The sequence below is a fragment of the Polypterus senegalus genome, chromosome 2, assembly GCF_016835505.1.
Source record: "Polypterus senegalus isolate Bchr_013 chromosome 2, ASM1683550v1, whole genome shotgun sequence".
Classification (NCBI taxonomy): domain Eukaryota; kingdom Metazoa; phylum Chordata; class Cladistia; order Polypteriformes; family Polypteridae; genus Polypterus; species Polypterus senegalus.
The window spans coordinates 119,012,716-119,589,431 of NC_053155.1; the positions used below are offsets into that span (position 1 = coordinate 119,012,716).

Here is a 576,716-nt window from a genome sequence, read left to right on the forward strand (position 1 = left end):
TTGTGACTTTTACAACATCTGCACTTTTGCTTGAACCCATTGGACTGGACATGTGGCTCCAGGAGAGTCTCGAAAATCATCCTGACTTGGACAGACTCACTGAATCAGGGAAGGCAAGTGCAGATGATTGCCTCTGTCCCCAACCAAGTGGTATGAGGCAGAGCTGGTATTGTGGATGTGCAGGCATTGGGCAAGGTAGAGAAAAAATCATTGGTGACACATGGAAGAAGCAGTGGAAGATCAGAGCACTGTTGGAAGTGAACCTATTAAAGTAAGTGGTCAAGGGAGAAACAATGCACTTCCCAATGTATTAGACAATCTTCTAAAATTCAGCTGAGTGATGTCATAAAAATCTAGAAGATTTATGAAGCAATTATTTTGCCATAAAACCACCAAAGGACATTATTAAAATATATTTTGTTTTATATATTATTATTATTTATATATCAAATAGTGAAAGCAAAAGCACAAATGAGCATTCTCTAAGTAGATTGTGTGCTGCATAGTTAATATTTAACAGTCAACCCTCAACACATTCACAATTTAAAAACGAGAACAGAATATAATTCTTTAGACCAATGTGATTTGTTCAATGGGTAATGTGCTAAATTATATTTACTTAAACAATCAACAAGATTCATTGAAATGTTGACAACAACTCTTTCAGTGCAGTGAGATACATACTGTACGTTCATGCAGCCTTTAAATTGCATCACGGAACATTCAAACAATGGTCATTCTATCCTTAAACCCCTATGGAGGAATGGAATAGTTCAGGCTTCACAAATGACACGTACAAAGGTATACGGAAACACTTTGGTCATAAGACCTCCTTAAGTAGCCCTGGAAGAGACTAGCAATATCAGGCACAAAGTTAGTTTTTTAAATTTGAAAAATAAATATTTTTCTAGATAAGAAATTGCATTGAGCATATAATGGAAATTTAAAAAATGTATTAAGATAACTAAGATGAATTTGCTATAATATGGCTACCAATATATCAAATGATTAAGACAAGTTAACCACTTGTTTCATTTTTTGCAAAAGAGTGCTATCGGCTCGGAATAGGGGAGCCCATACAGGTAGCAGTTGACTTACGACCTGTGTGTCTTATGACCTTTCGACTTACAACCACTACCGCGTCTCACAGGCAAACAACGGTTTTTACCATGCCAGCTCCTTATGCCTTGACTCATTCATTTCAGTCTCAGTTTATTGCCTACAGCAGTTTTGCCTACATTCAGTTACATTTGTTTTACAATTACAGTTAAAAAGCAATTGATCTCGACATAAAAATTAAAGTGATCAAGCAGTATGAGGGAGGAAAGAAAGCTAATGCGATTGCATGTTACTTTAAATTATCCCATTTTAACTGCTGTGAAACCACACTGACCTCCTTTAGCAGTTAATGTTTATTATTAACGATCTGAAATGTTAAAACAGAAAACATATGAGTGCTCAAGCTCTGCTGGTACAACTCCTCGTCTCACAGTTAACACAATGAACACTGGGAGGATTTCACACTGATGATGTAACGCAACACGGACAAAGAAAGGATTCATGAAGCTGTTAAAGGTTCAACACCCATGCAAGTAATAAAAAACAAAATAATAAATAAATAATTTACAAAAAAAAAATTAGAAAATCTACATGATGTGCTACGAATGATGATAAAAAGTACATAAAACAAGTAATATGACTTAAGGGACTTATTATACAATATTATACATACAGTCAGGTTTAAATATGTATACTGATCCGTCTTATGTCCAGATCTATTTATGACCGAACAGTCAGGAACCGAACACGGTCATAAGTCGATGCTGCCTACCTGTAATTTAGAGACTCCCCTGACGAATGTATAATGTCAAAAATATTGTTTGCATGTGCTGTTTTGTGAGATATTTTGTAAAAATTAGTCTACATTGGCATTATAAAACAAATTATTGGCTGCTTAAATATTATGGAGAAGGAATGTGTGTTAATAATGACTATATTGGATGGGTGGTTGAACTTTTTACGGTATGTTAGAAAATTCACATAATCATGAGGTTATTTAAATATTATGTAGCACCAGTTTAGGGTTGCAGGGCACCACATCCCATTCCAGCAGCAGTAAAAGGCAGGAATCAACCATAGACAGGGTGCCGGTCCATCACTGGGCACAGTCAAATTAAGATTCACCAAATAACTTACCACAGACTTCTTTGGGACATGGGAGGAAACCAGCATACCCTGGGAAAATTTGCATAAACAACAGGAGAATGTACAAAATACCACATTGTCTATGGCCAGATTTTACATTTTAGGAAACTATATGCCACCATTACTCCCTAATATGAATATTAATTAAAATTACAAAATTATGATGACTTAAAAAAAAGGATACAAATATTTTAATATGCAAGAATCACTACAGATGTAAATGCTGTGTTATAATAACATATTTATTTGCCCACACTCAAGGCAACTTTCTAATTTAGTTTACGTTTCATTTTATTATTCTGGGAAAAAAAGTATTTTGAAACCTGTTTGTAGCACATCATTATTGACCAATATTTTGCATTTATAACTGTTATTTCTAATGATCAATAAAAATATTTTTTTTATCATCACAAGGCCATTTTGTAATCAGTTTATCTTATGGACACCATCACTTGGATTGTCAGCTTCATGGCTGTAGCCATATTGTTTAAAATGGTATTCACTGCCAGTAACGTGACGAATATTGGTAGATGACACCATTGTTTCCGTATTTATAATGTTGCCACAGTAATTCAGGCATCTTATTTTTGGGATCAGTGCTTAAAGAGCAGAGCATATGTACTGCATGCACCCAGACCTATAGTTACATTCTTTAACTCTGTTGCTCTTTTTTTCTCCTTTATCTTGCCTTTTTCTTTTCTTCTCTCACAACAGTCCTGAAAAGCTACTATCAAATTAAGGGCCTGGGTGTTTTTCTTTAAAGCAGCAGTCTGATAATTTGTCAGCCTCCTCTATTGCCGGTAACGTTTATAATAAAGTGGGTATAAGACATAATAGATGGCAATGCTATGCAGATCCACATAACAAAGGCAGCCTTTCATTGCAAACTCAGAACTTCAAGCCTACAGCGCTTTGTCATTATGATGAAGTAAAGAGAAAAAAATATTGCCTAGACTAATTGCAACTGTCACACAAGAAAGTACATTCACACACTGTCAGATAATGCATGAAACAGCCCTGTGCTATTTCATAAAGCTACCATATCTACGAAATTCATTCTGCATAAATATAACACAGGGCAGAAGATTATATTTAAAGCACAGTATCCCTGTAACTGTTTCTTGAATTAAAAGAAACCATAATTTTTTCTTTGTAGATGGATACATCATTAAACTTTTACAGATAAAATAGGTTATTCAAAAGGTATGGTCCACAGGATATTATAAGATTAGGAGAAAAAAAAAATTAGAGCTCAGGCAGAGGTGAGTTTAAAAAAGGAGCATTTCTGTTATAAATATCCCGAGTAAACCCTGAGGCATTGGTGATGTAAGTGAAAGGGAATCTCTTACCAAACATATGTTAACAAAGAGTTATTGGACATTCGATGAGCTGTGACAAAGTAGGTTTCTGCATCAAGGCTCCTGCCAGCAAAGGCCTCATTATAATCTTACTTGTGATCAATCTGTTGAAGAGCATTACTTGTAATTCCAAATAATTGCCATGGAAGTGCGATCATCAGTAGAATGAAAGCATATTGACATGCACATTTCATTGGCAATAAGTGTTATTTTCCAGCGGATGGATGAAAAAAGATATATATACAAATGCATTTGGAGGATTAAGTGTAGGTTATTAATTTTGCATGAATGTGGTGCACATAAATGAGAACAGAAAATAAAAAAGAGAAATAAGAGAACCTGAAGGCTTTTTGAGAAGCATATTTTTAGGGTCTAACTAAAAAGAATAATTTTTGTTGTTTTATGTAACAGGTGATAGTAGTGTAACAGATGGTAGTACACTTGTTGCATGTCTCCAGATTAAATATGTTGCCAAAGAGTGTGAAGATATAAAAATGGTGCATTGGTTATATTAGGCAAACAAGTGAGGAACACACAAGGAAAATCTTAAAGGTAAAATAAAATGATAAAGAGAACCTGCCGTACCTCTGAACCTTGAAAAACAAGTTTGTACTCCTGTGTCTCTTGTGACCTTGGCTTCTTACTTCTGGCTTCTAATCATTCACTATAGACTAAGCACATCAATCACATCTTCTAAATTTTTCCTTCCAAACCATAAAATCACTTGTTTTTGCTATGGTAACACCAAAATGGAGCTTCCACTAGTACCCCCTTGTATCCCTTAACACCCCAGGCACTGAATTACCTGTAGAAGGAGCATGCGTGTCAAGAAGTCACTGTGCTACCTCCTCTTCCTCTTCACTGGGGACCCTTTAGTAGCCTAGAGGTTTTCCGACTTCCTACCATATCTCCAGTCTTCCTTTGCAAACACCATTGCTGCCCCCCATTCTTAGCTGGATGAAACACTGTCAAGACTGCTTCAACCCCTCACCTCTGTCAATGTTTTTTGTTTTGTGTTTTTAATTTTCTCTAAGGTCCTTTACCCTCAATTGTGTGTGCCTGGAAAAACTTGTTAGGAAGGCAGGCTCTATTGTAGGAATAAAGCTGGACAGTTTAACATCTGTAGCAGAGCAACGTGCACTAAGCAAACTCCTGTCAATCATGAAGAATCCACAGCATCCACTGAACAGTGTCATCTTCAGGCAGAGGAGTAGCTTCAGTGACAGACTTTTGTCACTGTCTTGCTCCACTGACAGACTGAGGAGATCGTTCCTCCCCCACACTATGCGACTCTTCAATTCCACCCAGGGGAGTAAATGCTACCATTATTCAAAGTTAATGTCTGTTTTTACATGCATTTTTATTACTCTTTAAATTTTTTTTTTGTATAAGTATACTGCTACTGGGTTATGTGAATTTGCCCTTGGAATTAATAAAGTATCTATCTATCTGTCTATCAATCATTAACCATCACTCCGTGGCAGCCAAGGACAGCATCTTAGGCTAGTGTTGACTAGCACCGGTCCATACAATATTTTTGCTGGTCTACCAGAATCAGGAAAGTAATGTCTTAGTCCAGTCATTTACAAATGCCAGTCTAAAAAGTAGGCAAGGCATGTTGCCAATCCTTACCAAACCATCAGTGCTCATCAAACCACCCATCCAACGTCTTTGATCCAGTGTTAATTAATGTAGTTGCTCGAACATGCCACCTCAAAACTCCAAGGAGGAGCCCTCCCCGCTCTTCAATATAATGTTAATAAATTTAGCCTTTCAAATCATTAAGGGGTATGCCCCACCTCCCTTGATCTAATGTTAATAAATCTAGCTGCTCAAATCTGCAAGGGGGATATTCAATCTATCAATCTATAGTTAGTAAATGTAGTGACTCGAAATTCTAGAAAAGGTCCACAAGAAATTACTCAAATAAAAAATGGTCCACAAGTCAAAAAGTTTGAAGACCACTGATCTGGACAATGGACACACAAAATACTAGCACCCATAGCATCATAGAAATGCTTACAAAAATAAAAGTAATACAGTATATTAGAATAATATTTGTACTGCACTTAAAATCAGAAACTAAGAAAAGGTACAACAAACGATAACAATCAATATTTTAACATGAAACCAAACAAAAGATCCAAAGATTTTTAGTAAAATAATTTTATAAAGATGCACTATCATAACAAAATGTATTGTTTAGAATTACTGTTTCAAACTTGATTATGAGTTTTGAACTTCCAGTTTAATGTTTTTGGTTATAATCACTCATTTTGAATGTCTAAAATTCTCATTTAGGATGTTTAAATAAACAGTATTCATGAGTTTACTAGCTTTTTTGCTTTTCACTTATTTCCCATTGCTTTATTTAATTAATACATTTTTTTCTCTGTTTTTTGTAGCTGAAGTACTGTATTATTAAATAAACTATTAAATGTACTGGTTGGTAGTGTTTGGGGAATAAATTATGGTTTTGGTGCTACCTTTGGGAAAAAAAAACAGGGTTAGAAATGTTTGGTAATGCTGGATGCAATGGCGTAATGAGGAGGCAGGCTCTATTATGTAGTGGCCTGGCCTAGTATGGAGATTTCTGCAGGACACTAGAAGGTAGGTGATTCAGTATTTACCTGTGGTGGGTGAAAGAGCTACAGGCAATGGATTTCTGGCGAGGGCTAACAACACCTCCCAACCAACCGGTGGTAGCACAGCATCCCCACTTGGAAATGATAGTAACTGGTTGCTAATTTAAGTAGCTTGAAGAACTCTGGCTAATATTTTTCAGCCCAGTTGTGTGTAGGATCACACCTATCCTTACCTAGAGAAATGGAAATTTATTGCTTCTTTAATAATGTGTGTAGCATATAAGCTGCTAAGATAATTGGGGCTTTAAGGATTATCGAGGTGCTCAGAGGTGCAGGGACAACAGAGGCCATAATATATACAGAGTTAAGCCACCACATACTAGAAGTGTTTTAGAAGAACATATTTGTCAAGAAAGAAAGAGCCATAAATAACAGTGAAATCTGAATCAGTACATCATTAATATTTGTTCTGTCAGAAAAAAAAGTTCTGCTTTGTTGACCTCTAACTTATACTGAGGATGTTGGTTTTAAAGGATTACTAATTCAAAATAATTATACTTTACAAAAGTAAATAAAATGTCACCCTAATTACAGGCAAGACTTCAAAGAGTATTAATGTTTATAACTGACAGAGTGATTAACTTTTAACTCATTTAATTATACTGAATACATGTTTCTTTTTGCCTTTCATTAGTTTCAGGAACTATTCAAGGAAAAATGATTCTGGCCAAACATCTCCAGCTCCTTTAAACGTAATATTTCTCGTTTCTAAATTTCTTTCTTGGTTTTAGATTATGAATATCTGATTTAACTGAACTGATGTTTCACTTCACACAGCTTCATAGATCATAGGGGGTGTGTTAGCATGGACCGGTATAAGGATAATATATCCATCCAATATCCAACCCTCTATATCCTAACTACAGGGTCACGGGGGACTGCTGGAGCCAATCCCAGCCAACACAGGGTGCAAGGCAGGAAACAAACCCCGGGCAGGGCACAAGGATAATATAGGTAATCTATATTTCAATGCTGAAAAATAGAAAAGGAGATTAGAGACACAACCTTATGGTTGTATATCCTTCAGGCTAAACATACAAAATGTGTCTGTAACTTTTTTTTTTGGCATTAAAATAACCTTAAGCAAAAACAACTCTAATTCAAAAAAGATGCACCTTCGTATCAGTTTCAGCTTTTCAACAACAAAAACAAAGATGATGATCAGCTTACTCAAAATTATCTATACAGTGCATGTGGAAAGTATTCACAGCGCATCACTTTTTCCACATTTTGTTATGTTACAGCCTTATTCCAAAATGGATTAAATTCATTTTTTTCTTCAGAATTCTACACACAACACCCCATAATGACAACGTGAAAAATGTTTACTTGAGGTTTTTGCAAACTTATTTGAAATAAAAAAAAACTGAGAAATCACATGTACATAAGTATTCACAGCCTTTGCTCAGTACTTTGTCGATGCACCTTTGGCAGCAATTACAGCCTCAAATCTTTTTGAATATGATGCCACAAGCTTGGCACACCTATCCTTGGCCAGTTTCGCCCATTCCTCTTTGCAGCACCTCTCAAGCTCCATCAGGTTGGATGGGAAGCGTCGGTGCACAGCCATTTTAAAATCTCTCCAGAGATGTTCAATCGGATTCAAGTCTGGGCTCTGGCTGGGCCACTCAAGGACACTCACAGAGTTGTCCTGAAGCCACTCCTTTGATATCTTGGCTGTGTGCTTAGGGTCGTTGTCCTGCTGAAACATGAACTGTCACCACAGTCTGAGGTCAAGAGCACTCTGGAGCAGGTTTTCATCCAGGATGTCTCTGTACATTGCTGCAGTCATCTTTCCCTTTATCCTGACTAGTCTCCCAGTTCCTGCCGCTGAAAAACATCCCCACAGCATGATGCCACCACCACCATGCTTCACTGTAGGGATGGTATTGGCCTGGTGATGAGCAGTGCCTGGTTTCCTCCAAACGTGACGCCTGGCATTCACACCAAACAGTTCAATCTGTGTCTCATCAGAAAAGAGAATTTTGTTTCTCATGGTCTGAGAGTCCTTCAGGTGGGCTGCCATGTGCCTTTTACTAAGGAGTGGCTTCCGTCTGGCCACTCTACCATACAGGCCTGATTGGTGGATTGCTGCAGAGATGGTAGTCCTTCTGGAAGGTTCTTCTCTCTCCACAGAGGACCTCTGGAGCTCTGACAGAACGATCATCGGGTTCTTGGTCACCTCCCTGACTAAGGCCCTTCTCCACTGATCGCTCAGTTTAGGTGGCCGGCCAGCTCTAAGAAGAGTCCTGGTGGTTTTGAACTTCTTCCACTTATGGATGATGGAGGCCACTGTGCTCATTGGGACCTTCAAAGCAGCAGAAATTTTTCTGTAACCTTCCCCAGATTTGTGCCTCGAGACAATCCTGTCTCGGAGGTCTACAGACAATTCCTTTGACTTCATGCTTGGTTTGTGCTCCGACATGAACTGTCAACTGTGGGACCTTATATAGACAGGTGTGTGCCTTTCTAAATCATGTCCAATCAACTGAATTTACCACAGGTGGACTCCAATTAAGCTGCAGAAACATCTCAAGTATGATCAGGGGAAACAGGATGCACTTGAGCTCAATTTTGAGCTTCATGGCAAAGGCTGTGAATACTTATGTACATGTGCTTTCTCAATTTTTTAATTTTTAATAAATTTGCAAAAATCTCAAGTAAACTTTTTTCACGTTGTCATTATGGGGTGTAGTGTGTAGAATTCTGAGGAAAAAAATGAATTTAATCCATTTTGGAATAAGGCTGTAACATAACAAAATGTGGATAAAGTGATGCGCTGTGAATACTGTCCGGATGCACTGTAAATTTACTGTTAGCTAGCCAAGAACAGTGCGAAGTTTACCAACCTTAACTATTTAGAAAAGCATTCTTAATCAATCTACAAAAGTTTTGCTTTACTGACCTATCATCATGTGGATACATGGACAGCCATGAACACCTGCCTAGAATAAACTTAGAGTATCAATTGATTAGAGAGTTGCAACACAAAATAATGGAAGTACTAAAATAGCATAATAAAAGCATATGAAAGGGTGATCAACAGACACAATAAAAAAAAATCAATTACTTAATTTTTATATGCCTGTTGATCTTGATGATGACCTTGTGACACTACAATGGTAGCAGCAAAGCAATAGATCAAGTATAATCTGAAAGAATAGATTTTTTTGGTAGTTCTTTTTTACAAAATACTCAGTCTAGTACAAGTTCCATGTGCTTATGTAAATAATAAAATATGCAATAATCCTGCTTCATTGGCACAGATAGTAAAGCATGGCTAACAGATTGTTTTGGCATCCGATTACCTTGTTAAGCCCAAAGAGGGCGAAATTAAGGTTTGAAAGTTGCTTTACTTTCAAAATGGAGGAAACTTCAATGGAGATTGTTTCAATACACAATATCTTATTTTTTATGAATGTTGCATCCAGCCATCTTCTAAACCCACTATCCAGATCAGTGTTGTAGGGAAGGTGCAGCCAAGCAAGCATCAGGTTCAAGACAGGAACAATCCTTACAGAGGGCACCAGCCCATTACTGGGTGTACACTCCTCCTTACACACACACAGATTCAAATATATCAGAGGCCAATTTAGCATTGCCAGTCCTTGTAACCTGTCTGTCTTAGGACTGTGGGAGAAGCACTCAGAAGCAATCCATGCAGGCAAAGGGAGAATATGCATATTCCTTCTTGTTGACAGGTAGTGGCACTACCATTGCACTATTCATTCTGTAGCTGGCAACATTGGGTGCAAGGCAGGAAACATTCCATGGACTTGATGTCGGAACATTAACGTTAAATCACAAAGCATTGCATAGTAAATAAAACTAATGAAACTGATAACACAATCATATTTCCTTGTCTTTATTTTTAGTTAGTAAAATACTAATACTGTATGGTATATTTGAAGATTTCTTTACATAAATTAAGTACTAGGGGTTACTGTCATCTTTCTGAATTTCAAAAGTGAAAGATGAGAGTTGTATTCTGTACCTGTTTAAAGATGGAAACTACATTAGTGAAGAAACAACCCTGAGGCACCAGCTTTTCATATTTAGGGTAGGGAGGAACAGCAACAACATTGTCGAAAAATAATCATGTAGGAGTTGAATTTTTCACTTCTATTAACAACTATTGTACCAAGCCTGGCGAGCCATAAATATATACTTCAGTAATCAGGAAGCTGTCTAAGATAATACATTTCCTTGCAATGTCACTGGAACACTTGCTGCAAGAGCAAGTTTAATGGAACATTGAAACCTTTCATGTTATATTTAATCATGATACATAATGCCAAAAAACATTTCATCCAAAATCCTGTTTCCATTTTTTTCAACATGTAATTAGTCTTGCTCTGTAAGGGCAATACTCATTAATTTTGACTCGAATGGTATCTGAAGTTACAGTAGCTGCTTGTCACCTAGTGAATTCTTAGAATTATAAAGTCAAATACGCAGAAGTATTAGTTGCAGATGCATTTCTGAAAGCAACCAAATAGAATTTTTTTAACAGTGCAAATCATATGTTGACTTACATGGAACAATACAATTTCCTGACATCATCTATGTTAAAATTAAATAACTGTAAAATAACATCAAGAGCTAAAAAGACAGACATAACTTGACAAATGTGTCTCATTTTAAAAGTTGCTGATTGGAAGGTGTAAAGAAAACAAAAGTTAACATAGCTTTGATCTTATGAAATTAAATCGTTGATAGGCAAACGTTTTGTAAATTTCAGTGGTATTGATACCTCCAATAAACTTAGGTAACATGCAAAAGTGACTATAAACCTATAAACAAGTCAAGATAAAAGCAAATAAATTGAGAGCTGCATCTTGAAATTGATATCTTATTGTTATACATATTCCTGACTGGCCTCTTTACTGAATGGTAAGAAGAAGGCTGTATAAATAACTAGATCAGCCCATCACTGAATTACAGGGTGGTCCAGATCTAATTATGCAGATTCAGATCGTCTGGATTAATTTGATTTATGCAGGGACAATTCCAGTTTGGCGCAAAGATGGTTCTTCATGTCATCAGTTTGCACACTTCTCTATGGTCCGGGATTTTTTGGGTGATTTTCTATGTAATAAACTTAAGTTATAGCGTAATGAAAATTGCATAATTAGATCTGGACCACCCTATACAGTGTCAATAACAAACGAGAAACTATAGTGACACCAAATACAGCTGAATCCAGATTTAATTCAATTAGAAAAAGAGAAATTTCCTTAAAGGGTAGTTTAATGGCATACATTCATCTCCACTGGGAACGTGTTCTCATATGTAAAGCAGTATTTATAAATTAAATAAGTTGCATCTCTCCCAGTGGATTACAATGGCAGTCTATGCGGCCCCTCAGCAAATGCAAAAGCATTAAAACTTACTAATTACATCAACTGTGAAGTGGAAAAGGTTTCAGTTTCAGAAAACATGTCCTCTATGTTTCTAAGGTGTGTTTATGACAACAGAACAAAGTTGGAAGTAATTAATTTTTATTGCAGATTCCCGGCTTCCCAAGGGAGAAAAGACAGAGAGGTGTTCATGTTTGCTTCTTTCTTCACAGCCACTGGCATGGGTGAATGTATGCAAATTGCAATTATAATATATCTGTATCCATTAAGTACAAAGTTATCTTTCATCTCAGTGATTAAAAATGCACTTGCCTAGGATGTGAAAATAAAATGTAAAAATGAAATGTCTATAGTTTCCATTCACCCCTTCACTGTAGTACCTAAGTTTAGTGTGAATGCCACTGGAGAAGACCTATACAACACAGAAACATCCAATTCAAAATTCGGTGTCACTTAGAGTTTTGACATATCAACTTTTGCAGCTAATAAGATTTATAAAAAAAAGTCAACTTTGATCAAAGCTTCCCATTTGGTTCTTCCAGCTGTGATGCTTCATTCAACTTTAATATATATCCATCCATCCCAAACCTACTTCTCAAGAGAAGCGTCTTGGGGAAGCTGCAACTTATTCCAGGAAGCAGTGCATGTTTACAAAGCCTTAAATAATCTCGCCCCGATCTATGTTTTGGAATGTTTGCCCCTTTATACTCCAAATCGTAACCTCAGATCTTCAAATGAAGATCTTCTTATAATTCCAACAGCCAACCTGGAAAGAAGTGGTGAGGTGGCCTTTTGCTGTTATGCACCTAAAATTTGGAATACTGTACTTTACCAATAGAAATTTGACAGGCTAAAACTGTAGTGCAATTTAAACAACTGCTAAAAACCCATTATTTTAAAATGGCTTTTTCATAGCTACATTTTAGTTGGAGCCCTATTAGTCTATATGGGCATTAAATTATCATTTTCCTCTGGGTTCTGCAATTCCGTACCAATCTGTACCATTCTCTTTTGTCTTTTACATTTCTTCTGTTGTGGAGATCTGCGCCACCACTACCTGATCAAAGCACCCTGCTACACCCTGCATTTATGCATTGAATGGCGGGTGTCCCAGATATTCCCATGTTATCATCATCAAATTCTTCCATGTGGAACCTGAAAACCATAAGGACTGATTTAGAACATTGGTTAGGTAGAATGCCCAGTGGGGGCTGGTTGGTCTTTTGGCCTTGGAACTCATACAGATTGTTTTTTTCCTTCAGTCTAACTGGTGTTTTTTTTGTTAGTTTTTTCTGTACTCCTGGCCACCTGACACTACCTTTTTCTTTGTTACATAATGTATAATATTGCCTAATCGTGGTTATGTTTTACATTGACTTCCTTTTTTATTTCACCCTGTACAGCACTTTGCGCTACATTGTTTGTATGAAAATGTGCTATATAAATAAATGTTGTTGTTTCTCCTCCAGTTTAACTTCAGAAAAAAAATGTCTGAATGGTAGCTAGAAATTTGTTCTTAAATGTAACATAAACTGCAGCCTTGCATTGCAACATCTTGCTCCTGATGACATTTATGTTTTCCAGCAGTAGTAAAAGCAAGTTGTGCTCTGTGCAGCAAAAGCAATGGTTCTCAGTGTTATGGCTCAAATGCACTCCAAATTATGAAAGGATGTGAGATCTCAAGAGACATCCATAAACAAGGACCCTAGAACAGGCCTCGCTCCAGGCAGTCTGAATTCCCAATTCCACAAATAGATTTCTACCTTCAAAAGTTTAAAAATATTGCAAATGTTTCAAGGAAATAACAACAAATGTACAAAAATGCTCCATTAAAGAGAGGGACCATGAACATCTCTGGTCTGGAGGCAAGTCCAACACATAATCTTTATAAATGCTGCTATTTGTTACATTAAAAAGAATAATAAACATGGTAAGAATGAACACAAACATAGGCAATAAGGATTTGCCTTAAAGACAATCCAAGGAGAACAAGTCCCAATGTGAAATGCCGTGAAAGCCGAAACCATAAAACATAAGCAAAAAATCTAGAATGAATTATTCAGGGATGTCAATATATATTGATGTTAAAATACAATAAAACAAAGCATTGCTTTCCAGATAGATCGCCAATTACCACAAAAACAAACAGTATATGAACATTTGTTTCACAAGATAAAATAGAAAAGATATGGTATAGTCTGTATCATGTTTCCTTCATGCCCTTTAATTCCTCCTCATGTTATGAATCAATCACATTGTACACGCCAGCACTGCTCTGGAGCTAAAGGTTCTTATTGCTACTTAATTCAGAAGAGCTCATCTCTGCTCCTTAATTAACTCTGTCACAGTCCATTATACTATTGTGTATATTTATATTCTCACCATATACATATTACATAAAGCTCTCCTTATCCACATACTCATGAGCTCACAGTGATGATTCTATATAGCTCATGTCGAAAATAGTAAAACAAAAGATTAAAAAAAAACTTATTATTTTGTGCTATCCACAATAAGAAACATTTCCCCATATTAAGATGGAAAAGAAATTAGTTTTATACTCCCTTTAAAAACATAAGAGCAGAGTTCAGGAGTCTTTAGCACTAATGCAAAAAGCTCAAGACGAAACTCATAAACTATTAGTGTCTTGATAGTCTTGGAATTAAGGAAGCCTTTTGTTTTCTCTTCCTGCCACACTCAATATTACTGTACTGACTGTGTATTATTTTTATTCAGATTTTACTTTTGTGACCAGAATTTAATTGAAACAGTAAGAAAAAAAGTGTGATTTACAGAAATAAATATACAGTAATAAAGCTCAAACTGTCAACAAATGAAATATAAAAAAGGACAATAAAATTTAAAAAATAAGCCTTGGTTTTAATGGTCAATAAATACTGTACATGTTTAATTATTTCATTACTTTCATTTGGCAATTTTGCCTCCATTTCCCTCTCTACAAGAGTATTTCAAAATGTGACCTCATTCACTTCTACCTTTATTAGCATGTTAAAACAAAACAAAGACTTAGTCAAGGGATGAGGCCTCTACGGAGTCTCCAAATTAATTTTGTTTCATCATGATCCATCTATGCCATGAAGCAATCAAGAAGTTTCATCAGAACATTAAAACAACTGTAACAACAACAACAACAACAACAACAACAGGCCATTCAGCGCAACCAGCTTACCAGCCCCATTCATCTGACCTAGTGGTTCCCAAACTCAGTCCTGGGAACCCACTGTAGCTGCAGGTTTTTATTCCAACCAGATTCACAATCGCAGATAATAATCAATAACAAATGATCTCATTTAATTAGCTGGTCTTTTTTACTCTTCTCTTATTCTGCATTCAGAAAAACACAACAGTATGGTTTTTCCATTTATAAGACATTTAGAAATATTTCTGGGTTTTTTTTCTAAAGCTATAAATACTTAACTCTCTTTTGATGTTTTCCGATTATTTTCCCCTTTTCCTGTGTAGTTTGCTCCCTTCACTTAACCCTAATAGTGACAATTAACAACCAGCACAGCAGACACCCGGGATGATGAAAGCAGCAATGACTTCAGTGTCAGACTTGCTAATTAGTAAATAATCAATTAAATAACAAGAACACCTGGAAAAGCAGAATGAAAATTAGATCGAAAATAACGTTAATAACTTAAAAAATATATATTTTTACCATATAACTGCTTATTACATTTTAATAAAAATCTACCAAACTTAGTTTGTAATTTCTACATTGACTCCAAAACACAGAAACTGGAAATAATGATTCACTTAATTAGGCTAGGAGTCCAATGAAAAATGTAAGTTGGTTGGAACAAAAACCTGGAGTTTGGGAACCACTGATCTAGACTGTCCAAAATAACATCACGTCAACGGTAATTTTTTCCATACGTGTTTGATTCTTTGGCTGTTAAAACCCATTCTAACATTTAAACAAAATTTGCCTTTAACAAGTGTCAAAACGTGCCAAAGTGTTTGTGTTGAAAAATGTACTTTAAAGTAACAGCCAGAATCCACTGTACTAATTTGGAACCACTATGTTATAAAATTCTATGCATCAAAATCAGCTGGAAATTAAACATCACCCAATCGCTGTTTTATTGCACCAAAAAGATGGATTTCATTTGAATGACCCATCAGTTCTCATCTAAAATACCACCACAATTCACAGCTGCTGTTTTCTGTGTATGGTTTGGCATCATCACGTAGCAAGATGACTCCGTTTCTATTGAAATGTATGCTTTAACTACTTAATGTGTGACAGCACATCTTCAGCATTTGCTCATGCTTCAAGATGTTCTGCCACCTTTAAAGTGACTAACACAACAATAGATGTTCAATCATCCTCTGATGGCCCACAAATAACTATAAATAATGTGCTATCAACTCTGCTTCTTTGGGCAAGTTGCACAACCTCTGTGTTTAACATGATTGCACGTGTTAAATCCTTGTATTTTCTAAATCTACAGTATTTATTAAAATAGAGCATAATAATGAGTTAAATTTTATCCAGGCAGGAGCTACTGAAAGGCAAAAAACAGCACTGGTCAGGATATAAATTTATCAGTGGGCACACGCCAGCACAGTGCCATACTGGGGGAATATAGAATCATCAATCCACTGCAGATGTATGAGGATATGAAGAAAATATGGAAACTCAATGCAGGCATTATTCCAGTCAGAACTTGAACCCAGGTGCTTTGTGCTATGAGCCACTGTGCCACAATACTTATTTTACAGGTTGAAAATAAAATGTACAGTCATTAATTTTGTATAATAATAAACAGTGTTTTCAGACTTTATTTTAAAGCTTTTTATAACAGTGCTTTGCACTTTTGTTTCATCAAGATTCTAATGCTGCAGCAAGAATAAATTTGCAGCATATATCATGATTTTAAAAAGGGCATTTCTCACACTGTTTGTTGCATCCCTCATTATACTCAAAACGATTTAATACAGAGTATAATTAAAACCTTTCTCAATGTCTTATTGCTAAAGCAGCTACACTATGCAATGAGCCACTGCAGCAATTTTAAGTAGATGCATAACACATTATTAGAGCTCATCAATAAGATTACTAAAGGAGATGGTTCAGTGGCACATAACTAGCATGAGATATATACATGTAACTTGCCTTCCTGTAGAAGGCATCTGTAATTTAAATTGAATTAAGTGACTAGAAATATCTTTGGCAGTTAAATGTTATAAATAGCTAATGCATACATTTTGGGGTGAGGAGAAAGTTTGAGGAGAGAGTTTCTGTCCATCCTGGCTGATTTGGTCAGCAGTCGTACAGCTTTTCTTAAACACAAGCAATATAAGTGATAAAAGAGTATTTGAACTGTCAGTGAGCAAAAACGTGCCTCTACATAGCAATAAAGTGCCCTCTTGTGGCTCAATGAAAAACACAGATGTCTACATAAGATGTAATATTCAGTTTTATTCATGCAATTTATTTAAAGTTCTTGCTTAAATATATTGTGATGTATAAAGATTACAGTGAAATACTTACTTGTATGTCAGACCAACATGCAACATGTTGCCACTCTCTGACACTATAATCAATAAGTATCATAAGTAAAAAGTAGAGTGCACCTTGAAATATCTGGCTTCTAATAAGCACACAAACTTAAGCATCCTTAATATTAAATGTCAATAAGGTAATCAACTCTTGCGATTTTTACATAAATATGTTAGAGTAATTCAGCTCTGAGATGATGTAAGTAGTGAATAGTAGAACTTTGCAGTGCCACACTAAAAACAATGCATTGGCCAGTATAGTCTCCCCATAGATAAGAGTGATACAGTATGTAGTGTACTGAAAACAGCCCTGAAAAATTAAACTAGGAATAATGAAACATGTAGACGCAAAGGATAGATGTTAGCGGGTGTTAGGATACCCTGGAAAATGTAAGAGCTTAAAATGACTGCAGCTACACAGAACCTCTATGATACCAACAGAAAACTTTCTTAATGTGCACAGGCAAATTTAGAAGACTGCAGAATAGCACAGATCTGACAAACAAATTTGATGCTGAACCTGAGTACTTTGTTTTTTTATATTGGTAAAGATGGACAATTCTGCATTAAAGTTTAAAAAATGGTCCATATAAAGGCATGCATGATAACGCTAAATGATCTCTGTATGAGTGAATATGAGCATGGCATGGTGGGGCAGTGGATAGTGCTGCTGCTTTACAGTTCTGTTGTTCTTACCTAATTCCCTGTTACTGTTTGCATAGAGATTGCATGTTCTTTCCATATCTGTCTGAGTTTCCTCCAGGTACTCTGGCTGTCATTTTCATATCCCTACAGATGTCTATATTTGTAAATAGTGTATGTTGTTTATGTGTGTGTGTGTCCCACTCCATTCAAGGCTGATACTCCCCTTGCATCCAGTGTGACTATAGTAGGCCCCTGTGGCCATGAATTAGATTAAGCAAGTTTAATAATGACACAATATGAATGAATAAAGAAAATGTGTCCTGACATGGGCTGGTGTGCTGTACACCGTATCTCATATTGCTTGTATAAGTTTTAAATTCCATAATCTGCATTAGAGGAAGAAAAGGAATACACGAATGAAATATATATATATATATATATATATATATATATATATATATATATATATATATATATATATATATATATATATATATATATATATATATATATATATATATATATATATATATATATTGTGAGACTTGCCCGGACACCACCAGTCGAAAACCATATCTTTATAAAAAGGCACACGCTTATTAATCCTCAATAAACACAGGATACGGTTCCGAACACCACACAATGCACTCAGCAAATAAATCACCACAATAGGGCTCCTCTTTCTCAGTCCTTAGCCGCCTTTCTTCTCCTCCTGGGAGCTTCGTCCTGCTCCCAACTCCTGATTCAAGCTTCCTGACTGTAGGTACGCAGTCCCTTTTATTCCCGCCCGGATGTGCTCCAGGTGGCTAATGGTTTGATGAATATGCTGCCCACACGGGCTCAGGAGTCCCAAACACAGCACCCCCTGGCGGTGCCTGCGGGACCCAACAGGGCTGCACCCAACTCCAATTCCCAGGGAGCCCTGTGGGAAACTGAGGCACTGCTCCACCCCAGGGGGGGCGGCCATCTAGTGTCCAGGGTGAGGTATTGCAGTGTCCAGGGCTGCTCCCCCAAATACAGTAATCCCTCGCTATATCGCGCTTCGACTTTCGCGGCTTCACTCTATCGCGGATTTTAAATGTAAGCACATCTAAATATATATCACGGATTTTTCGCTGGTTCGCCGATTTCTGTGGACAATGGGTCTTTTAATTTAGGTTACATGCTTCCTCAGTTTGATTGCCCAGTTGATTTCATACAAGGGACGCTATTGGCGGATGGCTTAGAAGCTACCCAATCAGAGCATGTATTACATATTAACTAAAACTCCTCAATGCTAAAAGATATGCTTCCCGCGTGGCGCTTGTTTTGTTTGCTTCTCTCTGAATCTCTCACTCTCTCTGCCTGACGGAGGGGGTGTAAGCAGAGGGGGCTGTTTACACAGTGGCTGTTTGCCTAGAAGATAGGACGCTCCTCTACAAAATGCCGCTTTATCGTGGTGCTTCTGTATACTTAAAAGTATGTATTGATTTTTTGTTTGCTTTTCTTAGCGAGTGCTCTCTCTGACATTATCTGCTCTTCACGATGCTCCTTTGAAGATAAGATATGTTTGCATTCTTTTAATTGTGAGAAAGAACTGCCATCTCTGTCTTGTAATGAAGCACAGTTTAAACGTTTGACTAAAGGGTGTTATTTCATGTCTAGAGGGCTCTAATAATGTTAACAGTGTGGGAGAGTTTATAAGGGCTTAAAATATATAAAAATAACCATACAAACATATGGTTTCTACTTCGCGGAAATTCATTTATCGCGGCAGAGTCTGGAACGGATTAACCGCGATAAACTCGGGTTGACTGTATAGTGTGCAGGGGCATCCCGGCTGGGCATGGATGCCAGCCGCCTGCCACAATATATATACATATACACACACACACACACACATATATATATATATATATATATATATATATAATTTTTTTGGGGCACATCCGAATGTCAGTGGAGCAGTGGAATGTGCATTCACTTGCTTCCTTACATATAATGGTGGGACACTGATATCATTTCATCCCTTCTACCAGAAAGAAGAAAAACCCACATAATCCAACCAATGGTGTAATTCGATCAAAGAATGTGGCAAAGAGAAGGCAGAACTCCGGCAGCCCAATTTCTCTTTTGTAACACCAGAGGGTGCCATATCCCATAAAAATAACCTATTTTGTGACATTTCTTGTTAGAGCTCCAACATTTTCATGTCCATTACTCCTTTTTAATATATATAATAAAGATATATACATACACACAAATACTACTTATACAAATAATTATGTAAATATAAGCTGTGTTTCCTGTTATTGCCCCAGTTTTATTTTAAAGCGTTGCTGTTAATGATTCAAAATCATTTGGTTTGACCTTTACTCCATAACAAATGATTAAGCTGAACGGACAAATATGAATTAATGAGAAACAAGCAAAAGAAAGTTAAGAGCTTAAAATTAAGCCAACAATATGAATATTTCTTGTATACATTTCTAACTTTCTTGTGAATTTACATCTCACACTATTATATTTTTCCAAATGTAGAATAAGAGAAGGTCAGTTAGAGGTAAAATCATTGAACGATTGTGAAATTGCTTGGATCAAAAACTTACATCCACAGGGGCTCTGGAATAAAGCAACAAACAAACTAACAGAGATTGTTATTTATAGATATACACATTATATTACCTGTATTCGAAGTGTTTTCTTGTGGAACATTATAGTTGGTAAGCAGCCAGAAGGCTATCAAGGGTTGAGAAACATTTAATCAGGATTTGGCACCCAGGGATACAAGGGTGCCTAAATTCAGTAGTGAGAATTCTTAGTGTATGGCACCAGTAATTTTAGAGGGCGTGACATACTCCAGAAGTATTCTAAGGATTGAACTGGAAGTACTCACAGAGTTATATGTAAATGTTGCTTCCCACCAGTTAGGTGACTTAAGGCAAATGCTCATAAAGAGTGAATTACAGAGAGAAGGAGAGAGATTGGTAAGTGAGTGGGAGAGTACTGTGGTGTTTGCTTTATATTTATTTATCTGATAGATTTTGTTGTTTATTTTGGTGCTTCTTTTAGTTAACTAAGCAACATTTTTTGATAAAGGCATAGAATGTGATACTCATTGTTTAGGGGTTAGTGTGGTAAACAGAGGTGCTCAGCTATCATATTCTGTATTGCGTGTCTGTGTATAAAAAACCCTTTACACATCCTCTATGGTTCATGTTCTTTGTCATGTTTTACCTATGTACTTTTATTTCCTGGGCGGCACAGTGGCGCAGTGGTAGCGCTGCTGCCGCGCAGTTAGGAGACCCGGGTTCACTTCCCAGGTCCTACCTGCGTGGAGTTTGCATGTTCTCCCCGTGTCTGCATGGGTTTCCTCCCACAATCCAAAGACATGCAGGTTAGGTGGATTGGCGATTCTAAATTGGCCCTAGTGTGTGCTTGGTGTGTGGGTGTGTTTGTGTGTGTCCTGCGGTGGGTTGGCACCCTGCCCTGGATTGGTTCCTGCCTTGTGCCATGTGTTGGCTGGGATTGGCTCCAGCAGACCCCCATGACCCTGTGTTCGAATTCAGCAGGTTGGAAAATGGATGGATGGATGATGTAGCTCTAAGTGCTTTACAGGATAAAGAAAGACAAAATATAAAAATAAAATTAGGCAGTACTAATTAACATAGAATAAAAGTAAGGCCCTAGAGGACAGAAAAAAAAAACTCCAGACGGCTGGAGAAAAAAACAAAATCTGCAGGGTTTCCAAGCCACGGGACCACCCAGCCCCCACTAGGCATTCTACCTAACATAAATGATCTCAATTAGTCCTCATGGTTTTCAGGCTTCACGTGGAAGAATTAGACAACGATGGTCATGTGGACCTCTGGCCTTCAATCCATCAATGTAGGGACTGCTCGGTGGTTTGATCAGGTAGTGGTGGATCAGGTCGCCACCACAGAAAACCGGAAAAAGAACAGCAGAGAAAGTAGGGAAGAGTATGGATTTTGGAGCCACCATGAATGATGATAGTTATGTGCCTAAAGAATTACCCATACCCATTGAGTACTGTATTTATATACTACCTTTAAAAATTTTATTAAATATAATTTTCATTTAAAGGTTTAGCATTTTGTATTATGGAGTTCACAAAAACACATCACATATCAATATTTAGCACCAGTGTTCACTGACATACAGTAGGTGCAGGGCAGTGTATTTAACTGACCACTCTGCCATCTAGCTTAGATTCCTGACTGCCCTAATGTAAAGGCAAAATTCTGAGAAATAGAAGTGTGAAGATTATCCCTACCCATGATTCAAGTTTGCAATATCTTTGCTAATCTATGCAAGGAATGCAATATAACCATCCAAGTAATGCACAGTGTCAGTTTTTAAGCAAGATAAAAGCCGCAGAGATCTTTTTTTAGGGTGCCAAGAGCAAATGTGTTGGTAGAGCAGTGTTTTCCAATCGTTTTCCTAAGGTGGTACTCCAAAAAAATTCCAATGCACATCAGAATTCTACTAACCACATAAGCATTAAATCTATAAATGTGCTAAACTGTCCAAAGGGGCGGAACAATTAAATCAGTCTTCAGCAGTGCATTCAAAGTCTATAGTCATTTTGATTGTTTAATTTTTACTTTGACATGTCTTTGTCTATGTTATGCCAATTTGATAATTAATATATTGGCCTCACTTTCTTATTGCCTTCATTTCAATTTGTCTTTTAGGAAGGCTTTCAAATAAAGTGTGAACTTGATCATTTTTAAAGTTATTATTTAAGTTTAAACTATGTCATTAATTGTTTTTTAAATTACTTTGCGTTAATTCTACATTAAATATGATTCAGTGTGTATTTACTTCATGAATTATGTATTAATTTTATAACTACATATTTTAGTGTTATGCAATTAATCGTTATTAATTTCATACATTTATGAGATTAATTAGTTTTTGTTATAGATTCTCAGACCTAGTTCTTACATTATTTCCTTTTCTTAAATTCTTGGTTAAAATTTTTAAGTATTTTTTCATGTTATTTTGTCATCGCCATATAGAACAGTGCTTTTAAAACATTTGAAGCCTGGCCTCATTGCACCTATGCAAGCTTCTCTTCCAGAATAAAATGTCTTATTAAATAAATTGAATTTATTAATCTTTCTCCTACTTTTATAAGTTTCACTTTAATTTCACTAATAAATTAGTATAGCCGTATTAAAATATATTTTACTTTTTCCTTCCTCAAACTAATCAGTATTCTTTGTGAGGATATTTGTCCTTTAGCTTATTCGGTAAGGTATAATTATTCTAGTTTGCTATAAGAAGATGCATAATCCATCCCAGTTTGTGAAGAATATGAAATGAGTGAAAAGCTACAGTTTTATAATTTACTATTATTAACTGCAGCTGCAGAATGGAAAAAATAATTTGTATACAGTTAAACTGTTTTGAGCTATAGTAGCCTAAATTAAATTTACTGCTTAAGGAAATACAGCATTTCAAAAAGGAATAAGATAATTACAACAGTTAATTCAAGCTTAACACAATTTCTACAATTGCATACCCAGAGTTAAGTATAATACTGCAAAGAATGTGGATTCAAGAGGACAATATAACTTTCTCTTATCAAAATATGGAGCCACTGTAAAATTTAGAAATGGAGCAATAGAAAAATAGGGAAAATATAATCAGACCATCTATCTATGAGGCCACAGATAGTACAGAGAAAAGTAACAATCTACGCAGTGATAACAAAAAAAAAATTGTAAACTAAAATGCTGTGCATATGAAACAGAATTCATCATTGTTTGCATTGTATTGTTGAACTGTCTGCTCTGTATGCTACACTCACATTTTCTGTGTATTGTATTGATTTTGCTAGGCAGCATTTAAATAAGATTGGAATCAGGAGATGGATCGTGGCTTTATTAACAGGTAAAGATCAATAGTGGGAAGACAATACTCTAATAAACAAGTCCAGGACATAAAGACAACATTGTAAAGCAAAGAATAGAGTAGAGGAGTCAAACCATAATAATTTCACACAACCACAGCAACAACAAAAGTTGTAAGCAATTAAAAAAGAATTAGTTGCCAAAAATTAAATGGACACACAAATGAGAATGCTAGTCTTTTCTTTGTTGTATCCACAAACTTAGACAAACCCGGAAGTGCATAATACTGAACTTTATACCCATGAACTTGTGATGTCACTTGGCACACACTTATAGTTGACCTTGCCTAGCAACTGTTGGGCAACCAGAACAAACAGAATGCACAAACTAAATGCAGATGCTGCTAAATGTATTAAGAATGTGTCAAAATAAAAATGTACAGTAAATAAATTGTCCTCCCAAAGACCTAAAATGTTGACTTAGTTATTTTAAAAGGTCAAGCAATTACTGAAAAAAATATAAATGCAATTCTGATCATGAAATGTATGGCACATTATGTACACTGTCAAAGCACATAAGCCTGGTGAGTGTATCATGCAGATTGGTTTGAGAGGACACAGAGTGAAGCAGAGGGATACTGCACTGCCATTTACTTACTCTTTATTTTTAACCACAGGATGGAGGAAGCCAAAATGGCATTATATGCAGTTAACCTCAGTTAATTAGGGTTTCCTCTGTAGTGTCCCTAACTCTCTTTATACTTACTTGTTTTCAGTTTACAACATCAATTCCTATCACAAATACTTCAGTCATTTTTACCTTAAGACTGCAAAGTGTAGCATTAACTTTGTTTGATGAAAAGCTGGACTACTTATATAAACCTGGAAATAATTAGCAGTCGTTCATATTTCTATTCTGTCTGAATTTTTGTTTTACAAGGAAACCAGCAGTTCACATTGATTCCACCTATTCTGGGCACCTGTGTTCTTATTTTAGTGAAAAAAAAAATCAACATTATTCTTTCAACACAAAACTAATGAAAATCCATTACTTGAAACTGAATAAGCCAACCTGAAAATTGACAGATGAAACCATCTTCTACACTTTAATACTGAGCTACCCATGGCAATGAATATATTAGCAGTTCATGTCTACTCTTCTTGTAGGCTAAATTACTGTTGGTTATTTAACAGAGTCTAATACTGATTGAAAAAAATGCATACATTTTCTCTGCTAGAATCATGAACTCCTTTCTACACAGCATGGTGGCATATCCACTTGCTTGTTTTAGCACGACCCTCAAACACCCCCTTCCTCAACTCCCATGTGTTACACTGTGCCATTCATCCTCTTCCTTACTATAGTTGAGCCTTTGACGTACACTACTCTCCTTATTTCAGGTTTGTTTTGCCTTCAGCCATGAGATGCCTTTAAACCGTATTCTGGGCTCACAGCTGAACAATACCCAAAATGACTTAAAAAGATCTGGTTAGTCTACTTTTGCACCAGGGGCCACCAGGCTAGAGCTTACTGCCTTGGCCCCTGGAATCTGTTCACATCTGAGCCTTCTGGTACATGTAAGGAACTAATTCTCAACCACTCATTATTTAGAGAGACAATATTCTTCTACTTCCTAGCAGAAGGGTGTTATTATTGGTCTCCTACTAGTCCTCAACAATTCACCCGATAATGGCTAGTATTACCCCACTTTCCCCAGCTATTTGTGATCTACAGCAATTTTATAAGTCAAAAAGTCTTGTGATGTCTTGCTTGTCCCTACTGGCCTCATTGTTAGAAGATCAGGCATTAGTGGCAACATCTTAGTCTAGCACTGTGAGGAACATGGCAATCTTCTGGCCAGGTCGCATCTCTGTCTCAATCATGTTATATCTCTCTCTATCAATTGTGCTGAGGTCCCTGCTTATTGTTTTTTTGAGGTATAAAGGTGAGGCTCCAAGTTTACTGCTCTTTAGCAGTTCCTGTGCTTTCAAAATGGCATATACAGCATTGCTCCAAATATCAGTTTGGCTTATTCACAGCATTGGGGGTCTGCTGCAGAATATTTTTCTGCCCTTTGCTTCCTTGATGGTGCCTCTAACAACCTCTATGTTTATAGAATACTGTTAATATGACAGACAGATGCCCCATCTATGATTCATTATTGCTCTTAATGAGGAGAGGACCAACTGCTTCAGAAGCTTGAATTGGACCCGATATATTCAGGAAACTGATGAATAGATTCTTCAACTACACATCACCATGCACATTTTGAGCTAAAGCAAAACATGGTTGGCACTGCGGTTAACACTGCTGTCTCATAGCTCGAGCTCAGGGTCATGGAGTGCTGACGCCGAGAGGATTTTAAGATGATAACACTTGATAAGATACAAGTCTATTACAATTCACACCTACACTCACTTACACTGGGTCAGTTTAGTGTTGCTAATTAACTTAACACACACACATCTTTGAGATGGGGAAGAAGAATTGGTATACCTGGAGAACTATCCACACATACATAGAACAAATGAGCAAATTCCACACAGTTAGTGGTATATGAAATTCATATATGAAATATGAAATTCAATCCCAGGGCTCTGGGACTGTGAGGGAGTAGTACCAACCACTGCAACACTATGCCACCTAATAAATAAAAAAATATAAATATGTTAACTTCTTATAAATTCAGAGGCAAGGACTGTTTATTTGTGCAAGGTACTTAGCACCTTTGGGTCTATTAGTTTCATGAATATATTTTTGGCTGCCGGATATGTTTTTTTTTAACATAATTTTTTTTAGAATAAGATTTCCATTAATGAAAATGACGGAATATTGTCAATAGTCTACCGGGGCTTTAAAGGCTCCATCTTCTTCTGCTTTGGGCCTTTCACAGTCTTTATTAGCATTCAGTAATTAGTAATTATTTATGGGGTGATGAAGCCAGAGTCTATGGGGAGTAATTAATAATTACAACTCTGTTATCTGAGCAGAGTTGGAGAAAGTAAAATAGAAATAGTGCAGTGATTAGGCAATGCCTTTTGTTTGTTTTTTAATTTAGACCCTACTGTTTTTTATTCTCTTGGTTTCTGAGTTCTGCTTTTGTTTTTTAGGTTAGATAATGTGAGTTAAGATTGCAGGACTAATGCTGGTGTCACAAAAAATATTGTAAAGGAGAGAGTATTGCCATCATAACTAAAAGATCAGTCCATCTGCAGTGTTTATGTTGTGACTGCTTGAATGACTGACGTCGGAAGATCCAACTACAAAACAAGACAAGAAAATTTATTATTTTTGTTAATACAAAATAATTACTTTTTGCTTTACCTTGTAAAAGTTTTGCAAACATAGCTAATTTTGAAGCTTTTTTTTACAACTCTAATTACCTATATGATCTCATTAGTACAACATCCTTGTTAAAGATTAAGTTACAGTAATGTCAAGAATCATGTTATGAACCATGTTAAATTACTATATGATTCACACTCACTTTTAAAACTAAGACCCCCACATCCCTGTCATACTTTCAATAAGAGTGAAATGAAAATGTTAGAATATGAAAAGTCAGACAAATCCTGGTATTTAAATAAATTCAAGACACACCAGAGTACAGAAGGGGAAAATGACACAATTGCAAAAAACATACTTAATCACAGTAGGTAGCTTTGCTAGTATATGTACTGATATACTGAGTTAGAATGCTACAGTACAATATTATTACATGGCTGACCCCATTATCCACAGCAATGTACAACATTTTTTCAGTTGAAAAACAGGCAGGTGAAGAGACTTGCTGATAGTCACACTGGGTTAGTAGCAGGATCTGAACTCACAGCGTCAGAGTCAGAAGTCCAAAGCTTTAACCAACTACTGGTCTTACAGTTAAGTCAAGTCAGTTTTATTGTCATGTGTACCATAGTGCAATGAAATATATCCTCAGAGCACTTGACAAAAATACAATAAATACATTTTTAAAAAGTACTGGGGGCTCCGCTACTTGCTCACTTTGCTTTCCCACCCCCGGGTTTGGTTAACCAGATATACAATTTTCATGGGAATTGTTACATATGTATTAGTTTCAGTTTTACTTTAAAACTTTAGTAAAAACAATATTTGGAATTAACTTTTCTTCAAGATCGCATTGAATTTTGATTCCCTGTTTGGACTTACATCGTGATAATGCAAAGTATAACTGCCTGTGAGTGAATATCGTTTCTTTCTCTGTAATAAATAAATGACTTTTTCAAATGTTTGTCCATGCTCTTTCTTCTTCACTTAGTCGTTGACGTGTCATCTAGAATGTATTAAATTATTGTCCTGATAAAATTAAGAGCTGAGAGCACAGGAAGTGTGTCTGCCAAAAGCATTCACACAACTAAGAGCTGAGAGCACAGGAACTGTGTCTGACAAAAGCATTCACACGACTGAGGTTAGATGACCGTGGTCTTGTTTGAAAATAATTGTAAGCAGGGCGTGATTTGAAAGAATCTCATGTTAAAAGTCTCCGTCTCACGGGACTTCATACTGGGCCAATGTTTTTGGAATCTTTTAATTCTCGCTGGCAACACGAATTAGACGATCTACAAGTCTCTGATTTAAAGTTTAAATCTGAACAATATATTCAATCTCTTTTCGCTTTTCCTTTATTTCGCAGAGTAATAATTTCTGTTTGTTTGCGCTAATGCGATCTTTACTATCCTTTTTTTGAGACTTTCAAATTTTCATACTTCCATTATCTTTAACCTGCTCTCCATATGTACCGCACAAATTCTTTTTGGAATCTTTTAATTGTCGCGGATACACCATTCCATTGGGAAGAAACACTACTTTTTTTTCCCTCATGGCAACCCGAATTAGATGATCTACAAGTCTCTGATTTAAAGTTTAAATCAAAACAATAAATTCAATCTCTTTTCACTGTTCCGTTATTTGATCGAGTAATAATTTCGGTTTGTTTACGCTAATGCGATTTTTCCTATCCTTTTTTTGAGACATTTGAATTTTTGTACTTCAATTATCTCTAACCTGCTCTGCATGTGTACCATGCCAACATTTGTAAATTCTTTATGACGTTCTACTTTGTCATCTACCCTTTTTCCTTTAATTCCAGCCCCGGGCATAGTTAAATCTCTTGGCACAAAGACTTATCTTGCGGGACATATAAGTGTCTCTCTGAGAAAATCATGTCTCGTCTCCTTCCAAGATTTATTTTTATAATAGAGAAATTGTAGCATGGAATACATACTGTACATATACAATCAGATACAATATATAAAATATATGTTGCAATTGAATTCTTATGATCGACTCTTCAGCAAAGTGTATGAAGTGTTTGCCAGAAGAGAGGAATGAGAAAAACAACTGTACAGTATGGCTGAGATTTTTAATGATATTGTTTGCCTTTCCAAGGCAGAAAGTGTTCTATATGTCACGGAGAAGAAGCAGATCATTGTCAGTAATATTCTGTGCTGCCTTCATCATCCACCACTACCAGTAATTGTCTGCTGGAAAGGACTGACAATAGGAGTATTATGTGTTACTACACTACAAACCAATCCATTAATATGGTATATATGTCAGCAAAGATGAGTTTATTAAACCATGCATACATGGAGAAACTAAGAAAAAGACAGAATACAAAATATCAAAGCAACCAAGAAGGCATATATCTTTCACAAAACCCAAAACAAAACAAAAGCCAAGTATCTTCTAGAGGGACCTACATCCTTTGTACCTTGTTGATTGAGTGTGTTGGCACAATAGGCAGCATAGGCCAACCACTCCCAGGCCTATCATTTAAATACCTGAATTGGATTTTACAATGTGGTTTGCTTAAATTAGCATGCCTAATAATAAAATTTGAGGGGATCAAAAAGTATTTAAGCAGAACAGGCCTGAAGTACAAAGCAATTTTCTGTTTAGATCTGTTTTAAAATGGCAGTTCAAGGAATATTTTGACATTTCCCAGATAACATGGTTGTACATCAGAAAAAAACATATATTATGTCAGGCTCCAGATTTGCATATTCACTCCTGAAACATGGTAATATATTTTGATCTCTGTCATTTGTCTTAAAGAGGTTTGAGTTAGTACACTTGAATCATTCCAAAACACCATAATTTAAGTATCCACAATAAAGACACCATTAATTTAACAACGTTCTCTCCTGACTTGGCCGGAAAAAGACAACTACTTTATTTCAGTACTAGCAATATACCTGCGCTTCGCAGCGGAGAAGTAGTGTGTTAAAGAAGTAATGAAAAAGAAAAGGAAACATTTTAAAAATAACGTAACATGATTGTCAATGTAATTATTTTGTCACTGTTATGAGTGTTGCTGTCATATATATATATATATATATAGATATACACACACACACACACGCACACACACACACACATAAACATATACATATATAAATATATACATATACATACATATCTACATCATACATATATATATATACACACACATGCATATATATACATACACACACAGATATATAAACATATATATACATATATCTACATATACACATAAATCCACATATATATACACACATATAAATGTGTGTGTGTGTATATATATATATATATATATATGTATGTGTGTGTATGTGTATATATATATATATATATATATATGAAATAGTTTTACTGTCATGTAAATGTTTGTAATGCAAAGAGTACGCGACACGTGTTTCGCCCTAATTCTGGGCTCATCAGGCGTACACACTCACTGCACCACCTCTCGGGAATTGAACCTCGGACGTCAGCGCTAGAGGCGAAGCCTCTTGTGTTGCGCCATGGTGTGTGGCTCGTTGATTTGACAGTATGTAGATCGGGATATATATATATATATATAAATATCCATCCATCCATTTTTCAACCCGCTGAATCCGAACACAGGGTCACGGGGGTCTGCTGGGGCCAATCCCAGCCAACACAGGGCACAAGGCAGGAACCAATCCTGGGCAGGGTGCCAACCCACCGCAGTATATATATATATATATATATATATATATATATATATATATATATATATATAGCAAAATACCCATGCTTTAGTGTGTTAAAGAAGTTATGAAAAAGAAAAGGGAACATTTTAAAAATAACGTAACATGATTATCAATGTAATTGTTTTGTGACTGTTATGAGAGTTGCTGTCAGAAAGGATTTGATTATCATTATTTCTTTCAATCAGGTTCGTATTTGGAGGATGTGTTGTGTTCAAGTTGCATTGTATGTTTGTCAACTGTTGTAAAGATAACAGGTTTCATTCATTGATTCCTTTCTTACTGCATCAATAAACAGCTCGTCTTCCTCTTTATTTGAGACATCAAACACTGCATGCACAGGTTTTTTTTACACTGTCTTCCTTTAGCTGGACATTGACTTTTTCCACCGTATGCTTTTGTTTCTGCAGTAGCTGCACTTATGAATCTATACTAATAAAAGGCAAAGCCCTCACTCACTCACTCACTCACTCACTCACTCACTCACTCACTCACTCACTCATCACTAATTCTCCAACTTCCCGTGTGGGTGGAAGGCTGAAATTTGGCAGGTTCATTCCTTACAGCTTCCTTACAAAAGTTGGGCAGGTTTTATATCGAAATTCTACGCGTAATGGTCATAACTGGAAGCAGTTTTTCTCCATTTACTGTAATGGAGATGAGCTTCAACGCCGTGGGGGCGGAGTTTCGTGTGACATCATCACGCCTCCCACGTAATCACGCAGTACATAGAAAACCAGGAAGACCTCAAAAAGCGCTGAAGAAAACATGCATTATATAATTGAGAAGGCAGCGAAACAATAAGAAGCGAGCGAGTGACATATACAACCATATTCATGAGTTCTGCTACTTGAAACAAAGCACGATGTAAACCTACACTTTAAATTAAGTTCATAGACAGGCTGCGCTGGCGTTTGTAATTTAGTGCCTGCCCATATAAGGCCGTCCGTCAGCGGCAATCCAATAGCAAACTGCCACGGGTAAATATTCACGGGTGAAGGACTGTGCTTATGGAGAGGAAGATGAGATGGTCAGGGTGGTGTTTGACACAAACTCAGCGAAACTGCGAGAGAAAGTTTTAAGTGCCAGGACTAAGGTAACATTAAATACAGCCATGGACATAGCACAGATGGCACCAGCACAGCTGGGAACCTTCGATGCATGTACACCGAGCGGCTCACGTGAACTGACGCAGTGCACAGATAAAAGGCAACAGTTCCAAAGAGCTGAACAAAACCGAATTACACAATTGAAAAGGCAGCAAAAATATGAAGCGTCTCATACATACAAGCATATTCATAAATCCAACTACTGCGGAAACAAAGCACACGTTGGAAAAAGTCAATGTCCCGCTAAAGGAAGACAGTGTAAAAAAAACCCGTGCATGCAGTGTGTCAGGTCTCAGATAAAGAAGAAGACGAGCTGTTTATTGATGCAGTAAGAAACGAATCGATGAATGAAACCTGTTATCTTTACAACGATTGACAAACACGGAATGTAACTTGAACACAACACATCCTACAAATACGAACCTGATTGAAAGAAATAATGATAATCAAATCCTTGATGACAGCAACACTCAGTAACACTCACAAAACAAATACTGTATATTGACAGTCATGTTACGTTATTTTTAAAATGTTCCCTTTTCTTTTCTAGCTTTTTAACACACTACTTCTCCTCTGTGATACGCGGGTATATATATATGTATATATATATAACCCGATCTACATACTCGAATAATGGATACTTTATTCGCCATCAGTGATTGTTTTGGTAAAGCCATACTCAGTGTATTCATTAGATGAACGGTAAAAAAGTAAGGGCAAGGCGAGGATGACTTATTGAGGCATGCAGGCTGTAGTGCGTCAACTCTATCTGAATTGCGCGATCACATTTGAAAAATATATCTTTTCAAGTTCTATTTAGTCCATATGTGTCAAACTCAAGGGCAGGGCCACATCCGCCCGGCGTAATTATATCCGCCCGAGATCATTTTATATACTGTATTATTGTTATTAAAGCCCGGGTATATGAAGCGCTGGTAACACAATAAACTACAGATCCCATAATGCAGCGCTTCAGCTGCCTTGCCGAACAGTTACCGCGTTAATCAAGTCTACCTTAAGATGCTGCAAGTTATTGCGAAGCTAGCTCACACGATGCTGAAGAGAAAAGTTGATTCTGAAAATAGAGCCTTTAAAAACCGATGGGAGGCTGAGTATATGTTTACTGAACCCGTGTGTCTCATTTGTGGAGCTAATGTGGCTGTAATTACAGAATTTAATCTAAGACGGCACTATAAAACAAAACATCAGGGTAACCTGAAAGACCTGAATGCAATGCAGAAGATACAGAAAGCAGAAGAATTAAATAAGAATCTGACACTTCAGCGGACGTTTTACCCGTGCACAATCACAAAGTGATTTCAATTGAGGCTGCTTTTATGGGAGACACAACCACTTGCCCCACTTTCCCTGTTACCAAGTAATGTTAAACCAAGTCGTCACTACGGTGTTCCCAAATCGCACTTTGCTGATAAACTGAGCGCACTGAGTTTGCACGGCGCTTTGGTGACTTTGAAGAACAAAAAAAGTCCGTCTACATGCGGCTCGAACCTTGTGCATGTTTGGTAGCACATATCTGTGTGAGAAGCTCTTCTCAGTGATAAAGACTAACAAAACAGCACACAGGAGTCGCCTCACTGATGAGCACCTGCAATCCATCCTGAGAATCTCCACAACACAGAACCTCACACCAAACAGAAACGAACTTGTGCCAAAAAAGATGCCAGGCGTCCAGCTCTAAAATGACATATGAGCAAAGACAACTGAATGATTTGATTTGTTATTGCTGAAAGGAACACATTTTATTTATATTTCCAGGTTTTGTTATGCAGCATGTTCATATTTGAATTTGTATAATTTTGACAGGATATATTTTTATGGAGAGCAAAATCTTTTGGGATATTTAAAATCTAAGTTTATTTTTTATAAAATATAAAATTACATAAGAGTAAAGAAATTTGAATGTTTGTTCTTTTAATGTTTACTTTATTTCTAACTTGTATAATTTAGACAGGATATATTTTTATGGAGAGCAAAATATTATAAGTTGTTTAAGGTTTGAGTTGATTTATTCAGGAATAATATTCCTGTCTGTTTTACCATTCCTACCAAAGATATTTCTGTCGACTAAATAAAAATTCCTTCTATTTAAAATTTAAATAGAACTTGAACAAATACGATAGTTCATAATATCCACGCAGACTTGCACGTAAGAGCGGGTGTCATCCGTTTTAACAAACAGCGTATTGCACTGATACGAAATAGCTGTGTGTGTATATATGTAGATATGTATGTATGTATATGTATATGTGTGTGTATGTATGTATGTGTGTATGTATATATATATATGTATTTGTGTGTATATATGTGTGTGTATGTATGTGTGTATGTATATGTATGTGTATATGTATAGATATGTATATATATATGTTTGTGTGTGTAAATATATGTATTTGTATATGTATATATATATATATATATATATATATATATATATATATAAATATATAGGACAACAACACTCATCACTCACAACAGTGACAAAACAATAACATTGACAATCATGTTACGTTATTTTCAAAATGTTTCCTTTTCTTTTTCATTGCTTCTTTAACACACTACTTCTCCGCTGCGAAGCGCGGGTATTTTGCTAGTATGCTTATATGCGTCACTCGCTTCATATTCTTTTGCTGCCTTCTCAATTGTGTAAGGTGTTTTTTGTTCAGCGCTCTTTGGAGCTGTTGCTTTTTGTCTGCGTACTGTGTTCACAGTCAGTTAATGTGAGCCACTCGGAGTACATGCATCGAAGGTTCTCAGTTGTGCTTGTGCTATCTTGTGCGATGTTGCAATGTTAGCTCAGACCCGGCAATGCGTCTTCTCATTAAACTTGTATCTCATGAATATTGTATTCGGCGTAGGCATGACAAACGCCAGTGTGTCTATGAACTTAATTTAAACTTAAGGTTTACACCGTGCTTTGTGTCCGCAGTAGCTGTACTTATGAATATGCTTGTATGCGTCACTCACTTCATATTCTTTTGCTGTCTTCTGTGTTTTTTGTTCAGCGCTCTTTGGAGCTGTTGCTTTTTGTCTACCTACTGCGTTCACAGTCATTTCACGTGAGCTGCTTGAAGTACATGCATCGAAAGGTTCTCAGCTTGATGTTAGCTCAGACCCGGCAATGCGTCTTCTCATTAAATTTAAAGTTAAGCTTTAAACCTTGCTTTCCTATTCGTTTGCGTAAGCACAGTCCTTCACCAGCAAGTTTAACTCCTTACAGCAATTTTAACTCCGTTACAAAGTAATCCAAAGTCTCGTTTATACCCCGTGTCTTCTCATTAAACTTGTATCTCGCGAATATCGTATTCATCATAGGCATGACAAACGGCAGCAGCAGCGTGTCTATAAACTTAATTTAAACTTACGGCTTACACCGTGGTTTGTTTCCGCAGTAGCTGCACTTATGAATATGCTTGTATGCGTCACGCGCTTCATATTCGTTTGCTGCCTTCTCAATTGTGTAATGCGTTTTTTGTTCAGTGCTCTTTGGAGCTCTTCCTTGTTCTCTGCGTACTGCGTTCACAGTCAGTTCACGTGAGCTGCTCGGAGTACATGCATCGAAGGTTCTTAGCTGTGCTTGTGCAATCTTGTGCGATTTCCACGGCTTTATTTAATGTTAGCTAAGACCCGTCACTTAAAAGTTTCTCTCACAGTTTCGCTGAGTTTGTGCCAAACTCCACCCTGACCATCTCATCTTTGTTTGCATAAGCACAGTCCTTCACCCACGAATATTTAGCGGCAGAGTGTTTCTAATGGATTGCCACTGACGGACGGCCTTATGTGGGCAGGCACTCAATTACACCTCACACGGCGACCGAGCTGCAGGCTATGGCTGGTATATATGTACATAATTAGGTTCCAGTTATGACCGTTACGCGTAGAATGCCTAATTTTTGTAAGTAAGCTGTAAGGTAAGAGCTTGCCAATTTTCAGCCTTCTACCTACAAGGGAAGTTGAAGAATTAGTGATGAGTCTGTGAGTGAGTCAGTCAGTCAGTCAGTCAGTGAGGTCTTTGCCTTTTATTAGTATAGATAAACTAGAGATGCATGTAAAAGGAAAGAAAAAGAAAACAATGAGATGTGACCGAAACCCAGACAAGAGGCAAAAAACACAGACAGAATTCAGGCAAAAAGTAAAAAACCAAGAAAGACACAAAATTTAACACAAAGAGAATATTATAAGAGTTTTGAAGGATTTATCCACAAATCAGATAAAGCTTAGTGCAAGCACTGGCCTTTTATTCTGTCCGCTGATGAACTCAAGGTCACAACCCCAGAGACCACTCCCCTAGAAATGTAGGTTGCAACCATAACGATGGTACACAAAATGGCTTCCACTATAGGAAAAGGATAAGACCCCAAAGTTCAGCCCTGATCATGAAACATACATGTTTTAATTTTAAAGGTATCATGAAGTCTATGCACTGAAACCTGTAATCTCACTAATGCTGAAACGAATGAAGGGCCACTGTATTTAAATATTTGCTTCAAGTAAGTAGTGCATCATCCAGAGTTAATTTTACCTTTGCCCACTGTTAACTAATAATTTGATTAATGGAGTTTGAAAAGGTGTGGATGGATAGATGTACTGTATACCAAGAGGTTGTTGAACTCTGGTCCCAATTGGCTACAGTGGCTACGGATCTTCATTTAGCCATTTTATTTATCAGAAATTCATCCTTACTGAATGCTCATGTCATTTGATTAGGTCAGAAATCTTTGCTACCAGTGCCTATTTTTTTTCCTGAGAAAATCAATAAAATAATTCCTTTTGGACCTAAGTAGATTAGCACTGCGCATTGGCCAAGATGTATACTTCTAAATATTTTATTCATACTGCCATTTTATGATGAACACACCCAAATACTAATAGTACTAAAGACAACTGTTCCACAGAAAGCTACAGTATCGTGTTATTTGTACCATATTTTGGCAGCTGATTAAAAAAAAGTACATAAATAAACATATGACAACATTATAATCTTAGCAAACAATTTAATTGAAGTAAAGGGAAGTAAAACTAATCTATGTGCAATTTTTGAGGGTGTCTAGAGACCAGTGGGGCAAACAATTTTTTAAAACAAAAAGTTCAATTAATAGCAAGGACTGGTCTCATAATTAAAACAAAAATAGCTGGAACAAAATTCTTGCAACCAATGCAACTCTGACTCAGTAGGGTTTCCTACCCCTGCTGTATACTTTATGAACAACTCACTTCAAGCTAAGAACTTGTGATCTTACCAGTAATATCAAGCTGTGAAAACTGAGCACAGCATTAGGAAACACTTGTGTGGGACAGAGATGTGCATAGTACTGAAAAAATATTACTTTGATCATTGTTAGTGTTTTGCAATTCATTTAAAAATGCTTGGTAACTGAATTTTTATTGATTTAAATGTATAATATTATGGAAAATTAGTCTACTTGCTCTTCTTAATGTAAATCATTGTTTAACAGCTTTCTGTTGACTTCTGTTTAAACGAAGAATGTTATTTGTTTTGGCTGGCATGGTGGTACAATGTCAAGCTCTGCTCTCAAATCTTCAGTTCATATTTTCTGTGTATTTGCACATTCCCGTGTTGTCATCATGTTTTTCTTTCTTTTGTAGTCTGGTTTTCCATTGACATTTCAAAGAAATGCACATTAGGTTTACTGGTGATTCTAAATTGTGAATGTAGGTGCTAGCTGTGATGAACTGTACTGGTTTTCTTGGCTGTACAATTTATTATACATGTTAACAGTAAATTGCCCATGAAGAAATGACAGGGCAACACAAAATGCAATTAAAGATACATTTGTTGGGTTTTTAATTTGATTTACTATGTCAGTATAAACACAGATAGTTTCATGGTGTCTACCTTTCATCAGAGCCACTTTTACAAACTGTCTAGTTGTGATCTTGCTGCAGCAACTTGTTTGAGTACTATGACTGTTGTTCTGACTGGTAAAGATCCCAATTCTTTGATTATTTTGAAAATGATACTTGTTTGCTTTTTCACTTGCTTATTTTGCTCATCTTAGCTGGTACAATGTTCTCATTATTTGAGCTTTGGTCTTCCAAATTGGTGACTTAAGTTTTTATAAAAGTGTTGCATCCACACATGCGTGTACCTGTGTACAGCAACAAGAAGTCCCAGTTCAAAAGAAAAATAAAATATTCTTAACTGTGAGGAAAACAAAGCCACACACTCCACACACTAATTTAAAATAAGACATGAGGCTAAATTCAAAACCAGTATACAGGTATGAGAGATTCAGCATACAACAAACAAGGCATGGGAGCAAGCTAAAATATAAGAACCAGTGACAACAGAGATATGTGGCGAGGTCTTTAGCATCACCTCTATTCCAGACAAAGTAAATTAATTCAATTCAGTTTATTTTTGCAAAGATAAGAGGCTCAGAGTACTTGACAAAGTTTACAAGTACAATGCAGTTAAAGAAACAGCTAATCCACATATAACTTACATACATCAACATGCATGTACAGTATGTAAACACAGAGTAAAACAAAAATTGCAATATAAGCTAATTAACACTGTAATTGACATATACCCACTTGACAAAGGCAGAAGAAAATGAAAACAAACAAAGAACAAACTCCCAATTAATGGACCTCCTGGAGCCACAGTTCAAGTGACTGAAAAAATGGAGGAAACTGAACAGTTTAATAAGGATTTAACATAATTAAAAACAGAATAACTATCCAAAAGCTAAATAGAAAACAAACTAAAATTAATAATAATTAATAATTAATAAACAGCTGTTAACAGTTCTACTGTAGAAAGCCAGAACTCACCAATCAATAGTCTCAAAATATTGAAGCACTATACTAAATCCATATCCATTGCTCAAGAGGCAATGATTTGGTCTAAAGACCACAAACCCACTAAAGGTTAGCATTAAGGAGAGCCTAAATAAACTCATGTAACAGCAAAAAAATTAATTAGAGGGAGGGCTCATCCTTCTTATTAACTCTTTCTGGGCTGATGTCGACTTTTGTCAAAATTCAGGGGTAGAGGACAATAATCAGCTGTAAACTGCAACAAAACTTGCCCTTACTTTTTAGTTCGACTCTCTTTGCTTGAAGGAAAGTTATGTAGCTTTGTTGATTTGGCCTTGATTCCCTGCGCGTGCGTGAGTAGTGAAGAGTAAACAGTAAACAGCCTCTAAAATGGCATTGAACACTTTTGTGTAGCTGATGGACCTACAGCAGTGTTCACCTGGGAGGACCACCACTTATGATGACAAGAGGTACAAACCATATGGCATCACACTGTGACTGCCACCCACCTACTGTGCAAAGACAGTCAGGCAGCCAGCCCACCATGCATTCCTGCTGACCATCGAGGTGCCCCCATACAGCCACTGCCACCAGAGATGCCAAATATGCGCCAACAGCAACTACTGCACATAACAACAGATGTTTTATGTTGATTTATGTGTGAAATGATTGCTTTATGCGCTTTTTAGAAAACCAAGTTTTTTGGAAAAAATATTCAGTCCTCAAAGAGTTAATTTACTGCACAAAAAGAGCACAACAAAGAGTAAAGGATGGGTTTAAAAAAAAAACAAAATGTAAAGAAAACAAATCCAATTGAGTGGATGACAAGCACAAAAAAAAAGAAAATAGATTTGAAGTAAAGGAAAAATGCTAAAAGTCTAATGATTTCATCCTTGGATTCCAAAGCCCCAAGTATCTCTGGTGTCATATCCTGTTTGCAGGAGTGGCAACTTGGCAATACAGCAGTGGCATTAGGTCAGAATGCTGCAGTTCAGGGGTTTCCTGAAAGCTTCACAGTGTTACGAATGATGTTAACTCATACTAAGTACGTCCATTACGAGAAAGGTAGTTTCCCAAAGCTATAATTAAAGTAGTATACTAAACTGGCTGACATGAGTACTTCCTCATCATCATCAAGCCCTTCCGTGAGAACCCTAAATCCAAAGAGGACTGTTTCATTTATGTTAGGTAGAATGCCCAGAGGGGACTGGGCGGTCTCATGGTCTGGAATCCCTACAGATTTTATTTTTTCTCCAGCCGTCTGGAGTTTTTTTTGTTTTTTCTGTCCCCCCTGGCCATTGAACCTTACTCTTATTCGATGTTAATTAATGTTGATTTATTTTGTTTTATAATTGTGTCTTTCATTTTTCTATTCTTTAATATGTAAAGCACTTTGAGCTACTGTTTGTATGAAAATGTGCTATATAAATAAATGTTGTTGTTGTTGTTGTTGTTCCTGCAGTACCTGAGCAACAGACAGTGGCTGCCAAACAGAGCATCAGAAAAAATGTAATAAATAACTGGAAATACCAAAGATATATCAAATACATATGTTGTTGTGTGTGGCTGGGGCCCTTGCCCACCCGGGACACCTTCACACTGGAAGGACCAGGAGAGCAAGCGTGACCAGAGTGTTACCTCCCCCAGGATGCTAAATGGCAGCCTCCCTGGGTTGCAGCAGTGCTTCATGGAAGTTGGAGTTTAGTGCAGCCCTGTTGGGATCTGCCCAGGGATGCTGCAGCAGGATCTGCTAAGCTCTTTTGGGCAGTTCTTCCACCACACCTGGAAGTGCTGCCGGAAACTAGATCATGAAGCACCTGGAGCTAGCAGCCACTACTCAAGGAGCCAGAGTCAGGAGGAGGAGGACAAAGCTTGACCAGAGGAATGGAGGAGAAAGAAGAGAAAAGAGAGAGAAAGAGAATTGTGTTCTTGCTAGTGCTCGTACTGTGAACTGTGCAATACTTGTGGGAAATGGGGGAAGGCGCTTACCACAAGGTAAAAAAATAAAATAAAATAAAAAACAGGTGTGTGCCTTGAACTTGTGTCCCGTGCTGGTCTGTGTCGGGCTCAGGTGGTGGTGGTAGCCTGGTGGTCCACAATGTACAGGAAGTAATGCAATAATGTACATATGAGGACAAATCATTGGGTTATAGTGGTGCAAAAGACTTCTCTAGCAGGAGTTAATCAATGCTTTCTGACAAACATACAAGAATGAGTGTGTTATAATAACTATGTCATGACTGTTGACAATAATGCATTGAATCACATGTTGTAAATTACTTTGTTACTGTAATTATTTTGACATTGCTCATTAGCCAAGCAGTAGTGCTTGCCAGCTGTCATGTTACAGAAGGCAAGTGAAAAGAAGTCCAGTTTAATCAAGTACTATAAAGAGAAAAATCAGGCTTTATTGCCATTTTGAAAACAATTATATCATGGCAAAGAATCCTTGTTTTGAATCAGAGATCAACAAGGATGCATACCTCAGAAACACAAACCCTTATATGGGGTAATGCAGTGGTATGGGCACAATTAAACCCACTTGATAACTTTAGTAATGGAGCAGTATTGGAGAGATACAGATTGCCAAGTGCTCAAATAATGGCAGTACTCCAGCCGGTGGCGGAAGGCCTGTCTAGAATCATATATTACAACTATGGCCTGACACTTAGTTGCCCAGTTCCTAGCAGTGCTGAGATATTACACCACTGGAGAAATTCCAAAGACTGCCCGATATACACATGGACTAAGCAAGGCAGCGGTGTGTAAATCAATATGGAGAAGCATCAGGCTGTTTCTTCGCAGGCAAACAGCTACATAGTGTTTTCCATCCAATCCTGAAGCACTGTGTGAAAGTCACATTAGGTTCCATGCAATCACCAACATTCCGCGCACTGTTAAAGCAGTGGATGAGACCCTCATCCCACATTCAAATGCCTAGCCTTTTGCAGAGGCCATACATTTTGAGCAGTCACCACAGGCAGTTCACAAGCATTGTCACCTGGTAGTACCCACAAGGCATTTATCAAGGCCAATTTAGCAATCCATCACAAGACAATGATGGTGAATTTGGAAGTGGCTGCCTATAAGGTGGCAGCACCTATCCTCTTTGCCCATATATACTAACACCTGTAAGTACTCGGCAGACCATGGCCAAAGAGCACTATAATGCTGCACATCAACAGACATTCAGAGCGGCTGAATATACAATATGAATGTGAAAAATGGGCTTCTGGTGTCTCCACAAATCTTCGGGTGGCATCAGATACTTACCAGGGCAATGCTGTGCCATCATAGTTGTGTGTGCCACACTACACCAATCAGTACCTACTAATACTAATATGAGTGCGGAAATGAAGACATGACTTAACTATAGCTGAACATCCAGCAAGTCGCAAAACCATGGAGCTACTTAGATGGCCGCCAAAATACCCTTTTTGAGGAAGGATATCACAAGTTACAGTATGTGCAAGCTTGCAAGATTTACAGCAAATATATAGGCTTTATTTGGTAGTCCTATGAATGTTTTTTCATTGTATACCTCCACCTGACAGAACATATAGAGATTGCTCTTTATTTTATTACAGACCTTTCTCCTTCTGGTGGTACTACAATGCTTGTAATCATAGACTTTCCAAAGTGGCTCAATTTATTATACTTAACCTTAGCCTCTACTTAACCTCAGATTTTTTTTTAATCCTTGCTATCAAGATACTTGTCTAATATCCTGAATAAGTGAAAACAAGTTGGGAGAACATCTGTGGACAGTAGGAACCACTGCAAAACCACATGCTGCTTATAGATGCAGAGTTGTTTCAGAATTCAGAGTGGATTAGAAGTTGTGGCTCTCAACATGGAATTTCCACCTGAGGGTGTCATTTTAAAAATGTGCATCTAGGTTTACTGGTCTTTATATCATTAAGGGTTCAGTTACGAATAGGTTGGCACTGACTTGCTAGTTTCATGTTTCTCGTCTGAAATCAACACATAAAAGTACTTTTTCTTTCAAAAAATCTCCTCCAACACATATAGAAATAGAAGAAGAAGTAGTGTTTTTCTCTCGGCCCTGCCATGAATTTGATAGTTGTTGGGTTGGTTGCTGCAATGTGGCCAGATTCGATGTTGTAGAATTCATGTCATCCTGTGACGGCTGGAAAGACTGCAATTTGCAGTGTCTTGTATCCTCACGACTGGATAATAAACAGGTAAAACTTCCGAAATCTTGTTAGGAAGTTTTTGTATACTGTTACCAACCTTATTTTCTTTATCATTTTGACTTTGGATTTGCTCATCTTTTTGATGCTTGATAATTTGTTTTTTCTGAATTTGTGGATGTTGACCAGGAAGGTTTTAGTTCTACACTCCAAAAATGTGGGTCCAAAATCCACTATTTGCTTAATTTGAAGGGTAACATCCTTGAAGACAGATCCTGGGTGGCTCTTCAAACTTTGTGCCAGTACTCATAGATTACATCCACGAAAACCAGAATGCATGTCTGGAGTTTGCTCCTTAGGAGGAGGGTCTGTTTTAATTGTTAATATTTTCTTGCTTTTAATCTTTTTTGGTTTTTGTTTAACATAAAAATGTTATTTTTCTATTATTACTTATTTCTTTTATTACTTACTTATTCTGGCCACCATTTTGTGTCCACTCGTGCATGGACATACAATGTCATAGTCTGGTTGCCTGTCATGTGAATAGGAAGTCTTATTATTTATTATCATTGCCACCATTGTGTTCACCTTATCCATATTGCTATTTGTGATGTAAGCCTGGAGTGGGTATTTAAGACGGCATCGCACTATGCATGGCATTCTAATTTACAAAAATAAATTAAATTTATAGATTATAATTTCTATTCTAGTTAATGAATGTTAAGCATGGTTTTTGATTGTTGATCTTTTTGAGTTTTGTTGATCAGACGTTATGACATCCTCATAGCCTTAACAGTGGTTTTTCTCAGTTCCAACAAATAACTTTTTAATTTCCTGGTCTTTGCATTGCTTGTATTTTTGCCTTTTTTATATTTAACTTAATAAAATCCCTACAAAAATGAATAAGTTAGTCCTCAAGAATTTGACTAGTCACGAGTATGTACTGTTATTTTATAGCCAATAGTTAGGAAATATTCAAATTTAATAGAATGTTTCTTTGAGGAAACCTTAGGGTTTGTAATAGAAATATGTTGCTCTGCAGAATAATCTCTTTTGAAGAAAGGAATGCAGAGCAGCTTGGAGCATTTTAAAGGGGAATACCAAAAGTCTTTACATTTTTGTCCAAAATGGAGGACAGATTTTTATAACACTGTTCATGCAGGGGTTAAGGGTGCTAGTTAGCACTGTGCTTCTCTGGCAAAACACAGTCCATTCATAATCCATTCATAATGATCAGCAGCTTGTCATTATAGCAAGACCCCAATGGCACCAAGGTTCATTTAAAAATGCAATTAAAACATTTCTGTCACTAAGAAAATATATGTTATTGTTTAACTGGGTTTCATGTATGTTAGTTTCATACTAGTTATTTTCTTTACGTTGTAACCAAATCTGTATCCTTATAGCTACTTACTAAGCTTATCATACCTATAAAATATTTACATAGGCAGTCATTAAAGTTATGTGAAGGCAATTATGCTCTTTTTTGTTAAAGGAATATTTTGATGTTTCAAAGGACAGGCAGTTACTGATAAGACAATTAATGATCTATTTAAGCAATAAAGCTGATAAATTTTTGCTGTTCACCAGACATGACCTATCTCTTGTGGGTGTGAACTAAGCAATATAACATTTATGGCAGGAGTGGAGTGGAGGGGATTTTCAAGTTATAAAGACTGCAGGCTGCTTTAACAGGGTATTCAGGACTTTAATGTAAAGTTCTGAATCAGCATTAATGCTATTAAAGACTTCATTTTGTTAAAATATTGTGACATATTTTCTTCAACAGTTTTGGTGTCAAAAATGGGAATAGACTGCTCTGATGATTTTTTTTCCAGCAGCATGGGATCTGGGACTGCATTGTGACAAGGAATAGCCAGCACTCAATAAAGTAGACATGCCTTTTCAAATATGCCTCTTCTCACATGCATGACTCAGGTCTGCTTGTAGGCCATTATCAGAGAGCTCTGAAACCAAACAGGCAGGAAGTCTGGTAGGTTTTCTGTTTTTGCGCATGAATATTTTGTCCAAAGTGGATCCTTGAGGGGGTTAGGACCAGTTCTACTGCACATTACTGGTATTAAATAAATTAAGAAAATCAAGGAGGGGCCTTGATAAATTTAGGAGTGGTTCTTCTAGTTAAACTGGCATTAAATTAGCAGCAATGGACCAAAAGTAAAGTTTAGGTCAAAATGGCTAAGGAAGCATGGGTAAACGTTGTCCTGCTGCACAGATGACTAATAAATATGGGCCAGATGTTAATACATACACTAAGAAATGGCAGAAAAAGATGGCAGGATTATTACAGTGGCCAGTGGAAGGTAGTTTTAAATGGGATAGTTGGACTAATTTACAAAATATATTGTCTAAAGAAAAAGGGATTGGGCTAAAAAGACAGCATATAATGCTTGGAAAAGTGAATTATATGACATAAATGAAAAATCAATTATGGCTAGTAAACTGGAAAATCAAAAGAAAGAAATACAAAAGATGAAAGAAAACATATGGAAACAGCAGCATAAACAGTTGGGGAGGCTCCCCGATACAAATTCCATGGTGGTTCCACAGGCAAAATCCCTTTACCCTCAAATCCCCAATGCTCTTGCAATCCCAACATTAAATTGCAATTCAAAATGTAACTTGGAAGATGGAAAATGGCCACCTTGTCTATTACCTTCTCCTTATAATTAAAATCAGCAGGCATCTGCTGCCATCCCTATCCCAGTGCAATCTTTTATTGTCCAGCAAGCAGTCACAGTCAAGTTATTTCTACTACGGAAGATCAAGATTTAGGACAGGAAGGAGAAACAGCACAGGAACAGAAAGGTTAAATGCACAGGCACTTTCAAAGGAGGCTGGGAATTTCCTACTGGGAGAGTGGATAATGCTGGTGGGGATGTAGTGGTTGAAGTACACAGGCCCTGGAGTCCTTCTGATCTCCGGGAGATAATAAAGGAATTGGGAAATCCAAAGAACAATGTAACTGCAATTTTTAGAGGGTTTGGAAATTGTTATACTGTCATTTAGGCCAACATGGGGAGATCTGGTACAATAAATGATAGCCATGCTAAAACAAGGTGTGTGGAATCAATTAAAAGCTAAATTAATTGAATGGCCAGATGATGATACAGAGTTAAGGGATTTGTTTTCAAATAAAGGGTTCACTGAGCTGTCATACATGTTGAAGGAAGTGTATCTTATTCAGATTGACTGGAGTGAAATAAAAGGTTCCATGCAAAAGTCAGAAGAAGAACCTGATGATCATTGGGAAAAGTTATGGGAGGATTTTGCTAACCAGGTTGTGGGGCCAGATAATATGCCTTTGTTTGTTAATATATTCATTTATGGATTACAAAGTAAGGTGCAAGAAACAACTGAATAACACTGCACTGACTATCATACTTTTAGTGAGGCTCAGGCCAAGGCAGCAGCCATGCATTTTTAACTATATTAAAGAAAAGAAGCAAAAACAACCAGATAAATTACAAATTTCTTAAACTATGTTTGCCAAAGTGACTGTGGCAGTAGATGTCAGCCAAAGTAATAAGGGCAGAGGCTCCTTTTGACATTAAAGCCATAAGCAGAGGTTGGTAATATTTGTATACCAAGGTATGTCTGTTTTATCTGTGGAAAGACTGATCAATGGAGAGGTGAATGTTCTAGAATATACAAAATAATCTCGGTATGAGGGATTCCTTATTTGCTTTTACATATGAGGGAATTCAGTATACCTCATGACTTCCGCAAGGTTTTTGCAAAAGTCCTGCATTGTTTTCACAAAGTCTGAAAAAAGGAGACCTGGATGGAGTGAAATTCACAAATTCAACACTAATTCATTATATTGATGACCTTATGCTTTATTCTCTTACTTTTAAAGTATGCGAGGACAGTTTAAAACTACTTCAAGCACTAGCTGAGTAAGGTCATAAAGCATTGTTATCTAAATTGGAGTTTTACACAGCCAAAGTAAAAATACCTGGGTCATGACCTGTATGGTACTACACAAGCAATATCTCTAGAGCATATAGCTTCTATTCAAAACACACCTTGGCCAAATACTCACAAACAAATGTGCAAATTTTAAGAGATATAAGGTTACTGCAGGTAGTGAATTTTAGAATATGCATTAATACTGCAGCCACTAAATGACATTTCTAAACCTCCTGCTCCTGATCCCATACAGTGGACTAATAAGGCCTAAGAAAATTTTTGTCAAATAAAACTAATTCTGTTTTAAGCTCCATGCCTTAGGTCTTCCTAACTTTAAAAAATAATTCTTATTTGTTCATGATACACAATTCCAGGCACCGTCTGCTTACTTAATATTCTAACACTTTAGATCCAGTGGCTGCAGCTCTTCCAACATGTCTTCGAGCCATAGCTGCAGCACATCCAGCATTACAGACTGCACAGCCTTTACTGCTAGGGCATAATGTTACACTCCTAGTTCCACATGCAATGGGTGCTATTTAGACTAATACAGCTACTCAGTACTTGACAGCTTCTAGATTAATCAAATATAAATTGTCCATTTTAGGTGCTCCTAATGTTAAGGTACAGCATTGTTCTCAGTTAAATCCTGCTACACTTTTCACCATCACTTAATTGAAAGTGAACAAGGATTCTCATGACTGTGAGCAAGTAGTTCTTCACGTTGCTACTCCTCATGCAGATCTCTGAGATACACCTTTTTCAAATGCTGACTTAGAGCATTTAGAGCAATACTCAAACAGGTTATGCAGTATGTTAAGCAATGGAGTGCATAGAAAAGGATAAACTTCCAAGCACTTGTACAACACAGGGGGCAGAAATATTTGCTTTGACTAAAGGTTGTACACTACCTAAAGATCAAACCACTATACTGATTCCCACTATGCTTTTGGCGTAGTCCATGATTTTGGGGCTCTTTGGAAGCATTGCGGATCCTCTGTCGCACCTATTAGACACAGTATGCTAATTTCAAATTTGTTTTATGCTTTGCAGTTGCCGTTAGCACTAGCAGTGAGAAAATGTCAGGCACATACTAAAGGCAAAGACACAGCAAGTAGAGGGAATGCTTTAGCTGTCTTGCACGCCAAACAGGCATCAGTGACAGGGCCTTCTATACTCCAATGTCCTCCCTGAACACGACAATTACTTAACATGCAAATTCAAGCTAGTGACAAAGAAAGGCAGGTCTGGATAGAAGATGAATGTGCACCTGATGCTGAGGGTCTGTGGTGCTCCAAAGATGGCCACCTTGTAGACCCACAGTTTCTTCAGCCCTGGTTGGCCCAAGTTTCTCAAGGTCCACCTCTTATGTCAAAAGGAGGGATGCTTTCCCTTATTAAGCAAACATGGTTTGCTCCTGGTTTTGCTGCACAGGCCAGCCAGACTTGTACTCAGCGTATAATCTGCCAACTTTGGCCTTTGAGCCTTTTGTACATTTGCAAATGGATTTTATGCAATTACCTAAAATACAAGGCTTTGAATATGTATTAGTAATAGTTGATTTTGTTTCTAAAGGGTAGAAGCTTTTCCTTGTATGAAGGCTGATTCAACAGCTGCAGCAATGCATCTGCTAAAAGATTTAATGCTACGCTTTGGAATACCAAACTGGCCAGTGACAGCAGGACTCAGTTTGTAAATAAAGTAATTCAGGACCTTTGTAAAGCATTAAGGATTTCTGCATTGTTCTTTTTATCCTGAAACAGCTGGATTAGCTGAAAGAAGCTAATGGTACTATAAAAAATAAACTTGCTAAAATGTGGGCAGAAACTGGCTTGAAATGGCCTAAATCTTTACCTTTAGAACTACACGAACTACTCAACAACCTGCAGCTGCTCCTTTGACATGCAAACAAATAGATGTCTATTTTCTGAATGAAAGCATTCATGCTTATTGTATTGCCTTAACACATTTTCTCAGTTCTGCTTACTCTCAGGCTGAATATGCATTACCACCTGCCTTTTGACTGAACCTGCTAATCCTTTCATCCAGGAAACATTGTGTTTATTAAAGTGCACCAACAAAAGGAAGCCTTGGCACCATGTTGGAAATGCCCATTTTAAGTACTACTTACTATCTGGACTTCTGTAAAATATGAAGGACAGCCAGCATGGGTTCATGCATTCCATCGTTGGTTCGCACCTGCACAAGATAAGGACTCCTTGTCCCAAGTCTCCTGATCATCTGTAGCTTCCAGGAATTTTGCATGCTCATTTGGACTCAGAAGAAGATGACAGCAGCCCAGATATTGCATGCAAAGAGACCTCTCACATATCCTCACCCCAGATGAGCATGAACACACCCATGGTGTATATGGTATCAATACTTACTTGGCCTTCTCTAGCATTTGGGTCTATTCAAAGCTTAACTATTCATATTGTGTTGGTACTGGCTTTCCACATTCAGTCAGTACAGGTACTCCATTTTTCCCTGCATCCTTCAAATTAAATCGTTACATGAATTATCAGGTGGGTAAATTGTAAGACTCAAACTATAACTGATTCTTGGCTCTCCTTTGCTTGTTGTAACACTTTGTCACCTCAAGAACAATGGAATTTTAACCCATATTCTGACTGTTCTGTCCTGATGCCTTTTCCATACACACCTGAACCTCCTCCATTTGATACAGCTCTACTTAATGCCACAACAAACTTCTCAAGCTTGGGTCATAATGTTGCACAGAACAGCAGAGAAGGCTTTCTGAGGAGTAAAAACTTTATTGCTATACTGGCAGTTACAAACACAAGTCCCTTTCAGAAGCAGTCTGGCCTCACAGGAAACAGCTGTCAAACTTGTTGGCTCGGCCCTCTGATTCCTGGTGAAAAGAACACAAAGTTTCCTCTTCAAGCAGGTACAGCAGCTTGGGAGCAGCGACTGGAGCTGAGGGGGTCTGGGGGAGAGAGTACAGGAGAGTCAGACATTAGGATGGCCGTGGCTCAGTCTTTTAAATGTTTGACGCATGCAGGAAGCCTGCAGCTGATACCACACAGAGGAGGGTGAACAGTGTGTAAGAGTGTGTTTATTTCCCATTAAAACACTGTTTAAGAGGGAGTTTCTGAAGATCGGCCGTGTTCCCAAACGGCAGCAGTCACAATATTTTCTGAACAATATTTTCTTTTTGGAACATCACACCTACTTACTTTTCTCATAAAGGTATATTCAAACTATTAAACCTAATCATAATTGTACTTATCAAAGTCATGTTCCTGCAGATGGAATTCCACATTTCTGTATTGGCTCTAAGCATAAGAAGAAAATTTGTCTTTTTAGAAACTGCTCACTCCTTGTTTGGAGTAAAAATGCCACTAAGTTTATGGGATAGTCACATTGCTATGATTAGGCCCCTTACAGACATGTTACTGAAGAAGACTTTGGTACTTCCTTACCACTCTCAGGCTGAGTTAACCTGACAAATTTTATCATGACTGGGGCATTAATCCTAAACCTGTTTTGTAAATGACTCCTAAATCACTAGTCACCCTCAACGTGACTTATTTTGTGTGTGGTCAAAATTCATATTCCTGGTTGTCAACCGGATGTTATACTGCTCTTGTTGTTCATCATGTGACTGCTCATGAAATATTTCCTGGATAGCCCTTACGAAAGGAGAGACGGTTATTAATTTGTTTTTTTCAGTTTGGTGTTTTAGCCCTCGACACTGCAATCACTAATCTTTTTTATGCACTGAAAGCAGTAGCCAGTTTAACAGCCCATTCACTCCAAGAACTTACTGCTGAACAGGTGACAATGAGAACTGTAGGTCGAACAAAGAAAGACTGCTGTCACTGTCCTGTTCCACTGACAGACTGAGGAGATCATTCCTCCCCTACACTACGTGACTCTTCAATTCCACCCGGTGGTGTAAACATTAACATTTTACCAGATTATAGACTGTTACACCTGCCTCACACTCTCCACCTTGCATTTTTTAACTTGCATTGCGTTTTTATCAATCTTTAATTAATATTGTTTTTATCATTATGCTGCTGCTGGAGTATTTGAATTTCCCCTTGGGGATTAATAAAGTATCTATCTATCTATCTATCTATCTGCTGTTATTAGTTCCCAGTGTAGTACATATATACTGTATTCTAGATGGTTCACATAATATTGCAGACATGACTGTTTATATGGAAAATACAGCACAAGGAGCAGGAGGTTCAAACGATGGTGTGGTTTTCAGAAAAGAATTAGCAGATTGTTTTACATGTACTTTTGGGACATGGGGTTATGCATTCTTAAGGGGAGTTTTATATATATATTAATCATTATTATGTTTACTGGATTGGGTATATGTTACCTTTATATGTTTCTTGAAAAAAGTTTAAATGCTAATGTACAGACATTTGTTCTTCAATCTTCATTAGAAACAAATTTCTGAACTTTTTACGTAGACATTGTTTAATTTAAAAAAAAAGTGTGTGGTGGGCTGTGTGGAACAATATATGTTTTTGTTTAACAATAAGTAATGAACTGGGTTTCAAGTATGTTAAATAGTTTCATAATAGCTATTTTCTTTATGTATTTTGGAGTTTCAAGGGCAGGCATTTATTGATAAGACAATCAATGATCTCTGCAAATGGGGGAGGGGGATTTTCAAGCTATAAAGACTGAAGACTGCTTTAAAGGGGTATTCGGGACTTCTGGATCAGCATTAATGCGATTAAATACTTCCTTAATTAAATTAAAATATTGTGGCTTATTTTCTTCAACACGTCACACTGCCTGCCTACATTCTAACAACAATAATAATAACTTTCTCAACCCCACTTAGTTCAAGTTCACAGGGAGATTACGCCTATCAGGATGAGCACACATGTCTGGTGTCTGGTACACATAGATATACACCCTCACTCATATAGGCTAATTTATTGTTTCTATGAAATGTAATTGAAGGGTGACGATTTGGGGATTAATTTTGAAGTGTGTGAAGAAACTTGGTCTTAAAAGACCAAAATTAATTAAACACATAAAAGTCAAATGAAACAAAGTTTTGGCAGTCATGACATTTCTGGTGGAATTAATTTTTACCCTTATGTATTTTACGTACAGTCGAGACGCTGTTTCCATATGCTGTAACGTTAATATTTATCATTCATAAAATAAGCAACTTCTCACATTATTTTCAAATTAAAATTATTCTGTATTTCTTTATTCCCATTTATATTGAGTGCATTAATTGGTATGTGGTAAAATTATTCATATATTTGTGATGAAAAAATCTAAAAAACAAGCTGAGATGTTTTCAGGTTAAATCGTTTTAAATTAAATGTCTGCTTGTGGATTTGTTTGTAACAGGAGGTCCCATCTGAAGTCAGTCATTTTCTAATCTACTTATTCCTGAATAGGGTTGCCAGACAATCGCAGGGCGATCTTACACATGCACACACCAAACATACATTAGGGCCAACTTAGTATCACCAATGCATGTAACCTGCATATCTTTGGACTGTGGAAAGAAACAAGAGAATCCAGAATCCATACATAGATATGGGGAGAACATGCAGGAAGGACCAGGACACGAACCATGCTACCCTACCAGAAAGATACACTGCAAAAAAAAAAAAATGAAAGCTGCTATATTTGAACAATAAAATGGTTTTCAGTTATCACTGCAGATTTGACTGAAAAAAATAATATTTGAACATGTTATCAGTTTGGATGTTGAAATGTGAACCAAAATTTTGTTTTTAAATTAACTGTGAACTGGTTTGAGAGAGTTAGAAACCTGATTAATAAAGTGCATGAATGTTATAATATAACTTAAGTATTTATTTATGTATTTTATTATTTTTCTTTGCTTTGTTTTTAATAAATTTGATCTTTTTTAATTTGTTCAAACATAGAATTGAATCAGTCATTCATAATATCAAAAATGTAAATGTTATAAATTGAGATATCTGAGAATTCTTTAAAATTCTGATTGATTATTTTCTATTTGTTTATTTAACATTCCAAAGTAAAATCAGAGTTTTTTAGGCAATTATGGGGTTCACAATTTTTGAAAGTGCAATTAGTCTATGAACTCAAGTAGTGAAAAAGAAAAGAAACAGATTTTAAAGTGAATTGTCTAACTGTGTACTTACTTATTACGATCTGTAATTTATAAAAAGTAAGGAGAAGTAAAAAGAGATTCAGGAGAGTATCATAATTTTCATAATTTCAATTGTGTGTGCATCTCCTTAAAAATTCACTTCACTGCTCCTAAATAAATCTTACCATTTTTGCATTTTGCTGGTGATGCTCCATCAGTTGTTTTTACATGCTTTCCTTTTTATATTTACTGCTATCCCTGGAGCATCCTTATTAATAGGAGATAAATACACAACTTGCAGGAATTTTTTTTACATTTTTTTGCCAGTGATGACTCTAGTTCCCCATCTGCTATACAATCTGCAAGACCTTAGGGTTTCTTTCTTTGGTAGCGTTCACAGAACTAATTAAAGGGAAATCTTTACAAACTTTTAAACAACTCCAGAAATACAAGGAGAAAATATGGATTGGTACAAATCACTCAAAAATTCTCAGGCTATATTTTCTAACAATGACATTCATGCATGATCTATGGCACTTTTATTCCTTGCAGTCCTCTTCCTTGAATTCCAATGCACTGGCCATAAATCACTGTGAAGCATACCAACAAAAAGAGGTGATTTAGAATGTAATATTTTTGGCTTTTTAATAGAGGCTACATTTTGTATACTTTGCCTCAGTCAACCAATTGCAGAAGGTAAAAGCAAAAGTGAAAAGAAGAGATTTCAGCAGTGCCCAATATAAACTACCTTCTTGACAGTTTTTATTGACTTGAAATAGTACATCTCTGTACACATGGCCAAAAAAAGGATTATGCTTATATAAAAATCAGAAATTAAGTTTATTTGTTGAGCCATTGCATACAAGTTAGTAGAATATGATTCTACTCCGAAATGAGAGTCTTAATGTACGGAAATAGACGCACTATCTCACTTTGTTTATTGCAACTCAACAGTTACTAAATTTCATTGCACTCATTTATTTTATGAAGGAGGGATAGTAAAGAGACATTAAAACAGTGCACTTTACTTTTAAACACAACCTGTTCTGCTTCTGCTTTTCTGAATTGTTTAATGGCAACTCCTTAATATCATCCAAACATCCCTTATCCAGTATCATCCAGATTAGGGGCCTTGTTAGGCAGAGCTTTCTTGGTAGCACTGAGTGTCATTCATCCATTTATCAATTCCATTCACCCATTAATCAATTTCTTAATTCACTATCTTGTTAGAACTGAGCTCAAGATAGGAACTAGATCTTGACCAAATGACTGCCAGTTTGCTGAGCTCAGTTAACAAAACTCATACCTGATCAATTTACTGTCCTCAATAACCGAACATGCATTTCTCAGGGATATAGGGAATCTGAGGAGAACATCTGCACTAAAGGAGGAAAGAGAAAACCCTACATAGTGACCAGACCAAAGACCCATGAAACAGCAACATCCACATAGATATAATTGTGAACTTAAAATTTTTAACACTGAGAAGATGGAGTTTGAGGCCTTTGTTTTACATGGTTGACTGAATAATTTGACAAGGCAGCATAAAGTTGTATTAAACATCAGTAACAGCAAATATGTTGTAATAAAATGTAACATCATCATCATCAAATAAACTATTCAAAAACAAAGATACTGCAAAATAATTGCAGTAAATGGAATTCAATGTAAAATCACTACACTTTATCATAAAAGGAAAGTATTTTTTGCCAATCCCACTAAAGAAACATGCAGAGAAAATATGATACTTGGTATAGGTATGTAGAAGCAAAAAAAAAAAAACCACAGGGAGAAAATAACAACCAGTAACAGGAGACAAACCAAGACCCTGGATCCAGCACTATACACTGGTGTTCCTAAACATACAATTAATCAGACAGAACAAGTAAATATCAAACAGTGCATGAAGCTATGAATGATCAATAAAACTGAATCAGCAATGTTGATTCCTAGACCAGTGCTTACCTTTGTCACAGATCAAACAGATACAGTGTATGTGGGCTAACAGTTTGAAGGGTATAAACCAGGGTTTAGAAGTTCATATGCAAAAAAATAAATCTTCAAGAGATTTGGCACCAGTCAATGATCAAGCATCATCCCTATGTTCAATAAAAGGAACAAAACACAGATTTCAAGTCAGAGTTTTTGCCAATGATGCTTTCAGTTACCCATCTGTCATACAATCTGCTGAACCTAAAATTAATAAATATAATCCAGATGGGCAACCATGCCCTTTACCAAGAGCAATGTCTCCATTGTAGTGGCAGGTACTAGAGAATGGCTTACTAAGGCTTAAGCCTTAAGTGAAAATCTACTAGCCATACATCACCCACACAATGCAAATGTTAATGAAATAACAACAATATATATTAGAAAAAACGAATAAGTTATAAGTTTTAAAATGAAAGGCTTCATTTGTGAAATATATATATATATTTTTTTTTTTCCAGTCAACACAAGCAATTTACATTTTTTTTAAATAGTTCACTGGGGCAGCATGGTCTTTGTTGTATTCTCTTTCTGGTTATTTTATATGTGTTGTTCACTATTTATTTATTTTTCGTGCCACTGTTCTAGCCAGAGTGAGATATGGTCAGGAAGCATTATTTTTAATTACTTTATATGCAGTTGCCAAAAAAAGAATGTAATCCTTTGGAATTCCCTGAATTTCACCATTAAATAAATGTAGTGTGACCTTCAAATAGATTACAATAAAAGTCAAACACAATCTGCCAAAATTGTAAGTTTGGTATTTTTCAAGTTGAAGTTAATTCTTCACGATCATGGTACATTAATTTGCTATGTACAACTGCATTCTAAATTGATGTGTTTTTTTTACAAATTTTAAAAATACCTTGTTTGTTCATTCTGCTTACAATTGAACTAAAGGTTACATGGGTCCATAGTTTAATGGAAAATTCTTAAAACTCACCATATATGTCCACTTTGAAGAAACAAAAGTTCTGATTTAAGAAAACATGCTTTATGTGTTTATGAGGCATCCTTTACTGCATCAGGGCCTGAACAGCTTGCTATCACAGAGGTAAGAACAAGTTCAAAACTTTCAAGAAATTTCACAGGGGAATATCAGAGCAGAAGTCAGTCATCTTTAGTTTAATAATAGTTGGGCGATGCAACTAGACGATAACCTGAAATACATGAGTAAATCAATAACAGAAATAAAATTTAAAAAAAAGTGTTTTGTAATGGTCAAATCAGATTCCAAACATCAACCCAATTGAGATGCTGTGACATGAGCTGCGAGTTATTCATGCAAGAAATGGCAATGATATCAGTCAGCTGAAACAGATTTGTAAAATGGAGTGCTCTAACACTACTCCTCACAGTGGTGAAAGCACGAGCAGCAGACAAAGAAAACATTTACTGGGAGGTTATTGCTTCTAACGTAGGTTCTATCAGTTACTAAATACAAAGGTTCACAGAACTTTTTTTATTGTTTTCGTAAGCAGCTGGACTCACCACCTACTTCATCCGCAGTTTCTTAGCAGTCCTAAGGTCCTCTGTCCTTTGCCCATGCATATACAATACCAGCCCTGCCTCACTTCGTTTATCCAGAGTCAGGGGCAACCCATCTGCTATGCTTGTGTGACGGAACTTGTGGTTTTCTGCCACCTAGCCTCTTCCCTTCTGAGGACCCAACAATGAAAATACACCTGGGACTAGAAGAATACAGTCAATGTGACTGGATCATTTTAACTGACCTGAACATTTAGAAGACCATTTTTATTTTCACTTTTAGCACCCTTGTGTGCTTGTTTATTTGTTCACTGTTTCCATATCTCACAATTAAACAGGGGTCTGTTGGTTCCCCAAATCTTTGGCTGACTTTTAGAGGTGACCTGAATCACAAAAAAAAAAACAACAATTTGTAAGTTTCATGTGTAACAAAGTAAATCTATAAATTTGGACAGATTAGGTCCAAATCAGTTTTCAAATGTAAAACTGGTAACATTTTAGTTAATGTACTGTGAAAATGCAGCTTAGCATTGGAATGGAGGTAGCTTAAGTGAGTATATGTCTCTTGCTATTCCATAATTCAATATAAGACTTGTGAATCCTTCATATTCATAATTTTGCCAGCATATTAAATACCACCCTGCACACACAGAGATGACTAGCCATTTTACTGATGCAGTACCAAAACTAAAGTGTTACCATAAAATCTTGCTAGGTGTTGTAGAAGATGTTAAGATGGTCTACCAAAACACATAGCTAACTACCTCATTGTAGAAAATCTCAGAGGTGGAGTAATAAAGTATGGAGATGGAGACAGGGCCAGAGCCACCATTAAAGCCAATTAGGCAGGAGAAAGTGTAGAGAATGAGATAAAATCTATTGTCTTTGAGATGTCATCTACTTCATGGTTTCAGTACAACATTCTAGTAATGTATATAATATTTCTTAATGAACTGTTTTATGAAAAATTACTGCCCAGTACATGCAAACTTGTGAATACTTTCACCTTGGGTGCAGATCAGAAGTGGTTAGGGGGAACCCAGCGACAAGGGTTAGCTACCAAACAGTCTGTTGGCACACTAATAAGCTTGGCCTAGAGCACAAAATAACCTAGCACTGGCACTGTTTTGAGGTAGTGGGGTAACAAAATAGTCTACTTTCATTAAAGCCATTACTGCAGAGTATTAAAAGTTGTAATTTGCAAAATTCCAACAAACGTGGTGCTGTTTTTCTTATTCCCCTTTCAGCACTATCAAGCTGCAACATCACCAGAGCTATTCTAAACCCATACTCACCCTGGCAATCTCATATCACAAACAACACAAAATGAATTCAATACGTACAGTATATGTATTATTAAATCTACGCACAAAACGTTTGTTTTACTCACGACTAAACTTACTTTCTGATATCACTTATACAGACTCGAATCCGCTTCAGTGTGGCAAAGGCCACAGTTAAGCCTGGCAGATCTGGGCGAAGGCAAGACCTAACTCTGGACGGGACCAATCCATCGCAAACCGCACTCATCTGCATGTTGTGTCAACTTTGATTCGCGTATTTTCATTAGTTTCACGTGTTGTGGATGTGGGAGCAAAACCGGATTAATCGGAGAAAAACCCACGAACATGGTGAGAGAATGTGATTGAGTGAGATTCGAATCCCATACTCTGCAGGTGTCAGTAACGGTCCGGTGCGAACAATTGCATCGGTCATGTATCCTCCCATCTAAGGAAGGATAGATAGATAGATAGATAGATAGATAGATAGATAGATAGATAGATAGATAGATAGATAGATAGATAGATAGCACTTTATTCATAAGGTACACCAGTTGTTATATATATTCAGAGTCGCTTTTTAAACATAAGATGATTAATCGCCTCTAAACAGAGTTGACTATTTCAAGCATATATGCTTGTGAATTTAAAATCTGAAATTATGAAGCAGGTGTTTTACATAATTAATAGCTCCAGTCTTACTACAACTTTAATAAGCATAATAAATCTATTTTAGTATATTTTTATTTATATTCTCCTTTCCACATTTTCTGCAAAACGTTTTAACTGGGCCCACTACGCTGGGCAAACTGACGACGTCATTCTCCGTACTTCGCCTGTGCGCAGCGTAAGGCGCTGTCAACTGTGGAGAGTACTTGATGGAAGTTTAAACGTCTCAATAAAATAAATATTTCGAAGAAAGGATGAATTACATAATATGAGTGCCATTCGGGGCTCTGAGACAAAGTTACAAGAAACTCTTCGATTAGCAGGTCGCGAAAACATTCGTCGCGAAACGAGTTTAATGCCACTTTTGTTTTCAACCAAAAGTTGTCAAACTCCGACGGCACCTGGCGGAAGGCAGGCGGCAAGTCCCGAGGAGATGCTGTCTGACCAGTTCGGCAAGGAGCGCTGCGCCGCTCTGAACTTTTACCCGTTTCTCTAGAGTGACAATTGAACGGCATGAAGAAAGCCAGCGGCCCGGCAAACTGCCAGCGTCCCGGCGTTTAATGTAAATGGATACAAGGTAAGCTGCCGGCAATATTTCGCCTATTTTAGGGGAACTGTGACGAAAGCGGAGTTGGTGAAACATGAGAAGTTGGAGAGAATGAGATAAAATCTACCCGTCTTCGTCTTCGAGATGGTTTAATCCTCCTTCTACTTAATGTTTTCAGTACAACATTCCAGTGGTGTTATATAATATTTCTTAATAAATTACATACATGAACAATCGTATGAACAATTTCCGCCCAGTACATACAAACTTGTGAATACCTTTTTTTTTGTAACCAAGACAATTAAACGTTAAATCAAGTGAAACTGCGCGAATAAATAAGTAGTATCTGTATTATAGTGTATACCACTCTAGGATCGTAAAGTACAGTACAGATGAATTAAACCTTTGCTTGGAGGGTAAGTGTTGTTCGTTTACGTGGAAGCTTTCGATAAAAATATAATGGATGTCAGAAAAGACTGTAAAGAGATCAGTGGAAGGAAATTGATTAAAACCGATTTCACGATGTTCCTGTTGAACAAAACCTAAATTGAAAATGGTGACTCTTTTGTGACGCTGCATATGGGGGAATGGCTCAAAGTAGTGATGTGTACAGACTTTGGTGGGCAGTGGCTCAAAACATGAGACTGGGCACTTTACAGGACAGGATTTATTTCCTGAACAGAAATTATTTCTGTGTTTTTAATCTCACTGCAAATGTAAGTGTAGATAGATAGATAGATACTTTATTAATCCCAAGGGGAAATTCACATAATCCAGCAGCAGTATACTGATACAAAGAAACAATATTAAATTAAATAGTAATAAAAATGAAAAAAATTATAATTGTAATTTTAAAAAATTGTAATATTAGGTCCATTATAATATTAAGAATCTTGACAAAAAATATAGTTACTTCCATGACTGCTCATTACTGCTTTTCAAGTTAGCAGAAAAACGCATCTTAATAAGATAAAGAAGTATAAAAAATAATTCCCATCTAGTTACATTATAAGGAAGAGTCCACATCATAGTCTTATCATATCAAATATTTTTCATTTTCTCCACACGTTAAGGAAACAACCAGAACAACTTCCTTTCACTCCATACATGTTTATTATTGTTTACTTATTTGGCTACACATTCATTCAAGGCAACTTACAATATCTGAGGTACAATTGTTTACATTTCTTTTGTCTTTACAACTGGAGCATAGACAATCGAAGTGACTTGCTCATGGCCACACATTGTCTTTACACAATATCTTGTCTTGTTTGTGTTTTAATTTTAAATTTAAATTTTAGTTCTATTTTTAATTTATTATTTGCACTTCATGTTGTTACACTGTGGACCCTGAGCTTCGCAATTTCGTCTATCTGTATACTTGTATATGGTTGAGATGACAATAAAGTTCGCTTTGACTTTGACTTTGTAAGTAGCAGAATTTGAAGTCCAAAGTCTTAAGCACACCACACAGGTAGCATAGATTACCATCATTTATTGTGTGTTAAGTCTTTCATTATTAAAGTATGATCCTTAAAGTACAATGCACAATTATTGAATATATGTTGTATGTATTATGATGTTTCAGTAACAAAAACAAACAAAAAAATACATACCTTTTTACATTCTAGATGTCATATTTTGGGTAAAAACTATATTATAGTGCTGACTCATACATACTTGTCCTGGAAGGAATGAGTGAAAGTAAAGAAAATGGAACCAGATATAAAAATTATGACAACATGTTCACTTTTTCAAAGCAGGACCCTTAATATACAAACAAATAAAACGGTCCAGAAATGCATTCCTCAAAAATTGCCCCCTCCCTAATTTTATCATGTAAGTGCCTTGTAAATTTAACTAGAATATAGTATCATTTGGCAGTGTTGTGAACATGGACCCTTATTTGCTCATTATACTGTATGAAATTGATTTATTGTATCTTACTGTTAGTACATTTACTTTTAATCAAATAGAACTTTTACACTTATATTTTTAAGATGTTTCTGTACTTCTTCGTAAGGGTTCTTTAATTACAATTATAAAAAAAATTAAAAATCAGCCTCCCTCCTACTGTATTGTGTCTCTCCACTAGAGACTATGATTGCAAAAACACATGGAAAATACAGTCCTGTTTTAGACTGGATGCCAGTCCATTATGTCCACTATCATGCTCACACATACATACATTTCTATAGTCATTTGAAAGGAACAGTGTACAGTATATGCTTTGGAACTGTAGGAACAAATTAAGAGTCTAAAACTATCAACAACCATCATTTACTGTAAAGAAATATATGAATCATTAGTTATTTCTAAACTTTTGGTTTAATTGTGCAACACAACTATGCTTACATGTTACCTGTTACTTAAAAAACACCTTTCATATTTAACAGTACTGAAGTGTGCAAAACCATTTCAAACTATTTGACTGTAGGGGTGACATTAATCTTTGACATTAAAAGCCCATGTTGTTGCACAGACTAGTTCAGTTTATTATGAAGACTTGATCTCCGCTACCTCACATAGAATACACAACAATCATTACTATCGGTAGCTAGTAAGTGTGCTTATGGTAATTAAGGAACAGTTCTGTCAAAAAAAATTCACCTCAACTCACTGGTGCCATGATCTGGATTCAATAAATTGTTTCTGGCTTGTCACCAGTGAACCATTCACCACAGAGGACAAAGTGCCAATGGCTCAAATACATAAAATGTGTTATGAAACATGCAAAGTCTTGTCATAAATTGGAAGTAAATAGCTCTGCCATTTGCAAATTTGCTTTTAGTTCAATTCAGTGTCAAGACTCAATTTTTATTCAATTGATCTGACGGTATGGGAACTCACATGATCCAAGTCGGTTTCCAGGTGAAATCCCACATGGTCTGCTAAAGGAGATAACCAAATTGTATCACTAACTTATAACATTTCTTGAAGTGTCATGGCAATTGACAGTCCTCAAGACATTTTAGTAACAAAAACTGGGGATGCATTGGTAACAATGAAAAAATGGATACAAAGTATCACCTAAGATACTGCTATGTAATAAGACATTACCAAAATCCTTCTTAGGTGGTAATAAGATTAATGAAGCCCCAGTGATAACATTTTAGAACAGGTTTTCTTAGTTTTTTTTAATCTGAGGACCCGAATAACAAAATCTGCATCATATTGGTACCAAAGAAGCGGATTATTAGTTTATTATAACAGAATGTTTTCTAAAAATTGACATACATATGTGATAATTATATTTTGTACATCTTAATTAAAAATTCAACAGTCTTCATTATAGTGTTTAATGCTACCAACCATCCATCCATTATCCAACCCGCTATATCCTAACACAGGGTCATATCATAATGAATTCTGATAATTCCTCCCTGCAGCCCAATTTAACCTACTTAATAGTCCAAAAAATTTTGAAGCTACAAGAATATTGAAATTAATCAAATGGTGTTCCAAGAGCAACTCATCCTTGCTGAGGCCTGTTAAACATAATACATAATACAAAATCTTCTTTACACCTCTTTTCCAGATTTGGATTCAATGTATGCTACACACAGTGGGGCACCAACCAGTTGTCCATCGTCACTGGAACTGCATTTAGCATACAACACTATATATATAGTATAGTGCCATGGTGCCTTCACCTTACAAGATTCTCTGTGTCATTCTCTCCACTATACCCCTTTCTTATAGATGTCTTTGCTGTCAATAATCTCAGTTTGATTACTTCAATATTTGTGAGGGGGTAGTGGTGTTGTGGGGAATATTTATTATATTTTCATTTCATAAAAAAAAAAGCTTTCTGTAATGCACCAATGCAATTATTTTTAAGTCATGGTTTATATTGCATACTAGTGCAAAAAACATAAACTAAATAGAAGGCAGTGTCTCACTTGCCACAGAATTCTCATTTGGTGGAACTCGGCATCGTGTGATGACCCATTTCAAACTTGTCCACAACCTAGTTTGGGTTGCAACCCATAGTTTTAGAAACAGTGATTCAGAATAGTGTTTAATAACACTATGAGATATATTTTATTTTGAACTATATATTGTGTTTCATTAGTCTGCTTTATTAGACATAGGTCTGTTAAATAACGGAGTAATGCAAGGAAAAAGTACCTTCTTGCACCCTCTGTTGTTTGCCATTTTGTGAATGTGGATGCTGTAATAGTATTTTTAAATGTTATGAACCCCGAGACACAAGTCACAACCTATTATGTATTGGTACCCAAGGGGCAATTTAGGCCTTGCAGAAGCTTTAAGATATTTCAACATCAATTAAACAACAAAATATTAATTATTTGACCTTCAAAGGAATAGTCACAAGCTTACATCGGCATGTGGCATGTACTACTTACAGATAAAACAAGCTAGATATGTTTTATTTAAATGTTAAAGATGCCTTTAGTTCCAATCACAGTTTGATCTGTCTCTCGCCCATTTACAAGCTTGTTATTCAGCCTCATCCTGTTGCTTGTATAAAGTGGACCTGGAGGCCAAATTGGCCCTAAAGGATGTTTTGAAATAACAGGGGAGTGGGAAATGCTGTGCAAGTTATACAATGATGATACTGAGGGACTTTGTCACTGCATTCCAGATTATATTAACTTTTATGTTGACACTTTTGTACCTTCAAAAACAGTGAAAAGCTTCCCAAACAAAATGCCCTGGATTACTAAGGAAAGACATTCTGAGTGGTAGACTATGATACATCTGTATAATAAAAGCCTTTGTTTATGTTAAGTATCAATAAGTGAATGATGCATGCACAACAGCAAGTCTCTTTTCAAAAGGTGGCATTTTTGCATTTTAGAATGGCTAAAGAGGATCTTACAACTTACTATTTTAAAGAAATATAAGAAAGAAATAATGTAAAAGTACAGTACAAACTTAAATGTCAAGACGTAAAAGTGATGGACCATGGTACCGAGAAGTATTTAGACATACTGATTTCTTATAATGTATTGGTCTTCTAACATCCAGAAAGTTGCATCTACCACTTATTGTAAAAATTGATTAGCTCAGAAGTATTTGATACAGTACATTCACTAGTTTGTCTTAGATTAATTAGGTAATGCTAATTTTCTTGTTTAATGTGATTTAAACTGTTGTAAACTGCCTGTAAAGTGTAAAAATGAAATTTTTTGTTTTCTGTTGTACAATGTGTGACTTTCTGATTGTTAGTTTCAGACACTTTCTGTGTGGCTATTATCCTTGATGAGGTACCTTTTATAAAATGAGACATTAACATTTGTGGTTTTAGTGAACTCACCTGTAACATCATTGTGTTACCAGCAAGCTAGTTAAAAGTACGTTTGTTTGGATTTCATCATTTCTGTAAGATTCATGCTGTAACTGCAGATGGCACCTTTTAGCATTAAAATATCTTTCATAATTTCTGTGTGAGGTACCCACATTTGTATAGGTTTCTTTTGTGGAGTTATTTTGTCCCTCACAGGAAAAAACTCATTGTTACATTGGTTATTCTGCTTCAACATTAAGATATAAGTTGTAATTATTTTTAATTAGCGTGTAGCATGCTGGTATTATATAAGCGAGTGCAATTCTATTTACTAACATAAATTTAAATTGAGCTGTATTAATGAATATAACTTGAACAAAAACTGTCAAAATTAATTTTGGATGATTTTGTTCATTTTACGTCAGTTTCCCAAATTGTGCTAATTGATCACAGAAATATAAAATAATTATAGTGAAGTTTATGATACATTCATGTTAACCTAGGCCTGTAAATATTACAAATAAAAAAAAAGTAAATGTATGTTTAAGGTGGCATTTGAAATTTTTGTTCTGCTGTGCAAAAGTATTCATTCTTCCCTTGTAACCAGTTCCACCATGGCTGGTGCTAGGTGATTGTGACCCTGCATTGACGTGAGTTAAGAAAATATATGCATGAATGGGAGGAATTTTTGCTGACATTGTACATTTGTACAAGAGTGATAAAGCATTAAGTATATGAAACATCTTGTGTTTATGATATGCAGGTTGTAACAATAGAAATGCTGATAAGCAATGTTCATCACAATCAAGTTAGATCTAAACATATGTAGACTGAGAACTTTTTTCAGCTACTTTAGAGGCTTCAGCAGTATTTTTTGTTTTGGTCATGCTGTTAGGAATTAAGTTTCACAAATTATTTAATTTGCTCAAATGAGGTTAAAAAATGACACTGTGTAAATTCTAAAAATCCAACATTTCTGAAATAAATTCTTTCACCATGTAGTTCAGAATAGGCAGTATAGCTGAATAAGTAAATACTAAAATGTTTTCTCCAAACTTGTGATCTCACTTTTTCCATTATAGAGTTTGGGAGAGAATGACACACCTACTTCATTCATACTAAACATTTAACAGGTTTGTGTTTGGAATGTGGGAACACAGGCTGGCCAGAGAAAACCTGTCCATATACAGGAAAAACCTATAGAATGTGTTCAACCTGAAAATTACAACAATGCCTGGGCCACTTACTTGTTCACCATGCTTCTACCTTTGGAAAAGTGGTACTATCTACTTTATAGCACCCAGTTTGTATAGCCTTACCTGCTCTTGCACAGCTGCTTCAAGCAAAGAGACTTTCTAATTTAGCTTAGCTTGTCTTCAGGATTAAAGTACACCTATGCCACTCACCAAAGCAGGTGCCCCCTCACCACACTTATTTCTATTGAAAACATCTTCACCTCAGCTGTAACCCCTGTGGGAATGTGGCAATTGCCCACACTAGGTGCTTTTTCCACAGTATACCTTGATCCATTCACATGATACAAAATCATTGTTACTAAAAATCAAAATGAATAAAACACAGTAAAACTGATGGTAGAAAAGGCAAGAAATGTATTTCAAAAGTGACTTAAAAGGTTTATGTATTTGAAAAAGTATTAAAAATACTTATGTAAAAATATAAATTATGGAACATGACTCTTTTCAAGTCTGAGTGCATATCTACTTAAGATTTTCTTCAGTCTGCAGAGGTCTGGGTAGTTTCTTTGGGAATTCAGACGTCATGATTAGGCGATGGTCTTCTCTGTTCTTCTTTATTATTTTGTGTTCCCTTGTCTATATACAGCATCAGTCCTGCTTAAAAATATATTTTTTCATGTAGATTTAACAATAATTATATGTATATTCAATAGTTTTATTGCAGCAATATTTTCTTTCCCAGGGTGATGTCCCTTTTATTCTAATTATCCCAGACTAATAGATAAAGTTAGATTTGCACTTTCCAAAGAAATTAAAACAGAGATACGGTTTCAGATCAATAAAGATTCAAAGTTTAAGTCAAATATCCAGTTGTTTGTACTAATTTTAATTAAAGATGTAAAAAAAATCAAATAAGGGGTTCAACAAATTAAATTATGTCTTATTTTAGCTGTTGGGTATGTTTGGAAAAGTGTAAATTAATGTCTGGCAGTTTTGAGTTTTTGGTTTGTTTCACAATAGTTCCAGTGGGCTTTGTTTAAAAAAAGGTTGAAGTCCAGCTCCTGAGTGCTGGCAGTTTTATGTATATCATTTTTATGTATAATTTATAAATTTGGCTTGTTTGTCAAGTACCATGCTCAACCCATTTCAACCCAGTTCTCTGGAACTGTGAGGCAGCACCACTAAACACTGCACAACTGAGATACCTAATAATAATCATTATTTTGGGGAATATAATAACTCTCTAAATTGCAGTTTGTTTTTTGTGAGACTTACCCATATTAGGCTTAACTGAATTTGGTTTACTTGTCCTGCTGGTACAGTATCCTTTATTTTAAAGGTGGAATGGAATAAAAGCAGAGTATAGCGTATGTTCCTGAATGCTTTTTAATGCAGGATCATTTATAGTTGTGTTATGTCTTTAGAACTGAAGCAATGTTGAGACTTTACATTTTGTAGCAAGGTGAGTTAAAAAACAATAACAAAGTAGGTTCATACAAGCATGGGAATAATGTATGCCCACTGCAGGAACATGGTCTGTATGATCTGGCCTATTAGGAATTCTGCAATATTTAAAAGACCACTGACTGGGTTATGAACATCATAAAGATACAAAGTTAAACAATTTGGCAAAATCAGTGGTATAGTGATACGCATCTAGACAATTATTTAGATCTAAAAATCATCTAAACTGCATTATTTATTCATATTTCTTGTTTTGAAAATATGAATAAAAATAGATATAAGTAGAGATGCTGTAGATATAAAAAACAAAATACTTAAGATCTTTTGCTTTGGTAGGACATTCACTGGTTGTTTACAGCCATCCATCTATTTGCTGAACATGTTTATTTCTTTATAGGAGTTTGGAGAGATGTATATACCCCGACTTACTCATACTAGACAGTAGTGGCTCGGGCAAAAATTAGGATGGGGCAGTTTTTGGGCGACAAACTGAAGCAGCGCTTATCTATTGTATAGTGCTTTTCACATTTGTCTGTCTATTGTACAGGGCATTTCACATCTGTTTTTTATATAGTGCCTTTAATATCTACTGTATCTCTCTGGTCATTCCATATGCTTTTGTTGTCCTCATAGTGTCATAAAACATCTTGGTCTGTCCAGTACCAGACCCATAGGACAAATCCAGGCTGAAATGTATTATACCTTTTCTACCATACTTCCCGGTCTAATGCTAGCTTTCCCATTTCTACTGTGCTCCAAAACCTCAATCCATGATACCCACAGTCCCTTATTCATCCATAACTTGCCCTGTAGATGCAAGTGCACCTGCCACCCAAATTTTATACTACACCTGTCTTTAAATTGCCTTATCCTCTACCAGCTTGCCCAGTTTCCCATTCTGTCAAAAGCCATACCTTAATGTCAACACCCCCAATTCCAGAATCTTTCAATGCGTACTTCTGTCTGTCCTTTACCACATCCATTGCATAAGTCCAATCCAAATCTTATTCTGCCTCTGCTAATAGAGTGCCCATTTCTTGGCTGTTCCCACTGTATTTCACAAATCCACGTCATACAGTCACTAGTCCACTGATTTTCTGAAGCCTTGCATCCAGGTTTATTATTTACCACACCCACAGAGTCATTCCCACCCTAATTTAATTCTACTCTTGCTGCCAGTTTGCCCAGTCCTATGTAAGTTTGCCAGACTTACCTCACTTGGGCACAAATTCACATTGTAAGATCCATAGACCCCCACATCTTAAAACATAACTTGTCCCTCCAATCCATCTTGTAGTACACCCACTGGGCAAGTCCAACCTAAATCTTATTCTGTCTTTATGATCAGGATACCTATATTTCCTTGAACATAAATTTTGCCCTTCTTTCCTTCAGGCTTGAAAATTTCTCAATTACTTTCTGATTAAAGTCTTTTCACAGTCTTTACAGTTTTTGTAACCAAAATCATCCCAAGGCACACCACTATTTTATTAACCACAAACACATATACAGCATATCTCATACACTTGCTCAACTGCCCGAAGGACAGGGACTACTGGAGAACTGATCACTGAAGAGGTTGTAGCAACATCAATCACAGCCCTTTGACGAGACAGCACTCCCATGTGGGGCCCACTTAACTTATGCCAGGTCAATTTAAAGTTAACCATGCATTTGTCTTGCATGTGTTTGAGCTGCTGAAAGAAATTAACATGCATGGAGAACCCTTAAACCTGTAAAACACGTACAGTAGATGGTGACCAGACCAAGATTTCATCTTAAAGTCAATGGGCATGTGGGACATCAGCACCAGCCACTGTGTTGGAATGTCACTCTGGCCATGTTACAGTAATCATTTATTTTAAAAATGTGTTTAGTAAGTCATAAACCAAATTGATGTGGTAAGTTTAAAACAAGTAAGAAAAAGTACAGTACACCTTCAGTAATATTCAATTTTACAAGTCTTTTACCATTTGCTAAGTCACAGGGACTCTGTGCAGACAGCTGCAATATAAGGTACAAGAAAATCATGTATGTATATTTAAGCAAGTCACCTTAGTTAATAACTTAGTAAACAAAGGTGGTAGCACCTTTGAAAATACCAGTGCAGTATTTTACAATCTGTAGCTTAGTGTGATAAAGAAATTCAGTTAGATTTGAAGATGAAGTACCAGGTTTAAGCTCTCAACTTTGATTTATGAATGAAATTAATAATTGTTTGTACATTATGTTCATCTTTTGTTTTACAAGATACTATATCAAGCAGATTTGAAAGTAAAGCTTGGTGATTATAGCACAGCTTCTCTAACCTCTGATGTAAAATTTAGAAAAAAAAATCTAATTCAGAGTTTCTCATGTTATTAATTCACATAATTGCTGTGCTCTACAATCCAACACTGTTACTCGATTTCAAATCCTTTTTCTGTTGTTTTGGTTCAGTAGTCTGTGGATAACCTGTATAATGTATTAAGCATGACGTTGGGAAGAGGAATGGGTCAATTGAGATTAACCAATCAATTAATTAATTATCAACTTTGCTTTTTGCAATTAATTAGATAATTTGTTAAAGCTGCAACTTTATTTTTCCTTACCTTTCTGTGTAAACAGTTTCCAAACTGTTAGGTTTATGTCACTTTAACCTTGCCACAACCATTTTAAAGAAGGACAAGACAATTAAAAAATCACAAAGGAAGCTGTTCTTATTTCATTGAACGAATACATGGAAGAGTGGGTTCCTAAAAAAATCTTTAAAATGGTTTTATTTGTATACATTTATGGGGCCTGTATGAGGGATAGCACACCTGTAGTGAAATCCATTAAGCCTGAATAACTGCATTTATTTGAACTTGGTCAGAGTCTTTTTAAATTCATATGCATGTTCTGCATTCCCTTATTCAGCACTATTCTGCTACTGCAGCAGCATTCCATCAGCTAAGTTACCATTGACACCCAACAGGGGATTTTAACAAAAACAAGTTCAAATATTCCTTCCTCATTTTTTACTTGATCGGGCTCATTGTGTTTATTTAGTTTCAATAGTGTATTATTTATTTCCAATGATTATTTCTTACTCTTTTCGAGTATTGTATGTCTAAGATATTATTCAGTCTTTATGTTTGATGCATACTGCATGTTTAGAAGATTTTAGATTAATTGTTAATTGCGGATAATAAGCTGCAGCTAACCATTTTGCTTTGATTTTTTTAGAGAGAGCATATTTTATTTTATTGGTCAGTGCTGAAAACTCCCATTTAATTTTTTACAGACTTGATAAATGTTTTGTAAAATTTCACGTCTTTAACTCGTAAAGCAAACTTTGGAGATTGTGGTCTCTTCTTCTCTGGGTCCTTTTAAAATGCCAAATACACAGAATTCTGAACAAAAATTTCTTATTTCATTGCCTTGCAATAATTGGGCTTGCCAGGATCTACCATTGTACTCCAGTTTATGTTGTGAACTTAAATAAAACCTCTTAGTTGTTCTGTGTTAGTGCCTGTTACTTGCTTATGATCCTTGTAACGAACAGACATTCCATCTAAGGCAGCATCTTGATTGTGTGGCAAGTTTTATGTTTTGGTGAACCTTAAATATAAATAGAGATCCAATTTTCAAGGGAACCAACAATACAATACTGTCCATATTTGGGTCACAGTGCAATAATACTTCACTTTTTACATTTTAAAACATTAAGCGTGGTTCGGTTCTGCAATATATTGCAATTTATCACTTCTTTTTATTTTATTCTATTGAAATTAAATTGGAAATCCTATCCCTTTTTGCAAAAAATGTGTCAAACCTGTTAAACCTAATATGAAAAATGTTTGACTAAAATCATCCCAAAATATTTTTTTAATTGTGGAAATGAACCCTCCTAAGTCAACAATATTCACAATATTTTGGTACATAAAATGCACACTGGCATGTTATTTTAATTTAGCTGTCAGTGACTCTCTGTGAGATGAGATCTTCTGTCTGCAACAGAATTAAGAACCAATATTTAAGATTAAAATAGTTCATTTTTCAATTTTTATTTGAATTTATACAAATGCACATTTACATTTGTTCAGGCTACATAAATATTTTCTGGCTTTACACACATCAAGACCTTTAAAGTGTTATTTGCTGAATAAGTTATTAAAATTTGGCCAGACTGGATGGGAGAAAACAAAGCAAAAGGAGGAGCTTGTGAACAACAGACAAATTTGATCAGAGATTTCAGCTGAGATTTCTTTGTGAATAGTAAATTTATTATACGTTGATTTTCAAGTGCTTTTTCTCATGTGTATTTGTAGAGTAAGCTCTATTTTGTACATGATTTTACGATAACATTTCTCTGAAATTGTATGATTTGTTCAGTGTTAACAGCGTGAAAACAAAAGTGAATCTAAAGCATTTCTGGAATCTCTGCAGTCAACTGGATTAACTCCATACCCTTATCCCTGTTTCATAAAACAATACAAAAGAGAGAAAAAGTAACATAATGAGATGAGAAAAAAAAAAGTGAATAACAGTTATATCACAAAACAGCATAAAACATGCTACTTATAGTCACACAATTTCATGACAGTAAAAGGAAGAAGTATATAACAAGTTACTATAGAATAGAAATAAATACCATTTAACTTATTGAGGGAATTTGTCTTAAATTGGCTGGTAAGACTTTCCATTCTCAAACATTCTTTCTATTATGCCCACTTGTAGCATTAAAATCATAACTGGTAACTTTATAATAACTTTCATTAATAAAGCAGTAACAAGCATTATGTAATGTTTAATAGATCATGAGTTCATTTTCATTCAAATAGTTATAAATGTCATTAAATGATAATTCATGCATCAGCTGATATACTTTTAAACATTTACAGATTATTTAACAAATGGCTAGTAAGGCATTTTTTACCATTTGATAACACATTACTCGTGTTGAGACTGTATTCACTAATGTCTAGCTGAGTAGTGACAAATATCTTTAATTATTAGTTACATATGTTTTATTTATCATATACAAGTGTGTTGTTCATGAGGTGTACAATCTGTAAAGCTGCCAATTTAATGTTTTGGCCTGCTTGTAACATTGAAAGAACTTGTTTCGGCTTTCACACTTGTTTTTAAATCAATTATTCATTAGTTGTAAATGTTTTTGCAGTACCCAATCTAAAGTCGAAGCTCTTCATGCATTATACAGGTTTGCACATGTTTATAAAATATTTATTCATTAGTTATGGAGGTTTTTGCAGTACTTAATCTAAAGTTGCATCTATTCATGCATTATAAAGGTAAGTAAATGGATAATTAATACATTAATGAGCACCAGGCTTAACATGACCAGGTTTGTGCCCTGGCAGGAACAACTCAGTTTGAATCAAAACATCATGTTTATTGTCTTAATAAAAGTTTTATTATAAAACATTACACTACTGTGGTATCAACAACTAATTATTTTTAGCAATGGTATTTTACAGCTTTTCCTCAATCTTAATTTTTTTTCAGTTTATCAAAATTGAAAGGAACAGCAATTGCAATTGAAAAAAAATCTTTCAATGTTTTATTTTTCCTAAAAATATTTAACATTTATACTGACACACAAACACATGCATACACAAATAGAAAACACACAATTATTATTATTAGTTTAATAATAAGTATTATTTGTCAGCCAATGTTGGATCAAATTTTACTAGTCTATGAAATACTACTACTCTGGTGAAAAGAAGCAAAATAAATTTTTATCAAAAAATGTACAGAATATGTTGGTTTAAGAATGAACAAGCTATTTCCTAGAAAATTAGAACAAAGAAATTGGTGCATTTAATCCTTATATGTATTGGCTTGAAATTTCATGAAATAGTCTGCTCAATGCTCCTTCATATGATACATAATACATTAGCTAATATATGAATTATCATTTAATGACATTTATAACTATTTGAATGAACATGAACTAATGATCTTTTAAACATTAGATAATGCTTGTTAATGCTTCATTAATTAAATTTATTATAAAGTGTTACTGAAATGGTTTACCATTAAAAGGTATTTCTTTAAAAAACCATAAGAGTTGAAATTTATCAAAGCAGTACGACTCACTCAGTCAGCCAACCTTTATTGTCTTGACCTGGTGAGCAAATATATCACCATGTACAAGTTTCCTTATTACAACAGCAGCTGGACAAACAGGGCTCTTGCAAGATGTGTAAGGCTTTTTGCACTTAGCTGTTAAGTACACTATTTGACCTTTATCAGAAATTTTCCTTCTTTTATTTAGGATTTCCGCTGACTGTGTAACTCGTTGTCCATATGACGATTGAATTCAGTTTTTTAGCTTGGATGGAACTAAAAGTTCAAAATGTTTTTATTGGTTCTTTTAAATGAAAATGGTATTTTTTTTAATTTTAGGCACTTGGAAATACATTATAAAACTTAAGAGGTCATGATATACTTTATTATTATTTTTTTTGATTAGGGCTCCATCTAGTGGCAAAGTATTCATGTATCTTTAGCCAAAATGTGTAATGCGCTGTGCAGGTGTGGTCCATGTGTTGCTTGCAGAGATTGCAACTACTGTATTTAGAGGGCAGAAAATGGCATTCTTTCTGAAATCAATCTCCCATCTAAGCATTATCAGGAGAGTGAGGGTCAGGTACTCACCAGTATCAAATAGCACAGCCTAAGCATAATGAAGAATGTTGACTGCCAATTCTTTACCAGCTTTCCTTTGTAATGTAGCTCTCCTTTACTGACACACAGACAAATACATGGAATGGGATATTAGTAATTGTCATTTTCTTCACCTGCATTTCCCCTGTACAAGCCTAACCTTTGTTATTCTGTCACATCTACAAAATTACTTAACATCAATCTTTTTTTCTATCAAATATCATTACTCTTACTGCTTAGTATACTCTGTGCCTTCAAAATATATTTGCTTGCCTCTGCGTTTCTAAACTAATGCAGATTTTTCTTAGCCATTTTAATCAGATTTGATTCATGTCCCTTTAATAATATTTCTGTTATGTTTTAGCCAGGATCTTTCTCTGGCTTAAGTTTATTATTTGTTTTTTTTTTAATCTTTTTTAAAAATAGTTCTACATATTATGTTACGAGTTCTGTTTTTGATTTTGTTTTGTTTTTGTTGTATATACAGTATGTAGTATGATTTTCATTCACCTTTTGATTATTAATTATTTAGAATATTTGTATTATGTTAATCGAATGTAGGTTATTTGGGTATCTGTCCTCTCTCCTTTATCTTGAGACTAAGGACGCAGGGTTATTTAAGGGAAGTTTCAGTTTACTCTGGAGCTTCAGCATTCTGCTTATTTGGATTCCTGGTTTCCAGGTAACAACTCCTGTTTTGTCTATAAGGTACTTTTCCTGCCTTTATGATTTATTTGATTGGTTGCCTTTTGTAAGGTTCTGGGCTCCATTTTATGAACATCAGAGCAATGTTGTATACTGTATTTTGAGGAAGTTTTGGATGATGTCAATTACAGAAGTGATGGCAGAAGAGCAAGATATATAGTTTTCCATATACTGTACTTGCAAAAAATCCAATTTCATCTTTCATAATGTCAGTGTTCAGGACTGCAACCATCTGAAAGATTCTGGGTCAAAATGCACCAAAACGATCTTCAAATGTTCTGAATCAGTGTTCTATAGATGGAGAGTGAGAATTGTTATGCCTGTAGAATAGATAACAATGTATTCTACAGTACAAATTTCATGCTACTGATCAAGAACAGTGGTGTAAGTGTCACAGTTAGGACAGTTGCATTAGAATCTGAATGACTTACGATCATTTAATGAAACATCTGCTCTGTATTTGAAGATTGTTCATGTACATGTCATCTCTTATTTTCCATTAGTGATAGCGAAGCATAGGTTGGGTCAAAAAAGTAAGACAGTAATGAAAAATACACAAGCAAGAAACCTGACTGTTTTGGAATTCCCTGTCATAATCTAGAATTAAATTCTACTGAGGTGTTATGGTTTAAAGCAAGCATTTAATGCTTAAAAACTCATAAATGTCACTACATTAAACCACATAGGGAGTGGGTATATTTTCTTGGTTTAACACCCTCATAAACTACTTGACTAAACAAAAAATGTACAGGTTGTCATTAAAATACTGGGTATCAGTAAAAAGTTTCATGTTTGTTGCAATAGTATTTTAAATCTTGTGAGGAAATGTATCATAAAAGATTTTGCTAAATCATATCACTTTATTTTATGATATAATATGATGTGAGAATTTTCAAATATAGTCAGTAGCGGTGTTTCAGAAATCAGTGTTTATATATACAAGCATCAGTTTGTTGAACTGAATTTTTATGAAAATGTTATAATGTAATAATTTTATTAATATTTAATATCAATGTTTAAAAAACTTAATACTTCACATACTTCACAGAAAACAGTCTTATAGAGCAGTACATTCACATTTAAAGGCTGCCACTGTTTTAAACTTTACACTATACTTTATGCTTCAGTATCAGTATATTTACAAGAAAATTTAAAAAGTAAATAAATGAAAAGAATATTTAAATCAGGATATTAACAATATTGTTAGGCCCTAGAATTATACTGCCAGCTCAAATGCATGTATTTAGACTATAAGAAGAATGATTTCTTATTAGCAAATGTGTGTATGAATAAAATGACCATGTAAAATTTACACAAGAGTGACCCTTTCATGTAGCTAAAGTACCACACATTGTAAGATATCTTGTAAATGCTGCTCATTCTGGCACCCAGCTAGGAATTTCAAATGATTTTATATTTAGATATGAAAATGTTATATTTTTAGAATAGTTCTTAAAATTATAGTTTTTTCCAGTATTTCAGTTCTTTAAATATTTTAGTTGTGAAAGAATGGTCAAGGAGGTGGTGAATTGTTATAGGAATTAGGGTGAAATAACAAAATGTTCTAAATTCCCATTTCTCTGAAGTTTGTACATGAGAAATAGATAACCTCTCAGTAACAGGGAAATCAAGGACATACTCAGTAATTTGGAAGTTTTACGTGTTTTGTATTTCTGCTTGGATTAAAAAGTCTAACATCAAATAAAGTACACAGAACAGATAACATTTATTCTGGAGTAATTAAGTGAGTTAACGAGCATGCATATTAAACTCTTGATACATATTTTTAAAAAAATACTACACATGGGTAAACGTCTTTGATTGAAAAGTTGAAAATGTTGTCCCATTACATAAAAAAGGTGATTGAGACAATCCATCTAAACAATTATTAAGGAAAAGATTGAGCAATACATGTTAAGAACAGCTAGCTGTATTAGTAAACAGTTAACATGGGTCTAGATGGGTATATAGTGTTTCTCTAATATATTGGAATTGTACGAGGAAGGAAAAGAAGCATATGATATTATTTTTCTTATGTTTCTGATGGTTTTGTAAAAAATCCCATCTGAGAGACTAGAATCAATTTAAAAGAAGTGGGAGTTCAAGGAGCATTGTATAAATGGATACAAAATGGTCATGAGAGGAACTTTTTCAGAATTACGCGATGTTAAACGTGGTGCTCCTCAGGGATCAGTGCTTGGGCTGCTGCTGTTTTTAACATTCGTAAATAAGCTTGAAAACAATGAAATCCATAAGATGGGTAATTTTGAAGATGACACCAAATTATGTGGAATGGAAGACAATCTAGAATCAGCCAGATCATTACGGATACACCTAAATTGAATACAGACTTGGGCAAAGTTTTGCCAAAAAATTGGAACAAGTAAATAAGTAAAAATGTTAAAGGAGGTTTGAAGCCTGAAATGGATTAAGACCTAGAAGTCATGATTAACTGTTCACTTTCTACATCCACACAGTGTACAGAAGTGATTAAGAGGACTAATGGGATGTTAGATTATGTACAGAAGCCTAATGAATGGACAACAAGGGAAGAGAAGTTATGTTTAAGCTATGTAACACATTAGTGACATCTCATTTGGGGTTTTGTGTATGGTTTTGGTCTGTTTTTGTAGTGCTTTTTATTATGTATTATAATTACATATGCTATAATTGATTCTCATGACATTGTTTTATTTGTGCATTTGTCATGACTAAAAAAAGAAAAATTTATTTTGTAATGTTCTTGATAACTTTTAGTAGATACAAAGATGTTTTACAATTCAAAATATACATACTCTATACCTAAACAAGTGAGAATAGTCTGATAGTTTAAATTTGTTTATGGTGATCTTTTGGCCAGAACTGCCACTTGTCTTTTCAGGAGCTTAATGAATTTTTGTTGTTTTGTGCTTATATGATATAAAGAATATTATTCACTGGTGTCTCTCTGTTCCAGCAATTTAGTTCAAAACATATAATAAATATTTTTATTATATAAAATGAAACTATCTATGCAGAGGTGAGGTGAGATTAATTGCATACAACAGTTGATTCTTGGAAGAGTAGCAAAAATTGTTTCTTGACTACTATTAGTGATAGTATATGAAAGAAATATATGATTCTAGACATTAAGCCCGTTACAATAACGGGCGCTAGAGCAGTAGTGCATAAACATTAGTAGGAACAGTCTGTATTAAATGGAAAAGGACCTTGACCTTATTCTGTTTCTTGTCTTAATTTATTTTTGCAAGAAGCCTAAAGTAAAATAATAATAAAAATAAAATAGAAAAGTATATGACAAAACAGTAAGTATAATTAATATTGCCTTAGTGTAAACTTTGTAACAATCTGTAAGACACAATATCTGAAGAAGATATTTAGGTAAAATTTTCTATTATTTTACCTCATGAAATTTTTCTATACAATTTCATTATAGACAGCATTTTTTGTAAATATTCTGTCTGAGTTTGGCAATAGTTTGCTTTATTCAGGACCATCTACAACCTTGACAACAACATCTGGAAAACTTCTAACTGTTGATAATGGAACATAGAACTGATCGTGGCTGAATACTGGTTCTGGCAAGTAAATGCCAACTTTTTCTAAGGTTTGCTCTTCTGAGTCTTTCTGTTTTAGCATTTTTCTGACGGTCATTTTCTTTTTCTTCAATCAATCTATTTGCTCGTATTTTTCTTTGTCGTTCAGCCTTTCTTTTGTTGATGTTTACTTGTTGAGCTGACCGTTCTTCCAGGAGATGTTGCTTATATAGGACTTGATTGTCTGTGTCTTTTCTCCTACTTGATGTGTCCTTTTTTCATGGGTGGCATGTTGTTAATAAATACATCCGTAATATTTTCTCTTACAGTAATACTGGCTTGTAATATGCGTCACTGTATTGTGTGTCTTTAATTTTCTCTCACAGTAATACTGGTTTGTATTATGTAAAATGCCTGTAATTTTCTCTGACAGTAATACTGACTTTGATGTCCGTAATATGACTTTAATTTTCTGTCACAACAGTAGGCAATCAGCAGAGTGTCCCCATCAACTGATGTAATGTGTGGCGTGTAGCTGATAATCGTGCCTGTGGCGTCTCCCCAGCAAGTACTGTTTAGTTCCCCAGCAAGTATTTTAATCTGTGCTGGCGTGCAGCTGATTATTGTATGTGTGGCGTCTCCCCAGCAACGGATTTTACGTGCGCGGCCGCAACTACCCAATCAGCACTCTCCCCAGCAATGGTATCCTTTATTTCTTATCATGCGTGGCTGTGGCAAGGCCATTCACTGTGTGCCCAGCTTCGAGTATGTGTGCGTCCATGGTGCCATGCGCATGGGCGGGGCGTGGTGCGATGTGCGGCTGTCTGCTATCCCCTCCCGCCACCGCCGCAGCTCAACTCGGCCAAAAAGTTCTCCCAGCTCATGTCTGTTTATCTGGATGTGAGGTGCCTGGAGTTGTATTGGGTAAATAATATATCGTTATTTGGAACACTTGCATTGTATGTTCCGTGTCTAGGTAAATGTAGGATGACAGGAAATGTTGAATACATACCTAAAACAGAAACTTTTTCATGTTATAGTACTAATGACAAAATTTTGACATGAAGTGTATATATAATGTGTCAAGACTGAAGGCCAAATATCAAATAAACACTTTTACAAAAGGTACACATATAACAAAACAAGTGCGATTTTACTCAAGAATATAACCTAAGAAAAATAAATTGGGTTAGGGTACAACGCTGACAGGACCACTTGGGTAGTGCAGTGGTAAGAACTGCTGACTTGTAATCAAGAGGTCGCCAATTTGATTCCGGGCAATTCCCAGAATTACCGTTTTGAGTAGTGACTATTATAGAATAAAAACATACATTTGATTTGAGTCTGTAACAGCCAGTGTAAGTTTGTAAAAATTAGTATTTTTTTTATTTATTCAGTTTTTTTCTCTCATGCTCTCCCCCGATCTGACACTGCTAGTTTCCAAATAAATATGTACTATAACAGAGGTGAACTCAGATGAGGATGAGGGTTCTACATCGGAGAAAGATAACAGAATCCCTCCCTGCAATAAATGTGCAGTCACACATAAGAACAATGCAGCTGCACCAGGCATAAAGGCGAAAGATGGCACCATTTGAATGCAGCAACAGGTTGTGCGTCATCCTGCCAGTCAACCTGCCACATGCATGTCCTTCAACAAAACAGAACTTGCCAAGGTATGCTGCAAAGTTCCGTTTGAGATTATGTTTTGTGATGGTCTTTAATGAAAAACATTTATATGTTACTTATGTAAAAGCCACTTTGAATGTTGTTTACCTTGTTGTATTTACTTATCTTCGTACAGCATATAGTCAAAGTAGACTGCAGAGCTTCCTGACATGGGCAAGCTGACAAAGTACATGTACAATGCTACTTCAGTACTTGAATAACTTTTATCTGCAGGTGGAACCTCCTGTCACACTTTATGCAACTGTTGTTATGGTTCTGCCTCTGTCCCGAAACGGCTCCATAAGCTTTATGCCCTTAGTCTTGGAAAGTCTTTCTCCTGTGGGACGACTGGTGTCTTTTCCTGAATAAGTAGTGGCATTTCACATGTACTTTGTCAGCATGCCTTTGTCAATCAAACTCTCTGAATTCTGAAGTGAATATTTTTTTTCACCCTGAATATTTGAGCTTATATAGTTGAAAACAAACTCTTGCAAACAAAATATTTTACATTTCTGAAAACCAATGGATGTTGCTTCACACCGGATAATTATTTTCATAAAGTGGGCTGTTGCGGTGGGCTGGTGCCCTGCCCGGGGATTGTTTCCTGCCTTGCACCCTGTGTTGGGTGGGATTGGCTCCAGCAGACACACATGACCCTGTAGTTAGGATATAGCGGGTTGGATAATGGATGGATGGAAGGTGGGCTGTCACACTGTGCCAAGACCATGCCTAGACTATTCCAGGTCTAAACATGCAGTTTTTTGTTTTTGTTGCAGGATATTTGTGGCTGAAAGCCGGGGGTTACTGAGGGTTTTTCTAGTTGGATCAAGTTGTACCAAAGACACAAACATTATCGATTTCATGTTGAAAATTTTTCAAAATGAGAATTCAATTTGCCCTTCTGACTAATCCATTGATTTTTGGATTTTGAGCTTTTTCTCTCATCACAAAATCTATATTTTTGGGGCATTACCAATTGTACAGAGACAGTGGGACTTTTTTGTTGGAATGATTGATAAAGAATGACACAGTGTTGGCTCATTTAAACCATGCTAGCAGCACTCACTATGTTAGCAAAGGCAGTCAGAATGAGTTTACTTAGCTGAAACTGTCCGTTAGACATCTCAATATTACTGTATAATGATGGACTATATGGCAGACTTTTCACATAAAGATCAGTTGTCACTGGTGTTAAGATTTGTGACAACAAATGAAAACGTTGAAGTACATGAGAGCGTCCCCAAATTTGTTAAGCTGGAAGATACAACTGGTGAAGCAATCACTAAATTACTGATGGAATGACTAAGCAAGTATGATGTTAGAATTGAAGACAATGCTATGTCAGTGGGGCCAAGGAGCCAAGAACTTCTTTGGAAAACTAAACTTTGCATTTTTTTTTTTGGTATTTTCCAAAGAAATATGCAATGATTTACTTTCAAATTACTGTCAGAAACAAAGTCATTGCCACAAAAGCAGTGTTTATGCAATTAGCGGAATTTAGGGATGCAATGCTTGAATTTACTGAAGAGCTCACGTGTAATGTTGAAACTCTATCTGGAGTCACAAGTCTTGTTAAAACAATTAAGACATTTGACTTTATAGTGACATTTCTAAAAATTTGTAGCATTGTGTTAAGCACAATTAACCATGCTAGTGTAGCTATGCAATCACCAAAGTTATACTTTGTGATGCAGTTAATGCTGTCTCATCTGTAAATAAAACATCTCTAATTATATCGAGAAGTAAGTTTTCAGGATGCAATTGAGAAAGGAATGCACCTTGCCTGAAAAATGTGCATTTTCCCAACCTTCACAGAGCATCTTACATAATGCAAAAATAGCTTCCGGGCGAGGCAATAGTAGATAAGCCATTAAAAGGAGAGACATTTAAAGTGAATTCTTTTCAGTTGCCCACTGGACTTTTTCATCAAAGAGACAAACAAACATTTTTTCTTTTTTGTGCAAATTGAACCCTCCTTGTGGCATTTAAGTAGACCTAAAATAGGAGATAACACAGTTGAAGCCTGCAATGAGCCTGCCATGTTTTTGAGTGAGGACATTCACCGCAAAGATTTGGCAACTAAATTAAAGTTTCTGTCTCATCTAATTCCCAATGATGTCATCACTCCTTTTGAAATATTACAGTACTTGGACAACAAAAATGTGAGATCCGTATGTCCAAATACAGTGATAGCTTGTCAAATATTTTTCACAGTTCCAACTCATCTTAACAGTGGCAAAAACTAATTTAGAAAACTGCAATTAATACAAACATACCCACAGTCCACCATGTCACAAGAAAGACTGCCAGTTTTGGCTTTGTTGTTGATCAAAAACAGCATTTCAAGTAGATTTTCAGTGACATCATCACTTAGTTTTCTGCGATTAAGTCACAATGAATCAAGCTGTAAGGTAAGCCAAGTGTTTTGTCTCCATAAAAGCACAGTAGTAGCATAATAAGGATAAAGTTTACTATACTATTACATACAAGTTTTCCTGTTACTTAGTGTGTACACTAGCGTGTATGGCTTTGTGGGGATGGTCTAGGGTTTTTTTGTGGTTGCTTTCTCCCAGGCCTATGTATCGGTTTCTCCAGGACTGGGAAATAGCTCAAACCATTGTGGGTAAAGTTTCAGTTCTGATGTAATCCTTATTTTTCACTAGAGACTAGTATTGTTTACAGATAGCAAGTTAAACATGGACTAGCTCAGTAAACCAAGGTGTGCTTTGAAAATTTTTAAATTGTTGATGTTCTGGTTGCTATGTGAGATTGCATAAATTAATGTTGATTTTAGGGAAATGAATAACCGTGTGGTGTATAATTCTGTGTGTGTGTTTATGCCAAGTTTAATAGTGTACATCAGTCATTGTTGAAGAAGTATGTATGAGTATCAAATATTCACTATAAAACTGTTTTCCATAAGAATGTCATTAATTTTCTAAATTTTCTTTATACATTACAGGGTCATAAATACTGATATCTCTTGTGGAAGCATCAGGTGCAAAATGCCAATCCTCTGCAAAGCATACTTATTAAACACCATACTTAATTTAGAATGAACAATCAAATAAAGATGTGAGGGAAATCGATTTAGTCAAAAAAGCCCATATGGTAATACAGAGGGAACATGTAGATTCCATACTAATGCTACCTGGCTCAGTGTTTCAGCACAGGATCCATTATTGAAAAAGGCTGGTTCAGAAAAGTAATGTTTTGTCGGTTGCTCATTATAAGTCCAAAATTGATTACAATTTAAGAGTGAGATAAGAGCACCATTTAGAATAAGGACAAGAACTGGGCTAATCATACCCCTACCATGTGCATTCATGATGCTTAATTTCCTCTCATTTCTTTTGTTGCATGAGGCTTTTACTGGATAAGGATGAGATTACCTGTTTCATGTATTTTTCAAATCCTATTAAACTCGAACTCTGGGTGCATACTAAACACATTACAAAGAGTAAAGGCGCAGGTGTATTTTTTGGAAAGGCCTCTTTTTCCATATGGTTAATGTAGCATTCTTTAAATTCTGTACTTTTTGAATCAAAAAAGCAATATGTATGTGAAGATGATACTGCATGTCCCAATCTTTTCCCAAGGTGATCCTACCTGCAAAATGTCTTGGCAAGTATAAACTTGCCTTGCCATTAGCCTGTATACACTCTGTATTGCAGAGTTAAGATACACTTTTGACTGCGCTTTCTGACAGTGCCATTAGTGAATGGATATACTGTAATTAGATACTTGTCATCAAATCTGGTTACATCCTTTAGTGACAGACAAATAGCAGCACAACATATAAGAATGTGTATTAGTCAAAGAGCTATGTTTGAATTGAGTGCAAGAGTTCAGAGGTGATGAAATAAATGTGGCTAACAAAGACTGTATCAGTCTTTCATTACCTTCTGGAACAGGAAACAACACAGAACAATGGAAGCATTTTATATTTGTTCCACAAACTTCATTAGGCACCTACAGTATGTGAGAGAAATGATTGGATAAACAAGAGGATTATATTATGAATTTTAGTGTCAAATTTAGACATTTTTGTATTAAAAAATTTTTTACTTTTAGTCTGTTATTACATGATCTGTGCACCTTGACATAGAAGGCATCAATATTATTTGCAGTATTTAGACAATGTTTAAATGCATTATTATTTTCTTAGGATAAATGATTATGTGGCTGCATAGGACATGCAACTGAAACACTGGTATGTAATTTAAAATGTCCAGAAAGTACCCAGGTCAGGCTTGTTTACATTGCTTTGACCTAAGTTTAGCATGTGCAAGTTCTGATTCACCTAGAAATTTGAGCACAAATTAAAATCATCCAGAACTAATCTGGATTAGTTCTGTATTTTAGCAATGAAGTTTCAATGTTCGTAGAGATTGAACTATAATGCCTAGTACAATCTGTGGTGTGTGTTCCTGAGAGGCCCAGCCATTTCTCCCAAAGTTTTAAAAGATAACAAGAAGTATTAAAAAGAAGCTTCTGGGACTCTACTGCCAATTAGTAAGTAAAGACTTTTTAAGGGACTACAACATAAAAAGTTTATCTAACTCAAGGTAGACTAAGTCACTTGATGTTCCTACAGCTAACAAAGGTCACTTAGACCCCAGAAGTGATTTTAGGAAGAAACCCAGACATGAACCCTCTCCTAGAGTTAATTGAGCCCAGATTTAGTAGAAAGGGAACTGCAAAATTCTGGCAGAGATGAAAGGTAGTTCTGTACTATAATACGATTGAGAGAAATGAAAAGAAAGTGTGATAAAACAATTTTTGAGGTGAGATCCAGCAAACTGGCTATCCCCTCATTCAGACAAGAATCCCACACCTGCTTAATTAAGCCAATATCAGGTTGATAGATGCTTGTTTGCATTTGGATAATAAATGTCTTTCTGTCTATTGTGTCTGTTTCAAATGTTGGTCCTTGGCAAGCCTGAAGAAGTGAGTAATTGAACAAACAAGTGATGGCAAATTGCATTTTATGCAGAATATTTGACAGCAACCATTAGAAAAAATACTATACAAAGTACCTTGGGTACATAACAATAAATATGAACAGTAAAATCCACAAATCAAATGTATTTGATTATTAGCTCAGTGTTTGCATAGAGTTATCATTCTATTTTCATGTCTTTGTGAGTTTTTGTTCTTCTTAAAAATTGTCATATTATGCTAATTGGAATTTTTAGTTATCCCAGTATGAGGACACATTTTAGGTATGTGTAAATATGTCCAATGGTGCACTGGTGTCTCATCAAGTGTGGGTTCCTGTTTTTCTGTATCAAATAGGCTCTGACTCCTTGTCAGCTTGTATTGGATTAAGAACATTAAGGAAATGGATGGATGACGGAATGCATGTGATAATTTAGTTTTTGGAAGCAGCAGAAGAGAAGTATTTAGTACAGAACTGAATCAGTGTCTCTCACTTTCTTCCAGTCCCCTAATCATTCAAAGTTTACCGATCACAGGAATATGATTCAAATATTTAAATCTCTAGCAATGTTAGTGTTTTTTTCTCTATTGAAATATTTATTATTAGGCCAACTGACTATAAACATTAAGAGAATATTGGGAAATATAGATTAGCAGTCATTTATCCAGACATTCTACATTTGTTTAATAATTGAACACTTTTCAGGGAAGGGATATATATATATATATATATATATATATATATATATATATATATATATATATATATATATATATATATATATGTATTTTTTATTTATGTTGATAGACAGAAAGTATTTCAATAACAAAAGCAATGGTTTAGTTTATGCAGTGAAGGACACTAAAACACACTCAGTTCCAATCCTGTTAACTCAGCCTAAAATAAATGATGGCATGAAATATACTGGTAAACTCAGAAATCATAAACTACACAGGGTGTCAAATGCACTGCCCAGTAAAGACACATGTGCAAGGCAAAAATCTATATGACTTGAATATTTCTTAGGATAGATTTGACCAGGAATGCTGCTAATACTCTGTTTTTTGTCGTCTATCCATTTAGCATACTTTACATTTTATGCTAAACTAGCAAAATACCCGCGCTTCACAGCGGAGTAGTGTGTTAAAGAAGTTATGAAAAAGAAAAGGAAACATTTTAAAAATAGCGTAACATGATTGTCAATGTAATTGTCAGGTTAGTATTTGGAGGATGTGTTGTGTTCAAGTTATATTCCATGTTTGTCAGCCGTTGTAAAGATAACAGGTTTCATTCATTGAAGTGTTCACTAACCAAATCGGTACTAGTGAATCTAAGATGTTTAACAGGCATTCCTGGAATTAAGTTGTGGATTTGCCTGCGAGTATTTAGCAGCAGCGTGTCTATGAACTTAATTTAAACTTAAGCTTTACACCTTGCTTTCCTATTGATATGTCTACACAGGCTTGTTCAGATTCAGTGGGTTGTTCCTTTCTTACTGCATCAATAAACAGCTCGTCTTCCTCTTTATCTGAGACATCACACACTGCATGCACGGGTTTACCTTTCCCAGTCCTGCAAAGTCAGTTCACGTGAGCCGCTCGGAGTACATGCATCGAAGGTTCTCAGCTGTGCTTGTGCTATGTTGTGCGATCTTGCGATGTCCACAGCTTTATTTAATGTTAGCTAAGACCTGACATTTAAAAGTTTCTCTTGCACTTTTGCTGAGTTTGTGCCAAACACTATTCTATTCCTGACCATCTCATCTTCATTTGCATAAGCACAGGCCTTTCACCCGCGAATATTTCGTGGCAGCGTGTCTATTGGATAGCTGCTGATGGACGGCCTTATAATATGGGCAGGCACTCAATTACGTGGGAGGCGTGACAATGAGGGATGCAACTCCGCCTCACATGGCGACCGAGCTGCAGGCTATGGCCGTATATATTTATGTAAGTAGGTTCCAGTTATGACCGTTACGCGTAGAATTTCGAAATGAAACCTGCCTAACTTTTGTAAGTAAGCTGTAAGGAATGAGCCTGCCAAATTTCAGCCTTCTACCTACACGGGAAGTTGGAGAATTAGTGATGAGTCAGTCAGTCAGTGAGGGCTTTGCCTTTTATTAGTATAGATTACTGGTTTGGGAGGACTTTGGCTATGGGAAAGAAACTGTTCAGGTGTCTGTTAGTTTTTGTTTTAATTGACCTGAAATATTTACGAGAGGGGTGTTTTTGGAACAAGTGATGAGCTGGATGAGATGAGTCTATGGTGATCCTTTTGACACGGTTAGTGACACAAGATGTATACAGGTCTGCAATAGATGGAAGAACATGGTCAATTATTTTCTCAGCAGACATAATAACATGCTGTAATTTATTTTTGGAGTGTGCTGTTGCTGAACCAATCCAGACAAAAATGGAGAATGTGATTACACTTTAAATTTTGGCATTGTAAACTTTTACTAGGATTGGCTGGTAATTATTTAATTTCTTTAGTTGGTGTAACAGTTGTAACAAAGGTGCTATATAGGCACCGACATGACACAGAGTAATTTTGTCTGGGAACGCGTGGCAGCCATGATGCGGGCACGTACGCATTCTGAGCGTGAAGTATAAACTGGCTGTTAGTGTTCACTGACCCAGCCTTTAATCGGTCTGCACTTCTTAAACTGTTTTTCTCTTACACCAACAAGAGTGCACAGGCAGTGTTCGCCTAACACCTTATATTCATGATATTACAGCTCTCTGAACATTTTAGAATATTAAGATCCATACTTGATATCATTTTCATGAAGAAATTTATTAAAGTATGTAATAAAGATTTATGGGAACAGTGGTAGTAATGAGCTGGAGCACCGTCCCAGGATTGTTCCTGCTGTGACACGAAGGAACACTGATTGGAAACATTTAAAGCAGCAGTACTGTGTCTGTCAAACGTACCAACCCCCAATTCCTGGCCTTTTGTTTTCTTTCTCCACGTAACCAATCGCCACACAATAAGCATCTGTAATAAATGAATAACCAGCTGCAAGGTTAGAACAATGATTCTTCAGAACTTTTAAGGAACACTGAAAAATCTTTGTTGTATATTTTTAATTATTCCATCTATACATCCAGGCTTGCGCCAGTCCCAGCAAGCTTACAGCACGAGGCAGGAAAATCCTTGGATGGCGCACCAGCTCATCGCTATCACTGCGCCCCTACATTTTTAATTATTAACAGCATGCATTATTTAAATGCAGTTAACAATTTATTTATAAAATGTAATACACGTACTTTTAATGCATTTCATCATAAAAATGATATTAAGTATACATCCTAATATTCTAACAGCACACAACTCTAAGCGGATAGCTGTTGCAAATTAAAATCGACTTAGAAGCCAGTCATAATCATTTGTAAATACGCACATTGAATTGAATTCCTTTATTGCCATTGTATGGTACAATGAGATTTAATTTGCAACTTCTCCATACATTTATTTTACTATAAAAGGATAAAATAATAATAATCATGATGAAAAAAAAATATATACAATATGAAAGCATAAGTACAATATACATGTACATATAGTGCAAATAGTTCTGAAAGTGGCTCAGGTTGTGCAATATTACAGTTGTAGTGCCAGTCTACCGAAAGCACTTGATGGACTGATGAGTGCATTTATAGCTCTTGGAATGAAACTATTTCTGAATCTCGAGGTCCACACAGGAAAGACTCTGTAGCATTTGCCGGATGGGAGATGTTCGTATAGACCGTGGCATGGTGATTGGAATCCATGCAGATGCTAATGGCTTTCCTGAGGCAGTGTAATCTATAAATGTCCTCCGGGACTGGAAGTTGTATCCCAGTAATCCTCTCTACTCTCAGTACAACCTGCTGTACAGCTTTCTGATTAGCTGCCGTGTAGCTGTGATACCAGTACCACACACAGTTAGAATGTGTTTAACTACTTTTAGTGCACGCTAATGCAGCTATGGTATTTGTAATTGATTGGCAATTCTTGCACCATTATATTCTTACATGGTGATTACAATAAAGTGCCTTAAATTTGTAAAGAATGTGCAATTAATGTTGGTGTATTTGATACAGGCTGCGTCATGGATGTGAATCTAAAGAAAGACCACAGAAACAGCGGCACTGCTTTGATGCTGGGTGATGCCAGTTTGTAAAGCCAAGCAGAAAAGTGCATACACGTGGGTGTGAGGCTGTCGGGAAATGTGCATGGCTTTGTGCCAAGTTTAGTTTTCACAAATCTCAAAGTGACCATGGAAACGGACTTATGAAACATTTTTGTGCATACACACTGTTTATACATGAGGTCCCTGCAACCTAGAACTTGGGAGCTATGTGGCAGCAGTGCTAACTACTTTTTCAGCATGTAGCTTTGGACAAAATGTGAAACACTAGTTAGCCTAATTTGCAAATCTAATGATTGTGAAGATAAACATACCTGGTGAAACTCTAATAGATATGTAAAGAAAATTAATTATACGCAGAATGCCTAGGCCAGAACTTGATCTCATGTTTCTAAAGCTGTGTGGCTAAAGCACTAGCCAACTTTGAGGTGATACGTGGGTCAGTAAGAAACTGAAAATCATTTTCAAACAAAGAATGAATAAATCACCACATTGTTTCCTGACCAATCATCTAGACGTTTTGCATGATTTACATTGTATAGTTCAGTGTATTCTCTTCTAGGATATAGTCACTAATGGGGCAATTGCTAAATGCAGGTTTTTTCTGATTGAGTGCCAGAGATAACATAATTACAATGTTCAAAAATGTAAAACTGCCTTCTGACAGCTGTTTTGTCATGTAGTTGCACAGTTATATTAAATATGAAATGAGTTCAATATTGGTTTGCTCATCTGTTGCCTTGTTTATTATGTATGCTCACAGTTCATTTTGATGACTGCTATAACATTAACATAAGAACACAGACCTCTGCCTGGCATGCTTTTTTCAAGGTCACCTGCAGGCATTTGAAGAAATTAATTATTACCTAGTCTGCGATTACGAGTGTAGGACAATTCAGCTGATTGTTGAGTAGATTTCCTGTAACCTTATCCTGGCAGAATGAGTGGCTACTTGATCTGTTTGTTTTTCTGATAACATTTTTGTTGGTGGTGAAAGGCAATCCAACATTTTCTCAGAAAAAGATGAAAAATCTTGGAAAAGATCATAAAAATAGACATTTTATGAGTCAGCTATACAAAAGAATATAAAATAAACAAACATTGACAGCTTCTCACTTTACTGTGGTATTGGTCCATTTTTGTTTGCTTGATTGTTGCAGTTTGAAGTGTTTTTAGATAAGGTAACTTGTTTGCTTTGTATGGTTTTCTGCAGAAGCAGATTTTGATATATTTTGATACATCTACATATCACTGTATTTTTACTACAAAAAAGGTAAATGATAAATTTAGCAAAGAAATTGCAATTTTTTTGCTTATTGTGAGTCCGATATATATTAAGGTTATTATTGAAATTTTAAAGGGAGTTCAATGTATTTCTTATTGTAGCCATAAGCATAAATTTAAATAAAGGGAAACCTGTGTTCTTAATTTCTGCATGATTACATGTCCATTGATCATTTACTGTTCTAAAGTTCAGTATACTCGTAGCATTAATCCGTTACTCTTAATGGACCCGGGAGAGTTAATCACTGAAACTCTTGTCCTCTTTCTTGCTGCCTTCATATATGACAATTCTTTTTTATCATACCTGCCTGGTGAGAGAGCGGTAATAAATTTAAATTGAGAAATGACAGGTGCCTTATTTGGTAATGCTGATGCTTGTTGACTGGAAAAGTAAAAAATAATATTTTTTGTATATTTTGGACACCATACTACATACTTTTTTCCTCACCCTAACCTGCATTTATATCTTACTATTCTTCCTCTTAAATATACCCTTATTTGTACTACTTTTACCTTACTTTGTGTTAAGATTAATAAAATATGATAACACAGTGGATAAATATTGATCCCTTACAGAACTCTGGTTTTGGAGAGCTTGATTTGAACTTTGTGTACAGTATCCTGTTTTCTTGCCAGTTTTTCTTAGTTTTTTTCACTATTCTTGTTTGTGGCACTGTTTAATTCTGTCTTGTGTCCTTGTTACTAATATTGACTTTGACTTCTATCAACATTAAAATAGATTAGTCCACATGAAATGCATGAAATGATATACTTACATATACATATACTGAATGTGTTAGGTTATATCCAATGGCTCTAATGTAATGCTTTGTCTGTATCAATCTACAAAAGAAAAAAAAATAAAGCTTATTTCCACACTGAGAAAAGAAAAAAGGTTGCTGTCACCATGTTTTACCTGTAAGGCATTCATCAGATGAGTGCTATACGTTCTGTTTAATTTACAATTTTATGGTTTACTCATAAATGTTCATTAAAGGATGTTCTGCCAAATATGGATAAACAATTATCAGGAGTGATCAGAGAAAGAACTTCAATAGCTCAACCTCATGACAGTACGCTAATCATAACTTCACTATTTGATGAATATAGAACTCAGTTTTTTATGATTTAGGTTTAATTTTCATTTTGTTCCTTAGAGAAAACATTCAGAGGATGACAAACTAAGTCAATAAACTTGTCATTTTCTCTTCATTCTCTACATCATTGAAAGAAACTTATCTTTTGATTAGGCTGTGTACAGTACCTTTGCCAGAATTGTCCTTTTAACATATATGTTATGCATATAAATATACTGTACATCCTTATAGAATTGTACACAGTATATAATATATATCAATCTATGAGTATTTTTTATTTCTTAATGCCCTCATAATAACAAATGTAATCGACTGTCTGTGTGGAGTTACCACATTCTAGTCATGCCTGGATACTTGTTTTCCTTTCTGCATTCCAAAGACACAGCTGTTAGATTAATTGGTATTTCTAAATTGCGTGTTTTGAAAGTAATTTTACCAATTTGGAATCTCTGTCTAAAAAGAAACCAAGGCAAAAGAAATCAAATTAGTTTATTAATGAATTTATTAAGACATCCAGATTATTCGCCGATTAAGAAATTGAATACAGTTCTGTAGACCAGCAGCAACTACTGCCCATTGTAGACTGTGCTGTTTGGACAAGGTCTATTAAATCCTCCTGTGTTTGTGATTGCATGCCAAAAATGAATGCATATGAAGCACCATTAAAATTTACATGAAGCTGGTATTTTCATTAACACACACAAACGGGATCAGAAAAAAAGATTTTGTTTCTTCTTTGAATCTATCAATTTTCACATTTCACTGTGATTATCATTATTTGATTAGATTAACCCTGACAGGTGCTAAGATTTCTTAATTTTACAAATGTTTCTTTCTCATTTCAGTCCTCTCACTCTCACTCCCAGCAATGCCATTTGCATGGGACAGCCCCTTCTCCCATGACAGTATGTAGTTGTTAATTTCTTCAAAATCAGGTGTAATAGCAGTAATAAAACCACTAAAATCTGCAATTTTTAACTAAAAGTACAGGCACATAAGCCCACCAGTGCATGGCCAGGTCCCAGACATTTTGCTCTAAAACTTCTTGTTGTTATCTTATAAGAAGGAAACCTACAGTGTATGTTTAACAGTTGATATGATCATTGTGCATTCCAGGCCTCAGTATTATCATTTACTGTTCAGCAGCAAAAGTGCAAGCCAAGCTTAGTGATATCCCACTCAAGCCAGATACCAATGACCACACCACCTGGTCTGAGATATGGCACCATACATTTACAGTGCATCCGGAAAGTATTCAGAGCGCATCACTTTTTCCACATTTTGTTATGTTACAGCCTTATTCCAAAATGTATTAATTTCATTTTTTTCCACAGAATTCTACACCCAACACCCCATAATGACAACGTGAAAAAAGTTTACTTGCGGTTTTGCAAATTTATTAAAAATAAAAAAACTGAGAAATCACATGTACATAAGTATTCACAGCCTTTGCTCAATACTTTGTCGATGCATCTTTGGCAGCAATTACAGCCACTCCTTTGATATCTTGGCTGTGTGCTTAGGGTCGTTGTCCTGCTGAAAGATGAACCGTCATCCCAGTCTGAGGTCAAGAGCACACTGGAGCAGGTTTTCATCCAGGATGTCTCTGTACATTGCTGCAGTCATCTTTCCCTTTATCCTGACTAGTCTCCCAGTTCCTGCTGCTGAAAAACATCCCCACAGCATGATGCTGCCACCACCATGCTTCACTGTAGGGATGGTATTGGCCTGGTGATGAGCAGTGCCTGGTTTCCTCCAAACGTGACGCCTGGCATTCACACCAAAGAGTTCAATCTTTGTCTCATCAGATCAGAGAATTGTGTTTCTCATGATCTGAGAGTCCTTCAGGTGCCTTTTGGCAAACTCCAGGTGGGCTGCCATGTGCCTTTTACTAAGGAGTGGCTTCCGTCTGGCCACTCTACCATACAGGCCTGATTGGTGGATTGCTGCAGAGATGGTTTCCTTCTGGAAGGTTCTCCTCTCTCCACAGAGGACCTCTGGAGCTCTGACAGAGTGACCATCGGGTTTTTGGTCACCTCCCTGACTAAGGCCCTTCTCCCCTGATCGCACAGTTTAGGTGGCCGGCCAGCTCTAAGAAGAGTCCTGGTGGTTTTGAACTTCTTCCACTTACGGATGATGGAGACCACTGTGCTCATTGGGACCTTCAAAGCAGCAGAAATTTTTCTGTAACCTTCCCCAGATTTGTGCCTCGAGACAATCCTGTCTCGGAGGTCTGCAGACAATTCCTTTCACTTCATGCTTGGTTTATGCTCTGACATGAACTGTCAACTGTGGGATCTTATATAGACAGGTGTGTGCCTTTCCAAATCATGCCCAATCAACTGAATTTACCACAGCTGGACTCTAATTAAGCTGCAGAAACATCTCAAGGATGATCAGGGGAAACAGTATGCACCTGAGCTCAATTTTGAGCTTCATGACAAAGGCTGTGAATACTTTATGTACATGTGCTTTCTCAGTTTTTTTATTTTTAATAAATTTGCAAAAACCTCAAGTAAACTTTTTTCATGTTGTCATTATGGGGTGTTGTGTGTAGAATTCTGAGGAAAAAAATGAATTTAATCCATTTTGGAATAAGGCTGTAACATAATAAAATGTGGAAAAAGTTATGCGCTGTGAATACTTTCCAGATGTACTGTAAAAATCACTTTTTATATTCCCTGCAGCCTGGATTCAAATTAACAGAAAACTAAAAATTTACACACTTACACTAAAGTGGAATTAAAAGCTCAATATATAAACTGATCATCACAACCACATTGACAATTCGTAGAACAAGATTAACTAGTTAAGCAATGTCCTTGCAGCTTCAAAGAACTAAAGAAAATCTCTGTGGAAAAAATTAAATAAAGCACCTTAATCTAAAAACACTTAAAACTGTAACATTCTTCAAAGGTGAAATGTTTGCAATTGGCTTCATTAATATTAGTGAAATCCTTAAAATAAACAGGTAGTCACAAGCCACAAACATTGTAAATTATAATAGGACATCTTTGTTTATTTTTATGCACATCTGCTTCCTGATGTAAACTGGCAGCTGTACCTCATATTTTATTCTTCTTTATCATCATTCATTTTAACATTTTTTCTCCTGGCCTTTCCACAGATGTGCATATACTAACTAGGTTTCAGTCAAGACCCACCTAAAGGAATCTAGTGTCACCTTCCTATTATAAGAATTTTAATGGCAATGGCTGTGAGCTGAGTGAACACTAACAGCGAGAGAGAGGTGTGATGTATCAAATTCAGATCTGGGGTTTGACTTGGTCATTCCAGAATTCTCCATTTTTTTCCTTTCAGTGTTTCCTTGGTGGATTTACTGATAATTTAAGTTCATTGTCACATTGCAAGCTCCACTTTTGACTGAGCTTCAGTCTTCTGACAGTCTCACAATAACTTCAAGTATTCCCGATGTAATGAAGACTTCATAGTGGATTCTTTAATGGTGAGTTGCCCAAACTGATGCAGCAAAGCAAACATTTCCATCACTATGCTTTTCTGCAGGGTCCCCAACTTGGTGGTGTCACAACCCAGATTATCACAAGGCAGTGTTTTGTGATAGACCTAGGGGGATGATGGTGGGGGTATTTAATGTGACCACATAAGTAAAATGAATGGGGTGGTCTCAAGAATTAAACACGGCCATCAAAGCAGTTCCACCACAATCACCAGAACATCAGAGCATTAGATGAATCAAACACGGTCATGAATGCTTTTTTCTTGGGGAGGCCATCCAGGATCGACCGCAATCCATGCTGCTCTACTGTTTGCATCAGATTCTTCTGGTCAAATAACTATATCTTTGTGTCATCTATCCAGAGCACATTGTTCCAGAAGTCCTTGACTTTACCTATTTGTTCATGAGCAAATTTTAGTCTTGGCATGATGTTCTTTCTGGACAGCAAATGATTCCTCCTTGTACACTTCCCATGTAGATCTAATTTGTGCCACGTGTTTGTAATGGTAGACCTCACTTTGACATCAGCAGTGGCAAAAGCTACCTTTAGATCCTGTAGAGGAAATTCTCAAGTTCTTAGAGACCTCTTTAATCATCTTGTGTTGTGCTCCACCTGGCTTGGAGTAGTTGGCATTTGTTTAAAGTCTTTTTCACTCATAAATGATCTTCTGGATAGTAGAATGTTTGATTTCCAGATCCTTTTATATTAATTCCCAGACTCTCAGGCATCTACAACCTTCTTTCTGAAGTCCTCAGAGAGCTCCAGGCATGATGATAACGCACATTTCAGCAACAAAATGCAAAACAACCTAAATTGTGAATTTTAAATAACTCTAGTTCCTCCAAGGTCCTCTGTAATGATGTGTTAATTATTTGCACCTGATCTGGTACACCTGATTCTAATTTTAGGTATTTGAGGTAGTGATAAATATAGGTGTGTACTTTTTCCACGTGCAAAATTTGCATTTATGTTTATTTAAAATATACAATGGACTACAAAATTTAAAGGTAAGTGTAATGTGGTATGATGTTTGTTATATTGAAGCTTCCTTATCTATAGATACTATTTAAATGAAGATTAAATCTTGATACGTTTTCAATTGTTAAAAAACAAAAAGCACTTCCTTGGGTTTGCTTAGTTTTTCACATTATGTTGCTGTGTAACTGACCTAAGTTAGAAAAAAGGTAATTAACTTTTCATTTCTATTTTTTACACATGATTCTGCATATTTATTAGTACATTTACTCAAATAATACAAAACAAACTTGTGAGTAAACCTAGTGGAAAATGTTTAAAAGTAAATCAACAGGGAATTTTAAACTAAGGGTATTTGTTGAACATAATTTTTATTGCTTTTGCTTCCCAAAATAGGCGCATGTAAGCTACCAGTCAGCTTCTTCTGGTATATTTGCATTTGAAGTGACAGGTAAAACAAAGAGAATAATTGTACTTACAAAGATAATGTCAGGTTTCCCAAGTCTGTCAACAATTATTGTATGCTCTTTTCAACAAATTTTGTGCAGAAGAACATTAAACATGAAGGAGGTTATGGATGTTGCAATACAGTACAGGTTGTATGCTCAATCCATACTAGAAGTCTTTAGAGATTGCTTTTCTGCATTTATCTCAGTAATATGCAGAATTTAAAAGATATTTACTTAGAATTTGTGTATCAGGGTATTACATATAAGCAAAGGAACTGTGTATAGAATACAAAGCAAATAAATACATGTACATTGCAACCAAATTTGATTGGTGTTTCATTGACTTTGCACTGATCGATTATTTTGGCATCTGTGTGTTTCTGATCTGGCACAGAAATAGAAATGGATGAGATTGGCTCAGAAATTGCACCTCCTTTTCTGTTGGAGACAGTAGCATTTGAAAGTGATATTCTGGTCCGGCAGACTGACTTTAAGTCTGAATCAAGAGCTAAGAAGAAATAGGGGAAATTTTTGGAACCTACTTACAGAAGGTATGTACTATTCAGATGACTGCATTCTTTGGGATTAAAGGTCTTTATGAGTTAGCCATCTGTCCAATGCAGGTAACAACATCAGAACTCATACTTATAATAACTTGGAGGCCTTCTTGAGATACATAACCAGCAGATGCAACCCTGCTTATGATAAAACAGTAGGCAGTACTCTTTGTCAATGTACACTTAAATGAGTACTGGTTATTTTACTATTTTCCATTACAAGAAGTTCCATTATAAAAACATAATTGAGTTTTATTTTATTGCATCTTTAGTTAAATGATGCAAAGACTTATAATATCAATTTGATGAGCATTAGAGTTACTTATTAGTGATGTTTGTATCACCGAATAGTAAATCACATTAAGCAGAGCATAGATTAAAGAAAAGTGGAAACTGAAGGTAGTGCCACATCAGGCAGCTTTTGGTTTCTAGCATAGTGGTCATGATGGAGCTAAAGCTTAGCTGGGATATTCCTGACCAGTTGGCCAGTTCCCTCTGGTAATTGTATTTTGATAGAATGACAACTGTTGTTATAACCTGCATATAAAGAGTTGTAGCCTGAATTCTGTGCCCAACTCAGCACATAGTTCCAAGGGAATGGTTCTTGGGAGCCTAAACCTGCTCATAAGCCAGTCATCAGCATGGGCAAAAAAATACCACCAGTCTCTAAAATCATGTTCCCTTTGTATATAACCATTTGCATAGTCTTAAAGCAGCTCCAGACAAGCCTTATTGTGTCAGACGATTAGCTTTTAAATACGTTGTAGGGCATGATATTTATAATTTTCTATAGACAGAGAGTGTATCACACCTGGGTTTTTACCTAATGCAATTTTTGACAATAAGTGATTGCACTGGTTTTGAATGCTGAGAAATGACAACAGGTAGCCTACATAAACTGATGAAAAACCAAAAAGGTATTTGGTGCAAATATGCAGCATTGGCTATTATCAAAGAGAACTAAAACAGAGTTTGTACTACATATTATCACCTTTGAGGTTTAATATATTTGTCACGTCACATACATTATAATAATGGGTCTGTAATATTAATTATTATATTTGTATATCCTCATTTGGCTGCATTTCCCTACTTTATTGGGACTGTCATCATTTCCCACTTTCTCTAAAATATTGCATATGGATATGTCAGAGTTGCCGTAAAGTTCTCCCATCAATTTTTCTTTTATAAAACTTGATTTTGTGTATGTAAATTTTGGGCCATGTTTAGTGTGTATGCAATTTATATACTGTAGATCTGACCTCAGGTCTACAGCATGATGGTACAGTGGTGTTGCCTCATAGTCACAGCCAACTAAACCAGTCTTCATCTATGTGGAGTTTTCACAGTGTCAAATACTTGTATGATAATTTAATTGCAAACTTCATGTTAGCCCATTGTGTGTGAATGTGTCCTGAAATGGACTGACATTTCATTTAGAGTTGGTTCCTGCTTTGCATCCAGTGCCTCTAGGAAGGACTATAGCTTCTATGGAAAAAAATTGAGAAAGTGGTTTAATACAAAGGATGTACATTAGTCTTAATGGAGACTGATACTCTGTAAATACTTGCATATTGTCTGCCATCTGATATTGAAATGCAAGTTAAAAGCTAATCCATCTGGCTCATATTGTCAGGATTTGAGAAGGTGAAGTTCATCTGTTTATTGGAGACACAGTGTCTTCACATATGATGAACCTGTTTTTGGTTGTCTTTCAACCAAATTGATTTGTTGTAATTTCCCATTTCAGAATTTTGCTAACCTAGGACAGTTAGAATTTTGACTTAGAGCCACCCTGTATTCAGGGCTGGTGCCACCATTAAGGTAAATTAGTCATTCGCCTAGGGTGCAGATCATAAGGGAGGAAACCCAGCCGCATAGTTTAGTTAGCGATAAGTCAGTTAGCTTGGTTTTGGGTGCAAAATAAAAAAGCATTGGCATGGCCTGTATTTATAGTATATCTATGTATTTTCTTATCAAGTGTGTTTATAACAATTATTTATGAATGTTTTAAAATCACTTCACTTTTTTTTGCCCAACGCCTCCTGACTCAACAGTATGAGAAAGCCCCCACACCTGATATACCGTTCGAGTCATCTTGATGCCTAATTATGCAAGACATCAAGCTTTTAGGGTTACCCACCTTTTTGCCTTCTAAACTCTAATTTTAGGCTATTTTGGACCAAATTTTGTGCAATAAATTACACCCTTACTATAAAGGGTAAACCAATACTTGTCTTTAGCCAAAATGAGCAGAAAGACTTGACGTTGTGCATGCCATATTAAATGACCCCAGGGGTTCACCCCCTATTGGAATATGAGGAGTCAAAGCTATTCCTTTTCACGAAACCTTTTTAAAAAATTGTTATTTTTTTTAATCCTTTACTAGACATCTAGTTCTCTATGTACCTTTATCAGAGGGTCAAAAAGACAAACTTCTATTACATTTGAGAATTTCTAGACTGTAAACATTTAAGTTGTGACATACATTTTAAAATTTAAAATATCTGAAAGAACTAATCTTGTTTATTATGTACTTTAACCTCATGAGGTAACTCATTACATTTCTCATGAACACCACGAATTAGGGCAGCTTACGCTAATTTAGACTTTAGTTTAATGTTTCTTTATTTCTCCTACTATACAGCCATTGTAATCTTTGTGTAGTGTGTTAGACTCATACTGGGGACTCCATATAAACAGCACATGAAACATATAGCACTATTTAGTCTCTCAGTGTCCTGCATGTGTCCTACCTTGGTTTAATAAAAATGAAATGTCTTTCTGCCAGTAAATAAATAAAAGTCTGTGGCGATTTGCTGTATCCACATGTTATAGGAATTGGTTCACTTACCTCTTGTTTTCTTTTCACATCATTTTCTACACTTAAATGTCTGATTTATAATTCAAGTGAAAAATCGAGAGCATTGTTTATTTGCTGCCCGATGTACACAAAATGCATTTAATAATTATGCCTTTTTTGTGAAAATAAAAAGCAACTAAATGCATTAAGTGAGTACTAACATTATCTAATTGTGACTGGAAAAAAAAAGTTCACAGGCTTCAACCTACAGCTTCAAATGACACAGATTACCCAAAGATGTGCAATGTTGCTTCTGTAATGTACTGTATATTTATCTGATTACCGAACAGCTGTGAAAATCATGAAAACGTTTATCATTTAGAATTTAAACTATGGCAGGACAGTAGTCCGTCCATCACAGAGCAGGCACATACCACCCTTAATTGTGTGTTAGAGGTGGGAGCATTCTGAAGTATTTTTTACATTACAGTATTTTAAAAGGATGACTGTTAATAGAAAAACACACACAAATGACTTGGAAATCTTGGAGTGAAATTCAACCAAACTACTGCTTGTTATATGCAAGAAGAATAGTTCAATAAGCAGTTTATCTGGGTTAGCTAAGTCTGTAGAGCATCTGTGTAAAGCTGCCACATTCTCATAATGAATTTAGTGGTTTTAGGGTTATGCTGTTTATTGTGTCTGTGTTTTACAACAGGTAAAGTAATACAGTAATCCCTCCTCGATCGCAGGGGTTACGTTCCAGACCCGAACCCCGCGAAGTAGAAACCATATGTTTGTATGGTTATTTTTATATATTTTAAGCCCTTATAAACTCTCCCACACTGTTTATAAATATTCCCCGCAGAGTTATACAGCATAATCCCTTTGTATTCTCTTAGATATTAGGTAAGATTCAATAAAATTATGTATATAAACACACTGTTTATATACAGTAAAACCTAAATATTATTTTAAAGATATTGAGTGTCTCCGATATCACATATGTTACAGCCATTACGATAGACAGGCCACCAGCAATAAATACGTACAGCGCAAGAAAAATAGTATACAGTAAATGTGTGTACAGTGACACTAAACGTACGTACATGTACTAGGTACTGTAAGTAGAAAATTAATTATGGGTACTCACCAACAATGACACGATGAATTGTCCGATAACAATGAGTTTAATTTTACTGCACAACAAAGGAGAGCGTTACAGTTCTTCCAAAGTAGCCACTTCAGGCGATTGTGTAGCACTGCCGTTGTTCTTCTTCTGGCAGTCTTCAATGCAAATCCCTAAAGCAGATTCCATCCAGACTACTGTTTTATTACATCCACTTACAACTCGTTTTGCACCCTGGTTAAAAGTACACTGCGGCCGTAGATCTTGTATTCCTTTCCTACTTTTTAAATAAAAAGAATCGTAGCCTTCAACAAATTCAAAACATTTACCTTTTCGGCAATCGTTAACATCTTCTATTTGCGCTTGGGCACGGCCCCTGAAGCAGCAGCAGATCGTTTTGGAGCCATAATGAAGGGCTTGACTATGCACAAAGATAAACACAAAAGAGCACAACTCTTTACACAGAGAAACACGTTGATGCTGAATGAGTGAGACGAGACTTCCTGGTTAACACTGCATTCAGCAGGCAGGAACTTAACTGCATGCTCTGATTGGTTAGCTTCTCAGTCAGGAGAACTTAACTGCGTGCTCTGATTGGTTAGCTTCTCAGTCATCCGCCAATAGCGTCCCTTGTATGAAATCAACTGTACAAACCAACTGAGGAAGCATGTATAGGAAGTAAAAAAGACACATTGTCCGCAGAACCCACGAAGCAGCGAAAAATCCGCATTCTATATTTAGTTATGCTTTCATATAAAATCCGCGATAGAGTGAAGCCGCGAAAGTCGAAGCGCGATATAGTGAGAGATTACTGTAGTTCAAAATCACTGTATGTTCAGTTGAAGGTGCTGAAATTTCCATTCTATGTTTTCCCCTGCAATGGACTTTCATTATGTCCAGTGTTGTTTCCTGCCTTTTACCCAGTGCTGTTGAGATTGACGCCAACACTCCAATAACATGAACTGGATGAAGCAGGTTGGAAAATATTGGCTTTAGTTTGACTGCATTACTTGCTTCAAACTTTCCCAGCATTCCTCACAATCCCCACCATTGATTGATTGATTGATGTGCTGTTTGATACCAGTTTCATAAAATAAAATACTTTCTTCACTCACATTGAATAAAATGTTCATATTTTCTTTTTTTAAAAAGACTCTCATTTTGAATTATATTGTTTCATGTTTAAAAGACATTACAGTATATACAATCATTGCACATGTTTTCTAATATGCTGAAAGTGGAAGGTTGTCCTTTTATACAGAGGCAGTTGCACACAGTTGACACATCCATGATTACTTATTATGGTTATTAATCACAATTTGGATATTGTGTGCTAAAGCAACTATAAATGGCACTCAAACCATATTATAAACTAGCTGGAAGACACATGTTGTGTGAATTTTTTTTGCGCTTTTTCTTGCATTTGCTTGCATTTTACAGAAGGTTGTTTAGATTTTTGTCTGAATCTATCTTACAGTAGATTGCTGTGCAGTCAAGAATTTGTTCTTGCCTCCTGCCCTTTTTCTGCTGGAATAGACTCTATAATGGAGTAAGCTGGTTTGGAGGATAGATGAATGCACAGATGAGTGAAATATTTGCATAGTGTTAATTCTGCTACCTCACTGCTTCATGGGCCTGAGTCACATTGCAGGCCTTGTCACTGTCTATGTGGGTTCCACACATTTCCTGTGTGTCTGCTTGTGTTTTCTATGGGTAACTCCAGTTTTCGTCAACATCCAAATGATGTAAATAGTAGGATTATTGTCTACTATAAATTGCCTCACGAATCACACACTAAAATTCCAACCAGGTTTGATTGCTTCCATGCAGGACAGACCACCTACAGTACACTCCTGTCATGCAAAAAAGAGTCTCCTAAAACTAGACTGATAAAACATATATATTTATTGATAAAATCACTGAAATAATCGAATACCAGTTTTTATTTTAAGCAAACAACATCAGTGCTTTGACCATTTTGACCAGGTGGTGCCATGGCCCACCTGCCAAGTTGTTGTGCCTGCTTATGGTAAAGTCATCTCTGATGGAGGATCACTGGAATCATGGGAAAGAGAGGTCCTTTCATCAGATTGGCTGGCTCAGCACTGTTTCAGCTGTGGAATGGCCAAATGGGGGAGGCAGCTTGATGGATGAGGTCTCCAGGATTATAAACAAATCCAAATCATATTATGTGATGTCATCCATTGTTAAATTCTACGTACTTCTAAAATTTTTGTTTTTATATTGTATTGAGGTTTTGTTCTGTTCTGTGTATTGTATTGTATTAACCCCCTTCTTTTTGACACCCACTGCACGCCCAACCTACCTGGAAAGGGGTCTCTCTTTGAACTACCTTTCCCGAGGTTTCTTCCATTTTTTACCTACAGGGGTTTTTTTTTGGATTTTTTCCTTGTCTTCTTAGAGAGTCAAGACTGGGGGGCTGTCAAGAGACAGGGCCTGTTAAAGCCCATTACGGTACTCCTTGTGTGATTTTGAGCTGTACAAATATAAATTGTATTGTATTGTATTGTATTGTGTATTGTATTTTTCACCCATCTCAATCGGAAATAGGTATTATCCTAGTGTTCTCCAAAAAAAGGCTGCAGTATGGAAAAAATTCTGTTCAATTCTTAAAATATATTAGAGTAGTCTACAAAAAAGGACCTAGCTTGGTATAGTTCTTCCTTTTAAGGACTGATATGGTAATTTTCAAATTCTGTTGTGTATTCTCAAAAGCATTACTTCATTAATTTCCAGATTTACCATATAGAATGAAATGATGGGCTATCACTGCTCTCGAGGTTCAAAATATCTCCTCTCTTCTATTAATATAAACCAGTTAGAGTTCAGCTAAAAGTAATAAGGCCATTTAAAGGGAAACTGTGTGAAAAAAATTAAACCAACTAAAGCCAGATTTTTAATAATTTATTATGTAATTATATGCTAATTCATGTAGATATTGCTTATATAAAATTTAAACTTTTGACTTCTTGACCAGTTGCAATGGTTGAAGTACAAAATTGGTGGTAGCAATTTGTAGATCGGTTCTGTTACATCACCATTCACAATGAATACTGTCTCACATTTCACAAAGCAAAGCATAATATGAGAATCCAAATGGAATTTAAATTGCAGGCTATTAGGACAATGTTTACCTTTGCACTACAATATGTCTAACTCTGCTCGACAAATACTCACAAAGGGCATTTGCAATAAAACATGGGAAATACACAGTCCTGAAACAAAGTGTTAAAGTCAACAGCAATGACTTACTGAGCTAACAAGACAACCTCTGTAGTCACTTAGTTTATTGCTTGGAACTCCAGGTACAGTACTTAATCTCTTGTAAGGAAAGAGTATTGCCTCTTGTGCCCTTGAAAGTAATAAATGAGCCATTTGCAAGCAGAGCACGATGTAGTGTTAAAGTATAACAGTTGAAGCATTCACTTTAAGCTGTTAAAGGTCCACAAAGGTGAATGTTTTTCTTAAGTTAGTTGACAAAGTATTGGTTTACAGTTTCAGTAACTCCTATAGTTAGTAAAATGTTTCCTAGAAAAGCATTAACTTGATTCTTGTCTATTCATCATCTGCTTGCCTTTGTGGTTTATTAGTTGGTGCCCCTAGGTTCTTTGATTTACTTTTTCACAGTCCTTAAAAACTACTCTTGTTCAGTTTGAGGTGGCTTTGTTTGGTGTGGGCTGGCTTCTCTTATCAGGACATTACATTGTGAAAAGGGTAAGAGCCTACTTTTAAGACACTGTTTTATTGTTAAGCTGCAAGGGTTAATTCTTCAGTTTGTTATTTAATAAGTGTGAGAAAATGACTTTTTGTAAGGCCATGGCTTAAGAAGATGACTACCTTGGGCACAAAATAAAGCTTCAAAATACTTTTTTTTGTGACACTACTTAATATATCTGTTTTATTGTTGTGGCTGTTATTGTGGTACAGTATCTTGCATTACAGCCTTCAGACCTTCAGGGACTATGGTTCAACTTCCAGGCTGATCAAAGTGTTCATGGAGTTGGTATGATTCCTATGTATCTAGATGGATACTCTACTTTCATTTTACCTGGATTGCTCTCAAACTCTGTGATTTGCCAGCATGGTTGAGGAAAAGATTGTGTGTGAATGTAGCCTGCAATGGGTTGACCTCCAGTTCAGAGGTACAGTAAATGCCCCCTAACAACAAATACTGTCTGGATATTCTGTAGCTCATTGTATAAAAAGAAGTTTAAAAGATTGGATGGAAAAACTAATTATTGGCATAATTCGCTGCTTCATATTTTTGACATCCAAGTATTGTTTCACAATCTAGATTCTTGTTTTTATTTTATATATTTTTCAATTAAATTATTCCCCATGATATTTTGAGTCTGGGTGTGTACAAAAGTGTGTCCTGCAATGGACAGGTGGTTATTATCTTGAAACGTCTTTTGCTGGAATAGAGTATGGACCAATATAACCATAAATTGGATTAGGTATATCTGAAAATTTTAATATTATTGCCTAATATTACCTTTAATGAATAAACTCATATACATCTATATATATATTTGGCATTTATTTTCTGAAGTTTGTGATGCTTTTCTCTTTAATCATCTTGGACCAGGCTGAACCAAGATAATACGGGCTATAGTTTTATTTCCAGTGCCTTTTTTTAAATGTTGCACTACATCTTCAAATGTGAATGCAGTTTGGAAACATTGTCCCACAAAAGTATACAGATAAATATGGAAAAAGAATAAGAAATTGTTGCCAAACTCCACATTCAATAATGTCTAGAGAAAAAAAATAAAATTAAAACAGTTTAAAAAGCTGGAAAAAGAACAAAAATCAGCACAATTATTGTTTTCATTCCTCTTGTGAGGGTTAAGTATGCAAAAAATCTGTCACTTACTTATTTTACAGATGTTATCAATATACAATTTAAAACTCATGTAGCCTTTTCACCCTTTAAGGGAAAAAAAGTAGAATCGGGTCATCAACCAGGTTTTGGTTTGTGGTGTTGTTTAAAAAAGTATATTAAATGTTTACTGCTGAAAACCATGTAACTGGCATCATTTGGCTTTTTTTATATAGCACATTACACAGAATACTCCATCCAGGAGAGGAAACTTTATAAAGCACATAACAAAAATCACTCAAATAAAGGTTGTTTTTTATCAAAAATTCATCCACTCCTTGAAAAACAATATATACATAGTTACTCGGTTTAAGAATGTGCAATTCAAGAGTCCAGTCCTCAATGTGTTATTAATACTGTAATCTTAATATTTGTAATCATTTGTTACATAAAGCAAGACAGCATCAACAGGCTTGATTTTAATGTGTGCATCCTAGCGAAATCTCCTACATACTGGTTAATACTTTGACTTACTTTGTAATCTACCAGTTCTTTATCTGGTGAAATCCCTATTCATACTGTTCCTTTGTGAAAATCATTGTGACAAGTTGAATCCTTTTCAATGTTTCCTTAATTCCGCTATGAAGGAAAGCTGGTCTTCAAAGACAATTAATCACTGGTTATTTTGTGACTGTCATGAAGTCCTTGTTGAGTTTCGACGTCTTGTTTATTTAAGTATATAAAACCTGAAAGTGAGGGTGTTGCAGTTCTAGGAAACTCAGTTTAATGTTTATATATTTAAAATGTTTTGGAAACACATCTGTGCTGATCCTTATCAGAATGTGAGGCTACTCCCTCACTACATTAATCAAGGCTTTAATAATAATCTGATCTACAATCAACAGGCACGAATGACAGTGGTGCTAAAAGTTTGTGGCTTATACAAAAGCTGTACAGAAAAAAAGTAAACACTTGAATTTAAGCATAGTTAAGAATGAAGAGTCTAATACTGGACAGAGAAAAAATTTATAATGAATTATTTATAGTTGAGGATTCATTTCTTTATTATCTGCAGTATCTTCATGTTTGACTACTTTTTATATGATAGTACTCCAGTTTCCTTCCACATCCCAGAAACAAACATATTTCGTTAATTGGCAACTCTATGTGCATCCATTTTGATTGAGTGTAGATATATGTTTGAGTGTGCACTAAAAGGAGTGTAGAGTTATTTCAAACATGTATTTGATAAAATGGGTAAAGAAGTTGAATATATAGGTTAAAGTACCTTCTTAGAAATATTACAGCACCTTTTGGACCATGGTAGGTACCCTTATTTTAGTGTTTTTACTTCTAAATTATCTAGTCAGTCAGGCAGTCATTATCCAACCCGCTATATCCTAACACAGGGTCACGGGGGTCTGCTGGAGCCAATCCCAGCCAACACAGGGCGCAAGACAGGAACAAATTTCCCGGGCAGGGCACATGCACACACTAGGAACAATTTAGGATCGCCAGTGCACCTAACCTGCATGTCTTGGGACTGTGGGAGGAAACTGGAGCACCCGGAGGAAACCTACGCAGACACGGGGAGAACTTTCAAACTCCACACAGGAAGCGAACCTAGGTCTCCTTACTGCTAGGCAGCAGTGCTACCACTGTGCCACCCTCTAAAGTACCTAGTTAAATTTTATTTATTTTATTTGGTTATAGTAGTAGTAGTAGTGGTACCATTGTCATTGCAGTCTGTTATTTGGTCCAGTCAAGACTACTTCTGTTGATTATTTGAATAGTATTTATTATATTTATAAGTGTGGAATTTGTACATTCTCCCATCATGTAGCATTCATCATTATAGAATGGATAAAAAAAAATATTTATACACATATATAATACAGCATTAGAGGTGTAAAAAAAACCTTGCAACATTTACAGTAATAAGCAAAAACATCTTGTTAAATGAACATGATGATAGAGATTCCTGAGACAAATATTGCATAAATTATGATAACAAAGGACAGTTTGAGTTTAAACTAAATTTTGGGTTTATGGTGGTTCTCATGGTTGTTACAGTTTGTCTGCTGTCTCATAGCTTCAGAACATCACCTTCAAATCCTGACCTGATTAACATCTTCACTTTCTCCCCAGCCCTGCGGTGAGCTGGCATCCTGCCAAGGGTTTTGTTTCCTGCCTTGTGCCCTGTGTTGGCTGGGATTGGCTCCAGCAGACCCCTGTGACCCTGTAGTTGGGATATAGCGGGTTGGATAATGGATGGATGCACTTTCTCCCCATGTATGTAACATGTTTTTAATTTTGGGTTAATTTTCTCTCATATCTCAAAAACTTGCAGGATACTTTAAATGTATTCTCTAAATTGGACCACTGTGGAGTATGTGTACACAAGACCTTTTCTAGTGTTGATTTCAACTTCACTGCTGGAACTTAAGCCCCCCCTGACCCTGAGTCATATTAAGTATGTTTTATAAATAGGATATTTGCCTTAAGATAGATGCAGTCCTGGATCTCCTTTTCAATTGTGTCTTTTTCTTTTTAAATTATTAAAATTAGCAGATTTCAGCAGTTTTATTTTGATACTGGAAATATATAGAGAACACATTTATTAAATTAGTCTTTTAAGAACAAGTACTGGCACAAAGCTTACATTATTTGCTAAAATAAAATCAAGAGATGATAGGTTATAATAGAACAGGGAAAAGATAAAAGTGAATCTTCTGATTTCTTTTGTAATGAGTGTTTGTATTTTGTATTTTGGACAAGTAAATTGAAATAATGTGTACTTTATTGAAAACAAGTAAAAAGATTGGTTAGGCACTTTGGTAATTAAAATGTTTTATTTTCTAGTGTAGTAGAAAACAAATTAAAAAATCCAATTACTAAAGTATATATACATTTAACTTGTGTTGGACCTTACTGACTCAACGGTAGTCACTAAAAGTCACTCATAGAAGTCAACAACTGATATTAATGATTAGTAAAGAAGCATCAATGCTGATGAGAACACAGGAAGATACAGTATGTTTATTGTGGCAGGATTGCCTATTGTTGTTCTGCTTCATATTACTCTTTCTAAATATGTATTATTTAGAGGTCATTCCCATAAGTTGGTTGAGAATCAGTCTTTGGTGCTTTCTTGCTAATGAATCAAATAAAATGTATGTATAATATTATATCTGTCTTGCTTATTCCATCTGGGTATTATTGTGTTGCAAGCAGACAGACAAGGTGAATACAATTATTATTTCAAATGGTAAAATTATAAAATATTTTGTCCTTCACATCCAGTAAGTAAAAATCATCATACTTGTTTACGCAAAAGTTAGTATGAATGACAGAATAACACAATAATGGAAAGACATAGGGGTCATCTCATAGTAAAATAGAGATTACATACATAATTACTGCCTTTGTTAACCTACAGTGCAAAAATGGGACCATGAAGAGATTAAAGATGGAGGGTTGTACATTGATTTGCTTTTGTCACATTTTGTATTCTGTCTGGCCTGTAATTACACACATAATACCATGCTATGTTTTCAGTTTAGAATGGACTAAGGCTATACAAATGAAGTGAACTTAGTGTGATCTTTATGTCACTTAATCTGGGTATCCGGTGGACACTTTGCAGTAAAATGTTCCTCTATCTTTCGTAAATGAATTGGGTTTTATTGTTACTTTGGCAAAAAATTCTTGCTAAACAATGAAACCCGATCTGGTGTTCAACCTGTAAAACACACATTAGTTGTCATAACAAAAGCAGACCTACTAGCCTTGTATTTTCCACATTCCTCCTGTTTCACTTTGTCATTTAGTTTGCCCAGCCCCTCCTTTCACCTTGCTTTTAAGCACCTTCCCTGAATGGTCATGAATATAATGTCAGAAGAAATGATTAAACCATAGATTGAAAGTTCCAATAACTATTTAACATTCCCATCACAAGACAGGACCTTCTGCTGCAAAGCTACATTCTCAACATTTTGGCAGATAGCAAAGAGGAGAAAAGTAAGTTATTTTTAAAGCCAAACATTTTAAGAAAGGCCTGTTTAAAATTACACAGGATCTTCTTAACTGTTCCAATTTAGACTTAATTTGTTAAAATTTGAATGGAAGGTACGGTCTGTTTCTAACAATGTTGGTTTTCTTTTTATTACCTGTTTGATATAAAACTTTATGTCTGACATGTATAGCTATGAATATATAATATAATAACAGCTTTAAATTGGTAAAGAATAAAATAAGATTTCCAGATGTACAGTGTTTCTGTAAGTTCCCTGTCTAAGACTGGTCCCCGCTTTTCATTCAGTACAGGCTTTATGGGTTGTTGCATAGCTGTGTGTTGTAAAGCACCTCAGGAAGGCAATATATAAAATGTGGCCATCTGGCTGTGTCACTTATTAAATTGTTTAACTGAAATTAATTTAAGTAGAAATATTCTTAAATAACACATTATAAAGTATTTTATTATGAATATGCTTTAGGCTTTAATTGTGGTAATGGAATACTAGTAAAATTTTCTACCATTTGGCAATGTTGCTTGCTCTTCATAAACTACAGAAAAATTGATGATCAGCTCTGATGACCTTTTGGTCAGCAGTTTATTTTCATATGAATCAAATGAGATCATTTGTCCCTTTTGAAATGCCTTTCATTTTCCCAAAGTATTTCCACAGATATGAAAAGGATTTAATGTTGTGTTTTATAATGAATGCAACATCTGTTTTTATTATAATCGTGGAATAATTAAAAAAATGTTAACCTTATTATGTAATGCACAGCTGGTTTGATGTAAGTTAATAACTGTCAACGTTTTACTTAAAGCCAGCTTTCATCAGGTAACTAGACTTTATACCTGCATGTGAATTGAAGTATTTCCTATTTTGCACAGCTCATTAAGCTCATTTCAAATAAAAAAAATAAATTATAATTCTTTACTTTTTATTGTTTTAATTCATCCTTCAATTTTATTTGGAACCCTTAAACATCATAAGTCAACATATCAATCATTCAGTTACTTACTGTAAATTTGAAAAGGTTTCTGTGTTGTTGCGTTTGTGGTTGATAATTGAAAGCATATTTTTAAAGGGCATTTCTTCCCGCTTCTTTGTTATCATCTTGATCCATTTGATGGCAAACTTTAAAAGAATGTGCTAATGCAAAACAAATTTGTTCAATGTTAAACTCTTTAAACACACTACATAATTTATACAAGTGTATATATTTTATTTTGCATCATGTATAATTTATCTAGTTTAGACTTCACATTGTCAATAATAAACTGTTAAGAATCCTGAGTAAAGTATTTGTAATGACTAAAATGCTCATATTTGAACTTTCAAAAATCAGTTATTGATTGATTTAATGTACAAGAAAGTCAGGTGGCATGTTATATCCAGAAAACAGGTTTACCAGATCATAACATTGCTGCTTTTTAATGTCATAATTAGAAAATCCTGTCATTTTTATTGTGAAAATGTGATCTAAAAAACACAAACAAAGTAGATTGCACTAATTTAATTACAGCATTTAACACCTTGGGAAATGATGTTCCCCAAAGTGTTGTATTTAGAAAAATCTAAAAATCACAATGTTACAAACCTGAAATATTATTCAAATTGACTTTTATATGAAGTAAGCTCTTTGAAAGCTGCATCTCACAAATTTACAGTAAGGCTTGGTTAATATAACCTATACGAAATATATGTATCTTTTTATTTGGTTGTGTGGTAGATGCATATAGGACAAAGAATGCAGAGAGGCAAAAAATGTATAAAATATCTGATCCCTTCATTTATACAATTTTGAACTTTCTGATTCCAGGTCAGGGTTGTGGGAGATGCATATGCTGTAAATGTGTGTAATAAACATGATATCAACCAAGAGAGCCGTTTCTGTTCTCTGATTATAATAATATAGAATCTACTGTGTTTCTGACTCATACATTTATTTATTTTTATGTATTTGTTTATTTAGAAAACAAACAAACAATACACAATCTAGTCTAAAACAAAACCAGACAAACTGTACTCCAATAAAATTTCTCTTAAGCTGAAAGGAGGCATACAGATCGTCTGTATCTCTACAGGTATTTTATAAACTGAATAGGTTAAAAAGTATAGAATACAGTATACGATTATCATACACGGGGCACCTGGCATGAGAATCCCTTTCTTATAGTGGTGTCATATCTTAAGTGAGCTGTGGACCTTGGGGTTTCTGGTAAACTGAATTTAATTAGCATGGACTGGATTGCAGAGTCAACATACAGAGGATTTTGAGTAAGATCTTCTTTCTGTGGCAAACCACAAAAGTTTTAATTTAGATGCATTTGTTACTGTTTGTTAACTGTTATGGAGTAAAAAGTTATTCCTAAGTTTTTAAACTGTACTAACACAATCAGCAAAAATGTTTCTAGTTTAGTGTTGTGTGCAACAGTTCTTACTTAAATTAATTTCAAACCCAGACGCCTTATGAAATGAGTGCAGCTGATTTAGTATCAATAGACAGTACAGCAACATATCATTAGCATAAAGAGATGCTTCATAATAATTCATTTATGATCCCCCTTTATCTTTGACAAAAATTTGCACCATATAGTCTATGGTCTATAGATAACCACATTATAAGCATTTTTAATGTCGAAAGTTAACAGAACCTCTAGATAATCTGATAAAAATACATTACATTACATTATGTATCAGTTATGAAATATTTTATATTAAATGTTTACCTTAAATAAATTTGGTTCCAGGTGTTATGGAAGGGAACACCTTCTTTATTCCTTCAGCTAAAGGTTTTGGCAGAACCTGTGGATGTAAGCATATTGTTAATTTCTCTAGTTTCCCTAAATATTATTAACATTAATTGTGCTATACTAACCTTTTATAAAATTCCTCTGAGTAGTATTGTAGGTCTTCCTCCTTTGCAGTGAGTTTATAGCATCATGACTATAGCATAGCCTACTGGTTTGTCTGTCTCTACTGTGCAAAGTGTGTTAAAGTATGGTGGTCATGTTTTATTAAAGAATATACTACCTTGAGCCTAACTTCCCTTACACTCTGGTATATGAAGTCTTACAATATTCTTTAAATTAGTTGGGTACTTTTGTGCTCCTGATTTTAGTTCCAACTGCATTATTAATCTCTATAATATAATTAAATTTTTGTATATATGTTATGGTGTAGTCTTAATGGTTTTGTTTCTTTTTTATGTAAAAGTTTAAATTCAACCACAACTACAAAAATACAGGATTTTTTTATGTAACACATGAGATTAATTATTATAAATGCATTGTGTTTAATCAATGTTTTCCCAAGATTAGACTGTGTAGAAATTAATTTTATAAATCTGCTAATATTAATGGAATAAGTCACCCAAGGTGAGCTATATTAGGGCATAATGATTTCTGCTCCATAATAATATTGATATGGTTAGAAATGAAAGAAAGAATATTGTCTCAAATATGAGTAAAACCTTTGATGGGACTGACAAGTTGTGGTCTTCAGTTTTAGATATTGTAGTTAAATTTGGGTGTGACCTATCTAGAGAAGGATATGATACACAGTATGATAAACTCTCCAACCATTAGTAGTAGTCATAGTTGTTTGTATTAGTAGTGGTAGTGGTGGTGTTAGTGTTAGGAATTAATGCAGTTGCCTTTGCCATTAATTCTTTATCATATATTCAATGCATATTGTCATGGTTTTCCTTCAGTCATAATGTATACAGTATATATTTACCAATATTAATATCAAATTTATTTGTAGGGCACATTTAAAAACAACAATAGCTGACCAAAATGGCGTACAACCAAGAATAATAATACAGTGATCCCTCGCTATATTGCGCTTTGACTTTTGCGGCTTCACTCCATCGCGGATTCCATATGTAAGCATATCTAAATATATATCACAGACTTTTTGCTGGTTCGTGGATTTCTGTGGACAGTGGGTCTTTTAATTTATGGTACATGCTTCCTCAGTTGGTTTGCCCAGTTGATTTCATACAAGGGATGCTATTGGCGGATGGCTGAGAAGCTGCCTAATCAGAGCACGTATTACGTATTAAATAAAACTCCTCAATGATATACGATATGCTTCCAGTGCTGTGCTTTGCATACTTAAAAGCCTGAACAGCACGTATTGATTTTTGATTGTTTGCTTTTTCTCTCTCTCCGACATTCTCTGCTCCTGACGAAGGGGGTGTGAGCAGAGGGGCTGTTCATACATTGGCCTAGAGGATACGGACGCTCCTCTAAAAAATGCTGAAAGACTACCTTCACATTGCTCCTTTCCTTGCAGCTGCTTTCTCCGGCGGTGCTTTACATACTTAAAAGCCCGAACAGCCCTATTAATTTTTGATTGTTTGGTTCTCTCTCTCTGTCTCTCTCTCTCTCTGACATTTTCTGCTCCTGACGCGCACTCCTTTGAAGAGGAAGATACATTCTTTTAATTGTGAGATGGAACTGTCATCTCTGTCTTGTCATGGAGCACAGTTTAAACTTTTGAAAAAGAGACAAATGTTTGTTTGCAGTGTTTTAAAGTCACTGTCTCTACAACCTCCTGTGTTTCTGTAAAAATCTGTTACCCAAGTCTGACAATATAAAAATAACAATATAAACGTATGGTTTTTACTTTGCGGATTTTCACCTTTCGCGGGGGAGTTCTGGAACGCAACCCCCGTGATCGAGGAGGGATCACTGTACAGTACAAAAACAATAAGCAATAATACAACAAAACAGACAAACATAGCTCTTATAATTAATTAAAAGCAGAGGAATAGAAATGCGCCTTAAGAAGTGATTTAAAAATTGGAAAAGTAGGGACCAACCTAACATGAAGTGGTAACCCATTCCAGAGTGTGGGGGCTACAACTGCAAAGGCACAATCTATTCTACACTTTAGTTTTGTTTTAGAGACCACCAGAAGGAACTGATCAGTCGATCTGAGAGACCTTGATGGAATATATAATTGTAAAAGCATGGAGAAGTAGGAGGAAGCTAGGCCATTTAATACTTTAAGAGTAAATAGTAAAATCTTAAAATCAATCCTAAAATGAATGGGGAGCCAGTCAAAGGAGGCCAGCAGAGGAAAAATGTGCTCTTGCTTGAGTGTTTCCATTAAAAGATGAGCCGCAGCATTTTGAACCATCTGTAAATGTGAGATAGAAGCCTGGCCGATGCCAACATAAAGTAAAATCAGGACAAAATAAAATCACCACTGATACCACTTGGCCCAAACATCAGGACCTCAGTTTTGTTTTTATTAAAGTTTGAAAAGTTTACCAGTGTGAATATAAATTTATGTAGATCCACCACCACCACCATAATATAGTGTGTCTCATAGTCAAATACTTGTCAGTGGGTACAAATGAACTTACTTTAAAACTAAAAATACCCACTTTTGTTGACATAACTGGACTGAAAAACATGAATAAACCAGTCTCTTTTCCGCTCAGACTTTATCATTCAAGTTATTCTTTTGTATAATTACTATCTCATCTTTTATTAAGAGACTGACTTTTTTCAAAGTATGACTTTTATCACCAAAAACTATTTGGTCCTTCTGGGCCTTGCAACCAGGAAAACAAGTAAAACGAGTAAAGCCAGGAAAATCTCTAAATAACAAAGCTTTGTCCATTCTCCTCCCAATCCCTGCCTAGTTTACCCTTCCCAAATGAGGCTAAGATCAAACAAACGCACACGTACCCCTGGAAGCAGTTATCTTATAGATTGCTGCAATGTAAATAGCTGACACACAAAAAATTTGGGTCAGATCATTTTATATTTCACTGATATTTCTTGCACTACTTCTTTCTTTAATTTCCATCATATTTCTCCAACTTAATTATTACCATATTCAAGATCTTCAGGGTTCAGTGTATTATCTTCTGTGCAGTGATCAGGAACCTCACCAGGATAACAAAAATGCAGAATACCTCCAATAATTAAACAAAAAATAAGAAAGTTTACGGCACAGCTGCCTTTGGAGCACTGTCTCAAATGTCCATCTCTGACAATGGACAAAACTAACTTCTTTAAGCTAAATCTAAAGACACCAAAGAATTCAGAGTTAGCTAGTGAGGGTAGCTCACCTTCTGACTCACTGCAGTGTGGTTAAGGAGCTACCTTATGCTGGCTCATTTTGATATTACCTTATTCATTACTTAAACAGAAAGGAAGATTAGCATGAAGTTGCAGCCACTTCTGGAGGTACAGGCTTTTTATTAAATGAGGAGGTATAGTTGATTAAGTTGCAGATGATTGTGTAGTAAATGGTAGTGTTCAACGACATCAAATTACTCACTTTATTTAACTCAGCATGATGCTGACTAAACAGCAACTATAATCTTAGAAACAGTGGCCCTGAGATTAGCATCACTTTCTTACAAACTTGGTTTGAATTGAGGTGTGGCCTCCTTCTGAATTGGTCAATATTTTCAAAATTGTGAACAAAGTGCATTCAGATTAATGTATTCAGCTATAATGAAACAGTTATAGCTACTTGTAAATGTTTACCAGGTACCCTGCTGTCTATCAGGCATTTCAATGCTTCCTCTCGACATCCTAGACTCTGTATTTATACTCTCTTAGTTTGCTCATATTCATTTTGCATTTCTGCAAAATATTTATGTTTGTATTTATTTATTATCATTTATTATTTATTTATCTATTTAATAATTGTATTATTAGTCCTCTGAATCTGTGTCTTTATTTTCTGTGTTTTACTGCTGTATGTCTCAAAATTTACCCTTGGGATTAATAACATTTATTTAATCTAATCTAATGTAATTGACATGAAGTCCATTTTAGAATTTCCCCATTTTGTCTCATTTTGATCCATATGAAAAGTGCTATAAAATGTTCAGGTATTGTGATTTGCAGTAAATATTCCAAGTAGCATTGTTGTTTTAGTTTTTGTGCAAAATGGTTTACATTTTGTTACATACAGTACCTGTTAAGCTATACAGTATTGTAATTTTGTTTTATATAGTAGTTAATCATAGTTAAACTTTTCATAACTGGAAAAACTCATTAAGAACAGATTAAGAATAAGAGAATGTACTGAATGATATTAAATGCAGTAGGAATATAAAAGGTGTTAGGTGTCTGATTATTCTTTTTCTGTCACTGCTTCAGGTTGTTTGATGGGAGATGGAAGCTAGTCAAGCTATTATGTCTATGGACCCACTTGTTTCAAACTTTTCCACACAGTGCTCTTCAAGGAAACGCCGAGTGGTTTCAAAAGATGGACGCAGCAATGTCAAAATTGATCATGTTGATGGCCTGGCCATGTTATATCTCCATGATCTTTGGACAACAGTCATAGACATGAAATGGCGTTATAAGTTAACCTTGTTCTCAGCAACATTTGTGATGACCTGGTTTTTCTTTGGAGTCGTGTTTTACCTCATTGCACGCTTTCACGGAGATTTGGATGTGCCCAATTCCAACCATACCCCTTGTGTCATGAATGTGGACTCCCTGACAGGGGCTTTCCTTTTTTCTCTTGAATCACAGACTACTATTGGATATGGTTTTCGTTTTATTACAGAAGAATGTTCCTTTGCCATTATTATACTAGTGGCTCAGTTGGTCATCACCACTTTAGCTGAAATTTTTATCACTGGAACATTTCTGGCCAAGCTGGCAAGACCAAAAAAAAGGGCAGAGACCATTAAATTTAGCCATAATGCAATTGTCACAAAACATGATGGCAAGCTTTGCCTCATGATCCGAGTGGCCAACATGAGAAAGAGCCTGTTAATCCAGTGCCAGCTCAGTGGGAAAATGCTCCACACATATGAAACGAAAGAAGGGGAAAAGATCCTTCTCAATCAGACCAATGTACGCTTCCAGGTAGACTCTGCATCAGATAGTCCTTTCCTCATTCTGCCGTTAACTTTCTACCATGTTATTGATGAGTGGAGTCCATTAAAGGACCTCACTGCTGCTAATCTACATGAGAAGGACTTTGAATTGGTTGTGATTTTAAATGCCACTGTAGAATCCACCAGTGCAACATGCCAGAGCCGAACGTCATATATCCCAGAGGAGATACTCTGGGGCTATGAGTTTTTGCCAGTAGTTTATAACTCCCCAAGTGGAAAATATGTTGCTGATTTCAGCTGCTACGATCATGTTCAGCGAAGCAATGATCCTAGTCTTTTTTGTACAGATTTGGAAAAATTACATTTAGAAGAAAAATACAGAAAAGCCAATCAAGAAGAACGTGATGAGCTTCACACAGTATGACAATTAGCCATATTATTAAATAAAGTAAGACTAATGTATTAATTACTTGATTGTCCCTGAGGATAAAATTTATGAATTCATATTGAAGGGTTGATAAATGCACAACATGTCATGAATGTGAAGAATAAATTCTCTGTGTTATTTCAACACATTTTAAATGTTTTTATTAAACGTTTCCAAATGTTTTTTAGGTGTTAGCGTTGGTTTTTCTTCATGGCCTCAAAATATAGGGGATTTTTAAGAGATTTTGTCATATATTTCTTTATATGTGAATCACAAATTATTGTCAAAATGGTTGTTTGAAGATGATGACAGTGGTTACTAACAATAGTTTTAAAATTTTGAATAACAATACAGTTTAAATAACCAGAACTATCTATTTGTGATAAACCATGTTTGCTGTACTGTATGTATTATTTTTTACTTTTACTTCACATGACAGTAATTTTAAAATCCTATGGATTATGAGCATTTTTTCATTTCCTTTGGATCTTTATTAAATGTATATAAATAAAAAACTTTACAATTATTTCCTTTTGTGTGCAATACATTCTAGTATTTGCTGCTAAAGAAATAACCTGTTTTTTCATGTCATGTCACTTTTGGTTTTTTTTTTATGAATGAACCTTTCAAAGTGTCAGCTGAGCAAACAGCCACTACACAGCTACTGCATAATTGGTTACTTTTCATATTTTTAGCATCTGCCAACTTGTCTCACTTTCCTTCATCCTTTACATCCTGATCCTGTTGATTTTCATTTATGTCTTCTTAGAACTTGTAACCGATAAATAAGTGTGAAAGTTTTTTCTTTTGTTCTGTTATCAGTAGTACTAGTGTTGTACCGTGTTAGCCATTATGGATGTAGTGAGAAGTCAAGCAAAATGACACCTTTTATTGGCTAACTAAACAGATTACAATATGCAAGCCTTCGAGGCAACTCAGGCCCCTAATTCAGACAAGATGTAATCATTATCAGTAAAATTCTTTTTTCCTTTCTACAATAAGAAATGTTAAAATCAGCCATGCTAAGCAAAGCATATTTCTTCCCATCCTTTTATGAATACTGTGGTGGGTTGGCACCCTGCCCGGGATGTGTTCCTGCCTTGCACCCTGTGCTGGCTGGGATTGGCTCCAGTAGGTCCCTGTGACCCTGTGTTAGGATATAGCAGGTTGGAGAATGACTGACTGACTTTTATGAGTAGGTTACTCTGTACTTAATCAGAAGCAAAGGCATTCATGTAACTCCAACCCCATGCATAATTTCATAACATAATAGGACATGGGGTGGAGTTGTGCCCCCCCTTTTGTGCTCCACTAAAGGGAGATTATAAGGTTATAAAAATAACTATATGCCTTATCTATCATTCTTCCCAGAATGCTTACAACGTTGACTTGGCAAATATATCATGTAGACTTTTATTTATGCATTTAAATTTTCATTAAGCTAATGTTTTCAAATATTTAACAGATCCAGGAGTTGATACAGTATGCCCAATTTTATTGAATCACAGGAAATCAATAAAAAAATACTTTTAGTAATGATTGTCCTCTAGTTGTTTGGATGCCCTACCATTAAGCATCAATTTTTACAATTATTTTTTTTATTCTCTGTCTCTCTCCAACTTTCCCATCTTGTAATTGAATTTGAAGATGCAAGTAATATCCCGAATTACCCAGTGTGACAAGTTCTAAGGCCTGGATATCTACTGCAAAGAAAAAAGGTTTTAACTGCCTACATTTCATGAAACATTAAGTTAAAAAAAGGAAATGTATAAAAATGATTTTATATAAATTCCTTCAAAAGATAATTTTATGTTAATGTATCTCCTTAGCACACACTGATTAAAATTTACATTTGCCATTGAATAATGGATGTACTTCCAATTATTCATCAACAATTTCTAAAAACGATTCCAATTATGCATTGTGTTAATGTAGAATTTTAATTAATAACACTAGCATTTCATTCTCACTCCTAATGCTGGTATTGAGAAAACTATTTTTCCAAGCAAAGAACTTAAGAAATGTGAATTTTGTTTAAATGATGATTTATTGTATCATTGTGCATTATACATGTAACAATAACCCTACAAATAGTAATGCTTTAATGTAATGTCACTTGTTCATTAATTCTAGACATCCAATTGCTCTAATGCATGTATGAATTTTTAGTGATTGCACACTTCCAGCTAAACTGTAAACAGATGCAAGCCTCATAGATGTAAAGCTAGAAATGACAATCTTCACGCTGTGTATTATGGTGGAATGTTTCTGACAAACTTAAACAAATAAATAGACAAATAAATTAAAGTACTGGGAAATGTAACAATGTGTGTATAAATAATTAAATGTGTCATGACATATTTTTGTTCCTAATTTTTTATATATTTATTTACAACCCCAAATCAGGAAAAGTTGGGACTGTATGGAAAATGCAAATTTAAAAAAAGTAAGTGATTCTTAAATGTATTTTGACTTTTCATGGCAGACAGTATGAACCCAATATATTTCATGTTTTGTCTGATCAAGTTCATTTCATTTGATTCATCCATCCTTGCATTTCAGTCCTTCAATAATTTCCAAAAAAAGTTGGGATAAAGCAAAGCACTCACCACTTTGTAATGTTGCCATTCCTTCCCACAACTCTTAAAAGATAATGTGTTTCATGCTGTATTTTGTTCCATTCTTTCTGCAAACAGATCTTAAAATGTGCAACGGTATGGGGTCGTCTTTGTCACAATTTTTATTTCAAAATTCTCTACACATTCTCTACTGTGGACAAGTCAGGACTGCAGGCAGGCCAGTCTAGTACATGTACCCTCTTTTCCACAGCCATGTGGTTTTGCATTGTCTTGTTGAAAAATGCATGGACATCCTTGGAAAAGATGTCTTGAATGCAGCTTATGTTGCTATAAAATCTCAATGTACTTTTCTGCATTAAATCTGCCATGACAGAAGTATAAATTACCTTTGCCAAGGCAAGTGACACCATCCCATACCATGACAGACCCGTGCTTTTGGACTAGTTGCTGATAACAGTTTGGATGGCCCTTTTTTCTTTGTTCCAGAGCACACAACATCCATTTCTTCCACAAAGATCTGCAATGCTGATTCATCTGATCAAATTCACATTTGCACTGTGTGATGATCCATCCCAGATGCTCCCAAGCCCAGAAAAGTCAACATTGCTTTGCTTCTGGGCAGGATTAACATGTGTCTTCTTTTTTGCACACTAAAGTTTTAAGTAGCATTTGTGAATGTAACTCCATATTGTTGTGCCTGACAAAGGTTTGCCAAAATAATCCCTTGCCCATGTGGTGATACCAGCTATTGATGAGTAATGAGCTCCTGATGCAGTGCTATCTGGGGGATCAGAGATCACAAGTGTTCAGCTTAGGCTTGCGCCCTTGCCCTTTAACACACTGAAATTCTTCCAAATTCCTTGAATTGTTTAATGATATTATGTACTTCAGAGGGAGAAATATGCAAATCCCTTTCAATCTTTCTTTGAGGAACATTGTTTTAAACATTTTCAAAAATATTCTAATGTATTTGTTGACAAACTGGAGATCCTCTGCCCATCGTTGGTCCTCAAAGACTCTGCCTTTAATGGATACTGGTTTTGTACCAAATCATGACTACAATCTCCTGTTGACATCACCTGTTTGAAATCACATCATTATTTATTTTTATTCTCCTTATTTGCCCCCGTCTCAATTTTTTTTAGAATGTGTTGCAGGCCTGAAATGTAGGAATGGATGTATATTAACAAATGAAATGAAGATGACCAGACAAAACATGAAATATCTTGGGTTCATACTGTCTGCAGTGAAAGAATTAGTCAAAGTAAATTTAAAAATCATTGTGTTTTTTTTTTTTAGTTGCATTTTCCATACTGTCCCAACTTATTTCTGTTTTGGGATTGTATATATTGTTAATAGTAATTACAATTATTATTTCTTTATTTCAGTGAAAGCACATGCAGAATGAAATAAGCTCTAAAATGAACAGTGTGATTGTCATTTGTCAACGGTGAGAGGGCGGGTTCAAACAAGTATTGTGTTTTGATTGGTAAATCGTTGCTAGATTGGACGTAATTCTTCGGCCATCGAGTGCCACATTTACTGCAGACACTTCAGAAGCAGACTTCTAATGGTGAATTCAGATTTTGCAGAATTAGCCTCTTGGTACAGTAATTCTGAGAAACATTTTCTTGCACTTGTACCTGATGCCTCAGTCACAACGCAGCAACCACAGGATTCCCAAGTCAAGCACAGCACATCCGTCCACTCTGTGAACAGTTCATTAACCAAAGAGCAGAACTCACAAGAGCCGACTCTCTTAGCTTTGATGAATAAATGTGACTCTTTTCATTTCAAGGTGTTTAGAATTATTATAGAGTACTGAAGATAATTTCCGTGGGATGTAATGATGGTCTGAGTTTGTCTTTTCTAATGCCATTGAATCTCATGTGATGTGGGACCCCAGTCAGTAGCAAGGAGTGAGGATTCACTGTAGAATTAAGAGAACAAAATGTGTAGTTTAGCAACAGACAATTACAACTATTGAAATATGAGCCGCCAAATTCACAACACATGTGTTTCAAGTCAAATATAAATTATATCTAATATCATCACAAAAAGTACCAATAATAAGATTTAGTCATTTTTGAAAATCTCACACTGCAGACAGATAATTAATGCAACCCAATGAAGTTTACATTGTCTACGTCTAACTTACTGCACTTGGCAACTGCCCCCATCTAGAAAAATTTCAATTTCTTTGTTGTTTTTAAATTTTGTTTTAAGCTGGACTGAGTCACTCATGCCAAAGTACTTAAAAATGGGTTTTACTCAATTTATTTAACAGGGCGATGTAGAACATGTCTTCTTGCAAGTACAGAAATGAAACTGTAAACCTGCCAGATCCTGCTGTGGCCTTGAGGCTCTTAGAAGAAATGTAATCCTTTTAAACAACACATATTTAATCCAAGAAAGTTTCTCTTCTTTTTGTTAATGGCAGTAGTACACCTCCAAACTTTTTTTTGGCAGGCACTAGAGCCAGAAGACTCGACATGTTGGTTATTTTCGTGACATTTGTAAAATACACAAATGATACTTCATGAGAAACAAGCATATTTTAACCACTTCATATTTTTGCAAGTTCTTTGCCAGTTGCAAAAACAATTCATCCATTATCCCCTGCCTTCAGATATCCAGTTTCCCTGACATACCTGTTATACCACAATAACCAAGAGATTATACTTATATGGCCAGTTCTAAGAAGTTGATTGTTGTTTTTTAAGTGACTTTGTGTGCTCTAGCAAGTCTCAAAGGGTGAAAGTAGTTTGTTTGAAATATCATTGTGCAATCTTTGAAATCGTACATAACAGAGTAGCTGTCAAAACTAAACAAAAGGACTAGATCTCTGCCAAAGCCTTAAAAACAGACTTTGACCAAAAAAAGTGCACAGTAAATCTTTGAACATCACCCTTTCAGAAGAAAAAAAACTTTCCAAATGTGAGGTTCAGAGTACTCACTTAAAATGTTTAGTGTATTTATAAAGAACCAGAAGATTCAGCTAGTGAAGAGAGTGAAAAAAGACAGGCAAGAAATATAAGGCAATGTCACAGAGTAAGATACAAAATAAATAGGTGCCACCAGTGCATGCTGAATTTGGGAATAAAGTACATTTAGCTTTCTGAATTTACTTAGAGATTTGGTATCTGGAATATCTCAGAAATACAGTTATATCTTACGAGGCTGACTGTAAGATCAGAATATGGACATGCAGATAAGGACATTTAATTGACTATTCCTGTTAATAGTGGGGCTGAAAAGCTTGAATGTTTCTTAAGCCAATCAACCATAAAATTAAAACCACATGCCTAATATAGTGCAGGTCCCTCTTGTGCCACCATAACAGTTCTAAACTACCCAGGCATGGACTCCTCAAGATCTCTGACGTTACCCAGATGTTAACAGCATATCCTTTTAAGTCCTGTAAGCTGTGAGGTGTGGCCTTTGTGGATTGGACTTGTTTTTCCAGTACATCACAAAGATGCTTGATTAGATTGAGATCTCTGGAATTTGAAGTCAAGTCAACACCTCAAATTCTTTGACATGTTCCTCAAACCATTCCTGAATTGTTATTGTTGGATGGCAGGACAAATTATTCTGCTGAAACAGGACACTGTCATCAGGGAATACCATTGCCATGAAGAGATGTATGTGGTCTTGCAGCAATCTTTAGGTAGGTGGTACATGTCACAGTAACATCCACATGAATGCCAGGACTCAAAATTTCCCCAGCAAATAATTGCTCAGAGAATTACACTGCCTCCACAGGTGTGCCTTCTTCCCATAGTGCACCCTGCTACCATCTTTTCCTCAGGTAAATGACACATACAGAACAGGCCATCCACATGATCTAAAAGAAAGCGTGATTCTTCAGTCCTGGCCTCCTTCTCCACGGTCCAGTTCTAACACTCATGATCACGCCCATGCGTGGTGCTTTCGGCAGTGGACAGTTGTCAGCATGGGTACTCTGTCTGGTCTGTGACTACGCAGCCCAAACGCAACACTCTGCGATGCATGGAGTATTCTGACACCTTCTCCTGATGGGCAGTATTATGTTTTTCAGCAATTTGTGCTACAGTAGCTTTTCTGTGGGATTGGACCAGACAGGCAAGCCTTTGCTCCCCACATGCATCAATGAGACTTAGGTGCCCATGACCCTAAAATGAGTTCACCAGTTGTCCTTCCTTGGACCACTTTTGGTAGGTAATAATCACTGTATATCGGGAAAACCCCACAAGCCCTGCAGTTTTGGAGATGCTCTGACTCAGTTGTCTAGCCATCACAATTTGGCTCAGATCCTCACGCTTGCCCATTTTTTCTGCTTCCAACACATCACCTTTAATAACTGACTTGTTTACGTACTGCCTACTATATGCCACCCCCTGATGGGTGCTAATGTGACGAGACAATCAATGTTATTCACTTCACCTTTTAGTGGTTTTAATGATGTGGCTGATCAGTGTATATACTTGTAATAAGTTTTCTTTGGGACAATAGTATGTAGAAAAACACTAGTGCCTTGTTATTTATTTAAAATTAATATTTGTTTTTTTTTATTGTTTGATTGGTGACATCAATGTGATGCCCTTTTAGTTAGTCTGGTGGTTAGTTACAGTGCTTGATGCTGTTGTTTTTGCTTTGAGGAAAGGGAAACTTTCATTAGTGGATGTGAACAAGAGAAGAACTGTCGAAGAAATTAAGCCCAATAATTCAATTGGAGAGGGTCCATCCAATATTTTGTCAACTTTAAATGCTAAACTGAAAATGTAAGTCAAAAGCCAAAAGTGGGGGGGTCTGAATACTAAACAGAATTCCTAAAAACTAACACCAAACATGCAGAGATTTCTTTTGATTTATCTACAAAGCTTGGATGTCAAGGAAATGCATAGTGCCAACATTATTTCGTGTCGCTGTGATAATGTCAGCAGAGCTCACCTCCGAGGAATGCTGTATAGTAACATTGTGGAACCTGCTGACCTAAATGGCAGCATGCAGGAAAAAAATATTAATAACTAAAAAATGGCTTGTAAATTAAAACTATTATCACACATAGATTCAGTGATCTGAAAATTGTTCAAGGATATGCTGTAATTTGTTGAGGTCTGAGGTAGGAACAATGGGGGAAAAAATACAGGCAACAGTTGCTACTAATTAGAACATTAGAACACTCTAGACGAGAACAGGCCATTCAGCCCAACAAAGCTCGCCAGTCCTGTCCACTTATTTCCTCCAAGAAAACATCAAGTCGAGTTTTGAAAGTCCCTAACGTCTTACTGTCTACCACACTACTTGGTAGCTTATTCCAAGTGTCTATCGTTCTTTGAGTAAAGAAAAACTTCCTAATGTTTGTGCGAAATTTACCCTTAACAAGTTTCCAACTGTGTCCCCGTGTTCTTGATGAACTCACTTTAAAAATACAAGTCTCGATCCACTGTACTAATTCCCTTCATAATTTTAAACACTTCAATCATGTCACATTCTGTTAGCCTTCTTAATGGCTTCTGAACACTGTCGGGAAGTTGATAGCTTAGAGTCCACTAAGACTCCTAATTCCTTCTCATAAGGCGTACTCTCGATTTTCCGACCACCCATTGTGTATTCAAACCTAATATTTTTACTTCCTATGTGTAATACTTTACATTTACTGACATTAAATTTCATCTGCCACAAATCTGCCCAAACCTGTATGCTATCCAAGTACTTCTGTAATGATATAACGGATTCCAAATTATCTGCTAATCCACCTATCTTGGTATCATCTGCAAACTTAACCAGCTTGTTACTTATATTCCTATCTAAATCATTTATATATATTAAAAATAGCACTGACCCCTGTGAAACGGCACTCTTAACATCGGCCAGTTCTGATGAGATTCCTCGCACCATCACCCTCTGCTTCCTGTGTCTGAGCCAATTCTGCACCCATCTAAAAACATCACCCTGAACTCCCACTTCTTTTCCAGATATATAATATCATAAACTCCACTTTGATCATATGCTTTTGTTGCCTCCTCATAGAATTCCAGCATGTTAGTAAAACACAACCTCCCTCTTCTAAACCCATGCTGACTGTTCAGAATAACTCCTGTCCTTACCATGTGTTGCTCAATCTTATCCTTAATAATTCCTTCCATTAATTTTCCTGTGATGCATGTTAAGCTTACTGGTCTATAGTAGCTTGGATCTGCCCTGTCAACCTTTTTATGTAATGGGATGATATTTGCCATTTTCCAGTCCTTCGGAATCTCTCCAGTGCGCCGTGACTTCCTAAAAATGTGTCAAGGGTTTATATACTGTATGTACTCACTAGCCTCCTTAAGAACACGAGGATAAATATTATCTGGCCCTGGTGATTTGTTTGATTTCATCTAATCTGAGCAGCACTTCTCCCTCTACAATTTCCAAATCCCTCAGTACCTCCTTAGTAGTTGCGTTTACCTCTGGGTGGTTATCCACTTGCTCACTTGTAAACACCTCAGAAAAATGTAAGTTTAGGGCATCTGCTATCCTTAATGGTTGCCCTCATGTTCTCATACGCTCTACGATTCACTTTGCAGTCATTAGTCTTATATGCCTTATACAGCAGTTTTTTCCTTTGCAACTTCTTTTTTAAATCTTTATTAATCCACCATGGAGTTTTTTTAGTTTCCTATTAATTCCAAATTTAGGTATGTATCTGTCCTGCATTACATGTAAAACATTTTTAAACCTGTTCCACTGCTCCTCGACTGTCTCCACATTTAAAAGCTTATCCCAGTCTATCCTACTTAGACTTTGTCGCATCTGCTCAAAATTAGCCCTACCAAAGTTCAACTTAACAATTTTAGTCTTTGCATCTGTACTCTTACAAAATACTGAGAATTGTATTATATTATGGTCACTTGACCCTAGTGGTTCAATCACCTCTACACCCTCAATTCTATCCTGATTATTACAGAATACTAAATCCAGACAGGCTTCACCCTGTGTTGGTGCTTTAACATGCTGTGTTAAAAACAGTCACTGATTACTTCTAAAAACTCCTGCTCTTGTGCTCCTCCATCTGCAAGGTTATCCCAGTTAATATTTGGATAATTAAAGTCCCCCATGACTATAATATCCCCTGTAAACTTGCCTTTTGATATTACTAAAAGATGTGTGTTGAAATTACTGTCTGAATTGGGTGGTCTATAACACACTCCTAAAATAAGACCTTTTTCCCTAATATTTTCCAGGCGAAGCCACATGTCCTCACTAAGATGGGGCTCATCATCCAACTGAAGATGACTTACATTTAAACCCTGTTTGGCATAAACAGCAACCCCACCTCCTTTTCTGTTCTGTCTATCCTTCCTAAAAAATGTGTATCCCTCTATGTTACACTCATCCCCATCTTTTTTATTTAGCCAGGTTTCCATTATTGCTATAATATCATAATTATGCTCTGCTACATACAACTCCAACTCACTTACCTTATTTTTGATACTTCTAGCATTAAGGCAAGCTATTTTTAATGTGTTAATCCTTCTACTTTACGTGTTTGCTTAAAATTTACATTACTATGCATTTTTATTTCTACACCATTGTTTGTTCTTCCATGTATAGATCTAAATCTGGCCTGTCCTAAACTCCCTGCCCCCCCATTCCTAGTTTAAACAATCCTCGACTATCCTACACATATGCCTCTCCAATACATTGGTGCCCCTCCAGTTCAGATGTAACCCGTCATGGCAGAACAGGTCCCATCTGTTCCAAAAGGAGTCCCAATGCCCCATAAACCTATACCCTTCTACCCTGCACCAAGATTTGAGCCACGTGTTAAGCCTTCTAATCTCCTCAGTCTTACCTGGACTGGCGTGGCACAGGCAGAACTTCGAGAAGACTACCTTGTCAGTTCTGCTCCTCAGCTTGGTACCTAACTCTTTGAATTTGGATCGCAGAACTGACAGACTACCCTTATGTATGTCATTTGTTCCAACATGGACAATGACAACTGGATCCACCCCCGCTCTGGCCAAGAGCCTATCCACCCTTCCAGGGAGGTCTCCCACCTGTGCTCCCGGAAGGCAACACACTGTGCGAGACTCTTTCTCTCTGGAGCACACCTGCGCTTCAATCCCCCTAATGATTGAGTCCCCAACTATCACTACCTCTCTCTTTTGGGAACTGGTTTTGAGGTGGCCCGTTGGGGCTCCTCAACCCTGCCTACCACCTCAGAATTATCAGAGTCACCATTCAGCTCCGCAAGGACATGATAACGGTTAGACACTTCTAACAATGTGCACCCTTTACCTTACGCCTTGTGACCGTGACCCACCTATTCCTAGCTGTCTGGTCTGGAATCTACTTCCGCGCCACCTTGGGGGTGCACACTATCTCTTTAAAGGACACCTGGGCCAAGTCCGCCAATTCTCTACTACAACGCAGGCCAGCCAACTCCTCCCCAAGTTCAGCGACCCTGAGCTCGAGGTGCTGGATCAGCTGGCATCTCTTGCAGATGTAGCCCTCATAGACAACTGGCTCCTCCAAACTAATCTTATTGATCCACCATTGTATACAATGTCAACATTTCAATGGATGTTTAGGATGGCACTGCAGTGATATCACCATCCCAAGTTTTTGAATATTTGAGTAAATGTACAATAAACATCTGTTACTTATGGAAAGTATCTTGAGGTAGTCGGGACTTTAGTTTTTTGACATACCATTCATATTGTTTTTGCTGCCACAGTGTTTCTTTTTTCCTAATTCATACTTTGCCCGCAACAGACCACTCTTTGTGTAGCTTCCTTGTTTGCTTTTTTTTCTGATCATTGATGCAATTTTAGTCCTTCGAGATTCCAACATTTCCATTTGCTCATAATGATACCCATTGCAAATATTTGCGCATGGGGCAAATTTTTAATCAAAAGAATTCATTTTTTTTAATTATGAGTTCAGTCAAGTTAAAGCCATTTTATGTATGTGTATGGCAAGGCAGAATAAGTCTATTGCAATCAATGAGCAGATTACTATCAAGTTTTTGTCTTTCAGGTATGATTTTTTTACTAGACTGAAAAGATTTTCTTTTCTCTTTCTATTTGATAATCTAAAAAAGTAAGGAATACACATTTAATACATCTTTTTAGTTTTGGCCCAATTGTGATTCCTATTTTAATTTATTTATAAAGTTTTTGCCGTGTTTTGGGTTTTCAGCATTTCTGAGTACGTAATGCCTAGAACACGTGCCAATTATTAATCAAGGATGCCAAAAGAAATTAATAAATGCTGGGACTGAAACCAATACAGAACAGCAGAAGAAGAATACAGAACTGATCAAGACAAATCCCAAAAGAATAAATGCAGCTTAATTGCTGTCATCAACACTTGAAGGCACGCCAGTAGAAGTTATGTCAGCACCCTCCAAAATACCAGATGACATAATAGTGTATTTAAAAAAATGGTTTCACAAAGAAGTCCAGCAATGACTCCAAAGTCAAGTCCAAGATGTGTTAAGCCTGTAGCTCAAGAAAGTGAAAGTACAGCAAGGTAAGGTAAAGGAGGAGATAAACGTAGATACAATAAATATAAAAAGTGCTAAATGGTATAAAAATTCAACTGCCAACCAAGTTTAATACTTCAAAGCAAGGAGCCCAACCTCAGCACATTATCAGGTGTTTTTTGACTGCATTACTGATTTGAAGTGCTTTGATTTAACTCTGAACCTTCTCACAGTTTTAGTGATCATATGTTACACTGTATATGCAAAAAATGGGTTTAAAGATGACATGATTTGCTGGTGTAGTGTTGGGAATATTTCTTTGAAAAACAAATAGTTTTCATACATTTTGCCCACATTAGCTTTGTGCAGAAGTCCAGTATTGTGGCAGTGTTATATGCTAAATGCCATTTCAGGATCCATGGAAGAACTGGTGCCTCATCGCATGTACACTTTTACAGCTTGAATCTCTAAAAGAGGTACAAAAAAACTTACGTTGATCCTGCTTCCCTTCCTACTATTTTAAAGTGAATTGACATGTCTCAATTCACTGGTAATGTGAAATACGTATTTGTTGAGCCATAGAGAACTTTAAGAACACCAGAAAATATAGAAAGGTGACCCAGATTGTAGAGCAGAGTCTTCGGCAATTCACAATAATGTCATTTGGAAGGATTAAACATTTCAGACTGGACTGTTCGCCTATTTATTTATAAACACAAATTAGTTCGTCATGGTGGCGCAGTGGGTAGTGCAGCTGCCTTGCAGTTAGGAGACCCGGGTTCGCTTCCCTGCATGAAGTTTGCATGTTCTCCCCATGTCTGCGTGGGTTTCTTGTGTTTGCTCCGGTTTCCTCCCATAGTCCAAAGACATGCAGGTTAGGTGCATTGGTGATCCTAGATTGTCCTTGGTGTGCGTGTGCCCTGTGGTGGGCTGGCACCCTGCCCGGGGTTTGTTTCCTGCCTAGTGCCCTTTGTTGGCTGGGATTGGCTCCAGCAGACCTCCGTGACCCTGTAGTTAAGATATAGCAGGTTGGATAATGGATGGATGGATTTGTTAGCCATAACTTTGCTTGTGTGACTCAGCTTTTCACACATTTTATTGAATTGTTAAATGAAAAGTGGGATGTTTTACTATTTGTGAACTGTTAGAAAAATGTATTGTTAACTGTGGAATTGAATGTTATAAAATGTCGTTATTTAGGAAAAATACTTGAACCAAACATGTAGCAGTGCTACCATTAGTTAGAACTGCATCTCCCAGCAGTCCTTTCAGGGGCTGTTGGGGTCAAAGGTGGCCAGAGGGGTTTAAAAGGAGGGCAGGGGTCGAAGAGAAGAAAAAAAAAATTGTTTTGTTTGTTTGGTGCTTGTATTTAACTGTTGAACTGCCTGCCGTTTTTCTGCTATACATCCTCGTGTCCTGGATTGTATTGTTTGTTGGGGTCTGGAATCATTTGTCTACCTGTCTACTGTTACTGAGGACGGTGTCTGGATTCATTGGCTTTCACGGAAGAAGGAGCGCTCCTGAACCATTCATCTGTCTTCATACTTCAGCAATTACAGGTAGGACTGTGTTTTTCCATTTCCCTCGCTTCATACAAATCGCTGGACATAACTTCACCGCTGATCATTTCATACATGGACTTTACTGCGTGTTTGTCGTGTTTATCTGTTAAATGTAATATCGCCGAAGGGATCAGGGGTGGTATTATTGTTTCCATTTAGTTAATTTAATTTCATTATACTTTTTTATCGTTTAAGTTCCCAACGTGTTTTCTTTGTTGTCTCTGTAGTGTGTGTGTGTCGTGCCAAGGCTGGGGTTGTCCCTGGTAATCCTCGTGTAAAGTAAATAAATCACCGTCACACACGACGGTGTGAATCTTAGCGGCTTCTGACCGCTACAAACATGCTATAAAGAATGAATTTTTCTCAGATTTACTAAATCTTACACTAAACCTGTTGACCCCAACTCTCTTGTTTCACTGACACAATTTCTTACTTGAGTTTCTGAATGGATGAGTACTGATTTTTTTAAACTAAATAAGGAGAAATCGGAAATCTTAGCGATTGGCAAAAATGGATATAATGAGGGTATCTATACTAATAAAAGGCAAAGCCCTCACTGACTCACTCACTGACTGACTGACTCATCACTAATTCTCCAACTTCCCGTGTGGGTGGAAGGCTGATATTTGGCAGGCTCATTCCTTACAGCTTCCTTACAAAAGTTGGGCAGGTTTCATTTCGAAATTCTACGCGTAATGGTCATAACTGGAAGGTATTTTTCTCCATTTACTGTAATGGAGTTCAGCCAGTTCCGTGGGGGGCGGAGTTTCATGTGACATCATCACGCCTCCCACGTAATCACGTGAACTGACTGTCAACGCACTACGTAGAAAACCAGGAAGAGCTCCAAAACGCGCTGAAGAAAACTTGCATTATATAATTGAGAAGGCAGCGAAACAATAAGAAGCGAGCGAGTGACATATACTACCATATTAATGAGTGCTGCTACTTCGGAAAGAAAGGTGTAAACCTAAACTCTAAATTAAGTTAATAGACAGGGTGCCGCTGGTGTTTCTCATGCCCACGGGTAATGCAGGATACAAGTTTAATGAGAGGACGCAGGATATAAACGAGAGTTTTGATCACTTTGTAACTAAGTTAAAATTGCAGGTGAAGGGGTGTGCTTATGCAAATTCCGAGACTGTGTTTGTGGGGGATTGACAGTTAACGCGGTTGGGGGAGTCACGTCATCATATCCCCTCCCATTTACCTCATTTCGCTCTGAGCTGAGCTCCGCGGCTAACGGCGTCTTCCGAAGCAACTTCATCACACTCCCACCAAATACTCACAGAAAAATCCACAAGTTAATACACACGCTGTCTCTAGAGTTTCTCCACACTCAATGTATTCCTCGCGCCCCCTTTATACCCTCTAATCTCCCATTTCAATTCAGATACCTCCAATTTCCAGTAAGGCTCAGCTGCTGATGACAAGTAATAAGTCTCAAGGACAGACCCTACAAAGCGATGCCATTGATTTCAGGCAAGATTGCTTTTCTCCTGGACAACTATACTTGCATTCTCAAAAGTGAGCTCACGCAGCTTCGTCATATTACAACCGGAGTGCAGCCAGAAACTTTTAAGTACCGGGTCTTAGATAACATTAAATTAAGCCGTAGACATCGCAACATCACACAAGATAGCAGCTCACGAGAACTTACTGAACGCAGTACGAGTGATCACTTCCATGCAACAAACCTGTTCAAAAAACGCATTACACAATTTACAAGGTGATGGCTTTCTATGGCTTCGTTTATAAAGCAGCGGAGAGGCTGTGTGAAGGCAGCTACACAGAAAAAGCAGAGCGCCACACTCTGAATGTATTGCTGGCATCACCGTTATACCCTCTGATCTCCCATTTGAATTGAAATGCCTCAAATTTCCAGTAAGGCTCTGCTTCGCAATGACAATTAATAAGTCTCAGGGACACACCCTACAAAAGGTTGCCATTGATTTGAGGCAACATTGCTTTCCTCCTGGACAAAACTATACGTTGCATTCTCAAAAGTTATATATATATATATATGTATACACCCCGATCTACAATACTGTCAAATAAGCGACCCACACACCATAGCGCAACATGAGAGGCTTCACCTTTAGCGCTGACGTCTTAGGTTCGATTCGCGAGAGTGGGTGCAGTGCGTGTGTACTGCCTGATAAGCCCAGAATTAGGGCGAAGCACGTGCCACTTACTGTTTGCATTAATTTGGTAGTAAAACTATTTCAATATATTCAATATATATATATCAGCGCTTAATGATTCATTTTACTCTCAACCCCTGTTTGGGAAGAAGTATGAAAAATATGAGGTTAGCGCAGAAAACCAGATCACCAATTTAAGCTTTAGGAATCATAGATACTTTATTCAACATCAATGATTGTTTTGGTAAAGCCATACTCGGTGTAATCCTCCTTCCATGTTATAATATTTCCGCGACTAGCCAAGATTAAATGAATGGAAAAAGTAAGAGCGAGCGAGGTGACGAGCAGGCAGGCGACAGCTCAATAGCTCGAATTTGGATATACTACAGTAGGTTCTATTTAGTCTCCAGAAATATCTTTGGTAGGAATGGAAGTTGGATTTAGTCTTTAAATTTCTATGGTGAAGAAAAATTTATGCAATGATGATTAAATTTAACTTTCATTCCTACTAAACATATTTCTGTCGACCAAATAAAAATTACTTATATTTAAAATTTAAATAGAACTTGAACAAATACGATAGTTCATAATACCCATGCAGCACTAAGTGCACGTAAGATTACGAGTCATCCGTTTTAACAAGCAGCATATTGCACTGATGCGAAATAGCCTGTCCATTTAATTATTTAGGAATGGATAGATAAATTAAGATTTTGTACAAATAATGTTTTAAATTTTTCTTCCTCAGTGGATTCTGGCACCCCCAGCAACAGCTCCTCGCACCCCAAAGGAGATATGTGTATATATATAGATATATAGATATACATATATAGATAGATAGATAGATATATAGATTATATAGATAGATGGATATATACATGTAGATAGATATATAAGATAGATATAGATATAGATATACATAGATAGATAGATATAGGTGTATGTAAATGTGTGTGTGTATATATATATATATGTGTTTATATATATATATATATATATATATATATATATATATATATATGCCAGCAACACTCATGACAATGACAAAACAATTACATTGTCAATCATGTTACATTATTATTAAAATGTTTCCTTTTCTTTTTCATTACTTGTTTAACACACTACTTCTCTGCTGCAAAGCGCGGGTATTTTGCTATATATGCATATGTATATATGTGTATATGTATATATATATGTATATGTATATATACTGTATATATGTATATGTATATATACTGTATATATGTATGTGTGTGTGTCTGTGTATGTGTGTGTGTCTGTGTCTATATATATGACAGCAACACTCATATCAGTGACAAAACAATTACATTAACAATCATCTTACGTTATTTTTAAAATGTTTCCTTTTCTTTTTCATAACTTCTTTAACACACTACTTCTCTGCTGCGAAGCGCGGGTATTCTGCTAGTTAGAAATAAACTTGATGTATCAGGATTAAAAGTCAAGATGGAGGTAAAGAATTGGGTAATTATTGACTCTGACCTGAATTTTTAATCCCATATTAATCAGATTACTAGGACTTAAGAAATATAGCAAAAGTTGGATCCCTTATAACCTAAGATGCTGAAAAATTAGTTCACGCTTTTGTTTTCAGTTGACTAGACTACTATAACAGACTCCTCTCAGGACCACCCAAAAAAAGACATCAGTCGTTTGTAACTAGTGCAGAATGCAGCTGTCAGAAAAGAAAATCTAAGCACATCTCTCCAGTTTTGATGTCATTACACTGGTTACATGTGCCATTAAGAATTGACTTTAAAATACTGCTTATGGTTTACAAAGCCTTAAATATTCTAGCTCCATCCTATATTTCAGAATGCCTTTCACCTTACACTCCAAATTGTAATTTTAGATCTTCAAATTAGCATCTGCCTAAAATTCCAAAGCTAAACTTAAAAGAAGTGGTGAGGCAGCCGTCTGCTGTTATGCACCTAAAATCTGGAATAGTTTGCCAATAGAAATTCACCAGGCTAATACAGTGCACTTTAAAAAGCTGATAAAAACCCATTATTTTAACACGGCTTTCTCATAGCTTCATTTTAGTGTAACCCTGATATTCTGCATATGCATTTAATTATCATTTTTTGTTATGGCTTGAAATGCATACTAACCCCTACTTTCTCTGCTATTCTTTTTCTGTTTTTCTGTGTTGCTGACCTGCACCACCACCACCTGATCAAAGCACCGAGCTGTCCCTACATTGATGGATTGAAGGCCAGAGGTCCACATTACCATCATCGTCTAAGTCTTCCATGTGAAGCCTGAAATACATGATGACTGATTGAGATCATTTATATTAGGTAAAATGCCTATTGGGGGTACTGTGGTCTCGTGGCCTCAGAACCCCTGCAGATTTTTTTTTTTTTTTGTCCTCCCTGGCCACCGGACCTTACTTTATTCTTTGTTAATTATTATTGCCTAATTTTATTTTTAGATTTTTTCTTTCTTCATCCTGTAAAGCACTTTCAGCTACATCATTTGTATGAAAACATGCTCTATAAATAAACGTTGTTGTTGCTGTAAACATTTAAACTGGCTGTGAATCTGTTCCCTGTTCTGATTGAAAATTGTTTTGTTAACAATGTTTTCTTTCCACTTTTCTCTTTTAGTAATATTCATGTGAGGAATATGCTTAAATCGGGGAAACACATTTACTTTTTTTTAATTTTTTTTTATATGGCAATTGCTATTATGTATAGTTCAGCTGTCATCAAGATAATGCGTCTCTTCTTGGGTCCACGCATGGGACTGACATTCTTATTTGGCTTAAGGTATAAGCCTCCCACCAACACTAATCTGTCACCCCTGTCAGTGATTGCTCAGCTATATACTGTATGTTTCAACTGTACAAGTTATTGTGGAATGTTTTAGGAGGTAGTGTTCCTTTGATACAGCTATCTTTCAACCCATCTATTTAAAATGAGGAAGAACATTGAATTTAAGTGAACTTAATTTTCTTCCTTTCCACTCAACCTATATTTATGAAACTGCATTTTCTGCTCTTAGTGCTATAAAAACAAAATACCAAAACTGTTTGCAAGAAGAACGAGTTTTTAATTTAAACAATTAAGGGTTTAAGGCATTGTGATATCACCAATAAGCTGCTGGTCTGCAATTTATAAGTAGCTGTAAAAGTGGTCTTTATATGTGAAAAGGTTGGGAACCACTGCTTTAAAGGATGCACTGAGGACTTACAAAACTGCTTCAGAAAAGGTTTTTTAGGAATCTGATAAGCAAATAAGACATGCATACAACTATTGTTATGACTCGCTCTCATTATATATATATATATATATATATATATATATATATATATATATATATATATATATATATATATATATATATATATATATATATATATATATATATATATATATATATATATATATATATATATACACACACATGCAGTCCACATTTTGTTATGTTACAGCCTTATTCCAAAATGGATTAAATTCATTTTTTTCCCTCAGAATTCTACATACAACACCCCATAATGACAATGTGAAAAAAGTTTACTTGAGGTTTTTGCAAATTTATTAAAAATAAAAAAACTGAAATCACATGTACATAAGTATTCACAGCCTTTGCTCAATACTTTGTCGATGCACCTTTGGCAGCAATTACAGCCTCAAGTCTTTTTAAATATGATGCCACAAGCTTGGCACACCTATCCTTGGCCAGTTTCGCCCATTCCTCTTTGCAGCACCTCTCAAGTTCCATCAGGTTGGAAGGGAAGCGTCGGTGCACAGCCATTTTAAGATCTATCCAGAGATGTTCAATCAGATTCAAGTCTGGGCTCTGGCTGGGCCACTCAAGGACACTCACAGAGTTGTCCTGAAGCCACTCCTTTGATATCTTGGCTGTGTGCTTAGGGTCGTTGACCTGCTGAAAGATGAACCATCGCCCCAGTCTGAGGTCAAGAGCGCTCTGGAGCAGGTTTGCACCCAGGATGCCTCTGTACATTGCTGCAGTCATCTTTCCCTTCCCCATCATCCCCACAGCATGATGCTGCCACCACCATGCTTCACTGTAGGGATGGTATTGGCCTGGTGATGAGTGGTGCCTGGTTTCCTCTAAACTTGACACCTGGCATTCACACCAAAGAGTTCAATCATTGTCTACAGACAATTCCTTTGACTTCATGCTTGGTTTGTGCTCTGACATGAACTATCAATTGTGGGACCTTACATAGACAGGTGTGTGCCTTTCCAAATCATATTCAATAAACGGAATTTACCACAGGTGGACTCCAATTGAGCTGCAGAAACATATCAAGGAAGATCAGGGGAAACAGGATGCACCTGAGCTCAATTTTGAGCTTCATGGCAAAGGCTGTGAATACTTAGGTACATTTGATTTCTCATTTTTTTATTTTTAATAAATTTGCAAAACTCAAGTCAACTTTTTTCACGCATGAATTTAATCCATTTTGGAATAAGGCTGTAACACAACAAAATGTGGAAAAAGTGATGCGCTGTGAATACTTTCCGGATGCTATGTGTATGTGTGTGTGTGTGTGTGTGTGTGTGTGTATGTATGTGTGTGTGTGTGTATATGTGTATATATATATATATATATATATATTAGTGGTCTTTGACCGGCTTGTCACCACGGCCAATACCCCCAGGCCGCAGGGAATCATGGACCATGGAGTTTTTCCATACAAACCTGCTGGATACCCCAGGGGCCAACAGAGGACACTGCAGGGAGGAATAGAGAGTCATATGTGCCCTATAACCCGGAAGTGCATCATTGGCAGAGCGACAGCAGAAGTGACGTACTTCCAGGATAAAGAAAAGGACTTTTTATCTGACCCGGAAGTGATAAGGATTACATGCACTGGGGATTGGAACACTTCCGGGTCAGGGACTATAAAAAGACTTTGACAGCTCCCAGACAGCAAGCTGAGCTGGGTGGTAGGAGGGCAACGCGTCTGTGAGTGGTGGATTGATTATTGTAGTTACTGTGGTTTATTAATTGAGTATAGTGGTGGAGAGGGTGCTTTGTGCACTGTGGATTATAAATAAAGTCAACTTTTGGACTTTTATCTGGTGTCTGGCGTATTGGATCAGGAGCAATACTGCCCCCTATCTGTCACTATATATATATATATATATATATATATATATATATATATATATATATGCACACACACATACACATTACCTTTCCTAATGGTAAACCATTATCATCCAAAATGGTGGCAACTATCAGAAAAACAAAATGGCTGCATGCCAGCATGTTCAAAAATAATAGTGACGTCAAAACTATACAAAAGTTGACAAACTAATTAAATAATAATAATTAAAGCAAACAGGATACACCTGGCCACAATTTCAAGTGACACAGCAAAGAGTCTGATATGATTGAGAGATTTCTGTCTTTGATTTCTAATAAATTTGCAAACCTTTCTGAAATCATCTTTTCACTTTGGGTTATTTTGTATAGATTAATGGGAAAAAGCTCCATATATTCCTAACCCATTAACTAGCAACAGGAATAGAAAACATATGCAACCCAGACATCTACAAATATCAAAAAGTGTCTGGTGACGTCTATATGTTGTCTTTAACTTGGAAACTAGTTGTGGTAGCTTATGTTCATCAAACCTAATATTATTGATTGGTATTAATTCTACTATTGTATATTTACAACACTTAATGTTGTATAATTATTTAAATAATTTTCTATTATGTCTTATATTTTAAGGGTTATTTGCTTATATATCCAACCATGAGTGTACACCAAAACTAAATACTGGTAAAGGAAGTTATAAGTAGGACTTCATATTGAACCTGGACTCTGCCTTATTTAAACTTTACCTCATCACAACAAGGAATTACAACAAGAACAGTCATTAAAAAAAACATTGTATTAGGGTTCTTAATTTTTTTCATTTTCACTTTAATCTCCAGTTTTTTTTTTTCTTTTTGCAACTCAACCAGTTAGACAGTCTTGTTTATGCACCCTGTTGGAATGAAAGTTACTTCCTCTTTCAATATAAATTACAAAGTAATCCTCCTATATTGTGTATTTTGTATTACCTATTGATGACAATAATTATTTTGTTTACATTTAACTGGATGTATTTGTGACACTAGCTTTTCTTATAAATGGCATACATGAAGAGGCAAAACTCTTTCAAAAAAGCTCTAAGAGCCATACACTCAAAAATACATGAAAAGGTTAGGGAAGCATGAAAAGCCCTGGCCTCAAATTGATATATCATTTTAGGTATTTTACTCATTGAATACAATAAAGAAAAAATTAAAAATGAACTCAAAATAATTCCTTAAAAACAAAATTTAAACTTATGCAAAACTCCAACACAAGAATAGCGTTCATTTAAAGTTTAATTAACTTAAATTTTAAATAAAAAAATCAAATTATCAAAAGAAATGAGAGAAACAAATAAGATAATTCAGAGATCCACACAACCAAGTCCTTAAAACCAAAGATCAAAACCTGTGAATTCTACCACCTCATATACACAGGTGTGTGCTTTTCTAAATGACGTCCAATCAATGCAATTTGCCACAGGTGGTCTCCAGTCAGGTTCTAGACACATCTCAAAGATAATAAAAGTGAAGCGGATGCACCTGACAACAATCTGGAGTAGCACAGCAAAGGGTCTGAGTACTGACATGAATGACAGATTTCTGCTTTTGATTCTTTTAATACAGTTGCAAACCTTTCTGAAAACACGTCTTCACTTTGGGTTTTTGAGTGTACATTGATGGACAAAGGTTACATATATACTTAACCCCACTGACAAGCAAAAGGAATAGATAAGATATGTAACCCAGACACCTACAAATATCAAAAAGTGTCCGGGATGGTGACGTCTTCATGTCATCTTTAACTTGGAAACTAGTTACGGTAGCTCATGTTCACCAAACCTAATATTATTAATGTTTGCATTTCTAACAACTGGTATTAATTCTACTACTGCATCTTTACAGCACTTAATGTTGTATAATTGTATAAATACATTTGCTATTATCTCTTATGTTTTAAGGGATTTAAATGTTATTGTTTATATATAACACCATAAGGGTATTTTTCGTGGATTACTCGTGTAGCCGGATGTAATTGTTGATGATTTGGCCTGATCCTGGATCTGTCGGTTTTTCGAAACTCTTGCTGGATGTTTTGTCATAGCAGCACATCTCAGTCCTCAAACCTGCTCAGAGAAGATTTGTTCTATGTAAACAAGGATTAGCTCACACTTAATCAGTATCTGTGCATGGAATTCATTCAGTCATGGCTTCACTGTTCATGAATGAGCAACCAATTGATATTGGTGCGCAAATTATAAGAAGAGAATTTCATATAGAGAGGGTTTTGCGCGATCGCCAAGATCCTTTATTGCTCCCGGAGGAAATTCTTTTCTAAAGATAGCGCTTTAGCCGGGGAAGAATATTGTACCTCAAAGATTTATTAGCACCTTATATTCAAAGTCAAACTAGGCAAAGTCGGGCTCTCACAACCACACAGACAGTATGCATTGTTTTGAGGTTTTTTGCAAGCGGCACTTTTTTATATACTGTAGGTGATGCGGAAAATCTATCTAAAAGTGCAGTTTGCCAGGCAATTCATAAAGTCTGATTCGCTCTGAAATATTTCCTTCGTGTTTTCATAGTGATTACTGGACACCTGCGTGTGCAGACAATAAAAGAGGCATTTCATGCCATTGCAAGTACACAGGCAAAAAAACCCACATCTCCATAAAGAATCTCACAATCACCTAACATTCTCATTACCCAGGATTTCCAAATGTGATTTGGAATAATCAGACACAGTGTCTTCATCAAATATTTGACCGTCGTCAATATCTCGTTGGTCAGACACAAGTTCTAGAAATATGACATTCCCTGCAACTGACAAAAAAACAACAAAAAAGAGGGCTATATGGAACATACCTATGGCACACATTGTGGACAAATATATGCAATGACCATCCTTTACCTGAAATGAAGTGACCACTGCATCCTGCCACTGGTTCTGAGGAGGAGCTTCCCCCTGGGATGCCCTCAGAAACAGGGTGATGGGCATTTTGCTGGAGAGCCAACTCTTCTGCAGGGGTTAGGTCTGGACCGCGTGGACTTCCACCTGTTTTTTGCTTGTCTGCCTTCTTCTTATTAGCTTTAAAATTATTTTTTTATATTATATATGATTCTTTATGTCAAAAATTCTTTATATAGTTATATACCAGTATTTACCAGTTTTAAGTATATTCCTGTACTTCACTGTAACCTGTTCCCATGTTCTCCTTCTGCTCACGTTTGATCTGGAATTATGACATATTAAATAATAATTAATCTGACACATAGGAAATGAAACGCTGCATTCAGTAAGTACAATGCACACTACTTAGTGTTTAATTTGTCGGCCACTTTTTGCCAGCCGTCTTTTCTGATTTGGACTGTTTTTGCAGTGTTACCCCTTGTGCATATTAAATCTTGAAATTCTTCATATCCTTTGAGTAAAAGGTCCTGCTCCGCTTCTGTGAAAAAATGCGCCCATCCTATCAAAGACTGCTAATTATGTTTTCTAGACTCAGTATATATGGGCTTTTCAATCATCTCGGATGATCAGATCCAGCTAGACTAATCTACTACACGGCTGCGTTTGAAAAACCGACTTATCCCAGATGAGTTTGACCGGCATTAACTCAACCAAGATGAGGCATCTGATCTCGGATGATTTAAGCGACATATGGAAAATACCCCCCATGAGTGTACATCAAAGCTAAGTACTGGTAATGGAAGCTTTAAGTAGGACTTCCTAGAGGACTTGGACTCCACTGTGTTTAAACTTTACCTCTTTTTAGGGTTTGCCACAGCGGATCATCTTCTTCCATATCTTTCTGTCCTCTGCATCTTGTTCTGCTACACCCATCACCTGCATGTCCTCTCTCACCACATCCATAAACCTTTGCTTAGGCCTTCCTCTTTTCCTCTTTCCTGGCAGGTCTATCCTTAACATCCTTCTCCCAATATACCCAGCATCTCTTCTCTGCACATGTCCAAACCAACACAATCTCACCTCTCTGATTTTGTTTCCCAAACGTCCAACTTGAGCTGACCCTCTAACGTACTCATTTCTAATCCTATTCATCCTTGTCACACCAAATGCAAATCTTAGCATCTTTAAAATAAAACATTTTATTAGGGTTCTTAATTATTTCATTTTTTCTTTAATCTCCATCTTATTTTTTTTCTTTTTGCAGCATGAACCAGTTAGATAGATTTGTTTGGGCACCCTGTTGGAATGAAAGTTGCTTCCTCTTTCAATGTGAACTACACAGTAATGCTCCTTTAACACCTGTTACCAATAAAACAAGTGTATAACCTATTGATGGTAATAATTATTTTGTTTACACTTAACTGTAAGTATCTGTGACATTTGTGACATTTAACTGGAATATTAAGGGACATAATTTAAAATGAAATAAAATACTATCTTAGCTTTACTTCTAAATTGCAGACATGAACATGAGATTGGCCAAAAAAAAAACCAAAAAAAAAAAACACTAAGACCCACACACTGCAAAATGGCCTGGAAATTTATTATATTAAAAAAAAGTCATTTTTTAAAATATTGTATTTATTGTATGAAATCAAATAAAGAAAAAATAAAAAATTGACCTCAAAGATGTTTCCTTGAAAACAAAATTTTAAATATAAAACTCTAACCCAAGAATAATGTTCATTAAAGGTTAATTAAAAAAAGATTCATTTAATGAAAAAAAAATCAAATTATCAGAATGAAACAAATAAGCTAATTCAGAGATCCACAAAACTAAGTCCCCAAAATCCAAACCTAGAATCAACCAAAAATGGTTCAAACAGCAGCAGAACTCACAAAACAGGGAGTAGGCAGGAAACTTTAAAAAGCAGTCAAACAATAAAATTGAGGAAAGCTAATGCCTCGGGACTAAACTGAGGTTAACATGGGACTCTGTAGTTCACTCTTGAAGGCCCTATTTGTGTTGTTGTTGAAAGGGCCCGGGTAGAATTCCACATAATAGAAAACATACTACCTGGAAACAAAGTTGGGAGTGAGAGAAAATGATTCAATTTACAAAAAAGCAAAATATGTATCAAAACTAAGGTACAATCTTAACATCATGGAGCAGAAATGTTTACTCTTAATTACAAAAAAAATAATATAAGAAATCTTACTACACAAAGCTAATTTCATTTGTCATGTTAGGTGTCACTCTGTCATCACAGCAGGAAATGTCTAGGTAATGTCAACAGTCCCAACGTAAATGACAACAAATTTAATTTTTTTTTTCTTTTTCCTTCCTAGCATTCACAACCATAAACTTGCACTGGCTGGAGACATTTCTTCTATTTTAAATTCCACTATATACTACTTCTCTTGATCCATTATCTAAATCCACCTTAATAATTCAATATTTCATTAAAATGATAAAATAGAATTCACTTGAGCTCCATATGTGCAAAGCATACAATTTATTCAACTTAAAATTATATGTCGAGCGCATCTGCCTTGTGTAAAATTGTCCAAAATGTTTCCAGGGCAAGATCCAAACCTGCGAAAGTTGCAATTGAGCTAAATCTTCATTAGGCCACATATTTTGGGAGTGTAACAAATTAACATCATTCTGAACTGCCTTTCAGACAGCTTTGGTGTCACAATCCCTCCTAATCCATTAACAGTTGTGTTTGGTGTACTTCCAGATTGGCTTAAAGTGGAGAAGGACAAACCAAGTGTAATTGCCTTTACTTCACTATTGGCATGTAGACTTATCTTGCTTAACTGGAAGAATCCTAACTTAGAGCTTTTAAGTCAGTGGGTAACTGATGTTATATATTATCTAAAATTGGAAAAAAACAAATTCTCACTTAGTGGATCTGTACAAAACTTTTTCAAAACTGGGTAGTATCTGATCAATAACATTTTAGAACAAGCATTTAAATTGAGAAAGTGGATTCTCTTTCTTTTTTTTTTTTGTTCTATTTATTTATTTACTTATATATTTTTACTATTATTAAAGTTTTTCTCTGCTGACCTAGTTCTCTTTCTCATGGGTGGGGGTCAATTTGTTTTTCGAACCTAGTTTTGTTAAACTGATTTTAATAAAATTAATAAAATTTTATATTAAAAAAATGATAAAATAGCTATTCTGCAGCTAGTGCCTTTTCCACCTTCAAGACAGTATGCACTTTCTCTTTACTTGATCATCACAGCCATGAATTACCTACTTCTCTATTAATAATAACTTGTTACCTTTGATTAAAACAGGGCAATTACTGTGTCATTGTAATTTTTAATCCGGCTGTACTTATCATGGGCTTCATAAAAATATATATAATATGTATTAATTTACAAACCTTCTGAACGTATGAAATATGTTTTCACTTTGGGTTACTGGGTGTAGAGTGATGGGCAGAAATGGCATATTTCTCTGTTGATTATTCCCTAACATTGGCCACCAGTGATTCTGACTTGAATAAACTTTTGGAGTTGAACAAAGTGAGCACAGACTGTGTTACTGCTGGCTACAGATGACCAATATGAGGTGGAATCCACGAAAGGCTGGACAGCATTGAAGGGTAGCTGGGGAATGAGACAGTGGTTTTGCCTGGGGAATGATTTATAGGGAGTAATTCTGATTGCTTTCCACCTCAAAAAAAAACTAATTTTAGTGAGTTTTACATTTTGCAATTCTGAAATCACATGTGAAAGAAATTACTAGGGCAATTTCTTTGAACTGCATACGATATGAAACTCGGGTCATTTTGCTCATCACTATTGGTCACAGTTCTAGATTATTAAGTTCATATCCTGGTTGTTGGCAATTGGATACACAAAAGTGGGGTGTGAATAAGGGATTGTTAGGCCTCCAAAAGGCTTCACTGGCCTGGCCTGACTCCTTTGCTAGCTGGAAAAGGTCTCACTCCAACAGGCTTAATCTAACTCAAGCTGGCCTGTCTCAGGCTTCATAGGCCTAAAAGGGATTTAAGTTTTCAAAAGAGATATAGAAGTCCCAAAAATATAAGAATCCCCACAAGTAGGTGGTAGGTGGGTAGCCATAAACCTCAGCTTGTGTACAGCTGAGGCAATGAAGAATCATTATATGTGAGGGATTTATTTATAAAATAGACAAATACAAGAAAAATGCTTTAAAGTGCAAAAATATACTAAGTAACTTGCCGATAAAATTAATCCATAGCAAAGTCTCAATAAACAGTCTTAAATAAAAAATCCTTTAATTCCTTATGTCCTAAGTGTTTTGGGCATTATTGTGTCTAAATTAAATACTTAAAAATAAATGGCTATTGTTCTGCTTATGTAATAAAGGAGCTACACATGCCTGAAGAGTAGTGAGTATAATACTGCAAATTTTTAAAGGAAAGTATGTATATGATTAAAAACCTTGGTTTACACCAGTATCAACTAGCTAAAACAAACACACACAAAAACTGCGCTTTAGGGATTTCTTTCCAAGACAACAGATCTTAAGGTACATAACCAACACATTTTATTATACAAAACCCTGGGAATCAATTTTATTTTGTGCCCCAATCTGTCAGCTTTTATTGCATCGAGTTTAAATTTCATATCCTATAGCATTGCTAAGCTATACTTTGGGCATAATGTGTCTCCATTTTTGGAAACAGTCTCTGGCACCTAAACTATTGTTGTGAACAGCCGGCATTTCATTCCGGTCAGGACATCCCTGCAAGGAAGAAAACAGCTTTTTCAGGGAACTACATCCCCCGGAACGCTAGATGGCAGCTCCCCTGGATGAAAATGGCTCCTCAGATTCCCGCAGGGCAGTATGGGACATGGATGTATCCTCAGCCCTGTTGGGTACCGTTTCCCCGACGGAACCGAGCTCCCTGAAGGGGAAGAGGGAGGCGAGCGAAGCAACGCCAGCCACAAAGAAAGATGGCCAGGATATGACTGAACGGTCCTCCGCTAAATTAGAAAAGGCGGATCACAGTTGGCCGGTGGCGGCAACCCGGACCTCTGTCATGCGGAACTCCAAATCCCAAAAGGCAATGCGAGACCCAACAGCGCAGGCGCAGGAAAAGCCTGTTGGCTCGCAGCTGGAGGGCAGGATTTTTGAAAGCCCAAGCATACCCCCAAGCTGATCGGGAAAAAGACTTTAATGTACGGGACTTCGAAAAATTAATAGAACCTGTCAACAGCTTTTTACAGATTGTCACATCGATTAAAAAGGTAATCGAGGAATTGGGAGTGATGGCCAAGGCACCTCTAAGACGAGTGGAGGAATATTTACGCCGCTGCAGACAGAGGCTCCCACAGAAGTCTGATCTGGCGGTACAGGTGAGCATATCTGGTACCGTACATGAAGTCGGGACGCAGATCACAAGGGCAGCGGGAGTTGCCAGTATCGGTTGCCAAGTTGTCTCGCGTCCCACAGTTGATCAGGAGGAAATGACCAAGTGTTCGATAGATGGGGGGTGGGGCCGTCGGAGCAGCGAGATAGTGCTGCCTTGCGAGTGGACCCGGACCTAAAGACATCGACCTCGGTCACACGTAAATCAAAAGGAATGCAGACAGTAAAGAGTCTCTCTTATCCATAGAGAGACCCAAAATGTGAGCAAGCCCCAAAATGAAAAGGAGAGCCTGCAGGCAAAATCAGGAGGTCCTGACAAAGAGAGAGTGTGGAGGGGACGCTCTCTGCGTAGGCAGGGAGATAGTCCACCCCCAGCTGGGCAAAGGGCCACGCAGGAGTTGCCGGCCTGCTTCCAGTCCTGCAGGACAATTCAATATGGGAGGAGGCTGTGTTTTGAATGCCATCAGCCAGGCCACCTCTGGCAAAACTGTCCTGGGAGAACCTGGGAGGTTATTAAAGTGAAACAGAAGTGCTGTGTCTCCCCGTTGTTCTCCTGCTCTTGTCTTTCAGGAGGAAGCCATGGTCCGGTCAGGGCAGACAGTCCGTTCCGGGGAAGAACTACCCTAGCGGGGCTGGCCGCCTTACATTATAATGTTCAGCTGGGGAGGAGTACTGTGGTGAACGGCCTGCATTTCTGTCCGGTCAGGACGTCCCAACCATGAAAAAAACAGCTTTTTCAGGGTTACTACATCCCCCAGAACGCTAGATGGCAGCGCCCCGGGATGGGAATGGCGCTTTGGATTCCCGCAGGGCAGTATGGGACATGGACTCCGTATCCTCAGCCCTGTTGGGTACCGTGGGTGCCACCAGGGGAAGCTCACCAAGATCCAGGGGGATATTATGAGAACGTCAACCCAGAAGTACTTCGGGGTCACAAGGACGAAAGCCTGCAATACTTCTGGGACGATTGAGGAAAGAAGATGTGATGTTGACCTGGAGAAGAAATACTTCCGGGTCATGAAGTATAAAAGGACTATGGGAAACCCCAGCAGACTGAGCAGACTGGAGTGTGACAGAGTCTGGGTTGGAGTGGAGGAGAGCTGCTGGGTTATTATTGATTATTATTATTGTGTTTATTGAGAATTGTGGAGAGTGTGGTGCTTTGGGCACTTTATTGAAGAAAAATATTGATAAAATCTTCTTGGTGTTTTTACACGTGTGTATGGGACGTCTGTCTGACGGGTTCAACGGGGCAACAGTGACCTCCAGCATCCACACTATATATATTTTTAAGAAAACAAATATTTGCATAAGGACGCACACACACTATACATTACTCAGAAGCAACAAATAAAGATTTTGTAGCTATGTATGTATGACTATGTATGTACCAATCTCAATTTTTACTTTTTGAATATTTTGCATGCAAGTCCTTGAAGCAATTTGTGCTTACCAATTGGCTGAGGTGTGACTGGTTGCAGAGGTTAGGAACAACGTCACATGCCACTCCTTGAAAAGACGCTCTTGTCTCAGTCTGTAACTTTATGCTCTGTTTTTGACTTTGCTGGATTTGTGATTAGAACTCGTTTGCTTTGGATTGTCTTGTCTTTTCTGGTATTCCTTTTCTGAAATTAAATATTTATTCAGATTCCGTGTTCCTTTTTGTGTGACTAGCCGGGTTTTTGATTGTATTTATCCTTCTTGTGGGCATTTTGAGTAGGTTTGGACTCTTGGGCTTTGGATCTCTCTAGGTCAGGGTTTCATAAAATCCCCCTGCCATGGGGTCGTGAGTTATTTAATGGTAATTGCTTACAGACTCTGAAATGGTTTGCAAAGTGGGTCACCACTGGTTGATTAAGCCATGAACATTGCTCTGAAGATATTCCTTAATTCTCCAATGGGGTCCAACACCCTCAGATCTGATCATTGTCTGACCCTTCTGCATTAAAAATGATTGGCCACAATTCTTAAAGGGGGACAACCCCAGAGTACTGACAATTATCCGGGCATTCCAAAAGAAATGGGTCTTGAAGACAGCAAGATTGGGTAGTGACAAATATTTCAGAATCCCTGCTCTGGGTTATTAGAGTAATGGCCTGCATACACCCAATGACATCAACCTCCTCAGAAAATAGAGGCCAATGGGCCTTCTTGTATTTATCTGTGTTGGTACTCTGATCAATCCTGTCATTCAGATGTACCTATGTCTTTACAGATCCCATCCAGGATTAGTTTGAACTTTGTGTCAAATGTTGCTTTGTAGACTCCAGATGTCTGAGCTTCTGCATTGGAATTAGCAGCAAAGAGACCATCTAAAGTAGGTTCCTTATGAGTCCTCCAACTAGGGGGTCCTGAGGGATCTTGGACACCCTTATTGACCTTTTAGGCCACCTGAAAAGTTAATATTGTGCAGAATCCCTAAAATCAAATTCAAAATCAAGGCATTTTAAACCATCCACCCATCCATCCATCCATTTTCCAACCCGCTGAATCCGAATAGGGTCACGGGGGTCTGCCGGAGCCAATCCCAGCCAACACAGGGCACAAGGCAGGAACCAATCCTGGGCAGGGTGCCAACCCACCGCAGCATTTTAAACCACCCAGTTCCCATTACTGTGAGTAGGAGAAGGTCTTGTAGCAGTTCGCAGGCTTGGCAGGAAAGCAGCTGTCTGCAAGTGTTACATGGACTGGGTAGGGCTGGGAAAGGGAAAAGCGTATGTTGGCAAGTGTATTTTGGCAAAGTTCAGAATAAATGTATAATCTGGAGCTCTGTGTAGCCATTAGCGCTTGCATGATTACTTAGTGATGTTGAACAGCGTGACAGTGGACAGCAGAAAATACTGAAGTTTGCTCATACCATGATGCAAACAGTGTTTATATATGAGACTAGCAGCCTCTTGTCCCAGTTCACACTTATTTCTTTGCAGGCCTTTCCCATGGTCCATAAGAAAGGAAAAGGAAGTAATCAGTCTCACAAAGCTATTAAAGTGCAGTGTTGCTGTTTATTATTGCAAAATAAAAAAACTGATAATGTGTTGATCTATTATTCAGTGTGTGCTTCAGTCTTTCCATCATGGAGCTCAATATAATATGAGAAAAAAAGTCATTGTTAGGCTGTTTCCTTTAATTTTAGCCTACTCTATGCTTGAAATGATGCTACACTGCAGTCCTGGTCAGTAACGGGCTGATATAGCTACTTGGTACTTGGCAGCATGTAGTTACCTTAACCAACACAATTAAAAAGCCATTTTAGCTGTACTCACAATCATGTTGTAATGCTTATGTGGATTCTATGTGCTGCTGGTCAGAGGTACAAGGTGGCATGGCTTTTGTTTGCAGATTGCCTATCAATTCATAAGGTATGTATCCATCAACTATACAGATTTAGATATCCTAACTGAAAACATTCACCATAGCTACTTACTTTAACTTAAATTATTTAGTACTGGAGTAAGATTTTCAGTGTTCAGTCAACTTTGGAGCACACTGCCTTCAACGAAACCTTGGCCACATTTGGTATAGGAGGCCTGCAGAATTCTTTATGATACAAAGATAAAACTAATTAGCTTTATCTATTAATCTTTTATAGTGACTAGGATGTTTGAACTATTGTGAGACTCAAAAATAAATTAGGTCAGTCTAACGCATCATGCTGAAGTTGTAGATAATATGTTGATTAGTTTTATGTGTCTTATTTGTTCACATTCTTATATGTCACATTAAACAGACTTCTGATGTTATTTTTGTTAGACAGGCAGACAGACAGACAGACAGACAGACAGATAGATAGATAGATAGATAGATAGATAGATAGATAGATAGATAGATAGATAGATAACTGGTGATACATACCTAGGAACTTAAATCCATTATCCTGTACAGAAATGCAAAAATAAACTGGCAGTGAAGCTGGTCATTGTCTCCATCCTACATTCATATGGAGGGAAAATGGAACACCACTTGATTTCAACATGAAAGCTTTGCATTATTGAAATACTTTAGTATTTTCAAAACCAGTCAGGTTGTTTACAGTATTTTCTGACCAGAAAGACAATTTTTTTTAAATTAGCAGACATTGCTCTAGGCATTTCTTTATCAATGATGGTATGTCAGAGCAGTTACCGCTTAAAAAAACAACATTCTTATCTAAAAAATGTGCTTATGGGCAAATAGTTGCCTTACTTACACATTTTATAACGATTGGTCAAAACAAATCCATGGATTTTTGTTTTGTCGCAAGAATTTATCCTTCTATTCATTTTCTGACTCAAACAAAGCCAGCAGTTCTTTTCTTACCGATGGTATATCCACATTGGAAGCTGTGCATTGTCATTTTACTACTTTATACTTTAAAGAATCCAAATAGAAAATATTCATTTATGACAAAACATATTCTTGCCATGGAACTCTGTGCTAAATATGTCTCTATGGGATGAATTTGAATAGTGAATAACCAACTGAACATAGAAATAGTTTGGGATATTAGCACTGGTCTAAACATCCACTTGCTTCTGGACATGATTATATTGAGTCCACTTTTATTTTTAAATATGAAAAACTTGATGTTACTACTGCTGTTGTGATGCTGTTTTATGTGTTGTGCCTGCAACACAGATTTCTCTCAGTAGCTACACAGAAGAGCACACCAGCAGGCATCCTGTGAGATCATCTTTGTTGGTGTGGCCATTTCTATCTTCGCCTTGCTGAATGGGCACTAAAAGGGTTTTTGGGCATTATTCTGTTTACAGGGAAGGCTCCCAGACAGACAGTAAAACATTATTGTTCCTGTGCTAATTTCTCAAAGATTGCTGATCGTGAAATACCATAGTTTTGTCAATTTTTTTTGAAAGAGAAACTTCCTGCGAGCTCATCACTAGCTATGATGATAATTGTCATTTGCCTCACCCGGTTTTTAGACCTCTGCATGTTGTTGTAGAGCAGACTTCCAACATTTTTATCCCTTGAGTTTTTCTGTTTTTTCCCTGACTCAATTCAAGCTTTCTCTGATTTAAGATTTGATTGTAATAATTAGCAAATATATACTATTTATAGCATTCTGCTACTTATCCAACTTGCTGAATAATGCAGTCTCAATTTTTGCACTACAGTGCTAATAAAGATGAACAAAACAGTTCTTGTGCTTTTAAAATAAATTGCATTTCACATCCTGTAAAATGTGTGCCATTCACACAAGAAGAATGATATTCCTGTCTAGAAGCATTTTCTTCTTTATCTTTTATTTAGTATTTAAATATAAATATAAATCTATGGATGAAAAATCACCTGAAGTGTGCATATCCTCAGCTAGGATAAGGTGGTTACTAGTTAATGTGACAACTTTCCATGTTGTGAGTTTTCCTGTGGAGGAAACATAATATCATCTTTGTGAAAAACATGCAGCATGTCACATTTAAAAAAAAAGTGCTGAACTCCTCCATGGTGAGGTGAATGAGAGGTAAAAATGTAATGTGGTATGCATTACATGCATTATGCAGCCACATAAACACAAGTAAGCATGATAAAGCATTCCTTCTTTACATCCAAAACCCTGTAAAATCAACAATAAATGTTTAATCAATTTCATGTTTCACAATTGTGAATTTGCTTGAGTAACAAATTTAGTTATCAAACTATGCAAATTGAAACCCAGAGTCAGTAGTGTCATCTGGTCAAATGTTATAGCATTTGATATAAACAACTACTGATGATGTTCTACAGTTTTCTCTTGTAATGCTTAGTCACATGATCTATCCGTGCATTCTTCCATTTTATATATGGGTTGCTCTAAACTGGAGTACAGACAGCATTCTTAATAGACTTGGCTAGACTTCTAACTTAAGGATAGCGATGAACAAACTTTACAGTGTTTGCTTCGCCTCATGTTCAGAGAAATCACGGAAGTGTTCGCAAATACCTCTGAACTCAGCAAAAAGCACTGAAGAATATGGGGAAAGACTAACTGAACTAGATTTGACAAGATTATAATGGTACAGTCACCTTTAAACTGTCCCTGATGGCTAGGGAAACATCTGCCAACTATTAAGGACCGAATATTGTGGCCAACAGAGTGACGTGGGCTGTGCAGCAGCAGTGCCAACCACTGCACATATATTTTGTCAAAACAAACCAGAAATGCCAAAACTGTAGTCAAATATGTAGGTCTTTTAAAGACAGAAAATTCAAAGTGGCATGTCATGATTGAAGCCACTGGGTCATTCTATTTTTTGAAGTCATGCTGAAGGCTCTCCAAACTGTCTATGCTGTTGCTGTCACAGACAGCCGGGGTCCTTGTCCGGCCAGGGTGCCTCTTCATGGAGAGGACCAGGGGAGCAAGCGTGGGCAGAACGGTACCTTCATTAGATGGCAGCCCCCATGGGTTGCAATGGAGCCTCAGGTTCCTGCAGGGCTTCATTGGAGTTGGAGTCATCTACAGCCATGTTGGGATCCGGGGGTGCGGTCAGGGGGTGCTGGAACAACTGCTGAGCCGTCTTGGGGGGGTTTTCTGCCGCACTCGGAGGTGATGCCGGAAGTAGGTCAACGAGCACCTGGAGCACTTCTGGGTGTGTTATAAAAGGAGCCAGCAGCCGCCACTCCAGGAGGAGGAAGACAAAGCTTGTGAAGAGGAGTGGAGGAGAAAAAGAAAAAGAAAGTAAAGTATAGTATTGTGTGGATTGTGCTTGTGTTTGGGACTGTGTTGTGTGCCTGTGGGAACGGGGAAGGTGCTGCACACAGACAAAGAAAATGAAATAAAAATGTCTTTGTTTTTATCCTTGTGCCTCTAGAGTCTGTCTGTGTCTGGTTGGGTGGCTGGCACGCTCCCTAGAGTTGTTACAATGCTTTACTCGTCATTTATGCTGCCTATGTTTCATAAAAATAAAATTTTGAGAACCTGCATTATTTACTTATCTGTTCTACCACTAAGTCCTACAGAGTCTATTATGCAACCGATAAGCATTATACAGTAAACCCTTGTTTATCGCGGTTAATCCGTTCCAGACTCTACCACGATAAATGAATTTCCGCGAAGTAGGATTCTTTATTTATAAATCGAATATTTTCGCAGTTAGAGCATAGAAAACCTGTTTTACAACCTTCTAAATACGTTTTTTAACATTATTAGAGCCCTCTAGACATGAGTTAACACCCTTAAGTCAAAAGTTTAAACTGTGCTCCATGACAAGACAGAGATGACAGTTCCGTCCCACAATTAAAAGAATGCAAACATATCTTTCTCTTCAAAGGAGTGCGCGTCAGGAGCAGAGAATGTCAGAGAGAAAGAGAGACAGAGAGAGAGAAGCAAACAATCAAAAATTAATAGGGCTGTTCGGGCTTTTAAGTATGTGAAGCACCGCCGGAGAGAGCAGCTGTAAGGAAGGGAGCAATGTGAAGGTAGTCTTTCAGCATTTTGTAGAGGAGCATCCATATCCTCTAGGCCAGTGTATGAACAGCCCCTCTGCTCACACCCCCTCCATCAGGAGCAGAGAATGTCAGAGAGAGAGAGAGAAAAAGCAAACAATCAAAAATCAATATGTGTTGTTCGAGCTTTCTAATATGCGAAGCACTGTGCGGGAAGCACATCGTATATCATTGAGGAGTTTTATTTAATATGTAATACGTGCTCTGATTGGGTAGCTTCTCAGCCATCCGCCAATAGCTTTCTTTGTATGAAATCAACTGGGCAAACCAACTGAGGAAGCACGTACCATAAATTAAAAGACCCATTGTCAGCAGAAATCTGCGAACCACCGAAAAATCCGTGATATATATTTAGATATGCTTACATTTGAAATCCGCAATGGAGTGAAGCGGCGAAAGTCAATATATATAGCGATATAGCGAGGGATCACTGTATACTGAGAGGATGGTCCCATGCAATGTTGGCTGTTACAGCTCCGGAAGATGTTGTACTGGCCTTGCAAAGCATTCTGGGGTGCAGGGGAAAAAAATTATCCTAAGTAAATAATTTGATGAACAAAGGCGAACATGAACGCAGTAAATTTGCTGCGAATAATGCTTTGGCGGAATTCACTAATCCACACTACTTAAGAATTCTCACGCATTGCTAGGCCAGTTGCAAAATATTAATTGTTTGGGTGTTTATTCATCCTAGCCGAAAGCCACATAACAATGGACCATGCTCAGAATACCTAAATGACCCCAAAAAGATACTAAACCCACCACAAGAGCTCCTAAGATGGTGTGTGACTAGTAACTTGCTCACCCTGCAGTCAGGGGTAAGCCTGGAAACTCTTTTTTCCTTGCCTTTTGTATTCTTTTCTTCTTTACCAACTTTTCAAAATTTCTAATAAATTAGCTAATGGATTCACTGCAAGAGTTGTGCCAATTATTGTCACTATAAAAAGAATATTCAGGAAAGTGGCCTTTATATTGAATCATAGTCTTAATAAATCGGCATGAAGCTTGCATGTGAGTTTGATTTAGGGCCAACCAGTTTAAGATAATATGAAGCACACCCTGATCATTACTCTTTTTGTTAAGTTGACAGATGAATGAAGAAGAGCTCATAGTTGTGAGATTAAGATCTATCTGCATTTCTAAACCAGGAAAATGGAATGCATGACACCTATAGACTAAATGCTGAAGATGTACTTATTTTTCATCCTCTGTCTTGATTCTCTTAATCTTCAGATTACTTGCTGACTTTTTTTATTCTAGACATTCTACAACTGTACCATGCCATCACAGCAGAAGAGTTCAATGAGCAATATAAAAGATATGCATGACAGAGTGTCAGTGAGGCAGTGTATTTAACACTAGAATTACCAAAGCCTACCAAAAAAACTTGTAAATCCAGCGCACCTTAAATCTGTTCGCAACTCTCCGTCCAGCATCTTTTGTCCCGTAAATGTGCCGATAAAGACAAGCAGCAAGCAGCCTGCTATTCGGTCCCCCAACTGCCGCAGAACGTGCACAAACTTCTCCCAGCTCATGCCTTGATTATCTGGGAGTGAAGTGCTGGAGTTTTAGAGTGGAAATAATAGATTGGTATTTGAAACATATGCATTTAATAAATGACAAAATGTAGGCATAAACTATATAATTTGTGAAATCTGAGGTCCAAAGATCAAATGAACACTTTCATAAAAGGTTCAAGGACAATGCATCAGCTTCTGTGGCGTAGCGGTAAGAATTGCTGACTTGTAATCAAGAGTCCCCAGTTCGATCCTGACTGATTCATATATTTACCATTTTCAGTACTGAGCTGCTCTTATTGTTAATATTCTACAGTAAACACATACATTTAGTTTGCATCTGTAACAGCCAGTGTACATTTGTTTGTTTATTTTTTTTTTTTTTTAATTTTATTGAGTTTATTGTAATCATTCCATACAAATAGATCAAGTTTTACAAAAAATGAGATTGAAAACAAATCAACCCCCACCCCTGAGAAAGAGAGCACAGCAAACTGATGAGTTTAATAGGTGGATACAGAAAAAGAAATGGGAGGAGAATCTACTTCCTCAGTGCTTTAAGAGCTTATTCTGAAATATTATTGATTAGATCCTGCCAGGTTTTGAAAAAATTCTACACAGATCCTCTAAGTGAGAATTTGATTTTTTCCAATTTCAAATAATATAAAACATCAGTGACCCACTGACTTAAAAGAGGAGAGTTAGAATTCTTCCAGTTTAGGAGAAAAAGTCTGCATGGCAATAGTTGTAGTGAAGGCAATCACAGTTTGTTTGTCCTTCTCCACTTTAAGCCCATCTGGAAGAACAGCAAACACAACTGTTAGTGGGTTAGGAGGGATTGTGACACCAAAGCTGTCTGAAAGGCACTTAAAATGTTTTGTCCAGAATGACGTTTATTCGGTGCAGGCTCAAAACATGTAATCCAGTGAAGCTGGAGCTTGATTTCAGCGTTTGCAGGTTGGATCTTGCCCTGGAAACATTTTGGACAATTTCAACGAGACAGATGTGCTCGATATATAATTTTGAATTGAATAATTGTATGCTTTGCACATATTGAGCTCGAGTGAATTCTCTGCATTGCTTCTTTCCACTCCTTTTCTGATATGTTGAGTGAGAGATCCTTTTCCCATTGTCCTCTTGGATCTTTGAAAGGGAGGGACTGTAAAATAATTTTATATATTGCAGAAATGTTGTCTGAGTCCTCGAGACTGAGCAATATTTTTTTCAGCATAGAGGAAGGTGGGAGATAAGGGAAATCGGGCAGGTTCTGCTTAACAAAGGTCCTAATTTGAAGATAGTGAAAGAAATGCGTTGCTGGAAAATTAAATTTGGAATGTAATTGTTCATAGGATGCAAATATGTTGTCTATATAAAGATCTCTAAGCAATTTAATCCCAAATGTCTTCCAGATATTAAAAACTGCATATGTTTGCGAGGGTTGAAAAAGGTGGGTCTCATGCAGAGGTGACACAGAAAAAAGATTCTCCATCTTAAAATGGTTTCTACATTGGTTCCATATTCTGAGTGAGTGAAGCACAATTGGGTTATTAGTATATTGGTGATAATTTGCATTTATTACGGCACAAAGCAGGGAATATAAAGAAGTACTGCAGGATTTTATCTCTATTGTGGACCAAGCCTGTGTATGTTCATCTATTTGTGTCCAGGTTTTTATAGCTTGTATGTTTGCTGCCCAGTAATAAAATGGGAAGTTAGGTAGAGCCATGCAACCTTCTGTCTTAGGTCTTTGTAGGGTTGCTCTTTGGATACATGGATGTTTTAAGTTCCAAATAAATTAGGTGATGGTTGAATCTAATTGCTTAAAGAATGATTTATTGATCTATATTGGAATGTTTTGAAATAAAAAAGGAGCTTAGGAAGAATATTCATCTTAACAGTGTTAATTCTTCCAGCTAGTGTGAGATGAAGGGTTGACCATCTATGCAAGTCTTGCTTAATTTTTTCCATACAGACCACGAAATGTTTTTGGTAAAGAGCTTTATGTTTACTTGTGATATTTACCCCTAGGTATTTAAACTGATCTGCAATAGTAAAAGTGAAGGTGTCCAATCTAATATTGTATGCTTGAGAATTCATTGGAAAGAGCACACTTATATACAAATTAATTCTCAGACCAGAGAAATTTCTCTGATATATACAAAACCATATCATCTGCATATAGAGAAATTTTCTGTTCCAGTCCATCTCTGATAATCCCCTTTATCTGATAACCATTTCAACAGTGGACAGCCAGTGGTTCAATGGCGATTGCAAATAGCAGTGGTGACAAGGGGCATTGTCTGGTACCATGTTCTAGTTTAAAGTAGTATGAACAAATATTGTTAATACAAACTGAAGCTTCTGGATTGGTATACAGTAGTTTGATCCATACACAAATATTCGGACAAAACCCAAATTTCTCTAATGTAGTGAAAAGGTAGTTCCATTCAATCAAATCAAATGATTTTTCCTCATCCAACGATAATAATATCTCTGGGGTGTTTGACTTTGCAGGTGAATATATTACATTAAACAGGCATCAGAGATTGGAAGCTAAGTGTCAGCCTTTAATAAATCCAGTTTGATCTTGTGATATAACTAAAGGCAGCACTTTCTTCATCCTTCTAGCTAGGACTTTTGAGAGTATCTTAACATCATTATTTAGAAGTGAAATTGGCATGTATGATGCACATTGTAATAAGTCCTTGTTTTATTTAGGAAAGACGGTGATTAATGCTTGGCGAAAAGTTTGAGGTAGAATTTGATTGTCTCTAGCTTCTGTAAATGTTGCTAATAAGACGGAAGCTATCTGAATGGAGAATTTCTTATAAAATTTGACAGGGTAGCCATCAGGTCCTGCTATTTCCTGCTCTGAAGTGACTTTATAGCATCTAGTAATTCTGATAATGCCAGAGGCTTATCCAGTTCCTCTGCAATAAAAGTATCTATTTGTGGTATCTGTAATTTGCCCAGAAATGCATTAGATTGTGTGTTGTCTCCTTTGAACTCAGTAGAATATAAGGATTTATAGTAGTCTCTAAATGTGTGCATTATATTTTTATGGTCAATGATTTTATCTCCTTTCGTGTTGGTGATTACTGGGATTGTATTGTGAACTTCTTGCTTGTGGATTTGTTGATCTAAGAGCTTATTAACTTTCTCTCCGTGTTCATAGTACTGTAATGATATCTTAATTTAAAAATTAGTTGTTCAGTTTTTTTGGTTGTTAAGAGGTTGAGCTCTGAATGCAGAGCCTGTCTTTTCCTATGAAGAGCCTCACCTGGACTCCTGGGGATGACACAGTGCACGGGCATCTCACATGTGAATGGTTTTAGAATGACCGGCACTTATTTTTAATAAAACTACTACAATATGTTGACACCAGTAAAAGACTAACTTTATCTACAAGCATTTCATGCTGTCATATAAGTACATGTATCTACTTAGTTGCAGTAATAAGAGCACAGAAAGCACAACGTGTCCAGTGTGTAGTCATCCATGTGAGAGCACACCTTCGTGCAGAGTACGCCACCCGCTGAGAAAGCACGCTCTGCCTCCACTGAAGTAGGCGGCACAGTCATCAGATACTGATACACTTGTTCTAAACAATGCCCGCGCTTGCCATTGCTCTGAAGCACCGCCATTTCAGCTTTTACTGATGCATCCAGTTTCTTGTCATCATTCTGTGATGGCAAGTTTCTTGGCACAGATAATGCAGATGCAACAGACTGACACATTGCAATTTCAAGTTGCTGTTCAAAGCCGTTGTCTGACATGTCAATGATGTCTGCCCTGTCCCAGCATTTGTGAGCTGCAGAGTGTTGACTCCTCCCAGTCCACTGTGCTCAGTCTTAGTCGGAACCAGGAGACTGATGACTGCTGCTGGTCTGTTGTTAACTGAATTAATCAGCAACACACTGCACCGTAAGCCAAAAAACTGTGCCACTTAATTATTTTCAACTATAACTCTGTTATTTCTTGATCGATTTTTACACTTTTACATGCTATATATGCGTGTTTGGCTGATCCTGGTTTCCCGGGAATTACAGCAGTTTCATTGGAATCCTTAGATGCAAATACATTTTGCATGAATTCCCTATTATTGACATTGGGTGCATAAACATTTATCAAAATCACTTTACAGTTAAAGAAGTTGACCATGAAAATCACATATGTCCCTTCAGGATCAGATACTACAACTGATGCTACAAATGAGACTGTTATATGTGTAAGAATTCTCACACCTCTAGTTTTCTTTGTAAAGCTGGAATGGAACATTTGGCCAGTCCAGTCTTTTTGCAGCTGGAACTGATCTTTGCTTAATAAGTGGGTCTCCTGTAAAAATACTCTTTTAGCATTTAGACCCGTTAGGTGAGAGAATACTTTCTTTCTCTTTAATTTTTGATTCAGGACTTTAACATTCCAGCTGACAAAGTTAACTGTCCCATCATGGTGACATTGATTCTGAATTTTTGATATCATTTTGTAGTCTTAACTGGAAGTGAGAAAGCTTTAACCTTAATTTCCAATTTTCCCACGAGTTATTGCCATGCAGCCTATTGCTGGAAGTTATAATTATAAGGATTAAAAGGATAGATTAGATATAGCTTTCTCTCTTTCTCTCCCCCCTTATCCCGCTAATCCCCCATTTTGCCTCCCCATTTGAGGCTGAACCCCACTTCACAAAGTCCTAGTCCTCTGACATACCTAGAGACAGAGCATGTCCAAAACAAAACAAGCCCCCCAGCTGTGGCGTTTGAGGATTAAAAAGTAGAGATATCTATTGCCGATAAAGTCTAATATAAGCATAAAAGATGCAAGAGGATCAGAAAGCAGGTAATATCTTCTTGCCATACCATGACAGGATGCTACTCACTATCGTTATTAAAAAAAAGTGTTGGGATCAGCTTTCTTAATTACTTTTCTGCTTCCTCCGTGGAGGAGAGATGTAATATTTGTCTTGAATATGCACAGGATACAAGAGGTTGTATCTGATATCGGCTTTCCGTAACTGCTGTTTAATATTGTAAAAAGCTGCACGTTTAGCAGCTGTTGAGGGTGAGAAATGAGGGAAAATACGAATGTTATTGTTTTCAAATATAATCTCTTGTTTGTGTCTGAGAAGTGCCATTACATTAATCCTAAATTGTAATCTCTCGAAGCGGACAATTAAAGACCTAGGTTCAGAGGTATTTGATCCACATATGCGATAAGCTGCCGCTATCTCTGTATCTGATTTAAAGTCCTCTGCAAGTATTTTTGAGAATAGTTCAGATATGAGTTTTACTGGGTTTGGACTCAGGTAGACCTTCGATTCTAATATTATTCCTTCTGCATCCATCTTCCAGAGCCACAAGTCTGTCTGTCAGCTGAATTTGCAGCTATAGCTTTACCATTGCCATTAGATTCAGATGTTCCACTGTTTCAATTCGAGCCGTGAATGTCTGCTTAACGTCTTCCAGCTGATCGGCAAGTTCTCTCAGTTTAGACTCATTTTCCTGAATATGTTCCTCAATTTTTCTCAGCATATCTTTAAAGGCTGCATCAAAATGATTATATATATGTTTATCCAAGTCTTTATATTCCTGCCGCATCTCTTGCAGCTCCAGCCGCAGCTTCTCATTTGCCTTGAGCAAGCCATTTATTTCTTTTTTCATATTTTTCAGAATGTCTTTCTTAAGCTCATTTATGGCCGTGTGCAATATTGTGATCATTTCCTTCAGTTCGGACAAATCGTTTCGGCTTTCATGCTCCGCGGGTGAAGTGGCAACCCCGGTTACAGCTGATGCTTCTGGCTCGTGAGGAGTAGATGAAAGCGCGGACTGCAAGGCCATTTCTAGTTTCAAGTGATTATCTGGAATCAGCGAGCTATCGTGACCTGCACCTGATCTGATTTCTTCAAAATTTCACATATATTGTCTCTTTCTTTCAGGTGTGTAATAGGAACCAAAGCATAAAGAGAATTGTGTGCATTGCCACACGTACACATGTTGTAAATGTAGGAAGGGCGGTCCTTGCGTGTGTGTGAACTGTTAACATTTGAATCTGATGATTGCATATAGCGCTGAACTGACCTCTGTATTATTCTTTCCTCTGCATGTCCTGGAGTACAAAAGAAACAGCACCATAGAGCAACATGTCGGGACTGGCAAAATCGGGGAAAAAAAAAACATGTGAAACATGCAGTAACTGATTACAACTAGAAGATGTTATGCAAATGAATATGAATAATGTTGCATCCGTGCCACAATGTTTTCTGAAATGTACTATACAGGTCATAAAATGAGTTATTCCAAATATCATATACATCTATGTCTCTGTTTTTTTTTGTCAGTGCGGCTTTGACATCATGGACCATAAGGTGCATACTAATTCAGAGTGAGCTGGAACACTCAATAAAACTGAAAAAAAAAAAATCAAGTGACTGTGAGATACGAAGAAGGCAGATTCAACAGCGTTTGTGTGTCAGCTTTTATCCATCTAGATCAGAGAATGTCCAGTTCCATTGCCTCAAAACACCACTCACATCTACAGTTATTCCCAGTTTCAGATAAAAAGTAACAGCGTCAGATCCCTTGGGTGGTAGTATGTATCGTGATCGTGACTGAGAGAATAAAAGTGAAAAAAAAACAGTAACTTTTACAACTACTATAAATGTACACCGGCTGTTACAAATGCAAACCAAATGTATGTGTTTACTGTATAATATTAACAATAAGAGCAGCTCACTACTGAAAACGGTAAATACAGGCGACAGTCAGGATCTAACAGGGGACTCTTGATTACAAGTCAGCAATTCTTACCGCTACACCACGGAAGCTGCTGTATCGTCCTTGAACCTTTTGTGGAAGTGTTTATTTGATCTTTGGACTTCAGACTTCACATATTATATAGTTTATGCCTACATTTTGTCATTTATTACTAAAATTTGAAAAACGTTTCTGTTTTATCAAATTTGTTTACACAGATTATTGTAGAAGCAGAACACACATGAAATGCATGTGTTCCAAATAACAATCTATTATTTCCACTCTAAAACTCCAGCACTTCACTCCCAGATAATCAAGGCATGAGCTGGGAGAAGTTTGTGCACGTTCTGCGGTGGTGGGGGGATGGAATAGCAGCCTAACAGCTGCTTGTCTTTATCTGCACATTTACAGGACAAAAGACGCTGACGGAGAGGTGCGAACAGATTTAAGGTGGGCCGGATTTACACATTTTTTCGTAGGCTGGAGAAAAGCAGTTTCAGTTTCAATTTCCACTCGATTAGGGCTTAGTAAGTGTCAATTTGCTTTTAAAGTCACACCAGAATAGCTTTTTTTTCCTTCACCTTGTCTTGAATCGTCTCCCAAGTCCTAGATCTCTTACAAGCTAGAATGAGTTTTCCTTTTCATTCACTTTTGTAATGACTCGTCCATCATAGGCCGCATTAATAATGGATCCAAGTCCAAATACAGTAAGTTTGTGGAGGACTTTGTCTTGTGGTGCAGGAACAACAACCTTCAACTCAAAATCAGCAAAACAAAAGAGGATTTTTATGTTGATCAATACAAAAATTGATTTTAAATACTGTATTGCAAGATTTTGACACAGAAAAGCATATATACATGGTGCGCTGTTACGGGATTAATAATGTTGCAGATGGAGTCGGAACAAGAAGAGAGATGAAGTGGAGAGTTCCATAAAGTGAAGTGGTTTCAGGTTGAGGATTTCAGATTCAAAGTTAAGGAATGCTGTGTTTGACCTACGACCGAGTGGTCTTAGTTACTTTACTTAAAGAATAGAATACTATATTATGTGTGGTACGAGCTTGAGATCCGGGTTCATACAAGTTAAGGTTGCCCTTAGTTTATTTCATTCATTGTTGACGATTCAACAATGTTTCAATTCACAGAAGAGGTCAAAAAACTTTAATTAAGCCTTAACACACTCTACTATTACTGATAATCTTATTGTTGGATTATGAGTATACTGTATAAAATTATAGTGTGATTTGAATCATTTCAGGAAACCTGGAAAATGAACAGTCCGTCTAAATTTTAAAAGATGTCTTCAAGGTTGAAGATGTGTGATATGCAGCTATGTAATATCATCACTCACTTTCTCCTCTAAGAGTTATTTAAGCAAAAACAAAAATTTTGAACTGGTCAAAAATTACTTATTGAGTGGATATTGTTCATGTTAATATACCTCGTAACAGTCAATAGCATTAGAAAAATAATGTATAAATTTTGAAAAATGCAACTCTAGCACATATAATGTCACTGCTAGTCTCTCACTGTCATAAAAAAGGTACACTGTAAATCTTTGCATGATTCATAAATTGAATAACTGAATAAAATAAATAGGTGTATTGTCCTACCCTATTCACGCCAGCTTCTTGAGTCAGAGTCGTAGCATGGCAAAATGATGCCTAGTTCAGAAAGGGAAAATAAGTGCCCTTCTCCAATCAAAATGGATAAAACAAATTTATTGTATTCACAAAGAAAACAAAAAAATATTAGTTTTGAATTTTATTTATTTACATACACAAATTACAATACTTTTGATAAAATTAACACAATATATAAAAAAAACAAAGATTCAGGACAGAATAAAATTCGGCCGTGTGTAATGGTCAAACATTTTTGCACCCCATCAAGCTTAATCAAAATCTAATTAGCATCAAAGGACCATATTTGGAACTTAGATGTCAATCTGTCAATAAATACAGATTGTACGCATCAAACCTCCCCACACATAGTTATTTGATGTTGTGGTGGTCTGGGCTCTGGGCGCAAAGCAAAATTGTTTATTAACATAAAAAAATTGCAATATTTTCAAAAAATGGCAGAAAAACGCTGAGAGTGTAGAGAAAGAGGATCACTATGAGAGCATAATGACTGGTTGTGCACCGCGGTTCCGACAATAAAGGTGCGCACCACTCAGTTGTGGATTTACATATTAGTGGTGTGGCGGACCTTCACTTAAATTTTTACTTCCGGTTCAAATCCATTGTTTTAAAGTATTTGAGTACTCATGTTGTGTTTCGGTACGTTTTTTTTTTCTTTCAGATTTTATGCTCCCGACTTCTTTTTAGGAACCATTTTCTGTCGTGACTTGAATAGGAATAAGTATGCCAGTCCCAAATAAAGCATAATATAAAAAATAATTGGATTTTCTACTTTATTAAACATCAGTTCAACTTTCATCACTAGAATAAATAAAAACATTCAGTCATATTTCCATTTTTTTCAATTATTTTAGCCAAATCTATAAAGTGATATCAACAAATATACTACACAAAATTAACTTACCTTAACTAATGGCAGAAACACACTGACAGCACAGAGATATGAGTAGACAGATCACTATGAGAGCATAATAACTGGATGTGCATGGCTGTTCCGACAATAAAGGTGCGCACCGCTCAGTTATGTGTTTACATATTAGTGAAGTGCCGGTTTTGAAGCAGTGCATCATTCTCATTGTTATGTTGCTTAGGACTGCACTTTTATTTCCAGAAATTCGATAGAATTATGATGAGTTTTCAGATGTATACCTGTTAGTGTGCACTAGATCTTAGATCTTCACTTTTTCATTTTAACTATTTTATTGGAACCAAAACTTTATGATGGATACACTCTCAAATGGGAACAAGTTAGGAAGTGAAATGTTAGTGTTCTTTGCATCTCATTATTGAGGGATCTAAATCATAAAAGACAAGTTAATTACAACTAAGGTAAGTCTGTTCAGTTAGCAGCTCTTGTGGAAAAAATTGGCAGGAATGAAACTTTGCAGCCTTCCAGGATCTGATTTTAACTCCCCAGGGTTAGAAGAGTATTTAAATAATTGAACTAACATCATAAACATATTATTCCCAAACTTGCTGAATCCAATTTAGAGCATATTCCATTGGGCAGAAGACAGGACGCAAACCTTGATGAGGCTCCAATGCATGTCACACCAATACCCATGATCACAATGAAATACATTTAAAACTAGCCATTTAATATTTAAGGTGCCATTCATCCTCTTGTAAAATGGTAACCGCCTATGAATGAAATTCAGATCTCATTGTTAAAGAAAGACGGAAGATTCAATTGTGTTAAAAATACTTTATTAGAATTACACAATGGAAAAAATGTACTGCATACTATGGTAGATGTTCTTTCCCTTTTATTTTAGAAGTAAAATCTCTGCCTGACATTACAAGGTCCCTGTACATTACCCATTCAACCTCTCCTTCTTCAGGTAATGTAAAAATAAAGATATGTCTGAAATGCCATGCCAGACCAAGCTTATTATTTTTTCATTGCATACTACTTGCATTTCTAAGTATTTTATAGATTGTAAACATAAAAGCATACAGAGTTAAAATTCAAGGCCACAAATATTTTGTTTTCCTTTTCATCTTGCTATTTCTATATTTTCTATATTTATTGCTTGTTTTTTTTTTTTTTTTTTTTTTTTACTTTGGTCTTCGATTTCAGATGGCCGAGATCAACTCGTAGTGTATAAATGCATAAGTTACATAATTATAATATAAAAAGAGAACAAAATAACACTGAATTGTAAAGTTCATCTAACAAACGCACAGCGTTCGCGACTCAGAAAAAAAAAAAAACAAAGATAAAATTGGCACTTTTGATAAATCATTTTGGCAATAAAGGGGAATGCCTGCACCCTCTAGAGGCAAAAGAGAAGATTCCCTTAAAACATTTGAGGTCTGCAGAAAATTTTAAAAGGCAGCTCATATTCCAGTTTTCAAATTTGATAAAGAGTGAGAGAGAGTGATACATATTTCTAGGTTACACTCCCCCCACCCATTATAAAACCAAGATCACTCAAGTAATCAGTTTAACTTCAATAATGCCATATGCACTACCATAAATAGTAGTTTAATACTGATAACGTTGGCACATTGTGTCCAAAATAAAGAATACTTTATGGTCCAGTTGTTGGTTTTGAGTGCAGTCTCATTCTTCTTCGTGCAGTTCCTGTTTCTTGAAACATTGTTGCTTTTCATGTACATCCAGCTTCAGACAGTATCTTCATTTTATCTTTGTCAAACCACCAAACTTCCTCATTTTGTCATATGGCTCAAAAGTCTTGTGCTCTCCACAAAATAAAACATCCTATAACCATTTCATTTGTTTCACATTTTGATACTGTAAGGCTAAAAAATCCCTCCTCTTATAAAATACACAAAGAAAAGAAGTCTCCATTTGTCGTTTTCATGGCTTTCAGTGGATGTGCCTCTTTTCTACTTTGCCATTCATTCTGATATGTTGGATTTATTAAATAAGGTATTTTCATATATATTTCATAATAAAGTCATGCAGTTATTGTGTAGTTCCTCTAGTAAGCTCATCATAATGGGTTATACATGTCTTACACATCAGATCTCTTCTCCTTCTTCTTCGTTTCTTCCACAGTCCCTTGCTTCTACATGCTCTTTCCTTCAGTCTCTTCATTTATTGCATTTGGTGGTTTTTCATATATCAGTTTTCAAACATCCTGGAATAGCATATATGTCCAAACCTACTAACTATCATTCTCTGTGCCAACAGGCATGTACTGTATGACCTTTTCTATCCCTTTTCATCCTTTTTCTTTTTGCCCTGTATTTACTTAGGTTTGCCTTCAATAAAGGTCCATTATTTATTGCCACAGTTGACAAAACCTGACTTTTAATAGTAAGTGCCAAGATGAGATGGCATATGAGTAGGGGGATGCCGAGTATTAGGATAAATGCTTCCAGGTGGCGAATTCCAGTATGTGTTAGGAGCAGAGAAAAAGCTGGAGGACGTAACAGGAAGGGCTGGTGGATGTGGAGCAACAAAGTTCATCTTTTGTTGGTGAACATGATATGAACTCATATAGGGAAGGTCAGATGGGTACTTGTACATTGACGATTCTGGGGGGTGTGGTTGCAAGGCTTGGGCAATGCCATGGAAATCAAACTTGTAAGCATATCTCTTGCCATGCACTTTGGTCATGATGTTCTTGTCATAGTAGTAGCGCAAAGCACGACTTAGTTTGTCATAGTTCATGTTGGGCTTGCTCTTACGTTCTCCCCAGCGCCGGGCCACTTCATCAGGGTCTGTCATCTTGAACTCACCATTGGTGCCCTCCCATGTGATGCAGTTAGAGTTGGAGCTGTCTGACAGTAACTCCAGTAAGAACTGCCAAAGCTGAATTTGACCACTCCCTGGCAATTGAGAAAAAATGTCAAGAGAAGAAAAACAAAGGTTAATTAGGATCCTGAGTGACATATTTACACAGCAGTCACAGAAAATAAAGATTAATGTTTTAGTCCCATTAGAAAAGTATTTGACTGTAGGATCCAAATAGGTCAGGGTAAGTATTACTGGTTCCCAGACCATACAGAAAATGTTATTTTTTTACTTTTTTGCCTCTACATGTTTATTTAGTGACTGACTAATAGGATCCTATGAACTAGAAATATTACATATTTTGTGAACTATGATACATCATTTAAATTTAAAGAACAAGGGTAATCTTACTAGTCATATAATGCATCAGTAGACACTTTTATTTTTGGACATTGTATAACCAGTTTATGCAGTCCAGGGTTGCATTCCATCAACCAGACACATTTCCCCATATTGTAAGCAATGTGATAACTACAACCAGATCACAGTTGGTGTGGAGTTTTCAGTCTTCTCTTTGGCTCATTTATTTTTTCTTTTTGTTTGTTCTCTTTATCTTCTTTTGAGTTAAATTTTGTAATTCATTTGTTCTTTTTGCTTTATTTATTTAATATTGTTTAATCATGGGAAAGGTGCTATATAAAACATTATTATTATTATTACTGGATTATTGCTCATTTCCATACGATGTTAATAATGCCTTTATTTGTTTCTTATATTCTGCACCCTATTTTTTACACATTGAGCCTAATGGGGGCGGGCCACCTTACATTAAAGTTGTGGGTCCATCCCCAGTGCTATTTAAGACCACAAGACGGTTGGTAGGGCATTAGAATCTGAGTACTGCTCCTTGGCTCTCCTTTGACGTTTGGTTTCTGATTCTTCAATGCTTGTTGTTTTTCATCCTGTGATTTTCTGGTTTTGGACTTCGGCTTTCTTATACTATTAGATATTTGGGATTGTTGACTGTTTTTTTTGCCCAAAGCATACCTTTCAGGCATAATCTCTTTTTGCCTCTTGAATGAAACTTATTCTTGTTAACAAATAAAACATTTGGATATAAAGAATTATTGTTTTTGGGTATGATAACATGCGGATGGTTTCCCTGCTACTCTCCTTTACTTTCTATTCATCCATCCATCCATCCATTGTCTAACCCACTGAATCCAAATAGGGTCACGGGGGTCCGCTGGAGCCAATCCCAGCCAACACAGGGCACGAACCAATCCTGGGCAGGGTGCCAACCCACCACAGGACACACACAAACACACCCACACACCAAGGCCAATTTAGAATCACCAATCCACCTAACCTGCATGTCTTTGGATTGTGGGAGGAAACCGGAGCGCCCGGAGGAAACCCACGCAGACACAGGGAGAACATGCAAACTCCACGCAGGGAGGACCCGGGAAGCGAACCCAGGTCTCCTAACTGCGAGGCAGCAGCGCTACCACTGCGCCACCGTGCCGCCTTACTTTCTATTTGTACTTTTAAATGAATAAGCCTGTCCTTTTTTTGGTATTGGGGCTGTGCAGGCCTGAAGCCTGCTTCTTGAATTTGGGGTAAGGCTCCCCTTGATGGTACACTTCAGTGAAGTCTGGGGCAAAATTTTGGAGTCAAGCCTCATTTTGTGGAGCTCAGTAATTTACAACAGGAGTGTGGAGTTAAAATGCCCTTTGCTTGGGTAAGTTTTCATAAAAATGTGTTATGCATATCACTGACTGTAGCATAAGTAGGTGCGGGTTTGTTCAGGATGGTTTGTTTTTTTGTTGTATTTTTAATATCAAGCTTTTCATAACACTAAACAGCAATAGTATTTTATAATATGGATGGACAAGACTGAATGAACAAAATCAAAATAATGACATAATAATATATTTTTCTGAATTCCAACTCAGGGCATGAATTTAGTGTGCCCTTTCCATAGCATTAGAATAATGTTATGGCATCTCTCCTGATTGGGTATTTTTGAAGATCTAAAGACATGCTGTTTGTAAGTGTTATGTAAGCAAATTCACCCATGAGGAAATTATCTCAAATATTTTATAACCTTACCTTCTGATTAAAAGACGCAAGTTTATAGAGAACTAGAAATGGGTAAATGAAGCCAACAGAAAATAAAAATTGTGTTGACAGTATCTGATATTGGGTGCTGCTAAACACAACAGGCATTGTTCAGTAATGAACTTTAACTTTATTCATAACCTTGCCAAAGGAGAAAGGGTACTGTATTTCAGTCAATAAATAAATGAAAAAAGAAGTTAAATCCCTAACAATCCAGATGTAAGAAATTGTATTCCACTAGAAGATTATAGAATATGTTCACAGAGAGTAGGAACAGATAAATTTCCTCAAAGGGAATTATTAGCTTCAGTATAAATTCTGAAATTTAGTTAATTAAGCAATTCAGAATCATCATCAAATTTCTCAATCTTTTTGAATTACCATGAAATATCATGATTAAGTATAGCATTAACACATTAGATGATGCAGTTCACTCTTTGGGAATATCTGAAGTTTTAGAAATTTAGTATTCCATTAAGTTAATTAAAAGCATTTGATTAGCTAATAACTAATTTGTTCTAAGTCTTATGACCCTTTGTTTAAAGCACTGTTTCCCAGTCACCCTTCTCAGTACTTTTTCAGCCATACCCACAAATATTCAATTCACGATATTTAATAAATTCTGTTGAAATGGGTCTTATTGATGACTAGGAGAACTGAGGTTTAGGTCCCTCAGGTATCCTGGCAGTTATTTAAGCTAAGGCCCATATAATAAAACAAAATGCTTGAAAATACAACATGCCAATAAAAGTCATTTTTAACATCACCATTTTTTTTCAAGGGATCAAATGGAGGATGTGCTAGTTCAGGAGAACGGATGACGATCCCGAAATGTGCTGGCTTGAGACAGCATTGGCAATAGTTTTTACGCAGTTTTTGATTTACACTCTGTTTTAATAAATTATAGAATTCATGATGGTTGGCATGGTGGATGTCTGATGACTGTTAGAGAGCTTTGAACCAAAATATTTAAGAATGGAAGCCAACAGTTGCATTTCTGTATTAATGGCCAGTGGGGCATAGCCCCACCAGATGCTGATCAAAATAAGTAATATACTTCCATCGGTATTTTAACTTATTGTATTACTGAAGTGTTTACAACTCTAAAATTTGTCATCTTATGGATTTTTTCCAATTTTCTATCTTTTATTGAATGTCAATCCATCCATTATCCAACCCGTTTTATCCTAACTACAGGGTCACGAGGGTCTGCTGGAGCCAAACCCAGCCAGCACAGGGCACAAGGCAGGAAACAAACCCCGGGCAGGGTGCCAGCCCACCGCAGGGAGCATACACACATCTAGGGACAATTTGCAATCGCCAATGCCCCTAACCTGCATGTCTTTGGGCTGTGGGAGGAAACCCATGCAGACACGGGGAGAACAAGCAAACTACACACAGGGAGGACCCGAAAAGCAAACCAGGGTCTCCTTACTGCGAGGTAGCAGCGCTACCACTGCGCCACCGCGCCGCCTATATTGAATGTGATTTCTTATTTAGAAAGACATTGTTTTTTTAATGTGAAATTGTCTTTAAATTGGATATTTGCACTTCTAACGTGGGCTTTTCCCAGTTAAGGCTATGCAGTACTTGTCAGCAAAGAGGTATGGAAAGACCAGTACCACCTGCTCCCAAAAGGTATCCATAGTAATGTGAAAAAGAGAAAGCAGATCAATATTAGGAATACTGTATATCAAGCAATATGCATTACACTGATCAGAATGGGGCTGAGTGGCAGCCTGATCTTTACCCACCGCTGAGGAGGACCATCTGAAGGCACTAAACTGGAAAAGCCACAAAGGAAGTCTTACTGTAAGTTCGTTCCTTCCACTTTCTGGAAAAGAAGCGAGCAGTATGATGCTCCTGTTTCAAAGAAGTGCAGAGTCCTGTTGTGGAAATTTCAGGTATGTCAAAAATTGTTTTTCAATTTCTTGTTAGAATTTCACTGATTAGCAAACACCTGGTGCCCCAGAAGGCTGTGCTTGAGTCATGCATTTTGCGTAGTCTGCAAGGTCTTTCTTTGTTATTGTCTAGTTTTCACCTCAAAGCCATTCATTTCTAAACTTGATGTGTTGTTGTTTCACATTAGGCAGTTCATAGACAATATTTTCATGGACAGCAGGTGGTTGCGAGGCTCTCAGTTTAGTTAACGATTAAATCTCAATTGGTGTATTTTTTTTTACAGACCGGAAACCAACATGCCATTGTTTGAATGATGTGATGTAAACAGTGCTTGAACATTAGCAAAAAAAAGACATATCATTAATTGTGTAAGTTGTTGTTAATTTTATAGACATCTGCATGCATACATTAAAATTCTGGTATGCCAAAAGTGCTAATGGAAGCCAGAAAACCTAAATATTATACACTTGTTTACATTTTGCATATTTGAAATAGCATAGTGTAAAAAATGTACAAAAGTGTAAAGTCTTTGACAAGTTACCATGCATAAAAATCAGTTGACAGACATCATAATACAAATTTATATGCCTTAACTATGGGTCTTTCCTAAATATAAATGATAACTTTGAGGTAAAGCTGGTATTTCAGATAAGGAAGACAGAAGGTTCGAAGTAAGGGAATAATACTCACTAATCATGGTGCAAGTAAGAATTTAATAGGATTTTGTAAATGTGACAATATTTGCCCCATAAACATATGAACCTGAATGTATTTGTTATAATGTTACAAAATACGTTATGGCATTTATTCATATGTTAAATTTTAACAGCTGGCAGTTTTACAAGTAGGTTTACAGATATTATGAGCAGTCACACACCATATGCCTTCCTTAATAATGCGTTATTCTCTTATTTATGGGTGCAATTTTATACAACCATTTCAATATAAATGATAATACAGACAAGTTTAAACTGCTTCATGCAGCAAAAACAAATATTATTTATAAATATAAGATAATGACTTATAGGAACCAAATGTTAAAAAGTATTTTAGGGGTTCTGTTAAAACAACATTCATATCACTTAGGTAATGTGGAGGAGGAATTCATAAGACAAATAAAATGTTAGGGTATAACTGTAATAACTGTCAAATATCAACAAGGGATGTCATGCTGACCATATAAGGCACTAATGAGACTGCATCTGGAGTACTGTGTGCAATTCTGGTCACCACACTGCAAAAAAAGACACAGCAGCTCTACAAGCTGTGCAAAAAAGAGCAATCCAAAGGCATCAAAGGACCTAAATGGATGTCTTACTCTGACAGTCTAAAGAAATTATACCTCTCCCAGGCCTTCAGAAGGATCAAAGGCTAAATCTCCACTAAAGCTAAATCTCTCTGCTAAATCTTAAATGTCTGTGTGAATGGTGACAGTTTTACTGTCACATTAAAGATGACAGCTATCCTATGTGGAAGATCAAAGCTAACTCCCCAGATCACCTGAATGTTTGAATGAGAGTATTCATCTCTTCACAGTATTGTTTGTTGTGTATGTTACGTCACCTTGAAACTGCACAGCATGATTAGAGCATTGCACGGCAGTTCATAGCAGTGAATGTAGCCCATGCTGCAGTTAGGGGAAAGCTTTGCACATGAAAAGTCTATCCTGGCATCACTAATACTTGCCCACAGTCATGACCTGAATACAATAAACCATATACAAACCACCAACTTTTTCCTTTTGGAATCAGTAATGAGGCTGTTGTAATAATAGACTACTGTAGATTTTTTCCACCTTCAAGGTACATATAAATAATACAGGCATCAATGTGAGTTAGAACTCCATTTAGATAGTGATCTTGCAAAATAATGAAGAGTGGCTTCATTTAAAAAAAAAAAATTAGCCTCCATGGTTGATTAAGTTAGCCAAGTGTGGATTTGCTTGTAAGTATGTGAGTTTTAGAATGCAAATGCTTAGTGAAGATTCAAGTTAAGCGTCTTTTCTTACACATGAATCTGAAATCCACCCCATGTGAGTAAAACACAATGACTTTTTTCTTTAAAAAATGACTAATTCGCTATAGTGGGCACACTGATACATTATAAAAACATACATTATTACCAAACTCTAGTGCAATCAGCCCCAAAATGAATTATTTTCTTATTAAATGATAGACTAAATATTACATTTAAAATCCAGTATCACTAAACTTCAGTTTTGTGCCAGTAAACGGCTTAAGCCCATTTGATTCTTACCTGGATTTGCAAGGCGGCTGCTTGTTGGTCCAAGAATTTGGTAGGGATCTAAAAATAATAGCACAAACAGTTTTGCTATATTTCATTTCATTCATAATGTTTTCAAAAATGATACATGACTTTGTGAGCAGAAGAATGACAGAAAGAGGAAATGCTACTACTGCATTTAAATTTTCATTTTTATTTTGGACCTTAATGTCATTAAAACAAACCATATATTCTCAGAGCAGCGGCTTGCTTAAAATACCATCAACAGGCAGATACAGCCAGTCAGTCATTATCCAACCCACTATATCCTAACACAGGGTCACGGGGGTCTGCTGGAGCCAATCCCAGCCAGCACAGGGCGCAAGGCAGGAACAAACCTCGTGCAGGGAGCCAACCCATGGCAGCAGGCAGATACAATACAATTTATTTTTGTATAGCCCAAAATCACACAAGAACTGTCACAATGGACTTTAACAGGCCCTGACTCTTGACAGCCCCGTAGCCTTGACTCTCTAAGAAGACAAGGAAAAACTCCCAAAAAAAACCCCTGGAGGCAAATAAAACGGAAGGAACCATGGGAAAGGCAGTTCAAAGAGAAACCCCTTTCCAGGTAGGTTGGACGTGCAGTGGGTGTCAAAAAAAAGGGGGTAAATACAACACAATACACAGAAGAGGACACAAGTAATCCTCAATATAATATAATAGTAAAATAAAAATATTTAAAGTACAGAGCGGAATTTAACAGTAGATGATATCACATAATAGGATTTGAATTTGTTTAGAGTCCTTTAGACCTCAGCCATCATGCTGCCATTACTGGCCATTCCACAGCTGAGTCAGCTCTGGGCCAGCCGATCCGATGAAAGGAGCCCTCTACCCGAGGATCCCTGCGATCCTCCATTGGAGATGACTTTACCTTAGCAAGCAAAACAAATTGGTGGTAGGGCAGTGGCACCAAGTGCCACAGATCTGTGATTGTCTTCATATTGTAGAACTGGCAGTTTTTGCAAAAAGAAGTGCAAAATATGGATTATGGACTATGTTATTGTATACACAGGCAGTGGAGTGCCAACGTGGGTAGCAGTACTACTTCACAGCAACTGGTTCTCAGTTAGATTTATGGAAAGCTTGCTATCCATCTAGGGATCAAATTTTTCACTTACTGAATTTGTGCAGGTTTCTTCTGGTGACTTGGGCTCTTGTAGGAGGGTATGGGTTTGGTCTCCTTGTTGGATATTCTAGTGAATATAGTAAGAATGAAACTGCTGTATTCAACTGATCATTTCTACCCATAGACGTTTACAGGATATGTCTACGATTATCAGACATGCTCAGTTTTTAGAGCTGCTGGCTAGGTGGTTAGCACACCAGCCCCATGGATCCAGTGCCTTCAGTTTGAATCCTGTGCCTATGTATAGATTGCAAGTTTTTTAAGTGTCTTTGTAGATTTTCCTTTCAGTCCGCCAATATTCCAATAACATGGCCAAAGATACACAGTTTAGGTTGTTTGACAACTGTAAATTGGCCCCATTATGTTCTGAGAGGGCACTACAATGGACTAGCACCATGGCCAGGGCTGTTTCCAATCTTGTGCCCAGTGCTGCCAGGATAGGCCCTGTCCTCCTGCAACCCTAAACTATACTAAAAGAGTCTGAAAATGGTATGGTATTGTAATATGAGGGCTTTGTTAAAAATGTACCCAATATGGGGTGGCATAGTAACTCAGCAGTTAGAGCTGTAACCTCATAGAATGTTTGTCCTGGGCTTGGATAGTGGCTTGGCCACTGTCTGTGTGGAGTTCGCATTTTCCCCTCATGTTTACTTGAGATGTTGTCTGGGTAATAAAATTTTCCATTTACATCCCAGAAATGCATGTATTAGGCAATTGATGACTTTAAAATGGCCTTTTTCTTGAATGAGTCCTGTAGCTGACCCACATCCTGTTTGATAATATTGGGATTGGCTCTGATCTTCCTGTGACCCTTAACTGGCAAAGCTGGTACAAAAAAATGGATCAATAGTTTTATTTAATTGTTCACAATCATTTTAATGCAGGATACAAGTTGCACAATACCAGAGTTTTTCAGTTAACAAATGGACTTCAAAGATGGGTTTATGGGATTAACTCAGGCTGCTGATCCAAAACACTTTGTGCTAACAGCAGTGAATAAACAATCTTGCTAAGAGTTTTATTTGGAATACATTTATTAAAAGAAAATCTAAGATATAGTATGTAAGGTGGTATAATGACATAAATGGAGGAAACTTTTGCTCTAGACTTGTGGCAAAAATAACATGTGATTTATGCTGGTGATCTGAATAACAATTCTAGGGGCGCGGGTAGTAAGGCAAACATATAAAGATTAATAATGTGTTAAAAGCCCATTAAGGGGTAAGGTAAACTTAATTTGGTATTAGACACATTTTGTTAATTTGTACAAGCCAGCTGAAATTTGCTATGCAAAGGAACATGTTTAAATGATGCCCACCTAGCTGGGGACGCTGCTCTTCGGTTTTGGTGACAGCTGATGATGGTGCCTGGGTACCTATAAACATAGTATTTAAAAACATTAATATTTGATGAAAATTTTTAATTAATAATAGCATAATGACTAAATAAACCTGACTGCTTGTCTGAAAACATTATCAAATGTAAAATAAACAACAAACAATATAGATTGCATTATGCTAATCATTGCCTTTTAGGGTTACAAAACAGCTGGATTCCTACTGAAAGTAATGAGCTGTGTCCTAAATGCCATGCCACTTCACAGTGAGGCTTCAGGCTTTCCATTTGTTATTTCCAGTGGACATTCTAAAGGGACTAAGTCTGGGGGCTGGGGACACGAGTTTGTCTCACACACACACAAGCACACACTAGCAGTCACTTATCATGTAATGAATTTAAGCTAACATGCATTTCCTTTAAAATTGGAAGAAAATAGAGAGTACAGTAACAGACCCAAAAAAAAAAAAAATGAAGGCTCCACACAGTGACTGGGGAAGAACTGTACTGAGGCTCATAGGTTTGTGAAGCTGTAGCACTAGTCAGAACATCTGTGCCACTCTCTCTCTATATATATATATAAAGCCCAGTCATCCATTTTCTAGCTTGTTTATGCAGTTTTAAGATTAGCAAGATGGTGCCTATCCTACCAAGATAAAAAGCAACCCTGAGGGCATACTCAACATACACGCACACTTAATTAATACTACAAGACTAACTTAGGGCCATCAATGCGCCCGACATGCAAGTCTTTATAATGTGGTAGTGAAACTACATTGCCTTGAGGAAAACTCTTTTAGTAATGGGAGAAAACTTCACACAGGCAGTGTCTGGAAATTTATGCCCAGCACTAACATGAAATTATGAAAACCTGAAATTCAAGCAAAATATTTCTAATTCAGCACCACAAAATAACTCCTCTAAAATCCTTACCAACCTTCAAGAAGTATCAAGGCTTTTTATTATTCACATAATTAAGATCTAAATATTTTTGATTATTTTAAAACTTAAGCATCTGTTCTGAATTGCTAGGTGGGTTTATTCAAAGACATCTGTAAGCTTACCTTTGTTAATGGCTGTTACTTTTAGACCTGACCTGAAGCTTCTGGGTCATGATACATGTTATTATACACTGTACTATAATTTCTGTGCAACTAATAATCTCTGTGCTGCTTTGCATTTAACTATTTCACAAGACTCAAGAGTCAACCACCTCCTGCGATAACTGTCATGTAAAAATAAGCTATATTAAATTAAACAAGGCCTCATCTGAAATATATCCATGCAAACTCAAATGAAAATGAACCCTTGTTTACTCATACCTTTACTAGGTGGCACAGAGTGTGGTGTCCATACTGACCGTCTTGCTGCTTCATAAGACAAATCTGTTAAGATGAAAAATTGAATTAAGGGCCATACGTTTACTAGGTTAAAAGCAATTTCTGTTTCTATCAGAAGTTCAACATATTATACAGCACCTTTCACATCTATCACTGTGATGCTCCCTCTTACATATCTGTTCTATGGTTTCTTTAAAATCTATCTAAGTCCTAAATGCAAAGTATCTGCTTTATGCTTTTAATATATTGTACTTTCTGAACAAATGCTGTAACAATCTTTTACCACTGTGGGGTGCAAAGGTTACCAAATAACACAGTAAAAACCCATCCATACAATACAAGACATTAATTTTTAAAAAGTGCTCAATTTGACTGTAGATTTATAGGGTCATTATTACAACATGTACAGAGAACAGTGAAATAGTTATTTGTATGTGCCAATCAACAAGTAACATGTTGCCAAATCAACAAATGTATGAATTTTCAATCCCACCCAATCCAATCCAAGGCGGCAGGGTGACCAGAGCCTATCCAGGTGGAGTGCAAGACAGGGATCAAGATGACATTGGGCCATCAGCTCACTGCTGGGCACACTGACTTACACAGCCACACTCACCCTCATCAGCAGCCAGTCATCATAAAGTGCACATCATTGGAGAATATTAAAGTAAAATCCATAGAGACACAGAAAGAAAGTGCAAACTCCACACAGACCTGGCATTCAAAGATGAAAATGATCAATTTTATATTGTAACTGTATTTATGCAGAGCAAGGTGCTCATATACAATACAATACAATACAATACAGTTTATTTTTGTATAGCCCAAAATCACACAGGAAGTGCCGCAATGGGCTTTAACAGGCCCTGCCTTTTGACAGCCCCCCAGCCTTGACTCTCTGAGAAGACAAGGAAAAACTCCCAATAAAAACCTTGTAGGGAAAAATGGAAGAAACCTCGGGAAAGGCAGTTCAAAGAGAGACCCCTTTCCAGGTAGGTTGGGCGTGCAGTGGGTGTCAAAAGTAGGGGGTCAATACAATACAATATACACAACAGAACAATATATTTTAATATCTGGCATACTATATAAATTACCCAGTACTGGTCTTTATCAATCCAGACCAAATTTTCTTTTCTGACATAATCAGAGCAATTCAAATAAAAAATTCAATTTTAGTATTAGAACATGAGAACAATGAAAACAAGAACATCCATCCATCCATCCATTTTCCAACCCGTTGAATCTGAACACAGGGTCACGGGGGCTGCTGGAGCCAATCCCAGCCAACACCGGGCACAAGGCAGGAACCAATCCTGGGCAGGGTGCCAACCCACCGCAGAAAACAAGAACATTGTATAGTTTATTTTAAATATTTGCCATTAATAAATAAGATTGCAAAGTTTGAACAGAACATGTGCTGGTGACAAAAAAGAAGAAAAGTAGTGAATGTCGCAACCAAATGTAGAAATAAGTAAAGAGAACCAATTAAGTAGTTTAGCTAGAGGCAGACATTAACCACTGATTGAAAGTTTGCTTGAATTTAAAACCAGCAGATCTAGAATTATAAACCCCTGTGGCACAGCATTATGTAGAAAGAATATTTTGGTTTAAGAAAATGAAAGAAAATCCTTCAATTTTTTATCTTAAAAATCACAAATGCATTTTTTTACGTATGAATGTGCACACTCCTGTTTTAAAAACAAGTAGTTACATAATATGAGAACAGTATCTGCTTCATAAATTACTCCACCTGGTCTAGCTGCCACTCTTGGCGTTGTATCAGGATACACTGAGTTGGGGAAAATAAAAGCTGCTCCCCCTGAAACAAAAGAGAAGTGGACACTTAACATGGCAATTGATAGGATGCTTGAAAGCTGAACAAAGTAAAACCCAAAAGTAAAGGCTTTAAAGTTTTGACTTTCTTCTGCCAAAAAAGAATTAAACATACAGCATGTAATAAAATGTCATATTGTCAGACTACTTTAAACTAGAACGTGGCACAAGACAAGGATGCCCCTTGTCACCGCTACTGTTTGCATTGCCATTGAACCACTGGCAATACATTGTCGAAATACTGATCAGATAAAAGGGATTATCAGAGAAGGACTGGAACAGAAAATCTCATTATATGCAGATGACATGGTACTGTATATATCGAACCCAGAAAATTCTGTGCCTGCAGTCTTAACAGCATTCACAGAATTTCAAAAGATCTCTGGTCTCAGAATTAATCTGAATAAAAGTGTACTCTTTCCAGTGAATTCTCAAGCATATAATATTAGATTAGACACCCTACCTTTTATCATTGCAGAACAGTTTAAATACCTCGGGGTAAACATCACAAGTAAACATACAAAGCTCTTTATCAACAAAATTTTGGCGTCTGCATGGAAAAAATTAAGCAAGACTTGCATAGATGGTCAACCCTTCATCTCACACTAGCTGGAAGAATTAACACTGTTAAGATGAATATTCTTCCTAAGCTCCTTTTTTATTTCAAAACATTCCAATATACATTAATAAATCATTCTTTAAGCAATTAGATTCAACAATAACCTCATTTATATGGGATTCAAAACATCCACGCATCCAAATAGTGACCCTACAAAGACAAAAGGCAGAAGGCGGCATGGCTCTACCTAACTTCCAGTTTTATTACTGGGCAGTAAATATACAGGCGATAAGAACCTGGACACAAATAGAAGAACATACACAGGCTTGGACCGCAATAGAAGTAAAATCCTGCAGTACTTCTTTGTATTCCTGCTCTGCTCCAATAAACACACGTTATTGGCAATACACTAATAACCCAATTGTGCTCCACTCACTTAGAATCTGGAACCAATGTAGAAAGCATTTTAAGACGGAGAAGCTTCTATCTGTGGCACCTCTGCAAGAGAACCACCTCTTTCAACCTTCACAAACATATGCAGTTTTTAATATCTGGAAAAATTTGGAATTAACTTGCTTAGAGATCTTTATATAGACAACGTCTTTGCATCCTATGAACAATTACATTCCAAATTTAACATTCCAGCTACACATTTCTTTCACTATCTTCAAATCAGGAACTTTGTTAAACAGAACCTTCCAGATTTTCCTCATCTTGCACCATCATCCATGCTGGAAAAAATATTGCTCAATCTCAAGGACTCAGACACCATCTCTGCAATATATAAAATCATTTTACAATCCCTTCCCTTCAAAGATCCAAGAGGACACTGGGAAAATGACCTCTCAATTAATATATCAGAAAAGGAGTGGAAAGTAGCAATGCAGAGAATTCACTCGAGCTCCATATGCACAAAGCATACAATTATACAACTCAAAATTATATATCGAGCACATCTGTCTCGACTAAAACTCTCCAAAATGTTTCCAGGGCATGATCCAACCTGCTAACGTTGCAACCAAGTCCCAGCCTCACTGGGTCACATGTTCTGGGCCTGCACCAAATTAACATTATTCTGGACAAAATTTTTAATTACCTTCAGACAGCCTTGGACTCACAATCCCTCCTAACCCATTAACAGCTGTGTTTGGGGTTCTTCCAGATGGGTTTAAAGTGGAGAAGGACAAACAAATTGTGATTGCATTCACTACACTTTTGGCACGCAGACTTATTCTGATAAACTGGAAGAACCCAAACTCTCCTCTTTTAAGTCAGTGGGAAACTGATGTGTTATACTATTTGAAATTGGAAAAAATCAAATACTCAGAGGATCCGTACAGACTTTTTTCAAAACATGGCAGGATTTAATCAGTAATATTTTAAAATAAGCTCATAAAGCACAGATAATTTATTAATTTAGGTATGTTTACAAGCCTTAAATTTCACGCCGTTTGCCTTGCTCTCTCTCTCTCAGGGGTGGGGATCGATTTGTCCCTAACTCAATTTGTGTTTTTGTAAAAACTTGATTGATTTGTATGGATTGTAATAAAATGAATAATAATAAAAAAAAACTCATATAGAATGTATATAAAATTATGAATATTGTGGAGGACTGCCGGCTTCCCATGCCGGTCCGCACCCCCAGGCCGACAGGAGGAGCTCTCCCGACAGCAGGATCGTGCCTCGAGGTCCAGCAGGGCCTTATGGACTTTGTAGTGTTTATACATAGCCCTGCTGGATACCTTGGGGACCACCAGGAGTCGCTGTGGGGGGCTTATAGGCTCTGTGATGCCATATGACCCGGGAGTACGTCATGGTCACGTGACAGGAAGAAATGTCGTGCTCCTTAGTAAAGGACTAATTGCCCTGACCCGGAAGGAATAAGGAACTGTGGACTGTTGGGACAGAAACACCTCCGGGTCAGGGACTATAAAAGGGTGGTGCCTCGCTCCAGACAATGAGCTGTGCTGGGTGGGAGAGGAGCAAAGTGTCTGGGCGAGGAGGAGTGGTTATTGTGTTTATTATAGTTAGGAGCATTGTTTATGAGTAGTGTGGAAGGTGCTTGGTGCACTGTGAACCATAATAAAAAGTCTTGGACTTTTACCTGGTGTTTGGAGTCATACCTGAGGGTTCAAGGGAGCACTAGCGCCCCCTACTGCCACAATATAAAACACCAGTAACGGCGTACTGCACAATAACGTGCAGTGAATAGACTTGACTTGAGCATTCCTAGTTTTCATACTCTTTCTCTGTCTGTGTTTAGCATTCATTTGCTCAGAGGTTGATGCGCTTGCTGCTTCCTGAGCAGCTCTTCTTCTCTCCACCCTAGCGGCCTGCTGCTTTTCTTCTTTCGTCGGCATCTTTTCGCGTTAAAACTGATTAAGTAAGTTTTTGTGTTGCATTTACTTAGTACATTTTCTTTAAATTTTCACTTAAGCTGGCACTTAAGTCTTCAATCTGCCTCAGGAATGATTAGCGAGGGTGGTAGGGAATGGGAATGACGCCTATACGCAGGCACCGCGCGGCCTCCCTACTGCAATCTGCTGAGAGTTGATTCTACAATAAAATAAAATTAAAATAAAAAAAGTAATAATAGTCATCACCCCAAAAGCAGATAGTAGATGTCATGTAGTATAAGTGTGCCAAATTTCAAGTCAATAGGTGAAACCGTTTCTGAGCTACAGGTGATTTAAAATCCTGGACAGACAAACAAACAGCCATGGTAGCGTATTATACAAGAAGATTATAATAAAAATGTGATTCTCCAATATTATATTTTCTTTTTCTCTAAATTTTTATCAATTGATGACAGAAAGGCAATGTAGGAAAAACGTATCCATTACATGCTGATGCTCTAGGCACACAATGTTAAATTTAAGTGTGTGTGTCTAAGGCCGGAGTTATACTTCACACGACGCGACGCATGCTGCAGCGGACGCTCCTGCTACGCAAGCGTTGTAGTGTTCATACTTGCGCGTGCTTTTACGTAAATCTGGAGGAATCCACCAGGTGGCAGTGCGAGATATTATCACGGTGAGAACATGTTCGGCTTCTCTGTGTTGTGAATTGCCTAGGACACCTATTAAATTCTGATGACACCTTACCGCAATATCTCTGAAAAGGATGTTTATTGATTAAATCCATCAATCCAGGGATGTGTCCATTCCAGGAAGCATTGGGCATGAGTGAGAAACAATCCCTTGACGAGGCCTCAGCTCATCGCAAGGTGAATACAAGCACACACATATACTAGCGTCATTTTAGCGGCACCAAATCCCCAAATCTGCATATCTTTGGAAGGAAACCTGAGCACAGTGTGGAATACAAGCAGGAAATATCAGCAACATAACTCTCTGCAAGACAGCAGTGCTATCGCTCAACCACCGTGACACCCCCATGTGTGTAATTAACAGTATTCATTATTTAAACAAAATTATATGTAAAATGTAACATACACACTTTAATGCATTTCATCATGAAAGTGATATCAAATACAAATCTAAAGATTCTAAATGTGCAGAGAGTTGGAATATCACACATTTAATTTGTTCTGTGTGTCGATCTATTGCTGCTTTCCGCTGCTGTCAGGTCCAAGAAGCTCGTAGCGATTAAAAACTGGGATGACGCGTTTACGACGGTCTGCTTTAATGATAAAGTAAACTACAAGATTAATGTGGACATTTCGAGATTAAAGCCGAAATTGAAACTTTAATAACAAATTACACGTTTTCATCCTTTGCCTTTATTTTTTTCTCAGTGGCTCAAATATAACTCTGTTCATTATGTTGCTGCTGTTAAGTTGCAAAAATTAAACAATAAAACAGACGGCACAAAAGATGGTATGTGAGACTTTTAAAATGTATCGTGTCATTACGTTTGGGAACTATCTACATGTGACAGAAAGCCTCTATGCAGATCCTACGGGATGAATGCTTCGATGTGGTGAAGCAAAATGCCGACATACAGATGCATTTGTGGTGCTTTTATATTCAAGCGTCGCATATTCCCGATCATAATGACACGATACTTTTTAAAAGTCTCACATACCATCTTTGCAACTTCACATCGGCAACATAATGTATAGCGCTGTATTTGAGTTACTGAGAAAAAAATAAAAGACACAGTGAAAATGTGTATTTTGTGATTAAAGTGGAAATTTCGGCTTTAATCTCGAAATGTCCACTTTAACCTCGTAGTTTACTTTATTATTAAAGCAGACCATCAGAAACGTCATCCCAGTTTTTAATCGCTATGAGCTTCTTGGACCTGACAGCAGGTAAAGTAAAAAAAAATAAAAAATAGATGGCACAAAAGATGGTATGTGAGACTTTTAAAATGTATCGTGTCATTACGATCAGGAATATGCAATGCTTGAATATAAAAGCACCACGAATGCATCTGTATGTCGGCATTTTGCTTCACCACTTTGAACCATTCATCAAACAGCAAAGCGCGCACATCGATCCCCGAAGGATCTCCATAGAGGCTTGCTGTCACATGTAGATAGTAAACAGAGACTCTGACATCACGTTCCGACTTTTAGCACACTGCGCCCTGACTTTTTGCTGGTACTGCAACTCGCGCACGCGTCGCATTAATTTCTGAAGACCTGCTCAGAGGACGCGTCAAATGAACGCTGGGAACGCGTGGCAGCCATGATGCCGGCGCGTACGTGTTCTGAGCGTGAAGTATAAATCGGCCCTAATGCTGGATGAATGTATAAATGTCATGTTACAGAACTTTCCAACTTTATGTAATCTTCTATTTTTTTCTTGCTGTGGTTTTATAATTAAGCAGGCAATAGATTTTATGATTAATTTAGCATCATGAACCCTAATTTGTAGATGCTGTTTAGCTAAAAGTTCTCTTTAACAGCACCATAATTTGGTAAATCTCATTTTGTCTTTTCACGTTTGATAACTAGTGAAATACTAATAGCAGGGCTGTTCTCTCAATTTGGTTGGAGCAAACTTATTGATCTTTGTTGGTGTTCTGTGATGGCTGCACAACCTCTTCGGCAGGTCTGTATGAGGTGCCTGGCCTTTTTTAGTACAATTAAGTAATTTTATGCATGTATATTTCATTACAGTGAAAAAAAAATTTGGTTTTACAGGAGTATGAACACCTTCATAATAACACAATACTGCAAAAAATCAGAGTATACCCAGAACAGCAAGCTCAGTTACATTTATTTCATTGTGAACCTTGCTTTATGATGTAAGTACAGACATCTTACCTGTGTTACGGGCATGCATTAGCCGAGGAGAGTTTTGTAAGGCTTTGTCAACATCATCTGAAGTCAAGTGAGGGAGTGGAGCTGAGAAACAAAAGATTCTTTTGAAACTGGAAGTTACTGGAAATTATTTCTCTAAATCAAGCAAACCAAAGTTTAGAATTTTAACATAAAATTTTGTGATAGTCTGTTAAAATTAAAATCAGCATTGTTCAATATCTTAAAATAATACGATACAAAAATTAATATTATAAAGCACATATATACATTTACAGATATTTTCATTACATATACTGTACACTATATATGCAGACCTCAAAACCTGTTATATATGGACATGGCTACAATCCATTACCTTTAAGAAAATTATCAGTTTTAATCAATCAATACTAAGCTTCTAAATGTAAAAGGTTTTTAAAAAAAAAGCGCCCAAATTTATTTTCAGTTTTGCTGCGGTACCCACTGCAGTCAGTAGGAGGCGACACCACAGAGAAGTTCTTAGAATTAAGTGCAGCACTGAGCAGATGCCTTCTCCATTATTAGGTAGCCACACCAAACTGGACAAAGGACAAAATATCTACCAAATATTTAAGAACATGAAAGCATGCGCATGAAACGTGTCATTATTTAAAACTATGCTATAAAAAGTGTTAATTTATTATCAGTTCTTGTTTGCTGTCAACAAAAGTATTTGCTTTTTAACTCTGTAATTTTCTATCAATTGTTCCCTTCATGTAAAATTATGAATTAGTATCATTGGCTTCAAAACATACAGAAATATTTTGTTCAGATGTTTTTGTATTATTTAAGTTCCAAAATCAAAAAAACATAATAACTCCATCTTAAGCATAGATAATTTATTATATTTGCATTCAATATTTTATATTGCCTGATGCAAACTTTAGAGATTAGAAGTAGAAATAATGATCATTGTTATTTAAATTACACAGGGTATCTCTGCTCAAGCTGCTGCTCCCGCGACTCAATCTCGGATAAGCGGAAGAGGATGGATGGATGGATTCTAGATTCAAATACTGTATCTTAAATTGGTGCAGACTACAATGCATTTAATGGAGGTTCTATGTTATATTTACCTTCCAATCATGATAATAAAGATATTTTTATTCCATCATTTCTTTGTCTTTCTTTCTTAAATATCATATACGTATATCAGGTAACCAGTTTAGAGTCATATGACAAGCAGGAACATTCTGCTCCTTCTAAAAAACTTTTAAACACTTTGGTTTAAAAACAAGTGTGACTTCATGCTAAATACAAAAGGGAACTACTTATTGAAGTGTGCTTGGTTTTTAAATGTGTAGAACTATAATGTCAGTAATGTTTCTGTCCATACCAATGAGACCCATGGTGGGCTGAATAGGTAAAGGAATTAAATCATTTTGGTCAGGTTTCTAAAATGAGCAAGACTTTATGATTATGTTTTTAATAAAGTTCTTGTTATTATTAAGGAGCAAAAACAAATCTTACTATACCTAAATAGAAATAAAATTGAAATCCATCATATTGAATCTCTAGCTAAACTCTGCCATTCTGCCTCTTATTTAGTTATTTTCTATTATTCACTGCATTGGAATTATGCTTCATAGAACGCTTAGCTTTGAAAATTCGACCAGAATTACAGTCTGGATGACAAATCCACCAACTAAAGAATGTTTGCTAGAGTATGATGCTTCCTATTCTCATCTAAGATAGAAATACTTTGTCACACCTTTAGAATTTCTTGACTGGTTTACTACAAATCTCTTTTCAGTGGTATTTCTACTCAGCTTAGTAATACTACAGTACTGACACAGTCCAAGCATGTCGCAACACACAATTTCTCAAGTGGCATATTATACAATCTCTCCTACTAACAAATCTGTTAATTTCAATACCACAGATTATCTATTATCACTGCTTGCCTCATATTGATCTACCAGACTTCTGGGATTCTCTGATGTCAACCTTCTGCGTTTTCCATGTAAGCAACTCTAAAGTAGTTGCTATGATTCTCTTGAACTGACCCTCATTTTGCTAATGAAGGTCTGTCGGTGCTCATCTCACCAGCTACTCAAAGACTATATCCATCCATCCATTATCCAACTGCTATATCCTAACTACAGGGTCACGGGGGTCTGCTGGAGCTAATCCCAGTTAACACAGGGCACAAGGCAGGAAACAAACCCCGGGCAAGCGCCAGGAATAAGGTACTTACAGTATTACTTAACTGAAAAACAGTAATACATTACTAATTACTTTACTTTTATGTTACTTTCTAAGCGTATGTAAGTTAACATACCAATTCATACATTTTGTAAATCCACTTAATCCTGAGAATGGTGGCGGGCCAATTTAAATATGTATCAGAAAGTACAAAGATGACGCACAGTATTTTAAAATTACCAGAAACAGTGAACTTGAATCAAGCACTTAAACACATAAACTACGGGGCTTACATTAGCACTGTGCCATTTCAAACATATGAATCAGCAAATAGAGGCCTTTACATCACAAAAAGTATTCTTAATAAACATTAAATCTTAAAAAAACTGACTTAACCACTCAAAAACTTGAAAGCATTTCTTAATAAAGATGAAGCCAACCTTAACACAATCCCAAGTAAAAAAAAAATTTACGTGAAGTTATAACACACATCTCCAGTACAGATTTGACAGGACTGTTAAATTCAATGGGCTTCACGTCTGTATGAAAATGGTGCACATGTGCAGCAAAAATCTGTACATCTGAGTGTACAAAATGTGACATGGAATGCCTACCATTCAGTACGGTTTTTGGATATTATTTGTTTAGAATGATGTGTAAAACCTACGTAACAAAATTCTACTCGAGTTGAGAATTAACAAGTTGCACTTATTCATCACGGGGGAAATGTAAGACAGTGAGTTAGTCATTTTCCAACCCGCTATATCCTATACTGGGTCACGGGAGTCTGCTGGAGTCAATCCCAGCCAGCACAGGGTGCAAGGCAGGAACAAACCCCGGGCAGGGCTTCAGCCTACCGCAGGAAATGTAAGTAGATTAAAGTAAAATATTGCTTTGTACTGCATTACCTTTATACCCCACAGTATGGATGTCATATTTAAATTGTTCTGACAAGATGTAAACATACAGGTCAAAGTAATGACAAGAAACTTCAATGACCAGGTTATGAAAAGAAAAGCCAGTCTGAAATGTGCAAGGCTCAAAGCTTTTCTCTTCTTTATTAATTGTACTGATGTGGCCTGTAATTTTTTTTTAATCATGTATATTTTTGAATAATATTGAATTTTATCTTCTTATATAATGCGCTACCATGGTTGTCTGTTTGTCTGTCCTGGATTTTAAATCATTTGTTGCTCACAAACTGTTTGAACTATTGACTTGAAAGTTCGTACACATATACTACCACATATGTCTACTATCCACTTTCGGGGTGATGACTGACCTCCAAGGTTATTCCTCTTATTCTTTTATTTTATTGTAGAATCAACTCTCTGCAGCGGCCAGCAGGGCGGCCGTGCGGTGCACGTGCATGGGCGCCGTTCTCATTCCCTACCACATTCACCATCACTTCCTCTACCTCTTCATATCTTAAATCATTCTTGAGACAGATTGAAGACTTAAGTGCCAGTTTAAGTGAAAGATTAAAGAAAACTTACTAAGTAACTACAACACAAACACTGATTTAATCAGTTTTAACGTGAAAAGATACCAAGGAAAGAAGAGAAGAAGCGGGCTACTAGGATGGAGAAAAGAAGAGCTGCTCAGGAAGCAGCAAGTGCATCAACCTCTGAGCAAACGAATGCTAAACATACAGAGAAAGAGGATGAAAACTATGAATGCTCAAGTCAAGTGTATTCACTGCACGTTATCGCTGTTACTGGTCCCATTATATTTTATTGAGGTGTCACCTGTTGCACAGCTGCACTTGGATCTCAATCCGGGTGGTTTGTCATGTGGTGGGTGCGGCGTGCTCCCCACCTTTCTCTATATTGTATTGTACTGTATTCCTTGTATGGTGCTACATATAGAATAGCTTAAAAAATAAAAAATAGATTTATGATGGACTGTAATAAAACAAGCAAAAAAAATAGCAGAACTGAATGTATGGTTGATAGTCAGCAAAACCCACTAATGAAAAAAATTTTAAACCTGACTTTTTAAGTACTGGGAGTATTCCTTGCCCATGGCCTATCTACAGGCAGTGCAGGTGGGGCAGTTTCACTATAACTTATAGGGTTGGGAGCCCTCTCGGTGACTGCATTAGTTGCCATTTCGCAAGGCTTAAAAAGAGGTTAATAGTGTTAGCACTTTTGCTATTTAGCCTTTTGCACAATCCTGATGAGACAACCTTTGGCCCCCGCCACCCTGAAATGGAACCCACCTACTGAATTCAGTCATTTGTGGTACAGCTCTCAAATGCACGTGAACGTTATGCCATGTGTACATTTTCTAACTTGTTATATCTATCCAGCCAATCCCACACTACCCCAGCTCTTAATCTGGTTTGTCTACAGGTCACTGCTTGCAGTGTGGGTGAACTTAGCCTTTTTGGTCCATTTGATAATAGCTGATATGTGGATCGATTCTGTAGTGAGCTTTCCAGAACAACATTTCAATAAGTAGCCATGCACATTGTTACAATGGGTAGTTCCTTTAGCTTACGGAAGAAGCTGCCCATCTCCATCTGAACCGTGTTTAAGAAACATTTGAAGACTTTCTTGCTATGCATGGTTTTGAAAGATTCTTGTAACTAAAGAACGAATAACTAGTCTCAAATTGCTGTTGGTTTAGAGCTCTTTACTTGTAATGGTCAATTCTGTAAACTTGTCCTATAACACTTGTGTCAAAATAGTCACCAGACAGATGTTTACTCAATTATATTGAACTCTTTGTCACTTTGGATAAATGAGTAAATGTAAATTTGAGCCAAAAATAAATTGTAACGTGGACTGTCAGTATTTGACGGATTTAGAAAAAGTCTTTAAACATTTAAACAAAAGAAAATAATGTTGCAGTAAAAGAAAAAATGTTGCGATAAAATCAAAGCAATGTACATTTGCATCGGAAGAGTGGTAATAAGTGTATGCAGCCTGCAATTACACATCTGTAGTAATTCCACACATCTTGTAATTATTTATCTATGTCTGGACTTCACTACAGGCTGCATGCTTTTTATTTTTTTCAAAGGAGTTAAAGTGTTTTGTGCATTTTTGCAATTCACTTCTACATAATTTAAAAAATTCCACACTCCCTAGGCTCCAACAATTTGAATGCTCCTTTCTCACGTAAGTGCAGTTTTCAATGCCGTTCCTGTCAGACCAGTTTCACTTAGGTTCTGGTTAGGAGCAATTTTTGGTGTCCTTCAGGTTACCTTTTCTGTTGTCACACATTCCAATTTGTTTGGTTGATATACATTTCCAATTAAGTTTTTCTGACAAATGTGAGTGCAAAATTGATTTATTGATTGGTTTGTACAAAGGGTAGAGGTTTTTTTGGTTAAAAATAAAATAAGGGAAACACAAAGTATTGCTTTTCTTCAACTTCAATGTTATCAAAAATGCAGTTACCTGTTGACTTGTTTCATTTTGTATAATAAAATAAGTTGAGAAGGCGGTGAATTTAGTGGAAACAAAGTTCTATTCAAATTCCCCAACAAATTTCCCATTGGGGGCATGATTTTCTCCATATCCTCCATAGCAGGACAAGTCCTTCAGTAAAGGATCATAAAATCAGCAATGATTTTTTCCTCATGCTCTCAGAGTCCATTAACTTAGTGTTACATCTCTTCTCAAAAAAACATGTAAAAAGTGTTACATTTTTTGGCTTGAAAACTTACATATTTATTAAATCTGATCTTTCTACTGTAAAACATGCAAAACACTAAAAGCACAAAGTCAGAAGGGTAGAAAGTATAGTAATGATACAAATAAAAATAATAAATAATAATAAAAGTAATGCTAATACTGTATATACTGTCAAAATGTGTTATTTGTGTGGTATATCTTGAAGCACAGTGAAATACCCAATTCAAAGTCACCGTTGAGATGACAGTAGCATGATTCCTTGAGGATTTTCTTTCCAGACTGATCAGCTTTTGAACAGCACACTGGACAAGCGTGATTGACACGAACATTACTTTTAGATTCATCAGAATCACTTTCGATTTCACTGTCCATTTCAATTTCTGCTTGTATCACTATCAAGAAGCATGCAACAACTAGACGGCTGAAAAACATTTCTTACAAGACACCATTATGAGCAAGGCGAAGATGTGTCTGCACTGTTGCCTGTGCAAGACTCGGCACTAACGCTGTTGGCACTTTACAGCATGAGTAATCCGTGAGTCTAACATTTAAATGAAACACGTCTATACAGTTGCTTTTAGCACAGATTTTGCAGCCCAAGTGATGCTTGGGTCTAATACTAAGGAGGCTACTTGCTGTTTGGCAAATTCCAAATGGGAGTCAGCCACTCTACCATACACACCAGATTGACAGAGTGCTGCTGAGATGATCATCTTCCGACAGGTTCTCTCATCTCAGCGGAGGACTTCTGAAGGTCTGTTAGAGTGGCCATTCATTTTTTGGTCACCTCCCTTACCAAGACCCTTCTTGCCCAGTTACTCAGTTTTAGAGTACTACTAACTCTAGGGTGCTCACAGTCGTTTAATTGCTGTTTAGGAAACTCCAAGTGGAAATTAGCCACTCTATCATAAATGCTTCTGAGAGGGTCATCCTTTCGCTGATCACTGACTTTCACTGTCATTCTTCCTCTAATGAGATCGGTAACCTGTTGAATTTCTGAAGCTTTTAGAGAGTAACCATTGGTTTCTTGGTCAATGGCATGAATAAGGCCCTTATTGTCCTGTTACTCAGGTTGGCTGGACTACAAACCCTAGGAACCGATGGTTCCAAAATTCTCCCATTTCAAAATTATAGAGGCCACTGTTCTCCTTTGACCATTGAAAGCTTTAGAAATGCTTTTACACCCCAGGCCTGATCCATGCTTCACCGCAATTTGATTGCAGCAGTCTAGTGGGAGTTCCTTGGACTTCATAACTTGTTTTTGTCCTGACATGCAGTGTGAATTGTGGAACCTTATATACAGGTGTGTGCCTTTCTAAACAATATCCAATCAATTTAGTTTGCCTCAGGTGGACTCTAATCAAGTTTTAGGTACATCTCAAGGACGATTAAAGCAAACGGGAAGCACCTGACCACAATTTGGAGTCCCACAGCAAACAGTCTAAAACTAAAAACATGCTTTCACGTTCTCATTATAGGTTATTGAGTTTAGATTGATTGGAAAAAAAGTGGTAAATTTATCCATTGAAACTTACATGTTTTGTACCTAGTGTTGCTCATATAGGTTACAGTTCCCTGAGGAAACAAAGTTATCTTCGAGTTCACCCACGAATTTCCCATTGGGAAGCTTGTTTTTCTCATATCTTCCACAGCAGGACAAGTACTTCAATCAAGGATCATAAAATCTGCAATACACTGTTGCTGCTTCTTCACTAGCACAAGAAAATGTACAATTTTTAACCTACTTTTTTTTTCTAGCCATATACCCAATAACTGCCCATTTTGCACTCCATTCACAGATTGCTACCTCCTCTCTTATAATCCCAAATATTATATTATGTGAAGCAAGGAAAATTCATTATAGTAATTGTACTTGAATCTTGCCTTTTCTGGGATCCATTTTAATATACAGATATATTTAAAAAATGTAACCTGAATTCTGTCAACTCATTTCAAACCAGTTTGTTTGCGATGTGCACACTAGTCAGCCCTTGCACAAGTATTACAAAATATTACAAACTACAAATGTGGTTAGTGACTACAACAAGCATAAGCATATCAAAAGTAATTTTATCGTTATGAACACTCAGTGTTAGAAGCTAAATCTTATCATGATATAACAACATATTTATGGCCAGTCCGTTCTATGACACTAGGACATAATAAGTAACCTATTGATTTTTTTTACTTTTAATGATGCATTAACAAAATGTCTAAATGTGGAAACAAGGCCCTGCCCTGTTCATTAGTCTGCTTTTCATGTTCCCTTACTATTTAGACTGCTTCACGGTCCATAACCAGTACAGTATGCCTCTGCACTACAGAGGCCCTCAGAATGTTAGTAATAAGCATACCAAGACAGCAGCACAGAACACTACTGTTTAAAGCTGCTTTTAGCCCACTGAAGCAAAGCACATTTAATTAGGCAAATCTTTCTTGGGGGAAGCTGTTTTTTTTTTACTTTTCTAGCTTTTCTTTACCATCTAACTGCATTTGCATGCCTCACTGGATGAAAAAGTTTTTTTATCACAACAAACTATATTGATGCAATACCATAAAATAATGCAGTGGATTAAGCTAAAAATGACATACCTTAGACATTCAAGTGCTGTTCAAACAAGCAAATAGAGAAATAAATATTTAGCAAAGATTTAAACATTTCTACAATTAGGTGGCACATAAGACTTTAAATTCAACATGGCATTAGAGGTACAATGTAATTAGGACAATTTACAGTCACAGAAACAACAACCTGAGGCGCAGTGCTAGAAGCTGAGGATTGTCCATGAATAATACATACTTTCTCTGAGGTAGTGAAGGTGTGACAAGAGGATGTCTGCATTGTAACCGGGCGTTAGTCTCTGGAAGTCCTCTTTGCTCATTTTGCAGAGTTCTTTCCCATCAATGTTCTGAAACAGGGAGATGTCTACATCCAAGAGGACGTATTCCTTTACTGCCCATTCCAGCCACTGTTGAACATGGTCAGTCGTCCAAAGAGTAGGATCTGTCCAAATCCAAAATAAGCAAATGAGAAAGTCATTTTAGTACTGTGTAATGTCTTCACTATGAAACTAAACTTCTTGTCACAGAAACAATGGATCGTTTTTGAAGGTATTTGAAAAAGTATTGTCTATGAAATGCCTTAGGGCTCTAATGTGACAGACCCTGTACCTGGAACCTTCTTGCACTGTGGAAACATTTAATATCAAGCTGTGGCTGCAATTTACTTTTTGTCCATCCATCCATTTCCAAAACATTTTTAACTACAGTCATAAAGAGCTAGCACCTACGTATATCATTGGGCAAAATGAAGGAAGCAATCTTGGACTTGACAGAATTCTATCTCCTGACATAAAGGTATTTATACACACTTCGTGGTCGTTCACCATGCTAGACCAAGCAAATGTGCACATCCTGTGGCTTTTGTTTTCTGTTTTCACATGATGTACCTGAGGAAATTGGTAGCCTATTTGTAACTTGAAATGCAACATTCAAAATCATTTGCAGCACCATGGTCTAGGCCTGGTTGCACGAAGTGTAATCAGTGAATTCAGGAAGTATTCAGACTCCTTAACTCTGCACACTTCATTGTGTTGTAGATTTAACTTTTAAATGGATAAATTTGCCAGTGTTGCCCATCAATTAACACTCAACAACCCACAGTTAGAAAGGTTTGAAAAATGTATTAAAAATCAATAACTTAAATCTCCCGTTTATATAAGTATTTACACCCTTAATTCAGTACTTTGTAGAAACCCCTTTTTAGAATTACAGATTTGTGTCTTCTTGGCTAAGTGTAAGCTTTGTGCACCTGGATTTGAGCACTTTATCCTATTCTTCCTGGCAGATCCTCTCAAGCTCTGTTGGACTGGATGTAAAGTGTCAATAAACTATCATCTTCAGGTCTCTCCACAGGTATTCTATTTGGGGCTTTGCCTAGGCCACTTAAGACCCAAAGCCACTCCAGCATTGTCTTGGTGTTGTCATACTGAAATGTGAACCATTGTTCCAGTCTGTGTATAGATTCACTCTGGAGCAGGATTCTTTCAAGAACCTCTCTGTATTTGTCTGCAATCATCATTTCCTCAGTTCTGATCAGCTCCTTGTTCCTGCCATGGAGAAGCACCTCCATAGCATGATGATGCCACTACCATGATTCACCATAAGGACTGTAGTAGGTAGGTAAGGGAGTTGCTGAGGCCAGCAGGGAGTGCTTATCCTGTGGTCTGTGTGTGCATCCCAAAGCCCCAGTGCAGAGACTGGGAAACTCTACAGTAAAAATGGTTCTGTCCTTTGGATGAGATATAAAAGTGAGTTCCTGACTCTCTGTGGTCATAAAATATCCCTGAGTATCTTTTGAAAAGAGTAGGATAAATTCCCCACCATGGCCTTGTCCATTCTTGCTGCCTAATCATTCCCATCTCTGTCGGCTATCTCTTGCACCCCTTCACCACCTAATAGTTACTGTGTGGTGAGCATAATGGCATTTCATCCAGCTGCTGCTCATTGGTGATGGCTCACTATTGTCTATGTAAAGCACTGTAAGTGTCCAGAAAAGTTTATATATATCTTGTCACGCTTGGGTCACAAAGTTGCACAGGTTCATTGAGGGTTTTCAAGAGACAGAAGCTTTATTGGAATACAGGGAGAACAAACACAGGTCTCTTCCAGGAGCAAACCGGGCACACTGTCAAACTGGATGCCACAGTTCCGCCTCTTGTTCAAAAGAGCACACAATCCTCCTCCTCAAAGGGGTCGCAGCGGCTCGGGACCAGCAACCAGAGCAGAAACTTTCTGGGGGAAGAGGGACAAGACAATAAGATACTAAGACAGCCGCGGTGCAGTCATTTAAATGTTTGAAGCCCTGCATGAGATGCAGATCATGTGGTGCGGCAACCAGCAGCAGGCTAGCAGCTGATCCCGCAAAGAGGAGACAAAAATCGGTGTTTGTTTTCTATTGTATCATTGTTTGCAAATCTCATAAACCCATATTTTATTCAAAATAGAACATATAAAACATCAAATGTTTAAATTGAAAAACGTACCACTTTAAGAAAAAAATAAGGACATTTTGAATTTGATGGCAGCAACACATCTCAAAAAACTTGGGGCCTCTTAAGGTGCTCTCAAGGTCCTTTAATGGCTGTTTAGCAAACTCCAAGCAGAAGTCACCACTCTATCATAAATGCTGCTGAGATGGTCATCCTTTCACTGATGAGATGAGAGCACCTGATGGATTTCTGAAGATGTTAGAGTGACCATTGGTTTTTGGTCACCTACTAAACCAAGGTCCTTCTTGTTCAGTTAATCAATTTGGCTAGACTACAAACTCTAGGAAGTGACCCGGTGATTCCAAAATTCTAGCAACTTCATAATCATTGACACCACTAGGCTACTGGGATCACTCAAAACTTTAGAAATAGTTTTATACCCTCATCCTGATCTATGCCTCACCACAATTTTATCACACATGTCTAAAGAGAGTTTCTTGGACATCATGACTTGGTGTTAATCCTGACATGCAGTGTGAATTGTGGGACCTTGTATACACAGTTCTAAATGATGCCCAATCAGTTCAATAGGGCACAGGTGGACTCCAGTCAAGTTTTAGACACAGCTTAAGAACAATTAAAGCAAACAGGAAGCACCTGACCACAATCTGGACTGCCACAGCAAAGAATCTGAATATTAATGTGAATGAGAGATTTTAGATATTGATACTTAATAAATTGCAAACCTTTCTGAAGACATGTTTTCCCTTTGTCAATATAGGTTATTAAGTTTAGACTGATGCACAACCTTGGTAAGTTTAAAGTCTATTTAAAATGACAGCACAATAAAGTTTGCAGAAAATGAATGGGTCTGAATACTTTCTGAATCCACTGTAAGTTCTCATATTCACAAGGTTCATCTCACCTTGTAAGATCTCTGCTTTTCTTTCATAGCCCAAAGCTGTTTACAGGCAGCTCTAAACTTGGTTTGTGTATTTTTGTACCCAGTGCTTCTAGGATACATTGTAGTCCCCTATTACCCAGAATTGGAACAAGTAATCAAAATGTAACAGACATTTACGCAACTAAATGAAATAAGTGCAGGAACAACAACTAATGAAAATATACTGTGTTTAGGGATGGGAGTGGGTCATTTGTTAGCTGGGTACCAACATTAGTGGCTATTAGAAGTTTTGGGTGAAGGTTCAATGGGAGAGAATGGATTTCTCATCCTGAGCAAAGCTCTAGTGCACCCATTTCTAGCTTTGGAGTTTTGGAAGTTTATTTATTTATTTACTTATTTATTTTCAGTCAGTGCATGCATGACAAGGTAGTGATTATTATTATTTAGTCCTTTAGCCACTATGCAATAATGGGAATTGTACAGACTCAAGATCAGATTACTGTCTTTGCACTCCTTTGTACTTTTTCTTGACATTTTACAGTATATTAATTTTTTTTCTGATAACAAAACTTATTTATGACTTAAGTTTGTTTCTTCTTGACTTATTTTCTTGCTCGCATTTAACAATGAAGTAAAAGAATGGTTGATAAAATCTGTATTTATGTGTTTTTGAAGCAGACATCTCACTTATTCAATTACTGTTGGCATTAACTTAATCAGTTAGTTGGAAGGGAATATTGTTATATTTATATTTATTAACACTAATCACATAATAGACTCTAACTTAAATGAATGTGTACACAAAGAAGCAAAAAAGAAAATAAAAATATCAGTAGACTATATTTTACAAAGTCTCTATTTGAGAAAGCCTCTATACATTGATTTCAATCTTCTACTGGGATTATTGCTGATAATGTTCTTTATTTTGGAGAAAAGCTTGTCAGCCTTAGGACACATATTTGCTTGTATACTGCACAACTTTCCAAGGAAAGTGTCTGTGTGAGCATTATAAGCATTATAAGTTAAATGCTCTGAGTCTGGAAACAAATTGTTAAGGGTGTTGTTGTAAACTTCGATCATGTTCAGTGATCACATTTTCCATGGCAAACCCATTATGAAGCGTCACTTCAAGTGTATCTAAATATTTAACATTGCTTTTAGCTGTATGTCAGATTGTGTGGATTGGATATTTTCAACATCTTTACTCTTTTATCACTCAAAAAGATTACCCTTGCCAAGAGAAAAAAAGTTTAGAAATTGTTGCTTATATTTATGGAATAATAAGGGACACAATGTAAAATACTGTAAATTACATCATGTGTAAATTCTTTGATTTTAGTTTAAAACAAATCAACAATCTGGGAAATGTATGTCTTGTACAGTTAGTATAATACTGGAGCTTCTTCTCTATTTATGACATAAGTGTAACCATAGGTGATCCTTTTTAACAGGAGCATTAGCAGTTATTTAAGCCAACTAAATCATGAATGAAATGGTTCTACTTTTTAAAAAATTTTACATTTTCTAGATTTAGGAATTGTTAAATAATTACATGATTAATGGGTATAAAAGCTGAACACATGTTGACTATAAGGAAATCTTCAGTATCACAGCTGAAAAGAAACATGATATCCTACTGAAGTCTTGGAAACAAGAAGACTATATACCCTGCATTCCCACCAAGGCCTGAGTGTAATGTCCTTCACAACTAATAATATATGCTTAGAAATATTTTAATACTATCATGATAGTAACAAGTAGAGAAAAAAAAATGTAATACATATTTATTTGCTTCTTGACATTTCCTTATTTTTCCTGTGACTAACACAAAATTAACTTGATCACATGCATATTTTTATATATTTTAATTTGTGATTGCTACAATAAACATTTCACACACACACAGTACACACATATATATATATATATATATAATTAGAGTAATGAGTCTTATATATAAAATATTGCCGTCTTGTCTTTCAGTTTAAAATATAGAACAGACATACAAATATCCATATTCATACTGAAGCAGTAGAGGGCACCCTTGAAGCATTAGGTATGCCACAATGAGGGCTCACAGTGTTTGGTGCTAGAAATTATTTTGCACACTTAAATCTTCTCACTCATCTTATACTTTTCCCTTATGTTTTTATAAAGTATATAGCCAGTGTATACACTTTTGCTCACTGGCCGTGTTTAATAACAATTGTTTTTCCTATTAGACTTGGAATTGTAAAGTGTAGATGGCATCATTGTTGTTGGACTAATAATGTGGATAAAGCCCAAGTTGGATGGGAGAAAGACACATGCTAGATATGATGCTAGTATTGGAGAAATGTTGCACAAGTTGTCAAGAGAAACTATCATGTTCACTCAGCCCATGTGTTATTGTTACCTTTGTAATAGATACACATATTCTCAAACCTACTTAATCTAACCCAGGTTTGGCAGGGTACAAAGCCTATTCCAGAAAATTTAGGATCAATGTATGAAACAAGCCTAGATTACATGCCAGTCTACACTGCAAAAGCATACCTACACCCATACTTGAGTCAATTTATAGGTACTGTGGGGAACAGCCCGGACACAGACAGGTAGACATCGTTATATGCACCACAACACGTTTATTTACAGTATTTACAAGACAGTGACACACACAACCCAGTGCCGCAGCACCAATCAACCCCAAGTCCAGGCCTCACAATGCCTCTTCTCTCTTCTGGTCCACCTCCACTCCTCTCCTCCGAGCTCTGTCCTCTTCCACCTGACCCCAACCAACAAATGGAGGGTGGCGGCCCTTTTTATACACACCCAGATGTGCTCCAGGTGCGCACTCCCCAGTGTGGTGGAAGTACCAGCTGCACACCAGGAAGAACTCCGGGTGTCCCTGGTCTTCTTCCCCCCAGCACTTCTGGGAGTGGCGGAAGTGCTGAGGGCCAGGTCTCCATAGGCATTGGGGCACCCCCTAGCGGTGACCACGGGCCCTTATAGGGTTGAGCTTCTAAGCTCTGTTCCCGTGGTCCCCAAAGTCACCAGGACGGTCTCCTCCTCATGGTCTGGAGGAGGCGTAAGCCCTCCTCCGGTCTTCCTGGGCGTCCCGGCTGGGTACCAAACCCAGCCACTCGCCACAGTACCAATTAACCTAACCTGCACATTTTTAGAGACGTTGGAGGAAAACCCACACAGACACTGGAAAAATATGCAAACTGCAACTGGTGCGCAATTCAGACCCAAGATTCTGGATGTAAGTGGGAAAACATCAACCACTGCACAGGCACTAATATCACAGTAATGCTTATCCCAAAACTGTCTCACTGCCAGACAGTAAAAGGTCTAATCCAATTATGTCATGACTGTATAACATATTATTACTTCTAGTATTTTATATAAATGTTTTTAACTATGAGAATCACCTGTTCATGAATACTGGCTGGTGCTGTTAACCATTCCAGCACTGATTATCATACTACCCCTATATGCATGCTACATTTCATGTTTTATACTCATTGCAGTTCCCTGTATACACAGCTAAAGAATCTCAAATTACAATGTTCAGTTTTATTATTGAAGAGTACATGTCCATTAGACAAAACAGCTTATTTTTGATTGAACCATACTGTAGTTCATATTTACTATGTGCACATCTTTCTGTATGTGACATAAGCAGAAATTGTTAGGGTTTGGCCAGGCATTTGTGACTGGCTTGGATGTCTTTTCTTTTTATCACTTCTTTATTACAGATTTAGCCATGAATTATGTTTTAAATATTGTATTGTTCATTTATTTAGTATTATTGTGCTATGATTTTAGCATGTTTAATAGTTCTTTAAATAATGTACCTTGTGTCCTTTTTCGTTGAACCAACTTGATGCTGCAGCTGGGGAACCACATCAGTAACATTTAAGAGCCAACAACACATGTAATGGTGGATTCGGCTTTGCATTTGTCTTCTGTTCTTACAGTAGGCTTTCAATTTTGTACTTTGTTATCATATTTCCTGATTTATCTACTTTTGGCTTTTGTTTAAAGGAACTGGATTTTGCCACCAACCTTTTTGTTTTCTTTTTCTAAGCTCCAGTGTGTGTTCTACTATGTAGTATTTTTGAATTTCTAAACAAAATGAAGCATTAAGTTTGTTTTGTTATCATGGGGTATAGTTTTTTTTTTTTTTGGCAGTGTTTCCCTCTTTTCCTTTTTGGATATTTTGATTTTAAAGCCTTTTCCTCAACTGGGTCTGTGCAGGCCTGCAGCTTGGGCTTGGGGCTTCGCTGCTTGAAGGTGGTGAGCAATGCACTTTGTGCTCAGACCTGGACAGAAGTACAGGTCTGACTTTCATTTTTTGAGTTTCTTTTAGTCGGTAGGAATCATAACAGAAACTATGTGTTTATTATTTTTTAATGTAAATCAGGTATAAACATTGTTTAATGGTAAATAAGCAGTAATTGTGACATCTAATTCTGAACTTTTTAATTCTGAAAGAAATTATTTGTTATATTTGGTAAAAGCAGCTGCGGTGGGTATCACCCTGCCCGGGATTGGCTCCAGCAGACCCCAGTGACCCTGTGTTTGGATTCAGCGGGTTGGAAAATAGATGGATGGATGGGTAAAAGCAGTATATTATACTTACAAGCTCTTGCAATTTGTCTTATGATAACGGCTTTAGTATGCACGCAATGTGCTGATTTCATCTTCAGTTTAAAAGGAAGTTGCATTATATGGTGGTATATATTACAAAATATATTTGCAAGCAATTTACAGTGGACCAAAAGCACACAGATTTCTATGGCCTTCCTGTTTTATGATATCTTGCAAAGTTGAAACATCTTGATTTCTTAACATAATGTAGTTGATATTAAGGCAATTGAGGAAATTGTGTGTCTAGTAGTGTAATTTACTATTGGAATAGTTAAAAAAAAAAGATTTTAAATAGGATGTTATTGTTGTGACAAGCCACTGTCAGGCAGCAGCTGCTAAAGTTTATACTGGAAGGTGTTAGGCAAACACATGTCTTAAATGTATTTTAGAGCCCTCCAGATCTGGACCGTCTGCTTTAGTGTGCAAAGAAACGATAAAGCCATAATAAGAATATCTCTAGGCCTGCAATTTAACCCCATACTATTAAAAAACACCTTAAGGATATGCTTTTCTTACCTTGATTATTTCTATATCAGCTTATTGTAATTGTTTCCATTATTTTTAATGCTTAAACAATACAATTAAGTAAATAAAACAGGCACAAAACAAATCTACACAGTTCATTTACAGTAAGTATGTTTCCTGGTGTTTGCTTATTGCATTTGATAAATTTTAAAAGTAATTCTCAAAGAGGACATTCCTCATAGTGATTCTGTTGTGTATCCAGGAAGATGCTAAGTAATGCAAAATATACAAAACAGCACACTTATTAAATAATTCAATACCAGGGAGCGATGAATGTAGGGAGAATGCAAAGTACAAAAGTTAGCAGAAAGAAAACAACAAAAGAGCTGGTACTCCTGCTCTGTCTACACAGCTCTTGCACTCTTTCTTGTCTTCTAGGTGGGGTGGGTTACCTGCTTATCACCTGCAAAGCAGAACAAAGCATTCTATGGCCTATTTTCCTCCAGCCAATAAGGCCTACATGGATTTTAGACTCAATGAACTTTTCTCTCTGAGAGGTTTCTTGTCAGTTGTTAAAATCTCTTCATGGGTTATGGGTTTGCTGTACTGCTACTACAAATTCACAAACCTAGAGATCTCAATAGTGACATCCAGACACCCTAAGCCTTAAGCAGTCTAAAAAGACCCGCTTATAGATCTGTAATGCAACATTTCAAGTGCCCATCCTCAATGTCCATCTCCTTCTCTGGATTTATGTGCTACCTTCAGCTGAGAAGATGTCCTTTGCCATTTCCAAGCCCTCCATAGCCTCAATGTTTTCCTTGACCTGGCAATTGCTGAGATGCCTTTCTCCGAGGATCCTCTAGAGGTACTGCGTGCTATTTTTAAAGGTCACATCTCATTTCCTACTCCCAGAGGTCCCTGTCTACAGTATATCCCTTCCTGTGGCATCTACTACATATTTAGTGCTTAGCAATCATAGCACCTTTTTATCTTCACCAACATGATGATTGATATTCATCATCACACTATAGTATCACATGCTTGTCTATCGCCAAAGACCTAACTGGGCCTATCCCTGCTCTATGCCGTCCAATTCTGGCTAGCGACCTCATATTCAGTGGGTCAACAAAAACAAATATCATAAATACTTTTGACGAATAATCAAGCTTGCAAAATTCTGACTACATACACTAGTTCATTATCATAAAAAAGATTTTGCTTCCAGCAACGATTTTATTAAGAATGAGACAAGCAAATTATTAGTTAATCAAATGAGCTGAGTGCTTTTCTCTTGTTTATAAACCTTATTATATTTAAATACTGCATTTTACATTTTTTAATACACTTCAGATATATAGAATATATATAAATATGCATATGGACATTGTAGGCGATTCTGGCCTACACTTTTTATTCTCTCTACATACATGTGAACTCCACTCTAGTAGTCATTTTTGTTTTACAAAGTTCAAAGACATCGTATTGACTTGGTTGATAACGTATTTCTGTGTGAATGTAATGTGTATTCTCCCATTTTTCATTGTAACATTTGAGGAGTTCCTGATTCCTGATTTGAAAATATATGATATAACCATAACCCTTCTTTAAACAATGGCTTGATTATTATTAGAACAGTATAGCACAGTTTCAATATAGCAAAAGCAAATATAATGTAGCTTCCTAAAGGTATTGTAAGTAAGCATATAAATAGTTTATTAACAATGCTCTGCTATACCTGCGGGCACAATGACTCTTCGCTCATTGGTTGTCATATTAGGAGGAGGCATGTGTTTCTCTTCCATGTAGCTGCCATAGTTCATGGAAACACTGTCTGAGCCACCAACAATCTTCCCTCCTTTTCCTATGCTGCAGTTGTCAGGAGAGTGCCTGCCACATGAAATAAACATGAAAAATATGATTAATATTTAACAGCAAGCAAAACTGTTAAGTGTATAAGCTCAAGGCAAATTAGTATTTACAAAACAGGTATCTGCATATTATAACATTTGTTGACATTTGTTCCACATTTTGTATTATAATGGTCACTGTTGAATGACACTGACCTCTGAAATGGGGTAATGAATTCAAAGGCCATGAATACTGCCTTGCGGCAGGAAGCTGCTGTACAGAGTTTCTGTATCTTTTCCAGATAAATAATAGATATATTGAATGAGAAGTCATTGAAGTCATTGCTCAACTCTTAAAATTTTAAGAATGAAAATCAAAGTCTCAACTGGAGTTACAGTACATCCTATATCTAACCCCCTACACATACTTTCATTATATTTTGTTATCTTTTCTAGCAATATTCCTGCAGGGACAGTGAACAGATGTTTAGGATTATGATAGGAATGCTTTATTAATGCATACCACTATAACATGGCCCAGATATTTAGAAGCTGGAATCTTTGCAGTTCACGTAAGAAAGGGAAAATAATTCATGTGTTCACCAACTGTGAGACCTTTCATCAACGATGAAATATTTTGTGTCCTCTTATCTTGTCCCAGATGTGACAATAAGTCACCAGAAGAAATTAAGGTGAAGAATAGCAAAGCCTGAGTATTCAGTGCTACAGGCATATGCTCTTTTGGCTAGATTGAAGTAGCCAGGCAGGCCATTTTTAAAATGATCCTCAGAAAAAATGGAAGTCATTATGATAGGGGACTCAGTTGTTAGGGTTAGTGACATACTGTATACTGTACGTTTGATGTTTAGACAGGTATTCTTGTATGTTGTGTTCTTTACCTGGAATAGAGACTTGAGACTTCTTGGCATGTGTGATAATCTTCAAAACAGAACTGGGGTGGACACAGTTGTTATTGTCTATATTTGAACAAATGACCTGAGCAGATGAAAGTGTCTGTTCTACAAGTGAAATTTAAAGAACTATATGAAAAGTTCATGTGTGGAACTGACAAGGTGGTTGCTTTAGAAATTCTATCTTTGCCAAACTCTTATCCAGATAAGGTTAAGGAAATTGTAAAGGTAAATGCATGGCTCCTATCTATGAACAGAGTAAAGAGAGTATGATGAAATACTATGAAAACTAGTTTTAATGCAAGAAATATTATAAATATATTGCTTCATGTTGCTAGTTCACATTGTATATACAGTAGTAGCAAATGAATAAACGTTTAGAGCAGTAACAGAAGTCTGGTTGAATCCAAGTAAAGAATATCAGATTAACATGACTCGATTCAGTTTATTTAGAAAACATATATAGAAAAAAAAACAAAGATGTGAGGTATCCATACCCAGCATATCAAGCATATAGACAATAAATATGAGGCAAGGAGGATATGAGCAAAACCTTTTGGTGAGAATATCTGTGATAGCATAGAATCCTGCAAAACATAGATTCTGGCATTGGGAGTGCGCTATAAACCAATGCATACAGTGGTGCAAATAAATTGGAATGATTTTAATTAATATTTTAAAAGGGGTTTGCTCTGTATGTTATGATAATATAAACTTTAGTTCTTCAAACATTACCAGTGATTACCCAAAAACAGGCAATGTCAGGGACAGTAGTTCATAGAAGAAATTGTTATCTTTATGTTACGAGTATAATACCAACAAAATAAGAATCCTTTGTTGACCAATAGAAAATTTTTGTAATTAAAGTCATTAAAGAAATACCTTTTAGATGTTGGAACTGTTGGGGAACAATCAGTAAATTAATGAAAAAAAATATTTAGAAGCAATTAGATATGTACATTTCTGTAGTGGATGATTAAGAAAATAAGAAAAGTAGAGCACAGAAAACAGCCTCAAGGCCGCTATTACAATAAGGCCCATTTGCATTTGAATGTAACAGTTAAAACGAAAATGCAAAAGTCACCCTTAAAGATTTGCTCATCAATTAAGTAGTAAGGGAATGGTCAACGAGGAGGCCAGTATACTGACTGCACTAGACAACAGAAATGGAATCAGGAGACGAGTCAAAAATAACATAGCAAAGGTCAAAACTGGGAAAACAAAAATAAAGCAAACAGAGCCAAGAGTGAGAAACTAAAATTCGCAAAGTCAAAATTGACAATTAATAGGTAAACTGAGCCAAAAAGCAGTTGAAAATCTTGGCCAAAGAGACAAAAAAATACTTCATAACCATAACTTTAGACTCAAGAAAAAACAGTAACAGTAGAATTTAAGGCTGTTGTTGTGAACTAGAGAGTTCCTAAGCATAAAGAATAAAAAAATACTCAAAATGTCCACTAGAGGGGAGAAAACCATCAATCTCTGGCTAATAACGAAAATGTCAATGTACAGTAGAATCATTGTAAAATAAAAATATTTATTGTCACAAAAATGCTCTATTACATAATAAAGCTCCAGCATGCACAAGATGCAAAAGGAGTGGCCTGAAAAGGTAAACAAAATCCAGAGGCAAAAATGTCCCAATACACAAATCAAACAACAGTCGAAAAACAGAGCAACAGGTCAAAATATAGTAAATCACAAAAGCACAGAATAAGTACTAGAGAACTCACCACACCACAAATGCATTCAATGAATCACAAGGGGCTGTGGATTTTCCTCAGTCTTTATGGGACTGAAGGCAGTCACCTGCAGGTGACTCCATCTCTTGGGGGACCAACCACAAAACACAGGGAACATAACAGAAGACACATTAACATATACAAACTAAAACTTCAACATTGTTAACATGAAAAGAAACAAAATAAATATAAATGAGATGTTTTAAACCTAGCCTAGGGGTTAACCATGCCTGAAACGTGACAAACTTGGAATGCCTGACCTTTATGCCATCCTGGTAATGATGTCACATGTCTCAGAGAACATCAAAAGGAGTGCACTCATGCTAAAACAAGGTTTTGTCAGGGGCTGAATGCAAATAATTTTTAAGATAAGTATTTTTAGAGCCCCCGGAACTGTTTAGAAAAACAAAAAAGTGATAGTCTGATCATTATACAGAGATTAACCAGAAATAATATGAGATTAATATATCATAAAGATGAGTAAATACCAAATACAGCTTACTATTTATTGCAGTGAATAAGCCAGTAACAAGAAAGAAGCAACAATATTCAGGTAATATGAAATAATCTGAAGGCTACTGAAAGTTATTTCATAAATAATTAAATAGAACAAAATACAGTATATCAGTTACCGGGACTAGACATTTATATTCGACTGCCAACAGAAACTGGAGACTACATATATAAGACTTTACATCTATTTGTGGATACTGCCATCTGGAAAAGGGGTGGAAGCAAGAAATATTTTACAATTATATAAAAACATTAATAAGCTGATCCTGCTCATTAAAGGCCTGTTTTCTATCTATCTATCTATCTATCTATCTATCTATCTATCTATCTATCTATCTATACGTTATATACAGTATCCCGATATATATACACACTATATTTGTTATTATGTCTGACTGTTTAACTTACATGCACAAACTTATACATCATAAGTTATTATTACTGGCTGTTCAACCTTTGAGCGGTGCTTAATCTATTGGTGCTAGTGTTAATGGTCCTGGAATGTTTTCCAGATGGAAGGAGTGAGAAAAGCAACTGTGCAGGGTGGCTGAAGAAGAAAATTAATGAAAGCAATCATTAAATACGTTTCCATAAAACCGAATATCTAGTACTTGTTTATGGGCTGTGTCTTTTATTTATTTGTTTGTTTGTTTAAAGCACTGTAGACCAATTAGGAATCAGTTAAAATAAGCAGGTGCTCACACTTTTTATGCTTGGTTATTCCAAGCTTAGTGTAGGTCCGACGTTTGGCTTTCTTTTCAGGTTCATGCTAGGGTTATTGAGGTTTTTTTTTAGCAAATTTTCCGGTCATGGCTTTAGTTGTTTAGCTTCACTGATACTGTATATGAGGCATTTATTATCCTATACTTAAACATAATTGTAAATGGAATGCTATGTATTCATTTAAAAATTACAGTTGCACTAATTCCAAAAATTAAAACAGATAGGGTAAAGTATGAGAATGACAGGAACTTTTATTCATATATACAGTATCATATACAATATGGGCAGAAATCACTATTTGAATATTGACTAGAATTAGTGTCATTAATTAAGTAATGTGTGATGACACTTCTTAACTGTCGCTTATCAGGTTTTCTAGTGCATCGTATTACAAAACATTTAAGGGTTAGACTGGTGGTATCCTTAAGTACCATTTTTTACATTTTACCTTTCTCTGAGAATGCTTCTTAAAATGCACAAATGGAACACATTACAGAAAACAAATGTCTGAAGAAAATGGCACTATTGTTAATGTCAAGAACAGGGAAAACTATTTGTGCTGCCTAAAAATAAAATAATCTTCTGACTTAATCAAAATTTAAATGGATAAAACTGAACAAATTACCAAGTGTTACCAATATTGCACCAGATGTTGCTTAGAAAGTATGAATATTTATAAGTGGACTATCACTAGCAATTTTTCGGAGTATTCTTTTAAAACATATCATATGGCAAGGACGGCCTAAACCTTGTACATAATGTGAGCTTTTAAATAACAGACAAAATGTATGTTTAACCACTCACTAAAGCAGAAATTAATCAATTGAGGTATTCAAGGAAGAAAATGGGAGTTAAGAAAACTATCAGCTGAGCTTAGTGGCATATATATATATTTTTTACATCAAATATCTGACTACATAACCCCCCTGTAGGCAAATTTTAACCTCAGCCTAACCCCTCAAAACTAGATTCAGTTAACAACGGTATAGAGCATATTTGGATAAAATTCCTGGGTAATCCAGCTATTATTTCCAGGCTACAGTCTCTTCTACTGGTGTCTATGCTCGCCTTACCTGACCTCTGTAATCCATTATAGGGCTAATATGCTATTATTTATTGGGTCGGGGGAACCTGGGTTGTATATTTCACAAATCACAAGGTACATCTTGTTCCCTCATGATAATTTCTTTCCAGTACAAAAAAAATTAGTCGAACCAGTGCTGTGACACCAGCTTTTGTATGGATACTCTAGTCACCAGAGTGTTTTCCTGTGCTCCTTGTTTCTAGGGACAAAAGGGAGTAAAGTAGGCACAGGAGATAATATGACCTCAATGTTAATGAGAGATAGACCATGAAGGGAGTGGGAGCAGCACGTATTTAGGTAAGCAGTCACAGTGAAACCTTTATAGTAAGCCTCAATGTGTCAGAAAAGGTTTTGTTAATTTTCTCTTTACTTACTTTTTGACTCTATTTATTCTACTTATGACTCCATCTTCTGTGTTTCTTTATTAATGACATACATTCTAACATTATTATTTGATTTATTAGAAGTTTGAATTATCACCGGGGCAGCACGATGGCGCAGTGGGTAGTGCTGCTGCCACACAGTAAGGAGACCTGGGTTTGCTCTCCACATGCTCTCTGCATGTTCTCCCCGTTTCTGCATGGGTTTCCTCTGGGTACTCCAGTTTCCTCCCACAGTCCAAAGACATGCAGGTTAGGTGCATTGGCAATTCTAAATTGTCCCTAGTGTGTGCTTGGTGTGTGGGTGTGTGTGTGTGTATGTGTGGGTGTGCACGCACCCTGCGGTGGGCTGGCGCCCTGCCCGGGGTTTGTTTCCTGCCTTGCGCCCTGTGTTGGCTGGGATTGGCTCCATACAGACCTTCTTAACCCTGTAGTTAGGATGTAGCGGGTCGGATGATGGATAGATGGATGAATTATCACCCTGCTTTTTCCCACATTGGGGCACCTAGTTAGAAGTGTTCTGTTCCTATACATAGTGTATACACACACATATATTAGAAAGAAGGCATTACTAGAAAGAAAGTTTGGCTCATCTAAACTCTAAAACTGGATGAGTTTTCTAAAAATTCTGTCACATATTTTTTATGTTGGAGGAAGAGGAAAAAGCCATTAGGATAAGAAACCTGCTCCTTTTGTTTGTTTTGCCTCTGTGCGCTTTCCGGTTCTCTTCCCAATGCTTTCCGTCCATCCGCCCCTTCCAAATGGCTTTGCTTTTTGTTTTCTGCTAAACACGTGCATGTCTTTTGATTCAGTGGCCCACCCTTCCAAATAAACTCAAGTTACCTCCTTGTGGAATGTTACAAATTTCTCATTGTTCTGAGACAATGCAGCTAGGGAATATGTTAACTCTTCTGTATTGTTTAATGAAAAAAAGAACGTGGGCATGGTACTAGGTAGAACTTTGAAGTGTGTCTTGGACATCGTCTTCTACACAATGTTATAAAAGAGAATATAGTGTTTCTCCTAGATGAGATGTATAACTATATACAGTAATAAACTCATAATTACTGACTGCATGGGCACTGTTGGTTACTGCCAATAAATTCTCTCTAAATAAACCTTATAGAGGGAAACCCATTCTCTTGTCACTTGTGTTTTTACTATATATATTTCTAAAGTACATGTATTTCTACTTGTTTTCTGTATAATTTTTAATTTTATAGAAAAAAAATTAGTTATACTGAATTAAAAAGATCTATTCTTAACTGAGTTAATACCATGAAATAAACAATGACACTGCACTGCTATTATATTATAATACGTGAAAGCAATAATTAAATTAAGCAAGCAGAACTACAAAAAAATGTTGAAGAAAATGTCAAGTTCATTTTTATGCATACTACATTTGCATAGTGGATTTATTAAAATGTCTGTATCTCTAAACACTGGGCAATCTGGTAGAAGATTCCCAAATGTATCTGTAAGAAACGCATATAGCTTGGACATTTTATGCTCTTTAATTAAACAACAAGTTGCCCGGTCTGTTTTTGTTGGCATCATCAGAAAGGCATCACCAGCATGACCCCAAGGTGCTATGCTGACTTGTGTCAATGGCATTGGCTGGTGGAGGTAGCATAACAATGGATTGAATATTGTCTTGCTAAAAATTAAGACTCTTAATATCAATTGAAAGTTATTGGAATGTCTTAGCATACTTAAGCATTGTTATTAACCATGTGTCTCTCTTTATGGCCACAATCTAGATTTTTTCACTTGTAAACTTCTGGCAGTATATTGCACCATGTCAAAAAGCACCCATCATCTCAAGCTGGTTCCAAAAACATGGCAGTGTCTTCACTTTGTTACAATAGCCTACACAATCCCCATATCTCAGTCCATTTGAGTACCTTATAGATGAGGTAACAGAAAAGGTTTGCAGCATAAACATATGACTAGGAATCTTCTGGAAATGTGTGATTGTGTGATGCAGTTGAGTCTGCATGAACGAGTATCCCTTAGGAATACTTTCAGTTTCTTGTTTGGTCCATGCCTCAAAGAATTCAGGCTGTTGTGGACGCATAAAGAGTTCCTGCATGTTACTAAACAGGCGCAATTAAAAAGTGATAACTGGGAATGCATTTAAAGGACAGAGAAACAGTATTCTAAGAAATTTGTTCACTGTGCTGCTGCGCCAAAATGAAAATTATTAAGTACATTGATGAAAGACAGTATTAGTGAGAAATGAAGCAAATGGGAATATGGACCTACATGCAGTGTGTATGTCTTATCAAGTTCAGCTTCTGCCCATACAACATTGAAGGGAACTCTGCGATGCTCTGGAGAAATATGATATTGCAGAGGAAATGTTAGAGGTTTGGACACCTGACAAATGTGAACAACTGAATTTCCCTTGTATAACTTATGCAAACACATTGACATTCCTCAGGTTCTCAACAGAAAGTTTATCATAGTTTAGGAACACACCATCTATTGTCAATCTCACCACTTGTGCATATTTTGTTCTTCTATTTTTCGAGAATATTTGTATATATGTAGACACTCTTATTAAAATCTCATCTTTTGTTGATATAAAGATTGAAATAAAGACCAATAATATACCAACTTTCACCATTAATAAGATCCTGTTACTTCAATATTTAAGTAAAACAAATGGATCAGTTTTAGGAGACATGTTTAAAATACTACAAAAAAGTCTTCATTGCTTAAGTGTAGACACACTTTATTATTGGGGATAATAACTGTGTTCACATTTAACCAGCCACATTCCAGATAATGTAAGATGACCTTCATCTGAAACCAGCTGATGTTATACCAAATAGCCCTATTCCTGTAAGACTTCCTCAAAGGTTTCTGTTTTCCGGATATATTGCTGGGCCTGGAGGAGCTCAATAGACATCTTCAAGATCATTTTATTGAGCAGTAGAGATCCCACAAAGTATTTGGTATAACTGCAAAGTCACTGTATATATCATGGAATACTGTGAAAGACATCACTAGGAGTGCTGCTGCCTTTCAGTAAGTTCAAAGCCATGCAGGTTAGGTGGATTGGCGATTCCGAATTGTCCCTAGTGTGTGTTTGGTGTGTGGGTGTGTGTGCCCTGCGGTGGGCTGGCACCCTGCCCAGGGTTTGTTTCCTGCCTTGTGCCCTGTATTGGCTAGGATTGGCTCCAGCAGACCCCCGTGACCTTGTAGTTAGGATATAGTGGGTTGGATAATGGATGGATGGATGGATGGATGGATGGACATCACTAGGAGATGAAGAAAATATGGCACAACCAAGACACTGCAAAGATCAGGGCATTACAAGAAGGATATTATATAAAAACAGAGTCACTGCATATCTCATGGAATACTGTGAAGGTCATCACTAGGAGGTGAAGAAAATATGGCACAACCAAGGCATTGCAAAGATAAGGGCACCCACAAAAGTGATGATCAAACAAAAAGAAAGCTTATCAGGAAAGCTACAAAGAAGCCAACATCAACCTAAGAAGAAATTTCTGAAGACATTTATGCCAGTGCATGGACGCTTCTTACATAATACAAACATTTTGTGTATTCTTCACAAGTCTGAGCATGACAGAAGCCATTTCTCACCTAAGAACAATTTCCAGGCCTGTATACGTTTTTCAAATGACAGATTCAGTTTCACAAATCCATGTGAAAAAATTAATAATGGTTTGACAACACCAAGGTAACACATTTTGCCATTAATTGTAAAAGTTATGCTTAGTACATAGTAAACACACCTCATTACCAAATAAATAATAACATCTAGTAGAATTGCATGGTGGTGGCAGCACCTTGCTACTACCCTGCTTCTCTTCAGAGGGATAAAGGCTCTTGCCTGGGTAAGAGCTCCAAATATCAAGATGTTTTGTCACAAAGTCTATCACCCTCTGACAGGAACACTAGGTTTTTAGCATAAAAATACAGGTATTTAAAATGCAAAGGAAGAGTAACTTTACAAACATATGGCTTGATGAGAGGATGAAATTGTTGTCAGAGTTTGAAAATTAGTCTTAATTGTAAATCTCTGGAGTCTTCTAAAGAAGGTCGTATATAGGGGATGCCATTACAGTTGTTAGTATAAAACTCTTCTGCAAAAAAAAAAAAAGGCAAAATCTTGGATGCTGATAGAAGTGTGCAGAATCAGACTAATTCCTACAATCAAAGGTAAAGTTGCTTACAGTATACAAAGTATTAGATAAAGGGTGTGAGCACAACTCCGGAGTCCTGGATTCAAATTCTGTTTCAGGCACTGTCTGGTTACTCCAGTTTTCCTCTTAAATCCTAAAGATGCACACTGTACGTTAACAGGTAGTACATGCTCAATATTGTACATTTATTGTCATCATGACATTGTTTTTGTCATAATTTGGCATTTATTTTTCATTTTTTACACTTTCTCTTGGTCTCTAAAAATTACTAAAACTTTGTTTTAGGGGCTTTAGAGGTCAACAAATTGGTCATCATGGTTTTTTTTTTTTGGTCTTGCCTGTTTTGATTTTGGTTAATTTTATGGTTCATCTTCTGATTCCATTTCTATTCATTCCATTTCTATTTCTGTTTTGATGTGCGTATCAAGGGTGTTGCTTATTCTGTGGTTTTGGAGCCCATACCTTTTTACAATTTTTGCTCTCTGTCATGCATTGAAAGCAATGTTGGCCAGCACCACACTGACATCATCATTAAATCAGTTCCTTACACTATTTACAATGAATTTAATGATGGGACACCAGTGGATCTTTTTTATACACTTTTATATATATGTTTAGGCTTTTATCTTGTGAGTCAAGTTCAAAACTCTATTTTTCTCTTTATCTCTCTTAGACCCAAAGCTAATACACCCTCTGCAGTCCTCGATTGTTAGGCTTCCCATGAACCATCTTCAAACACGCTGATGATGATGATACAACACCAAAATAAAGTTAGATAGGGTGAATAACATTATATTCTGGTTCCGCAACTAGTAAATGCTGCAAGATATAGTTCTCATCTAAAATTTAAACATGCAGAAGTTATTGCTTCAAGTGTTCTATTACACAAGAAAGTGTTTGGGGGTTGGCAGGTGCTTTCTGTGCGTGACAATTACTAATATCCACATAAAAAAACTGATCAAAAGTATGAAGCCATATGCGTACTTTGGCCTCCAGCTACATGATAATAGAAGAGGTGTAATAACAGGAATAGGCAGTCAATCTGGATCATTTCAGATGGTTTTTCCAAGGAAAAAAATCAATAAAACATTAAACAGGCAGTGAGTCTGGATAACATTAAATAGAGAGTCAATCATAAATAGGCAGTTATTCAATACGCAGTCAAAAATTAAATAGGCATTCATTCTGGATAATTTTAGATGGTTTTTCCAAGGAAAAAAAACATGTCAGTGTTACTGTATGGCACTTCATCATTGGTAATGTGGTCCTGAGAAATAAAAGCAGCTGTACCTACTTTGATTTGAAAAAGTGGCTAAGCACATACTGCACTTACCTAAAATACTATATATGGTGAAACCACTACAAAAAACAAACAAACAAATAAATAAATAAATATATAAAATACATCAGCACACTGATGGCATTTTTCCTCCATTCCATTTGCATTATGGTGCAATTAGGCATCATCTTAAATACTGAACACAACTCCAACAAGTAAAACCTAGCTCTGTCATTACAAAGTCCTGTGTAGCTCTGTACTGTCACAGTTCAGGCACATTAGTATAACATCTTCAAATCTGTGCCTCTTTAAAGTAAATATTGCCACTAGCAAAAATAAAAGAAATCCAACTGAACCCATAAGCACAGTATAAAAGACACTAGATGAGTATTGTTGTCTGGTTTTGGTGACATAAACCATGTTAAAGGCATCACCACTCACTTATCTCGCACAGGAACTCAGATGTTCTAAAAACTCCCCTCTATTAAACACTGTAAGAGACAGCCAGGACGCCCCGGATATGAAAGGATGAGGGAAGGCAGTGTTTTTAGGGCACTGCATACTTCAAGACGCAAGAGGGCAGCACCCCTGGTTTACAGTGGTGCCCCAGATTCCCACAAGGCATCGTGCGATTTGGAGTTCTGTATCTCAGCCCTTGTGGATGCTACCAGGGGTTGCTGTGAATATACAGGAGACAAGGATTTCACCCATCCCGGAAGTGCTGGCAGGTCATGTGAGCAGAAGCCCAGACGTACTCCCGGATTAGCAAATATTAAAGAACTGGACAGACCTCACAGAAGGGAGCCAGAGTCGGGAGGAAGGTGGACAACGCATGTTTGGAGATGTGAAGGAGAAAAGGAAGAAGGAGTAAGAAATAATAATTATATATTGTGCATTTATTTGCGGCTGTAGTTTTGAAGAGCACTGTGAAGGAAGAAAAAAGAATGAAAAGAAATTCTTGGTGCTTTTAACTTTTGTCCTCTGTGTCTGGTTGTCGGATTTGAGGAGTAATAGTGTCCTCTAGTGTCCACAACACTTTAGGTCAATAAAAGCTAAAACTAATAAGACACCTAAACAGTTTTTTTTACCAGAGCCTTTGCCCTCATAAACCAGTAATTTATCTTGTCTTCCTCACTTATCTGCCTGTTCTTTCATATAAGAAGGCATAGTGTTTGTGTATGCATAAGAACATTTATGTGTGCATTTGCATACACTCTATACACGCACACATCTTTATTCACACATTTCCTTTAGAATTGCACTATTCTACACCTACCTATAATGTACAGTATCTTGTTTAACTTATATTATTTATGCTATTTGTACGTATGCTGTGTTTGCTTATAAGCAGTTCCAAAGCTACCAAATTAAATTCCCAGACATTAACTATTGTTGAATAAAAGCAATTGTGATTCTGATTAAAAAGGAAATAAAATAATGTAATAATATCAGACCATTTTCAACATCAGTGCTCAAAGTCTGATTATCAAATCTGACTATAACAAAAAGATCTAAACAGGGAACTGTGAGGCACTGTAAACAGCAAAAAGACAATGAAGAATTATAGCCCTTCAGCTCCATGTTCCTAGACATCAGACAAATCCTATATCTTACCACATGTATAAAAGCAATTTAATAACACAGCAAGTAAAAAACACAATTATAGGGAAAATAACCAGAAAACTCAAGTAGAAGCCAACTGTTATGTGAGTTTCGCATAGCTTGAAGAATAGAAGGTAGGTAGGTGCTCCACACTTAAAGTTGGGAGAATGTCCACAAAAGGTTAGGGATTAACACCACTATCCATTAGGATCTGTTTTTTTTTTCCTTTATTGTTTGTATTTATTTATCTAAATGAGTATAGCTTGGTTTACTGAGATTGTTCTAGAAATATGAAACTTTGATTGTTGCCAAAGTCATGAAATATCTGAGAAAGGCTGGAAGGAAACATTTTTCACTAAGAAACAAGTTCATATGTGATAGGAGATTTATAGGGTGATAAAAATGCAAGCCAGTAACTACTCATGTGAAAGCTGCCTAAGCTGCATTTTCATAGTTTTGGAAACATCTAAAAATCCTTAGAATGTTTTGGCAAAGAGGAATGGTATGAAAAACTAGTGGAGTAAGAGTTGATATATAATACAATAACCCAACTATTGTCTTATTTCAGTTTTACAGCATCCTGACATCTTGATTTAGTGAATGTTGTGAAACAATAGGCTATTGGCAAAATTGTAATCTTTCTTTTAATAAAATAGTTATAAAAATATTGGGGTTACCTGCATTTTTGTGTTATTAGCTACTGGTACAAAGTAGTACAAAATACATTTTTAAAAATGAACTGCTTTCATGTACTTTTAAAATGTTAAAGACAATAATCTCTCTCACTTTCTATTACTGTTATAATTCATGGGGATAATTCAGCCTTGTGGAATTAACATTTTTGGTCTTTGTTTAAGAGGAATGGAAAATGACACTAAATGCAGCTAATATTCACAATACAAGTATACTCAGGAATGCAAAGGAAAAAGTAATCCAAGTACTACTCCAAGATTTTTTTATATTTTTTGCTAGCTGTCTTCTATTGCACTGTTCACCAGCACCTGACTGACACCACCATATCTTACTATTTACAATTAATTCTGCCATGGGACAGCAGAAGATCCTTTTTGCTCTACTAACACATTTTCAAAGACCAATAAAGTAATTGTGTCCTACTAAAATAATTTCATATTGCAATTGTTACTTTTGGTCCTTTTAAGAAAAAGTGAAAAGGCAATAAATGCAGCTAATATATTCTCAATATATGCACATTCAGTTAATTGATACCGGCAGTTAAAAATGCTTAAATAAAAATATACATGCAGTTATAGTTTTGCATCATTTTAATCATCACTTCCATTACAGCTTTTTATTTGCTATAAAAATCTTACTATATTTAACAGGTGTTTTTTTTTTAACAGTGTACCCGCTAACCATTTGTAATTTTTCTTCTTCTTTCAGCTGCTGCCGTTAGGGGTTGCCACAGTGGATCATCATCTTCCATATCTTTCTGTCCTCTGCATCTTGTTCTGTTACACCCATCATCTGCATGTACTCTCTCACCACATCCATAAACCTTCTCTTAGGCCTTCCTCTTTTCCTCTTTTTCTCTTCCCATCTCTTATATCTTATATCTTATCATCCCAATATATTCAGCATGTCCAAACCAACGCAATCTCACCTCTCTGACTTTGTCTCCTAACCATCCAACCTGAGCTGACCCTCTAATGTACTCATTTCTAATCCTATTCATCCTCGTCACACCCAACGCAAATCTTAGCATCTTTAATTCTGCTACCTCCAGCTCTGTATCCTGCTTTCTGGTCAGTGCCACTGTCTCCAACCCATATAACATAGCTGGTCTCACTACCGTCTTGTAGACCTTCCCTTTTACTCTTGCTAATACCCGTCTGTCACAAATTACTCCTGACACTCTTCTCCACCCATTCCACCCTGCCAGCACTCTCTTCTTCACCTCTCTTCCACAATCCCCATTACTCTATACTGTTGATCCCAAGTATTTAAACTCATCCACCTTTGCCAACTCTACTTCCTGCATCCTCACCATTCCACTGACCTCCCTTTCATTTACACACATGTATTCTGTCTTGTTCCTACTGACCTTCATTCCTCTCCTCTCTAGAGCATATCTCCACCTCTCCAGGGTCTCCTCAATCTGCTCCCTACTATCGCTACAGATCACAATGTCATCAGCAAACATCATAGTCCACGGGAACTCTTGTCTAATCTCATCTGTCAACCTGTCCTTCATCCTTGCAAATAATTTGTAATTACTGAGGTAAAATTACAAATATGCATTACTGTTTTAATTATGTAGTACTTGTTTTCTACCAAAACATATACTGTATGACACACACAAACAAATAATAAACATAGTACAAAAAGCTGAAAATGTATCAAATGTTCATACAATGTTTAACAAAAAGATACAAGACTAATATGCTTAACAGGTTTACAAGTAAAACAGACAAATTCTGCTTTTATGCTAATAAGCTTATTGTTTACTATGGAGAAATTTTTAAATTCTTCTTTATTTCGTCTTTTCTAATTGAAAATGTGAGCTGCTGTACAAAACACAAGCCCCCCACCAAATAACTTAGACAAGTAGTGTCCATTTCTCTAATTTCACAGGTCGACTCCTCTGATTTCTTATTTTTTTAGTTTTTTACTCCACTTTCCTTAATATTCTGGTCACCTTTCTCTCTGGAAAAATCTGCCTTGCTGCTGTCTGTTTACAGGAAGTTTGCTGCAAGAAAAACTTCCTGTAGCTAAACTACCATAATAACTTGTGTAAAGGAGCATCACAACTAAATTACTATAAAGTTTGGAAAAGCAGATGCTGAAAAAATAGTTTTTTGTGACAGCCCATTTTTATCCATTAGCGATCAAGTCCTTAGTAGTAAAAATCAGCCAATTTAGACCATTGGCCAAATGATTGGTGCATCACTAAATAATAATTATAATTCTTTACATTTTTATAGCGATTTTGTCACTACTCAAAGCACACTCCATGATGGGGAGGACCCAGGAAGCAAACCCACAACCTCCTTACTGCAAAGCAGCAGTACTACCATTGCACCACCGGTGTGGAAGATCTCTCACAGTTTTTCGTTAATCTTACAATATGCTTTTCTCATGTTAATCATCTCACATCAATTCTGTTGTCTTTTTTTATCCCAGACGCTTTCTATCATATGGCCGTCTTTGACTGACAAAACCACTACAACGTGATATTTCATTTTTCCTCAAGTGTCAACATTTCGAACTTAATTAAGGGTACTTGTGACATTTGTACATGTTAATATGACTCTTCTTTTACTTAGACCAACAAGCAGTCTGACTTTTAATTCCTGTGAAGAAGGATCAAGAAAAGAATAGAGTATAATAGTTAGGAAAGACAAAAAGTCAAAAGCCAGAAAATCAAGCCACTAGTGAACAAACCCATAGGACAAAATGAATTTGAATAAAGGAAACAAAGCAAAAGTGAACTAGTATGCTGGAGACCCTGTCAAAATAAAAAATAAATAAATAAATAAATATACATGATACCTATACAAAATTAGGTTTTGAAAACTATCTGAAAGCTAGGATAATGGTGTGCTGTCACAGCTTACTTAAATACTTGCCATGCGATGATGTCACGTGTCTCTTTAAGTGTTGTAGTATTGTTGGTCACTTATACCACAAAATAGCATAAATGTCATTAAAACGATGGAATGATGATATCGAAAAATAATAAAAATAAACAACATGAAATAAAGAGATTTGGAACCTAAACAGAGATTCATGTGGCCAAGTAATATTTTTTAAAGCAATTCTTTTTCACTCACCACGTTTTTTTATTTTGATGTAAAATGAACTCCGGGAATGGAGCCATGCCATGGTCTCACACACGATGAGTAATTTTTGAGGTGTGCTTTATATCTGTTATATGTATTTGTAAAGTGCTTCTCAATCTGTGCAGATAAGGTTTTCTGTGTTTTTGTTTTGCATTGTGCTGACTAGCTCACCAAACTTCTCCCATACCCATCTCTATTCTTTGCAATAAAGTTTTGTGTATTTGCTTACAGTTTTAAGATGCATAAAAATGATAAAAAATGTTTCCTCTCCTCAGGTGTTAGTTTAATACCCATTAATTCACGTTAAGCTACAGCAGAATTTTATCTAATAAAACAATTCTCTTGAGAAAAAGGCATAAGCATGGACTTTACACTTATCAGGAAGTCGTTTAGACAAAAGTGTCACCCTTTAATACAAACTGAACCTGACTATGTGAGTTAATAGATTCATAATAAATTTAAATATAATAGATTAATAGAAAAAATTAAATGAACCTTGTTATTTAACAATATATTACTGTCATGTCTACACTGTATATAGTATTTTGGACTGCTAGCTTTCAAAAACAAAGAGAATTCATTCATTTACTCTGCTTTGTTAATGGGGACAGAGAACAATTTAGAGTAGAGCAGTTTGTTACAAGTCTCTGGGGCATCTGCAGTTCAGACCTGTTTAGAGGTTTTTCATGATTCCATTAGCAATGGGCTTAATTAATTCCATCCATCCATTTCCCAACCCGCTGAATCCAAACACAGGGTCACGGGGGTTTGCTGGAGCCAATCCCAGCCAACACAGGGCACAAGGCAGGAACCAATCCTGGGCAGGGTGCCAACCCACTGCAGGCTTAATTAATTATTCTTCTTAATTCCTGAAATAATTTGGTAATTCCATGAAACACTATTCAGAACTGGACATTTCTACTTTAACATGGTTTGTTCTTAGGCCTTGATTTGGAATTTTACAGGCAAATAATCAAACTGAAAATTTAACCTTTCTCTGACTTCACATAGAGTTTTATTCTTTCACAACGTATTTGGTGCGTCTTTTGCGTGATTAATTTAAATCTAATGTGAAAAATAAATTCCCTAAATTTGATTATTACAGGTCTTCTAGATTGATTACCAATTAAATTAAATTTTTTTTGTGATGTGATTAGTCTGTATATGAAATACAGAGAAATCTGATATTGTGACATATCATTTCTTGTTTTTGATTACAAGTGGCACCATTTTGTGTATGTTTTAGGGCTCCTCTCTGTTGGCTCCCCATTGCTACCACATAACAATTGGAAGTACAACATGAAACACCACGGTTTGATCGTTGATGTTGAAGTTTCTGAATGAAATGTGAATTCTTGTGGTGTGTTTAGTCATTCCAAATTATTTAAGGGAGTTAGGACATGCCATATTTTTCTTCAGCATGAATTTTAGTTTCTATGATAAGCTTTGATACTTTTGGTTCATTAACTTTTTTGGCTTCTGGGCCTATCTATCTTGATTTTCATAGCCTAAAATAAAACTCTTCTGTTTTCACTAGATTTTAATAGCTGCCCCATCATGGATAGATTTAAATGAATCCTGTTATTTAAAAATATATCACTTCCACATTGTATATAGTACCTTGGTCTGCTAGCTTTCAAAAACAAATACGATTAATCAATTTACCCTCTTTTGCTAATGTGGCTAGGGAACAGTTTAGAGTAGATGGATATACAGTACATAAGCCAATCTGGCTGCTTACCTTTGCAGCAGTTTCCATACCTTAAGTCTATGCCTCAATAAATTCATGCTGTTCTATTTGGTACAAAATAAAATGTACTATAAACTTGAGGAAAAAGGGTAAAACATGTCAAATTTGACTTGAGGTGGATTTAAAATGAACTTAAGATTGATGGCTAATTGGTATTGTATTAAACTGGCCAAGTATTAAATACCTTTCACTTATTTGCTAGTTTTACCATCATGGCCCCAATTAGACAATCATTAGAATGAATCAGGCAAACGTTTCCCATTATAAGTTTAGAATTTTAATCAGAGTGATACTTTTAATGTATTTATTATATACTTATATTTTCTGTACCAGTGTTTGTTTCTCCCAGTCATTAAAGTGTATTTGATTATTTTTACACTTTAGTGTATGTTTATTCTAAAATGCCGTAAAGAAGATGGCATATATAGTGTAGTATGGTTTGTCAAAATACATTTCTGGTACAGAATAGCATAATCCTTAACTTTACAAAAGATAATTGACTATGTAATTGTGTTTTGTAGAATATATTACTTAAAAATGGAAATCACAATGTGTTTATTATTAATAAGAGATGATTACATAAAATTAATTTTCATATAAGTTGCACACTGATTTGTAAGATATTTCACTGCACATGCAGTAAAACAGGAAACATCAGATGTATGAGGCACAGCACCTGTAACACAATCCACAATGTTTCTTTGAGAGAGAAAATAACTGCACTAAAACAAAAAGATTCCATTGTTCCCTTTCCTATTGTTTTAAGTAGGCTGAGCACCACCCAGTGGAATTTACTTATGTAAAGCTGCCAAAAAAATAACACAGTAATCAACAACTGCTATGTATAATACTGAATGAGCTTACTATTTATAAAGCATGATCTCCAGCACCAGCTTTAACTGAAACAACCTTTAATTCAGTACCTGATTGGTTATTTCACTTTTTATTTGTTTCTTTAATCATTTATTTTACAATTTTAATAAAGTCTGCTCAGAAAAGATTTACTCTTTCAGTATTTGCAGGTCAATACAATATTAAAAAATTACAGTTACAATAGCAAAACAATAATCACATGACTTTATAAATTTTAGAGGTATGTATATTGTGCACTTGGCTGTGCTAACATAAGCCCCTCCAATCTGGGACAAAAGTACTAAACAAGTTCCAAAATATATCTAATTAACAGATGCAAAGATGACATATATCAGGGAAGAATTCAAAATGTCACATTAAACAAAATACCAAGTAAAAACCTATAACAATGCTGTGCCTGACTGCCTTAAGTTATGCTTTTTTTAATGTTTTAGAATTCAAGTTGACGCATTAGCAGTGTGGTACAGAAGGTCATAATAGTTTTATTTTTTGTTTCATAATCTAATCCCATGTGCTAGAACTATGTTTTTTCCTAAGCCTTTTTCATTTTGATGCCCCTTGGCCCCTTGCCTGTTCTCTATTCACATTTTGTAATGTTTGTAATTTTGTCCCAGTACTTTTTCCCGCTAGAGTTAAATTACAGCCTTCCAGTAGGATATGAAGAGCCCTATATAAACCACCTGATTACCGCGATTCTTTGTTGTAGCATTAGTTAGCTTATTTGGCCGTGCTATTTTGATTCCATTGTTTATGCGAGTGTGTGAGCCCCTTTTGTGAGCTCTGTGGTCTTTGACTCTTTTTGTTCCGATTCTTTGTGTTCTTGATTTAGCTATACTTTTTACTTTTGGTTTGCAGTCTTGGTTTTGTTTGATTTATGGCTTTTCTGTTTTTTCTTTTATACTGTTTTCTTTGATATTTTGTTTTTCTTTTTTATTTTGTGCTTAGTTTTGATATTTAGCATTATTATAGTTATAATCAGCTATTTTATTTACCATATATACTCGCATTTAAGTTCTCCCACGGATAAGTTGGGGCTTGATTTTACCGTATAATTTACGGTATTTTATAATGTCAGTCCAATACAGAAAACGTATGTTATTGATCTAAGAGATTATGATATAATAACAGCCACCTGAGAGAGTAACCACAGAGCACATTGGCTTTTTTTTCTATGTATTGTGCCTACGTAACCACACGGTAATACTCAAACTATTCCGAAGCAACATTTACACTGTTTTGTGTTTTTTGTATTTCACAACTTCATACACCTTTATTGTAAGAGCATCCCTTACCTGTGATGGAGCGTTCGATCAGAAGATAATATTAAGCTGGTTTTAAATTAAAAGTCATTGCAGTGGTGAAATAAATTGGCAACTGTACTGGTGCAACAAAATTAGATGCGTCTGACAAACTGGCGAGATATTGCATGAAGCAAGAAGATGTAAAAAAAAAAAATGAAGTGTCATATTTTTGAAGGGGCGTAAAAGTCGGGGTCTGATTTTATGATCGATTTTTCTGGTTTTAAGACCCAATTTATACGTAAGTATATACAGTAATTCTTTTTCTGAGTTTTCCAAATATTGCACATGTTGAATAGGTTTTGGAGACCTCTTCTCACATTTGTTTCTCATTTTAGATTAGCTTTCATAATGACAAAGACTTGTCCATGCAGTTTTACTTTACTTGTTGTTCTGGTTAATGGTGATCTGTTTTCCAGAGTAAAAAATTTGATTTAGTATTTAGGATTAGATATCATGGTTTATTGATTTTATTTATTTTGCTTTTTTATTTTGGCTTTTATTTGACTTTGCCTTTTGACTACATATTAACTCCTGTTCTTTTTATTAAAAACTCTTTCTTTACCTTTGGGTGACAGAATAGATATTTTGGAATTTAATATTTAGATCTTTTTCTTTGAAATTTAATTGGAATGTAATACATTAAATTAAACATATAAAGCTTTTTACTCTAACTTAGTGGTTCCCCATTTGTGCTTTGCCTTTTCAAGTCTTTCTGTGCATTTAGCCCCTGTGCAATTTTTGAGTACTTACGCCTTGGCCTATTTTGAGTGTTAAGGCCTGAAACGGTCCTAACTGTCTGAAAAATCTGAGAGTGGCACAATTTTGGGCCTACTCTTAGGAGTAGCAGTAAAAACATTTAATCAATTTTCATAAACTAGAAAACCACTCAGGATTCAGAAGAACTTGTGAGCTGTCCTAATTCATCAGGAGCTTCCTGAAGATGGTGTTCAGACAGATATCATCACAGGCTGACTGTTTTGGAAACGCTGGACATCACTGAACTCACAAAAAGACAATGATTTGACAGAAATGGGATAATATTCATCACAAATTTTGCAAGCTGATCACTTCAAACTAACCAGACAAGTATTGCAACATCAGATAAAATGTAAAAGGTAGCTTATGATTTATGTATACCAAAACTAAGTTCTTCTCAAATTTTGCACCAAACATTGAACACCCTTACAATGCATGAGGTAAGGTACAGATTTATACATTTCCCTACAACTTCATGTAAGGTAATGTTAAGGTAAGCTGTATTCGTGCAAATCATGCTCATAAATATCATTGCCCTAAGTGTGGATTGGCATGCATATGTAAATCACAAACGATATTACAGTATCAACACACAGGTGGTCATGAGTGTAAATTGTATTGAATGAGTATGCATAATACCCTGAATATAGATGGGGCTAGATGGGTGAGTGACACTGAAATGTCACACAGATATGCTGAGCTTTGCATTCAATGAACCCCAATTTACAAGCCCAGGAAATTTCAAGAAGGTAAGCTGAGACTCTTGGGACAATAAATAAAGAGAGCTTTGGTGAAGATAAGGGGGGATAATGGAGAGAGACAGAGACACGGCATGGCACAGTGGAAGGCAATCAGGACACTGAAACAGTGACATGATTTCAAAAACAACAAAGCAGGGACAAATGGTTTTCTGTATTTAGAATTCTAAGGTAATTATAATCAAAACCAGTAACGGCGTACTGCACGATAATGTGCAGTGAATACACTTGACTTGAGCATTCCTAGTTTTCATACTCTTTCTCTGTCTCTGTTTAGCATTAGTCTGCTCAGAGGTTGATGCGCTTGCTGCTTCTTGAGCAGTTCTTCTTTCCTACACCCTAGCGGCCCACTGCTTCTCTTCTTTCGTCGTCATCTTTTCACGTTAAAACTGAGTGTTTATTTTTGTGTTGCAATTACTTAGTACGTTTTCTTTAATTTTTCTCTTAAGCTGGCACTTAACTCTTCAATCTGATTCAAGAATGATTAGTGAAGGTGCTAGGGAATGAGAACGGCGCGCATGCGCCGCACGGCCACCCTGCTGTGCGCTGCCGTGAGTTGATTCTACAATAAAATAAAATAAAAATAAAAAGAGTAATAAAAATCAACACCCCGAAAGCGGATAGTAGACATCACGTATATGTGTACCCAATTTCAAGTCAATAAGTGAAACGGTTTACAAGGTATAGGTGATTTAAAATCCTGGACAGACTAACGAACAGCCACGGTAACGTATTATATAAGAAGATGAGGACCTCTCAGGTGATCTCTGCAAATTTTTAGGGTCACCTCAGCAGTGTTCTTGCTGGTAAAACTGTTTGTCTCTGTATCCATGCTGTGGTGTGCCCCGAAGTCAGACTGAATTGGTATGATCACAGTATTAGTAATTAAATAACTGCTAAGTTGGAAACCCTCAATACACAAGAACTTTATATAGAAATGGTAACCGAGAGTCAGAGTGAAAAGTGCTCTAATTTTTAGCATCGAGGTCTGATTTTTTTCAACATTTGGTTATAGTAGCAATCTTTAAACTAAAAAAAATACATTTATTGTCTGAGACTATTATATAAAGGTAGGATTTGATGAGTGTGATGATAATAAGATTCATTACGCAAAGATGTAGGACTTTTTGTTCCCATGTAGCACTCTAAAACTGTATAACATTATATTGATAAAAAGATTTATGCTTTTGTTAACTCCTTTGTGGCAGATGAGTCACATTTCTTTGATTCAGCAAAATTCTTTTTCACTCTTAATCTGCAATCCTTTTCTTGTCTATTTTTTACACCATAATGAGATAAACTACATTTTAATAATAAAAAGAACCCTTACCTGGAACCATTGACATGACTTGGGTTGCATTCCATTTTGATGGTGACTCTTGTTGGTGGCTGAGACAGCCAGTCTTGTTGAGGGACACGGGGACTCATCTTTGCTGACTGCCCATATTCGCTGGAGGAAGATGCTGTCATCTCCGTTTTAGGAATATGGGGGGCGCTGTATGCACACTCGAACAGTGACTGGTCTTCACTTACCACTGACAATGCTTCCTTCAAATAAGAAAAAGAAAGATCTAAGTCAAAGTTCATTAAGTCATTTTGGATTTCTTTTCAGAGTCAATTGTATAAAGTTGCCATATCTGTAGTCACAGGGTGTTTAGATTACTGTGGAGTTGTTGGCCTTTGAAACCATTCCATCCCAACCATTAAAGAATTGAGTTTGGTATTTTTCAAGTTTAAGTTATTTATTTACAATCATGCTATATATTAATTTACCACATAAACTTGTGTTCTTAATGTATCCCAAGTCTAAACAAATATGTCAATTTTTTAAAGGTGAGAAAGTTACCAGACAAATATTGTAAAACAGTGTATCCACATCACTTTAGAAGGAAATTTTAAAAGGTAAACAAACGATTAGTGAGATTCGACCATTTTATAAGAAAACTGGTCTTGTATTACAATCTTGTTCAAATTTCTTTCTCTCCAAGGTAGCCTTTCAGCTCCCAGGAGTATGGTTTCCACTAGCCCATGCTACGAATGCCAGACACACTATTTTCATTTTGAGAACCTACTGCTTTTGGGTATGCTTTATTTCAGAATTTAGACAAATAAGCTATCGTTTTAAATAGGCAAAATGTCCAACTTTGAAGACAAAGATACATTTAGAATTATTGCTGAACTTTACTTGTATGAGCCAAAATATACTGATAAGGATATCTAATATTTTGAAGAGGAAAATATATAAAGCAGAATTTGAGACGCAAAAAGAGCAAAATATGCATACTGGAAGGTATGGCAATGCAAAAAACATTATTGATTGGTGCTGCACATGGGAAATGTGAACATTTGGCCTTTCAGGAAGAGTACCTCTGTTGCTGAGAGTGAGATGGTTGCATTCACTGCTATATAACATAGACATTTCAGGGGGTGAACTCACTTTGTTATGCAAGGCTACAACAATTTTGAGCACTCATCAATCAAAGAGTTCTGGAAACATTTTTCCAATTTCCAAAATTCTTCTTGAAAAAACCTGAAGGATCACATGGGCAGATTTCCTTAGGGTAAGTTTGCTTTTGATCTTTTTTTTCGTAGTGTTTATGTTTATTTAGTGTTGATGCATGAGAGATCTGAGTACTGTATGGAGATTATTATTATTTACACTGACAACGATCAGGCACATAATTTAAACCTATGATGCCAGGACCTTGAAGAAGCACGAGTAATGATTGTTTAGCCTTGCCACCCTACACAAGAGCTACTCGTCTATACAGCATTCATTTTCAGTTTACTTATATACATTCAGCAACACTACATTTCGGCCCACTTTGTTTGCAGCTGCAGTGAGATGGCTCACCCAAAATTTTTTTGGAACTGCAGTTGCCTTCAATAATGGGCGATCAGCAACCTGCTTTATCTTCCTGTTCGACTACAAATACTAGTTCACAGAGAAATGAGCACTACGATCTTGATGGTCCGCTTTCAATTCAAGTGCTCACATTCAACCTAAGTGCTACAAGTTTTTACTTTAAGGTTCTGTAGTTACCACAAGGAAGTCGGTGAAAACTGAAAATGTTTTGTTTTCTAAATTTACTGTATGTTCACATCCTGACTATGCACATTTTGAAACCATTTTCTTAAAAGACAACATTGCTCTAAACTCCACAGACAAGAATTTGGTTTTGTGCTGATCAAGTTCCTTATTTACATCTAAACTTCACTCACGACAAGCTGTGAGTAGAAGAGCAAACAGGAAATGTACTCTTACATCAAGGAAACTTTTTCCAAGATTTCCTTGTTTAAATAGTTATTTCTAGTTTCAATTTGTTGTCACAAGGATCCCTCATAAATACAAAAGGCACGTTTACTTAAATCTAAAACTTTCCTGCTTCAAAGTAGACATTTGGTAATTTTAAGCCTTTTTTCATGCTTGGACCCAGATTACTGTAAGCCTTATTATAAAGTGCAAGAACAAAAAAAAGTAAAAAAAAAATGCTTCACTTAAGAACACAGTTTTGTGTGGTAAATAATATGCACCACGAATCTGAAGAAATAACTTTGACTTGAAAAATACCAAACTTATCCTTTAGGCTATTCATTTTTCATTTAGTTTTTTTCCTTCTTTTTGCTTCAGTTGATTGAACTTAGAAGAATCTGTGACTCAGAGAAAATGAATGAAATCAAAATCCAGAAGTATAAAAGCTGCATATTTGCAAAGGTCAAAGAAAGACTATAACAGATTAGTAAATATATGAATTTGCAGTTTAAAGATAATATGGCCAGATACCTACTCTGTGTTATAGTGCTGCTTGCATTTGATTATTAGAAAGGCCAACTGCCACATGACAAGCTACAAAAATGATAAAAAACATGTTTGACATACAGAGTATTACCAAATAATGTATGACTACTAAAAGGATCCATTAAATCCCCTTGACCCGATATGTCGGGGTTACCCCAGAAATGTCTTCTTTTTAAAAAACTACCCTGACACCCCGGGGAATTTCACAAAACTGTCAGTTTGTCCGCAATTTTCATACTGTGGCCTATCATTCTCAACTAGGCTTACTTTTTTCAATTCATCTCAATTCAATTCAATTTTTTTAAAGTTTTACCTACCATATAATACTTAACAAACATCAGATGAACCTGCAGTAGATATGCCATAGATGAGCGTTTCTCAAACAGTGCATTGCACACATTACAGAAGTAACAACAGTCACCCTCCCATAATTACGCTGAGCCATTTTAAACTTTGCTTCCTCTTTTTTGCCTTGGGAAATATGTGACACTATTCTATCCTGATTGGACCTCATTCTGAAAGGCACACAGCTTATCCCAGGACACCACCTCTCACCAGATCATTTTAAATTTACCTAATAACCTTACATGCATGTCATTGAAATGTGGTTGGAAAACTCAGAAGCAAAATCCACTTGACATAAACACAAAATGCACACAAAGGGTGACCAGACCAAAAACTGAAATCTGGTCTTTGAGTGCTGTGTTGCACTCCGTGACCACTCATTTCTGAAAACATAATCATATAGTCAAGTTCAGTTCACCTTTAGAAGCTGCTAATGTTCAAATGCTAACAAGTTCAAGTTTTAAAATGGTTGCATCATTCTCTTTCAACGAACACATTCCAGTCATTGCCATCATTTACTGTGAATCTGTGTCATAATGTATTTTCAAAGCCACTTCCACTGTTTTCATTTACTAATTGCTTTAAAATCTGTCAGATGTCAAGTGCATTCTAAGTGATCAATGAAAAAGAGAAATGATGCTCTTTAAGATTATATGTGTGATCTTAGATGAGTGAGGAGCCACAAAGCTTGGGACAGTGGGAGCAGGAGTTCAAGTCTGAGTCCTCGCCCCTCTCTTTGTAGCACTGCGTTTTGTCCAGAGAGGCTTTCTCTCTCAAAAAGACACATTTGCAAGAAAAAAATACATATTAGTGTTCTGATAAAAAGTGTGCTACTTTGATGCTCAGGTTTACACCCAACTGCTTATATCACTTCAAAGTCCACAAGTATTTGTAGGATCAGGTGCTTGCAAAAGTGATCAAAGTTGCCTGATACTTTTTTAAACCACAAAATCTTAATATGTCCATTGTTGTGAATTGATACTGGGCACATTTACAGTATGCAGTAATTTATCAAACTAGAAAGGAATGTCGCTAATGCATTTAATAAAGAAAAATAAAATAAATTTGTATATTTTTTCTAAAGAATAAATCTTCATAATTATTTTTTCTAAAATAATAATAACATTATATTCTCAAACCAGCTTAATCACTTCAGGTTCATGGTGGTCCATAGCCTATCCCAGAAGCATTGTGCCCAAGGCATGAAACAGCCCTGGACAAGTCACCAGTCCAGCACAGTTCTCATTCACACTGACAGTGAGTCAGATTGTTAACATATGCTGTACATGTTTGGAGATGCAAGAGGAAAATCTCTCACAGACATGGTGAGAACGTGCAAATTTCCTACAGACATTGACTAGGCATGGGGTTTAAATCCAGGACACTAGATCTTATCACATAACAATAATATTGGCAAATAATTTTATTTATAAGGTCTTCCATTATGTTATGATTTTGTCAGGCAGTACAATTATGTATTTTCTTTTTCTGAGGTTTTTGACTATTGGTGATTTTAGTTTCACTTTCATTTCGGTATTATATTTTGTCCCTGAACTTGTTGATAATTTTTTTTTCATAACTTTTTACTGAATACACGATACCATCTTGTCTAGTGTGTGTTGCCATTATGGGCTTTCCATTTCTAGTGACAAATGTCTGTTGCAGGAAGTTGCCACACATGATGCCTTAGTGGGGAACATTTTCCAAGATTGTGAATAGTGAACTTTGTAATGTTGTTTAGGAAAGATAAGAAAGATTTCATGAACAATTCTAAACTATAAGTTTAGGTTAACATTTTTGGTTTTGGCAATTGGTTTTGCTTGGAATGTTTGGCCTTGATTTTTGCAACTTCCTTGACCTAAACAATTTTATATCTTTCCTGATCCACTTTTTTATGCTACCAAATGTTTCATGTTTCAGAACACATAACATTCAAGGACACAATTCTGAAATAAGTCAAGAACATAGACATAAAAGAATTTTATATATAAATGTCTACATGTGGAAGTGTGTGTGTGTGTGAGAGCAAAGGCTACAGAAATCAGCTCAAAGAGCCGGCAAGGTCACACAAAGATAACGAGTCAGAAGAAGAATGAAGTACGAGGCTACAGCATGAAGCGGAAAGAAAACGACTCTGTCGCCAAAGTGAAACCGACGACAAAAGACAAACTCGCTTAGCTGCTAATACACAAGCAAGGCAAACACATCAGCAAAACAAAACCTCCAAGGAGAGGGGAACTCGCTTAGCCGCTGATAGACAAGGAGGGTGAACATGTCCGCAAAATAAAACCACGACTCTGCATTTCAATTTTTTTTCTGATGATTTCAATAGTTTCTGGAGTCCCTGGTCTTTTACAGCACAGACTTACACAGCTAGTAAGAAAATAAAATGATAAAAGAAAGTATTACAAAGGATGCAATCAATACATAATGCTCATGTTCACATCCCACCCTATGTCACACAACTATGTTTAAACGACACTTTGAATTAGTTTTAATAGCAGCAGTAGTAGAAGATTTCCAAAAATAAAAATGGAGGAACCTCTATAACCTGGAATCAGCAGTACTAAAACTGGTGTTTAGTGACCAGACAGCAGACAAAACCTCAGTTTTAATGTTTTAAGATATTATAAAGACAGATGGGATTAATTGTCAAGAAGATAATTAAGTGAAAGGACCTTATAAAAAATATATTTAATAGGTAACCAGTGCCAGGAAGGCAGTAATATGTTCTCGAGGCTTGTGTGGGTTAAAATACAAGCTGCCAAGTTCAAAATCACCAGTCCATCATACGAGACTGCCAATCCATTAGTACTTAGTGTGAAAATCTATTAAATAAAGCATTGCAACAGTCAAGATGGGAGGCAACAAAAGGATGAGTAACAGTTTCAACCACGTTATTGGTATAAGAATATTTAAATTAAAGAATTTTTTTCAACTGAAAGAAAGAAGATTTGGTCCCATTGTTAAAATAAGTCTCAAATGACATGCAAGAATCATCAAAACAGACTCAGTGCTATGCTTTGCACTAAAGCAATGCTGGCAAGGTTCAAACAGCTTGTACATTTCCATAGATATATGGCAAAAGGCAAAAGTCTCGAGCACCTTAGCTAAGAACAGAAAGCTGGAGGTATATTCACAACTTTTAAAACTGCCTCAAACCTTTTTTTTTTTTTTTTTAAGACGAGCATACTAGTAGCCAGTTTAGATTTCACTGGCACTATAACAGCTTCTAGAGATACAGTAACAACATTTACTATACCCTTACACAAGCCAGACATGCAATTCTTGACCAAAGCAGTAGGCACAGGGTCAAATGAACAAATGCATCATATTTGTACTCTACCTTTAAACTCTCTGTAATAATCAAGTAATAATTGAGTAGCTATGGTTGAAAATAACTAAAAAATTGCTCAAAAATATCATTTGAAGATGGGATTGATCAAATAATTAAGGATATTCTGTTTTAATTATGGTAGAAAATAGAAGTTTTGGATTTTCAATGTCAACACCAGTAATATTAGAGTGAAAAATTGTTTAGTTGACACAATTGTTTTCTTATATAAGTTAATAAGTTCAGCATATCCAAAGAAGCCCTTTTTTCACAAAGATGTGCTGATTGCCTGCCATGTGCTTTCATGTAGTGTGGCATTCAGAGCTGAAGCAAGGCACTGCATGTATGAAAGTAAAAAAACACACCGCTTCAAAGGACTGACATTCTCACATTCAAATGAATGAACACTATCATAACAATGCTTGCGTTGTTCATAAGAAGACAAATATGGATTTACTGGATGTACAATATCTCATTGATCCATAAGCCAGGAAACATTTAATATGTTTCAAGTTTCTCTGAAAGTAGTAGTCTGCTTTGTCAGGGACTTAAGCAAAGCAATTGATACATTAAATAAAACTGCCTTATGATTTGATATTGCTATTCAATCAGTGTCTGGTCATTTAAAAGATAAAATGCAATTTGAATGGTTTATGGACATTTCTGGGGGTGGAGAAATTGGCGCTCTGATATAAAATAGTGCATGAAATTCTGAAAAAAGGGAAACAAATGGGTTTTTTCTGGGTTGTGGGAATGGAAACTGAAATCACTCTGTTCTAGGAAAGAAGGACAGAAACAGAAACAAGTAAAGAAAAATCAGCTATCCTTTGATGGAGGCGATATATAAGTTAAATTAACATAGACTGGCAGCCATGGATCTTCAGAGCTAAACACTTTGAAAGATGTTGTGTTTAATAAAGGAACTGACTTGATTGTAAGATACGTAAGACAAAGGACAATCAGCCCAACACAGTAGCCATATGAATAAGATTAATTAATACATGAATAACCTAAACAATGGAAGTGTTCTTGTTGAAGACTGGACAATAAATAGCATAGAAAAGGCATTTTTTCTAGATGACCTTTGAAATGACAGTAAAATTAACTTTTTGTAGTGATTACAGGTTAAATAATTCAACTATATGCTGTGTGTATGCATGACTGCTTAACATTCATTTGCTTAAACAGAATACAATCAATTCAAAAAAATGTTTCAGTGTGCTTTACAAAATGCTTCTGTGACCTCAAGGAGTACACTTGAAATTGCAAATAATCCCTAAATTCTGATGTTCAAAAAGACAAACTGGAACTCAGTTTAAATTAAATCAAAGGATACACCTCTAGGCGCATTTTTTCACTATATTTACCCAAATCTCATATAATGGCAAAGAAAACTGAATAAGAAATACAGTATACTGTATCGGCCTATCTTTAGTGTCATTCATATTTAACAGCCCAATCATACTGTCTTAGGATATCCTAGGATTTTCTACATCATTGAAGGACAAACCCAGGTTGTTTGAATTTGTAATTTGCTTTAATTCTTATACTATCCAACTACTCCTTCTCACTCATTGATCCTTCCATTGGGATACTGGGTGTCAATTATAACCTTTTTTAAAAGGCCCAGAAGCCAGAAAAAGAATAACCATCTAAAAAATTAGCCAAACTTTAGCTCCAGGTGCCTTTGTGCAGTTTTTTTTCAGTAAGTCAAAGGACTTCTTTGAAATGGCAATAGCTCACTTGCCCCAAATCTTGCTGAGACACAGAAATCACCTGGATGACCAAAAGCCCAGATAGTTCTTACTTTGCTAGAATCCCATAGAATCTTCCATTAATGACAAAAAACCATTTTCAATAAATCAGAACATAGGACTTGGGTTTTACATTTTATTAGGACATCCAGCAGATTCACATATAAACCAATAAGTGCATGTAATCCTCAGTGATTTTACTTTATTACAAGTAAAAATGATATGCGGTTGGATGTTTTCATTGGGATTTAGCATACAAAATGGTTTCTGCATTTGATGCAAGAGCCGCAACAGAAATAATTTATTATTTGGAGATAAGAATGCATGCTACCAAGCACAGAGGTAAATACATACTTTTCTATATATGGCACTAGGTGCACATTTGGAATATCTTGTTTTTTTCTGAAATAACACCATAGATTAATTTTTCTCATAAAGAACTTTTGTAACATTAGAACACTCTAGAGGAGAACAGGCCATTCAGCCCAACAAAGCTCGCCATTCCTATCCACTTATTTCTTCCAAGAAAACATCAAGTCGAGTTTTGAAAGTCCCTAACGTCTTACTGTCTACCACACTACTTGGTAGCTTATTCCAAGTGTCTATCGTTCTTTGTGTAAAGAAAAACTTCCTAATGTTTGTGCGAAATTTACCCTTAACAAGTTTCCAACTGTGTCCCCGTGTTCTTGATGAACTCATTTTAAAATAACACTGTCTATCCACTGCACTAATTCCCTTCATAATTTTAAACACTTCAATCATGTCACGATTCAACTGTATTTTTAAATCCTACCATTTTTCGGCCATAACTGTAAATTCTGAGTGCCTACTACAATAAAAAAATGAATGTCACACTTCCTTTTTTTAGTGTAACCAGATCTAGGCCCGAAATTATCTGGACTGGAAAAGAAAAGGATGACAGGTTGTGGCAGTGAGGGCATGAATACATACACACAAATACACACAGGTGACAGTCATGTGATCATCTAATTCTTTAAATCTCAATAGCCGTGTTTAAATTTCAGGGTGGCACAGTGCCTGACACCACAGCTCTGCCATGTTGGGTTTAAATCCTACCTTCAGTTGTCTGTGAAGTGCCTGCATACAATTTTTATTTTCAGCTTATTTCTGTGTGGATTTTCCTAAATCTGCTTTTATTTTTCTTTGAAACTCCCAAAAAGTGTGTGTTGTAGGTAATTCGGTGATTTTAAAATGCCCCATTGTTGGTGCATTTATTGAACTGGCACTCAATGCAAAGCCCTTGCCTTGTGCACAAAGCTTCCTTGAGTGGTTGAAGTAGCCTGAGCCCCTGTGCTCTATTAGATGGATTTGCAAATAGATTATCCTTTAGGCAGAATGACTGCACAGACACTAGAAATACAGCTTCAGAGCTTAAGGATAAGGGTTTGGTACCAGGCCTGTACATTGTCTCTGTCAGTCCGTCAGATTGTTCAGTCATGCGTACACTAATATTAACCCCCAAACAAGTTCAATTTAGAGTCACCAGTTAACCTAACCTGAATATCTTTGGAAATGTGAGTGAAAACTGGAGTACTTGGAGGAAAATGCATGCAGACATCAGAAGAACGCCACTTACACAATGATCAGGCACAGGTTTCAAACTCAAGACACCAAATTCAGGAAACAGCAGCATTAACCTCAACTCCACTCCACCTTTAATATATCAGACAAATGGCAAATACAGTATTTCACCCCAAGAGGTTAGGTGTTGTTTTGCTACTAACAGCATATCTACCAAATGTCAAAAGTATAGATATTCAGAACTTCATACATATCAGACGGGACTTCCCCTAACTAGATACAAAAGAAAAACACACCTTTAAGATTTTTCAAGTACATAATCTTTTCTTTGATATTATTTAATGAGCAATCTCTTTTATGTGTATCTGGAAAATGTCAGAAGTATTGTAGAGGTCACACCTAATAAGTCAGATTCAGATAATGCTAACTAATGTAAACAATACTGCCTAGATTTTACAGCAGGAATTGACAATAAATAGCTCTGCAAGCTGCCACTACTAAATATAGACATTTTCATTCTAACTCAAACAAAGGAGGAGAATAGATTAAAACATGTCTTTAATCACAACACAAAATGCACCCTTTGGACGAGTAAAGAGTGTGACATGCTTGATCTCACTAAAATATATGAAAGCCACTCAAAAAAAATCAGCAGACATTTAATTTTGGAAGCACATATGCAGCTAACTGCAGGAAGGAAAATATTTATATAAATATAGTAAATTATCAGAAGAAAATATCCGTCCCTCCATCTGTTATTGAACCCACAGTTCAAGATCACAGGATCCTGTTCTGGGCAGCATCTGGGGCAAGGCCATCCCTGGACATGCCCAAACTAACTAATACATGGCCAATTAACAGCTAGTCTATCACATATGTCTGGGATATGGGAGAAAAACAGAAAACCTACAAAAGCGTAGAGAAAATGTGCAACCAAGGGTTCCAGTGCTATGAGGCGGAAGCCTTATGCACTATGCCATCCAAGGAGAAAACAAGTCTGAAATATTTTTACCAGGAGAATAAACTGCAATTTGTACTTGAGAAATCATGACTTCTTATTTAATATTTTACAGTTTAACCAATAATTATAGTGTTGTTATATTTGTAGTAGTAGGGTGTTGTGTTATGTTAGCCATTATAGATGCAATGAGAAGTCAAGCATAATGACACCTTTTATTAGCTAACTGAACAGATTACAACATGTAAGCTTTCAAGGCAGCTCAAGCCCCTTCTTCCTATTGAAAGATATATTGTAAAATGCATAAATGGCAACATTTTGAAAATATAAATTGCTCTTAAGACACATAATGGTGGTGTAGTCATTGAATCTTCATAGGATTTAACGTACCGTATGTACAAAATATAGTTTAAATGTTGTAATTGTGTGAATTCTGGCCCCCATTTTAATGAGTGTTCTTGTGTTAGAGGTCTTAATGTTTAAAGCTTCCCTGAGACAAAAAAGCTTAGAACTGAGGATTCGGTGGTAGGCCAGTAAATGTATCCAGGTGACTGTCTATACTTACAAAAGAAAGGCGGAAGGTATATTTTGGGAAGAAATGATGGATAGGAATTGCAGAAAAACAATGGCAGATTAAAAAGGAAAGAGGATACAAAGAAGGACAAGACTGAAGGAAAAGAGCTTAACAATGATGATCAAAACACATGAGGACGGGTGATATTGTGAAAAAGATGATGGAACAGGCAAGAAAAAGCTTACCAAAAATAGATGGCTTTGGAGGGTGTGATAATTCTCAAGGAACTAAATCAGCAGTTTATGTTAGTTTTCCTAAAGAACTAAAAAAAAACTAAATGTATGAAAAAATGGATTTAACTATTAAGAATGCAGAAATTTGGGGCTTTGGAGAAATAATATGGAATGCATAAGATAATTGAAAACAAATATTAAAAAAGATGTTTGGCAACTAAAAAGGTGACTCTCCATATGACTTTATTTACATAAGCACTTACAGTTTTCTCTCCCTGTTTAGGGAGAATGTCATAGTTAGTTTTTACTGATTCAGTTCTTTCTATGTCCATGTCATTTTTATCATCTTCATCTTCATCTTTCTTAGAGTCTTTCATAATGTAAGCCCTTTCTAAACTTTTACCCTGGAACAATATATTTTGCACTGATGTGTGTTATACAGTTGCAGCATTTTTCTTTTTGTTCTGGAAAAAATATTGACAGCTTTTACTAACTTCTAGCTCACTTAAAAGGGTTCTGTAACTAGGACCTTTCATAATGAACACTATCCCACAGCGCTATAAATACGTAGCAACAAATTCATTTATAGATCTGTCCATTTAGTGAAGCGGTTAGGGATGTGTGGAGCAAAGGTTTATTCTACTAGTCTGACAGAAATCAACCTTAGAAGTGAACCTTTATTTAAATTTGTATAGATATACACATCTCCTCACACTCGCAAATGGGTCAAATTTAAAAGGCCAATCAGCTCAGCCTCCACAACCCTGTGACATTTAAGGAAAACCGGGGCACCCAAAGAAAAATTAAACACAGACAGCGGCCATTTTGGAATTAAAACTCAGTCGGCTAGAGCTGTGACGTAGCAAGATTGATCCTATTTCCAGTTGTTCCTGGGACCACATCAGTTATTTATATTCAACCAATCAGCTTTCATAAAGCAGAAGCTCTTCATATTGCTTATATATTTTAATATCATTAAATAACAGTTTAAAATATTCCACCCACCTGAAAAATTTAAATCATGATTATTAGGTACCTGCTGCACTACTGTATGGTTCATGTTTAGAACCATACAACTTGATATCTCTACTTATAAATACGAGTGCCAGTAAAATAAGACTCTTGCTTAAGTTATTTAAGTTATTTAGACCTTACTAGTAAATGAATGCCTCCTAATTCCCTCGAACTAACTACCTGTATCATATGTAAAGTACATTAAAAATTAAACCACTTTATCATTAAATTTATCTAATTAGCTTAGTCACTGAATTCCTGATGGGTTCTGCTCTTTATCTTTACAGATATTCCCTCCAGATATGATACAAGCACTGATCTTTCAATTGTTTTTAAGGCTCAGAAGCACTTATATCCTACAGACTGATCCACCCTCTCCTTTAACGGCTGATGACAGCCCCTGCGATTGAATAAAATCAGTTGGAGGAAAAGGAAGTTGTGGAGGAAGTGAGATTAATTTCGTATAGACTGCTCAGCCCTGATAAATCAGCTGTGAACTGCATTACTTAACTGGCTTGGTAATTAACCTTCACCCGATGAAGACTGCATACTTTAGTTATGAAAACTGTTCTTTAAAGTAACAGGATCCATTACTGCTCTTCAAAAGGGATGTATAGCTAATAAATTAAAATGAGTTCTTGGTTTTTAAATGATATGTCCCGAAAATAGAACTTGCCACTTGTAGTGACAGTATATATCTATCCAGCAAATAAACCCAAACTGTACAAAAATTATTAGTGAGGCCTTTTGATTAAATATTGATTGAAATAAATCAGGCTAGAAGAATACAAAGGAATAATCCCTAATATGTCCGTAAATATAGTAATAGAAAGAATAAAACTGTTATGCCTTTTCTTGGAAGTGAAACTAATCTTTCCACTGCTTTCAGGTTTCATGGTAGGAACCAGCCCTGGATAGAGCTTTTGGCACATTCATTTACATAACCACAGTCATTCATACGGGACCAATTTAGAGTCGCCAGTTAGCCTAACATGCAGAAATGCAGGAGAACACACTCAGTATCTGGAGAAGAGCCAAGGCAAACATGGGGAGAAGGTGTAAACCCCCCGCATGGAGGATAATCTTTCAGGAAATCAATCCTAGAGCTGACAGGATTCATCACTACTGTGCCACCTCATACTGGAAATAAAATCTGAACAAATTATTTGACAATATCTGTCATATATTCATGTATATTGTATATAGTGTTGTAATGGACTATTGCCTGCAGCAGGCTGAGACCTTACTGTATTTAGATCCACAACTTTATGATTCTTAGCCGTGATCTAGAATTGAAAAATGAGCAACTTACTTTGAACAGCTAAATGAATGCTCCTCGAGCCTGGGAAGCTACCGTCACTAACAATTACTGACTGCATTTACATGTACTTTAATAACACAATTCACAAAAAAACGGCCTCAAAAATGCAATGCATATCCTTAATTCTGGTTAGAAAAACTAGGATATTGAAAAATTTAGGTCTGTGAGAAACTGAGTTTACATGTGTAGATTTTAGGTAGATTTCTCTTTGAGTAACCTGGTTATGTGGCCATCTAAACCCTTAGCCAGGTTTCAGTTAAGGATTTTGTAATCTGCGCATGTCTATTGTGCTCTGTTAGCCTATGCATGTCTTTGCTTCTCACATGAATCCTTCAAACCACCAGTAGAAAATGCTAGAGGGTCACGGGGGTCTGCTGGAGCCAATCCCAACCAACACAGGGCACAAGGCAGGAAACAAACCCCAGGCAGGGAGCCAGCCCAGCACAGGGCACACATACTAGGGACAATTTAGGATCACCAACTCACCTAACCTGCATTTCTTTGCATTGTGGGAGGAAACCCACACAGACACAGGGAGAACATACAAACTCCACACAGGGAGGACCCGGGAAGCGAACCCAGGTCTCGTAACTGCGAGGCAGCAGCGCTACCACTGTGCCACTGTGCCACTCACTGGAAGAATAAATTTAATGAGACAAATTATTTCTCCTGGTGGAAATAATCTCTCTATATATATTTTAAATATCGCTAAATTTATGTTGATTAGCTGAATGAAGAGGGCTAAACTCAACAGCACAATCTCAGGAGCCATAGGCTCCATACTTGTTTTCACACTCAGCGAGATGAAGAATTATGACACCACACAAACCTTCAGGGGTTAGAAGGTAATTTCCACATTTTACTAGTAACAATTGCTGATCATTGTGCAAGAGAGGGGTGATGAGCTGCCTATTGATCAGACATGCAACTAAGTTTTTCACTGTACTCCGTAGTAATTTTGAACTTGAACATTTCAGGCAGTTATTAAAGTGTAGTGGTTAGGATTTTAGATTTCAGGATTTCAGTCCCCATATCAAAAAATACAGTGTACCCATGAACAAATCATCTATCCTATCTATGTTACTACTGTAAAAATATAAATGGAAGCAGTTATAATGCATTCTAAGTTTGTAAGTTGCCTTAGGTAAATATGCTTGTCAAATAAAAAAAGAAGAAGAATCATTTTCATGCTGTGATGTCACATTCCCTTTTATAATAAGTCTTAACTTATTTCTGTTAAGCTCTCCCAGGATTAGAATTGCCACACATTAAAAAGTGATGCTTGTTTTTTGACAGTAATTAAATGGATTTCCAGCATGGTGATCTTTTCCTCGGAGACATCAGCCCATCACCTTTTAATCTGCTTCTACAGAGCTGAAAAATAATTACCTTACACTACTAAGCTAAAAACACAGTCATCATAGGTTATATAGGTTTTATATATATAGGTTATATATATTACCCTTTTTGGTGGATGGTGATGTACAGGGGACGTTCAAAAAGTTTCCGCACTTTTATATTTTCATTGGAAATGGTGAAGACAAGAGGAATAGTAATTGGGCATTTAAAAGTTGGTACGACGCTTGGAAAATTGCATCGCAAATGAAGGTGACTATGTAGAAAAGTGATGTCATTTGTTTTTGAAATTCTTAATAAACAGCGTGAAACCAAAGTGTAGAAACTTTTTGAAAGTCCCTCGTATATCTTGTGTTAGGTTAGCAAAGGTGGATATGCATGCATCTTATACCTTGTAATGACACCTGTGCCCGAGGTTCTAATGTTAAATAGTAAGATTTGTAAATTGCAGGAAAGATTTTTGAGGGTACATTTCATATAGACTTTAGAAAATTTTTCTTCACACAGACAGCAATTCAAAAATGGAATAATACAGATTTTAGGGTTCTTCAAATATCAACTTGATGTAATTTTGGAGAAATTATGTGAATTGGACTGTCAAACTTTGTTGGCCAGAATGGCCTGTTCTCATTAGGATTGTGATAATGGTTGCTTTACACTAAATAATAATTTACTGGCCGTTCTTCAAATAGATGTGTCACGCATAGGCTATGGACAGACCCAGGAAGACAGCACCGGACAGAATAAGCTGGTTTAATGCAAAAGCTACAGCATTTAGACAAATGCCCAACATGAACATAGGATGGTAAGAGGTTCAGGTCAAAGATAAGTGGTGGAGCCTGGTGTAAACTGCAAAGAGAGCAAAAGTGGTGAGGACACCCTGAATAAGATACACAATGTGTAAATAGCTGTAGTTAGCCTAGTCTTAATGGGATGCAAGTCATTTAGAGTTTCAAACAAATACGCTCTAGACTTGCTACACTGGCCTGTTCTGGTTTACATCAGGTGTATTTGGGAAAACAACCAGACTGAATTGTTTGTTTTTTGCATCTATTTTATTTTGTTATATATTGTCATCTCCACTGATTCTTCACTTTATACATGAGAACACATTTCTCCATTTGTAAATTATTTTTTTCTGTTCAAGCCTATGAAACAGAGAAACTTTAAAAAGCTGGAATTTGCAGACATGAAAGGAAAGTACAGGCAAGGCGTTACCTTTCATTGGCCTTCAACAAGAGTTAGACCAAACACTATGCCATTAATAAAGAAAACATCTTCATTACAGAAAAGGAGAAAAAAAAAAACAGAAAGGACTCTGCTTCCTCAAGATAATGCAGGAACAGCCAACATAAATCACTGCTGCCAGTTAATGGACATCACAGACTCAGGTCACTAACTATGCAAGTTTATGAAAGGAGCTTTTCAAAATACAGAATGTATAACACTTGCAACACAATACTGGTGGATGGAAAAATTGAGTACTGGAGATGTCCTGGCAAAGCTACATGTAGAGGCACAGCTATAGCAAAAATGAAAGTAAACAACACCTCCGGGCCACTAGAGGGTACATGGAAACGTATGGAATTATGCTGCCCTTTAGGTACTAAAGGTTTAAAACCTGGTCCATTATATACTATGGAAGGCTGAGGTGTGCAGGGACACTATGGGCTAATGGGTGCAGCTCTAGCCTAGTGTTGTGGAGCAAAGGAAACACCACCTTTGGCGCAACAGTGATTCTAGGAGTGACTTTGGAAGGCGTTAAGTATAAATTTTGAGTTTACATTTGGATGGAAAGCTAGTGAGTTGCACTCAACTGGCAGGAGGAAAAGAGGTCAGAGTTTGGAGAGATATGGGAGGTGAAAGAGTGAAGGAGATTGTGCTGGTCAGTCAAAAACTAAGCCAACTTACATTACAGGGAGGGAACAACGCTCATATAGGAAGGTTTCCTGATTTTTTTTTTCTAATTTGTTTTGCTCCCAGTATTTATCCCTCTGTGCATGATTTATTTTGCCTTTAAAATAAGCATGTGTTTATAATCTTTAGCCTCAGTGGTGTTACTCCGTGTTCAAAGATTGCTCAAGAGTGCCCCATCTTGTACAATTTGCATTATACTGATGTTCGCTTGTGTGATTTGTTGCTGACTATCACAGTTCAGGTAATAGTAAAAAAAACGACCTAATTTCCATATTTTTACAGCCAATTTAAATGCATTAAAAAACAGTTTCTTATATGTTCAAAAATAAAATGTGATTATTGCTACTGTGCTGTACTTTACAATGTGGAAATGTAGGAAATGATTAAAAACATACATAGGTCCTTAAAGCCCCTATTAACCACACTGATTATGAATGTTTTTTATGATGTTATTTAGTAGAAATTAAGTAAACAGGATTTGTGAGCACTGCGGTGGGTTGGCACTAGGGAATCCCGGTAATTGGAAGCCTGGGGTTTCCGGACATTTTTCATTCCCGGGAACGGCCAAGCTCGCATATACTGTATAGTATGTAAAAATCGATCAAGAAATAACAGAGTTATAGTTGAAAATCTCCTCCTTGAACCGTCACCTTATCGTGGTGGAGGGGTTTGCGTGTCCCAATGATCCTAGGAGCTATGTTGTCCGGGGCTTTATGCCTGGTAGAACCACCAAGGCAAACTGGTCCTAGGTGAGGGATGAGACAAAGAGCGGTTCAATAAACCTCCAATGAAAATAAAACTGGGACAACGTTTTCCCTTGCCGGACGGGTCACGGGCCCCCTCTGGAGCCAGGCCTGGAGGTGGGGCTCGATGGCGCGCCTGGTGGCGGGCCTGCACCCATGGGGCTCGGCGGGCACAGCCGAAGAGGTAGCGTGGGTCCTCCTCCCCATGGGCTCACCACCTATGGGAGGGGCCAAGGAGGTTGGGTGCAATGTGAGTTGGGTGGTGGCCGAAGGCGGGGACCTTGGCGGTCTGATCCTCGGCTACAGAAACTGGCTCTTGGGGCGTGGAATGTCACCTCTCTGAAGGGGAAGGAGCCTGAGCTAGTGCGCGAGGTCGAGAGGTTCCGGCTAGATATAGTCGGACTCACCTCGGCGCACAGCTTGGACTCTGGAACCAATCTCCTTGAGAGGGGCTGGACTCTCTACCACTCTGGAGTTGCCCCCGGTTAGAGGCGCCGAGCAGGTGTGGGCATACTTATTGCCCCGACTGGAGCCTGTGCATTGGGGTTTACCCGGTGGGCGAGAGGGTGGCCTCCCTCCGCCGGGTGGGGAAGGGTCCTGACTGTTGTTTGTGCGTATCGCCCGAACAGCAGTTTGGAGTATCCACCCTTTTGGAGTCTCTGGAGGGTTGCTAGAGGGCATACCTTCTGGGGATTCCCTCGTTTTGCTGGGAGACTTCAATGCTCACGTGGGCAATGACAGTGAGACCTGGAAGGGCGTGATTGGGAGGAATGGCCCCGATCTGAACCCAGCGGTGTTTTGTTATTGGACTTCTGTGCTCATCACGGATTGTCCATAACGAACACCATGTTCAAGCATAAGGGTGTTCATATGTGCACTTGGCACCAGGACACCCTAGGCCTCAGGTCGATGATCGACTTTGTGGTGTGTCGTGGACTTGCGGCCATATGTCTTGGACACTTTCGGGTGAAGAGGGGCGGAGCTGTCAACTGATCACCACCTGGTGGTGAGTTGGCCGATGGTGGGGAAGATGCGGTCAGACCTGGTAGGCCCAAGCGTGTTGTGAGGGTCTGCTGGGAGCGGCTGGCAGAGTCCCCTGTCAGAAGTAGCTTCAACTCCCACCTCCGGCAGAACTTCAACCCGTCCCGAGGGAGGTGGGGACATTGAGTCGAATGGGCCATGTTCCGTGCCTCTATTGTTGAGGCGGCTGACGGAGCTGTGGCCGCAAGGTGGTGGTGCCTGTCGTGGCGGCAATCCCGAACCCGTTGGTGGACACGGCGGTGAGGATGCCGTCAAGCTGAAGAAGGAGTCCTATAGGACTTTTTGTCCTGTGGGTCTCTGGAGGCAGCTGATAGGTACCGGCAGGCCAAGCGGAACGCGCTTGGTTGTTGCTGAGGCAAAACTTCGGGCATGGGAGGAGTTTGGAGGCCATGGAGAGCGACTTTGGACGGCTTCGAGGAGATTCTGGTCCACCGTCCGGCGTCTCAGGAGGGAAGCAGTGCAGTGTCAACACCGTATATAGTGGGGATGGTGCGCTGCTGACCTCGACTTCGGGCGTTATGGGTGGTGGGAGGAGTACTTGAAGACCTCCTCAATCCCACTAACATGCCTTCCAATGAGGAAGCAGAGCCTGGGGACTCTGAGGTGGGCTCTCCCATCTCTGGGACTGAAGTCACCGAGGTGGTCAAAAACTCCTTGGTGGCAGGGCCCGGGGTGGATGAGATCGCCGGAGTTCCTTAAGGCTCTGGATGTTGTAGGACTGTCTTGGTTGACACGTCTCTGCAACATCGCATGGACATCGGGGACAGTGCCTCTGGATTGGCAGACCGGGGTGGTGGTCCCCTCTTTAAAAGGGGACGGAGGGTGTGTTCCAACTATAGAGGGATCACACTCCTCAGCCTCCCTGGAAAAGTCTATTCGGGGTTCTGGAGAGGAGGGTCCGTCGGATAGTGAACCTCGGATTCAGGAGGAACAGTGTGGTTTTAGTCCTGGTGCGGAACAGTGGACCAGCTCTTCACCCTTAGCAGAGTCCTGGAGGGTGCATGGGAGTTTGCCCGACCGGTCTACATGTGTTTTGTGGACTTGGAAAGGCATTCGACCGTGTCCCTCGGGGAATCCTGTGGGGGTGCTCGGGAGTATGGGGTACGGACCCCTGATAAGAGCTGTTCGGTCTCTGTACAACGGTGTCAGAGCTTGGTCCGCATTGCGGCAGTAAGTCGAGCCCGTTTCCAGTGAGAGTTGGACTCCGCCAGGGCTGCCCTTTGTCACCGATTCTGTTCATAACTTTTATGGACAGAATTTCTAGGCGCAACCAGGGTGTTGAAGGGGTCGGTTTGGTGGACTCAGGATTGGGTCACTGCTTTTGCAGATGATGTTGTCCTGTTTGCTTCATCAGGCCGTGATCTTCAGCTCTCTCTGGATCGGTTCGCAGCTGAGTGTGAAGCGGCTGGGATGAGAATCAGCACCTCCAAATCCGAGAGCATGGTCCTCAGCCGGAAAAGGGTGGAGTGCCCTCTCAGGGTTGGGGGAGAGATCCTGCCCCAAGTGGAGGAGTTCAAGTATCTCGGGGTCTTGTTCACGAGTGAGGGAAGAATGGAGCGTGAGATCGACAGGCGGATCGGTGCGGCATCCGCAGTGATGCGGGCTCTGCATCGGTCTGTCGTGGTGAAAAAGGAGCTGAGCCGTAAGGCAAAGCTCTCAATTTACCAGTCGATCTACCTTCCTACCCTCACCTATGGTCATGAGCTATGGGTAGTGACCAAAGAGCGAGATCGCAATACAAGCGGCTGAAATGAGTTTCCTCCGCAGGGTGTCTGGGCTTTCCCTTAAAGATAGGGTGAGAAGCTCAGTCATCCGGGAGGGCTCAGAGTAGAGCCGCTGCTCCTCCGCATCGAGAGGAGTCAGATGAGGTGGCTCGGGCATCTGATCAGGATGCCTCCTGGGCGCCTCCCTGGTGAGGTGTTCCGGCACGTCCAACCGGGAGGAGGCCCCGGGGAAGACCCAGGACACGCTGGAGGGACTATGTCTCCCGGCTGGCCTGGGAGCATTTGGGATTCTCCCGGAAGAGCTGGAAGAAGTGGCCGGGGAGAGGGAAGTCTGGGCCTCACTGCTTAAGCTGCTGCCCCCGCGACCCGACCTCGGATAAGAGGAAGAGAATGGATGGATGGATAGTTGAAAATAATTAATTGGCACAGTTTTTTGGCCCAAGGAGTAGTGTGTTGCCGATTAATTCAGTCAACAGCAGACCAGCAGCAGTTGTCAGTCTCCCAGCTCCCACTAAGACTGAGCACAGTGGACTGGGAGGAGTCTGCACTCTGGAGCTCACGAATGCCGGGATGGGGCAGACTTCAATGACATCTGTCAGACAACAGCTTTGAACAGCAACTTGAAATTGCAATGCGTCAGTCTGTTGCATCCGCATTATCTTTGCCAAGAAACTTGCCATCACAGAATGACGGCAACGGCAAGCATGGGCGTTATTTAGAACAAGTGTATCAGTATCTGATGACTGTGCTGCCTTCTTCAGTGGAGGCAGAGCGTGCTTTCTCAGTGGCTGGAGCACACTGCACGAAGGTGCGCTCTTGCCTGGACGACCACACGCTGGACATGTTGTGCTTTCTATGCTCTTATTACCGCAACTAACTAGATCGGGGTGCCCAATACGTCGATTGCGATCGACCGGTAAATCGGAAAGGTAGTGCAGATAGATCGCATTGCATTAAAAAAATTTTTGTTTAAATGTTAGTCTATCATATATCCTCCCTATGGCATTTGTCACTTGATTAAAATCCAGGGCGGCCAGTCTGAGATCTCTTTTCTTCTAACACACTGGTCATCCCACATGCACCCATACAATCAGATTGTGATTCAGACTACAAATGCCATGAATGTAATTGCCCCAATCTACATGCTGTCAAATAAACGAACCACACGCTGTGGCTTCGCCTTTGACGCTGACGTCCGAGGTTCGATCCCCGAGAGGGGGTGCAGTGAGTGTGTACGCCTGATGAGCCCAGAATTAGGGCGAAATATGTGTCGAGTACTCTTTGCATTACCTGACAGTAAAACTATGCAATATATACATATATAGCATTTTTAATGTAGGTAGATCATTTCGACCTGGTCATTTTAAAAGTAGCTCGCAAGTGAAAAAGTGTGGGCACCCCTGGTCTAGATACATGTACTTATATGACAGCATGAACTGCTTGTAGATAAGGTTAGTCTTTTATTGGTGTCAGCATATTGCAGTAGGTTTATTAAAAATAAGTGTCGGTCATTCTAAAACCATTCACATGTGAGATGCCCGTGCACTGTGTCAGGATTCTTGGGAATGACATGCAGGATTCCTGAATTCCCGGGAATGGATTCCCTAGTTAGCACCCTGCCCGGGATTTGTGCCTTGTGTTGGCTGGGATTGGCTCCAGCAGACCCCCGTGACCCTGTATTTGGATTCAGCGGGTTGGAAAATGGATGGATGGATGGATTTGTGAGCTTGCTGAGCTGAATGACCTGTTCTCATTAAAATTCTTCTATTGCTCTAATATAAAACTAACTGTGCATGAAAGTGAGGTTTATTAAATGTATATAAGCATAATGGTGCTATAGTGAAACAGTATAGTGCTGTAGTAGTTAGTTGTGTTGCCCTCATAGTCAAAAGCACCAGGGATCAATTCATGGCCTAAATGTTGTCTAAATTGTCTGCACATTTTTCTGTGACCGCAGGGTATATTCAGCAACCCAAAGATCCACATTTAGGCTAACCAGTGACTCCAAACTAGCCCTGCTTGACAAAGCAATGATGTGTTGTAACATATTGCCATGATAGTGTTTAGAGCACCAATGCATTATAGCTGACGTTGGTTATTCCATGAGGTAAACAGGGAAGCGAATATTTGTGTAAGGCTCACCATATCAACATGGAACATCCCCCACAAAGATTATCATCAGGCCTTCTTATTGCAACATACCATAAATAACTGATGTTGCCACTGCAGATAAACAACAAGGGGTCACAAAGCTTCCATGAATTTACACATTGGTCCTTTGCCTAGTTGGTTGTCAGAAAGTGTGTAATCTGGTCAGCCTACAGTAACTGTATGGAGCTGCTGATCTTGTTTCATTTTATCATTTCAAACCTGCTTCATCATCACTCAAGTCTACCAATGATAGTGCAGAGAGAGTTCTGCATAGAAGCGTTTCCGGGCTGTTGCTAGGAAGTGAGTCCTGGATGCTTTTAGCACAGTCTTGTTTGTCTATTAAGGGGCCACTTTACAAACAGAGGCAAATGATCATGGAGAGGCAACAGCACCTATCATAACATTCTACATAGTGTTTAGAAATTTCCCAATAAAGACACTTTTACACTTATTAACACTTAACATATGGATACCATACCTTAGAGAGACTCAGATATACAACTGTTTTCATTGTAGCAGAGGTGAAATAATATAAAATTAGCCTTTGCTTCACAGTAAGTCTAGTCCAGTAGTTTGGCCAGATCAATTACCTGGAAGTATTTGAAACTATTAAGGGCCAGTAAAGGAAAACAGTAAATACTTAATTTTATACCCTATGTTACACATACAAAATATACACAAAATGCATGTAACTTCATCTGAAAGGCTCTTTTTTAGTTTCCCAGATCTGAATCTCCTCAATAAAAAATTGGAAACTTACATGACTTGAGAGCTACGTAGCTCTAGCTGTTTTCATATTTAATGTGATGCCTACAGTAAATGGACCTTCATACTTTTGCATACATATCAGGTGCTTCCTGTCTTGCTATATGGTTGTGAGACATGGACGCTATCCGGTGACCTGAGACGAAGACTGGACTCCTTCGGTACTGTGTCTCTTCGGAGAATCCTTGGTTACTGCTGGTTTGACTTGGTGTTGTATGAGTGGTTGCTCACAGAGTCCCGAATGAGGCACATTACCTGCATTTTGAGGGAGCGTCAGTTACAGCACTACGGCTGCGTGGCACGATTCCCTGAGAGTGATCATGCTCGCAGGTTCCTCATTATTGAGGACCTGAGTGGCTGGACCAGGCCAAGGGGATGCCCGCTTAACACTTGGCTGCTGCAGATAGAGGATCAATTTCTAGAACATTATTAACCTTTCCTTTTCCAATGGCGTTTGGCCTCAAGTACAAATTGCCTCAACTCAGTCAGCTGTAAATCAGTGTGTGACTATATCTGAAAGAAAAAAATTGAAGGTCCTAGAAATATTAATATCTTCTACTCCAGAAAATATTTAATGGTGCTCTCAGGAAAAAGAAAATCAATATTTTTAGAAATGTCTGGTATGGCACAATGAGAGCACAATCTAGCCATAAAAGAAAACGAGTTAACAGCCAAACTGGAAATTGATTATACCAAAAATGGTGGCCCCTCAGAAACTGAGTTTGAGTCCCCCAAGTTATCATCATCTTTTTGCTTCCTTTACATCTCATTATTGTATATTCTTTGGTTAGAGAAAAAAGAAAACAAGGATCTGAATTTGACACCCACATAATAGAGTACATCATTCACAAGACACAGTACTCACAGTATTGTTCTTTGTTTAGGAAAATTAAAAACAAGTGGTAATGTTATTTGAATTAGCACAGATAAATCGTTTCCTTCACATATTCCAAAAACATGTAGGCTCGGTCAGTTTGCCCAGTATGAGTGTTGGCATTTGCAAGAGTGCGCTACGACCTGAGCTAACATCCCATTCAAGGCTGGTTGCTACCTTTCACACTTTACTGTCATAGTAAGTTCCAGCTCCTCTAACCCTGATTTGAATTATGTGGATTTAAAAAAGAATATATATATGCAGCTTAATATTGTAGAGTAATAACACAACTGATCAAACAGACATAACATTTACAAATTAAAATCTATCTGTCCATTAATTTTTGAAACAGTAAAGCCATGAAAACATAGAGTCATAAACATATTTTAATGTTTATAATTAAGATTTTCTTTTGTGAAACTCATCATAAATAAAAAAAGTACCAGCTGTCTTGATTGTACAATCTAGAAAGAAACATTTTCACCACTATTTTTATATTTTTGATTGAAAAATGTCATCTGGCACCAAGTGATCAAATCTGACTGTGTAAATAAATGCTGGACTGGAATCAACATTGTAATTGTATGATTTGTGTAATGTACCTTGGATCTTACATATATGTCTCAATATGTTGGCCATCAGCAAGGTGAATGGATCTCATCTGAAGAGGTTCGTCTAAACTAATTACCAAAATGAGAAATACTTTCACATATACACTTGACATCTGTCATAGATAACAGGGAATAACAGCCTGGTATAGAAATCGAAGGCCATTATAGTGATGCTTAACTCCTGTAAACACTTGTTTCTGTGAACTTGTGTGCTTGCCAGGCCTTCCTGAATACTCAGGGCTTTCATTTCATATATCCAACTAAACATGCAGGTTAGGATGATTAGCAATTGCAATTTGTCTTGGTTTGGGTGTCTCTGTAAGTGAGTCCTGCAGTGGAGTGGTGCTCTTGTCCAAGGCCATTTCTTGCTTTGTGTCCAGTGCTACCAGAATAGGATGTAGACTACCACAAACTTGATTTGAATTATGCAAGTTTGAGAGTCTTATGCTCTGTTATCAACTTGCTAACATACAAAATGAATGATTTGTTATTCTGGGCTCTGAGACACCTCTTGGTGCCACTAAATGAGTGATGAATTTTCATCTCTTCTAACTTGGTTTAGGCTATATCCCAACCAATCATTCATGGCAGTCAAAGAAGATAATAAGTATGAGCAGCCTGAGCAGATTAATATCAGCTGTAAATGGAATAACGACACCCTGAGCAGCTGAGACTCCAAACCTGACACTGATTAGACTGAGCAGTGTGATGTCCATCAGCGAAGCTTAAGAAGAGTCTCTTAAGGTTGTCAATATTATGCTTAAGTCTCGTTACTTTTCTCACCATCACTTTCATTAAGCATGTTCAAGAGTTGGAGCTGGGAAGAATTCATATGTCTTTGCTCCTAATGTGAAACCTAGAGACATCACATAGACATCAGCAGGGCATGCTTGATCCTGTTGTCGTGTGAGGCAACCCTCTTAGGTCCCATGGAGGCCACCAGAAGGAGCTGAAGGGATTAACAATCCCTATTTTGTGGAACTTCCAATTGACCTGTAAGTACTTTCATCGGGCCATACCTTAGCAATGGAGGTACACCCAGGTCCAAGATAAAACAGACCACTCACCGTCATCCAGGTGAATTGGAGGCAGGTGGAAAGAGGGCAAAGCTCATTTGGGAAGTGAGGAGAAGAGAAAAAATGGGCAAGAGTAAGGATCTAAGCAACTTTCACAAGAGTCAAATAGTGATAGTTAGACGACTGTGTCAGAGATGAAAGGTTTTGTGGGGTGTTCCCAGTATACAGTGGTTAATACCTACCAGAAGTGGTCCAAGGAAGAACAACTGGCCAACCAATGACATGGTCATGGGAGCTCAAGGCTCATTGATATCCTTGGGGAGGCTAGCCTGCCTGGTCTGATCCCACAGAAGAGCTACTGTAGCAAAAATTGCATCCAAACTGGACCATCAAGCAATGGAAGGTGGGTCCTGTTTGATGAATCATGTATTCTTTTACATTATGTAGATGGCTGGGTGTGTTTTTCCTGTGTAAGAGATGCAACTGGATGCACTGTGGTAAGAAGGCAAGTCTGCAAAAGCATTTTGATGCTCCGAACAATGTTCTGCGGGCAATCCTTGGGTCCAGGAATTTATGTGGATGTTACTTTGGCATGTACGACATACCTAAAGATTGTTGTAGACCTCATGCAGTACAGTGCTTCATGGGAACAATAGGATAATGCACCCTGTCACAATGCAAAAATTGTACAGGAATAGTTTGAGGAACATGACAAAGAATTTGAGGTGTTGGCTTGGACCCCACATTCCCCAGTTCTTATTCTGACAGAGCATCTGTGAGATGTGCTGGAAAAACAAGTCCAATGCATGGAGAACCCACCTTGCATCTTAGAAGACTTGAAGGGCCTCCTCCCTGGACACATTTAGTGGTCTTGTGAAGTCCATGCTTTGACAATCCAGAACTGTTTTAACAGTATGAGAGTGTCTTGCACAATATTAAGCAGGTGGTTTTAGAACTGTGGCCAATTGGTGTGTGTTTGTGTGTGTGTGTGTGTGTCTATATATGTACATGTGTTTTGAAAATATATTGCATTTTTTAGCTTTATTGTTGACAATAGAAAATTAAGGACCTGTGCAAGTACTCAAAACTTTCATTAGCATACTTCAGTGTCGACACCCGAAACTGTATGCCCTCACTTTTACAAATATTCACAAAAGGAATGGCTCAAGCCATGTCATGTGCTGAAGTCATTCTAGGACCTTTTTCCCAGGGTGCTATTTTTGGCCCTATTCTGTTCAAGTGTCATCACATATTATTAATTTGTGCATCCGTTGTCCTTGCCATCTGCAATATCATGACGGTATGTTGATAATAAATAGCGCATGAAGCACATTTTTATTCACAGCGATTCCAAGAAAATAGAAATCATGTCAGGGTGTTTAATGCAAGTTAAGAAAGACATACTTATTTTAAACAGTTATTGAAAGCCTTAGGCTTTGAGAGGAAAAGGAGGTTGTCATTCAGACAGCTGTTACATTCAAATCAAACCATAATTCGGCAACAACATCATGGCAGCCGCATCAGTAAACACAGTGTATCCCCTTTAAATAAACCATTTCTCAGGACCAATTTACAGAGGTGAAATGTTTTCAAATAGTGGCATTTAATCTTAGAAGCAAATGTATCTTAGAAAGGCAGGTGATCAAACCTAAGCTGTTCTGGTATGTTATTGAAAGTGGTGACAACTAAATTACAATTGCTAAGTGCACACCTTCACAATATTTGCAATTGCCCAGAATAAGGAATAATTTTTCAATCCATAAGTTTGCTTCCAAAATAGCTTCTGTATTTTAACAATGTATTATCCATCCATCCATTATCCAACCCACTGAATCCTAACACAGGGTCACGGGGTTCTGCTGGAGCCAATCCCAGCCAACACAGGGCACAAGGCGGGGAACAATCCTGGGCAGGGTGCCAACCCACCACAGGACACACACAAACACACACTATGGCCAATTTAGAGTTGCCAATCCACCTAACCTGCATGTCTTTGGATTGTGGGAGGAAACCGGAGTGCCTGGAGGAAACCCACGCAGACACGGGGAGAACATGCAAACTCCACGCAAGGAGGACCCAGGAAGCAAACCCGGGTCTCCTAACTGCGAGGCAGCAGCGCTACCACTGCGCCACCGTGCCGCCCCAATATATTATTATTATTATTATTATTATTATTATTAATCACTTTGTTCTCTTAGCAAGCTCTGTAAAGTTAGTTTTGTTTTTACTTAGTTATTCGCCCCTTATCACAAGCTAAAGGCATTCAGTGGGATAAACTGCTAAATCCATGTTAATGTTGATTAGACTATACTGTATGTGCTTGTGGCAGCATTTACAGAAATTCTATTATGAACTTGCATTTCATCCAGTCAAAGTCCCTCAGTTATTTCTAGGTCCACTGCATTAGGCTATGACATCTTAATACTAAATGGATTCCAAAAATGAATATAGACTTGAATACATTTTATTGTTTTACTATTTTAGTGTAAATGCTTGATTTTACTTCTACTTCTTGTGTATTAAGCAATATTCAATGTGCTTTTTTCATCTAGTTGCTGTACTGCTCATTCGATAACAAAACATAAAATCAAGACATGCTTCCTACAATGAAAAAATCAAGAAGTGCCAGATCCTATCCTTGCACCACTGGGTAAAAGACAGAAAACTGCTCTGTCCTGGACACTGTAATATTTAAAAAGTGGCTGGTGCTATTATATGAATTTTTATATTGAATAACTCATGTAAGAGAAGGGGATGCAAAAAAGGTCCCAGGAAAGGACACCTATCAGCCTAACTATTGTGTCTTTGGGGATATGGGATGGAAAACTGGAATACTTAAAGGAAACCCCAGATGCTGTTGGAAAATGTGCAAACTCCACATATAGCAGGTGATTTTGTTTTACAAAATTGAATGCGAAATTAAACTCTGCTGTTTTGCTCATCCTGCACACTTCTTTAAATATCCTGGCAGTTTCAAACTTTGTGCCGTAAGCTAAAAGGCACCTGTATAGATAGATAGATAGATAGATAGATAGATAGATAGATAGATAACCTCCTTATGTCTTTTTACAGATGTGAATAAACAAATGTAGACCCATAGTTAAGTGCAAATTAAGAAAATGCTTGGAGTGTAAACCTGTAGATAAAGCGTTCTAAACAGCAGAGTTGGGAATCCTTGTCACAGATGATATCGCACATCACTTGTAATGTGGATCTAGACAGGATGTTCCAATAAAGACATTTCCTGAGTTGAATGTCACTGATATGTCAGTATATCATAGTAAGAAAAGGAAAAAGGAAGTGTCTGTCTATTGCCTTTTCATCATTACCACTACAGAACATAGGAACAATTACACACACCCTGCAACACATTAATACAGGGACTGAAGGATGCTAGCAATTCTTTCATTGTCAGCAGAAAACTAAAATATAAGCAGCCATTTCACATTAATGACGTAGAATCTAACATTTAGATCTGATATACTATGTCACCTTATAAATATACAGTTGATATAAAAATGAGATGATAGTGTTTTAAGAACAGCAGTTTGTCTTATGACAAGCAATTCACGTATTACAAAAGCTATCATTTCAAAAGTTATGACACAAGTCAAAGTTCTACTATTTAACCTAAATACACTCAATAAAATTACTTATATAGGTAGGAACAATAGGCTTCACAAAGATAAATCCGATTTAAAAATGATTCACAATTCACACCACATGAAAAGACACATGGATGGAATTATGATTCACCTTTTTCCTGGTTGTCCTGTTATGCATGTACTGTACAGTCAGTTCTAAGGAAATGCTACTTCAGTGTAAAACCCAAACCAGAAAGCCTCATTGCCTGAAATTTCGGCCAAAAACAATGAGGGAATCTATTTATATATAATTTGATAAAGATGGCTATTAGGCAGTTCATTAAAATAAAGTGATTAGATAAAGACATAGAATTGGCCGTTCATGTGACATAGCCCTTATTATACCATTATTATAAAAACAATTTTCAATTTGCATTAAAGCAGATGTTTTCATATAGCTAGATAACCATTCCCATTTATCTAAAATTCTAAGTGATGAAATGTTTTTTAATATTTACATATAATATAATATAATATATGCTTCCCAGGTCCTCCCTGCATGGAGTTTGCATGTTCTCCCCGTGTTTGTGTGGGTTTCCTTCGGGTACTCCGGTTTCCTCCCACAGTCCAAAGACAAATTGTCCCTAGTGTGTGCTTGGTGTGTGTGTGTGCCCTGTGGTGGGCTGGCACCCTGCCCGGGTGTTTGTTTCCTGCCTTACACCCTGTGTTGGCTGGGATTGGCTCCAGCAGACCCCCGTGACCCTGTAGTTAGGATATGGCGGATTGGATACTGGATGGATACTGTTGTGTTTTTGATCTATTATTATTAATAAATGAGTGACTTAAATGTACTGTTACAGCTGCCAGTTCAATAAATACTTTACTAATCTATTCACAAGAATGCAGAATGAAACATAAAAAGAAAAAATGACGTAAATGTGGATAGCGTGATGGCATTGTGGTTAATGCTACTGTTTCACAGCACCAGGACACTGTGTTCAAATCCCAGCCAGGTTACTGCCTATACAAGAGCTGAATATTCTTTCCTGCATCGAGTGGTAACATTAAACTAGTTTGAATGCACCCTGTAATGGACGGCCTACCCAACCAGAATTGGCCCCTGCCCTATACCCATTGCTGCAAGAAATGACAGTTCAGAAAATACTAGAATGAATTCATTGAAAGTGGTAAACCATAGATATAGACAGAAAGAAAAAGTAAGTTGGATATTAAATAGCTAAAAGCATCACAGATATAGGAATGGCAATGAAGCCCAGGGTGTTTAAGATTTACTGAAGAGAAACTCTGAACCTAAGCTGTGATTTTAAAACTTACTGAAATTGCTTCAAAGAGAGACCGATGCCTACATGTGGACTGTTGTAAATATTTACAATTTACAAGCTCAAGTCAGTAACAAAACATATCTCAATAACAAAAAACAGCAAGAAAATGAAGTCACCATAATGTGACATTGATTTTTCAATTATTTGTATATTTCATTTTTGTTAAATATACAAATTGTCACAGTAAACAATTCATTAAGCAAGATGTTTGCACTCCAATTACAGAAGAACATTTACTATATATTTTGTGTTATATATATTTGATTTTGTAGTTTTTTTTAAAGTGAATGTTTCTTAATCAAGTTACTATTTTGATAATATTCAACTTAATAATCTAATGGCTACTGAGCACATTGTCATCCAAATCAAGGGCCATGCTTAATTACTTACTAGATCTGTAAAGCATTATAAACATCTTTACTAGAAAGAAGCATTTGGAAATGTATGAGGTACACCAGATTAAAGACCCTTAAACTCAAATCTAGGAGTACCTAATAGCTATCTGATGATTATAGTGCGCAGATTGATGCTCCAGTGAATACAACCTGAAAATGATATTTCTGTCCACTTGGTTGCTAGGTTTGTAACAGAAGTAAACGCAAAAACTTACAGTTATCCCTACTTTCATTCTAGTACAAGATACTTGCTAGATGTCTAATTTTTTTGGAGTAATAATATATATGGTTTTTCTGAATAAATAATATTTTTGCCACAAAGACACAAAATATTATGCACAGAATAGCAAATCTAAAAGACAAAAAAAAAAGAAACTAAAAAAATGTGAAAAACTGTTAAAAAAAAACAGTTAAATGTTTGAAACATGACCAACTAAATAAAGTACCAAAAATCACGAGACAAACTCAAAAATCCAAAGATCGACATCATTAAAGACAATAAATAAAAACAAATTCCAAAATTGTCATTAGACAAAAGGAGAGCTGTGCATGGGCTTTTGCAAAAGTGAAAAATACATCGCCTGAGCAAAACACCATCTGAGGGTCCCTAATTTAAGTCGCCTACCACTCTGTCATGTAATGTTATGCAATAACTGCTGCATAGGAACAAATGTGAGTGAGACTGTAGTCAGATATAAGGAAGGACTAGTGGTGAACATGTGGACTGGGTAGATGATATCGTCTGTCTTAGAATGACAAACTATATTATCAAAGACCACATCCATGTTACAGTCTACCTTTCTTGCTTAGTAAAGGACAGTAAACAGCAAAGGGCCATTATCACATGCATCAGGAGATTCAGAGGTCACCTTTAAGGTCCTAAGATTACTCATACTGGCCAATATCTGCTCTTGGATATATGTTGTATTACAGCACAATGCATGTATTTTATGTAGGATGTTGGATGATAATTTTTTTTTCCCTGTCATTGTTGTTACTATTCTGAGAGAGACATGCAAGTAAGAACTGCATTTAAATGAGTACACATGACTGCAAATTTGAATTTGAATTACCAATAAATATCCAATTATGACGATACAACATGTACCCATAAGTGTAAATAACTTAGATAATGAAAGGCTAATAGCAGCAATCATCGTTGGCTTAAAGTAAAATTATGTAGTACCATAAATGTAGAAATGGAAGCTGATTGAATTGTGCAAACAAATTAACAACACAAACGCTTTCCTCTTTGGGTTATGTAGTTATGTACAGTTGGTTTGTCAGCTTTATTATTATATCTGGTAAAGACATTTCTTTTCTAGTACTAAAAGAATGGGCATCACACAAACAGATCTGAACTTATACAGCACATTTCCAAATATTTTAAGCAATTCGCCACACATTCTGGAAACATATTGTGACAACGCTGGAGTGTTCAACTGTGGTAAGAGAGGCAATCATATGAGGAAATACCATCATGTTTTATTAAAGCCTTTTCGTTCCCCTTCTTACAGTATTTGTTTTGCATCTTCATGCTTTTTAAGTCACTGCTGCTGAGTGAAGCTAACTTGGTTGATTTACATTAATAGTATAATATTATTGGTAGGAATTACACAAAAAGTAGAGTTTGTACTTCCTATGGCATGCATGGATTTATCTGATAGCTCACAGGCTGTTTGATGAAGAGCCCACATTTATTACTATCACACCTAGAACTCAAAAGAGCTTTTTCCATCCACTGACCTGTATGCATTTGCAAGCAATTTTTTTTAATGGAAATGCACCTTTTCAATCACAGTTTTTGCTGAGGGGATTTATGTGACACAGCAGCAGCTCTCATTACTGGAATAAAAGTGAAAAAAAGGATATGTGTCTTCATTAATGCACGATATTACTAGCTCAAAATGAGTAATAAGCGTCTTTTTCAATTATTTTAAATAACCAATACATTGCGCAGCACCACCACGGTACTTTTCTCGCCTGCTATTAAAATCAATGGGTGGAGTGGCTTTTCACTGTGTACAAAAATCTCAGTGAAAGGATTTTTTCACAGTTCTAGTCAAAGGTGTTGTAGTGCTTGCCCATGCATGGCTCAAAACAAGGAAGCAAATAAAGGAAATCTGTTCAGCAACAACCACAGTGAACTTACACAAGACAAACTGGTCATTTTTGTTTTGTTTTCATTTTTTTTGTAATTTTGCACAAGTACTGTAAAAAAAAATCTTTGGGTACAACAAAGCTGCATGGAAAAATTCATGTAAGAAGTACATTTGTTTAGCTAAGTGAACAATGATATGGAGAAGCTAGATGAGAAGAAGCTGAAAGTGGTAAAGTGACATGTCTCTGATATTGAAAGTCGCTTTTTTTGTGTGACTCACCCCATCTCTCCTCACTCTACATCAGCATACAGAAGAGACTGTGTTACATTATCTTTCATCCAAGAAAAATATAATTACTTATCAATCAAAATGACCAATTAATTCTAGTCATCAGGAGTATGATGTTCAAAAATACCAGAATGCTTCAGACTTGCTAGAGACAGGCGATCTGTTTGCTGTCCCGCCACCATGGCAGCATGATTCCACATGGTATCGGTAAATGTAAGTAAAGAGTCTTTTAGGTCATGAGGAGACATCAGTTTCACAGTAGATTTTACCAGCATAACAACAGAGTATCAATAACAAGAAAAAAAAAACACATATTCCAGAAGAAAATAGTTTTCTTTTATGATATAGTAGAAAATCATCTGTGGGAAACACTGAAAAAAATCTTAACAAAAACTGTTTTGAAAACGCAACAAAACAAATCATCTATGCATGTTTTTAAATAATCCATAACAAAAGAGTCTTGTATTATGATAGAAGAGAAACTATGCTATGAGCTTTGTACTACTGTATAATAATTCTTTATAATAACTGTTTTAAGGTACACAAGACATGTATTGCAGGAATTTGGAGACACATGCTCCCTTATGTGAAGGAGTGTACTCTGTTATTCAGAAATGAACTGCTGTTTTTGCCATGCGTGCTTCAAAAACAGGAATAAAATGCATTTACCCTGACTGAAAATAGTTGAGCAAGACTGTTCATAAAAATTAAGCCATTCATACAATCTTTTTGCAAAATTCCATTAGTAAAGCATTTAAAGTCTGTGTTTGTGAACAAGGGGATGAGACGTCAAAGTATCACATTAAATACTTTATTACTAAAATATGGAAGTACTTAAGTAGAAATTTATGTCTTTTAGAAATATCTTCCACAGTAGGATTATCTTTACACATAATATGATTTCCTACCATCTCCTGCAAAAGGGGTAAGAAAAAAGTCAAAAGTTCAGACTATTTTACATTTGGAGCATAATAATTCAAGATCAGGATGTATGTTACTGCTCTTCAGCCCTTGAACCCCAAAAGTGCCCATATAACATTCAAATTGTGCTTTTTAAATAATTTAATATTTTTTTTAACTATGTCCCATTAGTTCCATGATTCAGATTCATTTGGCCTTTGTTTGATAACAGTGAAATTGTCTCTGCAACTGGAAGGTCAAGTGGACAATATTAACAGCATTAAATCATATTCAAAGTAGAGTGAAATTTGGATACACGTGTCCCAGCCCTTTTCTGTATGCTATACACTGAACCATCATGAAGGAGAAATCGGTAGAGCCCTTTTCAAAGTGTTGTGTGTGATCATTTCAAAAACTGTGCTCTGTATCGGTTTTCAATAAACTGACACTAAACCAAACACCATTATGTCAGAGCAACATTATTTACTATTATGTATGCATACCACATATATGATAACCTAAAGCAAGTCATTCTTCTTAATTGCCTTAACAATGTTTATTTAAATGAGAGTTGAATATGTGTACTGCTATAGATTAAATAAGTATAGACAGCTTTTGAATGGTAGTGGGAAATTCTAGTAGCTGTGCGGAGGTTTAAAATCAGGAGTGAGTAATGTAAACATTTGATAGTTGTTCTTATGGGCAAAGGGAGAGAATCTAAGGCACAAATCAATGCTCCCAGATCCTCCTGACCTTGAGTTTTTGAATCTGCTGGAGATGCCAAGATTTGGGTTGAAGGAATGCTGATAACAAACAGAGTAGCAGTCCCATGGGATTAAACAGAGGTCATACAAATCACATATGCATGTTTTTAAATAATCCATAACTAAATAGTTTTTTATTATGATAGAGGAGAAACTCATATGTGGGATTTGTACTACTGTATAATAATTCTTTATAATAACAGTTTATAATAGCTACAAGTAGGACTGTTCCTAAACTCCCCTTTAAATTCCTTAAAAAGGAAGAAGAAGCAACTGTATTTTAGCCTGATTGTAATGTACTCAGTGGTCTGAAGAGTAGCCAGTTTGTATAGTCAGCTGCCACCTACCTTCATGTCTGTATTTACTCTAATATTGTAGCATGAATAGAATATCAGCTTATCTCAGTAAAGAGACAACCTCCAAACCTTCAGCAACTAATTGTCCGAAGCTCCCTAAATAAACCAACAGAAAATGGCACATCTCCTGCCTACAGAAAAGATGTAAAACGTGTACCCACATCTACAATACAGACCGTATAATTATACCAAACTCCCGACTTGAACATCACATAAAGGGATCATTTTCCTGCAGATCATCGAATGTTGTCTACCTAATTCTCTGCATGAAATGTCCTGACACTACACTCTATGTGGGAGAAACTGGACAAACACTCCGCCAGAGAATGAATTTACACAGATTCCACATTAAACATGGCAACACAGATGTTCCTGTAGCGGCCCACTTTAACAGCCATGGACACTGTGAGAGGGACTTTAAAGTCACAGTGCTTATGGGCAACTTCAAAACGCAGCAAGAGAGAAAAGAATGGGAAGTTAAGCTCATGTTAAAATTTAATACATTACAGCATGGCTTGAACAGAGACAAGAGTTTTATAGCCAGATATGAAGACTGTTTGCATCTCTCAGACTGACACAGACAACCTGACTACAGATCTGCATTGTTTTGAAAAACTTCACAAACTTCAAAGGACTTTATTGGACAGTTATCTTATCTAAAGATCTTGACCATACATTGTTCTTCTATCTCCTGTTAAATTAATCTTAGCCTGAATGAACCTATTAATTTTTACATTTAAGAGTTTTCATTCAAAATTTACCATTGTTGTTTCTTGTCCTAGTGTGTGGATATAAACTCAGGGAACTTCAGTTTCTGTATTACATCTTGCCTGAAGAAGGGGCCTGAGTTGCCTCGAAAGCTTGCATATTGTAATCTTTTAGTTAGCCAATAAAAGGTGTCATTTTGCTTGGCTTTTCTCTACATTCATAATGGCTAACACGGTACAACAACCTAGTACTACAGACATACAAGACACGAAATGTACCGCTACTACATGGAATTGAAGACCGTGGAAGAAACTGGCACACATGGACAGCGACATCTTCTTCTTAACGAAATGCAAAAGGAAAATCTTATCGAAAGGCATCATGATAAGGAATCCGACCATACACACTTACAATACTCGGTTTGCAGAGCAACTTTGTTTTAGAACATCTGCAAGGATAAGAAACCACTTAATCCAAATTTTCTACAACATCAAGAAGAACACGCAAAGAGAGATCCAAGACCTCATCCTGCTCCTTGGAAATGACAGTCAGGAGATGGTAAAGGAACTCCATCGCTATTACAAAAGACTCCAGAAACTCCTTATTGTCAACAAAAAGAAAAAGCTACATAGATTACGAGAGAAAGCTGGACACTTAATAACAAAAAACAAAGAGCAACAGACCTGCATTGTTAATCTCTCCTCATACACACCAAATGAAGCAGAGATTTCAGTACTCACAAAGGGACTCTCATATTGTCCTGCAAAGCCCATTGATAACATCAGACTCTGCAGTGATATGGAAGAATTCTTCAGAAAACTCAGACTAAAAGAATTTTTCCACAACAAAGAGAACGGTAACACACAGGAACCAACAACAAGCAGTTACAACAACCCCACCAGTAAATCCACATGGACACCAGAAGCTGGCAGAAACCCCTCACTGGATAATTATATAGACTGCTTCCGACAGAGAGTAAAAACAGGGATCTTAAACAGGCAGCAAAATCAGATAGAAAACATCACTGGGGAAGAGCGGAGAGCCATACATTCACTAAGAGATAATACAGAAATCATTATCAAACCAGCAGACAAAGGGGGTGCTTTAGTCATCATGAACACATCAGACTATATACAGGAGGCACAAAGACAATTGTCGAATACTATGCATTATTATAAACTGCAAGAAGACCCAACAGATCTCTACAAAAGGAACTAAAAAGATAGTAAGTAGCTTTCCTCTTGACATCAGGGATCAGGTAAACAGTTTAATTCCTGAGAACCCCAAAATGGGTTACTTCTACATGCTTCCTAAAATCCACAAAGAAGGGAACCCAGGAAGGCCCATCATCTCAGGAATTGGCTCCCTGACAGAAAAGGTTTCAGGTTGGGTGGAACACATTCTTAAACCTCTCGCCCATAACACAACCAGCTACATCCAGGACACCACTGACTTCTTAAAAACTGTCTGCTTTGGGCCCCTTACCTGAGGGAACCTTACTGGCCACAATGGATGTTGAGGCCCTGTATACAAACATCCCCCATGATGATGGCATACTGGCATGTGAAACGTACCTCGGACAACATGATTTACCCACAAAGTCAGTAATAGAAATGATAAAATTCACTCTGACACATAATCTATTCTCTTTTGGACAAGATTGCTACTTGCAACAAATGGGGACTGCAATGGGCTGTCGGTTTGCACCTCACTATGCAAACCTATTTATGGCAAAATTGGAGGAAGATTTCTTGTCAATGTGCATCTTAAAACCAATGTTATATCTCCGTTACATAGATGACATCTTCATAATCTGGACTGCCAGTGAGAAGGACCTCCTCCATTTTCATAATGAATACAATTCTTTTCACCCCAACATAAAGCTGAAGCTGAATTACTCAGAAACAGAAGTCAGCTTCCTTGACACCACAGTTCAACTGAAAACAACACCCTTGTAACTTCTGTTTTCACAAACCAACAGACAGACGGACCTACCTAAGAAGTGATAGCTTTCACCCCAAACATATAAGGCTCCATTATTTTTAGCCAAGCAATACGGTACAATCAGATTTGCTCAGACCCGACAGACCGGGATCAACAACTGCAGGAGCTCAGACAAGAATTCATCAAACAAGGTTATACCCCAAAACAACAGACACTCAAATACGAAGAGCTACTGCCATACCCAGAGAGAACCTTCTGGAATATAAAACAAAGACAACAAGAACCGCATTCCCTTGTTGTCACCTACAACCCACATCTTGAAACACTTGAAAAACTATAAAGGAACTTCAGCCAATACTAAACAACGACCTAACACTAAAAAATGTATTTCCTGAACCTCCTCTCCTGGCATACAGACAACCACCAAACCTTCAGCAACTAATTGTCCGAAGCTCCCTAAATAAACCAACAGAAAATGGCACATCTCCTGCCTACAGAAAAGATGTAAAACGTGTGCCCACATCTACAATACAGACCGTATAATTATACCAAACTCCCGACTTGAACATCACATAAAGGGATCATTTTCCTGCAGATCATCGAATGTTGTCTACCTAATTCTCTGCATGAAATGTCCTGACACTACACTCTATGTGGGAGAAACTGGACAAACACTCCGCCAGAGAATGAATTTACACAGATTCCACATTAAACATGGCAACACAGATGTTCCTGTAGCGGCCCACTTTAACAGCCATGGACACTGTGAGAGGGACTTTAAAGTCACAGTGCTTATGGGCAACTTCAAAACGCAGCAAGAGAGAAAAGAATGGGAAGTTAAGCTCATGTTAAAATTTAATACATTACAGCATGGCTTGAACAGAGACAAGAGTTTTATAGCCAGATATGAAGACTGTTTGCATCTCTCAGACTGACACAGACAACCTGACTACAGATCTGCATTGTTTTGAAAAACTTCACAAACTTCAAAGGACTTTATTGGACAGTTATCTTATCTAAAGATCTTGACCATACATTGTTCTTCTATCTCCTGTTAAATTAATCTTAGCCTGAATGAACCTATTAATTTTTTACATTTAAGAGTTTTCATTCAAAATTTACCATTGTTGTTTCTTGTCCTAGTGTGTGGATATAAACTCAGGAACTTCAGTTTCTGTATTACATCTTGCCTGAAGAAGGGGCCTGAGTTGCCTCGAAAGCTTGCATATTGTAATCTTTTAGTTAGCCAATAAAAGGTGTCATTTTGCTTGGCTTTTCTCAGTAAAGATAAAGTAGTCTCAAGTAGTCCTGAAAACAGTCTTGAGAAAAGGTGATTAATAAAGTATATCAAATCAAAATCAATAATAAAAAAATACTGGAACATTAAGTGTAAAGTCTCTAATGCATTGTTGGAGAAATAGAAATGCTGCTTGTTGCATATTGCTCACACAACTGCCAGTGCACAATGACTACAATGGCTACACAAGAAAAGCTCCACAAACACCTTTAGTTTACAATCATCATCAAAGATGTGAGTAAGCAACACTTTTGTATAGTGCATTGCATATAGTACATTGCATATGTGTGGAGACTGAGAACATCATGCCATAAAGACAAAAGAACACAACGATTTGGGCTAAAACGTAAAACATCAAAGCAAATGAGATCTATTTTAAGAAATACTAGCCGTCCCCGTGGCTCCGCCCATGTAGTAGTGAAACAGGACAGTGAGGAGGGTCCCGCCTGGCTCCCTACACCTGATATCATGCTTCTTCCTCCCCTCATCTCGGATTAGCATGAATATATCGCTCCTGCAAGTGAACTGTGATTTTTAGCGCGATGAGAGAAGTCACAAAATCAACTGCAATGTTTAAGCAAATTATAGAAAACAACCCAATCTACTGATCTAAATCCGTTAAATAGTTCTCTCATTCGTTAGCTAAGCAGAGGTAAGGTCAACGCCCCGAGGCTGGTGCGTGAGTGAGGAGGGCCCCGGCCCCCTCCCCTCAGCCCGCTGCATGTCTCTCGGATTTGCACAAATAAATTGGTACTGTAAGCGAACTATGATACTTAGCACAATGAGAGAAGTCGCAAAATCAACCGGAATGTTCAAGCAAATTATAGACAAAAGCCAATCTAAATCCGTTAAGTAGTTCTCTCGTAAAAGCGGACAGACAGACAGACAGACATTGGATTTTATATATATAGAAATTTGTTGAACCGAGGACTTAAGAAAGTACATCATGATCAATATATCAGTAATTCTGATTTTCATTTTCTAAACCATGTATATCACCTGCACACTTATATTACTTTGGACATCTATAGGCAGCAATAAATGCTTCAAGTTACAATTATTGCTTAAAATGGTGTGACTGTAGGTTTTTGTTCTGTTAAAGCATTTAAGTAGTCAATATATAAAATTGTTCATAAAAAATAAACCTCAATTAAAATATTGTCCAATTTTGTCTTTTACTATTGTCTTACTACTATTACAAATGTGTCTGAAAGGTAACTTACAAGATCAAGACACATTACAACTGTTGACAGATGCTTCTCTCCTTGAAAGCAGCAGGTGGTGGTGAATTTAGTGACTGAACTCTCTTTGACGGCCTGGTGGTGCCATATGCAAGTTCAAAAGTCTTAGAAATGACGGGCTAGGAAAGTAACACTGTAATCAGATAGCCCTCTATAGCTGCATTGCTAAAGACTTTTTAATCAAGAAAACTAAGGAGAAGCAGCAACGTTATTTTAAAACAGTGTGTTTGTGCAATGGGGACACAGTGTACACATAATTATCCTTGTGCAGTCCTATATTGTTGCTGCTATTATTCTGGAAGTGCATTCCACCATGGTACTCACAATTGAAAAGAGCCAATATCCACAAGTCATTGAGTTCATTTGGAGTTTTATTTTATACAATAATCATACTAAATGTCTTGTCCCACAATGTACTTAGATCAGTGGTTACTGAGGGGTCCTGAGAGACTCCTCTCTCGTGAACCAACTGCAGTGCCTCATTCTTACTTTTAACTGATATCACTGTTTAGGGTGGCGCTGTTGTAGCACTGCTGCCTTACAACAAGGTGGCTGGGGTTTACGTCCCAGGTCCTTCCAACGTGGAGTTTGCATGTTATCTCTGGGCCTGTGTGGGCTTTCCTCCTACAGTCCAAAGACATGCAAGATAGGTGGATTGGCAATGGAAAATTGGCCTTAATGTTTGTATGTACTGTATGTGTGTGTGTGTATGTGTATGTGTGTGTATGTGTATGTGTGTGTGTAATCACCATGTGATGGACTGGTGTGCTGATCATGGATTGTTGCTATCTTGCACCTTATGCATGTTGGGCTAGGGTCTGCATCCCCAGTGACCCTACTCTAGGTAAAGTGGGCTTTATTAATGGATGGATGAAGCATTGTTTATTGAGCTGTTCTATTTTTATTCTTGTATTTGAAAAAAAAAATCTGAAAGTATATTTGTCAAAATTTGAAATGTTTAGTTTCCCTTTGGCATTTTCTTTTTAATTCATCAATTTTTATAGTATTTGCTACCTTAATCATATCCAGATGCAGACAGCACTTAATGCTAAAGTAGACCAATTACTAAACTGCTGGATTCACTGGACTGCAAATTTGTAAAAAAAAAAAAGAAAAAAAAAACACACATTTCTTTATAAGCATAAAATGAAAATGATGGGAAGTAATTGCTACCCTTTAGCAATGAATATTGTTTGCACCTGTGCTCATGGGAGATATTAGGTTTTTTCGAAACCTTGCTACTGACTTACAAAACAGTTCTTTCAAAAACTCATACTGTTTAACTCATACTCAACAGCACTGATTAATTCTCATTTACATTTGTACCTTTGTTACTCTAATTTTGTACAATTTTTCTAGCTGGGCCTTTCAAAAATCTCTATTATTTCCAGTAAAATTGTATTATCTCAAAACATTACTTATTCAGTCTTAGATTTTGATTAGCTGTATTTTTCTCTTTAGACTATACTACTTCTAAACCTACTCAACTGTCAAATTTATTCCTATCTTTATTTGTGTAAATATATTGAAGGTTTGTTTCTATAGAATTTAGCATGTATGGCGTAAGCTTGTATTTCATCTTGTTACTTAGAAATTTGTAAATTGTCTTTTGATAATGTTCTCTGAGGTAAATGGTACAGTAGGAAATAAAAAGGTTAATTTGAACCTTCCTTTAACAAGAAACAAAAATACTCACCCATAAGCTTGCTAAGACACTGTACTTAATTTACATGAATTTCCAGAAAATCACACATACAAAGAAAGAGGCTTAAAAAGGAAAAAAAAGACTTTTGTGGCTTTGAATGAATTTTCAAACCTTTCACCATAATTATTTCTGCATTTCACTTCTGTGTTCTCTGTGTTTCCTCTCTGTTTTTAATTTCTGTTTTCGAACTTATTTTACTAATTACTAGTTTTATTTTACTACAGCAGTTTTGATTAATGTTAGGATTTGATGTGATCTGGCATCTGGCTTGTCACTGTAAGCAGCCATTATAACTCATAGAAAACGGATTTTAAATTTACAAATGACCAGCTACTGTCATTGCAAACCTGAGTGCCAGCTCATCTCAGCTGCCTTTTGGACAAACTGCGAACTTCAGAAAAGTCACTGGTATAGCGGAGAAGATCTCAAGGCCTCCTTACATATGCAACACCTGAAAACATTCAAGACATTAAAAAACTAAAAGAGTGGTATATTAAGTATTCCATATATCAGCTGCTAGCACTAAGATTCCAAGTGTCTAAGCAGTCCTGTTTCACCCAACTACAAGAGCTATTCAGCAAAAGATGGAGAGAGGAAAGTGCTAGAGTGAGACGAAGAGCATGGCAGAAAAAATTTAGAACCTGCCTTCCATCTACAATAATGGCAAACACCTTCACAACATCATCAAAATGTATGAAAGCGTATTTGAGCTGCAGAGAAAAAAAAATTAGGGACACAGTGAAGACAAAAAGTCTATTTTGTGATTAAAGTGGAAATTTCAAATTTAATCTCGTAGTTTATTTTGTCATTAAAATAGGCCGATGTAAACATCATAGTAAAACTGACCCAGTTGTTAATCACTACATGCTTCTGGGGCTTCCTCCTGAATTGACAGCAGCAATAGATCACCACACAGAACACATTAAATTTTTGATATTCCAGCTCTCTGCACATTTGGAATACATAGATTTATACTCGATATCACTTTCATGATGAAATGCGTTAAAGCATGTACAGCGGCTTCACTCCATCGCGGATTTTAAATGTAAGCAAGTCTAAATATATATCACAAATTTTTCGCTTGTTCGCGGATTTCTGCGGACAATGGGTCTTTTAATTTATGGTACATGCTTCCTCAGTTTGTTTGCCCAGTTGATTTCATACAAGGGACGCTATTGGCGGATGGCTTAGAAGCTACCCAATCAGAGCATGTATTACGTATTAACTAAAACTCCTCAATGATATACGATATGCTTCCCGTGTGGTGCTTGATTGTTTGCTTTTCTCTGTCTCACTCACTTTCTCTGACATTCTCAGCGCCTGACGGAGGGGGTGTGAGCAGAGGGGCTGTTTGCATAGAGGCTGTTTGCCTAGAGGATACGGATGCTCCTCTAAAAAATGCAGCTTTATCTCAGTGCTTCGGCATACTTAAAAGCCCAAAAGCACTTATTGATTTTTTGATTGTTTGCTTTTCTCTCTCTTTCTCTCGCTCTGACATTCTCTGCTCCTGACACACATTCTTTGAAGAGGAAGATATGTTTGCATTCTTTTAATTGTGAGAAAGAACTGTCATCTCTGTCTTGTCATGAAGCACAGTTTAAACTTTTGACTAATGGGTGTTATTTCATGTCTAGGGGGCTCTAATAATGTTAATAGTGTGGGAGAGTTTATAAGGGCTTAAAATATATAAAAATAACCATACAAACATATGGTTTCTACTTCGCGGATTTTCATCTATCGCGGGGGTTTCTAGAATGCAACCCCCGCGATCAAGGAGGGATTACTGTATATTACATTTTACAGATAAATGTTAAGTTCATTTAAATATTTAATACTGTTAATAATTATATATCTGGGAACAGCACAGTGGCAGCGCGGTAGTGCTGCTGCCTCATAGAGAGTCATGTCCCTAGTGTTCCCTACCTGAAGTTTTCATGCTTTCCTGGTGGGTGTCTATGGTGTGCTCTGGTTTCCTTCCAAGGACGTGCAGGTTTGGGGATTTGGTGATGCTAAAATGACACTAGTGTATGTATGTACTTGTGTTCACCTTGTAATGTGTTGATGCTCTGCCCAGAGATTGTTTCTGCATCACGCCCGATGCTTGCTGGAATCTCCTTTTCAGAGATATTGTGGAAAGATTTCCTGGGAATTTAATGGATATTTCGGGCAATTCACAACACAGCGAAGCCGTGGTGATATCTCACACTGCCACCTCCAGATTTACATAAATTATGCATGCAAGTATAAACATTACACTGTTTGCGTAGCAGGAGTGTCCGCGTAAAGTATAAATCCAGCCTAAGGCTCAAAAATGTGCTGCTGCTGTGGAAAACACCCTGCATTGTTCCAGTTCCTAAGCAGGTAGGCATCTCTTCACCAAATGACTACAGACCAGTAGACTTACATCTCACAAAACGAAGAGCTATGAAAGACTTGTCCTCTTATTAAAGACCACATGGGCCCACTGAAGTTTGCCTATCAGATAAAGATTGGAGCGGAAGATGCAATTATTCATATGTTCCATAAGGCCTATTCCTAACTAGACAGAGCTGGCAGAACTATGAGAATTAGGCTTTTTATTTCTGACATGTCTTCAGTACCATCCAGCCATCCTTGTTAAGGAGTAAGCTCAGACATACTGGTAGATGACCTTATAGTGCCATGGATAATTCACTATCTTTTGGCCAGACCACAGTTTGTGAGGCTCAAGGACCATGTCTCTGATATGGATGTGACCAACAGTAGAGCACCTCAAGGGACAGTCTTGTCTTCTTTTTTTTCACCCTGTACACCTCAGACTATACATTTTAAAATATTAATATATAGGTAAGCCTCAGAAGGTGAGATTTTTTTCTTGGTGAGAATTGTCTGCAATTCAGCACCAGCAAACCAAGGAACTGGTTCACTTTTGCCGCAGCAAATAGTCTCAACACCCAGACACTATAAAGCAGGAGAATGTGGAAGTGGAGCACTCCTACAAGTACTTGGGGATCCACATCAGTGATAAGCTGGATCTAGTAACAAAGAGGAACTACATAGGAATGGACAGGTGGTGTCCCTTTAATTTGGGCATTAACTTTATATGTTATGTAGCTCCTCGATGGCCAGTGCAAATTTCTACACTGTGGTGTGCTGGGCTGGTAACATCACTCAAGAGAAGCCCACTGAATCAATAAGCTACGAAGGCAGGCTCAGTTATGGGAAACAGTTTGGACTTGCAGGACATAGTAGAAGAGATAGCAGCCTTTATGGACAATGCTGCACATTTTCTCTCTGAGACACTAGCATCAAGTACTTTTAGCCAACAAATTATTCAACACAAGTGTGGCAAGAAATTCAACTGAGGCTCTTTTATAAATATTGCTTTATAATGACTCACTGCGACTGCTCTCTTATCAATAGCCAGGTCAGCAGACTTTTTCTTTTTTTTTGAAATTCTTATCTATCTATCTATCTATCTATCTATCTATCTATCTATCTATCTATCTATCTATCTATCTATCTATCTATCTATCTATATACATAGCATCAAAAATGTTTAAGAATAATGCATTACTCTAAGGTTCAACAGCAAAAACTTCTCTCAAATGATTTATTACTAAGTGACAGAAGTCATTTTGAACAAAAATTAATAATCATTAACACAAAAGTGCAGAAAGTGCATGAAGGAAAACATAAGTACAAACAATAAATAGAATGAAATGGCTTCAAAGCTGCAATGCAAACCAAACACAACAAGCACTATACTGCCATAAATAACTTCAGAGATAGTCATTGACTATGAACTGCTACATTTATATTTCATTCTGAGAATAAGGAAAAGACCCAGCATCATTACTCACAGATGTTATATATAGTAAGTCCAATTACAAAAAATGTGTTTTAAAATACAAGCATCTATGATGTATTTAGCAATATATACAGTAATTGTATGTTTCACCTTGTAATGATGTGTAAAATTGGAGAAGGTAGCTTAAATCCAGCAGGTATCCACACTTTTCATAAATATACACAAGTGAGAATTCAGTATGGTCCCAATTTCTAGTCTGAATTACATGTGCTTTTAATTTTTATTAGTAGGAGCTAATTCATGCATATGTGCCCATCTTTTGGAAATAATGCTTAATAGTGAAAAGCTTACTCTTGCATGGGTCATTTTAAAAGACTTTACTGTTAGAAAAATGTGCTTCTTGGACATCATACTCTTTAAAACAAACTTTATTTCTAACCCCCAAAATATTAAATCCACTTGCTGCACATAGTGATATTCATTCTTTAAGTAAAAAACAATTACAAATATGAACACCATAAAACCTGTAAAAATCTTTGGCTGAAAAAATATACGCTTACATTAATCAATATTTTGTTTTAAGCTTTCCAAACATATACCTGCACTATATTTACAATTTCACACATACTGTGAGCTAATCATAATTTTTGTGCTTGTCCAATATGTCAATGATTCAATTCTGATACCAGTCCATCCCTTGCATTACCAAATTTTAAATTGCTCAGGAAATGGATTGTCTGGTAAAGTAAATGAATGGATGGACTGATAAATGAAAGGAATTATATTAATGAAAATATAGTTGACTTCTTTTTAGAATAAGTACAGAATGAAAGGTCTTATACCGTCTATTCCAGGCTTCAGATACAAATCTCTTTTATGAAATGTACATTCAAAAATAAAAAGATATTTTTTTGCCTAAATATTATGAAACTCAAACTCATATTTAAGTAATGAAAAATTTACAGCATCGCAACAGCATAATGTCTCAATACCATTTACTGTTAATCCAGCAATAGCCTGTCTATATTGCAAGAATTCATTTACACAACTTGGCAAGCTTTTGCAAAACTAAATGGCCTTTACATCAGTCGTGTTATACTTGGTTTAGCTAAGAGGCAGCAGCTGTCTTTTAAATTGTTTTATGACTAGCACACCACCAGCAGGGCAAAATAAAAGTACAATTAAACATCTTATGAGCACATGGAATTGGATGATGTGGCTGCTTATGGAGCAGTCTGGGCGATTACTAAAGTTGACCTCTTATCAAGGACAGTGTCCTTCTTACATGCAAAAAACTGCTGCAAACACTCAACTTAAGAGATCAAGATTAAGGGTATGGCTTCAGACTTGAGACCACTGGAACCTCAAGAATTTTAAATTCCTCTTTTAAAATTGTAGGAATTATACCAAAATAGCAAAGCACTGAGGCGGCTCTTAAACCACATGGAGGAAAGTAGTAATAAAAACTGACTTGTGTCTGTATTTAGAGTCTGATTAGGACTAAAGTTTCATCCAGAAGAGAGAGAGAGAAAGACTGATCTAGTGAGTGAGAACAACCATTATGCCCCATTGAATTATTCAAGGACCCGCAACATAAAAATATATGTTTAATGGATTGTTTTTTTTTGGGGGGGAAGTTAGACAATGAAAGACAGAATTACAGTTCCTGTTTGGGAAGCTCCTTCAATGAACCATTTCAGACCTTATTTCAGGACTCACATTGTCTTCTGTCTCACATGTCAATCAACTTGGCTGTAATTTAGTTCTTATTCCATCTTTCTGTAAGAGCTGTACTAATCCTGTGTGAGATGTGGCCGGCCATTCATCCCCCAGGCCGCCAGATGGAGCCCTCCTTGCAGCATAGAGATGCCCTGAATAACAGCAGGGAATTATGGACAGTGGAATTATAATGTACAGCCCTGCTGGATACCAAGCAGGGCACCAGGAGTCGCTGCAGGGAGCCCCAGGGATTTATATTTCCCGTATAGCCTGGAAGTATTTCCAAGTCACGGGAATGGAAGAAATTATATACTTCTGGGCTGAAGAAAAAGAGATATTTTTACCTGATCCGGAAGTGCTGGATGATCACATGGACTGAGGGCTCAGAAGCATTTCCGGGTCGAGGACTATAAAGGACAGTGGGAAATCCCAGACAAATGAGCTGAGTTGTGAGGCAGGGTGGCTAAGCATCTGGGAGTGGAGGATTGTGATTTGGAATTGTATTGTTTATTGAGTATTGTGGAGTGGAGGGTGCTTTGTGCACATTATTATTGTAATAAATAATTATTGGACTTTTTATCTGGTGTCTGACGTGGTGTCTGAGGGTTCACGGGAGCGAGAGAGAGCCCTAATCCATCTCACCTGATTCTTCATGCCTTTTACCTACTCCATTGTATTGTTCAGTTTAGCACTTATTTACACTTTACTCTTTAATATATTGTAACATTTTGCAATGGATTATTGTTTTAAATTAAAAGCAATCTGTTATAGCATAATCTGCAACTTGTAAAATTAAGGCTGATTACCTAATTCCTCGTAACAGAGAAATGTAATGAATCTCTTTTTTGTTGTTGTTCTCTGTTTTCCTCTAAGTCTGACAGCTTCTTCAGGATCACAAAGAGTTACATACGCCATGTCGCTGATCTTTCAACCAAGTTTCTAAGAAAGTGTCTTTTCTTGTGCCTTTCTTAGTTCAACAGCCTTTTGTAAAACATCCCACAGAGCTGTGTTTAATTTTTCTTTCTTTACATTAGAGAGTGTGCTCTCTTTTTTCATGTAAATACATAAAAACACTGAAGAATGCACTGTCATGTTATTTGCAGATGACTGAACTTTTGAAGTGAACTAACTCTGCTAAAATGAATACTTTATTTGATCTTTTGTAAAGGTTTTCATGCATGCAACAAGATATATTTCTATACCTGACAAAAGAATTTTTTTTTTTTCTGATTTCTTGGTCACAGATGATGGGAATGAATCAAACATAAGGCAGGAAATCGTTCTGGACAGGATGTCAGTCTATTGCTGGGCACATTGATGCACACAGTCTGACTCATAGGGGGCTTATTCAGAGTTGTCTGTCAAACTAACCTGTGCGTCATCATCTTTGGGTTTGATCTATCTATCTGTCTTGTAACTCAGATAAACAATTTTTAATCCAGATACTTTATTAAACTATGTAAACTCTAATCTTATAACTCATTATTACAATTAACCTGCTTGGTAAATGTAATGAGCTATAGTTTTGAAACATCTTGGGACAAATCCAAAATATTCCAAAGATTTGTAACAATACAATAATATATGTCTGTGTTACCAGAATCTTAATGCCAACAATTAAGAGACTTATCAATGAACTTTTCATTGCTCTTGTTCAGGAATGGAATTAAAACAGGCATCACAATGGTCAGATATTATCCCTATTAGCCTTGTACAAAACAATACTACCTTCCTAGAAAGATGAAGGATCTAGTCACATCAGAACAGAAAATCCACCATCTCAATCTTTAATATGAAAGCTAATTTAAAAACAATGACTTGTAATTTGATGATTCAGGTGGGAAAAGGGGCAGACTCCCATGGAAATGTAAACAGAGACAAAAATCAAACTTGGAATAATTCCACTGTTAAATAAAAACCCTTGTGAGGCACTAAATGGCTATGGAAACTAACCATGCAGATTTGAGTCCTACCCCAAAGTATCACACTGTGTAAAACAAACCAGGCAGAAAGGTTCCATGACCCTTTAGTTTTTCTCAGAACTCTCTGCTCAAATAAATATATATATTCATATTACTAGACATACCAAAGGATTGAAAAGATATTTTTTGGCTAAATTCTTCCACTCACACCTAGTTACAACCCTTGGTTTGGCTAAATGGGCCAATAGATGTTCTGTCAGATGCGCATTTAAGGCCACGTCAGTCTCCCACTACACATACCAGACAGATTTTTTGCTTCATGTTTCTGAATCCTCCCACGGTGGTACATAACAACTTAAACATAAGTGTCAGTGAAATAAGTAAATGTAAATGCCACAGTCTCATCCAGTGTTTATAGCAACATAATGATTCTCCTCTGCCACAGCTTGGGGAAGTCCAAAGTTGGATGGAGCATGAAGACAAAGGCTTTAGAGGAAGAAGGATGAAATACAAAAAGGATGGAAAAGTTGACTGCAAGAGAAGTGTAACATGATAGAATTATTTAAGTGACAAAGCCTTCGTGCCAGTGTAGGATACATACAAGTTTAAGGTTGGAAAGAATCTATCCTAACAGCACCAAGCACAGTGTCAAAATTGGACAAACTCAGGCACAGACTCACACTTACCCATATGAGGTCTATACAGAACTACTAATTAACTTAACATGCACAAAGATACAGGATGGGGGGAAAAAAGTGGTCTACTTGCTGAAGGATTTTGCAAAATTAGACATGATCAATCACTGGGCCAAAAACTAAACTCAGAACCCTGTACTGTTAGACATTAGCACAACTAATTGGCCACCTTAAATACAGTGAGTATCAGAATATATTACTATAATGTGATTAGCTGAAAGGATTGACTTTTAATGTTTTTTTCCTACACTCTCATATTGTAAATGATAATAATTTGTAAGTTTATTTAGATATTTGGTATGCCAGAGAATTGCAAATTGTTTAAAGTCAATCCTTGGAACCAACTGTATTTACTGTTTTCCAGAACTATTAGTCACTAGAAAAGTCTGCCAGTTAACATGTTGACTGCCAGCTAAAAGTTGGGAGAATTGTCAGTGTTATGTGCCAGTTATGAGTTGATTTACATTTTAGAGAAAATGCATTTTTTATTAAAAGTTTTGCGCAATTATAAATGACATGTAATTAGTGTGTTGAAATATCAACCTGATTTTACGATAGGTTTCTTTTAATTATCTTTATATATGAAATAATATGAGAAATGACAAACTGCACTTACACAAAGAGCAGAAATTGCTGGCACTTCAGCATTATGGCATGAGCTCTGTTAAGTCAAGGGGGCAAAAATTATATGAAAGAAGAAGACACTAAAAAAAATGAGGTGTGCTTTACATTGCACATTATATCTATGGCTTTAAACTTAAAAAAAATTACATAACACTTAATTTTATAGCAGGTGGGTTTGATCATGGATGCATAAATAATGAAGTAATATGAAGTCAGACTTGTATGATATAATTCTGCCTAAAATAATTATTAAAGACTATTGGAATTAGCATACATGATAGTTTTTTCCTACGGTTCCGTCAGGTTTTGCTTAATAAGAAATCACTCAATTTTAAAAACAATCTTTCATCTTTTTTCAACAGGGATATATTTTATAAAAGTCACAGCAATCATTTTCTCCTCAGGTTATTTCTAGTGTGCTAAATAACCCTCTGTAATAATCAAAATACCAAAATTCTTTCATTGCATGGACACTTTTTATGAAATGATTTTACATTATGTTATTGATTAAAAATGTTTTTGTTCCTTTTTGAAAAATGATCTTGTAAGGAGTAATAAACATTGTTTCATAGTCGGGGACAAACTTCAGCAAAACTTTGATGAAATCCATTTGTCCAATGCATATAATTAAAGAACTACAGAAATAAACCTCCAAGTGTTTTATAGCATATTTATTGAACATACTATATATTAATGGCTTGAAAATGAGCAGCCTCAATGCTTTGGGCAGCTTTAAAAACACTCCAATATCTTTTATGAGCAGACCATATTTTTGTAGAGCAACTGCAGGACTCAGATGCTTATGTCTGGTATTCATGTGTGCTGATATTCAAACACATTTCTGTTCTGTTTATAACAGCAATCAATGCTTTTTGCTCTGCCTTTGAGAACTGTGCTCAAATGTGATTGATCAAATGTTTGCAGTTACAAGGTCAAGTGTGCCTTTGTACAAGACGATTATGGAAAGATGCAATGGATGGACTCATGGTTAAACTAAGCATATGAGAGCAGCGCTTTAATTCAACACTGGAGGTGATAACTTATAACTTGACTTAAGGGGAATTCCACACAATGCTGTTGCTCTGCTGAGAAATTGCTTATTTTTTAAATAGTCTTGTTAAAACAGCCAGATAAAGAAATAAAGAAAGGTATGGCTTTACAAGAACTACATTCACTTCAGTTAGTACAGTATGAACTGGTGAATGGTAAAGATTAAAAACAAGCTTTCTCCCCTATCAAAACTAACTTTAATTTCAGTTGATTTTAAAATGTTGGGAATGAAACAAAAATAAACACTCCATCTGTAAGAAAGAAGCAGAGAGTAGAAGCCTTATGCTCCAAAAAGCTAGACATTTCACCCATTACACCAGATGCAACTTTTTGAAAGTTAATTGCTCAATGTATGATTCTATGTGAGCTGTCATTATTATAGATGTTTGAGTATAGAGTATGTAGTTTTTCATACAAATGTGTTTGTATTAGAATTCTGTTAACCCATTGTTACACAGCAATGAATGCTCCATTTCAATGATATATATAATCTAATCTAATCTAATCTAATATATATATATATATATATATATATATATATATATATATATATATATATATATATTAGATTAGATTAGAATAGATACATTTTACTTATCCCATGAGGAAATTCAAATGCATAGAGCAGCAGAAACATAAAAAAACAAGGATACAGACTCACAGGGCAGATAATACAGCCAATCAATAAATGAATAAATAAATATCTTGAATACAGTTACTAACATATATACTAAACATTGCAATGGAATTTGGAATAGCTCCACTTTCATTGCCTATGACATTTTGTGTTATAATACTTTCACAGCCATAGTCATTGCCATCAACACTTAAAGAACACAGAGGTTTCTGTGACATTCTGTAAATGTATCAATGTGTTTGCAGTCGCTATGCAACTAAAATATAAAACATCATCATAAAATAAAAAATTGGCTTTAGCTAATTTTCTTAGAAAGCAGCTTTAAAATGAATCTAATCATACAGAATTTTTAAATATAATATGCTAACTTGGTTGGTGAGCCTCTAACTTTTCTAAACAATTAAGAACTTTTAAATATTGGGTTCCTTAAATATGGAACAATGTTCTTTTAAGCAGTATGATACACTTTATTCTCATTCATGATATATCTATTCTAATTCTAATTCTATTCTAATTCTCTTCACTGACCGCACATATTCTAAGTGTGGGTAATGCAGAACTGGAGCTCAGTCTGGTACCATTGACTCAGGGCAGAAATCAGCCCTTGATGAGGTACCAGTTCACTGTAGTGCCCACTCCCACGCCAAATCAGTTTAGAGTTGCCTGGTATGCAGTGCAAAATCCACAAAATAGCAAAATATACAAAGAAAGAGAAAATGAGCAAACTCCATACAATGAGCAGCCCAGCAGGGATTCAAGTCTCCTCAGCCTGTGCCTCTATGCCACTTTGTATGTTCTTGTTCTTTGTAATTTTATTTTTGATTAAAAATACTTTTGTCATTTACTGTTGGCAGAAAATTTCCACTCAAACATTTTGAGAGTTTAAATACCTTTAAAATGAGACATCAATTTTGCACGTTATGCATTGAATTCATTTTTGTTTTGTTTTTCTGCACCCTAAATAATTGATATGATTATTTAACTTGGAGAATACATTGGTAAAGCTTTTAAATAAAACTACCTGTGTTTAATTATATAAAGACATTATGATGGTATATAATGGCTGTATATGACCCTAAAATAATCATGATTTCACTCAAAAGGATTATACGCCAAATGCAGCATCAAGACGTTTATATATTTATATATATATATATATATATATATATATATATATATATATATATATATATATATATATACAGGCTAAATACTGTACTGTACATATAAATGTATATATATATATAAAGTATATGTATATATATAAACATATACAGTATATATACTATAAAATATAATAACAGTCTTAGTTTATTCTCCATTTAAGACTATACATGGCAAACCATGATATTTGTAATTATAAGAAATGCTATTTCCGTTTTAGTATTTTTTTACATCCAACATAAGCCAAGGAACAAGATCTGAAAACCCCAAAAATCTCATAAAATCCAATGCCAATATCTTTTAAAGATTTTCCCCAAAGAACGCAAGACTCTTCCAACCACTTGCAATAACTATGAGGAAAACTTCTCTAAACCTTAACAGACTTTAAACCTTGTAGACAGTTTGAGAAGGAAAAAGGAAATTTACAAGGCAGTGTAAAAGGAAATCTTGAACTACTGTTGTGGCAGTAAGGGTGTTACCCAATCCCACCTTATCTTTAACTTTTTAAAACTTTCTGTGCTGAAAGAGAGAGTTCACAGATCAAAAATAACAGACATGCACGATTTAATCAAAAGGAGTATTCTTACCTTTATAGTGCTGGCCATCCTCGATCTGGTTAATTGATCGAGAAATTCTTAAAAATAAGTTGATTTTTTTTTTTTGGTGGTGACCAAGCAAGAGCTGAGGTTTGTTGGAGTTGTTTGGAGCGGATGAGATTGTGCTAATGCTGGGAAATGAAGTCAGCCAATGGCAGGAAGAGGTTTCTATTGGTTCTGGCTATCACAACTCGAAGAAACAGGATATTTGGGAGCAAAGAGATAAGAGGGTCTGAAAACAATGTTGTTTTTCTTGATGATGTGCGTTACATTTTTTTTAAAAATATGGGCGGTGATTGTAGCGAGCTGCTGTAGTCACTGACTCTGGTGAGGCAGGTGCGAGCTGATGTTCAATATGTGTGACACACCAATGTGTGGCAGGATGCAGATGTCTGCCTAGACTGTCCAGATTTTATACACTTCCACTGTTGCCATCCCAAGAGGCTTAAGTTTGAATATAACTATGCCGGCTTTGCATCTTTAAAAATCATTTAAGTGTAAACCTTCTATGCTTAGAATTTACTAGGTTTAAGGTAAGAAAGGATTAGGTAAAAATGCATGATATTAAAGTAAGCATTTAATAATACAAATTGTATTCAGCACTACAAGTATGTAAACAAGCCTTCTTAGCACTTTATAAGTTATACTTTCATAACATTAATATTTTTAGAAAATTTAAATAATAAAAATTAACTTAATACAATCCAGAAAAATATATTTATTGAAATTGCATTTCAGAAAAGATCATGGTAACTTAATAGTAAATATATACAGTAGGGATAAAAATGAATAGATCCACACAATTTCAAGTAAAATGAATAATTGATTAATTCTGCATTATAGCTTATGAGGTTCATACAAGAAAAGAATAATGGTGTATTATTTTAGGCATTGCAATATCGTCTTCAAAGATAAATTTGGACTCACACTCTTCTGATCTAAAACTGATGCATAACACAAAATAATAAAGTATGGTCAAAGTTCTATGTTACTTGTCACTTGTCCTCAATATCATTTTCAAAAAATACATTAAAACAGTGAAAATTTAAGATTTCTCTGTAGTTAAAACAATGCGATTATGGTGATTGAGGATCATGTGATGCAATTATGGTGAGTGAGGATCATGTCCATGACCTAATTGTACAGCTTTGTGAAATCAAGTAATAAAGATATAACTGATTATAAAACATACCTTGCCAAGTAGATTGACTGGATTATCTTTCCAGAGTGTATTATAAGGAACTTGCAAACCCGCGGCGTACCATACGCCACATAATCAGGCCAGTTTTTTTAATAATTTTTAAGTACAGGGAGAAAATTTTACATTTGCAAAATTGGTAATGTAATAAATCAGCAAGAAAAGCAACATTGTAACAATGCACGGAACGAACCAACACACAATCGTCCGTGCGGCGTAGCGAGGTGGGAGGGGGGTGTGTACAAAGTGCAGGAGCATCTAAGAAGACGCATGTTTGTCGCGGATGCGAATTGCTGTATATAGCGTGTACAACACTTTGCCATGCTGCACGCGTCGCGTCGTAATCAAAACTCGTTTTTTAAAGACTGCTCACTTCATTGTGTTTTAACCTCAGTTGTAAAGGAATGTTTTAATGATCCCATGGGATACCCCTCGCAAACAGTTTTACACGCTGCATATGGCGATTCACCTCCACGAGAAACATGCCTCTATTAACAGTCAACGTGTGGGAGGGGGTTTGTACAAAGAGTAGGGACGAAAACAGTGGGAGCGTATGAGTCGCACTTAGTGGCAATTCCACGGTTTGCAGCCCGAATGGGGTTCAACGGCTTACCCACGCCTAGACACACGCTCAATCTCATGCATAATTATTTACTGAATGGTAAACACTTCTGGAAAGACACGGTTGTCTAAAACAGATTAGTGTGAGAATACAACAGTAAGTGAATGAAAAGATGGAACTCTGGAGAGAGCAAAATACAACACAATAGTGAACCCGCAGCATAACAAATACCGCATAATTATTTATTGATGGTTGAACACTTCTGGAAAGACACAGGGACACCCTCGCAAACTGTTCTACACGCCGCATACAGCGATTCACATCTGCGACAAACAAACTGTTTTACACACTGCATACAGTGAATCACATCCACGACATGATTTTTCCTAGATGGTCCTGTCGCGTCCACCTTCGCACTCGAAGCATACACACTGCCTGCTCATGTGCCCGGTCGCAAGCCACGTCCAGCCTTGTTCTCGAAGCATACACACCGCCTGGTCATGTGTCCGCTCGCAAGAGAAACTCACGGAGAGCCGCCCACCAGCTGCCTGTGTGTGTGCCTCTGTCTGTCTCTGGCGTGGCTTTCTCTTGCGCTGCCTCTGTGTGAACCGGTCAGGCACAGAGAAGGTCAGCTGCTGACAGAGCGTCTCGACTGTTGCAGGGCCTGCATTGGTGAAGCAGGTGAGACGGTAATGAAACAGAGGCACAAGGCTTATTGGTTTTTAAAGACTGATTCCTTCATTGTGCTTTAACCTCAGTTTTAAAGGATTGTTTTAAGGATCCCATGGGATACCCCTCGCAAACTGTTTCACACGCTGCATATGGTGATTCACCTCCGTGAGAAACATGCCTCTATGAACAGTCAACGTAGCTCAGAGGTACATGACATTAACCCGACCTGAACTGCATGTGGCCTCTATGACAGACGAACATAAATGACGCCATTTTTTCTGTGTCGTCGCGTCCGAGTTGGTGGGCGTGGCCCTGCGAGTTGTCGTCGTATCCAATGGTCTTGGAGTTGGTGGGCGTGGCTCCTTCCTGTGTGCGCCATAGGTGTCTCACTTGGCGGCTTAGTGAATCCACGCCCCTTCCGGCATGCTTTTCATGGTTGTCTTGCCTTAGTGAATTACATATATAGATTCTCAATTAAGCCATAGCTTTGCTAAGAAAAATTTTTGAAACTGATATTTTAGAGGCAAATTGTAGGCAATTTTGTTTCCTCATTTTATAGGATTAAAAAATGTGATTTAAAGAAATCCACAGTTTCTGAAACTAATCATTTCATAAGCATACAGCCCATTAGCGTAATTGAAGATTATAAATTGGCCCTGTGTGAAATTGGATGTGCACATAAGGAGACCACTGCCATAGAATGGCACGGCATCCGGGGTTGGCAACTGCCTTACATTTAGGACTGCCAGAATTGGGATAGTAATAGGAATGATGTGAATTTAAGAATGTTATATTATTTTATATTTCGTTATTGCTTGCAGTCATTATATTTGGCTGTGACACTAATGTTGCAGAGTTGAATATACAGGATAATTCATTGTGTTTGGGCAATAAGAACAATATACTATGCTGATACAATAATTTTAAATAAATTTTATTGTAGATATGTTATTCATTATGGTTATGCTATTTTACTAAGCTCACTTTTTTATTGGACCATCTTACACACTGATAAAAAAGAGAGCAGTCAAAAATCAAACCACGAAGCCAGGCAGGGATCAGATTCACAAGGGAATCAGATAGAAATGAACTATATGAGTCTTCTTGTGGTAGACCACCTGGACCTAATACAGTTTGCCTATCAGACATAAAATGGAGTGGAGGATGCAATTAACTTTCTCCTCCACAAGGCTTATTATCATGCGGACAAAGATGGCAGCACTATGAGGATTATGTTTTTTGATTTCTCCAGTGCCTTCAGTACCATCCAACCATCCCTAGTAAGGGGTAAACTCGGAGATATGCTGGAGGATGAGCTTATGGTGTATCGTATAATGGACTGTCTGTCAGGCAATATATCAAAAAATATATCTATGATATGGATGTGGGCAACACTGGAGCAGCACAAGGAACAGTCCAGTACTCTGTACACCTCAGACAATAAATACAATACCAGGTCATGTCACTTGCATAAATTCTCAGGTGATTCTGGACTGATGAGGAGTATTGAAAAGGGTGATGAGACAGAGTATAGGAATCGGGTGGAGAGCTTTGTTTCTTGGTGCAGAAAGAACTGTCTGAAAATTTACATCAGAACTGGTTATTGACTTTCACTGCACAAAAGAGCCTCTGTATCCAATCACTATTCAGGAAGTGGATCTAAAGGTGGTGCAGTCTTACAAGTACTTTGGGGTCCACATAAATTATAGGCAGAGGAACTACTGTATATAAGAATGGGCAAAGCAGGCTCTTTGTCCATAGGGGACTGTGTTCCTTTAATGTGGGAAGTGATATCCTTCACATCTTCTGTAACTCTGTGATGGCCACTGCAATTCTCTATGCTCTGATGTGCTGGGCTGGTAACATCACTTCAAGAGAGGCCAACTGAATCAACAAGTTAATTAAAAGAATAGGCTCAGTTATGGGCCAAACTCAGGACCCCCTGGAGGTAGTGGCAAAGAAGAAGTTTCTTTTCTTTTCAGTCATTCTGGTATTTGTTCCAACCATAGTGTGTGTGTACATGTATATGTATTTATTTAGCTATTTATGCATTTATTTGTTTAGAAAGAGCTTCTGTAAAAAGCCAGACTTCCCCTTGGTAACAAAGATATTTGTGCTAGTAGGATAAAATGAATATAAAGGATAATTTCAAATAATTGAAAAAATAGAAATTCTGATGTCTCAATGCTTTGTATAATAGAGAAAGAGCTCAAAACAATGTATCCAATGTTATTTTCTTGTCCAATGATATTCATATTTTATTCAAGGTGTAACTTTGTTGCTTATTTATAGTTTGCATTGTTTTAGATAAAGAACACAGAATTCAATAATGGATTGTAGTTATTCATTATTGGTTGTGGACTAAAATTCCAGTGAAGAACCAAATAAAAAAAATGGGACAATCAAAAATTATAAGAATGGATGGGGTGCTGCATTTTGGGAGTTGTTTCCCTAAGAACACATAGATGATAATGCTTTTAATTACAACTACAATTACATATTTACCATCAACCTTTAGACACTGTAACTCACGCCTTAATGATTCTCAAAGACATTTGAATGGCATCAGTTCTGTTTCAATATGAAGAAGTATCTTATGGAATAAATTTATTACTGCACGTTTTAACCAGAATTTATCAAAAAAGTCAAACAAATCTGTGAAAGATAATTATACTTTCAAATTTTCAAATAAATTGAAATTCTTTAAAATACAACATCAAATTCAGTAAAGCACCTATAAATAGACTGAATTCACGTTAAATTTATGATGCGGTAAGTGCAATGTTCTGTTGTAAACAGCATGGTTTTTTAACACATCAGGGCAATACTGTCTGATGATATGTTATCAAACCTAAACAAACATTCCTAGAACCGCCAGAAGCAATTCACTTTCCTACTCTGTGATTTTCTTTTTCCTTTAGTGAAGAGATTTGGATACATAGTAAACTTGATTTACAAAGTCTTTTGACATTGCAGGTCTGATTCAGACGTTTTATTTCTTTGAAAGCTGGTGGAGAAACATTCTGCTTCTAATCAAAACTATAAAAAAATATGACACATATAATTTAAATATAAAAAGTCTCTATATTATGGCTGCATCCAAAAGGCTAGATCCTTGAAAATCAACGCAATCATTAGTCTTAATTTCATACATCCTGTCATGTGCTTGCCACTCTTCCAAGTCATAAGCAATTCATTGTATGTATGGCCTCTCACAGTTCTCACTTAACACTTATGGATTATCATGGTGCCTTCAATTCCCCATAGGCAACTTTGAAAATGTGCATCCTTTCTTACTTCATGAATCTTTCTGTTGCTGTCTTTACATCATCTACCCATGCCCATGCTGGCTATTGCACTGCTTGATTTCTCCATTGACATAATGACCTCTGAACCTAATCTCATGAATTGTCTTGAAGCAATCTATTAAAATTATAAAAATATAAAAATGGCAAAACACTATATTAGTTAAAAGGAGAAAAAAGGTTTACATCCACCAAAACCACTATGTACATAATCTTTACACAAATATATCATAAATTGAAAATATGTTACAGGTGCATATTATATATTGCATAACCTAAAATATACAACATGTTGTTATATTAATTTAGGTCTTAAGAAATTCTATAATGAATATTTTAATGGGCATCTTATCACAATGGTACCCGTAAGTGATCACTGTTAATGGTGTGATTGACAACACAGAATGATTGATAATCTGTCTGCTTAAGACATTTTAGAAATGTATTTAAAATTAATACTAAAACTCATCTGGTGAAAACCAGAGCCCAGCAAAGATTTTGATTTTAATTCAGCACAGTGAGCTATGCTGACTACTATCACGGTAACATTTAATTTGTACCATTAAAGTTCTTAACTGACTTTATGATTCATCAGTGTTAACTGTATTAAAAACAAGGAACTTAAGTTATATCGACATTCATAATGAAGATTAATAATGTACATGAAACCCTCAAATGCACTTAATCCAATTCAGGGTTGGAGCCTATCCTTGCAGCACTGAGTGCAAGGCAAGTAACAGCTCTGGACTGAGGGCCAGTCCATTGTAGGGCCCACTTAGGCACAAATCCACCCAAAAAGGGCCAATCTGAAATTTCCAACTGACCTAACCAGTATTTCTTTAAGAATGTGGAAGGAACCACTGAGTGACTGAAAAAAAAACCCAGGCAGACACAGGGAGATTATGCAACCTCTAGTCAGGCAGACCGCAGTGTGTGATACTCTTTAATACAGATGAGAACAACACCAGAGCACCACAAGGAACAGTCCTGTCTCCAGTTCTCTCTAATCTGTATACCTCTATAAATAAAAAAACCTACTACTTGCAGAAATTTTCAAAAGATTCTGCACTTAGGGGTGTATTATTAAAAGGAAAAGAGAGAGTATATGAGTCAGATGGAGAATTTTGTTTCTTGGTGATGAAAGAATTGTCTGCATCTTAGCATCAGCAAATCTAAAGAACTGGTTTAACCACAGCAAAAAGCCTCTATGTTTGGTCACTATTCAGGGAGTGGATGTAGAGGTGGTCCATTCCTACAGGTACTTGGGGGTTCACATCAATGACATGCTGGAGTGGTCTTAGAACACAGAGGAGATATATAAGACAGGGAAGAGCAGGTGCATTTTTCTTAGGACACTGCATTCTTTTAATGTGGGTAGTGTGATTTTCTATGCTGTGGTGTGCTTGGCTGGTAACATCAATTCAAGAGAGGCCCACTGAATCAAGAAACTAATTTAAAAGGGTAGAGTCAGTCATGGGACGCACACTCTATATACATGTCTAAGCAAAGGAGAGAGTTAAAACAAAATTGACTGCCATTGTGAACAATGCTGCACATCCTGTCTCTGACACACTAACACTGAGGACTTTCAGCCAACGGATTTTTAAGCAGAAGTGTGTCAAGAAACACTATGGGGGCTCATTTATATGAACAGCAATATATCTGAATAATGCCTCACTATGATTATGACTGCCAAGTCTGAAATTTGCTTTTTCTTTCTTTTAAAATTTTCTTCCTCTTTAGTTATTCTGGTGTGTCTTCAGTGTGTCACCAGTATGTGTATATACACTGTATATTTATTTATTTATTTAAAGAGCTTCTGGGGACAAATACATTTCTATCTATCTATCTATCTATCTATCTATCTATCTATCTATCTATCTATCTATCTATCTATCACAACAATGAACAAGATACTTAGTTAGAAACACTGTCCAACACGCCACCATGCTGCTTATAAACATTTATGCTTCATGAAAAAATCTAAAATTAATTAAGGAATAATCTAGGCTATGTAAAGCTAAAAATAAAACATCATTTTTGAGTGATTTATTCTAAAGGAAAGCCTTGACCATTAAGGCTTGGATTCCCAGTACTGTAATTGCACTTCTGTTTTCAGTTACAGCTTTTAATGATTTATTGTATGGTATATATGGTATATATTTTTCTGTCTTTAAAGGTTAGAACCTGTTATCCTTAACAATGCATTTCTCGTTATCTTCAGTTTATCACTGAATACATTTTAATTACATTTTTAGCATGTTTTGCAAAAAGTTTAATCTATGAGGCCATTACTCATATCACAATAAAAAAATGAATAAAAAGCACAAAATACATTCAATTCATCCAAATCCTTCTGAACCAGTTTTTATATTCTAGGCCGCAGGGAGTCAGCATTGGAGCAAATCAAAACATGCAGAACTTCACGATCAAGATGAGATAAAATTAGGTTGGTCATTTAACTTTATAACTGGGGAAAAAAGAGAAAGGATGCTGTGGTGGGCTGGCGCCCTGCCCAGGGTTTGTTTCCTGCCTTGCGCCCTGTGTTGGCTGGGATTGGCTCCAGCAGACCCCCATGACCCTGTAGTTAGGATATAGCGGGTTGGATAATGGATGGATGGAGAAAGGATGTTTATAGCAGGATAAAACATTATTTAAAAGGGCATCAGCACACTCAAGGACATTCTCATGGGCACATGGACACAGGCAAAATCCTGCATTGCAAAAGCTACACCCACAGTGCTTCTTCCTAACATACCAGTATCACCAGTTTCTCCAGTCTGTGTGTTTTAAAATGCAGTTCGACTTTCAGGGAGAGAGAGCGAAAGATACTGGAATTGTTGTTATCCATTCAGGATCTCAGCAGCACCAGGTAATTGAAGCTTAATAATCAATTTGCATGTGTAATGAGAACTGCAATAGTAGAGATAGAAAGACACATGCATGTAGACCACCGCACCTACTGGGCTCCACACATTTGAAAAATGTCTCTCTCTGCTACATTATCTTTCAGTCATTTTAAGTATTGCGCCAGTATATGACATAACAACAGCAAACACAGTCTAGATACGAATTGTGGTCAACGGATATACAACATGTTAAAATGCTGCTGGAATTCTGTTATGGCTCACTTACATTCCCAATTAGACAGTAATGTTACATTTCTTTAGTTACTTGCTTAGATGTGCAGTAAGAAGGTGAATGTTGTGTAGCTTCAACTGTGCGTCTACTGGTATTGCTAGACAGATTTGTTGATTTGGGTGTTTTGAGTACCGAAATTTACATCTCCAGTGTCTCCTTGTTATCAGCTTTCTTAATGGCTGTCCTTTTGTGACGCATCGTTTACTTCAAATGCATGTTTTGCGTTTCATATTTCCATGAATATAGCTGCCAATTCTTTCAAGCTTGCATCAACTCCTACACTATCCTTGTAACGCCTAACAAAAAAGCACACAGAGCACCTGAGACAACATATTATTCATGTTTGTCACTTGTCCATTTATACTGTTGAATCCCTATGTACAATCTGATGTGACAGAAGGATTCATAGGATTCCTTACAGAAAGTAAATGGATATACTAAATTAAGATGTGATATACTAAAAAAAAGGGGGGTTGTAGTTATATTTGTTTGTACATTACAAAATATTACTTAATCTATTAGTTTTGAATGTCTTAGTCAATAAAAAATTATATCTTAATCTATCAGTTTTCAGTATTAATGCCTTAATCTTATATATAAACGTCTATGTGTGGAAAAGGTGGAGTCGGGTTAAGGGCTCCTCCTCAGAGGAAACAGAAAATTTGCTTATAATAACACAATTGAGGCCAGCACGTCAGCAAAATGAAACCTCAGAAGAAAGACAAAGTCGCTTAGCCGCTAACATCGGCAAAATGGTTTCCCTTTTACTTTTTCTCCCATTGCTAATACACAAGCGCACGTTGACAAAACGAATCCTCCTAAGAGTGTGATGCCCAGATTGGTTCCTTTCAATTACCTGACATCTTTACATTTCAATTTTTTTTTATGACAATTTCAATTGTTTCTAGGACCCTGGGCTTTTTACAGCTCCTCATATATGAGTAAAAACAAGTAAGTGACAAGCAAAACATCAGCACTACAGAGCTACAGATTGTGGACTGAATTTCCTGCTTTGTTTGTTTCAGAAAATCACAGAAGCAACAGTGGCAACTGCAATGGCTGAAACCAGAATTCCTGTTGCTGATTACTCTAGATATAAAAATTCCCAAACTGTAAGCTGAGTTTTTAATTTCAGAAAAAAGTTTATTTTTTTCCAGACTGGACTTAATTAAAGCTTTCATTTCACAATCAACACCAGCTAAAACACATAGTCCATTTGCCCATCAATTATCTGCTTAATCAAATTCATGGGGACCTGAGCCCATTTCTGTAGCACTAATTAAACAGAAAGGAACAAGCCTAGGGCAGGGGTGACACTTTATTCATGTCATGGCAGTATAAGTGGTGCAAATTTAGAGTCACTGATTACTCTACTTTGTGCAAATTTGGAGTATGTTTTGACAACTAAAGTACTGAAAGAAAAACTCATACAGACATGTAGACTGTACAAACTACAAATACACACACTGATATGAAACCAAGAGAACCTGGGCCTGTGTGCTCACTACTGTACTACTGTGCTACCCAACACACTTGATATGCAGTATATTAGAAATAAATTCTTTTGTAATGCACAAAGATCTGTTAACCTCAAAAATCTTTAAAACCTGCCTTCACACTCTATTAAACCATGCACAAAATGTATCCATTATCTAGGGCACACTTACCAAGCAGATTCATTTTGCTTACTCCCTTATGTCTGAGGAAGTAGACCCTAAAAGTAAGTAAAAGATGCAAAAAAAACCCCACAAAAGTACAGCAATGAAAAAAAAAATATATTCCATTTACATGGCTAAGCGTAGGTTAGATACAATATGTATATGCAACACTTCCATCCATTTTGACATAAAAACATTAGATTCCAAAAATTCAATGACATATTAACCACAGAATATGATGCATTATGCTTCTTAAGTGTGAAAAGGCAGAGAAGGGGTACTATAAGTTATGTCTTTTGCACTAATTTAAGATTCATAGTTCCTTTCTGAAACTTGAACAGAAACTCATCGATAAGCTTCATTGCTCTATGAGAACTACAAATCCCCTATCACGGTCAGTAATGGCACTTGATTTTGCATTCTCCCATATTGCCTAAACAGATGAGCTTATAAATGCATTGTACTATCAATGCCTGGTGGCCCCTGTTAACCCCTTACAACCCTAAAGTAGATTAAGTGGAGGATGCTAATATTGACGTTTATATCAGCTTCACTAAGGGGGGATGCTTTGAAGACAAAGGTATAAATCAGTTTGCCAAAATAGGACACCATATAATAACATCAAAAACACTCCCATTATCTCTAAAAAGTAAAAAAAAGTGTTACCAACTAATATAAATTAAATAACAGATGGATTTTAATTACTTTGTAATCAACTTCATTAGTTGTGCATGTATAGTTACTTGTTATCACACTGTCACATATCATTTCATAGTTATATTACCATTATCATTACAAAATAACATATTAGTATTTTTAAAAAGAGTGAACACCAAGGGGATCCACACATTTACTAAACCACTTTTTCTATTACTGGGAGACTGAGTTAGAGCTTATCCTAGTGAACTAGATCTTAAAACAAGAACAGTTCCCATTGGGATGCTGGTCCATCAAATGGAACTCCTATTCTTACACACTCAATCACTTGAACTGTAGTCATTTCATCTAACATATCTGGACTGTGGAAGAAAATATGGGCACCCTGACTAAACCCAAGTTAAGCTGGGTGGAACTCTACCCAAACTGGAATTTGAATGCAGCAATCACAATGCCACCATGCAATCCATATTTAAAGAATCCTTAGTAGAAATGCATAGTACCTTCTAGCTATTTTAATTAAAGTACACTTCCTCAGTGTTTTAGAAACTTGAAGCTTACTTGCTCTGTGTGATGACTCCTAATTTATTAAGATGCTCCAGACCCACTTGGGCTACTTCACATGAAGCTTCCTTCTCTTCAACAGCAGGAAACGCAACTGAAGAATTATTGATTACAGCTTGCCCCTGTGGAGCAACACTTCCTTTCTAGACTTCACACTCATTTGCAGGTGTTACGTGCCATACTGATGTCCTGCAATAAGAAAACTGAAACTGTCCTAGCTATCACTGTTATACTTAGCTTCTACTTATCTAAACACTGTGTGATACAGTCTTGAAAACTAATTCTGCCAGACTGATATGTTGGCAATTGCCGGCTTTAGCTATAAGATTTTTTTTTGTAACAGAGCAGGAAATCTGCAGGAAATGACCTGTGTTCCAAGATCACAAGAAAGTCCGAGATGGCCTTTGTTTTAGAAACATTCGCATGGTATTCCTGTAAAAGCAAAGCTGTTACTCTGCAACAGAATGATCAGCAATTACAGTATTTGCTTCATCTGACACTATCTTTCCAGTTTTTCAGAAGGTCAGTTTGAATCTCATATAAGACTTGTTCAATATATAAAAAATAATGAAAAAAATAAGATTAAAAAGCAAGATTGAACTTACATTATAGATCATTTTCATCTAGCTTGAATTAATTTCTTATCCTCGAAAAACAACACTAACACCTAGAGTTGGGCATTTAAATGACTATTTCTACACAATGATTAATCAATAATGAGTGATCATGTTTCAGTAGTGCAGCAGGGAATGTGGATTTTCTCTCAGGACTTTCATTTTCTTGAACAGTCCAGTCCAAGCTGCCAGATCGATTGGTGTTTGTGTGTTACTTTAATGTGTGTCATGTCTATCCCATTGACTATAGTCTTCTGTGGACCCTTGACTCCCGATCTAGTGGTTATTTAAATATGAATGAATTAATGAATGATAAGGTCTTTATATTTTATAAAAAGTATTTACATTATGTAAGACTGACTTCCTTTATTTAGACTAATACTGTTCCTACATTAAAGCACGTTAAAACTTTTATTTGTAATTACAGATGTATAGATATATGAGAATGCATACTACAAAAAAATAAATACAATAAATAAATAAATATATAAAAATAATTGTCATGCATTTGGGTCTAAGGAACCATCGAGCACCTATTTAATTTGTTTACAGGTAGAATAAAGGGAGTGACCTGGTTGGCCCACCCAACACTTTGCAAAGGCAACAAGTGTTCACTACATTCTAGCTCATTCATACCCGCACACCCATACTAACACTGGGCTAGTTTAGATCCCTTAGTTAACTCAACCTTCATCTCTGCTGGGGATGTGGTAGGAAAACCTCATGAAAATGCACACAGACATGGAGAAGAACACTCCACAGAGATAACTGCCTGGTGCAGGATTCAAATACAGAATCCATGAGGCTATAGGACATACCCCTACACTACCATGCCATCAAGAGGGGTTGAGATACATGAGGATACTGAGAAGAAGTTTACGGACATCACTGAGGATCCTCATAAGGCAATGGATATGAAATATTAAAGATTTTTAAATTTATTGGTAAGGTAGCTAGCTTTCCATAGCACAGGACAGCAATCAGGCCATTCGAAGCCCTAGTGGTGTGCGCTACTAATAAAACACTACAAATAATATGTAGTGGTATGCACCTTTATGGAAATAATAGAATGATGGAAAGATACTATTTAATGATGTTGACGCCCCCCAAAAGTATAGGTAGCAGCAGTAGCTCTCTGCTACTCATATAATGGCCAGGCTGATTAGTTAAATTTTTTTGACGCATGAAATCCGATTTTAACACTAGTTTTTGAATTGGAACTAAGTGGATGAAGTTATAACTTTTTAACATGTTATTGTGACTAAATGTTTGTTTTCAATTGAGCACAATTATTTTTGGACCTTCAGCATCTTTCGTTACCATAGTAACCCACCTCAAATCCCTTGGGGTGCACATTGCTTTTGATGATTTGATCTTGCAGATGAAAACCTAAAACCCTTTGGGTCAGTTGCAGCTCTCGTGATGATCCCATGCTGATCTGGTCTTAGTATGTATTTATGTTAATAAGACCAACAAGCAGCGGGCCAACACTAAGACGAAGTGCATTGCAGTGTGCTTCTTGGAGTCAGAAAAGGGGGTGGTAAGTTACACTACCTTGTGAGCAAGTTTAACTGTCTCGCTGCAAGTGAGCAATGCTACAAGATCAATTTTTCATTCCTCAGGCAGAGTGTCACAGACTTGAAAAAGCTACTATATGCCATTAACAGCATATGGAAACCAAATTTTATATTTATTTTTGAAATGAAGTATAGCATGATACAAATACAGAATATTTAACTCAATGCCACTAAAAAAAAAACAAGGGATGCATGGGCTTTGCAATTATTTTTATTAAGCTTACATGAGAATGTAATTTCTTCCCCATGCTCTGTCTCTTTAAATCGAGAGAAATGTGTAGCAATACTGCGTTAAATGAGAGAGGGCAAGACATTAATTGCCAGCACAACGCCATGAACTGGTAATCAGAGGGCCAGCTAAGTAAACTGAGGAGAAACATGAAGTCAAAACAAGGTTAGCTGCATATTAGTTAATCTTGGTAGTGGTCTTATTTGGCTGTTCACTGAGATACCATTTAGACCTCAGGATTGTCTCCTCCTAGTTTCTTACTAGGCAGTCTTGTCTTTATCCACTGGTAGTATGATACTATCTCAGAAACACTGAAACTGACTATTCACAACATCCTGTTTTTGATTATTGTTTCTTTTACTGAAAAAAGACTGGCTTGATTCTCGATTTTGACATCAGCTTGTTTCTCTTTTTTTTTTTGCAAATGTATCTCCCAGTCTGTATCATTTCATTTACTCTCTCCTGTGAATGAGTACAGTACGATTATAGGTTTATAAAGTCATTATTATCACATGTACAGAGTACACAGAACCTGAGTTGCAGATCAAAACAGTAGGGCCAGTTAGAGCTGTTAAGAATAGGTGCCCAAATTTAGGATTATATTTTGATTATGTTTAATTAATTTAAAAATGTTTTCAAATATTGCTTTCATATTTTTAAATATTGTTATTTTTCACACTGCCTTTTTACAATTTTTGGGCATAAGTGTTAATATATTTTTTGTAGTAATGACGCCTACTGCCAGACACGTGGGAGTGGCATGTGAAGTCAGGTGGGTAAAACCTATGCCATCATCACATCAGTTTTATTAAAGACGGCAGCACACATTTGTATCACAAACACTTTCTAAAAAAAGTAAATTTAATTTTTTCACTAGTTAAACAAAAAAAGTGCATAGACATTTGCTTTTTTTAATTGACTTTTATGGTATTGGCCTTTTGGCATGGTTTAAAATTCTGCTATGATTTCTTATTTGAATACTCTTCATTTCCCAATTACAAATGAAAATATTATTTTAGCTTTGTGGCTAACCTTTTCCAACTAGATGCCCACTAGATGGCACTCCAGGCCACTTAGCCCCCACCTCAATCACAGAGGTGATCCCCGGGGTTTTCTTACAAGTAAATACCTGCTGGGGTTTAAAAGCTAATTCTGGCCACACTTTAGATGAGCTTAAGAACAGAAGTGGTATGAGAGGCAGGAGTTGTGTTCTAACAGGAAGAAAAATGCCAAAGGAAGGAGAGAACACTGGAAGGTGTAAAGAAGCAGGTAAATGAACTTCATGAATGCATTTTATTAGGTAGAAACAGCCAAGAACTGTGGTAGGGCTCAGGATGGCTAAAAATCTTTTGTGTTTTGTGATTGTATTTTGTTCCTATTGTCTCAAATATACAGTAATCTTCTGTATTGTACTGTATTTGTGAGAACAAAAATTCTTCTTTTTTTGTACTTTGTTCTCCTTAGAATTATTTTATTGTAACTCTGTTAATCTCAGGATAGCTTAGGCTCACTGCAATTTTTGTCAACACAGAATCTGAAAGGAAATGGGTGGGGATTGAATAAAAAAAATGAAAATACTGCTCTTGTGAGCCACCCCCAACAATGCAGACAAACTGAATTATTTAAGTTACATAAAGTTTACATGAATTACAGTTTTGTGATCATGATGTTGACGTACTATTTATAAACCAGAGTGCAGTTTTAGCTGGCAAGGCCCGTGTACATGTGTCAAAATAAAACCTATTTAACTGATGTTTGGATCAGACTCCTTCCTTGGTTTGGCTGCAATGTCTTTGTACATACTGAATGGCTCTTTTCTGTTGGTGTTTTACCATCATGTTTTGTTTTTTGTTATATGTCATCTTGTGCTATATCAACTACACTGTGGACATAATTAGTGCATAACGTGCTGGACTTATAAGTGGAAAAACACTTTGTAAAAACAAACAATTCAATGTATTGTCTTCTTGGAGCTAGTCATCTCATTGGCATTATCCTCTAACATTGCTTTTCTGCTAACGCCAGGAAGCAGATCAAAGCTGGCATTTTAGACCCTGCTGTTTTTCCAGTATACAGTAAGTAAAAACTCTCAAGAAAGTGTTACTTGTATATTCATCAAACACAACTAACAGATAATACCAACAAAGCAGATTTGGAATTGAACTATTATAGTGGTGAATTTTTTGACTGCTTGTTTGTTTGTTTTTTCAGGGCATTTACACTGCACAGGATCTGTTTGCCCCCATCGTCTTATACACCTATATAGAGCACTTGGTTTAATGACATATGTTTTCAAGTTTCTCTATAATGCTGGAGAATAAGTGGCACTTTCCGTACAAAGGCAAAGCACTCTCACAAAGGTAGAGGGTCGTATCCAGATCAAAAGAATACACAGAAAGTAGACAATGTGGAAGGATAGAGGGCCCCGAAGATGTGTAATATCTTGTCTGCTACTGCAATAGGTGCCCCTTCAGTCTCAGCTTTTAAATCCCAGCTGAAGACTCACTACTTCAGTTTAGCACACCCTGAGCAGAGCAGCTGATCAGCAGTGCAAATAGTACTAGTACTAAAATATTAGTAATATTCATAGACTGTTACTAACCCTTGCCTATTATGTACTGTATCTCCTTTAAGTAATCTCATTTGGCACTTGTTTCCATTGCTCTGCTACCAAGTTGTTTGCCTACCTATGGAAAAGTCGACTCAGATAACAGAGCACTGGAATTATTGGGTAGAATGGTCCTCTCATCAGATTGGTCAGCCCAGCAATGACTCAGCTGTAGAATGACCAATAAGAGGAAGGTGGCTTGTTGGCTGAGGTCTCCAGGACTCTGACTGTGTCCAGCTTATCTGACTCCTTTTCTACAATCTGGTCATGGTTCTACAATTACCTGATGATGAGATATTGCTGTTTTTCATTTATGTTAACTAGTTTCTACTTTGTTTTCGATGTATTTGAACAATATCCTTAATCTATTCTTGAATTTTGCCTTATCATTTTTACTATTGTGTTGAATTTCTGAGGTGGCAAGAATAGATTGCCAAATTTAGCCCTGTGAAGAGAATCATTTGTGTTCTGTTTTTGTGTCTCTGTATTTCCCCCTTTTTTTGACTCCCATTGCATGCCCATTTTACCTGGAAGGGGGTATTTCTCTGAATTGCCTTTCCCTAGATTTCTTCCTGAGAGCTGAAAAAAACAGGGCCTGTTTAGGCCCATTGAGACATTCCTTGTGTGATTTTGGGCTATACAAGAAATAATAGTGTTTGTTGTTGATTTTGAGTTGTGTCTGATATAAGCCAAGCAACACAGTGACACATATTAATATCGATGGGGGAAGGCAAACACAAGCTGAAAGGAGGATTTTCTGTAGACATTTTTATAAATGACTTTGTTGTGGTGGTTATGTAAACAAGATATTGGTCTTCAAACAGTTGTAGGGTGTTTGGGATAAGACTGATATAGTGTAAGTTGAGGTAAGATTAACAGTTTTTAGGAGTGAGACAAAACTAAATTTAATGTCAGCAAGCAAATACCTGTTGTAACTAAAACTCTAAAAACTGTAATACAAAAACAGATGGCAGAGACTAAGCCATTCACTCCAGTTGGCATGCCTTTACCAAGACACCCTGCCATTCCCTAGCAGCAAATCACACACACTCCCTGCAGAGCACATTTTCCAAAAAATGCCCATGTAGCAGCTATCCAAAAAAGTGTAGTTTAATGGATCCCAAAAGAGGAAGTACAAGAATGTTAACCATTCCACTAATATATAAAAAATGTGGTCTTTGAGGTTGTACATTTGAACACAATAACATTAAAAAAGTAAGAAAAAACAATAAATAAATAAACAGAATTTCTGAAGGTATAGTATGTGCGTTGTGACTTTGCATAAAAGTAGAGACAAAAGGTCACCATTGTTATTAGAGCAAGATGGAAGAATTTATTGGGTAATTCCAGAATCTTACTTTGGATAGAGTAAGGGGTCAATTGACATCAGTCTAAGGAAGAAGCAACCAAAATAATTACTTCGTCAACAAAACAGAGCCAAAACCAAATGTCAACCACACTCTTTAAAAAATGGCAGAAATATTAGTGCTCTTAAGGTAATCAAAATGTAATTCCCTTGAAACAAATTTCAGATAATGAAAGAGCATGCAGCTCAACTTTATATGAAACTAGCTGTGTTACCAGGGAAATTTCCTAAGGTAATGGGCTTCGGTTATAGTTCCAAGAGTTAATCAGATGTATTGTAAGTACTATGTAAATAACTAAGCACTTTTCTGTATGCAATATTTTTTCCCAAAGGGGCTAATATTATTCATTCACTAGAGTTCCCTACTTTTAAACAAACATGCTACATATAATTATACATGATTAAAACATTCCTGTTGTAGATGAATTCTTCCTTAATAGTTGCACATTCTGACCTCCAGAGGACACCTTGTTCCTAGCAATATTGCACATATTCTACCACCAAGCTGCCCCCACAACACCCCTGTTCTTTGAACTTTATGTATATAGAAGTTCTCAACAACCAAATCCAGCTTGAATGTCTATGTATTTTATACTGCATTGTAAGGACTATGAAGAAGCAGAGAGAATAAGGGGTACTGCATGTATGCAAGGGGAACACTTACTGACAACGTGTTCGAGTTTTTTCTTTGTTCAAATCATATCCCATTTTCCATTCAGCTCCCCACCTCATCTCTTTTTTCTATGCAGATAAGTTATCCTTTTTCCTTTTTCACTCACCACCAGCCCCATTTATCTGTGCAGTTACAAAAGAAGACTGCTTAAGAATACTCCCCTCATTACAGTTTTATTACTGAAAATAATTAAGAAATAAATAAATGTCAGGTAATTCTTTTTTTTTTTACCAAATTTCAATCAAATCAGTCAATTTGTTTTTGAGATTTTGGGGTATTTAGTTTTTTTCATTGTATGGAAGGTTTTTGCCAGAATGTTGATACACCAAAATCTCTGTTCTTAGTGAATACTTACAGGCTTAGATGTACCACACTACCAAATGTCAGGTTTTTAACTACAACGTAAATGGGAAATAGCATCTTTGTTGGTGAGTGACTGACTTAAGAGAGTGAATAATTAACTGAGTGAGTGAGTGAATAAGTAAATCAACTTTGCATTGTACAATACATAAACAGACGATTGGCATAGTGTCACAAGTATGCGTACACACGCACATGGTCATGCCACTAGTAATGCATAACATCAGAGACATTCAAAATAGCAGAGAGATGACTTTATTAAAATGTGATACAAGAAAAGAACAAAATAGCAAGATAGAGAAACAAAAATTAAAGACTTAAAATTTCAAATTGTAAAACCATGCTGCTGTGTTGTCTGAATTTAAGCAATGCCCGAAAGACAAAAATAAAAGAAATAGTACATGCTCCTAAAAAACGTAACAGGCCCAAATGTTATATTTACAAAAAACAGAAGACTTTATGTTGAACCACTCCCCAGATGTGAGTGCCTAACTAGCATAAAACTAGCTTCTGAAGAGCAAACAAAAGGCATCACAGAGCTGATAAAAGGGAAAGGCCACATAGAGTTTAACACAAACAAACCATTTAAGTGCACAATAGTGCTAAAACTGTGCTTTTTTGTGTAAAAACTCCAAAAAACGTTTGTTAGAAATTCTTCAACTTTATGTTTAATGTTGTTCAACTATTTTCTACAAAATAAGTTATTTTTGACTTTAAATTATTTCATTCCTATTTTAGTGACTAAACTGCTGTCACTATGTCATGTTTTTGGTTTTTGTTGACTGCCACTATATAATGTGTCTGATTGCCATGATCATACATGGCTGCTAGGCACATGATACATGCACCATATTGGTCATATTATATATAAAATGGCCTCAATCTGTACATTAAACAAGTGCCAAAATTTGATTAAACCTAAGGAAGACTCATGAGAGACTAGCATCCATGTGTTCACATTTTACAGTTAACACAAATTCCTCACAGCCAAGCTAAAATCCTTAAAAATGGTAGTTTCTTTGTGGATGACTGATACCATAGTCTTCTTTGAATGAATATGTTACATACAGGCCAACACAGGGCAACTAGACTGTTCTGCCCAACTGATGCCTAGCAGGACTTCCCTTTTACACTGGTCAGCTAGGAGCGTGACAAGAAGTTCACCTTTACAAGACTTAATGGACAATATTAAGCATTCAGTATCACTGAATAGGCTGGATTTATATGCTTACCCAGTAATGGAACTAGAATCTAGTAAATCACCTTTCTTCTGAGCACTCTGTATCCAGTGACTGAAGTTCATTGCTTGTGTTGCTGCTTTTTGTTGTAGTGTTTTAACTGCACATTTTTCTGTACTCTTTGATCCTCCCTAAGAACAGTAATGGAATTTCTAACAGGAATAGAAAATGTATGTAATAACAATACATTTGTCAAGCTAAAACAAAATATTAACTAATCAACAATCAGAGAAACATCCATCCATCCATCCATCCATTATCTAACCTTCTATATCCAAACTACAGGGTCACAGGGGTCTGCTGGAGCCAATCCCAGCCAACACAGGGCGCAAGGCAGAAAAGAGACCTCAGGCAGGGTGCCAGCCCACCGCAGGGCACACACACTAGGGACAATTTAGAATCACCAATGAACCTAACCTGCATGTCTTTGGACTGTGGAAGGAAACCGGAGTGCCTGGAGGAAACCCACGCAGACACGAGTAGAACATGCAAACACCACGCAGGGAGGACCCGGGAAGCAAACCCGGGTCTCCTAACTGCGAGGCAGCAGCGCTACCCACTGTGCCACCGTGCCGCCCCTCAGAGAAACATTTAATGCTAATAAGAAACCAAGGTATGGCAAGTAGTCAAGACACCCAGAAGCTGTAGCACATAGACTTATGGTCTTATGCTAAGTAGTATTATATTTGTGGATGTGCATTTTTAGTCCAAATCATTTAATAATAATAATTCTTTGGATTTATATAGCGCTTTTCTCACTACTCAAAGTGGCCAGCAATTGCAGGTTAAAGGCCTTGCTCAAGGGCCCAACAGAGCAGAGTCCCTTTTGGCATTTATGGGATTCGAACCGGCAACCTTCCGATTGCCAGTGCAGATCCCTAGCCTCAGAGCCACCACTAAAAGCTCAGCTTCCACTATAACTGCAGTTGCTTGTGTGGTCTAACAGCAATCCACACAAATAGTTACAGTGACCTAAAGAGAAAGAAACTCGTAAAAAGCTTTAAGCACTAGAGAACTTTAAGTACAAATCTTTTATGATTTTGTTACTTTGTTTGTCTAGTAGATCTTATCTTTGTACATTTTTGTGTTAATTTTGTTTATTTTCATCAATTTATTTTTATCATTAACAATTATTTTCCATTTTGTTTATCACAGGACTCGCAATTTGTGATATTCTCAGGGCAACAACTACTAGTGTTACTAGTGACGCACTTTCGTTGCGCTGGTCTTGTGTTGTGAGTAAGCAACAAAAACATGACCAAAAAGTGTAGAAGGTCTCGAAAAAGACCTACATAACCAGACCATGGTCTTCACTGGCCTGCCTAGATATGGGCCTCACCCCAGGCACTGGCTGATCAAGTTAAAAAATATGCATTAAATGCTTCCAATAAAGAGGATAAACTGGAGACAAATTCAATGACAAAGCTTTTTAAAATAACTTATTTAAATAACACATAGAATCACAAAAAATATAAGCAAAACAGTAAACTGAGGCAAAAGAGTTTTTCTTAAAATGACAATCCAAGGCTAACAAGTCAAAATTGATATTTAATAATCAAATTGAGAGAATAGAGCAAAAAAATCCACAAATCCAGAAGATATAAACAATGTTTACTAAAAATACTGCTAACATTTCAACAAACAATGAAGCTCTTTGGAATGCACTGTCCAGCTTGAAACATAATGGCTGAGGGTGGTCCCTCAGCAATGATATTATAGAGGATGTGCCTCTTGGGGTTCCACTCACAAAATACATAAGAAAACATAAATGCATAATACATAAATTGGTAATCCTACATTGTCCCTAGTGTGTGCCCTGCAGTGGGCTGGCACCCTGCTCAGGGTTTGCTCCTGCTTTGCACCCTGTGCTGGCTGGGATTGGCTCCAGCAGACCCCCATGACCCTGTGTTAGGCTATAGCGGGTTGGAGAATGACTAACTGACTGACTAAATAATACATAAACATAACTTTACATAAAAACATAAACCACATGAAAAATAATGAATAAAAAGCAAGAAAAAAACAATAAAAAGGAATATATATAGAAGCCAAGGAGCAAACCCTATCTGTAGCCTAGCATTCTGGTGTTGAACATTTTGGATTTGTTCTGAAAATCTTTTCAGGTATTTATTAGTAGTGTAAAAGGTTTAAAGGCATTCAAATCTGACATGAAATAAGACCTCGATTTTGATTACAGTTTTGGGCTTTGATATTCAGTTTGTGTTGATCTCCTCATTCTGGCTACTGCCCTTTTTAACTCTAAATGTGTTCCCTTTCTTTTTTTGTTCACAGTTCCACTTTCTACAACTTTACTACAAATATAAACATAATAATTCGTGCCATCCTATCTGTTAGAAACATTCAGTAGTTGGATTATGAAAAATATTTCCAAAGTTGATAAGATGTTAAGCAAATCAGTCAATAGAAGTGAACATGCCAACTAATTTTTAAAAAACAAGTAATGGTACAAAATAGATAAAAAAAAAACATTGCTTATAGATATTGTTCACATAGCTTTATCTTACGGCTTAACGGGCACCTACTATATCTGCAGTGGAACAGACATTTTGTTGTTTTTTAGTAGTTTAAAAAATGATTGAAATCTTAAAACGCTAAGGTGTTTAACATAATTTTATGAGAAAGGTATAAACATTACTCATTTGCAAACATACACTCCCAAAATCCTTTTTATATAAGATTTTTAAATTACTGTACCATGAAGAAATAGCCTTAAAAATATAAAACTGGTGATTTAATGACATGAAAATACTCTTACATCTTAAGCCAAATTGTCGTGCAGCTATGTGGGACACACCAAAAAGGAACAGGCAGAGTGATTTAGGAGTGTCGATTCAGTCAGACAAATATATTGTTGAAAGCCGGTTGGTCTTCTTAGCTATAATGGCTGCTTGTGGCCTGACAAAATGCAATGCTAGACCTCGGTAGTTATTGGCTTTCTGTACCACCAATGGGGAACCTCATGTGTTTCTCATTTTCAGAACCCAAACCATGCTGCATCATCAAAACAAAACCTATGTGTTACAGACAAGATTTCCTGATATACTGCCTTAATTTAACATTTGCATTCTCTGCTGTACGTATCAGGCATCTATGTAAATTTAATCTCAACCCCACATCGTTTCATGACCAAAAATAACTGTGGAATCAACCAGGTCCACTTGCTATAAAGGCAATAGATTAACATTTTCTTTGGTTTCTTCTGAAACCATAAAACTGAGAAAGGCTGGCTCCCTACTCCCATTTAACACTGTTGACCCCAACTAACAGCTGCATGTAGTTTGGTAACAGTAAACGGCTAACCAAAATCGGGCCGCATAGACCGCCTGGAGTAGTCCACAGAAATTCTAATTGTGGGTTCATGTCCATGTTGTCAAACAAAATAAGGGGTTATGGAAACTACAGATCTATTAAAAGTGTCAGGATAACATTACGAAATCACTCAAAGGTGTTTTCTTATCTATTTTCATCAAGAATTGAATTTTAAAATAATTTAGGTAAAAATATCGATGTGACATATGGTTGCCATACAAACTACAGTTCAGACAGAGTTAAATAATGTGTTCACTGTTTAATGCTTGCAGGCCACTCATCAAGTCTCAGAACAGCCCCCCGCACAGCAGAATATAAGCCTGATGTTCAAACAGCATTGGGATGATGTATAAAATTGAGCTAGCTACTAAGAACTCATTTTGAAAATGCATACAGATGGACAACAGCATAAAGATATGCCTTGATAGAAAAAATGCTCAGAAGCCAGAAGATAATGATAAAAAGAAGCAAGGTTGTTCATCCCTGAGGCCGAATGCTTTCAAGAAACAGGCAGGATGTCTGGCGTGCACGCAAAAAACACAAGCATTGCAAATAGGAGAAGAATGCAAGAAGTAAAAAGTAGGGCTGGCAAGAGCACAAGGGGCTTTCACACTGTCACAAGAGCATAAACGAAGAGCAAGGGCTGACTGCCTGAGCCCTGCTTCAATGCACACACACCATCCATTTACAGTACATGACCAAGTCGCATTAAGCTATTCAGGCAGCCTTGGTACAAACAGAACTAAGAGGTGTAATTAATACAGGCCAATAAAACCAATCACGGCATATATTTTTTACAGTTAAATCAGAAATATTAGACAATGTTTGGGGTCCTTCAACCTGTAAATTATACGACTAACAGAATCAGGTTATAAAGTCAGAAGATTAATAACATTTAACATGGCTGAATGTCATGAGTGAAATAGTATGGGATTGTCAGTATAGGAATAGGAGGTTTTTCAAAGACTATGGTTAAAGAACTGTTAAAAGTATTATCTGGAACCATTTGAAAGATTTTTTCAAAATGTCAAATTTATTTTAATGAAATATTATGAAAAGTAAAATATTCAAAATCACATTGAACTTGATACAGTTACACAATGGCTCACTGGCTTGTATTGTGGATCTTGTGGTATAAACCCCAGGTCTGATCATTGTCTATGTGAAGTTTGAAAGTTTGAGTGGGATTTTGTTCCAGGTGTGCAGGATTTCCTTCAAGATCCAAAGACAGAATTAGGCTAATTGAAAATTTGGAATTGGCCCCATGCGAGTTTGCGTATGCCAGCAATGGACTGACGATCTGTCCAGGCATGGTTCTTGCCTTGCACCTTAGACTGCCCAGCATAGGCTCTCGTCTATCACAATCGTGAATTAGATTAAGACGTTTTGAGATTGAGATAAAATAACATAAGATGTTACACTTGAACAGACTGAACACAAAGAAAAAGTGTACAAAACCATAGCATTGCAAATTGTGGATTATGAAAAAAAATGGCATAAGCGAACTTAGAGAGTAATTTTGTAAGTAAGCAGTTGTGTACATGACTACCTGTTTATCATAACCACCGGCAATAGCCATTTAAGTTACCAGGTGGCTCTCTTCTGCGTAGTGGGTAAATATTTTATTATCCATATATAAAATTAATGGAAGTGTGGATCTACTGTATGTGAATACCTTATTGATGTCTATATAATTTTAGTTTCTATTTCAAATTGAAACAAAACTAGCACACAGTGGCAGGGTGGGGAGAGATTTCTGACTATGCTCTGGGACTAAATGTTGTATTGAAAGGGAGAGCAGAAAAGCAGTCAGATATGCTACTGGGCAAAACAAGAATCTGTATCCAATAAAATCTTAAAGTGAATCATATATTACACACATTCCCAGTGGATGATGTGAAGGGAGTTGATGAAAGTATCTATCTTTTGACTACATCCTTCAAATATGACAGTTTTCTTTTCAGCAAAACCTATCAAATGGTATTTCTTTATGTCAGCTCCCAATTCCCTTTTTCCACTATACCATATCTTCTGGCTTGATTGCTCCACTCAGAAATATGCAAGCATTTCTTCCAATAACATCTGGACAGTCTTTTTCACTGTTGTAAGTGCAAAAATAAAGAAATGGATCTTTACATTGCACCATAAAACACTGTGTAGAAAAACATTATATACTGTAGATGCCAAGGTGAATGGACTGGAATCACAAATGGGATGAAGAGTGAACCATTACCCACCCAGGATTTTCATAATGGAAGGACAGCACAGATGGAGCTGCAACCCAGCCAGGAAAGTTGCCGATTCTTACTCCAGTTGGATTAAAATACTAATGGAAGAACTGGGCAAACATGAATGACAGATGCAGTTCATTCCCCTATAATGATAGGTGACAGTGTTCCTCCAGGTTGGTCCCAGTTAGGACTCCCACAGGGTTACATGGAAATTGGACTTTAAAAGTGCAGCCCAATTGTGTTCTAAATGGCCTCTGTCGGTGGAAGACTACCTTGATTTCCGTATGATCCAGAAGTGCTCTGGATGACCATTGCTGTGACACTGGAAGCAATCCCCCATCTGGTTTAAAAGGAGCCTGCCTTGCAGAGTAGGAGTCGGGAGGAGGTGGATGAGACTGGAGAAAGGAGAAACTTACTGCTTGTTGTGTGGTCTAGATAGAAGGAAACTGAAACCCTGTGTAGGTATTGTCTGAAATAAACACCTTTTATATGAGTCCATTGCTGGGTTGTGAAATTGTGTCTGGGGGTTTGGGGTGCTGCAATGCCCCCTACTGGTCAGGTCACAATATATATAAACAAAAACTTGCAAATATACATTATATATGTTACATATACTATAAACTGTATATATTGTAGACTAGCTGTCCCTCGCAGCTCCACCCATATATTAGTGAAACAGGACAAACTTTAAAAATCAATAAACAAACAGGTATCGCTAGCTAAGTGGAGGCAAGGTAAGCTCCAAAATATGGCCAGAGGTAGACTGATTCGAGTGGAGACTGGCGTGTGAGTGAGGATGGCTCTGCCCGGCTTCCACTCCTGATGTTACGCTTCCCCCTCCCCTTGGCCCACAGCCTCTGTCTCAGATTAGTGCAAATATATTGCTCATGAAAGTGAACTATGATACTTAACATGATGAGTGAAGTTGCAAAATCAACTGGAACGTTCAAGCCAATTATAGAAAAAAACCCAATCTAAATCTGTTTAGTAGTCATGAAAAGAGGACTGACATACAGACAGACAGGCACACAGAAGTTGGATTTTATACTATATATATATATATATATATATATATATATATATATATATATATATATATATATATATATATATATATAGAGAGAGAGAGAGAGAGAGAGAGAGAGAGAGAGATGTTGCATGTTATGCATAGTTTCTCTGTGTGTGTTTATTATTGTTGTTCTGGGGAGACATGCATGAAAGGTGTTCATTGTACTATGTACACATGTCTTATTTTCTGTTATTTTACATTTTCAGAGATAATGTAAACAACAATGAGTATTGCTGAAAGATTTCTCAAACACACACACACACACGCACACACACACATATATATATATATATATATATATATATATATATATATATATATATATATATATACAATTCATTCTATTTTTTGACAAATTTCTTTGGGTCAAAAGCAGTGTTGACAGCTTCCAAAATTAAAATAATATGCCATTCGTCCCTATGAAATAATTCTTTAAGTGTCTGATACTGCATGACTAAGTGGATTTATTGGAAATTAGATGAATCAAACAGAAAGACAGTGGCACTTTTTCAAATGTAGATTCAAATTAGTGAGGCTGGAAATGAAAGAACGCTAAGTTGTGGTCTGTTAAAAAAGTAAATAATTCAATATGACAAAAGGAGAATGCAAGGATGCATTAAAGTCAAAGTGAATAAAAGTAAGGACCTAAATACAGACAGAATAAATGCAAAACTGGGGGGCATGAACCAATTGAAACTAAAAAAGGAATGCAAAACAAAAAAATGTAATGCAGAGCAAAAAAATGGTTTTCCTGAAAGTTCAGTCATCACCTGTTTTGAAAAGGCCTGCTTATAAACTGAAATAGACCCTATTTTAATAGTAACTAAGTGACAGATGAATAAATGTTGATATAGATATTGGCTAGACCTCAAATAGATGCTAAGCATAACAGGGGGTTTCTGACTAGCAAAAGGCAGCCTGGGCCAAGGAGCACAATCAAGAAGACATAGTGCAAGACAGTGTGCCTGACAAAGCTCCGAGGTGGAAAGTGAAACAGACGCATAGTGGCAGGGAGTGGGCAGCATAGCCTGCCTGAGATAGAAGGCAGAGACAGCAACTAGGTGGAAGCCTACATAGAAAAATAAAGAGATTTCCCACCATGCCAAGAAGCAAGCTGTCTCCTTAGAACAGATACTTGCACAGTGGAGGTCAGATAGAAAGTCAGAACACCATCTGGCCACTACAGGGCATATAGCAGAGACCAGTCTGTGCCTTTAAAGAAATTGGCAGCTGGGAGTGTGCATTGGAGGCCCCTTCAAGGGCTCAAAGAACTATGGGGTGCAAGGACACCAGGAGGTACTGGACAGAGTAGGCTCTGTCATCAAAAATTGTCTGGCCAGTGTAACGGTGAGGGTTGACTCCAAGCTCCCACTTCTTCTTTGGGAGCCTCTTGATAGTCATGACTAGGATGAGCTTGACAGATTAGGAGAAATCACACATATAGCATGGGGTTGGTGTAAAAAAGGCACTCAGTGCTTTTATTAAAACAAAATCAAAACAAACAGTGTTCAAAAGTGCAGTGCTCAATCTTCAATAAATAAATAATCCAATAAAACAAAGGTGCTGTGAAAGTTAAAATCCAATGAATAGAAAACCTTTTAAAAATGAGGTTAAAACATAGGCAGAAAATTGTCCTGTTGTCCAATGAGCCTCAGTGACCCTTTAAAAATCTGACTTTGCAGCCCAAGGAGAAGTTCCTCAGCAGGCACTGACACCTTTTTCTTCTGGTCCATGTCCCCTTCGCCAATCCTACAGTGTCTGTGGGGAGCCCTGCTCCGCACCCACCAATTCTTTTCAGGGCTCCACCCAGCGAAAGCATGCCCTATCCTCTCACTGCTGCTGAACCATTGGCCTCTGCCATCGACAGCACACTCCTCAGCATAGTGGTCACTCCTGCCACTTGGATGCTCACCAGAAGAAACCGTGGACCTCTCTTACCACAGGCAGTACCACGGAAATGATTCAAAGGTTTGGGCTGTCAGAGATATCAAGCAGGGTTTTAGAGCTACAATATATTGTGCCATTGATATTGTAGAGCCTATAGTTTAAAGAAGAGCAAGATCAATGGCTCTGTAGTGAGCGAAAAGGAGTCAGGGCCATGAAAATGAGAGAATGAGAGAGAAGAGCAGAATGTCAGAACAGTGGTGAATTTGGTGAGTAGGCAAGTGGCTTATTGATCCCATTTATTAAAAATGGATTGAAGATATGCATAATTAAGTCCACTGTTTAATAATTGCAGATTGCCCTCTGGTTACAAACAAATTTCTTTCCTGCCAATGTTCTGACATTTGATCCCTCAGCAGAGACATACAACCTTTGCTTAGGGATTGCTGTCACTTCCCCCATCCAGCAGTTGCCCCCCTAAGATGGTGTGGCTGAGAGGTGTTGTGATATAGTGGATCTGCCGCTCTAAACGAATGGCCAGTTTTTAAATAAATAATCGGTGCACTTGCTGCTTTAAGGAGGGGGCGTGGTCGTGTGGCAGGAGAGGTTCCTGGGCACGATGCAGGTATGGGCGTTTCCGCACTCAAGTGCACAGATGCGGGATCTCCCGTGTCTGTAATTGATGCTGGGTGCTGCTAATTGCCACACCTGTGCCACGTTAATATTATAAAAGGAGAAGTGTGAGTGCTGAGGAGGAGAGATTGAATAACACAGAACAGAGCTCAGAGGAAGAAGACGGCAGGAGGCGTTGAAAGCTGGTGCAGCAGTGAGTGAGGGAGCAAGAACAGACTTGCTGGTTAAGGTAGGCAGCTGGGAGGAGAGTCCCTGGAATGAGTGTTTGGCTGACACGTGGGAGCTGAATGAAGCGGTCACTCCAGCTGAACATCTCAAGGAGCTGGCATGACCAAGAAGGTGGTTGGCTCACTGTGTAAGGCCAGGAAGGCAGCAGGAGTCAGAGAGGCTTGGGAAAGTGAGCCCCAGTGTAAGCACCCTGGTCACTGGGAAACCCGAGTCTCAAAGCTGTATGTAGCCAGGGGACAGAAGGCTACCAGACCAGGAGAAGAGTCAGCTGCAGCTGACAGGAGGTAGGGCGACTCCCCTGTTGATGGCCCCTATGGGAGAACCAGGAGAACTGCCAGCTAAAAGAAGAAGGCACCGGGCTTTTAAAAAAGGCAAATCCAGAAACTGCAAAGTGGGTTGGCCTGGAAACAACCAGGTGGGCAAGCAATAGGCCATTCCGGGAAGGGATTTCCCCTTGAATAATAAGGTGGTTCAGTTTATTGAAGATTGATTGGAGTGGATAAAATGATTGATGATTAGCATAAATTAAACAGAAATATTAGGGTTGGTCTGGCTTCTAAATGGTCCCCACATAGTTTCTCCCCTGGTCAAAATTAGTATACTTTATTTATAATTAAAAAACAAAAGTCACTTGATGAAAATGAATCGAAATTCATAAAAAAGAAATCTTTGGGGGTTTTATATGTTTATCAGCAGAACTGCCGTAACCCAAGACCATCTAACCAATGAGACCCTCTATATATTCCAAAATGGGAAGGCCACAATCATCAACAGCCCTTCAAATAAAATATTTAATTTATTTAATACATAAAGTATTATAAATTTAAAGTTTGAAAATACCAAATTCAAAAGAATTTGAAATACTATAACAAACAGAAAACAATAGGAAATTAACTAATTAAATAAATTACAAAAGAGACAACTCCTAAGCCTAAAATTAAATCAGCTCAGGGTCTAAAAGACAAACAGCAAAACTAATATTTTTGTGATCAAAGTCTTATTGATAACATGAAAAAGGAATACAGTAAAAGGAAAGCAACAATAAAAAAAAAACAATAATTCATAAACCAAAAAATCAAAGGACACTTTTAGTTGGTAGCTGAAAGTATTACCAAGAACAAAGCACTAAAGGAGCCAAGGAACACAGCAGTTCTTTTTAGCTAATGTCACAGCAAATAGCTGAGGAAGTGGTACAATGGGTGGGTTTGGGGCTGGGGTAGTGAGGGGGCAGGGGGGAATACCAGTATAAAGAAAAAGAAAAGCAGGGTCAAGATAATCCATAATCATCAGAAAAACAGGATTTTGTTTTATTTATGTTCTGTTTCACTTTGCATTCTTATTTATTCCCCCTTTGTTTATCCATCAATCCATTTCATCTGCATAACTGGATACAGGTTGGCCATACCCTGCTCTGGCATCATCAAGCACAAAGCCATAATAAACCAGAGACAGGATGCTGCATCACAGGACACATTCAAACCCCGCCACTGAGCAAATACAGAATCACAGAATACTTCTTCCCTTGTGTTTCATGAAATCTAAAAGTATATTGATAATATTAAGCTCCCTGCATACACTTCCTTCCCATCTTTCAAGACATACTGTAGTTTGCTGATTAGGCAACAATGAAACTTAAGAGTGAGGATTGTAGCCACTGAACAGAAAAATTAATTATATCACTGTGCTTGAAAATCTCTCACTGAGCTATCTGAAGTAGGTGTAGTTTAGTACAGGACGATCAATCAAACTGTGATACACACACGTTTACATTAAACGTTCAAGATGCACTGAGCTCAAAATCTGTCAAATAATTTTCTAACAAAGTAAATATCTCTCTAATAACAAACGGTCAGAAAGAGAAGTATTTCTTTTACGATATGATTACATAAGAGATGTCTGAATGCTAAGCTTTGATGCAAACTGTCTGGCCACAGACATTGTAAAGTATCACACCCCAAAGGCTATGGAAAATTCAGTTGTTCTTTCCATTGTCAGTGTAAGATTTCTACATTTAAAAGTCGAAAAAGACTTAAAGGCTCCGAGTAAAAATTATTTGTCTTTTTAGCTTTTTCTCAAATAGATAGACTTAAATACATAAAAAACACTTTTTGCAAAAATCTCTTACTTGCCAGTGCAACTCTCTGATTTCTCCTTAAAACCTCCTCATTCAAAAAGGAGGTTAGATTGAAGCAGATAATGCACTCTCACTGAAAAAGGCACATGGATGTACTGTAACTTCCAACATTTCAAAATGGAAAACAACAAAGAATAAGATTATATTTTGATCGATTGCATTCATTTCTTACCTCTTTTCATTCTCTTGAGACTGTGGCTTTTATTTCCCATTTCAATACTCTAGGGTCAACTAATTATTGTTATAACACTTTCTTCAAACTTTATGCTTGGGCAACTTCTCAGATTTGGAATCACTTTGAAGGATGCTGATGACTCCCTTTAGCTAAAATGCCATGCCATGTCTCTATACCACTCAGACCAGAGAAACGTTTTTAAGAAACAAGCCTCTGATCCATCCTTTTGATTATATGTTTTCATCCTGGAGCCACAGAAAGAAGAATATGCCAGAAGACCTAAGCCTATTGATGCCTAGGAGCCTGCAGAGATTGTATTTGTCTTCAGCAAGTTCTCAGGAGTTTCCTGTTCTCAGCAAGAGGTTCAGGTATCATTATTGTACTGCATATTACTTTGTCTTCTCATTCAGTGTTGTTGAAAACTCCCTCTCTTAATCTTAATATTAATCTTAACATTTCTCTCCAAGACACTGACATGAAATGGACCACCTTTAGTTAGCAAACAGCATTGAATCAGGGTATGTGTTTCTCTCTCTCTCTCTGGAAGGTACAGTGGAACCTCGGTTCACGAATATCTCGGTATACGTACAAATCGGTTTATGACCAAAAAATTCGCCAAACTTTTGCCTCGGTTCATGACCACACACTCGGTATACGAACAAGCCAGTTTCCCTTTTGGTTTGTACATGTTCAGTCTCTCCCTGTGCATTTCCTGTGCAGTGAGCGAGCGAGCAAGGGAGAGAGAGTGTGACACACGCACACACAGGCGCAAGAAAGAGACACAAACACACAGGTGCAGGAGAGAGAGACACACACACAGGTGCGCGAGAGAGGCACACACACAAATAGGCACGCGAGAAAGGCTCACACACACACAGGCGCACGAGAGAGACGCACACACAGGTGCGTGCTAGAGAGAGACACACACAGGCACTCCAGGCTCGCAAAGCAGACACACGCACACACAAAAGAGAGAGTGAGCGAGCGAGAGAGGGAGGGAGGGCTGGACTCATAAGGTAGAAAAGGCTTGTTTTTGTTTTCAGTTCTGTTTCCAGCGATCGGTTCATAGCGTGCATTGTGGCAATGTTACTTTTCTTGGTTGTTTATTAAATTACGGATTTTTCAAATGTTCATTTTTTCCCAGTGCTTAAAACTCATTAAAAAAAAAAGGTGTTTTTAGCGAGTGGTTCCTAGTGTTATAGTGCGAACTATTGCAGTGTTAGTTTTCTCTGTAATTCAATGTTTTTACATTTAGTTTACTATTACGCTGTGTATTCTATGGTATTATTAACTATATTTATGCTTAAAAACTAAAAAAATATATATTTACATACAGTTTGTATGGTCTGGAATGGATTAATTGTATTTGCATACAATCCTATAGTGGAAATTGCTTCGTTTCTCGACCAAATCGGTTTACAACCAGAGTTTTGGAACGAGTTATGGTCGTGAACCAAGGTTCCACTGTACTTGTTTGTCCCCTGTCCTGTGCTGCATCGGTGTCACCTTGCCAGTGAGGCCACCAAATATCAACATTATCTAATTTTGTTAGCCAAATTTATTTTACGACAGTGCTCATGAAATTAGATTATGTTCAGTAAGATATATACCAGTATTACTTTTTCATGCATGAGTTCTGTCGATGAATTAACTTATTTCATATACAAATACCGAAAATAATCTCAATGTAATACCAACAAGTAAATGTGCTACATCACAGTGTTTGGGGGTGCTTTCTGTGTAGAATCTGCAGTTTTTGCATGGTGTTTCATTTCCAACAGATCCTACACTTCTTCCCACAGTCCAAACAAACATTCAAATGACTGTCATCTTTAAAATGCTTCAGTGTGAATGTGTTATGTCTATGTGCCAGACTTTCTGTCTTTCATACATTGTTGTCAAGTAAAGGTCTGCCATTCTCCCACCCATAATGGTGTTAAGAAAAAAGGCATGGTTGGGTAAATATTGCACCATGCACAATATAAAAATGCAAGGCTTTTGCTATACTGAGACAGAGGAAAATAAATAATATATCAATTTGCTGTTTCACTTTTCATGGTTTCAAAAATAAACTGTCCAATCAAGATAATAGAAAATAAAGTTCCAGGAGTTGCTGTTGCTAACACATTTTAAAGACACAGTGCTTCAGCTTCAAAAGACACAATAACCGCCAAGACATAGGAAGAACCCAACAGAATAAGAAAAGGAATAAAGAATGCCCAAAAACACCAAACTGCAGTCTTGGGATCTCCTACATCCTATAGTGAATAAAACATGGAAAATGATACCCAAATGAATGCTTTTAGTATTCATGTTTTACTTGTTAATAATATAAATTCAAATTATTAAAAAAAAAATACTACACTTTAAACTAAGTTGTATTTTTTTTATGTTTGGTTGGCAACTAACAGCATGTTGAAAAATGAATCAGGGTGGAGAAAGCCACATTTGCATTCCAAAGTTTAACACTAAAAAGGCATAATATAATGCAGGCGTTTTGTTTACAAATGAACCACCAGAAAAAAATCCCATTTTGCATTCTTTTACGAAACAGGACGTGGTAAACCACAGAGCTTCAAACCCACAGAATCCATTTATGCCCTGGAAACTGGTGTATCTGGCCCAGAGCTTAGTAAGGAAGTGTACGGCAGTTTCTTTCTTTTGGAGGCGTTATTGTTGGAGCAAGTTAGACCACTTTTGTCACTGCTGAATAAATTCTTGTTTATTTAGCAATGTTATAAAAAAAATAATTTAATAATAGTTCTCTTATGCCTAAACCCACCTTAGAGATCTTGTACAATGATAACCATGATTAAGATCTATTCAATGCTTTTCAGTAACGACAGTAAGGTTAAAATGTGAAGTAACTTAAACCAGTTTATTTCATAAAACAGTACCAGTTTTGTACATGCTGCAGTCAGCAAAGTCACTCCGGCCAATATAAGGTTCCAGGGAGACAGATCCCATTTTATTAACATCAGGTGGAAAGCAGGAGTCCACCCTTATTGGGGAGACAGTCCTTTGTTGAGCACGTTGGCATATCGGGCCAGCCTGGTGCTGCCCATTAATCTAATCTACTTGTTTTGGACTTGCAATGGAGTGCAAAGAGCAAAGACAAATAGAAAAGGGGAGAATGTGTAATCCTGGAAACTGGATACAATCTGATAAGGCCTATGAACCACTGCATAACTGTTAAATTATGCATTTTTTTTATTAAAGAATAAATAAAATTAATATAATCAAATAAACTAGTAAACTTTTCTGTGAGTACAAGTTCTATCTATCTATAAAAAATAAAACAGTACATGGTACCATAAATGCAAGATGTTATGATAAAAGACATTATTTAGATTACCAAAGAATGTATAATATAGACCACTTAAACTTATATTCAGCAAATGGTGCTGATAAATTGGACTTATAGCAGCAATGTTTTATACACCAAAATAGGCTCTCAGAACTGAGTAAAAATTACTTTTAAACAACACCCACTGGATCATCAGTATTTTTCATGCTCCTCAGTTACACCTCCAGTGCTAAGATCATTCTTGCTCTGTACGGTATTCTAGCAACCCTATTTTTCAAAGAGCAGCCATTATTATGAAATAACAATATATAAAATATGATAATTGTAAAGAACACTAATTGCTTATGGCAGTTTTCATTTGATTTTAAACCACACAGTAAGATTTTCTCCAATGAAACTTTACATAAATGATTTGCTATCTGAGGCTTTTATGAATCACCATTCATCACTATAGTGGTCAGAAAGGCAGTTACAGGATATCCCATCTATAAAAAATGTCTTCCTCAATGAGTTTGCTTCTTGCATTTTTGAGGCTTTTTATATTCATTTCAACATCATTAGAAAGTAGGAATCCTTTAGACATGTTGTTCTTGTTCACTCTTTTCATGGCATATAATATAGGACATCAGCGCTAGCAAAATTTGAGAGTTTTAACGTACTTTGCAATGTAGAGATCTGAAATTGTAGAAATAAGGAAAGGTGCATAAATATAATGAATGTATAACTCTATCAGGGGACAATGAAAAATATGAATTTGATGATGTGGATTTAATTACTGATGTTTAAGTAGCAAATGAAAACACAGTGTATACAGAAAGACATTACTGTTTTTAATTGTTTTTCTTCAGTTCTTTAATTTAACATTATTTAAAGTTTAGTATTGTAAAAAAGAACATGCATCATCTATCATATTAATGCACACTTTGCACTATTTACATTTATTTCTAGCTAGACTAGTGATATACAGTGTGCCTTACATTTCCTTCTACAGTTGCTTCAGGGTCTCTAGTCAACATTTTTGAAGTGGTGGATATAGAGACTCAGTAATTCTTAACTTCAGAGAGAAAAAAGCACTTGTGGTAGGAGAAATCTTTTCAGGAAAATCGGTTAACCCCACCATTTAAAAACAAAATTCTGCAGTAATCAGCTCTGCCACAATATAATTATATCCATCTATGTGAACTGCAAAAAGACAATACCAAATATTCTTAGTTATTTTATAATTTACAATAAACTGCTCCTGTTCATCACATCAGGGTCCTGGATTCTAGTCCAACTGTATTACAAGGCAATAATCCCAGACACCTTGTGCAGAAACCATATTAATTCATACTGGATGAAGATGGTAACCTCATTAATTTACCATGTACATCTTTGAGACTCATTAAGAAAGTGGTTGACTCAGAGAAAGAAAGAAAGAAAGAAAGAAAGAAAGAAAGAAAGAAAGAAAGAAAGAAAGAAAGAATTGTGGAGCAGCAGAGCTACCCACTATACCACCCATTAGTAGCATCTGATAATTCACCAAATTCTATAATGGAAGAAGAAAACTCACAAAATCAAAATTATGTTTTTGTATAAACAAACATTGGACAACACATAAATCAAGTGAAATAAAATGTTTACCATTTCGGGTTGTTTATCGATCCATTTTTATATCTGCTTTAAACAGCTTGTAAAGCTACACCTACAACTTTGTAGGCACAATATTACACTTCACATACACTACTTTATGTTTTCTTGGCAAAATCGCATTTCTCAAGGTTTCAGCTTTGCATTTCATGAAATAAATGGATACATCCTAAAAGTGTATAATTAAGTAGAAGGCTTTTTCTTACATCACCACTAACCACAATGTGTTTTCTGTTCAAAAAAAGAGACTAATGGATGAGAAAGGAGGTAACTTACACATTTAATTTTGCCATGAGCAAGAAGAAAAAAACATAATTTTAAAGCAAATGATACGATTTGAAAAAACGGAGTGCTCCTGCAAATGACTAAAAGTTTCATGAATGTACTGTGGTACAGGATAGCTTTTAATGTTAGCCATTTGTATATATACATGTGTACAAAGGGTTTTATGAAAAGTTACACACAAGTTTACCCTGAGGCATTTCTACACTTTAAGCAACCAATCACTGAAGTGCATTAAAAGTCAAAATGTCATTTGAGTCATACATGTCTCTCTCTACGTGCACATGTTATATAAGATGTTAATGCATAAACCTACTGTATGTATAATCCAGTTAGGCCTCCAGTACAGATTCACACCAAAATGTGATTACTTGAGAAATACTGATTTTCAGTGTCATAAATGTCTTTTGGGTCATTTTCATTGACTTCTGATTCAATAGTGTAAAAGCAAAGCTGCGTATACTGTAATCCTCAGTGCTTTTATGGATTGAAGCATATATAATTTAGCTGTTTTAATGTATATCTGGTCTTGCATTGATGACATTAAATAGCTTTGTATAAAACTCAAAGAAATCTATGCAGTGCTCCACCAATCAAACAATGTGTGTCAGTGTGTAATCCTGCTAGCTCTAAAGCATGATGGTTACACGTAATGTTATTTTAGTCTTTTAGCTAACCAAAAGCCAAGAACAACTCAGATAAAGCCATGAATACTTTTATTTCATGCTGCTATTTCTGTAAAAATTAGCATTACAACGTCAGCAATAAGTTAGCCATGAAAAAAAAGAAGCAAATCATTAAGTTTATGATTAGAATATAATTTGAAAACATTACATTAATATAATTCTTAGTAATTACAACATTATAGTGGATTGGAAAATTATTTAGACCCCTTCACTTTTACACATTTTGCTGTGTTGCAGCCTTGTGCTAAAATTTGGATTAATTTTTTCCCCCACATCAAGCAACACTCATTACCCCAGAAAGATAAAGCATTAACAGGATTTTAGAAATTTGTACACATTTATTAAAACTAAAAACTGAAATATCATATTGGCATACTGTTTTCTGTGACACTTGAAATCTGGCTTAGGTTCCTCAGTCTCTATTGATGGTCATTGAGATGTTTCTACAATTTGTTTGGAGTTCACCTGTGGTCAATTCAGTTGATTGGACATTATTAGGAAAGGCACACACTGGTCTAGATGAGGTCTCACAGTGAAGTTGACAATATGTTTCTCAGCAAATATCAAGTACTGAAGTCTAAGAAATTGACTACATAGGTTAGAAACACAATTGTGTTAAATCATAAAGCTGAGGAAGGCTACAGAAATTCTGCAGCATTGAAGATTCCCAAGCACACAGTTGCCTTCATAATTCTTAAACAGAAGAAGGTTGGAACAACCAAGACGCTTCTTTGGCCACAGTGAGTTGATAAAGAACCTGATGGTCACTCGGGCTTAGCTATGGAGATGACAGGAACTTCCAAAAGAACAACTGTCACTGCAGCACTTCGCTGATATGGGCCCGGCAGGTTCCTGTCTTCAGTAAAAGACACAGGGAAGCCCAGTTGGAGTTTGCAAAAAGGCATCTAAAGGACTCTCAGACTGAGAAAAACAAGGACTTATGAAACCAAGATTAGTGCCATGTCTGGAGGGAAACAGGCATCACTCAGTGCCTGTGAATACTATTCCACCGGTGAAGCATGGAGGTGGAAGCAATCATGCTGTGGTTTTGTTTCTCAGTAGCAGGAACTGGAAGACAAGACAGGGTTCAGGAAAAGCTGAGCAGAGCAACATGCAGAGATATCCTTAATGAAAACCTAATCCAGAGCGCTCTGGACCTCAGATTGGGCTGAAGCTTCACCTTCCAGCAGGATAATGACACTAAGCAGAAAACAAAGACAACACAGGAGTGGCTTAGGGAAAACTCTGGCAATAATAATAATTAATTAATTACATTTATATATCGATTTTCTCATTACTCAAAGTGCTTTACATAGACAGAGGGGAATTCCTTCAACCACCAGCAATGTGTAGCACCCAAATGGCACGGCATGCAATGGCAGCCGTTATTGCACCAGTAATCTGACCACATATTATCTGTAAGGCGGTGAAGGGGTAAAAGATAGCCAATTACAGACAGGGCATTATCAGGGGACCCAAATGCACGAGGCTCTGATGGGTAATTTGGCCTGGAAATCAGGATACACCTTACTGTTTTTGAAACATGACTGGGAATTTTTAATGATCACAGAGAGTCAGGATTTCTGTTTTACATCTCATCCAAAGGATGCTGCCATATTTACAATACAGTGTCCTTGTCACTGTTCTGGGGCATTGGGATTCATACACAGAACACAGTGTAAGCACCCCTACTGGCCTCACTAACATATCTTCCAGTAGCAACCATAGCTTTTCCTACAGGGTCTCCCACCCAAATACTGGCTGGCCCCAAACTTGCTTATTTTCAGGTGAACAATCAGTTCTGAAGTGCAGATGGTATGTGCTCAGCCAGATCCTTGAATCCAGTCTCAGGAGTGATCTGAAACCAACTGTCCGCTGATAGTCTCCATCCAACCTGATTGAGCATGATAGGATATGCAGAGAAGAATGGCAAAAAAATCCCCAAAGTTTGTTCCGCTATACACAAGAAAACACCAGGCCATAACCGCTGCCAAAGGTGCTTCAAATAAACACTGAATAAAAGGCCTGAATACTGTCAATGTGATATATCAGTTTTTTATTTGTAATAAATTTGCAACATATCTAAAATCCTGTTTTCACTTTGTTATTCTGGGGGTTAAGTGTTGCTTGATATGGGGGAAAATTAATCACTTTTTTAATATTTAGTTTCAGTATAAGATGATGGTCTTATATTCACTGTCAAAGTATCACTAGCATTTTAATCAAAGAGGGCCAACAATTGTGGACAATGTGGTTGAAGATATGCACATAAAAGCTTCCCTTAACATATTCTGAGATGCAACATAATATATTTCATTTATCAAAAAATTCTTAACTAGTATTAATTCTGTTAAAAAAACAATAAAAATGTATTAGCACTATTCATGAAAATGATGATGAGCAAAATTTGGAAGACATTCCTTTTTGGTAGCATGATGGCACAGCAGGTAGCATTGCCACTTCAGATAGTTTGAGCTCCTGATTTGATTTATGGCTCCTATTCCTCGAGCACATTTTACCACTTTTCAACAGGGACTACAATTTCCTTGTACTTTTCTTCCCGCTATTATTTTGTTCATGGCTCAGGCTGTGAATGAAGCAACACTTCTGGCTGCAAAATTGCTTTTGAGAAGTGAAGTTTTGTACTTTAATCCTAAATTTACTTTTTGCGATGTAATCTCACCTATTCATTTTAACAAGACCTTAAGTATGTGAAGCACTTTAATGAAAGTTCTCACCAGAAGACTCTAGCCTTGCCAGCTATTGTTTGCTTCGACTATGTAATTAGCATGTTTTTTTATAATGAATGTCCACATGAGAACCAATGTTTGAGAGCAGCAGGAAATCTGTTGTGTGCTTTTGTTTTGCCTTTGAAGTACCCTGATAGCATCAAATCTGTGAGGAACACTATCACAAGTATTTACACACTGTACAATAGAAAAAAAATCTGTTAGCTGAACTCCAAATAAGCCTCTTGCCTTACCAGAGCGACTGTAAACTTTATTAATAAGGAGACATGCAATGAGGCAGTTGAAACAAAAGATGGAGTCTTTATTAACATCCATCCATCCGTCCATCCATTATCCAACCCGCTATATCCTAACTACAGGGTCACGGGTGGCTGCTGGAGCCCATCCCAGCAAACACAGGGCACAAGGTAGGAAACAAACCCCGGGCAGGGCGCCAGCCCACTGCAGTCTTTGTTAACAATATGTCTAAAATCTGTTTTCATAAACTCAAAAAAAGTGTTTATTCTAAAGCTACTATATATATATCTACAGTGTAGCGTGCGGCTGGGACTCTTGCCTGGCCAGGATGCCTCCATGCTGGGAGGACTGGGGGAGCAAGCGTGGTCAGAGCGTTACCTCCCCTGGGACGCTAGATGGCAACCCCCCTGGGTTGCAGCAGTGCCTCAGACTCCCGCAGAGCCTTATGGGAATTGGAGTGTGGTGCAGCCCTGTTGGGATCCACAGGTGATCCCAGGGGGTACTGCAGCAGGAGCTGCTGAGCCCTTTTGGGCACTTCTTTCACCACACCCGGAAGTGCTGCGGGAAATGAGTAATCAGGCACTTGGAGCACTTCTGGGTGTATTATAAAAGGAGCCAGCACTACTCAGGGAAACAGAGTCAGGAGGAGGAGGAGGATGAAGTTTGACTAGAGGAGAGGAGGAGAAGGAAAAGAGTGGAGAAGGCGTATTGTTTGTGTGCTGTGCTTTGGACTGTGTTGTGCCTGTGGGAAACGGGGAAGGTGTTTCCCACAAGAAAAATAAAAAATAAAACCTGTGTGCCTTGAACTTGTGTCCCGCATTTGTCTGTGTCGGATTAAGCTGGCGGTGCCAGCCAGGTGGGCCACAATATATATATATATATACTGTATGTATATAGATAGATATAAGATATTATACATACACTAAACTTTGACCATTTTAGTTGTCTATACAAGGTGTTTTTTAAATCTTGCTCTACACATATTTATGAGTTCCAATAGTTTCCTCCTTTAAATCGGCCTAAGAATAAAAAGTACCTGCCAAACTGTTTCATGCAAACACTTCCCATTTTGTTGCTAATTATGAGTCAGAGTTTATCCTTGCCGCCGGGCAGGGCAGCAATCAACTACAGGTCACAGGCACTCTCAGAACCACACAGGACAACTTAGATTTGCTAAGCAACCAAACAAATATGTGCAGATAGAATCCAGAGTATCCATCATGTAAAACCAATGTGGATAGGTAGCAAAATCCACAAAATGGAATGGATTTGAACCCAGGATTCTAGAGACATGGGATAAACCACTAACTACTGTGATGTTGGGTAATGTCATGCAACAACATACATATTAAAACATCTTGCAGGAACAAGAAAATGGGAGCAGCATAGTGGTGTATTGTGTAGCACTGCAGTCTCAAGGATCCGTCACCTTTGGATCATATCTGATACTGAGTTGTTGTCTGGGTGAAGTTTACAAATACATGCAGGTTAGGATGACTGGAAGCTCAAAACTGGAGTATAAGTGTGTGCATGAGTGGGCCCTGCAATGCACTGATGCCTTGTCTAGGAGTGTTTTCTCCAGCTGTGTAACCCTGCAGTCCTCAACTCTGTTGGTTTAGAATGTTATATTATATTATATTTAAATTGGTCACATAATATACATCAACATGCATTAACTTATTTATTCATAATGGTAACTTACTGAGTCAATTCAGAGAATTTGAAATGTATGCAAAGTAAAATGAGCATAGTGCAGCCTGGTAAATTAGGAATACTAGCACAAGGACCTGGTGGTGTCAAGAATTAACAGAAACCTTGGAGAATAAACTTTTTTTAGGGTAGAACTTTGCAAATATGTGTGCTTGCCTTCTATATACTGTAAATAAGTATGAACAAAACAAATAAGAAACAGTTGACAACTATTTTGGCTTTAAAAATGGATCCATCCATTTTCCAACCCGCTGAATCCAAACACAGTGTCACGGGGGTCTGCTGGAGCTAATCCCAGCCAACACAGGGCAGGAAGCCAACCCACCGCAGGACACATACAAACACCAATGTAGAATAGCCAGTCCACCTAACTGGCATGTCTTTGGATGGTGGGAGGAAACCAAAGCGAACCCACGGGGAGAACATGCAAACTCCACGCAGGGAGGACCCAGGAAGCGAACCCGGGTCTCCTAACTGCAAGGCAGCAGCGCTACCACTGTGCCACTGTATTTGTTAAATTTTTAAGCTTTACCTTCATATCCCATACCATCCATTGGAAGGCACCAGAGCGGGGAAGATACTTTTAAAAATTTTTCAAAAGCGCTTAACTTTAGAACACAATTTAGTGTGCCAAATTCATATATCATGTTTATGAAGAAATAACTTCAACCTGAAAAATATCGAACTTAATCTTTAATTAATTTCTGGGATTTTGCCAATAAATATGTATGTAACAACAGTAACTCCTGTATGAAACACCTAACTAACAACTGAATTTCAAAGCTTAGTAATTTTCTGAAAGCCTTACAACTAAACTATGCAAATGTAGTAGATCAACTTAAAAAAACTATGACTCATTTTTAAAACGAAAAGATTAAAAACAAAAAAACAAAACTGCCTAAATTGCAAATGTATTGCTATTAAATACTCTTTCAGTTAGAATACTGAAAACTAAGTTAGTGCAGATCTAGGAAACAAAAGCATTGAATGTTTACCAAAGATAGAGCAGCTCTGTATATTTAAAATTCAATGTATGTCTGTCTGTCTGTATGTCTGTCCGCTTTTCACAAGAACTACTTAACAGATTTAGATTGGGTTTTTCTATAATATACTTGAACATCCATCCATCCATTATCCAACCCGCTATATCCTAACTACAGGGTCACGGGAGTCTGCTGGAGCCAATCCCAGCCAACACCGGGTGCAAGACAGGAAACAAACCCCGGGCAGGGTGCCAGCCAACTGCAGTTGCTTGAACATTCTGGTTGATTTTGAGACTTCTCTCATCACACTAAGAATTATAGTTCACTTTTATGAGTGATATATTCACGCTAATCCGAGACAGAGGCTGTGGGCCGAAGGGAGGAAGAAGTGTGACATCAGGACTGGGGAGCCGGGCAGGACCCTCCTCACTGTCCTGTTTAACTACTATGCAGGCCATGGGGGATGGCTAGTTAAACAATATAAGAAAGGACTTCATAAGGACAACTCTGAATCTGAACAGAAAATATAATAATCATTACATTTTGTTTTGAAAAATTGCTAAAATGACAAACAGAAAATTATAACAAATTACAAAACTCTTTAAAAAGTTTCAGCTAACATTAACAAAGTTTATGTGGATTTTCTTAATACTAAACTCAACAGGATATATTCTTTCCAGAGTGTGTTCAGATCAAAGTGTGTGTGTATATTTATGTATTTATTTAAAGAGCTTCTATAAAAAGCTACATTTTCATCTGGGGACAAATAAAGTTCTATTTATCTATTATAGATTTAGCTTTTAGTTTTTTGAAGCATTTCTACTGATTTTAAGATAACATAACCTAATGTTCTTAATTTTAAAACAACTTCAAACCATCAAAGTCTCAAAGTTTGAAACAGAAATCTCGATACTCTAACCTTTACTAAAATATTCTGTCTTTAGCCCCATTACAGTGCAAATAAAGAAAAATGCAATATGCATTTTAATGTCCATTAATTCAAGAACCACTACTTTCATTTTACTTCAGACATAAATCAGTTGACTACAGTATTCACAGGATCCATTTTCACAGTTTAATTTTCCCATCAGGCACTGTTATTAAGCAAGATACTTTGGACTTACCCAATTGTTATAAATTAGTTCAGAGGTTAACTGACGGTACTCCCTCTTTCTTATATCTTGTCTCTCTTACTTGGCTCTGTATTTATTGCTATTAAAAGTTGTGATGAAGTCTGGTCTATACCTCTATACAAAACACATTTGTGTTACCCACTTTGAATTTGTAACTTTACAACCAATAGATAAAAACACATACAAGTCATATTAAAATCCACTATCTGCCCATAGACACGCACAAAGTAAATATTGTAGCGCCATAGCAGTTCCACTTTTATCATTTAGGAAATGGGCTATAGGACACACACAGTGGTCAGCCAGAGCCATTTGAGATTTCTGAGGCTTTAATGACAATTCTATACATACAGTATCTCCTACACCAGACAGATCTCTGGGTAATACATCATCTATCTTGCACCCATGTCAACAGACTCAAACTGAAAGCCTATAGAGACATCTTTTCTGCAAATACACATTGGCTGTGTACTTAAGCAACTAAAAAAAAATTACATTAATGAATATTGTTACATTAATTATACTTACTATTCAAAAACGTGAGAGCCAGACGTTCATGATTACGCATGGCTGCAAAGGTCTTAACTATTCTATTTAATTTTTCTCTCCCTGTTTATACTTAATGGAAAGTGTAGCCAGTCTATTACGATTATTAAGATAGTCCTGTGCTGTGATATCACAGAAGTAGTTTTTAGTTATTTACTTTTAAGTTTGAGAATCTGTATTTTCCTTAGGCCAACGAGACAGGAAGGGTGAAAGAACACTTAATGCTACTGCGAGAGACAGTGTATCTTATGCCAATTAGCCACTGTGTTTTTGGATTACCTGTTCTTTTAATATTCTGCTGTTTTAGTATTCACAGCCAGACAGGTTTGGTTGCTTTAACAAACTGCACTTAACTGTTAATCAATAATGGCTCACCCTACTAATCAGAACTGGCACCAGTGCCATTTAGTCAGGGGTGGACCACCTTAGATGGAAATGAGTCATTCTCTAGCCGTTCAAGATAATTGGAGAGAGCTTGGTAGGATGAAGTGCTCTACCATTAGGTTCCTCATAGGTTGCATCCTACTTTAAAGTGGTACACTTTTATGACATTAGATTACTGCCAAAAGTCCTCTTGTTGAAGTGATGTTCCAGGCAATTGCTTTGTACACAGCACTGGATGTGATTCAGAAAACTAATACTAGTGTCATTCATTTGCTGATAATGCTATGTAATACTCCTCACAACATGTCATCAATTACTTCTTTTGTGAAGTTAAAGAGTAAATGAGTGACACACTCCAGAAAAATATAAGTTCATTAATGGATGGAAATTCTGTTAATGGCCAGACAAATCTGACAGCTGGAAAAAACATTAACATCTGTGTAGTTGAATGTACAAAAGAATTATTATATTTGAGAAAACAATTAACTTTTAACTTTCAGATTTGCTTCTCTAGCACAGAAATATTCCCGAACTGAGTTGGTCTCTACATACATATCAAAGATACAAGGTAAACAACATCCTGGATTGGGAGCCAGTCCATGTCAGGGCACACACACACACACAGACACTGGGACCAATACAGACTCAGCAGTCTTTGGGGATGAAAATGGAAAGCAAGAATACATACAGGAAAGAGAGAAAACCAACACAAGCATAGGGGAAAATTCATAGGGGAGAATTCAAGCCCATGTTGCTAAATCCATCACTGCACCACCAAGCATCTCCAAAATGGTTTTAATGGAGTATCAACTGCTAAATTCATCAAATATCAAGCATATGTTGATTAGAATAGTAGGAATTTAACTGTGCTCTGTGCACGTGGCAATAATAACCCATAAACCAGTGAGTAATTCAATTAATAATCAAACTGCTGAAAACACATTACTTTGACATGGCCTTTTCATAACTTTACTTTAACTTAATACTGATACTCTGTATGTTCAATTCTTCATAATAATTATTCACAGTGGCTCCAAAATCCGTACTGACCCCAACTCTCTCTTCTGTTTCTTTTTCCAGTTTCTTTGTGGTGGCGGCCTGCACCACCACCACCTACTCAAAGCATCATGATGCACCAACATTGATGGACTGAAAGCCAGAAGTCTACGTGACCATCATCATCAGGTCCTTCCATGAAAACCCTAAATACAAAGAGGACTGTTTGATTTATGTTAGGTAGATTGCCCAGAGGGGACTGGGCGGTCTCGTGGTCTGGAACCCCTACAGATTTTATTTTTTCTCCAGCCTTTGGAGTTTTTTTTTTTTGTTTTTTCTGTCCACCCTGGCCATCGGACCTTACTTATTCTATGTTAATTAATATTGACTTATGTTTATTTTTTATCGTGTCTTCTATTTTTCTATTCTTCATTTTGTAAAGCACTTTGAGCTACATTTTTTTTTGTATGAAAATGTGCTATATAAATAAATGTTGTTGTTGTTGTTGTAATACTTCAAGCTGTTTACAATGTTTAATTATTAGGCAACACTTTAGCTCAGGTACTGCAAAAATACATCTATTACTCATTTACTTTTATGTAATAAGACCTTAACAAAGGCTTCTTTTGGTCTTCATAACACTTATAAAACAGAAGTAGATTGATTATTCATCTCTGTGCTGTGTGGGGTATTGACATGATGGGAAGATGACTTGTTAATATGAAGGATTCATAGATCTTACACTAAATATGTAAAATCAAGAGAAATTTGGCCCAGTTAAGCCACCTCAGATTCCAAAGTTTTATTGCTAGGTTACATTGCAGAATAAAAACTTAATTAATATTTTGTAAGTATTTGTTAAGGTGTTGTTACATAACAGTAAATGAGTAATAGATGCCTTCTTGCAGTACCTAAACTAAAGTTACTACATAGTTAACTGAAAATACTGCAGCAAGTTTCATAATGACTATACATGTCCCCATATTTGTATGTACACAGGTATGCATTGTATAGTCTATGTGCTTTATTGAGTGGAGTTTGTCAGTTTCTATTGTATGTTATTTTGTTTCAATTCAGCTTTTTATATTTTAACTGTGGACTTATCAGAGGGTAGTGGATTTTATATACTTATTATAAGTAAACATATTGTGAAGTGTTAGATACAATGGCATTGATCAATGTACTGTGTGCATTTTAGAGAAAGCTACAGAAATCTACAGGAATCAATCAGTCACAATATCATATAAAAAGACATCTTCTAAAATGTCCTTACAACCTTTAATGCTTTTGACATTGTATTAGCAACTTTTTTATTATTTGCTTAAGACGTATTGTACTACTATCACCTAAAAATGTACCCTTTATTATACTGTAAACATCATTTTATTCTTGTTTTTCCACGTACTTTTCCTCTACAGTAAGTCTAAAGTTGCAAGACTTGAAAGGGTGCGTTATCCAGTAAATTATAATTGATTTGGCATGGTCTTATTGTTCAAAGCTTCCACTTGTATGCATAAAGAAGAATAGTATGCAGCGGCTTGACCCTTTACGACGGTGAAATGACTGTGTAGATTGTGGCGCCAGATTTCACTTCTTTAATTAGTGTTGAGGGCTGATAGTTGCCATTAAATGAATCACTCTTAATTTCACTGATTATTCAGATCCAAAACATACACTAGTCATGCACTAGCAACAGCAGTGACCTTATTTATGCAAATTCATAGTAGCATGGGGATATTTGTCAAAACCCCTGTTACAACATGCTTTTAGTTTAGATTAAGACTGCAAACATGACTCATGTTTAGCCACAATGAAACAGAATTGTCAATGGAATTAAGTGAATATATGGTTTTCCAAAACAACCATACGCCTACAACACTTGTAAGCTTGCTACACCACAAGTCTTTTCTTAGTAACAGACAAGCACTATTTATTTTCCTTGGGGAATTAAAGAAAGAAAAAAAAAACATATTGCTCGGCTACATCCCACTGTTATGAAACTTGCAGAATAAATGTAGAGTGAGCTGAAAAATACAGAAACATTTTTGTGTATTTAATATTGATTTTCTTCCTCGGTAGACCATCTGATTGACCTACTTTGGTATTAGCAAAACTGTATTTTCTTATTTTATACAAGGCTCGCATATTCATTTCAGCTTTATCTTGTGATTATGTCAACAAGTGGGCAATAATTAAACATTTGCAGAGCAGAGCAGAAAAACTGAACAGCTGTTTTTACTTACTTTGTAGTCAAGCAGGCATTTTTCAATGTTTGTACTGCTATTTGGGTATGCACACATGGCACCCAATAGTCTAAAAACCTACATTTTATTGATACAGATTATACTAAAAAGGCATCAAGTATTTTGTAGTTTGTCTTGCTGCAATAAAGGAACAAACTGGCCAATTCATAGACTTACAGAAGATGCATTGCAAAGACAACTGAGGCCAGGAAAAGGCAGATAGATGAGTTATGTGACTGAGCAGTTGGGACCAATACACACACAACCTGATGTAACAATGAGAAAAAAGTATGATGATTAACCCAACGTGAATAGGACATCCTATCACTATGAAGGTAGGGACCTGGGGATGGCAGAGTTGAGTCCAGCAATATTAGGCATCGGACAGAAATCATGTCTGGAGGGCACAGCACTATGGCACATCTCAAAGACAAACTCATCTACACTGTAAAAACATAAGTACCACCAATCACCCTGCAAGGAAAACCCAAAACAAGCACAGCATAGAAGGCATTTTACCCCCACATTATCTCAAAGATGTAAGCTCTGGGAAGTGACAGCATTAGCAACTGTGTCAAATGTCCAGCAATCGTCTTATAAGGTATCCTTCTTTCTCAATGGAACTCCCATTTGAATTGCAGTACATCACACTGGCACCATACTTCGATTTGCTCCCTCACATATCTGGGTTCAAATTCTTCCTCTGTGATGCATCTCCCCATGCCTCTTTCTGTAGGTACTTGTTACCCCCACATCCCCAAAGACCTTTCTATTAGTTAAACTGATGATTCCAAATTGGTCCTGCATAAGTGTCACCATAAATATGTGTGCAAGCAGGCCTTCTCATGGACTCATGCCCCACCTTCACTTCTACCTAGTATTGACAAAATTATCTCCAACCCCCTGCAGCCCCAATTTGGATTAAGTGGGTTTGAAAATGTTATGTTACATTACCATTACGAGGCTGTAAGAAGCCACTACTTGATTTGTGAGCTGCATCCACACGGCTGAAAACAATCCTGAATGGCAGAGGGCACAAATATAAAGTAGCACTCAATGATACCAGACTAAATTTACAATGTCAGACTAATCTGACATATTCATGTTAGGAATATGAGATGAATCTCAGAGAAACATAAACAGACATAGTGACAACATGCAAACTCGACAAATACAATGACAGGGATGAAAATCAAACATGGGACTTCTGATCTGTCATGAAGCAACAGTAACCACAAGACCACCCCTTTATATAATATACATTACTAATAACAGGACCATTAGAAGTCAAGCTCTGAAAATACAATTGACAGTAACAATCATAAGCTCCAAAATCTGCAAAACTACAGAAGAAACAGAAATCTGTCTAGAAAAACACAGTCACATTGCCTGCAGTCTGTTAGAAAAACTACAGCCGCAAAATCACAAAAAGTGGTGGACATCAGTGTATTTTTTGATTAAAAGAAAGCTAAAAGAACTCATAGCACTGGAATTTTTTAAATATATTTTATGACTTTTACAACATAAAAAAGAACACTATAGGTTGACAATTTATTTATGTTACTGCTTTATGAAATTTTGAGATGTGAACCCTTATTTCAAGCACTCCTCTGAGAAAGAACTTCACATAATATCCATGTGAATAAAGCAACCATGATATTAAAGCTAAAGTCAACTAATACTGTGACTTGTAAAAGAAAATAAATGCCAAAATTCCTGGCTTTAGTTTTATGAAATGCAACTGAGATAAAGTTATATAAACAAATACAAACTAAAAGTTATTATCATGGCAATCATGCAGGCCTACAGTTAGTCACGCCGTGCTGAATTAAATAATTACTACTGGTGTCCTCCATCAATTTCAGAATGTTTCAGTGACATTTCTTTAACAGAACAAAAAATAAATAAATAATGATCGCGAGAAAGTTCAAGGAATCTGCCACTTTAAGCTGCCGCCGAAAGAAAATGTTGTCAATTGCAAAATCATTTCCATCACTGAAAACAGCAGTACAGACGCCTAAGCAGAGCTCATAAACCAGCTTGAAAACTTTACGATTACTGCTGGGAGCCTCACCTCTGAAGCAGAAAGTGAACGTTAAGAATAAACGGTACCTTAGAATGAAAAAGACGCTTGTGATGATCCCCAGTCCGGCAGTCAGCTCAACATCTGGATCCCCAGACAGCAGCCACGGCTGTGCACATGGAAGCAAGTGTGTCTGCTGCTCTGTCACTTCTTGGCAATGACATTACAGCGTCTGCTGGGTAACAAATGACTGAAGTATCAGCCCAGATTTTCCCCACATGCCGAGCCTGGTTAAAATTTAAGTGAACGTGACCAGACCACAAGTTTGTCCCAAAACTCATGAAAAGAGAAAAAAAAATTAATATGGTTTGACCCGACCACAGATGGAATTCCTGAAAATTGTTTTTTTTCCTTCTTTCTTTCTTTCTTTTACTTCTTGAATACTATCCAAAGAGTCTGGCCCTCTTTTTGCAGGAATTCTAAGCGCACAGCCAGGCTAACACTTAACCACTGAGCTTCTGAAGACTGAATCAGACATTCATTTTTAAAGGATTTAGATTCCTCCTTAGAGGAATGGTAAACCACACCAACACCATGGCATGAAGCGTCATGCATTTATTAGCAAATAGCAGACAAGGTGCCATCAGGTGACCACATACTGCCTAAATACTGTAATGTGTTTCCAACATATTCTGCTATTTATTCCAGTTAAACCCTTCAATTAAATCTCTCCAATATAATTACAGCATTTGCTCATTTGAATATACATGTGACTTTTTATTCTGTTATGAATTAATGGTTTTTGGTAATTTAGGTGACTCAAGGAAATTTCCATGCAAAACATTTGGTGTTAGTAGTTCCTTCTCACAGATGATTGAGACCTTAAAAGCAAGTAACTTTTTAGGTATTACACAAAGATCTCCTATAAAATTGTCCATATATCCATAAATTTTCTAAAGCCTTTATCCAATTATCCATATTCTGTATAATCCTTATCGACATGGTCCAATTCAGGGACATATGGGCAAGAGCCGACACCAGCAGAATCAGGCATAAGGTAGAAATAAACCACTAGTCAATCTTGGGGTACAGTCACTCAAACTGTACACACATGCAGGGCTAATTTAGAATTGTTACTTAATCTAACATGAATGTCTTCAGTATGTGGGAGGAAAACAGAATTCTCAGACAAGACATAAATATGGAGAGAAGATGCAAAATCCACATAGCCAGTAAACATGACAGCTTGACAGAATATCCAAGCCTATCCCAGTCGAGTCAAGTACAGGGCAGGAGCCAATTTTCAACATTGCACTTGTCAACCACAGAGCACACTCATTCACATTGGGTTAATTTAGAGTCATCATTTAATCTATGATGAATGACTTTAGTATGCGGGAAGAAAAGAAACAGTATACCTGAAGAAACACCTATTTAGATATGGAAAGAATATCCAAAAATCACACAAACAGTGATTCTGACAGGCTCACGTTCTTGACAAAATTCCTAAGTCTACCCCGGCAGATTCAGGCACAGGATAGGTAGTGTAAACTTACAACTAGTCAACTGCTGGACATAACCTAGTCACACCATCACAGTTGACAGTTAATTTAACTTAAATGTGCCTGGTATGTGGAAGAAAAGCCAGGGTACCCAGATAGAAACCTATTTTGATGTCGAGTGATTGTGCAGACTTTACATTGACAAATTACTGCAAAAAAGGAAATATAAGCAAATGAGAAGTTTTACTCCTTATTGAAAGACTGACGTATCTAGAAATCTGTGTTTTAGATTATTTAGCTGATTTCAAGACATCTTATCAAGTTTTTTGATAAATAAAACAAAATATTTCCCATTTCAATTTCTTTTTCTATTTTCCTAGTTGCATTGCAATTCTTTGCTGTGTAACCCTTACAGTCCCTTAGAGTTGTGAGGCTGTAGTGCTAACTACCATGTCACCCTAGAAAATATGTAAATAATTGTGATTTTATTATTCAGTGGAAATACAGTTTATACATGTAACATGTTATTTTGGGCCACATCAGGCCAGAGATTATATCCTAGAAGTACAGGATGCAAGGTAGAAACCAGTTTTGGATGCTGAGCCAGTTCTTTACAGGTCCTATTTGGAATTGTCAATTAACCTAGCATACACGTCTTTGGGGATACAGGAAAATGACAATAATCAAAGAGAAATCCACTGAAATGGAGGGAAAACATGCAGACTCCACATATAGAATGATTACACAGGGAATTGGACCAGGACTCTGGATCTGTGAGGCAGAAATTGTAATCACTGGGCGAGTGGGAGTAATCAGATAACAGACAAAACAATGGAAGCAATGTCATTATTTGACCAGGATGCTAAGTTAAGATATTCAATGCTGGAGACCTGGTTGGAGTGGCAAATAAAACCTGTCTGATAGTGGACAGCAGCACTGACCAGTATTGGACAGTAACACTGGCTGAGAACAATAATAATAATAAAATAAAAATAATAAAATATTCACAGAAGCTCCTGGAAGTTGTAGTTCTTGCACAAGTCTCCGTGGGAGTAGTTAACATGCTTTCTGGTAGGCCTTCTTTTTCTATTTAATAAACCCTCTTCCTTCCATTACTTAACTGTACAGTGTTTTGGGGATAGGGCTGGATCCAGCACACTCCTTTATTTACCATATATATACAGTATATTTATTTATATATATATATATATATAGTAGGAGGCACATAGGATGGACAAGCACCCCATTCAGGAGTCCAGAAGATTCCTTACCTGGACGGAAGGCCCCATGGGTACATAAAGACTAGACAGCCCTAACAGGTGGACAGACATCCCAAACATAATGAATGGTTCTTTAGCCGGGGAAGGAAACCCTGAATAAACGGACAAACGTCCAGACTGGACATGGACTTCATACCTTCCATAGGGGATGATTATTCCCGCTGGCACTAGATGGCAGCAGCCCTCCATATTGGCACCCTGTCAGGAACCAGCAGGGAATGCCAGGAGTTGTAGTCTGGCAGCACAGCCCTGCTGGGGTCTATGGGTGCCACAATGGGGTGCTGCAAAGAGAAATGCGCTCTCCAAAATACGGGACGTCCATATGACCCAGAAGTACTTCAATCAGGCAGCAGCCCTGGCATTGGAAGTTTCCCTGGTCCTCAGTAAAAGGGACCACACTCCCTTTTCCAGGCAAGTTGGAGCTGAGAGGATGTAGAGCAACACTCACTTGGAGGAGGGCAGTGCGGCCCATCTATAATTCATTTATCTACTGCTATTAATGCTATTGTATATGTTAATTAAGATTGGTATCAATCTGAACAAAAGCAAAAAGTGTTGCTTGGCATGTGGAAACAAAATCATGTTTAAGTGTTGAGCAAGCAATTTTTTTTCTTACAGTTTACTACTACAAATTCTATTACTGCAGACTGTATTGTTCAAACAGAACAGTAAAAATGTCTCAAAAATAAAAATTTCAGTTGAATGTTTTGTTGCTGTTGAAGCAAACACCAGCACTGCTACAAATAAGTGCATTTGTTGCTTCTTATGTCCTGCAACATTACCATGTATGTGTTGTGAAAAGAGCCTGTACTGCGTGATGTTAGTCAAAAGGAATATGGTGGTGTTGCTTTCATTTGTAGATTGCCTGCACATATTAATATGAGTTGTCTGCTTGATATCAAATCCTAAGTAATAGCTGTAATGGGACATGCATCATGGCCATTAATTATTCAGAGGAAAGTGACCTGCTGATGTAAAGGAAGCCAAAAGACTTGGTCAAAATGAGTAATGAATGATCAAAACTAAGAAGACAATCAGAACCAAGTGACCAATGCCAAGGGACAAAATGAAAGCAAAGGTCAAAGCGAGAAACAAGTCGCAAGCAAAATATCAATCCTGATATTCAATTCTATGTGCAAAGCATAGAATTATTCAACTCAAAATTATATATCGAGTGCATCTCTCTCGTTTAAAATTGTCCAAAATGTTTCCAGGGCAAGATCCAACCTTTGAACGCTGCAATCCGGTTCCAGGTCACATGTTTTGGGCCTGTGACAAATTAACATCATTCCGGACCAAAATCTTTAAATGCGTTTCAGACAGCCTTGGAGTCACAATTCCTCCTAAACCACTAACAGCCCTGTTTGGTGTTCTTGCAGATAGGCTTAAAGTGGAGAAGGACAAACAAACTGTAATTGCCATTACTTCACTATTGGCACGTTGACTTATCTTGCTCAACTGGAAGAATCCTAACTCACCTATTCTAAGTCAGTGGGTAACTGATGTTATATACTATTTTAAACAGGAAAAATCAAATTCACACTTAGAGGATCTGTACGAAACTTTTTCAAAACCTGGCAGGATCTAATCAATAACACTTTAAAATAAGCATTTAAATTGAGGAAGCAGGTTCTCTCCCATCTTTTTACTCCATTTATCTTTATTCATTTATTAATTTATCTATTTACTTATTTTTAGTTTTATTTTTTCTCTGCTGATGTAGCTCTCTTTCTCTGGGGTGGGGGTTGATTTGTTTCGAACCCATTTTTGTAAAACTTGATTTATTTGTAAGGAATGTTATTTGATTTTAATAAAGTCAATAAAATAAAAAAAAAAATCAAACCTACCGCTGGGCACTGCTGTACTTAAATAAAAAAACTATCACTAAAGATTTCATAGATGTTGTATTTACTGATGGATAAACTGATACCTGGTCATTGTCAATTTTTTGCATTATGTCCTGTGACATCTTTAGCTCAGTGAATGTGTTGATGTTACCAGATTGTAGATGGCATTGTGTAAATAAAACAGAATTATAATAAATATCAACTTTTAAATTATTATATTGTAAATGAAAGGTTCATGTAAAAAAACTCAAAAACAAACAAAAATATAAGAAATTCTAATTATTACAATAGCAATCTACTTAGCTGGTTGTATATTCCACAGTACCAGATTAAGAATTTAGTGTTCAGCCAGTTGCCCTGCGGTGGGCTTGTGCTCTGCCTGGGGTTTGTTCCTGCCTTGCACTCTGTGCTGGCTGGGATTGGCTCCAGCAGACCCTCGTGACCCTGTGTTAGGATATAGTGGGGTGGGGGATGACTGACTGGCTGACTGTTCATCCAGCAATGAAGCAATAACAGGACCACCACTTAAAAGGGAGAATTTACCACACTGCTCTAGATGGTTACATAAGTTACTCAGAATGATCAAACAAGAGAAATCTTACATGTCCATTTCTGACATTTCCTATTCTAAATGTGCTTATGTTGTATGCATCTCTGTTTGTTTTTTCAAAGCAAAATGAGTTTGGCACAGTACACAAAATAGTATCTTTTAAAAATGTGATTTGTTATATTTTAGCAAGTTACTTTTTAATTTAGTTTTGTGTTCTCTGATTAGGTCACACAATGTAGCTAATGAAAGAAATTAATATAGCAAAAATGATGAAGAATATATTACAAAAGTTAAAAAAAGCAGTCATATTTTATATATCCTATTTATCCTATTTTATATAACTAAATATGGTGGCAGACTGCTAATGGCGAAAAAAATAAAAATAATTTTAATCACAGACTTGGATAAACATCTGTTATATTGTATGTAATGATTATTCTGTTTGCAATTTGGTGCTATTTGATTATGGTATGTTCACCAAAAAAATGGTTGTGCTACTTAGGTTTAAAAATCCTTAAGGATCTTTTTTCAAAAACCAGTTAATGATTATATTTCACATTTTTCAATTCTTAAACAAAAAATTACATTTGCATATGGCCAGGTCTACAGCTCAGATTTATGGGCGCATCAATATTTTTGTAAGATGAAAACGTTTATTGCATATCATTTTCATAAAAAGTATTTATTTGTTTAAGTTGTTCTCTTCAGAGACCAATGTATTCTATCCTCTCAAATTCTCTGCCCATCTATACTGTACGTTCTAATCAGAGATCATCCCCAGCTCCGGTCCTGGAGGGCCCCAGTGGCTACAGGGTTTCATTCTAACTCTTTTCTTAATTAGTGACCTGTTTTTGCTGCTAATTAACTTCTTTTGAATTAATTTTAATTGACTTGCTTTTTAAGATTTCTTCCCCTGAAATGTAAAGTGACTAAGCCAACAGAAGACCAACTAAGTCAGGGCTTGAAATTCCAACCAATTTCGTTCCAGCCAGTTGCTTAATTAGACTCTGATTCATGTTGTTAATTAAACCCATTCTTTAATCCCATGGCTTGTAGCTGTTCTCATTATGAAATAGCAAACATTTCCGAAATTGTTGATTTTCTCTTTTCTAAGAGCACTGGTAAAATGTTTTGGGGACCTGGACAGATCAGCATTCCTGAGACCTTCATCTTTCTTTATTTTCAGATATTGTATGGTCGACACAGTTTGCTGGTCATGTTTTGGTTCATTTTGTATCTCCTTTTTGTTTGACTGCTACTTAAGAGAAAAGAAACAATTAAGTGGTTTGAGTCTTCAAGAACAAGTCAAGTAAAATTAATTCAAAAGAAGTTAATTAGCTGCAAAAACAGCTCATTAATTAAGAAAGGGCTAGAATGAAAATCTGCAGCCACTGTAGCCTTCCAGGACCAGAGTTGGGGACCCCTGTTCTAGACAATGTGAGCACATGAAAATGACTCCAGTATCAGCTTTTAGTTCTGTGTAACTAATCTATAATGACCATTCTCTGAGAGAAGTGAAATGCAGCCAAAATTCTCTATGACTTTCAACTTTGTGAGCAACATAAGTCAATAAGAGTTTACATTTTATTATTTCATGTATTTAATATACTAAATATATATTATACTAACAAAATACCCACGCTTCACAGCGGCGAAGTACTGCCTTAAAATTTTTATTAAGAAGAAAATTAAACCTTTTTAAAGTAAAAAGTAAAATATGCCAATAATTATTTAAGGATCTCTTTGTATACCACATTGTGAGTTCGGCCCTCCGGTTGTAATATGACCAAGCTGAGCGCTGAGCTCACTCTTGAGCATTATGTGAATTTCCCCTTGGGATTAATAAAGTATCTATCTATCTATCTATCTATCTATCTATCTATCTATCTATCTATCTATCTATCTATCTATCTATCTATCTATCAATGTACAGTTGGCCATGTGAACAGTAATCTTGTTTCAAATCTCACAGCTTGGATTGCTGCTGTCATAATCGGGTTGAGTTTCATAGTTTGCTTCAATTACATTAGTATTTGCAGGACTTGTGTTGAAGTGACATTCAGCATCTGTCAAGCGTTGTAAGTATACAACCGGTTTCATCGATAACTTCACATCCAGCTTTTGAGAAATTAAACATCCATAAACATCAAAGTGTCCACTACTAAAATCGTCACCTGTGAATCTAAGATGTTTAAGAGGCATTGGCGGTTGTCGAAAGGTGTAAAATATTTGGCCATTTCGGTACACTTGAAAGCGACAACCGAACAATTCAGTGGCAGCCATCAACTCACATGCAGAACTATAGGTGAAGGGCTTAAGCATTTCACACTTCTAGTGCTCCAGTGTAGTATAATTATCTCCTGTACCGTCATCAGTCCACACCTTGAACCTGTCCCAGTCATTCAATACATAAGACACAGTGTTCCTCCGGATATCAAGAGTGAGCCTGATATGGCCGTGCAATATGTAACAAAGAGAATGGAAAAGGTAGGTGCCATCTCCGGGCATGGAAACCACTTGGTAAGTGACAGTTCTTTGATCGATGGTGATCACCTCGATAGACATGTTAATGGGGGTACGGTTGGAATGATAAAGGAAATGGGTACCTGAACAATGTAAAGTCTAAAATACCTACACAATAACTATAATCATAATAAACGAACAATAAAACAGCGGAGAAGCCGTGGATTAAATAAAAAGGCTGCAGTTATCAGCAGGGAGACGTGAATCCCGTGGCGAAGCAAGGAAAGGAATGTAGAGACCAGAGCGACGGACGGCCTTATATAGGCAGGCAGCCAACAACATGGGAGGCATTTGGATGGGGGACCCAATGCCGCCTCACACCGTGACCGAGCTGCAGGCTATGGACGTATATATGTACGTAAGTAGGATTCAGTTAGCGTTGGGAACCTGCGTACCAAATTTCTTGAAGATGGGCCCATAAGTAACAAAGACCGTTGAAAAGTTCAATATGGCAGCCGACAGTGGCATCATACCACCGAAATAAGTACATACATTGGTTTCAGTTAGTGCAGGGAAGCCGCCTACCAAATTTCGTGAAGATGGGGCCATAAATAAGAAAGTTCAACATTGTGGACGTTGTTGACCGTTATGACCGTTACGTGTAGAATTTTGAAATGAAACCTGCTTAACTTTTGTAAGTAAGCTGTAAGGAATGAGCCTGCCAAATTTCAGCCTTCTACCTACACAGGAAGTTGGAGAATTAGTGACGTTGGAAAGTTCAATATGGCGGCCGACAGTGACATCATACCACTGAAATAAGTATTTACATTGGTTTTGGTTAGCGCAGGGAAGCCGCCTACCAAATTTTGTGAAGATGGGGCCATAAATAAGACAACATGACGGACGTTGTCGACCGTTATCGACCGGTATGACCGTTACGTGTAGAATTTTGAAATGAAACCTGCTTAACTTTTGTAAGTAAGCTGTAAGGAATGAGCCTGCCAAATTTCAGCCTTCTACCTACATGGGAAGTTGGAGAATTAGTGATGAGTCAGTGAGTGAGTGAGTGAGTGAGTGAGTCAGTCAGTCAGTCAGTCAGTCAGTCAGTAAGGGCTTTGCCTTTTATTAGTATAGATTAAATTTTAAAAATTTGAGCTGGCTGTCTCACCAAATACTTGTATCTTTTTCGCATTCATAAACTATTTTCAGAATCCAATAAACCATGACAGCAAGAAATATGACTAAGAGAAGTTATTCATAATCACCCCTTCTCTTTGCCTGCTGCAGATCAGACATTCTTGGATAAGAAGCATAATGAGTTAACCTTTTACAGTGTTCATTAACACCAAAGACCTAATACGTGAACCACTTTAAACTTTTAAGTGCAGAATAAACAGTTTCTTTAAAGCAATTAAATTCAAGAATAGCCAGCCTCATGACCATCAAACTGCCAATTTCAATCTGCTTAAGGGACACATTGTAATTACAAATTATAGCCAATGTGAGGTAGCTATTCATGTTGCCTTAGAAAATGAAAGCAGTCTGCTAACCTCTGAACCTCTTATTTGCTGCAGGTACACATCATGCCTGCTATTTGGTACTGCCATTCTGCACCACCATCACAGCAACATTTTATATTGGATCACACACACTCATATGCATACCAAGAACCCTTTTGGCACTGAAAGATTACTTAGTGGTACGATTCTGTTTGAGGAACTAAATCAGGAGAGTTGCAGAGAAACTACATAAAAAATAATGTATACTGCCATGGAAGGAGGAAGACAGATACATACAAATTAAAAAATTTTATCAGGGAACTTATTGACATTTTACAGCTCAGCTGCTTGTATTGTCTGGTTGTTAGTTTTTTGTTAGCCTACATGATTATAAATACCTGTATACTATACAACATGCATATATCTCTATATATAATCTTCATTTGGGTCTTGATCTTTGTTTGTCCGCGAATGAATTAGAAGAAGCACTAGATGGCAGTAGAGACAGCTAAAACATAGGCATTGCATTAAGAATCTCCTCCAGGCTTATACTACTGAAGACTGTAGTACTCCAGTCACACCTCAAAACGCAGATATTCCAACTAAAAAAATTGTTGTGCTTTAAATTAACTAAAGAGATCTTCATTTAGATCTTGATCTTTGATCCATGCAATCCCATACAGTTGTACATGTTCACATGTCAGTGAAGTGATCATTATTTTTACTTTAAAGAGCCTGGATACCTACTGTATGTATCCCCCTTTAATAACCGTTGCTCCGTGTATATTGCCTTACTCTTTGGATTGTCACAAAGCAACCTGCGAGATTGGAGAAAGGTTGAGAAGACATCGTGAGAGGAAATGACAGCGTCCTGAAAACGAGACGGACTGTGAACGGACAGAAACAGAAATGCTCCTACACCACCACATAATTACGATTCGGATAGTGATTCCGAGTGGGCAGTTCCTATCGAATCAATATCCAAGGGTTTTCTTTTTTAATTTTGTTTCCCTTGTAAAAAATCATAATGCTGTGCGGCGAAGGGCCCAGTTCATGACTGGCAGCCGCGTTTAAACAGGTAGCCCTTCACAGACAACTTTAACACGCGCAACGTAGTTGGGCGCACATGGCTAGTTATATATACACCTCATAAATGTCCTGTCTTTGTGGTATGTAATATATTCTCATGACCAAGTTAGTGAAAAAGCTATTCTTTGTTCCAATCCTGAAAATACTTAATGATCCACTGTTAATAACAGTGGCTGGAAAGTTCTTCTAGGTCAAATTTATCTGGATCTAGATTATGTCCCCACTTAGGCTCCTCTGTTCAACTTTGAAGACATTCTGTTCCCTTTGCCTGTCACAATAGTACACACTGTTTTTTTACTTCTGTAATGTTTATATACCTGTATATTCTTCTTTATTTCTTTTATAGTTAAACTGGGGAAATAATTTTCTCCATGGCCACTGATAAACGAGTACGTCTTACTCCCATTGTAGATGATTTAATAGAGGTTAAACAGGAACAGCATCAAATCTCACAAAAGTGTCCATCTCTTTATTAGGTGTGTCTTAAGGGTAGGCAAACATTAACAAAAGATATAAAATATCCATCCATCTGTATCCTAACTACAGGGTCACAGGGGTCCGCTGGAGCAAATCCCAGCCAACACAGAGTGCAAGGCAGGAAACAAACCCTGGGCTGGGCACGCACACTCCCACCCACTAGGGACAATTTATAATCGCCAATGCACCAAACCTGCATGTCTTTGGACTGTGGGAGGAAACCCACGCAGACACAGGGAGAACAACGTAAACTACACGCAGGAAGGACCCGGGAAGCGAAAGCGGGTTTGCTAACTGCAAGACAGTAGCGCTACCCACTGCGCCATCATGCTGCCCCAACATAAAATGTGTATTTCAAAAAAGAAATTATTTTATATAAGAACACTTTGGCAAAGGTAGGACAGTTATAATCCGTGAAACCTTAGTCTTCTCTATATGAAGAAACAGCTATTTTATTCTTTCATCATAATGGTCAGAAAAATAAATAATTGTGCAAAACGTATATAGTTTATAGTTGGGAGTAGGCTTACTCCTAACCTAACGCTGAATTTCAACCATTTCATTTGTAGGCTCACGGAGCCAACTGAACAAAATGAAGATCCCTGTAGTTTTGACAGACAAGTGAACTAACGGGATAAGCTTAAAGAGACGTGTAGTTCGGCTGCTTAATTACCTGGTGTCAGGAATAATAAATTGTGTTTGAGCTGCAGCAGACAATTATGGTCAACCACATTTTTGTTATTTTTCTTTGAATATTTAAACAGATTATGCGGGTTCAGAAAATGAATGGATGACTATACAGAGCATTCAGAAAGTAGTCAGGCACCTTCACTTTCTGCACACGTTATTGAGTTGTAGAATTAGAATTTGCCCATCAACCTGCACTCAATAACCTATAAGCGAAAACATGGTTTCAGTAAAATCTGAAAACTTATTAAAAATCAAAAACTGAAACCAGTCATCTACAGGTATATAAGCATTCTGACCCTTTGCTGTGACACTCAAATTGTAGCCATGTGCATCCTGTTTTTTATTTTAATTACCCTTGAGATGTATCTAGAACTTGATTGAAGTCCACCTCCGGCAAATTAAATTGATTGGGCATCCTTTAGATAGGCACATACATGCCTATTTAAGGTTCTACCATTCACACTGCATATTAAGACAAAAGCCAAGCCAGGAAGTCCAAAGAACTCTTTGTAGACCTCAACAAGAAAGGTGTGATAAGGCATAGACTAGGGCAAGGATATAAAACTGTTTCTAAAGCTTTTGGTGATCCCAGGATTACAGTGGCTTCAACAATTGGTGATGGGCAGATAAGCCCCGTGAAGATTCTGAAGCTTCAAAAAATATCCATAGTTTCAAAAATAGTGACATCTGGTGGGTTACAGAAATCATAGCAGCCATGAGCTTGACACAGCCCAAGTACTCACTGCTCTTGTTGATTGCATAATTACTATCTGAAAGGTGCTCACAAAAAAATAAAAGCCTAAGAACAATCTGTGTGTTCATTTAGATCTCATGAATTCTGTACTTGTAGAACTGCACCGGTGCTCATCTGCACCAAGTGTCAATGGCTTCTCCCTCTTCACATGGCTGTTTTAGGTAGCTCACTATCTATTGCGAGCACTTGCTGCTGCCAGACTAGAATGAATTATTTTGAGACCTTGTCAAGCTTGCTGTTTTTATTGGCTTCCCTGCAGCTGACACTAAACTGGTCATATTTATGATGGAATGGCAAGTAATACTGCTGGTGACTCATGCACAGGCTGGTATAGCTTGACATGCCATTACTATACCTATAGTGATATAAAAAACAAAAATGCATCAGCACTCAAAGCCACTACCATATATTATAAGCCACAACTGATTCATGAGTATGTAACAACTTTATCACGTCAGGGTTTTTTTTTTTTGCTGTAAGGCAATGTGAAAGATGAATATTTTTACATTAATATTTCAGAAATAATTGCCCTAAGGAGCAAAGAAAATTGTAACAGGTTTAGGAAGTGTGCTTGTGGAACTGGGCACATATAAGAAAGTTTCAAGAATATGCCTGCAGTAGGCTAGAGTTTTAATGACACATTGTAAGTTCCAGCTGTCACACATGTGTGCATGGGAGTCACTTACAGGAAACAAAAGAAGGGAATTCCATGCCAGGCCAGGGGGTGGCAGGGTGCACTAAACCTTCTTATTTTATCTCCACAGACCAGACACGGGAAATTCTGCCCAAGTCCGAAGACGTCACTTCCAGTTCGGCTCTGAGGACATCAGTTCTGGCCCCGAGCCCGAGGACGACATTACTTCCGGTCCCAGCTCCGAGGACGACGTCATTTCCTCTAACCTCCCTATAAAACCTGACCTCCTCCCTCCATTAATCAGTTCTATTTTGGATTTGATTCTGAGCACTATTGTACTGAAACTTTGCATTTTTGCAGAAAAGGTCAAGTACACAGGTGGCTGCCCCAAACCTTTGCTGTGTGTCAAGGCTATTCATTTTACACTGTACAGAAGAAAAGTATAGCATACTGACTTTATTGTCAGATAACATGCACTTCTAGACAGCGCGAAGCTCTGAAGCAGTCAGGGTGCTTCCACCGCTTCAGTGATATTTTAAGCTTTGGACATCATCAGTCACGTGGTTGTAAAGCTTCTATACTTGCTTCAATACACTGCTTCAAAGTAGTGAGCTTCATTAAACCAATATAAGCTTTGAAGCATCTGTGTCAAACATCCCATCAATATCAACAACTGTGACATGGGAAAAAAAATTGGAACCACAAGGACTCTTCCTAGAGTTGGCCATCTGTCCAAACTGAGTGACCAGGAAAGAAGGGCCTGGGTCAGTGAAGTGGCTAAAAACCCAATGATCACTCTAGAAGAGTTTCAGAAATTCCCGGATCAGACAGGAGAACCTGTTGGAAGGATGACCATCTCAGCAGCACTTCATCAATCTGGTGTTTATGGTACAGTGGCTGGATGAAAGCCACTCTTGAGAAATACTTTGCCAAACAGCATTTAAAGGATTCCCTAGTCTGATGATTCCCTAGTCTCACCACCTACCTTAGAACACCCTTGTGGTGAAGAATGGTGATGGCAGCATCATAGTTGGGGTTATTTCTTAGCAGCGGGGAATGGGAGACTGGTCAGAAGGAAAGGATTAGGGCAGCCAAATGAAGAAAACCTACTGAAGAGTGCACATAACCTTGGAATGGAGCAAAGTTCACCTTTCTCCATGATAATAACCTGAGCATAAAGCTGCACAACGATGAAGTGGCTTTGGGACAAATCTCTGACTTTGCTTAAGGGGCCTAGCTAAAGCCCAGACTTTAAACCCATGGGACATTTGTAGAGAGACCTGAAGATCTTAGTTTATAGATGCTTCCTATCCAATCTAACAGAGTTTGAGAGGATCTGCCAGAAAAAACGGGATAATCTGCCCAAATCCAGATGCGCAAAGCTTGTACAGATTTACCCATAATGACTTGTAGCTATAATTGCAGCCAAACATGGTAATGTTCAACTGAGGCTGACCTGATGCTGTGTGGGTTGCCGTGTCCATTGAGATTAGGCGATTTCAAATCTAATGTAAATTCTACCATACAATATCATTTAACATCATATTGAAATCTTAGCTACGCCCATTGACCCATGCTAATTAAAATATATTTATATATTGAGAACATGAAAATGAAAATGCAAAATGAAAATGAAAATGTAAAGCAGAAAATGAAAATGAATTGAGCAGCAGGTGGTGCCAGCACCTATTTGCATTTGCTTTTTGATTTTTGCAGCATCATTACAGTTCAGGCTGAAAATAAATATTCAAACAGGGACTTTAAGGTTGATTTATGTATTTTGTGTTTTTGTTTCAATTTTGTCACAAATGCTCTGCAAACCTAATGGAAATGAAAATATGTAGGAAATATTGAATTTTCATTTCCATTTTAGCAGTTATTATGCAAGTCATGAAGAAAAAGCAAATTTAAAGTGGGAATGCATTTTCATTTTAATTATGACACTGTCACACCAAGATGGTTATGGAAAATGAAAAGACAAAATTGAAAATGAAATGGAAAAGGATGATTTATTTATTTTTTTTTAATTTTGACAAATGATTCTTATGTTAGTGGAAAATTAAATAGCAAATTGTGATATTTCATTTTATTTTTTTATTTTTGCAGCATTATTTGCACATAGACTTTAAAAAATAACTGGCAAAAGAAAGACTGCATTTCCAGTTTTTCATTTTAATTGCCATTTCATTTTTTGCAGAAAATACCTCCCATATTATTACATTTGGTAAGCTGAAAACTTTAAATGTTTCAAACATAGCATCAAAAGGGAAAAGTGGTTTTTCATCGTAGCACAGTCAAAAATAGCATACTGGCTGAAGACCCATTTAAAGAGATTGGGTTGGCTAGGTGCTTTACTCCAACTATAATAAGAGGAGTTAGTAAAAGTGACCCATTTGCAGCTACTGAGGTATTCTCTGATCCAGAGGAACACAACATTATCCTGGTTGTGAAAACGAACGAAATTAAATCACTCTTGACTAATATATAAATATCAAATTGTGATGACGTACAATTCCTAGTAAAAGTTCTCTCTTTAATCCCTAAAATGAATACTCATTAGCTCATGATGGCAGGAGATTTTAAATGTTTAATAAATTCTACATTAGATAAATAATCTCCATCTGTATCTGCAATGTTTTAAGACAGAAATAACACTTTCATAATTTATCAAGCCTTGCCATTATGATGCCATTGTTATTTCAAACCATGCATCTTACAATTTTAAATAGCACTATTCCATCTTTCAGCCGGTGACTCAAACTTTTATTATTGGGACATGAGTCATTTAAAAATTTACTTGAGGAATGTTTTTTTTTGGTTGAAACTCAATACTTCTTCTGAGAAACCAGCTAAACCACTTTGGAAAACACCTTCAGCATACTTAAGAGAACAAACAATTTCTTGTTCTTCATGGAAAAATAAACTACAAGCAAAAAAGTAATTTTAATAATATGCTGATATCTCTAAAATTAATGATGAATATTCAAAATATCCCACCACTGAGCTTAACAGTAAGAGAGAAAGGAATTAGCTTTTGAAAGAGTTTAAATTATTGACCACAAAAAACAAAAACCCAGCAAGTTAAGGCACAGCATTCTTATTAAAAAAATTTTCGAAAAAGCTTTGACTTAGTTACTACCCTTGTATATTGAAGGGAACTTCAGAATACAATTGCAGAAATCAATAATGCAGAAGGAATTACATAAAAAAACTGAGCAGTATATTAAGGAGTACTATAATAAGTTATACACAGATAAAGGTATTGAGGCTCTTATCAAAGACATTTTAACAAACTTGAAATGCCAAAGACTTACCAAAGACTGGATAGACCCCTGAAATGTCTTAGATATTCAAGACCTTACTTCTTCCTTTCAAAGTGGGAAAATTTTGTATATATCTAATCAGTTAAGTCTGTTAATGCTTAACTATGATGAAGCAAAGGAACAGAAGAGTACTTCTACCAAAAAATTAAGTAAATCATGAATTAAAGCCTTTCCAAAGAAAACAAAACCCTTCTACAATTTATATGCTACAGATCAAACTCACTACTACAAAACAGAATGAAGATTTTGATAAAGGCTACAGCAACAACAATGGATTTTTTTACGATCAAAAAGGATAATTTTAAAGGAATGAAAATACTATCAAATCTTTGAAGAAGGTTCAATGTAATATATTCTTCTCCAGCCGTTGAGCTTTCAGAAGGTTATGCTAGCTTTAGATAGAGCAGAACGGACATATCTATTAACCTTATTGTATACAATCGGTTTTAGAATTAACTTATGTACATGTATTGAGCTATTATACCTTACAATAGCGAAATCTACTTGCGTGGAAAATATAAACCTTGGGTAACCTTATTTAGAGCAGAAAATGAGACAAAGCTGCCCTTACTCACCAATGCTATGGGCAATGGCAATTGAACCTGTCACTATCTGTGTTATATCTTGAGAAATCTTAACAGAGGGCCAGTTTATGCAGAACCTTATAATACCATCTCATATTTATCCCTAACACGTGTATTGGCTATAATAAAGGATTTCAGTGTGATTTATGGGTTTACGATTAACTTGAATAATAGCATTTTTTCCACATCAATGTTCTTCACTTCAGCTTTCATTCAAATAGTTTTCTCTTATTTTCCTTGTACCTGTATCACAATGGCAGAGAATTTAAAGATTTGTTTAAATTCAATTTTATAATCAATTAGAAAATGTTAAGCTAGTTATTAATATACTGTACGTTCATTTCTTTCTCATGAATGTACTTTATTTATGACTTTTGCTAATTTTTGAACATGTTTTTTAAGGTGATTATTTAGTCATAATAGTTTTTTGGGATCCCGAATCCAGGCCTGGTATTAGTTTTTTGTTTAGTCTCCATTTTGATACAGTTAATAATTCTTCACTTTTTTTTCCAAAGCCATTTTGATCACTGACATTTTGTGGTTGAATTGCTTCATTGTTACTTTGGCAATGACCCAGAAGTACTATGTAAGACATCACTGGGTCAATGGTATAAAGTTATGATGGGAGCTTTATCTCAGTTTGACAGATTAATCCTGGAAGAGTTTGTGGTTACTTTAGTTAATGTCTTCTAGTATTAAAACTTTTTGTTTAGGTTTGAACTTGTTGTGTTGACTGACTTACGTGTGAACTCCTGGTCCTTGTTTCAGATATTGTCTGCTGTTCTTTAGAAGAAGACACTTCACCTAAACTTAGCTAAGACACTGAATACTGTAAAAATGATCAGCTTCTCAGAGTATTCCTATGCTGGAAAGGCAAATGCACCTACTTTTCTTAAATACCATCAATTTTGCAGGAGTACGGCTGATCAAAACAAACTAAAATATAGTATCAGTGTAGAAAACACTTTAAGCATGAGATGTTACTTTAAATTAGGGTGTGAAGGTCAGTAATTCAGGAAAGCCTCAAAATAGATTCACTTCTCCTCTGGATTGAGAGGAGCCACCCCCAGGCCCCAAGGGGGAGATTCTCCAAGAGCTGCTCTGGACATGTCCCACTGGACAGAGACACTGTGGCAGACCCCAAATAGGCTCTAAGGATTATATCTCTAGGCCAAGTTGAGAACACCTGGGAATTCCACATGAAGAGCTAAAATCCATAGTTGGGGACAGGAAAGTCTAGTCTGACCTGCTTGGCCTACTTCCACTGCGACCCTCACCAGGAAAAAGCAGTTCAGAATATGAGATGAGATAAGATGATGCTATAAATTACAGTTTGGCACTAAGATAGAGATTCCTTTAGTGATACAGGTTGAGAATCCCTAAACAGAAGTACCTGGGACCAGAAGAATCTTGGATTTTGGAATATTTGCATATACATAACGAGATATTTTATATTCATATCAAGCTGTTATTATAATGTTCAAAAGTGATAAATGTGACTTACAGAATGAATTTCAGTTTTCTTCTCTGAGAGCCAATGCTGTGTATTTACACTGAAGGACTTTTTGTTTTTTTTGTCAGTTTGCATAAGCTGCTTGTTGTCAATATTCAGGGAAATTGTTGACAGGTCAGGAATATCTTAGCAAAGCTTCAATCCACCATGTGTGTTGGAAGCTTTTGACTAACCAAGGATACACTATATTCAGTTTTCACGTAGTATGGATGTACAGTACATACATAAAACATGGTCACATACATAAAACATGGTTTTGTGAACATAATAAAAAGGCTCACTTATAAAGGCAATGTGCAGCAGTGTCCTGTTTACCTAATGTAAATTGAGCAATTTGCTGTTCTCAAATTGCAATATGGGGACCAAGTGAGAATAAAACTGCATTTTTTAACTGAAAGCCATGACATTCCATTAACTACAACACAGGTGTCATCTTTTCACCCATGCAGCATATTGAAACCGTAATGCTGTAATGCTATCAAGCAACACAGAGCTTCACTGGAGACTCCATATAGCTGACCGAGTGATGGTTCTTTATCTTGCTTGCTATTTCAAGAGGGAACCCAACCCTGGTCGTCGATCATGTGTTCTAGCTTTATGGCACTTCTCGGAGAAGAACCTGCCCCTTCTGGCTCGAAATGAATAAGTTCATTTGGAATCTGCACATATGTTGTTCATGTTTGCTCAGCAATGAAAAAAAAAAAATGAGGAAACATAGGTAGTGTCACATAAGCATTTAAAATAGTGTTGGATTTAGGAATTTCAGATTGCAGATGCTCAACCTGTAATATATTTTTATTCTTTGAACATCTATATCTAAAACATAACCTTCCAGCAACTTATTTATTCTGTTATAGGCAAGTTGGAAATTTTGCTTAAAAATATGTGCCAGACTTCTCTGATCTTCGTTGTTGATACACAGTCTTACAATACACTCTGCTACTCTTCTCAGAAACATCATCCTTATATCACTTGAGACAGCTTTATGAAGGATATCTTTCAGTCATAATTTTAGGCAAAGAATGGAAATCAGCTATTGACAAGATGCAATCCTCATCAGAGTGTACAAAGCATGTTTTAATTCAAGGAAAAAATGAGCATACTAAAATGCATGAGTAATATGCATAAGTAACATAATTAGGCATATGCCTTGCTTAACTGTTGGGCAATACTGAAATCCACTGATAGCAGTGCTTGGAATGTAATGTTACTGCATAGCAAAAAATATGATATCCTACACTTCATTGCCCTTTTGTCACCTTATCTTTTTCAACTGGAAAAAAAAACATTCCACCCATTATAAATAGCACAGTTGGTAAAGTATTTCATTTAAAATGAGAAAAAGTCTGAATTAGTATAAGCCAGGGTTTTTATAAGACATATAATAGTTTACTTCATAGATAGATAGATAGATAGATAGATAGATAGATAGATAGATAGATAGATAGATAGATAGATAGATAGATAGATAGATAGATAGATAGATAGAACTGTATTTGTCCCCATGGAAAATTTGAATTTCTACCAAAGCTCTTTAAATAAAAGAATACATAAATAAATAAATGTTCATACCCATTCACTATGGTCTGAACACACACTAGAATGACTAAAAAGAAAATTTAAAAAGAATGAAGACTTCTGTCTTGGCAGTCACAGTCACAGTGAAACATTATGCAGATGTATTGCCCCAGTAGTGTTTCTTGACAAAATTTTGTTGGCTGAAAATCATCACTGTTAATGTATCAGAGAGAGAATGTGCAGCATTGTTCATAATGGCTCTCAGTTTTGTTTTGTTTTTTTTTCTCTCATTTGCTACTACCTCCCGGTGGTCCAGAGTGGGTTCCATAACTGAGCCTGCCCTTCATGGGTTAGAATTACATAATAAAAAAGAATAACTGCAGCAGATATTTGAAATATTACATTTTGTGCTTAAATATTCTTAATTGTAATAGACACTTGTCATTTTTACTCCTCTGATAGAGGTTCATCGATGGCTAGATCTCTGGTAAAGGATTACAAATCAAAAATAACATCATAACTGTAATCTCTGACCTTAGGATAGTCTAAAACCACATCCCACATTATTATGTTTGAAATCTGTCTTGCCACGTAGGCATTTAAAACAGTGTTGGACAGGCAGTGGCTGTTACAGGGTTAGTACCACTATAAAAAAATTACATATCAAAAATATTATCATATTCACGATCAGCATCCTTGAAACAGTACAAAACAACGCTTCATGTGTTTATTATTACTACAACACATTTTTTTGAAATTTTGTGAAAAGGAGTAACTTTGACCTCTCATATCCCATTAAGCTATGAAACCCTGAGGTCAGTTGATGTGGCATACATAACTTCAAGACCTTCTAATCATTTATGCTGAAGACACATATTGGTTTTCTCTTTATCGCAAGGGTGTAATTTCCTGCTTAAAATTTGGTCAATAAATGGTTTTAAAATAAGGAGTTTTGTGTCTAAAGGGGCAAAAAAGGGGGGACCCCAAAAAGCTTGACATCTTGCATAACAGATTATTTGTGAAGGTTTTCTCATACCGGTGAGTCAGGAAGCAATGGACAAAAGAAACTGAAGTGATTTCAAAGCATTCACAAGTAATTCTTCTAAACTCAAAAAGATTAATTTTCCATTTGAAGCTCCCGTTCAAAGCTTTTTAGAATTTGGCATGAATTTATTAAAATTGCTGTAAAGTACACTTATTGGGCCTCTGTTAACCAGATGGACTGGGGATGGTGCTGAACCTGATATTTATTTTGATATGCAAACTGAATTACTTCTTATATGCTAATTTATTCTGTAATGTTTTATGCTAATCTGTTCTGTAATGTATTCTTACAGAACCTAAAAATGGAAGAAAAAGGTGACGAAAACATAAGTGGTTGCAGGCATTTTTCTAACTGATCAGGCAGGCAGCAGAGAGACATCCCCAATCTGTAAAGTGTGAGGGACACATACATTTCTGTCAAGATTTTCACTCAACTTTTTCACCTTACTCCACAAATCTTTATAGGTTTATATGTTTATTTGGTCATTATTTGTAAGAAGCATAACAAAATAATGTGAATGTTAGTAATATGCAGTGACTTGCACAAGTAATCACACGCATAACCAATTCTATCATTTTACTAAAAAACAAATCCTAAATTTGAAATTTTGATCTCCGTACTTTTTTTTCCAAAAGTACTGACTCTCAAAATAATTATTATTATGATTATTATTTTAGTATGATATTTTTTCATCTTAGTAAAAGTGATGGATTAAGAAATTGAAGTCTGGGTAATATTATTTCTTTTTGACAAATAAATGTATATGACTTGACATTGGACCAGACTTCTTCAGGGTCCTGAGTTCAATTCCCAGCCTTCTCATAGCCTGTGTGAAAGTAAACTTTCCCCTTTTTCCTGTAATCATGTATTTGAATAAGTTTATTAGAACAAAAGAAGGCACGAATGACAGATGATACAATTTTAAGTTGATGCATTTAATGATATGAACATACCCCATGGTTAGTTGTAGTTTATTATATTAGGTTAACATCAACTCCAGTGTGCACATGAGAAATCCACAGTAGCTTTCTTCTTTGCATCTATTACTTGATGTAATTATTTTTCGAAAGGAGAAATATGTTACTAATGTGTTAAAAAATATAGCAATATCAACCATTCTGCCTCATCGAATAGGGAAAAAGCTCAAGGCTTTGAAACTTGATGCCCCACAATTTCCTGGGTCATGGACTACCTAACCAACAGACAGCTGTTTATGAGGCTGAGGGACTGTGTGTCATAAATGGTGGATTTTAACCTAAGGGAATGATACATTCTCCCTTCCTGTTTACCCTCTACACAACAAACTTCATGCATAATACCAGCGCTTGTCATCTACAGAAATATTCTGATGACTTGTCCATCCATAGGCTGCGATAACAACGGTGATGAGTCTGAGTACAGGAAAGTCATGGAGGACTTTGTCTTGTGGTGCAGAGACAACAGCCTGCAAGTCAACGTAAGCAAGACAAAAAAGCTGGTTGTGCCAAGGCATACCAAGGAGACTCTGAGACCAGTCACCATCCAAGGGGATGACTTGGAAGTGGTACAGAGCCACAAGCACCTGGGGGTTCACATAAACAGCTAAGTGGCCTGGTCTTAGGGCCAGAGCAGATTGCACCTGCTAAGGACACTCAGGTCCTTTGATATGTGCAGCAAGCTTCAGGAAATGTTCTATCATTCCATAGTAGCCAGTGTGGTGTCCTACGCTACAGCACCTCAAGCTCAAAAGAAGCCTGAACAAACTTAATCTGGAAAGCCTGCTTCATCACAGAAGAAAACCCTGGACATGCTGGAAGCTGTTGTGGAAATGAGGATGGCGGTAAATTTAGATGCCTCCAGGAGGCGCTCAATTGGAGCACTTTTAGCCACAGGTTCATTCCAATGCTATCTGGCATTTCAATGCTTCCTCCTTAATGTACTTGTTAAGTTTATTTTGAAATATTTGCACAATATTTATTTATTTATTTGTTTATATATTTATTTATTCATCGATTGACTGATTGGCTGTATCATCTGCCCTGTGAGTCTATATACTTGTTTTTTGTATTTTTGCTACTGTATGCATCTAAATTTCCCCAGAGGATTAATAAAGTTTAACTAATCTAATCTATTTTTTTATATTTTTGGCTTTAAAATGCAAATTGGCTTTGAGCCAGATCTATTCAGGTATAAAAATTTTAAATGTAGCCCACACAGACATCCTTGCTCATTATTGCTGGCCTTAATGCAGAGTTTCAATTACAAGCATGCTTGCTGGCAAAACTTTAATAGCTGGGTTTTCATCTGTTTGCACATGAGTAACTATTTCCTGATGTTTTCTTCAATATATTATGGGCCTATACTGACAGGAGGATCCACTTAAAACAAGTAAAATGACCATTTTGAGGTCAGAAAAATGTGAATTGAAAACTGAATTTTTGACAAAACTAATTGAGCACATAATTTAAGTAGACAATTGTAATAAAATGTGTTAATGAAAGTATCATTTAGAATTTCTAATTCAAAAACATGTTCTCTGCATGAAGCCAAACTGAAAAAAAAATAGCAATGTGTTTTAAATACCATACAAATAAATAAACAGACTACTTGAAACTGTACTCTTAGTGCTGGATGCTTTCCTTAAGAGTTTACCAAAAATATTTGAATGCCATTTCAGATTTCAAGGGTCTACAGTTAATTAAATCACAAGCCTCATGCCCACTATTAAACATTGATACTAAAAAGTAAAGTTATTGTTACTGTAAAATTTAAATTAGAAGAGAAACACAGTGGATAGATTGTACCATTGGTCTAAAAGCAGTCAAAATATTCACAAAAAAAGAAGCAAAACCCAGCATGTCTAAATCTGGAATGTATATATAATATTTTCAAAGTAATGTTCAATCTTCTGGCAATTTGGAGTGCTGTAACATCCAAACACCAAATATGCATTTTAGGCTTTAGCCTCACAGCTATGCACTTCATCTTAAAAGTTCTAAAAAGAAAGGTAGAAGAATGGAACAGTTGCTCTCTGAAAAGAACAGAGTCAGTTATCATTGTGATCACCAGGGGGTGCACCAGGCACAAGCCCAGCACACACGTCTTTTATTAAAGAGTGGGAAACGCTTTCCTTTTGTTCCCCACCACCAATTCACAGTGTACAGCACATTATTAAGCACAATAAACCAATACAGCACTGTTGCCTTCTCTTTGTCTCTCTCGCTCTCTCTCTCTGGCTCCCAGAATGAAGTTAGGTGTCCCCATTTATAGAGCATCCAAAAGTGCCCCAGATGTCCCTTCTGGACGTAGGTCCGGGTATGGCGGCAGTCCTGCAGAGAAGGGCTCAGCTGTTCCCCATGCGCCCCCTGGCAATGGCAAGGGGCCCCAGTAGGGTTAAGTTTCCAAGCTTCAATCCCGTGGCACCATAGCAAAGCAGGGGGACCCTGCCCTGTGCTTGCTCTTTCCCCTGGCCCTTCACATAAGAAGGCATCCCAGACAGGAAAGCATCCCTGCTCTCCATTAAATCATTCATATGAGTTCTGACCAAGGATGTGCATTTTAGAGAGCTTACTGGTCTAAAATATGATGGACTGGCACCTTTCCAAGTTTAGTTCCTGCTTTTTGTAAAGTGATGCCAGGATAGGCGTTGACTACTTGCAGCCCAAACATATAAAAAGATTAGAAAATGAATGAAATGGTGTATTTTGTTCAATATCACTGGGCAAGGGGAATCCAAAATATCCAAAAAGACTTAATTTGCAAAATGAAAATAGATAGTAGCAGCATACTGATAAAAACAATATTAATTAAAGAGTGATAAAAAAGCAGTGCAAGTTAAAAAAAAATGCAAGGTGAAGAGTGGGAGGCGGGTATAACAGTCTATAATCTTGTGTAGTGTTAACGTTTACCCCCCTGGGTGGAACTGAAGAGTCGCATAGTGTGGGGGAGGAACAATCTCCTCAGTCTGTCAGTGGAGCAGGACATTGACAGCAGTCTATCGTTGAAGCTGCTCCTCTGTCTGGAGATGATCCGGTTCAGTGGATGCAGTGGATTCTCTATGATTGACAAGAGCCTGCTCAGTGCCCATTGCTCTGCCATGGATGTCAAACTGTCTAGCTCCGTGCCTACAATAGACCCTGCCTCCCTCACCAGTTTGTCCAGGCGTGAGGCATCTGTCTTCTTTATGCTGCCTCCCCAGCACACCACCGCGTAGAAAAGGGCGCTCGCCACAACCGTCTGATAGAACATATTGTACTGACTGAGAAATGTGTTACTAAAGACAAAGAGCAGCCATCTGCATTTATAACAGACCACAAATTAAAGCACATGCTTCCTACCAAGCTACTGTATAATTCTTCTTGTGCAAAACTAGATACTCTACGGATATGGATATGAAATACAGAAAGAACACAGGGCAGAAATATAGCCCTAAGAATTTCAACTTCTGCATAACAAAGCCCCTGTTCAAAATATTCATCTAGGCAATGAATGCAATGTGAAAAACATTAAGGCGGCACTATAGGGATTAATTACGGATCATGTAAATCCATTCTCCCTGAAAAATGAAACATGAACTATTACACCACCATGCAGAGGCAGATAGAGTATTTTTAGCAATCATGGAAGAGATGTGAAACAAAGCTAAAGGTCAATAGCAGAAAGTCAGACCTACTTTCCATAATGTTGAAAACACTAGCTAAGAAATCGAAGTCAAGGAAACTAGGCAGGACTTGAAAAGTAAAGATTTTATTTGGTTTTTATAATCTGTAATCTCAGATAACCAAGAAGTACAAGGCATAGATCTTTATACCGTTGCATGACTAATGTCATGTGTCGCACACTTCCACTTGCCCATACTTAGCAACATTTTTAAAATGGTGATGTCTGTAACAAAAGCAAAATGGTGTCCCATACTAAGTGATAATATTTCAAATATTAAACCGTTGCACATAGAGCAATTCTCCAATTTTAAATACAATCAATTGCAATGACAATCAATTCTCCAAATGGAAAAAATATGTCAGAATTTGCCAAAAAAAAAAATACAAAGGAGAGTAACAAAAAATGTTATCACAGTATCAGCAAGATCTGTATAAATTGTTGCCCAGAATATTAACTCCTGAAATGAAACATTAATGTATTCAGTGTTCTAAGGAGAATCTCAAGCTAATAAATTCAGAGAAATTTAAAAGAGTTTCATAACTGTGAAATAACTCAAATAATTTGACAGTATTATCTAGATTTGTTTCAGAATTTGTATCCATTAATCAGGAAAAACTGTAAAGGAAACTGGCTTACCACCCCAACCTTTTGGTTCAAGACTCTCAGCAAAGGCTGCTCTACAAAATTAAGGATTTTAAAGGTATGCCACAACCACTTTATTTGTCAGCAATGGGAGAATGAAACTGACACATACTCCTCATTCTAAGGTGCCACCTCTACATCATATAATATGTCAAAAAATGTAAACATCAAGTCAGCTACAGAAGAGAGCTTTCGGAACATCTTATTTCAGTGACATAATCTTGAACCTTAAAACAAGAGCATTAGTGTTCATGGGGCTTATATTGAAAACAAAACATTTTGAGTTTATGGGTCATTCCCTTAATAGGTCAGGCATAGACGTTCTGGTCTACCCTCATACAAATAAAATACAGTAGTGGTAACTTTATAATATACAATTTATTTCTATTCACTCTAATTTTATATTACATTCCTTTGTTACATACAATATGTCTGTCTTGTTGTGCAGGTTGCTAGATGCACAGTTACCTTTGTCTGGTGAATTCTAGACATGTGCCATGATGACTATTTTACTGATTCTAATTTAAGGATAAGGGGTTATAAATGTTTCTCATCTGAACTTTAAATAAAAATTTAATGTCTTACTCTTAAAAAAAGAGTTGAAAGTAATTGCTTAAGTTTATTCTTGTGGCTCTAACTCTTAAATTGCTGCTTGCCAAATTTTATCTCATCAACCTACCTGTGCTTATCTATTGGTATTTGTTTCTACTGTAGCGATTACTAGTCAAAGTACTTGCAGCTGCCCGTGTATATTTGTAGAATGGGTTAAGGAAAAGAAGTAAAGGTTTATGTGTTTTTTTAAAAAGTGGCCCTGTCATTATTGCTAGCTGTCTCTATTGTCATCCATACTACCTCTCCATCAATGCCTCTGCTCTTGTGACTTGAAATTTTGTTCTTTTCGAGTCCAATTGGATTCCAGAATTGTAATAACTCCTTGCTGGGTTGTAACCATTAACACTGTCATCTCTGACTTGCCCTCTTAGTTCAAAGCAGATAGTTTGTAGTGCTTAAAGTATGAAGAAAAGTTGATAAAGCTGGAGTTAAACTTTACTCTCATTTTAATGTAAAGACACCAGTCACACCTAGGGCTCCAAAAAGTAGCTAATAATTGTGGTAAGTGGTCCATAGTGTCAGTCGGGTTTTAATAAAAATGATTGCGCCCCATGAGGTGCAGGCTCTAATCAGGTGTGGGTGAACACACGAATGCACTTCGATCCCAGGAAGGTCGGGGTGCCTGGCTCAAGATATATGCAATTACGTATGTCTGTCAGGTGCATCATTAATGCCTCAAAGGGCGCAGTGTTATCTCACGCCCGTGCCCAGTTAGGAGAGGAAGTATAAGAGAAGCCTGTACAGCAGAGAGAGGGACAATAAAAGAGGGGAAAAACAAAAGAAAGAACAAAGAGGACAGAGCTGTGAGAACAACATTAGGTGGAAAGGCAGGACGAATCAACCAGCCAGTGTGTGAGAGGCAGTGCGGTCGTTGGCCCTGCGAAGGATCAAAGGATCGGCATTCTAAGGGAGGATTGTCCTCACTGAATATTTGTCGAGGAGTATATGCAATCATGCCGGAGTCTTCTCCTGGTGTCCAAGGCATGCCAAGGGCGTGAGAAGAATGACAGTAGGACAACTGATCCTGAGCAGACTGGACAAGAGGCTCCAGGGAGCAACAGGAGAATGGAGCTAACGAACACCATCACAATAATACTTTCTCAGGGTACCGAAAGGTAGCCATCACAACCAGAGATGTCTGACCTTTCAATTAAAGAGTTTGTCTATGAAACAAAAGTAAGAATACACAATTCTTTTTGGCTAATAGGATTGAAGTTCAGTACATACGTCATGTTTGGAATGAGTAGAAAATTTATTGTGCTTTTAACCTCCTTGGAGTTAACCTTGAACGTGACTCAAGTTTGAAATTCTATGCAATTTACAGTAAAACCTGAGTCAGGCTTTGGGTGGCGTGTAATGATACACTTTATAGTGTTAAGGCCAAACAACTCTCAGGACAATATTCTGTTGCCATCTAGTGGATGAAATAACTTGCTGCAGAAAATATGAACATTTCTATTCTTTCTGCCAATCTATGGTCTACGATAACTCATCAGTATTCATGACAACAGAGCTTCCAACAAAAAACACAACAGCAAACAAAAAGCCACAAAAGTAGTTTTAGAATGAACTGAAACTGAATCATTGCATTGAATTAAGCAATAATAATAATGATGTGAATTGGTCATCAGGCATTGATAAAGAAAGTGAAACATGCTATGGTACTGTATGACCAAATCACTGTGATATGAATGAATTTGGTTGCATGAAGCATAAAGCTTCACTGTGTGAGAGAAAGGAAAGAAATGACAGTCAAGTGCAAGGACAAGTAAGGTGTTGGTACCTAAGCACTGTTCACTATTAGTGATGAGAGAACTCCACAGTGTTCACTTCACCTTGAGTTCGGAGAAATCACTGAAGCATTGCGAATATTGCCAAACTCGGTGAAAGTCAGTGAGAGAGGACTAACTGAACTAAATTTGACTGGATTATAATGGTGCAATTATCTTTAAAATGTTCTTGAGGGCTAGGGAAATGTCTGCCAATTATACAGGACCAATTAATGTGGCCAAAAAGGTGGCCTGAGCTGTGAGGCAACAGTGCTAATCACTGCACCACACAGGTCTCTGTGAGATAAAAGAAGAAAGAACACAGTCAGAGATACGCAATCATATATTTTGTCAAAACAAATACTGAAATCATAGCCAAAAATCAGAAAACATACGTAGGTCTTTTAAAGACAGGGGATTCCAATTGGCATGTCATGATTGAAGCCACACGTTGGCTTGTTCTACTTTTTGAAGTCACGCTGAAGGCTCTCAAACAGTCTGTGCTGATAATTTGCACTTTTCTTCTATCAAAAAGATAGAAACATCTTGTAAATAGTAATAAATATTTTGTTATTATTATTATTATTTCATAGAATCTCCTGTGTTTGGATGGAAGCATCAGGCTCCTTCAAGGTTTGTTTGTTAGCTCCACATGGCTAATTATGCATGCACAGGGCATTCTCTTATACTGTCGTGGAACTCGAAGATTAACCTGCACATTTGGTGACAAGTAGAGATAACTCGTTATTTATGCTGTATATGTTTCCTAAAAATAAAATTTTAAGAACCTGCATTATTCATTTATCTGTTCTACCACTAACTAAGTCCGACAGAGTCTGCAATGCAATTAAATCAGCATTATATATCTTGGGGGGTGTTCCTGTGCAATGTTAGCTGTTACAGCTCCAGGGGATGTTATGCTGGCCTCGCAAAGCATTATGGGCCACTGGGGAAAAAAGTTCTCCTAAACCGGCCAAATTATCAGTAAATAATTCAAACGAACAAGGGAGAACACGAACGCAGCAAATTAGCTGCAAATAACACTTTGTTGAAATTACTGAATAAAACTGTGAGGCAACTATCAATGTTAACTTCAGGAGGAAAGATGGAAATCACTAAGCCTTCCACTGTGGTAGCCTGCAATAACATGATAGGTGTGTCAATCATGCAGGTCAGGCACTGACATTCTACCCTTTAGTGTGCAAGTAATGGAAAAACATAAGAAAACTGTACAAACAAACACACTTCTAATGTCCCGATTGCAACATTGGGCTGTACATTGGTAACTGTCTCAAAACAAATCATACAAAGCATGTGTACTATATCTGCATCATTAAAGCAGTAGACACAAGATACACCTTTTTCTACTGTATTTATGTTGAAGTTTTTATATTTACATGTTTCTATAACATGTAATTACAATTTTTTGTAGTTTAAAACTCAAGGTTTTGGCCTATTTTTCCTGGAGCCAACATAACGCCAAGGAGGCTAAGAAAGCAGTCAGCAGCAAGTAAGACCTTATTTAAGCACCACTCAGGACACAGAAGTGCAGGAAATCCAAACACCATCAGATGGAGCTTTAAATGTTATAGCCAGAAAAAGCTGTCCTTGACCCTGGAATTTGTTCTAAGGTTTGTTTTGGAAGTGATGCCAATGATAGAGGCCAGTTGAATCTGAAGTTGAGGAAAGAGTGTGGGTGAATGCTGCCTGCTGGGAGATGCAAATGTTAAAAGAGGAAAATATGGGTGAGTGCAGGAGTGCTTTGTATTTCTTAGAAGGTGAGAAATTAGCATCGGACAAAAAGGGGAAACAACATATGTATGAAGTCTCAGGGAAGCAGCAGAAGTTATTTTGGAACTTCAAGTTTCCCTTTTGTTTATCCCCTCTTTTTTATCCTACTCTATTTAATGAATGTACAGTTATCATTGTATTATCTATAATGTAGACAGAGGCCATTGGAGCTCTTTTTGACAATGCATCTATTTCTTCATAATGTGTATTTAATATGTATTAACAAATCTTCTGTTTTTTTAATATACTTAAATCTATTTCTATAATGACTAGTTTCTAATTGTTAATCATCTTAATTGAATTAAACTCACACTAATCTTTCCAATCTAATTTAAGTGCCTTTTTACCTTACCCCTACTAATTAAACTACTCTTATCTTTAATTTATTTTTAAACGTCAACACAAAATGCATATTACTTCTCTCATTAACAATTCTTGTTTAACCCAATATCTAAATGTATCATTACTCATAGCTCCCTATATCAAATTTTCACTTGAGAGCTGTGTAGTCAATAAAAACTCTGCTTTCTCTTTTTGTCTTTCTGTTGGCATCTCCGTTGATCTTTTCATAACCACCAAAGGGCATATTTGAGATTGCACCATATGTGTTGAAAATGCTCATCAGATTACTGATGAAAAATTAAGGGAACACTTCAATCATGCACTGGATCTTGATGAACAAAATATTCAAGTCGAAAGTCTTTACTGAGTAATAATGTGTAATTCATTAAGAAGAAAATGATGTAACAATGGTCAATGGAAGCCAACATCACCCACCCATTGAAGACTGGATTCAACATCACACTGTACATCGGAGTCAAAAATTGAAATCACAGGCTGATCCAATTTGCATGAATTTCATTATGGCAACTCATAATGTGACTCAGTAGTGTGTATTCCTCCCATGTGCCTGTATGCACTCCCAAAAACATCTGGGCATACTCCTTATGAGATGGCAGATTGTGCCCTGGATTAGGGCATCAGTGAGCTTCTGGATAGTCTGTGGCACTACTTTGGGGTGTCAGATGCACCAATACATAATGTTTCAGAGGTTCTCAATTGGATTCAGGTCTGGGGAACATATGGGTCAGTCAGTGGCATCAATGCCTTTCATCCAGGTACTGCCTACATACTCTGCCCACATGAGGCCAGGCATTATCCTGCACCAGATGGCTCCTAAGGCCCATTGTACCAGCATAAGGTCTGACAATGGCTCTGAGAATTTCATTTGGGTACATGTGGAGGTCTGTGTGACCCTGCAAGGATATGCCTCCCCAGACCATCACTGACCCACTGCCAAACCAGTTATGCTGGGTTATGTTCCAGGCTGTATAATATTCACCACGGCATCTCCAGACTCTTTCATGTCTGTCACATGTGCTCAATGTGAACCTGCTCTCATCTATGAAGAGAAATGGTTGCCAGTGGCGGAGCTGCCAATTGTGGAATTCCCTGGTGAATGCCAGTTGTGCTGCAAAGTGATGGGCTGTGAGCACAGGTCCCACTAGAGGACATTGGGCCCTCATGTCACCCTCATCGAGTCTGTTTCTGCCAGTCTGGTCAGAAACATGCACACCTGTACCCAATTGGAGGTCATTTTGTAGGGCTCTGTTCCTCCTTGCACAAAGTAGCAGACACCAGTCCTGCTGCTGGGTTGATGCCCTTCTATGGCCATATCCAGCTCTCCTTGTGCAGTAGCCCATCTCCTATTATTGCCTCATGCTCTTGAGACTGTGCTGGGAAACACAGCAAACCTACTTGTGATGGCACGTATGGATGTGCCAACCCGGTGGAGCTGGAATAAATGTGCAATATGAATCAGCTTCAGGTATCGCCTCATGCTACCAGAAGTGACAAGGACACTAGCATAATGCAAAACTATAGAAGAATCAGTAAGGAAAGATAAGGAGAGAGCAATGATCTGCAAAAACCGTTCCCTTTTGGGGTTTATCTTGCTGTTGCCTCTCCAGTGCACCTGCTGTCACTTTCATTTGCACAAAAGCAGGAGACATTGATTCACAATCAGTTATGCTTCCTAAATGGACAGATTGATATCCCTGAAGGTTAACTGACTTGATGATAGACCGTGATGATTAAGTGTTCTCTGAATTTTTTTCAGCAGTACATATAGCACCTATATTGGAGAACAGTGCATGCAAACATTTAAATCAGGTCATCGTAGACAACAACCAATGCTTAATAGAAATAAGGTTAGTAACAGTAAAGCCTGTCTGACTGTTTGTTGCCATTGCATCATAATATCTCAAAGGAAATAGCAATTCAACATGCTGTATTCGATGCAGCCTTCAGTGAGGTCAGAATGGGTGAGCCCCAAGCTATGACATAGTAACTAATACTTCCTTATCATATTAACATACAAAAACACACCAATTATTAATGCATTTTATCTGAAGCATCCTCCGTGGTCTCTTCTAAAATCTAGAAATTTTGAAGAAATGCTTAAATAGTCCATAATTTTATCGAATATTTTGTTAAAATGTGGTACAAATATTTACTCCTAAAAATTCAAGTAACGTGTTAATTTTACACCCTTACTTTAAAAAGTATGTACAGTAAGTCTGCCTAGGGATTTTTAACTGTTAAAATTAGTACAAACATTCTTTTTCTTATTTTTAGTAGTGGAAGTAGACCCAGTTCATTCTTGAGGGATTACTTCTCACAGTTAACTTATTAACATCTGGGAATCTCCCAACGAAGAGATGAAATTGCAGAGAATTTGGTTTATGTTGCTTAGCTTCATTGCCATCATGTCTCTTGATAGAGAATGAATATTTTAAAGTAAACAAATAAAACTGATATATACATCAATGGACAATAATATTATTTTTGACAAACCAAAGAAAATACTCAGAAATCACTTTGGACATTCAAGTATCTGCTATATGTATAGCCTGGATTGTACAACAAAAATAAGATTAAATTAGGTGGAATAACTCATAAATCACATTCTACAAATTCTTGGAATCTCAAAACCACACAACATAATGCAATGCAATTTAATTTAATGTAACATAACATAACATACGATTCTCAGATCCACTTATGTTAATGTTTATGTTCTGTGGGTTGAATAATAAGCTGAATGCAAAACTAACTGTGAAATTAATGGTAAAATAAAGAAAATGTGAAAATACTAAACAACATACGTGAATGCTTGCACTTACACTAGTATTAACTGTCAAATATTTGATGCAGTGAAATAAACTGATTAATTAAAGCATAATGTTCTCAAAACCACTTACTCCAATTCAGTGTCTAGGGAGTCAATAGAAATTAATACAAATACAGTTTATATTTTTAAACACGCAGGTTCCTTTTGCCACAGCAGTTAATGCCTTTAAATATTAACATGTGGCACAATTGGGCAGATCTGACTACATCTTACTACCACCTACAAGATGTCTTATTATCCAAGCCAGAATTTCTTGTGTGTGTTTGGGGATTGCGGTTTGTTATATTTATTGAGATTCTGTAAAGTTTCAGTTTCCCTTTGGAGAAAAATAAACTATCTATCTATCTATCTATCTATCTATCTATCTATCTATCTATCTATCTATCTATCTATCTATCTATCTATCTATCTATCTATCTATCTATCTATCTATCTATCTATCTATGACACTGCTTTAACAGAACAATGGGTGAGATTGGAGGAGGGTTGCACTGTTTATAGTAACAGTTTATGTTCCCATTTCCAAGCCAGAGGTAGTCCCACCCAAAGATACCTGGCATCACATCTGCTGCCGTGTCATTCTGCCTATATTATAGTTTCTTAGCTCCAATCTAATCATGGACCAACATTTGCTAGCCTAAGATAAAGGATATTGTGGGTATATTTGTGGTACTTCTTGGCATTATGTTCCTTGATTAAATTTCTGTTTTCCTTTGTTCGCTGTATTCACAACTGCAGACAAGAATGCAATGTCTAATTTGAGACCCCTAAAACATAGTCTACAAAGACACATTGGAATTTTACTATTAAAACACTTACAAATAACACTTTCTTCTTTGTTTTTTAGGTTTTCAATGTAGTATATAAAATTAAAATTAGTGAATTCAATTATATTTTCAATGAATTGTGGTTACTGAATTTTTCCCAATAATAAAGTAATGCTACAACGATATGCAGTATGTAGACGTTAGCTCTGAGAGTGAATAAGAAGTACCATTAACTGGGTTAAAAGGCAAGACTTTATAGTAATGTATCCTGCAAAATAAAACTTTAAATGGAAAGAACAGGTGCACAGGACCCATAAGACCCATTAAAGCTGTGAAATGTCTCCACTATAAATTTCAAATAATAACAATTCCTGTGGACTTACCGTCTAATCCCAGTAACTTGTGTGTTATTTCCTTTAAAGCTCAAAAACTGCAGAAAATAAGTAGCACACACTGAAAGATTAATTTTAAAACATATTTAAAAAAAAATCTGAAATAAATTTCTTATAAAGCTTAATGTTGCTTATCCATAGGTTAGGACAGCATTTGCTTCAGCTACTTGACAATTTACTTTACCGAGAGATATAATACAGAATTATACTTCGAATTATGATTGATCTCTGCAGCAGGTACAAGACACAACATTTCTCTTACATAGAATTCATGTGTGTGAATGAGAGGGAGGTCAGAGGGATGGTGAGGATGCAGGGAGAAGAGCTGGTGAAGATGAAATACTTGGGATTAACAGTACAGAGTAACAAGGAATGTGGAAGAGAGGTGAAGAAGAGAATGCTGGCAGGATGCAGTGGGTGGAGAAGAGTGTCAGGAGTGATTTGTGACAGACAGGTATCAGCAAGAATGAAAGGGAAGGTCTACAGGAAAGTAGTGAGACCAGCTATGTTATATGGGTTGGAGACGGTGGCACTGAAAAAGTTTGACGAGGATGGACAGGATTAGAAATGAGTACATTAGAGGGTTGGCTCATGTTGTATGGTTTGAAGACAAAGCCAGAGAGATGAGATTGCATTGGTTTGGACATGTGCAGAGGAGAGATGCTGAATATATTGGGAGAAGGATGCTAAGGATAGAGCAGCCAGGTAAAAGGAAAAGAGGAAGGCCTAAGAGAAGGTTTATGGATGTGGTGAGAGAGGATATGCAGGTGGAGGGTGTAATGGAACAAGATGCAGAGGACAGGAAGATATGGAAAAAGATGATCTGCTGAGTAACGGGAGCAGCCAAAAGAAGAAGAAGAATACTTTACAATGGGAAACACCATTTAGTTTTATAATAGGAGCAACTGAAACTTTCAGTCTTGTAGTTGAAAGCTCAATAACATAACTGAAAAGCCATACCGCCATCATTGGAGCTGTAAACAGTTCATAACACTATTGTAGCAGAAGTACATGGCTTTGTTTAGATTTAGATTTCAGTTAAAGCACACAGACATTTAAGGGACTTTTACCTTTTCTACATGGAGTATAAGAACTAAAATTAGGTACAAATGTCAAAATCTTTCAAGAAATTTACATGATTGAAGCATATCCAATGTGATTTGTGTGTAAGTATGTATGTTTATTTTGATCTGCGTTTTAGTGTTTATAGTGATGAATGGAACAAGATTATGACCAGGTTTCTGTACTTTATTACCATGCTAAATTTAGGACTCTATTGATTTTAAACAAAATTCATCCACAAGAATTTCTTTCATGAAAACAATTTCTGTTGGTTTCCCAGAAGTGACCCAAGCCATTCCCTTTCTTAAACAAATGTTTCAAATGAAATTTGTTAACAATTACAGAGTCTAAAAATTTAATTTAAAGTTCTTTTCAATGTTTCCAACTCTTTCAGATCTGGTGGTATTTTAGTTTTGCTAAAAGAAAAGGTTTTGCCAGTTATGGTACCAATTATAGTTTTGCGTTCCTGAAAACTGTTTCAAGTTAAAATGGATAGGAATAAAAATGTTCAATGTTTTTCAAATGATTTCACAATTATCAGCCATTCTGGAGAAAGGAAAGAAAGTCATGTCCACTCAGCGTTCTTCAGTTGGCTTTTCTTAACAGGTGTCTACTGTCTTTTCTTCTATCAAGTAAACAATGATGCTTTTTTTTCTTTTTTTTCATTTTAAGATTTGGACCACAGAACATAATTGTGTTGCCAATGAAAGTATGCAAAAAGTGTAAGATCACTTGCATGAGATTTTTTGTTTATTTATAATCAATGCAGTCTACAATCAAACATTCTTCTCCTTCAATATTCCTTTGTTCATTTTATGTAACCCTTATAATGTAGTTGCTGTAGTTTTTTATATATTCAAAATACTTGCTATGTTCCTGTTCTTCTTTTGTAAAAACTCCATTTTCAATGCAAAAAGTGTATCAGTTTGATAAATACAAAGATGATACAGAAAAAGATGTCCGAGTGGGTTCACTGCTACTCTGTATCAGCCATCTAGAGTACAGGTCTTATTCTGAATATAAGAGCTAATAGCCTCATGTCTCTCATATGCAGTATATTTTATGTAAATAGCATTTATGAGAATCTAAACATAACACTTTGAATGTTTCTTTGCAATAACCTGTTTTACTCAATGAAATACTTATGTATTACATGCCATAGAAATGCAGTCTTGCATTCCTTGCTATAAAGTATGTTAAAAGACTATGAATAAAGTTAAGAATTACCTAAAAAATTATGTCAATGTTAATAAAAAGGTTAAAGCTATGGAAGAAGCTTACATTTAAGGGAGGAAAGCATACAAGAAACATTTTAGATGACACCCTTCCCTCAAAGTTTCAGACTTTGTGGTGCACATTACTTGTAAAAGATGGCTCAATAATGTGTTTTTTGCTTGATTTTATAATATACAATGTTTGTAATGTTGAAAATTATATATATGGCTCTGATATGACAGCTTCCAAAAGCTTCCATAAAAAAAGGATTGTGAAATTACCAGTAAGATTATATACAGCCAATCACTGAGGTTTACAGGTACAGTATCAATATATTTACATATAAGGTATATGTGACTTAATGCAGGACATGAAAGTAACTGTCTTCATAGTCCCACCCACAGATCACAGATGAGTCACTGCACATAGTTAGGTAATTTTGTTTATTTGTTTTTTAAGAAAAGCTGTAATCTTTGAGTGAAACTGGCATTTTTTGAATAAAATGTGAACTATTTCTCATATAATTTCCACTGTTTTTAGCAAGTGGTCTCATCATCTTTCCATCTGCATAATATTGATTGTATTTGCATATGATTTGTTATTCTGCTAGATTTTTCAGGTAAGGAAGACAGAGGTTTTGAGGTAAGGTTGTTCTACTTACTAATCGTGGTGGCAGAGAGAGGGAACATGTTGAATTTTATTTAGCACATGGAATTACACTGTACACATGACAATAATGACCTTGTATATACATATGAAATGTAAATGAGTAATTAGGTAACTCAAAGCATTTAGCCAGAAGATTTTGCTTAAGTTGATGTCACATTCTTGTCATTGGGTATGTCAGACTTGCAGTTGCTGATCTCGTTGATAGACAATGTAAATTGAAACAAATGCAAATCACTGGACATCTCACATTCAGCAACTCCATACTATCCTTCTGACACAGCTGTGCTTTCTTCTTTTTGTGATTGCCAATAATATACTTCCTAGAAGAGCCGACACTGCATGAAAGGTTAAAAGGTATGTGAGTTCAGCTGCAGTCCCAACCTTTATATTCAGACTTGTTGAAGAATATGAGATAACCACACACTCACAAGGACAGAAGCACCATCCAAATGTACTTACCTACATACCGTATATCCAGGAGCTAGCCTGAACATGCATATCTCTTTTCAGTAGCTCCTCCCAGAAGTTCATGGTGTCACATTAGGCTTCTGACATAATGTAAAGCCCTAGCATATTCATAAAAAAATCATTAGATTAAAAAGTGAATGTTATGAAATGTACTGTACTCCATATCCTACAGATTAGATAGATAGATAGATAGATAGATAGATAGATAGATAGATAGATAGATACTTTTATTAATCCCAAGAGGAAATTAATGTTCACCAGCAAAAATAATATTAAACTCTATGACAAAAAATGGTTTCTCCCAGAAGCTGTGCACCGGTTAACATGATGACTAGAATAAGTCAACAACTTTTTACGGTGTTTGCAAAGGAAATAGGTAAGCACATCTGTTATTCTCACAGATGCGTTCACATTAAACACACACCACAGACAGTCATATTTGAACAGGCGTAGTTCAAGATAATCATTAGACACTCTAGCTGTTCCTGTTGCTTTCATCACAAAAGGTAGAAATGCCTTGTAAATAGTGCTCTGAAGATTGGAACTCTGTGAGTATAATGATATATACTGTATATCATTATATATATATTATATTAAAAATTTCTGCAACATGACAAGACTTTTTGGAAGATTTTTTCAAGACCTACGAGTTGAGACCTTGGCCATGAGATTTCTTTTTAAGTTTTTTCAAATTATGCCCTCCTCTCAACCATTTTCAACCACACACACGGTAATCTCACCTCTCATTCATGTGAATGCTTTTGACAGTCAAAGTTTCTGCTCTCTCAGCTCTTATAAATTTTAACATTTTCCTCACTTTAAGCTTCCAATTAAAGAAGACATATTATGTCCACGAAGGGTTATCAACAGAAAAAATGAGTATACAGGCAATCCTATCACCGAGAAACGATGAAGTCAAATGAATTAACGACAAAAATGACGAATGGTTACATGGCAAATTGGTTAAATGCGTATCAATAGATTATGCTGAAATAGTTGGTGGTGATCATGCAGAAGATGAAAACGTCAATTTACAATGTCCCGAAGAATATCTACAACTGTTAACACTGTTCGGTCTTCCACCGTATGAATTACTGTAGAAAGAAGGATGTATCCAAGAAAGGTAATGCAGTACATCTTCCACAGATAACATTATACAAAAAAGGAGATCTTGCTATGCCATTCCCGTTAGATTAGCTTTTGCAAAGACAATTAACAAATCTCAGAGCCAAACATTCGAAAAAGTTGTTTTATTTAATAGAGGGAATGAAACGAAATTCAGCCATGGCCAGTTATACGTTGCATTGTCACGATGAAAGTCCAAACACAGAATCAAAATTCAATGTGATATTGACAAAAATTTTATTCAAAAATAGTTTTTACTGAAGTTTTACAGTTTACCTTTTTTTTAACTTACTGCTAGTTTTTGGCTTTGTTGAAACATTTTTTTTTGTTTGTTTGAAACAGTTTTCAGGAATGCAAAGCTATAATTGTTGTATTTTGTTTGTGATTATTGTTCTTTCTGTTTCTTTTGTTTTTTGAGGCAAGGTGGTGCAGTGGTTCTTACTGCTACCTCACAGTCCAAGTCACATTTTTACAAACAATAATCGATCCAGCATAGTTGGCAGATGCTTTTACAGCCCTCAGGGACAGTTAAAACACTAATTCACCATCATAATCCACTCAAAACTATTTCAGTTCCTCCTCCCTTTTGTCTTCAATGTATTTTGCCGAATTCTGGGAAGTTCCCAAACTTTTCCTTAATTTTGCCGAACTCATGGTATTTGCTCATCATTAGTTGACACCTTGATTGCTACCATGTGACAAAAACTAAGTATGTAATGCATGATATCATTATTGCACATGGAAAAAGGGTCAACATTATGCACTTTCTGAATGTTTGAAACTGCATTTATTTTGAATTCTGGGTTAATGAACTTTTAGTGATATATCTTTTGACTTTGACTCTTGTTTAATGTTTAGTGCTCAGTATTTTTCTAAATCTTGAAGAGCCACTTTCGAATGTCTCTTAACCATAAATTTATTTAGCATTTAGGAGTTTGGTGCTGGATTTTTTTTTTCTGTTCTGACAGTACAATTTTGGTTGCTATTTACAGTCTGAATGGCATCTCCTTCTGTACCATTCCTTCTCTGGAAGAGCAGTTACAGAATGCTTGGCTGTATTTGCCACAGGACACCTATTGGCACCTATGTGACTCAATGCTAAGGAGTATAAATTTTCATATCACCAACCATAAATATTTAACCTGATAATAAAATAACATTGCTCCATCCGTTAAATAATTAATAAATAATACATAAAAGCAAAGTGATACACAGAGGTTAAAATCAAAAGAAATTGATTCAATAAAAACAAGGCTCAAATTATGGCAGGAATGTGTCCATCCATTTAGAATAAACACAATTCTCTATGCCTCTCCCTACTGAAACCCACTCACATCTCCCTCAGTCAGTCTATTGGCGTCACCAGGGAGATGCTGCACAATGGGGCCATTCCTACTCTTTGTCATTGCTCAGTCAAAGTGTTCCTTCTCCACCCCAATACTTGAGCACAGGCCTGCTGCTTTCTATATCTGGGCATAGTCCCAACCATCTACCTCCTTTCCTCATGACATGGGCTCCTCACCATCCTGCCTCTCTCCTCTTCCTGTAACAAACATTCTCTCTCTCCTTTTTATTCCTGTTCTCTTCTCTATCCTTTTGTTTTTCCCCTCTCTGCCATGCAGGCTCCCTTATATACTGCCTGATTGGGTGCTGTTGTTGTCCTCCATCTATAACAAGATTTGAGTGAGGCACATGACAGATCTGCTCGCATTTGCATGTGAATGGGTGTTCAGCCTAGCACCCCTATCAACCCTGGAGTAGTAGCGACATAGGCATACCCACACCTATTTGGAGGCTGCACTGTCTGGGAACTGATTATTTAAAAATTAGATTTCACCACGGACCTCATATCACATACTTTCTCCCTCCAGCTGCCAGTTGCACAGGAAGGCTAAACATTCCTTCAAACCCAGTGCAAATGGTGGCCAAGTTCTGTGGCATGGCCATATCACTGCACTAAAACAATCAAAGCACTAAAACAAACCCCTCAATACAACAAAACCCAAGGCTCCTTAAAAAATCAGGACACTAAATGAATACAAACTTTAAAATAAGAATAAAATCAGTAGTAAATAAATACAGTATTTCATTAAAAGTTCAAAACTCTAAATAGTCCTCTTCTGGCTTGAGGGGGTGGGTTTGTAAAACAGTCTAGCACCAATCTCACTTACTGCTCTCTTCTTCTGCTCTTTGTTCCTCACTGTCAATGACATATCCCACCGCTGGCACCATTTGTGACAGTTCAGGTTTCAAGAGGCTCCTGGATGCACCAAGGACCACAGAGTCCACTCAGACTGTCACAGATGCACGCACCTTTCCTTCTGTTCTGAGCCTCTGTCCCATTCCTTTGTCTTTGTGGTTGGATTTAATTAACCTGATAAGCATGAATCTTTGTGTTGGACACATATATTACTTATATTTACTAACTTCTTACCAATTTATTTAAAATGTTTTGGTGATTGTTTGTAATCCATTTTAAAAGCATATAAGATTTTTGAGCCCTACTGCTAATTTGGAATCTGTTTCATTACTCCATATACAGTATGACCTTATAGCAATTTGTTATTGCAACAGATTTGAAACAGTTACATTAAATTAATTATAATGAAAGAAAAATAATTTCAAAGAACGGTTTAAGCAGCTTCCTTTTTCAAATATGTGCAGTATTTATATCAGATGTTTTCGGTTATCTACAAAAATATTTTTGTGCTTAGAGTCATAAACTATATGTGTACAGTCTGTCAAAAATATTTGAAAAAAAGCATGCCGTTAAAATCAGGAAATGTTATCTGACACAGGATATACTCAATTGTTGAATACACACACCATCTGCTGTCTGTGGTTAATGCCACTTTCAATTATGTACACATTTACAATCAAAAAGCCTTAAAAAAACAGGAAATAAGGTACAAAGATCCAAAGGTAAAGCTCAAAACTTACATTAAGCATATGGGAAAATATATTTTGTACAATTTAAAAATGATGACCTAAATTTAGTGCACATTTCGGTATTTCTCAACTATTTCATTTGCATTCTGTAAAACAGACTGTCGGGTTTTTTTATCTGGCCACTTCAGTTAGTCGGAGGAAATGAGAGCAAGGAATTTTGATGCACTCTGCCATCTTTTAGCAGCAGGCATGGCATCCAGTATTAATATCCTGTTTCTATAAATAGGAACACCTTATGGAGAAGCATGAAACAATGAAAATGAAATCTGTGTAATTCTGCAAAACATAAGATATTTTCCTATGCTGCTGGTGCATAGAAAGCACCAATAGCTTTTGAATAAAATGATACTATGCAGTGTTTTCACCTAACATTTGTTAGCACTCCAGTGCTAAAACTCTGGAACAAACTGACTTTTTAAAATGAAGTACATTACTTGAGGATTTTTATTTTATTATTATAAATTCTTTAAATAAAGTGCATATATTATGTGAATTGACACAGTATGTTTCACAATAGTATGTAAAGAACAGGGCACATTTTTGTATGTTGAATATTTTCCAATACACTTGTTACTTGCCCTTACATACTGCTCTTCATGAAACAAATCAAAAAGATGTAAGTTAGGTTAAAGAGAGACTCTAAATTTCATGTTAACTTAACCTAAGACAGGGAATCATTTTGAAACGAGAAGATTATATTAATCACTGAATGCATCAGCAATTGTCATCATCAGTTCCTTTATTGTATTTGATAATGGTACCCCAACCCTAACCCTAACAGCAAACTTTAAAGCACTATTCAACAGTTGTACTACAAAAACTGAAGATAATATGCTGAAAACAAGTCAGGTATCAGCCATATTGTCCATTTATATATGTCCTCATTGAGAAAGCACTCTAAATCTCTCACAACTTCTTTGTATGTTACTTTTTTTTGGATGTCAAACTGAAGATATTTTTAAGAAATGAATTGCATCATTTTTTCATGTATGAATTTGTTTTCTTGATTTTAGTTTGAACTGTAATTTTACTTGTATGTTGTTACATTACATTTATGTATAAGATCGATCTTTGTTTAGCACTGTACTTCCTAAACTAACAGACCAAGCAAGCAGCTTGATTGAAGATGACTTTTGTTTTACATGAGTACTACCTAAGATCTGCTAAGACTGTTCATAAGTGAGTATTTATCAATAAGTTTACTATTTAAAATTATCATATGGAATGTTTGGACCACCTTCCAAGCTGGAAGTCATAAAACAATCATCTGTGAACTAATTAATTATGCAATCTCTGTTACAGTATTATTAAAATGACACCAAACAGAATTGGGAAGTATGTATGACCAAATTCCCAGTAGCAATAAATGGATGCTATTGTGATATTCTGGTGGCTGAAACACATAGAGGAAGTCAGCTTAGTACTTGTTCAAACATCATTCAAGATTGGCATTATCTTCCAACCAACCTCAACTCATCTGACGGTATTGCTGCTTTCAGGAACAGCAAAGATGCACATCATTGTCAGATATATTGTATACTGACTCAGTCATTTCTGATGAAGTGAATGATGATCTCTATTCATAGCAGTATGCATTCACTGCTCAAAAAGAAAATCACTCTAGTCATAGATGATCTGAACACACACATTGGGAGCAACATACAAGTCTGGGAAAAGAAGCTGGTCAATGTTGGCATTGGTGAAATGAATAGGCATGGCTTATGCCTACTGTCCTTTTCTTCAGTGAATGAGTTGGTCACTGGAAACAATCTATTCCACAATTCACAGAAACACCAAATGGAAAATGTGTGTCAATTCTCAACTATTTCATCATCTGTAGGCATTTTAGAACATCACATATGACTTTCTGGATGATGCGGGGAGCAGAGTACAGCTAGGACCACCAGCTGAATGTCTGATTAAAGTGACCATGTCACAAATTGGTCACCACCACGTACAGAGAGTGGTCAAGATTCAAAGATCAAGCAGTAATACAAATTTCCAACTTATGCTCATAAACCTCTTTGCTGCCCTGACCAACTTGAGGATGTAAATAAATAAGCTGAACAAGCTACTAAAGTAACTAACATGAACATAAAAAAATATTGGACATAAGCATGGAAATGATAAACCAAAAAACAGTGCAAGTTTTACTAACTTGGCACAGTATAAAAACTCTACAAGGAAGAATGTCAACATCTAAAGAATGAACAAGATGCATTTTAAAACAATGTTGCACAAGAACTTGAAGAGGCAGTATACTGTCAGGAGTATTGAAACCTGTACACAACATTATATTAACTCAACGGCTAAGTTAAAGGAACTAACGTCATCAAGCACGGATGATACCTTTGTGTGTTCTGTCACAGAAAGTCTGAAACCCTAGAGAGAACACTTCCAGAATTATTAAAACCTTGCAGTGCAGTTCCACCACATCTTCAAGGCACAGAAGGATTCATTAGTGACAAAGAGCCACACAAGCAAAACCAGGAAAGGTAGTTGGAGCAAATGAAGCACTCAAAACTGAAGATGAGTTACCTGATACCTGACCTGTTAAATGTTTGATTTGCATCTCTGTATGCACCACACAAAAGAAAACAATACGATTATACAAAAGAAAACAGCAAGATTATATTTTCTGTGCTCTACAATAATCATAAGTTCCTAAGATCTGCACAAAAAATTGAAAGATTTTACTAAGATCATCATTTATCATCTTCATTATCATTCCATTTTACCTCGTGAGAGTCACAGTGAAAACATGTCACATTTCTAAAACTTTGCATGGTTCCAAACATGAAAATATATGTACACCAAAAAACAGGAAAATGTGTATGGCAAAAAAAAAAATTTTAAAACACTATGCATACACACATTTACATGCAATTTACTCTTTTTAAATGCTAACATTGTACTGACATTTTAAAATAGTCACAATATATTGACATCACAGCCCACTCTAACTAGATACCATCATGCCAAGCCTTAATGGATGGCATCGATATAGCCACACAGATTAAGAAAACACACTTAATTTTTTTAAAAAAGGTCAGACATAAACATAACAAAAGATTGACTGGAGAATTCAGCCTTCGCAGAATGTCTCACAGAGATGAGTAAAGGTCCAACAAAGCTTTGTGCATTCTGTCATTCCTGATTCATTTTGCATCTTATTCTTTGATTTTTCCTATTATTTATTTTTATGACCGTGCTGTCGTTACATCACCATTTAAACATACCTTGACGTCTTTGTTTATGGATGAATTCTAAATAAACAAATAAAGAACAACTTTTCTTAATGATTTAGTTAATTAAGGGGCGTTAAGGTAGTCAGGGCTTATTGCTTTCATTTTTATCAAGATTGTTGCTTTTTTATCTATTACTAGATTTTTGTCTTTGTGGATCAAATATAATGGAGAATAATAAAATGGCCTTGTGTGAGATGGCAGGCACTATAGGCTTCAGTTACACTCAGTTTAATTTTTGTTAAATGAACTAATAAACATGATCAAGGTTACCAAAATTTTAACTCCAGGAAAGAAGCAACACTGCATCAAATGATCAAAAATATATATACGGTCAGCCCTTTATATCTGCAGGTGCCGTACCTGTGAAATCTGTGAATTCAGCCAACCTCGGATTAGAATTATTTAAAAAAACAATTAAGATAGATCCAGAAGGTGAAACTTGGATTTGCTGTGTGCCAAGCATTATGCTGAATCCACCCAAATGAAGTGATGTGTAGGCAAACCCCTGCCTACCGGAGGGATAACAACAGGCCTACAACCACTGCAAGATTTGTTTGAGGATACAAAGAAAAAGAAGAAACAGATTCTATAACAATGTTTCTAACTAAAGTATCTGCCTAAGGTTTAGCACTTAAAAATGCCCACCTTCCACAGATCCTGACATTTGTATTTGGGATGGACCATCACACAGTGGAAACGTGTATTTTGGTCAGACAAAGCAGTATTCCAGACCTTGTTTGGAAGAGATGGATGCCATGCAGACTGGACCAAAGACAAAAATAACCATCCAGACTGTTATCAGCAGCAAGTCCAAAAATCAGTGTCTGTCATGGCCTAGGTTTGGTCAGTGTTCTTGGCAAAGATAATTTATACATCTGCGATGGCAGAAAAGTACAATCCTTTAGAGCAACATGTGCTGCCTTAAGACAAAATCTTATCCTGAAACATCCAAGCATTTTTCAACAAGACAATACAAAACCACATTCTGCATACCTGACTTGTCCCCAATAGAGAATGTGTGGAGAATTTTGAAATTAAAAATGCAACAACAACCCTGTACTGGTTGCACATTTTGAGATGTGTTTGCAGAAAGAATGGAACAAAATAACACCTGAAATAGATAGATAGATAGATAGATAGATAGATAGATAGATAGATAGATAGATAGATAGATAGATAGATAGATACTTTATTAATCCCAAGGGGAAATTCACATAATCCAGCAGCAGTATACTGATACAAAGAAACAATATTAAATTAAATAGTAATAAAATGAAAAGAATTAAAATAAAATTAATGTTCGCATTTACTCCCCCGGGTGGAATTGAAGAGTCGCATAGTGTGGGGGAGGAAATGTGTCATTGCTTGGTATCCTCAATGCCAAAATGTCTTTTAAGTATTGTGAGAAGGAATGGTAACATTACAAAGTGGTGAATGCTTTACTGTCCAAACTTTTTTTTAGAATGTGTTGCAGGCCTGAAATGCAGGAAGGGATGCGTATTAACAAATGAAGAGAAGTTGACCAGACAAACAGTTGAGTATCTTGTGATCATATAGTCTACAATGAAATATAAGTCAAAGTAAATTTAAGTATTTTTTATTTTCCATGCCATCCCAACTTTTTCTAATTTGGGGTCTAATATTATTTCATTTTGTCACTGCCTAGGTTGTGCATTTTGTGATTCTTTCCCAGTGTCATTAAACTCACTAAAACCGCCACACACAGTCATTCAGAGTTTATACAGAATCACCAATCAGTTTTATAGTGGTGTCTTAGGGATGACACAAAAACAGCAGAGTATATGGACAGGAAAATTTTGTACAGACATTGTGTGTAATCACTTTTATTGATTCAACTGCTTTTATTTTCTCATTATACCACAATTTTCTATCTCATGCATGCCCTTACAAATGAGACCATATATTGCTCAGACCATTATACCAAACTATATGTACAGCATGCACAGTAAGGAAAGTTTTTAAAAATTTCTCTAGATAAGGGAAAACCCAATTGAACACATCAGACACAAACTGAAAATTGTAAATGCACACATTAATAACATTTAAGCAATCAACAACCCCAAAAATTTGTTAATTATAGATGTAAAGACATAAAAATTAACACCATAAATGGTAATATATCCAATAATATATACATATATGTCGATGAGATATTACTTAAAATGATATAATGTCCAATAAATTGTCTACTATATAATAAAACACTAAGTTCTGCATGTATGGCCAGTGGTCAATTTGGCTTTGGTGACGCGAGTGAATTAGAAAGTGAGAGTGTGAGACACAAACGAGAAGGAGAATAGTCATTGGAGGCTTGCTGAGAAAGTCAGCTTTAAAATCTGGAATTGTTTTAATCACAAAATCTGAGAAGCAGGCTTTATGGTTACGCACTCTAGGAGAAGGAGTTCCAGTCAGGAGAGGTTCAGATACACGCGGATATCGAAAAAGCCACTGTAGCCACACGTAGGGTAAGAGATATGAAATATTTTTTAAATTATTGACAAATACCATGGCTAGTGTATAATTAAATAACAAGTTCTTGGAAAAGTAGTATCAAAGAATGAAAGCAGCTGACCTTAACTTACAGTTGTGCTTGAAAAGTTTGTGAACCCTTTAGAATTTTCTATATTTCTGCATAAATATGACCTAAAACATCATCAGATTTTCACTCAAGTCCTAAAAGTAGATAAAAAGAAACCAGTTAAACAAATGAGACAAAAATATTATACTTGGTCATTTATTTATTAAGGAAAATGATTCAATATTACATATTTGTGAGTGGCAAAAGTATGTGAACCTTTCCTTTCAGTATCTGGTGTGACCTCCCTTTGCAGCAATAACTGCAACTAAACGTTTCCGGTAACTTTTGATCATTCCTGCACAACGGCTTGGAGGAATTTTAGCTCATTCCTCCGTACAGAACAGCCTCAACTCAAGGATGTTGGTGGGTTTTCTCACATTAACTGCTCGCTTCAGGTCTTTCCACAACATTTCGATTGGATTAAGGTCAGGACTTTGACTTGGCCATTCCAAAACATTAACTTTATTCTTCTTTAACCATTCTTTGGTAGAACGACTTGTGTGCTTAGGGTCGTTGTCTTGCTGCATGACCCACCTTCTCTTGAGGTTCAGTTCATTAACAGATGTCCTGACATTTTCATTTAGAAATTCAGAATTCATTGTTCCGTCAATAAAGGCATGCTGCCCTGGCCCAGATGCAGCAAAACAGGTACAAACCATGATACTACCACCACCATGTTTCACAGATGGGATAAGGTTGTTATGCTGGAATGCAGTGTTTTCCTTTCTCCAAACATAATGCTTTTCATTTAAACCAAAAAGTTCTATTTTGGTCTCATCCGTCCACAAAACATTTTTCCAATAGCCTTCTGGTTTGTCCACATGATCTTTAGCAAACTGCAGACGAGCAGCAATGTTTTTTTTTTGGAGAGCAGTGGCTTTCTCCTTGCAACCCTGTCATGCACACCATTGTTGTTCAGTGTTCTCCTGATGGTGGACTCATGAACATTAGCCAATGTGAGAGAGGCCTTCAATTGCTTAGAAGTTACCCTGGAGTCCTTTGTGACTACTACACGCCTTGCTCTTGGAGTGATCTTTGTTGGTCGACCACTCCTGGGGAGGGTAACAATGGACTTGAATTTTCTCCATTTGTACACAATCTGTCTGACTGTGGATTGGTGGAGTCCAAACTCTTTAGAGATGGTTTTGTAACCTTTTCCAGCCTGATGAGGTCCTCAGAAATCTCCTTTGTTTGTGCCATGTGTGAACTGGGACCCGGACACAGGCAGACGGACAACATAGTTCCACCACACACCGTTTATTTACAATAATATTTACAAATTGTGCTCACGTGCACCCCCAGTGCCTCTGCACCGTTCCCCCAACTGTCCAGGCCACACAAGTCCAATGCCTTTCTCCTGGCCTCCTCCCGTCCTCTCTCCAGCTCTGTCCTCTTCCACCCAACATCCACTGCTGACTGGAGGGAGACGGCCCCATATATGGGAACCCGGATGGGCTCCAGCTGCTTCCCGGGAATCAGTCATAGCCACACCCCAGTGTGGCGGAAGTGCCGGCTGCGCACCCGAAAGCCGTCCGGGTGTCCCCTGTCGTCTTGGCCCTACAGGGCTGGGCTTCCAAGCCCTGTACCCGAGGCCCCCAACATAACCAGGACGGATGCCCCCTCGCGGTCTGGAGGAGGCACAAGCCCTCCTCCGGTCCTCCTGGGCGTCGGACCACACACGATACACTTCCACAAACATGTGTTGTGAAGAGCAGACTTTGATAGATCCTTGTTCTTTAAATAACTCAGGGTGCCCATTCACACCTGATTGTCATCCCATTGATTAAAAACACCTGGCTCTAATTTCACCTTCAAACTAACTGCTAATCCTAGAGGTTCACATACTTTTGCCACTCACAAATATATAATATTCGATCATTTTCCTCAATAAATAAATGACCAAGTATAATATCCATCCATCCATTTTCTAACCCGCTGAATCCAAACACAGGGTCACGGGGGTCTGCTGGAGCCAATCCCAGCCAACACAGGGCACAAGGCAGGAACCAATCCTGGGCAGGGTGCCAACCCACCGCAGACCAAGTATAATATTTTTGTCTCATTTGTTTAACTGGTTTCTCTTTATCTACTTTTAGGACTTGGGTGAAAATCTGATGATGTTTTAGGTGATATTTATGCAGACATATAGAAAATTCTAAAGGGTTCACAAACTTTCAAGCACAGCTGTATACTCTTCATTTAAAGACAGACCACACATTCATTTTGTAAAAGACTCTCTATACCATCATTAGAATTTGGGTAAATATAGTAAAATATAGAAAGCAACCCAAAAGCTGGCCATTATGCTTACCTTGATGTTGGCTGCAGGGTCAGGAACAGTTTGAATCATGTCCTTTATCAGACTTTTGGAATTTACAATACAGGTTTTGTCTGCTCTTTGCTGTCCTAGATAAAGAGAAAATATTGGGCTTATAAAGGTATCAATTTCAAGTTAATTTAGACTCTAAATCAGACAAACTGATAAATTACAGCATTTTCTAATTGTACGACAATACCAATATCATTGCATTTCTGCAAAGGAAAGACTTTTCTGCTGTAGTTTTCAAAGATTGCAGTTAATGTTAAAAAGCAGACAAATCAATGCCTTGCACAGAGGTTTAATTAGAAAATGCTTGCCTGCATTTTGTCTAATGTTTTCAGTATGCATCTTACTAAAGAACACCCATATTAAAGATCTAGCTACAATGCTGAGGAGAGTTATTTCATTTAGCACCTCTAGTTATGAGGTCTTTTGGTTCTTAGCATAATCTGCACTTCTAACAGCGCTTTCACTGTTCAGATTATCACCAGGTTGTATGCAGCACATGATGAAAGGTTGTTTCTCCACATTGAATTAGGAGGCTGCTTGTGATCATATAGGCAAGGTTTGTTCACTAAAATGTGATATTTTAGGACTGAGCAAGAATTGTCATCAATGACACTAACCAGAAGGCTAGGAGACACGAAATCATTTTTTGAGAACACAAAAATGAAAACTGAAGTTTAAGCATTGGCCAAAGCCAAGACATTCTCTTATTAAACAAATGAAATCTAAAAAAACTATAAGCAGCATAACAACATATTGTTGCTAGGCAATGGAGCAAAACTTCAGCCAGCCAAAGCATGACAAATTAGTGATAGTACAGTTATTATTGTTTAAAAGAATATTAGCTTGTAATGTTGTAACCCTAAATTGAGTCATATATACGTTTTTGTACTTATGTACCCCATGTTTGTTTAATTAAAAAGATTTTCGTTTATCACATTAGATATACTTATGTGACAGTTCTGAAGAATATTACCTGGAAAATGTGTGATTTAGATGATGTCATCAAAAGTACTGGTATAGCTGGGACATCATATAATTTATGAATGCAACACAGAAAGTAAGGTTGAACAGTGGCTATGGCTGCTGCCTCAGAACTCCAGGTATCACATCCCAGAACTTTTTTCCTGCATGTTGTGCTTTTCTAGCCACATCTCAAATATAGTATATGCATATTTAATTAATTAACAAATTCTACTTTAAGTTAACTCTATACGACTGGGTCTGTGCATGTGCCCTGTGATGAACCTAATGCTGCCAGAAAAGAAATCAGCCACCAGACACCAAACTGAAATAAGAAACAGATGAAGGAATAACTATAAAATTTCTGCAGAAATTCCATAGTAGTACTTAGAAGTTAATAAACACTGCCCACTATTTTTAGATTATCATCTACAATTCCCAGCCTATATGATAAGGAGTGTAAATTATTTTCTTAATCAAAGCAGAGATGAATAGTGGATAAACTCCAGCTCTCAAAAGCTATGACCAATAAAATGATGGAAAAAGCAAAAGAAATAAAAAGACGCTCACGTCCCTGTTGCTGTTAACAAAAGGAGATTCACAGCTAGGAATTTTCAGCCTTTCACAGAAATGTGGCTTCAATTTGCATATTTTGCATTAAAGAATATTTTAGATTTTTTAAAATTGACTTTTTATCGGCTATATTCACAGTGTATACAAACATATTTGTACATTGTGTGTGTGCCTATGCTGTATATACAGTATACAGTATATGTATATATATACACACACACAGGCATTGGAGTGCCCCCTGGCGGTGACCACGGGTCCCTACATGGTTGGGCTTCCAAGCCCCCTACCCGTGGCCCCCAAAGCAACCAGGATGGTGGCCCCCACGTGATCCAGGGTGGGCATAGACCCTCTTCCGGTCCCTCAAGGTGTCCTGGCCGGGACGATGCCCCTGGCATCCTTGACAATATATATATATATATATATATATATATATATATATATATATATATATATATATATATATATATATATATATATATATATATAAACACACATATACATACATTTAATTGCAAAGTGAGATAATTGATTATAATGGTTATAGGCCTAAAAACAAAACATCCTAAAAACTCAGTAACTCTCTAGTAAAGGTACCGTATTTATTCCTGCTTATGTATTAAGCTAACGTTAAGAAACTGATTAAAATGAAAACCGTTACGACCACAAGGTTTTAAGAATTATTCAAAGCAATTAAAAATAAGTGACATGGAAAGGGGCGGATTTTGAAAATGACAGCATCACATGATGAAAATCTTTATATTTTTCAAAAAAGTTCAAGAGTTTTAGGAATCAGAGATCAGTTTTGGATCGAACTGTCATGTTAGGCAAGCTATAAACAGATATTGAATTATTTTTTTTCCATTTTGCAGAGTGATTCAACAGGATTCATTTTATCACTTTTTCTGGGTCTTTTTGCTAGAAATCTGTAGTTTAGTAGTCACAAAGTTAAGTATGTTTTCTGATGAAAAACAAAATTTGTTCTTTTTTTATTTTATTGCTGTTTTTTCGTTAACATTTTTTAAACTTTTACATTAACATGATCTTCGCTCCATGCTGACGTATAGTATTTATGAATGAAATAGGTTCCCTGTTTTTGATCACACTACTGAAAGGAAGAAAGAAAGAAATTTAAAATAACTGAGTCTTGTCCATAGTTAAAAAAAGTCACTTTACAATAGTGTGTCTTACACAAATGGTCAAAAGTAAGTGACTTTTAATAGCTAGTTGAGTATATGTGAAAATTAAACAGTGCTAAGAACAAAAATACAGGCAGACTTTTTATTTAATGGTTCAGATGTGTTTATAAGCCTAAGGTTTGTATCTAGGCCTGTAAGGGCCACAGTGGCTGCAGGTATTTGTTCTAACCAAACGTCACTCTTTTTATTAGTCAAACCCATCATTCTATCAGATGACTAACACTGTATCTCTCTCTATTTGCTGCCTTACAACTAATAAAATTATTTTTATTTTTCTTTAAATTAATGCTGACTTCAATTTCCCCACACAGGACTCTCTTAATTTTCTATCTTTTTAGCTTCATCTTAATTCAGTTGGTCATTTATAATTCCAAGAAGGCAATTAACCATTCATATTAAACAACATGAGTAACATCTAATTAACTATATTTAAATCTTTTCATTCACATAATTGAGAAGAAAAAAAAGAAAGAGATTCAGGAGTGCTAATCATTCCTGGCTAATTTTGTTGACTTTCTCAGAAAAATAAAATATAGACTGAATAAAATTTCTGGCACATTAGGATGAGGACAAACACAAGGAGTATCTGATTAAAATATGTTCAATAAAAGAAATTAAATGGTCCATAATTGGGAAACTGGTTGGTACAAAAGGTTGCAACCACTGCAGCCTTCCAGGGCTGGAAGGTGTTAACTTGGCTATATACTATGTGTCAATAAAGGGATATATCATATATAACGTACAAAAACTCAGACCAAAGACAGATTTTGTAATTATTTGCAGCAGAGTAATAAATAACTTAAATAAGCCCCATATGCATATTTCAAATTGTCAAATACCAAATTGAACACGCAGTGCCATCTAGAGGAGTACAAAATGATTCCATCATTTGAGTTAGTAGCAGAAATTCACAGTAGCTAAGAGAGTGGAATTGAAAACCACAAAGCTGCTGGCTGACTGGCTGACTGGCTTATCAACTTCCTGTGTGACCATGAGATAATCAGTTAACCTTTTGTTAGGGAAATATTAACACAATAAATCATATTTTAAAGATGCATTTGATAAAAGTATTTACATGACATTCTCAAACCTGCTTAATTATATATTGATTCTATTCTGGGTTATGGGGGATGCAACCTTTTCCCAGCAGTACTAGGTGCAGGGGAAGAAACAGCCGTGGGCATTGCACAAGTCCATTGTGGGGCCCACTGACGCACACACACAGTCACAAGGTGCCAATATGTAAGCAACAATTAAGTTATCCAGCATTTTATTTGAGGTTGTATGAAGAAGACCAGTGCAGAAACCGAGAGAACATAAAAACCCAGCACAGACAACATCTGGCCACTGGATCACTGGCTCCATGAGGTGGAAACAACACCTGTTTGTGCCACCCTGACAAAAGTGCTTCTTGAACATTAATGTGTGTTTATCCATGAATTGCTTACTAACCTGAATGATACAGTAAAACAACTGATTGCATTAGCAGCCAAATGTTAATCTAATTATAGCTGCATGCTACATGCAGCATAATTATTTGAATAATACAATAAAAACAGTAATTAATCTATAGTGCAGAAATATGTTACAGAAGTATGAAATAGTTACAAGTACATTTTGGTGTTATGCTGAAGTAACAGAAAAGTTGACATTTCCTTGAATGAGACCTTCACCAACAGACAACTGACTTTTAATTCAGTTGTGCTTTGTAGTTTACAAAGTTTCACTTAAAAAAAATGAAAAAAAGTGTGCAATTATTTTTGCACAATCACTTTGCTAACAGCCCTTCTCTAAACATTTAAACATTTCTTGAAACCATTTCATACAATTTATTGTCACTAGTTTGCTATAAAAGCAACCCTGTGTGGGACTGGATATGGTGCTAAGAAGTAAGGTGCAGTGCACAATGTAGATGTCCTGTCAGACTACTCTCAAGATTAGTCTTCTCACAGCATCTCTTAAAATTTAATTTCTTTAGGAGTGATCATGTTCCTGTAAATGGCTTTGCATAAATTAAGAACTACACTATTGCTTAGAAAGTTCATTTGAAAATGCAAATGCAGAATAATATTTAACCCATTAGGGTTAATTCTAGTCAATCCTTCTGATAAATTTCTTTCAGATTTCTAGGGAGAGAAAGAGTCAACGCTAGAGTCAACATCTGGTAAATATCAGGTCACAGACGTCGGGTAAATAACATGTTAAAAACTCAGACTTTTTTGTTATAAGAAGCTAGCCATTATTTTTGTCCACTCCCTTATTTTGTTGTTGTCTAGCGACTCTAATTAAATGAAGTATTCAGCCATTACCTGAGGCTGCTGTCGTGCTCTTGGTCACCTTTTGCACTTAGGCTCTGGGCGAATTTCTGTCACTGAGTCAATTTCCGTGTGCTCTTAAGCTCTGTTTTACTTTGATCATGTTTTTAATCATAACTTTCTAAATCTTATTTTATTACAATATTAGCCTTCCCACTCCAGCATTTTGGACTTTTTGCAAGTTTCTTTGAGCTTGTGTGCTTGCCTTTGTTATGATGTTAAAATGAACATTTACTACCAACCTTGTCGACAGGTCAACACTAAATTGAATCTGCGTTTAAGCTAATGCTGCTTTAATGTTACACACTTCAGTTGTGCAGCTTTAACCAATCAAACTGACCTTTTTGGTTTAGTTTAGTTTTGGACAAAGATAAAATGAGCCAGAATTGTGGGTAATGCCAACAACAAAAACATGGCAAAGGCTGCAAGAGCTGTTTTATCTGAAGTTAAAAATTATTAGTCAAGTATTTCAGGTTCAAGAAGAAACATATAAAATGTATAATGTATGGTACAGACCCAATAGGAGAAACCACTTTGTATTTAGGAAAAAGAAAAAGAAGTGTGAAATACAAAATTAATCTGGCAGACATAAGCATATCTGCAAAGTACATTTTGGAAAAGTAATATGACCCTGGAATGCTCCAGCGAGTACATAGATATGAGTATGCAGTTTAACACTCCATTATGAGGCAGTTTAATTGTAACAACATTTCACATAACTATAATTTTATTTTCAGTTTCTGTTTTAGTGTTTAACATATTTGACACTGTTTCACACATTTATTTTTTAACTGTTAAAAAGAGTTAGCAAAACACTACTTCTTTTGCTCAGGGAAAGATACTCATGAAATAAATACTCATAAAATCAAAATAAATGCATACTAATGGGCACAAAAATGTTTACAGTACATTCCCCAGTCTGCAGAATATAAAGCAAGTCTTTAAAAAGTTCATGTAATTGTTCTGCAAGTCTGACACTTTAGTTCAAACCAAATACCAATGCGTCTATATTCTGAATTTACACAGAGTCACAGGAGAAAATTTTGAGTAACCATTCAACCTGCCTTCCTGTCTTAAGACTATTAGTTGTTTTTTAAGCATATATCCATGATGAAAACTACAGTGTGTATTGAGATGTTATCACAATTTAAGCACCATCACCTTCACTTGCAATCTTTTTTGAAAACACCCTGCGCAGTATGCAGGAATATACTTCAAAGCAACAAAAGTTTAACTGCAGTGGTTATGCAGATTAATGCCTTTTGACACTGATTTAAGATATGCTTTAAAATAAATATATAATAATAATAAAAAATGAACAGAGTTGTGCAATATGCTTAGAACGACTGCCGTTTGCTACCAGTTACACCAGCACTCTATTAAAATCACGCAAACAGACCTGCTTTCATTACAAATGTTGCCACTTTAATGACTGTTAAGATAAGGGCTGGTTAAACTTTGTTGATCAAACACAAATAAAAAAACAATATCTTTTGGGAGGGCAAAAATATAGTGCAATTTCTCACTACTCTTCTTGTGATCTCAGCTGATGTTACACTAACTTGTCAAAACACATTGCCTTCTTTAGATTGAAAATATGTATTTTCCTGCTGATATGACTTGTAGCAATGACACAAAGTCTGATCTTCCAGGGTACTAGAAATACTGTGTATTCATTAAAAGCAAAGAGTTAATAGATGTAAGATTACCTAATGCAAATGTAATTTCACAAATCTCTGAACAATCACTATTTTAACAAACTAGGAAAGCAAAAATAACCTCAAAGATGATGCTGATTTGAATCACAATAAATAGGTGACTTAAGAGCTAGTAGACACTGAAAAAGTCTGTGAACCACAGTTTAAAATATATACTTCAGTTTGTCCCTAAACCATCTTGCATTCTTTATCTAACATAAATTTACAACTTCATGTTAGTTGCTATACTGGACTCTTGTCAGCTACTTGTTTCATAGCTGTTTCAAAAAATGAAATGGGATACATGCGGGTAGATTGATATCTAAATAAACTACTCTTGCAGTTAATAATACACAGATTCTAAGTGAGGGTTATGTTACATCATTATACTTTAGTTTTTCTATATATTTTCCAGATTTCTTCTCCACTCTTTTGAAACGCAAAACATCTATTTATTTAAGTAATTTGTTGATTTAATGTTATTTTGAATGACCTAAAAATATATCACATCTTGGCACATGGTGATTTTATTTTTTTATGGGTGCCGTCATTTTAGTTGGTATTGGTGCATGGTTGCTATTTCCATAGCTACCGTGTGACAATCAGAATTCAGTATCAAAGTCAGCACATGGATCTCCCTAGTTGTCAAAGATTCTACAAACAAGACTAAACATTTTGCAGAGGTAGTTAATGTGTGTGATTTAAATAAAAGATTTGAATCTCTTGTGTGTGTCCTCATTTTAGAGTTTTTCTCTTTGCATATTGAGCTTAGTAGCCTGGTACCTTTTGATTTTGGTAACAACACTCAAAAGTCCATTTCCTACTCCAACATTAGTATTCTCTCTGCCAATTGTTCAGCTACTTTAAGTAAGTATTATGATTAACAAATGATTTTCAGCATTTCCATAAAACGATGACCTGACAATACACAATACAGCGTTTTGCAAGGCTGGAGTCTACTTGGCAGCAATTGGCACTGGAATGAGTGCCAGTCCATCACAAATTACACTCACTCACACATCCACCTTCAGGGAATATTTTGATTTACTAACTAACTAACTTAACATGAAGTTTTTTTGGAACGTGGTGTGAAATCTCAAAAATTCAAACCAAGGATGCTAGATATAATCTGATATTAAATGGTCTTCTTTTCCAAAATGAAAAACTCAAACAAAAAAAGTTTTGAATTTGTGTCAAATATACATTTTTGTCCTCTAAGCTGAAAGTGAAAGCAATTTTATGCTGATTTCTAGCATATTTCCAGTTTTAAAAGATTACATGTGCAGTTTGTGTATTTATTATCAGGATCGAGCATGTGAGATAAATAAAGGATAAAGAAAGATATTTACAAAATAAAAATCATTTACATCATTATGTTTGTCTAACTCCTGTTTGATTAGAAATAGCATTGTGCACAGTGTGAGATCTGAGGTCTAGATAGTATAATATCTTAATTACATTTTCTTTTACCAATATCATTGAACTAGTTATAAAAATCCTAAGATTTTATTTAATAATTACCCTAGGTTTATAATTAGTTGAATATCATAATGGATTGCCAAATAGCAGCTGACATTTATAGTAGCAGTGATGAGTAGTAACCAGGCAAAACAGCAACTAAGGCAAGATTAAGTGAAGGAACTGGGCTATCCATGCCAGATCTATTCTTTTCCTACAGTCACGTCACTTCAGCTAACGCTTCATCCATGGTTGATTTTTACCTTGCAACCATTGCTGCTAGTTATGACAGCTGTTTTATCTTAATTTTTTTTTTTTATTTTGGGTTTTTTATTATTGAAAATCACCAGAGGAATTTTTAGTGACAAAGTGGGTGTATTCTTTTCAAAGCTATTAAACTCTAAAAATAATTAAAGATCTATTTTCCCAAAGGAAGTTAAAAAATTCATTTTCCTGAAGCTTTTCTTATTGCCCATAACTCATTGAAGGGAGTTATATCCAAATATTGTATAAATCCTCCCTTTATATTTTATAGTCCTGCAGTATACAGTAACTGCCACATACTGTATATATTTGCAGCTCTTGAAACCTTTTCTTCTACACTACTATTCTTAATATTATTTTCCTAATACTGTTTTCAAATGCAAAAATTGCTTCACTCTACCGGAGAACAACAACTTTGGCCTCAAATGAAAAAGTGGGAACAGAGAGCCCACACAGGCAGTAATGGCAAGCACAAACATGGAGGGAGGTCTACAAAGGACATTTTCATATTTTCCTAAAACACTAATACAGTAAAAAAAAAAAAAGTCACCTATTCACAGACTTAAACTTTGTGCCAACTTGACAGAATTCCAATTATTTTTATTCGAGTAATTTTTATGCAGTAATTGAAGGTTTCAGGGAAGAAAAGTGATGTAACTTAATGATGTCATTGGTTTGGAGGTAGTTGGCAGTCCTGGAGTAGAAAGCACATCAGGTCAACCAAATGTCATACCAAAATAGCACAATTTAGTAGTAAGACAAAATTGTTTCCTAAACTTACAGGATGATAATGATCACTCATGAATGCACATTAGCCTTGCTAGCTACCTTAGTGATATTACTCTGCAGTTAAACAAACTGAAATGATCTTCCACACTGAACCTTCCAACTTTTTTGTTGTGTTCTGTCTTTTGCCTGAACACTAAATAAATCTCACCATAATTCAAAAGTTCCTTCCATCCCTTGCAATAACCTGGCAGAATCCTTTCCACTTTTTATGTGGAAATTCTCTGTCACATTGACGTCTCATCTTGGTTATGTAAATGGGTCAAAAATCATAGCAGGTGAAACTAAATCACTACTCAGCTGTTGTGACATACCATTAACCAGAATTTCCAAATGAGAAAGAGCACATGTCCAGCTAAAAATGAAACAGGGGTTAAGATCTATTTAACCAACCCATAACACACATACTATTTTGAGCAGTGGTTAGCACAGCTGCCCTGCAGCTACCAGGACCTAATTCATTTCCTGGAATGGTCACTGTTTGTGAGAGGTCTCCATACTCTCTCTCTCTCTGTCAGTGTGGGTGTCCTACAGGTCCTCTGCATTTTCATGATTTTCTTGCTATGGAATCAGTTCTCTCAAGGTACTTCAGGTGTTTTGCACCATTATAAAATGGCGGGGTTTAAATGTTTTCTGGATGTGTTCTTCTCCCACCGCCCAAGGCATAGGTATTTATGTCTTAAGGATGTGTAAGCATAGGTTTAATATGTCACTGTACAGTGTACTCTGTGCAAATATATCTTATAAATCTGCTTTTTTTTGCTCATATGCACAGCTACACATAGCCAGATTAGGCAAAGGGTTCACCACATAGAACTGCTAGCCAAGCAGTATGAGATACGATAGATTGGAAAAAATAGACAGCATGCAGTCAGACTGTGAAATGATGTAACTGTGAGCTATTTATATCTGTTAAGTCTGCATGGAATTGTATCCTCATTTAAGCATCGTTGCCTTGTTTGGAATTGCATGTTTGTCTAAGGGGGGCCTGAACATGAAGTAAACATTGCCATGCACACCTTTGAAGCCAATGTACAGATGGGAGATAACACCACCTGTTCCTGAAAATGCCTTCCAATGCACCAACAGTACCGACAGACTCTTCACCTTGGGTCCCAACTCCCAGATTGATTATTGTCACTGGCTTCAAAGCAGTGTAAGCCGACATTAAACAAAGCGAAGTTATTTATCCTACGTGATTTATTACTGCTTACCACACTAGGGAGGGATATCGCCTTTTATGTTTTATATATATATATATATATATATATATAAAAATATATAAATATGTATATTATAATATATAAATATATATAATATAAATATATATTAGTATATCTATATACATACTGTATATAGATTCGAGATAAGTAACACACCACACTCTGGAATAGATTCTGGCAGAACCAACCCCAAACTGAATTAAATATGTTTGATCATGAATAAATTAATTTTAAATTAAAAATTACTTATAAAAAAGAAAGATACAGGTTTTTGCAGATCAGTTGTTCAGGGTAAAGTCAAATAGAAAATGTGCTACTTGTTTTTTCACTATTATTTTAAAATACACAAAAATTATAACCTAAGAACAAACTTTAGGTTCCAAATTCTGAATTGCATGCTTATTTCTTGCCAAGCATCATTCATTACCAGTCACTAATATGCTTAATCTGTTACATATGATGAAATTTCCACTCTTGTTTGTATAATAAACACATATACATTTCATGAAACTTTTTTTTTTAATTTTAATCAGTAACGCCTAGCTGCGGGTAAAGGTGTGGGCAGATTGACAAGCTTTAGGAGGAGTGAACGTGGTGCTCTATTACTAACTAGCATGTAATTTTAGCCAAGGACTTATAATTTACCTGTACTGAAAATAAAACTTTCCAAAGAAAAAAAAAAAGGCAGTGACTGAACAAGCAATAGGGTGACATCACTGAAGAGTAAAATGAAGGAAAATGATAGTTTTTTAAAACACTGTGCTCAGGTTACTTTTAAAAGTGCACCACCCTTTGAGGAGCTGCAGTTTGAAGTGAATTTAATAAGGAGGTAGTGTGGGGGATAGTAAAATTACATATTAAGCGAGATGAAACACATACAGTATAGTTGAAGTATAAACACAGAAATGTCTTCTTTCTAACATGGCCGACGTTTTACTATATAATTAGAACATTAGAACAATCTAGATGAGAACAGGCCATTCAGCCCAACAAAGCTCGCCAGTCCTATCCACTTCTACTAAAAACATCAACTCGAGTTTTGAAAGTCTGTAAAGTCTTACTGTGTACAATGCTACTTGGGAGCTTATTCCAAGTGTCTATGGTTCTCTGTGTAAAGAAAACCTTCCTAATTTTACCCTTAACAAGTTTCCAACTGTGTCCCCATGTTGATGAACTCATTTTAAAAAAACAATCTCGATCCACTGTACTAATTCCCTTCAGAATTTTAAACACTTCAGTCATGTCTTCACTTAACGTTCTCTTGCTTAAACTGAAAAGGCTCAGCTCTTTTCATCTTTCCTCATAATTCATCCCCTGTAGCCCTGGAATCAGCCTAGTCGCTCTTCACTGGACCTTTTCTAGTGCTGCTATGTCATTTTTGTAGCCGGTAGACCAAAAATGCACACAGTACTTCTGATGAGGCCTCACCAGTACATTATAAAGCTTGAACAATCATTACTCTTCAGTTGAAGTGTGTTCCTGTACCTACATGATTTCAAAAGAGCAAAATACATTTTATTTTTGTGATAGAAATGACCCCAAACAAAATATGAAAGTTGCTTTCCTTGGGCTTGTCCGTCTAAGTTTTTGCAGATTTAAAAGGTTGTTTTACACCTTAATCTGTGTATAAATCAGATGTGAGATCTGATGCATTAACATGAAGTCATTTACACATATAAATATCATGAAATGCAGTGACCAAAGTCCTAGATCTGAATTAAGAAATCAAAACCACCCTGGATTCTGTCATCTCATGAGTGACGCAGCAAATGCAGATTTGTTGATTTTGTGATTTAAATTATTAGATATTCAATAACTTAGAGTTCCATGTTATTTCAGATACTGGCCATTAATTTCCTCAATCATCCCGGTGCCAGAATCCAATGAGAATCCATACACCAAACTTTTACCAGAGAATACTAAACACCATGCTTGGGAAAGAGAAGTATAAAATGCTGTTTAGCTTTTCTCTTACTTGTCTAGTCATACACTTAAACAAATGCTGTTCTGTTTAATTTTTAATATTGTCGTAAAAATTAAGGAACTGATACAATATACAATATATATATATATATATATATATAGTGAACTAGGACCCGGACACAGACAGACGGACATCATTGGCTCCACCACACACTGTTTATTTACAATAATTATTTACAAAAGTCACATGCACAAACCCCAGTGCCTCTTGCACCGATCCCCCAATTGTCCAGGCCACACAGTCCTTTGTGCCTTTCTCTCTTGACTGCCTCCCGTCCTCTCTCCAGCTCTGTCCACTTCCACCCGACATCCACTGCTGATTGGAGGTAGACAGCCCCTTAAATGGGAACCCGGATGGGCTCCAGCTGCTTCCTGGCAATCAGTCCTGGCCACACCCCAGTGTGGCGGAAGTGCCGGCTGCGCACCCAGAAGCCGTCCGGGTGTCCCCAGTCGTCTTCCCCCCAGCACTTCCTGGTGTGGAGGAAGTGCTGGGCTCCAGGGTTCCTCAGGCACCGGGGCACCGCCTGGCTCCAGCCCCGGCCGGGGACCACACAGGATATACCGGCATCGGGGCACCGCCTGGCGGTGGCCACGGGTCCCTACAGAGCTGGGCTTCCAAACCCTGTACCCGAGGCCCCCAACATAACCAGGACAGATGCCCCCTCACGGTCTGGAGGAGGCACAAGCCCTCCTCTGGTCCTCCTGGGCGTCCCGGCCGGGCTCCAGCCCCGGCCAGGGACCACAATATATATACATACTGTATATATATATATATATATATATATATATATATATATATATATATATATATAAATAACTCTAATGTGATTTTTGTTTCCTTGTCTTGTTTTTGTTAAGGTGCATTTTCATATTGCCAAATGGCAGGCTAGTGCTTGATATTTAATTTTGGAATACAGTTTTTATGCTTCCACCCGTTGCACAGCTGCACTCAATCTGGCTGCTTTGCCATGTGGTGGGTGCAGCAACATGCTGTAATCAGCGCATGCTCCCAACCTCTCTCTCTCTTTATTTATTAAACAATTAATTAATCAATTAATTAAATTATTTCAGTTATTTATTTATTGATTCATTTCATTTATAACTTTTTTTTATTGTTTATTTATTTTTACCAAACAATTTCCCATGTATTCAGGCAAAGTAGATAAATAAAAGTGCTTCAAAACACATTTGGTAGCCATGTTTCAAATAATGGCAGAAATAGCTACTATCGAGTAGGACCACAAAATCATTGCAAAATAGGTTTAAAGATAAAAAAGTATACTGTTAGACATTCTTAGAACACACAAGTGAAGCATTGAAAAAAGAAATGTGTGTGCATCATACAATCTTGTGAATATTTTATATTACATATTATGAACTTGTATTCATATGGAAAATATATACAGCTTTATTTTATATGAAACAAAAACAGTCCACCCTATGCATTTTCTGAGCCCAGTTTTATAAATGCAGGGTCGCATGGCCTTAAAGCTGATCCCTCAGAATTTTGAATTCTCTGGTATGCATTGACTCACTAAAATGGGACAATTTGGTGTCACAAATAAACCCGAAATACACTTCTTTAAGATTTGGGAAACAAAGCCAGAGTACCTGTAAGAAAATCCTGTGAACCTACAGCAGGGCTCAAGGAATGTGTGGCAGCAGCACAAATGTCAGCACTGCTGTGACACCTATTAAATGTAAGCTGTATAAACCTAAAAAAAACATCTTGTATTAGAAGTCAACAACAAGACTGAAATGAACCTTTTTTCATAAAGGTTTAATTGTGCCATATTGAGATCTGTGTTAAATTTTTGCTGTTTCATTTATCTGGAATTCTTGATTATTAAATAGGCAATAATGTGCCCATTGAAAATGAACAATTATATAATTCATGAGGTTTTACAAATGTGATAACTGCACCTATTATGAGTAGTTTCTTACCTAAAAAAAAAAACAAAACTTAAATTATTCATTTCCTCTGTCTTGATCTATTTCTAAGAGAAGCTGATAAAGACATAATAAAACTATAATTTAAGTGTAAAGTATATACTGTAAGCGCATAATCTGCTGTGACACACTGCTATGACACTTCTGTCTCTCATTTCTAACTCCAGTGAAGTTGCTCTGTGTTTGAACTCTTCATGTTCTCGCTGTGTTGACATCAGTTCACACTGAAATCGCAAAAACGTTTGTTTCATGTTACTAGCCAGCCTTAAGTAAGCTAAGTGGCATCTCATCAATGGTTAGTCCATGCCTTCAGTTGGATGCTACTGAAAACGACTCTAGTGCTCTTTAACTGAAACATAGATTTAAAAAATGCTAATTCTATGTTGAACCCAATGACCATGTAAATTAAATCAACAGGGAAGCAGTGAACTGATTGAATTTGTTGTTTCTGCTGTGTACGTTCTCTTACTTGTATTTCATATAAGTAAATACACATTATTTTAAAAAAGGCATATTTTTCATTCCAGACCCATATACCATACTGTTGATCATTAAAGGAATTTTAAAGAGAAAAGGTCATTCTCGACAGCATAGCATGTCAATTCTATTCTCCTAATTTCTCCAAAATAAAATCAAGCCAAATTTCCAAATTATTAGAGAAAAGCCAAGCAAAATGACACCTTTTATTGGCTAACTAAAAAGATTACAATATGCAAGCTTTCGAGGCAACTCAGGCCCCTTCGTCAGTGAATAAAAGATAAAAGGTGTCATTTTGCTTGGCTTTTCTCTACATTCATAATGGCTAACACGGTACAACACCCTAGTACTACAAATTATTAGACTAATTCTGGAATATGTCTATTACATTTCACTAACCGAAACACAAAAAGAAAAGTATTATAATAAAGCAGAGTCCACATACTATACTGTACTTATAAAGATACTTTTTAACACGTAGAGAATATCTATTCTGTTTTTCTTTTTTAGCTCGAATGTAAAGAGGAAAAGGAAATGCTAGCAGTGAATTTTAAAATGTAAAAATGCAAATGCTGCCAATCACAGTATTTTAAGACTATTACAGACACAATATAACAAGCATATAATAAACTAATAATAAAGATAAAAACATTCTGAACAATGTACATATTAGTGCATAGTTTCTAATATCATCCAGCAATAAAAAAAACTCAAGAACTATGGAATCTTATCTACAATATCATGGCCAAAACTTGTTTTAAACAACGGCAGAAACAGAAGCTGTTTTTCAATGCAAGCTCTAAAGGGAAACATGTAGAATAGGACACAATAATCTACTTCAAAGGTACACACAGTGAAGGCATAAAGGCCCCCTTTGTTTCTGTTCAGCAGGGAGTTTCTAAAACCTGTAACAGAAAGTTATTTTTTTCCTAAAAAACCCCACCTTTCTGAAGATATTTTTGGCTGAGCATCCAAAATTATATACGCTTTTCAAAGAAGCTAAATATAACTTGGTCTCTCTTCTATTTTCATTTTGGCACATTCAGTACTTTAAAAGAATCAACTGAGAGGAAACATTCTTGTTATTGGAATATGACAAAGGTCTAATGTTATTTAGGGCCTATTTACTTAAATACAAATTAATGAAACTAATTTTCATTCTCAGCTTTTATCAGTTAACATTGGCTTTTTCAGTATTAATATGGAAAGCTATTTTACATTGTCAATAACAATAATTTAATACTTCTCCATGATTACTGTAACAGACTAGTGCAGCTTAATTATCTGTACAGATGTTTTACTATCTTTTCAGCAAAGGCCTGTCTTGCAGACATCCTTTCATACTTTCTTTTAAATATGGTATCAACAAAGTTAATTACCTTATTCTAAAAATGACTGTGTTTGTGTCTATATATATATATATATATATATATATATATATACTAATAAAAGGCAAAGCCCTCACTGACTGACTCACTCACTCACTCACTCATCCCTAATTCTCCAACCTCCCGTGTAGATAGAAGGCTAAAATTTTCCAGACTCATTCCTTACAGCTTACAAAAGTTGGGCAGGTTTCATTTCGAAATTCTACGCGTAATGGTCATAACTGAAACGTATTTTCATCCATATACTGTACTGTAATAGACTGCAGCTCGATAGCTGTGGGAGGCGGAGTTTCGTATTAAAGCATTTAACCAATCACATTTCAGCCATCATTTGTTGCCAGGCAGAGAGGCTTTCACAATCCATTGTGTAGGCACTCTAACACAGAATAAATGTCGATTAACCTGTGGCTTCAACCAATCAGATTTTGAGTTGGTGTCAGTAGAGCCCTCTAGCAGGCGTGTGGCAACGTCACCATATTCAGACCCATTGATTGGATAGAAGCTGATATGAGGAACTCTACGAGGCCACTGAACACACCGCAAACGCTCCGAGCGAAAGCTCATCATGCGCACTACGGCCATCTCCATGGCAGGATTCTGGACAATATTATTTGCCAGACACAGACCAGATTTCAAGACCACGAAAACCTGATGTTTGTCACGCTCCTCGAGCCCCAGAAGTTTCGGGAATACAAGAAAAATTTCACGCATGCAACCTTCTCCAGTTTAACACAAGAGCCACGGAACACTTTTTGATCTGTCTCGGCTAAAAACAGAACTGACTGTAATGTATGCCATGGATGACTTTTTAGGAAAATCTCCCACTGATCTCCTTGACTTCCTTCATCAGAAAAATCTGAATGAGAGCATGGGGCAGCTGTTCACATTGGTATATTTGGCGGTGAGCATTCCCATGTACACTGCTTCTGTCGAGCGGACATTTTCAGCCCTAAAGCAAATTCAAACTTATGCCAGAAATACCATAGGGCGGGTTCGCCTTTCACCATTAGCTTCGATGGGGATAGAAAGGGACGTTTTGATGGAACTGAAGAGCACAGATAATCCATACGACAGAGTAATTGATCTGTTTTTGAGGAAAGAGAGGAGGATGGATTTTGTTTACAAATAATCCGAATTTTTGGTGATTAAAATGTTGCGATTTTCCTAAATAATATTGCAAGTTTATGAGTTATTATTGATGTTTTTTATGTGATGTCGCAGCTGTGGCTGCAGTAGAAAGGAAGTTGTTCACCCCGGTTTGTCTATTCAATAAAGGCATTTATTGTGGCTACAGGAGTTATCTTATTTCTAAATATATATATATATATATATATATATATATATATATATATATATATATATATATATATATATATATATATATAATCTCCTGATCTACATACTGTCAAATAAACGAACCACACGCCGTGGCACAACACGAGAGGCTTCGCCTCTAGCGCTGACGTCTGAGGTCCGATTCCTGACAGGGGGTGCAGTGAGTGTGTACGCCTGATGAGCCCAGAATTAGGGCGAAACACGTGCCACATATTGTTTGCATTATTTGACAGTAAAACTATTTCAATATATTCAATATATATAAATCAGCGCTTCCCGAATTCATTTTACCCTCGCACCCCCTTAGTTTAAGAAGAAGTATGAAAAAATATGAGGTTAACGCAGAAAAACAGATCACCAATTGAAGCTTTATGAATAATAGATACTTTATTCGCCATCAATAATTGTTTTGGTAAAGCCTAACTCAGTGTAATCCTCCTTCCATTTTTTAATTTTTTTCGTGACTACCCATGATTAAATGAACGGTAAAAAAGTAAGAGCAAAGCGAGGGTCACTTATTGAGGCAGGCAAGTGACAGCTCAATAGCTCGCAGGCTCGATGTAGTGCGTGTCAAGTCGATCTAAATTGTGCGATCACATTAAAAAAAATATATCTTTTCAAGTTCTATTTGGATATAAGTAGGCTCTATTTAGTTGACAGAAATATCTTTGGTAGGAATGTAAGTTGAATTTAGTCTTTAAATTTCTATGGTGAAGAAAAATTTATGCAATGATGACTAAATTTTACTCACATTCCTACCAAACATATTTCTGTCGACTAAATAAAAATTACTTATATTTAAAATTTAAATAGAACTTGAACAGGTACGATAGTTCATAATACCTACGCAGCACTAAGTGCACATAAGAGCGGGACTCATCCGTTTTAACAAGCAACGTGTTGCACTGATACGAAATAGCCTGTCCATTTCACTATTTAGAAATGGATAGGTAAATTAAGATTTTGTACAAATGTTTTTCATTTTTCTTCCTTGATGGATTCTGGCACCCCCAGCAACAGCTGCTCGCACCCCAAAGGGTATATATATATATATATATATATATATATATATATATATATATATATATATATATATATATATATATATATATATATATATACTGCTCAAAAGAATTAAAGGAACACTTTTAATCAGAGTATAGCATAAAGTCAATGAAACTTATGGGATATTAATCTGGTCAGTTAAGTAGCAGAGGGGGTTGTTAATCAGTTTCAGCTGCTGTGGTGTTAATGAAATTAACAACAGATGCACTAGAGGGGCAACAATGAGATGACCCCCAAAACAGGAATGGTTTAACAGGTGGAGGCCACTGACATTTTTCCCTCCTCATCTTTTCTGACTGTTTCTTCACTAGTTTTGCATTTGGCTACAGTCAATGTCACTACTGGTAGCATGAGGCGATACCTGGACCCTACAGAGGTTGCACAGGTAGTCCAACATCTCCAGGATGGCACATCAATACGTGTCATTGCCAGAAGGTTTGCTGTGTCTCCCTGCACAGTCTCAAGGGCATGGAGGAGATTCTAGGAGACAAGCAGTTACTCTAGGAGAGCTGGAGAGGGCCATAGAAGGTCCATAACCCATCAGCAGGACCAGTATCTGCTCCTTTGGGCAAGGAGGAACAGGATGAGCACTGCCAGAGCCCTACAAAATGACCTCCAGCAGGCCACTGGTGTGAATGTCTCTGACCAAACAACCAGAAAGACTTCATGAGGGTGACCCAAGGGCCCCATGTCCTCTAATGGGCCCTGAGCTCACTGCCCAGCAGCATGCAGCTCGATTGGCATTGCCATAGACTACCAGAATTGGCAGATGCACCACTGGTGCCCTGTGCTTTTTACAGATGAGAGAAGGTTCACCCTGAGCACGTGACAGAAGTGAAAGGGTCTGGAGAAGCCATGGAGAACATTATGCTGCCTGTAACATCATTCAGCATGAGCAGTTTGGTGGTGGGTTAATGATTGTCTGGGGAGGCATATCCATGGAGGGTCACACAGACCGCTACAGGCTTGACAAAGGCACCTTGGCTGCCATTAGGTATCAGGATGAAATCCTTGGACCCATTGTCAGACCCTATGCTGGTACAGTGGCTCCTGGTGCACGACAATTCCTGGCCTCATGTGGTGAGAGTATGCAGGCAGTTCCTGGAGGATGAAGGAATTGATACCATTGACTGGCCACCACACTTTCCTGACCTAAATCCAATAGAACACCTCTGGGACATTATGTTTTGGTCCATCCAATGCCACCAGGTTGCACCTCAGACTGTCCAGGAGCTCAGTGATGCCCTGGTCCAGATCTGGGAGGAGATCCCCCACAACACCATCTGTCATCTCATTAGAAGCATGCACTGATGTTGTCAGGCATGTATACAAGAACACAGGGGCCATACAAAGTGCTGCGTACAATTTTGAGTTGCTGCAATTAAATTTTGGCAAAATGGACTAGCCTGCCACATAATTTTTTCACTCTGATTTTTGGGGCGTCTTTGAATTCAGGGCTCTGTAGGTTGATCATTTTCATTTCCATCAAGCGATGTGGCATCCTTTCGTTCCTAACACATTACCCAGTCTATATCAGTATAGATATCCAGGAGGATTTCTTTTTCCCATTGAGATCTGATGTGTTTTCAAAGTGTTCCTTTAATTTTTTGAGCAGTTTATATATATATATATATATATATATATATATATATATATATATATATATATATGTGTGTGTGTATATGTATATATATATCAATATATATAATATATATATATATAATATATGACAGCAACACTCATAACAGTGACAAAACAATTACATTGACAATCATGTTACGTTATTTTCAAAATGTTTCCTTTTCTTTTTCATTACTTCTTTAACACACTACTTCTCCACTGCGAAGTGCGGGTATTTTGCTAGTATATATATGTGTGTGTGTGTGTGTGTGTGTGTGTGTGTGTGTGTATGTATGTGTGTGTGTGTGTATTCCCTGCAAACCTGCACAGGATACAGTAGGTTTGGAAAATGAACCACCGAAAGCCTGAACAAATTAATTAATTAATTTATATGAATATATTTGAAGGATCTTCAAAAAGTTTCCACACTTTTTTTAACTCTGTTTCTACATAGTCACCTTCCTTTGTGATGCACTTTTCCCAGTTACATGACACTCTCAGACACAGCCAATTACTACTCCTCCCGCCTTTACGGTTTCTAATGGAAATATAAAAGTCCGGAAACTTTCTGAACGCCCCGTATATATATATGTGAATCTATAAATAATCAAAGCTGCCATTAATGATCAATTGAATGACTAAAATTTTTGTTAAATTGCCTGATCATTTTCGCCCCTCCCCCACACTCTCTGTACTGTTTTTGAGTAGGTTAATCATGGCAGCAGCAACACCACATTCAGTGGAAGAAGGTTTCCCCAAATATCGGGCAAACTTCTCCTCTGTGTGAGAGTTGTTCACCCAAAAATCTGAGAAAGTGGCTGTTTATTCATTCTGTAAAACACAAATGGTTTTTCACAACAGCACTAGCTCAATGCATGAACACCTGAATAGGAAACCTGCTTGAAGGAGACAAGACAACAATATTGTATGTAACTTCAATAAACATACTTAGCCTTTCGAGAATATTTTGTTAGTGTTATGAAGCTGGTTAATTTGAGAAATTCATGCAGATGACTAGCGTTAGTACAAAAGTTACAGCCACGGTATATCTTTGGACAGAACTGATAAATTGTCTGCTAAAAGTACTTGTCAGTTTGCCAGCATTATTATTTGTGAGTGTACTAAAGTAAAATATTATATAAATGTGTGGATGTACAATATACAATGGGACGACATTTCTCCTACACACAGTACCTGTTTGATGTGATTTATTTGAAGAGTTTTGTTTAGACTTTTGTTTCACTTTTTAGTAAAATATTTTTTGTCACTATTTTGAAAATGGCAAAGACACAACCATTTTGTGACACCATAAAAAATTCATGGATGCCACCATTTTTTTGTTGTTGGGCGTGGTCGCAGTTGCACATTGTATGACTTCTGATATCACAATGCCACCAGTATAAGGCATGGCAGTGCAGGAATGTATGCATCCACCTTTTTGCATTCAATTGTTGTTTACAACATTGTCATACTTGATTTAATTTCCTTTTATCCTATGGTTTCTACCACATGGCCTTTGTTCTTTTAGATATGATCTTTAAATCTGATTTTAGTTTTAGTTTCACAATCACTTTGACATGTCATTGAGACTTAACATTTGTTAGATTCATTTGGTTTTTTCATCTCATCATCTATCTGCCTTTTTGTCTTTTTAGGACAAGCCAAGTTCACATAAAAGACACTATAATTTTTGTACTTATTATTGTTGTTTATTTGAATTATGAGGGACATTCAAAGACTTTTTGCACTTTTATATTTTCGTTGGAAACGGTGATGGTGGGAGTAGTAATTGAGCATTAAAACGTTGGTACGATGCTAGGAAAACTTCATCTCAAATGTATAAAACTGATGTAATTTGTTTTTGAAATTGTTAATAAACAGAGTTAAAAAAAGTGTGGAAACTTTTTGAACATCCTTCGTATTATTTCTGTGACATAATTTCATTTTTTAGATATTTTTGCAGTCACTGCTATTTTGTGGTTGTTTATAGTAATGAGCTCATTGATGGCTGCAGGTCCTTCTAGCGGTACCAGATGTCCCTGCTGTCCTTACTCCCAGTTCTCCCTGTCACCACCCTATAAAAGTGTATTAAAGACAGCTTCCATGATCAGGTGATGTTGTGCCACTGCTGCGGAAGGCCACAGAATCTCAAATTGTTTCCTGCACTCTATAAAATACTTGTCTCTCTAGTCCCGATTGGACTCCCTCTTACATTTGGGTAATATCACTTGTCATTCTGTACTGTTGTGTTAGTGTATCAGAATGGGTTTTACTATTATTTTCAAAAAGTGCAGATATACAGTATGCCATTGCTTTTAATCATAGTCTTTAATCACTGTGGAAATCACTGCAGAAAATCACAAAGATATAACAACAAATTAAAATACTGAAACTGCATTTGCTTTGTAATCAATGAAAATGAAAACACTTTTTCAAATGAGCAATCACTTCTGCTTACTTCAGACTACTTCATATACCCAAAAAATAAACCGTATGTGTTTGCAACATTTTAAGAACTTCTGGTTTTACTCAATCACAAAAAATCACTTTGCTGTCCCAATATAAGTGAGAGTGTTTTTCAGGTTCTTTGTTACACTTTGCCTGATGAAGGGGCCTTAGCTGCCTCAAAAGCTTGCATTTGTAATCTATTTAGTTAGCCAATAAAAGGTGTAATTTCACCCTACTTTCTCCTGTATCAATCTATGGCTAACACAGTACAACACTCTACTGCTATCAATATAACAGTCAGTCAGTCATTATCCAACTCACTATATTCTAACACAACTTGCTTTGATTGGTCCCTCTCTGCATCAGCAGCATGGCTGGCATCACAGTTTTGCTACAAACTACTCTGAATTAAACATTTTCATAAAACAGTTTAATAAACATTAAGTATAAAAGCTACCCCTAAACTAATATTTATCATTTCCTTTTTGCTGATTTAGACGTCTGGACAAAATACTGATTTTCAAAGGTGATTAAGGTCTAAATTTTTCCAGTACTCTGACAGGTTGCAAATTTACTCCAGATGTTAGAATTGTGTAGGTAACTTTGAATATTTTGTAAAATAAAGTAAGAGACATTATTTTTGGTAGAACTCTTATATTTCTGTGGTTTCAGTTTAACAAACTGGCGACACAGTGAACCATAGAAAATTTAAACAGACACAGAAAAGGAAGTCACTGGTAAAAGTTAAGGAAAAACATTGCAAACCCATGAATGCAATGTAAATAAACAGACTTAAGATTACTGTTTAAAGCAATTTTAGCATTTTATCCAAAACATACAGCCTCCAAAATGTTTTAAATTTGTCTTTTATCTGTTAAACAAATTATTTTTTTGCAGCACATTGCATAATATGAATAGAGGAATATGTCTTAAAAAGAATAATCAATAATGAGGATTTGTGTTATAGTGCCTGATAGTGCCGGCTGGAAAAACCATGGAAAAAGTAAGAAATGTTGCATTTTCTGTATGATCAAACAAGACAAATCTGATTAATTCAGTCTGACATGTTGATTTTTCCAATTGAACATTAGGTGTTGCATGTGTGTACAGAATTACGAAAAAGCCATGGGTGATAAACCTGAACAGAACTTTCTTAAGCATTTTTTCAGCACCTAACAAGGTAGTCATTTTACTAATATTATAAGCTACTTTATGTGGCTAAACTGATCTTTTCCACATCTATTTATTAGATGCAGCAGTAATGGTCATGATTTACATTTTCTGGAATTGTTTTCTAAGCTTCTACTGTATAATACTTTATAATAAAAGAGAAAAAGAGGCATCATTGCAGTAACTGATATATTCAGAGTCCAGAGGATCTGTTGTGAGCTCTCTTGATTAAAAAGTTTAAAAACATAACTGATGGCCTTATTGATACAATACATTACTTTATAAAGTTCACACAATACTATGCATTATAAAGTTTCCACATCTCACCTGACTTGCACAAAACTGATGGTCAACTTTAGGAGAAAAATATGTGAGCATGAGACAAACATAAACTTGTCACAACCAATTACCAAACATGTTACTTTTTGAAGCAGCACGCCTTTGCCTGGACATACGAATCTGCTCTGATAAACATGCTGTCCTTTCCTTGAATGGCACTGTCATAATGTGGCATGGCCATATTCTACACTGAGGAGCATGTGAGGAAACTGAATGGAAAAATAAGAGTTAATGCAAGATAAATGTCAGTTATGGGATGCAGTATAGACCCAGCAGAAGTAGAGGAGGAAGACTTGAGGAGAGAATGATGTCAAAACTGATTGCAATTATGAACAATGCTGCACATCCTCTCTCTGACAGACACAATCACTAAGTACTTTAAGCCATCAAATTATTCAACAAAACTGTGTCAACGAAAGCCATTATGGCTCTTTTGTACTTGAACTTTTTTGGATTTTTTTTTTTTTTTTGTTTATTTGTTTGGGGTTTTTGATCTTGTTTTTTGTTATAATATTTCTATATTTCTTGTGCTCCTGTAAAAAGTGAAACTTTCTCCTACAAATGTTCCCCTTGGTAAAAATAAACAACTCCTCATCTATCCAATATATGTATCTAGCTTGCTATAACATCCCTATGACTTTTCTGGGAAGAGGGAAAAAATAAAGCTGAGAATAAAATAGGGAATGGAAGCTGAAAAGATGAGAAGTTGTCATGTCAAAGACAAACAATGGCAAATTCAGATTAGACACATGTCTGGTCAAAGCTCAGGAAATAAACGAGACTGAAGGAAGAAGGCAAACACAAAATTTCAAAAATAAATTTATCAGTGAATACTGAAACAATGATGGAATGGTGCTGCATCATTAGCTGGATAATGAAAGGACAGGTTCTCCATGACTCTAAAGTTAATATGTGACTTCAGAAATGCTATGGAATGTTAGATATATAACTATACTTTATATATATTAAATTATTATAACTAACTAATTTTGGGTACTCCTTCAATTGCCATTTTCCCAGCAGTTCCTCACCAATTGCTATTATGTTTGATCCAGCAAAAACACACACATGAGAGAGATTGTGTAACCAGATTATATGAATACAATAGATCCTTTAAGAATACATAAAAAATATTAGATTTTACTCTCACCATAGACCAAAACACCTAAAAAGGACATCCCATCAAATTATAAACAAATGTTAGAAATAGTGATGCCTAGACATAGAATGAAGGTGTAAGTGAGGAAAAACTACCAATTAGTACTAAGAAATAAAATAAATAACACAGAGTATATGACATCTTGTATTTTTATGACCAACAATAGATCACACCATATTAGTTTAGGCTCCTAAAGCATTACCAAATAACTTGTACTTGTACTTTAATATTGAGTCACTGGAACACGCTGAGCATTTTCTGCTGATGATTTGATCTTATAACTACTGGATTATTTGTTCTACTCTTTTGCCCCTTTCCTTTTTCTGCAGAATCAAATTCAGAATTTGTAACTATTAGCAGGAACAAGATGTATGCAAACTACCTCCCCACAATGGAACTGAATCTGTTCCTTCTAAAAAACAGGTCTGCAGAACTGCAGATACCTTTCAACATCTTTTCATAGTCAAGTCACACCAGAAAAAATAAAAATATATTTGAAACTGAAGATGGCATATAAAAGTATTCCATATGTGAGGTCCCAAATGCATCAATATTATGATTGCTTTCAGCTGGAACTACTTTTTCTTTCACCTCAGAGTAGCCCAAAGTTAACAGGATACATGACTCACCTTTGGGAAATGAGCTTGGGCTGTACAAGTGCTATAAAGTTGTAAGGATTGTTTTTCAGTGATTCACAGCCTTCTCTGTTGTGCCTAATACATTAATACCACTCACTTAATGAGGTCTCTAAATTACTCTGTTTTACAATTTTTCTTTGACATTTTAAGTCAAATGTATAAATCTGGGGTTAGAAAAATCAAAAGTAACAAGTTTAAAGAGACACTTTTTTCCAAATTTCCATCCAACTTTCTTTTTAATATTGTGAACATTTGCATGGCATTCTTTTTGGTGACCTTGAAATGTTGATTGACATGTTGTAAAGCACTTGGAGCTGCATTCTTTGTATGACAATGTGCTATAGAAATAAAGTGTGTTGTATTTGTTAACTTGTTTTAAGTTAAAGCAGTTTTGCTCTATTTATGTACATATGGTATACTGTACCAATACAATAAAACATGATAATATGAAACAGGTTAAAGTTCAGGTGTTGTGGCTTTTGGGGATTGTGGGAAAATGGCTTAAACCTCCGATTGCAGATGCTATTTAATTCTGGATGGGCAACATCTGATACGATCAGACAGAGTGGAAAAAGCAGGAGGGGCTCTAGAGACTAACGAGAATAAGACATACAGTACTAAAAAAAGAGAGTATATTACAATTAAACTGAAATGTGCAATGCAGACTTTGAAATGCAGTCTGAATTCAACCATGTTACCAGCTAGCAGTGGGCTGCATCATCATGTTGATGCTAATTTTAAAACTCAACAACAGGAATGATTGTGAATGTCCTAAAGATGTGTCATTCTGAACACTGTCTTTAACCAGACAACTGTGGATGGAAAAGGCTTATGATGGCATGTTATTTTTGTCGACACGGCAAGTTGGACCCGCCGTACTCAAATGTAAACCTGTGATACATCTTGACAGTGCTCGCCATCTGTCTTATTGGCACCTACACGCCTGTTAGTGACAGTAGCAGGTATTTATTATTCAAGTCAGAAATTCTTATTCTTATTTGGGGGTTGTTTTATGTTTATATATTATGTATATATATATATATATATATATATATATATATATATATATATATATATATATATATATATATAATCCAACGTCTTTCTCTCCGTCTCTATGTCTGTTTGTATGTCTGTCTGCTTTTCACGAGAGAACTACTTAACAGATTTAGATTGGGTTTTTTCTATCAATCAATCAATCAATCAACATTTATTTATATAGCACATATTCATACAAAAAAATGTAGCTCAAAGTGCTTTACAAAATGAATAGAGAAATAGAAGACACAATAAAAGATAAACATAAGTCAACATTAATTTTCTTGAACATTCCAGTTGATTTTGCAACCTCTCTCATTGCACTTAGTATCATAGTTTGCTTGTAGTATGCTGTATTTACGCGAATCTGAGAGAGAGACGCAGCGGGCAGAGGAAAGGGAGGTGGGGCCCTCCTCACTCAAGTGCCAGCCTCAGGAGTATCTTACATCTGCTTGTTGGGTCGCTGGCTAGTTGCTCGTAAGTAGTGATGTATTAACACTATTGTAGCTACATATTGCTCATTGTCCACTATGACTGTCGCGCCTCCTTTGTCAGCTGGTGTAATACCAATACTTTTATTATTTCAAAGCGATCTTAATGCCTTCTGTTTTCTTTTAGAGATACACTCACCTAAAAGATTATTAGGAACACCTGTTCAGTTTCTCATTAATGCAATTATCTAATCAACCAATCACATGGCAGTTGCTTCAATGCATTTAGGGGTGTAATCCTGGTCAAGACAATCTCCTGAACTCCAAACTGAATGTCAGAATGGGAAAGAAAGGTGATTTAAGCAAATTTGAGCGTGGCATGGTTGTTGGTGCCAGACGGGCCGGTCTGAGTATTTTACAATCTGCTCAATTACTGGGATTTTCACGCACAACCATTTCTAGGGTTTACAAAGAATGGTGTGAAAAGGGAAAAACATCCAGTATGCGGCAGTCCTGTGCGTGAAAATGCCTTGTTGATGCTAGAGGTCAGAGGAGAATAGGCCGACTGATTCAAGCTGATAGAAGAGCAACTTTGACTGAAATAACCACTCGTTACAACCGAGGTATGCAGCAAAGCATTTGTGAAGCCACAACATGCACAACCTTGAGGTGGATGGGCTACAACAGCAGAAGACCCCATCGGGTACCACTCATCTCCACTACAAATAGGAAAAAGAGGCTACAATTTGCACGAGCTCACCAAAATTGGACAGTTGAAGACTGGAAAAATGTTGCCTGGTCTGATGAGTCTCGATTTCTGTTGAGACATTCAAATGGTAGAGTCAGAATTTGGCGTAAACAGAATGAGAACATGGATCCATCATGCCTTCTTACCACTGTGCAGGCTGGTGGTGGTGGTGTAATGGTGTGAGGAATGTTTTCTTGGCACACTTTAGGCCCCTTAGTGCCAATTGGGCATTGTTTAAATGCCACAGACTCCCTGAGCATTGTTTCTGACCATGTCCATCCCTTCATGACCACCATGTACCCATCCTCTGATGGGTACTTCCAGCAGGATAATGCACCATGTCACAAAGCTTGAATCATTTCAAATTGGTTTCTTGAACATGACAATGAGTTCACTGTACTAAAATGGCCCCCACAGTCACCAGATCTCAACCCAATAGAGCATCTTTGGGATGTGGTGGAACGGGAGCTTCATGCCCTGGATGTGCATCCTACAAATCTCCATCAACTGCAAGATGCTATCCTATCAATATGGGCCAACATTTCTAAAGAATGCTTTCAGCACCTTGTTGAATCAATGCCACATAGAATTAAGGCAGTTCTGAAGGCGAAAGGGGTTCAAACACCGTATTAGTATGGTGTTCCTAATAATCCTTTAGGTGAGTGTACATACCGTTGAATGTCTTGTATGTAACTGGCTGGCCACAAAGAGTACCAAACTTTAGGTAATAAAATCTTAACTTTAGTGAAGTGATAGAAGGAAAGATAACGACAAATTCAGTGCACCCAGAGTTATCTCAGGGCCTGCAAAACCCTTTAACTGGGACTCAGATGGAAACTCTCCAAGCTACACACTTGCATTATTGGAAGGCCTCACCCCTTGTGTTCACAATGAGGCAGTGAGGGTAACAGATAAATTAAAGTAAGGAACAGGAAAGGAAAATACAAAATGATTAACAAAAAAAATTAAAAAAAGAAATTAAATTAATTCAAACAGTTCCATTCTCAAAGAAAACACACCAACAACGCACAAAACTAGAGTAAGGGGTATCAAAACTGTGATCCATGAACTGTGCATTTCATTTTTACTAGAAAAGGCAATTCTTTTGCCACTTTACGTCAACCTGCTATGATCAGTATTTTTAAGATTTTTTGTGTCTCTTTGGAGTTGTAAGTAAAAGTTAAATGTCATTTCTAGGTTTTTGATAATCAAGGAATTCAAATCCATTATGAGTTTCTTTGTTTCAAGTTAATGTAAACATAATATTTTTTTAGTCTTTTGTGACACCATTTTATTTAATGTATGCCAGCATCTTGTGGCTTTATTGCTGTGATGCAGTGACTCATTGTAGGATGTGTTGTCTCAGAGGTGATGACCTGCACCTCACTAGTGTGAAGGGGTAAAGCCCAACAAAACGCACTTCCAGGCCATCTGAAATTACAGCTAAACCTGAGAGTTACCGAACGTAGTTCTTTGACTTTAATGCACTGATCTTGGGCTTTGGCTGTTGAAAGCAAATTTTGGTTTCTGTTTGTACTTAGGTGAAATATACAACAGATCTCCAGTTAAGACTTTTGGCTTGGTTGTTTTGTTTCATCTTCTGGTCCTGTGTCATTCCTACTTGCCTTCAGTACGCAACCATCCACATGTTTTCATACATACAAACAATTAAGGTATAACATAATGCACTGTTTTAAATTTCTTTGTATGTAATGAAATTGTATTCTCCTACTAGCATACCTATATATTGAGTTATCTTCTCATATAATACGCTACCATGGTTGTCTGTTTGTCTATCCAGGATTTTGAATCACCTGTAGCTTGCAAACCATTTGAACTATTGACCTGAAATTTGGTATGCATATACCACGTGACGTCTACTGTCCACTTTTGGGGTGATGACTGACATCCAAAGTTATTCCTCTTTTTATTTTTATTTTATTTTATTGTAGAATCAACTCTCGGCAGCAACCAGGAGGGCACCGTTCTCATCCCTACCACCTTCGCTGTTACTTCCCCTACCTCTTCATATCTTAAATCATTCTTGAGGCAGATTGAAGACTTAAGGGCCAGCTTAAGTGAAAAATTAAGGAAAATGTACTAAGTAATTGCAAAAAAAACACTGACTTAATCAGTTTTAGCGTGAAAAGATGCCAACGAAAGAAGAGAAGAAGCGGCCGCTAGGGTGGAGTAAAGAAGAGCTGCTCAGGAAGCAGCAAGCGCATCAACCTCTGAGCAAATGAATGCCAAATGTACAGAGAAACTGTATGAAAACTGTAAGTCAAGTGTATTCACTGCACGTTATCATGCAGTGCGCCATTATTAGTTTCTAATATAATGCAAATTATTAAGAGTGGTGGGAGTTAGATAATGTAAATATCTACATACAGTAGCTGTTAAATCAATTCATTACTCCTTTTACTTGGATTAGCTCATTCCAATTTTAGGGATGTGGGCTAATTGAGTCTTGACTTTAGCAAATACAAATGTACAGTGTGATTTTGTCGTTTTTTTTTAGTAATGTGTAACATTTGATAAAGAGATGGCACAGAGGTGCAATGAGTAGCAGTACACCCTCAGGGAATTAGAATCCTGGGTTCAATTCTCACTCCCAAATATTCTCTGTTGGGACTTGGCATGTTTTCCTAGTAACTGAATGTTTTTTTTTCCTTCATGAAATTCAGTATTCCTGCCAAACCCCACAGACTTGCAGTAGAAATTAGTTGGGAATTCCAAATTGGCTTCTGTGTGTTTGTGTGTGTGTGTGTGTGTGTGAGTGTTAGTGGGCTTTTTCGAATCTGAGCATTGTATGTTATGGAATTTGTTTTTAGCACTTCGTGTCATGAGTCTTTGGCAGATCAGCGAAGTACAGATTTTCTTTTTAGAATAGTGAAATTGAGATTTGTGGGTGTAGGTGTATGTAATAAAGACAGACAGAAAGAGAGCAATGGGGGAATTTACTGATCAATCATTCACATGCATGCGAGAGCTGAGCACAGCCATCTCTCATTAGCAGCTCCATGGGCTGTGTAAGGTAGCACCTATACTCATGAGTACAAAAGGTCTGAGTACTGGCAGAAAGGAGAAGATGAAAGGAAACAAATGTCAAAAAAAGTCGAGAATCATCTTTGGAAACCGGTTTGTGAGTGAGCAAGGGAACTGATCAGAAGAAGCTCCGCAAAGAATGCAAGGAGTGCAGTCCTGGGGGAAAGTGGACTAAACCTGCTGAGTGAGAGAAAGTAGGAGAGATCAAGAGCTCTCTGTTGTGACCAGTGGAGGTGGCAGAAGATGAGCCAGGCTCTGGATGACCCAGTAGGGCACAACAGAGAGAAAGCTGAGAGGATCATGTTCATTGGTGTCTCATACCAGCTGAACTGACATGAAGATTGAGCAGGGGTAAGAAAGAGAGAATGGGACACTGGTATAAGAAAATGGGAAAAGAGTTAAGGGTTTATTGAATTTGATTTATTTTTTAGTTTTGACAACTTTATCCTCTGCAATACTTTATGGATTATTTTTTCGACACTGCTATTTATTAAAAAATATTAACTGCACCGCACATGTGACATTGTTGTTGTTAATATTAATAAATATGAAGTATGCACTTTTGTATCTTGAACTTGATGCGGTGTCGTCACTTGCCCTAGGCTACCTTCTGTTATGCAATTCAAGGTGCTCCAAAGGCAGAGAGTGCCCATGGGCTACCCATGGTCACTTCATTTTGAAATGTTTACCTTTCTTGGATCAAAAAAAAGTATTTATCCCTCACACTGAATTCAAGTCACAAATACCTAGCACTGAATCCTGGCTCTTTCTGTTATATTTCCACTGCCCACAGTCAACCAGCACTAGTAAGTGAAGCACTGCAGACAAACTTTCATAACTAGTCTGCCCACATCAGGAATTTTTGCAGTGAAATCCAATATGAGAAATACATTGCACATGCAATCTGAAAAGCAAATGTGAATGGGGGCCCAGTTATAATTTTAAATCTGAAAAAAATGTTTCACAATTTATAGCTGTTTATATCTATACATGTATTTTTTTAAACAGAGTAAGCAATATACCAAATAAAAACCAATCACTACACCACAGCAGAACTTCCATATATATCCTTTCTTAGAAAAAAGGCACCTAATAATCTTAAAGGCACAGTTCAAATAAGTAACAATACTCCCTCTTGTCATCTAATAAGAGTATGTATACCAAACAAACAGTAATATTTGATACTAAATAAAAATTAATAACCATATTAGCTATTGAAAAACACATACATTTTAGGAACTATGATTAAAAATAACCTGAATCTGCTGAGATGGGTGAGAGCCCATTCTGATTGCACTGGGTGCAAGGTAAGAACTAACGCTGGATGGCATGCCAAGCACACCAAAGGGCAAATTTAATGATAAACCCACTCTCAGTCAAATATGACTAGTTTAGAATTTCTTAGCTTAACTTGCAAATCCTTTTCAATGTAGGAGCAAGCACAAAAAAAGATTTTCAGACATATACAGTAGAAGGCATGCAAACTCCTTATGGCCTTGGAGCTATGAAGTAACATCACTAGCCACTGCACCACTGTGTCACCTTAAATAAAATTTAAATGTATTCTTTCTTCATCATTTTAGATAAAATCTTTCCATTCATCCATTTACTAAACTCTATTACAGGCTTGTCTGGAGCCGAGGAATATTCCATTGGTAATGAACTCAAACCTGGAACCAGTCCACGTCAGTACACACCCATGCAGATACCGCAGGAAAATTTCGTATCACTGATAAGCGCGTCAACCACTGACTTAGCATGCCATCCTATGTTAAAATAACATGGAAACAAAATATATTTTTTGACTAAGCATCAAGTGAATTCTTGAATTTGTAAGTGATGTAAGTTTTCAGAAATGTTATGTTATCATGTAAATTGCTTGTGTTTTACATCTCAATTTATCATCAATCTGCATTGCCACATGTCCTGATATAAGAGTTTTATTCTATTTATTTTTCTTTTTTGCCAAAAATTTTGAGTCAAGAGATATTACAAACCATGGGGCTGTTTTTAAATAATATGCTCAATTCGAGTGAACTGAATGGAATGATAGCAGTTTGTCTGGCCCCATTATTTATTATTGCAAAAGACAACCCCAATCCAAATAATACTTGAAACATCTGCTAATAAACAGTTAAATAATGAATATCACATTTTTTTAATTAAAAGGTCTTGCATTGTAAACTAAAAAGCTGTAGATAACATTATGAGTATATCTGCTATTCTAATGTTTACATTTTAAGAACAAATACTGCCTTACAAAGGAAGTGCAAGAATCACGAACAGATGGATTAGCTGGGATGTGTCTTTGCTAACAACAGATATATAACGGTTCACTGATTTATTACTGCAATTAAATATGTTAATAATAACACTGCAATGACAATTAAAAGTGCTTGTTAACTAAACATAATTGTAAACCACAATTCATTTTATTTTATTAGCAGTCAGTGAACCCACCTGACACTTAGAAAACTGCTCTCTTGCAATAACATTAATGGGTCCTTCAGTGGAACATATAAACAACAGATAACTCATATTTGTTAAATGAACTTCTGATTTTGGCTGAGCTGAACTGAATTTAGATTTGCTTTTTTCATTTTATGTGTGCTGTATGCGGCACCTAATTTCTTCATCCATATTTTATATACTACATGTAATTAATTTCTTTAAAAAATAAAAAAAGAACATTGTTTGATATTCCTAGAACATATTTAGAAAATTTTTGGAATATCCACATGTCTCTGGGTTTGTGTGTGTAATAAAAATTTTGCTCAACTCAAAAACATATGTACTGATTTTTATAACATTTTGGGGAGAACCTTCTCTTGTTAGCCTTAAGAGCGGATATGGTGTTGGGTGAATTCCAGTTATTGAGCTTCCAACCTTTACAGTTCAAAGTATTAAAAGCTGATACCATAACCAAATAATTGCTCAGAAATGCACAAAATGTAGCATACACATGAAACACTTTGAAAGAAAGACTTGATTGTATAACTTGATTACTCCCTGCAGAGTCAGTAAAAGCAGGCTATAGTCAGTTTGTCTTCAGTTCATTCATGAGTAAACCACCTTCAATGACCAAAGAACTCATCAACTAAATTTACATCACATCTGCTAATGGAATTCTGTCCATTTTTTAACTGCATTGGTAACATCAAAACAGTAAATGGTCTGTACCAAGAATCTGTCTAACAAATAATTAGAACACAATTGAAATAAGCTCTCACCACAGTGACTATGAATAGGATTAAATGGGTTTGAGAATGTTAAAACTAACTACATAAATTATAACATAAGCTGCATGAAACTGATCCAGAAACACGGATTTGACACAAATACAGGGCTGGAATGTGGGGTGAGGCCACAAGGCGAACTTTGATAAAATAGTTAAGTGTGAACCTTAAGAATTACATAGGCATCCAGGGACTAATTGTAAATTGTAAAAATTTAGAAAAATATTTTCAATGTAAAAGTTTTAAATTGGGCCTGACGCAGTTCTCACATTGTGAAGTCTGGGAATCAAAACAATGAATGCACATTTCGAAGCCCCATTTCAGTACAAGGTACAGTATTGGTATTCATGTTCCCTACTTTTGCATATCATCATTGGTATAGTCTGGAGGCAGAAGGCAGGGGACAGGGCAAAATCATGGTAAAAATGAGTTGAGAAACCCATAACACTGTGTTTGACTCTACAGCCTACTGGGGCTATATTGCAGTTAAAAGTGTTTTGATTATGTTTTTTTGGCTCGTATGTTATATTTTTGTTTGACTGTTCAAATTATTGTTTTAAGTGATTCAAATCCAATGTGACTGTGTAGCGATAAGTATTCTGAATCTGTAAAATTAATAAAAATGAATTCATTAGACCAACTGGACAGGACATCTGATGGCAATTACTCAAAGATACGTTTAATAGAATAATCACTACTCTCAAAAAAAAAGAAACATCCTTTTGAGGCATGGCGTTGCACAAAACATGTTGCAGTCTTTCGGGTGGGGTTTAGGTAAAGACGTATCTTACCACAGAGGGGATTACTTCTGCTCAGATATAACACACAGCACATAACATTAAATAAAAAATTAATAATAAAATGTGATATAAGTAAGTAACATGGTGGGAAAGAGAGTAGAGCTTCTACATAACAAATTCCACACACTGGCTGCAAAACCTGTGCCTGGTTGTTGTACTGTATGTGTGGAGTTTACATGTTGTCATATGTGCTTGGATTCTTCTCAGGGCATTCTAACTTTTCCTCTAACATCCCTAGAAACACGCACTCTGAAGGGTATTGGTGTGTGTACATAGGCTCTGCAATGCACTGCAATACTGTTTCACACATTATGGCTGATGCTGCTGAAACCAGCCCCCATCCCAATAATTCTGAATAGGATTAAATAGGCTTGAGAATGTTATAACTAAAGAAATAGATGATAACATAAGCTACATGAATTATTATTTTATATCACACAGTTAATATATTAATGCAGACATACAGTTTTTATAGTAGGAAATACAAAACAATATATATATGTAGTATATTCAGTTATTTTTATAAAAGTAACAACTTTCTTACGCAAGTCACAAAGTGATGTTTTAATTCAAAGAAAAACTACTTTGCTTTGAGTTTTAATCAGTTAAACTGAAAGTAGTTTTCACAGTTCCCTATGGTGGGTTCAGAATTTACAAACATTATATAACTTCTTATGGTTCAGGACAGTATACTGTATCATACAATACCTCACAGTATCATTACAGACCTCAAGCTCTCCTGAGCAATCAGTTTTCCCTATCCTTGGTAAATCACACATTAGCATTTACACCACCACGTTCCATGACATTGTTTACCCAGAGGTCATTAGGCTACAATAGCCACTCATCTTAAATATAAACATCTACGCGTAGAAGTGTGTGTGTCTGTCCGGCCTGGAAGTGAGTGGTGGAGTGAGGGTAAGGGCTCCACCTCCGAGGAAACAGAAAAATAACATCTACGCATGGAAGTGCGAGGCTACTACAGCATGAAGCTCAGAGAGCTGGCAAGGCAGCCACAAGTTAGAGTCAGAGACGGACACACATTGATCATTTTATTAAGGTGGACAGTGTAACATTCATTGAAGTACAAATCTCATTGTCTTATGTAAACATGAAAATAAGGTTGAGAAACTTGAATTTGAAAGAGAAATTATCACTACATTAATATTAAGCTGTTTACTGTTTAATGCTGTGTTTAATCTGCTGTAGTTCAGAAAATCTCCAAGCAACCAAGGAGCTCCATTGTGGTTAAAAAGAAGCACCTCTTGAACAATGCCAAATAAATGAACAACTCTTAGCATCTGCTTTTCTATGGCTAAAAGCTTTGAGAAAAAGAGAAGACAAATGTCATTAAACTCCATGTTGTGTGTTAAATGTATTCACCTGCATACAGAAGTATTCCAGTATTACACCTGAACACCAGCAAAACCAAGGAACTGGTGGTGGATTTTAGGAGACCCAGGACCCTCCTGGACCCCGTGATTATCAGAAGCGACTGTGTGCAGAGGGTGCAGACCTATAAATACTTGGGAGAGCAGCTGGATGATAAATTGGACTGGACTGCCAATACTGATGCTCTGTGCAAGAGAGGACAGAGCTGACTATACTTTCAATAAGATGCTTCAGATGTTCTATCAGATGGTTGTGTCGAGTGCCCTCTTCTATGTGGTGGTGCGCTGGGGAGGCAGCATAAAGAAGAAGGATGGCTCAGCCTGGACAAACTGGTGAGGAAGGCAGGCTCTAATTGTAGGCATGGAGCTGGACAGTTTGACATCTGTGGCAGAGCAACGGGCACTGAGCAGGCTCCTGTCAATCATGGAGAATCAACTGCATCCACTGAACAGTATCATCTCCGGACAGAGAAGCAGCTTCAGCGACAGATTGCTGTCATTGTCCTGCTCCACTGACAGACTGAGGAGATCGTTCCCCCCAAACTATGCGACTCTTCAATTCCACCCATGGGGTAAACATTAAATGTTAACATTATACAAAGTTATTGTCTGTTTTACCAGGATTTTATCACTCTTTAATTTAATATTTTTTTTTTTTTGTTTTTTATTAGTATGCTGCTGCTGGTGTATGTGAATTTCCCCTTGGGATTAATCTATCTATCTATCTATCTATCTATCTATCTATCTATCTATCTATCTATCTATCTATCTATCTATCTATCTATCTATCTCTATCTTCCACTTTTTTTTTACAAATAGCTTTAGAAAGTTAGTATAAGAGTTTTGGTGACAATTTGGACTGTGACAGAAAGTCATAGTCATTTAGGCAACTAAGATACACAGTGTGTGCACTTCATGCTGCTATGGATTAGAATCTTTGGTGAAAATAGAAAGTCTTTCATATATGTTGATTAAAAAAATCTGCCAGCTTTATCAATGTCTTTTGCAGTGGTTGCCATGTGCTGAGAAGCAAATAACTGAAGCCAAATATCAAGCTACAAAAGATTAACAAACAATGGATAAAATTACTCCCTTGTAAGTCATCAGTCAGAATATAATGATACAAATGACGTGTCAAGAACCTGTCAATATGCTTTTTGAAACATGGTAAATGTCTTAGTAAAGGTTTCACCAGTTTCCCATAAAATGTAATGCTTGGTACCTGAATGCAGCCACTGTACTTCTCCAACGTTTATCCTAATAGCTATGACTGATGGGATTTTTATGGGAGTCAAACATCCTTTTTTTGACACTCATCTACTCTAGAAGTACGAGTGATACCACTGGTGACAGGGATCAAGAATTCCACATGTCTCAGGACCTGCTTCTCTATCTCCACAGGATAGAGTTAGAAGGCACATGTCCAAAATGTTTTTTTGAAGGGCCATTGAAAACCCAAGAGGTGTAAATCCCACCCAAGAGGAGAATATTGCTCATACATTTTAATCAATAACCACAGAAAGGAGCTACAAAAGTGAACACCAGACATAAAGCCAGTTAGTTGTCTCAAACAAGGGTGGCAGGGACACTAACTAACATACTGATCTGGATAGCCTAGAAGCATTTCCTGGTTTCCTGAATATCCCTAGTAGCCAAAAAATATGCTACATTTATGTGATCTATCAAACCATTGTCTTTGCTAAAATTTGTTCAGACCTGACTTACCCATGGTCATAGTTGTTTGTTGAAGCCGTTCCAAGCTGGACTTCTTACAAATAAGTGGGAATGAACCCAAGAACAAAATGCATATAGTCAGAATGTTAAAATAAGCAAAATCTGCTACAAACTGAAACCTGGCCAAAATGACCAGCGCAGCTGCAGCTGCAAAATGGCAACCAAATGGAAAACAGTCATTATATGTCATCAAAGAAAGATGATGCTAAGGGAACATGTACTGCAGCTTAACTGGTTAGCTGATAAGCTCTCGGTCTGCCGGCACATTAAGCCACAGACATTCAAAAGGTTGCAATAGGATCAATACAGTACACTAAATTCAAATAAAATATCAGTTTTTTTTATTTACTGCATTATCACAGAAAAATGAATATCTCTTATAATATTTAAATTGTAGTAATGACTTCAAAAATAAAATTAATCCTACCAAAGTAAATGTCGTTGTCAGCCGTTCTTTCTATCAATAACCACAAATACTAATCATTATTTGCTTACTCATTGTATGCAAAGAACCTTGTTTTAGTGCTTAGAATATCTAATAAAAATATAAAGATTATTCATGGATAGGACTATTAACAAATTAATATGAATATTGACTATTAGTCAATAAACCCTCAAAGATAGGTCTTGACATTCTTGAAGGCTTTTAGATCCATGGTTGGTCTATTCTATTCTATTCTAGATCACTTACTATAGATTATTAATAGATGTCATGATAAATACACAAGTGTACATTCAGAAGCTATGTTTTTTAGACAGATGCCTGATACGTGAATTGCATATGCATCATAAGATCACTTACTTAACAGTAACAAAAATCCTTACTTTAGACATCTGGTTTAAAAAAAAAATCTAATGCAACTAGAAATTTCCTGATTGCTTTCCTGATTAAAGCTTCCCAGGAACCTACTATAGTCATTTTTTTCTCAGAGGATACTGAATTGGCCAAGGAGTGCTCAGGGGAGAAAGGGCATAAAAAGGACAGAAGGAGGGTTTAAGACTTGAGAGGGGCTATGTTACATGAATTTAATTGAGCTTGGCTCTAGTGAAACAAAGAACTCCAGAAATACACTTTGGTTCTATTATCTGCTTGATAGGGCACCATACCTGTAGAATGAGTTTAGTCAAGCTGCCTTTACATTTCTGTGGTTTAGGAGTGAACTGAGCCTTGCAACCACTAGGAGCCACAATTTGAAATCATCCCAGATATGCCACTGAGACCAAGAGAAGAAAAAGCTTTTAAAACCAAGCCAGTTTGTGAAGTGAGATGAAGACTGTTTCACTGCTAGAAAATGTCTGGAGGTGAGAGAGTGAAATGTGTACTGTTTTGAAAGTATTAATTGCAAGAAGTCATTGCAAATGGATTTTTTTTATACACATCAGCCCATCAGCCACTTTGGTGACGCCTGTTATAATTATACTTTTGTTTTTTTTGGAAATTTTGTATTTTTTCCCCACTCTCTTGCTTATTCAAGTTTTTGTCTTATTTATAATGCCAATGTCCATGTCAATTTTATTTATATAGCACATTTAAAACAACATAGGAATGCTGTGGCCAAAGTGCTTTACAATAATAGAATAAAAGAAAAACATACATAATGTGTTATTTTCCTTACAATTATATGTTTAGGGCCTTTCAGTAAGAGGTGTCATGTCTTATGTATGTTATGTGATTATGTTAGAAATTAACTATCTCTTCTCATGTTGTTTGGCTAATCTACAAGGCTGGTAAGTTATGTTGGTCTTTTGACTTTTTTGCATTTTTTTTTCACTTTGTTATGATTCGTACATTTGACTTTTTTGTATTTGGCTTTTGGCCTTGTCTATTCTAAATAACAATTCTTTATTAATTTTTCACTATTTATCTTTTTTTAATAAAAGACATTACAAATATATGTTTTTTTCTTGATCCAGGGGTTTTACGGTCCCCCTTTCCCTAAAGGTTAAAAGGGGTAGACTGTAAGCCTGACTGCCTATGTCAGAGGGGACATTTTTTTGATTTCCTGTCTAATCTCATTACTGATTTTGTTATAGCTCTCTGCAGGATGTAGGTATTTGCTGTCTTGCAAATGGAGTCACCGCTTTGAAGTTTTGGCTGGTTGAGTATACAAACAATACAAAGTTGTGATAACAGACCTGCTCCTTCCTTGAAGGATGTTTGTATTTACCTGACTTGGAGATTACATGTCTGACAATATTGGTTTCTAAGCAGCATATCTGTATTCATTCATGGTTGGTAACAATACATTTTGTTAACTTGTGTTTTCATTAATTGTTAAACTCAGGAAATTTAGATGTGCCATTGTTTAAACCAATTATCCAGGACTGACAACGGCAGGGACTGAAGGAGATTTACACTTCTGGGCAGGAGAAGGCAGAGGAGGAACAGTCCACTGAGAACGCTGCCAAGATACTCGCAGACAGCACAGGAACTCGCTGGCAGACTGGGGTGCGTGGCTGGTGTGATGTGAGGGACTCGGACGGCAACACTTTCCCCGTGGGAGGAAGAGACAGCTCCATAAGAAGACAGTTGTGGGTCCAGAGAGAGAGGAAAGCTGCATGAAAGGACCGAGCAAAGCTGGAGGACGAGAAATGAGGCATGCCTAGGTCTCAGCAACACAAGGAGCCTAGAATGGAGAAAAAGAAAGACGAGGAGATGCTGACTGGGATTCCACAATTTGACAAAACTTCTGTTGGGAAACGAGTGTCCGGTGAGCAGAGTGCATCGGTGGACAGTTGGACGATTAATTTTTGGTGTAACAGTGCGCAAACTGGACTCTGCACCACTAAAGGTTGTATCCTCCAGTTCTTGTTTTGGACAGACTTTTAGAGTGAGAACTGTGTGTTTTCCTTTTAAAAAAAGGAAATTCGTTCCTGATATTTTTAGATTTTGTTATGTTTGTTTATCTTTTAAATGTACTTTATATTGTCTTGTGTAATAGAAGTTAGTGTTGCTTTTCCTGAAATTACTGTTGTGTCTTTCATTGTGTGTTTACTCACCGCCCAATTTAAACAAACCTGTGTGCTATTATCAGTAAATTTCAAGAGTTCCCAGTCTCTTAATAAAACTGGGTGGCTTAGCCGGATATTTTAACGGTGTCTAGGTTAGATTACCTGTAAGTATGACCAGACACCTGTCAAACCTATTTGACAATCTTTAGGATTTTCTGAGAGTGTAGGCCCTGAGGCCTACTTAACGTATTCAAACTTTTTGCATTTCTTGAATTTTTTTGGAACTGAGCTAGAGTTTGAGCAACACCATGTGCTCTGTGGATAGGGACATTACAGTCCTAAATGACAGGATGAAAGTACTGCAATATGGGATGAAGTACATTAGTCAGAATTTGGATTGACAGGTGCTCTCTAAAGATATAAATGTGCATAATATATATAGGTTTTGAAGTTTGTTTATCTAATTGATACATTTGGATTTCGATAAAAATTTTAAATTGAGAATTAAAGTATAAAGGAAGAAAGCAAAAATAAAATGTTCAAATTGACTATTCATTACTTCAGCATTCTTTAAGACAGTGGGTAGAGGTGCTTTTAGTAATACAGAACTTTAAATAGGTGTGTAGGTTTATAGGGTCATTATTATTATGTGTATGGAGTACAGGGAAATTCTTACTTGCATGTGATAATCAACAGGTAACATGTCGCCACGATTACTAAATGTAATTACCTTATCTCAAAATGTCTGTCATCCTTATCTTGGATCTGAAATATTTGTGCCCATTGTGTTTCTGAATGCCCTGTGATTTACTGGTGCCTTGTCCAGGGACTGTTCTGGCCATTTGCACTATGCCTGTTGGAATAGGCTCCAGCTTCCCCCTGACCTTGCCCTGGATAAGCAAGTTAAGAAAATTGATGAATGGATGGATGAAACTTTTTTAACTTTGTCAAGTATTATATGCCAGATGACTTGCTTGCTTTTATATATTGCTCTTCTGCTCAAGATTCCTCATGATACTTTTGTTAAGCTTCTCATAACACACTTAAATGTATATGTAGTAACTTAAACAGGTATTGCATATAAGCCCAGCCTAACCCAACCCTAACCCTTACATATATGAATCAGAACCTTTCAAAAGAGAATCTGAAGCTAAGTCTGAACGCAATGTGTGTTCCATTAACATATCATAATTCAATAGCTATAATTTTAAGAAAGTTGTTAAGTGTTAATGATTGCTGTGACCAAAGTAAATTAATGAATATTGTCAAACTAACAAGTGCTTGACATTTTTAGAGATGGTGTTATTAATACTAAATTTTATTAAATGCATTTTTAAGAAACTGTATAAATTTTTCTTTATTATTTTTACAGTGTTCATAGAAATGTGATACCTTTGTTTTACTAATGTTGTCTACTATAGCTCTTTTGGCCATACATAGCACCCTGATATGTCCTAGTTCCAGTACTGCTTACCTTTATAAGATTGAGTGTCCTAGCCAGCTGTGGTAGCGGCTTGCTTACTTTCACCATGAACTCTTCATCTACCACTCTTCTTCCTATCTCTGTCTTTGTTATATACATCCTCTCTCTCCAAGAAATGCTTCTATGTTTTCATTTCCCCCTGGCTGTGAAGGACCATTTATACACATTTTAGGATTGCTACCTTGCTATCCCCAGAATTACTTTAATTAAGGCTTGAGAATTGCCTAAATGAGTCAGAGAACTGTAAGGCGACATCCCCCTCTAGTGGCCCTGGATTCAATGCAGCCCCCGACATCCTATTATTTACATGAACCGGTGCCAATTAGACATTCTAGCTTGTCAGCAAAAGGACACCACCTGCTCCACGAAGTGCTCTGCTTCTATAATCTGCCATCTAAATAAGAAAAAAAATTGACTTCCTCCCCTTTACTTCTTTCCAAATAGCTTTCCCCGTCTTATGACTTTTTTGTGTCCACCGGATATCTTATGGAAGGCTGGGTCATGTTTATGTATATATCAGGAGAATACAGTAAAATCTAAATACACTTAATGTAAGAGCCAATCTTAGAGTGTTTAATGTTAATGTTAAAATGCACATTAGTGATTAGTTAATTGTTTAGAGTGTGTGGTTTTCATAACTGCATAGATGACAGACAATTCTATTTAAAAGCTAAAGCTAACCCATAATGGAACTTTCTTAATTCTCAGCTTCATCTGAACTCCAGCAATAGAATGTTATAGTCAGTCTTTATTTAGTTAGAAACATAACTGTTTTATTGTCCTAGTTTTCATTAGGGTAATGACGGCATACAGTTTCCTGACCGTTTTCGCATATGTGTATTTTTTTGGTCACCCACCTGACTAATCTTAGGGTAAGCAGTTCCACCTGGGGACAAGAGGGGGCACTGTCACCAACCTTATTGTCTCTATCTTTTCCAGCAGCCAGGAGAATACCCCCAGAGAGAGCAATCAAACCCCAGTAAGAGGAGTAGAAAAGGAAGACACTCACAGAAGGTGGGGTCTCATTCTGGACCTTCACTTGGAGCTCCAGACCAAACCTGATTTGCTGAAGATTTGCTAAAGATGAAGTGATTCAATTTAAGGTCTGTTATTGCGCCATTATGCACAGTTTTTGTTTATCTCGTCAATTTTTATTAAATGGAGTGACCCAGTTTGGTGCTGCAACATTTCTCCATTCCAGTTGTCGTACCTCTCACAACCACACTGTTCAAAATCTGCAAGTTTGATGTATGAACCTATGACTGTATGTTATATACAGAATTTATAAGAGAAACTCAAGGAAACATATCAAGATATTCAAGCCTTGAACAGAAACATGTTGTATTAGAACTTTTCTTTTGTATTATTAACTTTTCTCTGTATTTTTGTGTGTACTGTTTTGCTTTGAACTTTTACTAAAACTTTTAAAATGAAGACACTTGAACTGTGGAATTATTTGCATACGTGTTGATGAGTCAAAGTCATTGCCTGAATCCCATTAGAAAGCAGAAGCTGTAGAAGTTTTGGAAATTAAACAAATGCAGCTGCACTTAACATCAATATTTTCAGTACTATATAATGAGTACTACAAATTTTAATAGAGAAAAAATGGCCATCATATACAATCATACTTTTAGTATGTGGAGTTACTTCTATATAGTTACTATATACCCAGTAACATGAGTACTCAAAAAATAGATTCTACAGTGCCACAAACATATGTTTATACACACTACTCAGATGCACATTAAAGTTTGTATAAGTATAACAAGAAATATTGTTCAAAATTAAAAGAAAATATTATAAAAAGAAGCATCAGCAAAGTATATGGATAAATACATTTTTATACAAAAGTACAAGTTACAAAAAAATCTGTCACTCTGAAAAAATCAACATGAAATACTGTGTGTGAAGTTTAATAACACCATTTACCTGGTAAGCTCATTGCTTGCCTTTAACCAGTTCAAAGTGCTAAAGGTAGACTGCTGACAAGTAGGAACTGTTAGGAACAAATAACCCCAGTATCCTGGCAGCCAATCCATTTCCAGATAACATTTAAAGTTATTTTATTACTTTGTGCTATATGAGGGGTTGCAGCTTAATACATTTTAAGCTACGCTGATAGCATTTTCTGAATCTGTCTCACTAAATAAGACACTCATAGTAATTTACAATTTATTTTTTTTAGTTAGATTTTTTTGGTACTATAAATGCTACAGGACTAATTGGGAAAAAATACCACACTCATTGTTAGACAAAAATTTCAACCTTCCTTGCTGAAAAAACAATGAAAAATGAACAATAAGAAAATAAAACAAAATGAAAGCAATAACATATGTGAACATTAACTATAGTTATCTTGCATTATCTTCTGTGATCGGTTATTGCAGCCAATGAACCTCTTAAAGTTTTGGGATATTATTCCATTTCTGCAGAATGGCCTGGCAAAGCGGCTGGCAATTTGCAGGAAAAGGGTCACTTCTACAAATGTTGTGTTGTTTGTGCTACCGCCAAGGCACAACAGCACTCATTCCTCAGAAAAGTTGTGTCCACAGCATTTGTGTGTACCCTGGCCTTGTCCTGCTCCTGCTGTAGATTCAGATTATGTAGCAGGTATTGCATGCACCCACTGTTTCAGGAGCAGAATGGGTGACATATCTGAAAATGATCTCTGACATGGACCAATCTGATGTGTTGGTCCATCTCTGCTGTGGTGACTTGATTGAAATCAAAACTTGGATGGTCATATGTACTGCTGAAACATTCACTGGACACAGTAGATTAGCTAAATCCATCATGTCTGGCAACCTTGACATATGATATGCCTGCCTGAAGCATGCCATTGGTCCTCTTCCTTGCTTCTGGTGACATTCAAGGTATTCTGAACATCATTAAAGCCTAGATTATACTTGCTGCGTCTGTGCTGGGCACAAGGGCCACACGGTGGAAATGTTCCTAATTACGCAGCGCAGAGGACATGGCGGCCATGTACCATGTATCCAAAATGGTGAATTTCATGAGGTGCCGATTACTTGATGCCACAATAAAGAACAGGTAATGCAACAGGTCATCATACAGTATAACAAGGAAGACATGCAAAAACATATGAAATGCATCTGCTTCTCATGTAGTTCCCCCACTCGCCCTTTCTTCACCCATTTTAGTCAATTGTTCTGACACTCCACCTTCTCCTTTTCTTCCTCTTAAAGTAAGTATGAGCAAGAACAGGTCTTCTTCCATCAGCAGAGTCCCATGTCCTCTGCTGTGACATTATTATTAGCTATGTTACATTGACCAATCACTGTCAGTTACTGACTAGGAAAATATCACCATTATGATCAAATGGGCTGCAATAAGCATACATGGTTTTCACAGCATGTGCACTTTACTGTGTGGTCTGCACTCTGGCTTCAAACAGCAAGCACAAGCCAGACTTAAATTCACTTAACAAGCATTTGACAGCTTTTTGTGAAAGTATATGAGCTATAACTAAACATTCTTTATTTCAGAAAAGTTCACTTTTTCAGTAGTAATACATATATCACCATATTTTTTGCTGAATATTAAAAAACATACACAGAAAGGTCACATTATGAGATAGATTTAATTTTGTTGTTAACGGTCAAACACCATGTAATATTTCAGCTGTAATGAGTTCAAAGTAGGAAAAAGAATATGATGTAGTTAGTTTGCTGGATAAATGACACTCACTCTTGGTCAAGTTAGATCTCCAAACCAAGCAAACAATTGGCATTCAAACCTTGAAATTAAATCAGAGACACAGGAGATAAAGCACACAAGTAAAGGGAGAACATGCACTCTAAACTCTGAAAGAAGATCCCGATATCCATATTTTAACTGCTTGTGAATATTTTGAACTGAAGAGTATATTCAAATATAATTGCTGAATAGTTGAAAATTTTCACTTTTTTAAATATACAGCATGTGGACAAAATACATATCTGATTTCTGTTTCAAAGACAGAAAAGAAAGATGAGCTTAATACTAATATTAAAGCTAAACACAAAAAATATTGAACAGTACAAAAACTATATTCACAATTATACTGACCAACAATTAAACAAACACTCATATAGTTCAATGTGTCTAATTTACAAAAAGTTCCATGTCCATTGTATTCATTTCATAGGAAAAAAGTGTGGTGAATAGGAGAAGTTCATCTCATGTAGTGTATGTGCAGAGGTGGTGGCTCTTGAGCAAACAGGAAACAGATTTAGACTTAATGAAGAAGCCATTCACATAATAGAATAGCCTACTTCTTCAGGGCCAAGCAGTGTGGCTCCACAAATCATTAATCAACTATAAACACGTAGAATAAAGGAAGAAAATATTTCACATAAATAATGATAATAATTGTCTAAGGTGGGTTGAAATCTAAGTAATCAATGTAGACGTCTGCATTAACATTGGCAGTTCACCATGTAATGCATATATCTCTCTTATATACAATTTGGTGTGGGATTTATAAAAGTAACATTAATGTCTGTGATGTGTCGTCTATTGGAGTGACCAATGCTATGCTAAAAATGTTTGTGATGCACCATCTTTTGGAATGACAGACACACAGAAACTGAACAGATACATAGACAACGCTTATCCTTTTGTTAGGAAAGATAAGATATCACAATTACGAGCAACTTGAAAATGATTTTTAGCAACTCTTAATTTTGTATTGCGATATACAAGCATTCCACAAGATGCTGCTTTAAAGTGTTAATACTTTATTTCGCACAATCTGTTTTTCTTCCACAATCTGTTGAGTTTATTATATCTCTTACTGAATTTGCTCTCACAATGATTTATTTTTTTTTATGTATATGCTTTACTAATCTGTGAGGGGACATTGTTTTTTTGCATGACTTTTTGGGGTTTGAGTGCAGGGTCTGCCACTGTACAGCACCCCTGGAGTAATTTTCAGGTTAAGGGCCTTATTCAACGGTCTAACAAAGTAGGATCCCTTCTGGCAGAAACAGGACCTAAATCAGCAATCTTCCAGATTCAAACACAGATCCTTAGCTGCAGAGCCACCACTACACCCTATTAATACTTTTAATAATCGTTTTTTTCATTTGTTAAAGGAAGTTATAATGGGTTCTGCTGTCAGACCTATCATCGGCATCATTTATGGGAATAGCTTGAATTACATTTTTTAAAAATGTATTGTTTTGGGGTTGATACATAGATGATTTCTTTACGAAACTCTAACTTGCTCCCATATTTATTTAAATTCTTATCACAAGAATATTACGTTAATAGAAAATATTAGTATTAAGCTCATCATCTCCCTTTTAGGAGTAGATTTTTTTGAAAAGGAAAGGTGGACATTGTGGTTTCTGTTGCAAGCAGTAGAAAAGGTGGTCATGTAAAAAGGTGGTCATGTAAAAACAGACGTCATACTTTTTATCTATATACTGTTTATACTGAATGTTTGGAGCTATACTACTAAAAGCATTCAGTCTAAAATTTAATGTAAGCCCTCTGCTTGAGGGGTTCAGTGTGCTTGCAATGAGTCTGCTTCATACTTTATTTTAACCCTACATCTCTAGTTATTTTTTATTAATGCATATGGTTCAAGGATGTGATGTGTATAAATGGTGAGTTGTTGAGGAGTTGTTCAATATTTTGCAGTTTGGCCAATAGTTCAGCTGGAAGAGCTTTCTTTATGAAGCCATGTGTAATGGAACTAATTTATCACCTGAAAGATTAAACAAATAAGAATATTTACGAAAATAAGATGCATCCTTGTACATTTAATACTGTGTTGGGACCCACAGCACCATCCCAAAAACTTACCAAATCAATGTTAGACAACAATACTATAGTGTGCATTAGCCTAATTATATAGTTAAAATATTAAAAACTGATACATGATCAAGTGCAGTAATTAATTGCTATTAAAAAAATAAAATAATAACAATATTAGCAAGCCCAGTTCAGAGTGATGGGAGTTGGGGGAACAGAAATATGGAAAGAACCAGGACTGGACAAGATGTCATTCCATCACAGATCTCACTCAGGCACATTGGACTATTTTAATATCACTTATTATCCTAAAAGATGCCTCATTTCAAATGTAGGTGGAAATCCAGTGTACTTTAAGGAAAAGCTGCTTCCCCTCATGACCATGTATTGGATTAACTGAGTCTGCAGATGTTAAGTGAGTTTAGGAAAATTTATTGAAGTTGGTTTGAATACCGTAAATGCCAGAAGTGACTGTACTCTACTGGCCCCTTGAGCAAAGCCCTTAACCTGCAGTTGCCTTATCCTGGGTATGACATTAATTTGCATCCAGCTCTACAAGCAGGTCCTCCAACGTACCGGGAAAACCTGGGGTTTGGTGCCAGGATTGGCATTCCAGCTGCTGTAAAAAAACAGCACACAGTTCCAATGTGGTGCTGAGTTGTCACCTGCTGCACTTGGGTCCCAATGCAGGTGGTTTGTCATGTGGTCTCATGCTCCCAACCTCTGTCTCTCTCGCTCTCTCTCTCCATGCGGTGGGTTAAATAATGCTTCTGAATTGTTTGTCATGGGCTGTCCTTACTTTAGCATGTACCTTTTTTAACCGAAAGAACGAGATTGCGAATACAAGCGGCTGAAATGAGCTTCAGAGAGTGTCTGGGCTTTCCCTTAAAGATAGAGTGAAAAGCTCAGTCATCCAGGAGGGGCTCAGAGTAGAGCCGCTGCTACTCCACATCAAGAGGAATCAGATGAGGTGGCTCGGGCTTCTGATCAGGATGCCTCCTGGACGCCTCCCTGGCAAGGCGTTCCGGGCACGTCCAACCGGGACACGCTGGAGGGACTATGTCTCACGGCTGGCCTGGGAACACCTCGGGATTCCCCTGGAAGAGCTAGAAGAAGTGGCCGGGGAGAGGGAAGTCTGGGCATCCCTGCTCAAGCTGTTGCCCCTGCGACCCAACATCGATGGATGGATGGATTAATAACAAGTCCTTCCCAACCCGTGTTCCCTGTCTGTTTCACTCTGGTCACTTTGCATTTCTTATTCCCTGTTTGTGCTCTCTGCTTGACATTTATAAATGCAGGTGCTGTTCAAGCATAGTCGTCTTCATACAATGTAATACTGACCTACTAAAGTGGAATTAATTCCTGTTCTTTCAGTCAGTTTCAGTGACAACATGAAAAGTCTCATAACAGGAATACAAGGGTGGTATCTATTTTCTACAGAAATTTCAACTGAGTTTCACTGATTGTGTTGCCAGTTGCTGAAACCATTGCATTTAAAGCCAGTTTCGACCACCATAACTACTGCAAAGGCCAGGGCCTGTATAATCTCTTTGAAGCATTTTATGCATAGCAGCTCAGCAGGTCTAGAAGTGTCAGTACGGTATAACTTAATCCAACACAATCCAAAGCATTTAACCATTAAGGTGTGGCTTTCAAATAAACCTATTAGAGCAAAACTTTACACATCATAGTGTAATAGGCGATTGCCCTTTTAATGGTGCGGGCCCCCACGCAAATGGTAGCAATCAGGCGAGACGCGAGAGTGAACAGGAAGTCTAAAATTAGGTTTTACTACCTATAATGGAAGATTTATGAGATGCTTTAATTTGCAGTCTTGGGGCTAAAAATCTGCAGCCAGAGAACAAAAACAACTTTCTGAAGTGAGCTAATCAAGCCCCTTCGCTGAACAGACGGAGACCGTAAGCTTTCAGACCCCCACACTGACCTTCAGTGAGCAGAAGTTTTGAATTAGCCATTGGGGCCTCCTCATGGACCAGCTGTATAATGGCAAGGTATACTTTCATTTCACAACCACTTTCTAAGTCAGTCTGATGAAAGGTTAATCACGATCACCTGTGATAAAGCACTTTTCTTTTTTCTTTCTTTCTTTACACACAAAGCTTGAACTTTGCAATCATAAGCAGAAATATATGTTTAGCTACAAAGTAACTAGCTTATTATGTTGCCATTTCGATTATGCATTTAATCCAATAATATGTTTTCATAGCTGCGTATTATTGCTCCACTGGTATCCTTATCACTGCTTAAATTTGATAAGCTTACTTCAATATAATATATTCAGTAGGAAATATGGTATTTTTGCTTTGAAATCTTAGGCTTTTGGGTGGCAAGGCAATGCAGTGCCTTTCTTCACCAGAGATCTGGAGCTGAATACTGGCCTGGGTACTTAAAACATTCTCCCTGTGCTTCCATGGGCGTCTCTTTATGTACTTCTTGATTCCAGACACATAAATGTTTAACTGCAAATTCAAAATTGGCTCTACATGAATAGTATGCCACTATTCCTCCACCTCCTTCTTGTGCATTAAGGATATCCTGAGGAGAGGCCTCAAAGCATGTTCTTCACTTTAACATGGTAACAACCAGGAACCAGCCAAGGAAGGACATGACCAGGAGGCGAACCAGAAACCTAGGGCACAAGGACCACCCAGTGTGGGCAGTGAAATCATTAAGTAGCACAAACTGTTCTGGTCACTAAGTCCAGTAATAAAAGGAAGGGCTGGATTTGTCTTGAGATACTGGGGACGGAACTCCACCCTGCTGTGGGTGTTATCTGTAAACTGGTAGACTTGAATACCTCAATGAAGAGGGTTTAAAAAGGAGGATAGGGGTCTCTGTGTGGACCTCAGATAACACCTGGGAGACCCTCAAACCATGTGCCACATGAAATTAAGACTTGCTGAATTGACTTTAAAAGAACAATTTTGTCTTTCTTTATCCTTCATTGAAATCATTTTATACACATATAATGATGGGAATGGCTAAGATGTGAACTCCCTCACCTGATCAGCTGCACACTCCACTGCAGCTGCAAAACATGTGAGCAAGTTTGCCCTACTAGCACCCTGTCCAGGATTAGTTCTTGCTTTGCACTCGGATAGAGGCTGGCCCTGAACTACAATAAGAAGGTTCAACAATGCGTGGATGAATTTTTGACATTTTCCTGTTCACCAAAATTAAATATTCTTTCCAGCTTAGTTCACTGTCTCTGTTTTCAACTTTTACACTTTCTTGGTGAAGTTTCAAAACATTCAATAATGACTGAAGATTTGTTTGTCACTAACCAATGCATTATCTATGACATACAGTCAGTTAGTCAGTCATTATCCAACCCGGTATATCCTAACACAGGGTCATGGGGATCTGCTGGAGCCAATCCCGGCCAACACAGGGCACAAAGCAGGAACAAACCACAAATCCCCAGGCAGGGCGTCAGCCCACCGCAGCTATGATGTACAATTCCTATAAATTCTCATAAATAGTGGGACTAACACATTTGCATAGCACCTCCCTAAGCATTTGACACTTACGACACATAAACATGAACCGAAACACCAAGTTAATATAAAACTACAGTAGAATGGACGACTGTAACATCAAAATCTGTTTATTTATTATATGTTTTTGTCAAGAAATTCATTATTGAAGTAACTGGTAACTAAGACAAAGGAAAGCTCATTTTCAATAGTCTACAATCATTTGAGAAGAGATAGTGACAGTCAAGGGTCAAGAGTCAGTTTATGCTTGCTGTCACATGAGGAATATTAAAAAAAACACACCGGTTTTAGTGCATAAACTGTTGGAGTCTAACATGCATGTTCAATAAAACACTCTGGCTTGCAAATTACTCTTGTGAATATGCACTATTAACTTTGAAAATTTTCAAAGCATGTCTCATACTGTCTGCTGCACTCAAACTGATCTCCTCTTTGTTGGAAATATGGATTGATAGAGTCTAGTGCTATAATTCTTCATTAACCTATAACTTTTCTAAAAATTTAAGAGTAATTCTGAGAGCCCGCGATTACTATGCATGCTAGCAAATCCAACCCTATTGAACATCCTGGCTGCCTTTCATTAATAAATGATAAATAAAATTGATCCAAAAGTGCTTCTGCTCACACCCAAGGATGTATATTTTACTTTAATATTACCCACATCTTGAGGAAAGGTTTACTTTTTATTGACCTTTAAAGGGGTTTTTTTCTGATTAAATGAAGGACATAACATCACACCTTTCCTACCCATCATTTATTCAAAAGAACATGGATATATCAGGGCAGAAGTATGGTGTGTCTGGTTATTGGGTTCGATATTAATCTGTGCGCAAGATGTTTGCACTTTCTTTCCATATTGGCCTGGGTTTTCTCCTCTATTCGCTAGCCCATATGTACCTAAAGCTGATCAGATAAGCTTTAATTCTAAATAAAACATGACAGAGAATGTGCTGAGAATGTGGACATACCACAGAGAACTGAACTCAAGAGATAAATGATGATGCTAGGTGAATCAGTGGGATATAAATTGTTGTTTCATTGGTTTGCATCTCTCTATTTAATATCTCTCTATTCTAAAAAAAAATCCTGGAGAGAAACACAAGGGCGTCGAGACATGATCTTCACGTTAAGATCAAGGAAGACATTTTAAAGAAACCGTGAGATGTAGGAGATTGGCCACAGAGCATTTCGCAGGGACGTTAAACATGAGACTTTGTGTCAAGAGATTGCCCCAGGACCGTCTCGCGATGACATGGATCATGAGATTCTTGCAAGACACGCCTTACTTACAATCAATATCAAATAAGCCACGAGGCAGCAAAACATTCAGTCGTCTAAAGGATTTGAGTATACACAGATCCAGGCATCGCAGCGCATATAAAGCGTATAAGGACAATACGTTATAAATGAAATGTCGACGACCAAGTGAAGAAAAAAGTAGCACGGAGAAAACAGACTCAAATTCAGAAAATAAGGAAAGTAATTATCAGCCTGGAACAAGTAGAATTGAAAAAAGCACGTCCAATCCGGCTCAGAATTAAAAGACAAAGAGTAAAAGACAAAGTAGTTCATAAAGACGTTCACAAACGTTAGTGCTAAACACATGCAGAGCAGGTTAGAGATTATGAAAGCAGTGGAATTCGAAAGACTCAAAAAAAAAACATTGGCATGATACATATGTGGAGAAAGTTAAAGGATATGAAAATAGGAAAATTAGAAAGTATAAAAAAAGAAAGTAAAGATCAAACAAACAAACTGCCTCACTAAACTATGCACCTGTCTAACTTTGGTTTTGTGCAATAATCACTGAACTATGCATGTGAAAAATCAAGAATCTTGAATATTGAGAATTTCAAAAATGGAGTTTACCACACATGCATTTATTGGTTACTTGGTAAACAAAATTATTAACTGCTGATCATGTAGATCATTTTGTCTGTGCTGAAATTCCAAACAGAGAAACCTACCCTGAGTTATGGTGCAAAGTCATTAAACACATCTCATGGACCACACTAAAAAGATTTAGCATATTGGGACTCGCAAGATTCCAAATATTGTTTTTACAGAAGTTCTGAAATAAAAGTGAAACTAATGAAATAGCAACAATAAAAAAAAAAAAAATCTTAAAAGTGTGTATCCGGAAAACCAAACACGGGAGTTGGCGAGCAAAGCGAGCAGGGGGCGAAGCCCCCTAGTTTATTATCAAAACAATAAACAGAAAAAGGTTTGCTTCATTTTATATTGCTGATTCATGGCACAGACCAATTACAACCAAATAAAATGTACATGTGACATAATTTGGCTTGATTTAATACATTTTTTGGCTGAATATAAAGAGTATATTCTGAAGATTGTAAATTCTTGCCGGCTTCGTTCAAGTCACAGCAAAGAATGGTCTTTCTTGGATTTCACTTTGTACAAGCTACATCAGTGATAACGATAACACAGAATAATACATAAGCTATATATGCCAAGAATGACAAGAGCAATGTGTAAAAGCAGGCACAAGCAGCAAAAAAACAGCTAACAGACAAAGCTGACTGAGTCAAAGGATGAAGTTTAACTTTTCTAAACAGGTGAGAAAAGCCAACAACCTCGCTATTCTTCTGGCGTGCTTTTATGGGGGGGGTGGGCATGTGAAATGACCATTGAAATTAAATGCCCACATCCAAGTGAAATGTCATGCCAATGATGTGACTATGCCTATTGAATCATGTAACCATATACCACATGGCATCACAAAGCATATGCCATCTTTGATTCCTAGGACAATGAGCGTGTTTACAGGCACACACATAACCAGGACAGGGTAAGTTACCTAGTTAAGGAGAAACCTGGTTTGTTTAAATGCATGCGCAGGCTAAATTAACCACAATCAGGGTTTTAGATGGCCACATAACCAGATTGTGTGAAGAAAATCTACATTTGTTAACCCAATTTCTCAGAGGCCAATATCCTGGGCCTTCTAACCGGAATAAGGATATGTATGACATTTTTGTGAATATCTTTGAATAGCCAGGTAATTAAAGTGCATGTAAATGCACACAATTCAAAATTTCTATCCAAATAAAACAAAATGAAAAGAAAAAACAAAAAGATACAAAACAAATCAGCTTGAAATTTGCTTAACTGACCATGGAAAATGACAATGACTTTAAACAGATTAGGACACACCAACAATATAGCAGAACTTGGCTTAGGTCAATGAATAAATTTAACACAGCATTTATTGTTTTTGCTTACGTATCTCATTTAAACTTCCATTATGCGAATGGAAAAATACGTTATTCTAAATTACCACTAGCTAAATTCAAAACCCTCAAATTATACTTCTCCATATGTTACCATTGCAAATATTGCAAATTTTTCTTTATATTTACATTTTTACACTCAAAAAAAAAAAAAATTGCACCTTAAAACAAATTGTTACTATGGAGTGAAAAAAGCACACCAGGTGCTACCAATTAGTCGTGATTGCAGCCATATCATTTAGCAGCACCCCTTCATCCATCATTTTCTTACATCGAATCCCCTTTAGGCTTTTGGGGGACAAGAGCCCAGCATCTCAGAATGCAAGGCCAGAGTCAGTACTACCATTAGACCAATAAAAAATGAAACTAATGCTGTAAGGCGCATGTAAGATCCTTTTGATCATGTTGGTAAGACACAGTTTCTTTGTTTGGTTTGATTTATTTACTTTAATGATATGCACCATGTTAACCTCATCCACTCACCTCCCAAGATTCATTCATCCTCATGTTACCTACCATTTCTTTTTATGTTTATGCTCTTTTCCTTATATACTTAAAGTTATCTGAATATTGTACCATTCTTTAAATTAGGAAAAATTTGACATTTATTCAAGTACTACAAAAATAATCAACCTGTGTATAACATTCTCAAAACAGGTAAAACATAAAAGTCACAGATAAATGAGGAATACACTGCAGCCATTGGTTTTGTGGTCCACGGCCGGACCGGAGGAGGGCTTGTGCCTCCTCCAGACCGCGAGGGGGCGTCCGTCCTGGTTATGTTGGGGGCCTCGGGTAAAGGGCTTGGAAGCCCAGCCCCGTAGGGACCCGTGGCCACCGCCAGGCGGCGCCCCGGTGCCTGAATATCTCGGGAGCCCAGCACTTCCGCCACACCAGGAAGTGCTGGGGGGAAGACCGACAAGGGACACCTGGATGGCTTCCGGGTGTGCAGCCGGCACTTCCACCACACTGGGGCGTGGCTACAGAGGAATTCCGGGAAGCAGCTGGAGCCCATCCGGGTTACTATTTAAGGGGCCGCCTCCCTCCAGTCATCGGCAGAAGTCAGGTGGAAGAGGACGGAGCTGGAGGGAGGACTAGAGGCGGCTAGGAGAAAGGCACTGGAAGTGTGTGACCTGGACATCGGAGGAATCAGTGCTGGAGGCACTGGGGTTTGTGAGTGCACTGAACTGTGAAAATATTATAAATAAACGTGTGTTGGGTGAACATAAGATGTCCGTCTGTCTGTGTCAGTTTAAAGATAACATGTTGCAAGAAAGCATGTATCGTGTCTATTTGATTTATTAGGGAACTTTTTGCTATCCTTCGATTTATTTTTTGTCACTTTCCCGATAAAGGAGTATATTCCTACATATTGTTGAATATATTGCAATACAGTGGTCCTATATTTAGAGCCAAATTCCTCATCAGGGTTGGGCAGATTGTAAATGCATATGATAGTCTGCTGGGCTACCAGCTTTGCAAACTTTGTAGTCTCAGTATACATTCTGGTAGCTCAGGTTTATATAAGGGGGCTGAGGGTTACTGCAACTTTTTATAGCAACATTTATTAGTAAAGCTTTGTTGTACATGAATGCATAGCACTTTTCTATCACAGTATAAACACAATTAGTACCTTAGAAGATAATATTTTAGTAAATAGATGATTTTTAAGGGATTATATCTTGTTGATTTTTTTCAATGTACATAAAAATATTTGATCAAAAATTAACAGAAATACAACCTGAATAATGTATTCTCAAATTTTGTTTTCAGAGATAATTTAGACCCTACTAATTAGTTTCTCTATCAAAAACATCATTGGTTTGACCCTCACGGTTACTCTGAAGTGTGATATCTTTTACAGTGTCATACACATAAATATATAATTAAAGTGATCCTCAGGTTATTAAAGGTTTAGGCCTTAAACAAACATGTTCATACTTTGCAGTGTTAGGGCTAACAGTAAAAAGCATTTTCACAAACTCTAATATACACGCTAGGAGCACAGAGTACATATCTGTTAATAATGAGCATCTTATTTTTTATTTTTCATCCTGTCATGCACTTTCTGTGCCTGAATAAGGCAAGATCTGTTTGTAATGTAGTACAGCCCTCTGATTTTGATAATGTCACTTTGCTAAGGGTAAACAAATTTGTGACAGGAGCATTGTTGGAACATTCAAGCCATCCCATGTGATCAACAAGCTGATGGATATTTTAGGTCATTTTCAGAGCTGTAGTAAGCCCTGTCAGTTGAAAAGGGTTACCTGCTCTATCAGCGTACATTTTTGTTTCCAAGTTGAATATTTCATGAAATGACTCAGCACGGCATCAGCCTTTGTTAGATATTGTGGGCTAACTAGCATGGCAAAAGGTCTAATATCATTGTCACCTTTTCAGTCCTAATATTTATCTGAAAACAAAGAACTGCTTTTACAGTATATGTGCTTTCCAGATATTCTCTGCATACAGCACAGTATTTTATCTGACTTTTTTGTGATGTTATCGCCAACCTGCAGTCATGACTACTTTGTGGAATATTCTCCATATTAAATCCACTAGAGAAGTTATTTTCCATTTATTTTTGTCATAATGCTACTTGTAATTGTGATTCTTTTCACTTGTAACTGATATTGAAGCAGCAGCAGAAATGTTCACCTTGTCCTCTGCTCTTTTTTTGGTATAATTAATAACAATGCATGTATTAATTATTACCTTATTTATATCACATTATAAGGATACAGTTAACTTTTGGAATTCTTATCCTATTTGACCCAGTTGCTTTACAATTAACACTATTTTTCTCTTGCTTGCTTTAGAATTTCACTATATTACTTACTAGTGGGTATGTGAGATACACAATAAGAACCTGAATTTAAAAGAAACACACAAGTTAAGATTGAACATGAAGAATTTTGTTTTTAGCTTTTAATAAATGGTTTTTGTTCACAAATAGGGTATGGACCAAAGATCTGAAACATCTGGTAGTCTAGTGGGCTGAGTTTGTAGTTTGGTTGTCCGGAATTAAAAACTGGTAATCCTGGGTTTCTAGGCTACTGATCTGTCCACCACTGCTCATGCAAAAGGGATGAAAAGAAAAAGGCAGAAAGCCAGCTATTGAGTGTCAAAATATTAAGCATGATTTGCAGTTATTTTAAGATGTGTTTGTTGGTTGATAAAAGGCTGTTAAGTAATACAATAATGCTTAAAACCTCTTTTTCACCATACACAAAAATGCTGCTTTTCCTTCAAAAACTCCTTTATCTTTCACAATCTGGCCTATCACCATGCTGTGTTTCCAACATATAGGCTACCTCACTAGACTTATAAGTGTAGTTCTTCTATTACTATCCTTATTGACTCACATAGAGCATCTGGAATTGTGGTGTAGTCTTTTACTTACACCAGTATTTAAGGCTCTCAACCCAAAATGCTAATATTAAAACTAGAGGTGTCCAGGTTTAATTAATGCTGCCAGCCTTATCATTTCAATTTCAGTTCAAAAATATTCTTGATCTATGTAAACTATATCTATAAAACATATATACAGTATGAGTAACCTATCAAGCTTCATGCTGTAACTGTCATACAGTATGTGAGTTTTGACATATCATTTCCATCTTATTGCAGATCTATATAATTAAATGCAACTATCTGCTGGTCAAGGAAGTGAGATAACAAGTCCTGCAATAAGACGGATCATCTTAAGAATCAGATGTCACAACATCTATCTATCTAAGAAGCAATAATAACCATAAAAAACCTGCTATAAAACCTGCTGTAGGATGTGTTTTCTGACAATTAATGTTAAGCTAATTAGTTTTAAGAAAACTATGACTTTATTTTCAGGAAGTACTCATATTATATCTAAATTCTATAATTGTCCAAAAATACCTTAGATGTTCAGTCTGCACTTGGAAGCTATTCTAGCTAGTCAATCTGAAGTATTCATTTGTATTTTAGTAGAAAGCCATAGCACATCAGACATACTGGTAACTGCAGTTAAAAACTTGGCAGAATTATTAGCACTGTTAAATGCTAGAAAGCTTTTGAGCAAAATTGCTCTAGTAGATTTTGCTTTGCAGAAATAATGATTTTATGTTTTTTACACGTATAGGCATATTTTCTTCTAAAATCACAACTTTAAATGGAAAAAATGTTATATGTTAGACACATCAGGTTTTGAGTTATTCAGTCCATAGACATTCTGACTCAAAGATGAACACACTTACACATAGACATCTCTTCAAAAACAGCCAGGTTATATTTAAATATGCCTAAAAGATGTATCTACTGAAAACTCAAAGTCACCAATATAATACTTTTCCTATCTCTATTTCCCTCTCCTCTCTCCCATGTGTATATCTATACTAATAAAAGGCAAAGCCCTCACTGACTGACTGACTCACTGACTCATCACTAATTCTCCAACTTCCCGTGTAGGTAGAAGGCTGAAATTTGGCAAGCTCATTCCTTACAGCTTACTTACAAAAGTTAAGCAGGTTTCATTTCGAAATACTACGCGTAACGGTTATAACTGAATCCTACTTACGTACATATATACGGCCATAGCCTGCAGCTCGGTTGCCATGTGAGGCGGAGTTGCGTCACCTATCACCACATCTCCTACGTAGTTGGCTGCCTGCCTATATTGCATCCCCCATACCCACGCCTCCCACGTAATTGAGTGCCTGCCCATATAAGGCCGTCCGTCAGCAGCAATCCAATACACATGCTGCCGCTACGAGGCGTTTGTCATGCCTAAGACAAATACGATTTTCGCGAGATATAAGTTTAGTGAGAAGACGCAAGGTATAAACAAGACTTTTGATCACTTTGTAATGGAGGTAAAATTGCTGGTGAAGGACTGTGTTTATGCAAACGAAGATGAGATGGTCAGGGATAGAATAGTTTGGCACAAACTCAGCAAAAGTGCGAAAGAAACTTTTAAGTGCCGGGTCTGAGCTAACATTAAATAAAGTCGTCGACATCGCAAGATCGCACAAAATAGCACAACCACAGCTGAGAACCTTCGATGCATGTACTCCAAGCGGCTTATGCGAACTGACTGTGAACGCAGTACGCACACAAAAAGCAAGAGCTCCAAAGAGCGCTGAACAAAAAACGCGTTACACAATTGAGAAGGCAGCAAAAGAATATGAAGCGTGTGATACATACAAGCATATTCATAAATGCAGCTACTGCGGAAACAAAGCGCACGGTGGAAAAAGTCAATGTCCAGCTAAAGGAAGACAGTGTAAAAAATGTGGTAAATTAAACCAATTCACTAAAGTTTGCAGGACTGGGAAAGGTAAACCTGTGCATGCAGTGTGTGATGTCTCAGATAAAGAGGAAGACGAGCTGTTTATTGATGCAGTAAGAAAGGAACAACCTACTGAATCTGAACAAGCCTGTGTAGACATATCAATAGGAAAGCAAAGTGTAAAGCTTAAGTTTAAATTAAGTTCATAGACATGCTGCCGCTAAATATTCACAGGCAAATCCACAACTTAATACCGGGAATGCCTGTTAAACAACTCACGAGAACCGATTTGCGTAGTGAACACTTCAGGAATGAAACCTGTTATCTTTACAACGGTTGACAAGCACAGAATGCAACTTGAACACAACACATCCTCCAAATATGAACCTGATTGAAAGAAATGATGATAATCAAATCCTTGATGACAGCAACACTAATAACAGTCATAAAACAATTACATTGACAATAATGTTACATTTTATTTAAAATGTTTCCTTTTCTTTTTCATAACTTCTTTAACACACTACTTCTCCGCTGCGAAGCGCGGGTATTTTGCTAGTATATTTATAAAATGCTGAGTTCTGTCCATTTGTCATGTGATTACTCACAATGTAATGCAGCTAGAACCTTGATCTTGGTCTTAGTTAAAAGCTTATTACCTGATATGCTCTGAAAGTTTTTAAAAATTGAGGTAGAAGCAACCTCAGCAAGGTAAAGTCTGGTTGTGCGTTTCATACAGCAAAATGATTTGGAAAGTGACATGGCAGAAAAAAGGAACAGTCTGCTGAGGGTCAAGCAAATCACAGTAACTAATTACATAGTGAAGCACACTATATTAGGACGAAAAAGAATAAGAACAGGACCACCTACTGAACAACGAGCACATCACAGAACAAAATTAATTGATGAAGACAGGGAAAGCATGAGCAGACAAGATGCTGAGACACACAGACCATTCCAGCAGGGCATCATGGATATTGGGGTTTTCCTTCACAGCCCTGCTGGATACCTTGGGGGCAGGAAGGGGATGCTGCAGGGAGGCTCAAAGACTTGTATTTGCCCTATACCCCGGACGTACGAGGAAATGACTAGTCAAGGACTATAAAGGACTCTGGGAAATCCCAGACAAATGACCTGAGCTGGGTGGCAGGGTGGCAACACGTCTGGGAGAGAGGAGGATTATTGATTATTGGGAATTGTATTTATTTGTATGAGTATTGTGAAGAAGAGGGTGCTTTGTGCACATTATTATTATAATAAATCCAAACTTTGAACTTTTACCTGGTGTCTGACGTATTGTCTGAGGGTTCAAGGGAGCTGTCATAGCATACAGACAAACAAACACTACTTGGGAAAATTAAATCACCAATGTGAGCACTGTAAAGCTGTATTTTTTCATGGTGAAATCATATATATATACACAAGTTGATATAATGTATTTCATGTAGGGGAAATTTTAAAATAAGAAACTGAAAAAGAACTGCTGCCCAGAACTGTTTATTTTGGCGCATCCTAAAATAATCACCAATAACAACCTGTTGCCAGTTGCAACTCTTCTTGAGTGATACTGATCTGATATGCAATGATTTATATAGTTTGCTTTATGTTACTGAGTTACCACAACTTCCAGAGTGTAAAACTGATAGCTCTATCACGAATCAGCTTGTCTAAAAATGCAGGGAATGTGCTGTTAGAATTTATCTTACTTAGATATAAAAGGATGCTATATCTTTACAAGTCTGCCAACACCCTTGTTAGACCATTTTAGGCATGGTGTACCGTATAATTGGGTACTCCTTCATAACAGTAAGACTGTATAAAGTACTGAAGTCTTTTTTAAAATACTTTTCTAGAAAACATCTGGAATAACTAAAAAAATGTTTTTATTTAAAAAAAAAACGTTTTCTGGTGATGCTGCAAATGACTGGAAAAAAACTGCAAGACAGCATCAAGTACATCATATAAGGCAATTAAGAGATTAAGACTGAGAAAGAAAAAACAGACAAAAATCTCTGCAACACATAGACACACAAGTGATGGAATATCAAAACAGTGACAAAATTAGTTGTTTTCTGAATTAATGATTTTAAGCCAGCGACAGACACCCTATGTGATACTGTTGGCTCTTGTGCACAGAACCAAATATTGGTGCTAAAATGAACAAATAACAGGACAAATCAAAAACTTTACTGGAAAGATTATTCTAGATACATGAATGAAGGCATATAATACTATAATATCATGTGTCAGTAGCCAGACTCAGACATATTAAGAAATGTAATTTATTTATTATACCTGCATTTTAGCCCCTCATTTAATCATCCTTCCATTTTCTTAGACCAGTTTCCCTAACGCACAACCACCGAGTCAAAGACAGCACTAGACACAAGTCACTATCACGCTAATCCATCACTGGGCAGAATTACTGTATGTGTGCACTAACACATCCACACTCAACTCACTTAATAGACTGCACTATTAATCTGCACTGTGATGCTTGATCTCTGTGTTTTTTATTTTCTTATAACATTTTCTGTTTGGGTAGATGATTTACTGCAAAACATCAAACTGCAAAACATATCAACATTTATGGTGTTCAAATGAAAGAACTTTAATATGTGGACAAACTGATGGATGGGTGAATGCTGTTGACTACTAACAATAAATATTCCTGAAGTGAGTAAGGTAAAGTGAGTGTCTTGTCATTAAAATCTACTAAGACCTAAGAACCCATTGTGTAGTATAAATGTGTTATAAATGGCTGATTTCAGATCATGTGACACTGATTGACCAGTTAACTACAGATTTGGTAAATCTGGACCCAAAGCTAGGGTGCAACTAATTATAAAGAATGAAGAATTTCTCTCCAAAATCCCAGACAAACACTTGTTAAATTGGATAAAAAATTAAGAAAACAAAAGGCATTTACACCACAATTAGTTCATGGCCTCAGATAATAAAGACTAGCTAGAGATGGAGGATTGGGATTGAGAGAGAGTGACAAGCAGCTGGAGAAGGTAGAGATGGCCATCAGACAGGTGAAAACTCACCAGGTGTGAGAAGCGCAGTAGGATTCTTTGGAGAACTGTAGCAAAAATGCTAAATTAAGTGATAAGTCAGTAGAAGTGAGATATTTGAATAGATTCATGTTCATTTTTGAACGTCTTTCTTATATAAGTAACTGTAGAAAAGGACAATATAGTCAATTATTCATAAAATAAGTCAATGAAACAAATTGTATGATGTAAATCAGGGAACAGCTGTTTAGTTACAAATAAGCTTGCCATTGCATTATAAATTATTTTAATTTTTTCAGAAGGATGACATAACCGTTGTCTGAATTTTAAAAAATGCAACAGTAGCATACGTATATAATTTCAGAAAAATAACCCTTTCATTAAAACAGTTTAAGACTAATGTGCTGAATATAATTCTGTGAATAAGGAAATAGTGGATCTTGAACAGATGAGGTCTGTGATTGCCTTATACAGAAGTCACAACATGTGGCACCTTCCAGAAAAGCTCCAGAGTGCCAAAGCACTGACACAACAAATTTACTAAGGTGGTTGTACAGTATGTTTTGACCAAGATGTCCTGTACATACATTTATGTCATTGACAGTTCCAGGTGTCTGGTGCAAAACTTCCTATGTTTAAAATCTTATGGAGTCATCAACTATGAAGCACATAATCTTTCAATTACAAATTAATAGCCATAATTTCTATGTATAGGCATTGTGCATGGAACATTTGTGAAATATCTCAGGTTGTGAGAACATCAAAAGTATAACAAAGTTAAAACCAAGATGAGAACATTCAGTTTATGTTATTTAATTTAAAGTCAATAGATGCAGTGGAAAGAAATAACTTCAAAATCATAATATTAAAGGATATTACAATCTTTACATTGACCAAACCAAATTATATGCAAAATATCACTATTAAAAATAATATATTTATTTTAATAAGAGTTTATCTGCAAAGTATAATCTATCTATCATTTGTCACAGTTTGTACTTCTAAATGCTCGGGAAGAACATAGAAGCACTAAAAAAGGGGTAGAAAACTCAGCATGCCTCAGGTATTGTCCTTTTCTCATTGCAGGTGAGTAACGAAAGAATGTATAAAAAGATACCACCAGGCAAGGCAGCAAGAAGTGAAAGGACTGAATTAACATCAAAGAAGGATATGAGGAATGGAGGTGGACTGCCCCTATCAGTTATACCTACCTAAATCTAAAAAATGGGGCGAGGACAAGTTAAGGAAAGTTTGTCTAAATTCTCATCAGCAGAAAAAAAACTGTGAGAGTTTTCCCCAGGTAACACATGAAGGATGTAACACTATGTAGGAGGACAGAGTGACAACAAGGGTTAAAAACCCCTGCAAATGGCATTAAATAAAGGAGCATGATATGTCAGATTTTAAATAGATTTCTCCAGAGCTATCCATTATCATGCATGGGCATCTTAGGACCACCTTCTGTTCTCTGATAAGATATGCAATATCACCCCATAGTGAGAGGGGATGCGGGCACAGTTGACAACTGTATCTTCCCTTTTCTCTTTCTACAACACAGAGAAGACACTCCATGAGGACAACTGAATACAGTCCACAGCATTCCAGAAGCCCTGATCCTTCTGCCCAGGACACTATAAAACGAAGATGTCCCCAGAAGAGGGCATCTCACTTTAGGGAGAAGCCTCCATATGTTGGACTGACCAGCTCAAACGAGTAGTTTATAAGGAGAGCCAAGTTGGTTGAAAAGGCAATTAAGAAGCCTCATTTCTGTTGGGCACCAAGTGTGTGTTTTTGTTCAGTTTTTTTGGACTATTGCATTAAACGGGGTGGTCCAGTTGGCACCTCAAGTCATTGTTCTATCCTTTACACCATCTGTCTATCTGTCTACTGTATTTTGTCCACCCATCAATCAGAAGGCTACCTGTATATTTCACTTTCAGGTCACTGTTATTGACATTAGACTATAATGTGAGAGATGTCTATCTGGTTGGATGTAATTTCAAACACATTCTTAAAAGTGAAGATTTCAAAGAAAATGATACCACTTAAACAATGATGTTCTTCAGGGTACAGACCTGGGCAAATTTGTAGCACATGAAATTTAATGTAATTAAATGTAAAGTATTACAAGTAGAAGTAAAAATGTTTGAAGGTTTGAATACAAAATGGGAGGTCTAAAAATTGAAAGTATGCCTTATGAGGATTTAGGAGTCATAGTGGACTCAAAACATCAACTGCCAGTGCTCAGAAGCCATTAAGAAGGCAAATAGAATGTTCGGTTATATAGCAGGATGTGTGGAGTACAAGTCTAAGGAGGTTATGCTCAACCTTCATAATGCACTGGTGAGGCCTCATCTAGAGTACTGTGTACAATTTTGGTCTCCAGGCTACAAAAAGGACATAGCAGTGCTAGAAAAGTTCCAATGAACAGAGACTGAGCTGATTCCAGGGTTACAGGGGATGAATTATGAGGAAAGAAGAAAAGAGCTGAGCCTTTACAGTTTAAGCAAAAGAAGATTAAGAGAAGACATGACTGAATTGTTTAAAATTATGAAGGGAATTAGTACAGTGGATCAAGACTGTTATTTTAACATGAATTCATCAAGAACATGGGGAACAGTTGGAAACTTGTTAAGTGTAAGTTTCACACAAACAATAGGATGTTTTCTTCACACAGAGAAGCATAAACACATGGAACCTACCAAGTAGTGTGGTAGACAGTAGGATTTAGGGACGTTCAAAATTAGACTCAATGTTATTTGGGAAGAATTAAGCTGATTGGACTGGTGAGCTTTGTTGGAATGAACGGCCTGTTCTCGACAAGATTGTGTTAATGTTCTAATAAGTGACAACTGGCGAAAAAATATATTTTTCTTACTTGTCTTACAGTTATAAATATGGAAACTAAGCATTAGTGCTCTAATACCAAAAAATACAAAATGATTATGAATTTTTTCATTGTTTGAGGAACTGTTTACACTAGTATTAAAAATCACTTTTCTCAATGTAATTAAAATTAACAGCATCTGAAAACTCACTATTCACCATGTTTGAGAGAGACAACTCAGGAGTCTGGACAACCCTCAATTAATTAAGCCTCATCTATATAATTCACTATCTCTTATCCTTTAGAATCTCCTGCAAACTCCCATCCAGCCCTATCACTGCCTGCATGACTTGTAACACTTTGTACACAGGAAGGGTTCAGTATGCTTGGTCACAGACTAGGCAATCTCCACTGGCCAGAATCATTACTATATAGCACTGCTAAGTACAGCTACTCCCATTAACCAATAACATGGCTATCTAGACCTAGTGAACTAAGTGAGTCAAAAAGAGCTAGTTAAATAATTCAAATGTTTAATTTCACCTTTAGCAATATACTTTAATACAATTCATAAATGAATCAGGCTTTACTTCATTATTGTACATTTTCGAGAACATATTCAACATTTTGTTTTGAAAATATGAGAAAATTTGTGTAAAACTTAACAAGCACGTGTGAAGAACAAAACACATGGCTAACCACAAACAAAATCATGACAACACTGACGCTATTTTTCTTAATAAACTGGATAAAAATAATTATATTCAATATTTTGGGTTACACAGGGATTAGCACTCTTGTCTCATGGATGCAGCATTCTGAGTTGGAATTCTGCACCCTGTGAACTCCACTTTGGCAGTGACTCAACTACAGTTTGAACCCAAATCTATCGAGCTGTGAGGGAGCAATGGTAAGCACTAAGCTTCTCATTATAAATACATTAAGTTAGCCATTTATTACTAAACTCATTTAATCCAGTTTGGTATTTAGGAAGTTGCAAAGCAACTTTAGAATGAAGGACATGTTATGCTATAGCACCTGTATCCATACATGTGTTAATATTATTTATTAAAAATCAACAGATAAGCATGTTTCTTTTATACGCACCACTCATTTCAAGTCTCCCTCAGTTTTGCACCCCTTCAGACTCTGACTTAGTGCTTAAACAAACCATTTAGCATTAAGCAAAAACAGCAATAACATAATGGAAGATTACTGAATATTATATTTAACAAGGAAAAATGTTTTGTCATTAGACAGTGACTCATCGCAGTTCAGCACAGTGCCTTTTTTACAATGACATTAACAAAGCTGTTAAGTTCAAAATGCTTGTTTAATGCTACTTTCAACAAAAAACCTGGAATCAAATGTACTCGCCCAGATGTGTACATTCTAATTTCTCTTTTATATTCAAAAATTATTCACTGCAGGACTTAACTTTTTATTTTAATTTTGGGCATTTAAACTTTTTGGCTTTAGGATTTTTTTTTTCAGAAGAAGGTCTTGCAGGTCTGCTTCATTAACTGGTATTAATTCTGTTGCTATCAGGTAAAGCTGCATAAAAGAAGAAAATATGGAGTAAATGTGTTTTGTCATTTTTTAGCCTTTACTGCTGTGGCAGTCTAATGCTAAGCCTTCTTATCTCTTGCTACACAGAAAAATGTAAAGATGACCACTAACCATTTTTAAAAAAAAATCACACATTTAAATATACTGTAATTGTGCATTATTGATCTATCTTTTGAATACTGTTTACTAAGTATTATCCATCCGTCCATTATCTAACCCATCCATCCATCCATTTTCTAACCCGCTGAATCCGAATACAGGGTCACGGGGGTCTGCTGGAGCCAATCCCAGCCAACACAGGGCACAAGGAAGGAACCAATCCTGGGCAGGGCGCCAACCCACCGCAGGAAGCTCACATATTCCATCCATCCATCCATTTTCCAATCTACTGAATCCAAACACAGGGTCACGGGGGTCTGCTGGAGCCAATCCCAGCCAACACAGGGCACAAGGCAGGAACCAATCCCGGGCAGGGTGCCAACCCACACACAAACACACCAAGCCCAATTTAGAATCGCCAATCCACCTAACCTGCATGTCTTTGGATTGTGAGAGGAAACCGGAGCGCCCGGAGGAAACCCACGCAGACACGGGGAGAACATGCAAACTCCACGCAGGGAGGACCCAGGAAGCGAACCCGGGTCTCCTAACTGCGAGGCAGCAGCACTACCACTGCGCCACCGTGCTGCCTTACTAAGTATTATTCTTATCTAAATTTTTTTTATTTGTCATGTTGTAAAGCACTTTGAGCTACATCTTTTGCATGAAAATGTGGTATAGAAAAAATGTCTCAATATTCTAGGTGACAATAAATGCGCATAAGCTAATAAAAAGTAACAAGTGGAGTTACAGATTTCTGCATGATAAAATTGTGCACTTTCTTCAGATGCAGGCTTAAATGGTTTTCTGATTTTAGGAAAATCCCCAGACAAATCAAAAAAGTCTGCACTGTTGAATGCATCACATAGTTCAGAATGGCTTGGTGTTGCCAATATTTAAAATGATGAAAAACAAAATCATGGGAACGGCCTCCTAATGTAACACTGTTATTTTCAAAGATGTGGAATTCAATAATTGCATAATTTGACATCATCATGCCTTAATCGTAATGTGTTACGTGTTATATACGTTATAACTGTGCTGTGGTTAGCGCTGCTGTAACATTGATCTAAAATGAACATAAGTAGAGTGATGAACCAGAGGAAACCATTCAGTACTTCTGGCTCATTTGGTTAGCTAGTATCTAAGCTGTCCCAATATCTCATCCAAATATGACGTTTTAAAGTATGTGACTTGGCAATTTGTCCAAGAATCTGTTGACACTTTAGTCAAAAAAATGTTTTCTGGCTTCAATAGTAAATGAATTTCATTTTTAACCCAATCCCAGAATTGGTCATTAGCCATGTGGCTGCTCCAGTTGTCCTGCCATGTCCCAAAAGACATGCAGGACATTTCTGCTAATTGTGTATCGACCCGGTAAGGATCTGTACGTGAACGGACCATGCACTGGACTCGTCTCTTTACATCCCGTGTACAATGCTGCCAGGATTAACTCCAGTGGATTAGGCAGTTTATGTAATATTTCATTGTCCACTGTCCTATTAGTCTTAATACAGTATAACAATATCTGCTCGCTGCCCTCTTCAATGTTCTCCCAGATCTCATCAATCAGTCTAATGTCTTTGCCTTTTTACATTTCGAGCATTTACCTAATTTTAATAAAATGAGTGTTTTATGACAGAATATACTCAATGTGTGTTACTTAACAACTAACATATATGTAAAATGTGTACTTAAAATTTCAGAACGTAAAAATGTGTCAAATGGGATGAAACCATTCCGTCTATCAAGCCCAGTTGTTAAAAGATGGTTTAAATGGTATTCTTCTTGGTGAGTTTCACTTATTGTCCAGTTGTCTTGCCTCCACATATAAATATAAGCTGCACTACAATGGAATGTCGCCAGAAATTAACAGAAAATGCAAGTCACTCCTGGCCAGATTTATGCAGGCCTTATTTATTTATCAACATCCATTTAATTTAATGAAAGGTTTTGGAAAACCACCAGCCACACCAAAAACAGTTTCTCAAAAAGACAAATATTATTACATGCAAGTTTCCAAGTTAGCAAACTATTATTAAAATACTATTTAGTCTGCTGACTTATATAAGTCACTTTGCTCTGTGGTACACTTCCTGGATACTTTCCTTCCAAGATTTTAATATTCTATAAAGTAAGGTGGTCTTCACTCCAGAATTAAAAAAAAAATTAAATCTGCCCAACTTTTTGCTTCAGTTAACGTTTTTGATCTGAAACTAAACAAACGGGGCATGGGATTAATTAATGAAACTCACTGACATGAAATAACATCTTTATCAAAGTATACAGATTCTTTTCATCCAATTAAAAAAAAAACTCATTTCCAAACATTTAATATCATGTAGAATCAAACATTATTAATATTAAATAAGGCTCCAAATAATCAAAAGGGGTTACACGGTAGGAATCCAACAAACACAACAATCATAGGCACAAACACATGGAGAGTGCACTGCAGTAATCGACCATCATCAGTCAATCTGACGGCATATTTTTGACCTAAAAGTACAAAGTGGAGTCCCCTGGGTAGCCTAAACAAACAAGAGGTCTTTGTATACCCCTGCCCAGAAATGGACCTTGGAGCAAAGTTTAAAAATGAGAAGGATGCATTTTGACTGTAATGACAGGCTTTTCTAAAAAAAACACCAGCACAAAAAAGTAAATTGATATTACAGTGAGAGAAGTCCACATTTCAAAGACACATGGCAGTTAAATGCACAGTATGGTAAACTGTTAATAGTGGTTAAATCACAATTATGACAGTTTTTTTAAGAATGAAGGTCTGGCTAATTTTTGGGTGACATCACATGATTACACAACAAAGCCAATCTTTCTGCAAAGGGTGGAGGAGGTGCACAAAGTTGAATAAAAAAAAAACTGCTTTTGTAATGTTTATAAAAATAGGACTAATTTGGTGTGTCTCTGTGACCATTTAAGACTACTGTATTAAGAAAGAAAGAAAGAAAGAAAGAAAGAAAGAAAGAAAGAAAGAAAGAAAGAAAGAAAGAAATTTGACATTTTCTTCTAATATCATTTGGGTAGTCCTTACAATGTTATTTATTCAGAATTTTAAAGTGCACTCAATTACATCCAATAAATATTATTGTTTTAACTTCTGAAAACTGCTGAATCCTAAAATGCATTCCTGAGTAAGTGAGCTGATAGGACCCCGCAGGACTTACAACATTTGAGCGCCGAAAGCTGTCACCGCTATTTCCATCCGAATTAAAAAAAAAAAGTGCTAAGGAGTTCAAAATTATATATTTACAAACAGTTACATAAAGTTCGAGTGATTCCAGGACTACACGCACAAACAAATGTCCAAAGTTAAATACCACCGAATTGCAGATTTAAATTTCATCCGCTAAAACCCAGACATCGGACCTGGCTTTCGCATAAACGAGATTTAAAAACTTTAAGCGATCGTATTTGTACTTACAGTTCATTGGAGAAGTCGGGGACGATGTTCAGAAGAATTCTGTTGCTCCGATGCTTTGTAAGGCAAACATACGGGCTAAGCAAAAATCATGGTTCGGTACAGAATGAGCGTTCTTGTTGCTTTTAGCACGCATCAGTGCAAGCAGGCAGACGGCGTGAAATAAACGGTACCGGGACAGCACACGGAGCGGCGCAGCGCAGCGCAGTCACCGGCGCAGATCTGCACTTCGGGTGGAACGAAGGAAGGAGGCAGAGAGAGAGAGAGAGAGAGAGAGAGAGAGAGAGAGAGAGACAAACTGACTTCAAACGTCACACCAGCTCCAAATTGTACAGGCGAAAGTACTGCTTTACCTCACTAAACGCTGTCAAGGAAAATTAAACATAAGGTGTGAGCAACTTGCGAGTCTGCGAAGATGCCTTTTTAATTGGATCCATCCGCTAATGGAATAAAGTTTTTAGATCATAAAAGTTCAACAAAGATATATAACTACCTATTCCTGCTTTTTTCTGATCCTTTCTTGAACCAAATTGGATTTCTATTCAGGTAGCAGCGAATAATAATAATAATAATAATAATAATAATAATAATCATAATAATAATCATAATAATAATAATAATAATAAAGCATGTATTCATATTGTACTAGTTAGAATATACTAATACAACTACTACTAAACTACTAAGACCTCATAATAATAATAGTAAAAAAAAATAAATCATACACAGTAACTGAAAAGGTGTAGTAGTAAATTCTTAAAAATAAAGGTGACAAAGTGGAAAAATCCTCAAACAATATTTGACAAGTCTACTGCACAGTATTTTTCATGTTTATGTGCCTTCCAAACTCAAGCTTGAGTTCTTTACAGATCGGCTTTCTCTCCTATTATGTTAGCTTTTAAGCAGATGTTGGTTTTAGGAATGAATAGTTTTGCACACTTACAAAATGGAAATCAATGCTAGACAATGCTAGAAAAATTAAGACGTGATTATAAACATTGAATAAAAAGTCAATCATCCATCCATTCGTCCATTTTATTTACCAAACATCCAGGTTAGAGTAAAGGAGTCTGACCACTCTTTCAAAGAAACACATCCACCTACAGCCTCAGTTTTAAGGGCAATTTAGAGTCATCAAGGTAGGTGAAAAACAGAGTACCCAGGACCAACTGATGAAAACACAAGGGGAACATGAAAACTGCACCCTGGCAGAAGCCGGGTTGTGATCTGAGCCCAGAACTCCCAAGGTTTGAGGGCTAACTACTGTGTCACTCTAACAAAAGCAAAGGGAAAATGTGTTATCTAGAAGAATACTTTTGTTGTTACCTCTGCTGCCTTTTCAAAAACTTTTAAACTTAGGACTCAGAGTTAATTGATAAAATTGTAATTGATTAGAATATCATCATAAATGCATCCATCCATCCATCTATATCCTAACTACAGGGTCACGGGGGTCTGCTGGAGCCAATCTCAGCCAACATGGGGCGCAAGGTAGGAAACAAACCCTGGGCAGGGCACACACACTAGAGACAATTTAGAATCGCCAATGCACCTAACCTGCATATCGTTGGACTGTGGGAGGAAACCCATGTAGACACGGGGAGAACATGCAAACTCCACGCAGGGAGGACCCGGGAAGCGAACCCAGGTCTCCTAAATGTGAGGCAGCAGTGCTACCACTGCGCCACCCTGCCACCCCATCACAAAATACATAATATCATTTATCACTGAAATCTTTTCAGTGTAAATATTCTTGACAATCTGCATTGCTCTAAAGCACAGATTCACAACCTCATTTACCCCGTAGCAACTTTTTGAAAGTAAATTTTCTTCACTGTGTTTTGTCCAGTAATTTGAGTTTATACCTCTACCATAGTAAAGTGATCAACAAAGAGAAAATTTTAAGATAGTTTTTAAGATTTTTTATGTTATTTTCTAATAACAATAATAATAGTAGTACATACATAGTAATACTATTTCACTTATTTAAAAACAACTAGTGATGAGCAGATACAGGTATACCAGAATGAAATGCACTTAGTTGATGAGAACACATCAATCAGTGAGATACTTGCTCTTGCTTTTCATCTTTGATTTTGGTTATTCTTTGCACAGTTGTTGAAAGAAGAAGTCTCATGTTGTCTGTGAGAATTGAAATCTTCCCAACTTCAGTTTTCTAAAGCAAGGTTAACACCTGAATAGGCAAAATTTACTTCCCGTTGAGAACCCCTGCTCTAAAGGACATAGTATACACTTGGGTAAGCCATCTCCAAGAGGATCCCAAAACATTGGGGTTTTTTTTTGTAAAAAAAAAAAAGGGTAATTGACAGCTACTTGTAAAGACTGCAGTGGTTCCAATTATAATGGTCTGACCTCAGTTTGAAATTGCATGTCCATGTATCAATCATCTACCCCATTAATCAACTTCATGGTCATGCAGCCAGAAACTCTTACAGTAGTACTGGGCATAAGGCAAGGTACAGCCTTGAACAGGGCACACTTGGACGCACTCCAGTCTGACTCGCAGTCACCAGCAAACGTAACCCACCATGTTTTTGGGATATGGGAGGAAAGCCCATAAAGACACAGATATAAAGTGCAAACCCCAGGACCCTACAACACTTAGAAACATTTGATCAATTTCCCAAAAAAGTTCATAAAAGAAGTTTACAAAAATTAACTTTCACTGCTCTTTATATTAGTTTTATTTTTCTTGGAATTGTGCAGTTGTGCAGTATAAGATACAAAGCAGAAAATTGCACTAAAGTAAATGCAAATTGCTGCGTGTACCTGAAAGGAATATTTTTCTCTGGAGAATCACTGGAATGCTCTGTGCCTTAACACAAGTGTTCACGTGAACCCATGTCTTCTGCCCAGTGTAGAACTTCTTGAGCACATGGAATATATTAGCCTTGTGAGTAAAACATTACTATCAACCATCAGTGTATTTCATGGAGCAGTTCATTGCACTCCTACAGTATTCTGCTCCAAATAAGAGAATAGTTCACAGCATCATTTAGACTAAAGACCTTAGTAATACAAGGAGAACCTGAGTGTAGAACCACTGCTTCTCCAGATCGAGAGTAGTAAATGGAGGTGGTTTGGGTATGTAGTTAGTATCACTTTCTTCAAGAGTTGGTGTTCCAGACATGGTTACCCAATAAAAGACCCAAGGCAGATCCAGTACACACAAGATGGACTATGCATCTTGAGTGACATTGGAGTGTCTGGGAATTCCTTAAGAGGGACTGGAAGCAGTTGCTATGGAGAGAATAGTCTGTTGCCCAAGCTTCCCACAACAGGATAAACAGACTAGGAGTGAATGAAAATGAAGTGAAATGTATCCATTCTTCTTTGGACCTTCTTGCACCTGCAACCATCTGCTTATAACAGGCAGATTTTAAATCACAGTTTGAACTCTGAGATGTGGGATGAACTGGATTATAGGATAATATTCAAACAAACCCTGATAAACATAAACTCCAAACTTTAAAGTCAGGACCAGGTATACATGGGCAGTAAGGCATCAGAACTAATCCCTTCATGCCCTACATATTTGAAATTTTGTTATATAATTTATTTACGTGGCCTTAGCTTGTTATGAAACACATTTGTGTCAATATAAAAAACTAATTAATCTGGTCAGTTCTAGATGGATTTATACATATATCAGCCTTCTCCAAACCAGTGATACTATGATGCTCTTACATATGTTATGTCAAGGCTCTAGACTGTGTAATGAGTTAGTTGTAAAATCATTTCTAATTTATCATTTTTGCCAGTTTTAAGTGATATTACAGTATGTGAGTTATATTGTGCAATGTTATACCTTATTTGAACGATTATTTTGACAAGTGTTATGTGTTATACTATACATTCTTGTATTTGGCTTTTACTTTTATATATGCTCTATATCAGTCTGTAAGAAAGTATACTTCGGGCTCTGTGAGGAGAAGTGCTGAAAAAGTTCTTTCTTTCTAGAGATTTATAGCAAAGGGAATGAAGCTCTTCATTAAATACCGATTGGTTTATACTATAAAAAATATTGTCTTAAAAGGTATTAAAAGCTTTACCACATTGTGGCACTTGACAAATCCCACAAATGTCTGGATTTCCTGGAACAGCACACCCACTGACCTGCTCATCCCTGGGACGTTTGAATTGAACTTCTGCACTCTCTGATAGCACCTGTGGAAGACAACAGCCCTAACCACTGCAGCTGTATTCATTCTGCCAGATCTCAGCGGGGTTTTTCCTGTAGAGTCTGATATGGATTGTATAGATAGATAGATTACATAGTGAATAAATTAACAAAAATTGGGTCATTTTTTCTGTGCCAAGAACTAAAAGAGTGCAAAAAGATTTAACAGTAATTCCAAGCAATAATTAAACCCCTTGCTTATAAACATTTAGTGGGACTATGAAATTCAGTCAATCCATTTCAATTTAAAATATCACATAATCAAACATATTTTTTTTTCTGCTACTTCTTCCTCTTCAACTTTTTCCACTTATGTGTGGTGTCAATGTGCTTTATCAACCTTCCCCAAACAGCTTGGTCGTGTACCTCATCTTCAGTCAAGCCCTTTTCCTTCAGATCTTCTTTTACTTTACAGTCCACTTCCGCTTTGGCCTCCCTCACTTTCTCTTTCACTGTACTTCCACACCCATCACTCTTTTTCTCACATATTCATGGACTCTGCTCTTCATATGTCCATACCATTTCAATGTACTTTCCTGTACTTTCTTAGATATCTCTCCCACTTTTGTTTTACCTCTGTATAATTTCTTATTCTGTCCCATTTTTGTAACTCCACACATCCATCTCAACATTGTCATTTCTGCCACATATAACTTTTTCTCCTGCACTTCCTTTACTGCCAATGTATCAGGTCCATACATCATTGCTGGTCTTATGACTGTCTTAAAACCTTACCTTACCTCAACATTTCCCTTAATTTTTCAATTACACAATACTCCTGATACCTTCTTCAAATTATTCCATCCATACTGTACTGTACAGGTTATCTCTGCATCTAGCATTCCATCTCAAGCTACCAGAGATCCTAGATATGTAAATATATCCACTGTTTTCAATAGCTCTTACTGCAGGCTAACTTCTGAATCCTGATCATCATTAAACCTCAAACATTCTATCTTCATTCTATTTATCTTCAATCTTCTTTCAAGTTAAAGTCAAAAGTCAAAACAAACTTTATTGTCATCTCAACCATATACAAGTATACAGATAGACAAAATTGCGAAGCTCAGAATCCACAGTGTAACAACATGAAGTGCAAATAAAATTTAAAATTAAAACACAAACAAGACAAGACATTGTGCAAAGACAAGACAAAGAAGTAGCAGCAATATTGAAGTATAGTAAGCAATATGAACATTGATGCAATGTATGGCATTTGCAATCTAGTCTTTGTTCACTTTGATCCAAAGCCCATCTCCATTCCTCCGAATTTCTCTTCACTTCATCTTTTCCGGTGGTATCCAACACAATATCATCAACAAACAATGCACCAGGGGGATTGGTCTTTTTTTCTCTAGACTAGAAGATCCCTGGTGCAGACCTTCTCTAACTGGTATTTTGTCTGTTACCGCAACACTGATTTTAACCTGAGTCTTCATTCCCTCATACATATCCTGGACAATCCTCACTTACTCCTCTGTAATCCTGTCTCCTTCATGTACCTCCAGGCCCTCCTCTGGTATTCTCTCCTGTTCACAGATCATCTGCATTAGATACCACAATACATCTACTCCCTCATCGCCTAAGCTCTTCCACTTTTCTGCAGGTATTTCATCTGGGGAGCAGTGTGCAAACCCACTGTTAAACACAGTTGTCCACGTGTCACCTAATTTCATCATGCTAAAAAAAATGTACTTGAATCATTGCCAGTGGCTCACCATTCAGAATAAGTTCTTGATAATTCAAATAATTTAAATCAAAATTGCTTTAGTTTGCAACTTTCAAAGCACACATGGAAAATGAAAGATTTGAAAAATGTGGCATTTTTGAACTGTATTTTACCAGTTTCCTAAGCCCATGGGTATGCAGCTAAAACAGTTTACAATCATTTAACATTGTGCATGAAAACGTGGGTGAAAGCTACCAGCCAAATATTAAACTTTGAAATGTCTTTTTTGATTAACTATTATCTTTTGGGTATAACAGAACAAATGAATGAAATTAGTTCATATTTCCAATAAGTCCACATTTTTTAAACCTTTCTTTAAAGCAATAGGTTGCAATTAGCATGAATATTAACCTGAAAAAAAAATCTGAAGATATCTCACCTCTTTTAGCATTATTACATTTGTTACCTGTGTCCTTTAGAATTGACTTTAAAATACTAATAATGGTGTATAAAGCCTTTAATAATTATGCTCCTTTCTATATTTTGGAGTGCCTAACTCCCTCTACATTCAAAATTATGACTTTAGATCTTCTAATAGTCGTCTGCTTATTATTCCAAGAGCATAAACATAAAAGAAAGGCTGAGGAGGCCTTTTGCTATTATGCACCAAAAATCTGTAATTCTTTACCAATGAACACCAGGCTAACACCATGGATAACTTAAAAAAAAAAATTCTAAAACCCACTTTTTTAATTCGCCATTTAGTTCTACTCATGGTAGACTATACATGCATAGAATTATCATATTCTTCATGTATTTGCAATCATTATTAATCTTTTCCACCTGATCAAGGCACAAGGCAACCACCTGTGATACTCAAATGAAGGTGGGTGCCCCAGCTATCTACAGGTCCCTCTGCATCAAATCCAGTGGGATGAAGCCTAAAAAGCAATAAACAGCATCTTAAGTGCACTTCTGTTAGGCAGAATTTACATGCTTCCGTTAGGTCAGATTATCTCGAGGCATAACGTGAGCTACCACAGCTATGCCGATGGCACACAGCTGTACTTAACAATAGCGCCTGACGACCCCAACTCTCTTGATTCACTGACACAGTGTCTCAATTGTGTTTCTGAATGGATGAGTAGTAATTTTCTCAAACTAAATAAAGTGAAAACAGATATTTTAGTGATTGACAATAATGGATATAATGAGGTTATTCGAAAAAAACTTGATGCATTAGGAATAAAAGTCAAGACGGAGGTAAGGAATTTAGGGGTAACTATTGACTCTGTCCTGAATTGTAAATCACATATTAATCAGATTACTAGGACAGCATTTTTTCACTTAAAAATATAGCAAAAGTTAGACCTCTTATAACATTGCAAGATGCTGAAAAATTAGTTCACGCTTTTGTTTTCAGTCGGCTAGAGAACTGTAATGCACTCCTCTCAGGACTACCCAAAAAAGACATCAATCGATTGCAACGAGTGCAGAATGCAGTTGTCAGAACCTTAACTAGGAAAAGAAAATCTGAGCACATCACCCCAGTTTTGATGTCACTACACTGGTTACCTGTGTCATTTAGAATTGACTTTAAAATACTGCTTATGGTTTACAAAGCCTTAAATAATCTCACTCCATCTTATATTTCAGAATATCTTACACCTTACACTCCAAATCGTAACCTTAGATCTTCAAATGCATGTCTACTTAGAATTCCAAGAGCTAAACTTAAAAGAAGTGGTGAGGCGGCCTTCTGCTGTTATGCAGCTAAAATCTGGAATAGCTTGCCTATAGGAATTCGTCAGGCTAATACAGTGGAGCACTTTAAAACACTGCTGAAAACACCTTACTTTAACATGGCTTTCTCATAGATTCATCTTAGTTAAATCCTGATGCTCTGTATATTCAATTAATTATCATTATTATTCATGGTGGCTCCAAAATCCGTACTAACCCCTATTTTCTTTTCTGTTCTTTTTCCGGTTTTCTGTGGTGGTGATCTGCACCACCACCACCTAATCAAAGCACCATGATGTCCTTACATTGATGGATTAAAGGCCAGAAATCCACATGACCATCATCATCAAATTCTTCCATGAGAACCCTGAATACAATCAGGACTGATTGAGGTCATTTATGTTAGTTAGAATGCCTAGAGGGGGCTGGGTGGTCTTGTTGCCTGCAACCCCTGCAGATTTTATTTTTTTCTCCAGCCGTGTGGAGGTTTTTTTTTTTTGTTTGTTTTTTCTGTCCTCCAGGCCATTGGACCTTAATTTTATTCTGTTAATTAGTATTCCCTGAATTTAATTATTTATTCTGTCTTTTTACTCTTTCTTCATCATGTAAAGAACTATGAGCTACATTGTTTGTATGAAAATGTGCTATATAAATAAATGTCTTTGTTGCTGTAGCTAAGGCTGGGTGGTCTTTTGGAATTAGAACCCCTGCAGATTTTGTTTTTTTTCTCCAACTTCTGTGGTGTTTTTTATTTTTTTTCTATTCTCTCCAGCCTTCTGAACTAATTACTGGATTCATCTTTAGATACATAAAATACTCTACTTTTCTACTAGTTTTATAAATGTGTTATATAAGCCTGTATTTATTTATTTACTTATTATTCTTATCTAGTTTATTTTTCCTTTCTTGTTATTATTTGAGCAGCTTCCTGTCTATGAAAATGTGCTACATAAATAAATACTGTCATTGTTAGCATATCAGGGAAGGCTAGCTGGCAACCCCACTTTAATAGCCAACGGTAACATGAGCCTGTATAGTTGGCCCAGGGAGGCAGAAGGATCAATTTTCTGTTCTGTTTCTTTGTTAAATCTCCCTATATACATACCTTCGTCTGCTGATTTATATAGTAATTTTTAATTTAAATATACTTTGGCCTACTTAGGTTTATTCCAGGATGCTACAGAGTACGTAGTTACAAGAGCGTCCCCGTCATTTACAGTATCTTCAAAAGAGTTACTGCTTATTGTATTGGACTTCACTAAAGTGCCAAATAAGGAAAATGATGGTTGTTTGGTTGGAAGTTTATTCTTTAAACATTGATTGGTAAATGGTAGGGAATAGTCAAGTACTACATTAATTGTGTTCTTTTTTCCTTACTGTTGTCCTTAACTTTATGCCAGATGGAACTGATGGCAGATGTCTGCAGCTGCTGATACATTCGAATTTTTCCTACTTTCAGCTCCACTCCTAAACACCCATCTTCAGCCAACAGCCTCTGATGTCATTTTAACATGTCAGAAAAGTCTACACTACTACAGCAACCAAGTTTAGAAGAGACACAAATGTTTACAGTAAAGGCAGAGGCAAGAATGTTTGAATTTGGAAATTGCCTTGATAACTTTTCCAGTGGAAGAAGTAAGCAGTTTGCTGGCAGATTGTTCCATGGGAATGGCATTTTGAACCACAGCAGGTAGCAGATAAATTCAATATACTATATATTATCCAGTGTTAATAAGACTTTTTACATTATTGTTCTTTGTGTTAAATTACATGCAGCAATTTTGGAGCTTGTTTAATCTGGTTGTTCATCCCAGGAGGTTACAATCACAACAGTATTGGGTTAAGACACAGTCCGAACACTCCATGACAGGGCACACTCTCCATCACTAACACAAGGTCAATTTAAAGTTAATAATTAACTTAATCTGCATTTACTTGAAATGTATGAGAAAAATGGAAATACTCAAAGAAAAAAAACCCAAATAAACACAGAAACAGTTCCGGGGCAGGGACATGAACACCAGGCTCTAAAACTGTGAGTCTACAACGTGAACCTGTACCACCTAGCATACAATAGGCATGGTCAAAAGTAATCAAAACCAACTTATACCGCATTTGTTGTTTTCCTTTGGTGCAAAATGTACCCTTTTATGGAGTAGTGTACATATTTGGTCAACATGCAAGTCACCACTCTCCAGAACCATGATTAGCAAATATTACTAGTCAAACATAAATTGATAGTTGAGCAAACATAAATTGATTATACTGTAAAGAATATACAAGAGGTCTTTATAAAGTTTACAATTGATTTAAAAAGAAACGTTTTATTAAATATATATATATATATATATATATATTTATATATATATATATATATATATATGCGCTAATAGCACATTGCCACACACACCACATGATGAACCCCCTGGATGGAGACCCGAGTGCAGCAGGTAACACCTCAGCACCACACTGGAACATTGTGAGGTTTTTAAACATGTCAAAGTTGTTATTTCTCAATTTACATCTACAAGCACTCTACAAGGTTCTGAATACTGTCAGAAAAAGCATTTTTGGTTAAAAATGAAACATGTAATGCACTTCTTCTTAAGCTCCCAAGACATCACACACAAATAGGCTAAACCTGATGTGAAGTTGTAATATGATTTTGTGTATCCATACGCTTATGTCTGGAAAATGCTGGTCATCTTCGTGTCAGTGGTAGATTCCGGTATTTATTATATTGATCTATTTATCTATATATCTATTATATTTATCTATTTCTGAGCATCTCAAGGTGCTTGTATGTACTTTGTTATGGAAAAGCATTGTCAGGATGATGAGTATCTAAACAGGTATGCATTTCAGTTCCATTTGTATTTTATGGCTTTAAAAATTAAATCATACATCCATCCATTTATTTTCTTAATCTCTTATTCAGGGTATGGTCACTGGGCACCTGGAGCCTATCCCAGCAGACATCGGGCTCAAGGCAGGAACAACACATGAGCAGAGCACTACTTTAAAAATCATGTGGCACTTATCTGTTCTTCTTTGATGCAAAGCCACACACAGCCATGTTCACAACTCAGACAGAGGAAGACTTACTTGGAAGGACAGTGAAACAAACAAGGGTCAGTAGCTAATGTCATAATACAAGTTGTCAAAATGAGTACCAGAAAGCAAACCTAAACCCTCTAAATTCTTCTTAGTTTGAAGTGCTTCTTTCATTTAAGGTTTAAAGTTCGGACACTAGGTCGTGTGTGCTGTCTTTTTATATAGGGGAAGTGTGATGACATCAGTTTGTGAAACATGCATTTAGCAATTGATGATTATTGCTACAAACAATATGGCAATATCCCCCAAGGCCAGTAAACAAAATGTCCACAAGAAACATCTATCACAATGTGGCCCCATGATAAAGTCATAAACCCAATGTGAAAATCAATTAACACTCCAAAATATTAATAGTGTTTGCAAATAAATTTACAACTTTAGTAACAAGTAACAAAGCAAACACTGACACCAAGATCCAATATTCCATAATGCTGAACCACCAGTTCTGGGGTGGCTGACCCTTATAACATTATCAGGTCAAATTTATCCCAGTTTTGTGCTTTCATTCAGTAAAATATGAAAGTTTGTGAGCTTGTCTACATTTTGTGTATTTAACAAACAGTAATAAAAAATTAACATCCCAAAATTTGTACAGATGCAAAAACCTTTTACCTTCCATGCATTTTGGGTCAGTTTTGACCTAAAATTTACTTTAATTGATTTTCCACTGTAATTAGTGTAGCTTGTTTGAAAAGATCATAAATGTTATCTTCTCTAAAATAGTTTAAAATGCTGAATCAATATAAAATATGTTTAGGTTGAAAAAAAATGATGTTCGGGGCACCTAAAAAGAGTGTGTCAGAATTGTATCAAAAATTACCCATAAGGCATAGCATTGAGCAAGAATTTAAAAACATTATAAGGGCTAAGTTATGTCTTTAAAGTAGACTGGGAACAAATAAGTGCAAAAGCTTTTTAAAGAATCTTGTATTTGTAAAGAACTAACTTTCCCTAATCTTAACCAGTGTCTGCCAAATAAATACTAACAATCTACACGGTCACTAACTGTTAAATTCATTCTTTTATTTCCTGCATGTCCTTTTTCATTACAGAGTCACAGAGGGCTGGAGGCTATGCTGTCACTATTGGACACCAGAAGGAAGCCAGTTTTGGATTCAACTTTAGTCCTTTGCCAAGCCCATTTACACTGGAACAATCAAAATATGTGAAAAAAATCAAAGTACTCAAATAAAACCCATGGGAACCTTAAGAGAACAGATAAATGCCATACAAAGTCACCCAACCCCTCCCCAAAATGAAAAGAGTTTGCTGCACCACTGTGCTTCACCTATATAAAAAAAACTTAATCAAATACATGATTTTAAAATATCCAAAAGAAGCTTGCAGCATGTAAAAATAAAATCTACTCCTTTTTTGTGTACATGTGAGCATCATAGAGAATAGCTTTGTTATTTATTAAAACAGGTATTATTGATGTGTTTTTGTCAATATGCTGCACACAGAAGTTCGATTGTGATTGAGGGGTGTTTTCAATGAAAGCAGAGTTATTTTAGTTTCAGACGTATTTACATTTCTGCGGTTTAGTCTCAAACTTTCTCTTTTTTCATTTTAGATTACTGCTCCACCAGCAAGGCCCAATCCCCTCGGCTCCCAGACATTCCAGAAGTCTGCCAAAAATCAGAACAAAAAAAAAAAAGAACGGAGTGTAGGAAAAAAAAACATATTGAGACCCTTAAGTCTGGGTCAGGCCCTGAGCTGCGAGTCTGTACGTCGACCTCTCCCTTGTTTTAAGCTTTTCTTCTTTTAATTCCGGTCCTTAAGGTAGGGAGAAGATATTAAACTTTCAACAAGCATGACTGCTAAAATCCTTCTATTGCTGTTTTTGTAATTACAGGCAAGCATTTAACTCTTTCTTTGCTGCAAAGTTCTTCTGCTCCTTGCTTCGAAGATATGATATAATGATTCAAATAGATAAAACAAAAATTAAAGAAATTTATGCAGGATAAAATAAAAATATTAAAAATGCTATCATTACTTATTCATTATGGCTATAAAGACTGAGCAAAAGTGGTCAATAGATGCAGCTTTGAACCTCCTGAGTCTTGTAAAAGATGCTGCCATCAAGTATAAAACTGAGCAGCCGGATTGTATTTTAAGCAGACACTCCTTACAGAGACGTTGTTGGTGTGGCCCCATGAAATTTGAGGGAATAAATATATCTTTGGTGTGGGTCTGCAGGCTATTCTCTACTTGAGGAAGGGGGGCTACTATCACACTATTTTCAATTTTCTACTGGAACGTTTGGTGTGTGGACCTGTGTAGTGGCAGAAGCTCATCCTTGAGATGCAAGTATTTTCCTCATACTTTTGGGATCCTTCTCATTTGCACCATATGGCAAAAATTTGTCTGAACTGGAGAAATTAACCCACCTAAACTTATGTGAAGAGCATACCAATCACTTGAAGCCTATTTGTCATTATCTGTGCTTTCTCTAAGATGAACAACCCCATTTTGGTTTGACATTGTAACCTCTAACTCTTGTCAGAAGCAGAAGTAATTCACTGTGTTGGTCTTAGTGGTTTATAGTACAGCATGTGCATATTGGAAAATGTAAGCCTCACCAGGGGTCTCATTTAAAACTCTGCATGGATTTGAGCGTGAAAATATGCATACACTAAAAAACAGCAAAATGCATACAGAGTATGAAAAATCTCATTTATAAAACCTGGTGTAGACACGTCTCTATTCAATTTACCCTTAATAAATCACAGTCATCTTGTAAATGTGTGTATGTTAACGCGCTTTGAACCCCTGCTGACAGCCACCCTGAAAAAGTAATGTATAGAGTATGCTAGTGGATCTTGAACATATGCAGCCCTTCATTGACTGGCAGATGCACCCAGATGTAGTCACCTCCTTTTGAGAAGATGACTCCTAAAGTGTAGTCCGCACTGCATTGTTATGCCTCACCCAGGGGAAAGGCGTAAGGTGAAAAACATCTGAGTGGGTGGCCACTATCACCTGGGACATGTAACAATGTTACAATGAATAGTACAGCCCATATGAAACACTATTACCTTTCCAAAAAGCCAGCCAACAAATACAGCACCTTCAGCAAGTCATCTGATCAATGCTACTTTGCCTCATAATTAACAAATTATGGGTTGACCCAGGCCACTGAGCCACAACATTTGTCAGTCTCATCTTGGCATCACAAATGACATGTGCGTTAATGGAATGTATGCTTACAGTTAACAAAAGTGTCTTTATTTGGTGCCCTTTTTGCAATATGAGTGCAGCCAATTTCCCTGATAATGTTAGCAAAAATGGACACTACTGCAAATGTAATTTTATATTTTGGCATGTGCAACCAAACCATATGGAAAATGTAACGCCTCATCAGTCGTTTATGGCTTTCAGCACAGTGGAAATGATTGAGCTGAAGCTTGGCTGAGATACTCCCTGACCTGTTGGCCAGTTCCCTTTGGTAGATGCCTGTTGTCAGAAAGCCAACCATTGTTAAAACCTCATTATGAACAGGTATAGCCTAATTTTGAACAGTTTGTCATTCTAATGCCAGGGCCAGCTCAGTCATAGTTACATGCCAATGATGTCTGAAAGTCTAAATGGGCTCAAAAGCCAGTCATTATCATGAGCATAAAAAATATATACAGGTATATTGTTTTTTCCTAGTTTACCCACGGTATGCTTCAGATGTCACAGTACAGAATGGCAAAGACCAGTGTTGTGAAGAACATTCTAATATCTTCTGATGAAGGAAATTCCAGAGTAATTATATTAGAGTTAAGCACAGCCTGTGCCACCAATGATCACTCTGTTCCGTTACATAGTGTGGTTATGTTGGGTTGTCAGGCACTGTTCTTGCAAGGTTTAGTTCATTAATATCAAATTGATTTCACTACTTACATAACTGTGTTGACAGTACTCCGATATTACCTTTAGATGATTAATATGATGTCCTGTAGATTCAGTACTTGGATCTTTACTATTTTCACTTAATATGCTTCCATTGGGAATTATCATTACAAAACTAACATTCATTTTCACTTGCATCCAGAAAATACACTGTTACAGTTTACCTTTCTTTTAGGCCAAATGACATTTCTCAGATAGTGTCCTTAATTAGAACATTAGAATATTAAAACATTAGAACAATCTACGAGAACGGCCATTCAAACTAGTAAAACTTACAAAATCATATCCACTTAATTCTTCTAAAATAACATCAATTTGAAATAATTGTGTCAGTGAGATAGAAGAGTGGATGAATGATAACTACTTGTGTAGAAAATACAAAAATGTTACTTATTGAATGTAGTGATGCACACCATAACAATATTCCATCACGTTTATCACAGTTGGTCTAAATATTAGTTTTACTGAATCAGTACACAACCTAGGCTTTAAATTTGACATCAATATATCTTTTAAGATGCACTACAAACTATTTAAAACCTGTTTCTTGTTTCAGCTTAAATATTTTCAAAAGATCATTGCTCCTAAATGTGAAGAGTGTTGAAAAATCAATTTATGCTTTTATTTCTACTGTATTTCAGAATGGCGCTAGAAGAATCATTATAACAACTAAAAAGTACAACTAACTCCTGTTCTTAAGAATATACACTGGCTTCCAGGTAAGCTTAGATTCTTCTATCAATACAAAGATTTGAATGGCCAAAGTTCAGCTTGCCTAGCTGAACTTATCATTACTTTCAACTTGGAGTGTGCATTAAGATCTCAATATGTCAAAGATAAGATCTCTGGGATACTGTCTTCATACTTAATGGCCCAACATAGACTTTACTTCAGAATTCCCAGAAGGAGGTGGACAGTCAGTTAGCCATGGTTTTCAGCATTGTAACGGTCTGTTATTATTGACTGTGGACACCTCAGAGATGTATTTTTTACAGAAGTACCGATAACTGGAGTTTTTGTTTTTTGTCTCTTCCTTTGTCAACTGGCCATACTTCAACGATAATGTTTGTAAACAGATATTATATTCTATTTATGGTAATCAGCTTGGAACTGCTTTATTTAACTGTGTGTTTAAACAAATCTGTGTCTTTACATACTTCCAGTATGTAATTATTAATTTGTAAAATGTATTATTGTATTTTACCTGTGAACTTCTTACAGTGCTTTGAGCATGCATTCGTTCAAGAAAGCTATACAAAACGATAAACTGAAACACCGAGTCTCTTTGCTGACTGTATGGTATTATGGATGATTTTCTTAAAGTATTGCATAATCAAACCACCCTAACAAGAACCAAGGTGATTAGCTATCATTAGGAGCTATTCAGGTGATGTGCTATTTGATAATGTTATCAAGATTGCTGCACTCTCCATATTGTTTATTGTTTCCTGTTTTGAGCCAAACAGGCAAGTGGGGTTCATTTCTAAATATTACTTGACAGTAGTCCATGACTACAGTTTTATGAAGGAATTAACTTTCTTAATATGAGATTAGACAAATACACAAGTTAAACTCTTCAGTGCCCAGCTCCAATAGAAATTTAAAAAAGGATATAATACCAAAAGATTCCAAGAGCCATCATCATCAACAGTGACTGAAGAAAGGCTATGGCAACTGTAGAAAATATCACAGTTTCAAAACATTCAACGCTGTCCTCTGTTAGCTGTCAAGTCAAAGGTTTTGATCACACGCACAATGTAACTGGTTATGCGTTTTTTTCATGTTTTCCAGGGTGAGTTTCAAAAATATCTGCCATGAGAACACTCTCATAAGTCTTTTAATGCTCAGTCATTTTAGGTTGGACAGAGTTGTTAACCAAGAACTATGATTATGAACTGGCTAATATACTTGTTCTAAGTAGCTAATTAGATAACTGATATAGTTCACTTGTAGTGATAAGTACAAATTAACTTCAAATAAAATTCTTGAGCAATTTTTGATAAGCTTCAGGCAGGTTTTAGAACAAATCATATAGAAACTGCACTGGTTAAAGTAGTAAATGAATATACAGACAAATAAGTAGACAAATAAACAGACAAGGTGCATTAAAAATTAAAAATGTAGACAGAGGTCATTACAGTTTATATATATATATATATATATATATATATATATATATATATATATATATATATATATATATACGCACAGACACACACACACACAATGTATATATTATTGCATTGTCATTTTGTAGCTGTATTGCTGTCGGTACAAAGGAGCCTCAGTAGTGTTTCTTGTTGAATGACTTGTTGGCTGAAAGTCTTCATTGTTAGTGTGTCAGAGAATAGATGTGCTGCATTGTTCATAATGGCAATCAGTTTGATTTAAATCTTTCCTTTACTAGATAATGCTAAAGAATTTAAACCCCTTTCCTAATCATTGTTGGTTTATTGTTTTTTTTTTTTTTTTAACTTTTATTCATGGGAGAGAAAGCCACATTTGCTATTTGTTATATTGTAAATAAAATAGAGTATAATAACCAACTGTGCCTTAGAGGTTGACCTTTAATGCAATTGGACTCACACCAAGTTAAAAAATAAAGTAAAATAAATTTCTTATTGGGATTTTTGCTATAGAATTTACTTTAAAAAAGACTAATCATAAAGTAATGACTGACACTTTTGCTCATAGACCAAGGATGTGCATTATAACTTTACATAGTATTCATAAATCCAATTAGGTCTGTGGCAAGTGCTTTAAGGTTTCTATTACAGATTGAGCTTGGGTATAATCAAAAAAGAAGAGAGTTTAGGGATAAATAATTAAAAAATAGTATCATTCCCATTTCTGCAAGTGACTAGGAATTGAATCAGTGTCCAAACAATAGGATGCAGCAACAGTAACCACTGTACTGTATATTGCAATGCTGCTCACTTATATTTTTTAAACGATGGAATACCATCTCACCAAGTGGAGCTTCTTATTTGTGCTCATGATCCCATGAGACCCTGGCCTGGTGGGTACTGTAAAAACACCTAGCAGCATAGCACTCAATCACCCAGAAGCACTGACACTCTACTATTAATATAATAATGTCACTGTAGACATTACGAGATGAAATGGTCCACAAACTACTAATTAAAAACTGAAGGTAAGATTAACAATTTATATCTTATAATAATTTGAATCAAGGTTGATTTAAGTTCATAGAAATAAAACCTTGCTTTTTCTTAATTGCATTTTCTAAAAATAATAAAGCAAACATACTCTGGAAAAAAGCTTAAAGTTACTGAAACAAAACTATATACTAGCTTTTGCAACCGCCAACAGCCAAAAGACAAGGTGAAAGAAACGTCTTTATGAGTTCAAAACCTCATTCATGCTTTATGGCACTACTTTTAAATGTAAGCAGGATATATTATTATCAACTTTTGAATTCAAATAGGTCTCTTATGAGCCTGAGTGTTGGTAAACATGAGGGTGATGCCTGCAATGAACCGGGAGCTTGTCCAAGTCTGTTCCCTGCATTACAACTGGTTATACTGGGATAGGCGCCAATGCACTGATGCCCTGAATTGGATTAGGCACGGGTGAGAATGTTATGTTTTACTGTTTTATATAATGCTTAAAGTTATTACTGCATTTGGAAATAGTTTTTATAGAAAATTGAAATTTTATAATAACTCAAGGCAATATTGTGAAAACCAAAAAACAGCACCAGTTAAAAAGGGTAATTTTTATAAAAATATCTATTTTTTCACAATTAAATAAAGAATGCAGTGTGTTGAGAACAATGATATGTATGCATTCTGTGACATATGTGTTTGTTATTGCTGCAATGAAAGTATTATACCTTTTTTCAAAGCTTTAGGGATGCTGAAAGTTTTATTATGGCAGAGAATAACACTATGCTTTTATGCCTGCTGTAATAATATTTAAGATCAGCTAAAAATGACTTCACTTGTGTTTAAGTTCAGTGCAAAAGAGGGCCCCTGAGGAGCAGAACCATGAAAGATTAAGGGGTACTTGAAGCATATAGAACATTTTCAGAAACAAAATAATCAGCAAAGTTTGAATTTATCAAGAAATATAGCTCATTGTCTTATGAGTTTACTGTAAATTATTAATTACTAAATTAACAGTCATGAACTTGAGAGTTCCTAAGCACAAAATCCCAAAAATGCCAAATAGTTGAGGAAACTGTCTACCCTGGCTAGTCACACAAAAAGGGCAATGAGGAATCTTTAAAGGTAATGAGATTTATTTATATAAAAATGCTAAATAGTACAAAGATAAGCTTATAGCAACACAAGGCAAAAGGGCAATCCCAAAAGCAATAAAGTCTCAATACAAAATCAAAGGGAAATTTAAAAAAAAACAGAGCACAGGTTCAAAAAATCCAGATCACAGAAAAAACACTGCAGAGAAACTTACCACATTACGAGCACATTCAGAACAAACCACAAGGGAATGACTCTGCCTTTATAGTGCTAAGGGCAGTCTCATAGTGATGAGCAGGTGGCTCCGCCTCTTGGTGGACCACCCACAAAACACATGGCCCATTAAAAAAAAATGAAAAAACAAATACATAAAAACTAAATAATTAACAATATTAACAGAAAAAAATTAATCCTGGCCAAAAATGTAATATTATCTAATAAAATTAAGAGTCAATTCATGTTTTTTAAATATAAATATAAATAATTTTCTGCTCCTCCAGTCCTTCCCAGAGATGCTGTCTAAGACCATTTGAAAACTTTGTGCTTTTCTATTTTATATATATATATATATATTTTTCTTTACTTTGAAAACTAGAACATTACAATGGCATTCTATTCAATAAAACATGAAATAATTACATAACACATAAAACCACTTATTCCAGAATAAATAAAAAAAAAAGAAAAATAGAAATACAAATTAAAATAAGGTTCACACCCACTGAAAGAAAAGAAACTATTTTAGTTTTCAATAACATCCAAAATTAAATAAAAAAAAAAAAATCATGTGTGCTTTTCTGGATGAAGATCATCAAACTGTGCAGGTCATTAGAGTAAGGTCACTGTCATTTTTGTTTAACGCGATTAAAATGATTCTTAGTTTTTGATACAGTGCATTATCCTAATTAGACTGTCCACTTAAAAAGTCCATTTAAAAAAATGTGCATTGTGGTCATAAAGATTTACATCAAAATGATGCTTAGGCATGAGCCAAGGGACACACTTTTGTAAACAGCAGTTATTTGAATTGTTATGATATTTCTGTAAGCTTGAATGAGTCTAGTCTTTCTTCTCTGACCATTGTTATTAACATTGTGTTTCTGTCCACAGAACTACCACTCACTTTCTTTTTTTTTTTTAATCACACCATTCTTTGTAAACCCTAAAGACTGTAGTGCATGCAAACCACAGGAGGTACCTGGTGTTGACATCAATCGATTGCAACTAGTGCAGAATGCAGCTGCCAGAATCTTAAATAGGAAAAGAAAATCCAAGCACATCTCTCCAGTTTTGATGTCACTACATTGGTTACCCATGTCATTTAGAATTGACTTTAAAATACTGCTTATGGTTTACAAAACCTTAAATAGTCTCACTCCATCCTATCTTTAGAAATGCCTATCACCTTACACTCCAAATCGTAACCTAATATTCAAATGAGTGTCTGTGAATAATTCCAAGAGCTAAACTTAAAAGAAGTGGTGAGCAACCTTCTGCTGTTATGCACCTAAAATATGGAATAGTTTACTTACAGAAATTCGCCAGGCTAATACGGTGAAGCACTTTAAAAAACTGCAAAAAACACATTACTTTAACATGGCTTTCTCATAGGTTCATTTTAGTGTGACTATGATATTCTGTATATGCATGTAATTATCATTATCATTCATGGTGGCTCCAAAATCCGTACTAACCCCTACTTTCTCTGCTGTTCTTTTTCCAGTTTTCTGTGTTGCTGATCTGCGCCACCACCACCTGATCAAAGCACCGTGCAGTCCCTACATTGATGTATTAAAGGCCAGAGGTCCACATAATCATCATCGTGTAGTTCTTCCACATGAAGCCCTGAAAACCATGAGGACTGGTTGAGATCATTTATGTTAGGTAAAATGCCTAGAGGGGACTGGGCGGTCTTATGGCCTTGGAACCCCTGAAGATTTTGGGTTTTTTTTTCTCCAGCCCTCTGGAGTTTTTTTTTGTTTTGTTTTGTTTTTTCTGTCCCAATTGGCCTTCTAGCCCTGTTTAATTCTTTGTTAATTATTATTGCCTTTATATATTTTTTTTCTTTCTAAATCTTGTAAAGCACTTTGAGCTACATCATTTGTATCAAAACGTGCTATATAAATAAATGTTGTTGTTGATTGTCTGGAACAAACATGTCTAGCTCCAACAGTAAAACCACTGTCAAAGCCTCTTGGATCATTGTTTTAATGTTAGAACAAACATAAACCAAATCTCTTGACCATGTCATCATGCAACAAGTGTTGAGTTCAAGCCGCATGATAGGCTGATTTCAGGAGCAGAATATTGTATTCATGAACAGGTACAAACATACGTTATACAGTGGCCATTAAAAGTACACTAAATTATTTTTGTGACTACAAAGGCTGCGTCTCCTTCTAACTCACGGCATAGGCCCATAAAACAGCTTGATGGAAGATGAAATCCATCTTTAATTAAGCAGTCTGCTTACTGTATACTGTAGTACAGATGCCATAGCAGAATGTATTTTGACATGCAAGAGTGAAGTTAAATGCACTTTACTGACACATTACATTTTAAAATTGAAAAAATATGTAATTGTAACAAAGTTTCAAGTTTTATGAAAAGGAACCTCCCTCATACAGTGCATCCGAAAAGTATTCACAGCACATCACTTTTTCCACATTATGTTATGTTACAGCCTTATTCCAAAATGGATTAAATTAATTTTTTTCCTCAGAATTCTACACACAACACCCTATACTGACAACGTGAAAAAAGTTTATTGATGTTTTTGCAAATTTATTAAAAATAAAATAAACTGAGAAATCACAAAGGAAACAATCCACTAACCTCTAAAAGAAGATTAAGAGGTGACATGATTGAAGTGTTTAAAATTACGAAGGGAATTAGTAAAGTGGATAGAGACTGTTATTTTAAAATGAATTCATCAAGAACACGGGGACACAGTTGGAAACTTGTTAAGGGTAAATTTCGCACAAACATTAGGAAGTTTTTCTTTACGCAAAGAACGATAGACACTTGGAATAAGCTACCAAGTAGTGTTTTTTTGGAAGAAATAAGAGGATAGGACTGGCAAGCTTTGTTGGGCTGAATGGCCTGTTCTCATCTAGAGTGTTCTAATGTTCTAACCACAAACAGAAAATCAAATAAATGTTACTGACAGATTCTTTGACAAGTGGTCTATAATTTACAACAGCAAAATTTTAGATTTTAAATTTCTTTCTTAGATAGATAGATAGATAGATAGATAGATAGATAGATAGATAGATAGATAGATAGATAGATAGATAGATAGAAAGGTACTTTATTAATCCCAGGGGGAAATTCACATACTCCAGCAGCACCATACTGATAAAAAACAATAAAAAAACAATATTAAATTAAAAAGTGATAAAAATGCAGGTAAAACAGACAATAACTTTGTATAATGTTAACTTTTAACGTTTACCCCTGGGTGGAACTGAAGAGTCGCATAGTGTGGGGGAGGAACGATCTCCTCAGTCTGTCAGTGGAGCAGAACAGTGACAGCAGTCTGTTGCTGAAGCTGCTCCTTTGTCTGGAGATAATCCTGTTTAGTGGATGCAGTGGATTCTCCATGATTGACAGGAGCCTGCTCAGTGCCCATCACTCTGCCACGGATGTCAGACTGTCCAGCTCAATGCCTACAATGGAGCCTGCCTTCCTCACCAGTTTGTGCAGGCATGGGGCGTCTTTCTTCTTTATGCTGCCTCCCCAGCACACCACCGCGTAGAAGAGCGCGCTCACCACATCTGTCTGATAGAACATCTGCAGCATCTTATTGCAGATGTTGAAGGACACCAGTCTTCTAAGAAAGTATAGTCAGCTCTGTTCTCTCTTGCACAGAGCATCAGTATTGGCAGTCCAGTCCAATTTATCATCCAGCTGCACTCCCAGGTATTTATAGGTCTGCACCCTCTGCACACAGTCATCTCTGATAATCACGGGGTCCAGGAGGGTCCTGGGTCTCCTAAAATCCACCACCAGCTCCTTGGTTTTGCTGGTGTTCAGGTGAAAGTGGTTTGAGTCACACCATCTAACAAAGTCCTTGATTAGGTTCCTATACTCCTCCTCCTGCCCACTTCTAATGCAGCCCATGATAGCAGTGTCATCAGCGAAATTTTGCACGTGGCAGGACTCCAAGTTGTATTGGAAATCCGATGTATATAGGCTGAACAGGACCGGAGAATGTAAAGTCCACTGCGGCGCTCCTGTGTTGCTGACCACAATGTCAGACCTGCAGTTCCCAAGACGCACATACTGAGGTTTGTCTTTAAGATAGTCCACGATCCATGCCACCAGGTATGAATCTACTCCCATCTCTGTCAGCTTGTCCCTACGGAGCAGAGGTTGGATGGTGCTGAAGGCGCTAGAGAAGTCCAGAAACATAATTCTTACAGCACCACTGCCTCTGTCCAAGTGGGAGAGGGATTGGTGTAGCATATAGATGATGGCATCCTCCGCTCCCACCTTCTCCTGATATACAAACTGCAGAGGGTCAAGGGCGTGGTGGACCTGTGGCCTCAGGTGGTGAAGCAGCAGCCATTCCATTGTCTTCAACACATGTGACGTCAGAGCGACAGGCCAGAAGTCATTCAGCTCATGAGGATGTGATACTTTTGGGACTGGGGTGATGCAAGATGTTTTCCAAAGCCTCGGGACTCTCCCCTGTTCCAGTCTCAGGTTCAAGATGCGCTGTAGAGGACTCCCCAGCTTCAGCGCACAGACCTTCAGCAGTCGTGGCGATACTCCATTTGGACCCACTGCTGGAGATAATAGATTGATTGTTCCATCTTTCTCTAAGGGGCATATTTTAAATTTGAAGGATTGTCATTGTGTACCTTTGGACTGTATTTTTCTTCTGAAGTGATGATTTGCAAGGTGCAAACCCTTTTAAAGTAAGCTATCTTTCCAGCATTCATGCTTTCATAGGTGTGAGATTTGCACTTATTGAGCATCTGATTTGTCAGACCTTTTGTCCAATTTGAAAAGGAATAGCATGATTGCAGATTGAATATATTCAACTGTTGCAAAGTTTAACAAAATGTATAGTGCAATGCAGAAGTTACTTGAACGAAAATTAGTTGCATCTTCCATGTGGGATTAGTTAATATTCTTTAAATAAGTCTAAACAACCAAATTAGGAGTGATATATGGAATTATCCCAAAAATATGGGATGTCTGGTCATGCCAAATCACGGATGCCCAAAGTTTCCAGCCAATTATTACAAAATGGAAAGTCAAACAAGAATGGTATTGTCTACTATAAAAAGCTGTCTGTTATAAAATTTTTGTCCATTCATGTATTCTTCCATGGTATATACTTTATTTTGAAAATCACATGAAATAAGATTATTGAAGTTTTATTAAACTGTAAGGGTGTAACTCAACATGTAACTTTTGTGTATAATAAAATCGCTTCATTCAGTTAAGCACATAAGCCAACTTAATAACCAACAATTATTTTAAACAAATTGTTTAACCATGACCATCTCACTAGCATCATAGGCCCCCAGGCAAAGTAGTGTGCTGTGACCCCTGTTTTGATAGCAAAAGAGAAACAGACACAGGCATCAGAAACATCGTATGCGCCTGGGGTCCCCAGCCAGTGCCCATTGGGTGCATACATTAAGACGGCCTTGAGTTTAACAAAACACTGACAGACTTTACTTTAGGCCTCCATCCTAACAGAGTCTTTAACGTGTTTTACTTAAGTTGCCTAGCAATGTCCTGTTTACATCTTCAATATGTCATTTCAGCTAGTTACAGTATGTAGGATAGACAAAGTTGTTTGAATATGCTTGCTTTTTAAAGATATATACACTTAGCAGCCAAAAGAAAAAACATTCTTTAATCAATGCTGTCATGCCAAAATCTCTGCCATGTTGTGTGGTATTTGCTGTTATTGTAACACTGTCCTATATTTCTGAACTGATTTATAGCTTGCATTTTAACTAGAGTTGGGAGAGAGACGATGTTAGCGGGCTTATGATTTTTACATATAATAACATTCTTTTCACCTTTTGTTAAATTCTCGTCAACAGTTTTCACAGTGCCAGTATTAAAATGTACACCGTCGGCTTGGAACGATGGCTCCTGCATTTCATCTTTTTCAAGATATAAACTTTGCTGTAGTGAGCTATCTGACCAGGGCACCCATTAACACCATCTATCACAACTTGGTCAGATTGTGTATGTCTTAAATAGAACTGTTAAAATTAGTGATTAAACATTTTAAACCAAACAAGACACAACTAAAAAAAATATGCAATATCTGTAAATTCTTGAACTAAAAAAGTAATCAACTGTGGCCGTTAGTGGGCATTACATACCTTAAAAACCTCAGACACAATTATACCAACTACAGTCTTGGGTTCAAAATAACCTTTACATTAAACAAAAAAAATTTTTACAGGTCTCACAATAACCAAACTCTTTCTTCTACTTTTCTTCTCTGTTCCATTTGTTTCCTTTACTCTTCCACGAAAGCCTTGTCCTTTTTCACCCGACTCCGGCTTCCTGAGTGGAGTCGGCCCTTTATATGCTGCACCCAGGAGTCAAAAAGGAAGCACTCCAGGGTCAGGTGGGAGCCCTGGAAAGTAGAGACAGCCCTCTTCTGCATCTCCTCTTCCCAGACCCACAGGACCCAGCAAGGCTGCTCCATAGAATTACAACTCCCAGCATGCTGTGTAGGCAGATGAATGGGTATACTGGCCCAGGAATGCTGCCACCCAGCATGTTAGGGGACCATGCACTCTTGGGAAGCTGTCTCTTCCTGTCCATCACTTGCATTGGCCTCCTTGCCAAGTAAGGGCATGTGGTTTATCCCAACCAGGATGTCAGTTCACCCCTGCCGTCTGTCACACAACTTTAAATATGACTTTTTTTAAGAATAAGTTGGAACACCTAAACTAGAACTTATGTACTGAGCTGTCCCATGTAATACTGTATGAGACATCTGCTCACTCTATTTCTAGTTCATTACCTTCTCCCTTTATGCGTCATCAGAAAGAAATACCATGTACAATTTTTTTGCAAAATTGTCTCTAAATGTTGCATTGATGAAGACATTTCCTTTGCAAATGAAACACAGTTTTTACTTAAAATATATTAATTATTCCAGTTTTTTTTTAACTAGTACTTTTTGATGTTTTTCATTGACTGAAAGGATTGGATTACTAATTTTTGCTCCAGTTTATTCCAATTTGCATATATTTATGGCATTAAATAAGTCAACAACACGTGTTATTAAAAAATAACTCCTTGGAGGTCTCAACAGGCCAATTTGCCCAGATGGTGATAGTGTTGGCAACCATGTGTTCGGTGATGAAGGTAAACATTCATTGATCATCATCCCTGTTTCTTATAATTGGTTCACTTACCTGCACCACTGTGAGTTCTCCATGTTTTCAAAAGGATCTGCTGTCAAATGAGGGTTAATTGTAAGTGATGGTGCAGATGTTGAATTCTTTTGAGTTGTGCAAATCATGCATTAATATAACATACTTATTGAAGGACACTGTACTGATACCAAAAGATTCAAAGCAGATTTTTTTCAGATATGGAAATCGGAAACGTCCTTCAAAATAAATACTCAAAATAATGCAGCCCAAAGTAATATTTTATACTTTAATACTAGTTCCGCACTCTGACCTGAAAACATTTTAGTCAGTGAAGTCTATATTCATATTTCTATTCTTAAGCAAAAACATTTTGATATGTTTGCTCTCAAGATAGTGACAATTTTAGGCATGTTATTTGATGGGAATTTTTCTTTTTCTATCTTGTACAATGGATTTTGATTAACATTCTCCATATTTTTTCCAACTGAGAAGAAACATTTTTTAAACTCTTTCATATGAATTGTAATTATTCTAATTCTGTTTTTTGTTCAAAGGAGATCATTTTGAAAATTAAAGATTTACAGTGCCATCACTATTTTCAAAAAATGATAGCTGTGATGATCCACGTTCTGAATTTGTTTCTTTCAACATTCTTATTTTCTCTGTCTGTTGGCGTATGTGAATCAGGGGATTATATGCTTCAGACAATTTTTGTGGTTTAACCTTGGCTAATAGTATTTTTCATTAAATATTTTGCCAAAAGTCTTTTTTAAACCATTTTGTAAAATTTGAAAATTATATGGTCAAGTATAATCCTCTTATGAAGTCTTGTTTTTTTATCATACACTATTCCTTTTCAGTGCTGTGGTCACTGGTTGTTCTCATCTGAGGAGGTTTTATTGCATCTAGAAGCTACACTTTAGTAGAGGTATAGTCATGCTCAATATTGTACTTGTGGCCATAACTCCTACATGCAGCTCATCTAATGCAGTTTGCCTTTAACCATGCTTTTGAAAGTGACCATCAGTATGGATTGTTTATAACTGAAGACCAAGTAAGGAGACAACTGGGGAAACTACACACAGAAAAAGCCACAGGACCAGATAGATGCCATCCTCGAGTGGAGCATCACAAGGAGCAGGCCTGTCTCTTTTTCTTTTCACTCTGTACACCTCAGACTATACATATAACACCAGGTGATGTTACTTCCAGAAATTCCCAGATGTGTCTGCATTTATGAGTTGTGTTGATAAAGGGGATAATACAGATTATAAAAGAGTAATGGAGAACCTAGTTACTTGGTGAAGATAGAATTGTTTGCAACTTAACAAAGGGAAGGGTTTATTTGCAAAACCAAGGAACTGGCTAGTGACTTTTGCTGCACCAAAGAACCTCTATTTCTAGTCACTATTCAGGGTGTGAATGCAGAGGTGGTGCACTCTTATAGGTTCTTAGGGTCCACATCAACAACAAGTTGAACTAGTCTCATAGCACAGAGGAACTCTATAAGAAAAAGTAGAGCAGGCTCTTTATTCTTAGCAGTTAGTGTTCCTTTAATGTGGGCAGTGACATCCTTCACATCTTCTACAACTCTATTATTGCCAATGGCATTTTCTATCCTGTGGTTGTGGAATGGCAGGTCCGTAGCTTAAAAATCAGGAGCCTGTTTTAAATAATTAAATAATTAATTTGCTGGCTTGATCTCCGTGGGTATGCATTTTTGTGCTGCATTAGGAGGATGGTGAAGTAATTAGGGGTAATTGATGCACTTGAACATGAGGGTGTGGCCTGTCTCAATTGCTTCATCAGCCTTTTGCTGAAAAAACAAGAAAAAAGGTGGTTAAATGATTGGAGAGAGAAGGAGGCAGGAGGTGAAGGAAGCTGGCACGTGTGTGTGGAAAGGGAAAGACAGAAGGCAGGCAGCAGGGAGAAAGTCCCTTGTGTAGCATGCAGCCAACGTTCAGGAGCTGAAGAAGCTCTCTCCGTTTGAGAGATCTGGGAGCTGGTGAGTACCACACTGTTTTGATTGCTTTTCAATAAAAGCATGGAGCACTTTTACACCAACCCCTTGCTTTGTGTGTTGTGTCCTCATCTGCTGGCTCATCCCTTAGGTACGGCAGTGGTGGGTTCCAGAGGCTCCTGGAATGCAACCTATATCGTGGGGACAAACCGTACTATCACATTGGTATGCCTGGGTGGTAACATCACTTCAAGAGAGGCCTACCAAATCAACAAGGTAATTAAAAGTGCAGGCTTTCTTATGGGATGTTCTCTGGACCCCTTGGAGGTAGTAGCAAAAGACAGAATAAGAACATAACTGAGTGCCATTATGAGCAATGCTTGAACAACCCCTCTCTCATACACTAACACTGAGTGCTTTCAACCAACAAAACACTCAGCAGAAGTGTGTCAAGAAATACTATGGGAGCTCCTTTATACCAATAACAATTCTCATTGTCCCAAGGCAACATAGATTATCAGATTCCATTTTGGGTAGGACTGAACGCGCATAGGTATGAAAATGTAACATTGTTTTTGAGAGGCTTTTAGTTACCAGCTGAGAGTATTTGTCTTAAAATGGTCCCCAGTCTACTGCATTGAGATATACTGGTGATTGTGAGAAATTGTTGGGTCACATCTTCCAAGTACTCTGGTGTTCCTGGTACTATCCAGATTCCCACACAATAGCTCATTAGATACTTCATATTTTACTCAATGTTTTTTTCTTAAATAAGTGATTAAATGATAAAAGTAAGCAATTTTCACTTTCACATTTGGACACTGAGTAAGCTTTGTAAAGCAAGAGAACCTACAGTATGTTTATTTATAGTTTACAGCCAACAATATTAATCAATCACAAGCTACTTAACTGTGTAGAAAAACATAACCATAGTGATTGTGGAGTCTAAAAAGGTTTATGATTAATTTCAACAGTTTATTTTAGTTTGATTTGCATTGAGTAAACTTAATATTTATAATAATAATAGAAGCAAGAAAGGAATCAGGAGCATGTGAAAAATAGTCATTTGGGTTTAAGAATATCTTTGGTAAGATAAGGTACACTTAAGCTTCCTGAAAAAGGTATTCACCCAAATAAAGTGGAAAGTTCTAGAATTTCCAGAGAAAGAGAAACATGAATGGCACAAATCAGTGCAACAGCAATCTGACTTTTAAATTAAATTGATTTCACTTTATTGATGTATTGCAATATTCAATTCAAAACTTAAATATAATGCATAGCGTAAACATATTTGGGATCTATTTGCTTTTTGATAAAAATCAACATCAATGGTCTCTTTCTACTACTTACACTACAAAATAAACTAGTTTGCTTGGGGTGTTTGTGGCCTGATTTCAAGTAATTCATCGATACTAAAGTAAAATCTCAGTCAAAAATTACATATTTTTAATATGATGTTAACATTGCAGAGCACCCATGCCATGTCTGTGACTTGTTGAATGTTGATAATGCACCCCTATTAAAGCTTTCCTTATATAGTCCGCTGGCTTATGGTTATTTATTTATTTATTTTATTAATTTTATTACAATCCATACAAAGCAATCAAGTTTTTACAAAAAGAAAAATTGAGTTAAGAACAGATCGATCCCCACCCCTGAGAGAGAGAGCAAGCCAAACGGCGTAAAATTTAAGGCTTGTAAGCATACCTAAATTAATAAATTCTCTGTGCTTCATGAACTTATTTTAAAATATTACTGATTAGATCCGCCATGTTTTGAAAAAAGTCTGTACAGATCCTCTAACTGAGTATTTGATTTTTTCCAATTTCAAATAATATAACACATCGGTTTCCCACGGACTTAAAAGAGGAGAGTTTGGGTTCTTCCAGTTTATCAGAATAAGTCTGCGTACCGACATTGTAGTGAATGCAATCACAATTTGTTTGTATTTCTCCACTTTAAGACCCTCTAGAAGAACCCCAAACACAGCTGTTAATGGGTTAGGAGGGATTGTGAGTCCAAGGCTGTCTGAGAGGTAATTAAAAATTTTGGTCCAGAATAATGTTAATTTGGTGCAGGCCCAGAACATGTGACCTAGTGAGGCTGGGGCTTGGTTGCAACGTTCGCAGGTTAGATCATGCCCTGGAAACATTTTGGAGAGTTTTAGTCGAGACAGATGTGCTCGATATATAATTTTGAGTTGTATAATTGTATGCTTTGCACATATGGAGCTCAAGTGAATTCTCTGCATTGCTACTTTCCACTCCTTTTCTGATATATTAATTGAGAGATCTTTTTCCCAGTGTCCTCTTGGATCTTTGAAAGGAAGGGATTGTAAAATGATTTTATATATTGTAGAGATGGTGTCTAAGTCCTTGAGATTGAGCAATATTTTTTCCAGCATGGATGAGGGTGCAAGATGAGGAAAATCTGGAAGGTTCTGTTTAACAAAGTTCCTGATTTGAAGATAGTGAAAGAAATGTGTAGCTGGAATGTTAAATTTGGAATGTAATTGTTCATAGGATGTTGTCTATATAAAGATCTCTAAGCAAGTTAATTATGGTTATTTATTTTAATAAATTCTTGTTTATCATGGGAACATGTTATGGTGACATATTATATGTTGGTTGGACATGTGAATTTAAGAATTTCACTGTACATTAAACAATATTACTACTACTACTACTAAAACTACTACTAACATATCAGTACCCATCCATTTATTTTCTCACCCTCCTTTTTTCCATTACAGGGTTACAGAGTGCTGTTCAAGTAGTATTGGGCACAGGGTAAAAATTAGACCAGAACAGGACACCACTCTGTAACAGGTCTCACTTAAGCATATTCACACACTCATATTCCAATATGCTTTAGATTAGCCTAAATCTTCTGTAAACAGTACCTAACTTTAAATATCTGATGACATTATAGAATACTTCTGTGTGGTTTGGTGAAGCACCTTGCTTGTTTGTCTGCTCACAAACCAGTAACATTGTTGTGCTAATACTACCTTCTTTCTATTTTATTTGGACTCCTTTGTTTCCATAAACAACACCATAAGAGTGCTCCTGCATATTCTTATATAGGGTGTGAACAATAAGGGCACTCATGAATAGACCCTTAACACATAATACCAAAAAAGCCAAATATGATTAAAGAAAGGGTTTATTATAACAGAAATAATACAGGATTTGCCGGAGTATTTGAAACCAAGGTAAGCACAATAAGGAAGCAAAAAAGCCAGGAAACCCTCCATCCTACCAAGATATCTTATGTTCCTGGTAGAATGACTAGTCCACTTTCAAACCCTTGTTCCTGGGTTCATCCACTTCTTTTGATGTCTCTTCCCCGATCCAGATTAGGCCATGTCCACATTAGTCTTCCTGACTCCAAACTTACCTGTCTTATCACTGGAAGGACTTTTAAGTCTCAGCAAGGAATGATGTTCTGGCAGATTCAGGGACCACCTTCAGGTTTAAGAGTGTCTCAGAGTGTTAACATTCCTCCTAACAGTCTGAGGTGTCCCTGCAACTCTGTTGCCCAATTCCCTCTTAATGGACGAGGCCAACACCTAATCACCTGTCCGTCAAAAAAAGTAGCGGCTACATTTATACCATTGAGAATTTCTGCTGCCACCTCTTTACATGGTGGATGCTTAAAACTTCTCTCTGTAGAATTGCGTTTTCTGACTTCCTGTGCTCTTAGTACTTCATTTAGGCACAACACTCGAACTTAGTAGTACAACAAAGACGGGAGCCATTGAACACATGATTTTCAAAGAACACAGCATAAATTAAACAACATTAAAAATAAAAACCTAAAAAAAAACTTGAAAAGAGTTGTGATGCACAGGGTGAATCACTTTTAAATGATTCATTTCAGACCAAGTAAAAGAACATCTGTTTAGAGAAATAAAACCATCATCACAAGATAGGCAAGGGGCAAAACCAAGAGTTTGGAAATTAATTGGCCAGACAAATAGGATTTTTCAATAGCTGGAATTCTTGAAAGTCTTGGAATTCAGAAAAGGATGTTAATAATAAACTAAACAAGATGTCCTTAACAAAACTTTGGTTATTTTTTGAAGAAAGCTTTTGCTGTGTCTTTGATCAAATGATATAATACCCTACACTAAAAAATGAATATGCAAAAACTACAAAAAAAATACTTTAAATGGGAGTTGTTTTGCTTTTATTTAGCAAAAAAATCTGCCAATGGGGTAAGCAAAATTTACTTGACAAGCTAAATTATCGTAAATACAAATTTTTTGACAAGTCAATAATTCTTACAATAAAGGAAACAAGATCTAATGTCATAATATAAATACCTTTCACTTGCTTAGATTTCATTTTTCGCAGTGTAAACTGTGTGTATCAGCATTTTGACAGTCAGTTTGCAGTGATGACACAGACATGGCGACAAAGGGATCACGTGACAACAACCCACTTGGCATGATCAACAACATGACCATTAGAAAATGCACAATACAGTGTGGTGATAACAAAAGAATCACAAACATAATAATAAAATAATGATACAACAGATAACATTAGTAAAATCAGGACCATAATCATGTGAAATTCTTGACACAAAATGCATTACGGATACCCATAACCTGACTACTTTCATTGATTGCTTCATACAGGCCATGGCTTGAGCTGTGTCATTTAGGTCCGTTCACACCCACAGGCAATTCTAAAATATAGAAGGGATAGTGCTAGGTTTACAAAGACATTTTGTTCATCAACATTTTCTGTGTTTCTTCCACTTTTATCAATATTTCAGACCTGGTTGAACCATTATTGAATCCAGGGTACCACTAAGTCTAATTTCAACACAATTATGGACTTTGTTTTTTACTTTTTTATTTCATCTTCTGGAATGTGATCAAACATTTATGAGGAAGAAAACGGACCAGTAAGTACATGCATATTTTGAATGTATAGTAAATCAAGATTCTAGGGAGATAAGTTGAAAGAGAAAGTCTAAAATTTCACTAAGTTATGAATGAAAAGTGATCCGTGAAATAGGAAGGTCAGCTATACAACCATCAGTTCCATTTAGGAAAAACGTTGATTGGCAACATAGTACTCACAATTAATTCAGCAAATAATAATAATAATAAAAAAAGTATTTTTATCTTTTTTGGGCACTTGAATGGTGATTGTATTTTGAGCCGCTCAGTTATAGGGAGTGGCCACTATAATTGAGTTAGGTGAGCTACTAATGTTCTTAATCAAAGAGAAGAAGAAACGCTTTCTTGCTCTAGATCAAAGTTTCTTTAAGATGTACTGTACTGTGTGAAAGATATTTGGATGCATGACACACCTGTGAAGATTGTATCTGAACACAATTTAATTTCCTTGCATGATTTCGATGATTCATGTGTTTTACACACCCAGACTTCCACATGTTTCATCACAAGTACCCAGTATGTTTTCTTTATTTTTTCCTCTTTCAGCATGTCTCAAAACAAAACAAAGTCCCTTTTTATCATGTGCTTTGTAACAATGTGCACAGTATAACAACATAACCCATAGGGATGAAAAATAAAAAAAAGATCTCCATATTATCTTTTTTGGCTTCTCCTAGTCAACAATGAAATCAGAAAAAAAATAAAATGGAGACATTTTCTTTTGTCTTGCCTCTCAGATTTTTCTCTTGAGAAAAAATACCTCAGTGTTCTCCCAAGTGTCTTCTCTTGAATTTCACACATTGGGATCAAATTTTCCAAATAGTGTCTTAACATTTTTTTGCAGTTTTAAAAGTATTTGCATTGTGTACTTAGTACTATATGGTGAACTATACAGACAGTTATTTGTGGTAATAAAACACTTTACTATGATTACAAAACTGTAGTCCTTGCTTCTGAATAATACTAATAGTTGCACTAATTTATACTGCTGCACTCCAATTAGATCAGACTCATTCTGGAAGAACAGGCAGGCAGTTTGGCACAGTGGCTGAGATTTTGGACTTTAAACTCTGAGGTTGTGAGTTCAGATCCTACTACTGACACTTTGTGACTTCAAGAAACTCATTTCATCTGCCTGTGGTCCAATTGGAAAAAAACAAAAGAAATCTAACTGATTGGATCTCAAATGTTGTAAGTTACCTCAGATAAAGGCATTAGTCCAGTAAAAAGTATGAAGTTCTGAAAGAGTTTAAAACAAGACTAGAAAGGAATAACATGCTTTTCATACCAAATCTCAGTTTTGATTCATTTTAATTCAATCGTATCTCATATCTACTTTTGGTCAAAAGAAAGAAATTTAGGAGAAACATTAGTAACAAAGTTGATTCTTAAATTAAACATAAATGGGAATCTTTTATGTCTCATGACCCATTAAAGATCAACCGCTGAACAGTAAAATTTTCCTTTGTGAAAACAAGCACCAGAATATAAGGTACACAATTATGTGCAAATGTGCCAAATCAGCCAAAGATCCTGATAAAAATGTGTGAAATCAGAACAAGACAGTACACCCCACAGATAATGACATCTGGACATGATAATCAGGTTTTCCTGGAAGTGCAATGAAATAATTAAAAAAAGGATTGAATTGTGCAAGTCAGCTGCCAACTATTCCACAGTGCTATAAATCTTCCAATGTACCAAATATTGAATACACCAGGAATGCAATGTGACTATCAACCTACAAACGCAGGTGGCCCCTGAAACAAGAACAGCGCTATAAACAACAGGTTTAGCAGAAACACATGAAAATATTGTGTCAAAGCCAAAAATATGTCACAGGGCTAACTTAACAACACATTATATATAGTCCAATATAACCATCAACCAAAATACATCCTATCAGTTGGTTTTTGTTTAATATAAAGTTGATCACAAAAAAAAAAAAAATCTATGTCCTTGTCCTCTGCTTTAAGACAATATGCACACCGTTTATATTTCAAGTTCCAAAAAAATCTAAAGATGGCCTATGTGTTCCTGGATTTCTAGAGATTTCTTTTGTTATCACAATCAGTGGTTTCATTAAACCAGTGTTATACCAGGGCAATTGTCATTTGCCATTGTACTTTTGATTATTTTATGTGATTTCTTGTGCTTTGATTTCTTAGCTATAACGCAGTAACATCTCCATTTGTTCACCTGTCATTCGTTTTGCATTATCTTTAAAGAAAGTGGCTGATGACTTATTGACTATTTCAGCATCATGTTGTTGGTGTTATTGAGCTTTATTTAGGCAGAGTGGTGGCTCTGTGAGAGTAATATGGAAAAAGATGATAAACTGTGGCAACCCCTAATGGGAGCAGCTGAAAGAAGAAGAGGGTGCAGTGAGAGTAACAATGCTACAGCAGCTATGGTATTTGGAATAGTTTAGCTATTCCGTGGACCATTATATTGTTACAGGTTAATAACAATCATATGCCTTAAACTAATAAACAATATGAGATTATTTCAGTGTATATGATAAAGCTGCGTCAGGCATGTGGATCTAAAAAAGAAAGGGAAACCATACTGGATACTGGAACAAAAGCACAACTTTGACGCTAGGTGGCGCCAGTTTGTAAAACTGAGTGGAGAGTGCCAGGGTTTGAGCTAGCGTGAAAATGTGTGTGGCTTTACGCCAAGTTTAGGTTTTATACATCACGATTTGAGCATGGAAACAGGAGTACGCAACATATATGTACGTACGCACCGTTTAAACATGAGGCCCCTGGTGAGCTGCTATATCTATCTATCTAACTGACATGTCCAACGCTGGACAGCATTTTGTTTATGGAGTGGTCATGGAATAGTGCTTCCTACATCAAGGACAAGCCAAATCCTGATTCTATTCCTGCATGAAATGAGAAATGCGTTCTTTCATCAATGTGCACCCTCATTTCCCCCTGTGCGACTTAATATGCTTTAGGTTTTTTTTTATCAACTTCCCTGGCTAGCACCTTTACTGACTCTCTGATCAACCAAATATGGGACTGGATAGGATGTTGTCGTGCACTTCCAGCCACCAGCAATAAACCAGCAATGTCAGTCTAAATGTATGAACTTAGCACCAGCTGTACCTCTAGGTTGAAAATGCATGGACTGATAAGTATGAACATGACATTTGTCATCTGTGTGATAGTTTACATGGCAAAGTACAGATTTTTGTTGGATGGTTACACCTGATGCTAAAGTGTGTACCAAATAAACCATGCCATATAACCTTGAGTCTATGATCATATTTTAGAAACACTCCTACCTGAACCTCAGTGCTGTTATGTGATACCTACAGGGTGTTATTCATGTATAGTATACTGTATACTGTAAATTAATCTCATCAGTACTGACAAAAGCAAAAATACCAAGCCAATCTTGACAAATGGCATTAATAATGACCTAAGATATTGTAGGTATCTCCAGTGACAAAGTATGCTTATCTTCTCTTTGCAGCACCAAATGGAAATATTTAGTGATTGATTGAAAGAACTGAAAGAATTTGCTGAGTTTCTTGGTCCATTGCGTTTCTGTATCCCATAACTGACCATAAGACAACAATGCACCTGGCAAAAAATCTTTTACTAAATGTAAGTTGATAATTTGTGAGTTAGGTTTTCAAAATTATTTGATTAAATGCTACAAAAGTAGTTTTATAAAGGGTTTTTGGCAGAAGAAATAATTTTAGCCTTAGCTCAGTTAATATTAGAAAAGAATCTAGACATCCAGAAGTGCTCTAAAATTAAGACTAAATTGCAGAATTTAGTCAAAGAAAAAAAAAATTCTAATGTAACAACCTTTACCTTGAGTTCTAGGCTCATCCTCTGATGCCTTGCTGCATGTGTCCATCTGATTTGTTGTTTGGTAACACAAGTTATGATGCGGGCACATAAAAGAAGGAACAGCAGAAATAAAAATAAAGTGTCAGCTTTCTAGGGTGCTCTAGCAATCACACAAAATTTATCTTTATAAAATATCTTAGTCTAGAGTTTTGACTGTTTTTAGCATTTTTTCCTTCTTACCTGGTTTGCCTTGTGCTTTAATCAACCAGAATATCTAAATGCTTTATTGGATCTGTTTGTTGGTTGTTCCTGACCTCTGTTTGCACTCTCTACTTGATTGTTAGATTGCTTTTTAACTATGCGTGCCTGACTGTAACTTAATCTTCAACCCAATCAAAGCTGCTACATCTAGCAGCATACACTCATTTGTAACTTCTAAGGGATTTGAGGTAAATAGTTTAAAATAACAATAGACAACAAGGGAACAAACATATTTAAAGCGGGATGAATTTGAAGGTGAAATGTCATTAAAAAGATTTGAGGCTTGTTGAATCCTGTGCATGAGTTAATTTCATGGGTAGATAATTTGAATTGTGCCTCTAATTTATGCACTGCTCTCCAGGATTTAATTTCACAGGTAGATGACCTAACTGCCTCTGATTTTGAGCTAGCAGTCTAGCACTTCATTTTGCAAGCCAATGATGTAGTAGTTTAATGTGCAGCTTCTTATCAACATTAAAATAAAGATTCATGATTAAAAAAAAAGGAAGCTTTCTATTTCTTTCCGGCCTGTAATACAATTAAAACCATCCTTAATGATTTAACTAATGATAGTGGATTTAACACCCACTAACCAACAATCTGTTCATTTACTTCCTGATCTCTTTTCTATTTGTGCCAAGCCTTCCATGCAGCCCAAGTCGACCTTCATTCATTTAGAGCGGAATTTGCAGGAGCATGGAAGCTAGCATGTGATGGTTTTTCCTACACCTTTCATAGTTCTTGTTTTGTTACCAACTAGATTTGCAATGCTCTTACTTTTATGATAGTGGAGAAGATGTTCTGTAAATCCTCTTTTATGTTTTTTGTTTTATGTAATACTCCCTTATTGACAACTAGGATACTGGAATAGAAGGGGATAACCCAGCTAACAAAATGGAGAACATGAAACTCTACATGGACTAGAATCTGGACTTACCATTTTGACACACACACAATTTGACTTGTGCCCTGGCCTGGTCTGACATGGTTTACACCATGTTTGCATAGGTTTTACTCTGGGTTGTCCAGTCTTCCTCTCTCCTTCCAAAATATATACATTTTATTTTAATTAGAAAATCAAAAATGTTCACTGATTATTAAGAAACTAGACATTAAGCCCGTTACAATAACGGGCGCTAGAACAGTAGTGCATAAACATTAGTAGAAACAGTCTGTATTAAATGGAAAGGGACCTTGACCTCATTCTGTTTCTTGTCTTAATTTTTTTTTTGTCAAAAATATTTTTGCAAGAAGCCTAAAGTAAAATAATAATACAAATAAAATAGAAATGTATATGACAAAATAGTAAGTATATTAATATTGTCTTACTGTAAAACTTTATATCCGAAGAAAAAAAAAATTTTCTATTTTTTTACCTCATGAAATTTTTCTATACTATTTCATTATAGACAACATTTCTTTTAAATATTCTGTCTGAGCTTGGGAACAGTTTGCCTTGTTCAGGACCATCTACAACCTTGACAACAACATGCAGAAAACTTCTAACTCTTGAAAATGCAACATATAACTGATCGTGGCTGAATACTGGCTCTGGCGAGTAAATGCCAACTTTTTCTAAGGTTTGCTCTTCTGAGTCTTTCTGTTTTAGCGTTTTTCTGACGCTCATTTTCTTTTTCTTCAATCGATCTATTTGCTTGTATTTTTCTTTGTCTTTCAGCCTTTCTTTTGCTGATGTTACTTGTTGAGCTGACCGTTCTTCCAGGAGATGTTGCTTATATAGGATTTGATTGTTTGTGTCTTTTGTCCTACTTGACGTGCCCTTTTTCTATTGGGTGGCATGTTAGTAGATACGTCTGTAATATTTTCTCTTACAGTAATACTGGCTTATATATGGCTGTAATATGTGTCACTGTATTGTGTGCCTTTAATTTTCTCTCGCAGTAATACTGGTTTGTATTTCTGTAAAATGCCTGTAATTTTCTCTGACAGTAATACTGGCTTTGATGTTTGTAATATGACTTTAATTTTCTGTCACAACAGTGGGCAATCAGCAGAGTGTCCCCAGCAACTGATGTAATGTGTGGCGTGTAGGTGATAATCGTGCCAGTGGCATCTCCCCAGCAAGTACTGTTTAGTTCCCCAGCAAGTATTTTAATCTGTGCTGGCGTGCAGCTGATTATTGTATGTGTGGCGTCTCCCCAGCAACGGATTTTACGTGTGCGGCCGTGACTACCCAATCATCACTCTCCCCACTGTGTACCCAGCTTCGAGTGTGTGTGTGTCCACGGTGCCGTGCACATGGGCGAGGCGTGGCTGCGGCACGTGCACATCGCCAGAAGACACACATACACGGACACCTGGACACACACAGGGGTTTTATTAAAGAGGGTCATGTGTAAATGTGGTTGTGGTAGTCTTGTTCCTGATACTGCCAACATAAGCAATGGCTTGTCACAACTTGAAAAACTCAACATTTTAATGCAGTGTTTACAATTGAAATGAATGGATGAATTTATTATTCTGTTTTCTCACTTGCATAACTTTTTTAAGGTTGCACAGAGCTGCTGCTTTATTTTAAAGTTAGAGCTGGAAAATGAAAAGTAGTTTAGGGTTGCAGTTTAGTTATCGTCTAATAGGAAGTACAGTATGTGGAAGAAGCCATGTTGAATTGCCATTGGTGGCATTCTTCACATTTTGTACTTTTTTAAATATTACTTGTTATGAATAAGTTCATTATATAATTTAAAATTTTTAAATGTATCAGAATTTTACAGTACAGACTTCATTTTATCTCATACTAGTTTTCCAGTCAGTATGGTGGCCCTGGAATGCACTGTGCAAAAACAAGTTAAATCCTGCAAAAACAAATCAGAAAACACAAAAACAAATTGGAAACTCAAACACAAATCAGAAAATGCAAATACAAGTTGGAAATACAAAAATAAATCGGAAACCTCAAAACAAACTCAGTGTACAAAGTCAAATTGAGTATTAAAAATATATCACAAACTGCAAAAACAAATTAAATACTCAAACTCAATGAGAAAATGTAAAAAGAAATTGTATACGCAAAAACAATCAGAAACAACAAATGTAAATGGAGCAGCACGTAAACAAAGCAATGATTGTGCAAACAAATTGAGAAGCATAAAAGTAAAAAGAGCAGCGCAATTGTTAGTTGGCTGATTTTAGTCCAAGCTATTATATCTGATATCGAGACATCAAATTAGTTCTGCTATGCCTGCAGTAGACATGTCAGATTTCTACTGGATACAAACCCATGGGGCTCGAAACTTTGCAGACGTTATCTTTTCTGCTAAAGTATATAAAAATACCTGAAAAAGATAAGAGATCTCTTTTACCTTTCAGCATTCTTGCTTCCACAACAACACTCATTGAAAAGCTAGGACTGGATTATGATGTACGTTAAGCTTTCACTGTTTTATCTGCTTCCATTTGGGTTATGCATTGCTCTTTTTGTTTTCATGCTTCTCAGTTTGTTGTGCAGTTGTCATTTTGTTTGTGTCATTTGTTGTTTCTGATTTGTTTTGGCATATTTAATTTGTTTTAGTGTTTCCAATTCTCATTTGTATTTGCATATTCAAATTGTTTTTGTGGTTTCGGGTTTGTTTTTTGTATTTTCTCATTTCTTTTTGTGTATTCAATTTGTTTTTGTGATTTCTCATTCGTTATTTCATATTACATTTGTTTTTATGTTTTCTCATTTGTTTTCAGTTTGTTTTTCAGTTTTCGGACTTGTTTTTTGTATACTCAATTTGTTTTTGCTCTTTCTGATTTGTGTTTGTGTTTCCAAGTTATTTTTGTATTTTCTGATTTGTTTTTACATGATTTTATTTGTTTTTACGCATTGCACTTCTGGGTCACTGTAAGTCAGTGATACAATGTCTGTGCTTATATTTTTATGGAGCACTGTTGTAAAAAGAAATCATCAAAATGCTTTGAAAGTAGCTGATCTCAGAAATATATTTGTTAACTACAGAAATATACATCCCACATATTATAGCTGATTTAGTAATATAGGATGAAATAATCAAATTTATAAATAGAAGATATGGCCCAGCAGCATTAGAATAGCATATCTCTCCAAAACAGTGTTCAAAAAGCAAACCTGGCGACGTTCCCATATTTTGTGACTTGTGCACTCTCCAAGTGAGTAGATCAGGCTAAGATAACCCAAAAAGCAGCATAACCTGAGATGAAATTTGGAATTCAAGTGCTATGAGATGGAATCACTGATGACAGCTAAGTAAATAGTGCTTAACAAGCAGCATCTTGTTATTAGACACTATTTCAAAAACTATGGAATAAAGTCATATGGAGCATGTAGTCATGGTGAGTAGTTGGGGGTGGAGTCATACAACACTGCACTTCTGAATATAATTAATTAAGTAGAAAACAATAGTCTGTGATTACTGTTAATGAGAAGGGGAAATCCTATTTTAAATAAATGATTAAGTAAATTTTGTAATATACTTCATTTCACTCAGCTGTGACTTCTTTAATCACACACTATGATGTAAGCAATCAAAACATTGGAATATAAAAGCAAACTAAAGCAGATGATTAGTTTATAATATAACAGGAAAACATAAAAATGGAAAATTTTAGTTTACTTGGGGCCTCTCTAAAGTATAATGTGAAACATGCAATGTTAATATTGCATGATTATTCTCTTTTAGAAAATTAGAAAGAGTCATGCATTCATATTTTTTTAATCATGACTGATAGATTTTTCTCTTAATTAACCTTCTATAAATAGAACTTTCAAAGGATTCATTCAAGCATTTTTGACCACAACATCATTATGTTCCCATACTTCTTTGTCTTCCTCTTCCTCTTATCCTACTTCTATTTGGGGCTGATGTGCTTCATCAGCCTTCTCCACACAAAACAGTTCTGCACCTCCTCGCCAGTCAAGTCACTTTCCTTCAGATCTTCTTTTACTTTATCTATCCACCTCCACCTCCACTTTATTTTCACATAAATAATATTTTAATGGTGGCACAGTGGCGCAGTGGTAGCACTGCTGCCTCACAGTTAGGAGACCTGGGTTCACTTCCCAGGAGTTTGCATGTTCTCCCCATGTCTCCATGGGTTTCCGCTGAGTCCAAAGACATGCAGGTTAGGTGCATTGACGATCCTAAATTGTCCCTAGTGTGTGCTTGGTTTGTGTGTGTGTGCCCTGCGGTGGGCTGGCGCCGTGCCTAGTATTTGTTCCTGCCTTGGCTGGGATTGGCTCCAGCAGACCCCTGTGTTAGCATATAGCGGGTTGGACAATGACTGACTGACTGACTAATATTTTAATATATTGGTGATGAGTTAATGTATCTGTGTTAAAACAGATGTTAATAACCACTGTTGGCACAATCCATACATGAGCCTGAGTGGAAGTAAATACAAAAATCCCCAACTCTCTTTGCCGAACAGGTCCACGGACAGAGTAAAAGCAAAATGTGTACATGATGATATACTTAACATGATCCTTATTAGGTTAGAGTTATTTAGATGTAAAAAACATGGACTTATCTCAAGAGTGGTGTTTGGGGGTGGCATGTGAGACAACTGCCCCAGGCCCCGCACCTAAGGGGGTCCTGCTTTTTCGTGTCCCGTTTGAGTGGATTTGTCAAGTTATATTCTCCAGTTATATTTTGATAAAGTCTGTGTGTTATCTTGCAAAAACTTTGCTGAATACTGTAATGAGCCAATCCAGTGTTAACACACATACTGACAACAGATTTTGATGTAACCGGCCCCACGCGAGGTTGGTCAGCCCTAGGACCCGCATACCCCTAAGGCCTCCTCTGGCTTATCTTACAACTTGAATTGTGTTACTTTTAGAATAAAAACCCACAGTAAAAACTTTTTCCATCCCAAAAAAGGTATATTTACACCTGGAATGGGATAACTATGGTCTTAGGACACAGTGTGAGAGTCCAACTTATAATTAGTCAGTGTGAAATGACATCCATCATTTTCAGGTTGATTTGCAAGGGTGTTGCTTTTCAATATATCCATTTTGACCACTTCAGTTGTTATGTGGCCAAAGAGCAGGGTCAAAAAATCATTCATATTGTAATTATCCTTACCACCTTGTATTGAATAAATACTTAATTTTCACATCTTTGTCCTCAGTTGCCCTTACAGCGTTATCACTGTGATGTGCGTGCTTTGGTGGATGTGTTGGCTAAGTGGGTGCTCTCACTACAGGTAAAAGTTATTGTAAATTACCTTAGAATCTGACATGATTAGTACTATACTAGAATATACTATTACTACTATACTAGAATATAGTACTATATAGTATATAAATACACTAGAATATAACTGTCAAAGGTTAGGTATATGTATTTACTTTAGCAAAATAAGAAGCTGCTTGCTGTTGGTGCCTATTATGAAACTGCGTCTATCCATCCATTTTCCAGCCCATTTGCCAAGTACAGGGTTGTGGGGGCCTGAAGCTTCTACCAGATCCATTTATTAAAAGGCTGAGTCAACCCAAAATATTGTACCATGCACACATTCGCCTACACCACTTCAACTAATCATTGAAAATGTACCTAACCCTTATGTCCATGGGATGGGGGAGGAACACCGGAGTAGCTGGAGAAAGACAGAGAGAAGAAGAAAGGTCTGCACAGATGGTTTAAAGGCCCTGTGATTCGATTCTGGGATGCAGAAGATGTGAGGCAGAAGCATGGAGCCCAGTTATGAAACTGACATATCAGACAAAATATGAACAAAGTCAAAGGAAGACTCTGTATTGTAACAACCACTGTGTAACTATCATATTCACATAGCTGGCAGGTGCTAATGTTTCTTTTAACCCAACTGTAATAAAACCAACCTTGTCCTTATGAAAAATTATTTTTGGCCCATCCTCCAGCTCACTTTGTCCGGAAATTCCATCTTAAGTAAAATGTTAACAGAGTTGTGTTTCCACTTGCTGTAATGAATTTCTGGATGTAAACTGTACTCTTTCAATCATGGTTATGCTGTACTTGGCACAGAAACATTAAACTTATGTTCAGGAGAATACACTTAGTTATTTTTTAACATAATGTTGTGATTAATTTTACAGAACAGTCTTGTTAAGACATCAATTATTAGTTCAAGGTTTAAAATTAGAGAAAATTAATATGTACACTTTAAAGCTACTTTTGAACACATGTTAGATTTATTAACAAATAAAGTAGAAAGTTGCATGTAATTTTGAACTGGGACTTGCTGCTTGCGAAGGCATTAATCATCTATACAGTACACCACCAACAACAACATTTATTTCAATACACAGGATATACAGTAACTCAAAGTGTTTACAAGATATCAAACAAATAGAAACAAGAAAATAAATTTTGTAAGAATAATAATGAAAAATAAAAAAAAAAACAAATTAATACAAACTTAAATAACATAGATATATGAGTAGAAAAGTAGAGTACTTATAAATAATATCTTATTACCAGTCTCTAAAGATAAGTCAAATGATAAGGCTGGTCAGGTCAGATTGGGGAACATGCACTGGTACAGCAGTTGCCGCATCCACTACACAACGAAATAGCTAGGGATCCTGGTTGGCAACCCCCCAGGCAGACGCACGGTCCAGTCCCACCCTAAAGAAATGACCCTCTATCTGCCACAGTCAGGTGTTACGTGAGCATGGGAGGACAGAAAAAAAAAGCAACAAATAAATTTAAGATAAACAGGAGAAAAAAACTTAAATCTGCAGGGATTCCAAGGCTAAAAGACCACCCAGTTCAAACTGGGCATTCTATCTAACAAAAATGCTCTTAAATCCTTCCTCATTATTTCTAGGCTTTGTCACAGAATATTAAATGTAGTGAGAGTCGTGGACAGCTGGGGAACCCGCATTCATTCGAGCATCACAGGCAGCTACACAGTGCCTTGATCATGTGGTGGTGAAATAAAAGAGAAAAGTAAAATGTAGAGATTAGTAAAGATTACACATCCATGATGAATATGATCATTCTATTTATGTATAGTCTATTTGGAGTGCAACAAAAATGTAGAAACAAAAAAGCCAAATTAAAAAGTGGGTATTAGGAGTTTTTTTAAATGTTCCAAAGTATTCGTCTGGCGAATTTCTGTAGGTAAGGTATTCTAGATTTTAGGTGCATAACAGCAAAAGGCTGCCTCGTCACTTCTTTTAAGCCTGGCTCATGGAATAATAAGCAGACTACCATTAGAAGATCTAATAGTACAACTTGGAATGCAGGGGAGAAGGCACTCCAAAATATATAAAGGAGCAAGATTACTTAAAGCTCTATATACCATTAGTAGTAGTTTAAAATCAAATCTAAAGGACACAGATAACCAGTGTAATGAAGCTAAAACTTGTGAGATGCGCTCAATGTTTTTTTTTCTGGTTAAGATTTTTGATGCTGCATTCTGAACTAATTGCAACTTTCTTAGTCGTATTAGGAGTGCATTACAGTAATCTAGTTGAATAAAGCAAAAGTGTTTATTTTCTCTCTTGCAATGTTTTAAGAGGTCTAACTTTTGCAGTGTTCCTTAAATGGGAAAATGTCGTCCTAGTTATCTGATTAATGTGTGATATAAAGTTTTGGTCAGAGTCAATGATTACACCCAAATCCTTTACTTCTACCTTATTTAGATTGAGAAAATTGCTACTTATCAATTCAGAAGTACAAGTAAAACATTGGCTCAGAGGGGCCAGAGCATCAGGTTCATAGATAAGTGTCATTAGCATATATGTGGAAGTTCACCGTTTGTTTTTAGATAAGCTGGCTTAATGGAAGTATGCAGATTAAAAAAAGCAGCAGACCTAGAATAAATACTTGAGGTACAATTTTACTTAAAACCTACAGAATAAAAATAGGTCTAAATTGTCAAAGACATAGCAGAGAAGTCTAGATTATTTTTCTTTCAGCAGGTAACATTGGGTATGCCTTTTGACACTTAACTAACTCTCAGCCTTGTAAATGGGGTACAGTGAAACACACTGGGAATGATGATGACATAGTTTACTAGTTAATACCAAAAAGTGATGTCTATTACTTTGTCAACCATACGTGCATGGGGAGCCACGTAAAGACCTGAGGTGCAGTGCGAAAACTAATGCCAATAGGGAAAAGCAGGACACTAACCTTTCTCTCCTTTTTTCTACAGAAAGAAAGAAGCTGCACCGCCATGAATGTTTTCAGACTCCCTAATCCTGTGTTGACACTACCGCATTCTTTCCCTTCTTTCCGTCTACCTCAGATGACGTCATGATTCCCATCAACCACTGTGGTTCCTTCCCAGCATTCAATCTGTGTCATTTCCGGTCCCACTCCATAAATGTTCTCTATTCACCATCACAAATTGTCTGTTGTATTTCTGTATGAAAATCTCTAACCTAGAAAAAACCCAAATCTTACAGTATGCGGGGCCAGACAACCCCAAACAATTATGTTGTGTTTTTTCTTTATTCTACCACTTATTCTACATTTTAAAATATTATTACAAAAGATGGGATGTGGGAGTAAAACCAAGGTACCCAGTTCGGGGAGCTGGAGTCGGGTGGAAGAGGATGGAGCTTGCGACAGGGGAGTGGAGGCGGCTGAAGGAACAAGGACTGAACAAGAATCTGTAAAATAGTGTAAATAGGGTAAATAAAACGTGTGTGTTTGGACATTCTGGTGTTGTGTCTGTCTGTGGCTGGGTTATCTTTTATAACCTGCACAATAAATCATTGTATACTAACTTGGTCCCTGTAAAAATGCTAATATGTTTTTCCATGGTCTGTACTTTTTTTTTAATTTGTTAACCAGAGGACATTCATATACTTTTACTAGGTTCTGAGCAGGATTCTTAACATGAGCTTTCTGTTTTTTTATATGTTAGGACCATCTTGGCATATTTTGAAGCATTTTGCTTGTATTTAAAAGCAAGTGTGTGGGAACATTCAATTTTATTATAGCTCATCAATATTCTGACTTTGGTTCATCTTTGGAACAATACAGCGTTATTGTGTGCACTATTATGAAGTGAAAAATGAAGATGAGGAGAGGAGAGTCTGTGCGAGATGATCCTGACATAAGAACAATAGTTTTTTGCACTGATTTTTTTCCAACTATGTCATGAACAACATACCTTATATGCAATATGCAAGCAGCAAGTTGAAGCACTGGGCAAGCTTATTGTTCCCTCCAGTTGTTATCAGTCTTGTGATTATGTGTCTTCACAATGGAGTTGTCTTTCTGATTGCCTTTTCTAAAAGTGCTTTCATAATCAATGCTTGTGTAAAGTGTAGTGTATTAAAAAATAAAAAAATATCCAATTTGATTTAATAGTGTAAAACTTGACAAAGGTGTCCTCCTGCACAGTGAAGTGCTCTGCCATGTTTTTAGCAGCAGTAAACATAGTCAGAGGAAGCTAATGAGAAGTCCATGTGTGCCAGTGCTACTGAAAAAAAGCATACTACACCTTCCTTGGACACAAGCAGTATTTGTGGATGTTTTTGAGACCTTACTTTATTCTTTGTTACTAAGTATTGCCTAATCTTATTTTTATATATTTTTTTTTATAAACCATTCTTTCTTCATCTTGTAAAGCACTTTCAGCTACATCATTAGTATGAAAATGTGATATATACATAAATGTTGTTGTTGTTGATAATGTTAAAACACTGGTCCATTAGCACCCGGTTCATTGCAACAGGTTCTTTCATCAGAAAACCAATCAAAAATTGCAATAATATGTTTTATCCACCAGACAGCAGTCTCTGTATTCAGTCATGTATTCAGAATCCAATATAAAACACATAATATAATACTGAAATAGAAGAAGTACTGCACACAGACATTTTTAATCTTCATAAATTAGCTAACTGAACAGAGCGCCATAGCTTATTACACCTAACACTTGAGTCTAAAACCTGACTCTCTCTTTCTTCCAGGAGGCAAAGTCACCAATGACTTCATCATATGACATGTGTCCAGCAAACTCATGGCCGATGATAATGACATCAAAACCACTAAGTCAATCCTCACATCCCTAGTCTTGAATTAGAGATAAATTAACTAAACCAAATAGACATCAAAGTGAAAACTGAAGAATCCTTCTGCTGAATCAGTAAAATCACGATGGAACAAAAGAAATCCACTAACTTTATAGCCTGGCTTTTTCGCTGCAGCCTACTGTCAATTCTTTAAAGAGAAAGTTCAGCTGTTTTATAACTAGCTTCTGGTCCATTTAGCACTACAGTAATCCCTCCTCCATCGCGGGGGTTGCGTTCCAGAACCCCCCGCGATAGATGAAAATCCGCGAAGTAGAAACCATATGTTTGTATAGTTATTTGTATACCTTTTAAGCCCTTATAAACTCTCCCACACTGTTAACATTATTAGAGCCCTCTAGACATGAAGTAACACCCTTTAGTCAAAAGTTTAAACTGTGCTCCATGACAAGACAGAGATGACAGTTCTTTCTGACAATTAAAAGAATGCAAATATATCTTCTCTTCAGGAGCAGAGAATTTCAGAGAGAGAGAGAGAGAGCGCTCGCAAAGAAAAGCAAACAATCAAAAAATCAATACGTGTGCTTTTAAGTTTGGCGAAGCACCGCAATAAAGCGGCATTTCTTAGAGGAGCGTCCGTATCCACTAGGCAAACAGTTTCTGTGCAAACAGCACCTCTGCTCATAGCCCCTCCGTCAGGCGCAGAGAATGTCAGAGAAAGTGAGAGAGAGGCAGAGACAAGCAAACAATCGAGCACCACGCAGGAAGCATATCTTATAGCATTGAGGAGTTTTAGTTAATATGTAATATGTGCTCTGATTGGGTAGCTTCTAAGCCATCCGCCAATAGCGTCCCTTGTATGAAATCAACTGGGCAAACAAACTGAGGAAGCATGTACCATAAATTAAAAGACCCATTGTCCGCAGAAATCCGCGAACCAGCGAAAAATCCGTGATATATATTTAGATATGCTTACATTTAAAATCCGCGATAGTGAAGCCGCGAAAGTCGAAGCGCAATATAGTGAGAGACTACTGTATCTAGCATAAAAATGTTTATAATGTTTGTCATGATCAGTCTTTTTGTTTTTAATTTTTCATAAATTCTTTTTGAAACCCAAAAATTATTTTAACCTTGTTTTAGGGGTTTTCAAGTCAAGGAATTTTGTGGTCACAATTATTTTGGTGCTTGAAATATTTTCAGCCATGTTGAAAATAAGTGGCATTGTCTTATGACACCATTTTCTTATGGGTGCCGCCATTTTGAAGAGTATTTGTGGATAGTGACTATGCGGTTGATAGACAATGTCAAGTGTGCTGTGTGTAACATTTTTGGGTCAAAAACATAAAGATCAAATTATGCACTTCCTTGTTGTCAATGATTAGATTCAATTGAAAACACTTTGGATTCATCTTTTTATTGTTTTTTTTTTAATTCCTGGTTACAAATATTTTGCCCTCCTTTTTGACTGTGATTTACAATTTAGCTTTTGTTTTGGTAACAAAACTTTCCTTCTGTCTACAAATCTTGAAACACATCCTGAGCACTATTCGCTTAACTATTAGTCTGATTGGTCCTGAGAACTGGCTTGACAATTTAGACTTAGTGAAATCTCCAGAATCCAATTCCTCTCAAAGTTGCTGCGACCTTGTGCGGTCAGTATAATGTTGTGACTTTGTATATCTTTATGTTTATCTCTCATTTTCTATTCTTATTTTTTTTCCTAATAAATTCCCAGATGATTTTGAGTTTTTCAGAACTGATTATGTCAATGTTCACTTTTCAATAAACATTTTTCAGTTATTATAAATCACCTAGGTTTTTTTCACCCATCCCATAACTCTGTCAATCAAAGGTTATGTCTAAAGATTAAACCTGGCTAAAGATTAAATCAACTCAGCATGTAACAATTGTACTGCTATTATTTATACAGCTTCACATGCAACAATTGTACTGTTATTATTTATACTTTATTTGTAGTATTGATGCCTTGCAGTTAGGAGACCCGGGTTCGCTTCCCGGGTCCTCCCTGCGTGGAGTTTGCATGTTCTCCTGTGTCTGCGTGGGTTTCCTCCGGGCGCTCCGGTTTCCTCCCACAATCCAAAGACATGCAGGTTAGGTGGATTGGCGATTCTAAATTGGCCCTAGTGTGTGCTTGGTGTGTGGGTGTGTTTGTGTGTGTCCTGCGGTGGGTTGGCACCCTGCCCAGGATTGGTTCCTGCCTTGTGCCCTGTGTTGGCTGGGATTGGCTCCAGCAGACCCCCGTGACCCTGTATTCGGATTCAGCGGGTTAGAAAATGGATGGATGGATGGATGTAGTATTCATTATTTACTTTAATTAGTTATGCATTTAATTGTAAATAGGCAAAATGATAGGCTTTGCACTGAATATTATTTACTGGGATACAATTGTATATGTTTATGTGCACTTAATGAAAACAGCGCCATATGCATGCATTTTGCTAGATGATATTTTAGTGATCTGTATGGGGAGAAAGTTTGTGAAAGATACTTCTTGACAGTCACCCCATCCCACTTGTCACCCCATCCCACTGCACTACAGTGAACAAAGACTAAATATTTGGGGAGATGGGGATATCTTAGATAAGGAAAGGAATATTGATATGTCCCTGATCGTACAGTATACTAACCTAGGTATTTACCTATACTGCTATGTATATTGTTTTATTAGTTCTGTTATCTGTTTGCTTGCTGAAGGGAAGACATGTAAAATTCAATAATAATAATGATTATTGATTATATTAAATCCCATTACATAAACACTTCACCCACAACCAATGTCCAGCATCCACCTAGATAATGTAAAAGATATTAGGTGGTGATGGGGTGGAAATGACAGTTAAAGATGATTAGACAGAAAGAAGCGAGGCTGTGATGGGCAATTTAGTCTGCACCTTGGGGTATGTCATGCTCTTTTAAAAGATGCCCAGGGATCTTTTATGACCATCCTTCCATTGAAGGATGACATATAAACTGAGACTTTAGGTTAGGTTCTAACAGAAAGATAGGGTAAAACTACAAATTTGTCTTAAACTGACAAAAGTTGTGTCCTAATTGCCATGTTTTACAATTACACCTAAAATCCAAAACGTCCTGCTCAGTTTTCTCAAAAAATATGTCCATTAGCATATATATTCAAAAATACTTTTGAGATCAAGTCAGTCTCTTTAAATACGGTAAGTAGCAATAATGAAAAAATTCTGCAGATATTGAAAAAGTTCACTTGTGTATCACGCAAGCATCTTTTTTTTTTTTACAAAAAGCCCAGAAAACACTTATTTATTCAAAGAAAGCAACTAAAACCAGATTTTCATGATAAAAGTCTATTTGCACAAGGCATTGCAAAATATTTTTTTCCATCTTCATCCAGTGTTTTTGTGTGAATACTACTTAGCTCTGTCACTTGTCACGGTGAGAAAAAGGGACAAAAGAGTACAGATTTTTTTTTATTCTGAGTTAGCAGTTTTCTCAGCTAGCAGGGAAAAAAACAGCAACGTAGAGTCTAGACAGAAGAGATTGGGTTCAAGTCTGGAAGCCATTCCCTTCAGCTTGGAGCACATGACAGCCTAGAAAATTGAGGATCACATTTCACACCCTAATTACGCATGAAGAATGTTTGCATTGGGCCTATTCATATACTCAGTTAAAGGCTGGAACTGTTAAATAGTGCAGCACCAAAACGCATGTTTAAGAAAACTTTAACTGTGTAGGCTAATGAAAGAAACCAAATTTTACATTTTATATTGCTTATTTAAATATTAATTCACTTGGGAGTACTAAAATCAAATAAAATTTAAGAAAAAGTAATCTTTTCAACTTTATAAGTTCAATATGCCTAAAATATATGCTTTTTTATTTTGGCAGCAAGCAGTTTTCTAATTTAAGCAGATAAGGTGGCAAAAGTAACACAACACAGAACCTGCTTCATTTAGCACATCATGACTTATTTATCATAAGTATCCATACTCAGGGTAATAAGTAGTCAGTGGATAGATGGAATGGTGCAGACATGGAAAAATGGCTCTAAATGGTAGTCTGTTTTAAAACTGAAATCTAGCTATCTGCTTGCTTCTTTGATGTCTAACATATCTTACCTTGCCAAGGAATCCTAGGGTGTTACTCAGCACTTAGCTGTTTGCCAAAAGGTCAGTTGTGCCACTTATACAAGCAAAGAATAGTATAATACACTTCATGTCATAAATAAACATTAAAATAAAATAAAGATTAAGGATATTTATTGTAGACCCGGGTTCGCTTCCCGGGTCCTCCCTGCATGGAGTTTGCAGTTTGCATGTTCTCCCCGTGTCTGTGTGGGTTTCCTCTGGGTACTCCAGTCTTCTCCCAGAGTCCAAAGACATGCAGGTTAGGTGCATTGGCGATCCTAAATTGTCCCTAGTGTGTACTTGGTGTGTGGGAGTGTGTGTGTGTGCCCTGTGGTGGGCTGGCGCCCTGCCCAGGGTTTGTTTCCTGCCTTGCGCCCTGTGTTGGCTGGGATTGGCTCCAGCATACCCCCGTGACCCTGTAGTTAGGATATAGCGGGTTGGATAATGAATCGATGGATGGATATTTATTGTTACTTTTAAAACAAACTAACAAAGACTGATAAGGTGTAATGTCATACATGTTAAACCTTACTGATTATATCCTGTCGCTATAGCAGTCCTGTTCAGTACGAGAGAAGATTCAGGTTCAGATATTTGGTGCATGTGCTTTGCTCATGGCTATGACATAATGTCATGGAGTCAGAATCTTTTCCAAATGTGACAATGCTAGTGGTGTGGAACTTCAGTGGGTCAGGAGTAGCCAGTGGTGTCCCCACTCTGGTTGGACCAAAGAAAAGAGTTATGCAAGATGGGGTTGGTAAATCACCTGGATAAGTTACTGTTAACCTATTCCTTTTCTTCACTACACATTTGTGGAGTACCCGGTGCTATATTATTTGTAGATGACCCAGTTACCTGAACATCAATAATGACTCTGTCCAGCATTAGATGATCAACATTTTCACCTTTAAGTATAATACTTCATCAAGGATTAAATTACATGAAGTTCCATGAGCATCAGAATTTTTCTCCAGTTGTTCCCATGGCTTACTTTCCGATAAGGAGTGTGTTTTGTAAGTGAAAATCGCACGTATATGGTGTTTGTGTAGGCATGGATCCAACAGTAACATCAAATGTCGAAGCTTTGAAATCACCCCCTGCTGCTTTACTAAACATTTGTCTACAGGTTGAAAAGAGAGAAATAAAGCTTGTGTCATAATTGTTCTGATTTAAAGTAGAGAAGTTGAGGGCAGCATGATGGAAATTGGTTACTTTTAATGACACAGCTCCAAGAGTGTATGTTCACATTTCAGCCTGGTCACTGACTGCGTGACATTCTCACACAACGTACTTTGTTTCTGGATGAATGTGTTTGTAAACTCCAGCTTCTTTACATTTAATAGTGAAATGCCAGTTGAGTTAACTGGTGCATCTAAACTGACCACAAGTTAGTGTGCCTGCCAATTGACTTGAGACCCTTTGGGGGTTGCTTCCCAATTTTCTCCGGATGCTGCCAGGATAGACTGGTAGAAGTGTAGCAAAGAAGCTAATTAATTGACAAAGAAGCAACCAAAAATGAAATAAACTGAAACAGCAAATTTAAAAAAATTTTAATCATAAAGTTCTGTCTCAGTCACGCAAACCCGTACTTACTCTTCAGTTCCCTACTCACCCTCCACTCAGGCTCCCTAGTTGATGAATGAAACAAATACATTATTGAAAAATAAAGGTTCAGTAGGTATGAAATCAATATATTAGAAGAGGATGAAATATAACTCCCAGATCCCAATGCAGATAAAAATATTTACAGTGATAGAAAAAACAGGAAACAGACCTGACCTCCCTTGTGTTAACTATAAAACATATATTAATTACAAAACAAAAAAAAAAACATCCATATACACACAAAGTCCAAAGTGAAAATACGGCAACTGCATAGATTGAGAAATGGAAGGAATCTGGCAAAGTCTCATATGATGAAATCACTGATTGCTCTGTCTGATTTTAATTTTTGTATTTTAGTTTTGTTTATAATGTGTGTTTTATCTATTGTTCGGTGTCCTTGAGTGTTTAAAAAGGTGCCTACAAATAAATAAAATGTATTGTTATTATTATTAAAACTCAGTTCAGATGGGGCTCTTCCGAAATACAACCCAAAACAATCTCACCAGTGCTCAAAAAAATTAAACAAAACACTCTGAAAACACATAAGATCTCAATGGGAAAAAAAGTCATGCTGGATAACTTTATTCATATGGACTGGGCAATGTGTTAGGAATGAAAGGATGCCACATTTTTTGATGGAAATGAAAATTATTAACCTACAGAGGGCAGAATTCAAAGACACCCCAAAAATCAAAATGAAAAAATTGATGCGGCAGGCTAGTCCATTTTGCTGAAATTTCATTGCAGCAACTCAAAATCGTACTTAGTAGTTTGTATGGCCCCCACGTGCTTGTATGCATGCCTGACAACGTCGGGTGGTCATGTTCCTAATGAGACGACGAATGGTGTCCTGGGGTATCTCCTCCCAGATCTGGACCAGGACATCATTGAGCTCCTGGACAGTCTGAGGTGCAACCTGGCGGCATCAGATGGACTGAAACAAAATGTCCCAGAGGTGTTCTATTGGATTTAGGTCAGGCAAGCATGGGGTCTAGTCAATGGCATCAGTTCCTTCATCTTTCAGGAACTGCCTGCATACTCTCACCACATGAAATAGAAAATTTTCATGCTCCAGGAGGAACCCAGGACCCACTGCACCAGCACAGGGTCTGACAAAGGGCCCAAGGATTTCATCCCGATACCTATTGGTAGTCAAGGTGCTGTTGTTTAGCATGTAGAGGTCTGTGCATCCCTCCATCACTGACCCATCACTAAACAAGATGTTTTTCCTAAACAAAAGTCCATCCATCTTCATATAGCCTATTTTTGTGCTGTCAATCTTTTCCCTGGTGCTTCTTTGTCAACAACTTGAATTAATTCTTGGTCATGCTCTGAATCTAAGGCAATGTAGAATAATTACCCCCCCACCCTGCCATCTCTCCTCAATCAAATCACTAGTTCTACTGTTTTAAGTAAACTCAATTTACACGGTGTTTACAGTTTAATCTGTACCGATGAAGGGAATAAGTGGAAGACTAAACCTCTGGGAATTATGAATATCTCGTCATACCATATGCTTTGGCCAAAGCTTTAGTAGTTTTTCAGTATTAAGTAAAAGATATTTTTGCAGTCTTTCAGGGAATTCTGTGTTGGTGTATATTGAAAATATTCTTATCTTTTTGAAAGATATGTATTCTCACATTAATCATGTAAAGAAAATCCTTTCTTGACTCAATGCTAACAATTTGTTTGCCAAACTTGAGAAATGAGAGTTTCATAAGGCATCTGTTATGTTTCTGGGTTATTGGTTTAGTCATTTTGGCATTCAAATGGACTCTGAGAAGGTCTCTACTGTTCTTAATTGGAAACCTCCAGGGAGTTTGAAGCAATTCCAATATTTTGTGGATTTTGCCAATATCTATCAGTGATTTATTAGGAGATTTAAGTTCTTTGATTGCCTCTATGAACTCTTTTACTAAAAAGGGAGGTAAAATATATATCTGGTCCCCTGAGGCTCAACAAGTTTTTCATACCGTTAAAGAAAGATTTACATTTACTCCTGTTTTGTGACATCCTGACAGTACTTTTACTTTTCAAGTGGGCATCTAGTGTTGCTGTTAAGAAGCTCTAGCATAAATTGAAAGCCCATGTTTATGGCATCATCCATCTTTTTACCCTGCAGACTGAAGTGTGTCAAGATGAGAAGCAGGAGAAGACATCAGGTTAGAATTAACCGTTCAAATATTTTCATTAGACTTGATGTAAGTGCAATAGGCCTATAATCATTTATGCAGTTTATTTGAGCTTTTTTGGGAACTGGAACATTAACAGAAGATTTAAAGAAATCTGGAACACTACACTGTGAAATAGGCTGGTTAAAGATGTTAGCGAAGAGAGAACCAAGCTGGCTTGCACAGTGTTCATTGTGGGTGAGAGTGAATCAGAGCTGGCAGAGGTATTCAACTTCCATCTTGAAAACAGCTTCCAGTCATCATATTCCTTGACAGAAAAGGAAGAAGAGGGGAGAGGCTTTTGCAAAGAAGTAAATGGTGTTAGAAGCACTTCACGATGAGAAGAGCAAAAGGATTGTTGATACTTTGGTTTTTGTTGTTCAAATCTCTTGTAAAATGTGATAAGTTTGTCATGGAGGGATAAGTCTGAGTGATCCCTGGGAAATATCTTTGTGTAACTAGTAATAGATTGAAGACACCTCCATACAGATAAGCTATTCCTTGCTGAAAACTGAAACTCTGTTTTCCTTTTGTAAAGGTATTTCCATTTAACATATCTGTTTGCATTATTTATCTAATTCCTCTCCTGCTTACAGACATCCTTAACCCCAGTGTTATGGGCTGTTTCTTTTGTCTGGTGAAGAATCCTTAAATCTTTGGAGAACCAAGCCACTCCATGGCAGCAGCACAAGCTAGTTGCTCTGCCAGAAGATGATGGAATTGGAAGGGTACAAGAGCAAGGAAAAAGGACCATTAATGTATGAGCAAAAAAACAAAGCTGGGCCAAAACACAGGACTAAACTTATTACATGAACCAAAAACTTAAGTCAGAATGACCTAGCCGAAACTCATTTTTATCTAATGATTGATTACCAGTAACATTTGCAAAAGGTTTTTGAATCGTATTCACAAACTTGAACAAAGACTCACTAGCTTAAATAACATTGCGCTAGTGACCTCACAAATCACAACTTCCAGAATGTATGATCGTAGCAACAGAAAACAGTGTACTGACAAATGAACCACAAAAAGGCACAGCCCACTAAAAAACAACATGTCATTAGTAGTGTTGCCTAACCCAGTTTGTGGTTACAGAGGACCGAAACTTAGACCAATGAATAGAATTTAGGATCATCTGTGAACCTGACAGAACATAAGAAGATACATTTGTCCTCATAGGTGACTCTAAAAAGCCTAGAAAGACAAGTGCATAAGCAATTCAGTTTGAAATTAACTCTTTATTTCTCAATTGTCCTGGTTTTGTCATTTATTTCTTCACACTATTTACAATATTCAACTATTTCTCACTACTAGTATCATACTCAACTCATTTTTCTTGCTTTTCATTTTCTCTGGGTCAGACTTTTGCCTCCAAGCTTTTACTCTTTAGTTTCACAAAGTTATCCAGAGTGTAACTGCCTGAGTACAGCATTTTGTTTCTTCCTTCACATACACTACTTTTGACTTGACCAATACAACTCTTTTCTTACCAGTTGTGCTAATATTAGACAATGTCTTTGAATTCTTGCCCCAAAGCCATGGGGTGACCACCCCATGAACATCTGAGCCACCTATGGTCTACTACTACTACTACTAATAATAATAATAATTATTGTTATTATTATTATTATTATTTATTTTATTTTTTTTCAATACTCACAGTGCTTTTACATAGTGAGTGGGGAGCCACTTCAGCCATCACCAATATTCAACCCCCACCTGGATGATATGACTGCAGTCATTTTGTGCCAGTATGCTCGCCACACAATAGCTGTTAATGTGGTGAAGGAGTGAGAGATATTTAGCCAATTAGAGCCAGGGGGTAGTTAGGGGGGCAGAATGACTAGGCCGTGTAGGGCAATTTAGCCAGGACATCAGGATACACCCTGCTTTTTACAAAGGATGCCCAGGGATTTTTTGTGAGTATAGAAAGTCAAGACCTTAATTTTATATCTCATCCGAAGGACGGCAATATTTATACAGCGCAGTATTCCCCGTTATTGCACTGAGGCATGAGAATTCATATTCAGACCACAAGGTAAACGCTTCCTGCTGGCCTTGCCAACACCTCTTCCAGCAGCAACTCAAGCTTTTCTTGGTTGGTCTCCTATCTAAGCATTGGCCAGGCCTGAACATACTTAGCTTCAGGTGGACTACCTATTCTGAAGTACATGGGATATGACTGCTAATGATCAGATGTCTCTGTTCTCCTCCTAATCTGCATTTTTACTGAATGAACTGTCAAGCCACTCTATTTTTTTGGTGGAGAGCTGGTCTTCAAGTAAGCTTGCAGTACTAGGCTTTACATTATTACTTTGAATCAGTCCCTGACATATTGTGCCAAGCCCCTGATCTTTTCAATCACTTTTTATGTACCAAAATATAAAACCATAAAGTTTATAACTCCCCCACTCTTTGAAAATATATTCATATATGAATGTGATTGAAACCCCAACTGGGTTAAATCTTAAAAAAAAGCCTGCCTTAACACTTTGAAAAGTAGGTATGAGTTAACTCATATGCCATTGAGTGTGTCAAAGCATGATGTACAAAATAACTCATATCTCTATAGCCACTATAGACACAGCCAGTGTGCAGGCAATCTCTACTTCCAGGTCTCAGTTACCTACTACAATGCTGCCATTTACTGAATAGGCATGGATTTTTTAATTTTTTTTATTGGCAACAGGTTGCGGAGGATAGTGTTATAAACAGATATCCCATAGTTATGTCATTGCGAAAAAGGCATAAATCTGCTCATGCTTTGAAACAACTAGATTTGTTACAAGATGAATATTTCGATGATAATGACAGTGATTGAGATTGTGAGAATCAATTGGATGATGTGGAATCCTTAGACTCTAATACCTGATGCATATAGCTGCACCAGGACCTCTGACTGTCAGGACAACACTATGTGGACATTCTGTCACCTACTGAGCACAAACACTCACCAACTTCCAAATGTGTTGGTTGTGTGCAACAAGCGTGGACAGAGCAAAGAAATGTAACTTATTTGTGGCACATGTTATTCTAAGCCAGCACTCTGTATGAGCCATGCTTCAAGGATTCTCATTCAAATGCAGACTTTTAGTCATGTTGCTGATGAAAATGAAGTAATTAACAGTTTTTACATGTTTTATTGGGTTTATTTACATTTTCTGAGTTTTGACAGAGTTACTGCTGATAAAAAAAAATGTTGTTTTCTTATACATTCCTTTACATTTTTTATGAGCTTTGATAGAGTTCATTATTTATCATATATGGACAAACCTACTACTGCAGTGTCAAGGTAATAAATGGACCAGCAGTCAATGTGCTAAATTATGTTCTCTATTGTTTGTTAATAATGTATATGTTATTTGTAACAATTTTATGTAAGTCACCCTGAATTGAGGTATTTGCTAGATGATAATTAGTAATAATAATAATAATCCTGATATTCAGATCCTGCCAAGCTATACAATTTTCATTACAGTTCATATTCATGAATAAAATGCAATATCATTTATGAACCGATGCATTTAAAACAACCTTACAGCTAAAATCTGAAGGAGGTTTTGCTGTCTTCAGTCTCAGAGTTAAAACTGAAGTTGTGTACTTGGCTTTTAACATCAGACCTGCATAGCAAATTTAAACAGTTATTAAGAGCTTAAGGTTAAACTGGACCACTGCCGAACTAACAAAACAGTTTGCCACACAGGGAGAGCAGTCGCAGCCAGAGGAGCCAAGTAAAATAAAATATAATAATATATGTGTGTGTGAAGCAGGCAGGTCTGATACGTCTGGAGCTCACTTGTGCCAGCTCCCTGCACCACAAGGCTGTAGACTCATGGGGGACCACTTTTGGATTTCTGGAGCATGAAATGACATGCATCTTGAGGCATGAGTGAAAAATACTTCATGTGATAAATAACAAACCATTAACAGAAATGTTTAAAGATATACTGTAGTCTGCAAGACATAGCTGAAAAAGAAAAAAAGACATTGTAAGGCAGATTGTACTTTTGCTCATTCTGTGGCAAAGACATGGAGGGTGGTCTAACATGGAAAATATTTTGAGCTGTGAAAATCTAGAAATATAGCTGGCATAAAAAAGTCTGTAAAAAATAAACTTAACTTCTCAGAACACTTCTTTTTTTCAGTGATGTAATTGAAGGAATAATAATAAATAAAATAGACCATCAGCATAGAGCATAAAAATATTGAATTGCTTTCTATTATGCTGAAATTGTAGATGGAATATGACAAAAAATACCTTAAATACAATAAATATAAAGTATTTTTTCAAAATTTGTTATTGGAATGGTGACTGGTAGAAAGCAGTGTGTGGTAACGATGGTGTGAGGAGAGTTACCAATAATAACAATTAGGGCTGCTGATATAAAAGAAAAAAAGTTTGGATTCTATTTTTTTTTTTTTACTAAAATGTAGGAATGTTTTCATTTTAAATAAAAAGTTCATACTTGCTTTTCAGTCTGTTGATTAATTTTTGGTCAGCTTTAGTTGGATGGATTTAACTAAAGGGCATTTAGTTTTATACACAATGCCAGATGGTGTCAGACAGAAGATTATTCAGTAAATGACATTAACTAAAAGATGTTATTTTTTTCAGTTAGATGCCCTTATCTAATATTAGATTTTGGGCTAAACACCCAAATTTGCAATAATTAACAAAATCAGGAAGAGGGAAAACTTTTTCATGGCTCAATAGGATATGTGGCATAGAATCTACTAGTGTGTAGAATCCTGAAAGACTGGTATGGCTTTCATTCTTCCATGAGAAGGTTAATCAATTCATACTTTGGTAAAGGGAATTTAATACATGGGTTCAGACATCAGTCCAGAATCTTTACAAATGCACAACAGCTTTCATTTCACCTGGAACACTTATCAAATGTCATTTTGTCCCTGGCAGAAGCAGTTTCTGTAGGAAATAAATGGTGCTATCATTTGAACTTTTCAAGAGTGGGAAAAGAAGAAGAAGAAGAAGAAGAAGAACACAGAACAAGTACTGTTTGCAGGTAGCAGTATTTACCCTGTCCTCTTAAGGAAGAGTGCATCCAAGCCATGCCCCTCCACAATTAATGTAGTTTGTTAGGTTCTTGCAATATTGGAGCATTTTTTACATTGTTCCAAAATTTTCTCCATTTACATTATTATTATTATTATTATTATTACTTTATTATTTTCTTCTCTCTTTGTAGCACTGTTGGTTTTTGCTGTTGCTTTATAAATCAACAGTAACGGCACACTGCACAATAACTTGCTGTGCATAAATTTGACTTTCATAGTTTTCATACTCTTTCTCCATATGTTTATTATTTGTTTGCTTAGAGGTTGATATGCTTGCTGTTTCCCAAGAGGCTCTTCTTTTCTCCACCCTAGCGGCCCGCTTCTTCTCTTCTTCGTCAGCATCTTTTTGCGTTAAAACTGTGTTTGTGTTGCAATTACATTTTCCTTAATTTTTCACTTAAGCTGGCACTTAAGTCTTCAATCTGCCTAAAGAATTTTTTAAGATATGAGGAGGTAGGTGAAGTGACGGCGAAGGTCGTAGAGATGAGAATGGCGCCCATGCACATACACTACATGGTCGCCCTGCTGGCTGTTGCAGAGATGATTCTACAATAAAATAAAAATAAAAAGAGGAATAAACTTGGAGGTCAATCATCACCCTAGAAGCGCATAGCAGACGTTATGTATTATATGTGTACCAAATTTCAGGTCAATGGGTCAAATGGTTTGCGAGGTACAGGTGATTTAAAATCCTGGACAGACAAACGGACAACCACGGTTCCGTATCATACTGTATATAAAGATATAGCATTTGGAATCAAGAAGAAAAGATTCAGAGCACTCACATGTGGTACACCTCCTGTAGTGTCATCCTTTCATTCATTCCCATTGCATTTCCTATTGTTTTCCTATATAGAGTTCTTCAAGAAATGGTTTAGTGAGGAAGGACCTTTGAGCTGTGAACAATTGTTTGCTGTCTGCTTTCAAATTGTAATAGGCTATTTTACTGGTACTCTTGTAGTGATAAAGGGGTTTATAGAAAAAAAAACCTGAAAGGCTTAAAAATATTTCACTCTAACTTCTTTGCTAGCCTATAATAAGAATTTGCTTTCTTGCTCTTTGTATTGCATCACACAACTAAAAAAGGAACTTCAGGTCATCTGAACAGACACCAGGTTGGGGTGCAGCCAAGCCATGCCACTGTACAATTCAAATCAAATAAAATAGCCTTTTACTGTCAATTCATTATATGTGCAGAAAATACAGGAGAATCGAAATACTGTTTCTCTCTCAACTTCACAGTACAATAAAATATATAAAAAAGTCTAAAAGTATAACATATAAGATAAATAACATTAGAACTTGTAAAGTAGACCTGTGTACAATGTGCAATAGTCATTAGTGCAAAAGCCAATTACAGTAAAAAATGAGAAGGTGCATTATAGAGTAGCTTATGAGATGTACAAAAAGACAAACAGTTTGCAGCAGATGTAATATTAAGTCCTTATATAATACCAGCTGAGGTAGGGTACTTACTTGGTAGACAGTGACTCTTGTTACGGTCCAGGGGCAGGGGACAAGTGTGGAAGGTAGTGGGCAGAGTTCAGCATCCTTGGAGGATCCGGAACCTTTTCCCTGAGAGGAGGCTAAAAAGGCAGTGAAAGGGGTTGGAGAAGTCACCAGCAATGCTAATGGCTCTACGGGTGAGATGGGTATGGAAAATGTCCTTGAGGGATGGCAGTGGGATACCAATGATCTTACTGGCCACATCCACTATGCATTGCAGGGACTTCCTACAGGAGGCAGTGCAGCTTCCATACCACACAGAGATGCAGTTAGTGAGGATGCTCTTGATTGTGCCCCGGTAGAAAGAGCACATGATGTGGGGTGGAACTTGTGCTTTCCTCAGTTTGTGTAGAAAGCAGAGGTGGAAATGAGTTTTCTTAGCCAGTGATGTGGTGTTATCTGACCAGGAGAGGTCCTCTGAGATGTTCCTCCCCAGGAACTTGGTGCTACTCACCCTTTCCACAGCTACACCATCGATGGTCAGTGGGGGGCGCTGTGAATGACCTCTCCTGAAAACGACCATAATCTCTTTGGTCTTTCCCATGTTCAGGAAGAGATTGTTGTCTTTACACCATTGGACCTGTTGGCTCACCTCGTTCCTGTAGTTGGCTTTGTTATTGTTGGTGATGAGGTGTATCATCTGCAAACTTGACAATGTGATTGGAACTGTAGATTGGTACACAGTCGTGGGTCTGCAGGGTAAAGAGCAACGGGCTGAGCACACACCCTTGTGGGGCCCCTGTGCTCAACGTGATAGTCTTAGAGGTGTTATTGCTGACCCGCACATTTTGTGGCCTCCCTGTAAGAAAGTCCAACACCCAGTTGCAGAGAGAGGTCTTGAGTCCCAAATGGCTGTTTTTGTATTAGCTGCTGGGGAATGATTGTGTTGACTTCTGAACTAAAATCTAAGAACAACATTCGCACCTAGGAGTTCTTTGAGTCCACGTGGGTGAGGGCTGGATGGAGAGCAGCAGAAATGGCATCCTCTATGGACCTGTTGGACCTGTATGCAAACTGAAACGGGTCATGGGAGGGGGGAAGAATGGACAATGCTGTGCATAACCAGCCACTCAAAGTATTTCATGATGGTGGAAGTCAGTGCTATGGGCCGATAGTCATTATAGCTAGACGGGAGGGGCTTCTTAGGAACAGGAATTATGGTTGTGACTTTAAAACATGTGGGAACAACAGCTTGGTCCAGGGAGATGTTGAAGATATCAGCAAGGACATCCTTGAGCTCCTCAGCACAATCTTTCAAAGCATGATCAGGTATGTTGTCTGGTCCGGCTGCCTTCTGTGGGTTGATCCTAGAGCGGGTTCTCTTCACGCTGGCTGGGGCCAGACATATGGCCTGCTCACCCGGGGAGGGGGGGGGGATGGTTTTCTGTGCTGGTGAGCTCTTTTGTGTCTCAAACTGGCCAAAAAAGTCATTTAGGCAGTTAAGCAGTGTGATGTCACCTTCACACGAATGTGGTGGGGGTTTGTGATTAGTGAGGGTTTGGATGCCACGCCATAGAGACTGTGCATCTCTGGTGTTGCTAAAGTGTCCAGTTATTTTCTTGCTGTAGTGCTTTTTTGCTTCCCTGATGCCACATGACAGGTTGACTCTGGCTGTTGTTAGTCCTGCAGTGTCACTGGCCCTAAAGGCTGCTTCACCACTCCTTAGAAACCTGTGGATCTCTCCTGTCAGCTCTTCTGGTTAGCACGAACAGTGATATTTTTGTAATGGGTGACATCATCAGTAAATTTTGCAATGTATGCTGTAACCAGTTCAGCATACTCCTCAAAGTCTGTGTGGTCATTGTGAGTGGCTGCTTGTTTGAAAATGTCCCAGTCTGTAGTGCTAAAACGGTCCCTCAGAGCACTGGAGGCACCCTCTGGCCACACACGTACCTGCTTTTGCAATGGTCTGATGGTTCTCACTCTGGGTCTGTATGCAGATCTCAGCATGATGGTGATGTGATCAAAGAGACCTAGGTGGGTGAGGGGGAGGTCTTGTAGGCTCCCTTGCAGGTTGTATACACCAAATCCACTGAGTTGTCTCCTCTTGTAGGAAAGTCCACATGTTGGTGTAATTTGGGAAATAAAGCCTTTAAATCTGCGTGGTTGAAGTCTCCTGCTGTGATGAGGAATCCATCCAGGTGCGATGTTTGTTGTTCACTAAGGACCTGGTAGAATTCATTAAGTGCCTCGCTCCTATCTCTGGTATTAGCGGTTGGAGGGATGGATACAGCAACAAGCAGAATCGATGCATACTCCCTCAGTAAGTAGAAGGGTCTGGACTTAATAATAATAAACTCTGCCAGTGGAGAACAGTGTCTACGCACAACGATAGTATTTCTGCACCAAACGTTGCTAATGTAAACACATAATCCTCCGCCGCGAGTCTTACCTCCTTCCATAAAGACTTGGTCGGCTTGATAGCATGTCAGCCCAGCTAGCTGGATAGCAGAGTCCTGGATGTTGTCATTAAGCCAAGATTCCATAAAAATAAAAACACAGCAGTTCCTCACATCATGCCGTGCAGATCTCAGAAGCTGAATGTGATCTATTTTATTGTCTAGTGAACGTACATTGGCCAGGACGAGAGATGGTATCATCGCACGTCTGTACGGTCTAGTGGTTAGCCTAGCCCAGATAACTCCACGCTTGCCCCACTTCCATTTTCACTCACACCACTTTCGGCGCCTCCTCTCTGGGTAAAACACAGCAGATGAGTCTGGTGATGTAATAGTCCAGTGGAGAAGTCCCAGGCCCTGAAGCGTCTCTGTAACTCTCTGGTCCAAGATATGATGTTTGGTTTTGCGTCTTAAAAGGCTTTGGCGACAGTATCTTGTAATCAACGTTGACAGTTGACTACACTCGAACTCACTCAAACACTCGCATCAACATAACGAACACAAACATTCACTAAAACACACATTCGGTACTACATACGGAGACAGAGGGGCTGCTGCGTCCGATCACGTCGCCACCGTCAATTACTGTACTTTTTCATGATGAAAGCAAAGATGAAGGTGTGTTTTGTCCTAGCCCAGAGCCACGGTTTTAACACTGATTGGTAGAAAGGTTTGAAAACATAATTTGTACCTAGCAAGGACTGGTTCAAGGGCACAGGTTTGCACACGAGAAAGTAGTTGGTACCTAAAATACGACACCTCATTGATCCAAGGGAGACAACAAGGAAGCACATAAAGCCTTGCATCTTTGTCTCTCTCTTTCTCTCTCACTCTGTCATTCTATCAGTTACATTCAGGGTGCAGCACAGACTAAGAGCTATCAGCTTAGAAGTGCAACATAAAATTAAAAAAGCCACCTGACCATCTAGGCACATTAGGCTTTTAAGACAAATTGCTGCGATCCATGCAGGATGTACTGTTCTGAGTTTTCACTTTCCTTTGGTTTGCTTCTGTTTTTAGCAAGTTAAGAACCACAGAGTAGGAAATATTATTCTATATTGAAAAAATTAAAAGCTTGAAGTTTGAATCTACTTATCTGGTAGCTTTCAACCCTTTCTAAAAACAATCAAAGGTCTAGAGATAAGAAAAAGGAAAAGGTATTTTAACTGTATACATAGTCAACTGTAGTTCATCCTGATGGTGACCACAACTAGAGCTGCAGTCTACGGCTGCATTTCAATGACAAGCTGGTAATCGTGACTATAATAGAGAATTGTTCAAAGGCTGGGGTCGGCATACAAAAGTCTTAAGGCAAGGACAGGGTCACCATTGGATCCCTTCCACTATAAAACAGATATTTAACAGCTACTGGCCTGATCATACACACAAATGGACAGAGATAGGTAGAGTAGCCAAAAAACTTGTACTTACGTAAGAGTAGCGTTACTTCAAAATAATATTACTCAAGTAGAAGTAGAAGTAACAAGTAGCCATCCAAAAAATTACTCAAGAGTAAAAAAAGTACTTGGTGAAAAAACTACTCACGTACTGAGTAACTGTTTGATCATAATAAATTATTTATTTTTTAGAAATGTTGTAATAAGACAGACAACAATATTAAATAATGTGAAAATTCTGCTGTTTCCAAAAAAATAAAATTAAAAATGAGTAAAAATAAATAACATCTTTATAAAATAAAGATGCACAAATAACACAAAGTTCCAAATCTCAGTTTTTCACAACAAAGCTTTTGAAGCCAATACCTACAGTAGATAACATGTTAGTTTGAACAGTGCAAACAGATATACTGTACACCAGGGGTGCCCAAAATGTCAATTGCGATCGACTGGTAGATCGGAAAGGTAGTGCAGGTAGATCGCGTTGTATTCAAAATTTTTTTTTTTTTAAATGTTAGTCTATCATATATCCTCCCTATGGTATTTGCCACTTGACTGACATACAGGGCAGCCAGTTTGATATGTCTTTTCTTCTAACACACAGGTCATCCGGCACACATGATCAAACACGGGAGCTACTGCAAAACTCCGGCTATCTAAGTGATCTAGTTAGCCTTCCAATTAATATCAACTAAAGAAGAGATTTAAAAAAAAATTGTTGGGTATGGGCTGGATGTGGAATTGGAAGAGGATTTTTTTCTCTCACAATGTCACAATCGAAGTTCGTTTGTCTGATCTGTCAATCTATCATTGCTATTCCAAAGAAGGAAAATGTGGAAAGGCACTTTCAAACTGTTCATAAAAACTACGAAACTGACTTTCTTCCAAAAAGCAATCTGAGAAAGAGAAAGGGAACTAAAATTAGTTAATTGTTAGTGCGGCCAGTTAATTGGACAGCCGTCATTTTTCACTGGGCTGAATTCAAAAGCAAAGGCAGACACACCGAAGCATTGTTCCGGGTGAGTAACTCGATCATTAAGCATAAGCAGTCCTTCCAAGATGGAGAGATGACAAAAGAGGCCTTCGTTGAGACAGATGGCTAGGAAGAAATTCCTGCTGAGATTTCAAGACCCCGGACCAGAGAAAAAGGAGTTTTTCCTTGTCATTAGGTATGCAGAATACAAGAAACTTAATAATGATCAATGGCCGCTAGACTTGGCATTTTTTTTCCGATCTGATCAACATGTTGAATGAGCTTAATTTACAGCTGCAAGGAAAAGAGAAAATCATGGTCAATATGATTAACTCAGTTAATGCTTTCAAACAAAAAATGCAACATCTGTCCTCAAAGCTGTAGTGCCTTGATTTAGGGAACATTCAAAACCTTGCATCAGAGCTGGAGACGCAATGGAAGGCATGTATCAACTTGACAGCATATGCTACACAGAGCAGATTGAAAATTGTCTGTCAGAGTTTGACACCTAAAACTCCTCTACAGTGGAAAATGAGATTTTGACACTACAGGATGACATTCAGCTGAAGTCTGGGGCTCATGGACAGTTTTGGAACTTACAGAGGAAAAGTGCCCAAACATGAGGAAATGTGCTACCTCCTTGACTATATTATTCAGCTGTACTTATTTATGTGAGTCAGCCTTTTCCCACATGAAGATTAGGGTTAGGGTTAGGGCAATTCAATGAACATTTTACTAACAATGGAGATTAAGGGAAGAGTGCACATGGCTTCAAATGACATCATCTTTAATAGGTTGAATCTGAACCTGAATTTGCTCAATAACTTGTTGACTTTTTTATTAGCTATTATTTATATACAGTACATGGTATTCACCTTCTACTCTGCTAGCTCTGATTGTTTTCAAAAGCCTACATGTGAGATTACATGACACACACAAAAAAACTGCTTGACTCCAAAAGAGAAAGGTGCTAATAATCTAACCAATCTATACACGTGTGAATAGTAAATGTAAAATCATTCATTCATTCATTCATTCATTTTCCAACCTGCTGAATCTGAACACAGGGTCACGGGGATCTGCTGGAGCCAATCCCAGCCAACACAGGGCACAAGGCAGGAACCAATCCCGGGCAGGGTGCCAACCCTCCGCAGGACACACACAAACACCAAGCACACACTAGGGCCAATTTAGAATCACCAATCCACCTAACCAGCATGTCTTTGGACTGTGGGAGGAAACCAGAGCACCCGGAGGAAACCCACGCAGACACGGGGAGAACATGCAAACTCCATGCAGGGAGGACCCGGGAGGCGAACCCGGGTCTCCTAACTGCGAGGCAGCAGTGCTACCACTGCGCCACCGTGCCGCCCTGTAAAATCATTATTTATTAAATATAGTTTTGCTGCCATACATTGATTAATATAATACTAACGTAAAGGTATATTTGAAATTGTTATTCATATTCCTAAATTAGTAAACAAAATCACTAAAATGCTAAAACAAACAAAAAAAGTTTTATGCAAATTAGAATACCCAGTCAAGTTCTAAATATGTTTTTTCTTTCTAATACACATTCATTTCCAATGACTTGTAAAAAGTAGATTATATATCATGGGGTGATATATCCCATCTATATTCAACATATCTTCACCACTAGAGATATTCCGCAATAACACCGCAGAACATTTTAAAAAAACTCCTAAAACCCCACTTTTTTAATTTGGTTTTCTCATAGCTACACTTTAGTTATACTCCACAAAGACTATAGATGCACTGAATTATTATATTGTTCATGGATTTGTAATCCTTAACATCTATTTTTCTTTTCTGTTTTTATTTTTTTGGTGACATTTTGTGCCACCATCACCTTATTAAAGCACTGTGCAGTCACCTGTGATGCTGGAATAAAGGTTGTTGTCCCAGCTGTCCATGCATTCCACTGCCGTCAAATAATCTAGGATGAAGTCTGGAAACAATGAGGAGGAACTTAAGTACAATTTATGTTAGGCAGAATGCCCAGTGGGAGCTTGGTTGTCTTCTGGCCTTGGACTCCTGCAGATTTTGTTTTTATCTACAGCTTATCTGGAGTTGTTCTGTCTTTCCTCCCAGCCATCTGACCTTATCATCATTCTTACCTAATTTTCTTTGTTTATCTTGCACATATTTCTTTGACATCTTGTAGAGCATTTTAAACTACATCCTGTGTTTGAAAATGTGCTATAGAAATAAATGTTGATATTGTCACTAGAAATAATCCTCTAATCCTATTTTACCTTCACCTTAAATTCATGAGTCACTGCCTCTTTTTAAAGTATTTCTCTGCCCATATATTGAAATGTCTCCCAAGAATAACAACTGGATGGAAGGACCCTGAGACACTCCTGAGACACTAGAGGGCAGCCCTCCTGGGTGGCTGTGGCACCACAGATTCTCACAGGGTACGCTGGGACCTGGAGCCCAGTTGGGTTCCGTGGGGGCTGCCAAGGGGAGCTGCAGACCCCTACAGTGGACTTCCACCACACCTGGGAGTGATTCCAGGTAATACAGATGAGCCACTTGGAGCACTCCCAGGAGCTGAATAAAAAGAGCCACCTCACTCCATTCGAAGAGCCAGAGTCGGAAGGAAGTGAAGCTTGCCAGGAGAGGAGTGGAGGCAGAAAAAAAAAGAAGGAAAAGGACTGTGCTTTTGTCTTGTGGACATTGTGCTCTTGTGGGGAGCATAGAAAGCTCTTTACCACCTATAACTAAAGATGTGTTGTGTGACAATTAGTGTCCTGCCTGTGTCAGGGTTAAGCCGGCTGTAGTGAACAAATGAGCTCCCAGATGGGACCTCTTAGCCGTCTGTTGGCAGGAGACCCAAATTAAATAATTATTGTGGCCATCCCGACACAGCAGTGCCAAGCGCATGCAAGCAGTTCAAGGCACATCACCCAGCAGTAGCACAGTGATCGTAGAGGCACACTGAAGCACTGCTTCCACCCAATGGGGAAGAAAAATCCCAGGTGGGGCTTGAAAACAACTGGCATCCAGCAGCCCCAAGTAATACCTGCGTCGGCGTGCCAGAAGAGCAGGCCAGCCAGAGAAGATATGTTCCGGACCACAGGATCCTAGAGGCAGGAGTTAGTCCCGGGGATGGATTGCCTGGGAATGTTGTTTGTCGGTACCAAACACTTACCTCATAGAGTAAGAAAGAGTGGATCCATTTTTCTGGCCTAAACACACCGATTCATGGAGCAACAACAAGATGACGTCAGAGAACTCAACCGAGGATGACCCAAGCCCAGTATTCTCCGAAAGACAAGAATCGGAGTAGGACAACTTAGACTCTCCTGTCTCCAACAAGACTTATTCAAGGGAGAAGGAGGCGGTGGAGAGTTGGACCACCCTCCAAGGGGCAGGTAAGGGCAGGTGGATTGTTGGTTGCAAGCAGGAACAACGAATGTCCATTGGACTTCTGATGGACCCAGCACAGGAGGTACACGTGCTCAATGACTTCCAATCGGCGGACAAGGACAAGGTAATTCCAAGTCCATGGGCAGCTGAGACCAATAACCTGCTTTTGCTCTACGGGAATTCGAGAACGGCCCGACCTCAGCTGGGCGTAAGGCAGAGTTGGTGTTCCGGCAATGTTTTCAATGTCAGCATTGCTCCTCCCCCCCCTTTTGTCTTTGTTTTGCAGGATGAAACTGTGGTACAGATGAGATCAACTCATCTAGCAGAACAACAGGACAGGATGCATTGCCCCATAAGGCTCAGCTGAGGGAGGGGCAGTGTACGATATATATATATATATATATATATATATATATATATATATATATATATATATATATATATATATATATATATATATATACATCTGTCTGTTGTTATTCCAATAGGTGGCATGTTGCAAACATAGTCATATGCATTGTGTGATGCACTGCAAATGTTAACACTTAGGTCTACACTGATTACTTAGATTTCAACCCATCTTTTTATATATATATGTAATATTGTCAAATGTATTCACATGGGAGAAAACTACAGGGCTTGTCAAATGGTAATTAAACTCCAAGCAAGGGGATGGCTCTGTCACTTAATGTCTCCTTCTCTTCCTTTCTCTGCAGAATGAATAGTGGAGGATGGAATATCGATTACATCACTTCTGAGCTCATGAACCTCCCCCTTCTGCTTTGCCTAACTGAAAATTGGCTTAACCGCCAACTTGGGATCAGTCAGAATTTACAACTTGAAAAGACATCCCCACGTTCATTGCATGTTTTTTTGTTTTTCAAACTTTCAGTTTGTGTTCATTAATTTTATATACACTCATACTACATTAATACTGGGTAGGGTTTCTTTTTGCATGGATTCCAGAAAATCTTGGAAACATTCCTTTATGATTCTGGTACAGGTTGACATGATTGCATTATATCATTTCTGCAGATTTATCAGCTGCACATTCATCTCCTGAAGGTGTTCCACTGGATCCAGATCAAGTGACTAGGAATGCTACTTTGAAACAACATTTTATTTGTGACATGGTGCATTATCATGCTAACGAGTAAATGATGGGTAAATTGTGGCTTTGAAGGACCATGGCTTGGCATAATTGATTGGTATTAATGGGCCCAACATGTGCCAAGAAAACATTCCCCATACCATTACACCACCGCTAGCCTGGACTGTTGACACAAGTTGAGTGCATGGATTCATGTTGTTGATGCCAAATTCTGATCCTTCCATCTGTGTGTCTCAACAGAAATGGAGATTTATCACACCAGGTTAAGTTTTCCAGTCTCCAAGTTTCCAGTTTTGGTGATCCTGTGCCCGCTACAGCCTGGGATTTCTGTTTTTGGCTAACAGGAGTGGAACCTCATGTGGTCTTCTGCTGTTTTAACCCATTCACCTCAAGATTCAAGGTGTTCTGCATTCTGAGATGCTTTTCTGCTTACCACAGATGTACAGAGTGGTTATCAGAATTAACCTTTTTATCAACTGGAATCAGCCTGGCTATTCCCCTGTGAGCTTTCTCATCAACAAGGCAGTTCCTTCTGTTGGATGTTTTTTTTTTTTGTTTTTGGCAGCACTATAGAGATTGTTGAACATGAAAATCCCAGGAGATCGGCAGTTATAGAACTACTTAGACCAGATCATCTGACACCAACAATCATGCCACAGTCGAGATCACTAAGATCACATTTTTTCCCCCATTGTGGTGTTTGATGTGAACGTTAACTTAAGATTCTGAAGTAAATCTGAATGGGTTTAGGCATTGCACTGTTGCCACATGATTGAGCGATTAGATAATTACACGGATAGGCAGGTGTACAAGTGCTCCAAAAAATTCTTTGGTGAATGTGATGCCTGTAGCTGGCGTTTCCTCCTTGAACCTGGGTCATCAATATGGCCAATGAGGACATGCAAACAACAAGCATGTTGCAAAAGCGCTTAGTGCTTTTATTTCACACAGTGTCTAAACAGTGAACAAACAGGGAATTGTTGTAAGTTCTTCTATAAATCTATACTAATAAAAGGCAAAGCCCTCATTGACTGACTGACTCACTCACTCACTCACTCACTGACTCATCACTAATTCTTCAACTACCCGTGTAGGTAGAAGGCTGAAATTTGGCAGGCTCATTCCTTACAGCTTACTTACAAAAGTTGGGCAGGTTTCATTTCGAAATTCTACGCTTAATGGTCATAACTGGAACCTATTTTTTCGTCCATATATAATAGAATTCTGCTCGATGGCCATGGGAGGCGGAGTTACGCCTCCCACGTAATTTAGTGCCTGCACATATAAGTCCGTCCGTCAGCGGCAATCCAATAGAAACACTGCCGGTAAATATTCACGAGTGAAGGACTGTGCTTATGCAGATGAAGATGAGATGGTCAGGGTGGTGTTTGACACAAACTCAGCGAAACTGCGAGAGAAAGTTTTTAGTGCCAGGACTAAGGTAACATTAAATACAGCCACGGACATAGCACGAGATGGCACCAGCACAGCTGGGAACCTTCGATGCATGTACACCGAATGGCTCACGTGAACTGACGCAGTGCACAGATAAAAGGCAACAGTTCCAAAGAGCGCTGAACAAAAACCGAATTACACAATTGAAAAGGCAGCAAAAAATATGAAGCGTCTGATAAGCATATTCATAAATCCAGCTACTGCGGAAACAAAGCACACGGTGGAAAAAGTCAATGTCCCGCTAAAGGGAGACAGTGTAAAAAAAACCCGTGCATGCAGTGTGTCAGGTCTCAGATAAAGAAGAAGACGAGCTGTTTATTGATGCAGTAAGAAACGAATCGATGAATGAAACCTGTCATCTTTACAACGATTGACAAACACGGAATGTAACTTGAACATAACACATCCTACAAATACGAACCTGATTGAAAGAAATAATGATAATCAAATCCTTGATGACAGCAACACTCAGTAACACTCACAAAACAAATACTGTATATTGACAGTCATGTTACGTTATTTTTAAAATGTTCCCTTTTCTTTTTCTACCTTTTTAACACACTGCTTCTCCGCTGCGATACGCGGGTATATATATATATGTATATATATATATCCCGCTCTACATACTCGAATAATGGATACTTTATTCGCCAACAATGATTGTTTTGGTAAAGCCATACTCAGTGTATTCATTAGATGAACGGTAAAAAAGTAAGAGCGAGGGGAGGATGACTCATTGAGGCATGCAGGCTGTAGTGCGCGTCAACTCTATCTGAATTGCACGATCACATTTGAAAAAACATATCTTTTCAAGTTCTATTTAGTCCATATGTGTCAAACTCAAGGGCGCGGGCCACATCCGCCCGGCGTAATTATATCCGCCCGCGAGATCAGTTTATATACTGTATTATTGTTATTAAAGCCCGGGTATATGAAGCGCTGGTAACACAATAAACTACAGATCCCATAATGCAGCGCTTCAGCTGCCTTGCATTAGGGTAACCTGAATGCAATTCAGAAGATACAGAAAACAGCATAATTAAATAAGAATCTGACACTTAAGCGGACGTTTTAACCCGTGCACAATCACAAAGTGATTTCAAGTGAAGCTGCTTTTATGGGAGACACAAATGCACCAGTTCACCTTGCCCCACTTTCCCTGTTGCCAAGTACTGTTAAACCAAGTCGTCACTACGGTGTTCCCAAATCGCACTTTGCTGATAAACTGAGCGCACTGCGCACTGAGTTTGCACGGCGCTTTGGTGACTTTGATGAACAAAAAAAGTCCGTCTACATGCGGCTCGAACCTTGTGCATGTTTGGTAGCACATATCTGTGTGAGAAGCTCTTCTCAGTGATAAAGACTAACAAAACAGCACACAGGAGTCGCCTCACTGATGAGCACCTGCAATCCATCCTGAGAATCTCCACAACACAGAACCTCACAGCAAACAGAAACGAACTTGTGGCCAAAAAAAGATGCCAGGCGTCCAGCTCTAAAATGACATATGAGCAAAGACAACTGAATGATTTGATTTGTTATTGCACGTAAGAGCGGGAGTCAACTGTTTTAACAAACAGCGTATTGCACTGATACGAAATAGCTGTGTGTGTATATATGTAGATATGTATGTATATGTATATATATGTTTATATATGTGTGTGTGTATATATGTATATATATATATATGTATTTGTGTGTATGTATGTATATGTGTGTATATATGTGTGTGTATATATGTAGATATATATGTATGTATATATGTGTATATGTATAGATATGTATATATATATATATATGTTTATGTGTGTGTGTGTAAATATATATATATATGACAACAACACTCATCACTCACAACAGTGACAAAACAATTACATTGACAATCATGTTACGTTATTTTCAAAATGTTTCCTTTTCTTTTTCTTTACTTCTTTAACAAACTACTTCTCCGCTGCGAAGCGCGGGTATTTTGCTAGTAAATAAATAATCCTCAATAAAAGCATTGTTCAAGTGGAGGTTAATATCCCAAATAAATAATCCAAAAACAGGATAAAAAAAGTTCCAAAACACATACAGGATCAGTACATATAAAAATCACAAGCCATGGTGCATATATCCATATCTCCTCTTCTCATACTTATGGTCTGCTCAGCAGCTGGAGATGCCATCCATGCAAGCACAGTCAACTATCGCTGGGTCGTGCCCTTACTACCACATCTCAGCAACAGTGGAGGTCTTGTGAGCCTTGTTCCCTTTTATCACCACTTTCACTTGGCAGCCATAGTACCTCTTGCAGTGGTTAGTTGTTCCTGCTCCACTTTGTTGCTTTGCAGGAGCAACCCTACACCCGAAGTATCACTGCTCCACATAGGGCTTTTTCCCGATCGCCCATGTCTACTCTCTGCTGCACCAGTTCTAGCATGGTCCTGGTGTTCCCTTTTTCAATCATTGTCTTCTTTTCAATTTTACCTCCATCATTTCTTTTGATCTCATTTCCTACTTTCCTTATTCTTTCCCATGCTTCTTTCATTCCTTGTTGGTACTGGAGCTCTACCAAATGACCCACAGAATCTCAAATGTGAAGAGCTGAGCTGACCATGCCTGCACATAAGAAGCACCTCAACTTTCAGCACCCCTCGGTGGCATCGCTTCATAGTGGAGTGCTATTTTGACCTTTCCACTGTCCATCTTTTTGCATACCAAAAGACTTTATTTTGTGTGTATTTTCTCAAGTTTATTTTGGCTTCTGCCTTACTTTGTTCTTGGATTTCATTACCGATTACCCCATTTGATTCTATTTTGCTAGAAATCTTTTCATTTAAGAGTCCTTTCTACTTTAGTTGTATGGAACTTTCTGGTCCTCATCTGTATGCATCCCCAGTGTGCCTGAATGGCAACAGTGCTTAAACCAAAGCTTTTGAGTGTTCAGCATCTTTGGCATAAAATTATTGATTGTATTTTTTTGTTTCATTTTGTTTTGGTACATTTTTGGATTTTGATCCTTGCTATTGTTTTAAGGTACATTTTCAGTTTGGTGACCCGGGTTCACTTCCTGGGTCCTCCCTGCATGGAGTTTGCATGTTCTCCCCATGTCTGCGTAGGTTTCCTCCCAAAGACATGCAGATTAGGTGGACTGGCGATTCTAAATTGTGCTTGGTGTGTGTGTTCTGTGGGGGGTTGTCACCCTGCTAAGGATTTGTTCCTGTGTTGGCTGGGATTGGCTCCAGCAGACCCCTGTGACCCTGTGTTTGGATTCAATGGGTTGGAAAATAGATGGATAGGAATCTTTAAATATAAGGAACTTGCTTTGTTTTGTTTGGATCAGAGGTTTCACAATTTTCCTTTTCTCCATTTTTGGGACTTTATAGAATTTATTATTTTAAAACCATAGCCCAATTTTGGACCAGTGCAGGCCTGAAAGCCTACATTTCGAGTTTAGGGGCTAGGCAGCCTGGGAGGGAGGCCTGTCTTGTGGACCTAGACAAGAACTGAAAGCAGTGTAAATAGGCTTTGTGTGTTTAGAGGTGGAAGATTTCATAACAGAATCTACTTAGTGAAACAATTTGTGTTTTTGAGACATGACTGTCTCTTTAAGACCTGTGGTATATCAACTAAATGTTTATACTTCTTGGAGCCAAATAATTTTGTCATATCTGCCAGATATGTAACAATATAATATGGCAGGGTCAAACATGGGTGTCCCGCACTGCTCCATCCTAATATCTTGCATATCCAGGGGTCAAGATGCTGCAGAATGTCAGCAGTAAATAAGCAGCATGCTGTCAGTCCTTACACTTTTTGGAGAAAATTCTGTGCCTCCCACTACATTTTTTTGTTTAATATTAATGTTTTTGAAGGTGATTGCCACTGGATAACTGATAGGCAGCCCCTTTCCACCTTTATCGAATTCTGTTGCACAGCCTTGTGAAAAAGGAGTGCTGCCTTCAAGGTGTGTGAACTACAGGGCTATGATGATGCTACTAATTAGCACTGACAAATCACCTATTATGATACAATGTATATATATCAAGTTTGAATTTTTAAATTAAAAACAGACTGCTTATCTTTCAGATTTAACTTTACATATATCAAGGATGACTTTTATTCATTCAAAATACTTTCTTTTTATACCAAGGTTAACTTTATATTAAAAAATGAATTTATATACAGTATATCAAGGCTGACTACATACGTTGTATATTCAAAACTGTGCATATCTCTCTATTATCTAAAAAAATTATGGGACAAGACAAGACTTTTTAGCCTGGGACAAGACATGACTTTTTCAGATAGATACTTTCAAGTTCCACTAGACAAGACTTTGTGCCAAGAAATTTTAAACGGCCTGAGGTCGGAAATAAAAGACAAAAAGTAGATGACAAAGTAGAACGTTGTAAAGAGGTTCAAAAATGTTGGCGCAATACATATGCAGGTTAGAGATAATGAAAGTACTAAAATTAGAAAGTCTCAAAGATCATAGTAAAGACCGCATTAGCGCAAACAAACCAAAATTATTACTCGGTGAAATAACGGAACAGCGAAAAGTTGGAGACTTGTAGATCGTCTAATTCGTGTTTCCATCAGGGAAAAGTAGTGTTTCATCCCAATGAAGAGGCATATCCGTGAGAATTAAAAGCTTTGTTGTTTGGTGAAAGTGAAATCCACATACACGAGCAGCAGAGACGTGAAGTGGCTGGTGCGTAGCGCAGGCCTGGGGGTAGGCGAGCGAAGCGAGAAGGGGGCAAGGCCCCTAGTTTATCCATTCATCCATCCATTACCCAACCCGCTATATCCTAACTACAGGGTCACGGGGGTCTGCTGGAGCCAAATCCCAGCTAACACAGGGCGCCAGGCAGGAAACAAACCCTGGGCAGGACGCCAGCCCACCTCAAGGCCCCCTAGTTTATAAGTATAAATAATTCAAATTTGCCCCATATTTATAAAGTTTGAGTTAATTTAATATGTTCAAAATAAGCCTCATATATTCAGAGTTTACTTCACATACATTACATTGAAACATTGAAATTCAGAATTGTACTTTATATATTCAAAATTGTCTTGAGTTTCAGAATTCACTCCAGATATATGGTCTTACTTAATATAATTTTACCTGGGTCATCAAGTTAAAATAGTTTTATTAAAAGACAATATGTTACAGTCCAATCTTGCACAGTACTGCAGGTCACTTCCAGCATGTTGTATTTTAAGTGAGTGTCTTTTTACTGAGGCAGACATTAACACAAGCAGTGCCTCTAATTAGGTGAGACACTGAATTTTCTAAAACACAAATCACGAGCTTGTCATAAATATCAGCAAATGAATAAAAAATAGTTCAAAAATAATGCAGATGTTTACAATATATTGTTGCAATACTAGTTATTGATTCTCTTTCTATCCTTTGAACTATGTAACACCCAACCACTGTTTTTTCTAAAATTAAAGGTTAGATAGTGGGAACCTAAAATAAAGTAGGTGGGGTGAGTCTATATTAAGCTGTGTTTTTCTTCTTTTAGGACAAGCATGCAAAATAATTTGCTGCTATTATGAAATGACTCAAAATGACACACAACTAAAATAAAGCGAGAGAACTGCTTGTTGGAGTATAATTTACAATATAGGTAACTAAATAAATACTCTCAGTACCATTTACTCTTGGTGTGTAATAACATGTCTTTAATTTATCTCACATGGTCAACATTTATCCCAAAATGAAGTAGTGAAAGCCCTTTTGTTTAAATCTGAGTATTTTGGTTGGTTGATCCATGACTCTATTGTTCTTTTTTTCCAAAATGTAAGTGTATTGCATTTCAAAAGTTTTATTTTTTTATTTACACATGTTTTGTATAATGAATCCATGAAAAAAACATTTAAAGGCCAGCTGCTTCAGTGTGTACTTCAACAATCACATACAGCAAGTGCACATTTGAAGAAAAGCATCTACATAGGACTTTTTTGAAATGATGAACTGCTCGCAGAATGACCCCACCAAGTCCAAAAAAAATATTCCGAAAAGTTTTGTATTTGCAAAGAAATATGATCACTACTAAATGTTATAGGCTCTGACTCAAGACAGGGTGGAATTTCAGTGGCACTGTAGTGAAATCACATTAAGGGAGCATAGACTAAAGTGTGAATCACTACTAACATTGTGGGGTATTTTTAAACTGTGTCCATTAACTGTGAGTCATTTCAAATGTGATTGTCATGAGGCCAGTATGGGGTATTAATTGTTTTAATTGTTAATCCTTTTTAATGGCTACATATCCCGTTTTAGCTTGCGTTGGTGCAGTTTGTGCACGTGCCGAAGTGTGCTAGCATTAATTAATGATTGCAGGCCTCAGTAGCGCGGTAATCAGAAAGTACTAGCTGAGTGTTATTTTAGAATTAAAGAGAGTGGGGTGAGTGAGTGGGACAGAGAAAAAAACTGAGAATGAAGGAAAATGATGGAGGTTACAGCAAGCAAGCAAGCAAAAAAACAAAAGATGATGATAATAAGAAGAGACAGAGTGAAAGAGGGAGGATAGGATCGCAGGAAAGCTGGTGTTGAAGAGAGGAGTCATGGTGGCGAGTAAAAGGTTGACTGTGTATGTCAGAAGGGATCTCCTGCTGCTGAAGAGATATTAAAGGGTAAGCAGAGGATGTATTATTTTAAGAGGTGGTACTGGCTGTGTTTTAACCTTGATTTAACCATTTTGAATTATTTAAGTTTTGACTGATTTTTAACCTCCACAAACACTGTTTTTTACTGATTATTAATCTATTCAATAAAGTAAGCACCACTTCTTCTTTGTCTTCTTTCTTTTCATCTTTTCCCACTTCTATGTGGGGTCAATGTTTTATATTTTTCGGAGTGATTTTTACTGGCCAGCTTTCTTTCCTGATGTTAACCGTCCCCATTTATCCGGGCTTTAGACCCAGCTCAAAAATGTAGGCTGGGGTGATAAAAGAAGCACCACACTTTTATTTTTTATGGGTACTATTTTAAATAAAAAAGCACAATGCACTCTTATTGTTTGTGTGTCCTCATCTGCCTTAGTCCATGACCCAGATTCAACGATGGGCAATCTGGGCATCACAGTGATATACAGTTTCACATATTTTAACACTGCCATATTTGCTTTTATAAACTCCAACTAACTATTTAGAGCAGTGTTTTTGAACCGGGGTTCAAGGGTTCCGTGAGTGCTAGCCAAGGGTACCGCCGAAAAAGTCCCATGATATACAGTAGGACATACTGGCGGATAATTGCACAGGGTTCTGTGAGCAAGGTAGCCATTCGTGCAGGGTTCCACTCCAGTGAAAAGGTTGAAAAACACTGATTTAGAGTATTGTTATGAAGCCTACATTAAACATAACATAAAGCAGCCTACAACAGTAAATTGACGTGGGCATGGTTCTATGATACATTTGAAACTTCAAGATAATGATGACATAGGCCACTGAGGGTATTTTTTATGTTCTCACTGTTTAATACACTCATAATGTCATCTTCTATTTACAAGTGTTGGACAGTTGCAGAGGACTCCCTTGAGGTAGGATATGGCGAGAAATCCTTGGTCATAATCTGGCATTCGAAATTAGAGTCTCATCCTTGTTTTTCATTTTTTTTCTAAACTTAAACACATTTATTATGTGTCCATTGTTAAAATAGTACAATTGTGACAAGAACAGTACATTTAGCCCAACATGCTCACCAATCCTATTCACCTAGATTATCCAAAATAACATTGTCAAGATCCAAAGGTCTCTGAAGTCTTACTCCGTACCAAACTGCTTGGCAATTTATTCCATTTGTGTATGTTCTTTGTAGAGAAAAAAATACTTTCTGCAAAAGATGCCCTTAACAAGATTTCTACAGTTTTCTTGTTGAACAATTTTATTTCAAACAGACAGCTGGGTTCCTCTGTATTAATTCCCTTCATAATTTAAAACAATTGTTCATGTCACTTCTTAATTCTCATTTGTTTGAAATAAAAAGGTTCAACTACTTCAGCTTCTCCTCATGGCTCATAATTCTCCACCCTAAAATCAGCCCATTCACTCAACTCTGGACTTTCTCTAGCATTACTGTACCGTATATACTCGCAGATAAATTCTCCCGCAGATAAGTCTTGGAGTTGATTTTAACGTATAATTTCTGGTATTTTATAATGTCGTCATATACAGTAAAGTTAAATGCAGAAAACTCACGCTATTGGTCGAAGAGATTATGATATGCTAACGTCTAACCACGGACCACACTGCCTTTTATTTCTATGTGGGTGCGGCAATGCACTGCATCAGTGCGTGCTCCTAACCTCTCCCTCTCTCTCTCTCTCTCTCTCTCTATTGTGCTTACGTGACCAGTGATACCAAAAATACAGTGGAACCTGGGATCGAGAGTAACTTGGTTTATGAGTGTTTTGCATGATGAACTAAAATTTTTTATAATTTTTGACTTGATAAACGAGCAACGTCTTGTAATACAAGTAGTATGTATACTCTTTGTCTGCTGAGCGTCATGTAATCACAACTGAGCTGATGGTTCTTCTCTCTCTCTCTCTTGCTGCAGGATTGTGGGCAATTGTCTCCTATTCGTCTGAGTCGGCGTGCCTCACTCATATAGTCAACATCCATATGAGTGTATACTGTTTACTACAACATTGTGACTGTGTGTGTGTGTGTGTGTGTGTGCTGTGACGTGCGAGTCCCCGTCTTGCACCACCAGCTTTATTCAGCTTGAATCAGCAACAGCACGGTTATTTATTGTAGCGGGATCTGCCACTCTCCTATACACAGACACAGCAGTCAGTCAGGGTCGTGGCCAAGCAGTACTGTGCCCTGTGCATTTATAATGTTCCTTGTTCCTTGTATCACCCATCGATGGAAGGCACTTATAGCATGTCCGCGATCTTTTCGGATTCGCTTTTTCGGCACACTGATACAGCTCTGGGAAACTGCAATTGCTTTGGGACACTCTTCTGCGTGTCGTCCCATTGGGTGGAATCCCGCAAGAGTTTAGAAACTCACTCACACCAGCCATAATTCTTTTCAAAGGTAAAGTGCAGGTTAATTTGTTTTATGTATTTTTACTTATCATTTTTATATGAATAGTTTTGGGTTGTGGAACGAATCATGCGAGTTTACTTTATTTCTTATGGGGAAATTCACTTTGATATACGAGTGCTTTGGACTGTGAGCACGTTTCCGGAACGAATTATGCTCGCAAACCGAGGTTCCACTGTATTCCGAAGCGATGTTTGCACTGTTTTGTGTTTTTTGTATCTCACACCTTCATACATCTTTATCGTAAGAGCATCCCATATCTATGATGGAGCGTTCGTTAAATATGAAGCTGTTTTTAAATTAAACATCGTTGAAGTAGCGAAAGAAATTGGTAAGTGCGCTGCTGCAATAAACTTCGATGCACCTGAGAAAGTGATGCGAAATTGGTGGAGGCAAGAAGATGTAAAAAAAAAAAACGTAAGCGTCGCATTTTTGAACGGGCACATAAGTTGGGTCTGATTTTATGATCGATTTTTCGTGCTTCAAGACCAGACTTATACGTGAGTAAATACTGCATTTAATGTCTTATTTACTTCGACTTTTTAACAGTGAACTACAGATTTAAATGTTATTTGTATTTACACTACTGCCTGTTCCTTTCTGTGATCAATATGCAGAAAACAATGCAGATTGCCATACTGGATTGGTCGATGCCCGGGTTAACAACGGCCGCTGCCAGTACTGTTAGACAACCGGCTATTGGTGGGAATTTGGCTACTGTTGGCACAAGGAGCAGACGACGAGGAAGGCGTCTCCAGAGGCAAGAGGTTATGAGTATGAGTTGGAAAGTGTAAGTGAGGGTAGTGTAGTGTGCGGCCGGGGCCTTTGCCCAGCCGGGATGCCTCCACACTGGAAGGAACGGGGGAGCAAAAGTGTTCAGAGCGTGATCTCCCCCGGGATGCTAGATGGCAACCCCCCCAGGTTACAGTGGTGCCTTGGACACCTGCAGGGCTTCATGGGAGTTGGAGTTTGGTGCTGCCCTGTTGGGATCTGCAGGCATTGCCTCAAGGTGCTGCAGGAGCTGCTGAGTCCTTGTGGACAGTTCTTTCACCACACCTGGAAGTGCTGCCAGAAATGAGTCATCTAGCATCTGGAGCACTTCTGGGTGCCTTATAAAAGGAGCCAGCAGTCACTACTTGGGGAGCCAGAGTCAAGAGAAGAAAGACAAAGCTTTCTGAGGAGGAATGGCGGAGAGAAATACAGACTGGGAGAAAAGAAAGAGTGAGAGGCAAAGAAAGAAGAAAAGAGGAAAGAGTGTGTTTGGGCTGTTGGGGACGCTGAACTGTAAATAAATCATGTGTGTTTTTTGTACTTGTGCCTTTAGTGTCTGTCTGTATCAGGGTTAGCCTTTACAGTAGGAACTTTGAATGGGGTAAGAGTTATTATGAAGGAACAGTATGTCAAGAGTGTTTTGGAGGTGAAAAGAGTATTGCCATGAAACTGTCTCTTTTTACCTATTCCAACTAAACTATAAATACTATAACAGCTTAAAAGCCCTCCCTTTTAAATATGCTCTTTTCCAGGCATGAGGGGAGAAAGAGGGAAAAAAAGAATAAGAATGATGAGGAATGGAGGTTAAAGGAAAGGAGAGAAGGGCACAAACAGTTAGGGGCCAGTGTGATATGAGAAGGTAATGAAGCCCTATGAGAGAAGCGTATGGCCAGATGCTCAAGAGGGGTTAGAGGGACCTCTTTTGCTGTGCACTCTTGGGAGCAGGAACAAACAGGTACTCTGTAAGGCTCCTATGGAGGCCCGATGGACTGTGGCATGGAGGGAGTGATGAACAAAGATCAGCATAGTGCCCAGAAAACAACACTATCGGGCTGGCAACCGGCACCCGAGTAGGATTTAATGGTTATCTGCACCTATTGGTGGAGGTCTCCAGAAATTGTAAGACAAGGAGACATTGGTTTTAAATAGAAACACGAGGTTCATGTTTTTTGAAGAAATATAATTTTTGCCCTTGATTTAAAACCTTCTTTTTGTTGTATTTATTATTGAACTTTTTAACCTCCATAACCACCTTGATTTTGTGGATTATGTATTTATTTATTAATTGGACTGCACTGAACTTTAGATACTGTTTATTTTTTGTAAATAAGGCACTAAGCACAGCCCAAACTGCCACAAGGGGAAAAAGCTAAAAAGTGCACTCTGCCCTTTAGTGGCAACCAATAATAATGTTTTATGGCGCATATGCTGAATTTTAAAATAAGTTTCACACACAAGAAACATGTAGAACCAAACACTTAGAACAATCCACCAGCAAGGATGATGTATTTTTGGGAGTAGGAAACTGGCTGGAGTGTTGCTGATGTACTGCATGTAGACATCAATAAAGTAGTTCTTTGATGTAATTGAACCAATATTATTTGCTTTAAACAATAGCTGAATGTCATCAGCATACAATTAATGTTGTGTTTCCAAATTACATCTCCTAATGGCAACATACATATATATATGTATATACAGAAGAATGAATTAGCCCCAGCACCAAAGCTTGAAGGATAGCCTGCCTAACTGATATGTACTGTTTTCAGACCTCTGCACATACCAAAACCAAATTGATACATCTAAACTAAATCAAATAACAACAGTACTTGATGTCATTATTTATTGTATAGTACATTAGAGATGTATATAAGTTTAAGAATAGTCAGACGTGTTATGATTACTACCCTGGCTTATGTTTAAATTCCCTTTTTACATCCATTTTGTTAATTTTGGTATTTCTTGGTTATTATCATTTATGCTAATTATATTTATTATTTATATAATTGCGTATTTTTATCAGTTTTGTTTCTATGTATAGATTCTTCTTCTGTCATATTCCTTGTGTTTTATGGGTGGTTTCCATTGGCCACCTGTCAATGTTGAGGGCCTGTTCTTATAAAGGTTCCTGGGAATTGCAGTCTGTTTTGGTACATTGTATGTGCTTGGGTGTTGGTGAGTTCTCCTATTTTTGTTCATTGTTGGTCTTTGGATTTTCTGGATTTTTTACATTTATTTTTGCTCTGTTTAAGTATTTCAACTTTTGATTTACATATTGGGACTATGTCACAGTGGATTTACATTTTAGGCAACTCCTTTATTGCTTTTTTGTTGTATTTCACTATTTTATTAAAAAATTTGAAAGCTTGCTTGTCGGACTTGTCTCTGCTTCAGCTGGTGTTGCATGATTCCCTAGTGATACAGCTTAAAAAATACCAAATAATCTCTAACTCTTCAACTTTAAAACTAATTTACATTTGGAGGCCTAGTCAGACTTTAAGCCTCCCATTTTCTTGGTCAGACTTGCCTTGGGAAAGAGCTGTTCTGTGGGCTTCCCTATTTTGTGGAGCCAGTGATTCACTGCAGCAACGACCATATATTAAATGTAGAGTTTCCAAAAATTATAGGCCAAAGGAAATGCCAGAAATCAGAGTAAAAAAGTAAAAGCCAAGTTCTAATGCCTTAATTGTTAAGAACCTTGTAGATTCTAATTAGTGACTTTCTTTCTTTTAAGATGTAAAGTTAAGATAAGTTACTGAGTGTATGTCTTTTAATAGAAGTGACAACTGATTGTTGCTTCAAACAATATTTCTGTATCCAGCCAAAAACTCTGCAAATGATGGTGCCAGGAGAACAAAGACAAGAAAAAAAGATGACATGATAATGTCACAAAGCTAATAATAAAAATTATAAATAACATGAATATCAAAACGGCATAATAAATGATGGGTATCCGACACTTGGTAGGCCAAATAATTCTCAAGCCTGTAGTTAAATGGTATAATCAATAGTATTTAAAACAGGACATTCTCAGACAAGTCTTCAAACCAAGATAATGAGTGTTCGATTGTTATTTACAACATAATCTAATACTGTCCAGTAAGATGGTGGGAGACACTGGCATTTGTCTCAGAATCTCTTAGCCAATTTACAATTAATTATTATACTTATTACACAAGCTACAGTTTAACTTGCTGTTTTAAAATTTCAATGAATAAAATATGGTCTTAAAAAAATCCATTGTGACACAGCCTCAAACTCCTGAATAAAAAAAATCTATCTATTGCACTCCTTTTGAATGGTCATTATTGTTTCTTGTAAAAAGTCTTGATTGAAAGTTAAAGAAAGACCATAGTACAATAGAAAAAAGGTGTGATTCACTGGTTCGTTAGGTGTGCCTTATAGTTTTTATTTGTAATTTAAGTTTAATATTCTGATTTTATACACAATTAGTTTTTACCGTCCTCTGCAAAGTGTATAAGATGCAACTGTTTCAGTACACAATTGGTAACAAAAAATAACAAAGAGTTTTTAGTGCAATTTAAATATAAAGAACTTACTGCATATTCTACATCTATGGTGTTGTTTGTAATACCGATGCTACAGATGTATGTGCTGCATGTGTGGAAACTGGATATTCTGCACCAATGGGCTGACTTCTGCAATTTGAGAGTCTATTAATATTATGACACATTTGGAAACATTCATTTCTGTTCACAAAGCTTCTCCTTCTTAATGAGACGAGTTTCTCTGTATGCAGCTGGCAGTTACAACTGACTGCAACATTAATCCTCACTGCTCTTGAGACTCCAGCTTTGTTTGAACAGTATCACTGACAGTCTATACTTATTCTAAAGTTAACATTTCAAGACAGAAAACACTGCTTTGCTTGCATTAAAAAGAGTTCTTTTTTCAAACAACTCTGCACGGTCTTTCAGTGCAATGGCATAAAACTAAAATGTCACCTCACAGGAATGCAGCCTTCAGCTGGACCTTTTCTGCAATATGTCTTGATTATAAAAGCGGCACCACAGCTCTGGAGATATGGGTTTGATTCCTAGACTAGTCACTTTGCGTGTAGAGTTTGTACTTTCCCTCTTAGGTTGGGTGCATTTCCTCAGAGTATATTCCCATATACAAAACATTCCCGTGTTAGGTGAATTGGTACTCTAAATTTGGCTGCTATAAGTGAGAGTGGGTGGGTGTATATAGGAGTATGGGTGTCTCAAAAAGGGATTTCTGTGTCTTGCATTCAATGCTGCCAGAAAAGGCTCCAGCAACATGTAAAGGAAATATTACATTTAAAAAGTGGATGGATAGATAAATGGACCAGCATATCACTACCCTATCTGTTCTGAACTAAATAATTCAATGGGCTAACAAGAATATTAAGAAGAAATGTTTTATTTTTTCCATTTCTCTATCTTACCATATATAAAAGGAGAGATTGGAATAAATGAAAAGATTGGAACAAATGGAAATAAAAAAACACATGCACACACATAAAACTACATGGGCCCAACCTAAATAAACCATGTGCACATCTCTTAATCACTGCAGGCTCTTACACTTGCCATTAAGAAACAGCACTTCTTACTCACATTTCCAGAGAATGTCTACCTGTTTTATTGAAATTTTGGATTTTCTTGAATCAAAAACAAATCACATGCAATTTTAACAAAATCTCAACACCAATAACATATATTTGAAAAATAAAAGGTTTAATTAAAAATAAAACAATAGCACCTTGTGTTAATGTGAGACGTACAACAATGGGACTGGAGCAATGTTTGGGCACCAACCGAGTCACCTTCTTTAATAACAATTGAGACAAACAAAGATGGCACAAAGAATCTATAGCACATAAGGTCTGGTTTGGAGCTCTTTTTCTCACAAGTGGGGGTCCAGAATGAGATGCCACCTTCTGTGAGTATCTCACTTTCATACTCTTCCAGCCAGAAGGGGTGGGGTCAATTGCCCTCACTGGATGTCTTCTCCTGACTATTGACAAAGAAAAAGAAGATACAGTTAGCAACAGCACCCCTTCTGGCCCCAGGGTAGGACTGCTTACCAAAGATGATTCAGGAGGGCGATACATAGGCACATATGGGTGACACCTGTAATAGCAATGAACTGTTGATACATTGAATGGAAGCACTTTTTGCTTTTGTTACAGTAGTTTGTCATCTGAGATACTGCTGTGGTTGACTGCAGTAATTTTAATTTCTGTTCTGTTGGACCAGGAACAATACAATAAAAATAGCCAGAAACAAACTTAAGTGAATTATTAAAAAAAAAAGCAATGAATTCACAATGTTTCAGAATCTTGTGTAAGAGTTTCCTACACCTGTCTATTGTCCATTCCTATCTTAATTAAGAAGACGAGAAAACATTTAATGTTAGAATCCAAGGCTGAAGACATTGAGTGCTGCACACTGCCATCCTAAAGAGCAGCAATGTCATGACGTCATCTGTGTGCCATCACATGCCATATCCAGCTGCCCGCTTGTAATAACTGACATGTTTTTTTGATGTGCATTTGGGTTTATTTTTTTAGCACGTTTATTTCTGCAACATGGTTTATTCATCTTGTGACACAGATTAACTTTTATTCTTTATCCCATTTTTCAGAATTGGGCAGTTACTGCCATAAATTCCTAAGGCTGCTTTAAGGTTACAATTTTACCTCTTTGATTCTTTTTCTCCTTATCCAGTAAAAAATTGCTTAAATTGTCATCAACAAATGACTGACTTACCTCAGGAGCATTAGCCAATCCATAACTTAAAGCTAATGGTAGCATAAAAATATATACACTTCTAAGATCAACTTTTGTAAATAATTTAGAGACAGGGACCTGGATTAGTAATGATTTCATCAATGAAAGTGGTCTGTAATTCTTTACTGTGATCTTGTTTAATTAAGAATATTTAATTCAAGGTCAAAGAGGTTCCTACTTTCCTTCTTTATGCAAAGACTTGTGGGAATCTAGAAAAAACTGCCAAGCCATGTAGCTGAAGCTTAAATCTTGACAATCTTTAAGAAATATCTGCATGAGATATTGGATCGGCTTAGGTGTTAGCTAAACAAATGAGCTTGAAGGACTAAATGGTCTTGTTTATCAAATTTCTTATATTATTTTTACAAAAAATGTTGCTATTGGTCTACTGCAGGGCTATTCAATTACAAATTCAGTTGGGCCAGATTGTCAAACCAAGAAGGTTAGCTGCGCCAGTCATTTTAGCGGCAAAGCAGTTCGTAATGACAAATTTTAAAACCAACGCAAACAAATTTATTGAAAAACATAAGTTTTATTCGTTGTTTCTCTTTTAACTTTGGTCAGTTTGCAGAGCAAAAGGTGCATACAAAAAGAGCTGAATTAACAGAATCTGAGGTAGCCCCTATTTTTTCCACTTACAAAAGAAAAAAACTGACCTAGGCTACATATCTGACCTATCTGATCACAAAGTGCATAAAACAAAATAGTGCACAGTAGTAGGCTATTAGAAATAACATTGTTTCCTTTTGAAACAAAATAAACAACTTGCACACATTTGACCCAGGAACATCTCAAAGTGCATAAAATAAAAAGTGCACAGTATTCACAACTATAACAACACTGAGGGAACATATTTTAAATCACCATGTGTGATTAGGCATGCCTCTGTTACGCATCCCACATTATTGTGATGTATTGTAGGCTGCAGTTACCCTGCTGACTTAGTGGGAGAAGTGACATTTTTTTGTTTTGAACGAGAGCAGTGACTTTAGGCTCATAATTTGTGAAGTTGTCAATGCAATTCGAAGGCATTGGTGGAGAGTATGGTCAGTCAGGGAGCAACGAGAGTTGCTTTTTATGGAGTTCATGTGTGAAAAACTTGACTCACATGTATATGTTGATCCAAACATAATGAGCATGACGATCGCTACTTAATTAATGTTAGGGAACTGATCAAGTCCACCCAATCGACCAGCAAAGTTACTTTTCAACATCGCAATGAAACCTGTCATCACTTCCGTGATTTGTGCGGGGGATGAGATGCATTTGCGGAGTGTCGGAAAATGCAGCATTCGGCCTGTGCTCAAATCATTTGCGGAAAGGTCCAGTTTAACTTGGAATGCGCGCATCTGTTCCACAAGGTCGATGACAGTTTTGTCTCTGCCTTGTAATCCCAAATTGAGATCGTTCAGGTGTTTGAATATGTGGCTCAGAAAGCAGGCATCGGCCATGAAGGTGTCGTCCAGTATGCGACTCAAGTGCGTTTCTGCCTTTTTTTGCTTGCTGCCGCGGAGGTAAGTTATGATCTCTTCTCTGAGACCGCAGAAGCGCTCCAGTGCTTTGCCTTTGGACAGCCACGTCACGTCATTATGCAAAAGAAGGTCGTGGTGCTCAGCAGACATTTCTGACAGCAGCATGCGGAATAAACGGTGATGGATGCTTAAAGTGGAGCGAATAAAATTAATTATAGCCATAACGCTGTCCATTGTTGTTTTGAGCGCCCCGCTTAGTTTTGCGCACAACACCGCCTGATGCACAATGCAGTGTAAGGAGATCAACTGAGGTGCAACAGCGGACCAACGTGCTGCCAAACCATTCACTTTCCCTGTCATGGACGGAGTCCCATCTGTCACAAGCATGCACACACGCTTCATAACCAGACCACTGTCTTTAAAAAAGGCGGAAATTTTCCCAAAGACTATATCGCCAGTTGTGTGTCCTTATAGACATAGTATCAGCTTTCATCAGGTCTCCTAACAGCGTTTCATACACATCTGCAGCAAGAATTTCAACCCTACGAATGTTTGAAGTATCTGACAGGGGTACGTTTTTTATAGCAGATACCACGCTCATTTTAATTTTATCGTCATTTATCACCTCATCCACAACAGCCAGCATACAGTCCTTCACGGTTTCAGAGTCTGTGAATGGCCTTTCCTTTGTTGCCAGTATCCAGGAAACACGAAGGGATGCTGCAGTAGCTCTCTTGGGCTGTGAATGACCGCACCATGGTAGTACTGCTCCGGTTGTAAGATGCAATCAAACTCTGCACTTTTGCAGCCCTCTCTTGAGATCCCTCTGGAAAATTGGTGCGAAAAGTGTGGTGTTTCTCAACATGATGCCTCCGCACATTGTAATCTTTAAATACTCCAACGCACTCATTACAAATTAAACACATCAGTTTGGCGTTTGGATGTGGCGGTAAAATAAACAAGTATTTGTCAGTCCAGGCAGGGTTACACTTACGGTTTTCATTGGCAATTTTACGTTTCAGTGTTGAGAAAGACATATTGATAGTAATCTAAGCTACTACCGGCACGCTCTGCATTGTTTGCGTGTTGCAGGCTACGTAATTTACATAGGAATGCGCGTTTTTGGCGGGACCATAGACATAATAAATACTTTATATTTATATTAATATACAGTACTATATATTTATATTCATATAATATATATATATATTAAATTATATTAAATAACAATTTATGAATAATATATATTAATTTATTATCTATGGGCGGAACCACGGGCTGGGCCACTCGGAGGTTGATTCTGGGCCGCATGTATTCAGGGCACAATTGAATAGCCCTGGTCTACTGGATGGTCTAATGAATCATTTTTCAAAATCTCCTCTGGTGTCATCAAACATTGCATTAACCTTAGGTCTAAATAAGGCACAGATCTTTCCCTTATGCACTAGGTGAATGATCAATAAAATGAATATGGCCTAAGCTCTAAAGATTTCTTTACATTGAATACATCTATAAAGGGCTATTATTCTGAGAGCAGGGTTTAATATTATCACCAGAATGAGGTAATTGGGCAAGAGTGAAAACAGTCTTGAACCCATGCATCTATCTCCAACCTTCTCCAATTAATATGTGAGTTGTGATTGTAGCCAAAGATAAATTAAAATCATATTGTGTGATATAGAGTCTAAAACAAAAAATGTAATCTTTCACAACATAGACATCTTGATAATAAAGATAGAGAATGTGTTATTTGCTGAGTCAGTAAACTTGATCTATAATGCTCTCTTCTCTTTCTGGAGCTGTTTTCATCCCTGTGTCACACATCTTACTGATCCAGGCTTTTATTGCAGCTGAGCTGAAGATGGCTAGTCATAAATAAATTGTAAGAATGTTATTTTAGGAATACACCAGGAGATAACACATTTTTCATTTAGGTGTGGGCAAAGGAGAAGTCAAAAATTCAATCAATATATGTCAGTATCTATAACGTTAAATTATTAACATGCATCAAAAAATGTAGCTGAAATATAAAGCTCAGGAAACACTATAATCCCATAATAATAATAATTCTTTACATTTATATAGTGCATTTCTCACTACTCAAAGTGCTTTACATAGAGAGTGGAGAGCCACTTCAACCACCACCAATGTGCAGCATCCAACTGGATGACACAACAGCAGCCATTTTGCACCAGTATGCTTGTGGTGTTATGGGTCCACAGCTCGTTGAGTAAAGGCCATTTTTAAATAAATAATCAATGTGCTCGCGGCTTAGTGAGGGGACGGGCCATAGTGGGCCGGGGACGATCCGTAGGGTGTGGGCGTTTCTCACCTAGTGCACAGGTGAGGAACTGCCCACATTCATGATTGTCCCGCGGCTAATGCTGCAGCTGCTGTGGCCCTCGTCATTTTAAAAAGAAGCGCGAGTCGGTTTTAGGGGAAGAAAAAGAAAAAAGAAACGTTCGGGAAGAAGAAAGAAACGTTCGGGGAAAAAAACGATCGGAGAGAAAAAGGGAAGGAAAGAGAGGACGGAGGTTACGGGGAGCGTGGAAGCAAGCGGTGCAGGAGAGAGACGGACACGCGGAGCGTGTGGTGAGCGCGCGATCGAGCGCCGTGGGCAGCTGCGAGGAAGCTGGGTGTTAGGCCGACACCCAGGTGTTTGTGTAGATGTCGCTCCCGCTGAGCGATCTGGTAGCGGGAGTAACAAGGTGAAAGCGACGAGCCGCAGAGAGGCCATGGAAAGGCAGCGGAAGTCGGGAGGCTTGGTGGTGGAGTCCCCAATATGAGCGACCTGGCTATTGGGGTAATCAAGTCTCGGGGACTGGGATGAGTGCCATACCGGAGCCAGGGATCGGGAGGTCTCCAGTCTCATGCGTGTGTTGTAGGAGGGCAGCTGCAGAGAGCGTCTTGCCTGCTGCTTGGCCCAAACGGGATTAGCAGGTGAGACGCTAACAGAAGAGCACCAGATTTGTTTGATGGTTTTAAGACTGCTTCCACAAGAAGATTTTAACCTCCGATTTTTAAGGATTGTTTTTTTCTATTTATTGATTTTACTCCACGTTCTTTTAATGGATTATTTATTTATTGAAGAACTGCACTTTATGAGCACTGCTTTATTTTGTTGACTGTTTTAATAAAAGCACTTTTGTACTTTCAACCATCCCCTTGCTCAGATGCTCAATTTGCCTCCATTGACTGGCTCACTCGGTTTCATTATCGACGGTGTTGGGTTCAAGGGTTCCCAAACATCAAAGGGAGTGTGGAGCCTGAACCCACATCGTCACATTTGGTGGCAGCGGTGGGATATCCCCAGCGGTGGGATGAGCTAGCAGTGGAGGCCAGAAGAGGAGACAGAGCAGCAAGCGGGATTGGTAACTGACTTTGTATGGAAGGACCCACGCACCAGCCGGAGGAGGACATTTTAAGGACTGAGCTTTTTAAGTACATTTATTTATTGCTGGTTTTTATTTGTCTTTTAAAGTTCTTATTCTTTTAATGTCCTGTTTTTATGAAGGGGGCTTGGGTTTGTTTTATTGTGGGGAATTGTTTTAGTGCTTTTATTGGTTTTAGTGCAGTGTAGAGTGGCCGAGCTGTGGACCTGAGCTCCAGTTGCATTGGGTTGGCAGTGGTGTGGAGCCTTCCCATGCAACTGGAGTTTTATGGGGGGTGGAATGTGGTGTTATGGGTCCACAGCTCGTTGAGTAAAGGCCATTTTTAAATAAATAATCAATGTGCTCGCGGCTTAGTGAGGGGACGTTGGGCCATAGTGGGCCGTGGGACGATCCGTAGGGTGTGGCGTTTCTCACCTAGTGCACAGGTGAGGAACTGCCCACATTCATGATTGTCCCGCGGCTAATGCTGCAGCTGCTGTGGCCCTCGTCATTTTAAAAAGAAGCGCGAGTCGGTTTTAGGGAAGAAAAAGAAAAAGAAACGTTCGGGAAGAAGAAAGAAACGTTCGGGGAAAAAAACGATCGGAGAGAAAAAGGGAAGGAAAGAGAGGACGGAGGTTACGGGGAGCGTGGAAGCAAGCGGTGCAGGAGAGAGACGGACACGCGGAGCGTGTGGTGAGCGCGCGATCGAGCGCTCGTGGGCAGCTGCGAGGAAGCTGGGTGTTAGGCCGACACCCAGGTGTTTGTGTAGATGTCGCTCCCGCTGAGCGATCTGGTAGCGGGAGTAACAAGGTGAAAGCGACGAGCCGCAGAGAGGCCATGGAAAGGCAGCGGAAGTCGGGAGGCTTGGTGGTGGAGTCCCCAATATGAGCGACCTGGCTATTGGGGTAATCAAGTCTCGGGGACTGGGATGAGTGCCATACCGGAGCCAGGGATCGGGAGGTCTCCAGTCTCATGCGTGTGTTGTAGGAGGGCAGCTGCAGAGAGCGTCTTGCCTGCTGCTTGGCCCAAACGGGATTAGCAGGTGAGACGCTAACAGAAGAGCACCAGATTTGTTTGATGGTTTTAAGACTGCTTCCACAAGAAGATTTTAACCTCCGATTTTTAAGGATTGTTTTTTTCTATTTATTGATTTTACTCCACGTTCTTTTAATGGATTATTTATTTATTGAAGAACTGCACTTTATGAGCACTGCTTTATTTTGTTGACTGTTTTAATAAAAGCACTTTTGTACTTTCAACCATCCCCTTGCTCAGATGCTCAATTTGCCTCCATTGACTGGCTCACTCGGTTTCATTATCGACGGTGTTGGGTTCAAGGGTTCCCAAACAGCCATGGGAGCGTGGAGCCAGAACCTACATCGTCACAATGCTCATCACACATTACCTGTTAGGTGGTAAAGGGGTGAGAGAGAGAGACAATTAGAGACAGGGGATGATTAAGGGGCCAGAATAACTAGTCCATGGGGGGCAGTTTAGCCTGAACATTAGGATACACTCTACTCTTTACAAAGGATGCCCAAACTATAGCAAAGAACATTGAACTTGCTTTTTTTTAAGAATCACAAAATTAGAATGTGTGCTGAAGCATGGACCAATACTTTATAATGATAACACAATAACGTCAGATGTTGCATCATTGTAAGATCATGTGACCAGTAATAGTGTTGTTACTAGCAGCAATATGCCAGTACACTTAAGCAAAACATGCCAAATTACAGTAGCCGTAAGTAACAAAAATGGTATAGCCAGAACCATTATTATCATAAAAATAAAATGGAAATACCAATAAATAATATTTGAAATATTAACCATGTCAACTGAAAGGTAACCAAGAGCGACTATAACAGCCATGGTTACAGCAAAACATGTGACTGGTCATGGGTGCTGTTGCCATAAACAATACAGCCACAACAATGCAAATCAAGTCCAGAATGGGAGCACTAGTTAGCTAAAAAAAAAGCCAAAAAAATGGCACAGCAACTAGATAATAATGATTTAAGGGTTTCCCAGATGTGTTCATGATACCAGGTTTATTTTGAATATGACTAATTACTTAATCTTTCATTTCTGTTAAACCTCAAAATGTAGGTTTATCAGACTGGTTTGTCCAATCTTAATTTCTCTGTGAAACTGGACTTTGAAAATATTCAGCTTTGGTGATACAAGTAATCTGCAAAGGTGTTAAAATAAGACCTGGAGTAATTTTAGCAATTCCTATAGGCTGAAATTTATGCATATACAGGCACCAGATGAAACTTGTATCTGAAGTCAGGCTTTATGTATGCTTCAAAATATAAGAGCAGCATGAGCTTTAACTTTTGAAAATAAATTACCATCACCCAGAACATTTACATTAAAATGTATTTGCTTAGCAGGCACTTGTATCCAAAACAACTTGCAAAAGAGGTCTATTTAATTTTGCCTGTAATATTCTTCCAAACGCATCATGAAATAAAACTGTCCTTTTACTTGTCAAAGTTGAGAAGGTGGGCTCTAGCACATACCGTGTTTTGATTGGTGAATCATCTTCTGTAGAAAGCTCTTATGTTCATGCCTAATTCAATGTGTCTGTGCTTGAGATGGAGGTAAATGAGATAGCAATTAATTAGAAAAATCTATACTTCTGCCGATGAAATAGATTCTTCTGAAGTTATTGTGTATATCATTGAGAAAACTGAAGAATTATCAGAAGAAATTACAAAATTGGCTACCCTTTAATTTCTACAGCAATGAAACTGTATTTGAAAACATTGAACAACTGGTGGAACGGACTAGGCTACATGCCAGTTCAGGTGACGAAGTTACCTGCCCTGGTCACCCATCCTTTGACATTCCAGCTGAGTCAATAGAAAAATTTCTTTTATGCAGTTTAAAAGTATGACAGATTGCAAAACTATATGGTGTATTAGAGAAGATGATCACAAGGCAAATGAGCCAGTGTGAGATATGGTGAGCCTCACCTGTATCAATTCATACACTTTGGCCCCAACTAATATTTTGAATCGAGTATTTGATCCTTGTTTCTCAAGTCTAGAGTGCAGATTCACAGCTACTTTTTTAAACAACTTTACAGCTGTGATCAATACCAAATTACATATCTTTGTCAGTTTGTTTTTTATTTATTTATTATTCATATCTAATGTATTTCTTTTTTTCTTGTAACAGTTTTTTAACATTTTCTACAGCACTTTAAGATACACCCTGCTTATGAAAATGTGCTATAGAAATTAATATTGTTGGTGTAGGCCTTCATCAAGTATCTGAACATATGCGTTGCTATAGAGTCAATTTAGTGATCTTAACAGAGGAGTAATATGTTCCTTCCTTGGCTGGTTAAACTCCAGATATGCCACAGCATTCTGAATCATCTGCAGTGACTTGGTGACACATGCCAGTACCCCTGCAAACACTAGTCCAAAGCCTGGACCAGGTGCTGTGCTGCATACTCCATTACATACAATCTGATCTTGCTAATGTTGTATACTGTAAATCACCAAGACCGAGACATTGCAACATAGTCCATGAAGGACAGCTGGTCATTGACCACCAGCCCAAGGCTGCATACATACTTGCCGGGTGTTAGCAATAATGAGCAGAGCTACACAGAGAAGGAATACTTGGACATGCTAGGATAACAAAAAGGTCTGCCTTTGCTGGGTTGCACTTTTAGGAGTTGTATAGAGAGAAGAGCAGCAGGCCCAGTACCAATCTTTGGGGCATAACCCCCCATGCTTTCTTGGTACACTATTAATCTCTCTACTCACCAGGACACATAGTAAGATCTTCCCAAGAGATAGGGCTCAATTAGCCTAAGGGCCATCCAAGTGATGCCAAGGTCAGAGAGAGTGACAAGGGGGATCTGATGACTGACCATGTCAGAGACAGGGGAGAGATCTATACGGATGAGGATGCATGACATGTTGATAGCTCCAGCCAGCCATAATGAGTCAACAACCATAAGTATTGCAGTTTTGGTGAAATAGCCCCTATTAACCCGGATTGATTAGAATAAAGATGTCTGTTAGAGACAGCATGTTCAAGTGTTTTGAATAGTAAGGAGAGGAGAGAGACTGGTCTGAGAAGGGCATCTTGAGAAGGGGAGATATTAGGACCAGTCTAATCACAGTAGGGAAGGTATCTGTGCTGAGTGAGGTGTCAAAGTGCATAACTGGAGAACTGAGTGAAGATGAGAGAGCCAGGAGCAGAAGTGGGGGCATGGGTTTAAGTGGACAGGTAGCAGGGCAGCTGGAGTTGATTCTCAGTGGTGAAGAGAGGAGAGAAATTGGAGAATGTTGTGGTGTGTTCATCAGGGAGCAGACTGTTATGAGAACTGATGGCTGATGACAGCCACCTTTTCCTTTCCATGAGAAAAGGTTGCAAAGTCATTAGAAGCCAAAAAGGTTAGAGGTGGAGGTGGTAGAAGATTGAGGAGAGTGGTGAGTGCAGAGAGCAAGCAACGAGTATTAGTGTTACTTTAGCACATCTGATAAAGCCAGTCAGGAAGTGTACTTGCTAGGCAGTCAATAATATCTTATCTAAAAGAAACCATGGGAAACCTGAGACAATACTGAATTGGAAAATATTGAATACCTTTTTCTAAACTACAATCAGTGAAGAAATGAGAACTTTCAATACCTTTCAAAAATGTTTGACTGTATGTGAACAAAGTCTGCATTTAAAAAGGTATAAAAAATACAACCATTGATGCCTTCTCAATGTCCAGTCAGAAAATGTTAAGAGCAAGTTGCTGATTAGGGTAAGAAACATTCATTTCCTATGGATTGTTAGCCTTAATATGTAACTGCATATTCTGGTCCCATTATGTCCATGATTAGGAATGTACAGCTCATGTTAATTTTCTCAGATCATCAGCACACTTCTGCTAAAGAGCAATGGACCATAGATTAGATAGCACAGATGTACACACTTCTTGTTAAGTCTATGCAATGTGTGCCACTTCCCAAAGACTCCTTATTGCGTCTTATTTAGTCTTGGCTTTATTTTTCCATCTGTAAAAAGCATGAGTGTCAGAAAATAAATGTTTATAAAATTTAACTAAATACTAATCACTGTTTAATACTAAAATGTTCACATTGCACTGTATGAGTAAACCCATTTTAAAGAACATCTGCAACTCCTAGAAAAAGGTTTAAAATAGAAAATGTGAAAAAAGTACATATATCATTACATTAGAACTTTGACAGGCCTCATTGCAAGCAAATGTTTTAATCAGGCTTTCATAATTATTTACTTTTAGTAGCGCACACAGCCTTCAGATTTGCTGTACCTTTTTTGGTAATAATATTCTTCTACCAGGTGATGGCAGTGTGGCTATGCAGAATCAACACAATCATGGAATAGTATTATGTAGTTCCTTTTTATCTAAGCAGTCCAAGATTATAAATACTATTACAGAAATAACACCTCATATGGTCGATTAGATCTAATTTTGTTTTTTCACTATTCATGTAATAAATAAGCAAACACAGCAAACCTTTATTCTGTGCTGTGTCAGCATGCTATTTTAGAAGTGACTTTTGGCATTGCTTTAATGAAGGCAATCTGGTTTGGTTATTCTTTCTGTTATTAGTTTGCTTTATTTTTTTCAGTAAGAAATTGTCAGTATCTGCTTGGTCCACCTCTGTGTGCATATATGCAACTTTAGTTACAACCTTTGGAAAAATGTAGCATCTTTAAAACCCATTGTCATCTAAATTCAAAAAAGAATCAGCCTCTGAAAATACACACTTGATATATACAAAATACTTGTTGGTGATTGAACAAGGTAAATGTCTGGTTTAATGATATGAGATACTTGTCCTTTTGTTTTTTATATTAAGACAACAAAGAGTAATTTTTGCAGTTACTGAATTCTTGTAGGGCGGCACGGTGGCGCAGTGGTAGCGCTGCTGCCTCGCAGTTAGGAGACCCGGGTTCGCTTCCCGGGTCCTCCCTGCGTGGAGTTTGCATGTTCTCCCGTGTCTGCGTGGGTTTCCTCCGGCGCTCCGGTTTCCTCCCACAATCCAAAGACATGCAGGTTAGGTGGATTGGCGATTCTAAATTGGCCCTAGTGTGTGCTTGGTGTGTGGATGTGTTTGTGTGTGTCCTGCGGTGGGTTGGCACCCTGCCCAGGATTGGTTCCTGCCTTGTGCCCTGTGTTGGCTGGGATTGGCTCCAGCAGACCCCTGTGACCCTATTTGGATTCAGTGGGTTAGAAAATGGATGGATGGTTGAATTCTTGTAGCCATCAGTCCTTTAAAATTACCATTGAATGTGTGCAGCAGTGAAAAAAGAAGTGTGAATGAGGGAGAGTCGCTTGGTGCAGCATTAAAGGAAAAGAGGCAAACAAGCCACAAAGAAAGACACAGCAAAGTACTTGAATTAGAAACTAGAAGCAATGCTTTCTAGTCATTTTCAGAAATGTTTACACTTTTTTAGCCTAAGACTTGGAATTACAAATCAAATGTGTATTGCAAAGAGTGTCGCCTGCACAGATGGACCAGTTTCAGTGTTGAGAAATGCACTGTGGAAAGATCATTCTGCTTACAATGCCACCTCAAAATTACAATGGAATCAAAGTACTTTCAATAGAACAAAAAATTATCATGACACCAATGATTTAATTCTGGCTGGTGTTAAAAAAAAACCTTTTGCACAGTACACAGTAGTGCTCTGCCAGAGAACCCACGATAAAAGTTGACAGAGATGAATGAAGCAGGTAGCTGAGGTGTTCTCAGTATTCCATGTGTTGTCTTCTCCAGGTGCTGTTAGGGTGTGCAGGCATTTGGAGGGCAGAAGATTATGGAGGTCCTAAATTCAAAAGTCTCAGGGTTAATGGTTGTAGTGGTCCAGTGTGTCTAAGATCCAGGAGTTTTGGAGTTTTCCCAGTGCCAAGATGTGATAATGCATTTTATAATTTGAAGGTAATATTGTTTTGTTACAATAAAGCAATTAACTTAACTAATTTCTTTAATTAGAAGTCTCTGTAAAGAAATAATTTTCTCACTATTTATCCTGATAAAGTAAATGAAATATTTTCTCACAGAATAATAGTGAAAGCAAAAAAAGCAAGAATGTATAATAAAAAGGAAAAGCTAGCAATGTAACATAATAAGCATAGATAAAATATATATGGTACATGAAAGAATGATATTCCTAAGCAAGTTATATGAGTGCAATATGAGTACACACACCACACTGAAGCCCTGTATATTAATTAAACTTCATGGTTGCCTACACCAATTTACTAATATTGATTTACTTCTAAAAGTATACATTATAACATATATCCTTTAAATGCAAAAGAAATATTCAACTCTCTAAATATCAATTGGAAGAAGAAAAAAAATGAAGGCTCCTGTTTCTGACATAAAGGTCTGTTTTAGGAGGTATATAAGTCACTTGTTGCTTGTTACAGAACTGTTCAAGCTAAGTTAAATTGCAAGGAGACTGTTGTTAGACTCCATTCTTTAAGTCATTCCAAAGAGTTTCAGTTTAATTTAGATCAGGGCTCTCAACGTTTACCTTTTGTCTTTAGCCACTCCATTGTCTTTTTGTGTGTTTGAGTCATGTAGAAAGGTACAGTAAAATTCTATTCCTTGTCAACTATTTTGCAGGTAGCAAAGAGTTTTCTTCAAGAATCTCTCCAAATTGTGCCCCATCATGGTTTCCTGTGCTGAAAAATTCCTTGATTGGTTATGGAAAGAAACATCCCTTTAATGAAGTGCTGCCTTCAACAGCTCACATACATGCACAAAACTAGTTCTCAAAGTAACTGGCATGATCTTGCCTCTTGTACCCTGCATGGACTCCAAGACATCTGCTTTTTCTGTACTCATTTATATTACTAAAGTAAGAAGGAAATAATGTAACACAGTATGAAACACACAGCACACACACATTAAATGAAGGCCTAAAAGCCTTTCCCAGTTACATTTAACTCTCTAAATTTAGAAAAGAAATCCATGTAAATCAGATTTAACTTCATTAAAGTTCATTAACTTCATATTTTTTAATTATTTTGCCTGTTTAGCAATCTAAGGAGTGTTGATGCTGACAGCCTGTACAGAGTCTGTTCCTACTTTGCAAGTGATGATTATAAAATAGGCTCTGCCTTACCACACACATGTAATGCATTAAATGATTTCAGAATATGGATTGATGTAATGTGCAGTACTAATGTATAATATATGATACAGGGGGTGCCCTGACTATGCCACCTCTTGTATCTTAATGAATGAGAAAATGGGTGAGGAACATTGGCATCAGTTAAAGTAAATGCAGCATCAGACCACTGCATGATTCTACTGCAGATGTTAACAATGGTGTATACTGTAGCACATTGTTGAATGGCCATGGAGGGCAAAAGAAAGCAATTGGTCTCAGCAGATTTTTAATTCATGTAGTATATTCCAAAGAAGAGAGAGGTTTATTTTCAAGTGGAGTTTACATTTTATTTGACATATGGCCAAATCTTTGGTTTATTTTATTTTGTTAATTTTGATCACTGGGAATGTTAAAAGCTAAAAATATAAAGAATATTACTGTTTTATTATTTATATAAATGATTGTGTCTAAATGTTCTTTGGTGGTGCATTTCCTATTCCTAGCAATAAGCGAAGGTCTTGCAAAATTGACAGTAAAATTCATTTTGCATTTGATTTTACAACTGCAAAGCACAAAAATGTATTCATTTTTTGTGTTGTTAAAGTTGTTTTGGGGGGGGGAGGGCAAGGAATATTGTTCCTTGTACTCCCATTTCTTCTAACTGAGCTTTTATTCTGCAACTGAATAATGCAGAAAACTTACAGAGTACTAGTAAAATCAATGTTATGGTTATTTACATCACTATGGAGAAGCATTTTGTATTTTTTTTAAATCTGATCATGATAATGCTGATGTTCCATAAGAAACTGCATCAAAATGCACCATCCTGCACATTACTATGTTTTCTCTGAGGATATGTATGCTTCAAATGCTATGGAAGACTTTACTGAGGTTGGGACTCTTGCACATATTTAGGATTACGATCACCAAGATTGTCATTATAATTGGCAAATTGGGCACCGTACTACCAGAACAACCTCAATGCACATCTTACAGTTCAAGAAAATGTCTACATTTGACAGGAAATTAGTCCAATTTTTTTCAACAGAGTACTTTATTTCAACACTTAACACCAGGTGGATGCATGTAAAATTAGCATATAATTTTAATAATGCATACAGTTATTATCTAAACTCATCTTTCCATTGTCAATGGTACCCATTTTTCTAGTGATGAAACATCTATTACTTCATGATATTATGTTTGCAAAATGAAACTGTTCTGTTTCGTTGTGAATTCAAATTTGCATGATTCACTTAGTTACTTCACCTATTACCATTTTCCTTTTGCTGATCTGCATTCACATGTTTGTAAATGTGCTCTGAGCCTAATTTCTCTAAGGGCTGCCAAAGGAGAATAAAATTAAACGTACATTAAATCAACATCCATCCATCCATTATCCAACCCGCTATATCCTAATTACAGAGTCATGGGGGTCTGCTGGAGCCAATCCCAACTAAGAAAGGGTGCAAGGCAGGAAACAAACCCCAGGCAGGGTGCACACACAGGGTAATTTAGGATCGCCAATTCACCTAACCTGCATGTCTTTGTACTGTGGGAAGAAACCAGAGCAAACCCACGCAGACATGGGTAGAACAAGCAAACTTCACACAAAGAGGACCCGGGAAGTGAACCCTGGTCTCCTAACTGCAAGGCAGCCGCATTACCACTGTGCTACCTGTATTTCTTTATTTTAGAGGGAAGGTGTCACTGATGGATTTAAATTAATGCATTCTCATAACAGTTATAACATTAAAGCTATTTAAATTAAAATTCCAAAACTCTGCATTGTAGTTTGTCACGGTGGGTATTCTATTTGTAATTTAAATAACGTTGTCACTGTGAACTTACACAGTGTTAATAGTATTAAAACATTCTTATTTATTTTATAGGTAGATCTAATCGCGTGACTGGCAAAGGGTACTGTTGTTAAAACAATATATTCACCACAATAAAAGCAAGCATCAAAATGATGATGATAGCTATCCAAAATAACACAATAATTATATCATTTTGAGAATGATAAGTTACAAAACAGGATAAGTCTAAAAAGTTTAATATCTAGACAGGTCACAATTTGCCATAGGTTGCATAGTAGCTGATTTGTGTAAAGTTTTCAAAGTTTTCATATCTTTATTCATATTAAGTAATAAAAAGTTTCTTTTGTAGATTAAAATTATGTCTCACTAAATAAATGCTACTTTTTTTTCTAAAAGATGAATTTGACTTTTCTTGCAAGTGACATAAAGCGCTAACAATAAAAAAAGTAGTTCAGTTTTTCTTCTGTTCTTTTCTTTTGCCAATTCTTACACTGACGGAATATTATGATTTATGCAAAAATAGTGCTCCTTTATCTAAACAATACTTGTAACTTTAATGTACTAACAGTCACTATCACACAGACCCAGAACAAATTATTTCATTGTCAGAAACTAAATATTTAGTTACTGACTTAACTAGCACCTCAGTAAAGATTCCACCTACAGATGTACAGTAAATAAGAAAAATTTATTACAATTCTTTTATTTCCAACTGAATAATGTCATTCTGTTTTGTAATCATAGTATTTAGGATTCTGTACTCTAGTAGTTCATGAGAACCTAAAGTAAAACTAGATATTTGATAATAAATATACTGTATGTGAACTGAAACTGGGACAATGATTGCACACATGCAAACATTTTTTTCACTTCCACATTATGAATTTTGTATGCAAATTGCTACAAAAAACTTGCATGTTATTGCCTGTCAACATCAGCTTACTCAATAATGGTGAAATGTACCCTTTCGTTTCTGGTAAGCCCTGTGCCAACTGAGTTTGGTTACTGAGGTTCAAAATCAGCATATTTTTGTTGCATTCTATTTTATTTATTTTTTTTTTATTTATTGAGAGAAGTGATAGACTTGAAGGAATTATTAAACCAGGACTTAAGATAAAACTTTGTAATAGGTGTAATTTAATATTTTGTTGGACAAGCAGGTGATTGAGGGAACTGCCTACAGGAGAGAATTGTGGTGGATAAGGGTAGGGCTGAGCAGTGGCCTCAGAAAAAGAAAGAAACCTTCACTGGCATCACCATTATATGCCCTGCACATTGTAGGAATGAGAATACCACAGGAGTGATAAATTCTGTACTGTTATGTGGTCTAGTAGGAAAATAGATGATTTTAGACAAAACAAGGAGGCATTTGGTAAGGAAGATGGCACTTCTTTCAGATAGAAATGGCCAATGTCTGCTCTTCAACTTCTAAATGGAGTGAGGCAATGAAACAAAAACTGGAAACAGCAACATATTTGGGTCTCTAGACAGCACATGGATCCAGGGAAGGGTACATAGAATTTATAGACAGCCAACAGACTGAAGTGAAGTCCTTGTCCTATAAGGCCGGTGATGCTGAAATGATGCTAGTGTATGTGTGTGCTTGTATTCACCTTGCGATGAGCTGATGCCCCATTCAGGGATTGTTTCTGCCTCACACCCGATGTTTGCTGGAATGGATTGATGGATGTAATCCCTGGATTGATGGATGTACTCATTAAACATCCATCCATTTCAGATATATTGTGAACAGGTGCCCTGGGAATTTAATGTATGATTTGGGCAATTCACAACACAGTGAAGCCGAATGTTATTTTCTCATCATGATATCTCTCACTGACACCAGGTGGAATCCTCCAGATTTCCATACAGTACAGTACACTGCTTGCATAGCACTGAAGTGTAAATCTGGCCTTAAACTTTAGCTAGAAGCAAACTATATGTATATGGCTGATCTTTTTTTTCTGTCAGAGATGAATATTTTTCCAAAAAGCTGAATTTTCTAAAAACACACAAATCAATGATTCTGACCTAAATTAACATAAAACGTCTGTGGATGTATGCAGTGTGTTGACACCGCGTGTTAGCTGTCTCCAACTCCGGCGACTAACATCTATTTTCTGAAAGGCACTACAAACAATGGTTTCACACATAGATCAACATAAAACATCTTTGCATGTTGGAGAGCGGTTTGAGTAGTGAGAAAAGCGCTGTATAAATGTAAAATAATTAATTAAAAGAATTAAGTCACCGTGAGAAGCAATCTGGATTGTACTGAGCCCCTCGTGTGCCTCATGTGGACAAAGTCGACATCTGCCTTTAACAATCCCCTTTCTCACCATCTTCCACTTAACGACATTAACTCTTCTCCGTACAGGTAAAGTGAAGTTACATTTTCGTCTATATTTTATGTATTTATTCTTTTGTGTAAGATTGTATGCATTTTCATTGTTCTAGTATATGATTTTATGCATGAAGTGTGGTTATAAAGGTTTAAATAAGCAGTCATGGGGTTCGGGAGCGGATGAATCAATTTTACATGATTTGGTATGGGGAAAATGGTTTCAGTTTTTAAACAAATCGGTTTCTAAACAGCCTTTAGGAACGAATTTATAATCGAAATCCGAGGTTCCACTGCATTTCCTTATTTATTTCTTTGTGTGTTAAATTAATTATGTACCCATTTACTTATTTCAATGCCACCGACAAGATACAAAACACACCTTGAAATGTAATTATTCTTAGATTTAGTTGTCTGCGTATTTAATTTTGACCAAAATATGCCTCCATATTAGATATATTTATGTTCTGAAATATATATTGTATGTAGCAAAAACAAAGTTGAAAAATGTAATGACAGTTTAAGTTGCTTTAGCCAATATATTAAACTGTTGTACCGAGATTGTTAAACAACTGCTCTCTCAAAGCTAAGATTGAAGTTCTTTCATGAGGTCTCATCATGCTGGTGAAGGTGAATTATCTTCAGGTGAAGAAATACATCAAATTGCAAGATGGGTTCACATTTGAGGAGTTTCTAAACGAAGGTAAATTTGAATTTAATTATGTGTTGGATAATGTTTCAGCTGATTCAAAAAGTTAATTTTATTGACATTTCATAACCAAATGTATCTTGTTTTAGTAAAAAAAAAATTTGGCCTTACAGCAAATGATGCACTTCAAGTCTTTGATGAGACAAATACTAATGTGGAGGAAGATATTTTTCAAGAGTTGGTTCAGAGCAACCCACAGATATGCTTCACAGTAGAATGTCCTCCACAAGGACTTTTTGCTGATCTGGATGTTTCTGGTGGTATTAATTTTTTTTTCTGAAATGACTAAACAACTTAATAAAATATTTGATAATTAATCAATATTGATTTCTCCTTTTTTAAAAAAAAAATTCACCCACAGCTACCTCAACACCAAGTACATGCACTGATACACTTTCAAACTCCAGTGATGTAGAAGGGTTGGAGAGAACTAAACTGAGCCTGTCTGCAAGCTCAAACTTTAATAATGGCAGAGAAATCACAAGTGCTGAAAAGGCAAAACAGGTAAATGTGGAAATATCTGCATTCATGGATAACTTTTGTGTGTGATGTCATCATACCATTCCTTCATGGTTTTTTTTTTGTCTTTAATAACTAGATTGTTCAAAATGCCCTGAAAGAGAAACCTAGTGGTTTGGATGTTTTCGAAGAATATGAGCTAACTAAAACACTGAAGCACAGCACGAGACGACAGCTTGTTAATGTTCTTGTTAGCCATATGACAGAGGTTCATGGGTAAGCTATCAGAGAATTAATAAATCAACACAATATCAGGCTTGCTTTGTGTCTATTCATACATATATGGAGGTTTAAGTATTGAATAAACGACTAAGTTCTACTTAATCTTCTACAATTTTCAGGAGGATTCCCACACTTAAACAGAGAGAGACGTATGCCTTGGGCATTGTTTCTCTTTTCCCTGCTCTAAGAGACCCATATTCATCGAAGGGCTATGTAAGCACACCTTATTCACTTTCATGTACTTTTTATGTAGTTGAATACTGCAATTATTTAAAAGAAATACCTGGATTTTATTTAACACTTTTTCATTTGGTGTGATTTTCAATGTCAGTGTTTATGTAATTCTAATTTACTATTGAGATTTAATAAATGTACTTTATTGCTTTCTTGTTTGTTCTTTCATTTTAGGAACATTTTTATGATCCCGAGAAGGGAACAGGATTTATTTCTTGGCGGCTTAAAACTCTGTCAAGGAAGAATCCAAAACGTGTTTACTTTATGTCTCATGAGACTGGTGGACCAAGTCGTCGAAGAAAAATAGAGGACACTGAACAACTTGATGGAGATGCATGCAGAGAAGCCATTTCACTCCTTCTCCACACCGCTGATGAGACTGAAGTTAGGCAAAAGATGAAGCAAACCTTTAAGCATCGGCAAGAGCTCGTTCATAACCCGTAAAGGTCAACTGACATCTTAAAAATCTTTCCAAGATTTTTAGAAGTAAAAGGGTTGGTAAGTATAAAAATCCTTTCCTGTTTTATTTCTTGGTTTAAGGGATTAAGTGTGATTCAGACATGATGCCATTATGTTTTGTTGTATGCAATATCATTAGGTAAATCAAGACTTTATTTTGCTGTTTAATGCTGAAACATCTGCAAAATTGCTTGAGCAGTGGGAGATGGCATTCAAGCCAAAAGTCATTGAAGAAGCAAAGTCTCTCACTTTGACAGCAGAACTTCAAAGTCACATCAGGGCAGCAGAGAAACAACAGTCTGAACACGGTAAGTGGTATTTTGAGGTTTTAAATGGCAGGCAAGGCTATCTATTCTACATACTAATTTATATTTCTGAACATTGACCCCTTCTCATTTTCCATCAGAATGGGACAGTGACATTTCCTCTTTCTTGTTGCTGTTGTATTTGCTACCACCTTCTGCAGGGAGAAAGAAAGTTAAAATCAGTCCCACTGATGCTGTTGACAGGCTTGTACATTTTCATAAGGTGAATTACAACGTGGGATCAATGTCTTTGCAATGTGTTGTACAGTCATAGATGCATTTATTTGGTTGATACTGAAGGAAGTTATTCTCGTGCTTTTTCACCCATGGCAAATATAGTGTTCATTTTTTTTTTTTTGAGTTATTGATGGCATGCAAACTTGATATCAATTTTAACTATGTCACAGTGGCCTGCAATTGTCTGTCTTTTATAATAGATTTTCTTCCTTTTGGACATGACATGAATTACAAACAGCTATGTATCGTGTAGTTGCAGATATCCTCCAGACTTACTTTCTGTTAAATTTTAGCTGTAGCACTTATCAGATTTTCACCCTGATAAATTGTTAGTCATGGTTTGAACTGTTTAATGTATTAAAGAATTCAGTTCTCTTTTTTTTTTATATATAAAGTGCTGTGCATTCATCAGCTGTAAAATATAACTTGTCATTCTTTTATAGTCCTATACCAGCATTGAAGAACATCTCATGGGAAGAGAAAGCCACCAACTATACCTACTTGCAGTAGGACGAACCAAGAAGAGGATTGACAATTTTTATGTCGTTGTTGACAAGCAGCTCATCCCCTGTGCAGGAGCCACCTCCCTGAGTGCCATAGATGAACTTTTCAAAGTTCATTACGTCTTTAACCTAACCTATGAGGAATCCCTGGCAAATGTCTACACCTTTCTACAGACAACAGTCTAAAACATTGACATAGGTCTAACAAACGAGTTGCCAAGAGTAAGAGAACTACGTGTGAAATTGTTAAACAATGTTTAAATGTTTTTGCTGTGAGAGTTTGTATGCAAATAGCCAGCAGCTGATATCTCACTTGTGAGTTGCACACAGTTTCTATCCTTCATTGAAGTTCAGGTTGATTTGTATACAAGGCGATTGTAGGCGCCGGTTTTGTACTTTTTCAGGGTTTAGGAAACATTTAAACAGTGTTCATTTTGAGGATAATGGTTTGCATTATGTAGAACCACAGTCATCCCAAGATGTTGATAGTAATCAGTTAGGTTCTATACAGACAGGCGTTGGTGATTCCCGAGGTGCCTCTTATTTTGAGAACAATGGTGACAGTGATACCCCAGGTTTTCCCACAGATTGTCTGGACAACAATGATGACTGCCTTTCTGAAAGAGATACAAAGACTATGTGTGCTTCAATTTTGGCCAAATTACAATGCAGCGGTGTGGCAAACAGTTTAATTTCAGCACTTGTCTCAGATAACAACAACAACAACATTTATTTATATAGCACATTTTCATACAAACAGTAGCTCAAAGTGCTTTACATATTAAAGAATAGAAAAATGAAAGACACAATTATAAAACAAAATAAATCAACATTAATTAACATTGAATAAGAGTAAGGTTCAATGGCCAGGGGACAGAAAAACAAAAAAACTCCAGACGGCTGGAGAAAAATAAAATCTGTAGGGATTCCAGACCATGAGACCGCCCAGTCCCCTCTGGGCATTCTACCTAACATAAATGAAACAGTCCTCTTTGGATTTAGGGTTTTCACGGAAGGGCTTGATGATGATGATGGTCACGTAGACTTCTGCCTTTTAATCCGTCCATCATTGTTGGAGCATCATGAAGCTTTGAGTAGGTGGTGGTGGCACAGGCCACCACCACAGAGAAACCGGAAAAAGAAACAGAAAAGAGAGTAGGGGTCAGTACCGATTTCAGAGCCACCATGAATAGTTATTATGAGGAAATTGAACATATAGAGTATCAGGATTAAGTTAAATTAAGATTAAAATGAAGTTATAAAAAGGCCATATTAAAGTAATGTGTTTTCAGCAGTGTTTTAAAGTGCTCTACTGTATCAGCCTGGCGAATTCCTATTGGCAGGCTATTCCAGATTTTAGGTGCATAACAGCAGAAGGCCGCCTCACCACTTCTTTTAAGTTTAGCTTTTGGAATTCTAAGGAGACACTCATTTGAGGACCTAAGGTTACGATTTGGAATATAAGGTGTCAGACATTCCGATATGTAAGAAATGGCAAGATTATTTAAGGCTTTATAAACCATAAGCAGAATTTTAAAGTCAATCCTGAATGACACAGGTAACCAGGGTAGTGACATTAAAACTGGAGAAATGTGTTCGGATGTTCTTTTCCTAGGTAGGATTCTAGCAGCTGCATTCTGCACTAGTTGCAAATGATTTATGTCTTTTTTGGGTAGTCCTGAGAGGAGTGCGTTACAGTAATCTAGTCGACTGAAAACAAATGCGTGAACTAATTTCTCAGCATCTTTCAGTGATATAAGAGGTCTAACTTTAGCTATGTTTCTTAAGTGAAAAAATGCTGTCCTAGTGATCTGATTAATATGCGATTTAAAATTGAGATTACAGTCAACAATTACCCCTAAACTTTTTACCTCCGTCTTGACTTTTAATCCTAATGTATCCAGTTTATTTCTAATAGCCTCATTGTATCCATTATTGCTAATCACTAAGATTTCAGTTTTCTCTTTATTTAACTTGAGAAAGTTACTATTCATCCATTCTGAGATACAAGTCAGACATTGTGCTAGTGAATCAAGAGAATCGGGGTCATCAGGTGCTATTGATAAATACAGCTGTGTGTCATCAGCATAGCTGTGGTAGCTCACATTGTGCTCTGAGATAATCTGACCTAACGGAAGCATGTAGATTGAGAATAACAGCGGACCCAGGATAGAGCCTTGTGGAACACCATATAGGATATCCTGTGTCTTCAAGTTGTAATTACCACAACTAACAAAATATTTTCTTCCTGTCAGGTAGGATTCAAACCAATTTAAGACACTGCCAGAGAGGCCCACCCATTGACTAAGGCGATTTCTAAGAATGTTGTGATCAATGGTGTCAAATGCAGCACTCAGATCTAAGAGGATGAGAACAGATAAATGGCCTCTCTTGAAGAGCTTACTTCTGAAGTTTACACACAAACTCAACACAAACTATTGTCATCTATTCCTCTTGATAATCCAGTCAGGTTAGCAGTCAAGAGTAGTTTTACACATTTTGAAAACCCATTTGTTTGCTTTAACACAGAAAGCAAAAGAACCAATTATTTCATTGATAAATGGAGTGTAGTTGAGCCAGTTGAAATTGGACTTGGCATGAGGTATGATGTGAGACACAATAGAAAAACAGGCTGTTATGATCAGGTCCCAGTAAAAGATACCTTTGTTTATGTACCAATATTAGAAACTTTAAAATTTATGTGTCAAAATTCAGATGTATGTAGATTGATTAGGGAATCTTCAGAAAGGCAGCGATCAAATGATTATAAGGACTTTTGTGATGGAAGTTACTTCAAGGCTCATCAAAAATATGGGTTCCAGCCCATACTGGAGCCTTTGATCCATGACATCAGTATTCTAGAAACCGATGGCATTGAACTGCCAATTTCCACAGGGACAATTTATGGCACTCTGTGTCAAGTGAATGGAGACAACTTGGGAATGCACTCAATCCTTGGCTTCTCTGAATCTTTTAGTGGTCAGTATTTTTGTCGTTTATGTTTGACTGAAAAGGCAGATGCCCAGGTTATTTACAATGAGGATGACCCAAGGGTTGTTTTACGTGATTGTGTTGTCTATGAGCGCCACTGTCTTCAATTGGAATCAGACCCACAAATCTCATCACTATATGGCCTCAAAAGAAAATCATCACTCAACAATCTAAAATTTTTTCATGTATGCCACAATTTCTCTTTCGATGTAATGCATGACATCCTAGAAGGAGTTGCTCAATATGAAATGAAATTGCTCTTTGAATATGTTGACAGTAACTTTATGTCATGGAGTGAATTGGTTTCCAGAACATATGCCTATGATTATGGCTATTTGGAACGAAAGAATCGTCCCACACGAGTGAATCTAGACCACAAAGGAAATGGCTTAGGGCTGAACTCAATCCAGGCACTTTGTCTTTTAAAAAACATGCCGTTAGTGTTTGGTGATATTCTGCCCAGTGGAGATGAACACTGGCATTTGCTTCTTCTCTTACTTCAAATAGTCAACCTTGTATTTTCCCCATGTCTCTCTGAAGGCATGACTATTCTTATGAAGTATTTAATAATTGAACACCATGAATTATTCACAAAATTGTATCCACTCAAGAATTTATTGCCAAAGCATCATTTTATGATTCATTATCCTTTCACTATACGTAAGATCGGTCCTTTAGTACATATGTGGAGCATGCGATTCGAAGCTATACATAAAGTGTTCAAAAATACACTCAAGAATTTTAAAAATATCACCAAATCTTTGGCAAAAAGACATCAGATGTCCATAGGCTATCTTTGGGAAACCTCACCTTTGAAATATGTTGAGTATGGACCAATGAAAACATTTTGCTGGGAGAGTTTTGATGGCAAGCATTTAGTAGGAATGCAACCGAATCCCATGCACAAAACCATGTACTCCATGAACTGTGTGAAAATTGATGGGACCGAATACAAAGTAGGCCTTGTTGTTTGCAATAAAATTGAAGATCAACTTCCAGTTTTCAGTCAGATTCGAAAAATACTTAGTATCGACAACAATATATTCTTTTTGGTGGATGAACTTTTCACCGAGCATTTCTCAGAGCATCTCCATGCATTTAAAGTACTGGGTGAATGTGGCAAAGCTGAACTCATCAAAGCCAATACTATGATGTTTCACAGGCCATTTGACTTGCAAAGTGTATATGGGTCTGATGAGAGTCAATATATCACACCCCCATTTGTGCTGGTTTAATTGGCATGTAAAAATATTTTCTTTAGATGGTTACAATTGGCACATGCTGGCCTAAAAATGTATTTAATCTCTTTATGGAGGATGTATTTTTCCAAAAGTGGACTGTAGTTATGATGAGGCAATAGATTATACCACAATTTGTGGTGAGTTATTTATTTAATGTTATCCCTTAAATATATTTTATTTTTGTATTTATTTTTACTTAGTCCTGGCTGTGCTCAATGTTACAGACCAGTGTTTACACCAAAGGATTGATAGCTGCTGTAACCTACATGTACAAAAATGTCAATTAACACTTGGATCCCCTGTAAATTGCCACTGAGACCACACTTTTTTATATATTTAAATAATTTTGGATGGGAAACCAGCTTTTTTGTTGTATAGGTTTTGAAATATTGTGTAAACTATTTTGTTTAATAAAACAAGCATTTTGAAAAGTCTTGATTCCTGTTTTTTTTTTTTATCTTGTGTATAAGGTGTGTACATTAAACTTTCCATTAATGAGACATTAGTTTCTAAATAAAATGAGGTGCCCCAACTTGATATTGCATCTAAAATAGGATATACTAACACTCATTGAGTGTAAACAATCCATACATGTCATGTGTTGAAATCAACACCGTAAGAGTTACTTTTTTAACACCAGCAGAGTGTCTTGGGAATTTAGTTTAGTTTACACCAAGTGGATGTTCAACACACTTCTGGTGGTAAAAAATGAACTCTTACAGTGATGATTTCAACACCTGAAAGTGTCAAAAAATATAACACTACACAAAGTGTAAATTTAACTTGATTTGGTGTGGACCTATATAAACTCTGAAGAAGTGTTAAAATTAACTCTGTAGGTGTGAATGTAACACTTTGGATTTTGCTGTGAAGGATATAGTTGTGGGCGGCACGGTGGCGCAGTGGTAGCGCTGCTGCCTCGCAGTTAGGAGACCCAGGTTTGCTTCCCGGGTCCTCCCTGCTTGGAGTTTGCATGTTCTCCCCGTGTCTGTGTGGGTTTCCTCCAGGCGCCCCAGTTTCCTCCCACAATCCAAAGACATGCAGGTTAGGTGGATTGGTGATTCTAAATTGGCCCTGGTGTGTGTCCTGTGGTGGGTTGGCACCCTACCCAGGATTGGTTCCTGCCTTGTGCCCTGTGTTGGCTGGGATTGGCTCCAGCAGACCCCTGTGACCCTGTATTCAGATTCAGCAGGTTGGAAAATGGATGGATATAGTTGCCCCAAATTTCATTACAATAGCTGTCCTTTGTCAAACTCAATAGTAAATACTTAATTTGCAGTGTAGAAAAGTGTTCGTCCTGATTTACAACTACATTTGTAAAACTACATGGGACGTTCTAAAAAAAATAAAAGATCACTGACTAAATGACTTAAGGGCTTTTTTAAATTCACATTCTTCTTGTAAACCATAAACGTGTACAGAAAGTATTTACCTAGATACAAATTTGGTGCATTTGGCATTTATTTTTATATATCATTTTTCCTGCCCTAAAGTCATGTAGTTTCACATATTTTACATAAAGAGAGCTGTTGTTCCTAACTTGCATAATTATATGTGAGTCAAGGTACTTCATGACTGAAAGTTTTATGTTTATTTTTGTTTCACACTGCTGATTCTTGTTCCACTCATATAAAATGTCAAATTTATGTGTATTAAGGGAACTGTCATCACAGAAATAGTAATTCACACAAGCACCTGTAGTAAATTGTACACCAAATAATTACACTCTGGCAGAAAGAGAAGACTAGAGAAAGACTGTAAAAGAATAAAGACTTCTATTATCTTTGCAGCTCTGCTCCCTATAAACTGTATGATTTATTGGATATAAATACAACCAACTTTAAAGTTAGTGAGTTTTATGGTTCTTTGTCACTGCCATAATGCACATTATAGAAAGAAACAAAATGCCATTTGACAACTTACTTTGAGCTCCTAGGTAATTTGCTCTACACACACTAAGTGACATCATGTCTTGCAGCTAAAAGGAAATACAGAAATATTCAACCTCAGGAAATAAAGTTTGATGACCAATATATATTGTAAGAACCAATGGGATGGAAGTAATGACACAAACACACCAAACTGAGGGAATCCAAACTGGGAGTTTTATTTCAAATCAAAAAGACAGCAACTCAAAACATGATGTAAAGCCTTTGTGTTGTTTAGGCTACTGGAAATGTCCATTAAGCCCTAAACTTCTAGTCCTCCTTTATCTTCCTCCTTGCACTGGCTTAAATCTTAGCTCCCACTGCCCTCTGACTCCACCCACATTACTTCATCTTCCAGAAGGTTCTTTGAAGAGTGCACCCTTAGCTGGCATATCTCACCGCTCTCAATCTTGTCCCGGGACCCACCTACCTGCCTTAACAACCAACCGGCCACTATAATATTATAATATTAGAACATCAAGCCACAACAACCATTACCAGAAAATGAAACAGAAGACACTTTGGACTGTCATTTGTGAGTGACTGTGCTCTGCAATGGACTGGCACCTGATTCCAGCTTGATTTCTACCTTGTACTTGATGTTGCTGGGATACAGTCCGGACCCCCGTGACCCAGAATTGTAGCAATTGAATTTGAGAATATTATGTTATCCTAATTAACCAGATTTACAGGCAGCAGGGCTTTCCAACATCCATAATACCATACCACTAGTTTATTCTGCTCTTGGAGCACATTTGGTTTCCATGAAGGAATGTGCACACATGTCATCAAGATACATCTCTAAATCTAATAGACAAACCAAGAGGATCAACCAGGACCTGGAATGCTCTTGACATTGCCATGTCATGGCTTTTCAGGTGAAATGAAGAAAATGTCTGTCCTTTGCAGAATTTTCTAGAAGCACCTTTTTTGAATTGTCCATAAAAATACTTTTTAAAATCATTTTCTAATTCACTATAAAAGTGAAATTATTAAAAATGAATCACATTATAAATATCTTGTGGACCCGGCCCGGACACAAACAGGCGGACATGTTGTTTTCCACCACCACACGTTTATTATATATAATATTTACAAATAAGTCAAGTACCACACAAACCCCAACACAGTCCTGGCCAACCAATGCCTTCTCCTTGGGCCGCCTCCACACTCTCTTCTGCCTCGTCCTGCTTCCACCCGACTCCAGCCCTGTATGAAGGGAGACGGCCCCTTTTAACTGGTCCCGGATGAGCTCCAGGTGCTTCCCGGCATTCCCCCCTGGACACACCCCAGTGTGGCGGAAATACTGGCTGTTCTCCCGGAAGCTCTCCGGGTGTCCCTCTTCTTCTTCCCCCCAGCACTTCCTGGTGTGGCGGAAGTGCTGAGGTCCAGGGTCCCCAAGGCATTGGGGTGCCCCCTGGCGATGACCACAGGTCCCTACAGGGTTGGGCTTCCAAGCCCTCTACCTGTGGCCCCCAAAGCAACCAGGATGGTGGCCCCCGCGTGATCCCAGATGGGCGCACGCCCACTTCCGGTCCTTCAAGGCGTCCCGGCTGGATCGTCGCCCCTGGCATCCCTGACAATCTATAGATAGTCATTATTTCACGCTTGTATGTATACCAGCTATGTACTTAGCCAATTGTACAATGCACCTACCATAATTTGGCAAAATTGAATGGGCAAGTATGAAGACAATTTAAAATAAAAATGAGAAATGTGCATTTACGCAAAGTATTTTTCAACTTCTATGTTAAATATCCTTTTACAATGCATTAGCATTTATAAAATGAACACTTGTTCTAGGTGTCTGGTTTATAATGGAAGTATATGTGTGTATAACTGGCTTCTTAACATTAATTTCTTGTTAATACAGTATAAGAATCAGAATTGATTAGACAATTTTGTAGACCAAAACATCTACTTGGGTGGCGCAGTGGTACCGCTGCTGCCTCACAGTTAGGAGACCTGGGTTCGCTTCCTGGGTCCTCCCTGCGTGGAGTTTGCATGTTCTCCCCGTGTCTGTGTGGGTTTCCTCCAGGTTCCTCCCAAAGACATGCAGGTTAGGTGGATTGGTGATTCTAAATTGGCCTTGGTGTGTGGGTGTGTTTGTGTGTGTCCTGCGGTGGGTTGGCACCCTGCCTGGGATTGGTTCCTGCCTTGTTGGCTGGGATTGGCTCCAGCGTGACCCTGTGTTCGGATTCTGTGGGTTGGAAAATGGATGGATGGAAAAAATCTACTTTTTTGTTTTTGTAGCTTATTCTTTTCTATCAGCTTGTTTATTGTCATGGTGAAAGCAAGTCTGATTGGAAACTACTGCCTCCTTAATACAAATAGCAGGTCATGCAGTCCCTACAACAATCTCTGTTACCAGTTCCTTGCTCTAATTGCTTTTATTTCCATATTCAACCAGGTAAAACTTTCTTTGCCTCACCTTCTGGGACTCCCACTATGTCTACTGACCACCTGGAACAGATATAGCAATGGTCGTTTCTGCTTTCTCCAGATGCTCAGAGTCTGGCCCAGTCTCACTGAGTTCCTTGTGTAAATTCAATTTTTTATTTTTAGGATTTTTTTCTACTCTTTTTTGATACTGTTTTGGTCATTTTAGAATTTTTTGATGCTCTTTTAGTTTCATGGCTCTATTTTTCATTCATCTTAACCCTGCGTTGTGAACGGACACATACACATACAGACAGACACCTATTCTTTTATATATATTTAGGTATGTTTTCCACGGAGCATGATAAGTCTTTCTTTTTTTTCCCCCTCCTTGAACCGTCACCTTATCGTGGTGGAGGGGTCTGCGTGTCCCAATGATCCTAGGAGCTATGTTGTCCGGGGCTATATGCCCCTGGTAGGGCCACCCAAGGCAAACTGGTCCTAGGTGAGGGATGAGACAAAGAACGGTTCAACACCTTCAATGAAGAATAAAAGCTGTGGATGACATTTTCCCTTGCCCGGACGCAGGTCACCGGGGCCCCCCTCTGGAGCCAGGCCTGGGGGTGGGGCCTGCACCCATGGGTGGCAATCCCCAAACCCATTGGTGGACACCGGCAGTGAGGGATGCCGTCAAGCTGAAGAAGGAGTCCTATAGGACCTTTTTGTCCTGTGGGTCTCTGGAGGCAGCTGATAGGTACCGGCAGGCCAAGCGGAATGCGGCTTCGGTTGTTGCTGAGGCAAAAACTCGGGCATGGGAGGAAATTGGAGCTCCATGGAGAACGACTTTCGGACGGCTTCGAGGAGATTCTGGTCCACCGTCCGGCGTCTCAGGAAGGGGAAGCTGTGCAGTGTCAACACCGTATATGGTGGGGATGGTGCGCTGCTGACCTCGACTTGGGACGTTGTGAGTCAGTGGGGGGACTACTTCAAAGATCTCCTCAATCCCACTAACATGCCTTCCAATGAGGAAGCAGAGCCTGGGGACTCTGAGGTGGGCTCTCCCATCTCTGGGACTGAAGTCACCGAGGTGGTCAAAAAACTCCTTGGTGGCAGGGCCCCGGGGGTGGATGAGATACGCCCGAGTTCCTTAAGGCTCTGAATGTTGTAGGACTGTCTTGGGTGACACGTCTCTGCAACATCGCATGGACATCGGGGACAGTGCATCTGGATTGGCAGACCGGGGTGGTGAGCCCCCTCTTTAAAAAGGGGGACCGGAGGGTGTGTTCCAACTATAGAGGGATCACACTCCTCAGCCTCCCTGGAAAAGTCTATTCGGGGGTTCTGGAGAGGAGGGTCCGTCGGATAGTCGAACCTCGGATTCAGGAGGAACAGTGTGGTTTTCGTCCTGGTCGCGGAACAGTGGACCAGCTCTACACCCTTAGCAGGATCCTGGAGGGTGCATGGGAGTTTGCCCAACCAGTCTACATGTACTTTGTGGACTTGGAAAAGGCGTTCGACCGTGTCCCTCGGGGAATCCTGTGGGGGGTGCTCCGGGAGTTTGGGGTACCGGACCCCCTGATAAGAGCTGTTCGGTCCCTGTACAACCAGTGTCAGAGCTTGGTCCGCATTGCCGGCAGTAAGTCGAGCCCATTTCCAGTGAGAGTTGGACTCCGCCAGGGCTGCTAACTTTTATGGACAGAATTTCTAAGCGCAGCCAGAGTGTTGAAGGGGTCTGGTTTGGTGGACTCAGGATTGGGTCACTGCTTTTTGTAGATGATGTTGTCCTGTTTGCTTCATCAGGCCGTGATCTTCAACTCTCTCTGGAGCGGTTCGCAGCTGAGTGTGAAGTGGCTGGGATGAGAATCAGCACCTCCAAATCCGAGACCATGGTCCTCAGCTGGAAAAGGGTGGAGTGCCCTCTCAGGGTTGGGGGCGAGATCCTGCCCCAAGTGAAGGAGGTTAAGTATCTTGGGGTCTTGTTCACGAGTGAGGGAAGAATGGATCGTGAGATTGACAGGCGGATCGGTGCGGCATCCGCAGTGATGTGGGCTCTGCCTCAGTCTGTCGTGGTGAAAAAAGAGCTGAGCTGTAAGGCAAAGCTCTCAATTTACCAGTCGATCTACGTTCCTACCCTCACCTATGGTCATGAGCTATGGGTAGTGACCGAAAGAACGAGATCGCTAATACAAGCGGCTGAAATGAGTTTCCTCCGCAGGGTGTCTGGGCTTTCCCTTAAAGATAGGGTGAGGAGCTCAGTCATCCGGGAGGGGCTCAGAGTAGAGCCGCTGCTCCTCCGCATCGAGAGGAGTCAGATGAGGTGGCTCGGGCATCTGATCAGGATGCCTCCTGGACGCCTCCCTGGTGAGGTGTTCCGGGCACGTCCAACCGGGAGGAGGCCCCGGGGAAGACCCAGGACACGCTGGAGGGACTATGTCTCCCAGCTGGCCTGGGAATGCCTTGGGATTCTCCCGGAAGAGCTGGAAGAAGTGGCCGGGAGAGGGAAGTCTGGGCTTCTCTGCTTAAGCTGCTACCCCCGCAACCCGACCTCGGATAAGCGGAAGAGGATGGATGGATGGATGATAAGTCTTTCTCTCAGTGGGAAGGCCTTTAAGGTAACATCAAGGAAAGGATCGGGAAGTAATATGCTCACTTACTCATCTTCCACTTTGCCCTCAGCCAGGAAAACTGGACCCTGGAATAAGACCCTTAACCCCACCTCTGTCTCCTCTTTAGTCCTAGTTTTCCAGCTCAGGTAAATTCATTAACTGTTGTTTGTTTTTATTCCACTGCTGTCTTTTACCCGCTTGACTAATAAATGGAGTTATCAACTTTGGCCAGGACTTCTACCAAGTAATGCATCATTTTCAAATAGAGATCTGCTTGTAAATCCAAGAGCCAAGCTTAAAAGAAGTGATGAGGTGGCCTTTTGCTGTTATGCACCTAAAACCTGAAGTACTTTACCTATAGAATTTTCATCAGGCTAATACTACAGAATATTTCAAAAAACTGCTCATTGCTTTAATTTGTCTTTTTTGTGTATTCTTAATAGACTAAATGGGCATAGAATTATTGTATTCTTCAGGAATCCACTATTTATACTAATCCACATTCTGTTTTTTTTTTAAGTTCATCTATGGTGGCAGCCTGCACTATCACAATCTGATCAATGCACCATGCAGCCTCCTGAGATGTTGGAATGACGGCGGATGTCTCAGCTATTTATGAGACCAACCTCATCAAATCCTATCAAGTGATGAATGAAAACTAAGAGGTTTGATCAAAGAACATTTATGTTAGGTAGAATGCCCAGTGGGGCCAGTGGACTTTTGGCCTTGGAACCCCTGCAGATTTTATTTTTTTTTTCTACAGCCTAATCAGATTTATTTATTGTTTTTTCTGTCCTCCTGGCCATCTGACTTAACTTGTTTTGTTGTCATTTATCCATCCATCCATTATCCAACCCACTATATCTTAACACGGGGTCACTGGGGACTGCTGGAGCCAATCCCAGCCAACAAAGGGCGCAAAGCAGGAAAGAGGTTTTTATTTATTCTTTAATATATATTGTCTAATCTTATATTTTTCTCTCTTCTTGTAATGTTCTTTTGTCAACTTGTAAAACAATTTGAGCTACATTATTGTATGAAAATGTTTTATATAAATAAATGTTGTTAATTTATTGCCTAATATGGTGCTTTACAGGATATAGACATTGAGAGGGGTGCACAATTATAGGTTAAAAGTTATCGATACTGAGTGAATACATATAAGTGGAAAGCTTGCCTCATATTTGTGAGTTTGTAAGGTGCTTCAGCAACACAGTTTCATAAATTGGCAATGAAAAACCCAGGAGTACTTTAGCTATGGCTTGAGAACCAAAGTATGAGAGGATAGGCAGGTTTTCAATTTCTTGGTTAAATGCATTTCCCTCTTATGCATAAGAGTATTTTATGAGGGGTATTTTATTTAACAATATTTTAGCCAAAACAGATTTGTTTGAATCATTGTGATCATACAATTCGATAACTGAAATTTCATTACATTGCATACAGGAAGTAATTTAAGTTTTTTTCATAAGGACATATGAAGTTTGACTGTTCAGTCCATCAATTGATATTGATTGCTGTTGCTCAAACTGGTTCCACTGTGAAGCCCATTGTATCAATACTTTTGTGATCTTCATTACCCATGAAAGCATGAGATTAAAAGTTCTTCTTGTCTATCACTACAAGCAGTATATCATGAAAATATCATTTCTTGAGTGTAGAATTCCTTAATATTTTAATCCAGTAACCCTGGTATAATAGTCCAATACAAAGAAACTTTAAAAAGCTCAGTAATGTATGAAACATTCCAGATAATATCTTGTGATATGAACAGCCTCGACTCACAAAAAGGTTAGGGTCAGCCATCCATATATTGTTCCTGGTTTTGAAAGTGCACTCATGTGCATTATTTTGAGTCCTGAACTGAACTGAAGGGATTTTCAAATGATGGCAGTTTTAAAGGCCAAAACCGGAAATGAAATCGTCTGTGCTGCCTAAACCGGAAGTGATGTCATTCATGGTGCTGGAAACGGAAGTGATGCCATTGGGTGTGCGTCTGGCAGGTTTAACTGTATCTGGCCTGTAGAGATAGCAGAAGTAGGATTAGTGCACCCTGCCACCCCCTGTCCTGGCAGGTAATTACCTCTGCTTGGCCCACTCAGCTTCTTCCTATTCGCACATGTGTGACAATCTACATATATGGCAGGAGCTATTGTATGATGTTGTCAAGAGAGGACTGATAATGTTGAACTATGTACCAAAGAGTGCACTTTTGTTCCTGAGGACAGCCTCACAAGTATGAATGCTTTTGTGGGGAGCAGAGTATCGGAAGTACACTGTAACAGCACG

General features: G+C 37.0%; 2 protein-coding genes, 2 long non-coding RNA genes and 1 pseudogene across 10 annotated transcripts; 4 read left to right on the plus strand and 1 right to left on the minus strand.

Moving 5' to 3' along the window:
• Positions 1–58,320: 58,320 nt before the first annotated feature.
• kcnj15 (potassium inwardly rectifying channel subfamily J member 15) lies at positions 58,321–117,641 on the plus strand. 3 transcript variants are annotated; one of them, XM_039744463.1, is made up of 2 exons: positions 58,321–58,701; positions 115,997–117,641. In XM_039744463.1, the coding sequence occupies exon 2, from the start codon at positions 116,012–116,014 to the stop codon at positions 117,110–117,112; it is 1,101 nt and encodes a 366-aa protein (XP_039600397.1). In that variant the 5' UTR covers positions 58,321–58,701; positions 115,997–116,011; the 3' UTR covers positions 117,113–117,641. The 3 variants fall into 3 exon arrangements, with proteins under 3 accessions (XP_039600397.1, XP_039600398.1, XP_039600396.1); XM_039744464.1 differs by lacking the exon at positions 58,321–58,701 and adding an exon at positions 59,014–59,087; XM_039744462.1 differs by lacking the exon at positions 58,321–58,701 and adding an exon at positions 108,696–108,864.
• A 47,601-nt stretch (positions 117,642–165,242) lies between these two features.
• On the minus strand, positions 165,243–454,267 carry erg (ETS transcription factor ERG). 4 transcript variants are annotated; one of them, XM_039744465.1, is made up of 12 exons: positions 454,039–454,267; positions 382,373–382,467; positions 226,631–226,848; positions 203,536–203,687; positions 193,603–193,806; positions 184,999–185,079; positions 179,121–179,189; positions 177,353–177,415; positions 176,014–176,070; positions 174,688–174,762; positions 173,537–173,584; positions 165,243–167,352 (listed from the first exon to the last, which is right to left on the minus strand). In XM_039744465.1, the coding sequence occupies exons 2-12, from the start codon at positions 382,409–382,411 to the stop codon at positions 166,832–166,834; spliced, it is 1,527 nt and encodes a 508-aa protein (XP_039600399.1). In that variant the 5' UTR covers positions 382,412–382,467; positions 454,039–454,267; the 3' UTR covers positions 165,243–166,831. The 4 variants fall into 4 exon arrangements, with proteins under 4 accessions (XP_039600399.1, XP_039600401.1, XP_039600402.1 ...); XM_039744467.1 differs by lacking the exon at positions 174,688–174,762 and having other exon boundaries at positions 454,039–454,266; XM_039744468.1 differs by lacking the exons at positions 382,373–382,467; positions 454,039–454,267 and adding an exon at positions 332,241–332,259.
• Positions 296,510–328,007, plus strand: LOC120523283. Of its 2 annotated transcripts, none has more exons than XR_005632578.1 (3): positions 296,510–296,582; positions 313,500–313,610; positions 327,970–328,007. It is a non-coding gene; the product is annotated as an uncharacterized LOC120523283 (long non-coding RNA). The 2 variants fall into 2 exon arrangements; XR_005632579.1 differs by lacking the exon at positions 296,510–296,582 and adding an exon at positions 310,750–310,934.
• Positions 454,268–466,465: 12,198 nt separating the features above from the next.
• LOC120524236 lies at positions 466,466–474,641 on the plus strand. The gene is made up of 4 exons (XR_005632788.1): positions 466,466–466,544; positions 469,301–469,378; positions 472,108–472,252; positions 474,606–474,641. It is a non-coding gene; the product is annotated as an uncharacterized LOC120524236 (long non-coding RNA).
• An 85,977-nt stretch (positions 474,642–560,618) lies between these two features.
• Positions 560,619–564,011, plus strand: LOC120524237 (annotated as a pseudogene).
• The last annotated feature ends 12,705 nt before the right edge of the window (positions 564,012–576,716 follow it).

Coding starts and splice junctions, on each gene's coding strand:
- kcnj15 (XM_039744463.1), top strand. CDS start 116,012: ATGGAAGCTAGTCAAGCTATTATGTCTATGGACCCACTTGTTTCAAAC.
- erg (XM_039744465.1), bottom strand. CDS start 382,411: ATGATTCAAACTGTTCCTGACCCTGCAGCCAACATCAAG. Junction 193,807..203,535: donor AAGAGTCATTGTGCCCGCAG/GTATAGCAGAGC, acceptor GGATTTGGACAG/ATCCTACTCTTTGGACGACT. Junction 177,416..179,120: donor AAGAGTGGCAGCTAGACCAG/GTGGAGTAATTT, acceptor TCATCTTAACAG/ATTTGTCTTATGAAGCAGCA.